The sequence below is a fragment of the Carassius carassius genome, chromosome 36 (genome assembly GCF_963082965.1).
Source record: "Carassius carassius chromosome 36, fCarCar2.1, whole genome shotgun sequence".
Lineage (NCBI taxonomy): Eukaryota > Metazoa > Chordata > Actinopteri > Cypriniformes > Cyprinidae > Carassius > Carassius carassius.
Window position 1 is genome coordinate 14,260,388 of NC_081790.1, and position 576,716 is coordinate 14,837,103.

Here is a 576,716-nt window from a genome sequence, read left to right on the forward strand (position 1 = left end):
TGTAAGTGGTTCCCCTTATTTAAAGTTTATGGATCTATGTGAAATTTAGTAATGCAGCTCGTTATAAAAATGTAAGTAAGGTGCTGGTCTAAAATCAGTCAGAAACATATTTTAATCATTAAATGTATCAAAAACTCTGTCAGTACCACAATTCCCTGAAAGGGGGACAAGAAATGAGTCACTTCACACTGGCACTCTTACCTTCTTCTGCCATCATAATCTGCATACATTGTTTTGTCCCTCCAACAACAAACAGGAGCCAATCCAAGCAGAGTTCAAGTTTTCGAATGAAGAAAGAAATCCAGTTGCTTGTGATGAAACCGTATCATACATAATAGTAATGGCACAGTTTGGACAAAATGGAAAAGATGCACATTTTGGGCCCCCAACCGAAGGCAGAATATTAAGAATTTCATGTACCACCTAGTTGTGTAAAATAAAGGTAGGATGACTTAAACAGGGCTTCCCTTCCACTGTTACTGTAACATCCAGAAAGTACACAATACACAAATATATCAAGGTACACAGAACTGTTCTGTAAAATGTAGATTACATGCATTTCTAAAATGCAAACCTTTACACTTCATTTATACCCAGTCCCAGACCTTTTCAAATTAATAAAACAGAACAAAAAGAATCCCTTATATCCAGTAGTTCTTCTCAGATACACATAACTCATCTGGTTATGGTTCATGTACCATTTGTCAAATTCACAGGATATCTACAGCATATAACAAGTTATATTTCCATGTCACAATGTTTAAACAACTGATGAAATTATGGTACATTCAGTTCAGTAAAAAGTCTTTTACATTTCTTTGTACATAAAAAAGAAAAAAAAAGAAAACTGAATGTTAACAGTCAGAAGGCAGTCCACTGTCCCGCAGAGGATGCTAAACTTGGAAGTGAATTATTGATACCTACAATAATCTTATTTGTCATTAAATGCCTGTTTACTCAGCATTAATCTCTGTCTCTGGCCTCCGCACTGAAAGCTCAGCCTGTATGAAGGCGCCCTGTCCCAATGCAGTGGAGTATGCAAGATTACTATGTGGAGTTGAGAAACCAGGGCTGTGATAGGAGCTGGAACCACCCGGATTTGATAGTGAGGTTTGGGACTGAGGTACCGGATGGTAGTCATCCAGGTTGTCATAGTGTGACTGAAAAGTGATGTTACTTTGACTTTGTGCTTGTGACTGATGAGAGTAGGATCCACTATGGTCTGAATTGTCTGGTAGATGTGAGGGAAGACTGGATTGGTTGTAATGCTGTCGTTCTCTAACGCTATGGGATCTCTCTGGCTTGGGTGGAGGAGCTGGCTTCACAGGAACTGCTTGTTCATCTTCACTGGCACTGCTCGTGGCTTTAACCCTGCATATGTGGCGATCCAAATCTGACCTTTCGTAACGAGGTTGGGCGGTCCTGCTCTCAGAGTGTTCCTGCCAATGTTTACTGCTCGGTTGCTTTTCCCCAGGTTCAAACTTCAGGTCATGATAGCCACCCTCTGGTAAGTGCTGCAGGCTTCGTGGTGGAAGTTGCGATTGATGTGAATGGATGGACGAGTAGGTCCTGGAGCTGCCTTGTTTGGTGGTCTTATCCCCCATCCCATTTCCTTGACAGTGCTTCTCTGTTTCCATATACATCAGGACATCTGGATCGGAGATCAAGTGCATGGAAGCATGCTGAGATCCAGGATTGATATTATATCTGGCTTCCTTGCTCTCAGCTGCCATCAATACAGTTTTGCCGGAATCTGATTTGCTGCGCATGTGTAACATGTCTATATCCATTGGCATGTAGGGTCCTATGTTGTCATACTGAGACATAACAGAACCCTTCACCTTTTGTCTCGCACGGCTTTCCCTGCGGATAGAGTGCATGCGAAGCCTCTCTGCTTCGTCTGGATCCCATGCAAAGTAAACACTCCCTTTTGAACCACCGTAAGGAGGTATGTCTCTGCTTACGAAGCCATGCTCCTTTAAAGGAATGAAATGCCTTGAAAGGTAGTGGTAGGCTCCAGATTTGGCTGCAGACCGAAGGAGAGGGGCACTATCCCGACCGCTAAAGGAATGGACATGCCGTAAGCGGATCGTACCGTAATGGTCCACATCGTAGAAAGGGGCATCCAGAACATGAGAGCCAGAGTAGGGGCTATAGCGGTACTGAACTCTTCCATTCTCAAAATAAGGCTGTAGTTGTGTGACGTGGTAGTCAGCTTGAGAGGCTGGTTGGTGAGACTTGCAGTGGTAGACTGGGCGCTGGTAGTAAAATAACTCATCATCTGGTGGAACCTCGGTTCTGGTGACTGGCGTTGAGCGGATAGCGGTAGGAGGCACATGTAGGGAGTGGACCCTGCGGATTGTTGGGTACACGGTTGGTCCATCTAATTGGTTGTAGCCATGGGAGTGGTGCAGTGAGCCTGGAGAAATGTATTCACTTCTCAGAGGGCCATGTGATTTGATAGACTGGTGGTAGGACCTAGGTCCAATCGTATTGTATCGGCCATCACCGGGGCCTCTATAGGAGATCTGTGGCTCTGATTTCGACACATAAGAAACGTGTGGTGGAACACTTTCTGGTCTGTAATGGTATGCCATCGTAGCCTGACCTGAAGGGGATACCCGCTGATGGTAATACGCCTCTGTGGTGGGCTCCAGTAGGGCAGGATCCCCTTTTGAGTGGTAAATGTAACCTGACTGGTGAGTGGAAGCCCTACGGTGAGATGGATGAGATTGCGGGGGAGTCTCCTCCACTGAGCCTTTCATTGATGCTTCTAAGATGGCATGTAAGTTGGCGGGGTTTCCAGTCTCAGTGTTGCAGAGAGCAGCCATTGCTAATTTACTTTCAATAGAACGAACTGGGGGTGTTGGCGGTGTCACTCCCTGAGTATGGTGTTGAGGAACACAATCTGCTTTTGGATGGACAGGCTTTATGGCTTCCCATGGTTTTTCCACAGGTTCAAGAGGTGCTGCAGGGGTTGGTGCAACTCTAGCATTGGGCTGAGATTTAGGCTGAAACTGCGGCTGTGCTTGTGACTGAGAATGAGACTGAACTTGAGGCTGAGACCGAATGGCTGCATGAGGTTGAGTCTGTATTTGTGGCTGAGGCTGGAGAATTGCAATTGGCTGATCTGGCATCTTTATGGGTTTTGGTGGTATAACCATTTCAGTCATATGGATCTAGGGATTAAGCCCAAACAAACACTGTTAGGTTTCTTATATTTCCCTTTTTTATTTACATGCGCTGTAATTTAAATTATTGATATCATTACCAGATTAAAGACTGAAAAATTTTGATACAAATTTTGTTACAATGTGAAAAGTTAAAATAATCACACAACATGCAAAAACATGCACTCTAAAAGTTCACATAAATACTAACAAATTAAACAAAAACAATGGCAGGCAGCTTTTGACCTAAGAACTAGTAGCACTAATGCTTAACATGATTTTGTAATTTTGAATTTACAGTGGTGAATATTTGGCTCAAATGATTAATCGTGATTAATCTCATTCAAAATAAAAGTTTTTGTTACGCGATATATGTATGTGTACTGTGTTTATTATGTATATATAAACTGTATATATTTTGAAAATATTTACATGTATATACATTTATATATTTATATTATATATAAATGTATATAATATATAAACATTGTTCTTAAATATACACATGCATGTGTTTGTATCTATATACAGTAGACATAATAAATATACACAGTTCACACTCATTATGTAAACAAAAACATTTATTTTAGGTGTGATTAATCGCGATTAATCGTTTAACAGCTTTATTTATAACATTACTTAATGTTCAGCTTTGGCACTTAAGTTCTAGTGCTACTGACATCCCTGCATATGCCACTACTTGCCTCAGAGCTGGGTTGCTGAATGACAGTATCCTTACTGCTGATAGCTGGTGTGGTGATTGTGGTAGTGGTTTTGTCTGTGCTCACAGGCGTCTGGCCCACAGCTGGCTGCTGCCTTTCTGGGCTTTTTTGTGTTTGGGAAACTTGAATAGGCATAGCACTGTGGCTTGGGGTCTCTGGAGAGATAACATCCTGGCTATTGCATGAAATGCTGGATGGTTTCCCGCTCTCAGCTGTGTTGAGGTGCAGACTGACAGAGCAGTTTAACTTTTCAGTTGGGGTGGAGGGTGGTGAAGACATAGGAGCAGATCTCTTTGATGCTTCGACTGCAGCTTCCTCCAGGGATGGCTGTGATGGCAAGGAAAGAGGAGGAGGCCAGTCCATGGTCTCCAGAAACTCTTGTGGCTTAACGGGGGACACTGGTGTAGGGGGTCCAGAGGATTGCCTCTGAGAGAGAATAGAGGCCTGCTGGGCAGATTCAGCTAAAGCTAGAGCAAGCATGCGGGCAGCGTTCTTTGGTGGGGGAGGGGGAGGTATGAGGGGCACAGAGCTGACAGGGACATTGCCCTTTGGCGAGTCCAGAGCTACGGCTCCTATGGATGGATAAAACAGAGGGAACTCAAACAAGGAGAAAGCAGGCTAATATTCATGAGAAGGTAAGATAGGGGAAATGTTAAATTTCTACAGATTGTGGACAGATTTCTCTACATTTAGGGTGCTCATGCAAAGCGCTACTGGTAAAAGCCTGATGAATTAAACCTGAAAAATCAAATAATTCTCTTATGAAGCCCAGCATACCTTGGAGGTTCATATCACAGTGGCATCAGTGTTAATGACTGTGTTTACAATACAATAATAATAAAAAAAGAAAAATTCAAAATCTATTGTTCAATGTACTCTCTTTTATAAACTGATATAGCAGGACAGCTGTTAAAATGTTAAAAATTAATTTTAAAACAGGAATTAAAAACATTCTCATTCTAGAAGAGGAGAATTAAACTAATGTAGGATAAAACTGTCAATGACTCCTCAAGAGGCATTATGGATTTAAGCTACCATATCCCTGTATTTCAGTTCAGCTTACCTGGCTGATCTTGAGAGCAGGTGACCTGTTTTGGCTGTGAACATTCAATGCTTGATATGCCTTTACTCTCTTTACTCTCAAAGGTAGCAGCTTTAGAAAGAAGCTCTTGTTGAATGGCTTCACTCAGGGGCAGATCGGTGGATCTTGACAGAGAGCTCAATTTTGCAGGAGAGTCGAGTGGAGATGGAGGGGAAGAGGGCTGAAGTACAGTGCTCTCTGGTGCTTTCCTTATGGATGCAGCCGAATCAGAGATGCTTAGAGGAGTCACAACAGCTGACTTCTCACTGCTCTCATGGGATTGAACTGGTGCTTTCTCTGAGAAAGATGCAGGGGGCAGTTTATTTCTATCCTCTAAGGCTGGACTGTGGTCTGGAGACACAGAATGACTCGTAACTTTAGCTCTGACTGGCGAGACTGGCTCTGAGCCACTGGCACTGCCCGGGCTCCTCTTCAGACTGTTTTCATCTGTGTCAAGTGAGAAAATGGAAGTCTCTGCCAGAGGAAGGCTACACTGGAAAGACATGGGGTCAAAGTCTAAAGAGGCCATGCCAATGTCGGGGGGGCTCAGGTCCACATCGTCAGCGGAACGTGGCGGGGAGATGAGAGCAGGCACAGAGATTGGTCCATCATCCCCATCACTGTCCCCTTGGCCCAGGTTGTCATATGAGTTACAATGTTGTCTGCTATCCAGCAGGCCACCATTGAAGGAAGCAGAGAGAGCATCGCTGCTGGAGCGAGGTCTGCGTGGCCTGTACACCTTAGACTCTCCTGTGTTAAAGGAAAAGCAGAAGTGTCTAAATTTCACAATGGCTGGTTTACAAGTTGAGGATGAGCTTTTTTTAGAGCTTTAAGAGTCTGTTACCTTCAACGTTATGTAAAGAGGTGAGAGACTCCTCACTTTTGGCAGACCGAAGAGTACCGGTGTCTCCTCTTCCTCCTAAACAAATATGCAGCAACAGATAAGTTATAATAAATCACTTATACAAACCCAAACAGTTTAGAATTTAGAGTTCTAAAATATTTGATCTGATTGGTCTGTTGTCAAATTGATCTGTGGTCAGATATTGTTGTTGTCTCTCAGAAATACTCTGCAGTCTCTGCTCTCACATAATAAAATCATTTAAACTAACATCGATATTTCATGTCCATTTATTTATTTATTCAGTAAATACAAAAGTAATTAGCAGGGTAATATACAATCAGCTGGTCATTACTGCAAAATAAACCACTTCCACATGATACAAGGCCTGATTAACCACTGGGTTAATTTTGTGTTAATTACTATCTATCATTTAAAGATGACAAAATGGAACAACACTAACCAGCCAATGCCATGGCTTTGAGTTCGTTTGGTTCACTGGGATTGCGGTGTAGTTTTCTTTTAGACATTGAGGAAGACTTGCCCAAGTTGAAAAAAGACCGCCAACTGCCAACTGGAGACTTTTTAGACTTTATTGGCTGTCTTTTCCTAGGAGAAATAAATAAATAAATAAATGTACAAAATGTATTACTTTGAGAATAACAGGCACATAATTGGTTTCTTTATGACAGCATAAAAAAATGACAACATTTTAAAACTCGCTTTATACCTCTCAGTAGGGAATTCAATGACCGTGTGGAATTTTCCCTGTAAGGCTGCAGGACCCTCTCCCACCTCGATGTACTTGCTGTCTGCAGTGATGGGTGAGTTGATCTGGGCCTGAGTACGTGCCTGTGCCTCTTCTAGTGTTAGCAGCTTTGTGGATGGAGAGGGTACCAGCAAAGATTTAGGCCGAGACAAAGAGTTGTGTCCTACAAAGACAAAAAATCTGTGATGAATATATAGAAGTGCAAGTAATTTAAAATATGTTGAAATCTGTCCATATTGCTTACCTGTTCCCTCTCGTATGAGTGAGCTCAGTTTGGGGCTGAAGAGAACATCCACATGGTTGAGAATAAACTCCACCACAACAGACTGTATTCGCACCTCCATGAAGGCTGCTGTGCCGCTGAAGCAAGCTGATTCTATTTGCTTTGACCTTTTTAGTTGGGAACAAAAATCCAAGATTAGTTATGAATACTAGGTTTTTATATTCATAGTTTTAAAATTAAACAGCTGGGATGCATTTCCCAAAAGCATTGTTTGTTTGTTAGCTACCTATGGTTGTAGTTGCTTTTTGGAAACTCACCCCTGGATAGTAACTGGTTACAAGTAATCTGGATTATGAAATCAGATTCCATAAACTGAATACTTGTAATTAGAAATTACATTTTAAAATACTTTTTATTGATTATATATTGTTCACATTAGTCAATTTATTGATTCTCCCTAATTCATCTTTTTCCTCCTTTACATATTTTTTTTCAATAGTCTAACACTTACATACAGTCAAAAAATCTTCAGGTTTTGCAGTCAGCCACACAGCATTTGACCACAGGATTAACAAAAATCATTTCAGTTTTAAGTAAACATTACATCAACTGCTGATGAGCACATTCATTCTTATTTGAATTTTCACTCCGAGGGTTATCTAATACTTTATTACTTTGTTTTGGAAGGCTTCTGTCTTTTAAAAGCATTAATTTGAACAAATCCACATAATTTCTTATTTACATGTAATGCAAGAATTCCCAAACTCTTTCCAGTAAAATATTAAAGTACCCCTAATATTTTAAAATATATATTTTAATAATTAGGTATCATATTTGCATGTTCTCTAACTGGTTAATAGTCACATGACATGCAGGTAAGCAAATAAAACATTTAATTTTGATGATATTTTAAAATGATTTACTTTAATTTGACATTTTTATGATGTTACTAACTACAGTTTTTGTTACAATTTTCAAGTAAAATTTGATCCATTAGTTTCTGTTTTCACTTACATTACAGCTGCATCATGCAGGGATCTTACCTCAATAAGTTGGGGGCCCAAACGATGGCCAAATTCTTCGTATGCATGTTGGTTACATAGCTGAAGGTTGCCAAGTGTGAAAGATGCCTCATAAGAAACTCAAGAGTCCTACAAGAGAAGCAAAATTAATGTTAAAAGTACAGATGCATTCAAATTAGACGCCAAGTAAAAATCACACTAATTTAAGTGAACAATGTCATAATAACAGCCTCTATATTCCTCAGGCATAATGTACTTGGACTGCATTAGTAATATAAATAGTATTAATAGAAAAGAGAACTGCAAGTCCTCTAGCAACCATCAGAGGGCACTGTGGTCATTTACAAACCTATAGTGCGGAGGCGGCAGCTGCTGAATGACATCATGTATTTTGATCAGCCTCTCCTCGTCTGTGGCTGCTGACACAGCCTCCTAAAAAGGAGAAGAGCGGGTGTAAATCAGGGTCACTGCATCTAGAGCAGCTCAAACTAACAAAAACACTCTCAAACCCATGTTCACACTATACTGCTGAGTGGACAAAAGCACATGGTCAATCGCATTTCATGTGCATTATAGTTTCACTGCTTCCATAGCAACCTGAAAACACTGATGCACTCTTTACTCTAGCCGTTTTCATTTGCAGCGATTTATCTCCAGATGCTGTAAATGTCACTGCTTTGTATAGCATGCAGATGAACCCCTTGTGAAGCTGGGCTCTTAAGAGACAAGCAATTCATTTATACTACATGTATACTCATTAAAAGCAATCAATAGAACGAATAGCCTCAAGCCTTCAATGACTCCTGTGCTGTTTTGCCAGTCTCAAATAAGAGACCCACATTTATTATCGCACCAAGAACTAAAAAGGTTTTGATATCATAAGTATGGGCTGCTTGTTCAGTGTAATAGGTGTTCTCAGCTGGAGCTATTTGTATGACAAAGAGTGTGTGAGTTTGAGAAAAGGCTCTTTAAAGGCCTGTCATTCTGGGATAAATGCTTACCGAGAATTTTTCATACAGCTGGTAGGTGAGAAGTGGGTTGGGAAGCTCTCGAAAGTAAAGCTTGCACAGGGAGCCAACGCAGTGTATGTCTTGAATGTAAACATCTTTTGTTAGATCTGGGATCTGTTCAGAGTCAAATTCATGCCTAGAGAGAAAGAAAGTGTTTTAGACTTGATACACAATCGAAGACAATGTGGTGGGCTTAAAACCTACATTTAAGTAAATTTTGATTAACATTATCTTTGAATATCAAAATTTGAAGGAATTCATAACAAACATCAGTTTCCAAATCTAAGTCACAGTAAATACACTTACAATGTTACAAATAAATGCTATTATTTTGAACTTCCTATTCATCAAAGAATCATGAAAAAAAATGTCAAAGCATCCACCAAAATATTAAGCAGAACATGTTTTCAACAATAAAACAGGAAATGTTTCTTGAGTGCCGAATCAGCGTATTAGAATGATTTCTTAAGAATCAAGTGACAATGAATCAACTGCTGCTGAAAACTCAGATCTTCCTTAACAGCAATGAATTATATTTGAACATGAAAAATGGAAAACGACGGTTTTAAATTGTAATAATGATAATAATTTGCAATATTACTGTTTTTACAGTATTTTATATCAAACCATTGCATCCTTTGAGAGAATTAGAAATTTCTTTCAAAAACGTAAAAAAAAAGAAAAGAAAAAAGAAAAGAAAATCAGACCGACCACATACTGGAATGATAGTATGATATTTAACAATTTACACAAGTAAAACATTAAATTGCTAAAAATATTTATTATAGCTTTATAGTTTTACATTTACCCATTGACAAATCTATATGTAGGAACTCAAGGGGGAGAGAAAACTTGTTAATCGGCCAAGCAAACAAGTCAACTTGTCCTGTAACCGATAATAAACCCCCATCTAATCACTCTGGTGTACTCATTTCCTCCTGTATTCATGAATACAAACATTCCCATTATGAAATGTAATTAGCAGCAGCTTAATATTCAGCCACTGCATTCAGAGTTTCTCAAGCGGTATGATAAATCCCTATCTCTGCTTCTAGCAATTAGGGGAGTGTGTTTATGTCCTACCGCAGCTTCTGAATGTTGGAGGCAATCCCAGAGAGACGGTACATTCCATCAACCACTCCGTGCTTCTCAATGAACTCGGTGCAGCTCTTGAGTACCTGGGGGACTAGAGGTTTAGACAAAATGTTACTGGAGCATCCTTTTTGGCACGTAAAGTGTGAGACTTGTCAAAATGCCAATGGAATAGAATGCCAGATTCTTAGTGCAGTAAATTTAAGATTTTATAAGCTATAAATAACATCAACAACTGCCGGAGACAAGCCGATCGTCAGATAGCAAGTCCTGCTCTTCTGTAGGGCAGAGTTTATAGCTTCACATTTGCTCCAGTTGAATTAGACAAACTCCAGACCTCCAACGTGACCTTGCGATGTTTCACCCAGAGGAATCATAGTCACAGACAACCCTAAATGGCCTCTAGTCTTGACAAAATTTCTTCTGCAGATTAGTGAGTCCAAGTCTCTCAGAGGCAGCTATTCAACAACATTCCTGACATAGCTGTCTGAAGCACAAAATCCTCAAAAATGCAACAAAGTTTTGTCTATAAGCCATCTCAAAAATCATTCAATCAGCGCTTCACAGTAAGAATGGCCTGTGGTCACTGCGAGTGTGTTTCAGGCCAGTTAAAAGAGCCGTCACTTGCCCTATAAGACCATTAATACATTCTTCACGTCTTCAAGCTAAAGCTTTTTAGCTGGGAAACACAGATAAACTGTCAAAACTGAGAATGATTTGTAACATTCTTGGAAGCATCGGTCAGAATATTTTGAAAATGACAAACATATCAATCTTTTTTTTCTGCAAGTGTTTATAAATGCACAACTATCATTGAGGTAAATTATAGCTGAATATTTTCCAGTTGTTTATGCAAACCTAGTAAATTGCCGTAAAGACAACAATAAAACAAATACAGTACCATTCAAATGTTTGGGGACAGTAAGGTTTTTGAAAAAAATTAAAATATTTAGATTTTTTTGGAAAGCTTATTTATTCAGCTTTCAGATGAGGTATGAATCTCAATTTAAAGTGCCACAATTATGGATGTTTGAAAATTAGTTTTCATGCAGTGTGTAACACAGCTCTAAGCTCATATTTTCATTTTGGTCTGAGAGAAAATGCTAATTCATTCTTTGCCACTAGGTGCCGCTTTTGGGGCTGTAAAAATACTGGTTTCCCTGGTAACTGTACACAAAACAGCATTGTGCTCACAAACTTTATCAGGCATTACAGGCATGATGTAATGAAAATGAGACCAATCCGACCAATCACTGCAGATTAGTGTCACATAAAGGAGGGGTTTGGAAAAATGAGTCGCTGAGCAAGTAAGGTAAAAATAAATGTTTTTTGAACCTGTTGTTGGGGACTCCCACAAGGCGCTCAGGGTGTCTTTATCTGACTGTTTTGTTGACATTCCCTTTAGCACAGCTCCATCTAGTGGATGCATAACGCAAACCCAGTCAAACGTTTGACTGCAGTATCTTCTATTCTATGCGCCTTATAATCCAGTGCGCCCTACATATGAAAACAGTTCTGAAATAGGCCATTCATTGAAGGTGCGCCTTATATTCCGGTGCGCCTTATAGTGCGGAAAATACGGTAAACAAAAAAAAGAACCCTTATGACTGATTTTGTGGTCCAGTGTCACAAAAATGTCAACATTTTCATGTGACGGCACAGTTGAATTTTGAGTAGTCATTACTCTATTTCTTATTATCGATGCTTAAAATAATTGAGCTGCTTATTTATTTTTATATTTTTTAAATATTCAATATTTTTCAATAACTGTTTACATTATAAATGTCTTTACTTTCACTTCTGATCCAATTTAATACATCTTGGCTGACTAAAATGATTATTTTCTTAAAATCTTTTGAATGGAATAATTTTTTTTGCCAAAATGCAGTATCCTACTGCAGTGGAGCCAGTGGAAACATCAACAGGGCAACAATAAAACTACTGGCTCAATTTGGTCAGCAGTACTTTTTGAAGCCCTTTCAATACTTTGAAAAATACAACAAATTACTTCATAGGCCGAAATCCTTATGGCACCAACTAGGAAAGAGAAAAACTGGATTAATGCGTTTTATTCCCCAGCGAAATACTGTCCAAGAGTATAAGTGCATTGCAGGGAGGTCTGCAGAGCTTTATGTTAATATGACTGAAACATATTAATGACTCTCTACTTGAACAAAGTGTTTAGCCGTGTCATGTCACATTCCTCTGATCAGAGCATCTAAAACGGAGAGTACACGTTCTGCCATTCCCCGTTTTACAAACACATTAAAGCTGAGTGTGCTCATGGGTGGGAGAGGACAGTGAAGGGAGCGAAAGGTTCAGGTCTAGGTAGTAAACCTAAACTTTATCATCTATCTAACCAACTACAATGGATGACCTTTTGTAGAAAGACATTTTTAAAGAATACCAGGAATTTCTGCTTTGAGGATACTTGCTCCTGAGGGAAAGAATGTCCATTCTGAAACATTTAATAAAAGCAATGTTTTTTTTCCACCTCCTTTTAAATGTAATGGTCGAGCAGTCATATCAAGTTGCGTGGATCCCCTTTGAAAAGGACACGGCTTTGATTTTAAGGGCAGGCAATGGCTCAGGGAGGATTTGAAGTCAAACAAATGTAGCAAATGCTGAAGGCTGCCAGGGAGCTTTGAATCAATGGGGAAGAAATCTCCAGACACAGCCCCCTAACCATTCCTTTCCTCCTGACCTTTAGACCGCTTTAAGCCAATCAGATGCCATGACAACCTATGCAGCCAGATCCATGGGTGATTCTAGAGGAGGGGGGTTAGCTATGCTTTCCAGCCCACCCACACTGTGTCACATTCGTGTCAAGCACTGTCTGGAGCATGAGCGTCAGTTTGAGTAGGACCAGAAGGGGGCAAAACTTACCGTCATGGCCGGAGTTGAGGAGATGTTCTCCTAGGTCACAGCCAAACACCCTCTCCCTGAGGATACCTCTTTGCTTCAGCTTCTGCTTGGTTGGCCTGGACTTCATGAATGTGCGCAGAAAAGTGATCAGTTTCCCGTGTTTCTTGGACACTGGAAGATAAAAATAAAGACATGCAAATTTAAATAATATTTTCACATTAGGGAAAACTGCACTGTGAATCACAAGCAGCACAACAACAAATGACTCCAAGAAAATCTGGTTTACCAACAGGTCATTGCCAGCCACATCATTTCAGCCGAGATCTTATGAACTAAAAAAGCAAAGGCACTTGGTTTTGTAGGAATGGGTTTAGGCATTAACCCTGTTCCTTTACTGAAAGAATTTCCCAAATCCTCACTTGGAAGAGTTGCTTGAATAACCCAGATCACAAAGGGCTGTTTCGTCAACCGAGCAGAATTATTAATTCACCCAAAATTCCTCTGAGGGAAAAAGCAAACCACTTTATTCTCTGTGGATCAATGCAACTGTTACAGAGGCAAGTACAGTAGCATATAAATCAACAATGAATGACTTTACAAGTTTAATCTGATCTCAGCATTGGAAGAAAAAAGCCTGAAGATGAGTGGTTGACATACAACATCTGAGAAAGTCTTCATGAAAGTAATAAATGTTTCCTTTCATTTCATTTTTGAAGGAGGCCAAGCAGGAAGGACGTCTCAAGCTGTTTGGTCTCTGGAGCAGCTTGTGTTGTTATTGCACCATGACACTAACCATCATGCTCCCTGACCTAGAATTTGCATGAGAAACTTTTGGAAGATTCAGAGGAAAAGTATCAAGAGAGAAATTCCAAGGATTTGATGGGAACACACAAATGCACCAAAATAATTCCACTGGAGTTGATAGAAAACCCTGAGTCCTGTAATTGCTGATTTAACTTGGATTGTTCTGATGCTCCTCATAAAATATTAGCAAGCTTAACTATTAGAAACCAAATAACTGTTTGCATAATGAAGCTGTATGAATCGGCAAACAATATGTTGCCAGAAACAATTTCAGAACTATTACAAATGCAGCTGGGTTTCCCGAAAACCACAAACTGGTCCATCTGTGTTTATGTTTGTGGGCACATGTGGTGGATTTAGCAGGAGATGGAGTAAAAATGATCAGTAAAATAATTGCAAATATTACAGTGTTGTTTAACAGTTTAACTCCCTGGTGATTTTAAGGATGTGTGATTCTTTGCACGCTGAAACCACAGTGGACGTGGCATGGGGACATCTGCCAGCTGTGATCTCATCTGCTCCTTTGTGTATCTTTACCTTTTAAAAAGGCAAATTCCTACAAATTTTTCATCAAAAAAGTTGTAAAAAAAAATTCCAACAAGTGGTTGCAGCTGGTCTGGATGCAATTAATCCTCTCATATCCAGTCGAGGTTAATAATTAAAAGAGACGTTGTAGGAATTTCCTGTTCTACTTTTCAAGAGCCAAAAAAGTAACTGGCACACATTTCACAGATCCTCTTATTCTGAACTCCACAACAAACCAAACACAGGGCATGTGCTGAACTTCACAGAAGCGGCAAGAAGACCGTGTGTTACTGAAGAACACTTTACCTCCACTGAGGAAACACTGATGACGTTAATGTGCAACGTGACTGACACATAGTTTTCTTTTTTTCCCTCCTAATCAACCCCTCGGAACGTGACTTTCGATGACTTGCTAAAATAATTTTTTTAAGAAGACACAAATATGACACACACACATCAGAATATACAAAATCTACGAGAAAGGTGATTAGAAAACAAAAGACAAAATGCATTTATCGCAAATTAACAGCGCACACATCTAAAAGGCTCTTGTTTTCAGCACTACAAATAAATAAACCACACACAAATCTATACAGAAAGCCCTTCAGTCGCACCTACAAGTCTGAGATAGTTTAACAATTTTATTAGGACTAAAACTGCAACTTCGTAACTTACCTCAATGTGAAATATCCATGAAAAATAGGACAGAAAAACAGTACTTGAGTATTCTTAAGTTTGCCGGGCTGCAGCTGCGGTAGAGAACTCGAGACACGACGGTGAAGGATCATTACAGACCGCACTCTCTCTCTCTCTCTCTCACTGTCCCTGCCAGCCGGTAAAAGCTAATAGTCAGCATGCATTCTTTCCTTTTTTGCTCTTTCCTCTCAGAGTTTGTCCAGCCCCTAATATCAACTTTCAACAGCACTGACTTCTAACTGCAGAGATCGGGGCGTGAGCAAAGAGCGACAGTTTCAGCCTTCAGGCTGTTGCATTTATCAGATATCCTCTATCGAGTGATGAATGTTCTTTGAAAGACAACGGCAGTACAACACAGCTGTCTCCAGTGATGTTCTATTTAGGCTACAGCTTAAATACAACTTAGTAAAACTACAACAAAGCAAGAAGCCAGACGAACATAAATATAACTCATTCGACTACACCACCAGGGCAACAACAATGCACTCTTTCTAAAGAAACCCATTCTTAGTCAAGCCCATGTCCCATTCAGCTTTTACAACCCAGACTGACAGGGTACAGCCATAAGGAACTGACAAAGACAAGCTTGTCTGCACTCTAAAGCAAAAGGTTTGTGGCGAACCTGTCAAACAACACACAGATACGTGTTTTGCAAGGTAATGCTGGTGTTAAATGCACAATAAAAGTCAAAAAGTCGAAATAAATGTATTTACTGTCACTTTTGAACATTAATGCATTGTTACTAAATCACAGCATTATTCATACTGACCCCAAACTTTCTAAAGGTAGTGTCTATACAATGATACTAATAATACTACTAATAATAAAACAAAAACACTAAAACCATTATGAGGGTTAGTCAGAATTTAGTCAGAGTACAACAAACACCAATAAACTGGTTTTTCCAACCCAACAGCTAACGGAAGTTCACATAAATGTCTCTGTTTTCAGAACAGACCAGTAAGGAAGTACACAATTCCCTGTAGGACAAACGGACACATATTGCTATGTAAACCTAATACAGTTTGTCTCTCGTTCTCTCACAGTTCCTTCCAGCTGTCTTGGCTTGTTCACAGAGGCAGCTGCCCTTTACTCCACTGAGAGGAAGACAATTGTTGCCCCACAAGGAAGTAAGGAAGTGAGAGGGAGCTAAGGGAGCTACATCTGGAGCAGCACCTGCTACAGCTGAGAATAAGGGAATTAAATAAATGCAATTTAGTCTGAATGTGAAAGTGTCTGCACAAGATCAAGAAATGATTATACTTCAGGCATTTTCATAACAAACAATATTTCGATTCATGCTTGAAAACCTTGGTAAATAAAAAATTACAGCAACCTTTATCACGGTTACACCACCTGCATGGTAGGAATTTATGTGGTTAACCATTTACATGGGGCATTTGCCTAATGAGGTGAATGATTCATAAGGTATTTTGTGTCATCTGATAGGTGCTTGCTGCTTGGCTAAAGCTCTGCAGGGGAGCAGAGAGGTATGTTGTAGCCTATCTGAGCTTGTACAAAGGCAGAGACTGTCACCATGGAGAGACTGTAGTTCATACTGTCAGTGAACAAAGATGGGATTATTTTATAGCCTTTCCTAACCAGGGTCATGTAAATCAGCCCAGGAGTGCGTTACAAAATAACTTGACAATAGGGTTATCTGGTGCACTTGAAAGAGTGGTGGAACGGTGCCATAAACTGACGTCACAAGCTTCATTTCAAATACAGACACGAAGTGTTGACAGTCAAATAAATACAGACGCAATGATATTAAAACAATTATCAGTATAGACTAGAATTTATGTAATGGATGACAAGTAATAAATAACAGAAAATAAAACACTATTATAGTTTCTCTACATAAAAAATAAATGATTCATGATTTTAGACATTATAGCACAGAGTATGAAAATTTATTTTTATTTTTACATTTTGAATAACATTAATTTTGGTCCATTTTAAGTGCCTGTTTATTGATGGCAAAGATCATCTAAATGTAATGACAGGAATAATGAGTGTGCACAATGAAATATAAAACATTGGACAATATTAAAATATTATGGCGGTAACTGATAAATGGCATTAAAATTGTATACTTAAAAAAATGTTCTTATGAATTAATCAAATTAGCATTTAATGATGGCAAAAGTAATAGAAATGTAAAAGTAGGGAAAAATAGGCATGAACAATTAAATACTGTTCAACAGCCGATATAGTCTCTACCCAACATGCATCTTTACAAAAAGAGAAAATCCGGCAGTATTATAATAAAATAAAATGCAAAAACATTGTAACATGCATTCAAATGCAGGTCAAAAGAGAGAGAAAGTGCTATCAGGGTAAATCTTTAAGACAAGGGCCAAAGTCACATACTAGAGACACCAGAAGAGTTTTAAGAAAAAGAAAAAAAAAGACTAAATTTGTTGTGCTTGCATCAAATCTTCATGTAGTTAACACGGGGTGTTAGGAAAGACCAGTGAAACTAAATTCTAAAGAAACAGATTGCCAGTAGTGTTCAGAGCACCCGTGAGCGGCAGGCGACTGTGCCGAGATGCACAGGAGAGTTCAGGGTTAGTCCGTGTTAGACGTAGTACATGGATAAACGATTTTGGTCTACCTGAGTTCAGCCTGTAGGGATTAAATGGGTCGGGTGCCCATGCACTGTCCTGCTTTACACTCTCCATCTCCAAATCTGAATGCCGGGAGGAGAGAAGGGGAGAGGGAGGGAGGGACCCAGTTAGAGAACATGTGAACAACAGCTGCACATGCAGCTCTATTAGCTTAGCAGTCTTTCTGGAGAGTTTCCCCCCTTACTCCACATTTCCTGGCCATTGGTAAAGTTTCACTACAGTTCTGAAGCAGCTATAAATGATAATAAACAAGACGGTGCTGTAAAATGCACGTGAAGACAAACACTAAATTAACATCGATAAGAATGCTCTAAGCTGAAAGGGAAGAGAAACAGTTTTATGATACTGCCAAAAGACAACTTATGCATGCAGGGAGAAAGTGTGATAAAAGAATGATAGTAAGAAAATATATATGTGTGGTAGTCATATGAGTTTGGAACAACAAAGGTGAGCACATGTCGACAGATTATTTATATCTGAGTGAACTAGCCCTTTAAGGCAAAAAGAGAGGCGTTGGGGAGAGTATACCAGCACGCACAGGGTGGGAACAGACTCCAGGAGGCCGGCCGCAGACCAGAGCAGGGGGATGCTGAGGGAGCAGTGGAGGAAGCATAGTCAAATAACACATCACACATGCATGCAAAGTGCAAAGCAACGCAACATACATTCCAAATACAGTGTCAGAGTCAGTACATGTACAAGCAATAAAACATAGAGCTTAACCCCAGCAAAAAGCTTCTGCATACTCAAAGCTAATAATGTACCTCATTTGTTTCTTGCATTGGCCTTAATAATGAAACAGTAAAAAGCATTGCTGTAATTACGCCTAAGAGCCCCGGGGCACTTTTTTGGGCTGATTGCACTGTGCTGTGCCACATCATTGCTTCTCTGTAATGATATTACTCCTACAAGATGATGTGTACCACAGAGCCCTACCACCCACCCACTGCAAGCCAGCATTCTGATTAGTCCGATGAGTCACGATGATGATGATTCACCCCTCTGCGGATGCCAATAAGCATTTATTTGATACACAAAATGGCTTAAACGAAACAGAAATGGTTGCAGGTGATGGATAAGTCCGGGACGGCTTGGCAGGCTATTTAGTCCAAGTTATGATGTAAACTGACCTCTCTTAAAGCAGTCCGCATGGTCCACAGCCACTCCAAATGTGACTAAATGCATTTCTCATGTTAGGATTGTGAAAGCTAGAAACAGTCCATTTGAGATTCTATTAATCAAGTTGTTTCTTATGACATTTTAGTGCTCGGCCAGTGAGATATTCTGTAAATAGAGGGAATCAATTGTACCATTCTGTCTCACAGTGTGTGATGTACATTAAAGGGACATACACACTCTCCAACAAACCATTAGGAGTGAAATGAGGGAAAGCAAACAACTGTGCAACACAGGTTCAACTATGAATGTAATAAATGAAAAGGGTCAAAGGGTTCCTTTGTGAGGAAGGAGAGAAAAAAAAAGAACAGACTGGGTGTGAACCACAAATCTCTCATGCAGTGTTTTGTCGACGTGCTTCGAAATCTGAAATCCTTGCATGTCTCACACCCCTCACACCCAATTTGTTGAAGTGACACTTTCTTAAAAAGCAGCTTTGCCCTTCCCGAGGACGAAAACTTTTCTCTAAAACTTCAAATAGCAGCTTGTAGTCTTCTCTTCATGGAGGTTTGAAGATCTGTGATTCATGCAACAGGACCCAGAGGCTCCATTCAGCACCTGTTCCAGTTCACTCAAATACACACAGCACACAGACTGAATCCATGGCTGATTCAACACGTCACTTCTTATACATTTTGCTCCAACCCACGCTCTCGCTCTTGAAAATGATTAATCTCTCACAGCAATACATGAGTAACAAGCTAGGATTCCAAAACCTGCATCTTTTCAAAGGCCCAGCAGCCTCGGGAGGAATTGGAATACGTATGAACAGAAAGTGTGACCTTGCGTTCAGTTTCCTGATGATGTTTGCTGGGTTGCTGCCGTTTATAATGCCCTGCAGTAGAAGTAAGCTGTTATAGGATGGTTAATACAGACATGTGCAGAGGAACTGATGAGCTGTCCCAGCAGGATTTGAGGTATGTGTGTGTGTGTGTGTGTGTATGTTGTGGTACCTGGTTTTGGCACTGAGTTGGTAACAGACTGTGGGACCTTGTCGTTTATCAGCTCCACACACTCACTGGGAAAGAAGCCAACCTGTGAAGAGCAGAGAAGGTTTAAAAAGCTTATTCTCTCTCTGGAGACAGACATGCCAATGCTCATCATATCACTCTGCATTCTGCACTTAGTCACATTCAGAAAATAACATGTTACTGTGTCATAACACAATATAACTCACTTAATGCATTACAATAATTCTTAAAGAGACAAAACTTACAAGCTAAACTTATGAAAATAGTGAATTCTGAACATATTTATGGACAGTTGTGATAATATCTGCTAGATTATTTTAACTTTTTTTTATCACAACTAAAGGTTTCTAAAAATGCAGCCCTATTGTCATTTAAATAATGATCATATTGTGTGCCTCTGGAGTGATAAGTACAGCACAGTAAAAACAGGCATCTATATGCTTTCATGCTGCATCAGCATATCTAGAATGATTTGTAACTCATTTAGAAGATCTGAGAAAACAATATACACCACCGTTTTAAATTTTGGGGTCTTTTTGGGGCATTTTTAGTCTCTTAATCTCATCAGGGCTACATTTTTTGAGCAATACAGTAAAATACAGTAAAAATAGCATTCATTTAAATAAAGATTTCAAATTCCACTTTTATATTTTAATGTATTTAAAAAATATAATTCATTCTTTTGCGACAACAAAGCTTAATTTTCAGCAGCTATTACTCTAGTTTTCAGAGATCAATCAAATATGCTGACCTGATGCTCAAAAATATTTTTTATTATTATCAGTTGAAAACAGGTTTGCAGCTTAATATTTTTGTGGAAATCATGATACTTTATTTTATCCTTCTCTGATGAATAGAAAGTTCAAAAGAACAACACTTATTTGAAATAGAAATTGTCAAATTCTAAATGTCTTCACTATCATTTGGGATCAACTTCATGTGTCCTGGTTTAAAAAAAAATAAAAGCATATATCTCTTACTGTCCCCAAACTTTTAGTACTTTTTTTTTTTTACTTGATTTGTACTTGGATGTAAACTGAAGTTGGGATCAGTGCTATATTTGCTATATTGCCACTGAAAATATTACGTTAACTGATCTATTTGCATGATTGCAAATGCTTGCATGCCTTGAAATTTTCTGTTATATATAATTATAATGATTTAATGCCAAGACAATGAGGGATGGGGAGGGTAAAAAAAAAAAAAAAAAAAAACTTAATTGTGACATTCCAGTTTCATATCAAAGGAAAAACTCTGAAACAATAACATAAGGCTTAAATATTTTATGGCCACCTGACCTATAAACTTGCAGATTAAAGGACCTGAAAGAAGATTCAAAGTTCATCAGTCTCTCACGCACCAACATGAACTAATCTAGCTAATCTAGCAGAAAACATTAACCATGTGTAGTGTATTAGTAAAACCTTAACTTTGTGACCAAACACAGACATTTTAGCAAAGCTCAGTCTCTTCTACAAAAGAGCTTGATTATGACCCTTAACATCCCCGCTGACATCAGTGTGTGCTGATTCTTGTGGTGACAGCTGGCATTGCTGAGCACTCTTTTTCCATGCAGTAAGATGCTGGCTACCTGACCCAGCTGTATGCTGCCAGAGCTCAGTGTCAGGCTGCTCCCCGATGGATCCAGAATACATCTGCCACCATGAACCGGTCTCCCTACAAAGACCCTAGCTGTGACTCACTGGAGATGCAGAAATGATATAACATGCCAAAGCACTGAATACCAACAGGGCCAAACAAATACAGCAATGCTGTCTCATCCATGCTGTCTCATCCATGCACATTGGTGGACGATGAGCCAAACTCATCTTTTAAACTGGATTGGATTCTTTTACACATATACTATATTTTACACTGACAACTGAGTCATTTTGTTAGTCATATTTGGTAATATAAGAAATGACACAGCTTGTTTTTGACACTTTAGTAGGTGGTGGCAAAACATTTGCAAAAGCATTTGCCAAATGGATTAAGAAAAGCAATTCTTTAATTTGTTTTTTTTTAGAAAGTGTAACTTAATTTAAACTGTTTCTGTTACAATTAACTACAGTTTTATACAATTTATATGATGATATGAAAAGTGATGTATTCGAGTATAATATTTAACTGTCATTTTAAACATGAATCAATTTAATATTTGTCTGTTCATTTGAAAAAAAGTTTTATTAATGCATTATTTTATACTGATACATTTTTAGACATAAACAATCTCTTGTTGATTGTCACTTTGAAATATTAAATTATTATGCATTATTTTAAATGAATCATTAGTTTAATTTTAAATATGTCATTTTAAACATGAATTCATGAAGAAACTATTTATTTTTCAATATAAAAAATTTTGAGATTTGCCTATTCACATTCTTATTTTTGAATTTTTAAATTGTTCATTTTATTTTTAAACAGCACTTCTAATTCCTCCATTGTAGCCAAATGGCGTAGTTTGCAGGTTCAAGTCTCATTGAAGACTGGAGAGTTACTGTGATCACAGTGAAAGCACATAATCGTCAGTTGCTCCAGGGGCACTCTACCTGCAATTTCTAAACTGCCATGTACACTTGAAATAGAGGGCTAAATCACGTGGAACAAACCTGGAAACCATGTTTTCCTCTCCACCAGGTGGTGTCCTCTTTGGGTGGCATGTCTATTACAGAAACAATATCCCCCACCTGAGAAAAAGAGAGGGAGAGAGAGAAATAAATCAAGACTTCTCAAAATAATCATTATTAGTATGACAATCACACATCTTCAATACTGCATTAATCTGTCTTCATTTTTATCCCAGTCACCTCAAATGACAGTTCATCAGCTGCCTGGGCGATGTAGCGCTTGATCACATGGGCCGCTGCGATAGCTGGAACATTTATGGATGACTCCTCATGCACCAGCAGATGATTCCCTTTGTTGTCAACCTGAAGAAAGAGATAAATATGACACCCCAGCTAATGGCAACATTGAATATGTGTTCAGTGAACATCCCTCATCCTCAGTGATTATTCAAGTGAATAATCAGTTATCTCTGCTCAAATGTGATCAAATCAGTACCTCCATCCATGTGAGGGCTGGCCCACAGTTGATCTTATTATCAGCGATCGCTGAGAAACGGGAGAGGTAAGCCATAAGCATCTGGGAAACTGCCTGTTGGGAGAAAGAGCGAGACAGGGAGGGTAAAGCTATTGTGACAACTTTCAAGGGGGCAATTCTATAAATACAGAGCACTTTTACAGGGAGGTTAAAAGCTCACATAAACTTAAGAATGAATGGTTGGAGTTTACATACTTTTTCATTAGATAATAATAGGGTAGGTAAAGAGAATGGAGCTTTCTGTGTAGAAACTGTGTAGAGTTTTGACATAAAACATGCAGAATTAAAATCTATGGATATTTTGAGTACACAACTCAGAAAATATGCTAGTCTTTTCAGTGAAATATGCCGTAAATAGCTTGGTATACATTTATTTGCAGCATAGTGGTTATTGTTCATTGGAGTGTATGTTTGGTGACTGTGGCTACTTTAAAAGGGCTCCAGTTGCATGCTGAGATATAAAATGATTTGGATTAAACTTACACAAGGCTTGCATAAAAACTAATATAGCAGGAGGAGAAGGTGGAGCTGTCTTATATTTATAAATTTCAGAAGATCAGTCTAATAAAAGAGCTCAACCACACATCGGTTTCTAAAACATAACTTCTATTTAAAACCCATTACATACCGATCAGTCTAAAAATACAGTAGTAATAATAATAATTAAAAAAAAATCCTTGGAAAATAGAGACATGAGGGTGTCAGCACATCAACAAAGAGCTTAAAAAAATTATAATAATTTCATTGTGGTACGGCACCAAGCCTACAGAGGCTCTGAAGAAAGTTAGTTTTTGTGTGTGTGTGCTTTACACAGGATTTTTTTTAGGCAGCGAAAAACAGGTTTTCTCTCTGTTTGTGACTCTCCACATCCAAGTTTGGTCTGCAGAAATTGTTTAAAAGTATATTAATCTGTATATTGATCTGTAGTACAGTAAATACAGACAAGGAAAGTCCATACAAAAGAACTCACTACTTCAGGTTTCTATGTGTCTCTTTCAGAAAAGCTAAATGAGCTGAAAACAACATTCAATGTTAATGCACTTTGCTACAGAAAGGTAAAAATATTAATGTTTATTTAAATAATTATCTCCAGTCACAGCTTATCTGCATATGACAGATATTGGAGGCCAACTGGGCAAATATAAACAATAACAATGTACGCAACATGGCTAAATGTACACTATCACTCAAAAACTTGAGGTCAGTAAGAATGTTTGGGTGAAGAAATTAATATTTTTATCCACAAGGTATGCATTAAATCAATCAAACATGACAGTTAAAAATATTTAACATTTTAGATTTCTATTTCAAATAATTGATGTTTTTTAAACGAAGCTTTATAGTCACCGCCTTCTAATTAAAGGATCTGATACCATACTGTGTATATATATATATTAGTTAATGTAATATCATATGAAAGACAAGTGTTTTGGTGACTGGTGGACAGCCTGTCAATGAGAGAAAAGAGAGCTGGATATTAAAATGCGCCAATGAAAGCCCATAAGAGTTCATTCATGATCCACAGAGCACTGATGGAATCTGTTCCAGCTGAACTTATCCCAAAATCCACCCTCCTGTCAATTATTTTCCCAGATGTATGCTGGCAGACTCACCAAAATGTAAAACTAAGGCCAAAAGGGGCTGCAAAGGAAGCATAATTAGGTCAAAAAAGACAGAACAGACAGCTGTGAGAACTCTCGTGCTCAATATGGCTTCATGCACCTCTATAATCCAAGGGAACGCTGCTTGTGTTGACTATACTAGAAAACAACATGAAGAATGTAGGTAAACAGAAATTGAACAGCATTCTTTAATGATACCGTCGCTCGCTTCAGTTATTTGATATGTTTTGTTTGTGTGCTAATGAGGCTCATTTGTGTGAGACATCACACATTTAATGCACAGCCAAGCCTCATAATTAGTGTGTCCTTTGAGGTGTTTGTTCCTATAAATCAGAGCCAGTTAACCTTTTAAAATCATCTCAGAGCTTGCAATACCAAGCTCATCCTTTAAGATTCAGATGCATCTTCACCAATATCTCTCTACAAATAAAACTGCACAATCCAATAGGTGAAATATGACCTTGAAGATGTTTTCTCGTATTGGGAAGCTCAAAGCGCCTGATTACACACAAAAGCATCATGGAAGCTTCCACTTACCAGCTCGGAGAGTTCCATTACTGCATAACATAATGGGCGGCATTATCAGCCACTCAAACTTCAAAGCAGATCAGTTTAAGTGTGAAAATATGCCATGGTTCAAGTATACTACTCTGTGAAACAAATGCTAGATATGCCCAACACAGCAGGGAGAAGAGGTTTATTTGAACACTACAGGGATATCCATCTGATGGTATCTCAAGGGTGCTGTTAACCAGCCTCACTGAGCACTCACTCATCACAGATATCTAAAGCTGCTCTGAGAGGGGCGTCTTGCAAGATAAGCACTGTGTATGGAAGGTCTGACCATTCTATGTTTACAGGCAAGAGCCTAAAATATCTCATTGGCCGCAGGGGAGTGCTAAAAGAGAAGTGTTTGGGGCCTTGCCTCTGCTCTCTCCCTCAGGCTGTCGAAACGGGGCAGCTCTGGGAGCTGTGAAAAGCGGCGGTCATAGATGCAGAGATGGAGATGCTTATCCAGGACTCGGAAATCTTCATAGCTCCGCCTCACGATCCAGCTTCGTCCCTGTGGGGTGGTAAAAGAGGGCTGTAACTTAAAAAGGTAAACAAGCAAGTGTTAGAGAGTGTTGACGTTTGGTCTGCAGGGTAAATATGAGTGCTCTGTTCTTGGATAAACCTTGTCTGGCCAGTGCAGCAACAAAATGACCATGAACAACAGCCACTTCAGAGCAACCACATTACAGCTGTGTGTGTTTAATCCTGGACAAAGCAGCATTCAAAGCATTGATGAGAGGGACAGTGACCACACAGTATTTGTTTTGTTTTTTTGTTTTTTTACAGTTACAGCTAGATTTGCATTTGCTGAAGGAAACGCTAATACTTTTAAATAGAAAATAGAGTCTTCTATTTAGAGAATGTTTGGGAAAAATGATATATAGAGAGGCGAATCCCAGTTCACTACGCAATCAGTAGGAGATGAAAAAACACTGCATCAGAAGAAAGATATGTTTAGTGTTCACAAAACAACAATGGCTGAGCTTAAGCAGGGGAGCTCTGGATTTTATCAGCTAATATAAAGCAAATGATTAAAAAAAAAGAAGTGTTGCATAAAAAGGAAGCTGTTACATCACAAATATCTGTGGTCTAAATACAATAAAGAAATAGTTTATTGCTTTTTTTATATATATATAATTTTATACTTTTATTTAGCAAGGATGCATTAAATTGTTAAAAAGTAACATTAAAGTAATGTTTATTGTTACAAAAGATCTTTATTACAAATAAATGCTGTTCTTTTAAACATTATATTAATCAAAGAATCATAAAAAAATAAGAAATGTTTCCTGAGCACCAATTAAGCATATCAGAATGATTTCTTAAGGATCATCTGACACTGAAGAGTTATGAAGCTGAAAATTCAGATTTGCCAACACAGGAATAAATTACATTTAAAAAAAAATAAAAAAAATGTATATATATATATATATATATATATATATATATACACACACACACACACAGTTATATGTTCTAGACATGCAGTACACTGCCATTCAAAAGAACATGAACTCAAAATATACAAGAGCGTGCCTGAAAAAGGCTCAATCTACATAATTACACTACATTAGGGTCTGACAGCATGATGCATCAGCAGCTGTATAAAGCACCTGAGAATAGACCTGTTACGATAACAACTTTTTGTTGTGCAATATATTGCCCCAGAAATAATTGCGATAAGCGATTATTTAAAAACCATTCATTTTAAAAACCATTTTATGCCACTAAATATATAATCATAATGTAACAGCATAATAATGCAAGAAGGCCTACAATCACAACAAACTTTGTGAAACATATTAGTTAAATATTTAGATCATGGAAATTAAGTATCAAAATACTAGATACCTTAAACCTGAATAAATAGTAAATAAACATTTTCTAACAAAAAGTGCAAAGTAACAAGTAGAAAAAAATAAAAATGCACAAAGAACTTGAATGGAGATTTTTTCATAGACAGATTTGACCCTGACCTTCTTTTCTCTGTAAATTAAGGGTGCACACCATTGCTGAAATACACTACTCAGCAGTCAGATGTCTGTATGCACAAAGGCACCGGTCCCTAAACAAGACCATATCTGCAGATGAAACTGTTTTTGTAAAGGCATTTTTTAAATTTGAACTAGCACCTCATGGCTACACCACGTTATGCACAAGAAGCTGCAAAATACACAGACGCAACAGGAATGTACAAAACATGGTGACATAAATGTTTAAGTAAATATAATGGGCGATAAGCACATATTTTGCGCGACAAGTTGATATATTGATTATTGCAACAGGCCTACCTGAGAATTACCAATTTGAAGATGCTAGTGAATATGAAACAGAATATGCTGATGGGATCCTATGTAGAAGAGTGTGGGAACAGACTGAGTGTGTTAATTTTCTGGTGGATTCCCTTTGCCCCTATGCATCAATCATCCTGACATTCCTACTCATTGCTTGCATTCCAAATCAATTTTGAATACTGTTTTATAGCTAGTAAAACTATACCTGCCATTGGTGTGAAGATTAGACAAAAATTAATTTTGGACTCTTGTATACGTGATAAGACCATAACGAATCAACCTATATTTTTGCTAAATTTACATTGAATAGACCAATTATCTGCTTTAAGGAACACCAAATCAATTTATGAGACTACCCCTTTTAAAAACCTATTCATTTTTTTCTCTCTCTTCTGGAATATCTGCATTTTTCCCTTCATTTCTTCAGTCTCCAAGCCACAGAGCCCATATTCACAGTAAATGGAAAACCTCAATGTCTTTGATTTGACCTAAAACATCTCTCTGAATCAGGGCCAGGGGGGAAAAAAGACCTCAAAAAATGCTGCTGTACTAGCGCACACATAGGGAAAACAAACACAGTTGTTCGGCCTTCTGCTGCCAGTGCATTTCATAGGGGTCTGAGTGGTGCATTTGTTAGGAAAATCTGCAATGAGAGTGGAACTAAAGAGCTTTTCATGTGCGTCTGATCCCTGTTCATTCAAACGGCTCCTGGCCAAATCTGCACCCTCAGTCGTTAATTTTTCCCCCCTTTATAAACACACAGGAGCAGTGCTGTGGATTAGGACATCTCACACACCAGGATTGAATGAGGTTTCCACACACAAACCAAGACTTTAGATATTTTTCCACTGACTTTTCAACCAGAGCTGCCAGCGCTTAAATCAAGTGCACAAGAAGCAAGCTCCTTAAAACCAAAATTTAAAGGGACAGTTAATTTCATGAAAACAGTCCAGTTTCATTTTTGAGTGGATTCTTGCTTATTTTTTTGCTTTTGTAAAAAAGGATGGCTGAAAGTTTGTAGCAACCAACCACCAAAAGCCAAAACGAAGGAGGTCTACGTCCCAAATTTATAAGCAACAGCTAATAGTAGGGCTTAATTTATAGCTCTACTGGGGTTGTCTCAAGTAGATGATTTAATCTCTCCTCCTTTTATTGTGAGAACCACATTTTTGCATCTGCAGATTGGTACTAGATTCTGCTAAACTTGTTTTCAGAAGTTTTTACAGTTTTTAACGTGGCAATCCAATGTGTGAGACACTGAAAAAAATGCAAGAAACAACCTCTGCAACCTCATCATTTCACCAACAAAGAGAAGTTATCAGAATACTAATAAGAAATAAATCACTGGAACATGCGCAATCACACAGGAACATGATAAAAGCGGCCGTTTGTTTGCATGCTTTGTTAAATATTCAAATTCAAAAGCATCGATGTTTTAACTATAGAATAAGTGATAGGCTACATTGATCATAATGATTTAATTTATCAGGACTCAAAATTAATCACACATAAATACACTTATTTCTATTTTTTTTTTAATGCTTATGGAAATAGCCTGCTTATTCAGTCGAGCCTGTTTCTGTTTATTTGTAGCCACAGCCTATACGTCACATTTAGCATGAATGATAATATCTCTATTTTTATAAAAGCTCCCGAACAAAAACATTATTATATTTTCTATGATAGGCAACGTGGAGCTACAACTCTCGAGACAAGACTTGTGACAGATAATATTAAGTGACTAAATAATTACACTATTGTGATAGAGACTAAGAAGCTGACGTCTGATTTCTTCAAGTGGTCATATTTACAGTCTTTTACATCGCTTAAAATATTTCTGCCTTGTTTAGGTGATTATAATCCACATCGGATCGCGTTATTTCAAACACTCGCTGCTGACTGAAAGTGAGTTTTGAGCTCAACTTATTTTAAAGTGTTTAATGCTGGTGTTATAGCTGTTAGCTTTCTGAAATGATCCGCAGCGCATACTCTCTATTTTTATAAAAGCTCCAGAACAAAAATCATTATTATATTTTGATGATATGCTACGTGGAGGTAAACTCTCGACTAGTGTTGTCAAAAGACCCGGTACTTCGGTACCAAGTCGGTACTAAAAAAAATTAAATGTGACGGTACCAGGTTTCTTGAATCCGTGTTCTGCGGGTCTCTGTGTGAATTAATGAATGGCAGAGACGTGCGGGAACGTTTACTACATAGACTGAAGCGCATGACACTTGCATTAATTTCAGCATCTGAGCTTCAGAGTTCTCTCTCCATCAAGCGATCTGAACTTTTCAGTTCATCTCAATGGACGCACAGCGCACCTGTATTTGATGCTCTGTAAACTCTTTGTGAAGACGCACGACTCACCGTCGCTGTAAACTATTCTTTGTTGTCTTCTCCTGTCAAAATAATGGAGTTCATTTAGAATTATTCATATTAATTTTTTCGAACAAGCAGAAGACATACCGGTTTCTCTGCTAGTGGGCGGAGCTAATGCGCAAATGGCAATTTCATTGGCTGGCGCTGATCTAGTACCGTCCCTGTTTTGATTTCAGCAAATCAGTTTGACCGAATGCAGACAACGTGATTAATATTCATGAACCCAGCAGCTCATCAATTCATAGTGCATTGTATATACATTAGTATGATAGTAGAATTAGTAGTAGTATTACCTTTTAATAATAATTAATATGATCTATTACTATTTTTTTTTTTACAGAAACCCTCAATGACCAAAAATATCTTAAGCATCACCACCAGTCTTAAGTTCAGTTAAAATGACAAATATGCATTCATTAGGCCTAAAAGTTAATTTTTACATAAAGGCATTGTGCTAGAAATATTACTATTTAGTAAAATGTATGTGATACTGCTACTACTGTTGAAAAAATGTATAAAACTAAATTTTTTTTGTAAAGAAATAAATCACAATATTTCTTCCATGTTTTAATTTTAATAGCAAATCCCCTTTATTTACCAAAAATAAAATGTGTTTAAATTTCATTAAAAGACAAATTAAATTTGGGTGAAACTTGTTTACTGTTTTTCATAATTATATAACTTGTAGAAAAACTTTAAACACAATAGTAAATAAGTATTAAAAATGGCATTGGTTTTATTTTTAGTGCTAAAAAGTAATTTTTTTTAATTAGCATATTTTTGTGTTTTGCTTTGGTACCGAGAACCGTGGATTTTCACTGGAATCGGTACCAAATACTGAAATTGTGGTACCGTGACAACACTACTCTCGAGACGAGATTTATGACCGATAAAATATGTTAAATACCGTATTTTTCGGACTATAAGTCGCACCTGAGTATAAGGCGCATCAGTCCAAAAATACGTCATGATGAGGAAAAAAACATATACAAGTCGCACTGGACTATAAGTCGCTTTTATTTAGAACCAAGAGAAAACATTACTGTCTACAGCCACGAGAGGGCGCTCTATGTCTTCAGTGTAGACTACAGGAGCACTGAGCAGCATAGAGCGCCCTCTCGCGGCTGGAGACGGTAATGTTTTCTATTGGTTCATTTCTCTTGGTTCATTTCTCTCGGTTCAAGTCAAATTAATTTTGATAAATAAGTCACACCTGACTATAAGTCACAGGACCAGCCAAACTATGAAAAAAAGTGCGACTTATAGTCCGGAAAATACGGTAAATACACAATTGTGATAGAGAATAAGAAGCTGACGTCTGATCTCTCCTGGTTGCATTTACCATGTTTACTATGGTAACGTTATTAATGTTTAGCGTGCACAATCTTTTACATCACTTATAAAGACTTCTGCCTTGTTTAGTGATTATAATCTACATCGGATCAAGTTATTTCAAACACTCGCTGCTGAGTAAGAGTGATTTTTGAACTCAACTGATTTTAAAAAGTCTTTAATGCTGGTGTTATAGCTGTTATCTTTCTGAAATGATCCGCAGCGCCAAAGCGGGCCAGCTGGGGCTAGAGGAGTGGTTATGAACAAAGGCGGAGTTTCTCCAGCTCTGGAGAGCGTCAGTGCTGCGGATCATTTCAGAAAGCAACAGTTATAACACCAGTATTAAAAACGTTTAAAAACAAGTTGAGCTGAAAAATCACTTTCAGTCAGCAGTGAGTGTTTGAAATAACTTGATCCGATGTGGATTATAATCAGCATACAAGGCAGAAATATCTATAAGCGATGCAAAAGACTGTGCACGCTAGGCATTAACGTTACCATAGTACACATGGTAAATATGACCGTTGGAGAAATCAGACGTCAGCTTCTTATTCTCTATCACAATCGTGTATTTATTTAGTAACATATCTTATCTGTCATAAGTCTCGTCTCGAGAGTTTAGCTCCGCATAGCCTATATCATAAAAATATAATGGTTTTTGTTCAGGCACTTTTATAAAAATATAGAAATGATCATTCTTTCTAAATGTGATGTATATAGGCTATTGTGACTTCAAATAAACAGAAACAGACTCGACTGAATAACTACAGAAGTTCTAAGCGGCCATGCATAATAATTTTTTTCCCTTCTTATTTTTTTCCCTTCTTGACTTAATTTTCTCGTTATCTCGACATAAACATAGTCGTTTTCTCATTATAACGACATGACAGTTTTTACTGTTGCTATAGTAACAACTCAACTTTGACAGGCATCTGATGGACAATCATGCAGATGCTCTTACTGTAGCCTATATTTCAGCAAATTTTGATCAATCACAGTTGATTTTTCCAGAGACAGTACACTAAACTTTTAGTTTTTCTAATTAACATTTCAAAACAACACCGCGAACACAGGCTGAGCGCCTTCAGGATGCAGAACTATTCTAAGATCTTTTAGAGCTGCTTGGATTAAACTCACTTTTAATGTTCCCTTTATTTGAAATCAAATTATTTATAATTTGTAATTTTTAGTAGTCATTATATGCTGTGACGGATATCGTGCGTTACAAGCTTCTATTTGAAAACAGCGTTTATGTGCAGTGTATGTGTGTGTGCAGAAAAAAACGATTACAACATTATAGAACAAAACTGAATTAAATTAGCCTATCTACTTTACATATACACCACATTTCTCTTCAATATGATTAGCAATAAAGATGTATAATAAGGAAAAGAGGCACATCACAAATAGCCTACATCGTTAAATCCCATCCTACTTTAGATAAACAGAACATCCCCACTTATTAACTAACAATCATGTGCTTTAAAGAAGCACAAATATAGATATAGGTGCAAACAGAATACAGTGGCATCAGCCTTGGTTTTGATAAGCAGTTATTTTATGACAGAACGTGTTGGTTAAATGCATCTAGCAAGAACTTAATACACAAAATAATCATATTGATTCAAGCATTTAACATTTATGAATTAATTAAATGTCAGTAATTGACAATACTGCACAAATTATAGTGATTACGGGGAAGGTCCGCATACAGTGGATAGTGTACAACACCCCATCAGTTATGGTCAGTTCTATAGTGCCACCTGCTGGCACAGTTTTGTAACTTCTTAGAGAACAACTTTTGTGATGTCGTTATAACGAGGAAACAACTTTTGTTATGTTCGAGATAACAAGAAAATTAAGTCGTTATAACGAGAAAACAACTTTCATTATGTCGAGATAACGAGAAAATTAAGTCGTTATAACGAGAAAACAAGAAGGAAAAAAATTATAATGCATGATCGCTTAGAACTTCCGTAAATAACAGACTGTGTTCATAACATTTTATTTCTGTGTGACTAATTTTCAATCCTGATAAATTAATTCATTATGATCAATGTATCACTTATTATAGCAGCAGAGCCTCTGGCCCGACGGTGGAAACGCAGCGCTATTTTGGCCTCGGTGCTACAGGTCAGAGGCCATTAGCCCCGCCCGGCCCGTTTTAAGCCCTGGCTCGCACTGGCCCGACAGTGGAAAAGCGGCTGATGAAACGCACAAAGTTACCAATGTGTTTGTGCACAGACAAAAATTATTACACAAGATATTGTCTTACCTGACAGTAGATCTGAACCAAATACACAGGCTCTTTTGACTCCAGGCCATTCCGTGTCACTTCAGTCTGTTCATCTGCGAGGGTTAACTGTATAGAAAGAGAAGATGAAAGAAGGGATGAACAGAAAGAACAGTGCACTTTCTCGTTTTAGTGACAGCTGCAGGCTGCTGATGCTGAAAACACATAAGACATCCATCACATCCTGTTGCTATTATGAAAAGCTTTGGTGCGATCAGTGAACAAATGACTAGCAGTGACGTGTCTCTATGTAGTCAGGTGCAGAGACGATTCTTCGGGTTAGAAGAGGTCTTAAATGATTTGTCACCAGCTGAGCATATTGTCTGCATATTATAAATAAATACAGAAGCACTGAAACAGTGAACCCCATGACAGATGGAGCACAGTCTGAGCCATGCATGAAAAGCAGTCACTGATATTCGGATTACATGTCTTCAGTCCATTCTAGCTTTTCAGTGGCATGAATAAAGTAGATCAATTTTGTGTATAAACCTTCCTAAGGCTTCATATTAACTGAGACATTGCATGAAATATTTATAAATATTTAATATAAGAGAATTATATAGCATTATATATTATACAAATAATAAAATCTTTTTATTATCAGACAACAATAATGTATGACTAATTTATATCATTTGTAAAAAACAACTCCTACCAAACCCAGCATATAGACTATTAACTATAAAGTCTATTAAGATTTTACCCATTACATCATCTCATTCTGTTCACACACTGAATCTGTGTGTGTGTGTGTGAATGCCTTCACTGTTAGTGACAATTTTCTGCTGTGACTCATTTGAGTTTGTTCATACTGTGAGATGGGTAATGACCTCAGTGAGAGACAAACAAACACTGGAAAAAAAAAAAAATCTTTGTCTTGCCAAAAACAAAGGGTGACTTCATCTCTGTCAAGTGCAGCTAGTCACACTCCCACATAAAACAAACATTATCATGCAGAAAGCATCTTTGCTTGACTAACATAAACTGTATTTAAAGAGGAATGGGCCAGCAAATATATCTGCTTTTTTTCCCAATAGAAGCTTTGACAGCATATACTTGTACTTGAGGAAAAGCATTGAGCTGTAAATCTTGATAGAGTGTATAAAAGCATCCAGGTAGATCCACTGATAATTTCATTATATACACAAAATTTCCCTCAAGATCAAAATAGTGTTTCTCCATCTCCATTCATCCACTTAAATAGCTTGCATGAATGAGGTTTACACAGGCAGCAATAAAAGAGAATGAGAGTGAAAGAACAAAAATAAAAGCACAACTGTAACCACTTTGTGCTTGTTTACAACTGATATTAACATCCATTTCAGGTGATCTGATCACAAGTTGTCAGAAAATGCAGTGTCAGTTTGTTTGTAATTAGTGTAAATGGAAACTGGTGAGATTTTAAACCATTGGTTTGGTGGAATGATTACATTTTAGGTTCTGAGCTGTTGCCCAGGTTGCATTTGCATTCACACTACAAATGTATTCACATGTGGTTCTGATTAGATTACACAATGTTTTGTATTCATCTTCCACCTACATACTGTTAGCGTCATCCACTCACTTAGTTTTCATTGGTTAAATGCAACACTATATAGACATTAGTGCCGGAAAAGTTTGTCAAAGAACAGTCTCCAATTTGTATTCGAATGACCCAAATAAAAGTGAATAGTACTAAATGTTCCTTTAAATAAGAAAAAAAGAGAATGTGAAGCCTGAAATCTGCATTCAAATCTCACACAAATGTGTGGCTAGTGTTAATTACACTTGAGTTCAGAAAGCAGGTTGTATTCCTGTCACGATGAGTGAAATCTCAGTGTCACTGCACTCTTAAGAGTGAGAGGCTTATGCCCTTAAATAAGGCAGGGTTACAGAGAGCTGTGAAGTATTAAATATCCATCTCAGTGAGTGTGCAAGTGAAACTTTAGACATCTTAACAATACCACACGAAGGCCCGGCTGAGCCACGGTCTAAGACTTCCATTCATTTCACATCCTTACAAGCGAAAAGTGAAATCAAACGCTCCTGCTCTGATGTGAGTGAAGAAACAGACCTCTCACCACCAAGGTCTATTTGAGAAGAATGGGAAGAGATTAGAGAGAAGCACAACCAGGTGTACATGAAGTTTGGAAAAATGTGAGCCAGTGCAGCTCCTCGGAAAACCCTGGGTAACATGAGAAGTACTGACCCAGTTAAAACCAACTCTTCAACAGCTTGCCACTGCTGAGAGAAGGAGAGGTATCCCCGCCACCAGTGCCAGGAAAATCAACTCAGATGGGCTACCAGATCAAAACGGTTAAGGAAACATACTTTAGCAGTGACCACAAAGGGTTTTAAATATGAAGTCCCATGGAACACACACACACAAAATCACTTGCAGTAGTGGTTAGCGATCCTTGGCGGGACAGAGTTTCCAACTCTATTGTTTGGTGGAGACCTTGTGGAAAGCATCTAGGCTTGTTGGGGATTCTTCAGCTAATCACTTACAAGCACTGACAGGCATGAAAGATATTAAAACACTCTGGTTGCTCAGGATGCACTGAGCTCCTCGCAAGAGCTTTTACAGAAATCCATTTAGCAGTGTAAATCTCCATAGGGCATGGTTACGTAGCACTGATCTGAAGTACAAAGCATGAAGTCAATCACCCTAGTGAGACTTGAAGACATTAGGTGTCTTCTAACAGCATGTCTGCAGCATTTAAGCGTAAACAGAGAGATTAAAGTAAAGGTATGACCAAGAGCAAAAGAAAAAGGTGGCAAAATAAAACAAGCAGTCAGCAAGAGGGGCAAAGTCGACTTACAGAGGTGCAACATCCAGTCTGAACTGATTAAGGCAGCATCTTTTGTTCACCCCGAGATTTTGAATGCACACTGGAAGCTCAATTCAGAAGCCATAATCCTAAACATTCAGTCGAGCATATGTGAGAGAAACACACGTTGTTTTTGTCCGGCACAAATCCACTCTGCAGAACACAGATGTCAGTTGAGTTTTCCACCCCCTCCAGTCCGCAGTCCCGGCTGAGTTGTTGTGAAGCACGAGGACTGAGGTTCCTTCTTCGGTGCGCTCCTGCAAACTCACACAGAGCGGAACACTGCCTGCACGACTTTTTGTAAAATTGCAGTTTTCCAGGACTACATTGTAGTTTGTTTTTCCAAATTTTTGATGAGATGTTTCAGTCCTTCTCACTACATGTTATTTGCAATTCCTCAACATCCGAGCACACTCACTGCATGCTTAGTTTTCTGGCCAAAAGTGGTTTGGAAAACACATAAAAGAAAAAAAGATGATGAAAAAAGCAGTTCTCCCTTTGCATCTGTTGTGGTGTCCTTTTACTACACGTTACTTGTTTCTCCAGACTCGGTCCATGTCCCCCCGTTCCCAACCCCCAGCATCTCCCCCTTTCACTAGCTTTCAATGGTACAGTCCCTGGGACAAAGCGCAGGGCCGGTGAGCCAACAGAAACAGTGGGGAGAGCTGTGAAGAGGGGGTTGCCCTTGTAGGAAGACAAGAGCGGTTCTCCAGCGTGTGCCCTTTACTCTCATCCAGATCCTCTGGGACCAGTGCAGTCCAGAGCGATAGGAACAGAAGTGACAGAGAAAAATGTTAGTGCTAAGGTGAGAAGGTCTGGAGAATCCTTCATAAATGACAAAGGCTGTATTGTCTAATAATCACACTATTGTAGTGGCACAAAAGACAAAGAGCGGAAACAAAGAGCCTCCATATGTCTCGTACTTTGGCAGCGGGTGTTTTCTGTTCAGAGCCATTTTTAATTACCTAATTATCATGTTCATTGATGAAGACAATAAGGACAGGTCAGGATGGTTAACTAGTTCCACAACTGACTATTCATTTAGTGAAGCTAATCAGTTTAATGTAGCTTTTTTAAAAGGGCAATACAAAAAGAAAATTCTGTTATTTACTCACACTTGCGTCGTTCTTAACCTGTGTGACTTTGTTCTGCACAACACAAAAGAAAATATTTTTGAATGTTTCAAGCATTTTTGTACTGTGAGGTCCACAAAATTGGAACCACCTAACATTCACTGCATGATGAAAAAGAAAAAAAAGAAATGTAATGAATGCCTTGAGGTTTAGACACAAGGGTGAGTTAATAACTTTCAATATCGGGTGAACTATCCCTTTAATATTTTAATGGTGGTTAAAGAGAATGAACTTAGAGATGCAACTTCTTGAAAACTTCAGAGTGCTAGAATTAGAATTTCTAAATACATCATATTTTATTTACTGTCACTAAAGCTACCAAAACATAGCTTTTGCATAAAATTTACCACATCAACAATACATTTAACAATTACTGTCAGTCTGCTGTGAGTAATGTTCCTGTTATTATGTATAATTTAAATCCTTGTTTGTGAGATTGATGGTAATTTTGTGTAATGCAAAAGTTTCAGTTATTTAGCCTATTTGCTGAATATCTGTCAGCTGACAGATTATAATGCACTCCACATCCAGATCCCTAAAAATCGTGTGTGTTGTGTTTCTGTTGGTCATGATCCTAGACCAGAGTTATTATACAGCTCTTCCTTTCCACCAAATAATCAACTAGTCCTTCGGACAAACAACTAAATGTGTCTACATTTTCATTTGTAATGAAGCTAAAGTGGGCCAATTGTTTTACGATTACCATGTATACATGCGGGACAAAGCCAACATTACATTAAACTAAAGCATTTACAACATTAAAAAGCTTAAGTCAGACTGAAATCAAACCATTTATGCAAATGTATTTACTAATCAGTCAATTTGAAGGTTTAACCCTTCAGACGTCAGGGATTTTTGGGGAAAATGCTGGATTTTGACATCAAAATTTCAAAAGCTTGAGGCTTAAAGATAGAGATCTACTGTAAAAAAGAAAAATGTTGGACATAACCGAAAGTTTACGTGGGGTGTAAATATACTCCTCTAATTTGCATATTATAATGTAATCAGGGGCTGCCATCTTGAATTTCATAATATTCAGGAAATAGTAGATATTGAATTGATGTTTGAACTTATTTGCCTGTTTTTTTTTGTCTTATCCTCATTCCAAATGATCAGAAAAGAGGAAACTAGGGCTGGCGATATATCGAATATTAGCGATAATATCGGAATAATTTTGACGATGATGTACAATTTGAATATATCGGGAATATCGAATATTTCAAATTCAAGCATACTTTCCCAAAAGAACGCGCCGAATGTCCAAAAAAGGAACCTGTAACTGCTGACTGCTCTACGCCCCTCTATTACGAGAGCTTTAATGATAGCGGTTGCCAGATAACAAGAGTTTAAATCTCCGAATCAGAGCTCCACTGATACAAGGATACATTTTCTGCCCGGTGTTTGCTTATTTTAAGCAATCTGGCAACCATGCGCACGTGCTCACTCCTCATTGCGGAAGAGCCGCCGACGATAATCTGAAAACACTAACAAGCTGGAATTGAGCGATGTAATGAAAGCGTCGTTCAGCCGGTCTGTGTTCTGTCGTGAGATCTCAACTGTATTGTTTGCATTTGTGATCGCAAAATAAATGCACTTACTCGACCGCTGAAGTTTGAATAGAGAAACATAGGCTATGGCCATTTGGAATTACTATTGGGGAATTTCACTGATATGTTTACCAGTTTCCATAATATAGACAGAGGGAATGCAAAAGTCTTTGGTATTCATTTTATTTATATTTATATATAAGAAATAGCTATGTGCTTCAGCAACTAGCTCCCCATCTAAGAGGGTTTTTAGTGTCAGTAGGAACATAGTTTCATGCCACAGAGCTTCTCTTAAAACCACAAACAGTTGACAGACTTGTGTTCTTAGCTTAAAAACTTGTTAAAAAAATTAAAATAAAATACAGTTGCATAGTTTAAATTGTGAATTGCATGCACTAAAAAGTTGACAGAATGCACTTTCTGTAACTGTTACTTAATTTGCACTGCTTCAGTTACATATAGGCCTACATGTATTCATTTAACAAAAATGAATAAATTTTTTTTCTCCTCTCCCTCGCTCCAGTTTTTCACAAGTTCATCAAACAACCGCAGTAAGAATATTTCCTCAAGCACGGTGAGTAATGGCTTCTCCCGTCATTGTTACTTGCACCTCTTGCCACATGTACAGTTTATCGATCGCTGTCGCTGATGAGGGATTCACATGTGATAAATGCAGGGAAATAGTTAGGCTGACAGAGAAGATTTCAGAATTAGAGACACGCATCCAAACTTTAATTGAGGACAGTAAGAATGTTAGGGCTCTAGATACGGCTTTGGATGTGTCTAGCTCAGGGATTCCTGTACATTGTTCGGTTCCGGAAACAGAGCCCCAAGCAGCAGGGCAACTGGGTGACGGTGAGGCAGCGTAGTCGTGGGTCAAAACACCGCTCTTCTGTTCCGATCAAAACATTAAACAGGTTCTCCCCACTCAGTGATGCACCCACTGAGAAACCTGATGAAAGTGCTCTAGTTATTGGTGATTCTATTGTACGGAACGTGAATATAGAGACACCAGCCACCATAGTCAAATGTTTACCGGGAGCCAGAGCGCCTGACATCTTGGCAAATTTAAAAGTGCTGGCTAATGCTAAACGTAAATACAGTAAGATTGTTATTCATGCCGGCGCTAATGATGTTCGACTTCGCCAGTCGGAGATCACTAAAAATAACATTAAAGAGGTGTGTGAACTTGCAAGCACGATGTCAGACACTGTAATATGCTCTGGTCCCCTCCCTGCTTACCGTGGTGATGAGATGCATAGCAGATTGTCATCACTCAATGGCTGGATGTCTAAGTGGTGCCCACAGAATAACATAGGTTTCATAGACAATTGGACGAGCTTTTGGGGCAGACCTGACATGTTTAAAAGAGATGGTCTTCATCCCTCCTGGGGTGGCGCCACGCTTCTCTCTAGAAATATGGCAAATAGTCTTAGTGTTTATACTTGACTAACTGTGGCCCAGGTCAGGAAGCAGACAGACTGGCCAAACCGACCGTCTGCTAGCTGCCTCCCGTCACAGAGGTCAGTTAATTCTCAGCACATAGAGACTCTTTCACCTAGATATCACACTATAGAGACTGTGTCTGTTCCCCGAACTAGAAAATACAAAAAACGTCCAAACCAAGTTAAGATTAACAATTTAATTGAGGTTCAACAAATAAAAAACAGAAGCAATATGGATAAACAAATGATAAAGCTTGGCTTATTGAATATCAGATCCCTTTCTACGAAAACACTTTTTGTAAATAATATGATCACTGATCATAATATAGATGTACTCTGTTTGACAGAAACCTGGCTAAAACCTGATGATTACATTATTTTAAATGAGTCCACCCCCCAAGATTACTGTTATAAACATGAGCTACGTCTAAAAGGCAAAGGTGGAGGTGTTGCTTCAATTTATAACAACTTTTTCAGGATTTCTCAGAGGGCAGGCTACAAGTATAACTCGTTTGAAGTAATGGTACTTCATATAACATTATCCAAAGAAACAAATGTTAATGATAAATCTCCTGTTATGTTTGTACTGGCTACTGTATACAGGCCACCAGGGCACCATACAGACTTTATCAAAGAGTTTGGTGATTTTACATCCGAGTTAGTTCTGGCTGCAGATAAAGTTTTAATAGTTGGTGATTTTAATATCCATGTTGATAATGAAAACGATGCATTGGGATCAGCATTTATAGACATTCTGAACTCTATTGGTGTTAGACAACACGTTTCAGGACCTACTCATTGTCGAAATCATACTCTAGATTTAATACTGTCACATGGAATTGATGTTGATGGTGTTGAAATTATTCAGCCAAGTGATGATATCTCAGATCATTATTTAGTTCTTTGCAAAATTCATATAGCCAAAATTGTAAATTCTACTTCTTGTTACAAGTATGGAAGAACCATCACTTCTAACACAAAAGACCGCTTTTTAAGTTATCTTCCTGATGTATCCAAATTCCTTAGCATATCCAAAACCTCAGAACAACTTGATGATGTAACAGAAACTATGGACTCTCTCCTTCCTAGCACTTTAAATAAAGTTGCTCCTTTACGCTTAAGGAAGGTTAAGGAAAACAGTTTGACACCATGGTATAATGAGCATACTCGCACCCTAAAGAGAGCAGCCCGAAAAATGGAGCGCAGCTGGAGGAAAACAAAACTAGAGGTATTTCGTATTGCTTGGCGGGAAAGTAACATATCCTACAGAAAAGCATTAAAAACTGCTAGATCCGATTACTTTTCTTCTCTTTTAGAAGAAAACAAACATAACCCCAGGTATTTATTCAATACAGTGGCTAAATTAACGAAAAATAAAGCCTCGACAAGTGTTGACATTTCCCAACACCACAGCAGTAATGACTTTATGAACTACTTTACTTCTAAAATCGATACTATTAGAGATAAAATTGCAACCATTCAGCCGTCAGCTACAGTATCACATCAGACAGTGCACTATAGACCCCCTGAGGAACAGTTCCACTCATTCTCTACCATAGGAGAGGAAGAATTGTATAAACTTGTTAAATCATCTAAACCAACAACATGTATGTTAGACCCTATACCATCTAAGCTCCTAAAAGAGGTGCTTCCAGAAGTCATAGATCCTCTTCTGACTATTATTAATTCCTCATTTTCATTAGGATATGTCCCCAAAACCTTCAAACTGGCTGTTATTAAGCCTCTCATAAAAAAACCACAACTTGACCCCAAAGAACTAGTTAATTATAGACCAATCTCGAATCTCCCTTTTCTGTCCAAGATACTAGAAAATGTGGTATCCACACAATTATATTCCTTCTTAGAAAAAAATGGTATATGTGAGGATTTCCAGTCAGGATTTAGACCGTATCATAGTACTGAGACTGCTCTCCTTAGAGTTACAAATGATCTGCTCTTATCATCTGATCGTGGGTGTATCTCTCTATTAGTTTTATTGGATCTTAGTGCTGCGTTTGACACAATTGACCACAACATTCTTTTGCATAGACTTGAACACTTTGTTGGCATCAGTGGAAGTGCATTAGCATGGTTTAAATCGTACTTATATGACCGCCATCAGTTCGTAGCAGTGAATGAAGATGTATCCTATCGATCACAAGTGCAGTATGGAGTACCTCAAGGCTCAGTACTAGGGCCACTACTCCTCACGCTTTATATGTTACCCTTGGGAGATATCATCAGGAAACATGGTGTTAGCTTTCACTGTTATGTTGATGATACTCAGCTCTATATTTCTTCGCAGCCCGGTGAAACAATTTGAAAAACTAATGGATTGCATAGTCGATATAAAAAACTGGATGACGAGTAATTTCTTACTGCTAAATTCTGAAAAAACAGAGGTGTTAATTATAGGACCTAAAAACTCTGCTTGTAATAACCTAGAACACTGTCTAAGACTTGATGGTTGCTCTGTCAATTCTTCGTCATCAGTTAGGAACCTAGGTGTGCTATTTGATCGCAATCTTTCCTTAGAAAGCCACGTTTCTAGCATTTGTAAAACTGCATTTTTCCATCTCAAAAATATATCTAAATTACAGCCTATGCTCTCAATGTCAAATGCAGAAATGTTAATCCATGCATTTATGACCTCAAGGTTAGATTATTGTAATGCTTTATTGGGTGGTTGTTCTGCACGCTTAGTAAACAAACTACAGCTAGTCCAAAATGCAGCAGCAAGAGTTCTTACTAGAACCAGGAAGTATGACCATATTAGCCCGGTCCTGTCAACACTGCACTGGCTCCCTATCAAGCATCGCATAGATTTTAAAATATTGCTTATTTCTTATAAAGCCCTGAATGGTTTAGCACCTCAGTATTTGAATGAGCTCCTTTTACATTATAATCCTCTATGTCCGCTACGTTCTCAATACTCAGGCAATTTGATAATACCTAGAATATCAAAATCAACTGCAGGCGGCAGATCCTTTTCCTATTTGGCGCCCAAACTCTGGAATAACCTACCTAACATTGTATGGGAGGTAGACACACTCTTGCAGTTTAAATCTAGATTAAAGACCCATCTCTTTAACCTGGCATACACATAACATACTAATATGCTTTTATTATCCAAATCCGTTAAAGGATTTTTAGGCTGCATTAATTAGGTAAACCGGAACCGGAAACACTTCCCATAACACCCTATGTACTTGCTACATTTTTAGAAGAATGGCATCTACGCTAATATTTGTCTGTTTCTCTCTTGTTCCGAGGTCAACGTGGCCACCAGATCCAGTCTGTCTCCAGATCAGAGGGTCACTGCAGTCACCTAGCTGGATCACAAAAGACCGCTGGATCAGCACCTAGAAAGGACCTCTATATCCCTGAAAGACAGTGGAGACCAGGACAACTAGAGCCCCAGATACAGATCCCCTGTAAAGACCTTGTCTCAGAGGAGCACCAGGACAACACCACAGGTAACAGATGATGCTTCTGCACAATCTGACTTTGCTGCAGCCTGGAATTGAACTACCGGTTTCGTCTGGTCAGAGGAGAACTGGCCCCCCAACTGAGCCTGGTTTCTCCCAAGGTTTTTTTCTCCATTCTGTCACCGATGGAGTTTCGGTTCCTTGCCGCTGTCGCCTCTGGCTTGCTTAGTTGGGGACACTTCATCTACAGCGATATCGTTGACTTGATTGCAAATAAATGCACAAACACTATTTAACTGAACAGAGATGACATAACTGAATCCAATGATGAACTGCCTTTAACTATCATTTTTGCATTATTGACACTGTTTTCCTAATGAATGTTGTTCAGTTGCTTTGACGCAATGTATTTTGTTTAAAGCGCTATATAAATAAAGGTGACATTGACATTGACAAAAAGCAGTAAGTGATCTCTTGGTCTAGATTTTTTAACTGCTTAAATTAGCTTTTTAATCTAAATAGTTTTTTGTTTTGTTTTTTTTAATGGGCAAAAGAAAATCATGTTTTATTTATTATTTAAATGCAAATGCAAACATATCGAGATATATATCGAATATCGTAAAGATTTTGACAATATAGAGATATTTTTTTTTTTTTTTGTATATCGCCCAGCCCTAGAGGAAACCAACAATAAAGCAGGAGAAAGTACTAAATGATTACCATATTATTATACTATAGTAAAACGCATGTGAACAGTAACCTACATTTTGATCAGTTCATCTGTAATATTCTGAAAATAATATTGAATGGATGTTTGAACTTATTTGCCTGTTTTTGTTGTTGTTGTCTTATCCTCATTCCAAATGATCAGAAAAGAGGAAACCAATAATAAAGCAGGAGAAAGTATAAAATTATTACTATATTACTATACTATAGTAAAATGCATGTAAACAGTGGCCTATTTTTGATCAGTTCATCAGTAATATTCAGGAAATAATAGATATTGCTTTGCCATCCCAATCCCCATTGGGCAAAGGGTAAAAATTATCACTTATTTGTGCTTCGTTAAAACTCTTACCTTGCACGGCGGCACCATTACACTGCAAAGATGTACCAGGAGAAGCGCGATTATTAGACGACCGATCATCATTTCCAAAAGGCAAATATTCCCCCTTCAGAGTCAGAATCGGTGAATAACATTTGCAACATTATTTGCAATTTTATTAGCTATTTGCACATTTTCTCTCGCAAATCTCACAATTTACTCACACGCTATGAATGGAATTGCTTTCGCATCAATGACATGATAGCTCACTTGCTTTGCTATTTCCTCGAACACTTTGAATAGGAACATGACGTAATTTTGGTCTAGAATCGAAGTACTATATGTCTGCCATCTAGTGGTAGGGAATACAAATGAGATATTACACCATATTAGGAACAACAGTCTTAGTACAAGTACAACAATTTTATTAAGTATGATGTCTTGTCACAATTTTGAAACTTTGGCACTTAGAGGGTTAAACTGACTTCAAGGTTCAAGGTCCAATGGTGACTTCAGAGAAAGACTGATGGGGCATTGATGCTCGCCCATCTCTAATGGGGCATTGATGCTTGCCCATCTCTGATCCATGGGATCTCATGGGTACTGGACATAAGACATGATCTAAGGCAGTGACTGTCCCAGAAGTACAAAAAAATGCACACAAATACAAAAGAAACAACAGAGAAAAGCAATTGATCACTCCAATTGGCATCACTTGTGCCATCACAGCACATCTGAGGGCGATTAAAAAGAGTGTTGTGATATGCGGCAGCCAACCACACGAAACACAAGAGGAATCCAAAATTCCAGCTATTCGACCTGTAGAAATGATAAATCCTTCCTTGGAGTCCCACTCACTCAGAAACACATGGCTGCCTCAGTGTGTACTAGGGCTGAAACGATTCCTCGAGTAACTCGATTACAAAAAATGATCGAGGCAAATTCCTCTGCCTCGAATCCTCTTTTAATTTATTTTAAATCTCACGTCAGGTTCTTTCGCAATGATTTTTTTAATGTGACAACGCGTTTACGTCATCCACAAAGCGGAAGGAGACACAAGCCTGCGTCCGAAATCGCATACTGCAAGGAGTCAGCAGTGTTTTGATTTGAGGGTGCATGCAAATGTAAAGAGAACGTCGTGGCGTGTGTCCATTGCAAGATAGAGCTGGCATACCACAACTAGGGCCCTATGATTTCCGCATTGCAGAAAACGCGGAGGGAATCACGGAATCCCGTCATAAAAACGGAACTTACTGTTAAACGCGGAATGGCACGGAATTTGCCAAATTTTGAATGAATTAATCAAAAATAGTTTATTTCACTTACATCGAATCACGATATGGGCTATTATCTGTAAATATTAAGCCGGAACAGTCTATTTAAATATGAATCCTGCATGTTCTGCGTGTCTCTGTTAATGAATGGAGCAGAAGCGTGTCTTCCTTTATCAAACACACTGAAGAGCGCGTGACGCTCGCGGTGATTTCAGCTTCTGTCCTCTCCCTAAATAAGGACGTTAACACATGAACAACATCTCCAGAACTGCTCTGACAGTCACTTTATGAGCATTTGACCGTTTGATTTCAGTAAAACTAGCGTCACATCACATACACAGAACTGTAAAGGTACGTCAACCCGTCAAAATAAAAGTCCGGTTAAAGACAATTGTTCAGCAGAATGTACATAGCCTACTACTAAAAAAAAAAATCAAATAATCACACAACATTTCTTCCATGTTTTATTTTTAATAGTAAATCCCCTTTGTTTACCAAAAAGTTAAGTTGATAATCAATAATTAAAATAAAAAATAAATTAAATTAATGTTTTATGTGTTTAATGTTAAATGTGCATCTCAGAAAATGCTTCATTTAAAACCTCAACTGAATGGCACTTAAGTGCACTTAATTCATCTGTCAACTTTATTGTCATTGTTCACAGTACAAGTACAGACAGAGAAACAATGGGTAATAATTAAATGTTTATTTTTGATGTATGCATTGCATTCTATGCATTTAAAAAATAAAAATAAAAATTTCTAAAAAAGGAAACTTAGTTATTCATTTTAAGAGACCTGTGACGGTCACGGAGACAACACACAAACACACACCGAGACTGTTTGGTGATACAAGAGTTTATTGTAATTATTGATCAGAGAGTGAATAAAATACCTGCAACCCTCAGGCCACACTCTACACTGCAGAAACAAACACAGACTACCTTCCATTACAAAGAGATTCACATTAATACGGGTGGCCAGCACCATTACCACATGTGGAGGGACAAACTCACAGAAAACACTTTACACATGTTCCCTTAAATATACAGAGTCTGAAAGAAACATATTGGCATGATGTTCTACTTAATAAATCTACTTTGATGTTATTCATTCGTTCACATTAAACAGGAAATAACAGCAACAACTCGGCCACGTTGCCCCTGAAACCCCCACGCTCAATTAATACATGGTAGATTGTCACCGTAAGCGGAACCAATAATTCCTGCCATTTTTTCTTACCAGGACTCTAAAAATCACGGGACAAACGCTACACAGGAACAATACACATAGTTTACAGGTATTTCATTCACTCTCTGATCAATAATTACAATAAACTCTTGTATCACCAAACAGTCTCTGTGTGTGTTTGTAAGTATGTGTGCGTATTAACGTCCTTGTTGAACGTGCGGTCCCTCCAGTGACCGTCACAAGACCCAGGAGTCATATTTCCTCTTTCATAATTAATATTGCACTTTAATTAAGCAAAAACACATTTTATCTGATTACTCGATTAATCGATGGAATTTTTGGTAGAATACTCTATTACTAAAATATTCAATAGCTACAGCCCTAGTGTATACGTGTGAGTTTGCGGATAGAGGCTGGCTAGTATGATGTCATAGAAGTGGAAGAGGTCATGCAGACCAAAAAAAAATATGAGAGCTTAGGGACTTAAACTGAAATGTTGGGATGAGTTTAAAACTGCTTTGGCTTAAATCTATGACACATAACATGTCATTTGAAAAGATAAAGTGTTCCAGCAAGATTAGAAACACATATGACAAACATATAGAGTAGGTGGCTAACCAAAATGATGGTTTTCTACCGCCGCGTGCTCCAACGCGTCTGCAAAGTGCATTTGCAGCTTTTGACCGCTGAGTGGCGCTTTAACCACGAGTTATCAAACATGCCCATCAAAGCACAATTTTGCAAATCGCCGTCAGCTTTGCCTCACCGATGTGTTACATTTGATGCTGCAGTCGGGGAAAATTAAAGAAAAAGGTGTGTAAAATAGAGCAGTTCATATGATGCTGAGCGCAGCATTTATTCTTATTTGTCTACATATTTTATCTTCAATAAAAAAGAAAACATTTGTTTAATAATATAATTAAAATGTCTCCTTTCACAATTATTAGGCTACTTCTGCCTGTGCTTTGTGGCAAACTTAATGCATGTGTTTGAGCGTGGAATATATTAAGGCTCATTATGGCATATAGATGTAATTTTAATATAAACCTGCGATTAGTTGAATAATGACAACTAGAAAAATCTTACGTGGGGGCAGACTTATAGACATCTCTGTTAAAGTTTTTACGCGTTTGCATAAATTCTGCTTTCAGAACGGTCCCTTGATTTCTCCTTTGAAACACAAAAACGAAAATGTAAATAAAATTGATATTTTATGTTTTGAAAATGGCCAACCCTTCTCTGCAGATATTGTTGCTTCAGGTTTGTTCATTGTAAATCACAAAGTCTACAAATATTGCCTCACAAAACTCAAGTTCACCAAATCGAACTGAATCATTTTAAACGGTTCGCGTCTCCAATACGCATTAATCCACAAATGACTTAAGCTGTTAACTTTTTTAATGTGCCTGACACTCCCTCTGAGTTCAAACAAACCAATATCCCGGAGTAATTCATGTAATCAAACAGTACACTGACTGAACTGCTGTGAAGAGAGAACTGAAGATGAACACCGAGCCGAGCCAGATAACGAACATCATAGAGCTCATTAATTGTAGCGGTGCCTCAGGTGTTGAAATAGATTTGTTATAAATTATACAGGTTTACACGTACTCCGCAGAAGCAGCAGCGAGAGTGCGTTATTTTAAGGCGAAAGCACATTAAAATAATGCGCGAGCGCGAATCTCTCCTCTAGCACGCAGATTTCCTTTGCTGTCACAAAACCAGACGTGCTTGCTCAGATACACGCTGCTCTCCCGCGAAGAGTGTGTGCACTTAAAACGTTTCTCATCTCACTTAAACTTCATCCAGTGCACTCACAACTCTCTCTATGCTCATGTGCTAGATTAATTATTTACGCACGTTTTTATTTCTAGCCTTTTATCGCGTGAAGTGTGAACACTCTGATCCGTTAACATGGGCTCGGAAAAAAGGCTCATCACAGACAGTGTGTGAACCTGGAATTAGGCATGTGCCTGGTCTGTTCTGTTCTCGCGCTAGGCGGGTTGCATTCTGATTGGATGATCGAATAGCATACTGCTGGAGGTCAGGGCCGCGGAAAATCGGGCTATAAAGCGATTTAGAAATCGTGCACGCTCAAATCGTGATTTTATGATGATTTCTATTAATCGCACAGCCCTAGAATGAACTGGTAATGAACAGAAAATATCTCGGGCTGGCACCGCTCAGCAAAACGGGAAAACCAGATCCAGCCAGAGCTCGGCAGTGGGTAGATAGTCAGTGGAGCAAGCAGTCAGGTGGGAACACGTTGACAGCCATTTATGCATGTTTGAATTTGTTGTTCTGTGGCATGTGCAGCAAAACTATAAATTGGTGGTTTATTAATTAGTTACAGTTTGATATTTATTTTTTTGTTATTTAATTATATATATGAAATGATGTTATTGTGTTATGACTTAGACATTTTTACATATATTAAAAATATTTATTTTAATAGTAATTGGCGGCCCACCTGCAATACCACCGCGACCCAGGTTGAAAACCACTGATCTACGCGACTCTGACTACACCAGACTAAAGATGAGCACAGACAACAGAGAGAGAATTAAATTCAGCCCTTTTATTTCAAACATGCGCTCATTCATGGCTGCATATTATTTAATTCAAGCAAAATTACATCTTTATTGGGTCAGGACTTGATGGATTATTTAACATTAATCCGTGAGTTGGTCTCTATTTCTTAGAGCCAAGGTGCATAAACTACATATCAGACATTTATGTGATGCATCTAATTTGTGCATAACTGGCTGTTATGTTAAATAAAGTTTACTATGGCAAATCAAGTACCTTCACACCGTTGTTGTTGTCTTGTCTCCCCTCCGACACGCTACAATAGCAATTCCGCGTGCAATTCTCAAAACACACAGCAGATGGCAGCATTTATCATTGAAAATGATATAATAATAGTGATAGTGATAGTGATAGTGAAGTGACATTCAGCCAAGTATGGTGACCCATACTCGGAATTTGTGCTCTGCATTTAACCCATCCGAAATGCACACACACAGAGCAGTGAACACACACACACACACACTGTGAGCACACACCCGGAGCAGTGGGCAGCCATTTATGCTGTGGCGCCCGGGGAGCAGTTGGGGGTTCGATGCCTTGCTCAAGGGCACCTAAGTCATGTTATTGAAGGTGGAGAGAGAACTGTACATGCACTCCCCCCACCCACAATTCCTGCCGGCCCGGGACTCGAACTCACAACCTTTCGATTGGGAGTCCGACTCTCTAACCATTAGGCCACGACTTCCCCGTTATATTACAAAACCAATACCCGATTATGGTAAAATGCTTAATATCAGGGAAAATATCAGTAAATCTATATATCGCTTGATCTCTAAATTGTCCATTCACTTGGAACCTCAAACGAGGTGGTACTAAAAAAAAAATAGCAGGAATCAGGTAATGTACCCAGTGGAAAACCCCCCAAAAGTAAACCTTACCAAAATGCACTGTGCCATGCAGTGGAAAAGCACCATTAAACAGCTATAGCATAGAACTTAAAAATCACTAAGCAACCATAAATAAGACATCACAACGCAGCATCGACAGCATTCAGTAATTTATTCAAGTACAAATGCCATTTTAAAAAAGCAAGAGGAGGATTACTTTTGGCATTAAATGGAAATCTATTGTCAGAAGAAGTTTTTACTGTATGATACTAGTAAATCTAAAAACCTAGATTTACCATGAAAGCAATATTTGCCTTTTAATCTCGATGACATGGAGGAAGATGAATGCCTAAATGAATTCCCTGACTAATGGTAGAGTCATATACCAATAAATGTAACATTTACTTAATCTGTCACGTTGTGATGACTACGGCAAACCAGCTGTTCTCCCGTAGTAGACTGTTACAGTAGAACGTCACAAAGTTTAAATCGCATCATATGAACCCTTTAAACCTCAAAATTGCCTGCTGTTATTATGCATAATATTATGTTGTAGTAATTTTGCCAGTGTATTTGTTGAATTGGAATATATGGGCAACATGAACTATGGAGCAAGACACTTCATCGTCCACTTGATACATTAAAATAAGACTCTCTCTTTGAACAGTTACACACATTATAATATTCTAATCCAATAGTGACCTAGTTCATCCAGAACAGAGGCTGGGCATCATGCCAGCTTTGCCAGGGCAAATCCTTTACATGATTCCGCAAATCACACATTAAGCGGACACTCAAGGAAAAGGGAGGTGACTGAGGTAAAAATGTCTTGTGAGAATGGTCAGGGAACCAATCTAGCTTGATGATAAAAACGAAACATTAACATGCTGGAAAAAAATCTCTTTGCTCCGGACAAGGGAGGATTGTGGAGTTAAGAGCAAGTCTATGAGTATGAAGTGGTCTTCCCACACTCTCTCCAACCCAGTGAGGTGGAATGAGTGGTATTTTTAAACGGGCTACAGAGTGGTTGTGTTTCTGAGTGTATTTGCCCTCAGGGCAATAGTGGAGTGCTTCATTGTTTCATTGCAGAGGAGGAACCCAGATACAGCAGAGAATGACATAACTGCACAAGGTAGCTTTGACAGGATTTAAAGTGGACAGGAAATTGAAATGGATAAGATTCAAGCACATGGAAGATGGTAACAAACTAGAACTATAAATCTCCTTATAGAATTACGATCAAACATGAATTCTCATAGAAAATCTAGTCAAACTAAGATTTAAACCTTGAGTCAGTTGTTGGATGACCTGTCATTGTAAAGCTGAATTTTCATCAGTCATTACTCCAGTCCTCTGTGTCACTTAACTCTTCAGCAACTCTAATATGCTGATGTGTCTTAACCCTCTGGGGTCGATAAACAAGGATACGAATTTTGTGGCATCTTCACCTGTAGAGTCCTACAGGTCCTTGTAGAGATGGAAAGAATGCCATCTTCTCTTGTTCCGTTGTGGTCTCCTTTTGTAGTTTTAAATAATGATTTAATTATTTGATATTTAATTGCCGCAGTCACGCCTATAATGCTTCTCCAATTACAATGACACCAGCAACATGCCCGTGGACACTGCAGACTAGCGGTTTGCATGTGTACTGCACGTCGACGCGGACAACGACGCAGAAGTATAAATGAAAACTGATGCTTAGCCTATGGCGTAAAGGCTACACCGTAGGTCTGACGCAGAAGTATAAATCAGGTTTTAACTCAGCAAATACTCAACAAAGAGATAGCGATGTATCTATAGAAAGCCTGACGTCAGCTTTTAAACTATGCAAGTCTTATTGAAAACAAATATTCTGAGATAAATTAACCCTCTGGAGTCGATTAACGCGGATACGCGTTATGAGTCATTTTCTCCTGATAACCCCGAAAAGAACTTAAATTACACTTTCAGTTTTAATCGTACAGATAAGAGCAATACATCAATCGAATCTGTAAAGGGTCTACCTTTTTTGGGATACAGACATAATAACAACAAAACTTTGTGCACCTATAAAATAAAGATAACAAACAAGGAGTGCTGTCTGCAGCCTTTGTCTGCGCTGATCTTCATTTACAAACATGTCATTAAAATGAACTGTAACTCAGTGAATACTCAACGAAGAGACATGAGAGGGATATCTATAGAAAGCTTGACATGTCTACTTTTAAACTAAACAAGTACTGCCGAAAACAAATATCCTGTGATAAAGTAATCCATATGAAAACAAGGCGATGTCCGTTTTTCACGTCTCCCTTCATTATATCTAATGTGACCCCGCGCTGAATGCGCTATTCAGATTCAAACTGAAGCGCGCGGCTTGAATACGCCCATAACAGAAGAAAAAGCAGCCAGACTGTTCTTCAAGTTCTTTTATTTTACTGTTTGCTTCACGATGAGAGAAATAAGACATAATTCACCCCAAAAAGATGTGATGTGGTTGAGGATTTGAGAAATGGATTTCCTCAGGAAAAAAAAGAATGAAGTCCTCTATTCAGCAGAGATCATAAACATGAGTAAGTCTCTTTTTATTTATTTATATACTTGTACTAGTTTTCACATAACGTGTAAACATTTTACTAGTTAGACTTTTTCCAAACTATAATTCCTGACTAAATGTATAATTAAGTAAAATATTAAGAAGTTTCAATAACAATATGCAATACTATACCATTCAAAAGCTTGATGTAAATAATATAAATGTAACAAATAAATGTAACTGTAACAAATGTAACAAAAAATGGTGTTCTTTTAATTTATCCCCTCTAAAAAACCTGAAAAAATATTCTCAGCTCTTTTCAACATTAATAATAATAATAATAATAATGATAATAAATGTTTTTTTTTTTTTTGTAGAAAATAAGATTGTTAAATGGATTTCTAAAGGATAGTGTGACTGGAGTAATGATGCAAAAAAAATTAGTTTGAAAGTCAGCTTTGATTGTTAATAAACTGTTTAACTGCTCCCCCAAGTGGATATTAAATTATGTTGTGGGATAATTAAATATATTCTAAATAAACTACAAACATAAAATTATATAGATTTATTTTATTCTCACATTCTTTCTTGTAACACCTCCCTCTCAGTGGCACAGCTGACTTAAAGGCTCATTATGCAGCTCATTATGCAGGCCTTTGTCTTCTCAGGTGTAAATCACAATGATATTCATGGTAGTTGACGCCTACTCGTATATGACTTTTACCAACAAATAGTGTCTTAGAAAATTTAAATCAATATATTGTTTTCTGTGAGTGAGTAAACAAGATGATTTTCACATAATTTAGAAAGAAAAATTCTAGGCTACAAGCTCCAGTTCTCAAAAATCCCGGGAACCATTGTTCTTTGTGTTTTTTTGCCTTATTCAAGTGTTTTAACATTTTTAGTTTTTCACTAACCACGCATAACATTTATTTTCTCAAAAACACAATCATGTACATACATGCATTTCACATATTATTACAGCCCAGTTTGTGCTGATTACAGTAAGATTAGACTTTTAGATATTTTAGATATTTAGATTTAGATATTTATAAGAAACTGAAAAAAGCACAAATGTCAGGGCATGACAAAACTTCTCCAAGCCCCAAAAATACCTTTAGACTCCAGAGGGTTAATCCATATGAAACCAACGCAATGTCCAGTCTTTCATATTTCCCTTCATTATATCTAATGCGACCTCGCTGAGCGCACTATAGTTATTATAATCATCCACTTGAAGTGTGCAGCGTTTCAAATTTTACTATTCGCTTCATGCTGAGAGGAATAAGACCTCAATAATTCACCTCAAGAAGCTTTGTATAACTTCAGAAAGGAATAATGCAGTGGCTTGATCCAGCAGAGATTATAAACATGAGTAAGTCTTTTTTTTTTAACCTACATCTATTAGTTTTCACATAACTTCTACACATTTTACTAGTTGGATGTATTTCAAACTATAATTCCTGACTAAATGTATAATCAAGTAAAACATTATGAAGTTTCATTTACAGCACCCAAATGTCTCTTAATGCCAGGAAGTTTTATTATTATTATATTTTTTATGTTCTATGACATAGACAGCAATATGATATAAAAGGTAATATGAGTTATAATGTTACTAGCCTAATGTCAGTAAGAATGATTAGACAAAACTTTACTGTGATGGGCAATTCTCTGTTCAGGAACATGTTGTCATGCTACCCACAAGGCTATCAGCGCAGACACTGCTAAACATTTTCAACAATAAAACCTTCAGGGTCTTTAAATTCATCCCATTTAAGGTATTGGATGGGGTTTAGTGAACCCTTATTTGTGTTTTGCACATTCCTTAACTGAACAACATCCCACTATCTAACCTTTAAAACTTACAATAGTTACTTACAAGGGAAGTATCAAATAAAGGCAAATTTCCTAAAGAACATCGGGAATGAAAAGACATAATGCACACTAAAAAGCCTCAGAGTGCTGCACTATTAATGATTTAGGCTAGTTTGTCAGCTCAGCTGTCAGACATAAAAAGGTGCCTGCACACCAAAAACGCACTGTACTGCACAGATTGATAAAGCCATCTCAGCAGCTAGTAAACATCTCACAGAGGTCTTACAGCATGGTTTCTGTAAATGAGGTCCACATCTATACAAGAGCAGAAGTTGTCAGAACAGCACATCGTGGGACACAGGTAGAGCAGCTTGAGGCTTAGCCTAACATGTATTGCATTTGTATGCAGCCTGCATGGCCAGCGTTTCTGCAAAGAGGAAGAGATTGCATAAAACTAATTAAAAAGCTGCTCCAGCAATGCTGAAATGCAGGTAGAGAGACTGCAGGGAATGAATGGGGTAGTCTGATGCTCTACAGAGAAGTTATACAGTAAATAGCCCTCGTCTGAGATTGCTGTCATTTGTGAGAGCAGTTTGACTCCTGAATCACCATTATTTATTCACAGAGGGCATGGGGCAGGGCGTGGCAAGAGGGAGATTTGCAGAGTAGTGAAGTTTTACTCCTCCAAGCTCTATTTCACAGGCCACTGCCTTGATATCTCAACCCCACTATACCAGCTGAGACATTTTGTCATTAACAAGCATACATGGGTCAACAGACTGACATGTTGTATGTAGTCACACATGCACACACCGATGGATATATTTGCACACTGTGGTCTGAGTTGCGGGGAGACCACATGGGACGACATGCCTCGTGTGTGTGCGACTCTTCAGGGTTTACGCATCCAAAATGCTAACTTGGCGACTTTTCTGCAAAAAAGGCAAAGATATGAATAAAAAGCACAGCTTGTATAAAAAGTAGTATTTTTTAATGAAAGATCTCATAATGAGATCTTTTAATGAGAAACTCAGTCCAGTGTTCACGTATATAAGAGATGTCTTTTGTGTGTGTGCTTTGTGTGTGGAATCAGAACTGAAATGTAATTCTATAACAATTAATTTGATTGCTGACCTCATCAATCTGATCTGATTACTGAAATAATAATAGCTTTTTGATTCCCAGCCCTCCTACTAAATGGTTTCATTCTTGAATGCAAAAATATCTGTATGGTGACTATGGGGCTATGTAAAAAAAAAAAAAAAAAAAAAAAAAAAAAAAAAAAGTAAAACTTACTAGGTTTATCATTTGCAACTGTTACCTGACTTTTGACATCGACACCACCATACTACAGAGACATCATCGATATACGATGATATCATCATATCGCCCAGCCCTACTGGTTGGTAAATTTCCATTTACACCTCATGTGTAGAGATATATTGATGTTCAGAGGTTCCTAATGTTTTCAGACTAACCACATATACTCTGAGAATTGGTTTCTAACTTAAAATGGCAGAATAGCCTTTGGATTTCATTTCACAGGGCACTATTGAAAAATTTGTACACACTAAAAATGTGGCAACCAATCAATTTACCATTATACAGGATAGGCTAAGATATACCAACATGCATACATGCCAGCTGAAAGAAGTAAAACACTAGAGAGTATTCCGTGAGAGAGAGGCTGCAAATATCATATACTGTAGGAATTGGAAAAAGAGCAATGCATTAAACAAGGAAGAACTAAAATGATGGAGTGTTCATGTGTGGAAATGAACTCCTGGAACAGATTAGTTTTATACTGGAATACAAAATATAGATACTCAGTCATCTTGGAGGCAGAATTAAACAAAATATTTCCTCTGCCTCATAAATCTGGATAGCAATGTTAACAAAGCAGACGCTATTTCCAATAACTTGCCCATTAGCACCAGATGGTGCTGATCAACACATTAATATTGCCCTAAAATGAACAGCTGACCAGTCCAAAGCAGGAAGAGAATCCAAGTATCAGGATCTGTGGTGGGAATGAAAAACAAGCAGAGAGAATGTGAGAAAGAGAAATTAACAAAGGGGCAAGGAAGGGAAGGAGAAGATGGCTTTGTTTTAGTATTCCGTTCACTCAAGAGCCCTCAGTTGCATACACAACTACCACCCACTCTTTGTTAAACTAGCTGATTTGATAAAGAGTGTCATGCTCTGAACTTGCTGTAAACAAGACGTGACTCCTCTTCAGATTTACATCGAGGGCACGAGCAAGCGTTCATGTCATGTGATGGCTGAATAGTGACAGAAGCCATATTGGCCTGTCTGACCTGTGGGTTAGAGGCTGCATCTCTGCTCCAGGCTGCCTAATAGATCAGGAATAAATGTGTCATGTGCAGCAGCTGAGGGGTAAGAGCATTTGACTTTTTCCACAGGCAATATAAATGACTAAGAGATGTGAAGATAGATTGCTAGAGAGATACAGAGGGTAAATAATAATAGTCAGGCGGTAGAAGGTAATTCAAACCGCCTGAGACAGAGCTGAGAATAGTATAGGACTAAGAAGCATATCTCCGTAATAAAATTTAAGCGGGTGAGATGAAATAAAAGTGTGTCTGCTGAAAAATCCAGCTTCTAGCTAGTCAAAAACTGATCTTCATCAGGTCTTAGCAGGTTTTTATTGTTGATCAGATGGGCTACCAGCCAAGTTGGATTTCTTAAACCATACTGGTTCACTTAGTTAAGAGCTGGTAGAGCTGTACCTGGTTGAGCTAGTTAACCTGTTAACCAGACCCCCCATTATGGGACTCACAGCTGAAAATGACCAGCCTAACTTAAACTTGTAACAGTTCCTTACTTCAGTGTGTTACACACATAAAAGACCCTTTGGGCTTGCCTGTCCATCATCCAGAATTGATAATGCTCAAAAAGATAAAAAGTTATAGACAGTGAAGTGCCTTGAACATTTTTTTTACCACAAAGAATTTTTTTTTCATATAAAAATACATGAAATCAGTCCTGGAGCAATCCAGAAAAGTAATGGGTTGAAAGTCACATGTCTCATGAGTTTCTATTTCAAATCTGAAGTAGTAACCATGAAAAATTAGATTCCTGCAACTATTTTTCTGAGACTATGTCTAGTTCTTTTTTGAGCGTAGTTTATTCCTTAATGGATACAAACAATACTGTCCCTGGAGAAATGAGACAAACAAAATAATGACCATCCATATTACAACGTTATTGCTTCGTTGGACTAAAAGTGTGCTATGAGATGTCGTTCAGTGGACCCTTACCTTTCTAACTAAACCAGGATTTACAGCTGTGGATGTGTTTATGACTCGTTATTACGATGAATCTGGTGTACTGCTTACACAAATTTAGCAAATACATTCCTTTTAAGCTTTCTATTGAAAAACCGTGATCTGACATCGATGGTTGAGGGTTAGACCTTCATAATGATATATAGTTTGTATCGATGAATTAAAAGAGCAAAGAGCGTTCAGTGCATCGGCGTCCAGGTGCGGGTTAACAGGTTAACTAGTTTAGTTGGTTCCCTTCCAAGGGAACTGCACACGGTGTCCTCTAGTGTTCGCTTTGGAGAGGACACAGTGTCTTGTTCCCTTCTAAGGGAACCATGGTTATATACGTAACCTGAGATGATTTCTTGATTAGTGAGTATGGACAGATTTCATTCAGCAGGGCATCATTTTAGCCCTAAGTAGGGATGAATAAAGTTAAAATCTGGGCCGATAATGCATTTTACGGAATTATAATTTGCATATTATGACTAATAACTGGTATTAGACAATATTACCATTTTGAATTAATTAATGAATAAATAAAATTAAAACAAACAAATAAATACTAAATCTAAAAAAAAGGTACAAGAGAATTAAGGCATTAATTTGGAAATATGGTAATTTACCAGTGTTATTATTTTTTATATATATATATATATATATATATATATAACAACTTTAAGAGAGCGTTAGTCTATGATAAAAATCAACCAATGAACCGATACAAATACGTCATGTACTCCAGCTAACAGGCTCTCCACATCCATGCTGCATATGAAAGACTTTTTGGTTCGAGTCTAACCAAGACTATTTAATATTCTAAAAATGCAGCAGGTGTAACTGATATGAAACAACCAAGCACACATTATAAAGAGAGGCACGATGGACCACAGCGAATGCTGGGCATTGAGCACATTCTCTGGCACAGGACCGACCCAATGAAAGCTCTGGGTCGAGGGGCATACAGTATATCCAGAGACTATACGGAGTAGCTATATGAGCCTGGAGCAGAAAATGGGGGAAGGGACAGTGGCACACTAAAACACAGCCTTTGCTTTTACTCATTCACCAACAGGGAGGGGTGCCTATGGAAACTATTTCCTCCAGTACCAGTCTCAGAACACTGGTACAACAAACACGTGTCGTCACGAGTGGTATTCTTGTGCATTTTCAGCGGCTGGTGAACTTAAGTCATATCTGTAATTGAATCTAAGTAGTGCTTTTGTCTTCAAATGGCTGTGGTGAGTGGATGGTGCCAGTTACCACACACTGCGGTACAGGGCTGAGCAACAGCAATGAAAGGAACCATAAGACAGGCCCTCCATTGTGTGAGAGCATAAACCAACAGAAAATTGGCCACCGTATCCAACAACACAATTAAGATGTTAAATGAAAAGTCACCTCTGGTGTTTTAAACCACAACTGTTTAAATGTTAAGCAACATAAGCAGTGCAAGGCACAAAAATAAAGCATTTAGGAAAATCTAAACCATGTTTAGCTAAAAGTGGTATGACCATGTACAGCAGTGCAACAGTAATACAATCAATTATTGATACAGACAAAAGGCTCAATGCCATGTGAGCAATTTAGCGAAATGTTTAGCAGTGGGGGACATAAAGCCCTCCCTTAGTGGCACACTTTAATACAGGCAACAGCTTTAACAAGAATACAAATGTAAGAAAATGCACTGAGAATACAATTATATTCTCTATTTCTATATAAATGGAAGTGAACTGAGGCCTCACAACATTATAATGTACAATATAAAAATTAATATTCATTCTGAGATTGGCTAAAGATTACATTTAAAAGTGTATAAATGCAATAAATGGTACCGATACACCAATGTTAGGGGTTAGTCATTTTTTTAAATACCTTTATTTAACAAGGATCAAAAGTGACAGTACAGTTAATTTCTGTTCTTTTTGAACTATTAAGCAGCACAACTGTTCTCAGCATTAATAAAAAAAGATTAGCTCTTGAGCTGCAAATAAGCATATTAGAATGATTTCTGGGGGATCAAGTGACTGAAGATTGAAGTAATGGCTGCTGAAAATGATTTGCCATCAAAGGAATAATTTATATTTTTTACTGTGTTCACTGTACTTATGATCAAACAATTGCAACCTTGGTGAGCATTAGAGAGTTCCTTCAAAAACATTCAAAAAATTAAATAAAATTACCTTGTACGGTAGAGCATATTATGCATCCCTAATTATTAAGTGAATTTGTCAAAATGAAAAAAAATGGGAAAATGATGAGCATGCACAAATGTCTAATATCAAAAAATTACATATATCAACAATTATTTACCTATCTATATACATTTATATATACGTATATACACACAAAATCCCTGATAACCAATTTGGTACTGATTAGTTCAGGGCAACACATTTGACAAAAGGCTCGTGAACAACAGCGTTTCTCCGGAGCTGTTTCTGAATGCAGAGAAACCCAGTCATTCTGCTGCTCCTTTGGGAGGTTCAGTCAGTGATCTGCCTGTAATTACAAACCATTCATAAATCACCAGCAGGAGGATGACATGCAGGGTTCTGGTAGGAACACAGCAAACACGGCTGATGTATCCATGCCAGCTGTTGTTGTACACCACAGATTCATTCATTCAGGGAATGAACTTCTCCGGATTTAGTTGCGTAATGATTATGTAGCAGAGTAAAGAGAATTACTGATGTTCTTCATCGTCATCATGGTATCCTACTACATGGCCTGCAAACTGGTAAAAGAAAGAAGCTGCCGCCCTCTACTGGACACCAGTGCAGGCTACAACCTGCTGTATCTATATGATGGTTTACAGTGTTAAAACAACAATAATCCATAAACAGTAACAGAAATTTTGACAATGCAGCATCTGAATGCGGAATAGCGGTCTCATATTTCCCCTTTCCCAGGGCAATTCCTCCAAAGCAGGATTACTATTCAGTGTGAAGGCCCCCTGAAGAAACCACAGCTTCACTCCCTCCCAATTGTCTGGCCCTCGACACCATGCCAATCTATTTTCTCATTCTGTGAGCGCTCCATTATACCCTTAATCCCAAACACAGAGGCACAGAGATCTCCGACACTGTCGCACCACCCCACCTCCTGTCCCTACACAACAAGGCGCTATTCAGCTTTCCAACCAATCCTTTTAGGCTTTCACTGAGCCTTGATACAGTTTATAATGAGAAATGTAAAATATGTGAAAGGGAACAGCAATTCTGAAAAGACACCGAAGAGGCCAGATACAGATAAGTACAATTTTCTTTCCCACTTCAACAGAATAAATGTCCAAAATAGGATCCGGTACAAATGCGTCATTGCTTGAAGTCTAGCACCGTCATGTTATTAGATGTAGTCAAGTTAAAAATACTTATTCTGGTTCCATCTGTGCCCTGTCTACCTGTTTTTGAAAGAGAACACATGTCCTGTAAATGCCCTCTAATCCTTCCCAGAGTGTTGAGCTCTGTTACTGTCTCTGACCCAAAGTCACCATGTTCAGCGCTGACCTAATGTGTCACGCTACTCTAACCTAGTGGTCCCCACCCTTCTTCTCAGGGGACACAAGTCATATGCTTCATGAGTCATGTTTCACAACAAGTCATATGCTTCACAACCCCATCCCCTTTAAAGCAAACTTATGTACATAGGCTTTTAAAACTTATTTACAGTATTTGCAGAAAGTTTGCAAGTTCATTTTTTCCTAGTGCAGACTTTCAGTGTTGTTGAGTAATCATTTGTTTTCATCCCAACTGAATGCTAATAATTATTATATTTAGTCATATTTTTGCAGCTAAATGGAACTCAACATAATGGAATAAAATGCAGTAGATTTTAGAGTTTCTAAAATGACTTTTTAATTGAAAAATCTTACCCCCCCCCCAACCCCCAAAAAAAGGAGGCACTCATACTAGAGGCATTGAAAGAATAAAAAAGCAAGACCGAAGCAAAAAATGTTTCACCTTTGTGTTTTCAATGAAAGACATTGGTTTGTATGCATGGATTATTTTAAGTTTTATGAGTAAAATCGATATTTTCAAATATCAATAAGTTCTTATAAAATCAAATACATTTTTGACCACATAAGAGCCTTGATTTGGGCGACGAAGCCGGGTCAGAAAAACTCCTCTAACCAAGCAGACCACAAACAATCTTGCTAAAAATAAATACATATATATTTAATTTAATACAAGTATATTAAACAGTGCCTCATGTCATAAATTCCCTGATTATTTTTTTATTCTATAGAAATCTCACGGTTTTCATATCTCATGTATTTATTAATACAATTTCCTACATTTAGGAAATGTCACCTGAAGTGCAAACTCTAAAACTGGTGTTTCTCAATATGACACACAATACTGGACAAAAGTGAAGAGATTGAAACTGATACCAAAGATTCACACTCTCTCACCTTCACACTGAGATTTTTTGTCAAACTTTTGGCACAGTTTCAATAGAGATCAAATTATGATACAGTAATGCATCACGGTTGAATGGTGACATATGTATTACAATGTGTATTGTATTGTAAAGTAGTTGGCAATACCCAGCTCTAGCAGAGGAAATAGTCCTTTGCAGGAGTGCTACTGTTGCTGTAGCGATATTAAAATCATGTTGATCCTCACTTTTCAATCCCCGGGAGCTTGCATTAGAGACACGCTGCTGTCCCTCTCCCAGCTGTGGCACTTTGGTGTCATCTGCACACCCCGACATTTCATTGCACAAACACGCATGCACATCAGAATTTAATCTCCCATGTGCCTTATTTTCAATAATGTTCTTTTCAAGTTCAGTCACTGAGATCCACGCTGTAGATGAAGCAAGTTCACTGTTATTAAGTGCTTAGGATCTTACCTGTATTGTCCCAAAGTCAACGTTTTCATAGTGGAAGTGGGCACATTCAGCTAACTTCGGAAAATGGCCCTTGGTGAATGAAAGCCTGAAAAAAAAAATAATAATAAAATAAAAAAAATCACAGGGCACAGAGTTCAATATTCAGCTATTATATACATGAGGGCTAGTCAGTGTGTGATGGACAAGCAGCATTCCGCAGAAGCCTTAGTGACTTTGGCTGTGTGATTGTTTGACACTTACTTTTTAACGTTCTTCATCTTCATGCTGGCGGTGCTGCTGCAAGAGCGCATGAGAGGGTCAGAGCTCAGCTCTGGAATTTCTGCACTCCGTGCCTAAAAGAAAGGTACACATGCTTCTTTTAAAATGCATGATTGGGACATGACAGTTTATGTCCCTGGACACAATTCAACAGCCCACCCATGCCAAACAGCATAGTTATGACCTGTTCATACCAGGGACAATTTGACAAAACAACACAAAAGTTTTGGTAGTGACATAAATTTTGTTTTCTGCAAAGATTGCTGCTTAAGCTGTTGTGGTATTTATTCATATTGTTTCTAGATTAAAGTGTAGAGTGATCAGATGCATTTTAAATAATTGTTAAAAGTTTCATTGGCCAGAAATCTACTTTTCATAAAAACAAAATTCACCGTTTTTTGATCCTGACACAAAATTATTGATAATAATGCTGATATAATAATAATAATCATATCAGCAGCACATGTGAAAGTGTGAATGAGTAATAATCAGGTGAAATCACTATTATACAAATGAGATTGCAAGAGCAGACTGATTGCTAGAAAAGGAGGGAAGAAGCACTTCCAATCATTGTGTTCTTGTTAGCAATTGTTACCTCCAAAGAAACACGTGCAGCCATCATCGCTTTGCATCAAAATGGCCTCATATGCAAGGAAACTGCGACAAAGAATATTGCACCTGAAAGAAACATTTCATTTAGCAGATCATCAAGAACTTCATAGATAGAGGTTTGACTGCAGGGAAGAAGTCTTCAGGATGTCCCAGAGTGTCCAGCAAATGACAGGCCATCTCCTCTTGAGGAGTCATCTACAGAATTGAGTCACCAGCAGTGCAGAGCTTGCTCAGGAATGGCAGCAGTTTGGTTTGAGAGCATCTGCCACAATAGTGAGGCCAAGACTTTTGGACAATGGCCTGGTGTCAAGAAGGTCATCACAAAGAAGGGCAACAAACTTCTCTCCAAGAAAAACGTCAAGGACAGACTGAAATTCTGCATGAAGTATAAGGATTTGGACAGCAGAAGACTGATGCAAAGTTATTTTCTCTGATAAAGCTCCCTTCCGACTGTTCGGGTCATCTGGAAAATCCATTGTTTGGAGAAGAAAAGATGAACGCTACCATGAGTCCTGTGTTGTGCCAACAGTGAAGCATCCTGTGAGAACTAATAAGGCCATCAGTCAGGATTTGGCCAAGAAGCTAATATCCAGCATGCCTGAACGAATTGTAGAGGGTTAACACTTAAACTTTGAAAAGGTTTGTGAAACTAAATCACAATAAATAAAATAAGAAAAATAAAGAACAAAAGCTATGTATTCATAGATAATACATAATATGCTTTTTGAAATATTTTGTGAATAATGATTGCGTGTAAGATTTTGCCACTAAGAAAAAAACTGTTAAACCACAATTTTTTTTTTATTCAAGCTTTGTGAATAGCCTTTTACAATACCATAAATAACACTAATACATTACATTAAAATGCTAGATCTTTCTGTGCAAATAAGAGCTAAAGAGACAAATCTCTCTATAGAGACTATCATTTAACATCAGTGACTACCTTTAGGCACCATAAAACTGATCTGCTAAGTAATGGAAGAAATGTCTAGCCAAACGAGAGATGCGCAAGGCCAAACAAAACATGCCAGTGATTCGAAAGATCCATTAAATATGAATAATGCTTTGAAAGTGTGGCTCTTAGCTTCCAGACATGGGCTCATTAAAAGTCTCTTGACCAAGCAGCCTTTAAATGAGCCGAACAGACCAGTTTCTGCCAGTGTAAAACACGGTGTGAAAACTCAACTGGGTCCAATCCAAATCTGGTTCCGTTTCGGTATTCGCAACAGACAGTCTGTTGATCATCATATTCTCACTTCACTATACGTAAGTGACAGTGAATCTAGGTCACGAAAGGGAAGAAGCGACAGCCACTGGAGCACGATGACCTTGACTGTAAAATTAACAAGTTCAATTAATACCCTTGTACACAATAGTATAAAGCCGAGCCAAAGAACATTAAATTAATTTGTCATACGAGTGAGCAGATACATGGTGATTCCCTTGATATGTCCTCGCTAATCTGTTTGTGCTCAAAACAACATCAGCCAACAGTCAGGTTGCCATGGCAACAAGGTTTTTTTTTTTTATCAGCACCACTGAATGCAAGTATGTCAGTGCTGATGAAATAATCATGAACTGAAACTTATTCAGTATTGAACAAAGGCTGAGGAAAGAAAGTTACAGATGCTGTAGATCTTCAGAGCAGCTTAATACGGTCACAGCCCTCTGAAATACTCCCTTCTGATTGGTCAGTGGTTTTTTTAAACTGGGGTTCGTGAACAAAATTCTGAGTTCTGACAATCATTTAATTCTACCCCAACTTAAATTAATATTTAAACCGAACGTGTATTTCTCACGAGCAAAATGTAAATGTAAAAACAGGAAAATGGGAGTGCCGTTAACGGTCAAACACATGATATCCAATCAGCTTACATTTACTGTCGAAACCGAAGGCATCCACACAAGCAGCGTGCATGTGATAGGATGTCCACTGAATATGCTGCTTTAGCAAATAGTGCTGTTGTTCAATCTTAAAAGTAGATCTTCACTTAATAGCATGAAGAGCAAATATTGACATGGACTGAGATCGATTTAAACTCTCTTCGATACAGACATACTCTGTGTGTGTTACTATTCATGCTTAAGATACGATTTTCCTGAAAATCCAAACGATGGCAAACGTGACAAACTTTTGTTTACAAAAAAACAAAAAAGATGTTATTTGAACATTTTACATTTTAAAATGTAGCCTACATTTTAAACAGAATATTGACATGTTTGTTATATTTCATCTGGTGTGTCTCCAAGCAACATACTGCAGTGTTTCATTGGTGAACAAATCTGCGGCTATGATTTTTGAGTCAGAGGGATAGTCAAGGATAGAAAAAATGCACCTGTAAATCAATTTAAGAGGGCAAATACTGTCCTTCAATAGAAAAGGTGTGACTGTGGTCTAAGTGGAAGACAGGCACTACGCAGAAGAATGTTAAATGCCCCAGGGGGTACACCGTTGTAAAAACTTTGATAGGTTAATCAGAGGTCTTTTGCAATCAAATATGTCACAGTTCATTATTGCAAAATAATGTAAAAAGTCAGATGATGCGTCAACTGCTTCATGCTGGGGTGTATATTGCAGTAATGACTATAATAATAACTAAGTACATTATATCTTACATATTTGATAGCAAAATGCCATGGCTGAACCAAGCATCATTATGTGGTTTAATAATATGACTACCCAGCAAATAAGTATCTGGGAATGAAATTCTGACTTAATGTTATAGTCTTATTGGTACACAGTGTTTAAAAGTTTGGGGGTCAGCAATTGTTTTTTTTATATTAATATTTTATTAAACATTTAATTTTATGAATGCATCAAATTGATTGTGTCATAAGTGAATAGTGTTCTTCAAAGTGAAACTTATGGTTTCCACAAAATCATTAACCAACACAACTGTTTGCAACATTAAAATTGTGAAATGTTCCTTGAGTATCAAAAAAGCATATTAGAATGATAAAAAAAAAATCATAGTGTATATTAGGTTTCTTTTTTTTCTGCATAATATTTTTGATTTATTGCTTTTACTGGAGATACCCAAGCTTGCAGTCCTCCATTATACTGTTCCATTCCATTTAATGTTTACCATAAATATAAATCTAAAGTCCCTCAAGGTTACTAGTCACTGAATGAATCGTATCCATTGCAGGATAATGACCAGATCTACATTATCCCTCTGTCAAGAGCATGTTCCCACATACAGGTAATAATGGCAGACAGTCCACAGCAGCAATAACAAGAAGAATCAAGCACCCACAAAAAAAAAAAAAAAGGAAAAAAAAAATGACAGTTGTGATATTGTGGACAGCATGCAGTCCATCTTTAATTTTAACACCTTGAGGGTGTGCTATTTGCTCTTTTTACTACTGGCTTTGTAAATGTATGGTGTGGGAGGGAGTCACTGAATTTGTGCGAGACTCGAGCAGTTGGCTCCTCACCATTGCACTGATGGTTTCCTCCCAGTCAGGTCGCTCTCTGGGATGGATGCTCCTGGCAAGCTCTGGCACGATATCGTCTTCTTCCGGGTGTCGTCCAGGCCTCAGGCCCCTGAGGGGAGAGGGGAGGGAGAGAAAAGAGGAAGGGTCAGTCTGATAGCCTGTGAAAAAAAAATGGATATAGCCTGCTTTATGGCTGCCTTTGAGAATTACGACAGCGGAGCTGAGTGGAATATCAGTCAGTTTGACAGCAAAAATGACAAGTCCTCAATGTAAGGCAGTGAATTAGAACATCCCATCCTTCACAGAGGTGATAATGGCAGCATCATTTCAATTAGGCAAGATGTCGAAACCAATAACAGTGACACGAAAGGGAAAAATTATTATCCAGCATGCACAGCAGGGAATCAAAATGAGATCCCTACAACAGCATGTAAGGATATCTGCCCATTTGTTTTAGAAAAGCCTGCCGTCTAGAAAAGTTGATCATAATTATATGGTCTTTAATGGGTGATATAAAAAAAGGGAAGATATTATTTCCTTCCAACCCTGCTGAGTGAGAAGGTGGGAGAGACAAAGTTGCAATCTAGCAAATCTCCCATGGGCAAAATAACAAACCACAACTGATCAGAGATGAAAAGCGCAGCGCGGTCAGTGGTACCGTTACACTTTCCAAAGTGCGGGATGTTCTGACAGAACAGAAAATTGTTTCCATAAAAAGGCATGGAACAAATAACAAGTTATACTACATGGATTAAACCAATCTGGATGACCTGGAAAATAGCTTTAAATGTTTATTTATCTGCTTTGAGCAGAGATTCTCACATTAGAGTGAAATACATGACCCTGCATCTTACAACACACACATCCAGCAAATGTCACTAACTGTGAGAGCGTGCCTGTATTTTACTTGAACTATATGTTGGCATTTTGCAATAAAAAAAGAACTTGACACCACCTCACAAATCTGGGCTAAATTAATGACAAAGTTTGCATCCTTCTAAGACCTTTAAATATGCTGCTGATTTATGGAGCACAGTAAAAATGGTTCTCACTATAAGGAATGTGAAGGGAAGGCACTCTTGAGAACCAAAATGATATGATGAGCAAGAGTGCAATTTAAAATTATTCTTGTTATTCTTCTGACAAAATAATCTTGAAGATGGCAAGAAATTAACAAAGAACAATAGTCCTAGCACAAGGACATTAGACTAAGATAAAAAAAAAAATGTTTTTCAAAGAAAATTATATCTAAACATCCTTAAGACAAAATCAACTCACTTAAGAAGCATAACTGACAAGACTTACAAACAGAATATATATTTTATGCCATTGGTAAATAGTTTTTTCTTAATTACAAACCAAAATAAATTCTGGCATATTATGGTTTAAAACAAGGAAAAAAATATTGCCTGTGGGGTAAGAAAAATAAACTTAATTCAAAACTTATCCTCTGAAAGCTTAATACTGTACAATTTTACTGTGCAAATTGATCCAGCTTGAAGGCTGTGTAGACGCAGGATTGTTACTGAAAGTAATTTTGTGCAGTGTATGCTTCAAAACATATCTCTACAGCACATGTGCATCTCCTCCCCCTCTTGCTGTCAGTGTCAGGCTCACATGAACACAGATCCAACAACTCGAAGCGGAATAGAAGAGACTGGGTTATCCATATGTTGCTGACTAGGCCTGGGACGGTTACCGCATTACCGCAATACCGCGGTCACGTGACGCCTACCGCGGGTCTAAACCTGTAACCGTCATCACCGCACAAAAAAAAAAAAAAACCTTGGCCTGCACATCTGAATACCTTCGGCAGAAGTCAAATGAGCCATTTTAATCTAGATTAATTCCAAGATTACAGTGAGATTAATCTAGATTAAAAATGTATCTATGCACCTCTAATAGGCTAATAGCATTCCATTTGTATTGACTATTAGGCCTAGAGTACCTGTGTAATGTCTTGTAGCCTATATATTGAATTTCATTTAATTTTACTAAAGCATAAAATACAGGCGGATGACTCATGAGAAAGCCAAAAAAGCAGGACCTCAGTTTTTAATTGCACGTGCTTATTCTGCTTAACACAATTCTCTCACGTGGTTGCGCAGCCGACAATTGAGCATTTAAGCTACTATTCCATCGAAACATGGCAGAGAGGGCTAACTTGGTGGCAAAGCCAAATGTCACGTCGCCAATATGGGCACATTTTGGCTTTGAACCTGATGAAAAAGGACTTCCAGGCAATTTTAATGAGCCCATTTGTAGAATTTGCTACAAAAAGATTCCGGTATCACGTTCAAATACGTCCAACCTGAGGACGCATCTTCGAATCCATCATCCGGCAACATTTGCTGCCCTTGAGAGCACCACAAGTGCTTCGTCTGAAGATCGGCCCACAACCTCAGGCCAGGGACGACAGCTGTGCATCGCAGACTCGTTTGCTAAAGGGACTAAGTACCAACGCGACAGCCATCAGTGGCGAACCCTGACGGATAGTGTGACTCGTCTCCTAGTGGAGGAAAAGTTGCCATTTAACTTAGTCGAGAAGCCAGCCTTTAAGGCGATGCTACAGGCCTTCGACAAACAATATGTCCCCCCTGACAGAAAATACTTTTAAAAAAAGGCAGTACCAGAGAAGTATATGAAAATGAAGGACAGTTTGGCACGCGAGTTAAAGGACGCTGACCATTTTTCTATCACAACAGATATGTGGTCAAGCGTTAATATGATGCCCTATATGAGCGTGACAATTCATTACCTGAACACCAACTGGGAGCTGAAGTCAAGGTGTTTGGAGACATCCTTTATGCCAGAAAGTCACACTAGTGATAACCTCTCCGAGGCTCTGCGATCGGCTCTTGAAGAATGGTCTCTGGATGAGAAGAGGTTGGCTTGTGTCACTAGTGATAACGGAGCAAACATTGTGGCTGCGGTGAGAAAACTTGGATGGGGATGGCTACCATGCTTCGGCCACAACCTCCATTTAGCCGTCACTAACTCCATGAATGCAGAAAAAGAACGCACTGCCCGGGCCATGGGTTTGTGTCGAACGCTTGTGAACGCTTTCTCCCATAGCTGGCAAAAGAAACAACGGCTTCAGAAAGAACAAACTGAGCTGGGCCTGCCTCAGCACTCCTTAGTACTGGTAAGTTTGAACTCTCTTCCAACTCTGTTTTTGGAAAGATTAACTACAAATAGGCTAGGCCTGCGAGATTTAATTCAATATAATCAATAAATAATTATTGTAGGCAATTAAACATTTAAGTATGTGATTCTAAAATTCCATTTTCATTAAAGAGCCATCGAAAAAGATATCCAGGCTTACAATGACGGCAGTGTGTGACACTTTGTTAAATTAAATAGCATTCGTTAAATTATAGCCTTGTACCACACTGAGACCAAAGCGCACACGAGACATAGGCCTATAAATTAATATAAATATGTAAAAATCTATAATATGTATAAATATTATTTATATTATATATTTTTACATATTTATATTAACTTGACCTAGATCTCATGTGAACTTTGGTCTCAGTGTGGTACAAGGCTATAATTTAACGAATGCTATTTAATTTAACAAAGTGTCACACACTGCCGTCATTGTAAGCCTGGATATCTTTTTGCTTTTGTTTGCAGGTTGCGGTTTACCGCAATACCGCGGGAATTTATTGCTTTTCAACCGCGGTAAGAAAAATTCAATACCGTCCCAGGCCTATTGCTGACCTCAAACTGTCATCTGCTCCATGCAGTTCTGATACAGCAGAGTTTGCATCCATAATGACCAGAATGTAGGATGTCCAGAAAGCAAAAGCATGCTGCATTATGACACTGTGCCAGGACTCTTCGCTGATCCAGGTCCAACCAACTGCAGTGCTTAATCAATAACACGATTAATCACATTTACTTGAACTACAACGCGCAGCAGCCACGGGCCTGTGTGTATTTTGGTTAATGAATCATTCATGGAACAAGAGCGCTCAATGAGGCATGGTGTGATGGAGCGGGAGATTCCATCACATACATGTGAAGATAAGCAAGGTTTTCTGGGGTGAGGTTAGCAAGATATGCTATAATGTTAATGGCAGGCACACACAGAATCTGCACACTCAGAATTTTGCAGTAAACTGAAAATTTCCGCAGAATTGGACCTCCTGCTATTCAAAAATCACTACAAATCTATGACCCCCTGCATGCTTAATATTTTTGCTAATCTGATTATGCTTTTAACTGCACATATAAGCATCGTACTGTCAAGTGCTGGCAATTTGACACAAATAAATGACTAGGAAGCCAATGGCTCCCAAAATGAACAATTAGAAGACAAAAAATAAATTACAGATATGGATCTCGCATGCTTTATAACAAATAATAATTTTTGTTAAATTTTTTTTTTTTAGAAGCATTAGTATGAACAAAATAAGTCTGTAAATTCAGTAATGGTTCTGAAACATTCACTGATTGAGTCTGATTCAAACAACTAACTTGCATGCAAGGTTTCAATTAATCTTTTTCCTCACTGAAAAGAACCAGTTCCCAAGAAAAATAAATACAAATTAATGAGATGATATCTGAGAAAACTGCATTTGGACACACAGAAAATATATCCCGACTTAATTTGTTTAGTTTTTTTTTTTTTGTCACATTTATGACTCGTTTAGTCACAGTTTGTAGACCTTCCATGAAGTTTTCCGGTCTAGATTTTAGCTGTATCTCAATTTAATTACAAAACTCAAATCCCCAGATTTTCCCTCAAAATCAGCACTAGGGTATAGACCAGATCCGATCCAACTCGCATTACTTTCCTGTGTATCTCAAATCATTTATTAATTGAAGTTATGAAAAACTATAAAAAATCTGAAAATGTACCTTTCTGGCCTATAGGACATAATACCATCTGAGTATGGATGGTTGTGTTTCAGCCACTGCAGGACAACAGATAATTGGGATGTTTCTTTGGTCGAGATGGAGTGGGCGCCATTGTATGTCGTCAAAATACCCTCATCACATCCCAATGGAAGTCATTAACTCCTGGAGGCCAGTGCAGGTCATGCTGGGCTTTCATAAATTACGAAAGCACCTCTATTCTGAGTCAGCATTTCATTAACACAGATTATATGTGGGGAAAAATGGTATATCAGAGCTGCTTCTATTCTAAAGATCCTGTCTAAGCGAGTTCCAGAGACTTCAAAACATTGAAGCAAGTCTCACACTGTCTGCTGCACAGATTCCCCTAAGGCAACTTCCCCTAAAACCAATTACTGTAAAACATTTTCATTAGGTAGCTTGTTCTAGCCTTGAAGGAAGCCATCAGGAGGATCAAACAAAACAAAGAAATTGAAGTTTTTTCAAATCACACACACGTGGGCATTTTCGAGTTGGAATGATCAAAACAACAGTTAGCCTCAGAGATCTGGTCTAAACGAGTGCTCACAGAAGACACCGGACCTAAAGCTTGCTGTCCCCAGCAGGGCACTTTCTATCTGCAAACTCCAGTGACAGAGTGTCAGAGAAGTAATGCCAGTCAAAGCAACCCACACAGAGTAACACTTTCCTATTAAATTTAGCAAAGATGACATGTTTTTTTTTAACACAAGAGGCTTCTGGAACTGAAATCAACAGCACAGACCATATGCTTCTGCGACTCTGAAGAGGGATTTTGGAGAAATGAAATGATGGTCTGTTGGAGGACTGGTGCATCACAAGTTAGACGAAGCATTTACATTTGGTTTCACATCTGGTTTTCAATCAATCTGTAGGTTCACCACGCACAGACCAAGAGATTGCATTTAAATGAATAGTTCCCGCTAGGGCTGGGCGATATGGAGCAAAAAATATATCTCGATATATTTTGCTATATCTCGATATATGATATATATCTCGATATCTTTATAGGAAAAATAACCTCCCAAAAACTACTGCAAAAACAAATATGCCAAATATTACATGTTTAGGGCCCTATGAAACGTTTTATTTTTTTCTTCACCATATGTTTTATTGTTACCTAATTTTGTGTTTTAGCATGTGTAATTATTTAAATGCATAAAAAAAACTTAATTAGTAAAAAAAAAATCTTAAAATAGCCTTATGTAAAATGTTTTTTTCCCTTCAGAAATTCTGTGTATTTACATTTTTCTGGTTATCAAATGAAGGCATAAAACATTCATTTAATTTATCTTTTAATTATTTAAAATTGAGCAAACTTTATTTTTTGGTAAACAAAAAAGATTTACTAAAAATAAAACATGGTTTAAAAATAAAACATGGAAGAAATGTTGTGCGATTATTCCTTAAAAAATTATGTTCGTTTCATTTTAATAGTAGTAGTAGTGGGCTACATTCTGCTAATAGATTTTTGGCAAATACTTTTATTTTGACGGGTTTACCGTTACAGTTCTGTGTATGTGATACTACAGTCTATGATGTTTTACTCAAATTAAACTGTCAGATGCTCATGAAGTGACTCTCAGTGCAGTTCTGGAGATGTTCCTCATGTGTTCACATCTTTATTAGTGAGAGGAAAGACGCTGAAATCAGCGCGAGCGTCACGCGCGCTTCTGTGTGTTTAATGAATGAAGACGCGCTTCTGCGCCATTCATTAACATAGACACGATGGATTCATCGAACATGTTCAGAACATGCAGGATTCATATTTAAATAGACTTTTCCGGGTTAATATTTGCAGATATTAGTCCATATCGCGATTTGATGTAAGTGCATGACCTATTTTTGATTTATTCATTCAAAATTTGACAAATTCCGTGACATTCCGCATTAAACTGTAAATTCTGTTTTTATGACTGGATTCCGCGATTCCATCCACGTTTTCTGCATCGCGGAAATTATACAGCCCTACAGTAGACATCTGCCTGCTGTTCGCCCAACACCTTAAAACCGAAGTATCTCCATATAATGGAGCCAGTTCTCTACAGGCGAGAGAAGGGGGGACAAAAGCAAGGAGGCGGGGGGCAAGCAAGCGGGGGCGAGCACAGCACAGAGAAGGCAAACAAGCAAAGTGGCGGAATCAGAATTAAATATAAACAATATATCGATATATACGATATGTCAAAATCCATATCGTGTTTAAAAAATATCTTGATATATTTTAAATCGAGATATCGCCCACCCCTAGTTCCTGCTGAAATACATTTTTGATTTTTTTACACCATTTATTACCATACGACATTTTCCATTTGACATCAATTATAAAAAATTAGTAAATAATTTGCATATGCTCACACAAAGCTATCAACATATAACCACTTTATTCCAAAGTTTTTGTTGATTTTGGTCTATGGAAAAGAGCTAAACATGCCTAATAAATATATATTTTTTTATTACGAATTACAGCACAAAGGCTTGTGATCACAGGAGACTAGTTAATAATGGCTGAATGTTCATTTTTGAGCGAACTACTTAATGCTTCACACTTAGGATGTGCGCAAAGACGAATTTGAATGTGGTTTAAATGGAAGTTTTGAAACCAACTAGTCGACTAGTCTAAAAAGCAAGAAACCCCCAAAAGATGGTAAGAAAAAAATAAAACCCATTGCATGTGTATATAACAGCCTATATTTGAAATACTTATTCTTTAACTATCATTTTTGCATTATTGACACTGTTTTCCTAATGAATGTTGTTCAGTTGCTTTGACGCAATGTATTTTGTTTAAAGCGCTATATAAATAAAGGTGACATTGACATTCTATGAATCATACGGTCAAATCCCTCAATGAATTCCGCTAAAAATAGGTTACAATTATGCCGTAGCCAACACTTGCCTCACGTTATCATCATTTAATTTTAGGCGAAAAAAAGTGCTTTGTGGGAACTGAATTCGCAGGCATGCAGAGATATAGAAAAGCAAGCCAGCTGAATTTTGGAAAAATACTGCACCACCACCGAAGTGGGTCTTCGTTAGAGGAATAGACGGTGCAGACAGGATCAGTGAATAACGTGATTGATATTAGCTGGCTTTGGCTAGTCTCTAAGCTTACGCCTACAGACCTTTATTAAATATGCATTGCTCCAGTAGAGTTATTATAAGCCAGTTTGACATTACACAGTTTCACAAAACTTTCTTTCTTTTTCAAAATAATCCCACACCTTGCTCGTCTTTTGCGTTGTCACGTTTGAGCTCACCTTTACTTACATGAAGAAAACTCATGCAAGGTCTGAGGTAAAAATTTTGTTTATGCCCAGATAAACTTTTAAAAATAATGTATTTTTTTCTAATATTTTATTTGAACTTATTTCAAATGTTTTAAATGTAACAATGTTAATTTAATGGTAAAATAAAATTATGGCAATTTGAATAATATTTTTTTTTTCTGTCCTGTAATCGACTATTGTTTTCATTGTTGACTAGTAGGAGCTGTACCGTTTAGTCGACAAGACCCGCACATCCCTACTCCACACACAGTCCTCAGTTTCAAGCAAGGGCAAGTTCTGCAGGAATGCTTCGTCACTGTGAGGATGAACAAATTGTCAACTGACAGGAAAAGGCTGATAGAAATGCACTCTGTCAGCATGCAATATTTCAGGAAGCAGAGAGCTCTTACCCAATCACTGAAACAAGAAGATTCTGGTCTAACATGGCTGTATAAAAACAAATCTGTGTGGTTTGTCTAATAGAGCATTCAATAAATAAATCAATCACTTATTCTGCACCACTATGAATCTACAGTACCAGAGCAAACAAAATGATATTTTAACAGAGTAGTGAATCTAAAGTCTGAATTAAATGTGATGGAAATACACACACACACACACACATATATAAACAGTGGCAGCAAGAAAAGGGAACATGCAGCACTACCACTGCAGGTCGACTGGTGAACATACTAATGATTTTAATCTAATGACCCTCTGGCCTAAATGAGTCTGACAAATTACTCGCTATATAATTAATTTGTAGTTACAAAACACAGATCTCAAAGTATTTTTATAGATTTTATTGATCATATGTTAGTATGAGTATATGAGTCCACATATTATTTGCACTAGGAAAAGAAATATACTTCAGAAGTCCCATTTAACCTGCAATAACGTCAGCAGTCGGGTGATGAGCTGGGAGAATAGGAGCTGGAAACAGTAACCTAACGATTGAGGATCTAGACTGCTAACACAAAGGTAGTGGTTTAAAAATCCAAGTAGCCTGAGATCACAAACCCGTTTTATCACTTTAGTGCCCTTGAGTGAGGCACTAAACCCCCAAGTTGCTCTGAGCAAACTGGCCCTGCAATCAGCACACAGTAAGCCGCTTTGGATAATAACCGTCTCGTAAATGGCAAGTAAATGGCCACACGACCAACTGATCTACTTTAGAGGTCTTGCACTGAAACCTAGAAGAGTAACAAAGTTTAGCCTTCAAAAATGAACTATTACGTATTCGGTTCTGCACTTTAAACAGCAAACTACTTGCATAGCTGGAGGCTATTCAATGTCAGAGTCCTACTCTACAGGCCGCTTATTTAAGATACGCATTCAGTATAGTGGCAGGACAGAATAGTGAAGGATTGCAGAGCTCCGGGTCATCGCTGTATCAGGGACTGTGGAAGAAAATCCTCAGCACAGCTAAAGCATTCCCCTGGTGACTATGAATCATAAGCATGGGTGTGTATGAAAATGACGACCACATTTGGAAAGCTTTCCACAACAGCTGAGAGAGCATGCTACCTCCCCTTATCCTTTTCCTCGCCTTCCTTCACTGATATTGTGCTAATGTCTAATATATGCTAAGCAGTGGCTGCCATGACAACCCTCGGCATAGCAGATTTGGACTGTGTTCAAGTGAAGCCAAGGGCTAAAATAGCTGGACAATAATCCTCAAAAATAAGGACAATTGCGGCAGAACCAGAAGCCGTCGGTGGGAAGGTGATAGTTGAGGGATTTAGGGCAGAATTACAGAGTGGACGCCAAAGTGTGCAGGCTCTCGTGAGCACTGCCGATCATGTGAATTGCACACAGAATTCAGCCGGTGAGAGTGGGTGGGTGGGAGTGTACTGGCACTGTAACATTTTATTGGCTGGCACAGCTTTACTACTCAGCATCGTGGATTTTCATACAGGCTGTGCACTCAGCACCATGTCATCTGAATGCAAAATTTTGGGGTTTGATGACAGCAGGGATATATTTATGGGAGGAATGACGTTATTTCTAAATGATTAATGACCTGAATTTGGGTATTTACTCATGCGAGCAGCTTGGTGATGTTGGATATATGAATGCATCTCTCTAAGAACCTTTAGCCTATATTGTTTCATCTGCATCTGTCTGTACCTCCTAGCGCTTGCACTTCTGACATTTCTTCCCGAGCCCCTAGAGAGGAATAGGATGAACGTGCCCAAGCTTATACTGCGCACACACGCTTCACACTGAAATAACCTCTACACTTATGAATGAAACAGCAGGGAAGCAGAGGGCATGCTGAGGCAGGGACACACACACTCACACATAGGTGCAAGAACGTGACACACACAGAAACAATCAGGTACCTTATAAGTAAAATATCCTGGGTGACTTGGGGGTCTGATGAGGAAGGACAGTCAGTCTTACCTGTCAGAGATGTCATGACTTCCTGTGGCTCCAAGCAGTCCGAGAGCTGCACTTCCCACCACTGCAGCAGCCCCACTGCCAGCCTCCATGATACTGAATCACTGCAGGAGCAGCCTGCCACAGAGAGAGAGAAAGAGAGGGGGGGGGGGGGGCAGGGAGGGAGAGAGAGAGAGAGAGAGAGAGAGAAAAAACAGAGTAGAATCAGCACAGAGTTTGAAATGAGAGATGAAACCAGATGGACAGGGTGAATATGAGAGTAAAACAAGCAGAGGAGAGAAAATGACAAAGAATGTGTGTCTCTACAGGATCGTGAAAACCTGGGCAAAACTCCAATCTTCATACTCTATTGAACACTTTTAGGATGATTCTTAGACTTTATGAAAATGTTATTTATCTGCTTTCAAATGGTGACACTACATTCATGTACCTTGATTTGACAAACATTTTTTAAATCCAAGTAGATTAACTAGATTGTTGTTTGGTATTTGGTGAGATTATCACATAAGCTGATACCTGCACCTGTATGCCGATTGAAGTAGAAAATACAGGTCAAGAGCATGCCAAACCAACAGGTGGCGATATAATCTCAACCTTAAATCCATGTTGACCAATCAGAAGCCTTAAAAAGTTTCAAGTAGGCAGAGATAACAGCGCAGGTTCTTACGTCCTAAAACTCTGGTTTGGCCATCATAGGTTGATGCCGATCTTTGAAAAATGCCAAATATCGGTCGAATAATAGTTTTGTTTCATCTAGTGATGTCCGGATCACTAACAAATCGTTTTTTTTAACTGGATCTTCTTAGTGAACCAGTCGAACCAGTTCACCAAATCTAACGGAATCGTTTGAAGCGGTTCGTGTCTCCAGTATGTACTGATCCACAAATTATTTGGTTTATAAATTTGCCTGACACTCCATCCGACAAAAACAAAAAAACAATATCCCTGAGTTATTCAGTTACTCCTGACAGTACACTGACTGAACTGCTAAAGAGAACCGATGATGGGATGTGCATGAGAAGAGCAACTGGACTGAATCTCGCCTGCTGTGAGACGGCATGACAGTATGGCGTAACATTTCCATTACATGCATAGGACAGCTGGCCAATCAGAGAACCCCTTGCTTTTTTAGAACGATGAGCTTTGTAAAAAATCAACTAGAGAAACAATAATGTACATTATATGGAAAATAATGTGTTTTTTTTACCTTAAACCACATAAAAACACATTGCATCACACCAAATACACAAATTAATGCTCTTTTTAGCAACGTCATATGACCCTTTTAAACGTGATTCAATATTCCAGACCACTCAGAATTTGCCTAGCCTCTATGCCCATAAGTGATCATTCTCTTGGTAATTAGAGCATTGATACAGTTTTCAGAACACAGCGTCCAGACGCTTTGGATTTATTGATTAATTAACACAGATTTTTTAGTAGGCCACCCTTGTCTCAAAATATCAGCATTAGCTCTTGAGGAACCTAAAAAACATCCAGTATAAGACGGTCTAATGTGACCCCCCCCCCCCCTGCAAAAGCAGGTACTTAGTGGAGGTTATTAAATCTTGGTAACAGTACCACTGAAGCCACCACCCAATCACAAACCCCCACCCCAAAGCATTGTGTGGATTTAATTGCAGATATGAGATAAATGACAAGCTGAACAAGAGAACATCCCTTATCCATTAAAAAAAACAAACCCCTAAACCCACACAGCCATCCTCCTTTAGCAGCCATCAACTACCACCATGCAGCTTTCTTTGTGTCCTTTGAAGCAGACGGAGAACTTTATGAAAGACTTGCAGGCAAGGAAGGGCTGTTGTGAGAGTTTTACACTGGCAGAGAGGAAATTATGGAAATTTTTATTTTGTAAATGATTCTGTCAGCAACTGGCTAATGTGACAGTTTAGGCCAACTGCATCATACAAGGTGAAAGAAAGATGTTAGCCAAACCATTAAGGATGTCAAATTCGATATAAAATCTATCAGTGCTATGACCAGACCGGCAGGAGGAGGCGGTGGGCGTGACTGAGAGCTCTGTGGGGCCGGTCTAGAGCGGCTAGCTGCAGAGCTGGAGCGCTTCGGCAAGAAGTGCTTGAACGCCTGCGAAGCTTTCTGGTCCTCGGCGAATCTCTCCACAAACTCGTTGACGGAAGATCCGAAGAGGCCGGCAGGAGTTAGCGGCGCGTCAAGGAACGCAGCGCACTCAAGACTCCTTGATGTCAGAAAGCGTCAGCCACAAATGCCTCTCAGCCACCGTAGCGGAAGCCATAACCCGTCCCATGGCTGTGCAGCGGACTTAGTAGAGCGGAGGGAGAGATCCGAAGCACTCCTCAGATCCGCGAGACAGATCGCTTCAGGTCCCATCTCATCCAGCTTGCGGAGAAGATCGCCCTGGAAAATCTGTAGCGTAGCCATGGTGTGTAACGCAGACGCAGCCTGCCCAGCAGCAGAGAATATCCATGCGAGCAGCGATGACGTCATGCGGCAGACTTTGGATGGCAAAAGTCTTAGTCCGCCGTCCAGCAGAGGGCGGGCAAAGGTGCGCTGCTATAGCCTGTTCCACCGGCGGAAGTGACAGGTAGCCTCTGTTCTTAGCACCGTCCAGTGTGGAGAATGCTGGCGAAACAGATGAGCGGATTCTCGCCGAGAATGGAGCGTCCCAAGCTTTCGCCACTTCTTCGTGAAGCTCAGGAAGAAAAGGGGCGTGCTTTGAGCTTGAGGAAGAGCGCTCATCCGGAAGATAGCTACCATCCAGCCGGGAACGTGAAGGGGGCGCTGGTGCAGACCACTCGAGGCCGAGGCTCGCCGCGGCCAGCGAGAGTACACGCATCAGCTCCTTATCGATAACTCCCCGTCTGCTGGGCCTCTGAGCAGCGGGCGCGAGATCCACGGAGCTCACCCAACCCTCACTGCCCGAAGCAAGCAGAGAGCACGTGTCTTCTTCCTCCAACGCGGGCCTGAGATCCACTTCCTCAGATGACGCGTCGGCAAGCAGCAGACGCTGAGCATCGGGAAGCGATGCAGGGGAGGCCGGCGAAGCGGAGGGAACCGGCAAGCTCGGCCGAGCTGGAGGCGGTTCTGGTAGTCGCTGCGAGCGGCACTTCTTACGGCGCTGCGGCGCAGCGGATGATGCAGGCTTCGAGAAGGATGCCAGGCGAGTCCTCAGAGTCACCATAGGCATCAACTCGCAATGAGGGCATCCGCCGTCAGCGAGCGCGAGCGCTGCATGGTCCTCACCCAGACAGGAGACGCAGATGACGTGACGATCTCCTTCGCTGAGCGGGGCTCTGCACGAGCGCATCTTTAAAAAGACGCAGCTCTTTTGTGAATGTGCGTCGCAAGGCGAACACACACACACAGGATATAACAGAACAAGGATGTAAAGGATATGGGCGCCGGATAGCGCAGCAGGAACGGCAGTGGAAGGCGGCGATGCCAGCGGCTTCAGGATGGCTTGTCCTGCTGATATGCTCTTCCAGACGGCGCTTGCTTTCTCGTGATCCAGCGATGCGTGAGCTTCGCTGAAGAGATGAAAAATCAGGTGAGTCAGCCTTTTCGAGCTCCTTTTATAGGTTGGGCCACACCCGTTTCGGCGGGAAGTGGCAAGAAGGGCGCGAAGCGCCCTTATTGGTCTGATGTTGCATCAGCCTGCGCTCGATAGGCTGTGCAGTTGCCGCAGAACAAGCCAATGAGCGAACGAGCCGTCTCGCCTATGGCTGTGTACTGCTGCAAATGCGCTTTACAAAAATACAAAATTAAGGATAATTTTTTGCTTCAGTATTTCGTGAAAAGAGACTTTTCCCGTAGCGTCTTAGCTAAGACGCAGTACGAGAGAGCTCTCAAAAGAGAACTATACGGTGCACTTTATTCTTCTGTTGATTATGCGATCAGCGTCAGGTCAGGTCCACGGGGATTTCTTCTTTCAAACACAAATCACTCAAATATACAATACTTTTCATTTTCGAAGAGCTGGTTTTGTTCTGACTGTTATGTAAGATCAATGTTTCTGACTGTCAAACAAGACGCACAGAGATTTCTGATAAAGCATGTTTTATTAACTTTATTTGTTAGCAAGTTATAACTAACTGTACAATTAAACGTAATATAGTTATGGTAGGTTTGCATTAAATAAAAGATCGCTGTTTGCATTCATGTGTATTTTTATCTTTTTTATATTTTTTTATCTTTTATTTTTCTTTTGCATTAATTATCAGATTAAACACATTAAAATTAGTCATGTATTTTTTACTGTGTAAATAAAATATGTTGTGAAAATAACGATGAAACAGACTGGTGTATGTGTACAATTGAGAAACGGATACTTCTGAAGATACATTGCAGCCCACGTCTCACGAGGTAAATATTTCATTAAAAAAATAATGCAAGAAATTTGAGAAAAGACATTTGAGAAATAAGTAATTTGTACATTTACATATTTGGTATGATAAAAATACATTTTGTAGCTGTGTATACACACCATGAGTTCAACTTTCATCTCGTGAACAGTAGTGAACATTAGTGTATTTAATTCATTCACCAGACCCAAACATACACAAGTTTCAAATCCACTGGCTCAGTTAACATTGATAGTATAGTTATAATAGCAGTGTATATCTTATTTGCATTTGAAGTGATATTATAAATCCTGTAAACATATAGAAAGTAATATTTGGACTTCTCCGTTTCTCTGCACTGACGTTTAGCACAACCGGAAATATCTACGCACACACTCGCAGCGACAGCGACTGGACAGTGACTCTTAAGTAGCACATAGAACGCGTTCATGTCAAGTAAAGTTTTTGGGAAAAGCGCGTGGAATTGCGGCGAGCGTTTATAACCTTGCACACTGAGAGCGCTCTTCAGAGCTAAGATACATTGTTATTGGGAAAATCGACCCCGATCAGATTTAAGCATTCATTAAAGTGAATCGGTTCAAAGGAGTCATTAGTTCGCAAATCGGACGAGTCATTACTGGACAGATATGCTCATATGCTCCACGCATATAACGTTACTCCCAAAGATATTTTTAGGTCGCACAGATTAAATTTCAGGAGCATATGCGACAAAAATGTTGGCAATTTCGAGCCTTGTAGAAGCTGCTAAACTTTCTAGCTAGAAGTAAGCAACAACCAACATGGCGTTACTTTGCTAAGTTAGCCCAGAATCGTTTAACATTAATGTTATGGAAGCATGACAAAAGTGATCAATTGATTGGTTAAATTTTACTAGACCTGCATATAAAAATGAAAGACAATATATTAGATTTGCTAACATGAATCACCTGTGTTCACGGTCTTTGTCAGTCAACTGAAGCTGTTCACGTGAGTAGATGGTTGGGTGTGTGCGCATTCAGAACGGTGCGCGTACACTTCGAACTTTTTTTTGCATGATTTACGAGAGCATCATTTTCAGGTCGGAAAAGCCGGATTTCCGGATTTTTCCGGAAGAATCACACCCCTGTATAATTTTCCCATTTAAAAGGCAACTTTCAGACCCTTTTAGCAACTTTTTTCCATAAAAGGTACATACTGACAAACCTAGAGCCTTTTTTGAATAAACCTTAGCTATGGTTTTGTTCAGTTGGAAGATTTCGGCATTGCTCCCCCGTGAGCGCGAGGTCTGACTTTCCTGGCGCAGTTTCATCACTCTCTGCGTCAGTTCTGTGCAGTGAGCTGTAGTTTGATTATAGAGTACGGTTGTCACACTCCTAAAAACAAAACATGGTATGAACACAACTGTATTAAGCATACAAGCCATTAGCATCTGCACCAGTGAGTCTTGATTTGTGTTAAACATTAAGATTAACGTAAACATTGCAAAGTGTCGACGCATTAAATTACACTTAATGTCAAAAGCACATAAAATTACTTAAACTAAGATGATTTAAACTAACATTAAAACAATCCAATTTAAAATATTAATAAACTACATAATAGCATATAAATAATATTAAAATTGCACTTTATAATTGCATTGGCATTGCTAGCACCAAGCTCTACTCTTTGACTTACAGTAATACTTAAGTGTTGAACAAAATACATATTTGCATTTTCCTAGACTTTTCCTCCAACTGAACTCATTGCAATGCATTTTAAAACTGGCAAATCTGTGAAGGAAGCATGCAAGGCTGCCTTAGATTGTGGCCAAAATGAGGTATTTTCTATGTTTCTACTGTCTGTTTTGTCCTATGCAGACAGCTCACTGGGTTTATGAACAGAGCTGATGTCTGTTGTCTGCAGCAGTGTGTTGGGCAGGTTCCATTCAAAGCATTTGTGACCTTTTCTCTGCCTCCCACCATTCAGCAATGGGGAAACATTTCTGACATTTACACTGCATCATGAGTCAAATTACTTTACAGTTATCTAATATGTGAGAAACCAGGAAACATTTCAAGACTTGACTAAAGCTTGTCATTGACAAATGAACGGCTCTCTGATCAGTTATCACAAAACTGATTACTCAAAGATTCATTCATATTTTGTTAACATTTTGTTCTTGGAATAGGTCAAGGCCATGAGAGGCCACAGTTTTTGTTGTTTTGATTTCATATCGAAAATTGTACTTCCTAATTAATTGATCTGCACAACTTTAAGGCAAGCTTCCGGAGAAGATTTTTTAAATCTTACAGACTTTGCAACAACAAAAGGATTTTAGAACAAATACATTTTAAACCCACTGTTCCAGACCCCTATAATGGAGCATGAGCTTTGTGAAGATCTAGATGAAACTTGATCTCATTGAAAGGCAGACAATCTGTCTGGTGTAAGACGTGGTGGCCTGCACTAATGTGAAAAAGATGGGGATTTGTTTACATGGCATTACATCAGAGGGCAAGGTCCTGCCTCTGCAGAGCATTACCTCAACAAATGTAACATGAGGACGGTCAGAAAATCTATTAAAATATCCAAAGGGATACATAGCTGTTTAAAACTAGGAATAATGTTTCTCCTCCATTTCTCATAGCTGTCAGACAACATCTCAATAATACAAGATTCATATCTTCGTATTGTCTGCCACTAGCAACAGTATGCATTATTTCTGAGAGAAAATAATGTAGAAGCATTCAAAAAAAAAAAACATCAAATACATGGGGAGATTGTAGGGATTTGATCATTAAACAACAACATTAATATTTAAAATTTAATGTTTTGCAGCATAAACCTCACTACATTTAGTTAGATTCATGCTTAAAACAAAAAATAAAATATATTCGGGAAAAAATTTACTTAATTCCACACATTCTTTAAAAGCAAGTGCTCCAATTGATTGGCTACCAATCACTATCGGCTGACAATCGCTTTGGGATGTTTGATCGGTGGTCTCTATAAAGGCCAATCTCTAAAAAAACCATGTCAAGCCTGCTGTGCAAGGTCTGGCATGACATACAGCAGCACCGTCTCGGTCTCTGTCCGGCACAGGTGAAATGATTATAATGGTGAAGGTGAGGTACACTTCATATTTCTTCATTAAATAACTAGCTAATTTGAGAACTTTCTGTTAGACAATTTCACACAACATGAGTGAATCACAGTGAGCGCTCTCTCATTCTCCCACAAAATGCGCAAATGGCTTCAAATCAAATTGCGTCCACACTCTAAGCGAGCTTCACTCTGCACAGTTGACACAGGAATTGTCATTGCACAATCGAGACTAATGATGTGAAAATTTACAACAAAGAGAGAATGAAATTTAGCGCTTTTATTTCCAGCATGCGCTCATTCATGTCTGCATATTAAATTCAGGCAAAGTTACTGTCCTGGGACAGTCTCTATTTCTTAGAGCCAAGCTCTAAATGGCTCCTCCGTGAGACGCGGCAGAGAGGAGCGAGTATGATAAGAATTTCGAGAGAAAGCTGTGTGTGGAGTCTTCTGAATGGGAATAGCAAACATGCATCAAGCTTTTTAAAATTAGATTCTCTTGAGTAGATAAAATGTGCATGATAACTAGGGCTGTGCAATTAATCGCAATCGATTGTCATGTGCATCTCATCAGTAAAGCAGGTCCCAAGAATAGTAAATCACTATCTCCTGCTTTACAATTAAACAGCATTCACCACACAGAGCCATAGTTCACTGACAATAAGGCAATATCACGTTCATTATCGCAGATGAATCGAACTTGTCTTTGAACTATTGCTCTGTGTAGTGAATACCGCTTGTAGCATATCTGACTCGAACCAGACAAATTAAAGAGTCGATCAGGGCTGTGGTTGAAACATGAGCCAAATTCCTCAGGAAGGCAACCAGACGTCATAAATCAGTCCTAGTTCCACAAGTCAGAAACAAGTTAACCAACCAACCCTTTCACAGAACAGCTTTCAACATTAACACGACTAGAACAATCATTGACAATTTCAATTCGGAGAAGAGATTGTCAAATCTGGGGCAAGTAATTGATAGGCAACGCCGGACATCACGTGTAAACCCATGAGAGCACTACACAAGATCCTTTGACTTCCCCCACCTAGCAGAACCAGACTGAAATTCCTAAGGGGGGCCTTTTAACCTCTTTGTCAGATAATGTCTTTTCTACATATATATATATGGACGAAAATGAACTCAAAAAGACTTATAAATGAATATCAGTCCATCGCTTCACTCCATATTCATTTATATGTAACCCACACATTTGACTATCATGTTTAATCACTTATTGTGTATGTTTTTTAAATAACTATTGTAGAGCTGAAACAACTAATCGATTGAATCGATTAAAATCGATTATTAAAATAGTTGTCAACTAATTTAGTCATCGATTAGTTGCGAAATAACTTTTATTTGCCATAAGCGGCTCATTTCGTGCATATTTCAAATCTGCGGTGACCAAAGTGTGGCAGTAATGAGCCACCGGAGGTTTTACTCAACCAGTACAGCAGGAGAAGTAGTGAATAGCCAATACCTGGCCTCGTTTTATGTCACGTGCTTCCCGAACAGCGTCTCTGCAGCATTCAGCGGATGTGGGAGTACTTTACTTTGAGCCTTCAAAAAAGAAGAGTAACCTGTAAACTCTGCACTACTGAACTGTTTTTAGGGGCCGTTCACATATCGCGTCTTTTGCGCGCTCAAGTTTGTTATTTCCAATGTAGGCGCGCGGTATGCGCGCTCATAATGGAAGCGACACGGTCGCGACGCGCCCGTTTTTCCAGGCGCGTCCGCACCGCATTGAGTTAAAAACCTCTCAACTTTTCAGAGAGCCGCAAGTGCACCGCGGGTCATGTGACAAGAACTAACCAATCAGCTTCATCCTTTCCCGTAACAACGTTGAAAGCTCAGCCAAGATGAAGGAACAGCTGATCATAGTTGTATATGGATTGCCATTTTGAAATAAATTTAGTAGCAGAGCTACTGCAAGCGATTTTTAGAGCTGCAAATCCATTTATCCTTTGCTGAAATTTCCGCGTCTTCATGGAGAGAGCACGTCATGGTTGCTTAGCAAAGGCAGACGCCTCAGGGGCGCTTCTGCCCGAGCGCTTTGGAAAGAAGGAGAAAGCGGCGTGCCTAGCGTTTTCCACGCGTTTTTAGGCGCGATATGTGAACGGCCCCTAAGACTTTTATTTGTGCAGTTTCTCCTGTACAATGTTGTTTGCAAATGTTTAGTCATAAAAGCTGATAACATTGCTTTTTAACGGTTAACATTTAAAGCTTTACAAACATGTTCTGTGATCAGTTTGTCGTTTACCAGTTCATAATTCAGTCTTGCAGCCTAATTATGAATGAATGAGAGAGGTAAATGTACTTTCTAAGTATTCACTGCTCTTTTTCACACAGCAGGTTTTTTGTGTGTCCAATTTTTTTTTCTGGACAACCTTCTGATGGATTTTACTTTAAAATGTGAGTTCCATTCAGGTTTCATGCCATTGGCACTTTTTTCGAAGGATTGTTTACAATTTCACAGCATAAGCTATAAAGCTGTTTCACTGTTTGTTTTATCCTTATTCTTCATGAAAATATGTTCTGAAAGATTCCTTAAGGTTTGTTCAGGATGTTAAACTACTTTAGGAGCTCTAAGGACTGCCATGGTGAAAACATTATTTGAAATCTCCTTGTGAAATTAGTATGGGTCAGTGTTTTGATTGCAGAGGAGTTCGACAAAGGATTACTAACACATAATAAAACAACTCCAGGTATATTTTTGATGAGGATATGACAAAAATCTATGCTGAATGATAAAGACCCTTTATTAATAATTTACTTGGGGAAAAATGGGCAAAACTAAAATATAAGTACATAAACCGATTAATCGATTAATTGTAAAAATGATTGACAGATTAATCGATTATCAAAATAATCGTTAGATGCAGCCCTAAACTATTGGATAGCTTAAGGATACATATTCATGTTTGGTGTGTACGTTTTTGAATCTGTTAGCTTGAAACAGTCCTGACTATCAGTTATTTGTCAAATGTATCATATTCTTGTTATAGGAATCATGTCCAAAATTAGACCCTGCAAGAGCGGGAAAATTCGGACCACATGCTTGATAAAATAACATATGATTTATGACAAGACAATAAGACAATATCTGATTGGTCAAGACAACATTTGAGGTGTGGCCAACAGGCCAGTTTAAATACTTAGGACACCATAAAATCTTGCTTTTAGTTTAAGCTTTGCTTTTGCTATCAGTCATGCCTGATTTTAGTTTGCTTTTAGCTTTAGCTTTTAGCCATGCTGTTAGTCATCACTGTTTTTTGAGCGTGGTTCCAGTGTGCTTCAGCCTGCACACCTGCTGCTACTTAGACACGATGAGAAGAAACACCTCCTAGTCTTGCCAAACTTTACTTCTTTTCTTTTCCGTTTGAGTGTTTCGTGTTCTGAGTTAAGTTTTGTAACGTCGAGTCTCCGATGTCTGACCTCGAGTGCCTGTTCAACTTCAACCAGCCACACAACTCCACATCTTCAGCCAACGCCCAACCACGGGCTTCCCATTGTTTAATTAAGTGATTGATGGTTGTTTATGTCTATGCAATTTCACGTATTGTTGTAAACTTGGGATTCCACATTTCCATTCTCTTAAACCCATCTTTCCCTAACTTTCGATCTTCCTGCAACTTGTGTGAATGTGTGAGTGCGTGCGTTTATTTGCTAGCTAGTTTATATGTCTTAGATTTATCTAATAAAGCCTTATTCATATTAAAAAGAGAAGTATCTTGTGTTTTGTGCTTACAAGTTAATGTCTTAAACTGCCGATCTTGTTACTGTGCTAATTGATAGTGTTTTCACTATACTTTGGATATTAATACCCAGCGAAGATTTGACGTTAAATGGCTCGTTCAGTGAATCGTAGGGCGTCTCAGTGATTAGCCGTGAAACAGTGATTCTGTTCAAATTCCCTTTGAAATCTTAAATGATTCCCTTTGAGCTAAATTGACCTGTTTCCCTGACACGCTCAATCTGAAACAAACATCTTAAGGTTAACTTTACCTTTTTTGTTTGGTGTCTGTCATTCGAAGCAGAAGTAATCTCATATTATATAAGTTTTTCTTAAGTATTAATTTTCCTAACTATCGATCTGACCCTGTAGATGCCATAATCACACACTCTCTCTCCCGCTTTCTGATTTTTTTTTTATTTTGGGCATCCACACATTTGGCTAGAGCAGTGCTGATTGGGGAGAACAGATGCGCGCTCACTATTGGTTAGTAAGGATGCCAGTCATGCATATGCTCTGAAACGGAGTAATATCGTGTCCACATTACAGCAGTTACATATTTCCAAAAGAAAACCAATTAGACCTTTATCAAAAAGTTGTAATGTCTCTAGAACAGACATGTCGAAATAATCACTAAGTAAAGGTGTAACAAAATGTCTAGACATGGCAAAATAAAAAAAAAATATTGTGTCCAGGGAATTATTTTACAATTTTTTTTGCCTTGCAAGGGTAATAGTCGTACGGGGCCTCAGGTGCTGAAATATATATTTTTTTGTGCCAGGTTCACACAACTCCGTCTGAAGTGTGTATACAGTATGTTTATGCAGTGCAGAAGCAGGATGGACTCATTTTGCTTTTGCACAGAAAATGTTTGCAGTCCGCTCCTGCGGCTGTTTACCACAAATGCAACATTTATCCATTATTTTGATTTCAAATCCAAACGTTGTTTCTGAAAATGCTTTTTCAGCATTGTGATTCTATTTCATCACAGTACAGTAATACGATCTTTCATTGACATTCACGTTTAAACTCAAATATAACTTTGTTTTCTTACCTCCATGAGTGCCATCTATTATTGCCTTATCTAAAGATGTACTTTTCCTTGTTTTAAATCTAGCCAAAAAGCAGAATGTTGACTGCGGAAACAGTAGACATTAATTATATGCATATATTGTGTACTTACTACATTTCTGTGTCAATCCATGTTCATTTTTAACATGAAACATTCGCTGTCACTTTAATTAAAGGTACAGGTTGCAGGACCTGCCACGAGAGGGCGCACTACCAAAACAATAACAATCGCGTCATTTGATGATGCTAAGGAGCGTGGAATGATGGGATTTGTTGTCTTCTACCCAACCGCTGACTGCCATCAATCAGACGGAAAGATAAATCATGGATTTAATGGATGCAAAGACGCGATCAGACTATGGATCAGACGCGTCCTCGTGCAGGTCTAGAGACGCAATGCCCCGCGTTTGGCATGTATGCCCCAAAATACTAATCTTGTTGATCGTTATAATAGCATACGTTTTCTGTAAAGATACAAACTCAGATACAACTCACCTGTCGAGTAATACACAAGCGAGATCGGCATCTCTTTCTAGTTGAAGTTTGTCGCAAAGCCCTCTCCATCTAGAAAATGCAACACCGATATTGATCCTCGCTTTTTCTCTCCTCTTGTCCCAAACTGTTCTTGGGTCGTTTAGTTGGCCCGTACGCTTACGTTTACGAGAGTTGTCCTTGTCGACAGAACCACCAGCAGATGGTAAGCAGTAATTATGTTCCATAAATAAGTAACACAATCCACCATAAAATGTGCAAGTAGTAGTAAATAAGGAACTGCTTGGAGCAAGCTAGTGGTTTGCTGGACGCTAGACACTACTTCAGCATTTGTCCATGACACTGTTGTCATGTGGTTTCTACGTCAGTAAAGGCTGTAACAAAGGATAACTAAAGTCATTGACAGGCGACTGCACTGCCCCATGTCACTGTTTAGAACGGGAATTTTCTCATGATTTACAAGTAGTTGAAAACATTAGAGATATTGTTAGTAATCAGCTGGACAAAATATATAACACTAGCCTGGTGATTTTTGGATATTTTACTGCAAATATCTTACAGATTGTACCTTTAAGCGTGTGCACTGCAGACTCTAAAATTATGGTTTTTATTCACACTCAAGGGACCCTGTACAGTGTGGGTGACGCAAATTACATCAACAAAATAATACACGCGTACTCGTATAATGTATAAAGAGTGGTTTCCCTGCGAGTAACAAAAGCTTCAGTACATTATAACAGGTATAATTAAGTGTGGAAATAACTGAAGGAAGAATCCGTTTACTAAATGTAGCCAACTTACATGATTCTTCATCTCATTATTATTATGTCTCTGTACCCAATATTTGTGAAAATATTCACATCCTGGGAAAATACAGGTATCGGTATCGGTGAATACCAAAAATGAAAGTATTGGAATCATTCTGAAAAAAGTGGTATCGGTGTATCACTAGTGAGAATAATTAGCATTCTTTGAAGTGCTTTGCTGCCTGTCCCGAGGGTATCACAATTAGATGGATGTTCATGCTTAATTAGACTGAGAAAACAAAGGGACAGTTTGTACCATTAACCAACTTGAACTTACTATATTTGGAAATAATCCCTCTCCTCACCCCCTAAATATAAAGCAACAAGTACAAATGGCTAAGGAAAAATCCGAGCCACAGTACTTCCCATGGACGTTCTCCTTTAAGCAGGATGAGATTGTGTGTGTTGCGTTTAGACAGTGCTGTGTTAACTATTTCAAAACATACGTTATGGCTGAATGGTTATGTCACCCCGCATCAGACATCAGTAATCAATAGGGCCAAATCTTGGGAGAAAAGGTCAGTGCTGATGAATAGCCCTGGCTCTGCTTACATTGCTGGTTTACATGGGAAGTGGGCAGCTGTCTGAATTAATGGGATCAGGCAGAGACTGTTGGGTAGGGAGACGCTCGAGCCTGGAAGAAATAAAAAAAACCTGTTGCTCAGTGGGCTCACAGAAAAGACTCTCTACTCCAAACAATGCGGGCCGGAAACCTACGGCTTCAGCAGATCAGCTGTACAAATCCAACCGAGTGGGGTCATGGAGAGAGCAACCCACTGCCCCACAACATGGCCCCTGTGTGGGCTACATGTCTCTATCAGGCTTAAGACTATAAAGCTGGGGAAATTTGTTATTACAAATTAATCTCATATTATATTGAGTCAACAGAAGTAGTAGCTTGAATTAGGATTCAAATTTCTGTTCATTAGCAAAAACAGTAACATCTGTAAATATTTTAACAATATATCTGCCTGTAAATTACCGTATTTTCCAGACTATAAGTCGCACTTTTTTTCATAGTTTGGCTAGTCCTGTGACTTATAGTCAGGTGCGACTTATTTATCAAAATTAGTTTGACGTGAACCGAGAGAAATGATGCAAGAGAAATGAACCAATAGAAAACATTACCGTCTCTACAGCCGCGAGAAGGCTAAAAGGCTTTTTAAGGCGAAAAGGCCTGTTGTCTACACTGAAGACATAGAGCGCCCTCTCGGTTGGTTCTTGGTTCTAAATAAATGTGACTTATAGTCCAGTGCGTTTTTTTCCTCATCTTGACATATTTTTGGACTTGATGCAACTTATAGTCCGAAAAATACAGTAGTTTAAATCACAGAGTCATTCGTTTTCCTCACTGAATTCAAGCACTTTACACTGGATATGACAGCGCTATTTAGTGCTCGCATGACTAACCCTGCTCTAGTAAGCTTGCGCTGTACTGCTGTTTGAACTTTGAACCGAGCGGATAAATTGTCAGTGTGGCACGGTTTAATTCCACTTTTGGCACATAAACATTGCATTGAACATTTATCAAAATATTGTTATAGTTGTATTGAGGAAAATTGTATCACAATAATTATTGTTAGTGTTTAATCGCCCAGCCCTATATTGTAATATATTATATTACTGACCCCAAATGGTAGTTCATCAGTAACCAAAGATTTGAATGCCGAAATAAAATGAATAGGAAAGATTTTTACGGTTTTGACATGGATTACAACAAATGAATCCAAAACAATAATGACATTGAATGTCTTGTAAAATTACATTGTTGATTGTAACTGATCACTGCAGTGGTCTATTATATGTCAAAGCTACATACAAAAAAACTATACAAGATTCAAAACAACAGCAGAAAAGCATTAACGACAGAAAAAAAATGAGAATGCGAAATGACTCAGAGCTGGGCACTGAGGCTAATTTTCTTTATGGCCTCTGCAGCGCTTCTGTGGAACGGTTTAGTGATTTCACTAATGTAGTTCATCACTACTTTCTGGAGCCAGGTTGAGAGCTAAATAAATTCTACAGAAGTTAAATATTAGAGCATATTAGAATGATTTCTGAAGGATCATGCGACACTGAAGACTGGAGTAATGATGCTGAAAATTCAGATTTGATCACACAAATACAGTAGCCTATGTTAAAACATTCAAACAGGTAATTTGAATTGACGATATTAAAGTGTTTACATACAAGATTTAATTTAATTCATACAGGCCTACCTCATGTTGCACGTTTGCACTTTCTGAAAAAAAAAAAAAAAACAATGGCATAATAAAAAAATACTTTTCAGGTCTATGTCCAATCCCTTTTTCTAGTTATACAAGGTTAAAATATTTTGCATGTAATTATTATCTTTATACAAGCACATATATGTCACAATATAATATCGATATCGCCTGGACAGTGTAAATTATCATGATATGAATTTTAGCTCATGTCGCCCACCCCTACTGTAAAGTTGGGCATTTTAACATGGTTCATTTAGGTGCAGTTTTACGGAGCGCCATTGAGCTATGGGCATCCAGATTTTGAATCCTGGCTTGAGGACCTTTCCCGATCCTGCCCCTCCTCTCTCTCTCCGACTTTGCTTCCTGTCACTTCTACACTGTCCTATACTAATAAAAAAATATATATCTTAATAAATAATATATAGGGGGACTATGGGACTGTCTCTAGCGGTCAGTCAATGAATTGCAGTTTACCCTCTGGAGTCAATCCCCACGTATAGGCGATATGAGGCATCTTTTTTTTTGATCGATTTGATCGTACAGTTATGAGCAATACATCAATCGAATCTGTAAAGGGTCTACTTTTATTTGTATACAGACATAATAACAAAACAAAAATGTATAAAATAAACAAAACAAACAAGGTACGTTGTCTGCTGCCTTGGTCTGCGCTGATCTTCATTTAGACACGCGTCATTAAAATGAGCTGTAACTCAACACAGAGACATGACATGTCTACTTTTAAACTAGAGACATGACATGTCTACTTTTAAACTAAATAGGTGCTACCAAAAACAAATATTCTGTGATAAAGTAATCCATATGAAAACAACGCGATGTCTGTTTTTCACATCTCCCTTCATTATCTTCTAATGTGACCACACCCCCGCGCTGAACGCTCTATTCAGATTCTAATGTTTCACTGAAGCACGCGTCTTAAATACGCCCACACAACAGAAGACAACACAGTGGGACTGTTCTTCAAAAAAAATTATTTTACTGTTTGCTTCGCGATGAGAGGAAGACAATTCACCCCAAAAAGATGTGATGTGGTTGAGGATTTGAGATTTGGATTTCCTCAGAAAAAAAGAATGAAGTCTTAATCCAGCACTGATCATAAACACACAATTTTTTTTTATATATATATATACTTGTATTAGGTTTCACATAACTTGTAAACATTTTACTTGTTAGACTTTTTCCAAATTATAATTCCTGGCTAATGTATAATCAGGTGAAACATGAAGTTTAATTTACATCATCTAAATGTTCTACTGTACTAGTAGTATCAGTGACCATCACAATAATGTTAATAATGTAGTTTATCATTTAGTTTAAGAGCTCATAAACAATATACACTTTGGAAATGCTAGTTATGTGATGTTCATTTATATATTTATTTATATATACATTTATATATATATATATATATATATATATATATATATATATATATATATATATATATATATATATATACACACACATTTATTTATATATATATATATATATATATATATATATATATATATATATATATATATATATATATATATATATATATATATATATATATATATATATATAAATATAAATGAACATCACATAACTAGCATTTCCAAAGTGTATATATATATATTTTTTTGTAGAAAATCAGAATATTAAAAGGAGTTCTGAAGGATCGTGTGACTGGAGTACCCTAAAAATTCAGCTTTGAAAGTCAGCTTTGATTGTTCCTTATAGTGTTGTCACGGTACCAAAATTTCAGTATTCGGTACCGATACCAGTGAAAATCCACAGTTCTCGGTACCAATTTCGGTACCAAAGCAAAACACAAAAATATGCTAATTAAAAAAAAAAAAAGTTCTCAAAAATCCCGGGAACCATTGCTTTTTATGTGTTTTTTTGCCTTATTCAAGTGTTTTAACATTTTTAGTTTTACACTAACCACTAGGGGTGTAACGATTCTCTCGTTTTCTCGATGCATTGATTACAAACCCTGACGATTCATATGCATTGATCTTGAAACATGATTTTTGAATCGTGAATCACCGATCTTGGACAGTAATCGATTCAAAATGCTAAGAATCGAATGAATCGCGATTTCTATAGCGATTCAATGCTTTCAAAATGTATACACATTAAATTACTACACGCACGAATTAATGGAGACCTTGAAGAGTGTTCGTGAATCGTGCCTCTTATCTGTCCTTCACGCGCTCCACTGTTTACCGCCTGAGACTGTCACAGGATTGTGCTCGCGCGCCTTTCGTCTCTGACGCAGCTGACGTGTGATCTATAGGACTCGTGGCCAGTAATGCTAACGTGAAGTAGTTATACTTTTCTGTAGTTTGTCAATGGCTCTCTGCATCTTACCGACGGAGTTACCGGAGCCGTCGACAGCTGTATTTATTGCATGGATGGAGCAGAAATGTAAGTGTCTAAATCATACGCACAGATCCATTGAATGATAAATGTTTTTAAACAATGCGGATGAACCAAATATACGAAGGAAACTTTTAAAATCAACCACAGCATTAACAACGACCTTGAAATAAGAGCACGAGATTTATCTGATAATCAGATGCATGAAAGTAGCGTTTGTTTAGCAAATTTGTTTAGCATTAGCAAACAGACATCTGGCACGTTTTCTCTCGGAATCATTCGCTGATGGAGAGAAAAAGTTAAATAGAGATGAAGACGTTTTCACACTGAAAGAGAAGCGATCTCGCTCTCATAGACGTGCCAGGCTATATCTGCAGCTAAACTGAATAAAAGCAGAATGAACTGATGAAACAAAAAAAAAATTATGAATGATGCAGTGCTAATTGTCATATATTACAGTACAGAAACTATAAAGTATATTTTCTACCTTATTCTGTGCAGAAAATTTAAATAATTGCTAATTAAATGTAGCCTAGTATATAAAACAATCATAAAATTGCCATTAGGAAAAAAATTTCGATTACAAATGATTGATTATTGTCCAGCAGTGTATTTGATTTATTACAGCTAATTAAAAGTAATTAAAAAAGAAGATAATTCCTTGTAAAATAAAAAAATAAAAAAATAATAAATAATATAATATAAATAATAATAATATATAGGCTACATACATAAAATGATTGTATTTGACATTTCTGTCACTTCTGAAATTATGGCTACGCCCCTGGTGTGACAAAATGTTAGCTTATACATACTCTTTAAGCTCTTTTTTAAAAACTTGGCTTACATACATTTTTACGTATGCCATGTCGCATCATTAAACTAGCATTTAACAATGGACAAAAGTTTTTTTTTTTCTAACCTATGGTTCTCTAACCATAAATGCTACTGTAATTTGCCCCTTGACTAAGCATTTAAAGAATTTAGTAGAAGCATTTAAATAATCCCGTGAATGCACTTAAAGAATGCAGAATCGAATCGTTATAATCGAATCGAATTTTATTGTGAATCGAATCGAATTGAATCGTTCTAAATTTGCAAAAATCGTTCTTGAATCGAATTGAAAACCTATGAATCGTAATCGAATCGAATCGCTGCCTTGCCAAAGATTCACAGCCCTACTAACCACGCATAACATTTTTTTTCTCAAAAACACAATCATGTACATACAATAATTTCACATTAGTGATGTCCGATTCGTGAACGAATCGTTCAATTTAACCGGCTCTTCTTAGTGAACCGGTTGAACCAGTTCACCAAATCGAACTGAATCGTTTGAAACGGTTCACATCTCCAATAAGCATTAATCCACAAATTACTTAAGATGTTAACTTTTTTAACGTGACTGACACTCCCTCTGAGTCAGAATAAACCAATATCCCGGAGTAATTCATTTACTCAAACAGTACACTGACTGAACTGCTGTGTAGACCGAACTGAAGATCAAGATGAACACCGAGCCGAGCCAGATGACGAACGAACACGCCCTCTGCTGGAGCAGTTCTCGTTCTCGAGTCAAGTTGCATCAGTTTTCGGATCACCAGTACACTGAACTGAGAATAGTTTCTGTCTGACGTGTCCGATTTGAGAACCGATGAGCTGATTCTCGTTCTCGAGTCAAGAACCGGTTGCATCGATTTTCGGATCACCAGTACACTGAACGAAAACCGTTTCTTTTGGACGCGTCCGATTTGAGAATCGATGAACTGATGCTACTGCGCATGCGTGTAAAGTATTTCGGAAAGTGTGATAAAAGATCTATATACATTTTAATTATTATTATTATTATTTTTTTTTTAAGATGGATGTTTCTAATCTGTACATTGTAGATTATGTATAGGCCAGAGGGGGTTTCAGGGAAGTTGGACAATAATTAAGAACTCTAAAGACTCTATGTTTAATAGGAATAAGGGATGATTTATGAAATATGTGTACTGTATTTATAGTTAATGATGACACATTCACAAATTGAGTTTGTAGTAAACAGAACATGAACACGAGTAGAGCAGCTGATTATACTGAACTGCAGCACGTGCCGGTTAGAGTGATTCTCGTTCTCGAGTCAAGAACCGGTTGCATCGGTTTTCAGATCATCAGTTCACTGAACCAAAACCGTTTCTTTCGGACGTGTCCGTTTTGAGAACAGAGGAGCTGATGATACTGCGCATGCGTGATTCAGAGTGAAGCCGACTGACTCACAGCGCGTCTGAACAGAACTGATTCTTTTGGTATTTGATTCTGAACTGATTCTGTGCTAATGTTATGAGCGCGGGTAAACCGAGGGCTTGAATGAAGGGGCATTCTGGCAAAACGTAAGTTCATTTAATAACAAATACATCGCAATGGTTTATGTACTGTGGTTTCTGCGCTGATGACACCTAATTTATTTAGTTTATATCTTCAAGACTTAAATCCTAATATGCACATTATTGCTGTTACTGTATTTGGGTGCGTTGTTGCAAAACTTAATTGTAAACTTTTCATGATTATGAGGTTTTTAACTGACTAAAGTTATGATTACTGACTTTACATATTATGTTTGATAGACGTGATGCCATTACGTCATCGCCAATGACGTCATTACGTCGAGCGTAAAAGAACCAGTGAACCGGTTTTTTCAACCGGTTTATTGAATCGAACCGTCCGAAAGAACCGGTTCGCGGAAAAGAATCGAACTTCCCATCACTATTTCACATATTATTACAGCCCAGTTTGTGCTGATTACAGTGAGATTAGACTTTACCCATTTAGATATTTATAAGAAACTGAAAAAAGCTTTGTGCTTTTTTCAGGGCATGACAAAACTTCTCCAGGCCCCAAAAATACCCTTAGACTTCAGAGGGTTAAGAAACGTGTTATTATTATCAATGTTGGTAACATTGCTTGATATTTTTGAACAAACCTTTTTCATGAATATTTGAAATGGTCCTTTGTGTCCGAGTTATTTAACCCAATATAACTCTGATTCTTCAATCACGCCATCTAGTAGTCTGTTATTGATACAACCACAACAGCTACAACTGATAACGGAGTGCTCAAGCAGGTACTGTGAGTCATGTTGAGGTAATTAAAATGTCAAATTAATATTTTGCGTTCAATTATTTACTTATCAGGCAAGTGGCCGCATAAGCGGGACAGTTTTGCAGTGTCTTTATCAACCTGCAGAGGTTTCTTTTGCAAAATAATCTGCTGACTGTAAATGATCCCTCAGTTTGGGAACCACTGGCAATGTGTGCTAGGTGGGCGTGGTTTCCATTACCAGACTCCTCAGCTCCACCCATGTCCTGCCTCTTTGCCAATTTTCAACTATCCTAGAGTAATGCACGGTGATGCATTGCCAAGATGGTGATGGCCAGCTTCGCCCACTTTGGGTTTCAAAAATGCTTCTCGGAAAACTTTGGGTGATGTCACAGTTACTACATCCATGTTTTTATTCAGTCTATGGTGTGAACATAGTGGTCAATCAAAAGATTCTCTGGTCAATGGTGAGCACAAACTGTGTGTGGTCCCCACACAGATTAAAGTCTTTGTGAACTGTCTTGATCTCATCGTCATGCCTCTTACTTTGATTAATGAGGCAGAAATAACATGGCATGATAATCCTGTCAGTGCCATCCCGGCGCTAAACAGGAACAGCACCTCACTTAGGCTCTTCCAGCAGAGATTCACAGGCTTGATAAGCATCCCTCTCTCATAAGAAATGCAAAGAATTTTCCACTTCTCTCTATTCCAGACCCCCACCCCCCACCCCCAAAAAAAAGAGACCGAGAGAAATCTAGGCCGTCAACCACCAGCATACGACATTAATATTCATGAAACAGAGACTGTGCTTCATCAGGGTCTCACTTTTATTTCACCAGCATCTTTGCTCAAAAAGACAGAATGATACACTGCCTCATTACATAGAGAAGTGAACCAAAAGCCTGTTGCTTAAAGCATGTCTCCTTGCAAGGCCAAAACACAAAATCCTGCTCAGGCTCTGAGTCATCTGCAGCAAGGTTGATTTTGGGAAGTGAAAACCTCCATCATCTCTTTGTCATTTAGATGCAGTACTGGATTGGATCAGATCCATACCCTGTGTCACTGACATTAATTATCCCTCAGTGTGCAGGAAGAATAGGTTATGTCTGCATGCACGGATGCATCATTATGCTTAATTGCTCCATCAAATTGTGGCTAACTTCATTTTCGCTTTGACAGAAATTCAAGCTATGGCTATATTTATAATAAAAAAAAAAATAATAAAATAAAATGATGAGCGAGCAAATACATACTTTTTTCCTTCAGAAGGGTAAAAATGGAAAGTAATAATTTCCTGAATTACCTTTCTTATGCATGCTGATTCCAAATAAAGGTTTAAGTTACATTTTACAAACTACAATGCAATATAATGTTACATGAAATGGTTATGCAAAGTACAAGTTGGCACTGTAATTGACAAAAATTTGCATACTAAAAGTAAACCGAAATGTTAAGAGTAAAAAAGGTATTCTCACATCCTTTAACATTGTTAAGAATCTTGCAAACCACAGCACTTTCTCTTTTGCAATGAAAGTGAAAAAAGTGAAAGTGAAGTGACATACAGCCAAGTACAGTGACCCATACCTCAGAATTTGTGCTCTTTATTTAACCCATCCAAAGTGAACACACAGCAGTGAACACACGCACACACCTTGAACACACACCCGGAGCAGTGGGCAGCCATTTATGCTGTGGCACCCAGGGAGCAGTAGGGGGCTCGGTCGTGGTATTGAGGGTGAAAGAGAGCGCTGTACTCGCCCCACCTACAATTTCTGCCAATTCATTTTTCAATGAATAAATAGGCCTAAAAGAGAAATATTTATAATAATAAAATAAAAGAATAATTTATAATAAAAGAAAATTTACAAAAAACTGTGCAACAAGTAGCCTAGTATGCAGAGTTTCCGAGGAAGTCTGAGGAAGACGGCAAAAAAGACCGCATCTCTCTAGCATTATTAGTTTTTGAGATAACTACACATTTGTAAAAGTATGCTATTTTGGGCGGTACCGCCCAATCCGTCCCCAGAGGGTTAAATATTTTGATAAATTCCTGAAAATAAATAAATTACTTTTTTAACCGTTTAACTGATTCTATTAATCTGTCAAAATTCTTAATGGTTGGTTAACGGTAAACCGGTTAAAATGAACATCCCTACATTATACATTTAATTATAGTCATCGTCACATGATCAGCATTTAGGCTGCGTCTGGTCTTTGTCACATGATACAGGTTCGCCGATGATGATGATATTTAGTCAGAATTTTTGTTGACGAAAGCAACACTACTTTGCAGTGTGGGTTACCTTTTAAAGGACTCTAATCTACTGCAAAATCATGCTTCACTGCCTATATATATATATATATATATATATATATATATAGAGAGAGAGAGAGAGAGAGAGAGAGAGTGATGGGGTGCTGCGCCAGATGACCTGGGCTCCACAGTCACCGGACCTGAACCCAATCGAGATGCTTTAGGGGTGAGCTGGACCGCAGACTGAAGGCAAAAAGGCCAACAAGAGCTAAGCATCTCTCGGGGAACTCCTTCAAGACTGTTGGAAGACCATTTCAGGTGACTACCTCTTGAAGCTCATCAAGAGAATGCCAAGAGTGTGCAAAGCAGTAATCAAAGCAAAAGGTGGCTACTTTGAAGAACCTAGAATATGACATATTTTCAGTTGTTTCACACTTTTTTGTTATGTATATAATTCCATATATAATTCCACATGTGTTAATTCATAGTTTTGATGCCTTTAGTTAGGGCTGGGCGATATATCGAATATTAGCGAATATATCGGAATAATTTTGACGACGATGTACAATTTGAATATATCGGGAATATCGAATATTTCAAATTCAAGCATACTTTCCCAAAAGAACGCTCCGAATGTCCAAAAAGGAACCTGTAACTGCTGACTGCTCTACGCCCCTCAACTACGAGAGCTGTAATGATAGCGGTTGCCAGATAACAAGAGTTTAAATCTCCGAATCAGAGCTCCACTGTTACAAGGATACATTTTCTGCCGGGTGTTTGCTTATTTTAAGCAATCTGGCAACCATGCGCACGTGCTCACTCCTCATTGCGGAAGAGCCGCTGACGATAATCTGAAAACACTAACAAGCTGGAATTGAGCGATCTAATGAAAGCGTCGTTCAGCCGGTCTGTGTTCTGTCGTGAGATCTCAACTGTATTGTTTGCGTTTGTGATCGCAAAATAAATGCACTTACTCGACCGCTGAAGTTTGAATAGAGAAACATAGGCTAAGACCATTTGGAATTACTATTGGGGAATTTCACTGACATGTTTACCAGTTTCCATAATATAGACAGAGAAAATGCAAAAGTCTTTGGTATTCATTTATATATATTTATATATAAGAAATAGCTATGTGCTTCAACAACTAGCTCCCCATCTAAGAGGGTTTTTAGTGTCAGTAGGAACAGTTTCATGCCACAGAGCTTCTCTTAAAACCACAGACAGTTGACAGACTTGTGTTCTTAGCTTAAAAACTTGTTAAAAAAATTAAAATAAAATACTTATCCCAGTTGCATAGTTTAAATTGTGAATTGCATGCACTAAAAAGTTGACAGAATGCACTTTCTGTAACTGTTACTTAATTTGCACTGCTTCAGTTACATATAGGCCTACATGTATTCATTTAATAAAAAGCAGAAAGTGATCGCTTGGTTTAGATTTTTTAACTGCTTAAATTAGCTGTTTAATCTAAATGTTTTTTTTTTTTTTAATGGGCAAAAGAAAATCATGTTTTATTTTTCATGATTTAAATGCAAATGCAAACATATCGAGATATATATCGAATATCGTAAAAAATTTGACAATATCGAGATATCATTTTTTTTTGTATATCGCCCAGCCCTACCTTCAGTGTGAATCTACAATTTTCATAGTAATGAAAATAAAGAAAACTCTTTGAATGAGAAGGTGTGTCCAAACTTTTGGTCTGTACTGTATATATATATATATATATATATATATATATATATACACACACACACATAAATACATACATACACTCCTCTTACCAATACAGTTCATCAATATTAATGAGAAAATAAAAATTATCTTTCAAAAATCATTCTGATTTCAGTTGCACAATGAAAGAATTATCTATCTCTCTCATCAGACAGACCTGTTTGATCTCTCTTTCTAAAAAGCCCTGACCCTAATTCAGCGAGTAGCATGCATTCACAGAGTAATTCATAACGGAGCAGTGGAGGAAATAGGCCACCGCTCCAAGGACTGGAGCACATCTCAATGACGAGCCACAGAGAGACAGTCTGGGTTTCAAATGGGTGAATGTCTAAGCCTAGAACATGTACAAACAAAAATGGTTTAGAAATACATACAATAAAGTATGAGGTGGGAGGGGAACTGTTTTAGAGGATCACAGTTGAATAAAACATTTTTTAAGCTCATACATACACATTGGTTGTGCATTAACAGATATTAGTTTATCAACATGATTAATGTTTTGACTCCACAGCAATCTAAACCTTAAGCAGTAAGATGGAGAGTAATGTTTAATGCTTGGCAAAAGCATTCCAGGAATGACAAAATATTATGAAACTTTCAAGATAAGTTCTCTCAGACAAAACAAATCTATGTTCAGTAATTCAATTGGCTCATCCATAACCTTAAGCAAGATCCCAGAGTCCTTGTGTCTGACTCCAAGACTCACATTAGATAAAGGAACCTTGAAGATCCTGCATCCAACCATTCCAGTTGCCCTGCCATTTGACACCAAATCAATACCTCTGCAACCATGAAGAGAAATCTGATCTCCCCCCTTCTGGAGTCTCAAGGGCAGGAACATTACACCTGCCAGTAATATCTAAATGTATCCTCTACCAACCAGCCAATTGGCATGGAATACAGCCATGAGTTTGTAAATAACATTCAGCCATTCCAATTTGAAAGAGAACCCAGCTGAAGACACAACAAACACGAACACCACTTGACGCTGGTCAAAGAGTGAACTTACAGCTTACAACATCTTGGCATGAGTATGATTAAGTATGATTATAGTGAAGTTGGTAGTTCTAAGAGAGGTCTATTTTACATGTCAGTATGAAAAGCAGTTAAAGCATCTTCAGCAAATCAAAAGAGTCTTCTCACAGATCAATGTTTTAGCATTAACGATCATGAAGCATTTTGTCGCAATAACGCAATTTCTTGTATTTGATATTCATTAATGAATGATCAAATTAAAATTTGAATGTGTTTGATTCCTAACTACTGCCTAAATAAGTATTATGCAGTACAAACAATATTTATAAAAATTCACTTTTTCGAGTTCAAAATGACAAAACTGCATTTATTAGCACATTTCGTTCAACAATTTGAACAAACGGTTAAATCTTTTCCCAAAAGAAGAGTCACTGCTTAACAAAAGCACAATGTGACCGTTTGATTGACAGGATTTTTTGACACATGGCTGAGGAAAGTCTTTCCCTCGTTAAGACAGCACAAGATATCACACTGAAATCAGAGGATGAATCTAGGATAAAAGGGAAACGCAGGCTGGTGACAGCACAGGTTGTTTTCTTACAACAGAACTGGCTATTATGCACACTAGAACCTGAGCACAGTTGACCCTGGAGACCTTGCAAACATCACATACATTTTCCAAAGCACGGTTTTGAAAGTTGACAGTAGGGCTGGTCTGAATACCATTTTTTGAGCTTCGAAGCTTTGGTAGTAATCAACACTAAATATTTGAAGCTTCGGAGGGAGGGGACTGAACATATTCTTCTCAAACCGTGTCTACACCGGACACGAGAACTCATTATAATCAGTGATGCTGTCTACACATGCAGCAAAACGCAACACCACAAATCCCGACAGAAAACTGCTACTGAATTCTATTTATGATGCATTGAAACAAATTTCAAATGATTTTCAATGGTCGTCCAGTGTAGACAGACTTTAGCTGTTGCAGTGCAGCACAATCCATAATGTCGAGAACCGTTCATCCAAGCGACTTCACGTGGCTCGCCTCACGCAGACAGGGCTAATGCTTCTAGAACGGACACTGCACTAGTGATACAAAATGCAGGTCTGTTAAGAGCAATACTTCTAATACAGACAAATTATTATAAGGCTGGGCTGCTGTACATTTTTTATGACTGCCGTATTTGCAATTATTTTCCAAGCAAATTAAGTGCACGTTTTTATCATGTGTAAAATTACTGATTAACATATCGGATAAAAGCAGCGTTTTTCCTTTTTTTTTTACACCAACAATATACTTGTAGGCATACTACTTACAGAACTCTTTTTTTAAACTTGATGTGCTGTTGTGGTATGCCAGTTTCAAATGGCATATTTGGCACACTGCTTTTGTCTTGTCCTCACTCACTCAATTTAAAGTTCTCCCACACAGCTGAGGTCTTCTGCATTTTTGTCTTCTCTTCCAGATTAACTGAATTGTGACGTTCATGGTGTTCACTCATGGGTGGTTCATATTCAAGCACAATTGAGAACTGTTTTCAGGGGGATACCAGGTGTTCGGAAAAAAATATATATATTTGAATCTCAAACTTAAAATCGAATGCCAACCCACCAAACGAATATTCAAATAATCAAATATTCTGGTCCAGCACTAGTTGACCGCAGGTAGGGATGGGACGATTACCGGTTTTACGATTAACCACGATAAAATGTCCTGACGGTTAGTATTATCGTTTCAAATTTAATTATCATAACAATCGTGTTTGATTATCGTGATTTTGAAAACTCGCGATAAATCCTGTCCAGCCAGAATCAGTTTGACGCAGGCGCGCGCTGCAGCGCGCAAGCAACATTGAGTTTTGCATGAGAAGACATGGCGGAAGGCAGTGACAGCGCACGGGAGATTTTTCAGCCATCCAAGAGGACAAAATCTGAGGTGTGGTCGTATTTTGGATATTACAAGAGCCCTGACGGCAATTTAATCGAGGATGGGCACCCTGTCTGCAAATCTTGCAAGAGGAAAATCGCTGCAAAAGGGGGAAATACGTCGAATCTGCTAAGTCATCTTCGTGACAACCACCCACTCTTATATAGCGAATGCAAGGTGAGTTAACTTTTACCTTAGTACCAAAACTAACTTGGGCAAATAAGCGGACAAAAAATAATGATTAGAGATTAAATATTATTTCATTATCTCACTTGTTATTCAACGCAAAGCTTCCGTGAAAAAGGTTTAACGTTAACGAGTAACGCTGTTAGCAATCAAGCCTGTCCTGGACCACATTAATTCTGATGTTTTGGAGGAAAAGGACACAGATACATCCCTGACCAAGGAGATGAAAAATTTAATGAGAGAAGACCTCAAAAGCAGATACCCAGAGAAGGCTAAGAGAGTCATGAACATGGCTTGTTTCATTGACCCCCGCTTCAAAAGGAGCGCTTTAGATGAGTCTGAGGCTTCAAAAATTGAAACTGACTGTGTCCAGGAAGCTGTGAAGCTGGCTGCACAAGTCAGGGAAGAACCACAAAGCACCTCCACCAGCACTCCACCAGCAGCATCGGAGGGGAAAGGCCTAGCCGGGTTGCTGAGTAGGATAACTTCAACAAGGCAGCAAAGAGGTGAAGAGGGTCAAATTCCAACCACTCAAGAAGACCGTGTGAAAGGAGAAATCAAAGTCTACCTGTCTCTGCCCCCAGTTCCAGCAGAAGAGGATCCACTGGTGTGGTGGAGGGGTCATGCATCAGAGCTGCCTCACCTTGCCAGGGTTGCCAGGAAGCTTTTGTGCATCCCAGCAACCAGCGTTCCATCAGAGAGAGTGTTCAGTGCCAGCGGGCATATTGTCTCTCCTCAAAGAGCACTTCTTAAACCAGACAAAGTAAATATGCTGACATTTTTGCATTTCAATCTCAAGTGAACGAAGATGCATATATAACACTAATGTTAGGTCAGCTCAGCTGTACTTTTTTCTTTAGAAGATGAGAACAGACATACAACCAATCATTGCTGTTCATTTGATTCGTTTACATATGGTTGTATTGTTGTTACATGATGCACAGATTGCTTTACTTGTGTTGTTTTTATGTGTGCATTTGATGTTCTTATTTAAGGTACTGTTCATTAAAACCTGCACTAGGAAAACTTATACCTCTCAGGGATCCATGTTAATGTTAATTTAATGTTTATGCTTAAAACAAGTTCATATAGCTGCTAAATATATTTGTTGTTTGTTGATTTTCAAAAAATAAAACTTGTTCAAATGTTTTCAGTGTGTATCAGTTCTTTTTGAACATTTCCATCTCATTTTAACAAAACCGTGATAATTTTGATAATCGTGATAACTTTGGTCACTATAATCGTGATATGAAATTTTCATACCGTCCCATCCCTAACCGCAGGACATCCAACTGAGGGAAGTCTGAGCCACTGATAATTTGCTAATTGGTACTGGGCTACTAACATTGGTAGAGTGAAATATAGAAAAGAAAAAAAATAAGTCCTAACCAGGAGTGATGTGACAAAACAAGCAACGACATCTACTATATAAATGTGATTTTTGTCCTAACCATAAAAAGCAACAGGACATGTCAAAGACATATCTGTTTCTGTAATGTTGATATAGTTAGCCCCGCCCACCATGAATCTCAATGGTCCACAATCCTGCTCCACATAACTATACATTAACCCCTTACCAGTCACCCCCCATTTTTTGGCATGGAGACAGTAATGACATACGTACCCAAAATAAAAATGTTTCTGCTCATGATTCTTTCTGACTAGATACATAATCAACATTTGTTCACAAAGCTGACACTTCAAAGTTTACTGTTCAGGAATCAGAATCACTCAGACTGTTATGATAATAGAGATATACAAGCTCAAACATAAAAACAAAACTAAAAATATTAAAAACATATTTTTTAAATATATTTAAAAAACTGTTGATGTAGGATATGAGTTTAGAAACACAGTGTAGCTAAAGCCACAAGTCTACCAAAGCTTCACATGAAAATTTCATAATCTAATCTGTAAAAGGTTTTTGTTAAATCTGAGCCAAAATCAACACAATTAAAAGAACCAAAATCTTAAACTACTTCCGTCTGTGATGATTAAATTTATTTAATACACAAGTGTCACAATTTGAGTTGAATTACTGAAATAAATTAACTTTTCCACTACATTATAATTTATTGAGCTGCACCTGTAGACTTGATCTAGTGTGTATGCTCCCCTAGTTGCGAAGTCTACGTATTGTTAGTAATGTGGTAGTACCATCTTCAAGTTGGCCTGATTGAAATCTCCAGCAATAATGTTGACACAAGCTGAATTTGTGTCTTCCATCACGCTGACAGTCTGGTACAATGAGCAGAGTGCATATTTTATGTTTGCCCTGGGCAAAATGTAAATTGCAATAATGCTGACGGCTGCAAATTCTCTGGGCAGGTAGTATGGTCGACATTTAAGTGTCAGAAACTCTATTTCTTCTGAACAGTGACTTGAAACTATTTCTGTATTGATGCACCAATCATTATTGATGTAGATACACACACCCACTAATCAAGATTTCCCGCTGAGAATATAGTCTCTGATAGCACAGAATTTTGTTAATCTGTCCACCTGTATAAAGCTATCAGGAACAGTAGTTTAGCCATGTCTCAGTGAAGGAAAGGACACAGCAGTCTCTTACCTTGCGGTGAGTAGTTAGACTCAATTTCATGTGATCCGATTTGTTTTCCAGAGAGCGGACATTTGCCAGCAGGAAAAACGGCATCGTAGGTTTGTAGGGGCTAGCCTTTACCTTGATGCTAATCCCCACATGAGTGCTGCTTTTGCATAGTCTCTCGCAACGCTTGCATTTCACCCTGCATCGGTCAGTGGTGGTAGGCCAGTCCGCTGCTGTATAGGCCTTTGGATCTTGTCGGCTTAGAAACCCAAGCTCACGGAGCTCATAGAGCATTTCAGGTTTTAAAGGCGAAAGACTATTGGTCAGGTTACTTGATAAGTAAGATGTACAAAGTCCAAGCAAGGTGCCACGATTATAGACTTATGTCTATATGTCTTAAGTCTTATGTTTGATTGTGTCAAAGTAGACAGTACATTTAACAAGATTTTCACATTTCTATCGGGAGTCAGAGCTGCCACTGCCACACAGGGTGCTGCCATAAAGAAACCTCATGAAGGGAACTACAGTTTCACACAGTGATGTTGTAATGGAATTTGGCAAAAAAAAAAAAAAATCCAAGTTATGACTACAACTCAGTATGTACTGCCAGTCTTTGAAAACAGAAACAATTTTATCTGAAACCAACTCTGAAACGATCAGCCTGTGCTGTAATTTTGCAATATAAAAAGCTATACCATTACAACTCGCTGATTATGACTCCCCTTCCCCCATCAACTGAGTACTGATTCCTGAATAAAACCGAAATGAAAAAAAAAAAGATTTATGTTATTAATACTCCATCTCTATATTTACACAAGGTCCCGCTTTGTTTGCTGTTACAAGCAAACACTTCGAAAAGCAGATTCTCATCTAGCATCAATAAATAAAGCCAAAATCGCTGTGGTGAAAAGGCTCCACGGGATCCAGAAACAAGCAATACAAATCCTGTGTAATCACTCTGAAATACTACACATTTATCTCCAGAAGTTGGAAAAGATATTAGGTTTCAAAGCATCTGCGAGAGAGAGTGAACAAGCTGGCTCATTTTACTGGCTTGTTCCACGAGTCACAAAGTCAATGTTCCTGACAAAATACCAGTGCTTTCCATTCTACTCTTCTGACCAGCAACATTTCTTCCCCTGTTTGAGTTTTAAGTCTTTTCCTTTTTCAAGAAATCTCTGGCAACTAAAAATCAAGCAAAGATAAAACTGCCTTAGAGATACAGTTCAAACATTCGGCAGATAAAGCAGGAATAACCTGAATAATCTCTATGAAAGCTGTTGATTATAAATGTCTGATGAGCCAATTCTTGACAGAAATGAACAGGAAGTCTTCTTTTTACAGTGTCAATTTAAGTCCTAGTTTATTATTTGTATCCAGAGCTATGCAGATCAAACTGACGTGCCCACAGAGTCCAGGTGCAAGTCATGTCCAAGGACAGGTCATTGCTCATTAATTCAGCACTGCATCTCAGAGCTGACAAATCCCAGCATCTATACTTCCTAAAATAACTTTGCAGATGGTTTGTCAAAATCACTACAGATAAAAAGCCCATCATAAAAAAAGACAAAGATACGCTTGGAACAGCAAGTCAGTAAAGCAGAGCTAAAACGTGTTTTCAAGTTGACCGTGCAGCATGATAGAGATCAGAGCATCACTTGGCAGAAGTCTCACAACACTTAGCCAACAAGAGACTTTTCCCTGACCTCCTAAGCGAGCAAGAAAAACACCACGAGATGGCCTTGAGATAGGCCTACTGTTGAACAAACAAGCAGCTCTCTATCTCCAATGTACATCAAAATATGGGAAACACTTTTCACGGCCTTTGCAGTTTCACAAAGAAAAACACAACTTGGTGTGGGTGAGCATTCAAGTGAGGTTTGACAAAGGCGTGGGACAAGAAAAAGAAGAAGAAAAAAAGAGCACACTGCAAACCCTATCAATAAAGCTCTTGAGAAATGTCTGGAGGTCCTGCATCTATCTGGAACAGAATGAAATCAGTCTGATGCTCCCCACTCACACCGGGCAGCTGGCCGGCAACAGCCACGATCACTCAGTGCCAGTGTCAAGTGCCAGCAGCTGATCAAAGAACATAGGGCAGCCTGTGGCATTAGGAAGCACTCCAGAAAGAAAGTAAACTTTACTCGAGTGCACTTCAAGAGCAAAGAAAAGAGACTGCAATACGGTTAATACGGTTAATAGTTTAAGATAGTTTTAAAAGGATAGTTCACCCAAAAATCTAAATTATGTCATTAATAACTCACCCTCATGTCATTCCAAACCAGTAAGACCTCAATTTATCTTCGGAACACAGTTTAAGATATTTTAGATTTAGTCCGAGAGCTCTCAGTCCCTCCATTGAAGCTGTGTGTACGGTATACTGTCCATGAAAGGTAAGAAAAACATCATCAAAGTAGTCCATGTGACATCAGAGGGTCACTTAGAATTTTACAAAATACATTTTGGTCCAAATATAGCAAAAACTTCGACTTTATTCAGCATTGTCTTCTCTTCCGTGTCTGTTGTGAAAGAGTTCAAAACAAAGCAGTTTGTCATATCCGGTTTGCGAACGAATCATTCGATGTAACCGGATCTTTTTGAACCAGTTCACCAAATCGAACTGAATCGTTTTAAACGGTTCGCGTCTCCAATAGGGCTGGACGATTAATCGAAAAGTAATCAAAAGCGAAATTTAGAACCTCTAACCGACGTAATTTTCCCATGTCGGTTATTTCCTATTAATACTTCCCCCTTAAAAGCATGTGTAGCCACATGATTCTGCCAGTCAGTGGCATAAAAGCAAAACACGGAGGTGAATGCCGGTTCAACACATAGTGATGACGCGAGAGCAGTGAGCCTTGAGTGTTCACTAAACTTTGTCAGTTGTATTTGTTTTATGGTTTGGACGTTCAAGCGATTAGACGATCGGATGTGTATTATTATATCAAGCTACCATGTTCGCGCAGCTGCATTGTGGCACGAAAACTCATAGCTGTGAAGATCGTGCGCAGTTGTCAGCGCTGTCCTGTGATTTATCACTAAAGGTTCTTAGAATCTCAAAACCTATAATAGGATATTTTTCTACGTTTGAAGGAACTAGGCTATTTACAACCCTCAGCGTCACAATAATAATAGTATGACTAATTCACACACGCAATCACTCGTACCGGTCCTGTTTAACTTTAATCTTTATTTATCTCTTACAGCGAGCAATAATATGTAAGCAATGTTACGAACGGAGATAAAATAACTGCTGATAGTGACCTATGATCGCTCTTTTAATAGGAAAAAATATCCCACCTTTAATAGTCAATCTCAACCATCTGGCTGAGGCCAGTCTAAAAAGAGATCAGGACAGTTGACAGAACGCTGCTGTGTGTTGTCACGGAAGCGTATCATTGTCACGTGTTATTAAGCCTCGTCACTTGCAAATGTAACCATTAAAAAGACTTTAAAGCATTCAAACACAAGACACGGAAAAGCTGAACTGAGTAGCTGGTTACTCGCGCGCTGTGCTCGGTGCGCATGTGGAGAGAGAGCCGCGTCTCACAGACAGCAACACTGAACCGAGCTCTCCTTTGCGAAGTTTTCCTTTAAGTTCCTCCTGCACCTCAACGAACAAAAACAAATCGCAGTTTAAACAAACAGAAAAGGATGTGTAAGAGCAGACTTCAGCACCGCTACGCTGTTCAGGGCTCACTCTTGCTCTTGTACCGACAAATACATAAAAAATATGTGACAATACCCGTCTTGGATAGTATGTTCAAAAAAACTGTCAGTTATGTCTTAAAGGCAGGGTAGGTAACAAATGTATAAACAACTTTCTTCCAAATTTGTTTAAACTGTCTATATATATCAATGCATAACTAAAATGTAAGTACTCTGATAAAAAGAGTATAAAAATCGAGTGACTCTAGACCGTTTAATCTGTATTAAACACGGCTCATTATTTCCATTTCGGGACGAAACATAGGATTGGCTTAGGCGACTGTCACTCTCTCGCAACCATGGCAACCACCCTTTTGCCACACATGACCTGCCCACTTGCGCGCGCACGTTTGATTTGAGGAATTCAACAGGCACGGATCCTAGGAATACCAAAACAATGGCAGAGAAACAGCAAGCAAAATTCACAGTACCAGCCTATGCAGTTAGTGAAGGCAAACCAGGCAAAAAAAGGAAGACAGAAACAGTACAAGAAAAGGCAATGAACAAAAAGTCTTTGGATAAACAAAGAAATAAAACGCGAGTTAATATCGGTTGGCTTTCCAGCGATGGCGAAAACTGAGGGAACTCAAGGGGCTGAAAAGTGACTCCTTGATGGCTTTTTTTCTGCTGGACAGGTAAATCTTTCTTTTTGTATTTTGATCATACATATTTTTTTCATGAAGCATGTGTCATTAGCACACGTAGCTGCGTAATATAGCTAACATAACATTACTTAGCGAGCCATAGTAGAGACGATAAATAATCTATAGGAGCCCAAAAGGGAGGGGGTGGAGTGAATGGAAATAATGAGCTGTCTTTAAAACAGTCGTGAGAGGTCTACGGACACTCGATTTTTATACTTTCTTTTTCAGAGTACTTACATTTTAATTACGTATTGATATATAAATAAAGTTTAAACAAATTTGGAAAAAAAGTTGTTTATACATTTTTTTTACCTACCCTGCCTTTAAGTTAAAGTAAACAGTTGAGAAAAAATCGTATGTGTATTAAATTGGATGCATTCATTGACTCTTAAAGTGACCGCGGCTTAAGTGACCGCGGCTTGGGCGCCACGTTGCATTCTGGGACGTGGTGGGCATGTTGATGAACAAATAAACAGAACGAACATACAAATTAAACACTTTCAAACAGAGCCCACTGGTACAACCTGAACTGGGGCCCGCAAACCCCAACTATAGCCCTGTTTACCTTACAAACCTTGTAAGTGAACAATGAGGGCAAAAAAACTAAACAGAAACAAAATAATCGTTCATTAATCGTAATCGAGGTAAAATGTTCAATTAATCGAGGTTTTGACTTTAGGCCATAATCGCCCAGCCCTAGTCTCAAATACGCATTAATCCACAAATTACTTAAGCTGTTAACTTTTTTAATGTGGCTGACACTCCCTCTGAGTTAAAACAAACCAATATCCATGAGTAATTCATGTACTCAAACAGTACACTGACTAAACTGCTGTGAAGAGAGAACTGAAGATGAACACCAAGCCGAGCCAGATAATGACTCGTTCATGAGTCAAGAACCAGTTGCATCGGTTTTCGGATCACCAGTAGTTCTTTTTGACAGTTCGGTTCAATAAACCGGTTGAAGAAAACGGTTCACCGGTTCTTTTGCGCTCGACATAATGGCGTCATTGGCGATGATTGCAAGCCTTCAGTTTACCTGGGCTCATAACATTAGCACAGGATCAGTTCAGAATCAATCACCAAAAGAATCAGTTCAGTTCAGACGCTATGTGTGTCGGTTTGCTTCACGCTGAATCACACATGCGCAGTATCATCAGCTCCTCGGTTCTCGAATCGGACGTGTCTGACAGAAACGGTTCTTGACTCATGAACGAGTCATTATCTGGCTCGGCTCGGTGTTCATCTTCAGTTCGCTCTTCACAGCAGTTCAGTCAGTGTACTGTTTGAGAAAATTAATTACCCCAGGATATTGGTTTGTTTTAACTCAGAGGGAGTGTCAATCACATTAAAAAAAGTTAACAGCTTAAGTCATTTGTGGATTAATGCGTATTGGAGACGCGAACAGTTTAAAATGATTCAGTTCGATTTGGTCAATTGGTTCAAAAAGATCCGGTTACATAGAATGATTCGTTCGCGAACTGGATATTACAAACTGCTTTGTTTTGAACTGTCTCACGGAAGAGAAGACAATGCTGAATAAAGTCGTAGTTTTTGCTATTTTTGGACCAAAATGTATTTTCAATGCTTCAAAAAATTCTAACTGACCCTCTGATGTCACATGGACTACTTTGAAGATGTTTTATTACCTTTCTGGACATGGACAGTATACCGTACACACAGCTTCAATAGAGGGACTCGGACTAAATCTAAAATATCTTAAACTGTGTTCCAAAAATAAACGGATGTCTTTTGGGTTTGGAACAACATGAGGGTAAGTTATTAATGACATCATTTTGCAAATTGGGCGAACTAACTCTAAGTTCGTAAATAAAGAAATTATGAATTCATCAACTCATTCATCACAAGACTTGTACTGGCAAATGACTTATTCTAACCGGTGATTCCCGATGGTTTTAGAGGACAATTACTCTCCGTCGCTCCCCTGTCGTTTCAAAGAAAAGTACAATGGTGAACGCGACAAGTATAAAAGCCTCGTCCGTTTGGAAAGGTGCGCTCACAATCAGCAGAGCCAGACGAAAGTATAAATCCTGATTAACTTTGCTTGTTGTTGTCTTCTAAATAATGCCGCGAGTGGGGCTTGAGAAAGTAACTATACCTTCATCTGTGCAGTGCGACCTGATGCAGCCCTTGAAGTGAGACACAGGAAACAGAAATACTGCAAAATAATAATAACGAGACTAAACAAGATGAAATACCGTTATAACATTTCGTTTCAACTCATTTTGGTCAATGAAAATTAAGAGACATTTTAGCATAGTTTTTATTAGTCAACAATATTGCATTATACATTTAATTATAGTCATCTTCACATGACCAGCATTTACGTTGTGTTGCATCTTGTTTTCATCACGTGATAAAGGTTCACTGATGATGATGATATTTAGTCAATTTTCTTTGACGAAAGCAACACTACTGAGCTCCTTTGCTGTCTGCTGCCTACACTTGCAGCCTCCAAACTTCTGAAAAAAAAAATTCCTCTATAAGCATACAAATACTTTTTTTTCTTAGACTTTTCTGATTCCTTTTTCTCCATCTTCTTTGATAAGTTACACTCAGCAAAGTGTATTCTAGGATGTTACATGCATGCAACCTTCAAATTTGGCCAGAACAAGCTATCCTGGAACAACATTCATGTCATAATTACAAATACACTATATATGCTTTCAATATATCAGTGTGACGGTTTATAACGTTGTTTAAAAAAGTCAAAGGAAGAATTCTACCTGACACTTTAAACCAGAGTGGACCAATGAGATTTAACTGATGGCTGTTATTGCCTGAATGTGCATATGAATAATTAATACATTCAGTCTTTAATAATTAATTTATGAGTCTCAAACCATAGTATCACAGGTCTATGTCCTCAGGAAGCAGTTCATTGGTGTGGAACAGAAAGCCAATGGTTTCTGCATCTATGACATTTATTTTCAAATTCAATCCAACAGTCTCTGGAAAATTTACAAGGGCTAATCAGCTTGATTAGAAAGAAAATGGACAACTTAAAGAACTTACAAGAATCATTTTGTTAAAGAATGTTTTCAGAGTGAACCAAGAAATATTTATAAGGAACAAGGGTGTTTAGATCAAGGACAAAAGGGCTTTGACAAATTTCTGTCCAACAAAAAAATACAAGAGCAATCTTCTTTGTCAGACTGATAGATCTTTCAGTTTTAAAAGGGCTCAGACATGACCCAGAATATCCTGCATATGACAAAAACACCTCTGGCAGTCGAAACGCAAACTAAACTAGGAATAAAGTGTGAAAAAGGCCATTCGGCAAAGCAAGCCAGAACATTTCACCTTTAATGAAACGGCTCCTAACAGAGATAGCAGATAACATCAGTGTTGGTCTAGGAGGTTCTTCGTTGTCTTCCAATCCTAAATTGCTCGGTGTGTCCCAATTCTGTCAGGCGTGGTTTCACTCAAGATTTACAAGGGTTTGGAAAAATCCTAGATCACAGCAAAAGCTCTTTACCACATCACTCTAACTTAAAGTATCACATTTTAATTTAAAGATTTGCCCATTTCAATTTATGTGCTGCTCTAAAAAGATTTCATATAACAGCAGCTCTGTGGAATATTATCAGTACTGGCACATCCTCTATATATACATGCACAACACAGAAGTTACACCTCTGACTGCTTTGAGTAAGTTAGTAAATACCAGTGCAATAGTAAATACAATAAACTAAAATGTCTAGGTTGCGTAATGAGTTACTAGGCTAACCAAACCCTGCTCAAAGAATAGGCCTATTATATCTTAAACATTGTGTATACACAACACTTAAGCCCAGGATAATGAGAATGCCTTCAGTGAAGCTAGTCTGTTTTTAATTTCAACATTTATATACTTCAGCCCAAAGCTAAATCTACAAGTTATCTGTCACCAGCCCATTCATGAATCTTCAAACAGCTTAACATTTACAGAGTGACCTTGTTTGACCTAATCTTCACATCCCAATCCAATTAAAGGTGCAAGAGATTATCTGAAGCAGCACATACTGTTTGAATTGAAGTCTCCCTGTTCAAATTACTCTGCAATCCTTTAGAAATCAGAATCAGAAAGAGCTTTAGAAATGACCAGAGGTCTCATTCATAAACGTATTTGCATACGCATAAATTGCATACGCATTTTTTTACGCACATATCGGGATTTATACAACGACTTTAAACTCTGTTTTCATGTCGATATACACATTTACATTAAATATTCCACTCTCATTAAAAGAGATTAACACTGAAGTTACATAATTTTACAAACAATTGCATAATTCCATCAACAAACAAGTTTCCTGTGACATGTTATTTTTATTAAAGCGAGGAGTGCTATAGGTGCACTATAATGAATCTTTAAACTAAACTACAGACCACATGTTATAAGAAATATTTTAGCTAGAACAATAATCGATGATGCGTACTTACTGCAATATTATGGTGGACAATGCTTGATTACTGTACAACCACAGCTCCACGGAGGTGTTAATGTCGTGTAAACTCATCTCTACTACATTATGAAAAATTCCACTATTTTTGAAGGACATAACTAGGAGAAAACAGTAAGATTTGCATGTTTCCTTTTAACAATACTTTGTCAGTGACGCGCCGAATCAGACAATACACTGCAATTAATATGCGTTTATCTGTTTCCACTAAAATATGTTTATCTTATCAGCAAAACTGCATACATTTAATTTGAAATAATCTAAATTCTATTTGGCCAGTGTAAAAGAATGATATCATTAAATTATCTGAGAACAATTTAAAATCAATTTTGTTTTTATGGATATTTTCATGTATTTATTCTAAAACAGGGGTGCCCCAATTTTATTTTATTTTTTTGGCTAACTGCTTGTTGCTTAAATCAAGTCTGACAAAAGCCAGCATGCTATACACTCTTAATACTACCAACACTAACGCTCAAATTAATATCGACACACCAGGCATAACATACTGAACAGACAAAATGCATGCAGTATGTATGCAGCATCCATTTGCATTTCAGTCAAATAAGAGTTAACAGGAAGAATGAGCTGTCAGAACTTAGACTGAAGATTCTCCACAGATGAGTCATTCCTCAAATTGCTCTTTCCCACAGCTGGAGCATCAAGCTGTAGGTTTGCTGTGCTTTGAAAGGTTGCGCTGAATACAACAATCACACAAGCAATTTATATCAAGAGTGATTTCAAGAGCTGATCAAGTTACAAGATTGTTTGAATAAATTAAATAGGTGCTTTTAATAGCAACAGGTCTAGTGATGTGGCAGAATGTAGAGACTTCTGCAAACTAGGGATGATTTTAACCAGATAACCGACCGTTAAGAATTTTGATTGATCAACAATCAGTTAAATGGTTTGAAACCATATATTTTTTTTTTTTGTAATTTATCAAAATATTTAAAAAGGTTTGCTTCATTGCTAAAATAGAGTATGCTACGCGTGTACATTTTTTTTTTAGTTTTTTAGAGAGAAAAAACATAAGTTGTGTACACTTTTAAAAAGTCACATTTTATTTTGTATTAATCAGAAATGTTCACAAACATTATAATACACACTAATAATAGCTATGCTGTTTTTATGTATGCGTTGTTGGGGACGTTTTCGTCCACAAGGGGGTAAAGTTGAGTCTTATTTTGGCCACAACTTTCTCTGTGTTTGAGCTAATGGAATGATTTTTGGTGACAAATCTTATTTTGACCCATATTTTGGGAAAATGCTTTGAAATTTTTCAAAAACTCAACGGTACACTGTGGGCAAATTCACTACCCTTTCGGGATGTTCGTGGATGAAAACATCCACTAAATTAAACTGCTGTAAAAATGTATCAGATAAATATTTTTTACAAATGTTTTTGCATAAATCTATTAATCAACCTCAGTCCTGATCAAAACTACCAAATTTTAAAAAAATATTCCAAGATTTTAACTTTATAATGACCAAGTTCATAAATGATATCACTGATTTGGGGAAAAAAACACACAAAATTACATATTTTCAATATAAAAAGGATTGTGGACTGGATTTCTTTTTACCTTTTATCACAGTCTTGGGCATTATAAAGATTAGTAACAAGATTGGCTTTGATGCATTGTTAGTTTTTGTGCAGCAAAATTTTTTCTCCCTAATTTGTTGTTGGTGGCTGTTTTTGCCCCATTGACTTCCATTATAACAACATTTTTTGATTGCAAAGCCATGACACCATATAATCATGCATTCTTGATTGTTTGTGGTTTTCACTTTTGGGAAGAGGTAAAAAAAATTATTTTTACAGTTGATCACTAGGTGGGACTATTAACCCTTTAAATAGGCCTGTGCAAAAAAAAGGCTTGGTTTCTGGCTTGTATATGGAGTTATATGGAGTATAACAGCAAATTATAGTGTTTGTTTGTGTGTGAGATTCTTGATTGTTGGTGGTTTTCCCTGTTGGGAATAGGTAACATTTGTTATTTTTTACAGTTGATCACTAGGTGGGACCATTAACCCTTTAGATAGGCCTGTGCAAAAAAAGGCTTAATTTCTGGCTTGTATGGAGTTATATGGAGTATAATAGCAAATTATAGTGTGTGTGTGTGTGTGTATGTGTGTGTGTGATAGAGAGAGAGAGAGAGAGAGAGAGAGGGTGTGAGAGAAACCTTTGTGCACTTACCTTGATGTACAGTATCTGAAAAAATCAAAATATGCACCTCATGCTCTCAGAATTACATGGAGTAAACAATAAAAAAAGAAGTGTGTTTATGCACCTGCTTCCTTTTGATGGTGAAAAGTACAGATGGCCTATATGTGAAATGCTCCTCTTTTCTTGATGGTAAAGTCAGTTTAAAACCTTAAAATCCTGTAAAAAAATCTACTTCGCATCAAATTTATAAACATAAATGTATTATGAACCAAAATGCAATACCAACTTCAAATAAGCTGCAGCTCGCTGGAGGGGTCACGCAACATAATCATTTCTAAAACTTTGGTACAAGTCAAGCCCTTTCTCGTGTTGCTTGCTGCTCTTCTCACCATTAAATATCCAGCACGATGGCATGCAAGTGTTTAAATCCACGTACTTTGCTTTTGTTTAGTCTATTCGCTTGTTAAGTCTGACGTCATGTAGCAGTGCTTCCATGTCGAAACGCTCTACCAGTTACCACGAGAAAACAACAAAAGGTGCTAATATAAACTCACAATGTGATAGAATACTAGCGAAAAAGTTATAATATTAACCTTTAACTCCATACCGAAGTACCAGATAGCCAGACAATGAAAATATAAATATTAAAAAAATATATAAAAATTATTTGTGTTTGGGACGCTGTGAGCACGGAGACTGTAGTGTATATCGTAAGTTTGAAAGCGTTCAACTTAAATTATCAATATGAATAAACAGTGCTCATAAACGGCTGCTGAGGTCATATTCTCAAGTGAAGCGAGTTGAGGCCTGGACTAGTGTTGGGCGATATGGTCATTTTTCAAATCATCATATCGTCAGCCCGTGAGATCGACGATACACGATCTTATCGTGCATGGGTGGAGCAAGAGAGAGACTCTTTGTTCTTGTGTTTTAAACCGTGCAGGTGTGTGAGAGAGCCTATGGAATCACCAATTATTGAAAAAATATACTTTAAAACATACTGATAAACTAATGTTAAATATAAAAATACTGTATTTAAAACAGCTACGTTCATATATATAGTCGGACACAACTGTCATATCGTGCGTCCTGTGACAATTTGCCGCATCTGTGTGCGGAAGTTATCAGTCTAAATGTTCTGCATAATCAGTCAACGGTCAACTGATTATCAACGATCAAAATCAATATTAGATTTAATTTAAAGTCTAACAGTTGAACACTAATATTGGGCATAAACGAACAAGTTAAATATAAAGTATTTAAAACAGGTAAGTTCATATATTTGGAGTAAAGTTGAATTGAACTGATGCATCAGTCATGCAGCGCTCCGGACCGCGCGCCTCATGACGAGCTCGACGCACCGCAACAGAAACAAGAATGAGATGCATTCTAACATAACTGTGGCATTAAACTCAGTGAGGGCTCGTTTAAAATAGTGCACACATAGAGGCCGTTCAGATTACTTGTTAAAGTGCAATGAAATACCTTATATCTGCAGACGATGTACGTCTGTCTGTGGATGGTGACTTAGTAACGGCCAAAACTCTGTATTTTGCATGCATCACATTATAGTGCGGTGTGCATGAAAATAATAACAAGGCTGCAGAGCAAACTTATCATCCATAGTGGTTCTCACGTAGTCCTTCTACGTCATCACCACATAGTGAGTGTTATAAGTGATAAGTCTAATAGAAGGTCTACGTGAGAACCACTATGGATGATAAGTTCGCTCTGCCGCCTTGTTAATATTTTGTCTTTACTTTATTTGTAATGCCAAGAAAGAGTTAATCTGTCATGTATGAGAAGAGCGTGTTGTCGTGTAGCAGCAATTAAATGTGTGGGACACCATCTCCTCGTTTTCTATCTCTTTCATTTCATGGATTTAACGAGTTATCAGAGTCAAGGCGGACAGTTTCAGTGACTACAGGCTCTAATCCTCCTGCGCTCGCACGCGCTGTGTGTGTGTGAAATGCGATGCTGAAATGAAATAGCTGGGCAGTTTTATTTTAATAAGCAGCCTAATAAAAATAATAGTTATTATTATTATAATCTAATACATTAATAGGAAAATGAGCCTAATATCGTCTTGATTATCGACAGACAAATCTGCTTATGTCGATATCTCTGACTATCGTCGATACACGATACTATCGTCTATCGGCACAACCCTAGCCTGGACCCGGAAACAGCGCTTCTTACGTCATCACTTAACAACTGAATACTTTCACCACCATTAAAAGGCAGCAGGTGCATAAATACACTTTTGTTTACTCCATGTAGTTCTAAGAGCTGAGGTGTACATTGTGATTTTCTGAAATACATTAAGGTAAGTGCGCAAAGGTCTCTCTCACACACACTCTCTCTCTCTTTCTCACACACACACATACACACTCAATATAATATGCTGTTATACTCCATTTAGCTTCATATACAAGTCAGAAACTAAGCTTTTTTTGCACAGGCCTATCTAAATGGTTAATGGTCCCACCTAGTGATCAACTGTAAAAATGACAAATGTTACCTCTTCCCAACAGGGAAAACCACCAACAATCAAGAATCTCACACACACACAAACACTATAATTTGCTGTTTTACTCCATATAACTCCATATACAAGCCAGAAACTAAACCTTTTCTTGCACAGGCCTATCTAAAGGGTTAATGGTCCCACCTAGTGATCAACTGTAAAATTAACAAATTTTACCTCTTCCCAAAAGGGAAAACCACAAACAAACAAGAATGCATGATTACATGGTGTCATGGCTTTGCAATCAAAAAATTTTGTTATAATGGAAGTCAATGGGGCAAAAACAGCCACCAACAACAAATTAGGGAGAAAGAAATTAAATCTAATGTTGCACAAAAACTAAAAATGCATCAAAGCCAATGTTGCTACTAATCTTTGACATGCCCAAGACTGTGATAAAAGGTAAAAAGAAATCCAGCCACAATTACTTTTATATTGAAAATAAGTCATTTATTGTGTTTTTTTCCCCCAAATCAGTGACATCATTTATGAACTTGGCAATTAAAGTAGGGGTGCACCGAAATTGCGGCCGCCGAAAATTTTCGGCTGAAATGGCATTATCGGTTTCGGGCCGAAATAAAAAAAAACAGGTGAAAACGTAAACCGAAAATGAATGTCACCCGCCCCTCCCATCCGTGCGCAAGCGCTTAGGTTTCACTCACGGTCGAGCTGTTATCACGCGTCTGCCTATCAAAGATTAAGCATGTCAAAGGGCTGTCAATCAAAAAAAGCTTGTCACAAAAGCTGCACAATCGATCGGACCAACCAACACAAGTTTCGAAAACGAAAACAGGGAATCGATTTTAACGGCCTTCTCTCGGAGTGCGTCCAGCTCGTCACTATACGCTCGAAGCGAACGCGCGTCACACAGCAACTGCAGGTTCTGACACACACACACACACACACACACACACAGAGAGAGAGCCTATTAGTGCATAATATCAATGTAGCCTTCAGTAATGTTTTTCATTGATGTTATGGCAGTCCACATTGCTGACTTGTGCGCGTCTCAAGCGCCCTCTTTACGTTCGCCCTAATGCCTGTTTAGTTGTCGGTGGATTTGCCTATATTTGGCGTTGAAAAACGGATCAACGCCAAATATAGGCAATTTACTAACGATTCAATGAACACTTTGCCTATGTCTCAAAAATCGAACAGGTTTTTTTTTTTCACAAAAGTGACAGCCCTATACGAGAGGACACCAAAGTTGCAATATGTAACATTTGTTCTGCAAAAATCTCCAAAATTGTGGATTTTTTTGCACAATTTTTAAAAAACTATTTTATTTGATGGAACATACAACTTGAAGAATAATTATTATTTATATTTATTGTAAAAAATATTTTATGTTTTGTTATGTAACTGTTAATAAAAGTTTGATTATTATAGGCTATTGTGATTTTTTGCCATTTGCCATTTTCGGCTTCAGTTTCGGTTTTCGGCCAAGTGCATCCTAAATTTTCGGTTTCGGTTTCGGTGCAGAATTTTCATTTCATTTCATAAAAACATTTGGTAGTTTTGATCAGGACTGAGGTTGAATAACAGATTTATGCAAAAAAAAATAAAAAAAAAATATGAATCTCATACATTTTTACAGCAGTTTAAGCAGTTTGAGTGGATGTTTTCAACCCGAACAACTCGAAAGGGTAGTGAATTTGAATAATCCACAAGGGTTAAAGAAAAGTAGGATGCCGCTTTCTGACATCTGTTTCCTTTCGCGCAGCACAAAAATGAACCGAGACTGCATTTTTCATTAATTTTTCGCAATTTATTATTCAAGTAAAAATATATAAAATATATATTCTCATATAGGCCTATTTATTAGCTATATATAGCCTAGCTTTATTATGTTTTTCTACACTCGCAGAACTGCGTGATGTGATATGAAGACCATGTGAATCCTCATGTTCTGTTGTTTGTTGCTTTTTGCGCGTGTAAAATTAATCCCCGGGAAACAAATATTAGTATTTTTAACGGGTCACAGACACTTATCCTTCCTAATTTAATTCAATTCTAATTTAAAATAATCTTGTGGTTAGCGGTTAATAATCGGTTAACAAGCATCGGTTGTCGGTTAGGAAAAATAACTGATGTGAACGTCCCTACTGCAAACAGTCTCTGTGGCTTCTGTATTCTACAAGAACCAATTAAATCAAAATATATTATGGAGTAAAAAAAAAACCAGCACAATTTTAGCACAAACACTGTACTAGTGTTGTCACGGTACCAAAATTTCAGTATTCGGTACCGATACCAGTGAAAATCCACGGTTCTCGGTACCAATTTCGGTACCAAAGCAAAACACAAAAATATGCTAATTAAAAATAAAAATAACTTTTTAGAACTAAATATAAAACCAATGCCATTCTTTATACTTATTTACAACTGTGTTTAAAGTTTTTCTACAAGTTATATAATTATGAAAAACAGTAAACAAGTTTCACCCAAATTTAATTTTTCTTTTAATTTATGAAATTTAAACATTTTATTTTTGGTAAATAAAGGGGATTTGCTATTAAAATTAAAACATGGAAGAAATATTGTGATTGTTTTCTTTAAAAAATAAAGTATTATAATTTTTTTCAACAGTAGTAGCAGTATCACATACATTTTACTAAATAATAGTAATATTTCTAGCACAATGCCTTTATGTAAAAATTAACTTTTAGGCCTAATGAATGCATATTTGTCATTTTAACTGAACTTAAGACTGGTGGTGATGCTTAAGATATTTTTGGTCATTGAGGGTTTCTGTAAAAAAAATAGTAATAGATCATATTAATTATTATTAAAAGACAATACTACTACTAATTCTACTATCATACCAATGTATATACAATGCACTATGAATTGATGAGCTGCTGGGTTCATGAATATTAATCACGTTGTCTGCGTTCGGTCAAAATGATTTGCTGAAATCAAAACAGGGACGGTAAGAAATCAGCGCCAGCCAATGAAATTGCCATTTGCGCATTAGCTCCGCCCACTACCGGAGAAACCGGTATGTCTTCTGCTTGTTCAAAAATAAATATGAATAATCCTATATGAACTCCATTATTTTGACTGGAGAAGACAACAAAGAATAGTTTACATATAGCGTGTCGATTCAGCGTGGTAAGACTCTCGCTCTCTCTCTCTTTGCATGTGTGAGAAACAGCACTATCAGTAAAGCGATGGCGAGTCGTGCGTCTTCACAAAGAGTTTACAGAGCATCAATTACAGGTGCGCTGTGCGTCCATTGAGATGAACTGAAAAGTTCAGATCGCTTGATGGAGAGAGAACTCTGAAGCTCAGATTCTGAAATTAATGCAAGCGTCATGCGCTTCGGTCTATGTAGTAAACAAACCCGCACGTCTCTGCCATTCATTAATTCACACAGAGACGCGCAGAACACATAGCGCGGAAATCATAGCGCTGAACCGGGTTTGAACGGGACCTCGGTACTACCGGTACTTAAAGAAACCTGGTACCGTCACATAAATTTTTTTTTAGTACCGACTTGGTACCGAAGTACCGGGTCTTTTGACAATACTACACTGTACTTTACTGTACTTAAAAATGCAGCTACATATTTTCTAGTTCCCAAGTTTTAAGTCACAAATACTAAGTGTTGAAATTACATAAAAACCCATGTTGAACTGAAAACTCCAAAATGCTTTCTTAAGGGCTTCAAACTGAACATCTCCTGGTTAAACCAGCTGGCCACACTCTCTCTAGCATCAGAATCTTCCAGACTTGGCCCCTCTACACTGATTCTTATCAGATTTTCCACTGTGTCTGAATGAAGGGATGCTCTAGTATCTGATTTGAACAGGTAAACAGTCCCTAAACTGTTTCAGCTATTAAAATAGCTCAGTTTTGTATGTAATAGCAAAGTGATTATATTTCATTTTGTTTTTTATTTAGTTAATTAAAAAACAAAATGCTTGGATCATTTTTTTTTGTTGTTAAATATTAGTTTTTTTTTTTTTAAGTAACAACCAAGCGGCCAGCAGCAGACAATGAGCCTATGTTTGATAAATTTAGCCTTCTCAAATCATCACGACCTGCCTAAAATAAAATCTATAGATATAAAAGTTGTAATTGTAAGTAATGTTTAAACATTAGACCCAGATAAATGTGCGCTATATCCAGTAGTTTGTGTGGAGATGCTTCAGAACATGGAGACACCATCGTGCATTTTCAGAGTTGGGCGATATGGTCATTTTTCAAATTGAAACAAAGTAAAGAGGCCGCACTATGCATATAAAACGTTTATATGCATAGTGCGGCCTCTTTACTTTGTTTCATATGTGTTATATAAGGCCAGCACTCTGAAAATCTAAAAAAACATAGTGAAGTCTGCTCCCAATCTTATTACTCATTTTTCAAATTGTCATATCGTCAGCATGTGAGATCGACGATACACGATATTATCGTGTATGAGTGGAGCAAGAGAGGGACTCTTTGTTCTTGTCATAGCATAACTATTTGGTGTTTTAAACCGCGCAGGTGCGCAAGAGAGAGCCTATGGAATCACCAGTAATCGAAAAAATATACTTCCAAACATACTGATAAATAACGTTAAATATAAAAATACTGTATTTAAAACAGCTAGTTCATATAAAGTCAGACGCAACTGTCATATTGCGCGTCCTGTGACAAATCTGCTGCATCTGCGCACGGAAATTATCAGTCTAAATGTCAACGGTGCAACTCAATAGTAGATTTAATTTAAAGTCCAGCAGTTTAACACTAATATTGAGCATAAACGAACGTTAAATAAATAAATAAAAAGTATTTAAAACAGCTAAGTTCATATATTATGAGTAAAGTTGATTTGAACTGATGCATCAGTCATACAGCGCTCCGGACCGTCTTTAAAGAGAAGGACTACGTGAGAGGCACTATGGTTGATAAGTTCGCTCTGCCTTGTTATAATTTTGTCTTTCCTTTATTTTTAACGTAAAGAAAGAGTTAACCTCTCATGTTTGAGAAGAGCGTTTGAGAAGACACATCAAATGTGTGGGACTAGAGCTGGGCGATATATCGAATATTAGCGATAACATCGGAATAATTTTGACGACGATGTACAATTTGAATATATCGAGAATATCGAATATTTCAAATTCAAGCATACTTTTCCAAAAGAACGCGCCGAATGTCCAAAAAAGGAACCTGTAACTGCTGACTGCTCTACGCCCCTCTACTACGAGAGCTTTAATGATAGCGGTTGCCAGATAACAAGAGTTTAAATCTCCGAATCAGAGCTCCACTGTTACAAGGATACATTTTCTGCCCGGTGTTTGCTTATTTTAAGCAATCTGGCAACCATGCGCACGTGCTCACTCCTCATTGCGGAAGAGCCGCCGACGATAATCTGAAAACACTAACAAGCTGGAATTGAGCGATCTAATGAAAGCGTCATTCAGCCGGTCTGTGTTCTGTCGTGAGATCTCAACTGTATTGTTTGCGTTTGTGATCGCAAAATAAATGCACTTACTCGACCGCTGATGTTTGAATAGAGAAACATAGGCTATGGCCATTTGGAATTACTATTGGGGAATTTCACTGATATGTTTACCAGTTTCCATAATATAGACAGAGAATGCAAAAGTCTTTGGTATTCATTTATATATATTTATAAGAAATAGCTATGTGCTTCAGCAACTAGCTCCCCATCTAAGAGGGTTTTTAGTGTCAGTAGGAACATAGTTTCATGCCACAGAGCTTCTCTTAAAACCACAGACAGTTGACAGACTTGTGTTCTTAGCTTAAAAACTTGTTAAATTTTTAAATAAAATACTTATCCCAGTTGCATAGTTTAAATTGTGAATTGCATGCACTAAAAAGAAGAATGCACTTTCTGTAACTGTTACTTAATTTGCACTGCTTCAGTTACATATAGGCCTACATGTATTCATTTAATAAAAAGCAGTAAGTGATCTCTTGGTCTAGATTTTTTAACTGCTTAAATTAGCTGTTTAATCTAAATAGTTGTTTTTTTTTTAATGGGCAAAAGAAAATCATGTTTTATTTTTTATTATTTAAATGCAAATGCAAACATATCGAGATATATATCGAATATCATAAAAATTTTGACAATATCGAGATATAATTTTTTTTTGTATATCGCCCAGCCCTATGTGGGACACCAACTCCTCGTTTTCTGTCTTTCATTTCATGGATTTAACGAGTTATCAGAGTCAAAGCGGACAACTTCAGCGACTACAAGCTCTAATCCTCCTACGCTCGGTGTGTGTTTGTATGTGTGCTCTTGTTTTTGTGACATATCAGGACACAACCCTGTATAATGACATGGGTATGACACAGGTATTACAAGAAGAGGGTGACTTATGAGGACATAACCCATGTCTCCATTTTTCAAAACGCTTATAAATCATACAGAATGAGTTTTTTTGAGAAAGTAAAAATGGACAAAGTTTCCTGTGAGGGTTAGGTGTAGGGTTGGTGAAGGGCCATAGAATATGCAGTTTGTACAGTATAAAAACTATTAGGCCTATGGGATGTCCCTACTTTTCACAAAAACAAACGTGTGTGTGTGTGTATGTGTGTGTGAAAGACAGAGAGAGAGAGAGAAATGTGGTGCTGAAGTGAAAATGCTGGATAGTTTGAAAGCCGAATTATAATAAGTTGCTAGTGGTCGAATGGTATGCTAACTGTAGCTTGCATACAACTTTATCTCGCGAGTCAAAGGTTTTACCTCACTTTCTCTGCTGCGGTCGAGTTGGACTCTGCACTTGCTGCATCTTCCATGAAGACGCGTCAACTTTCAGCAGTGATGCTGTGCCAGACAGTGCGACTCCTGTGACCTATCCCTGAACCCTCAGGCGGGCTAGCGCGCCCACTCGCAAAGCAGACAGCCACGCCTCTACTACTGCGGACGTTTTTTCCACTTTTTTTTTCTTTATTTGAATATTAATTTTCACCTTCGAAATTCATTTTTTTAAAACTATTCGAATATATATTCAAATTTAGAATATTCGTTGACAGCCCTAGTGTACATATACTCAAAGAGAACTGTAACAAACTCTGCGAACGTTCCCAAGGTATCACAGTTTTGTGCACGGGAGCTCCTCGGCACACCATGTTGCCAATTGAATAGCAAATGAGAGCTTCTTTTGTCAAGGCTTCCTCATTATCCCCCATTGTAGGAATTCCCTGGCCGTTCTCCAACAACCTCTCTCAATGTGGGAATTGTTTATATGCAAAGAATCCATAAGGAATTCCGAAGCATCTCTAGTGAAGACCAATGGAGATGCTTTTCATGCTCAGCACAAACTCGCTCGCTCAGCTAGAGTGTGGAGGTCAGGGGATGAACCGATGTATGAGATTCCAGCAATTAATGGACATGCAGCCTTGAATGACAAAGCCCTCATTCCTGCACAATGGGTCCTTAGCCCTCGAAGCTGGGGGTTAGAGTTCAGCCAAGGTTTTGTGTGTGGCAGCACTGATTGTACTCAGACAATGAACCCTTTGAAGAAATTGCAAACTTTTCAATCTCTGAGAGGATGAGTTGAAGTATGGTTCCATTTGCCAAAAATGCGAGGTTATGTAAGCAGTAAGAACACTTTGGAACTTTTAGGAAAATACAGAATGCTGCTTTGTTTTTCCAATTAACAGCATAATAATAATGGGTTTATTGTACTTTGGAAAATACATATAAACTACTGCTCACAAGTTTGAGGTTGGTAAGATTTTTTTATGTTTTCCAAAAACGTCTCTTATGCTCTCCTAGGTTGCATTTCTTTGATCAAAAACACAGTAAAACAATTTTTTATTGTATTATATTTTAAAATATATTTTTTTTCCTGCAATGGCAAAGCTGAATTGTCATACAATCCTTCAGAAATCATTCTAATGTGATGATTTGGTGAATTTTTCAATATTTATTATCATTATATTTGGTACACAACTTCCATAGTATTTTATTTTTCCTACTATCAAATTTAATGTGAACCAGTAACTGTTTGGTTACCCACATTCTTCAAAATATCTTCTTTTGTGTTCAGCACAAGAAATAAATTAATACATCTTTGGGACAATATGAGAGTGAGTAAATAATGGCAGAAATGTAATTTTAGGGTGAACTTAGGGCTGTGCGGTATACCACGTTTGTAAGATATATTGATATTTTCTTTATAAGCAATTTGATATGAGGCAATACCATTTATTTCGATATATAGCAAAGGACACAGACTGACCTGCTGCGGAGAAAATGCATTATACAATTTGTTCTAAACATGTGACAAGCTTCATATTAAGTAGGGCTGTGCAAAAAATCAAATGCGATTTTCATGCGCATCTCGTCAGTAAAGGCGCTCCTGTGATGATCAGGATTGCCAGGTTTTCACAACAAAACCTGCCAAATTGCTTCTCAAAACTAGCCCAATCGCATTTTGAGGGGGTTTCCTGATAAAAATTACATGCCAGGTGATAAAATAAATTTTTTGGCGGGGTTCCCTAGATAAAATGTGCATTTTAGGGGCTAAATATCATATTATTGGGGATGCTTCAACCCACGAACATGAAAAACAACCACGGACTTGGCCGCTCTCAAAATCACAGGCGATTCATTGCCAAACCAGACAACCCTGATCTGAACACACGTGCTGGAGATATACTACTAATCACAGGAGTGCCTTTACTGACGAGATGCGTATGAAAATCCCATTTGTTTTTTGCACAGCCCTAGTTTATAGTTTTGTTTCGCATATTAGTTTAAGTGGCTCGGCTCGTCATATACTCAGACAGAAAGGCTGCATGTGCCGCTAACTAGGCTATGCGCTCTGTTTAATGTGTTTGAGATGTGCTGTCTTCTTGAATACATAACTTGCGTCTATTCTCCATCTTTAAATGTTAGTAAACCATGTAAATATTTCCATGTTTCTGTCAGAAGTGCATGAGCCTTCTGCCTTGGGATTCTTTGCAAAACTTCACAGTCTGACGGAAGCGCCAGAACTGTAGCGGATAGAATGTGCGCTTTAGCACGATAATACAATATTTCCTTAAAAGCAGATCGTGGAGACATTTTTATCGTCCACGATCAAAAAACGTCATATCACACACCCCTAATTGCAAATATATATACACGTTTCCGCCATTCAAAAACACAGAGGCAAGCGTAACATGCAAGATTCATATTTAAACCGTCTTTTTGCATTATAATACTCAGAGACAATAGTTTATATCGTGAATTCAAATTATGTGGAAGACATACTTTTGATTTATTCTTCCAAAAATTTACGAATTCCCTGGCATTCCGTGCTATAGATTAAATTATGTTTTATAAATGGACTCCACAATCCCATCTGTGTTTTCGCAGAAACCATATGGCACTAGAAATTTAACCATTAGGGATAGGCATTTTCCAAAAACTTTGCATTTGAATATTTGGGCTCATAAAAAAATGACTATTCGAATATTTATTTAAATTAGACAAAGACATTTTTAATTATCAAGTTTTTGTGACGATTTCTGAACAAGCTTATGATTAGCTGTTACACAACAATGTTCTACAGCAACATTACGTTAAATCACAAGATTTTATTTTGGTTGAAAACCAGCGCAAGCAACGCAAACGGAAAAATCAACTAGACTGTGCCAATTACAGTACAGAGCGTAGGCTACATATAACTAAGTCGGCCTATATTTATTGTGTTCACACTGTTTCACGTATTATTTCTGAGAGAAACAATATCTACATGCTCGGATGAAAGTTTGTTCATCAGTCTGATAATAATAATAACACGCAAACAAAGATAACATGTACTAACAGTTTCTTAGCACTTCGTGTTAAACCACTCTCCCTCGAGTAACCTTTATATGTTTCAAGATCATTTGCGCTTTGCGTTCTTTTCTCAGCTTAATCGGAGATGGGGGATGGGGGGTGGGTTAGGGGTGTGGTGCTGGTAATGGAGCTCTATGGAAGGCGATACAAATGTGTCGGTCATTGCCTTGGTAACGCAAGTGTAAAATAAACAGCGATACGGACGATGATCTGATATTTCTGTTATTTGAATTCTTGATGTGAAAAATAAAATAAACAGAAGGTGACGACAGTTATAATATCAGTAAGCCCAAATGTTTCCTCCACAGACCAAACGGTCTCAAACATTTTTACTTTTTTATATTGAATGCTGCAAAGCTATTTACTTGGCTGTTTGATCAAATAGCACGCTGCCACTTAGCCAGCCATGGAGAAACCGGTAGCCAGGCAACAGAGTGGTGATGTCATGCACACGCACTCTAACAGCACGGCTCGAGAATAGTTTGTAATCATGCCGCACACTACCAGGCTCACGTGGAAATACAACTGTAACTCTATACCTGTCAGTTTGTAGAACCGTTGGTCCCCATAGTAAAAAAGCAGCTGTATTCAAGCAAGAATATGAGAACCGTTTTGCGGGAGATGCCAGGTGTTAAAAAAAAACAAGAAAAAAAAAGAATATTTAAATCTCAAAATTGAAAATCAAATGCCAACCCACCAAACGAATATTCGAATAATCAAATATACTTGTCCAGTCCTACAATTTATATACAGTCACCTATACTTACTCAGCGATATAATTGCGGTAAAAGGTACTTAGGGTTTCTGTAGTACACCATTTATTTTTCGAACACAGAACTGGGACGCAGCGGATTGCAGGACACAGGGGAATCACGATGTCAGCTTATTGTCTATCAGCCATCGCCGATGGACGATGACATCATCTGTTGGCCCAACCCCAATTACATCTACTAAGGACTGTAATATAACAATTATATTACATTACACTCCATTACATTATAGACAGAACAAGCCCTTTAGTCCTGAGAATCCAGATTCACTTCTTTGGTTTGTAAAGGCAAAACATGATGAGTAGCACATAGCCTTCATATCAATCAGCTAAGGCTTGAACTTACGCCAAGTGTTTTAAGCTAAGCATCCACAACTATTAATGAAACTGCTCTGCAAAGTGCCTAGAATGCTTTTCCCACCACCATGACATATAAAAGTGTTTTAAAAGCTAAACACAAACAGGTAAACAGCATGTTTTACTTGCTGACACAATGCATCTTTAGGCAGGAAAGAAGGCGATAATGATAATGTTGAGTACAGTACACATTTCCCTGTAGTTAAAGGGGAGTTAGTTCTTTGCACAGTGCTTTGCTTGATGCCTTTTCTTCATGTTTTCTCAATGCCAGACTGATTTGTCTGTTTAGTTAAGCTGCAATGCGTCAGCCTAATTCAAACATCCTTCAGCTCTGAGGTTCTCCTAAACCCTCTCAAATAAGCAGCCCAATTACAGCACTCATATTCCCTGCAAAGATTACTCTATCTTCAGATACACTATGCTTCTTCAAGTCCCTGTCAGAAAATGTAACATCTGACCGTGACCGAGCAGAGAGCCCTGTACAATTCAAGCAGAACTAATTGGTTAGTTGTTACAAAGAACAATATTTTAGTACAAAAAGGTCTGGTGTCTGGAACATGTTTAACAGTCTTCACTACACAATCCAGATTTCTTAGCCAAACTTCCACAACTATGTCAGAATACCCTAAATGGAATTTAAGTCTTGTAGAAGTGGGCTAACTTTGCATTAGCCTTGCTTTCTAAGACAACATGCCCATTCAACTGAAACTATCAATGAATTCCTATCTAAAAGAAACTACTGTTTGTTCCAGAGAGGTGGATCACATTAGTAAAGCCACAGAGAGAAAGGTTTGTAAAATATCTACCTCCCCACAATGGCTGTCTGAACAGCACTGCCTTATGTCATACTGTTTTGCATGTGTTTGCATAGACTTACAAAGCAAACGCTGTTCTCATCCAGAAATTCAAGGCCATTAACTCAAACTCACATTATCAGCCACTAATGTATGTGAAGATAGAGAAAAATATGAAGAAACACAGACCCTTTGATATTTCAATGCAAATATTTAAACTCTTTCCTCATTTTGCAGAGCAGTGTGATGACCTGAAGGCATTCACCAAGTACACATGAAAAAATGCAAACCCCTCCACATAAGGAAAACAGATGGCTACTGGAGAGAATCAAACACTAATTTTACAACACACGCCGTATCATTCTGATGTGGCTGACACTGCATCTTGAATCACATATGCCATTTTTACCAACACAAATTAAGCATAGTCTACTGAGAGATTCATTGCCATTTAAAATGGTCTGAGGATATTACAGAAAACCTAAACCTGCTGGCTTTTTTTCTGAACATTCATTTTAGCTCATGACAAACATTTATGAATGGCTGAATGTTAATCAAATGGGATGCTGTTCTTTAATCAAAAGACTAAATGACATCTGCAAATATGAAAAAAGAAAGGAGGGAGGAAACGTGAAGTCACAGGCATTAAAAAGCCAACAAACTTGTAATAACACACTTCCCATCTTCTACAGTGATGCATTGCTCCTAACACAAACATCTAACAGGAAGACTAATCACATGTCTGGATGGAAACATTCCAAACCTTTCCATTTCTCCAACAAGAGTAATACATGCAGCACATTTTGTAATGACCTTACAAATTTGTATTCATGCAGGGAATGTCTTCACTAGTTATGCAGGTCAGATATCAATATCTTATCCCAAACTGCCTATCGGAGTTAAAGAATAGATGAACTAATGAAATCAGACTTTGATCTCATGCCTTTTGGGAAAGAAATGCTTCAACAGTGCGTTACAAAAATGAATTCAATATGAGAGCTCTTCTATGAAGTGGTTGCTTTGGTCCCGGCGGGTTTACACAATAATAATTCAGTCCAATCACATCCAGGCAATGTGCAACGTGTACAAGCACATTGGCTGTTATTAGTTTGGATGCTAATCTTCACCGTATCTAAAATTATAGACATTGTGGCATTAAAAAAAAATGAATGTGTTATTGCTTGTTATCAAAGTTGAAGAGAATGTATGACACTGACTACATTTCCATGGACAACAGTAATCAAAATTATTTACCTTATTCTAAGTAAGATAATATTATGATTAGGGTGTTTACATTAGTTGCTTTTAGAATGTTCCTTTCATGTTCCCGTTTTACATGTTACAGTACATCGATCGATTAATGGCACACATCATTGTCATAACATTACAACATCCGACATCCCCTCCAGAATTTCACGTATAAACGTATGCCGCGTTTCCACCGAAATTACATGGAACATTTGTACCAGGAACTTTTTCTGTGTTCCTGTAGCTCAGTTGGTAGAGCATTGCACTATTAAGCGCCAGGTTGGGGGTTCAATTCCCCGGGAACACATGATAGGCAAAAATTGATTAAGATTTTTTGTCAGCAGTTTTCTTATAATAATACTGTGATTGTAAAGAGAAATATTGAGAGTTTGGAAAAAGATATTAATGAAATAGAAAATGTAATTGATTTGAATGTTTCGGGCATGACTACGGATTTAAAGAAAAAGAGATTGGAGTTGAAAACACTGTTAGAGGAAAGAGTAAAAGGTGCCTTAATCAGAGCAAGGATATCTTCCATTAAGGAAATTGATGCCCCTACAAAGTTCTTTTTTAACTTGGAACATAAAGTAGTAAAGAGAAAAAATATGTTTTACCTTCGGAAGGACAATGTCACATTAACATCAAATCCTATCGAAATGAGGAAAATTGCAGTGGACTTTTATGCTGAACTTTTCGGGCACAAAGACTGTGATCTTGAGAGAGTATGGATCAGTTATTAAAAGGACTGCCTATCTTAAAACCTGAGGACAGAAAAACTCTGGATAAATTGATTTCATATGAGAAACTTTCAGAGGCCGTAAAGCAGCTATCCACAGGACGGTCCCCGGGAGTAGATGGTCTGCCTGCTGAATTTTACAAATCATTTTGGGACATTTTAGGAGAGGACTTTTACAATGTAATTTGTGAATGTTTTGAAAAAGGTATTTTACCCAGCAGTTGTCAAAGAGCAGTACTATCACTTTTGCCTAAGACTGGTGATTTAGGGTTGTTGAAAAACTGGCGCCCTGTCTCTTTAATGTGCCAAGACTACAAAATACTGTCTAAATGTTTAGCAAATAGATTGAAGAAGTTTTTGAGCATTATAGTGAGGAATGAGCAAACGTATTGTGTTCCAGGACGTATTGTGTTTGAGGACAAGCCTTGATAGACATCAGAAGCAGGATCATGACTTTTAGACTGCAAACAGCACAGAGAATAATATATGAAGAAGATCTAGGATGGATTCGTGTTGCTTGTGCTATTTTAAGGACAGCATCTGGTCTTGGTTACGAGAAACAGTTGTTTTTACTGAGTCTTAAGGAGTTGGACTTGAGTAATGTAACCCGTTTTTATCAGACAATGCTGAGAGCCTGGCTTGATAACTTTAACATCAACAGAGATCTTTCAGAACCAAAGGAGTGGATTATGGGAGAACCATTGTTTTATAACCCACTGATACAAACAAGAACACTGTCATCGGGGAGCTTGAAGAACTGCCTGGCGAGAGCTGGACTCAAGAGTATAGGAGACCTGAGAGACCTCAACGGATGGAAGACGGCTGCAGCACTACAGCATGAGATGGGTCTACGATCTCTCCGTCTTCTGCAGCAGGTGCTAGAGGAGGTGCAGAGAGCATTGCCTGGAGCCTGCAGGGAGGCACTGGAAACTCAACCAGCTCAAGATTGGAGGAGAAACGATCAGTTTCCATTTATAAGTGTATCTGCAGCTGCAAAGCTGAAACTGACACAATATTAACTTTTAAGACCCCGGAGATGGGACAGTTTCGTGAAACGAGTAAAAAAGCGATCTACTTTACTTGTGTTATAGTTGCCCATCAGAAAACAAGTACGAGCGGGGAGGTGGACAGAAGTGTTTGGACCAGACTTTAAAGGATCCTGGAGGTCTCTGTACAAACCTTCCATAGAGAAGCGTACAGCAGACCTACAGTGGAGACTCATTCATGGTGATATAGTTACAAACAGACACGTGGCACACCTGAATCCAGCAGTGGGGAGGGAATGTCCTTTTTGTGGGATTGAAGAGACAGTTGATCACTTATTTATTCATTGTGTGAGGTTAGGCAGTCTTTTTATTATTTTAAAGGGTTTGTTTGAATGTTTTGGGAAAGAATTTTCCAACCAGGATTTTATAAGTGGTCCTAAATATACATCTCATGAGAGAAGAAAAATATGCATATTAAATTTTTTGTTGGGTATGGCCAAAATGGCAATTTGGAAGACTCGAAAAAATAAGTTATTGGGTATAGGTACAGTAGATGCAGAAAATGCTTTTAAAGGCATGGTGACTGCTAGAATTAAAATTGAATATACATATTTTAATTTGATTAATGATATTCAAAGGTTCGCCGAAACATGGTCCGCGGAAGGAGTTTTGTGTGAGGTTTTGGATGGCATTTTGTATTTCAAATTTTAAAGATGTTTGAAGGATAACTGTTATTTGTGTATATTTTTCATTGTATATTTATTTTTGGTGATTTTTTTGCATTATATGATCTGATAAGAAATCTGGTATTTGGCAAAAGTTAAGGTAATAATAAAGTCATGTTAAGCCTCTCTCTCTCTCTCTCTCTCTCTCTCTCTCTCTCTCTCTCTCTCTCTCTCTCTCTCTCTCTCTCTCTCGCGCGCGCTCTCTCTCTCTCTCTCTCTCTCCCGCGCGCTCTCTCTCTCTCTCACTCTCTCCCGCGCGCGCTCTCTCTCTCTCTCTCTCTCTCTCTCCCGCACGCGCTCGCTCTCTCTCTCTCTCTCTCCCTCTCTCTCCCTCTCTCTCTCTCTCTCTCTCTCTCTCTCTCCCGCGCGCTCTCTCTCTCCCGCGCGCTCTCTCTCTCCCGCGCGCTCTCTCTCTCGCGCGCGCTCTCTCTCGCGCGCTCTCGCTCTCTCTCGCGCTCTCGCGCTCTCTCGCTTTTGCGTGTCTTAATTGAATGGTTGAGCTGAGTTGGTGTTTTTCCACTAAATAGTGCAACGGGGTCACTCTCTGGGTGTCCTGTCCTGTATGGAAGCATATGGGTAGCGATATTCAATTTGCAATGTAATATGCAAAATGACAATGCAATATGTAAAATGGCAATGCATTTCTGTATTTACATTTACATTTTCCAATACATTTGTGCAACGTTTGGTGCAAAATGAAAATGAAAATTAAATTACATAATTTTCATTTGGCATTTCATACACCAGTTTTAATATGTAAAATGAATAATAATTTTAACGCTTTATAAAGTTGCAAAATTAAAATGAAAATGTATTACAGAAATTATTAGATATGTATAACATGTTCAAGCAAAAACTGTGGCAAAATTATCATTTAAATGCTATTTTTCTTAAATGCATTAACACTCACAGTCAAGACACTGAATCTCAGTGTCCCGCAATGAATGTAGCAAAATTCAATGTGCACATTGAAAATGCATTCCGAGCCGATCACGTGTCCGCCCCCTCCCGCCATGTCAATCACTGCGTGAACAAGGCGGGGCTTGCAGAAGGTCAGAGACTCAGATCTCAAGAAGAGGATTCAAGTGAGAGAACATGGACAAGACCGTTGGTCCGTGTACGTTTTGATCATTTCGGTTTATGGCTTCAATATTTCATTCGCACATGTGGGCGGCGCTGAAGCGCTCCTTTCATCTGATTGGTCGAATCGCTCCACCTTCAGCTCGGTCTTTTCATTCTTTCAGGCAGAATAAGAGACAGTGCGAGTGAAGCACTGTAATGTCTGAAACCACCGCTCACTGTTAATTAGCATAATATTTGAATCAGATGATGCTGGCCACATAATAGGAATACGCCACGTTAATTCAATTAAGGTAAATTTTTCAGTTTACTTCCAGATTTAGCTAGTTTAAGGTAATCAAAAATCTCAGTTTACAGTATATGGTAGAGTCTTAATCAGGGCAGGGTTTCAAACTGCTATTAAACCCGTCGCATTTGCGACAAAAATTCTTAAATTGCGAGTGACGTTTTTGCTGAGCTCATGACTGGCGACTAGGCCTATGTATTTACATGTTATAACTTCAAAGTTCGCATGTATTGCCTTTTTTACTGATTGTTCTTCCAAAACGTATTGCTGTTCACTAATTGCATTTTACTAATTGAGAAAATCAGACTGAAAGTGTGAAAGAAATACACTTAAAAGGTGCTTAAAAGGTTCTTCACAGAAACATTTTGGGTTCCACAAAGAACCATTCAGTCAAAGAAACATCCCTTTCTCAACTTTTTATAATCTGAAGAACCTTCTTTCGCCACAAAGAATCTTTTTTTGAAATGTAAACGTTCTTCAGATGTTAAAGGTTCTTTATAAAACCATTTAGACAAAAAAAAATTCTAGGGCATCGTGAAGCAACTTTATTTTTAAGAGTGTATGACTACATTTACAGGAGGAGCCCAGACTACACTGCATTGAGGAGCCCAGATATGCAAAATGTGCTGCAAAAAATGTTCGTGTGACATTGCAATACATCTAATTTGAGGTCATCGGGACATTCTAAAACGCTTAACGGGAAAAACGCTTAATGTGGTTTAATGTACCAATACAGTGATATTAACAGACCAAACTCACTAAACATCATATTAATAAAGTATATTATCTACAAAAAATCAGATGATCCCTGAATATGAATTCAACGCGTTTAATAACACGTTAAGCCTTTTCCACTCATAGAAAACCATCATAAGGCTTAACGTGTTATTAAACGACTTGCATTCATATTTCGGGGATCATCTGTTTTTTTGTTTTGTTTTTTGTACATTGTATACTACTTTATTAGTATAATGTTTAGTGAGTTTGGTTTTTAAAAATCACTGTCTTAGTACATTAAGCCACATTAAGCGTTTTCTTATAACGGTTTTCTATGGGAGGAAAAGGCTTAACATGTTATTAAACGAGTTGCATTCATATTCAGGGCTCATCTGATTTTTTATAGATAGTATACTTTATTAGTATGATTTTTAGTGAGTTTGGTCTGTTAATATCACTGTCTTAGTACATTAAGCCATGTTAAGCGTTTTAGAGTGTCCCCTGTCATCCAGCGCAGCTGCCCCCTCAAGCATCAGATCGCACAGCAACATCAAAAAGAACAGCTGAGACCGGCCGACAGTTAGGAGTAGCTGAAGCCTTTGCGAAATCTGTAAAATACAGCCGTGAAAGTAACAGGCATACCTGCTGAAGTCACGGACAACCTCTGCATCAGTGCCCATACCCAAGAGAGCGTGAGCAGATAACGAGCTCACACACGCTATCTGCATGAGGAGTGCATCGACTCCAGCGCGAATCCACTGTCCTGGTGGGCCAGTGGTGACGCGATAATCAGTCTAGATTTCCGCTGCTGTCCAAAGTCGCGCGCACATACATGTAATACATGTTAGAACTTGATTTCTTAAAAAAAAAAAAATTATTGGAAAACGCATGTTCTTGTTGCTGTTTGGCATTTAACAATAAATAAAAATATTTTAAAACGTCTCTGTCAGTTAAAAAAAGCAACAATATATGCTACATAACTCAACGATAGAGCTTTGTATGCAGCAAAATCAGGATAAATTAGGTATGTTAAAAAAAAAAAAAAAAAAAACGGCGGTAATACCGCATATCGCGCTATTGAGCCACCCATAATAACCGCAGGGGAAATTTCTTAACCGCGACAGCCCTATAAACAATGCTTTGTGACTACATGACAACATGAGGGTGAGCAAATGATGACACAGGTTTTATTTCCCGGTGGACTATCCCTTTAAGAGTATCAGACCAGACTGGAAGTGGCTGCCCTTAGAATGAGTGCAGAAAAATAAAATTAATGAAACCTGTATCTTAACACAAGCTATACATATTGCTGTAATTTTATCACCAAAATCAATATTTTGAGCGGCACCAAGAGCACAGAGCTGCTTTATTATGCACACGGATACCTCCAGCTGACTCTACAAGCTTAAGTCAAGTCTGGGAATCTTTGAGAGACTGTAATACAATTCAGGATTCACATAATTTTTCTAAAGCAAAGTAGAGGAGGGCATTTTTCACTTTCTAGCACCTGTATACTGTTGAAAATATTGATTTGTGAGTGCAAAAAGAAAAGCAAGCTCTGAATGTAAGGGCACACGTATTCTCATTTGAATAGACCAAAGGTTTTTAAACTGGGATCTTGCTGCAAGAAAAGCCTGTGGAAATGTTCAGAGAACAAGTGTAAATATATATACACATAAACACACACATCTGTGTGTATCTCTGATTTGTATAAATAGATAAAAAATATATAATACATACAGCACTATAAATATACAGAGCTGTGTTGAAACGAATGTAATATTCAAAACTACAAACATTTTCTCTATATTATTTTAGATATTTTTTTACAGTGTAATTTAGATTTTTATAAAAGAAACAATATAGCTGCCTTTTACATTTTAAGATGTGGGTCCCTGTCATGAGTGATCATATTTGCTGGCATCTTATTGTATGAAACAAGAAACGTACTGTCTTTATGAAAGGCAATTCGTTTATTGGCTTTGTTTCTTTGAATATTTCATCTTACCGGGTGATTTAACGATAGCATCTATCGAAGGTCTTACGCGGCTAAGTTTAAGCACCCTTAAAATTAGGATACGGAATAAACAGCCCACCTCCCAGAGACAGTTTAAAATATTACAACCTTATCGATTCCTACGTCCAATGCACACCAGTATATTGACACTTAATAGGGGAAATTCCAGATAAAACCACCCTGTAAACATGAGCTATTTAATGTACAGCTATTTAGTGGAGTTTATTATAGGAGAGCACGTGCGCGCGCACGCATATTCAAGCCGCTCCACTTTCCCCGCTCGTGCAGGCGTTTCACAAGTAAGTTATGAATAAATATAACGGTAAACAGCTATGTTTATGTACTTACCGGTTGTAGAATACTGTAAATAGTTGAGGAAATGAATATTGGGGTGTCAGTGGGGCTCAGCACCGCTCTCTTCAGTGATCCACGAAGACCGCAGCAACGAGCCAGATGAGAACCCCGGTGCCAGAGAGTCGCATCGTGAAATTAAAGAGATTTAAACGAGAAAGAGCACAAAGTCCACAAGAAACAGGATTGTGCTGCAGAGAACTGCACTTTAGAGAGATGAAATGGTTCATTAAAAAAATCTTCTAGTGGGGAAAGGGGTTTGTCGAGCTAGCTTTGCTGCTAGCTACAACCAACCAGCTGTTCGCGCGACGTTGCTGACTGAACTTTACAAAAATAGGACTGAATACGTAATTAGATCTGTCACATATCTGCCTTCCATGTTAATGTTTGCGAATAAATGAAGAGATGTTTGCTGTCCACGCGTCCCGTCGCCGCTTGCCACAGGAGACTTCGGTTCAACATTCAAAACCGTGAGCGCGCAGTGCTGTCCCATGCGCGTCACCGTGACCACATGAGTGCGATTGGCGCAGAAGTCCAAATTATATTGTCAGGGCAATATCATTCATTATTTCCCTTTTTGTGAGTATTTCTTGTTAGGGCTGGATGTATGGCGTTTTAACATGGTGAAATTGTCGTACTGTGCTCATTTTCTCTAAATACTGACACATAATCTCGGTCGGGCCCTTACAGTTATAGTAGCCTGTTAATTATACAAGTCTTCATATAGCCTACATTGGTCCTATAATGCAATATTATGCAGTAAGTGTAAATCATGATTGTAACAGAAACAAAATGAATTACACTGGCAGCTGAAACAAGGAGCAAATTTAACACACAAATCACTGATTCTTGGGTATTGGGACTAAACAGGCAACAAACCTGAAAGAAATATCAGATACATAAATAATTTGTTGAATATTTATTATAAATAATTACAAATCTAGAATTAACTTTAATGAATCAATGAATTTGGTGTACAAATGCTTTAGAACTGATCTTCAGCTCCATCTACTGAACTGTCACCATAATCAGACAGAACATATCAAATAATCATATTTGCACATCAGGTTAGGCATACATTAAATGTTTCTGTTCTATTTAACTGGTATTGTTAAAATTACCAACTTAAAATAAGCAAAAATATTTAAAAATCCCAAGCTATATCTTTATACTCTGACTGATAGCTTATCATCTGTATATTGTTTTACCTTTGTCTTGCCTTTTTGCTTCTATTATTGTTGACATTTTTTTTATTAAACCCCAAAAATGTAACAGGTATAGTATAAAGAAATAATATACCCCCGTCTTTTAGATATATAAGCAAGCTCACACAAGTATACTGTCATTTTCTTGTCTCTTTTATTATATCAAAATACAAAACATTTTTGAAGCAGGGAAAAAATTACATGAGTCTAGCATCTGAAAATGTCAATGAGCTGTACCAGTACTGAGTGATGTGAACTGAAGGGTTGAGAGTGAGGTCAGTATCTACTACTGTAGTCTTTTTTTTTTTTTTTTTACTAGTTATTATTATATATTTTTTCTTTATTTATATACTTGGCAGCTCCATGTGTATCTATTCTATCTGAACTATACATGTAAAATCTATAACCTTAGTCTTGATGAATAAAGCAATTCTAATTCTCTTTTTTTTTAAACAAACGGCATATTTTTCTTGCTCCACTGTGTCTGAGGTTATGTGGCTGTTAGTCACTTTAGAGCTACTGGAGAATGAAAAACCGTAGCACTCAAAGTATTGATTGAAACTCATAATGTAAGGGCAATCATTACAGAACGGTGCAATTAATAAGAGCACTGTACAAGAGAGGTAACAGAGTTAACCCTATGGGTGCCGCTTCAAATTTCATTTATCTGAAACATGAAAGCACATCAAAACAATAAAGCAAAACTATTGGACACCAGTGACAACAATGCAAATGAAATTAAATTATACAGAACAAAGTGGATGAGCACATTCCGTAATGTGTTGTTCAACATGTCAGATAACATTCATCCAGTAATATATAATAAAAATGAAAATTGTGTCCTTTATACACATCATAGATTATCAGTTCTCAAACATCATTAGTCATTTGTAGCAACAACATGAATTTGAGGAAATGATGACAATTTTATATTTTTGGGGGATCAACTATATATAAAGCAAACATTCTGCAAAGAAAATATTTTATAACAAAGACACACTATAAAATCCTGGTATTGTTTATGATCTCAAATTACAATTTGATGTTTAATTAATTTTAGTTTCTGTGCAGGCAAATGTTGAGAGTGTATTGAAAGCTACATCAGTGGAAAGTAATGGAATATTAATGTCAATTGACTCTGAACTAGGTTGTATTGTTATGTGAAAATCTGCAAATGAGTCTACAAATGAAATTAAAAGACACTGTCAATGGTGCAAATATATTACATCAGTACAACATATGCTGAAGCTACCAAAAGGGTTAACCTTGTCATTATTATCATTATTCAATCAAAAAAAGCAAGAAAATAATAAAATACAGCTCTATAATAAAATAACAAATGAAGGCCAACAATAAAAATGTCTTTTGAAAACCAAAAAAACTGACCGAATGTAAACTGCCAAAACTATGTTGCACCAAAATTCTAAAACCTTATAATTGGTTTTCCTGACTGCCATGTGGTTCTAGTATTCTAAATGCTGAAACTCATCTCTAGTTTTTGGTAGCACATTCAGGTAACAAAGTACTTTTTTTTCAGGTATTCATGTGTGGGTTTCTCTAATTTACACTGTAAATCTACAGGAAAGATGGTAAGAAATGTGAGGCGCAGAGTTATCTCTGGTCTGGACCACAAAATAGATCAGCAATAGCACCAAGTCATGATATGTTCAATGGTATGGCTGCTTACACACCACACTGAGGTCTCTAGAAAAGATTACGGTGATTGATAGAATACGTACCTACTACGAAAGCAGTTTGCATCATTTGCTATTTGCTAATGACCACACCTTGCTACCATGAGCATCTAACAGCAGAAAGAACATATACTGTATTTCTCAATAAACAAGACGGCTAAATTGGAACAAATCTTCTCGGTTTTTCTCGCAGTACAAAATTAAAGATTCCCCAATTCACCTTTATTACGTAACTATAAATATCTGTTATTTATACATACAGTACACTGTCAAAATATTTCTACTGGTTCAGTCTGTTGACTATAAGAATACAGAATACATACGGATATCTTGGACTGTGCTGCTATATTGCAGGTTCCACACAATCTACCCTCACAACAGACCATCAAACGCTGTTTTAGTCAGCAGACACAAGATCTTGTGCTGACTGGTCAAACAGATCTGTAGCTGGACTACGTCACAATAAATAAATAAAATCTATCTCTGCAGGTAGATTTGACTCGCAAAATTCTGTAACTGGTCATTCTGTTGTATGATAGATTTCTTTATGCGCCAAAGTAATGAGAATGAGAATAAAGTTCATTTTACATAGATAACATTCTCTAAAAATTAGCATGAATTAATTATGAAATAATATTCAGCACATGCTTCCTTTGGAAATGAGAATTGACATTGAGAATGTGAGCAGAAATGTCACTTTAATATAGGTTTTTTCTCTCATTGTATATTGTGTTGCCACACTTTGTCTTGATATTTTGTATTGCTTGAACCAGAGCTGTACTGTATGACAATGAAACATGGAAAAATGGCAAAAAACAAAAAATTTGATAACACCTTCCACTTTGGTTTGTGATTCTAATAGCATGTGTACATTTTTATGTTATTCCGTATATTTACAGTATACATCTAAAAGTGAAGGCCTGCTACATGTTTCCATAAACCGGTGAGACAGACCATAAAATGACTCTATGACCACTCATCCATCAACAGCCACAGTGTATCACATATTATCATTTACAAAAAATAGATATTGCATGACTTGCATTTTTTATTTACACCTTGTGGTAGTTCTGGTATGTGTGTCTGTTGTGGAGCTGGTGTCCTGAAAATCCCTATGTGATTCCTGCAGGCTCATGGTGCACTAAGTGCCACTTGAGGACATGACCGCCACACTCTCTCGTCCTCTACATTGTGCTGATTCCATGCTTTTTCCCTCTCGATCTGAGACTGCGTACCAAAATGATGAGCAGCATGATAATTCAAATGCTTTTTGTATCCCTGATGTACTATAAGAGGTCATCTTTTGAGAGGTTAACTTATAGGTTAGTTTGTTAACTCACTAGTGGCATCAATAATCGGAATAGAGTTGTATATTTGTACATGGACACATAATATATGCAACTGGCATGAATAAAAACAAAAGGAAATGAATAAACACACAGTAAGGGTCATTTTAAGGATTAAAGCGCTCTGAATTTCATCTGCTCAGACTGTTAAAACTATTAAAGGCTGTGTCGGGTGTGCAATGCATTGCGCTTTTGTAAAATTATTTTTTGCAATTATATTTGAAAGTGTACATGAATTCATGTCATTGCTCTATTCATCAAACTATCATAAATATGTTACTATTTCTTTTAGGGTGGTGAAGAAAAACTAGTTTTTACCTCTGTTAAGTGGTGACATTATGATTTTAATAACAAAAAGTCTGTCATCATTTACCCATCTCATGTTTTTTATATATTTTTATATTTAGAAAAATGCTTTTACAATGAAATCGGGTGGAGTTTGATGTAATTTTGGATTCTGCTGAACAGAAACATTTTTTAAAATACCTTCTTCTGTTTTTTACTGGTACAACATGAAGATGAGTTAATGACAAAAATATGCATACGTAAGTGCCATTTTTTTTTTTTTTTTTGTGCAATGTTCCTCTCTGTTGAAATTAAATAATAAATATAATAAACAATTATAATCATTAAATAATAATATTTCATTATATTATTTCATTATATAAGTTAATAAATAATATTATATCTTGTTGCACCCGTATTGTGATTATCGGTTTAGTAACATCCAGCAAAATCCCAAAATCATGCTAAAAAAGGTAATAAATACGAATCTTTTCTTTATTATGTTTTTCTGTTTTAGTGCTGTCAAACGATTAATCGCGATTACTTCCATCCAAAATAAAAGTTTTTGTTTACATGATACATGTGTGTACTGTGTTTATTTATAGTTTATTTCTTTCTTAATGCCAATCCAGCATCTGACTATATTCATGGTGAGCACCAGTTAATCCATACAGAAGTCTTGTCTTTACACATGTGTCCGGGGACGATTTAGAATGTTCGATTAACCTAACCTGGATGTTTTTTGGGCTGTGGGTAAACCCACACAGACAGGGAGAACATGCAAACTTCACACAGAAAGGCCTCCTGTAAACGCGTATATAATAAAACAGGGTTAGACTCTCAAAAAACGTCTCTAGACCTTCATAACTTTAATTTGAAACATTTTAGCACTTTTTCTGTGACTAGAAGCAAAGAGATCCAATTTCGACATAAATCAGCATCCAAACAGCTTCTGCAACTAAACAACCAACAGACCAGCTAAAACCGGTTTGCCTATGAGTAAAGCATCTTTCGTTCCAAGATAAAGTAATATTCAGTTCTGCAAAATGTGCACTTTCTTATAAGTTGCTTTGGTAAGCAAGTGTCCGCTCTGAACATAATTGTGAATGTGATGTAAACACAAGAAAGAACGTGTCATGAAAAAAACTAGTAGATGGAAAGTAAAACATGCTGCTAGGTTATGAGATGATGATTAAAAAAAAAAAAAAACAAAGGGAACAGAGATTTGCTAGGATGTTTTTTTATTAAAAAATATGCACCTCAGAGAATGATCTGGAATGGAAAAAATGCTAATCTTGAGAGGTTTTGTCAAAAGCAACAGAATCTTTTCATAACTGTTTAGATATAAATGGCATATAAAGTCAGTACAGTATAATGATAAATAAACCAACTAATGCTTGAATGTATCTTTACCGTGACTATAAGGTATTAAAAAGATAAAGGTTCATTTCAGAATCTGTTACAATTAATCTAATCTTACACAGCCCATGAGTCGAATCTAGTTAGCATTAATTACCTCTCAAAATCCCCAAACAGCTCATTTACCCGGCCGCTCTAGAATTAGCCAATCTGTTCAACGATTGATGCTACAGTAGCAGAAGTCCCCTGCAAAGCACAATCTGAGCTAGACTGGTATCCAAAAAATGTTCACCGACAAAATAAACAAGTTGCAAATCCAATGTGAAAGCAAATGCAAGTGGACTGAACCATTTACAACATGTTAATTGCTCTTTTGGCTCAAAAATGCTCTCATGCATTTTAACCCTCATGAAAAAGTAACATTAAAACTGAATCCAAAATATGACAATATGTTTTATATCAATATATTCTGTTGCGTGCATATATTGGCCAATTTATTCAAAATTACTAAAATTTTATAATACATTGTGCAATATATGCTATTATATTATATACATTTTTTTTTTTACATATTACAGTACATTCCTAGCATTTTGGATCAATATTATTCTCTTGTATGAAGGCTTTAAATAAAAAAGGAACACAATATTTAGATAATTAAATTGTTATATATTTTTAGAAAGCACCATATTTTGACAATTGCCAGTGAAATGGATCAAAAATACTTAGGATAAGCACATCTCTCGAGTGAGCGAGATGATCAGTCGCCTCTATCTACTTAAAACAGTGTTTTGACACACACACACATAGAATACCTAACTTTAGCAAGTAGGTTTCATCTAATCTGGTTATTTGATTTACAAATAAAACTAAATTGCAAGTGTGAACAATCAAGTCTTTGCTCAAAATGTGAAGTCATTCACACAACATACAAATGACAGCTCAATCACGGTTCGAGAATCTGAGCAGGTCTCACGGCGCGATGTTAAATAAAACGCCTTGAGCTCAGAATAGCTAAAAACTTAAAATGGTGTCTGACTCTTTGACAATCAATCCCCTCTTCCACAAAGGTTGACCTTTGGTGATGCCTAAAAGCTGCAAAGGAGCACTTGATGCGCTGGTCTGTCATGTATAAGCTAACGTTACATCCAAACAAATGACTAAAATCTTCACTATATGGCAGTTGCGAAAACAGCGTAGTTTCTCCAACTGACATGTATGCTCACCACCAACTCACACTTGCTAATATTTAACGCTCCGTTGCTAGTCAAGTATGAATGTCAATATCTTTGATGACCCTCAAAACGCCACATGAGACAGCAAAAAGTACGGTCACATTAGTAAGATTTTTGCAAAATTTTGCAGGGAGAAGTGTGTTATTGTTTATTGACAATAGTAGCAATGTACGAAGTGCAGCTCAGAAAAAGATCGCTTTTAAACTAAGCAGTCAATGTGGTGAACCTGGTGAACTTGAAACACATTGCAAAATCTACGTCCTTGCACAAAATTTCCGAAGATGAGAATTTCCATTAAAGTGACTGGACTCGCAAAAATTCGCCAAACAATGGTTAATGTGACCGCACTTTAAGGCTTATCAAACAGATGGTGTTGAAATCCTAAAACATCAAATACTGAGGTGTTCAGGATATGATGTGCAGTCACATTAGCAAAATTTCGGCTAAATTTATTGTCTATCATCAATAATGAAACAATGTATGAAGAACAGCTCACGCAGAAGTCACTTTCAAACCAAATAGCTTTTTGTTGGTCAACATGGCAAATCTGTGAAATCTAAAGTGGGGGAATGCGAAATTACCAAACGTGTAAATTCCTGTTAAAATTACTGCATTTTGCCCCGTGAAAACTGTCCGAACAACACTGAATGTGACTGCACCTTAACAGAAAGCTTCTTGGTTTGAAAGTAACTTCACATATGGCAACACTATTGATAATAGACAACAAACCAATTTTGTCGAAATGTGATGGCACCTATAAGCAGCAGCCATTCTCTGCTGGAAGATCAAATTAATGATTATTATTAACAGAGTTCAGTCTGAAGACTTTTATAGCACCTTACATAGGCTGTTAAAATGCCTTTGATGTGGTGATTGGCCATTGGGAGGGGCTTAGCCATGAACCACGCACCCATAACCCCCTTTAACCTGCGATCTGGAGGTCAAAGGTTTACCTTTACTTGCTTTTCGATTTGAATTTATTTCCCAGGCTGAAGAAACAGTACAATAATCAGCCATTTGTTTAGACATTTTTCAAATGTACAAGCTGACTGCACATCTGTACAAGTGATAAGACACAGAACATGCCACCTCTCGTCTGACGGCCATTACACCCCCCTTGGACAATGGCTAGCACGCTAAAATGTACATTTGCCCAGGTATGTCTGTTAAGACAGTGAAAATACATGTCTTTCTGTAGAAAAGAAGCACCGTTGGATGATAGAAACACAATAAAAACCTTTGGCCGCTGGGAATAGCCCTCTCATCCCAAAGAGATTTTCCCCCACGGGTCTTCACAGAGGAGAGAGACAGGCGCTGGGTTGCCATTTCTGGTTTAACAACAAAAAAATGGCTCGAAAATAGCCTAAAAGGCAGTAGATTTCATTTTTTTTTGTCACTTAAATGAAAAAATAAAATAAAATAAAAAATTAAACTAAACAAACATAACAGGAACAAGCATTAATGAGCCCTATTAAGGCCAATGTATGCCGTTTTATGTAAGGGGGCATCGCATGTTGATGACAAAAATACTATAGTTTATAATGGCACAAAATCCTATCCTCCTCACAGTACAGTACACTTTATAGTCTTATTGATTAAGGAAGCTGTAGTATTTTTGGCATTACTATAGTACTTTCTGAATAGAGCTCGTTAACCGCGAGAAGCGAGGTTGGCGTAAACAAAAAAAAGGTCACTCACAGTAGTCACCAAGGTTTTGCTTCAGTGCAAGTTTGTGTTCAAAAAGTGTGAAAGGATATAGCAGCTTCTGTACATTTGTTGATCAAAAATGGCATTTGAATGAAATGTTCCCTTATTTAAATGGTTGCCATTGCCATCCAAGCCTGTGTCTCTGCCTGTACTGTAGCTTTAACAGATGGATTTTTGTGCTTTGTAGAAAATTTTTTCTGTTTTCTCCTCAAATGTGGAGACGGAGTATTAGTATTAGTGTGTGAGTAGACAACGCTTGCAACATCTCAAACGCATGCATAATCATGTAATATCACTAACAGCCATGGTGCTAATATACAGTATGTTAAAAAATGTATATGCTACCATTTAAAAAATGTGGGGTCAGTAAGATATTTTTAAAGGTAATCAATACTTTTATTTAGCATGATACATTTAAAATGATCAAAAGTGACTTCTAATTTAAATATATGCTGTTCTTTTCAACATCAAAAAATTGTGAAAAAAAAATGGTTGAACGGTACAATTGTTTTCAACAATAAGAAATGTTTAAGCACCAAATCAACATACTAAAATGATTTCTGAAAGATCACTGAAGTCTGCCGTAATGGCTGCTGAAAATTCAGCTTTGCAAATACAGGAATAAATTGCATAAAAAAAATACTACAATAAAAACGGTTATTTTAAATTGTAATTACATTTTTCATCAAATAAATGCAGTCTTGGTAAGTATTAGAGATTACTTTCAAAAACACTTGAAAATCATACTGACCTCAAACTTTTGAATGGTAGTGTACATAGCACTTTTCATGGATTGTTTGCTAATATGTCCAAAATTTGCCCTGTAGAATGTCATATTTGAAAATACAAACAAATGTTTGGATTGTTAACGTCTACTGTGTTTGTCAGTATAGCAGCACTGAGACAATGGTGTGTTTGAGGTATACCTGTGAAAACCCTGTGATCTGCTATGGTAGAAACTGTTGGCAGAATGAAACAGAAGCTTGACAGCTGTGCTCTTATCTGACGCACCATCTGATAAGAGTCACTAAATCCCAAAGATAAGTTGAGGCATATAAGATATTCTTTTTAATCTGCTCAAGATGACTGATCCTTCTGAATTTGAGGTAAATGGACTAGAGCAAAACCTTGGAACACGAGTATTTTCTTGTGATACAATGAGCGTAACGGAAAAGAGAAGAGGAGTAAACCATTGGAGGCGGGTGTGGACGTGAAGACGTTGGCTGGCTGAGCAAAGGTGGAAGGAGCTCAGAGTTTGTGCAGAGTGTGGCCTGTAATCTCTGGGACTTCAGAGGAGAGTGGCGTGGTCTGGATCTGCTGTGTCCATACTAGCCAAAATGGCTTTCTGGTCTTCTCGGGGTGGGCGGCGGTACAGCAGAGCGGAGAAGCGGGCGTACGGGTCCTGGCGAGTCAACTTTTTCTTCTTCTTGCGGAGGTAGAGAGCTTCTTCTGGCTGGAGGACCTGAGAGGTGTGGGGCTGCTGGGTCTGAGAGGGGGGCACACCTGTACAGAGAGAGAGTCTGATGAGCACATGAGGACAAACAGGTAGCCATTGTCAGAACACTAGCAATAGAAATTGTCAGAACACTAGCAATATTCAAGAGGTTTCAGTTGTTGTTTTTTTGGTTGAATTGGCCATTACAATACCCATGAAACAAACTATTGCCAGACCTACTTGTGACAGAAGGAATCTGCTGGAACATTGAAAATGATGGACTCCCCTTCAAAGTCCAGACCTCAACCCAATTGAGCAAATTTGGAGTGAGTTGGAAAATAAACTTTACAGATTTATTGTACATTCAAAGGAAAGCCTTTGGCATGAGTTGCAGAAGGCATGGGATAACATTAGTGTTCAAGTTCTCAGGAAATATATTGACGCTATGCCAGAGACGTGCAGCTATTATTGCTGCAAAAGATGGACATATCAAATATTAAAGTGGATAAAAACAGTACGACTCACTTCATCTGAAATTCTCAAATAAAATCATGTTTTGGATGCAAAAAAGGTCAATATTTTCAGATCTGTCAGGTGTTCTAACAATTTTGGCCACTGACGTTCAAAAGTTTGGGGTCAGTAGGATTTTTAATGTTTTTAGTGGAGTCTCTTGTGCTCATCAAGGCTGTATTTATTTCAAACGAAAAAATATATTTTGGACAGTACCCATGAATATCCAACGTATTGGATGTAATCAGCGTTGTTTACATTCGGGGGGAAAACGTGCACATGAATCTGCGTAATAAACGTTGTTTATGCTTAGGGGAAAGTGTGCATATGCATTGTAATACTCTTTAAAATGGCGGAAGACATAACATGGGGGAGAAGAATGATTGCGTAAATTATGTTATTTTTGTTTTCTTTGCACAGAAAAAAGTATTTTTGTAGCATCGCCAACCTGAAGTTGAGCCACTGATGTCACATGGACTGTTTCACTGATGTATTTACTACGTTTCTGGGTCTGGGAACATTTCATTTGCGTTGCTGTCTATGGAGGGTCAGATAGCTCTCCAATTAAAGTAATTAATGACATAATTTTCATTTTGAGGTAAACTAACCCTTTGAATTCTTAGATAAAAAAAAAACACTTGTCAAGTATAAACTCTTTTTCTTGCACACTATAAACTAAGTGATAATGAAATGTTAGAATGCGAGCATAAAGTATGGCATAAACTATCATGATTCAGGATAATTGTAAATAAAAGTGGATAATTTTGTTAAAACGCCATATACAGCACAGATCGTTATCGGTACAGTGCCAGTAACCACTTATATTCTAGGAAAGGGATTTATAGTGTTCAAGGTGGCATAGAGAGCACTTCAATGTGGAGAACCACTGTTATGAAGAGTTTCTCTCAACACTATCTTCTCACATCTCAGTGCCCTACAAACATAAAATGCATAATTGACTCTATATTTTAAACAACTTGTAAGGACAGTGTACCTTTTCCCTTAATGTATGATGCTCACGCATAATAAATATGTTGAATTAATAAAAATGCACATTATCGCTCTGTTTCAAAATGTTGAATTAATAAAAATGCACATTATCGCTCTGTTTCAAAACTAAGTAATGTCTCCATAGACAGCATTTTAAGGTATCACAGATATGCTACCAACATGAAGGCTGCTACAAAGTGACCCAAATCAGTCACTTACAATGTTCCATTTCAGTAAGCATGCTTCCAAAGTTGGTTGTTTACAACAAAACAACTGATCAGTATAGGTTCATGAAAAAAATTTACCTTAATATTTTGGCCTATAGTATATGAACTACAGTAGCTTGTGACTTGCTCCTTACCCATCTTTCGTCTGGTCTTGGAGTTGTTATTGTTGACACCGACTTTCTTGGCTTTTTTCACTCGTTGATATCTTAGTGCTTCTATCCTCTCAGACCCTGCAGAGCCACTTGGTGCACCTCGATGTTTTCTGTGCAGGAAGCAAAGAGAGGCAAAGCCATCATACAGGGGAAGGGTAGTGCGGTGGCTCGCCATGTGTTTTAAACTGGTCATAGTAGTGATCACATGGACTTTCGTTAAGTTACTGTTGCTAGTGCAGGCCTACAGGCAACTTAAATTACCCATGAATCTCTTACACTCAAATGGTCTGAACCACTCATGGTCCAGTTTAGTATCATAAGTATGATGCAAAACATTTATTTGAGTGGAAAGAGAGGTATACTTAAAGTTTTTCAGAAATTTCCCTCCAATCAAATCAACAAGAAAAATAAGAATTTTTTAAAATGTATACAATACCTCAAAATGGCTACATTATGTATCTGTTTAAAAACAAAATCATGACATAGACTGGGGTAATTACAATGGATCAGCATACTTAAATACATATTTGAATAAAACTGTAAAGTACTATAAATGTTACTTATGAAAACATTTATACATATATAATACTTTATCAATCCATTCTCAGACATTTCATTTTGTATGTACAGTCTTCCCATCCAAATACAGTATGGAGGCACTTAAACTGGCAGCCCACATACTCTGCCCCACACACTTGCACGCTCACACAAACATACACAGCTCTCATGAGGCACAATAAAATAACAGAAATAGCATTATAGAGGGGCCGTCCTTCTGCTGAGGCTGCCAAGAGAAATTAAAGGCCATTAGTAGAGGGGGAAAATCACAGCTCAGCGACAAAGCATTGTCAGAAATGTGCTCATAGACATGAATACTGTCTACAATGGGCTTCACCATGCTGACAGGGGGAGAGATGGCGGGAGGGGAAAATGGCTACTTGGGAACAGTCACATAATGAAAAATAAAACAAAGCACTTGGACAACAAATGTAACAAGAATTTAATCAGATATTTGTTGGTTTTTCAACTGAAGAGCAATATTTAGCAATGGCATGCATGACAATTTGCACATGGAACAGAACTTTAAAGGGGAATACTCTGGAAAAGCACTTCATTGGGTAAAAGCAACAACTTAAAGTGCCAATAGTGCTTTCCCCATTGTGAAGGAAGTGCAGGAACTGTTTTGGAAGAAAACAGAAAAGTGTTCTGCAGTCCAAACAAGTGCAGTTTTATGAATACACTGTGTGTACACTAGATAAATCATGATTATACAAAAAAATAGCATTTTATCATAAAATGTGTTTTGTACAAGGCTCATGGTTTTTAAATCACTTGAATTGGTTTCAAACAATAAAAAGCACCTACCTAAGATGAAGCATAACATGCAACTCCTACTTGAGACGATCTAAAAAAAAAAATGGTCACCTTGACCCAGGTTGAGTTCAAATTCCCAGCCACTGCAAGTAGTGTTTGTGTTGTCATTAATATAAACCTTCATTTAAAAGCACATTTATTTTATAAACAGCAAGTTTACCATGAAGGTTACCATGAGGACCTTCTAAATGGTGGTTTCTCATAAAATCTATATTAAAGTTGGGTTCTTCACATATTTTAATTTTATTGCGTCTCAAGCATGAGGTTGTGTTGATTAAATGAAATGTGCTGGATTTCCTAATCAATAACTGGGAAGCGTACATATGCATACTAAGCCCAGAATGCATATAGGATTCAAGACTGCAGAACTAAAATATGTGGTTATCTGAAAATAAACATTAAAAAAAATTCTGTAAACTTGGTATGAAACAAAAGGAAAGCAAGACCCAAAGACTTGTATTCCCCTTTAAAGGACGAGGTGAATAAAAGCCCCACCTGCTGCCCCCCCCCTTTCAGACATGGATCCAACCCTTACCTATTGCGGTGTAGAGGACCTGGTCACAACAACGCTGCCCAGATAGCTGAGATCAATCAAAAACAAAGCAGGTAAGACTCGAGGAGTCATCAAGAATGACCAAATGCCCTATTCAAGATGATGGCGACATTGCAACAGATGAGAGCAGACAGTCCCTGCAACACGATTCGCCCAACAAGCCTCCCCCTGGCAGTCAGAGCTGGGGTGACCTGGGTGACAGGAGGCAGGAGAGAGGGGGAAGTGTGGAAAAGGCAATCATGCGGTCAGGGTTACATTGGAACAGGAGAAGAGCTCTGTCCCTGTTGTGCCGAACACACCAACCTCAGCCTCCACATCATACATTCTGAGAGTCGTCCTAAAAAGCCTGGAGTTAGTCAAAATGGTGGGCTTCATTTGGACTTGGATTGGACAATTTTATTGCACATGTGGGGTTCCTCCTGTTGGGTGAAAGGCAGGGTAAAGCATGAGAGTGGATGGAAAGGCTGAGATCCTGTAGTGGTGTATCTCTGATTCCAGGCTTTTTAGGGGCTTCGTTATTGCATTTTAATCAACTTAAAATGGAACTTATCCAGACACGTAGCCCTAAAAGGTCTGTCACCATGTCTGTGAAGCAAATAATTCATCTTGACTTGGAATCTGATACCCCACAACAGCATTTGGTTAATGTCGCTCGCTTTTGATCTAAGACAAGTGCTTTATAGTGCTTCACAGACCTTATGAATGAAATTGGATGTCTGGCATGAAAAGCAGAATCAGTGGTATAGAAAACTATAGCACAACTTGCCAATGTTGAAAATGGCTTTGAATGATTTTAAATAATGCAAGGCATCTGGGGCAGTGTATCTATGAAAGCTTGAGTTCTAACACCAGCTTAAGGCAAGCAGTAAATATAATTTTGCCCATGAGAGCAAACTGTAGCTTCAGAATAAAATCAAAAGTGTGGTTATTTCTGCACTGAGAATATTCCTGAAGAGTCTTCCTAGATGTTACACTTAGGCCAGATGGTACATGGTAGATCAATCCACACCCTACAGGCCTAGTGCACCTACCCTGAAGCTGATAACTGGGGTGGAGAGGGTTCTGATGGAAGGATCTCCTCCTCAGTCCTCCTCTGGGTTGGCATCTGCCCGAAAATGTTGCTGCTTTCTACAGGAGGTGAAGGGGACTGTGACGGATAGCTTGCTGCTGAGGTGGCAAATGCCATGTGGGACCGGTAGCTAGGACTTGCCCTTTGGCTGCCTTGGCCTTGAGCAGGAGAGGAGGAGGGGGAGGACCTTCTAGAGAAACTAGCTGAAGAAGGAGGTTGAAGGGTGATCTCAGACATCTCAGGAGGAATCGGGGGTTGGATGACACTAGGACGGGGCCTGGGGCGCACTACAATCTCCGGTGAGCCTTCGTGAGAGCTAATAGGGCTCTGAGTTAGAGGTGAGAGGCGGGATGGCTGGAGAACTACCATGCTGGGTTCCATCCTGCGGGGCTGCCTTGGGCTAAGCCTGGGTGTAAGCTCGTACCATCGCATATCCAGACTTCCAAACGAGCTTGGGCCAACCATGTGAGACACCGGGTCAGGGTAAGGCAATACCGGTACACCCATACCGTGGCTTGTGTGTCTTAGCTGCCCTAGACTCTGTGCCTCTTGCATAGGTAAACGCTTGGCTGGAAGGCCCTGAGGCTTGACCTTGCTGGGAGACTTGCCTGGGCGGCTCTTTGGGGCCTCCAGCTGCAGGATACCAGGGTACGGAGATACTTGAAGGGCGGAGGGCTGGAGGGCACTAGGAGGAAGAACAAGAGGAGGAGGAAGGGGAGGTTCCGGATGAAGATGCAAAGGGTGTGGGGGTGGAAAAATAAAGTGAGGACCCTCGATTGTGGCAAAGGTAAAATCGGATCGCTGCCAGATGTCTGGAGAGCGCGAGGTGGAGGGGTGCGCCAAGGGAAGGGTGTAGCCAGAGACAGCATAATGCTGAATCTCTCCCTCACCGATTTCCTCTGGGATGGTGGGATGACCGAAAGGGCCCTCCAGGTGGTAAGGAGGAGAAGACATTACTGAGCTGAGAGGACTGGTGTCTGGCATGTAGAAGGGGGGTGGAGGCTCAGGTTCCCCTGGACTTCCCAAGTAGCTGTAGAACTGGCCATGGGAAAAGGCTCGGAAGTGAGGAGCACCACGAATCTGTCCTGTAGCCTGGAGTCGACTGGTTTCCATGAGAGTCATGCCTTCCAAGGGCCTCTGGAAGTGAGGACTGTAGGCTGGGGGCTGCAAGTAAGACTCCTGGCTAGAAGAAATGGGCGAGATCTGATGGGGTCTGAGGGTAGCCATCATAGGCGGCATGGGCCCCGGATCATCATTCTCCTCATCTGACTGACGAAATTCAGGGTACAGGTCAGACTCCTCCACAAAGGGGAAGCCCTCGATGCGCCGTGCCTTAACTGGAGTTTCCACATCCGTAGGTTCCATGACAAAGCGCCCATCTGGGCCACGACTGATCAATTCAATTGGCGTGGTAGCCTCCGCCTCGTGCTTAGAGACGCTATATTTCTTGTTGATTATTGCTCTCTTGGTCTTCTTGTATAAAGACAGCTCCTTCTCCTTGGCAGGACTTTGAGGAAACTTCTTAGCTCGTAACCCATCCTCGGAGGACTCTGAAGGAGGTCCTATGGAGCGGACACTTTCTGGACTAACCTTTCCAGAAGATGATCTATAAAAACGGGACAGAAAAAGAAAGAAGAATAAATAATGAGTTACATCTTGGTCATTGTAGTTTCAGGTAAAAGTACATCTTAGACAACTGGTTATAAATCAGTTGTTGTTATCACCCATCTTAATGCTCTCATTTGAGGATACCTGTGATTCAAATATACTTATAAATTATAATACACCACCAACAGACCAACATTCACTGTGAAAGATTCTTTGACAGTCTTGTGCCCAAAGTACTTCAAGGTAACCTACACCCACACCTCTCAAAGTGACAGGTAAGGTGAGCATGACGTAAGTTATGAAATCCAACAGTGCATATACAAGTCAGCAACTGAAACTTGCTTATTTACTTGAAATGACTGCTCTCATAGTTAATAAGTCAATAAACAGTTTTCTGGAATTTTTCTGACACACATCTGAAAATGTCTGAAAGGGATACTCCACCCTAAAATGAAAAATTTGTCATTAATCACTTACCCCCCATGTCGTTCCAAACCCATAAAAGCTTAGTTCATCTTCGGAACACAATTTAAGATATTTTGGATGAAAACCTGGAGGCTTGAGACTGTCCCATAGACTGCCAAGTAAATAACAGCGTCAAGGTCCATAAAAGGTATGAAAAGTCGTCGTCAGAATACTCCATCTGCCATCAGACATGCAATCTGGGTTATATGAAGCGACGGGAACACTTTTTGTAAACCACAAGGATGCGCTGTTTCTACGTGTATTTAGCTTTGATTTAAAATAAAACAGTGTATCCTTATGGCGCAGATGACACAGAAGAGCATATGCAGCATGGTGATATGGAGTGACACAGGGGTTACAAGGGAATTATTGAATTGTCATTATTTTTTGTTTTCTTCGCTTACAAAAAGTTTTCCCGTCACTTCATATAACCCATTGCACGTCTGATGGCAGATGGAGTATTCTGACGACGACTTTTCATACCTTTTATGGAACAGAGTTTTTACAGATTAATGACAAAATTTTCATTTTGGGGTGGAGTAACCCTTTAAGATAACAGTTGTCCTCAAGCTTTCAGTGCAACATGTTCTTTTATCATAAACCAGAATAATTGTTGAAGTAGTTTGTTTACTTTTAGGCCATAATCACATTAATTAAATGTAACCTATGATTTAGATTATTTGCCAGTTTATCTTTATGACATCTTTATGCTACTTTACATATTAAAAACAAATCAGTTATCTTCAAATCAGTTTGAAAATATCTAGGACACAGGACTTATGAATAATTACACGATTATTTAAGGCCCCATAAAGTAGTACCCTGAAACCTAATATAGATGCCTAGATGTGATTACAATGATTGTTGGTTGTAATTTTCACAGTTTTTTTCTGGATATATCTTGTCATAACTCATCCTTGTTAAGGCCTTACACTCTCCAGTCACCACTGTTTGAATGTCACAGCTAATTCAGTTTAACAGTACTGTTTTAGTGTGTGTGTGTGGTAGACATAATAAATACCAAAAACGAGTCCTCATTAATCATAGATGGTGACATTTTCCAAGATATTCAACTGAGAGTATTTATGTGACCAAACAACGAGAAATAACAAGCATAGTCCAGAAAAGAAGAGAGAAAATCAGGAAATGTTGGAGAGCCATAATACTTTATTCAGTAACAAATATACATGTAATGGCTGAAGCTTTGTTTTTGCTGAATCATTACACCATGCACTTTCACTTGTAATGGCTGCGGTGACAGAGCTTGGTTTCCATGGCAACTGCCTATTGATGACCACCATTCAGGTGCAATGACGTTATGCCTGCTCCAAGCAACAATACAGTGCACCATAAAGCAGGCTTTTCCCCAGCCAAGCAGAGGGAACACACAATACACACTCTGTAGCAAAAGAAATTCCCCACCAAAGAAAGTTCCCACAATTGTTCTCACAAATGTTAAGAGGCATAATACACAACATGTCTGTTAAGAGAATAAAAACTAAACACACAGACAGGTTTGATCGGACATTGGCTCACTTGCCAAGAAGGCTGTGCTTTCATTTTGCAAGAGTAAACATCTTTTGGATTAAAACATTGATAAAACATCAAAGATTCAGTGTGTTTTAGTTGTAATTATCCTTATCATGTCAAGTTGTTTTCCTGCTAAATGTTGTGATGAAAGATAATGACCTCAGGATTGCTGACAGGAAGATGTTATCAGACTTTATAGAGTCCACCAAAATAAATTTGTTCTGTCTTTAATTGGCCTTCCATGCAAATTTTTCATTTTTCCATACAAACATGGTGTTGCTTTTAGGTCACAAAATTCAAAATCTTCCTGGACTAATCAAGCTAAGCATTTAAAAATGATTGTCTTGCAATACACAGTAATACCACAGTTAATACAGTTTTTGGCACAGAATATCTCAATAAAAGCTCAATCTACTGTGACCACTCACTGTAAACATAATTGCAAATAACAACACAAAGTGCATAAGTTTTATAATACCAGGATTGCACAAAATATTTACCATTTATATAAGATTGATTCACTAACAAAACAATAAATAACAACAAAAGCAATCTGAACGCAGTAATACTAGCTGCTGCACATTAACCTCTGGTGTGCAGGGGTGTGTTGGTGACATACAGGCAGTGGCTCAGGTGCTTGGGAGGGAGAAATCTGAAACAAACATTATGGGGGTGGTTAAGACACGTGAAAGAGAGTGCAAGCCACCCCTTGGCAGCCTTTGGGCTAAATGTGTGCAAAGTTATTTAAACTACTGTAAATGTGTGGAAGCACAAAAATTCACATGCAATGCATTATGTAGAATACAGCAAGTAAATATTTTATTATTATTACAAAACTGAAGTTATGATATAAATATATACTGTATACACACTGAACAAAATTATAAATGCAACACTTTTTTTTTGCCCCCATTTTTCCTTTGCCGAGGTAATCCATCCACCTCACAGGTGTGGCATATCAAGATGCTAATTAGACAGCATGATTATTGCACAGGTGTGCCTTAGGCTGGCCACAATGAAAGGCCTATCTAAAATGTGCAGTTTTACTGTACTGGGGGGTCCGGAGGTGTCCGAAAACCCCACCATTTGCCTCATGCAGTGCAACACATCTCTTTCACAGAAAGTTGATCAGGTTGTTGATTGTGGCCTGTGGAATGTTGGTCCACTCCTTTTCAATGGCTGTGTGAAGTTGCTGGATATTGGCAGGAACTGGAGCTCCTGGACTAGTGTGGTTACACATGGTCTGCGGTTGTGAGACCAATTGGATGTACTGCCAAATTCTCTGAAATGCCTTTGGAGATGGCTTATGATAGAGAATTGAACATTCAATTCACTGGCAACAGCTCTGGTGTATGGTGCCTGGAAGAGGTCATGGTCGGTTCACTTAGTTTTGTCATGGCTACGACATATTAACTCGTGGTAACATCATATTATGTCGTGGCCTCGAGATGTTATGTTGAGGGAACGACATGTTTTTCTCGTGGCCATGAGTTTAATGCGTAAACAAACCTGGGTGACCATAGCAACCCGGGATTATCAGAGATGTATTCATTAATATTTTATTTTATGTTCCCTCATTATAAGAAGTCGTGGCCACAAGAAAAGGATGTCGTTCCCTCAAGATAACATCTCAAACAAATAATCAACAAAAAGGATCTCGTGGCCACGACATAAGTTAATATGATGTTCCCACAAATTAATATCTCGTGGCCACGACAGAACTAAGTGAACCGACCAAGTTCTCTCTCGGGCACCGTACTGGTGGACATTCCTGCAGTCAGCATGCCAATTGCATGCTCATTCACAACATGCAACAACTGTGTCATTGTGCAGTGTAATAAAACTGCACATTTTAGATTGACCTTTTATTGTGGCCAGCCTAAGGCACACCTGTGAAATAATCATGCTGTCTAATCAGCATCTTGATATGCCACAATTATCTGGGGCAAAGGAGAAGTATATATATATATATATATATATATATATATATATATATATATATATACCCACACACACATTAGAATTTAACATTGGTAGTGTGTTTATCATGACAGACAGACAGACAGATAGATAGACTTCCACTAAAAATGTGGACCTGTGGAGGAAAAAATATTTGGCAGAAAGAGAGAAAACTGACCCATCAGGAGTGAGAATAACACAAAGAAGAACTAAGAGTAAACTGGGGTGGCTTAACTAAATGGAAAAGGGACTGCATCACAAGAGAATCAAAAGTCACATCCACACAATCATCTTAAAGTAAAGGTCCAGTCATGTAATGGGTGACTTGATCAGAGTTGTGGGAGCTATATTAAATTTGATTCAGAGATGGTTGTGTTTGATATATTTTTTTTAAATTTAATAATATATTTCAATAAAGGGCTAAATTTGATTTAAAGTCTTGTTGCTTGCTTAATTTCATATAAAGCAAGCGTTATGAAAGCATTCATGACCCATTTCTGTGACGAGGATTTCACAGCTCTTAATGCACTGCCTCATAATCAAATTAAAGGTGCTATGTCGCCCTCTGGAGGACACATAAAAATAAACTGAGGCCTTAATCAAATTAAAGCTGCACACCGAGATATTTTCAACCTAAAGTCTATGGACTGCAAGTTTAGTACGCTAATTCGGAAACCAGTCACTTAATTTATAAATGGAATAGGTAAATACACTTATAATGGAAGCCTAGGAGGCCAACAGATTATGTAGTGTATACTATGAGGATATATCTGAAACTATTTCCTTCTTTTATTTTCAAAATTAATGTACAAAATTAATGTGAGAATTTATATTTTGTGAGGAAATTCAAAAAGAGGCAGTAGGGATCTGCTTTACAGAGTAGTATATATCGCTTCATATGAACATGAGCATGTGATTATAATTGGATATAACACAGTGGTCAGAAAAAGTATGTGAAACCTTTGGAATAAGTTGGTTTTCTGCATTAATTGGTCATAGAATGTCATCTGAACTTCATCAAAGTCACAAGTATTGACAACAACAATGTGCTTAGTGTGTGTGTTGTTAGCTTAAGCACATTGTGTTTGCCATTTTATGACCAATTAATGCAGAAAACCAACCAATTCTAATAGGTTCACATATTTTTATAAAGAGAGAGAAACAGACAGAGAGCAGTGTGATAATACGGTTTTATTTTTCATGTAACTATCCCTATACTTCTATATTAGTTAAGTGATCAGAATAATGATTTTTGTAATACATAACCAGTTGTTCCACCATGAGAACAATTGTCATCTTAAAATAAAGATGATAACTTCAAACAAAAAGACATTTACAAAAATAATACAAGCTTTACATTTCTGATGTGAAACCCTTTGGCACACTTTCCTGCTTCCATTATAAGTGTATTAATGTAAATGTTTATTTATACAAACATTCACACGGACTAAATCAGAAATTAAGTTGAAAATAACCTAGAAAGCTATTTTACATTTAATTTCACAGTGCTAAGTGTAAATGTGTGAGTCGGCAGGATGCTAAAAGGCGATAAAGTCTTAAGCTTTGGGTCTCCTGTGTGTAAAGCGCATGGGTTCACAGCCTGCCAAAACAACCGTGCCCAGCAGCGCACATGGGATGCATGCGACATAAGGCAGTGCACACTGCTGAACAAGGTGCAGGCACTCACAGAGGACTGGAGGGCGGAGGCCTGTAGCTGCTCCTTTCCTGGCCTTCCCAGTAGGGTTCTATGCCAGGTAGAGGTGTAAGAGGACTCCTGCGGCAGGAAACACAATAGAGATGGGAAGGATGGGGAGGGGAGGGGTCATGTTGGCAATTAACGAGGCTGCTTTCCATAAAAAACAACATAGCAGAAGGAAAAAAAACATTGACATGGAGAGATAGAAGTAAAGGAAAAAGGAAGGGAGAGCTTGAGGACATAAGAAATGATAATGATCGAGTGCACTGGATTGTTCATTTATTAAATGACCATTTACCACCTTTCACACATTTTAGGGCCTATGCATGCAGGGATGTCAACGCCAGCTTGGATTCATGCAGCATCCTTTTTTTGAAATACCAGGAGACATTCAGAGGTTTCTTTGAGATTCCTGACAAAAGCGGCTGATATACAGTGGAGTGCAAAGATCTGAGACTAAATGCTTTGGGTCTCCATTTTTAAATGAATTATATTCTACTTTTTGTTTTTTTGTTTTTTTAAAGGCAGAAAAAAAAAAAAAAAAAGTTGCCTTAATGACAACTGGACTCAAAATGCATCAACAAGCTTTACACAAACCTATAGTTTGTTTTCCAGAATGATTTGATCTTGTGCTTCAGTGATAACAATGCTGATTATTACACAAATTAGCTTATTTATTGAAATAATACAATGTTAAGCATTTCTCATTGATTTAACATTATTAACGATTCCTAATTTTGTATGTTCAAAATCCCCAAATTTCCTTTTTCTTTCTTTCTTGACAATGAATACCAGATTTTTTTTGTGACATCATGCTTTTGCCTCCACTGTATAATTTTGCAAAGCACAAGCCTATGTAAAAGAAGTACAATAACTGAAAGTATATATTGTGAAAAATGAATACTTTATGCCATAAAAATACTGCAGATAAAAGCGGTTACATAACTAGCTAAAATACTCAATTCAATACTACAGCACTACCACAAAGAGATACCGTATCCCAGCATATCATGAAATAAAGTGAACTAGTATGCTGAATAGCAGCATGTTTTTAAATGTCACGACTATGCAGTTTATTACTGACATCATACCAGAGTTAACCCATTTATCTTTAGATTACTGAAAGATGCATGTAAGAGGTTCAAGTACTATAAATGTAATATCGGAGACATCACTAGTCTAAATGTATTATTCTAGAGAAGCACTGCTCTCTTGTCACTTAGATCTCATTGTTTGACATCAGAGGATGCAAGTAAATTTGCTTCTTCTAGATTCATCAAAGCAGTATGCAATACTGTGATAGGATAATACTTTAAATATTAGATTATGAAGAAATAATATGAAGAAATACTATTGAATGTATAAATATGAAAATCCTAGTCACCGATGTCCACTGTTATTAGCACTGGGAAGACAGACAAACAAAAGAGTTAGTGTAAAATGTAAGTTAAGACAAGCCGAGAATGTTGTAGTTGTATACCGGAGAAATAAAGTAAAATAACCTCCCTGTTTTTCAGTAGTGTGTTAGTATACCATGGTAAATGCTAAATAAAAATATGAAAGCATTGTAACAGGCATTAGTTGAAGCAGAGACAACTCAGCATGCACATTTACCATGGTAGAGAATCCACAGATATTGTGGTTATCACCCAAACTCATTACAGTTCACCCAAAAATAAATTCTGGGCCTTTCATACAACATTAACTCTGGATTATCGTTTAAAAAAAATGGTTTTGACATTGGGTTAAGCTACTTGTCGCACTAGTAATTTTGAAAGGCGATTAGCACTGCTTTTAATGGTAAGTTATGAAATACTGCTTACTGCTTATAATGCTCAGAAAAAAAAGAAAAAAAAATTTGAATCATAAAAGTCTCAATGCTTTAAATATTAGTGTGCGTATAAGCAGTTTTAAGTTACTATTCACTGAAAAAATGTATATACATCTACTAATTTTGAGAGACACAAGAACAGATTTTGGGTGAACTACAGAGAGTCCATTATAATATAAACTCCATGTGTGATTAATATTCATCTTCACAATAAATTGTGTATTCTGTGTGTTTGGATTATAGCAAACAAAATGATTAAAAAACACTTTTAACACAACATATTATTTACAGTGCTTGTTCTGTACAATCATGTTTTGCACTCTCTTTTCAGTGTCTGATTGTTGCCACGTGAACTTAAAAGCAGCAGGTCACTTTAAATCGGTGTCTGTGCAGAAACCAGTTACTATGAGGATGAAGCTGACCCTAATCCTGCAGTACTTTCTTTGCTAGGGTAGTAAGTGTCATCAAAACCATGAACATTCATAGAGAGCAGGCCAAAATCACAGTCAATTTATCAAGCAGGAATACATGAACAGTATTTTTTTCCTACAATAACTTAAATGGCTAATTAACATCCATAAAACACAAGATTAGTTACAGAAACAAAATAGGAATAAACTTCAATTGCAAATAATAAACAGTGTTGGGGAAAGTTACTTTTAAAAGCAAAGCATTACAATATTGCGTTACTACCTAAAAAAGTAACTAATTACGTAACAGTTAACAGCAGGGCTTGCTTGTTTTAGATAGATAGATAGATAGATAGATAGATAGATAGATAGATAGATAGATAGATAGATAGATAGATAGATAGATAGATAGATAGATAGATAGATAAACTTCATATAGCACAATGGGCCAGTGGTGTTTCTAGTAAACATACAGAATAAGCTAATTTGTGAAATAAATAAAAATAAATTCTGCTTGGGGAAGTATCCTCAAAGGTACAGTTTCGCACCTTACATACACTACTAATATGCTGTTGTGTACTGCTTTTTTCTTACAGTGTTCTTGCTAAATGTGCAAATAGAAAACATTTCTTTAAATTGAGTATTTGAAGTCTTTAAACTGCCAAAAACGTGAAGCTTATATTACATTTATACTGTTTATTTTCAAAAATATACTTTGTTAATAAACACAAAACGTGAATGTAGTAAATTAAATTAGTGGCTAAGATTTGAAAAAGCTAATAAAAGTAATGCACAATAACATCTATTGTAAAGCAGCAAATCTCTATTAGGTGGCCAGGGCCAACTTCCAAAGGGGCTTCAAGATGACTGAAAGTGATTTAAAATGAGACAAAACAAGCATTATAATAAGCTAATCTAATCAAGATATGTATCATTTTAATTCACCCCCTCAATAACTCTTTGTTTCATTTGAAGAACCAGAATTCCCACAGGATTTATATCCAGAAGCCTTATTTTAAAAGTGTGATTTCCAGATGTGGAATAGTCATACACACACACACGCACGCACGCACGCACGCACGCACGCACGCACGCACGCACGCACGCACACACACACACACACACACACACACACACACACACACACACACACACACACACACACACACACACACACACACACACAAACAAACACAAACACACACACATTTACATTTACATTTACATTTATTCATTTAGCAGACGCTTTTATCCAAAGCGACTTACAGATGAGGACAGTGGAAGCAATCAAAAACAACAAAAAGAGCAATGATATATAAGTGCTATAACAAGTCTCAGTTAGGTTAACAGTACACGTAGCATGGGATTTTAAATAATATAATAAATTAAAAAAAGAAAACAGATAGAATAAAAAAAGAATAGAGCAAGCTAGTGTTAGAGATCTTTACACACACACACACACACACACATACATACAATTGCATAATTAATGAAAAGAAAATAGAATATAAAAAGATTAGAAAGGTAGTTAGATTTTTTTAAAGAATAGAATTAGAATAGTGAGTGTTAAAGTTAGATGGTCAAATAAAGATGGCAGAGATGTGTTTTAAGCCGATTCTTGAAGATGGCTAAGGACTGGCTGCTTGGATTGAGTTGGGGAGGTCATTCCACCAGGAGGGAACATTTAATTTAAAAGTCCGTAAAAGTAACTTTGTGCTTCTTTGGGTTGGCACAATCAAGCGACGTTCACTTGCAGAACGCAAGCTTCTAGATAGGGCACATAAGTCTGAAGTAACAAATTTAGGTAAATGGGTGCAGAGCCAGTGGTAGTTTTGTAGGCAAACATCAATGCCTTGAATTTTATGTGAGTAGCTTTTGGAAGCCAGTGCAAATTGATAAACAGAGGTGTGACGTATTCTTTTTGGCTCATTAAAAATTAATCTTGCTGCCGCGTTCTGAATTAATTGTGAAGGTTTGATAGAATTGGCTGGAAGACCTGCCAAGAGAGAATTGAAATAGTCCAGCCTGGACGGAACAAGAGCACCCACGCACATACACAAACAAACACACACACACACACACACACACACACACACGCACATACACAAACAAACACACACACACACACACACACACACACACACACGCACATACACAAACAAACACACACACACACACGCACATACACAAACAAACACACACACATACATTCTAAAATGTAATTATTTACATTTTAATTATACAGTAATTATTTTAGTTACAGAAACTGGGATTTAGGGAGCCTTTAAATATTGCTGTGGAAAATAGGGGACCTTGGAGTCTAAAAGGCTGAGAACCATTGATCTAAAGTGCAAATCAAAGCAAACACAAGAGAGAACTATTTAGAAATCCAGACCAATGAAAAAATGAATAAACTGCTCTTTGATGAAATTAACTTCGACCATCCAGTCCATGAACACAGTACATCACAGGCCTATCACTGAGCAGTAATAAATGGCTCTTCTAATAGGATCTTTAAACGAGAGGGCGTGCCTGTTGGATGCCTTGATTTATGAAGCACACTCCACTCTCTGTCTGAATAAACTGAGGTGCGAGGGGAGAAGGGGGAAGTTCTTAAAAGACATTACTTACGGAGTCTCCACGCTCTTTCTGCAGTGTGTTATAGACAGAGGGGGATCTGTTGAAGAGAAAACCAGATTAGAGATTTCAGACATGCATAAAATGACTAATTTCAGGGCTCCAGACTAACTATTTTTACTAGGAACACTGTAGCCCCTGACTGAAATTTTTTAGGTGCACACCTTAAATCAGCCTGCAATGCAATCGTTCATGTATTTCCTCCATTTTAACTGTATAACTGACAAATGCTTTGATAATAAATAGACTTAACTCATTGAAATTACAATGTGCAGTATTCTTTTAATTTCAGAGGGACATGACATTACTCATTACAGTACAAGTACATTTGTAGATGCAAACAAATCCACCAGGAGCAGATTTGGTAGTGCTGGGGGGGTGGTGTGTGGGAGTATTAGGAATATAGATAATTTAATCATAAAATTAAATTCTATTGTTTTGCATTAATAAGTGCAGCTACTAATAATATTGCATGTTCAATTCTTGTTTATTTCTTGTTTATACACATTTGACAAAATAATGGTAAATTTAATAAAAATACAATATATATATTTTCTACTTAAAAAAAGTATATATATATATATATATATATATATATATATATATATATATATATATATATATATACACACATACATACATACATACATACATATATATATATATATATATATACACATACATACATACATACATACATACATATATATATATATATATATATATATATATATATATATACTTTTTTTAAGTAGAAAATATATATATTGTACTTTTATTAAATGTATTATTAAAAGTTGGTTTTTCAAGGCACTTTGTGAATTTACATACTTCATAGACAAAAAAGTCCAAAACTCAGACAAAATCTGATTTCTTAATTTTATATTTTATACTAGTGATTTTATAATAGTGATTTTATCATTTCAAAATATAATGAAAAAAGTAGAAATTAATAAATATTAGGCCAATAAGAATAAGTGCTCCTCTGCTGCCATCTACAGGTTCTAGTGGTAAGTTGATGTATTCTTTAATTTTACATAAGTGTTTGTTCACCACAGTATATTTTTGAGATTAACAGATTTCTGTGCAGAATTTGAATGCATCTCACTAGATCTCACAGCAATCTTTATTCACTGTGTGGTGAATTCAAACACATCTCACTGAATGTTGCACCACTGTGCTGTAACAGTGTCAGAAAATCAACTTTGGTTCCCGATTAAAGCTATTTTGAGCTTGGACAAGTTTGTTTGTGTCATGGTTCCAGCTGATAAACAGTCTGCGCTGCGCAGCTCAAACGAGTAGCAGGATTTTGTTATGCTTTTGTTTTATTTGTCATTTGATGTTTCTCATATGCAACAGAAATGGCAGCGCTTACGAGTTAAACAATGGTCAGTCACAAAATTTAATTGCACCGGTGGAAAAAATGAGTGCAAACTACAACCATTTTGTCGCAGTCTGGAGCCCTGCATTTCCTGATGAAAAAGCATTCTGAAAGCTTTCTGCATCATCAGTTGTGTGATTTTGACAACTGCCTGCAAACTCCTTCAAAACTGTAAGAGATCAAAACTGTAGGAGTGTCTTGAATGTTAAACATAAAAAAAAGAAAGTTGGATGGAAAGTTGGAAAAATGGAAAGTTTCCCGCTGTTTTCCAGAACTCCTTGGACAAAAAAAAATGTAACAGTCTGTAGAGTAAGATGTGAAGGGGCATGTGGTTGGATGAGAAAGAGGAGGGCATTCAGACCGCGAGGGCACCACTGACCTCGTCTCCGCTTGAGCTTACGCCGTCTCTGTTTGTTGACGAAGCAGGCCGCTAGCGTGCTGAAGAGGATGGCTGCTGCCAGGAAACAGATGGTGGCCACAATGCCTGCCACCACCGGCCGCGCCAGCCCCTCGTCTGGCACCTCAGGCGGCGGGAAGTAGTCTGAAAGATACAAACAAGCTCACCTTCAGCACACACACACACAAGCGCTTTCAATCTTAGTGTGGGCTATTTAAACAATAAACCATACAGCTCATTCTGAATTATTTAGTTAATAACAGGGAAGATTTAAAGATTGTTGCCCCTTGGTAATATTATTAGAAAATACGGAATTAGCTTCCACTGTTATGCTGATGATTAAATCTAGATTAACAATGCATCTCTTTCGCCAAGCATTCGAATAATGCAACTCTTAAATTGTGACTGCAGTTGTATCTGATCAAATGTGCATTATTATTCTTTTGCTTGGGTTAAACTAATTAATTTTACTTTGTTGGAACAGCGTCTATGCTAATGATGTCTGTGTTTTTTTCTATGTTTTGCCTAGGATTTACAAAAGCTCCAGTCTGGATCCAGAACACCTGAGAAGAGATGATGCTGACCCTCAGAGGTCCTCAGATGATGCTAACCCTGAATCAACAAACAGAACTAACAAATATTGCTACAAGTGTGATTGCATCATTTAATAATTGCTGTTTATAATGTTCATCATCTGACTGACTACGTCTTGTATTAATTTTTCTGAAAAATCCTGTCATATGCACACAAACTGACAGTCACCACTTATAAGCTACTACTAAATATTGTATTGTATCTGTAAAGTTGCTTTGTAATGATTTGTATCGTAAAAAGCGCTATACAAATAAACTTGAATTGAATTGAAACAGAATGAAACAGTCTCCTATCTTCAACCATAAAGCCATTCAACATACATTCAAAATCACCCTGGGATGCTTTGAGAAATGAAAACAAAGCCTGAATGGCAGCCTCTTGTTTATTTTAACTTCAAGTAGTGATTGAATTCTGACTGCAGCGCAGTCTATTTAGTAAATTCAATCATTCCGAGGTGACTGTCAATCACTGGAGGTTATGTTTATGTCATGTTGTTCTTATGTTCTTGCTGTCTTACTTTTGGTTATTCTGTTTTATATGTTGTTTAATGGTCAACATGAGTTGTTTTTAAATGTGCTATACAAATAATAAACAAACAAACAAAATTATTAGGCAGCACAACGGTTTTCAACATTGATAATAATAAGAAATCAGTGTATTAACATGATTTCTGAAGGATCATGTGATGGTGACGTAATGGCTGCAGTCTTCAGCTTCAGCTTTGCCATCACAGAAATATATTAAAATAGAGCAGGGGATATGGTCAGCGAAATAAAAACTATATTTCTAAAAAAAAAAAAAAAAAAACGTATTTAAAAAAAAATAAGAGCTCAATGCACCATTTCAAACTGTGTGATTCACATTAAATCCAGCAGATGGCAGCAGAATCTCATCAGATCATCACTATTTCAGAATCAACTCACTCCATTAATGCTTGTGTGGGCCTACACAAAAATGTCACAGTATAACATGATATTATGTGCAGTAAATCTCACAATGCATTTTCAAAACCCATATGGACTATAAAAATCCTCAGAGCACTGACCTGTACTAGAGACTCCCACTACATTACTGGGCTCACTGACAAGGTCCTCCATAACCGCCATCACTCTGAACTCATACCAGGCTTCCTGCAAAACAATGCAGAGACATGTACAGCATGTTTCCTTTAAACAGATGACTAGAAAACTCAATCCATTTCAACTTTAGTTGCAGTAAAAAACCTTGAGGGAGATTTTACCGCCTTTTTTACCCCCCGTCTTCTTTTCTGGGTCTGTTGTGAGTGTGAACGCACTCACAACAGACCCAGAAGAGAAGACAATGCTGAATAAAGTCGTATTTTTTGTTATTTTTGGACCAAAATGTATTTTCGATGCTTCAACAAATTGTAACTGACCCTCTGATGACACATGGACTACTTTGATGATGTTTTTCTTACCTTTCTGGACATGGATAGTATACCGTACATACAGTTTCAATGGAGGGACAGAAAGCTTTCGAACTAAATCTAAAATATCTTAAACTGTGTTCCAAAGATAAACGGAGGTCTTACGGGTTTGGAACGACAAGAGGGTGAGTTATTAATGACATAATTTTAATTTTTGGGTGAACTAACCCCTTTAAATGTACAACAAAATGATGACTAAATAATCGTTGTTGGATGAATTATCCTTAAAAAGTTAGTTTATAGTTTACACTCAAACACATTTTCACCTGCAGGAATGCCATTACAAGCCTTATGTCAATCTTTTGAAATGGTCATCTCAGGCATACCTGAACCAGGTCTCTAGCCAACAGCTCTGTCTCTCCAGCAGGGATTGCATCATCAAGAACATCCCACCTCTCCCCGAGGCGGAACTCCATGATGTAGTGATCAATTGGCGACGTGTGATTGGCTGGAGAGATCCATGTGAGTAGGACTCCCTGCTGTGTCCGGTTGGCTGTGAGGCACCGTGGTGGGGTAAGCAGCACCAGTGGTTCTGGGGTACTTATAGGAAATACTAGAGGAAACAAAGTAAACCACTGCATCATTAAAACACTCTGATCTGATGCTTAAGAAACATTTGTTCTTATTAATGCTGAGAACAGTAATGCTGCTTAACATTTTTTGTTAAAACATTGCTTTTTTTTAGATTAAAAGAAAGTTCAAAAGAGCAGCATATATTTGACATTTATTTTTTGTTACCAGAGGTGGGTAGTAACGAGTTACATTTACTTCGTTACATTTACTTGAGTAATTTTTTGGGGTAACTAATACTTTTTGGAGTATATTTAAAGATGGGTGCTTTTACTCTTACTTGAGTAATTTTTTGGGAAAAAATCTGTACTTTTACTTCGTTACTGTGGGCGACGCTCCTCTCATTACTTTATCTTAGTCAGCTGCAAAATTCAGATCTGTGTTCTTCGCTGGCTGGCGCTGAGCCAGAGACAGGCGCGTTTTTACAGCGCTGCGCATTATAACCAATCACACACGATTCTGTTGAGCTTTTGAATGCAATGGCCAATCAGAGGCGTTCAGATGAGTCATCGCTAAAATTCCGGTTCTTCCTTCACTCGCTTACTGACTGAATACCTCTTTCTGGCAAATTCTCTCGTCAGAAACAACAAAGTGCAGGTGTGTGTACGAATCTATAATTAAGATATTGATTTCACAGTGTTAACAGTTTCAGTGATTTTAATGGGAGTTTTTGAGAGTGACTGAACTCCAGACTGTCATTGAAAATGATTTTTGATAATGTAAATGTTATTTGCTCTCTTTATGAACAATGAAAGATTATTAGCAGTTTTTATATCACATTGACTTTCAATGTTAAATTCACATTTAATATAAAGTCAGTCGTATTAAAAATATGTTATGGCATGACACCTCTGTTAAGTAAACAGACAGATGTTCTGTAACTTAACGGTCATGCGAGGAGTTTTCTTTATACATATATAATACATACTTTAAAATATAATTTATTTTGTGATGCAAATCCGAATTTTCATCAGCTGTTAAAAATATAATTCTAATATATTGATCTATTACCAGTGCTGGAAACTTGAGTAAAGGCTGATGAAATATATATATATTTATACACACACACATACATTTTATCTATGTATCTAAATAAAAATATATTTAGTATATATTATATATTTAGCTCAGTATATATGACCCAAAGTAACTAGTAACTAACTACTTGAGTAGATTTTTTATCCGATACTTTTTTACTCTTACTCAAGTAACTATTCAGACTAGTACTTTTACTTTTACTTGAGTAAATATTTCTATTAAGTACTTTTACTTTTACTCGAGTACAGTTTTTGGGTACTCTACCCACCTCTGTTTGTTACATTATAAATGCCTTTGAAACAAATTAAAACCATAAAAATATCTTCATTGCTATAATACAAAAAAAATGTTAACTGAATAAATTAAATAATAAAATATATATAAAAAAACTTAATGTAGTAAAATTACTAAAACTAAAATTGTTTATATATATATATATATATATATATATATGCACACACAAACACAACATACATATACAAAAAACCTACTAAAAATGACAAAAACAACAACAATTTTAATAAAAACTATAATAGTATCTCAGTAATACTAAAATAATACTGCTTTATGGACACTTTTGGCTAACTTGATTAATCTTTGCTCAATAAAAGTATTTATTTCTATAGTATAAATACTATAGAATAAATGTAAAAAAAACATCTGAACTGTTGTGATATACTATACTGTAAGTGATACATTTGCTAGTATTAAAGTAACATATAATTTATTATTATTATTATTATTTAATTGATAGCCTGAATGCACTGTAAGTCGCTTTGGATAAAAGCGTCTGCTAAATGCATAAATTTAATTTAAATGTAATTTTTAATCACTATATTCTATGTTTACTATGTTTTGGATACTTAATTATTTATAAGTAACTAATGCTCAGTTTAAGAAAATCCTAAAAACACAAATTATTTTAATGTTAAATGTAAATTTCACATAAAGAAATCTCTAAATAAACATATGCATTATAAATATTTACATGTAAAGTTATGATGCCTGACTTCACTTGTAGCTAGTTTTCTGTTTTTAATGTGTTCTATCCAATTTATTTAGACAAAATAGTATTTTAATAGTATTTCATAGTATTTGTAATACTAATATCCATTTAGAAGTTTTGACAATACCTTTAAAATGATCAGACAGAATTTTATTATTTCTGTAAATAAAATATATAATATAGTCTAATATATTTGTAGCTTATGCAAAAGTAAAAAAAAAAAACATTATAACAGGGATCAAAATACTATTCTGCCATTCCCATCCCCACAATAAAATGCATTTCTGTCAGGCAGAGATGATCTTGTCTTTGTAAGTTGAATCGTGCAGGTGGCCAACCTAGTGTGATCACAGTGACGACCTCGCTGAACGGGCCCGTCCCCAGCTTGTTCTGGGCCAGGACGCTGAATTGGTAGGCCGTCTCAGGCTCCAGGCCTTGCACCAGGAGCCAGTGCTGCCCGCTGGGCACAGGCATGGACAGCCAGTCATGCGGTCCTAACTGCTCCCTCTTCACCCTGCAAGAGGAGTCACATGCATGGAGAGAGTTCAGCACAGCACAAGCATACATGCGCATATGCTCTTATAATGATTGCCATGTCGCTCACAATACTGATGAGAGCACTGCCTGCAGCTAGACGTAAAAAGACAGTTTGTTTAGCTCAGTGTGTGTGCTCAGTGATATCCAATGACACAAAACTGTCTCACGGTTTCCCAGAGAAAATTCTGAAGGATGTGTTTTCGACCGCTGATCTTTACAAAAATATCCTCATAGATCTTCAGTGTGCCTTGTACGGCCTACAACTCTTTTCCCTTTATCTCTTGAGAAAGACCTATGGCTTGAAATGAGTCTTATGGACAATACGTCTCCTATAGAAACCACCAGAATGGCTACAGTGTTGTGGATAAGTGGAGTAGTGTTTTTTTATGCTGATAATGTATTGGTTTTTTAACTACAGAAGCCCTGGACTCTCACATCATGCCATGTTGTACATGTCCAAGTAGTTTTGCATGCTCAAAACTTTGTGTAACTGCACCTACAGCCAGCATGCTTCATTCGGATAATCTGCTGCCCTTCGCATGCAAGAGATGACTCCCACCGGAGGTCCCGACTAAATTTAAGCCGAATTTCTTCGACCTTCTTTGTACGCAAGAAACACGAGATCACCATTTGTTCACCATAAAATATAAAGTGTAAATGTGTGACAAAACTGAAACTATCTAGTATCCATCTTACTACTCAAACTATCAGTCTTCAAATATGAAAATCCATCATAAAAATAAAAATATATGTTAAAAAACACTGAATACCTAAACAAGAATGAAATAAATAATACGTATAGTATACAATGTAATAAATAATAAATTTAAATACATACATACATACATATATACATATATATATACATATATACATATATATATATATATATAAATTGTTAATTTATAACAATTAGAAATGTATGGAAGCCCATTTCTGCCAGTGAATAAAAAAAAAAAAAAAGGTAATTGCACCTTTTTATCTCGCAATTCAGAATTTTTTCTCAGAATTATGTGCCATAGACCTGCAGTTATAAAGTCTAATTCTGAGGGGAAAAAAGACCAATATGTTCTCAGAATTGTGATTTTTTCACAGTTCGGACTTGATAACTCGCAAATGTGTGTCAAAGTCACAATTTCAAGATATAAACTCGCAGTTCTGAGGAAAAAAGTCTGATTTCCGACTTGATACCTCAAAATTGGGAGTTTGTATCACATCATTCTAAGAATACACTAATTGCGAGGCATAAACTTGCAATTGCAAGAAAAAAGTCTGAATTGTGAGATTAAAAGTTTTAATTATATTATTTTATTTTTTATTCAGCTGTGGAAACAGGCTTCCATACAATAAAATATATAGAATTCGTTTTCTCAAAACAAATTTTTTAATATTTTATGTAATAATATATATAGTTGTATCATTCTAATGCAAGAACCAAAACGTTCAAGATGTCATCTCTCTCACAGATTGATGTGCTAAACACAAGGCATCATTTGAGATATTGAAATTACACTGTGTTAGGAATATTAATAACATTCAAAAAGAAAACAGTAAGGAATAAGGTGTATACGTCATTCGCCCCATTCCTATTGGTGAGTCATAATATTCCACTGAGGTCTAATTGATCACTTCATTCATGCCCTTATAGCTTGAGAGTTCACAGGCTCTTGAGATGCATGTTATTCGTAGCATCTCAGTGGTTGCTCGGCACCTCTCCTGCAATGCACAGGAAGGAGCAGGAACACGCAAACTATCTGCGTCAATGAGGCTGACGGAAGCTGTTGTTTAATCTCACGTGGGTCACCTTTAAAGGCCATTCATACACAACCTTTAAAGTCACACTGCCCAGTGCCACTGAACACAGAGTCACACTACCCAATGTTTCAAGTGAAAAAAAAATTTTAGCCAGCTCTTGGCACAGGTCTCTGATTGCTCAGGCACCCATGATGGACACATCAGGCCAGCGGATAATGATGATCTAAAAGTCGGAAGCAGAATGGTGATTAAGGTTTGGCCCTTGGGTGAGGATTAAAATGCTTTCATCCTCCATGGGCTTCTATTCTTCCATAGCTTTTGCATGTGTGGACTGCTGTTTTAGTGGAAGAGCTCAAATTAGTAGTCGGTACAGACTGTAAAGAAATGCTGAGTGAGACATACAGACACGGTTTCCTTGTATGAGACACAGATCTGTCTTGGATGACAATGTAAACAGCAAAACCAGCAGACCTTACTGCAGCTGCAATGTAGCTGCATAATGCTGATCTAATATACATACATTTAAACACAACAGTTCAAAAGACTGCGGACTATATTTTTTATTAAATTAATACTTTTATTACATTTTATTTTAATGTTATTGCACTTTTTTCCTGTTATACTTTATATTTCATAAAATAAATGCATTCTTGGTGAGCATAGGAGACTTAACTTTAAGAAAAAATCTAAGAAAAAAAAAATCCTTACAGACCGGAAAACATTTGAAGGGTAGTGTATATACTGTATACAGTCCTATAATGAAAGATTCCTTTCCCAGGTCATACAATCCTTACAATTTCCTCTAATTTTCTCCATATAACAGCCATGTGAGTCTCTAAACTTAACAACTAAATTTCATGACTATTAATAGCTCAAAAAGGAGTGAAATCTGTCTCCAGGGCTCGCAATAGGCTAAACCTGTTCATGCTACATTCCCATGAAACACTGCTGCCATCTGTTACCTGGTGTGCCATTGCAGAAATACAGTATGTTCTAAAATGAGTAAGTTCCAAGTACAGCTAGCAAATACACAGCTTTAAAGACATACGATTGAAATGTTCTTGTTGTACCCACCAACGCAAACATACAAAGGCTATTGCGAAGCATGTGTCATTCTATAGGGTCAGGAGCACAGAAAGCTATAGAATGCTGATATTCTGGGTGAATATCGTAGAGGACAGCAGCACACAGGGAGCAGAATCACAGGGATGCAGAAGCGCTGGCATGGGCAGCAGAAAGATGAAGAAAGGCAGAGGAGACGACTGAACAAGGAGACGAGTTGGCTATTATGGATCAAGTCACTAACAAAAGTTCCTCAGGGGCACCTTTTTAAACCCTGGATGTCACCATACCGAAGCAAGTAATGAAAACTTTTAAAATAATCATACAGTAAATACTCACTTGCAATAGTTGGTTTTCTGTGTATGGTTAAAATATCAAAAACTGTTTAGCACTTAACTGCGAGAAGGCACAAGACAAAGTCTTTACAATAATAAATACTTTTCATGCATAAGAATCATCAGAATCTCTCAGGGCTTCATACTGTACTGCACAATACTGTACTGTATGTACAGTACAAACTACAGACTTACATCTGAGTTCTACTGTACTTCTAAACATTCTTTAGAAATGTAACACGGCCAACATGCTAGCTAACTGCTTATCTTTGCTCAATACATTCCAGTATGAAGTTATTTGGAAGTTATGAACAAGACTCATATCAAACTAGACTGTATTTTATTAATTATAAGCCATATAAAGAGTCCTGACCATGATATTATACCCATAACCATAAAGCTGCTCTGACATTAATATTAACAGTGTGTCCAACTCAAGATTGAAGGGCCCTGCTGGTCATCTCATCCCTATGGGGAAAGGTTTTGCCCCATCCCACCCATTGCCCCTGGATGCAGCAGCCTCACAGCAGCGGCAGAGCTCAGGTCTACAGTTAGGAAAAGAAGCAGAAAGCAAAGCATGCTGGGATGACTCACACATGGCCGTACCAGACTGAGAATGTCTGCTCAAAGCCACCATTGTAACCGGGTTCCCACGAGACGTTGGCCGAGGTCGTCGAGACTGAAACGTGGACTTTGGCAGGGGCGTGTGGGCTTGTGCCTGTGGGAGGAAGACAACCTGTGTCACACTCAATATAAACACACACTTGTACACAGACGCTAAGGCCACACATATTTTATTTCCCTCGGTCAGAGCGATTAGCTCACTTGTCTTAACAGAAACACTTGCACTAACACAAACAAACAGACTCTGTGTGCATCATTTATCTTTTACACATTAGACACATTAAGACACTGAAACATTTCTAGCAGTCTGCTCACAGCATATAATATCTCTTAGAGACCCAACCTATCAAAAAGACTTTTGCATAGGAACTTTATGAGCTTTATGAGAGGAGCTTTATGGGAGGAACTCACTGAATAGCTAACAGTTTAGCCTAGTAGCTGCTGCTTGGCTGCTAATCAGAAAGTTTATTTAACTAATAATTAAGGTCAGGTATTCACTGCAGTCAAACAAATACAAACAGTGCCCAATAGCACAATGTACATGCAAATATAAGGACTATGCTGGCAGTGTTTGTTTACAACTGCACTAGCCACTAATAGAAAGAGACAGGATGTTCCTCTGTTGAATTTATAAGCTATATCCTATAAAATTTGAGTATAAGTCTGCGTATAAATATAATTTAAAGTACTGAAACAAGTATTTACTAAAAAATTAATACTTTTGGCAAGTACGAGGTATTAAAGTGATTTAACATTAAATGAAGACACCAGTCAAATCAGTACCCTAGAATGAGCTTCATTAATATTCAGTACTTGAGGATGATTAGGGAGATCACGGATAACTTTTTCTCAGAAATCCTATTTTCTTAATTCATTAAATTAATTAATTAATTTTCTTAAATTTTTTTTCACAACACTTTAATCATTAATTAGAAATATTCCTTAAATACCTAGTCTGTGTATAGAGTAAAACATTAACTGAGAGATATCATTATAAAGTCTACATGGAACCCACAGTTTTTAACCGATGATTTTTTCTTTTTGTTTGATATACCGATTTAGACATTTTAGAAAAGAGTAACTCAGGCTGATTTGTGAACCGGTTAGATGAACTCACTGAAACAAAAGTCCTTGAAAGAACAATTTGCTCAACAAGTTTTAGTGAAGAGCAGTTACTGTTATAACTAAAACACATATATATATATGTATATGGCCTCACTGCCTCTGGAGTCCCACAAGCCAACCAGGCCCGATAGGACTCCTTCTTCAGCTTGACGGCATCCCTTACTTCCGGTGTCCACCACCGGGTTCGGGGATTGCCGCCTCGACAGGCACCGGAAACCTTACGGCCACAGCTCCGAGCGGCCGCTTCGACAATGGAGGTGGAGAACATGGTCCACTCGGACTCAATATCTCCAGCCTCCCTCGGGATCCGGTCGAAGCTCTGCCGGAGGTGGGAGTTGAAGATCTCTCTGACAGGAGACTCGGCCAAACGTTCCCAGCAGACCCTCACAGTACGTTTGGGTCTGCCGAGTCTGTCCAGCTTCCTCCCCCACCATCGGATCCAACTCACCACCAGGTGGTGATCGGTTGACAGCTCCGCCCCTCTCTTCACCCGAGTGTCCAAGACATACGGCCGGAGGTCGGATGAAACGACCACAAAGTCGATCATCGACCTACGGCCTAGGGTGTCCTGGTGCCACGTGTACTGATGGACACCCTTATGCTTGAACATGGTGTTCGTTATGGACAAGCTGTAACTAGCACAGAAGTCCAATAACTGAACACCGCTCGGGTTCAGATCAGGGGGGCTGTTCCTCCCAATCACGCCCCTCCAGGTGTCACTGTCGTTGCCCACGTGGGCGTTGAAGTCCCCCAGTAAAACGACGGAGTCCCCAGTCGGAGCACTTTCCAGCACCCCTCCCAGAGACTCCAAGAAGGCTGGGTACTCTGCATTGCCGTTCGGCCCGTAGGCACAAACGACAGTGAGAGACCTATCCCCGACCCGAAGGCGCAGGGAAGCGACCCCCTCGTTCACCGGGGTAAACTCCAACACATGGCAGCTGAGCTGGGGGGCTATAAGCAAACCCACACCAGCCCGCCGCCTGTATATATATATATATACACACACAGGTGCTTGTCATAATTAGAATATCATCAAAAAGTTGATTAATTTCATTAATTCCATTCAAAAAGTGAAACTTGTATTATTATATTCATTCATTACACACAGACTGATATATTTCAAATGTTTTTTTCTTTTAATTTTGATTATTATAACTGACAACTAAGGAAAATCCCAAATTCAGTATCTCAGAAAATTAGAATATAAATTAAGACCAATACAAAGAAAGGATATTTTGAAATCTTGGACAACTAAAAAGTATAAAAATGAAAAGTATAAGCATGTACTGTACAGCACTCAATACTTAGTTAGGGCTCCTTTTGCCTGAAGTACTGCAGCAATGCTGTGTGGCATGGAGTCGATCAGTTTATGGTACTGCTCAGGTGTTATGAGAGCCAAGGTTGCTCTGATAGTGGGCTTCAGCTCTTCTGCATTGTTGGGTCTGGCATATCGCATCTTCCTCTTCACAATACCCCATAGATTTTCTATGGGGTTAAGGTCAGGTGAGTTTGCTGGCCAATTAAGAACAGGGATACCATGGTCCTTAAACCAGGTACTGTAAGCTTTGGCATTGTTTGCAGGTGCCAAGTCCTGTTGGAAAATGAAATCTGCATCTCAATAAAGTTGGTCAGCAGCAGGAAGCATGAAGTGCTCTAAAACTTCCTGGTATATGGCTGTGTTGACCTTGGACCTCAGAAAACACAGTGGACCAACACCAGCAGATGACATGGCACCCCAAACCATCACTGACCGTGGAAACTTTAAACTGGACCTCAAGAAACATGGATTGTGTGCCTCTCCTCTCTATTCCTCCAGACTCTGGGACCCTGATTTCCAAAGGAAATGCTAAATTTACTTTCATCAGAGCACCTAACTTTGGACTACTCAGCAGCAGTTCAGTCCTTTTTGAAGCGAGACGCTTCTGACGCTGTCTGTTGTTCAAGAGTGGCTTGACACAAGGAATGCGACAGCTGAAACCCATGTCTTGCATACGTCTGTGCATAGTGGTTCTTGAAGCACTGACTCCAACTGCAGTCCACTCTTTGTGAATCTCCCCCACATTTTTGAATGGGTTTTGTTTCACAATCCTCTCCAGGGTACGGTTATCCCTATTGCTTGTACACTTTTTTTCTATCACATCTTTTCCTTCCCTTCGCCTCTCTATTAATGTGCTTGGACACAGAGCTCTGTGAACAGCAAGCTTCTTTTTCAATGACCTTTTGTGTCTTGCCCTCCTTGTGCAAGGTGTCAATGGTCGTCTTTGGTAAACTGTCATTTCAGCAGTTTTCCCCATGATTGTGTAGCCTACAGAACTAGACCGAGAGACCATTTAAAGGCTTTGCAGGTGTTTTGAGTTAATTAGCTGATTAGAGTGTGACACCAGGTGTCTTCAATATCGAACCTTTTCACAATATTAAAATTTTCTGAGATACTGAATTTGTGATTTTCCTTAGTTGTCAGTTCTAAACATCAAAATTAAAAGAAATAAACATTTGAAATATATCAGTCTATGTGTAATGAATGAATATACTATACAAGTTTCACTTTTTTAATGGAATTAGTGAAATAAATCAACTTTTTGACGATATTCTAATTATATGACCAGCACCTGTATGTATGTATGTATGTATGTATGTATATATATATATATATAAATGTAACTGTCCGCTTGGAGTTGTTTAAAAGGTCTTGATTAATGAGTGTAAATGTATATTTTGTGTATTTATAAAGAACGTTTTTATTGGGATTGTGGCGTAGATATGAGCACTTCACTCTGCGCGGGCACCAGTGACTTCCACTAGTGGGCAGTATAGTTTCTCCCACTAGGCTAAACTAACCCTAAATAAACCCGTGCTTACGAGTTACAGCTGTGGCAAACTCATATACAAAGTAAGAGCAAATAGAAGGGAGCACACAGCAAAGACGCCAAATTTAGGAACGCTAAGGAACAAAGGAAATCGCCAGGTTTTGGTTTAGCGCCCTTGGGAAGCGGAACGAGGTACGTGTAGTTGTTTATATGTAGGTGCTGCGGGAGTGAGGTGTTCATGTTTATTGTTGTAAGTTATTTAAGCTATGTATTGACAAAGAGCCATTTCGCTTTGATAAGTTAATCTGTGTGTAATGTAAAGGTTATGGTGTAGTGAAATATAGATTTTGATGGAAAATGATGATTGTTTAGTGGTGTATTTATTTAGTTTTATTGTTTGAGTATGTTTGCTAAGGAAATGTGTATCAAAGTATTTATATTTGTATTTATCTGTATATTTTTATAGTTTTCACGGTGTAATACGGATAATGGAAAAGGAAATAAAGAAACTGTAAGGACATCAGTCGAGACTCTCCACATCTTGCTTATACCGACCGGGGGCAATTATAATAAAGCATAACTGAAATAAAGATGAAAAATAAATAAAATTCTTAGTATATAAAATACTACATGAAAAACTACATCTAACCCCCCCCCCCCCCCCCCCAGGAAATTAGAAAAGCTGCCTTGGCAACTAACTTAAAAAAAACACAAAAAAAAAACAAGTTTAAATAGAAAAATTAAAAACTAATAAAAATTACATAAGTAGATAACCAAATAAATAAAACTTATACTAAAAAATGAACTGAAAATATAAAAATAACATAAAAAATATTTTAATGAAAAAAATGAAATAAAAAAATGAACAAATATATACTAATATACGAAAATAACACTGGAGTACATAAATCATAATTAGACAAAAACTATTCTACATCAGAGTAGAACTAGAAAAATATATACTCAATACAGAAATTTCCATGACATTAAAAAAATTCCCTGATATGTAAGGGTTACTCCTAGAACCCTGAGACAAAGACCACTGTTGTCCTGCAAAATATAAACTAAAATTTAGAAAATAACACTCTTTAATCTAATGCGATCAAAATTCATTGCTGTATGGAAAAACCCTTTTATCGCAAGTCGTGTTTCTGCATCATGTTTGTGCAACGCCTCCTACCGATCACTAGGAGGTGCGTGCTGGCAGTGATGCTCGTGGCGACATTGGAGGCGACACACTCCCACTCCCCATGGTCCTCCTTGCTGAGAGATTTGAACTGTAAGCTGCCTCTGGGTAAGACGTTGTGCTTGCTTCTGCTGGGCTTCCCTACCTTCTCCAATAAAAGAAAACAGTTCTAGCAAACACTTTATCTTGGTTGACTATGATACAGGAATTCTTAAGGATGCAGGTGACCTTTCTCCATGTAATGTTGGGGAATGGGTCTCCTTCTGCCTCACAGGGGATGACCAGCTCTCGACCAGCCTCCTGCCTGTACTCCCCTCCAGGAACCACCAGAAATTTGGGTGGGTCCTATCCAATGCCAGACACCACGTCATATTGATGCAAATAGATGATATTATCAAAAAGGTAAAAAAGGAAAAGAAAGAACCTACAAGTTTCATTCTTTACCTTTAGCACCAGAGGGGCGGGAGGGGACTGTCCCATTGTACCGAGGCTATTGTAAGGCACACAGGTGTAGGTGCCGAGAGAGTCCTCTGTCACCTCAGACACTCGAATGCTCCCATCTTCCATTTGGCTCCAGCCAGGGTACTGCAACAGAGAGAAACTTCAGCACACATACAATCAGGGAAACAATCAATTGTGTCCTTTATCTCAAACAGTACAGCATGACAGTGTTTGATTCTCGACTGAACAAACTGAACGAATGATTTTGTATGCTACCAGTCAAAAGTTTGTTGTCAGTAAGATATTTGTTTTTTAAGCTACATTTTTATTTAAGAATACTATAATGATGTAATTAATTAATTTTCTATTTTTATATATTTCAGCTGCATGCTTATTCATAAATCATTCCGATGACCTGAATTGCTGCTTAAGAAATATTTTTAATTATTAACAAATAATGATAACTGATGAAAACAGTTAATGCTTAAACAGTTGTTGCTTAATGTTTTTGTGGAAACTCTGATATATATATATATACATACACACAATATAATATGCTGTTATACTCCATATAGCTTGATATACTGTACAAGTCACAAACTAAGCTTTTTTTTTTTGCACAGGCCATTTTGCACAGGTAACAAATGTTACCTCTTCCCAACAGGGAAAACCACCAACAATCACGAAACTCACACACACACACACAAACACTATAATTTGCTGTTTTACTCCATATAACTCCTTATACAAGCCAGAAACTAAGCCTTTTTTTGCACAGGCCTATTTAAAGGGTTAATGGTCCCACCTAGTGATCAACTGTAAAAAATAACAAATTTTACCTCTTCCCAAAAGGGAAAACCACAAACAATCAAGAATGCATGATTACATGGTGTCATGGCTTTGCAATCCAAAAATGTTGTTATAATGGAAGTCAATGGGGCAAAAACAGCCACCAACAACAAATTAGGGAGAAAAAAATTAAATCTAAATGCTGCACAAAAACTAAAAATACTTCAAAGCCAATGTTGCTACTAATCTTTGACATGCCGAGACTGTTACAGCCACAATTACTTTTATATTGAATATAAGTCATTTTGTGTGTTTTTTCCCCCCAAATCAGTGACATCATTTATGAACTTGGCAATTAAAGAGTTAAAATCTTGGATTTTTTTAAAAACATTTGGTAGTTTTGATCAGGACTGAAGTTGATTAACAGATTTATGCAAAAAAAATTTTATAAAAAAATATGAATCTGATACATTTTTACAGCAGTTAAATTGAGTGGATGTTTTCATCCCGGACATACCGAAAGGGTAGTGAATTTTAACAATCCACAAGGGTTAATATCCTGTTTCTTTGCTAAGGGCAGTTTTTCTCCATTTGGATTTATAGTTGAAGTGGAGCCAATGATCTTTGTCTGTGTGAGACTATGAGATCAGTGTGAACTGTGAATGAAACCCATCTCACACAGGCCCATGTGACAGCATCTGTGAAAATACTGAGATCATTGTCCAGCTGGACTCACCTTCTCTATCCGCAGAGGCAGGCCGTCTTTTTTCCACTTCACTGAAGTGACAGGCGGGTTGGCATCCACCGGGCAGCGGATGTACCCAGGCAGTCCGATGGCCACGTAAATAACGGGTGGCATGTTCACCACACGGGCAGGGTCTATGGGACACAACAAGAGTAGAATCAATAAAAACTGCATAAATGTTGAGATGTTAGATATCTGGTATACTGTAAGGATATTTAAGGTTTTGTGCATTGTTAACTGTCAGACAGATGAGAGGAGTTTGTTCCGGATTTCTCTCTGAGTCATTAGTCTTGAACATTTAGCACAAATCCTCTAAATGAGTCAACTACTGATGGAGAAGTACACTAATAATGAACTTTAGAGTCAGAAATCAGACAAAAAGATCTGAACTAGCTCACATTGAGACTATTACTCAGCTAATCATAGTACAGCAAAGTAAGTGCCTTGGAAACACAGGGGGAAAATAGCTACAATCAACATAACTGAAAAAAAAATCTACTTTTGTAGTTAGGTTTCCCCATGCAAAACTCTCCACAACACAGGCAGTTCCCTTTTAAGGAAACACCATGTCTAATGATATAAAACAATTTTAAGTTTTAGAGATAACTATGCACATATTTTTTTGATTACAATATTTCTTTTTTCTGTGAAACTAGAGTTTTAAGCTGACTCATCATTTATAAGTCTGGGGTCGGTAAGATTTATTTATTTATTTTTTAGAAAACAATATTTTTATTCAACAAGATGTATTGAGCTAATGAAAAGTGGCAGTTTTATCAGGCATTCAGACCTTTATAATGTTTTTATATATATATATATATATATATATATATATATATACATATATATGTATATATGTGTGTGTGTGAAAATCTATTTCAAATGAATGAATTTACTTTTTTTCCATCATAATATTTTCACGTTTTTAAAAACAGTATCACAGTTTCCACTAAAATATAAAGTAGTACAATTGTGTCTTGATCACCAAATCGGCAAATTCATTCATCATGGGAGTATTCTATTTTTACCATCAAAGGAATAAATTACATTTTAAAATGCATGAAAATATAGTTATTTGAAATGTTAATAATATTTCATAAAATTACTTTTAACTGTACTTTTGATCAAATAAATGCAATCTTTGTGAGCATAAGCTAATAACCAACCCCAAACTTTTGAATGAGAAATTAATACATAAATATAACAAATAAACACTATACATAAACACATTATTTGGTCAACCAAATGCATGTACAGAATTGTGCAATATCACACTCACAGAAGGAAACGTACTGTATATGTTATCTTCAAAAACCAACCAAATGTTTTGCAATGCTACTATTAAAGGGATAGTTCACCCAAAAATTTCAATTCTGTCAATAATTACTCACCCTCATGTCTTTCCAAACGTGTAAGACCTGCATTTATTTTTTCAGAACCCAATTAAGATATTTTTAATAAAATCCGATAGCTTTCTGATGCTGCTTGTAACCCTGAAGTGCAATGTAACTGACACATTCAAGCCCCAGTAAGGCAGTAAGGACATTGTTAAAATAGTCCATGTGACATAAGTGGTTCAACCATAATATTAAGAAGGAACAGGAATACTTTCTGTGTGAAAGGAAAAATAAATAATGACTTTATTCAACAATTTCTTCTCAATGACTTTATTCAACAATTTCTTCTCTTCTGTGTCAGTCCTCAACGAGCATTCACAAAGTCCCATGATGCATGCGCTTGATTAAAAGCAGAGGAATGCACATGCATGCGTCGAGGTACTGTCATGAACACATAGCGAAGACTGACACGGAAGTGCAGAAATTGTTTAATAAAGTCGTTATTTTTGTTATCCATGTGCACAAAAAATATTCGCGTAGCTTGGACTATTTTAAAGATATCCTTACTACCTTTCTGGGCCTTGAACATATCAGTTGTGTTGCTGTCTATGCAGGGTCCGAAAGCTCTCGGATTTAAATAAAATATCTTAATTTGTGTCCCGAAGATGAAAAGTTCTTACAGGTTTGGGGTGACATGAGGGTGAGTAACTAATTAATGACAGAATTTTCATTTTACGAACTATCTCTCTAATTCCTTTGTGCCACAAAACAAAGAACATTATTATTGCTGATAACTTTTCCTTTCTTTATATTGCATAAACAACATTTAAAGCGAAGACTATCAATAATGCTGTAAAAGAGATTCAGCTGTGTGTGACTCATAAATCACAGTCTCTCATAAGTGAAGACACCAGCCAACCGCAGCATGCTGGAGAACGAGAGGGACAGCACTCCGAAACGAACACTTTCTTAACGTTTCGCAAAGTGCCAGGGTCTATTTTTAGAACAAGTGGAGCTAAGGAACGGGACGATGGGAGAAGTGTACCAGAGAGGAGAAAAGAACAGAAGAAAAGCGAGTTGTGAGGATGAAGCACAGGACTGCTAATGAAAAGGAAGAAGAGGGGGAAAGAAAAAAAAATTAGGCAATCTTGATGCATGGAGCAGACCTGCAATGCCCTCAGCCGTCCAAAGGGGGCGCCAACGCCCTCGCTTCCAGCCTGCTGGAGCGTCTGCAGGTGACGTCACTGCAGAGAAGAGGGTTTCCACACAGGATGATGTCATCCTTTTACATTCCCCCTCCTTTTTTCTCACTTACTGTCAAATACATGCCTCTGCTCGCTACACACATTGGTGGCCAGACTACGTGAGACTGTTTCAGAGGACAGGTGAAAATGCCTGCAATCTGGGAATTCTGCTATGATGTAATCCCTTCCGCCACTTCAACCGAGCCAAGCTGGTCCGACACAGGCATCCTCCGAGCGAGGGAATCTGAAATGTCTGTTGCCTTGGATACCACAGCCACTTCTGCAGCATTCATTCCCGTCACCATTTACTGCAAATGCAACATGTTTGGGGTTTGTTGGTGTTTTTTTAAATAACGTATAGAAAACCCATGTTCTTTGCATCATTCTATTGACGTGGAGGATGTGAGCCGTGACTGAGTGATCTGCTAGCTTACTGACTCAAGGTCACTGTTTCAATTCAGCTCCAGACTCCGGGGACAGAAGGCCATTCCAATCTCTCAGCTGCAAATAGAAAGCGGCAGCTGAGGCTAATATGCCCTCGTGCCCAAGTATTGAGAATGAATATGCCGGGAGACTAAAGTAACCCTTTCATCAATTGCAAAAGAGCACTGTTATGCCACCGTTATTCTGCATGCATGACCTCAATGTGAAAACGTGATGAAAATGCATAATCTGCTGGTGAAGGTTGTTATTTAATTTTCACACACAATCCAGGGAAACCAATGTCACAGATTCAGGATGAAGGAGAATTTCTCCTCCATTATGTCATGAACTGTATGATATTACGTAATATAATAGGCAATTGGGAATTACATGAGGAATAATCTGTTACAGTGAAAGGTTGTCATTGTATCATTATGTAAATTTTTGGATCAGAAAGAGTCTCTTATGTTCATCAAGGCTGTATTTATTTGATTAAAATAAATCAATCTTAAATCATGCTGGATAACATACTTGATCATCGTGTTCAACAAAACAGAAGCTTTTGGGATTTTTCAGCTCCAGTGTATGATCAGCAGGATACTTTGACAAGAAGTAAAAATACCAAATGGATTCTATTCTGGTGGTTTCTCGCCTACATACTGCAGCTGTAGTTCAGCATCTGTGCTGTGCAATGCAGTGAGAATTTTTAGGGGCATCAGAAAAGGACAAATGTTTTGAGATGAAAGACAAAGATTTAGTGTCTCTAGTTGTGTATCAGCAGACTGACTCACAATGCACTGTCAGGTACGCTGATGCAGAAGGTGGGCGCCCAAGGCTGTTACTCGGGCTGCAGGTGTATTTCCCAGCATCCTCAGGTTTCACCTGGGAGATGATGAGTGAACCGTCGATCAGAATACTCACTCTGCGCTTAAGATCACTGGAGAGAGAGAAAGAAGTTAAATTAGCATCAATAGTATCGATGATTCCAACAGCCTACACTACTACATACACTACCGTTCAAAAGTTTGAGGTCAGTAAGATTTTGTTTTTATTTTATTTAAAGAAATTAATACTTTTATACAGCAAGGACACAATAAATTGATGAAAATGACATTAAAGAGATTTATAATTTTATAAAATTTAAATTAAATGCTGTTCTATTGAAATTTCCAACTTTTTTTATTTTATTTTACATAAACACAATCTTGGTGAGACATCTACAGTAATACATTAAAAAAAGAATCTTACCAACCTCAAACCTTTGAACGGTAGTGAACAATTCTTTTACTGTTCCACGACATGAAAGTTTGTCAATACTGACTTTTTCTTTCTAAGCTGTCCCTACTAATATGTATGCCTATGTAAATTCAATTAAAGGCAAAGAATAAAGCACAATTCAAAGCCTTGTGAATTACAGTCTACTCTTTCAACAAGAACAGATGGAGTGTCCGAGGCAGAGAAAAAAAAACACTCCAGTGGACAAAATACACAGAGCCTCTATTAGAAAGGAATACAATAATATATTTTTTCTATACAGTGTACAGGCCACGCATGAGAGCGTATTGGATGGCTTAGGTCACTACTACTTCTAATCAGTGCTAGTGGAGCGTATGATGACTCAAGCGCCATGTCGCTAGATATTCTTTTCACGGGGGACAAAAGGAGAAGCATGAACCATGAGAACCTGAGAGGGTCTATGGTGAAGCTGCATTTGTTGTGTATCAAGATTATAGAGGGCACTCATTTTGTGCTTTTTCCTATTCAAGGTTACTATAAAGGACACATTGTTTTATGTAATATTTTTGGGTGCTACAGTATGTGTTTTTATGCTTACTAGACTACCATGATACCATGACAACACTAATGAATCTTTTTTTGACAGACAACTCTTTAAAAATACATTTGAATTAAAATGCATCTGTTTATCAATAGATGAACACTACCATTCAAATATTTGGGGTGGGTTAGATTTTAGATTAGATAAATTCAGCCCTGGTTTTAGAATTTAAAAGAGTTGTTTTCTAAGAAAGCGTATTTCTGTCACGGAATGAAAAAAAAGGCTTTTTATCTTACAATTATGTTTTTTATTGCAGTTCTGGGTTTATATCTCACAATTCTCACCAATACTTTTTTTTAATTTTTTTATTCTGTGATGGAAAACAAAAAGTATTGCGAGATATAAACTCAGAATTTAAAAAAGTTAGAATTACAGAATTCTGAGGAAAAAGGGCATAATGGTGAGCTGAAAACTGATGTAAACAGTGCTGCTTAACATTTCTGTGTAAACTGTGATACTTTTTTTCAGGATTATTTCAAAAGAACAACGTTTTCCTTTTTTGTATTATTATATCTATAAAATATCTATAAATCTAACTGGAGCCAATCTATTGAAAGGTAGAGTACAAAATATCAGTAGTGGTGGCATATTTAGTTGCATTTTGTGCACCTTTGATAACATTTCAGTTTTCTATGAAAATGTCATAACACAAGGGTTTACAAAATGTTTAACCAAAGCCTAAAGCAGTATCACAATGGCCATAGTCCCTAAAACTCACTGATGCCTCAATGATGATGACGAAACTACATGGACACAGGACAGTGGGGGTATGGTACAGTAATGAACCCGATCATAACTTTACTTCTTGAAGAAGACGTTATCTTCCTCCCAGAACCAGGTGTACGTTAGGTTGCCAGGATACGCCTCAGCCTGACAAGTGAAGAATGCATCCTGGGATATGTTAACGGTTATGTTCTCTGGCGGTGAGACAATAAATGGGGGTCCTGAAATAGAAAAGAGACACATTATAAATCAGCATTACATATCAAGATGTGTCACATTCTGTTGAGGCATATAGCAATGTCAGTCCTCTTCAAGGTTAAACACAACAATATTGGAGAAAAGATTTAATAAAAGTGTTTCCAATGATATATATTTTCATTCTGTTATTTGTATTCAACAGATCAATACCTCATTTACAGTGGTGTACATACTGAATACTGAAAGATATCAGACTGAATGAGTCAATATACCACTCAGCTGTACCATACATATTTGGATCAGCCGTCTCATCTGAATATCACTGGCCAAGATTATAAGAATTTTACCCAGCAGCCTATCCACAGATCTCACTCTGCCGCCCACTGTGGGCATCACTTCAGTCGGCAGTGCCAGTGTAAAGAGAGGGCTCTTCTGTGGAGAAAGCCTGCAGAGAGCTCCCCGTGCAGGCACGGACTCTACAGATGCTCTCAGTCCTGCTCGACAGCACACACACATTACAGTACAAAAACAAACTCGCTAGACAGCCAACGTGTCTACAAAACCGTGTTTCTACAACTTGCCACTTTTATGTCTTAGCAGTTGATTTTTATTTAAACTAACAGAAAACGGTTTCTTTTTGTTAAGTGAAGGTCTTATTAAAATGGAAATTCTTTCCCTCATTTATTTTCCCTAGAGTTCCCTTCGTTATCGGTCTGGTCCACAATTTTTATTCTGGTAGAATAAGAACCACCTACTCAAACGGGAACATACTGTAGCATATGATCAACGTGAAATGACCAAAGGCGTTATGCTCATAGAAGAAAGTCTCCTTTCCAATCCTTCCTATTTTTGTGCCATCAAATGCCAATCAAATCAGTGTATCTCAAAATAATTAGAATCTTTATCATGATAAATGCATGGTATCTCTTTCATAATAAAGAGAAACATTCTTATAATTAATGTTTATTTACAAAGTATCTCATAATAATGATACATTTCTATCATAATTAATGCTTAGTATCTTCAAATAATGATAAACTTTCAAAAAAAGTATCATAATAATGGGAAACTATAATTAATGTTTAATATCTCATAATTATTGGAACTTTCTCATGATTGATGTTTATTATTATTACTACTACGGGTTAAATTGTTATAGCAAGAAAGTTTCTCTTTATTGTGAAAAAGCTTCTCATTATTATGAGAACGTTTCTCATTATAAAGAATTACAGATTTTTTTTTTATTATTATTTAACCGTGGCAGTAACAGGCTTCTATACCCCTTCATCAACACCAAATCAGTGTTGATTGTGTTATTATACTGGATATAATTTAGCATTATAGTTATTAGAATTAAATGGCTACTATTGCAGTGATTCACTTTTAAACATTCAATGCAGTGGGTGAAACAGAAATTCAAAAGAAAAAATGGAATGTCATTTCATGACTGCACTGAGTTTGATACTGATTTGATTGGCATTTGGTGGGACAAAAATAGGAAGGAGTGCTTTATTCTTGTCTAGAAGTGTGAAAAGGTGAAAAAGAACACTATTGCACTAAAATCTCATTTTAATCTTTTGACAGACCTTATATTTGTGTAAAAATCTCTTAAGTAAAGTATATTTATGATTATGGGTAGGTTTGTTTTCTTCTTTTTTAATAAACGAATAAACGAAAAGACAAAACGAATAGAAAATATACAGTAAGTTATACATCCATTGTGTTACTGGGTTACATGCTAACATGGCAAGCTAAAAGCAGCAGACGCAGAACAGATTAGGTATCCCAACAGGAAAAAGCTTCTTTGGCAGCACTATAGTGAAAAATCTCTCTGACAGTGAACCCATTACTGCTTTATACTGTACCAGACAGCCAACATATGGAGTCCAATTATCTCTGTAGCTCTACAGCATGGGTGTCATGCAGCATGCAGCTTTGCAAGCATAACTGTACACACATACATAGACACAAACACACAGAAAACTGTTCAAACACACCACACAGCACTTCAACAGCATGATAGTGATATCATTCAGTTAATAGCAAACAAAGTCCTGTAGAAACAGTTTAGGGTAGATATTGTGATACCTTGGACGAGTAGGCGTGTGGTATGGACGGCCTCTCCCTGCTCGCTGTACGCTCGGCATGTGTACGCTCCTCTGTCCTCACGGCTGATGGAAACAATCGTCAGGCTGCCATCGCTCACCTGTGGACGGATGTCACAGAATCACCTACTGAGTTCCAAATTCTACAAAATCTCATTAAAGGGATAGTTCATCCAAAAATGAAAATTCTTTCATTAATTACTCTCCTTCATGTCATTACAAATTCGTAAGATCTTCATTCCTCTTCCCAAATTAAGATATTTTTGAGCTCTTTCAATCCAAGAGCTCTCTGACTCTGCATAGGCCGCAACATGGACTATTTTATTGATGTCCTTACTACGTTTCTGGGCCTGGGAACATTCCAGTTGCATTGCTGCCTATGCAAATTCAGAGAGCTCTCTGATTTCATCAAAAATATATTAATTTGTGTTCCGAAGGTCTTATGGGTTTTGAATGACATGAGGGTGAGTAAATAATGACAGAATAAAAAAAAGATTTTTAATGTTTTTAAAGAAGTCTCTTCTGCTCAAATCAGCCTGCATTATTTGATCCAAAGTACAGCAAAAACAGTAACATTTTTACTATTTATATTGCTGTTTTCTATTTGAATATATTTTAAAATATAAATTATTCCTGTGATTTCAAAGCTGAATTTTAGCATCATTACTCTAAGTCTTAGTCACATGATCCTTCAGAAATAATTCGAATATTCTAATTTGCTGCTCAAAAACATTATTATTATTATTATGTTGAAAACAGCTGATTAGATTTTTTCAGGTTTTTTCACGTTCCAAAAAAACAATTTTTAGCTGGTGAAAATATTAGTGTTCTAATAATTTTTGCCACCGTGGCTGAGTAAATCAAGGGGTCATTTAAATATTTGGGTGAACTATCCCTTTAAAGGTGCAGTATGGCATATTTTCAGCTAACGGTTGAAATGGAAATTGCACTACAAATTCAAAATATTGGGAAGCATTTTTCCTCCTCAGACTCAATGGTCATGCGAGTTGCCAGTTTGAGGACACACATCAGGAACTAGTACAACTGAAAATGGAGGGCGACGAGCCTTACACTGTAAGTTGATTTATCCACGTTTTTATATGCCTCTGGCCATAGAGCTTTTTAGATGGTTGTTGAGGCTTTTTAGGTTGGGTAGAATCTGCGATCTCTGACCCAATTGGTTTGCTGGCTTCCATGGCTGTAATGAGCTGTTTTCCACCACCGGGCAACCCGGGTGTCGAAATACTGTTGGGTAAATTGGCAGTGGGTGGGATCACACAGATCAAAACAAAAACAGACATTCCGACACAGAACGCTCATTTCAAAGTAGAATAACTGGCTGTAACATTGTTTTTCAGAGATATGTCAACTTAGCAAGTTTCCTAAATGTCTGCAAAACAAAATACTGATTAAGAAAATTACTTTTTGCAGAAAGAAGTTTTTAAGTTACTCTGAAACTTAAATATATGAATATAAATTATGTTTTCACATTCTCTCATAAGTCAATCTAAATCTCCATTTTACTTAAAAAAAAAAAAAAATCTGAGCTGTTTAATAAGTCTGTTTGCTTCAATAGAACAGTAGCATCTTAAACCCTTTCGAGTCGATTAACGCGGATACGCGTTTTGAGTCATTTTCTCCTGATAACCCCGAAAAGTCCTTAAATTACACTTTCAGTTTTAATCGTACAGATAAGAGCAATACATCAATCGAATCTGTAAAGGGTCTACTTTTTTTTGGATACAGACATAATAACAACAAAACTTTGTGCACTTATAAAATAAAGATAACAAACAAGGTGTGCTGTCTGCAGCCTTTGTCTGCGCTTATCTTCAAGCAAGTCATTAAAATGAACTGTAACTCCGTGAATACTCAACGAAAATACATGGGGGAGATATCTATAGAAAGCTTGACATGTCTATTTTTAAACTAAACAAGTGCCGCCGAAAACAGATATTCTGTGATAAAGTAATCCATATGAAAACAACGCGATGTCTGTTTTTCAAGTCTCCCTTCATTATATCTAATGTGACCACGCCCCCGCGCTGAACGCGCTATTCAGATTCAAACTGAAGTGCGCGGCTTGAATACGCCCATAACAGAAGAAAAAGCAGCGAGCCTGTTCTTCAAGTGTTTATTTTACTGTTTGCTTCGCGACGAGAGGAATAAGACATAATTCACCCCAAAAAGATGTCATGTGGTTGAGGATTTGAGAAATGGATTTCCTCAGAAAAAAAGAATGCAGCACTTTATCAGCAGAGATCATAAACATGAGTAAGTCTCTTTTTATTTATTTATATACTTGTACTAGTTTTCACATAACGTGTAAACATTTTACTAGTTAGACTTTTTCCAAATACTTTTTCCAAACTATAATTCCTGACTAAATGTATAGTAATCAAGTGAAACATTATGAAGTTTCAATAACAATATACAATACTATACCATTCAAAAGCTTGATGTAAATAATATAAATGTAACAAATAGATAACTGTCACAAATGTAAAAACATGCTTTTCTTTCAATTTATTCCCCCTAAAAACCCAGAAAAATATTCTCAGCTCTTTTCAACATTAATAATAATGATAATAATAATAACAATAAATGTTTTTTTTGTAGAAAATAAGATTGTTAAAAGGATTCTGAAGGATTGTGTGACTGGAGTAAGGATGCCAAACAATTTGTTTGAAAGTCAGCTTTGATTGTTTCTAATAAACTGTTTAACTGCACCCCCAAGTGGATATTAAATTATGTTGTGGGATAATTAAATATATTCTAAATAAACTACAAACATAAAATTATATAGATTTATTTTGTTCTTGCATTCTTTCTTGTAACTCCTTCCTCTCAGTGGCACAGATGACTGAATGGCTCATTATGCAGCTCATTATGCAGGCCTTTGTCTTCTCAGGTGTAAATCACAATGATATTCATGATAGTTGACGCCTACTCGCATATGACTTTTACCAACAAAAAGTGTCTTAGAAAATTTAAATCAATATATTGTTCTCTGTGAGTGAGTAAACAAGATGATTTTCACATCATTTAGAAAGAAAAATTCTAGGCTACAAGCTCCAGTTCTCAAAAATCCCGGGAACCATTGTTCTTTATGTGTTTTTTTGCCTTATTCAAGTGTTTTAACATTTTTAGTTTTTCACTAACCACGCATAATATTTTTTTTCTCAAAAACACAATCATGTACATACATGCATTTCTTATATTATTATAGCCCAGTTTGTGCTGATTACAGTGAGATTAGACTTTACCCATTTAGATATTTATAAGAAACTGAAAAAAGCACAAATGTCAGGGCATGACAAAACTTCTCCAGGCCCCAAAAATACCCTTAGACTCCAGAGGGGTCTTGAGCAACTTCTCATTACTTATCTCTGTGACAGATTTCACTTTTCTCTTAACCACTTCAGCTGTTATTTAGATTTTTTGAGAATTAGGCATATGCAATATTGGACCCACCGGTGGGTCCCCAGAGTTGATGTGGTTAATAGAAATGATGTGCTGGGGGAACCATGCTCAGCATCCCATGAGAGACATCTTTTTCGCTGCCAAACCCACAGCTATGTTTCTTTACATTCAACCCATGTATCATGACAGGTGCCACTTTTACAAAACAACTCATAAAAAAATTTATAATAATAATAATAATAATTTACAAACCAAATTGTCTGGTACACAGTACAAATAAAAGCACTTTGCAGTAAAAAACGTTGTGAACTGGAGACAGAAAGCCAGAGACTGCATAGGAGAGATCAAACAAACCAGGTCACTCCAACAGAGACTTAAAGATCAATGTGCATCTCTCTTTCTGCACCCACACAAGCGTTCCATTTTACCAATTGTAGAGCAGTTCTTGGGTTTATCTAATAGTCTCTGGATTTTTCTTGGATAGATGGGCTGTGCCATGTGGACCGAGGAGGTTTTGGTATTGTTATTAAACATTTTAGAAATTAGTATACAAAAGCATAATTTCTAATGGGGATTTCCCAGCCAGTTTAAAATTATATACAATTATTTGTGGATAAACTAATTAATATTCATGAGCTAAGCCTTTTGTGCAACAAATTATCCCCACCCATTTATTATTCAGACGTTTTCTTTTGTACAGGCTTTTGTTTTTAGTAAAATACTAGGCCAGCCTGCTCCATGTCTTGTCTTTATTCTGAAATCATATAAAACATGCAAGTCATAATTCATTAATAGGTTCCTGTATGAAGCTCTTTCAAGCTGTGATGGTTAGCTTGCTGGCTCGGTTTCACAATCATCCTTTCGAGACAAGGCCGCACTTATGAGAGGAGAGTGTCTCTGCTAGTTTTTTTAGCCTTGAATCGTGCACATGTTCTCAGAGAGTGAGCTGAATAAATGATTTACTCTGTACAAGAGTGTGTGTTTGGTGGCAGAGAGGCAGGTAAGGGGCGGGATGCTGATTCTTACTATGAATGACTAATTAGTACACTGCAATGAAAAAAAAACAATGTTTGTCTTTGTAATTTTTCATCAAAATGTAATAACTTGCTCCACCTTTGAAATGATAAGAATTTTACCCAGCAGCCTATCCACAGATCTCACTGAATAAAATGATGATCCTCAAAAAGTGGATGCCAACCGTTTTGGGAGAACAACAGTTCATGCTCATTTTCAGAATTGTTCCTTGTATTCTTGTTTTTGTCAGTGTTACTTTCATAAAACAACTCATTACAAAACATTTTTGTAAACTGAAAAAAAAAATGTCAAACGTCAAATTAAAAACTAAATAAATGAAACCAACAACAGTTCCTGAAAAATAAAATGAAATAATTATAAAAATAACATAATTTTAATTATTATTATTATATAGAAAAACAGATATCCTGAGGGAATTAGTAAACAAAACAAAAAAAAAAAAGTGAAATTTTACACACACACACACAGACAGAACTTTCTTTAATAACATTAATTAAAAAAAAAAAAAATGTATTTAAAATTAATAGTATATTCACTATAAGGCAGCAAGGGAAGGGATAAAAAAAACCCTTTACTCACTTTTGAATGCAATTTGCTGCCAGTCATAATATCATGGGAAATATGTGACTGGGTACAACTAGTCTTGGAACAGCATAACAGTTCAGCCGCACTCCGTAAACAGACCTGACAGGTAAGGAACTCGACAGAGCATCTTTTCTCCCCGGCCTGTCAGAACTGGACGGTTAACGATACATGAGGGTCACTTTACTGCTGCTGGCCGAGCAGGTGAAGAGCACTTTGAGAATAAAGTGCAAAAGTGCATACAGATGACATAGATTCATGGTAAAGTAAAGGTTTCGCTGAGGGGGCTCTCTGATGAATTATTCAGCGTTCAATCAGACGGTGTAATAGCAAGATCTACTAGCAAGCATCATCATCACAGTTCATGTGATATCAAGCATGTGTGACTTCCTCCTTAGAAGACTTACACATACCTTGAGGAAAAGATTTCTTGGATGTTAGACTTATATTTTTGATTTGAAAAATTTAGTTAATAAATATAACTGTACATATATAATGATAAAATAACATTGGTAAAAGCAAAAATTTTAATCAGTATACACAGCTACATTTAAATACTCGTCAATGGAGAAAGATGCTTTTTTTGTAGTTACAACATTTATCCAGCAGGAGTTAACAGGAAAATGCTAACAAGCCAAACCTTGACCTTTTGACGTGAACATACACACTCCACCGCTTTTACAAACATAACATACATGACTTCAGTCTACAAATGGGCAGCATGATGGTAAGCAGCTAATTTACTTCACAAACGGCAGCAGCCTGAGACTCCGCCATGGATCCCAGACTCCATAATTATGCTAATTACACAGACGGAGATGCACGGCCAGGCTACAGCAGACCCAACAACAACACACGTGTCTAATAAATCATAGCACACCACTTCAGAGTAAATAAAAATGAGTTCTATGATTGATACCTAATAACTATTATTAAGCATTATTCAAAAACTCCACCCCACCTTCAATTCATAAATAACCCTGATATTTTCAAAATTAATCTCTTTTTAAAGGCATCACTTAATAAATATATATAAATATATATTAAATAAATATATAAATATAATGAATGAAAATTGTTAAATGTCGGAAATATTTCAAATTTTGGAAGTAAAGCAGGTTGTAAATGACTTCATGACTTTAAAGGAACATTATTCTGGTTTGTTGTCAAGAAAAAAAAAGGTACTTGATCACCACTTTTGCAGTCTTGTACATTTATCTTTTTGTCCGATTTAATTTTTTTTTTGCTTCAAATCAGTCTTGGACATTCTTCTATTCGCATAGTCACTAGTTTGTTTGTTTCATGGCTTATTATACTTTCACAAAGATTTTGAAGATCTCTACAGGAAAAATGAATGGGAAAAAAACCTCTGGAACCAAGTGTCCTGAAGAACTGGTCTAATCAGTCAAACAACGCTCTATTTTGACTGAACAAAGAGCTCGCTATCATTCAAATTAACAAGCAATGAATACCATTGTTCCTCTCCCTGATGTTGTCTCACCTTACTTCAAAAGTGTTCAATCACTAAGCAAAGTTTGTCGCTGACAGACTGTCATTTCTCTGCTGTGTGTGAGGAGATGGAGATCTCTCGATGGGCTCTTGTAAATCAAACTTTTTTCAGGCAGAGAACTGAGCCATCCGTTCCTATAGGAATCTCTTTGCTAAGTCTACAGTGAGCAGATGGTTTATATTCTGGAAGTGTGTGATTGTTAGGTTCAGTATGTTTGGTTTGCCGGTTTTGATGAGTCACAATCAATGGCTCGCTTGTGAGAAAAGAGCTTGTGTTTCTCTAAAAATCTAAAAGTCTGTTTCATATCGCAACCGGCTCAATTGATGAAATATAAAAGATGTCACTCAAGTCGAGAAGTTCCACTAGTATTGAAATACTAGGATGGTTTATTTGGTTCCTAATTACACAGCACTGTGAACATAACAGACCCAAGGGACGCCTTTACGACACATAGTTAAAATGAGCACAGTTACGAGCACCGAGATGGACAGAGGGTTAGTGCTAAATGACTAGGGAATATGACAGGGTTGAGGGGGATTAATTAGCTCTTCCTGCAGGTCGTGTGATTACTGTGTTAAAACTGCTGCGTTATTTCTTCAATCTGAGAGAGGAAGTTTAAAACATACAGCAGGGAAACTCAAATTGCTTTGTTTAAAGGCACTTTTAGACAAAAGTATGGAAAACCATCTGAACTGTGACAAGCTTATTAGGGACAGTCTAAATGGCCCTGGTGGCAATTTTAGAGGCAGTCCCGCAAACCCTCTACTGACCCCAATAGTTCAAACTGGCACTGTACTGTACACTAAAGTTTCAAAGTTTGAAGCTGGTAAGATTTTGTAATGTTTTTGAAAGTCTCTTATACTCACCAAAGTTACGTATTTGAATACCGTAAAATTATCATTTTATGTAATGTTTTCTATTTTAAGATATTTAAAAATGTAATGTAATGTGATTGTAAAGCTCCAGTCTTAAATGTCCTTCAGAAATCATTCTAATATACTGATTTGCTGCTCAAGAAACATTTTCTAATTATTATTAATGCTGCAAAGAGTTGTGGAGCATTTTTGTGGTAACTGTGATACTTTTTTCAGAATTTTTGATGAATAGTTTAAAAAGCTGAAAAGTTCAATAGAACAGAATTCATTAGAAATACAACCTTTTTGTCAATTTTATCAAATGAATGCATCCTTGCAGAATTTACCCCATGTCATCCAAGATGTTAATGTCTTTCTTCCTTCAGTCAAAGCTAAATAATGTTTTTGTGGAAAACACTCCAAGAGTTTTCTACATACAGTATAATAGACTTCAATGGGATCAATTGGGTTGAAGATCCAAATTGCAGTTTCAATGCATCTTCAAGGGGCTCTACATGATCCCAGCTGAGGGTCTTATCTAGTGAAATGATTGGTCATTTACTAATTTTCCTAAAAAAGAAAAATATATACTTTTTAACCACAAATGCATATCCTGCACTAGCTCTGCAATGCCAACTTCACGCATTACGTAATCACGTTGGAAAGGTCACCATGTGATGAGTTCTTCGTCTGTGTACTGAAGTGTAGGGAGAAAAACTCAAATTTTCCCCTCCAACTTCAAAATCATTCAACATAGCTGTTTTACCTTTTTTTTTTTTTTTTGTAAAGAACTTTGATTGTCTTTGCACATTCGCTTTGTAAACACTAGGTCGGTATTTCAGCCTACATCACACGTACGTGATTAAGCTGACCTAGTGCAAGATGAGCATTTGTGGTTAAAAAGTATATAAATTTGTATTTTTCTTAGAAAATTACTGATTTTTTCCCTTATTCCTTAGCTAGGCCACCACTGAAGTCCACCATATGGAGGAAAATCCTGGAATGTAATCCTCAAAAACCTTGACATTGAGTCAATTTTTGGGGGGAAATTTTCACTCTGAAAGTGAATTACTTTAAATCTGGTTATTTAAATTAATAATAATAATAATAATAATTAAATCAAACCTAAACAAAAATCTTTAAAACCGCAAGTGAGCACTGCATGTGGCATGTTTCTCTGCATGTCACTTGTTTGTAGTTTAGACACATAAGCAGCAATTGAATAGTGCTGGTGGGCCACTGATCACCTCATGGAGGGCTGGATTTGGGGCCGTGACAATGGTAGATGGGACAGAGGAAGACAGGAAGAAGTAACGATAGAGGAAAAGAGATGACAAAGTGCCTTTGACCTATCATTTCCACTGTAATCAAATATCTTGAGCCCTCACTGTGACAACTCCAATCCTGTATTTGTGCAGAGAAGGATATCAATCAAACACCACAGGAACTCTTTAGGATCCACAACACTATGGTTTTCACGTACTAAAGTTTCACGATTTCACATACCACAGCAAAAACAAATATGCTGTAATGCAAATACCAAAAAGCTCATTTAAAACCATTTCAATTATTTCTCATTTAATTAAACATGTCTTTCTGCAAGCTTTTACACTATCTATTTACTACTCTAAACAAACCCATAGCGCACCGCCATAAGAACATCTCTTCTAACACCTATATATCTCTAATATATAGTATATATTGATATGTAGTCACTACGAGAGAGAGAGAGAGAGAGACAGAGAGAGAGAGAGACAGAGAGAGAGAGAGAGAGAGAGAGAGAGAGCTTGGACAGTTGCCACTAATTGACCCTAGTGGGTTGCTGGACCCCTGAAGAGCTGGTAACTTCAATAGACACAATCACACACACAGACAGAAATGTCCCAGCTTAGAGGAAGTGACTTGATAATAGCACAATGTTTTCTTCTCCTGGAGTCAATAGTACAGACATGTATCATTTTTTCATCTGTCAGAGTTCTGGATTCTGAACACAGCCTGTCATGTATAATTTCACTGTTCTGTTCAGTCAATTAGGTAAGTGACTGACAGTGTGCTTTTTTGAGGCCAACCTTGGCTCTGGCACATTACTAATGCTTGAAACCATGACCTTAATATCTAAATTGGCTGCAATATATCGTGATGGCTTGATGGAAAATATAGCATTAGTAAATGCACAAATGATGGTCCCTGTATTTTGTTTGAACAATTACAGTAAATATCCCTGTGGTCAAAATGAGTCTAAGGTCATAGTCTGATGTCAGACAAACAAACTATAACATCTGCTTATCTTCCCTTATTGAATATGTTTTTTCTGCATTTGTTAAATGGGACAAAATAAAAAATATACACTACTGTTCAAAAGATTGCTGTCGGCAATTATTTTATTTTTTTAAAGGAATCAAAAACATTTCTATTTCAAATAAATGCAGTTTTCTTTTTACCAAACAATTTATCAGTTTACACAAAAATATTAAACTGTTTTTAACAATAATAATAATTTTAAAAAAATTCTTGACCACCAAATCAGCAAATTAGAATGATTTCTGAAGAATCATATTACACTGAAGAGTAGTGGCTACTGAAAATTCACAGTAAAAAAATACATGAAATGCATTTAAATATAAAACTATTATGAAAAGTATAATAAAATTTTATAATATTACTGTTTTTACAGTATTTTTCATTCAATAAATGAAGCCTTAATGAGTATAAGAGACTAAATAAAAAAATTGATTAATCTCACCGACCTCAAACTTTGAAAAAACTTAGCTGCAAAAGATGGCCATTCTGAACCGTGAGCACATTCACTTAAACTGAGAGGGCAGTGTTGCCGGATCGCACTAGAAAAATGTATATATATAAAAAAGGCTAAAATTAAGTGGCTTTCCAAAAATAGTCTAATGAATATTTATGTACAATTGCTTAATTTGATTAATCTTATTGCTGCATAAATTTGCATAACATATATGATGAAAAAGCCACAAATAAAATGTCTTGCATTAATTAATAAATGTCATTTAATTTAAATGTCTCACGGCTGCGTTCTGAAAATAACCCTCTTTTTTCCCTGAAATTTTACTTTTAAGCATTAAAACAGAAAAAAAACAAGCCCAAAATAATTTATTCTAAGGGAATCGGGCAACACAGCATATGACATATTTAGTATTCATCAACATGTACTACCCCAATGAAGGCCATAACAAAGATTGAGAGAGAGGGCGAAAAAAAAACTACAACAGCTGGTTTTGGTACAAGATTTTTTTTTAACTAGACATCTAGGGGACAAACAGTTTATATTCTTAAAGCAGAGATGTGTTTGCTCACCTTATACTTGCTGCTGTGCTGTACGGGGTCTCCCTCCCTGAGCCAGCTGACTGAAGGTTTGGGATTCCCGAAGGCCGTGCAGCTCAGAGTGATGCTGCCCCCCTCTTTGGCCTCCACATACTGCGGTGGTGTGTCCGTGAAAGTTGGGGGAGCTGCGACACAGAGAAACGATGTGAAAATCCTCTATCTGTTCTCCATTATTCCCTGAAATAAATCAGCCTGGCGATAACACGGCAGGTTAATTCGTAACAAAATTATGTCCTAAGATATATGTGTCTTTTACAGCCCCTGTTGAAGTATGACTCAGGCCTCATCGCTAATGGGAGCCATAGGAGTTCAGAAGGCCATCGGAGCTGTTAGCTCGTACCTCGTGAATAAGAGGGACTCCTGATCATGGATCTGCGTCCTGCATACATATGCGCTCATTTATGAGCTCTTAGAGAACAGTGTATGAGCTCTCTGGCTGGCATCTCTCCGATTGTTAATAATTCTGCTTCTGCTTCACGGCCAGTTGATTTAGGAGCTAAAATCTCCCTTTCATTATCTACAAATCAGGATGGGGAACGGGTGGCCATGTCATCACGCAAGCATAAAGTGGCACCATACCCATTTTCTGTGAGATTGTCTGCTCTGGTTACAGTGTGCAGCTCAACGCATCTCCTGTGTGTGATAACTTGAAATGGGTCTAGTTTTGTGACACTCGAGGGGGAATTATGTCGTGCTGCATGATATTTTATTCAAAACCATCAAAATAGTGACTTGTTGCATAACTGGTAATATTTTTAATTGCGTCTCTTGAAATTAATTTGGTGCTTACTCAATTATTTCTAGGCAATGATAGACGTTTGAGTAGAGGATGACAAAGGAACACTAGGGAGAAGCGTTTTTTGTCTCAAACTTCTTCAAATATTTAAGACAGCACTGAGACAAGAGGGTCACACACTGCCACATATATCACAGAAACATCTTGCTCTCAAGGAAGACAGAAGATATGGGTTTAGCGATATCTCTGCACTTACAGAGCCCTGGACTGAACCTTCTTAAGCGAGCATCTTTTATACATGGTTCTAAATGCATGTCTGTGAAACCAACTTGATTCAGCCTAATTGATTTGAACTGGTCTGATTATAATACTAATTTTCATACCTTCTTTTGCCATTTTCAGCACTGCTTTATGCTGCTTAATTAAAACTTAAGCATTTTCCGTTTTTTGAAGGAACCCCCAAGATCTGTTGGCACATCAGAGTGCTGAAGGCAACATTTCTGAGGCCAGCCGCTAAGACATCTGTGCAAAACACGCCTCCATCTGCTGCGAGTCTCCATATACTGCCTTACACACTCTGACACACTGCTGACCTGTGATGTTGATTAAACAAACACACACTCAAGAAATCCTAAAGGCACGAGCACTCTACAGGCTAATGAGAAGGATGTGTGTGCCTTACATGAAAAAACAGCCTCATCTGTGATTGTCTCATGTTTCATAGTCACTGAGAGCAGCTAATTGATATGGACGTCTAAGTTTGCCTCTGCTTTTCAATCTAAATTCCCATTAGTGGCTAAACATTCAGACGAATCCACTTGACATTAGCTTGCCACAGCACACCAAATGGAGGGAGAGCAACTGCTCGACACCTGTTGTGTTTACAATACACTGAGAATATGTCTCACCAGATCCAAATGCCCTGCTCTAAATATTACTGTGTGATTTAGCAAATAATTCAGTATGTTTAAGATTATTATTCTTTCAATATGAAATTAGGCGACCTAGTGATTTTTGCGATGGTGTTTTAATTGGCCATAATGATTTGTTCCTAAAATATTGTGAAAAAGGATAGATAATGAAATAATAAAAACGAATTTAGGGGAGGACTTGTTTTACGAATGAGGAATTGATGGACATACAGTATGTTTTATTTCAGAAGTGGAGAAAGTTTTTTTGTTTGTTTGTTTGTTTTGATTTTGTCATCAAAAATGATTTTTTTTCAGTTTAGGTTTTAGGGTCACTTCAGTAGCAAAAAAAGAAAGAAAAAAAGAAGTGTAACAACAGTGTAATAACAATTATTTTGAAATGTAAATGCAAATGTAAACAATGTCATTTCTATTATTATTTAGTTTTTATTACATTAGACTCTCTCTGAACCCCATTACAGCGTGAGGTCTGTGTCTTCATAATTATGTCCTTTTATTATTTCAGCTAACACACAGGCAAACAGTGAGAGTCCTGGAATAGAGCTGTTAAATTTTTCAAACGATCACCTGCTCACCCTCTGCGCATACACACACCTTTACAAAAAACACACACACATTTTGTCTTCGACGCTGCATAATAATCCCTCCGATATTTCCAGGGCTTCTAGGCAAGATGACATCATCTCTTTTGCAATGAGTGTGCGTGTCTGCCGGCAGCCGGTGATAATATCACAAGCTCTTATCACAGGCACAGATTGTGAGAAGAATTCAGCTATTATAAGGCTCTGTGGATACACCGGTCACACAGGCAGATGTTTTAGTGCACACACACACACACACACACATTGCACCAGTGAGAACTAACTGGCAGGAGAAGCATGGAGAAAGGGCTGCGTGGAGTTAGTCCCACAGGAGCATCTTCATCCTGCTCATCATCCTCTCAGGATCTGGTAACTGAGTCAAGCATCTGTGTGAATCCTGCTTGCTGAATTGCACCTCATCAGTTCACAAGACCTGTTTACACACATGCAAATATATTTGAACCACACCAGCTGTACACACCGGCATGAAGCTGTTAACTGTCACATATCTTAACTGCAGGGACAACCCAAAGCAAAGTGAGAGTTTTGAATGGAGAAAGGTCTAAATAAGTTGGAATGTACACTTAGTATGAATCTACATTTCATACAATGAACAGAGTTTCAGGATATATATTTAAAAAAAAACAAATTGAGTTCCACAAATAAATATTCTGCATTATTTTCTACTGCATTATTTTCTACTATTTTAAATGATGTCCTTTTATTACTGCAGCTAATACCTATTTTTAATGTATTAATGTATAACCTATTTTTCAGGTTAATAATTCACATTGGTACATTTCACAGGTCTAATTTATATTTAAAGAGTGTTTTAATCTTTACATTTTCTTAATATCTTGTATAGTGGATCTATCTATCTATCTATCTATCTATCTATCTATCTATCTATCTATCTATCTATCTATCTATCTATCTATCTATCTAGCAAAATACACTCACCTAAAGGATTATTAGGAACACCATACTAATACTGTGTTTGACACCCTTTCGCCTTCAGAACTGCCTTAATTCTACGTGGCATTGATTCAACAAGGTGCTGAAAGCATTCTTTAGAAATTTTGGCCCATATTGATAGGATAGCATCTTGCAGTTGATGGAGATTTGTGGGAAGCACATCCAGGGTACGAAGCTCCCGTTCCAACACATCCCAAAGATGCTCTGTTGGGTTGAGATCTGGTGACTGTGGGGGTCATTTTAGTACAGTGAACTCATTGTCATGTTCAAAAAAACCAATTTGAAATGATTCGAGCTTTGTGACATGGTGCATTATCCTGCTGGAACTAAAGGGATACTAAAGGGTCATAAAGGGATGGACATGGTCAGAAACAATGTTCAGGTAGGCCATGGCATTTAAACAATGCCCAATTGGCACTAAGGGGCCTAAAGTGTGCCAAGAAAACATCCCACATATCATTACACCACCACCACCAGCCTGCACAGTGGTAACAAGGCATGATGGATCCATGTTCTCATTCTGTTCAGGCCAAATTCTGACTCTATCATCTGAATGTCTCAACAAAAATCCAGACTCATCAGACCAGGCAACATTTTTCCAGTCTTCAACTGTCTAATTTTGGTTAGTTCGTGCAAATTGTAGCCTCTTTTTCCTATTTGTAGTGGAGATGAGTGGTACCCGGTGGGGTCTTCTGCTGTTGTAGTGCAATCCGCCTCAAGGTTGTGCGTGTTGTGGCTTCACAAATGCTTTGCTGAATACCTCGGTTGTAACGAGTGGTTATTTCAGTCAAAGTTGCTCTTCTATCAGCTTGAATCAGTCGGCCCATTCTCCTCTGACCTCTAGCATCAACAAGGCATTTTCACCCACAGGACTGCCGCATACTGGATGTTTTTCCCTTTTCACACCATTCTTTGTAAACCCTAGAAATGGTCGTGCGTGAAAATCCCAGTAACTGAGCAGATTGTGAAATACTCAGACTGGCCCATCTGGCACCAACAACCATGCCACGCTCAAAATTGCTTAAATCACCTTTCTTTCCCATTCTGACATTCAGTTTGGAGTTCAGGAGATTGTCTTGACCAGGACCACACCCCTAAATGCATTGAAGCAACTGCCATATGATTGGTTGATTAGATAATTTCATTAATGAGAAACTGAACAGGTGTTCCTAATAATCCTTTAGGTGAGTGTAAATACATTTATCTGGTTAACATTAGTAGCAAACTTCCCAGTGTAACACTCAACCATGAATCGATCTGTGTTTAAAATGCATGCTATAGTCATGTGACCTTGACAGGAAGCTGATTTTAATTCAGCGGATGTTGCTACTATCAAGGTCACATGATCTACTCAAGTGAATCAATAGAGACATTCAATACAGCACTTCACATCATTATTACATATTACGTCTATGTGGAAACACACAGACCCGTACCGTTAGATCATGATGCTCATATGCTCCTTCAAAAAGCGTTTAAGCAGCAGAGGTTTTATTCACATAACAGATCCCTCTTTATGATTCAGTTCTTATATTTAACAAAAGAAACACACCTGAACAAAAGCATCAAATTGTAATGGCTCAAACAAATGTAATGTGTTTAACGATAGAAGATAAGAGGCAATTCAAAGAGCCAATTATAGCTGCAGCAAAGCACTTTTCCACAAAAGATTTTTATATTTAGGATATTTATTTTTATATTTTATATTTATATTTGGGAGTCCAGTCACATATGGAGGGCCCATCGGTGAGCAAACCTCTTTTCTTATCTCTCAGACACTCTTGGTCAAACACAGATTAAATGTGAGCGGAGCATACTGAGAAGAAAGGAGCTTCACTGGAGGCTGGAAGGGGAAACTGAAAGCCTGGTGGATGAGGGGCATTTCAACAGAACCCAAAACGAATACAAACAAAGTACAGAGCATCACTGCTCTTTCTGCAAACCAACCCTGCTGTCCCTGCTGAAACAAGCACAGATTCAATTAACCCAGGAGGAGAACTGACCCTCACTTCCTGTTTCTCGGTCTCTGTTACTTCCTTCCTTGTCAAATGTCGAGAGTTAGCTCACCTCACTGCTGCAGGAATTGGAATGTTTTATTCTCACATCTGCATACTGCATACATATACTGCATATACAGACCTACCACCAGCTGTGGTAAGTCTGATTCATTTAAGTGAATCAGTTTGTTCACTGCAATAAATGATTCACAGTTAAAATAAAATAATAGGATAAAGGAATATTTCACACAGAAATTAAAATGTACTGAATATTTACTTATCCTCACTCCATCCAAGATGTAGATGTAGATGAGGTTTCTTCATTTGACAAATTTGTCATTACATCATTCACAAATGGATCCGCGGCAATGAATGGGTGCCGTCAGAATGAGAGTTCAAGAAGCTGATCAAAACATCACAATAATCCGCAAGCAATCCAGAATGACGCCAGTCAATCAACTTACATTTTATGAAGCAAAAATCTGCATGTCTAATAATAAACAAATCATTTATTAAGATGTTTTTAACTTCAAACTGTTGTTTCTGGATAAGATAAGAGTCCTGTGTGAATCAGGAGAGAAATATGCACAGATCAAGCATCATTTACATGTGTCTATGATCCAAAACTGTTCTAATCAAATACATCGGTGGATATTGATGTGAGAGAACAACAGAAAATTGACTTTTCACTGAAAGAAGCATTATTATGGACCCATTTTTTGATCTGAAGTGACAGTTTACAGTTAATATATGATGAACCATTATGAATTTGTTTCTTACAAATACACAGCTTTTCATTTCACAGAATGTTAATTGATGGACTGCAGTCTTGTGGATTACTTTGAATTGTTTAGATGTTTTTATCAGCTGTCTGGACTCTCATTCTGATGGCACCCATTCACTGCAGAGGATTCATTAGTGAGCTAAATTTCTAAATTTGAGGGTTGGTAAATTTTCAGCAAAAATTAGACCATTAAGTCCCAGGATCTTTTTGTGAAGCAAAACATTTATTTAAATAATGCTCACCATCACTGTTCTACTCTGTTATGTACAATAAATGTCTTTTCTATTAGTGTGTGAGTGTGTTTTTCAAAGTAGCTTCACACACACTGTCATATGTGGCTAATAAGAACAGATTACATAAACCACTCCAGCTGTGAACTTCAATCAGATTTATCTTTATTTATTCAGGTTTTAAGTAGAGTAAAATTGATCAAGTGGATAATAAGTTACAGGGCCATTTATAAAAATAAATAAATAAATAAATATATATATATATATATATATATATAAAATCTTGCTCACATCACAGTACACTAACAAAGAAGCCTGAGGTGGAGATTTGTAATATAAAACCACAGGGGAAAATTTCTCTCAGTTCATATTGTGTGTTTATGTGATGAGGGTGCAACTGTGAACCCTGCTACAACATGAAAGAAATCAGCAAAATGGAGCCGGTGAGGAGTTTAAAGGGAGACGGAGTGATACCCAAAGCTAATTAAGCACAAACATAAAAGCCAAAACCAGCCCCCAGATCACTTTTCTGAAACACTGATCATAATGTAAAAATCCTCTTTATCTCACGCTGTTGGAGATCTGATCCAAAGGGAAGATGTTGGAAGATGATCCAAAAGGCTCTAGAAACTACTGGCCCCCGGCTCCTGTTTCTACTTCACACATGCATGAGAGAATGACTCATGCAGATTTTAGGCTTTAATTCTCCTTTTACCTATTACAGACATATATAAGCACCTTACACACTTTGATCTGCTTACACGTGTAATTCTTCGTTTTTGTCCTCCTTTGTTATCTTGTGAATATCGTTTATGATGTATAGTGTATGGCTAATTATGTAACTGCATTTCAGGTTAATACAACACAATGGTTTGTTACCACATTGATTATCATCTGATATTATTAATTAATCTGTATTTGATGTATTACATTTCGATTACCTCTGCCATCATCTAATGCTCATTTAAAAAGGTCATCTTTAAAAGTACTAATAATTAATAATACCATTAAATGTAATCTTAAGCAGATCTCAAAATTAATATATTTTTATAGATTACAATGTTATGATGCCTAAATATGTGAATAATTTTAGTTTTATAGGACAGAATTTTAATATATGAATACTCCAATATATTGAATTATTGTCCATAAAATGAATTATTGTTACAACTATTATAAAATGAATAAGTATTGGATGATTTAATGAACTGTTGAGACTTATGTTATTTTAGTACAGTATTTATATAATATTTTAGTATTTTGTAAATTATCTTTTATTTGTATATTTGTATATTTGTAAAAAATAAAATTAACATTTAAATTTTGTTATCAGTTTGACTTTTTAAATAGTTTTATTTAGCTTTTATTTATTTAATTTCATTTTAGTAAAATAGTAATTATTTTGTTTCAGTTAGGTGCCAAGGTAACTTTTATTTTAACTTATATAATTTTTTTTATTCAAGTGTTTCATTTAATATTTAGTACAATTTAATTGTAGATTTATTTCAATTAACACACAATTTTTAGTTAACAAAAACAAAAAAATTGCTTCAGGCATGAAACATCACAATAATCTAATAAACAACTTAATGTCTAATATAAAATCTGGGTCTTGAAATAAAGCTGCCATTCCGTGTAAATCCTGCACCGCAGTGGGTGTCTCCCGATTTTAATTAGTGAAATTATCAATAGCTTAAAAGTTAGAGAATCAACAAAAAGGGCTGAAGTTCAAACATCAAACATTCTCTATCAAACACGCAACACATTTGTCAATTAAACAAGTGAACAGACTAAAAAAGGGCAGTAAGTCATTATTATTAAAGTAGGGCACTACGGCACCATTCATACCACTATGGCACACAATGGTGCTCAATGCTGTCAGCTTCATTTACACCCAATGACAACACACCAAGGGCCATCCCTCAACTACAATTGAACAACCAGGCCTGTTGGCTGCCAGTAGCTAAACCCACACTTCCCATTAACAAAACAACAAACATGCTGCAGGTCAACAGATTGTCACAATCAGAGCTGCAAATATCAATTCTGCCAGTTCTAGAAATGTGTGTCTACTGTCGAGCTATCGTTTAAAAGCCTTCATCTCATGCCATGATGCCATCTGCAGTGTTTCTGAAGCATATGGCCTCGTGGTGCTGAGCATTTAGCACCCACATGAGATTGCAAGGCCATCAGTACCATGGACAGCTCCCTGGTCCACAAACATCAGCACCACAGACAGCTCCCTAACTCAACCCTGCAGTGATTCTGCTGTAGGGTCAGTCATAGACTCATCACAGACCTGATAATGAGCCAATTAGGATAGCAGCATAAGCAACAGTGCGCTTCACCCAGAAGATCAATGAAGCCTGATAGAAAACCCCCAAAACTGTTGTGCTCGTTTGTCTCTGTGGCTTTATCAGGGTTTGTGCTCTATCCAAAGGGGCTCCAACTTCATTTGCTTAACAAGGTTTGTGGAAAAGAAGATTTGTAATAGCATTATCAAAATTGCAGTTCATCTCAGCCGAATGATATAACAGAGCATTTTTTAAAACTAAATTCTATGCTGTGGATGAATTCACCTGCTCAAAGAGGAAGCCTTGTGAGCTTTTTGTGTCACAAGTCTCTAAACCAACAATGCCCGCTCTTAATTAAACACAAAGATGCCTAGCAGGCAATTAGCAGCTGATTAAAATGACAATGACTTCATCTTTCAGGCTGAACATAAAAGTCAGAGTAACATCAGCATGCTTATATCCTTTTGCTTTGCATTTCAGGCTACAGAGGAGCACTGTGGATGCATTAATAATATGTCAGAAGGCTGACATGCCGTACATAATCTAAAATGTTTTAAACAGCAGTTTTCAGGTGTTTTTAATTATGATGAATGAACCTCATATTGAGACAATATTTGTACATTTAAAATAAACCAACAAATAAATTAAATAATCACAGACATTTGGTCACATCTCAGAACCATTGAAAAGGAACTAGAAACCAAAAATTTTTCGAAATTTGTTCATATATCATCAATATCAAGACAATATTTGTACATTTCAATTTACAATAATACAAAATAAATAAATTGTCATCTCAAAACCATTTACAATGAACTAAAATTCAAAAAAGACTTTAATGTTCCAAATAAGTTTATATATTTCAATGAATGCAGCCACATATTAAGACAATATTTGAACATTTAAATTCAAAATAAATTGTCACATCTCACAACCATTTTGTAATAGACGTGACCAGTATTGAAGGAGAACACGGAGGCAGCAGGTTACGTCAAACGCTTAAGGGTTTATTGTCCACAGAATGGGAGTTACAAAAGCTAACAAATGTTAACCCGACTGAGGTAAACCAGAAAAATCATAAAGAGAAAAAAAAAGAAACCAAAAAGAAACAAACCAAAAAAATACTATAAACATAAATCACTGTAAATGCCTCTCAAATATTAGCAGAGGTCTAGGGACTACAGGACTTGTTCTATCACAGAACACCACACACCCATACAGACACAATTAACAAACTTATATATTGGTGACCAGCACCAATTAACACAAAAAGGGGGATACACAGACACAATGGCCATTATACATAAACAAATACGAAAACATCAAATATACACACAAACACTTCAAATAATGTAATCAAATCACTTCACTTTATAAATGTCCTTCCTAAACATAAATAAAGGAACAAGTCAATACAATAGTCCTTGGAGTCCCCCCAGGTTAGAAACCGGAATGGTTGCGCCCAATCATTGGTTGGAACCATATCTACGTCCGAAATTTCCGCCCAGACCCCTTTTGACGGCACACCAGCCACAGCTCACATGTCTCAGCCGCAACAAACAAGCAAACAAAGAGATTGGTAAGAATAAACTCAGCAAACTAAACATTAAAGTGTATGTGCACTTAACTCCAAACGAAAGTTTAAATAAAGTTTATTTAATCCAAAATCTTGTTGTTATTGTGTGTTCTTTACTGCTAAATTTATTCTATTAAATAAAGACATAAACTAACCTGACACAGAATCACCAATATCCACCACACATTTCAAATTAACTAAAATTCAGAAATAATCCAAATTCATTTATATATTTATGAATGCAGCAGCTTTATATAAAGACAATATCTCTACTTTGAAATGTACATTTAAAATAAATAAACAAATACATAATTTTTCAAAAAAAAACATGGTGTAGAACTTGTAGAAATCTATTCCTTTAAATGTCCAAACTTTAGATATTTAGGTGAATCTGTGAACATTATGGCTTGATTGTATTCACAGCAAGTGATCTGCTACCAGCAATCATGCAAAGTCACAGCATGTGAGCAGAAATGCAATATACGATTTTTGGACTGCCCTTAGACTAAGCAACAGACGTTCTCTCCTCATGCGGGTATCCCATTAAATCCCATGGGATTAGCGTAAACCCACAGTCAGTCTGGAATAGATTTAACCGCTCTGCTCTCCTCTCTGACCCTACTATCTGAGTATTAAACAGACGAGATGCTACGACAACCCAACCTCTAACCTTGTGGCCATGACATGATCTCTTAGCTTCTTAAAGTCTAGTTAACTTCATTAACAGTCACCACAAGGTGATGTTTGAAATAAACAGATAAACAGTGTGTCCATCCTGTATACATCACACTCCAGAAAACAGGATGGACATCAGCTGTCGTTTAAACTGAAAGAGGCGGGGCTTGTATTGAGCATAAGAGCATATACGTGATTTCAAATCAGGGGTGACAAGCAGCCACTTATCACAGAATAGGTTTCACAAAAGAAGAATGTAAAAATCAACATCCTAGAAACCTTAGAATGTCTTTTGGATAGGGAAAAACCATTCACACTACCTGCAAAAATGTCAAATGTATTTTTAGCCTCACACTGATTAGGCTTTTGATGGTGACACTGGCTAACATTAGTAATCAAAGACTAATTTGTACTTTAAATAACTTCCAAAAAGCGAAACATTGAACATTTAGGATTTTCTGTTTGGATTTCAATGAGAGTTTTATGCTTCCCCTCTCCAACTTTGCAAGTTTAATCTGAAATCCAAAGGATTAGTGCTAACCAGCCGTGGAGTGTAAATCTGCTGTAAGATCACAGAGAAAGCAGAGAGTTTATTCTCTCCACACACATTCAGCACTGCAGAGGAGAGCGGACTCTCTTTTTAAAGAGTCAGACCACCTATTAGAGATCTTAGTTACTGTAAATAGTGCAGAAACAGAGCTGTTAACAATACCAAAAGATATATTTAAATAAATAAACTTTAAAAAAAACTTACCATAAAATCATTGTCATGCCATTACGAATCTATCAACACCCAATTACCAATAAGCAAAAACAATGTATTAATTAATTAATTAATTAATTTGTTCATTTAAATAAATATGCATTAATTAATTTATTAATCAATTAAAGAGAGAAAGGAAGAAAGTGTATAGGAAGAGACTGATAAAGCACAGCCCAAAACAAGTATTTAAATAAATGTATAACCAATAACATCACAAAACAACTTAAAGTTATTATTATTATTATTATTATTATTATAAAATGTTATGTACAAAATATTTATAATGTATATACTACTGTAGTATAAATATTTTTTTATAAATCATTTATTATATTTCTAAAATGCAATAGCAATTTTGTATTTTATTATAAAAAAAATTTTTTACACAAGATAATGATTGGTAAAAAAGATTAAGTCAATTTTTGAAAAATGTTTGAACATCCCTACAACAACAACAATAAAAACAATAATAACAACAACAACACAGAAAATCTACTGTTATTTTCTGCCAGGACACTATATAAATGTACAATCAATAACACCACAAAACAACTTAACATCATAATCATTATTATTATTGTTGATATTACTATTATTATTAATACTAAAATATTACACACAGTAAATTTATAATGTAAATTATGTATATATTATTGTAGTATAAATTTGCATTTATAAATAATTTTTAAAATGTTACAAATAAATAGCTATTTTAAATATTTAAAAAAAATTATTGGTAGAAAAGACTAAGTCGAGTTTAAGTTTAAGTTTAAACATCTGTAAAATAAAAAACAAACATTTAAATAATAATAATAATAATAATAATAATACTGAATTTAAAACAACTAAATAGACTGTAATATTTTGCCAACACTTTATCCATTCATTTTACAGACATGTCCATCAACTCTAATAAACTCATATTATATAATATATTACAACTCCTAATACTGTGCAAAATTCAAAATACAGGTAAAACACCTGTTTAAAAAATACTAAGAAAATAAATCAATATGGAAAACTCCTTCATAATAATACACTATATAGTGCCCTTTGAAATATACGTACAGGTAGTGCCACATATTTCTCTCATGATGTGTTTCACAGCAAAAAGATGATAAAGTTATACAGGTGACAACATTAATGAATGAGTAAATGAATGAAACTTTTTTGCTCGAGTTGCTGCTTAAAACAAACAGATCAAAAGATGTGCACTCCAGTGTGTCGCTTCATCAATCACCTGCATGAGTGAGCGCTCAACCCTGCTGCATTGATGAGCCATTACATCATTTCCTCTCCCCCTGCTTAGCACTTCTGACATGTGCCTCACACCTCGAGCGACACAAGTGTGAGTGTGTGTGCGAAAATATCACAAGAACTGTAAAACAACAGCTCTGAGGCACACAGCTACAGCAGCTAACATAGAGCTAATTTCTTTCCTGAGAGCCACTCACTCGCCGCACTAACCACCCCTTAATCGGCCCCAAACACGCCAGCTCTCCACACAATACCCTTCAGAAAGCACTTCATCACCTGGCCCCATGCATATATTCATAGAGATATGCAAAAAGCTTTATGCTTGTGAAGGTTTTTTTTTGCAGAAACATCTCTGAGAGAGCAGGAATTGGTAATGAGGGGCGAAGACCTGCCCGTCACACAGATGAGACGCAAACATATTACAGTACACCTTAAAATACAGTTTAGTCTCCGATTAAACTGTGTAAAAGAGACTAGTATTGTGCACTCTGAATACCATGCAAATTTTCCCAGTGCTAGACAGATTGGTTGTGGTCTTATAGAAGAAACACTGGTGATATTAGTGTGTTAGTCACACAGGGCCGCAAGGCACACAGTCACACACACATTCAAACATGGCTGATAAACTGGCCTGTCAACACTCTAACTTGTGTGCTGAGCTGCTGGATTTAAGACTAGCAACAACACAAATGGATACACACATACACAATATCATAGAGCGACAATGCAATAGGCATAAGGGAGAACGGGAGCCCTTTCATCCTCCAAAAATGTAAGAGTCAAATAAAAAGATTCACGGAGCTGCACATTCGGAAGAGTGATCTGATTCATAGCAGTTGTCTATTATAAGTGGCTGAGCATATATCACACAGCAATGATCTGGAGTTAAATGTGCTGTAACCCGTTTGGGGATTTGGGTGTCTGCTACCTAGGCAACGAAATCTAGAAGGCACAGTGAACTGACACTTGTCGTACCGGGCATGATGCGGCAGCAGAACAGTTTTTTTCTGTTTGATTGCTATCACATTTACACTAAACTAAAGTGAAACACACACTGGACTTTTTCGGGACTTTTAGGGGTGTCGCGATATACCGGTATTGACGATAACCAATTATCGACATTGTGTTAATTTAGTATGTGATGATATACTGGTTTTAGCAATAACCGCAATATTTAAAATGAACAGTTCTCATGATAACAGCACATATAAATACTCCATCACCAGTACCTGGTTGAGCCCCCAGGTGGCAGTATTGTGCCTTAACGCTTATACCTGTCACACAAGACGACGCAGCGCTCGCAGCTACTCCGAGGAGAGCCGTGTTCATCAGCATAAGTTGCCATTATTTTACTAGTCATAGAATGAAAAACTTTATATTAACCTGTTAACAGCGGTTTTCTGTGTTCATATATTAAAGGATGATTATTTTAATAAGTACCACGTTTTCTTTACTCGTCTTATTTTTGTATTTGCAATAAATATGGCCTGTGCGTAGTAACACTTTATTTCTTTGTTCAAATCTATTAACAGTTACACGATTAAAACTGATCTTGAAAAACTGAGCGATCACATTTCTGCATTAAACTTTGTAAAATGTTAAGTTGGTTGCAGTGCTATGCATTTAATGTCTTATCTGCGGTCATTCTTCAATAAGGTTCATTAGTTAACTTTAGTTAATTACATTAGTTAACATATATAAATAACATCAATAATAAAGAACAATATTTCCACAGCATTTATTAATCTTAGTTCATGTTAATTTCACCATTTACTTATGCATTATTAAAATCACAAGTTGTGTTTGTAAACATTAATGCACTGTGAGCTAATATGAACAATGAATTACTCTATTTTTATTAACATTAACAAAGACTAATAAATGCATTGATCATTGTTCATTCATGTTAGTTAATACATTAATGTTAATAAATGACATTTTATTGTAAAGTGTTACCATTAATATTTATTCATCATACTGTTGAACTTGACAGTATTTTCTCTATTGTTATTTCATAGGAGCTTCAAAGAAGATGGAGAAAGCCAGAGTCTTGTATAAAGGTAAATCAGTAGCAAAACTCGAGAGGTTGAAGATCTGAATGTGAGAACTTGTCATATTAATATTTGTATTTGTAAGTTAAAATTTACACTCACAGCTCTGATGTGAAGAGTTGAATCTTTCAATTTGCACACACAGACAATGATCAAAACACCCGTGTTTTGAATTGGAAGTTGTAGATTAATAGTCACAAATGTGTAGAATGACATTCACACAAAGAAAATGACATATACACACGTTTACGACATATTTACTTTTGCACTTTACTTCAGTTTCGCTGCACAACGTCAAGTCGGCACTTACAACCTCTCAGATCTGGAAGTACAAGTTCAAATCCTAGCGCTCTGACTTTTGCTACTCTTTTTGCGGTATTCTGTTGCAAAACTCACTTGTGCACTTGTATATGCAGATGTGAGAGAGCAGAGCTGGGGGCGGGGCTTTGGTGCGAATGAGAACATTTTATTGGTCGATGCCCGACCAATGAGCAACGCCAATTGTTTTCACTGAATATCCTTAGCTTTGACAGGATTTTAAGACACTGCATTCATTTTGCCATTCAGGTATTATCTAGAAGACAAATAATGCAACATATTTTATATGTATATCCCACTGCATATCACTCTACCAGAGTTGCAATATAATGCTGTTTTTATTATTTTTATGTTTTGTAAAAATAATTTTAACATCTTCATTGGGTTAAATTCCTAATTTGCTTGTCAGTAATGAACCTTTTTAAATGCAACATTATTATTATTTTTTTTTTTTATAAAATCGAGTGTCTAAATGTACATTAAACAGCAAAACCTAAAAAATAAGCACTTATGACCAGAAATACTGTTTTGAGCAACTAGTAGAGCTAAATACATGTATTTATTAAACATCAACAAGGCCATCTAGTGTTTAAGCAATGGAATTGCATATGAATATTATCTTTCTGGCCACCAAATGCCTCTAATTTAAAGCGTGCCTCTTTGCACTGGAATTTAAACCTAAATACTACAGTTATTGTAGTTTAAATAATAACCATATTAGAAAATGTTATATTTCAAATGGTCATTCATGAATCATAATTATTGCGCATATTATTTAGTACCATGATCTCTTCAAATTAACTAAACATGACTGAGTTAACATGTAGTACAGTTATTTTATTGGTTAAAATTTACACTTAATTGTTTAGTAACATTTAACTGCCAAGGAGGAGTATGAGAACATAATGCTGTTCCATTTTCCAGTATAAATTGCTATTATAACGCATAGTCATCAGTCAACGCAGTTATCCATGCATAATCAATGCACTTTTTGTGTTACAAATTACTAGAAATCGCTGCAAATATAATAAAACTGCTGTCTGTCCCAATTAATACATTTCAAGCATATTGACAAAACGTTTTGTTTAGTACTATTGATAGCTCCATGATCCACGTGATCGCGTGGCGGTGAGATCAAAGCATGCTTTGGTACAGCGAGTTTACTCAGCAATATGCAGTGGGATATACATAAAATATGTTACATTATTTGTCTACTAGATAATACCTGAATGGCAAAATGAATGCAATGTCTTAAAATCCTGTCAAAGCTAAGGATATTCAGTGAAAACAATTGGCGTTGTTCATTGGTCGGGCATCGACCAATAAAATGTTCTCATTCTCACCAAAGCCCCGCCCCCAGCTCTGCTCTCTCACATCTGCATATACAAGTGCACAAGTGAGTTTTGCAACAGAATACCGCAAAAAGAGTAGCAAAAGTCAGAGCGCTAGGATTTGAACTTGTACTTCCAGATCTGAGAGGTTGTAAGTGCCGACTTGACGTTGTGCAGTGAAACTGAAGTAAAGTGCAAAAGTAAATATGTCGTAAACATGTGTATATGTCATTTTCTTTGTGTGAATGTAATTCTACACATTTGTAACTATTAATCTACAACTTCCAATTCAAAACACAGGTGTTTTGATCATTGTCTGTGTGTGCAAATTGAAAGATTCAACTCTTCACATCAGAGCTGTGAGTGTAAATTTTAACTTACAAATACAAATATTAATATGACAAGTTCTCACATTCAGATCTTCAACCTCTCAAGTTTAGCTACTGATTTACCTCCATAGTCTTGTGCCCTGCCTTTATCAGTATCCTTATGTTCATTGAGTGAAAAAGAAAAAAAAATAATTTGACTGATATCTGTTTCCATATCGTTTCTATAGATATCACGATATATCGATATCATGAATTCTTATGGCCACAATAACCGTGATACGAAAAATCTAATATCGTGACAGCCCTAGTTTAAAGTAATTGAAAAATGGCTCGGATAAAGGAAATTGCATTTTTTATGTATGTATGTATGGATGCATGCATGAATGTATGTATTTTTTTATGTATGAACTTATTTTTAAGAAATAATTGTAATATTTGTTCTTTTGAGATTTTTCTTTTGGCCTTTTTGCCTATATTTTGATAGGACAGTAAGTATCTGACAGGAAGCGAAGTGGGATAGAGAGAGTGGGGAGAGAGAAGGGATCGGGAAAGGTCCACAAGCCGGGATTCGAACTCAGGACACTTATAGCGCAATGGTGCTAATTGTCAGCATGTTGCCACAAGGCTATCAGTGCTGACAACTGTAATATTTAAAAAAATAATGTTATATTTAAATGTATAGTAAAAGCACTATTTCTTAGACTTGCATTAATTTGATCAAAAGTGACAGTAAAGACAAATGTTTTTCTATTAATTTCTATTAATCCAAGAATCTTAAAAAAAATAAAATAAATACAATGGTATCCACAAAAACATTAAGCAGCACAACTGTTTTCAATAATAATAATAAGAAGAAATGCTTCTTAAGCACCAAATCATTATATTAGAATGATTTCTGAAGGATCATGTGACACTGAAGACTGGAATAGGAGTAATGATGCTGAAAATTCAGCTTTGCCACCACAGAAATAAATTACATTCAAATAGAAAACAGCTATTTTAAAATTGTAATATTTTTCACAATAATACCATTATTAGTGTATTTTTGATCAAATAAATGCAACACTTTGAGAATAAGAGACTTAACTGACCCCAAACAACTTTTTTCTCTTTTTTTATCACAAAACATCTGGTAAAGACACTTCCAGGATGTTCTGGCATGAACCTGACTTTCTCAGTCTGATCCAGGCTCATCTTCCTCAAGATGAAAACCAAAATAGACCTCTATGTAAGTGACTTAAGACAAAAACTGATCTTAGGTCAGAGACTCACCGTTGACTGTGAGGTGCACCCAGCTGCCGTTGTGGAAGGTGTGGTACTGTTGTTCCAGCATCAGGACCTTGCACTCGTACCAGCCCTGGTCTTCCGAGCGAACCCTCTCAATGCGTAGAGATGACTTGCCATGCAGGCTGGCTCGGCCTGTGGAGTTCAGAGACACACAAAAGATGTGAGAGATGCTTTAACAAGATCCAAAACATCCGTCTACCACAAAACAGCAAGTAAACTTTTTAAATAAGTCAGTTTGAGACACAAATATTATTAGGTCCAGAGGCTGTGACGGCTGAAGTGAGAGCCAAAGTGGCCCACAGTAATTCCAGACACTCCCGTGAGCACATGGAGAAACACACATCTCTAACTGCGCCAGACGTGGGCAAATCCATCATGAGACTATGATATAGCTAGCTGGCTGTCTTTGAGGGTCAAGCAGAGAGCGGGATTTATGCCTTTTTCTCTATATTCTGGCAACAGTGCTGGACAGATGGCAGAAAACAACAACAGCACAGGCAGAGGGATTGCAAGACAGCAGCGTTAAAGGCTATTAAGGGCCTGTGTTTGTCCTCAAAAAACTAATTTTCAATACAAATGGCACTGCCACGGCAAACATACAGTCTGAAAGGATTTTTTATAGTCCCACAGCATATGAAAGAAAAAAATATTAAGTACTCAATAATATAGTCAGAGAAATAAAATCTTCTATGTGCATTAGTTGGACGGTCAGAAAAAAAAATGTTTGTGTGTAATTTGAGCTAAAGAAGCATACTGTAACTACTTTGTCTGCAATAATATTACCTTAACAAACTGTTTCAGAAATTCTTCATTCAAACAGAAAGCCGCACTATTGGTGTGACTAGAAATAGTACATGATTGTGCCCACTGAACACCAAGGTCGCACAATCAAAACACTTCAGAAATATTCCTTACAGACAGCAGCTTCTGTGAGGCCCTGCAGATCAATAACACTGAAGGAGAACCAGAAGCAAAACGAGAGCGGTCAAACAACTGGCCTATTTTTACAGCTGTGAGAGAGTGTTGATAAGAGCAAGAGAAACAACGCTGACATGCGATGCAGGGTAAAGATAGTCCTCAGGAAGTGACACGCTGGAGGTCAATACAGTAAATGGAAGCATAAAACTGCCTCTCCTACATTCATATTCTTTCCACTTTCCTCTTTTTCTTTCTCTCTCCCTCTCATTAAGTTAAAGGTACAGTTCAAACATGGAAGAAGAATTTTAAGGAATTTGACCCCAATGACCTTTTTATGGAGAGAAAAAAAAAGAGGAAGAAAGTAAGTAGTGAAGGTTTGAAACGCGACATGAGGGTGAGTAAATTATTATTATTCACTAAAACTAACACTATTAAAAACTGTTTTCATTCACTGGAATAAAGCGGAATTCAAATAAAAATGAAAAATATGGCAAGGCTTAAAACGTAATAAAGAAATACATTTAAGTCAAATAATTTGAAATACTAAAACAAAAACAAAAAAAATCGAAATAAAAATATGAAAAATCATTTTATATTTAATATGTTACGTTCGGAATTAAAAAGGGGTTTTGCTAAGCTGCAACATGATGGGAACCAGAGTCCTGCCTCCAGCATCACAGGCTTTTTTGTTTATGGGTAAACGAGACTAAAACTTTTAAAGCATTGCTATTTCAACTCTATTTAGCATTAATGAATAATACATTGACTCGCATATGTGGCTACTTTATCTTCTCTCAACCTCATGCTTACACAAAGACCCAATACATGGGATTTATATAGGGTCATTTGGTGACAAGCAGGCTTTTTGTGGTGGACATTGGATATCTATGCCCGAGTAATGCTGGACGCACACCAGTTACTATTACAGCAGGGGTCTCACACTCCAAGACACAGAGCTACTGTAGATGTGCTGAATAGAGCCATTAATCTGGAGGAGGCGATGCCCAATATAAAGCCAGAGGTCAGAGGAAATACACTGCTGAATGAGACCTAATGCAAGAACTCATGTAAATCCAGGTCACAAGACCAATGATGGCAATTATGGATCCTGCTCAGTGGAGCAGATAAAAGACATGTGGAACTTATGCTTCCTGTGTGGAACGATACAAACAGATCAGTCTTTACAGTACATATTACATTTATATTACTGATAAACAAATCATTATTTTTATTTAAATTTCAAATAGTTATGTATTTTTATACATATCAAAAAAAGCAGTAAATGACCATTATTTAAATATCTATTTATGCAAATTATTATACTATTAATTATAATTAAGCATTTTTTTGTGTGTGTTTTATAATAATAATAATTATTATTATCAAATCACACATATCCCAGGTTTCAAGCACCAGCAGAGCAACTGCCTTCAAGATTTTCAATATCTTAATCTGCTTTAAAAAAATACAGCTCAGCACTGCACAACGTGTTAAAATCTCTGCTGGAAATTCAACTGAGGATTCAGGATGATAGAAAGTAAAAAAAAAAAAAAAAAAAAAACACTTTCCAATCTCGTTTCCATTCACTCTGAGTGAGAGTCATTAAAATTGCATATCTTGCCCTGAGCCACATCTGATAAACTATCACAGTTTCTTTGCTTTTATAAATCTGACATGCTCTTAAATTATGCCCTTTCTGTTTCCACTCCTTATCAATGATGTAATTTCCAATCTCAATTAGGAAGAAAAGGATCATATTTGATCTATGGTGCTCCCCACAACCCCATCCCGAAACCTCTTTCATCTGTTCGGCTGATGCCTTGCTCTTGAGATCAGCACCTCTTCCACCTGTCCACAGATCTGGACCGCCAGTTACACAGGAGCAAAAGATAAGAGCTTTCTTTAAACCAGCCCGCACGTTTTGATTCACAATCTGTTGACACGGCCAGCTCTTGCCCTATGATAAAACTTTCAGCCTCTATGAGCGAGATTAAATAATGTACTGAGATCTGGACTGGGCTGATTTCAGAGACAACAGTGAGATATCTCCATTTCAGTGGGTCAAATAAATGACTAAGTGGCCTGCTGTGATTTTATGCATAAAAAAATAAATAAATAAAAATATGAAACAGGTGAGGTATCCATCACTACAGACCAGCCAGCTTTACTTATTTGCAGATTGTAGTCCAAATTAAAACTTGTCCTTTTACAGGGCAAAAGCAAAAAAAAAAGAAGGAAAGGCAGATACTGATGGGTTTGTAAATAAGATAAGACATGGTTGTTGTAAACTATTTGTAATCTACTAAATTTTTTATAAATGCTAGTACTTGTAAAAGCTTAATTCATGTGAAAATAAAAAAGTGAAAAGAGAAAAGTGTCACTTCGAATGCAAAACACTGCCTGAAAGAAATAATGTCTAAAACTGATATAAGTGTGATGTGAGTTTCCTTTATTAGATGTAATAATTAATAATTTAATTAATACAAATCTTTTTAAGTCTATCCAAATGATGAAAAGTGGCTATATTTCTGTGGAAACTGTGATAAAATAAGATAAGGTGGAAATCCGAGCTCACCGGAGTACTCAGGGTCCACATGAGGAGGGTAGAAGCGGAAGTTGATGAAGAAGGGGATGGGCACTCCAAACTTGAACCACTCCACCACGTAGGGCTGGCCGTTGAGTGGGTGGGCCACGTCACATCCCAGAATCACGGTCTCCCCTGCACGGGCCGTCACAAACTGGGGCTCCTCTCTGACTCCGTGGGCACCTGTGAGAACATACGGACTTTGATGAGTAATCACACACACTTAGGTCTGTACCAACCACACACTGAAACTGCTCTGGGGAGCAATGATTCATCTAACAGCTGAAAATAGATTTTGGTTAGTAGATCAAGTAAGTCTGCATACTATGTGCTCCACTAAAGCATTGATTGAGGCTCAATTCTGCATTAATTAACTATATCCGGATATCCTGAAACTATTTTACTAATCAATATACACACACTCATTCATTCTCCATTAACTACAATACCAATGTCAATGGACTCCAAAAGAAAATACAGATTTTTTTTGTCCCCTATTTATTATATCTGGAAGTAAACAGAATGTTTTTGTTGGATTCTGAATAATGTAAAACATACTAATCAAATGATCATATTTGTGACATTGGTCATATATTTCTTACAGATGGTCACTCAGTTGTTGCTTTCGTTGAAACATAAAATGCTCTCTGGATTATTTTCAAATCATGCTGGACAACATAATAATTAGGCTGAAAACAAACACAGCGTGACCTGCAATGTCCGATTCAAATGACTCTCACGAAGCAGTTCTTTTTAATGAGCTAGTCAAAAAGATTTCCAAAACAGCAAAACTCCTGAAAGTCTGAATCAGATTCACTAAGTGAGTGAATCATTGAGAGCAATGAGTTCACAACTGACTCACTCACTAAACTAGAGTCATTACAGATGTGTCTGATTTAAATAAAAAAATCATATGAACATATGTTGTTCATGTGAAGCATTTAATTAATGAAACTATTACAAAAAACGAATAATATATATATATATATATATATATGCTAACTATATTAATTTATATTAATGTATATGAATATTTAACTAATATATATATATATATATATATATATATATATATAAAAGGTATATAAAAAATAAAATATATATTTTTAAATGATTTTAAACAATCATCTCTATATATTAAAATGTGTAATCAAAAACTAACCACACTGAGACTGATCTAAATGAGTGTGTTTTAGCAAATAACAATTTCCTAGAAAGCTATATAAGCAATGACAACTGCTATCAGAAATGGCTATCAACCTTTCAACCTTTGCTACAGTAACCATGACATCTGAGTTTATCCTGCACGCAGCGGATAAACAGGTACTCAAAAATGATTCATCAAATATTATATTTGCATAAGATGGGATACAAATCCAAGCCTTGCTTTCCTCATTAGCAAAACTGACCTTGGCTTAAGGTCACCGGCCAATGAAAACTCCCATAATCAGTGTATGATCAAGCTACCTTGAGAGGTGCCTAATATGACAGATAAAACAGTGTGGGTTAATGCAAACCTAGGTGGACTAAAATTGATTTATTCAGTATGTAATTTCCTTTGTGAGGCACATCACATTCAAAAAAGCTGGGGAATCAAATGACTGACTCACGACTGTGATTAGATATTCTCAGCTGCTGCTTTTCCTCTCGCTCTCTCTCTCTCTCTCTCTCTCTCTCTCTCTCTCTCTCTCTCTCTCCATCCCTGTAATGATGTGATGATGAGAGCCGGAGAGCCGCCACCGCGTCCCTGTGCATATACCCAAGACTCCCGCTGCACCCACTACCTACTGCCGCAGCGCCTGCTGATTGGCTGCTGGTGACATCACCGGTGAGCAAAACAAGCCTTGGAAGGTATGACTTCACTGTTTGCACGGCTGAGAGCGACAAGCGGTTAACAAGCAGCTCTCTCTCTTCTCCCCTCCAGATTTACTCCCGTTTACAATGAAAGACACAAGGGATCGAGCCAGTCAAACCACTTGAGCCCTGAGAGAAAAAGGATGTGCATTTACAACAGAGAGGACTAAAAAAGCCAAACATCATTTGTTTGGTTTTTCAAAAGTTTTCCACGTGGTAGAAGACTTAATTAAGAATGTGCCCCTTTAAAACTTAAATAAATAAATAAATACATGAATAGAATATATGTTGCCTAATTATTTACATATGCACTTAGATTATCAGTGTGTGGTTATTATTATAATTAGTAATAGCAGTAGTAGTAAAAATAGAAATGGAAAATCTCGTGCATCCAAATGAACTAATCTTCAAAAGTTATTTCATTAATAGGGTGGTTATTATAATTTTGTTATATTTCCAACAGCCACTCCCTCAACACATCCACCTATGCAATCTTGATCGAATTCCATGCAACTATAATATAATATAATATAATATAATATAATATAATATAATATAATATAATATAATATAATATAATATAATATAATATAATATAATATAATATAATATAATATAATATAATATAATATAATATAATATAATATAATATAATATAATACTACCCTTGATAGAAGATGGTAAACTGGTTTACAGACTTTTTAGAAGGTACAACAATCTTATCATCAGTTTTGCATGAATATACTGATGGAAAGCATCAATATATTAGGCATACATTAATATTCTAGCAGCTCATCATCATCTTCACAGATCTTGCTCAACATTATAAATGTAGCGGAAGGCTGGAGGCACCGTACTTCCTTTGAAAATCCCACTTAGGAAAGTAGGTCAAAGTAACCCATAAGTGCTCCGAGATTTTGAAGCATCTGATTCAGGACAGTGTGCTTCTTCTGAAAACACTGAATCAACACCCAAGAGTCATAATATTGCCATCTATTTCCGCCAGTAACAAAATCAATATGGCAAGACAAATGAGAAATCTTAATTAAAGAAAAAAATCTATATAAAGAAAATGCTCCAGTAAGTGTCTTTTTCATCATTATGCTAGGCCTATAAATATACAAATTAAAGGCTATTTAAGGCAACAACAAAAAGAAAAAGAAAAAGGACAAGACTTCGAATATGTCAAGCGTTAACTTTCTGTTTCAATAGGAAGATCACACCTGTTTAGTTAACATTCCTATTAATCTGATTTTAAAACATAATTGTTTTAAAAGTTTGTTGTGCTCAAGAAAATGAATTAAGCATCTGCGTTAGCATCCATCAAGCATCTGAATATTTCAGAGGGAATCTTGTCAGATAGTTGCATAACTTTAATGAGTGGTGATGAGAATTTCTGATTTGCTGAGTAAAAAACACACAGCAAATAAACAGGATGAATCCTGACTGTGCAATAACAGCTAGAGGAGTTTATCACCTGACAGAACAACCGGAAAATATGTAAAAAAGAAAAGGTGTTAAGACTGCAAATGGGCAAACACAAAGAAAAGGAAAAAAAAGCTCAGCGGTACAGTGCAAATTAAATAACATTACCTCCCCTTGGTGAACAATAGACTGTAGCTTCCCCATTTATCTGCATCAGACGATTTAAACCCAAAAAATAAAAACCAAAATACCAGCGTGGCTTTGAAAAATGAATGACGCTCTAATGGAAGTGAAGGACTTGACCTAGATCGGCTGGATAATACCACCCCTGCCATGGATCACTCACAGAGTTCACACAAAACCCTCAGAGGTTCAGGCTCTCTGTTTTCGAGTTCCTACCAGCTCTTGTCTCCTCCAGCAGAGCTGCTCTCTGATTTCAGGTGACTTAATCATAAGATTACAGCTTGAGGAGAATAAACAGACTCTTGAGCTGAATAGCTAATGATTCTTTAGCTCATGATACAGATTCGTTCAAATGTGGATAATTCGATTATTACATGCTACTCTGTATGCAGGCCAGAGATAACAGAGTTTCCCTCTCCTTTATGACCATCCACTGTACCTATATTTATTGATAAGCCTAGGTACGCATGCAACGGATGCTATGGAAAGACTCAAACAGAATCTGCACTTATTTTGTCATGTATTTTATGCTTATCATGAAGGAAATGTTTGGATGGAGTTAAATGAATAGTTTAGCCAATTATTATATAATTTCGAATTGACTAGTCAATCTTGCTCTAAAGTATTCAATCAGTAATCAGTTTCAGTGTTCTAGTTCAAAACACTTATTCAACTGTAGCTGAAAAATTATTATTAAAAATTGACTTAAATCTTGCTCTGTTCCTAACTAAATGCTATCAAATGACTTACAATATAGAATGAACTATTTACATGACCATTTAAAGGGGTCATTTGATGCTACTAAAAATAACAGTTTTTGGTGTAATGAAATGTGTTTATATGGTTTAAGGTTAAAAAACACATAATTTTCCACACAGTGTACATTATTGTTTGTCCTCTATGCCCCACCTTCTGAAACGTGTAAATTTTCACAAGGCTCATCGGTCTGAAAATGGTCTGTGTGCTCTGATTGGCCAGCTATCCAGTGCGTTGTGATTGGCAGTATACCTCAATTTTGCGGCAACCACATGTGACGACCCCATGCTGGACTCCACTTCGTCCACGGTGCGATCCACAGTGCAAAGCTGATGTATTACCTCAGCAACCAACAGGGATCAGCTCCAGGCATGACGAAGCGGATATCTTCCTCTTTTGGAAGACCAAACAAAGTAGTTTCACTTTCACAGTGAAACACTCAGCGTCTTTACAACATGGCGATGGCGGCAACAACAATACTACGAGAATAATAGGTACGCCTTCTTTTTTGCATGAGCATCTGAGCGGCATTATGCAAATCTTCCCACATAGTGACGTAGAGATGTGGGGGTGTGTTAGAACGAGCCGTTTTAGGGGTTAGGACAAGTCTTAACTTTTATAAAGAATATCTCTTTTGATTTGAGACTTAAGACTTTGCAGCTTTACAGATCTTCTTTATGCACCAAGAGCTTGTAACACTCCAAAGAGAAAGGAAAAATTTAAATCGCATCAGTTGACCCCTTTAAAAGATTGGGTCAGTAAAAATGTTTTGAAAGAAACTTATTTCAGCTGAATTCATTAAATAGATAAAAAAAAATGTAAAATACAGTTACAAAAAACTTCTATAATCAAACAAATGCTGTTCTTTTAAACTTTCTACTGATCAAAACATCCTGAAAAAGTGACAGTTTCCACAAAAATTAAACATTGAAAATAATAAGAAATGTTTCTTGAGTACCAAATCAGCAAATCTGAATTATTTCTGAAGGTTCATGTGACACTGAAGACTAATAGCAATGGCTGCTGAAAATACAGCTTCACAGAAATGAATTTTAGTACATATCAGAATACAAGAAAATATTTTAAACTGTAATAATATTTCATAATATTACTATTTTAACTGTATTTTTAATCAAATAAATAGGTGATTTCTTTCAAAAATATGAAAAAAATCTTACTATCTCCAAACACTACCCATATATACAGGGAGTGAAGACAGTATATATGTATATCAGAAAATCACAGCAAAGAAATTATCTCCATAAAATTGTCATTCCAGTTCACCCTGAATCACTCACTATCAATGTTCCTATGAACAGGTAATGACCAGCCTCATAAAAACCACCTCTGAGCAGAGAGCTTTGCGAAGGATGAACCTACTTATGCCTGCTTCTATAAATAAATATAAATTACTCCTAACTAATGACCAGAGTAAGATGTTAGAGTTGATGGACCTCTAATTGCAAAGGAGGAACTGGGGGCAGTGCATAACTTTGGGGTTTCAATAGGCTGTCTCACGTGAGCGGAATCTTTAATGAATGCGCTGATTGCCACTCAGTAACCTGCCACAGCTACTCCCATAATTCAAGGTGAATATCACATCTGACAGCTCCCTAAATGATTTGACATGATTGATTGTTACCTAATGTGACCATTTACTATGTTAATGTCACTGATTTATGTCACATACACTTTTGAAGCGTATTACGTCATAGTATTTTTTTTATAATAATATTGGTCACACTTTATTTTAAAATCCAATTCTCACTATTAACAAACCTTTAACTACAATTTTCCCTCAATAGACTCCTAATTTGATGCTTATTAATAGTTAGTACGGTAGTTGTTAAGTTTAGGTATTGGACAGGGTTAGAGATGTAGAATATGATGTGCTTTATAAGTACTAATAAACAGACAATGTTTTAATAAATAATAGGCCTCCTAATAAGCAACTAGTTGTAATAGTAAAAATTGGTCTCCATACTAAACTTACCATAATATTAATATAATACTAATATTATTATTATTATACATTTTAATAATATATACAGTAAATTCTCTTTTATATAAAGATTTAAATATTTGTAATGTTGTTGATGTATTCAAGCATTTGATTATTTAAATTAAAGAAGTACAGATTCAGTAGAAACTCATTTTATATATAGATTTCATATATATTCAGTCATATTTCATAATTAATGGATGAATATTACATGACCTAATTATTATTCATGAGTCAGACTGATAAGGTTTAGAATTTGTCCCTCAGATTATTTTAATGTCCCTGGTTACCTCAACATTTTTAAATGTGAGATGGAATTTGTGCAGACATAAAAACTTAAAATGTTTTTTCATGTTTGTTCATGGTTGTCTGGTTTATGAAATATTCTCATGACTCATAAGTTATGAGTACACAAACTAGAAAGAAATGCAATGTTTATGCATGTAAAAGTTGCTCTGTGTCAAAGTTTACAAAGAGAGCTTGGGGTCATTTTGGGTTAAAGGCTGGCAAGAGTTACTTATTAAAAACATATAACTTCATATATCTTTCTAAAGTGAGAAATGGCAGTTGTGTTATTATGCAAATGTTAGACCAATAAGGCCTCCAGGTTTAAAAGGGCACTGCAGATATGGGTCCCAAACGAAGCTTCTTACCCCCTGCTGAATGCTAGTATTAGGGGCAGATGGCTAAGGGTGGATCAGCATGCTCTTGGTCTACTGAGAGGACAGTAATGGCATACCAACCACATTTAGAGCTTTACCCCTGCACATATGACATTAACCTAATAGGTCAGCTGCAGTTTAAGACTTTAAGACTGAATACAAGCCTCAAATGAACTTTTCTTCTTAGTTCTGGATTGAAGTTTTCAGGCTTATTTCTACAGTTCTACTGTAAGTTCAGTCCTAGGTGCTCATAAACCTACAATTAGCCTATCATTTATTATAATAAATTCCTTAAGTTTTACACTTTCAAAATAGCTTCTGTTGCTACAGCTTGTAATGTAGAAAACGACTTAAAAATCACAGATTGTGTAGATAAGTTAAATTATAAGCATCTTATGGGTTTGGAAGCTATAGTTTTAAAAGTACTTTAGAGATACAACTCTGTCACAAAGCTTTGATATTGTATGGGATTTCAACATTTCAGACAATCCAAATGGTGATTAACACCTACGAAGTAACTTTTACATTTCTTTGTAATCCCATAATAATCTTTCCATTCTATTCTTCTAAAGTGCCAAATCTTTCCGGAATGATCTGACATGAGGCATGACTTGGGATCTTATCAGTTTGTAGAAAATGTTCTGAATCCAGAAAAATAAAAAGGCAGGAGTTTGACAGACATATTAATGATTTAACATTAATACATTTAACTTTCCTTTCCATTTTATATAACGTTACACAATCAACTTTAGCACCACAGGCCAGTTGGCACAAGAGGTATCAGAAAAATACAGAGTAATTAAACTAGACTAATCGTTTAATCCATTTTTTCATTAGGTTCAGACTGAACGACACAGCACTTTTTATGGTAGACCAGCACATATTGCTTTATATTCTCTAATACATTAGCTTTTTTTCTGTTTAATGTAAGTCAATTCAAAATGACTACACTGTATGCAGTAATGCCTAAAACCATGTTTTTAAGGCACTAGAATTTGGATGGCTGTGCAAAGTAAGAAGCAAATCAAAGCAAATTATTAGAAATTACTTTGGCGAATTTCATCTGCATTTGACCTGCAATGAAAACTCCAGACTATGTTTCAGCTTGCAGAAATGCTAAATGGATGATTTTCCCTCCCATTAAAAACAACAATGCTAAAGACCTAACACTTAAAATGCAATGAGAGGAAATCACTTAATTGGCTGTTTCCTTCAGCCCTGTAGCATAGTGCTCTCAAAGAGATGGAAATAGAGAATATAATTAATATAGTGTTCTTACAATGTTCTCTGCAGGGGCACAATCACTGAGGTCTTTTTCAGACAGGCTGGTGAATTGTCAACAGTGGAGAAGCAACACAGGGATACAACAAAGACAACTAAACCAGGTGTATTTTTTTTTTTTAATTGAGGTTTATACATCATATGAAAGCAGCATAAATACGTTTTCCATGGATGTACAGTATAGTTTGTATACAAGCTCTTTGAAAATCTGGGGTGCAAAAAAAAAATCTAAATATTGAGAAAATCACCTTTAAAGTTGTCCAAATGAAGTCCTTAGTGATGCATATTGATAATCAAAATGTATTATCAATTTTATTATCTAAAAAAAATGTTTTTTTTTTTTTTTTGTTAAATGTGAGCCAAAATCATCACAATTAAAAGAACCAAAGACTTAAACTACTTCAGTCTGTCAGCACTGAATTTAATTAATACATGAGTTTCACAAATTGAGTTGAATTACTGAAATAAATGAACTTTTCCATGACATTCTAATTTATTGAGATGCACCTGTTTATAACTGAACCACGCTCTGGTCCAACTCTTCCATCAGAGCCGGGGACTGCTAAAAGATTAATCAAACGAATCAGGCTTTAGGGGTTAAGATTGCCTAATGTGAGCACACCCTAATTATTCTCCTGCATCCCGCACACACAAGTCTCAACCTGAATGAGATTAGTCAACTAGTGATTCAGACAACTAGTCAATATAACTGACATATTTAGACTAGCACATCCCTAAATAAGACCTTGATTTCACTGAAGCACTAAATATGCACAAAACTGATTTGAATTTATTGTGAAGGGTGTCTTGAAGGTGACATGCTGGCTGTGAGGTTGAGAAACCTGATCTTTAGAAAGCTTAGCATGTGCTGTAGAGGGCCGAAAAGTCTCATCAATTTAAAAATGTAAAGTAAACAGCAAAATCGCTCCCTATACAAAGCTATAATAATCCATAGATATTTTGTGGTCACATGGTGCAGCAGCATCATATGGTCAAATTATGAATACGGTTTAACACTTAATAGACTTTTTGACATTTGTGAATCTACACTGAAAAATAACATGCAAATCTTATGTAAGACAAAAAAATATTCTCTTGATTTTTTAATGTGTTAGACAGGTCTCATTTCTTATTTCGCTGCCAATTCGCGTTTCAATATCCCGCACCTGTTGTGAGCTTGCGTTGTCAGGGCTACAGAGGTTAATCTATCCTCCAGATAGGGGCCACATGATTAAGATCCAGCTTCACAAACTCCTCTGAGGATAGTCTGATTTCCTCCCCAACTCTCCCAGGCAGCGTTCACTCCTCTTTTAGGCATGTGCGTAAATGACTGTGTAGTAATGATGTTAGAAGCTGACTCAACAACACGATAGGCAGAAACAAAATATCGGATTCCACCAATGAGGTCTTAAAACTTCTGTGACAATTGCCTATTTTTGATTCCTAGCAAGTAACCTAAAGCCAACAGGCTTGACACATGCTGGTTTAAATCAAGGAAAAATTATGGATTATAAAATATTTCTGGTAACTACGAAATTTAAAGGCAGCACTGTTGCCTGGTGACTGGATTACTTTCTTGCATCTATTTTTATTCTGAATTATAACAAAATTCAATTTTAACCATCTATAGCTGTCATTACTTTGCACAGAATATGATTCTCATTCATATCTGAAAACAAAAACTCAAATTAATACTGTACTGGTTTGCTATGCTAGATGATTCTGTCTAGTTTAATAATTAGATGTGAATGTCAATAAAGGGAAGTGGAAAGTGATTATAGTTCTCATGCTGATAGATTTTGAGTCACTTTACAATACACCTCGGGGGATTTGGTGTGATCCATAAGTAGTTGTTATCTCTTCTATAGACTACACAGAAAACACACACACACACACACACACACACACACACACACACATACATATATATATATATATATATATATATATATATACATACAGGTCCTTTTTAAAAAAAATAGCATATTGTGATAAAGTATATTATTTTCCATAATGTAATGATAAAAATTTAACTTTCATATATTTTAGATTCATTGCACACCAACTGAAATATTTCAGGTCTTTTATTGTTTTAATACTGATGATTTTGGCATACAGCTCATGAAAACCCAAAATTCCTATCTCAAAAAATTAGCATATCATGAAAAGGTTCTCTAAACAAGCTATTAACCTAATCATCTGAATCAACTAATGAACTCTAAACACCTGCAAAAGATTCCTGAGGCTTTTAAAAACTCCCAGCCTGGTTCATTACTCAAAACCGCAATCATGGGTAAGACTGCTGATAAGAAGGCCATCATTGACACCCTCAAGCGAGAGGGTAAGACACATGAATAAGCTGTTCCCAGAGTGCTGTATCAAGGCACCTCAGTGGGAAGTCTGTGGGAAGGAAAAAGTGTGGCAAAAAACGCTGCACAACGAGAAGAGGTGAGTAGAAACATCCAGAGCCACCGTGCACAGGCGTGTGCAGGAAATGGGCTACAGAGAAGCAGCACTGGACTGTTGCTCAGTGGTCCAAACTACTTTTTTCGGATGAAAGCAAATTTTGCATGTCATTCGGAATCAAGGTGCCAGAGTCTGGAGGATGACTGGGGAGAAGGAAACGCCAAAATTCCTGAAGTCCAGTGTCAAGTACCCACAGTCAGTGATGGTCTGGGGTGCCATGTCAGCTGCTAGTGTTGGTCCACTGTGTTTTATCAAGGGCAGGGTCAATGCAGCTAGTTATCAGGAGATTTTGGAGCACTTCATGCTTCCATCTGCTGAAAAGCTTTATGGAGATGAAGATTTCATTTTTCAGCACAACCTGGCACCTGCTCACAGTGCCAAAACCACTGGTAAATGGTTTACTGACCATGGTATTACTGTGCTCAATTGGCCTGCCAACTCTCCTGACCTGAACCCCATAGAGAATCTGTGGGATATTGTGAAGAGAAAGTTGAGAGACGCAAGACCCAACACTCTGGATGAGCTTAAGGCTGCTATCGAAGCATCCTGGACCTCCATAACACCTCAGCAGTGCCACAGGCTGATTGCCTCCATGCCACGCCGCATTGAAGCAGTCATTTCTGCAAAAGGAATCCCGACCAAGTATTGAGTGCATAACTGAACATAATTATTTGAAGGTTGACTTTTTTTGTATTAAAAACACTTTTCTTTTATTGGTCGGATGAAATTTGCTAATTTTTTGAGATAGGAATTTTGTGTTTTCATGAGCTGTATGCCAAAATCATCAGTATTAAAACAATAAAAGACCTGAAATATTTCTGTTGGTGTGCAATGAATCTAAAATATATGAAAGTTACATTTTTATCATTACATTATGGAAAATAATGAACTTTATCACAATATGCAAATTTTTGAGAAGGATCTGTATGTATATATATATATATATATATATATATATATATATATATATATATATATATATATATATGCACAGTGTTCAAAGATAATAGATTATGAAATCACATATAAAGATGTATTTGATTACAACTCGAGTTGTAAAAAGCACTCTAATGATCAGCTAACTGCATTCAATATAAAAGTAAAATAAATAACAAAAAAATAATATAATTCATTTTCATTTAATTGCAATTAAAATGCAATTAAGTCCCAGAAAACATTCAGTTTGCAGCTAAATATATTCTTTTACTGAGAATTATTTTAGTAATAAATACTTCTTTAAAAAAGTATGCAAAATTGTATTTTTTACAAGGGACGGTAAGAATTTTGGGCAGAATTTGGACAATGTTTAAGCACTTCTGAAATTCCATTAAGCTAAACTGTGTTCATTTGCCAGCAAAGACAGCAAATCTGACAATGGTGGGAGCACTGTAATATATGAGATTGTGAATATACCCAGGCATCTATAGCAGGCGCCAGCTGCTAATCCTATATTGTTGGGGAAATGTTGACTGTATTCTATCCTCTTAGTCTGCAACTTTTCATGGCTGAAGAGTCAGTGATTAATCTGCAGCCTTCCAGCATCACTTCTGCAACCGAGACTGCAGATCCAAAATCATTCCCTGGAAAATCTCTGTACATTACTGATTACACATGCTCTGCGTAGCAAACAGGATGAAAGTGAATCATTAGCCGTTTCAAAACCTTAATGGGCAGCTACTTTTGGCAACATCCAAAATGTCATGCTACTGTACATCATAAATAATAAATTCGTAAAGCTCTAGTACATACAGTAGGCAGAAACTTTCCAAGCCTGACAAATTGCACTCTGCATGGGAAAGTCATTTTACAGCTGATTTTAACAGAGTCTGATATTAGCATGTCGCTAAGCTAACAGCACAATACTCTAATACTTTAACATTTTTAATCAAATATATTTAGAATTATAATTTCCATGAAGATTAATATATTTGCCAATACAAGGTATCCTACATGACAGCATAATTAAGATATCTGTGCAAATATTTTACTACAATAATTGTTGTAATTGTTTTATATGCTGTAATGTGGATTTTGCCCGGAAAATGTGGATTACAACAATACAAAGTCTCATTTAAAAAAAGAACAGGACTGGCTCATATTTACTTGAAGAAAGCAGCGTTAGTCGCTACAGCAATTCCCTGGGAATGCCTTTCAAAATATCAGGCCATTAATCCTATCATATATATAAATATAACAGAGACAAAAACAGAATCTGTATCTAAATATATTCTCAAGCACATGCACATTTGGGTTAGCAAAGGCAGAAGACACCTACGATTCTTTGCGCTCCCTAGCATTATATAAGCAGCAATTGGATTTTCTGGCAATATATCTCTCTATTTCTATCTGACAGCTATTCCCTGTTTACCTCCCTTTCACCTTTTCACAGTGTGCACCTAGTATGCTTTTTGCATGCTGTAGTTCATGCCACTGCACTCTGGAGAGCCCAGAAAACATGCTAACAGTAGCAAGCTACCTCAGCAAACTGTTTTCATTTGTAACAGTGACTGGCTAAACAGTCAATATTAAGCTGTTTCCTGCCAAAATTGTTTGTTGGTGCAATGAAAGTAATACAAGTATCAGACAGACTCATGTCTCAACTCAAGCATTTCTTTGTTGCTAGTTTAGTGTTGGTTTATCTGGTTGGCTAATGCTGGGTTGGTGCTTGTTTGACCTGGCGCATTGTGAGAACTCATCTGCATAGTCCTACAAATATTAGCAATGCAGCAATATGTCTGTTCCAGTCTGCCCAAAATTAAAACACACAGAGAACACATGCTTTTCATCTCCCAAACACAGGGGCTAACAGATGACTTGGTGTCAATCTGTCAGAAGATTACACTTTGCACATGGCAAGATGGCACACAGTAAATGTCTCCTGATAACATTTCTTTCCCACTGGCTCCAAAGCACTGTGAAGAAGCACATAAAAGTGTCATGTCCCACATCGCCCCTTATATAACAGAAGTGCAAAATTACTTTTTCAACCCAAAATATTAATTTTACAGCAAAAACTATCACAGTACCATAGTCTAGTCAGCTGCTTTTAAATCTTTTAGAAGAAGAGTGCTGCATTAAAGGAATGTTCCAAAAACAAATTAAGCTTAATCAATAGCATTTGTGGAATAACGTTAATTATCATTTGTCCTTCCATTTCTCTTTTTCTTTTAAAAATTAGTATAGCCATAAATATCTTAATATTATTTTAGTGTGGAAAAAAATACTCACCTTTTATGTAAACTCATGTTAAAATATATAATAATTTTTCACAACTTCATTGTCATGACAATATAATGCCTAAAACATTAGAAAGAATTTATGTACACGTTTTTATAAAATTATGTTTCACATTTCTGCTTTTAAATGGCATAAAAAAATTGACCCCATTTACTTCCATTGTAAGTGTCTCATCTTAATGTAACCTCACTTTTTTTTTTTTTTTTTTTTTTACAAATCAACAACATGAAACTAAAACCCGAAGTACCTTACAGTTAAGTGTATGTTAGGTTATGCGTTAAGCAGATCTGCACGACAAAAGATGCAATCTCCATTCAAATGTTTCATCTTTTGTAAGAAATTTTCCCTTCAGATTGGTGCTTCAAATAATGTTTGTTGGTTACAATGTTGATTACATTTCACCACTGGGTGGCGACAAGTGACTGTTAAAAATGTATTTGTCATTGAATCATTCATTCAAGAGACCCATTCAAAAACTGATTCATTCAGTAATGGAACAAGTGTAGTATTATTGAGTGAGTCATTAAATCATTCATTTAAATGAAACACTTTTTTAATAGAATGAGGCAATGAATATTTTGTCACAGCCTCTAGTAAATTACGTTATTTTGCTTATATCAGAATTTTGGGGAAACTGTAATTTCAATAAAAAAAAAGAAAAATTTTAAATTGTAAAAATTGGGATTCTCAATTTATCCCAAAATCTTGCAGCTCTAGTGTTAAGAGTGCATTGCAAAAATCTGCATTGTATGCACATTTTGTAGTCTTTATGCTTAGATTGCATAAGCAATGTTTCACTAATTCACTTTTACCCAGCCTACTGTTTCACAGTCAAAAAATAAACAGATGCGATAGATAGAACAAAAACAGAGACACACACTGATGACTGCTTGCATGAGGTGGTTTAGAGCAAAGATATTTAATTGGTCATAACTTTTGGTGCAAACACCAGAAAATAATGAATATGTCTTGTGTCCATGTGTGTAAGCAGGGGTGTGTTTGCCATTGTGTATGAGCACCTTCCCTTTGAAACTGTTGGCCGCATTTATAAGGAGATTGCCAGAGTGACCTCCCATACCACTCTGTAAAATCAAGATGGCAGAACACAGTGCAGAACTTTCTGCTAAAGGCCAACTACCACACAAAAAAAAGACCTTTGACAAAGATAGGAATAAAACCAGATTAAACATTAGTCTGGCTTTCCTGAGATATAGAGGATTACGGGCAGCTAAAGTGATCCAATTTGACTGGTAAATTTGTAACAACTACCATATTAACATATAGTCAATGTTTCTATAGCAGCATAACAGTTATCAAGTCACTTGATATAGTAGATATCTCAATTTTGTTATATATTCTATTTTCTTGATGTGTAGCAGGGGGGTGTAGGTGAAAGGAGGGCTGAGGTGTGGCCAAAGCGCACGTTTGATTTGGTCTAAGAGGCAGTGCTCACATGCCACATCTAATGATTGAAAAATCATGTATAACCCCTTTAATTAGCATAAATTTTATCATCCGGAATATACCTTTAAATCTTATTAGAGGTCTGGCTGACCTCTGAGTGAAAGAGGCAGGGCAGATATGATTGGGGTGGAAGGTTGGATAACTTTGACTTGAAGGGGAAAGTTGATCGAAGGTAGGCGCCATGCCACAAGAAGGAGAGGAGGTGGCTCAGGTGGGCCTGATTCATCACAGCCAGTCAGCATCCCGCCTGTGTCACGTCCCGTGCCAGGCGTCCACCGCAGTACACAGTGAGCAAACACATGGACTCGTAAAAATGATGGATCTAATTTTAACAGAACTATAGCAAAGCCAAACAGATTGAGAGAGATGGATGCATAGATAGTGATCGCTCAGAATTGATTGCCTTCTGAAGGATGGTGGTGAAGGAGGAGAGGAAAAGCAAGAGGGGCGGCAATAGCGAGAGAGAGAGAGTATCCTTGGCAGAGAGCCTGGGGTACAGTACTGAAGTATCTCATGGCCAGAGTATTAATGTTTAATGGACGTGGTGGAGCCGGGCGGGAGGCAGCCGAGTGCGCTGCATCAATGGACAGCTGAAAAATGAGACGCGAGGGGAAGTGGTCCAGTCAGGGGGCGGGGAGAGACGATCAGCACGCTGCCTGGCCGCCTGCCGGGCCCACGCACGTCAGAGGAGTCACACACTCACACGCGCTCTCTACATCTCTGTCAATTCATTGTGAAGTCCAGCAGACTTTCCTGACACACACGATACAGCAGGATCTGAAAGCATACATGCAGTCTGGCATCTCGATCTCAGTGCTGACTGGTGATGATAGTGTCATGTGTTGCACTGTTGTATATGCAGATGTGAAGTGGTAATGTGATAAAAGGTATTTCTCAGACTTTTTGTCCAACTCAGCCACCGTTTCTGCAGCCTCATGCTGAGTAACTCCACCCACACTGAAATCTCATTGGACAGAACAAACACTCCTCATTAGGGAAGCACCAGTATTTATATTCTATACTTTAAAAAAATAAATAAATAAATAACTAAAAACTAAACACAGTCATCAATGCTACAAATGAATTTAGGCATCACAGCATTATAAAGCACAGTATAAAAATTGTTATTCATTTTGAAAGTTTCTAAAATGTACATTCATTAAATTATGAGTGTTTAAAAAAGAAAGAAAGAAAAGAACTAAGATTAGGAAAAATGAGCATGTACAATTAAATATCAAAGTAGCCGATATAATACATTTAAAAATCTCTAATTAGCCAACAAGTAATACTGATATATTGTCCATACTTCTAATCTTAGCCATCGAAGAGCAGACAATATAAGACTGCTGAGAATCAGATGACAAATCCATTAAGCTGTACAAAGAAAACCATAAAAAAAACACAAACATAAAAAGTATAAAATGTCACAAAATGCTCTTTATCCTAAAAATCCTGGCAAAAAAAATGAACAGAACTTGCAACTTACTTATTTTATTTTTAAAGTATTTTATTCTCGTGAGGTCAAAGCACGTAATTACTCCATTACATAAAAATTAATTACTCCAGTCAAAACATACCTAAGCAGCATATGCAGTTTTTTTTCAACAGGGTTGAGTCCTATTGTAATCCTAATATTCCACTGACTCAAACTCTGAACCACCAAAAATTTATACCAAGGGCTGAATCATGATTCTTACACTGCTCCCCCGACGCTGAGTCAGACTAAACACCTCTGACCAGCATCACTCCTTTATTAGTCAGCACTCTAACCACACTGCTGGAGCACCATCTTCCAAGTGTCATCATTTTCAATTATTCTCATCAAAAAGGGACATTTCTGTTTCTGAAATCAAGAAGGGTGTCAAGATACCACTGCATTATAGCATCATCCACAAACTACACAAGTACTCCACATGCACAATGGCTATTAAGATGACTGATGATCTTTTGGGTGTGCTGAGAAAGCTGTGGCCACATCACAGATGCAGATCTAAACAAGAGCAAAGTGTATCGATCAATAGGCCCATGCTCTCATTTCTGTAAAGATCAAAGGCTTTCTGTTCAGTGATTTCCACGGTGCTAAAGCAGACGTTAAGCTGTAGCTTTTACTTAGACCAGGAATCTGCTTTCCACTGACTAAACACACAGTACATGGAAAAATATCCAGTTCTTCCATTCCCAGTGTGGACGATACATAAAATAACCCAAAGAGAAGGTTTAAAGGAAAACTAGGTTCTTTAAGTGGAGATAGCTATGTAAAAGTCACACTGGAAAATAGTGTCTACCAAATGCATACATGTGAACTTGATAATTTTACACTAAATGGAGTCAGTGAGTACCTTTACATAAATAAAACAGTCATCTGGCATGTTCTCCAACATGGGAGGGGAGGTTTTCATCTGTAGATGAACTTGAATTAGAAACATACTGTCTTTTCTTTAACGCCAGAGCTAAGTCATGCATAATTTACCAAATTTCACAGGGCTCTTTCGAAGGTATCTATATATGGAACATCTTCCACTAGTGTTGTCTTGCATGCATCTATCAGACAGAGGAAAAGGAAGACTGCATTTGGGGGAGGGGGACCTGAGTCAATGCTGGCCCATATACCAGCTGATTGACATATTATGGTTCGTGACTTTTATGGAACGAGCCCTTTGCCCTGAGCCATCGGTGGCCTGTTACTTCCTATTCACATCAATCGAGATGCAGGCCTGCATTTGGTGAAAAATTGATGCTAGAGCACTCAAGGTTGACGGGGTATCTACAGGATGTATGTGGTGAGTGATTTCATTGAGGAAGACATTAAGAAAAAATCTTAAGAGACCAGGGATCGAAGTTATAGACCTTAGGGTAGCGCCATATTTAATTTCTGGCAGTAATAAAAATGTGGCTTTGAGGGATAGAGATATACAGTGCGTTCAAAAAACTGTACGGTTTAACAACATATCAATTGTTGAACTGATGATATGCATTTACGGAAAAAACTATCAGTAGACAAAAACTCCACAAAACAGTGTTGAAGTTTCCAAGTTTTAAAAATTATGTGATCGGCAGTTTGTGCAATTGTAAATATTATATGACACATAAATATACACATATGCATACAATATTTTTTAAACTAGTAAATGCAATATTTTACAATGCAAGGTTTTATCATTTTTATATAACAAACAAAATATTTTAGTTAAAATGTTTACATTACATAATATAAAAAATATATACGAAAACAATTAGCAAGTACGCCTTTTAAAAAAAGATCTTTAGAATCACAATATATAACCATTTTGAATACACCAACCATGAATTAACTGTGATCCAGATATCAACATAATATCATACCATTCCTACCTGTAATGTATTTACAGGTAACCAAAAGTGAGAAACAACAGAGGCCGTAACTTAACAGCAAAGTTACAGAAATTATTTAAGATTTAAATTATATAAGACTTAAGCTCAGATAATGGCTAAACTTATATCCAAGTTCCTAATAGCTGAACTAGTCTGTGGATAATAGAAACATCCAGTTCTGAAAGGCTCTACACACAAATTTCTGAATGAGACAAAGTCTTGTATTACTTCAGCAGGGAGACTGTTTGGGCACATGCTTTATATCTGGCGGACTAGACTGACAGTGTTGAGGAGAGAGAGTATCAGAGACAGGAAACAGCTTTTGAAGTGCTGAGAAAGTAGAAATGGAATCCAGCCACAGACATAGATAAGACATTCACATCAGTATCTACAGCGCTGGGGAGCTATCTGAAGATAGTTTTTTTTTAATTCTACACTCCATACACCATAATGGTAAAGCAAAAAACAGGTTTTAAACATCTTTGCAAATTTATTACAAATAAAAAACTTAAAGGTACATGTTGTAGGACCTGCCACTAGAGGGCACACTACCAAAACAATAACAATGCGTGGTTTGATGACGATAAGAAGTAGCATGGAATGATGGAATTTGTTGTCTTCTACCCAACTGCTGACAGCCATCAATCAGACGGAAAGATAAATCATGGATTTAACGCGAGTTCAACGATTTGCGCGAGTAGATTACATACAAAGTCAATGCAAAGACGCGATCAGACTATGAATCAGACACGTATTTGCAAGGGTCTATAGACGCGATGCCCCGCGTTTGGCGTGTATGCCCTTACAATACTAATCTTGTTGATCATTATAATAGTATACGTTTTCTGTAAAGATATGAATCAAAACAACTCACCTGTCAAGTAAAACATAAGTGAGATCGGCATCTCTTTCTAGTTGAAGTTTTTGCAAAGCTACTTCCGCATTTGTCCACGACACTGTTGTCATGTGGTTTCTATGTCAGTAGAGGAGGTAACAAAGGGAAACTAACGTCATTGACAGGCGACTGCACTGCTCTGTGTCACTGTTAAGAATGGGAATTTTCTCATGATTTACAAGTAGTTTTAAACATTAGAGATATTGTTAGTAATCAGCTGGACAAAATATACAACACTAGCCTAGTGGTTTTTGGATATTTTACATAAGACCCAGCCACACCCCCTGGATCTTATGCTGTGCAGTGAGAAGCATCTCCACTTCATCTGAGGAAGAGTTCCGCTTCATTGAAGATTCACAGAATCATGTACCCTTCATTATCCATAATTGAAGTCATCTGAAACGACTAGAACTCTTCCTAGAGCTGGCCTCCTGGCCAAACTGAGCAACTGATGGAAAAGGGCCTTGTCTAGACTGGTGACCAAGAAGCTGTCAGTCACTCTAGTTGAGCTCCATGATCATATATGCAGATGGGAGAAATCTACAGAAGGACAAACATCACTGCAACACTCCACCAATCTGGGCTTTCGTCCTCAGTGAAGACACACAAATACCCACTTGGAATTTGCAAAAAAAAAAAGTCTTAGTCTGTGAGAAACAAGATTCTCTGGTTTGATGAACCTCAATTCCAAGCATAATGTTTAAAGGAAACCAGGCACTGCTCATCACCTGCAGAGTACCATCCAAAAAGTAAAGTCTGCTGGTTTTTCAGCAGCAGGGACTGAGGGACTCATTAGAGTATAAGAAATGGTCAATACACCAAAATATTGAAATAGCCTCAATTAAACCCTAATCCAGAGCATTCAGAACCTCAGACTGGGCAGAAGGTTTATCTTCCAACAGGACAATGAACCTACAGTAAACACGGCAAAAGTGGCTTATAGACAACTCTGTGAATGTCCTTGAGTGGCCCAGCCACAGCCTGGCCTTGAACCCAAACAAATATTTCTGGAGAAACCTGAAAATGTGTGTTTGCCACCATCCAACCTCACAGAGCTTGAGAGGTGAAGAGCAGTGAGAAGAATGACAGATAATTGTCAAATTATGATGTGCAAAGCTTGTCGCATCATACCCCAAAAGACTTGAGGCTGTTAAAGTGCTTCAGCTAAGTAATGAGTTAATGTACTTATTTCAGTTTTTTGTATATATATATATATATATATATATACACAGTACAGACCAAATGTTTGGACACACCTTCTCATTCAAAGAGTTTTCTTTATTTTCATGACTATGAAAATTGTAGATTCACACTGAAGGCATCAAAACTATGAATTAACACATGTGGAATTATATACATAACAAAAAAGTGTGAAACAACTGAAAATATGTCATATTCTAGGTTCTTCAAAGTAGCCACCTTTTGCTTTGATTACTGCTTTGCACACTCTTGGCATTCTCTTGATGAGCTTCAAGAGGTAGTCACCTGAAATGGTCTTCCAACAGTCTTGAAGGAGTTCCCCGAGAGATGCTTAGCACTTGTTGGCCCTTTTCCCTTCTGTCTGCGGTCCAGCTCACCCCTAAACCATCTCGATTGGGTTCAGGTCCGGTAACTGTGGAGACCAGGTCATCTGGCGCAGCACCCCATCGCTCTCCTTCTTGGTCAAATAGCCCTTGATGCCTTCAGTGTGACTCTACAATTCTCATAGTCATGAAAATAAAGAAAACTCTTTGAATGAGAAGGTGTGTCCAAACTTTTGGTCTGTCCTGTATATATTATTCACAAGTTTAATCGAAAGAGAGAGTCCAACTTGCCTGCCCCTCTACTTTTTATATTGTTTCCTAACTTTGTTTGTCCAATAGACCGGCAAAAGCCCAAAAACAAATAAAAATTAACTGTAAATAAAAAAATGCAAAAAAAATCTTTGTGTTCTAATAGTTGCAACTCCACTTTGTTCTTTATTGCCCAAAGCATTACCCCTCACTCAGAATCACTGGAGCCAACAAAATGCATTTGAAAATGGCTGTCTCAGCTGTGCCCTCCGTGGTTGCATTCTGCAGCTTTCCATGCAATCAGAGCAAGTCAGCTACTTTTCATTGTTTGTTTGGAATGCCTGCCATGGATTTGACTGGATTATAGCTGACATTATAAATCATAATTACAAGACAACAAAAGTATCGGTCAAGAGAGCCAATGAGTTTAAATATAACAATTTGAGGGTTCTTTTATTTTTTGGAAATCTGTAGTACCAAGACAGATAAACGACATGTAAACGGCATGCTCGTGTGAGTGGTGTTGGAAACTAGTCCAGATGTGATGACAGGCTGCTTGTTTGTTATATAAACAATTTTAATTTTTCCACAGGGAAGAGGTCTACACGCTTATCATTCCGCTGGATGAGGATCAAGCCATCACAGCCTGAGGATGAAAGAGAAGTGATGGCTGTTGGAAAACACATCCAATGTTATCCAACACCGCTTAAAAATGAGCAGCTGTCAGGTCCCCCACTAGCCCTCCTCTAACAGGCTTTCCATGAAACATAGACTCCAGTACAAACCTCCAGAGCAAGCTTTCTTTAGATTCTCCATTTCCAGCTGGCAGCTACATCAATAACGCCTAAGGGTGAGGAACCCGGCAGAATCTAGTCTGCTAGCAGGTGCTAACTGCTAAAACAAATCACCATCATTTCACATGTATCCACATCAGCTCAAATCACATCCTGTCTGTTCAAATCAAGGAGTGAAGATTTGGCTGGTTAGCATGGCCTGTTGGCACCTTCTGGTAGATGCTGTAACTATGGCATTGTGGGGAATAAAAGGTTATATAATATAATATAATATAATATAATATAATATAATATAATATAATATAATATAATATAATATAATATAATATAATATAATATAATATAATATAATATAATATAATATAATATAATATAATATAATATAATACATATTCATATGCATGGGAAAATGTCAAACTTTGTTTTAAGAAATCCTTTTAGTCAGAAAAAATAAATATAAAGCACATCTGTTTTCAACATTAGTATTAATAAGAAATCGGCATACTAGAATCATTTCTGAAAGACACTGAAGACTTGAGGAATGGCTGCTTAAAATTCAACTTTGCCACTGCATAAATAAATTACACTTTACAATTTATTCAAAAAGAAAACAGTCATTTTAAATTGTAATAATATTACATAACATTAATGGTTACTGTATTTTTTATCAAATAAATGTAGAGAATTTGTCTATATTATATTTCATAAAACAGTTTGTTCTGGATCTCGCATCTGATTGGCTGATCGGTGCAATATTTCAGTATTATCAACAATCGGTTTCATTTTGTTTCACTCCACTTGTTGTCAGATATATACAGACAATATTTGTCTCAGTAAGTGTCAATGGCTCAAGAGCAAACCCACTATAATTTTACAATATTATTACTTTTATTGTGTCACAGAATGTAGTTGTAAAAGATTTGAATATAGACGTAAAAATTGTTGTTCAGACCTCAAATGTGTGATATATATATAAAGATATTTGAAATTTGTTTAGACGTTCAGCGCTTGTTTACCTGCCAAGAACAGCTTTATCTCAGCCAGTCCTTTGGGAATTTGATGCTGGCTCTTTGGTTATATTAAACAGGCAAAATTGGGTCTTATTAATCTATTACTTGCAGCAGAGCAAATTAGTTTGTCATTAGGGTAAAGTTAAGTTTCATATCTTTTCTTTTTTTATGTAACTAAATCTTGTACTAAATAGAGTGCTGATTTTCTACTTTTGACTGAATTGTTTGCTTGTGTTTATTCACAAACTTCCTGTACTTTTATAATGGCTATTGCGGTTCATTTATATATTACCGTTTAAAAAATCTTATTTTACATAACTAATATGCTGTGAATTATGCCTGCAGCATTGTGCCAATGGCCAAATCACAGCTGTGCTATACAGTCATATAGTTCAGGTACTCGTGTAATATAATAGATTATGTTATGTTATGTTATATTACGTTTGTCACATGTCATTTAGGGCTCAGGTGATTGGCTCAAAACTCTGGACATAAACGGGAATGCTATCTGACTCCTACTATAAACCTCATTGGTGCCAATCTAGATAAATTAAGATAAAAAGATTAATCTGAGCACCTGTCAAAATGACATTCGAACAGACATGTCGATTTGGCAAACAAGTTTAAAGAGGGTGTTAGGCACAAGCTCTTATCATGAGGGAAGTAGGTCTGCTCCTGAGGTGGACTACTGGAGGTCTCAACAAGTTCAGTGCAGTCAGCCAGTATTGAGCCTCGAGGGCCTACCCAGAGCAACACATCAGCTCAGGGCTCTCAGTCTGCTGTCTCCCAGTCCTCTGTTTAGACAGAGCAACAAAGTAGAGATCTGGCACCTGGCCAGGTTTGTAGCTGGTGATTGCGGGCCTGTTTGCCAGCTGACAGTTTGAGACGGGAGGGTGAGGGCAGGGAGAGATCTGCACTGGGGCTGGGATAGTGCAGTATTACTCTGACTCACAGGAGGGAGGCACTGAGAGTACGTAGCAAAGTGCACAGTCAGAAAAGCAAAGTGAAAGATTAAGAAGATGATACAGCTCAAGTTTAACAAGGTAAGATTATCACGTTTTACTTTATGTACATAAAAATTAGGGTTAAATAATACCTAGATCTACAGCCATATATTGAACCAGGTATAGTGTCTCTCTCAACATGGGAAATGTGTAATTATTCATAGTGCATGCATTTAAAAAGTTCTTCAGTGATCCAATATTGGATACTCCTTGCTATTCGGCTAGCAGCCCTCTTGTGGACGAGTTAGATTGTGCAGGGCTATATGAGTCCATGAGCCCAACATTTGAAATAAAGACACACCACTTATTTAAACAAGTCTCAAGGTCGATCAGATTCACCGAACATATTTTGAATTTCAATTATGGTGACTTCTTTAGAGTGCTCTCATGTTTAAAAAGCTCATCGAGGTCTAAAAAGGCATAATATTCAAAAAGTTAATAACTAAAACTGCATACAGCCAAATACAACTGAGCACCATACCCGTTATACATAAAAGCATCTCTATTAAAAGCACTTTAAGATGTGTAATTTAAGTTCAAAATGTATAAATTCAGATCTTAAAGGGATATTTCACCCATTTTGTCATAATTTACTAAATGTCCTGAGGTTGCAAACCATGTTAGCCAAAATGACAGCGTCCGTTACCACAAATATGCAATGATAACTTCTGCTTAGTGGGTAAATCATGATAAAATGTTTATTTGAGGGTAATCAATCCCTTTCATTTGATAAAACACACTTAATATGAAGTATACAAGCCCAAAGTTTTTAATGGGATTGAAAAACCGGTGAAAATGGTTGAAACAGAGAGCACCAGCTCAAACCCTTCAGTTTTGCAAGACTGGATTACTTAAAAACTAGCATTTGAACAGAAATGTCATTAACCAATGACACAGCAATAATATTTATAAATGAACACAAAATTATAATCAAAAATAATTATAAAATACCCAGAACTGCTATATTGTAAAATATTCAACACGACTAAAATAGCATTTAAATATAAAATAAATAAATAAATAAATAAAGAACCCATGATGACCCAATCGCAAAAATAAATAAATAAATATTAATGACTGGAGAAAAAAAGGAAAGAAAAAAAAGTCTGCAAACTTAAGGCTGTATATAGCCTAATAAATTGCACTTCAACTCACCTTGAGCAGCTGTTCCTCTGGTGCTGAATACACTTGCTATCAAAGTGGCCACATACCAAATCATAGTACTATTGCCAACCAGAGAGAAACCTCATCACATCTCAAAGTGCCCCTTTCAATAAATCATTCTTAGCCGAGCCCCTGGACGTTAGACACACTGTCAACTGCTGATACCCTATTATTCATGCCCTGCATACTTTTCTCCGACGGTTCCCTTCATTCCTTCCCTCCCCTTCTTTCCTTTCGCATCCTCTCTCGATGAAATAGAGCACCTGCACCAGCGCACGGCAGCCAGACGCGGCTCGATGGCAATGCCAGCGTGAAACCAAGCGTGACAATTTAGCTGTTAGCTCCGCCCCCGCTCGAATTTCATTGGCCGGTGGGGGAGGCGTCAGGGCGGGGATTGGTCGCCTCTCCGTCGCAAAAAACTGAGAGCACCGCGTTTCAAGGTGAGTTGGAGCGTGAAGTGGCGTCGGAACCGCAGTATCATGCGCAAAAGCGAAGTCGTGAAAGCAGCCTGTCGGATGCCCAATGTAGGTAACAAGGTTTCTCGTGTTCTGAAAGTTAAAGGTGCCGAGGTGTAGACGTCATACTTTAACGTGTGAGGAGGAAATCCTCAACCTGTATGCGTCATTCGCATTTCATCCCATCGATTGTACTGCGCGCGGTCTTGAGACATGAATCCGGAGCCACACTGAATTCTCCGGTAGTAGTGATGTCACTTGTTAGTGACATCATGGTTGAACCATATTTCCACCTCTAAATTAGTTCTAAGGAGTTAAGTAACTAGAGCATTATAATGATTTGACACAGGTTATATAAGTCAAGTCAGTCTAAGGCAATGTAATTTGTATTGCTGTTACCTAAAATAAATAAATTAAAGTTTTATAGCACAAAATCATGCTCCAGTGCCCCAAGTGAGACGAAAATATCTTTATATGATTCAGACAAAGGATACTAGCCTACTTAAAGGGATAGTTCAACCCCAAAAAATGAAAATTCTGTTATTTGTCCTCAGATAATTCTAAACCCACATGCTGTTGTTTTTATTGCAACCTATTAAAAAAATAGACAAATAGAGGCATTTGCCTTTATAAAATAAAAAATCTAAATTAGTAAGACCACAGTGGTGGTTGCCTTTTTCATGTTATAAAAGCAGTTCAGTGACTTAAAATTTACCCCACTCTAACACTTTCTGAGAAAGTAATAGGTAATGGATATTTGTAGCCCAATCTCCGTCAGTGATTTCTGAAAAAAGTCCATAAAACTTGTGAATTTATACAATAGTTTTGGGAACAGATATTATGTTCTGAAATTTTGCAATTTTGCACTCCATGTTCAGATTTAAAATATGACTTAATTTGTCGGCTACGGACATCCCTTGTTCGAATCCCGACTCAATGACCTTTCCCAATCTCTCTCCCACTTCGCTTCCTGCCAGTTCTGATCTGTCGTAATAAAGGGGAAAATGGCACAAAAAAAAAAAAAATCTTTACAAAAGTTGTTCCCCAGAAAAAATACCAGCTTTCATGTTTGAGTAAAAATTACAATCCAATAAAGCGTTTTATTTTATGTAAGAATTTTAACTGATGCATCTGTCACATATCATATACATTGTTCAAATGTAGGCTGTTTTCAGTCTGAATAAAATGTGTTTAAAAAGCACATTTCCAGGACTAGAGGTGTCAAATAATTACAGTGTACAGCAGCATAATGTTATGCATGCTGTGTTCTTTGCTAAATTTATGGTTTTTGAACATCCAAAAATCAGCCCAATATGGAGATAGCTGTAAACTCACATCACTTTCAATTTAAAGGGTAGAATCTGCTATACAGTCGATTTGAGCAATGTTTTTAATGGCAATTCTGGTGTCCTGCCAATGCTTCTTCTATCCACTTCAGAGAGTTTATGGTAAAGCAGCTTGGACTGGTCAGTTCTTCGAACAGTGTCTTTCATGTTCTCATAGACTTAAGGACAAGAAACTTCCAAACTATACAAATCTTAAAGCTAGGTCATTTTTTTAATCCATAAAATCTCAAGTATTATTGTTTATGAATGCTGGACTAATTGACTTTCTAATGCAGTTTGATAATGTTTGATGTCATACAAAATAGAATAGCAGGATTTATTGATTACACCATTAATATTATAGTGTATTATGAAGAAAAACTCTTCAAAATCCTGCAGAAATGCCCATTCAGACTGTTTTTAGCCGATGAGTCTACCGTGCTTTATATAAATCCACATTCAATGACACACACTGTTCAGAGGCAACTTAAAAAAAAATACTCCCCAACACTTGGAGGCTTTATGAATTCTTATAACCTCTCACTTATCTGTCTCAGTATATACATTCATTGCCAAGTTTTATGTCACCCACTCACCCATATGAGTTATTAACCTGCTTGTACATGCAGTCAATATGTAGGTATTTGTAGGTACAGCTGTATACATTACTTCACAAAAAGATGTGTTTGTTTCCCCTCAGGTAAAAAGATAAAGATATGTTTTCCCTCAGGTAAGAAATACACATCTGTTGGGTTTGACACCAGCTGCAAAGTGCTGAGCTATCATCGGAACTGAAAATAACACGCAGGCCTCAAAATGCTCTTTATTTCCATAACCATTTTAGAGCTGAAGGGCAGATAAATATATTCAGCTGAGCCCTACAACTCACCTTCAGATAGGCATTATGATGTTGTTGAGGAAACCATGTGTAATGCTATAGATGTACAGAAAAAATCGCTAGGAAGCACTCTTATTTTGTGTGTATGTTAGTTATCTTGGACTTTTACTGGCACATATTGATTGATTTGATAATTTATTCTACAAGTGAATGCATTCAGTAAATGGGGGTTATGAAGGTAAAGTAGGGCTAGGTATCGATTATTATATTCAGATTCTGATTTACAGCTTTCAATTTAATTCAGTGCTGATTCATTAGGGTATATTTCAGTTTTTCAGTTATTATGTCCAATTTGCTAAAATAATCTACGGATGAAAGTAAATTGTTGATGAAATGGTTTACACTGATCGAGTTTGGTACTTTTTGGCATGGAAAAAGGACCAAAAAAAAGATCAAATCAATAAAAAGATCACTTTTTTTCTTTTGTTGTCGTTCACAGTCGCCTTGGGGCTGAAAAGTGGTTTGCACAGCCAATGAAAATATCTTTAGAGTCATGAACTGATCTGGGATATTAAGGACCTGTATCAGGATCCAAATGAATTAATCAGAAAATCCGTATTTTTTAAATCTATCTATAAAAGTGAGTATTATGTGGCTGATCATGGCCATCAGCTGCTTATTATGCTACTGATATGACTAGATTCTCATGCAAGTTTGTTTTTAAACATTCTGTATCTTTTGAGAAAAAAAGATACTATTCGTGTCAGGGTTAAACTGCTTTGAAAAGGAAACATTTTTGAGAGCACTTTTAAGAGTAAAGTATCATCTTGTACTGTGTAGTTCACTGGAGCTTTGTATCACAGAATAATAACAAGGCTAAAATGCAACACCTCCAATCTTAAGCTTTGACTGCCTGAATGACCACAAAATTCATATTATAATTAAAACACTCCAGCCATATGTGAGGGATTTCAGTGCTGTTATTGATAATGGCAAGAAAAGCAATTTTATAAAAAATATTTATACTTCTCAGTGGGTCACTGCTCAACTGAACAGAGGTTAAACATTTGAGAGACATTTTATTTAGCCTGTGTCCAGTCCGTCTCCTCTCAAAGCTCTCTTGATTGGCCATAAGCAGATTGGATCTTATTTATTTACCCTGAATGTGTAACATGCAAGTGTGACGCAATGTGTTACCTGCATAACATATGGGCGAAGTCTTGGTTTGTGATTATTTGTTTATATATTTCTTCATTGAAGTATGAGAGTATAGTGTTCCCTGATATTGGAGATAGATGGGGTTAGGCAACTCCTTTCCATTTCAAACCTTTCTGTGCTGTATGTAGGCACACTAGAAGCTTCAAAGCCCTTAAAGGCCCATTAGAGTCAAAGATTTGCTTGCTTATATAAATTGCTTTTCTAAATGCTGTAATGGGACTGATATACAGAAAAAAATGCAGACCATGTGGCATCTTAGACTTAGCAATTTATTTGATTTATGCCTCGAGTGAACGTGTTCAATGAAAGGAGTTACTGAGATAAAGTGAGTAGGACTGAGAATCAATCAGCATGTTCAGATTTATCTCCATTATGATTCACAAGCTTTTGAAGTGATTCAGTGTTGATTCAGTGCTGAATATCTTCCCCCTCATGTCTTTCCAAAGCTGTGGAACACAAAAGAAGAGGTTTTGACATGTGTGTATGTGTTTTGTCCATATTTCAAAGGGGTCCAGTGTTGTTCTTTAAAAAATCTTCCTTTGTGTTCCACAGAGGAAAGAAATTCAAACAAGTTTAAAATGACTAAATGATGACAAAATTCTATTTTTTGGGGTTGAACTATTCATTTAAAGGATATGTTTAAAATGCTGACCAGAAAGTCAGAAGCATTCTGTATAATAAGAATTCATATTAAATGTGCATGCATCATAAATTAGGTCCTCCAGGGCATGAGTCGTTAAATGCTTTAAACTTTTCACATGTACCCACAGGGGATAATAAATAGGACTTTTGTGTTTTTCCACTCCATTAGAAGATTTGCATATATCAAAAGAACTGCAGATGCTTTGCACTATAGTTTGTCACTTCTCTTTGTTCAGGGCGTATTTGGACTGTCTGCAATTTCATGAAATGTTAACCACTTCGACTTGACAAATACAAGAATGCAAATCGTCTCTGGTCAGGCTCTTGTGTTTCTTAAGAAATACAAAGACAACAGATAAACAGCTTGCCAGCATACTGGCTAATGTTAATGCTGCATATAGCTGGATGTTTTCACTCTCTGATGCAGAAGCAAAACACACCAGTGAGAGAATAAAATTACCGTATTTGTAAAATACCGTAAAATAGCAGTTACGGTATTTGACCTTTCTATAAACAAAAAGGTGCTCGATTTTGGTTATTAATTCATACAGGATTTATTTGAACTGCTTCTGTAAGCTTTTGTGTGAACAGGATGATTCAAGAGTCACATCTGTTTCAATCCAAAGCATTACTGTGTGAATGGGGAATAAGCACCATGTGTTCCTCATTCTTTAAAAGCTGTTGTTAATCGTTTACCATTTAGCAACTCTGATGTTACAATTATTTCTCCATCCCTGTGGTTTTCCTTCAGACTAATTGCAATTGATCAGGATCAACTCATTCAGTCAATGTCATTGATTCCTGGATTAGAAAGACAAACAGATCTTCTCATCAGGTGTTTTTTCGATATGGTAAATTGAGTTAAGAAATTAGTGTAGCTATTGAAAAAAATCTCTAATGCTGTTTTCACAGGCTTTGTGTCCACTTCCAAATAAAATCTAAATTTGAGCAATGATGAGTCAAGGGCAAGTGGTAAACGCTTGCAAACAGTAAATGAACCAAGTGAGAAACAAATGTATCTAAATAACAGTAAACAAGAAACCAGTTGGCTCTTACGCTCTTTATCTGATGAATCTCATTACCCAACAAATCAGGAAGATCTTATCACAGAAAAAGGTACAGTAATGCAGAACAAGGGGTTATTGCATGTGTTAGCACCATATTTGGGCCATATTGACAAAATGAACCACATACGGGGAGGGGATGATTGATCTGCCTCTTGCTTCTTTAGATTGAATGCTCGTAACCCTCAGATTATTTTTGTAGAAGCTACACTTCTATTCTACACTCTATTTTTGTAGAAGCTACACTTCTCTGCATAAAACTTCCTATACTGTAGATCATCCCATGACATTTAAAAAGTGTACACACTGAAAATGTGGGTTTAAAAATATGTAATGTAATACTTGACATAAAAAGAATAAGATTCTTGACATACAAAATACTAAGACATTATAAAATATGTATATGTACTACACACATAATACTTTTATACAGCAAGGACGCATTAAATTGATCAAGAGTGACAGTAAAGACGTGTACATTAAATGATCTTTAAAAAAATGCTGTTCTCCAAAATTTCTATTTTTTCAAGATTCCAGAAAAGAAAGTTTAATATAAAGCATGACTGTTTTCATCATTGACGATAATAAGAAATGTTTCTTGAGCATCAAATCAGCAAATAAGAATGATTTTTGAAGGATCTTGTGACATTGAAGACTGGATTAATAGTGGCTGAGGCTGCTGAAAATTCAGCTTTTCCATTGCAGGAATTAATTTTAAAATAGGAAACAGTTATGAGACAGTTAAGAGACATCTCTTAAAGACCCCGCAGTTTTGAACAGTTGTGTCTATATAAATGAAAGTATGAATTTTAACTAGTTTCAGAACTTTGTAAAATTACAAACTTGCTAGCAATGTGTGTGCACAAATGTACAGAGTGTACACTCACTCATAGCACATTTGTAATTTTATCTGTGTTTACCCGTTTTGTTTAGAGTGCCATGAACGTCATGTTTCCAAAAACTGCATCCACAGTAAGCTCTTTCATTTACAAATGACCTCTACAGGCTGTTTAGAGTGGTTGATAAGTGGTCAGCTGTTTAATTTCTACATTTTTTTCAGCATGGCATCTGTACAGTAAAGGGCACCTTTAAAAGCACCTTTCAAATGAACTAGCCAAAGTAATCCCCGTTCATTCTGGTCAGGGTTGATCAAATAATTGCATTGCTGTTGGCTGGCACTGCTCCACCCCTGTGCCCATGGGAAGTCTGGCATACACGTCTGGCCATGGCACTTCGGATTTGGGGATGGTGGGGGGTGGAAAGTAGGTCATATGGATTCCTGTCAGCTACAGTCTGCCTGTGACCAACACCCCCTACCAGTAATTCATTAGCCCTACTCAAAACCATCAGCTCTCTCGGTTTTAGTTGGAAAGTGTTGGGACCATAACCATATTAACTGTGAGTACTTGTGGTGAAAGCACAGAATCTGCCCTAATGATCAATATGTCGGGTTGTTTGTGTGTCAGCAGCACCACTGAGCTGTCGACTGTCCTCTTGTTAGCACCAGCATGTAAGATTTTACTCCAGCAAACACAAACTGTAAATATATGTGCATAATTCAAGGTCACTGCAGTTACTGCTGTCACATCGCATATAAAGATGTCATCTAGCTCAAGTGTGTAATTCACTTTCAAACTATTACAGCAAACAGACTTTTTCTAATGATTACACTCGAAAAACAGATTTCTGTATCACATGTGACAGGGAAAAGAAGATCTGAGTGCCGCATTTGTTTTAAAGTAAAAAACAGTGTTGAGTGAATTATGCTTTGTCATCCACATGGCAGACTGGAACATAACAACTGAAAGATGGAATGGAATTACGTGATACAAAATCACACTTACATTGAGTCTTATGTAAGATTTAACACTAGAGATTAGTTTTAAATGTCAATGTCCTGTCAGACACAGCATTTGATATTCATCTGGCTTAGTCAGAATTTTATTTAAATAACAGAATTTCATTTGAAATGAGGTAGCAAACAGGATGCATTTGTCATTCAAATTTGAAAGTTTGTTTTTGAAAAGTTAAAATTTCTAACTAATTTTTCAAGACCAACTTCAAATGTGGATGGATGGATGGATATCATCACCCTGGAATTATATGTTTATTATTCTAAATATGTGACAATTTATTTACATTATGTGATGTTTCTTTTGTAATCTGTGTACATTTTGGGTCTTTTTTTAGAAACAAAAAGGGTTTTACAGAAGTCTATGGAGCACAAAACTGTTCAAAATGCAGATAGAACCTTTTAATTCCAAGGCGGTGATTTAGACACTTCCAAAACTGTTGCAACTGAGATAGAAATAATTTTTTTCTGTTTCCATCATTTTTGCCACAGTTTTGAAAGTACCTTTTTCTGTTCTAAAGAAGAGGGTGTCCCAATACTTTTGTCCATATACTGCATGTACAAGTCATTGGTGTTTGGTGATGATTTATTGGCTCAAGGTCTGCATTTAAAGTCACACCAGTGGTGTTCAGCTGGGAATGGGACTTTGTTTTCTGCAGACCAGTCAAGTTCTTCCACACTGACCTAATCAATCATTTCTTTTTGAACCTTGCCTTATACACAGAGGCATTGACATGTTAGAACAGAAAAGGATCCTGTCCAAACTGCTGCTATAAAATTAGAAGCACACAATTCCCTAGAAATCATTGTCCATATAAAATAGTGCACATATCGAATGCTTATGTCATTCTGTGTATGAAAGTTTTACAAATTGAGGTAAAATTTCTTGTTTTTTGGCATGTCTTGTTTTTTAGAGCCTGGCTGTAATGGCTGGGGGAAGACCGAGTGATACGAGGGGCCTGTCTGTTGGCTTCTGGATGTAATCCTCTCTAAAGTGAAGTGGAGTTATTTTGAGTACTTAACACACATCCTGATCTTCCAGGGTATCTGTGTGTATAAAACAGCCCCTCACACTGTGTCAGACCACTACCGCATCAAAACTGACATTTTCTTACAGGGCTGACATTTTCTGACAGATTTTCCAGAAGTACTAGAACTTTTTTGCTGCTTGTCTGTTTGCACATTTCAGACAGACTGCCAGTCTTTATCAGTAGGGATTTTCCATTCTGTTGATTATATTAATATGCCAGTAGGTGGTGACAAGTGATTAATTTAATCATTCACAGAAGTGATTTCTTCAAAAACACTGATTCATTCAGGAATATAGTAGGCGAAAAACAGTTTATGAAAGGTGTAGTACATCTAAATTCACAGTATTCATAGACAAAAAGTATTCAAATGATTATGAGAACTTAACGTGCACATCTAAAAAACACTTAACTATTTCACACGGCCACAGAAGAATGAATAGGATTGAAATGACATAACTGATGCTGATAGGTCACATGACAATATGGTAGAAGTAGTATCTAGATTTCATTCATACTACACATTTTAAACACAGCCACTGTTTTTATGAGTGAGTCATTGAATCATTTACTCAGCCAATTCATTCAAAGATTGTGATACAGGTCTATTCAGTAGCACCACTACTGTGTGTGTTTCTCAGACAGTTAGTTGATTCTGCTGTGGCTTTGTTTGGATCAAATTTTTTCAGTGGAATAAAAATATACAGAAATTAATTGGCAATATTGTGTGTAAAATGTAACTTTGTATTAACCTGTTTAATGAACTGCATGTATTTTATACAAAACTCTGATGATTTAGTACAGAGCAAGCTATCTATGATCATTATTAATTTATTTATTTTAGCAAAAGAGTTTCCTCGGCTGCACCTCCTGTCTACAGACACTCTAACGTTTCTTCTTGTTGTCTTCCATCATCTCAACAGAGGTGTCAGCCACTAAAGATGAATAGGTGGCTCCTCTAGCCTATATTTAATGTAGGTGCAGACTAATTGGTTTTTATTTAGAAGGAAGAAACTGCTGAGTTACAGAAAGATGGCAAGAAAGGTCTGAGTGGGAGGGAAAGTGTGTGTGATAGAGAGAGAGCGAGAGAATAGGTAATATACTGTACGTCAGTGAGATTACCTAATGAAAGCTTAAAGCAAAGAATCTGGGCCAAAAGACAAAATGAGTCCCCTGTGAGCACATAGAGAAATGTGCTAGCATTTTTTATTCATAAAATCCTACAATGTGCTAATTAAAAAAAGGAGGGGGGGGGGTCAATGGCTCTGGAATAATTGCCATGGATCTTTGAAGCAATGAGATTAATTACCTTATGATAAACTATCCAAAAAAGAGGTCAATGCAATTGAATTATGAAATACATCAAATATACCCTAGTGAATAGTTTACAGATATATACCCTTGTTCTAATAGTATGTACATGATGGCAGTATTTCCATTGCATTAAATTGTTCTGTTAACATATTTAATGAGAGTATATGATCAAAGGTAATTGTAACAGAGCATCATTCAGCAAACAGAAGGAAGTTCTGCGGACTGTAATCGGATAAAGCTCAGTGGCAGAGCCCATTGCATTTTTAAGCCATGAGCTTGATCCATTGCTTTGCAAACACTGTTTATCATACAAGCCTGATAAACAACTACTTTCCTTCTTTTGGGGACACAATCTGAATCGTGGAGATACAGCCAAATTAGAAAATGTGTCGAGCTGCAGATCATCAGTTGATGTACTGTAGACTGTAGCTACATAGAGAGTGTTTTGTGTTGCTCTTTACATGCAGTTTTTGAATACATTGTCAGTTTAGAAATGCATGGCTCTGTGATCTCATTAATTTTGGCATATGTAAACAAGGTAATTATTATTTTTTTCATATCTTTTTTTATTGTATCTTATATTTTATGTAATATAAAAACATATATATAATAATAATTGTATATAGTGTATATAGTTTTTCAAATAGTTGTATCTCAGCCAAATATTGTCCTATCCTAACAAACCATACGTCTATGGGAAGCTTATTTATTTGGCTTGGATGATGTATAAAAAAAAACAGGTTTTATGGTCCAGGGTCACATTTATATTTAGTATCTGGACGTTTCCCACCCTCTTAAAGTCCTGTTATGTTTACCATTGTTTGACAAAACAATTTCAATAGGAATCTCTGCGATAGGGAGTTTTGTATGAAGGTAGAAAAAAGTTCCCCACGCAGATTTGGTTCATGTTGGTCATTTAAGCGTACCATGCTGACCATCAGAAAGCTGCTTGATTTTATAGTGAGTTCTGTGTGATATGAAATATTGCTATTGTGCTGCTGCACCTTTAAAAACCTTATCTAAATACCCCTTTGCATGTGAAACCAGCAGCAGAGCTGAGTGCTGTAATTCATTGCTCACACACCAGCTTGCAGGTTTGCTATGGTGTCCATTATAGTTTATAACTGCCCCGTCTTTCAATAACTGCCTTTTCAGAGTCTGCATTACATTTGCGACAGGTTCATAAAACAGGCTATGCTGTCATGTGTCGCACAAGCTCTTAAGATCAAACTGAAATGATCAGGGACCTTAAAAATAAACCTGTTTTTAACATCGGGATCTTTTAGAAGTATAAATACAGAGTGGCAAATGATGATAAACAGCCAGGAATAGTTTAAACTTTCACATTTTATTGCTAGTTCATCTAGTGTTGTGACCCCCCAAACAAAAGATTTTTTCTCTTTAATCTTGCTGTTTAGTGGTTTTTTTTTAAATCCCATTATTTCTCTTTTTGTCAATGTAATTGCAGAGCTTTACCAGCAGAGGATGCATAAAAATTATTGATGCCGTCTAAGGACACTCATCAGTTTTACTGGTTAGACAAATGTCGATGAGCAAGACTCCTCTATAAACCCACATGAGTGACTCAGGTTTGAACAGTGTGAAACTCCTAAATGCAAGAACATCATTAAGGGACTGCTTAGAAAATGAGAAACATGTCAGTGGCATAAAATAGACATCAGTAAACATAATTAAACGTGACGTGCTGGATTGTGAGTGTAATAGTGCTCGTAAGCAGCAGGATCTGTCAGTTTATTTTTACCATCCTGTTATTCAGCATTAAATAACAGTATACTGTAGCACTCCTGTCTCATCGGCAATAAGATACGTTCTTCTCCTGCATATAAAACACTTGATTACATCATCATTTGCTGCCAGGATAATAACTGAACACTCTGTTCTCCATTGAGTCTTTGCCATTGTGTTGTGATTCAGTTGGAAGCACAGATCCCACCTCTGTCCTCAGTGTCAATCTCTAGCATTGCCATAGTTACTATCTTCCCTTTACTGAAGGCGATGCTTCAATATGATTGTAAATTTCATACGGCTCATTCCTAATAATGCTGACACAAATGCCAGCCTTTATGGATTCTTCCTCAGTAATATGCCCCTGGGCCTGGATTACAGCCCTATAATTCTTATTGACAGGCCAAAGGTGCAAGTGTGATTTATTAGGACGAGCAAGAAACATCCTCAGACAGCCCTGCCACAGGCACAGAGTTTCTGGGAATGGAAATCATAAAATAAAATACAAATCAGCCCGTGCAAATTATACAGTGAGATCCAATGGTCTGTGACCACAAGTGAAACTTATTGTATTTTGCATTATTGTCTAATTTAAAGTGTATGCGATCTTATTTAGAAGTTTGATTGGAAAGTTCACAGATTTTAATCTCAAAATGTTCAAGACTCTATGTACTTATTTATTTTTTTAGAACACTAATATTGTGAAATAGTATTACAATTTAAAATGTAATTTATTCCTGTGATGTAAAGCTGAATTTTCAGCATCATCTCTCCAGTTTTCGGTGAATAATAAAATGGAAATTGTACTAAGTGTTTCCTCTCTTACTATTCATCACTTTTATTCCAACCATTTTGTTTCCTAAAGCTGACATCTTTTCACACACAACTGTCTGTCCCTCTTTCGGTTGTTATTTTAAGATATTGAAATGAAGTCTCTCAGCACATTGATCCTCAGAAGAACACAAACACCATTGTTTCTGCAGTTTAGAGTTTCTAAATTAATTTTTAATTGCTGTGTTCAAAGCGATTTGAGATTCAAAGAGGCCCTGAGCGTTGCTGCTGTTTTGTTGGAGTAACAAAACAGTGAATGGGAGTTAGTTTACTTGTTGACACATGTCAACAACAGCATCTACAAACATGCAATTAATTCATGAGATGACTTTGAGTCTTTAATGAAGGATAAATGCACAATGGATGATGTCCCAATGAAAGCAAATGTGATTTAAAATGATGAGACGACTTCTTTCAAATCAATATTTATATTGAAATCAATTGTGTGCATAGTTAAAGACTTCTAAATAGCTTCTTAAGTAACTTCAAGATGGTTTTGTACTTGTGTGTACTTCATCTTGACAAACTTCATTATTAAGTACATTGAAACTTTTGAAGACATCTTCAATGATGACATTCAGAGAGTGCAGCTTTAGCAAACTTTCCTGTGCATCAACTCTTTCAAGCATTATGTTCATGTAATTTTTTTCTTTTTTTCTCTTAAAGATCAATTCAAATGTTTCAAACTTTGTTTTTGCTGTCAGGTCTGAGGTGCAATTTGAGATCCCACACTTCTGACTAAGAGTTAAAGGTTAGTGGAGCCAGGCACAGCATGTGTGATGGACATACTGTCGACAGACTGTGCTGTGAATGTGTCACTCAGAGTCATGATGATCAAACCACTCGGCCAATATTTATTTGGAATAGAGCAGCCTCCCCAAACATCTTGTTCAGAGATGCGTCATCAAACTATGGCAAAGTTTTTGTACTCTGGGCATAAGCATTTAAGACGTGTTTTAAAAAAGATTCAAAAAGTTTCAAAACGGTTCAAAACTCAAAAGTTCTGAACAAGACAACACCTTCTCACCAAAACTTGAATGCGTAAAATTATTTAAAGTTTGTTTCAAATTAGCTAGTTCTCTAATGGGCTAAAAAGGAACTGATTCTTTTTTCTTTTTTTTTGCTTTTTAAAGAGCCTAAAGATTTGACATATAAATAGGTAAAAAATAAAAGGATAATTGTTAAATGAAGTTTAAAATGAGGAATACAGTCTCTTCTGTGAGATAAAATGTCAAACAAAGTCATAATTGTGAGATATAAAGTTGCAATTTGCAATATAAATTCATAATGACTATAAAAAAAGTTGCAGTTGGGAGATCTAGGCCCGGTTTCATAGACAGGGTTTAGACTAAGCCAGGATTAGGCCATAGTTCAATTAGGACATTTAAGTCATTTTTATAAACATGCTTCGAAAAAAAAAAAAAATGAAAACATTACTGGGGTGCATCTTGAGACAAAACAAAGGCACTGATATATTTTCAGATCAGTCAATGCTAGTTTATTTCAGTTGAAACAGCTAAAACTTACATTTTAGTCTAGGACTAGGCTTAAGCCTTGTCTGTGAAACCGGGGGCTAATGTATCATTTGTAAATATAAAGATTAATTTGTGAGCTACACAGCTAAATTGTGATGTAAAGAACTGTATATGTGTGAGATGAAAAGTCACAACTAAAGTCACAACAATTTTGAGATATAAAGGCCAAAGTGCCAGACATAAAGTTGTAATAGAAATTTTAAGTCTCAACTGTGCTATATAAAGTTGCAATTACTAGAAACAAAGTTGCACTTTTGAGATACGAAGTCTCATTTGTGAAATCTAAAGTCTTAATTGCTAGATGAAGTCTATAGGTGTAAGATAAAAAGTTGCACCTGTGAAATATAAAGTTGTGATTACTAATAACCATTTAGCAATTTAGAGATTTAAAGTCACATTTTGAGATATAATGTTTCATTTTTAAGTCATAAAAACCTAGTTGCAAAATATGAGGCTGTAATTGCAAAATAAAGTCTAGGTGTCAGATATGAACTCGCAATTAGAAGCAATTTTGTAAAGAAATTTTTGTGGGATTGAAAGACCAGATTCCAATGTTTATAAGTTATAAATTTATAAGGTCTAAGTGCGTGATATGAAGTCACACTGTGAAATATTAAGTCAAACGGTTGCTTTTTATGATTATTTTTATTCTGAAGTTATTGGGTTTAATAGATTTTGCATGTACAGACAAAAATACCAATAGTGCTTTTAACAGCGTTATCCTTTTATCACTTACACCACCATTGTTCTTAAATGTGTCTTGTGGCAGATGTTTTGTTCAAATACTAATTATGTTCTAAAATTAATCTTTAGGTTAATTAAAATGTGAATTACCCTTAATAAATTACCCTTTATATTCTAGAGTGAGTCAGCAAAATGAGCTCTAAATAACTATTCATTGAGTTTGCACCTAAAGAGACAGGTGTGAGACACTCTAAATATAAACCTACCTTCTGTTGGAATGGGCGACTGAATGAAGAAATACTTTCTGGACTGGCAGTCAAAGAATGGCCAGTTGAGACCAGGTTAACCCTGCTCGTAGCTCTCATAGAGATATCAGGAGTCAAGTACTGAGTGACACACTAGAACATTCGTACTGACTCTCTCTCCCAGCAGACAGTGGTTTGCACCAGGCCTCGGCTAAAAGTGTTGCTCACTGCCGTCAGTCAAGCTCAGATAGATACATACACGTCACCACATGTTGAATGCTCAGACTGCAGTAGAAGAGTTTGAAATGTTGGTTGTTTCAAGAATGACGATGAAAAGAGTTTTAAAACCGAAGAATCCAACAGCAAGATTTTAACCTGTATAAATCCAGCCCCGTCACTGAGGTAGAATTTGTTTGGTCGCTCTGGGCCACTGAACTATGTAATTGAACTGAGCTGTCCTCTCGCCAGACAGCGTTTTAAGTCTTTAGTAATGCTCAACATCCAAGTGCATTGCATTCAGAAAACGGTTTGCCATTATTTCTCCTTAAAATAATGTATTAAAAAATTGGTATTCTTGGCATTTCAGCATTCCTGTGCTCTCTGCTTGTACAAAAAAAAGACCAGTTCTCTCCATTTGTATAATCTAGTAATGGAAGATAAATAGCCCAGCTTTATTCCTTTTGATCCATTCTTGTTTCTTTTCTCTAAAACATGCAGTATTTGTGTTATGAATCTAGTGAGATGCAGTATGTTTTAAACATAGACTGTAAAAATATGGACAAAGCGTAGCGCAAAATATGGGAAAGTCTTCACCCATAGACTTTCTGAAGAACAGGTTTGAAGCCGTTTATGGGGAGTATGGGCTGCGCCATCTTGGAAAATCTTGGGAAATCCTAACCCCGCCCACCTTCTGACGCAGCACGCTTCACTCAGCTCACTCTGCAAATTCGTTTATCTCTGTTTATATTTTAGGCAACGAAATATGTTATAAAACACCATACTAACTATTTTCGTTTTCATTAAAAGAAATCTTAAACATTATAGCCACACAAATGTGGTTCGGGCAACGCATATTGATTATATTCAACTACACATAACGTTTGCCTATTTTATTAAAAAACAAAATATAAAACACAAACCTGCCTCTTTTCATTTTAAATATAATATAAAAATATTAAACATTTTATGGTCCAGGCAATATGTGCATTTGTACTAAACAACAGATTTTGCAGTAAACAACATTACAGACTTCGTTGTATTAAAATTTAAAATGACAAAACTCAACCCAGTCTCTTTTTGTTAAATTGCAGTTTTATCAATATTAGCCATTATAAAAGTATAAGTAAAAGGTATAAGAAGCTATACAAATAAAGCAAACAATTCAGTTAAACATACAAAGTCAGCGCTCTAGTCTAACCATACATCGGTAAAAAGTTAAATAGCTTATAAAGTTATGAAACTTCCCCTCAGCCAAAATGATTGCCCAGGGAAAAAAATATAGATTTACGAGACCAAAAATCGCCCATTAGATATACACAAGATGAATTATATCTCATGTTTAACCACTACAGAGACGCCAGAGTCCGCGGCATTGGCGGCAAACTTTAGAAGGTCTAGCCGAGGAAAGACTGCTTCAGGCGGGGTACATGAACGCCGAGCGCCCGGTCATCGCTGGATCAACTGGATAGAATTTTCATAAATCTTTAAATAAACCACAGATTTGAGCTTTAAACAACTACATTCTCGTCTGAAAACCTCTTAAAACTACATTTCATGATACAGAAACAGTAGTATTATATGTCAACTGTATTAAAAAATGGCGCTTCTTGTTGTCATTCTCCGTGGCGCTGCCTTGTCAGCTGTCAATCAAGCTGTCACTCAAAGTTAACCACACCCTTATTGTCATATATTTTATATCTAAATACGATCTAAACTAACGAGTTAGAAAAAAAAATCACCCCCCTCACAGTTGTCAGGCACTCGGAAGCTATCGAAAAATACAATAAAAGTCCATGGGACCAACTTGTAAAGACATGAATTTATGCTGTGAAAACGGACATTTTAACATGGGGGCTATGGACATTTGCTCCCTTTTGGGACCTTCCCCTGGCGGATTTTCGATGTATTGCAGTTTTTCGCACTTCCGGGTAGGCTTCATTTTTCAGATCAGAATGTTGCCGCTTGGTTTTAAATCCTCATTGCTGATAACAAAATGTATCAATCTGAGCAAGAGAGATTGCTTTCTTAATTTGCTTGTCACAAAACTTTTTTCTTTATTGGCCACCTGACAGCTGGTCCAGGATCAGTGTTCACGTTACACTGCCAAAATCTCACTGACCTATGAGAGCGTCAGACTGGTCTTAACACTTCAGAAGGCATCCACAGACATATGCCATCGTTAGTATGGAGTGTCATGTGGATCACTTTACCCTGAAGAAGAAAAAAAATGAAAAGGCCACCGGAGAAAAGTCATGAGGCCAAAGTTGTTTAAAAAGGCAAAATTTTATTTAGTCATTCATTTGTTTGTCTGTTATACATTTTCCTTTAATATACACAAGTGTTTAAAAGTGTGGAATAATTAAAATGTTTAATGTTTTTGAAAAAAAAAGTATATCATGCGCGCCAAGTATTTTTTATTCATTTATTTATGATTAAAAATACAGTAAAACATTCATACTGTGAATTATTATTACAATTTAAAATAACTGTTTCTCTGTTTTTTATACTTTAAATTTAATTTATTCTTGTGATGGCAAAGCTGATAATTATTATTTACATTACATTTTAGCTTCAGCCATAATTTTACTTTTTATTTGGTCATAAATATTTTGAGAAATTGTTTTTCTCTTGTAAACATGATTGTTAAATGGTATAATATGAGCATCCATAAATGAGTGGCAAGACGTTTATTAATAAGACCATCTGAACTCTTCCATAATCATGCTCTTTATTACTCATCTGAATTACATGAAGTCACGCTGACCAGGGATTGCAAGCTACATCAATTTGCCTCCTCCACAGCAGCTGCTTCTATGCGGAGACTTCACAACTCTTGTGTATGCACTATTATCTGTGCAACTGTAAATTGAGTAGAATTGATGTCATCTCTGGTGACACAAAATTAATCATAAAACCCTTTCTAGAGGAATATATGCTAATTGTGCTATATATATTGTCCACGATTTCACAACCAACCAACCAGACTGAAATAAAAATGAGCACATGCAAGTGTTGGGATGGATGAAGAGGATCAAATCAATGTAAACTTAGCTTTATGAATGATGGATTTGTGTCTATTAGTTGATCATGCGCCCACAGGACTGCCGCATACTGGATGTTTTTCCCTTTTCACACCATTCTTTGTAAACCCTAGACCCTAAACCCTTTGTAAACGCTCAAAATTGCTTAAATCACCTTTCTTTCCCATTCTGACATTCAGTTTGGAGTTCAGGAGATTGTCTTGACCAGGACCACACCCCTAAATGCATTGAAGCAACTGCCATGTGATTGGTTGATTAGATAATTGCATTAATGAGAAATTGAACAGGTGTTCCTAATAATCCTTTAGGTGAGTGTATATACTCCATAAAATACAAGTCACCTCATAATTTACAGAAAAATGCAGAGAAAGGATTTTCCCAGAATTCACGTTTAATCATAATTTATTTAAATTATGTTTTAGATTATTATTATTATTCATAGCAAGAGTTCTTCAAGGTTCTTGTCTATTACTGGATATCTTGGAAAAAAAAAATCCTTATTATTTTATGAGGCTAGAGTATATAAAAAGTTCATATTTTAAAATACTATAAGTTACCTTAGCATAAATAGTGAAAAATTATATTACACTTAACTAGTTCACCTCAGGTCACCTCATAACTTACATTAAAATACAGCAAAAGAATGGATTTACATTACATTACATTAATTTAAATTAGATTATTCTGTTCATGACCATTTGAGCATTTCATGCAATAGTTAATGTTAATTGTAGCGCCATGTGTGCTGATAATGTTTTATTTTGGCATTGTTTATTAGTGATTGGTCATTGACAAATCTGTCATGTGGCTTTCAGTTTAACCACCTGTTTTGTTGTGGTAAATCTCAGTGTTTCTTAAGGTATAACACAGAAGCAGGGCTAGTCTTAAGCTCCTCTATCTGTGATAAAACAAAAATGACTCGCTTACTGACGTTACCTGAGTCATTCTCATCTATGACAGCACACTGGGTGGCCTGTAATCAAGTTAATGTTTCATTAAAACATTGCCTTCAGACAAGATTACACAGGACACAGCACATTAATGGCACGAGGAGCCAAGGTGCATTAAAAATCATCGTTCAATTCTTTTATTGAGGAGAACATTATCAAAACAGCTACGCTCGTGCCCTGGGGTCAAATCACTCAAAGCTGATTATAACCCTAAACAGAACTTAATTTACACACAGGGTCAAGGTTATTGCATGCACATCTGTTCAAGTGCATTCCCGGCAGCAACTGTCCATTCATTTTCTTATGTGTCAGATATCAGGCATTACTTGTGCCATATAAACCAGATAACTGAAATAAAGCTTGAGCCTTTGTCTTTTTTGGATTGCCCGATGCTTGGAGGAAACATCTACCTCATATACATTCTCGTTTTCTCAATGGAGAGGGGCCAATAAATCAGAGCGCAGTGTGCTTAGAACTCCACGGTCAATGCTTTTTAGTGGTGCTCAGGCTTAATTGCCAGCATATTGAGGGCCTGCAGTCCAGCTCAGTCACTTCCTAATGTGGAGGCATTTAAAGGCTTGAGAAATCAGAATGCTTAGAGTTTGTTTGTGCAATGCAGTTCAAGAGCAACTGTGTTTAATTTAGATTACAAAGCAGATGTGTTAAAAATACATCAAAAAACATTTGTAATGGCACAGTATTTCAAAGAGCTGTCAGAGAAAAAATTGGCACACCAGTTGAAGGAAGTCCAGACACAGTCTTAACTATATATGTGAGGCAATGCTACTAAAGTTTGAAAAGAAGAAGGTGATTAATGAAACTAGGTATTTGTTTGAATTTATTATATAGCTCTCTGGAATATTTGACTCATATTGGACAATCGTGGTGTTTTTTGTTTTGTTTTGTTTTGTTTTATTTTAGGGATGCACTATATATCTGTATGTATTTGTATACCATTTCAGTTATGTGTCAGTATAAAAAAAAAATGTCCTCAACATAGTCAGTAATCTATTGTGCATGCTTATTTGTGACACTTTCAACTGATTGATTTTAGTTTTTAGTATTTTTATTTATTTAGACCACATATTATAGACTTTTGAAAATAATGATCAGTTTATTTTTTATTGACTAGAAACATTTATTTAATTTTATATGTATACACGTGTGTATATATAAATGTATTATTACTAATAGTTCTCAAAGAAAAAAGACTTTGTAAAAAACTACATTTTGACCACATAATGTTTTATATAAGGCCTATATTTTATACAACAGTTCTTTCTGGTTCTTGAATCTAATAAGAGTGTGATAGAAGACACTAACATTAGGAGAAGGCTAAATAAGATCTAAATAACCTAAAATGCCCACAAAAAATAAATAAATAACTATATAAATAATAATTTTATTGTTACTACTGTTACTACTGAATTATGAAAAATGAATCTTACTATACCCAGTCAAAAATCATCTCAGGAAGGTTAAATCAATCAGATACATTAATTCCTCACCATTTACTAAAGTAACTTGAGACTCATCAATGTAGGCTAGCTAAATTCATATCAGACATGGCCAGAGAATGTTAAAAAATAAAAAAACATGATAAATTTATCATGATCATCAGTTATATTCAATAATATAATACAGCAAAATTGAATGTATTCCAAGCTTTCTTTGGTCTTATAAATTGTTCTATTTTAATAAGATATACTGTAGATGCATTTTTTGCTGTCCTGTCAAATTAAGAAAATACAGCCATTAAAGAGCAAATAAATTTCTTTCTAGCATTAAATGTTAACATTAATAAATGACTGAACAGACACTTTATGATCGTGTGACCTGGAAATGATGGTGTAGAATTCACACCTCTGTATCATTGGATTGATGAGTTTTTATGTAGAGTTCCAACTCGCCCCTCTGGAACCTTTTGATCTGTTGGTGAAAGCCACACATGAAATGGTGGCTAATATTAACAAATGTTTTTAATGTTCAGCATCATTAATGTCTTGATCTCATATCATGTAGCTAAAAAGCTACGTCACATTTCACCATACAGTGGCTATAGATCTTTTGCAATAACCGCCATGAGAAATGGCATTAATAATTCAGTTGATACAGTTGATTTGATGGACCTGAGTAAAACGACTTAAACCGTTCACACAAACGGAAAGCAGAACGATTCTGACAGGGAGTGAAATTAGAGGAATAACAGCGCTGGATGTGGCCTTGACCTTTAACAGCCCCCTGTCAGATGTAAAGTGGGCCTTCGGAACACTGTCACATAGACTTAATGCCCTCGTTCGCCGGTTATTACACTCAGAGTCACATCCATGTGGCTCAGCAGGGCACCACATGGCATAGTTGTCCCACATATCCACAAAACAAGCCACCATGTATTGTACCAGTGTGAACTTTCTGTAAAAGAAGGATATGCACTGCTTGTTTTCTGATACAGTGAAATGATAGGCTGACTTGTCAGCAATCCAACACTGCTTTGACAAATAAACAATAATTGATTTTTTTTTAAATAACATTGTTAACATCATAAAACTTTGATTTCAGGACCTCGCACTTAATACATTTTTGGGCATTCTTATGATCTATAGGAATTTTACAGTGTGTAGTTGGTGCTCACTTCAAGCAGTAGTACTCATTCTACAGAACGACCTGGGTTCAATCCCCATGCTGGAGTAAATTAATTCATCCTTTTTAAATAAATCTATTAAAATTTCAACTCTATGCCAGTGGATATTTTAGCAGGAACAGGGTCTCATTTGGTTCCATTTCAGTTACTTACCTCAAAGCTATGATGACTTCAGCATTTTGTTTTCTAGTCTTACTCGAAACCTAATTATGTAGTCATTGCAGCCCCCCCACCCCCCACCCCCCCATTCTGATCCAGCTATTTTATCCTATATAGATAGGCATCCTATTAGTGAGATAGATTATGTGTAAATGGAACAAAGGATAATGAATAATGTTTTTTTATCAGTAAAAAGTCAGTCTGAACTAATTTTCCGAACAGCTTTTAGTACTTTCTAGTGTATAGTGTGATTGCCCGTGTGCATGTCTCATTTCCTATGCATTGTGCTTAGAATGTTTTCTAATCATCCTTATTTTAAATTATAATTGAGCTCGCATGCTCAGCTGAAGGTTGTTTGAAACACTTAAAAGGCTTTACAAGAGGAGTGAGAAACAAATGTTGAAATTCTAATTGGGCAGCATGGTTTTTGCAATCATTGGTCTCCATGTTTAGTTCTCAGCAGGTTTAGTGTAATATAATTGTGGGCTATGGAGAGCGTGGAGGTGCCAGACTCTCCTCGGATTAGTGCTGAAGAGAGGAAAACGTGAGAAGCGTTTCCCAAGAGGGAGGGAAAAAGGACACTGTCAAGGAGAGCAGTCATCTTCATTATCCCACAACCCTTTTAGTGATACAGCATGTCACTTTTACACAACGCTGTGCTTCATCTGCTGTGATCCCTCACAAGAGTCTGACCACTGAGTGGAATATTAAAAAGGCTGTCTCATATCTCGCCATAGGGCCCGAGTGCTTCAGTAAGCGGCGGGCAAATATTACCCTGTCATTCCTGCAAATGAGGCCATTGAGGTGCTTGCTTGAATAAAGAAATTCATTGAAGAAATGATTACATGTCTGGAGAACATAGATGGCCTTAGTCAAAGGAGGGAATGCACTGTTTGAAATTATAGCTTAAACAAAAGCTGCGTTCCAATCGGCAGGGTCCTTACATCACCTTCAGTGTTGCCAAGTATGTCGTTTTCCAGCAGAATTGGGTTACTCACACTCTTTCTGCAGGTTGTTTTTTGTGTCCGTGGTTTAAAGCAACATAACATGATATTTAGCCACTTGCAAAGTAGTTGAGCTTGATTTAGGCTTGTTTTGTGTGGGAATTGGGTGAGTTTTGCTGTCAAGACCTGGCAACCCTGATCACCTTGCACACTCCAAAGTGCACTTCGCAGGGCACTTACCGTCGAGTGGAAAACACCTTTGGACTCAAAGGTCTTTGAAAGCTCTCCAAACTGAAACCAGTGTTACTTTAATGTCTCTTGTATGTATCACACCATGGACTCGCTCTTTAATTTCATACAAATGCAGCTGGTGGCATTTTGTGTTTCAGTTATCAATAGAAGTAAAAATGACTTCAGAGTGCATGATGCTGCTAGGCCAGTTGTTTTGTTGTAACAGATGTTTTTATTCATTTAAAATTTTATCTCAAATATTTCATGTCCACATTTTCAAAGAACATTATGAAAGTATGTGACAAGGGTGACATTTTAGAGCACGCTTATTTCATAAGTAGCCAACTAACATTAATGTGCAGTTAACTAGTATTTATCGCAGAATAAACCAACATGACTCAAAGCGTACATGATCACTTCACCTACATGAAAAAGATGATATTGTTATTTTCTGTTACAATTGTAGTATCTCTGAAACTTTGCACTAAATTTTACCCATAAAGAACTTGTTTTGGCAAATCTGTGCTCTAAAATGTCACCCATGTCACATACTTTCATAATGTTCTTTGATATATATATATATATATATATATATATAATTTTTTTTTTTTCTTATCTTTTTTTTTGTTGTGGGTGGTGGTGTTGGGTTGTGTTTGTAATCTGAAAATGTAGTAGACATTAGGGGGTCTTGGTGACTCATTGAATGACTGTACTGTCCATTTAATTCTCTGCCCACAGACATGACCTCTCACAGTGGGGTCCATAATAGGAGTTCTTCATGCATAAAAACTTGCCGATGTGAGAAGCTAATTTAATTATGCTTTCTGATAATTTTTTTAAACATCACAGAGCAGTTTTTGTTGTAGTGATCAGTAAAGACTTACTGCAGAACATCTCAGACCTTTTTTTCAATTAATGAATTAATTATTATTATTGTTATTATTATATATTTTTATTTTTTTTGCTTGTTTAGTTTGATTCACTACTTATACTCTGATGAAATCCCTATCTGCTTATTATATAGTTGTGATGTATGTAAAGGAAACAGGTCAATTTAGCTCAAAGGGAATCATTTAAGATTTTAAAAGGAATTTGAACAGAATCACTGTTTCACGGCTGATCACTGAGACCCCCTGCGATTTACTGAACAAGCCGTTTAACATCAAATCTGCGCTGGATATTAATATCCAAACTATAGTGAAAACACTATCAATTAGCACAGTAACAAGATCGGCAGTTTAAGACATTAACTTGTAAGCACAAAACACAAGATACTTCTCTTTTCAATATGAATAAGGCTTTATTAGATAAATCTAAGACATATAAACTAATCTAACACATAAACGCACGCACTCACACATTCACACAAGTTGCAGGAAGATCGAAAGTTAGGGAAAGATGAGTTTAAGAGAATGGAAATGTGGAATCCCAAGTTTACAGCAATACGTTAAATTGCATAAACATGAACAACCATCAATCACTTAATTAGCCCTCGCATTGAGTTCCTCAGTGAGGTTAAAATTATATTAGATACACCAGCACAAATGTCTGAAGGTACATTGCCGGTGTAAAGTTGTCGCTGATTGGCTGGAAGTTCAGTAGTCGTTGAAGTGATGTCTTGGGAAGCCCGTGGTTGGACGTTGGCTGAAGATGGAGTTGTGTGGCTGGTTGAAGTTGAACGGGCACCCGAGGTCAGGCGTCGGAGACTCGACGTTACAAAACTTAACTCAGAACACGAAACTCTCAAACGGAAAAGAAAAGAAATAAAGTTTGACGAGACTATAGCTGGTGTTTCTCCTCATCGTGGCTAAGTAGCAGCAGGCGTGCAGGCTGAAGCACGCTGGAACCGCGCTCAAAGAACAGTGATGACAAACAGCATGGCTAAAAGCTAAAGCTAAGAAGCAAAGCTAAAAGCTGGCATGACTGATAGCCAAAGCAAGGCTAGAACTAAAAGCAGGCTTGGCTAGTAGCAGAAGCAAAGCTGAAGACTAAAAGCTGGCATGACTAGTAGCAGAAGCATAGCTAGATACTAAAAGCAATATTTTATGGTGTCCTGGGTATTTAAACTGGCCTGTTGGCCACACCTCAAAAGTTGTCTTGACCAATCAGATATAGTCTTGGCTCGGGGGTATCATAAATCATATGTTTATCTTACCAAGCATGTGGTCTGCATTTTCCCGCTCTTGTAGGGTATAATTTTGGACAAGATTCTTATAACACGAATATGATACATTTGATAAATTTTTGATTGTCTGGACTAATTCAAGTAGGGGTGCACCGAAATTTCGGCCGCCGAAAATTTTCGGCCGAAATGGCATTATCGGTTTCGGGCCGAAATAAAAAAAACAGCCGAAAACGTAAACCGAAAATGAATGTCACCCGCCCCTCCCATCCGTTCGCAAGCGCTTAGGTTTCACTCACGGTCGAGCTGTTATCACGCGTCTGCCTATCAAAGATTAAGCATGTCAAAGGGCTGTCACAATCAAAAAAAGCTTGTCACAAAAGCTGCACAATTGATCGGACCAACCAACACAAGTTTCGAAAATGAAAATAGGGAATCGATTTTAACGGCCTTCTCTCGGAGCACGTCCAGCTCGTCACTATACGCTCGCAGCGAACGCGCGTCACACATTAACTGCAGGTTCTGACACACACACACACACACACAGCCTATTAGTGCATAATATCAATGTAGCCTTCAGTAATGTTTTTCATTGATGTTATGGCAGTCTACATTGCTGACTTGTGCGCGTCTCAAGCGCCCTCTTTACGTTCGCCCTAATGCCTGTTTAGTTGTCGGTGGATTTGCCTACATTTGGCGTTGAAAAACGGATCAACGCCAAATATAGGCAATTTACTATGTCTCAAAAATCGAACAGGATATTTTTTTCACAAAAGTGACAGCCCTATACGAGAGGACACCAAAGTTGCAATATGTAGCATTTGTTCTGCAAAAATCTCCAAAATTGTGGATTTTTTTTGCACAATTTTTAAAAAACTATTTTATTTGATGGAACATAAAACTTGAAGAATAATTATTATTTATATTTATTATTAAAAATATTTTAATTTTTGTTATGTAACTGTTAATAAAAGTTTGATTATTATATTGTGATTTTTCAATTCAGATCCATTAAATCCAAGCAATATATATATTCGTTTTTAAAAGAAGCCATTTTCGGCTTCAGTTTCGGTTTTCGGCCAAGTGCATCCTAAATTTTCGGTTTCGGTTTCGGCGCAGAATTTTCATTTCGGTGCATCACTAAATTCAAGCAAGCAGATTCAGTTACGTAGATACTAGACATGACTATGTATCCTTAAGCTATCCCATAGTTATTAAAAGACATACACAATAAGTGAATATAAGATGATAGTCAAATGTGTGGGTTACATATAAATGAATATGGAGTTAAGCGATGGACTGATTCATTTATAAGTCTTTTTGAGTTCATTCTGGTCCATATATATGTACAAAAGACAGTTTATTTGCCATTCTCTTGACAAAGACTTCTGTGGAGAGACCGGAGGTTCAAAGCCCCTTCCCCCTTAGGAATTTCAGTCTGGTTCTGTTTGGTGGTGGTGGGGGGGGGGGGGGGGGGGGAGTCAATGGAAGTGTTTTAACTCTCATGGGTTTACATGTGATGTCCAGCGTTGCATTTCAATTACGAACAACAAATTTGACAAATCTCTTCTCCGAATTGAAATTGTCAATAATTGTTCTAGTGGTGTTAATGTTGAAAGCTGTTCTGTGAAAGCTTTGGTTGGTTGGTTATCTTGCTTGGGACTTGTGGCACAGAATGTTTTATGACTTCCTGAGGAATTCGGCTCGTGTTTCAAACACAGCCCTGATCGACTCTTTAATTTGTCTGGTTCGAGTCATTTCGGCTACATGTATTAAATACTGTAAATTTACTCTCCCTCAGACAATCCAATATATAGATGAGAGTTAGCTTCTTCTCCAGAACAGATTTGGAGAAATTTGGCATTATATCACTTGCTCACCAATAAATAATTTACAGTGAATGAGTGTCATCAGAATAAGAGTCCAAACAGCTGATAAAATACTCCACTCTATTTCCAGTGAAAAAGTAACTTTGTCTGAATCAGGAGATAAATATGCACAGATCAAGACTGGTAGATTTTGAAGTGAGAGGACACACATCAGTGGATGGCCTTTTTCACTGGATGGAGCATTATTATGGATTACAGACTTGTATTTTGGTCTGAAGTGATGGTTTAAATGCCTTAATGGTGGATTGGTTTCTTACAAACACAGTTGTTCACTTTACAAGATGTTAATTGATGGACTGGAGTCTTGTGGATTATTGTGATGTTTTTATCGGCTGTTTGAACTCTCATTGTGATGGCACACATTTACTGCAGAGGATTCATTGGTGAGCAAATGATGCATTTCTAAATTTCTCTAAATCTTTTATTATGAAGGAACAAACTCATCTACATGTTGGCCAGCCTGAGGGTGAGTCAGTTTTTAGCAAATTTCCCTTTAACAAACAGAAAAAATACTTGTTAAAGTTGCTACATTGGAAAAGTGATCGTGGTTGCACTTAATCACATTGTCTGCCAGTTCTTCAGTAAGATTTGGTTGCAGCAATTCAGGAATTATTCTTAATCTTAAACCCAATTTGAAAAATACTGCTTTGAAGTCAGTTTTCACTATGCTACATTAAACATTTTAAGATTTATAGCACTGTCTAACATTATAGCTTTTTCAGTTTGTGTTCTATCATCGAAAAGCACCTTATGAATAATACAATACCATTTACAATGATAAAATAAGTCAAATAGCATTTAATAAACTTTATTGGATAATAGGATGAAATAGCATGAAACAGAAAATGTTGAAAACGTGATTTGATGGTCAGGACTGAGTTTGCAGTGTGTAGGATGATCATCTATGACCTTTCATAGCATCAGCACAATTGTGATATAATATACTGTAAAGGCCTCACGTTCCTGTTTGAATGACATGTTCCTCTCAGCTGCTGCCCACGAACAACCCACACCTGATGCCGATGCCTCATACTACTTACCCCACTGTATCATCATTGTTTAAGCGTCCCTACGCCAATACATGCTGGAACATCCCTTGGAACATTAAGTACTTACATTTCACAGTGAGTCAGAGCGCATCTCCTTGTGATGGGATAGGGGTTGACAGAGAAACTTTCTGCTACCTTTTTTGGCTCCTCCGTGTCCACTGTGAGTCAGATAGCCTTCCCTTCCCCCTCCTTGTACCGGACTCCCTCTCATGTTCTAAGGAGGTGTTGAACACGCTCATTAAACCTACAGAGATGATTCACAACAATTAATCAAGCCGCCGGCCCACCGTTAGCACTCTTCTGGTCACAGCAAGACTGTCGTTTTGATCATACAGCTGAAGAACAGCAAGCCGCTTGTTCCCTGCTGTTGCCATGGTTTCCGGCTCATTCGTCACACAGTGTATTGCATGTGGCTCTCTGCATGATAACGTGAAGGGGAGGGAAGAGTTGGGAGTCAGACCCTCAAACTAAGAGTAGGTCTTACTAAATACTATAAACATAGGCCCAAACTTCAGCCTCGGAAATGAGACTGGATGTAATATATTTACCATACGTTACGAATTCAGAAGTTAAATGCACCCATGAAAGATGAGTTTTGTTGCTTTTAGTTCATGCTGTTAGTCTTTTATGCTAGTGTTCCCCTTAACAGTTAATAAATTTTATCAGATACACACTACCAATCCAAGTTTGAGGTCAGTAATAATTTTTTTTTTGTAAAGAAATTATTTAGCAAAGATACATTTAATTGGTTAAAAAAAGACAGTAAATTACTAATGTTAAAAAGTATATGCTGTTCTTTTAAACTTTCAAAGAATCCTGAAGAAAGGTATCATGGTTTTAACAAAAATACTAAGCAGAACAACTGTCTCTGATGGTAAGAAATGCTTGGATAACACTGGGAAAACGCACCCGTTCCACTTGGAACTGGAACGTTGCAGAAGCCCCATCCTTCCCGAAGGAGTTTTCTGAAGCACTTACACATATGAACATCCGTTTAGGTGCATATGAAATATTAGAGGTGATTGAAACCCTCTTGGAAATGGCAGAAGTCTGCCAGGGAAACACAGGCTCTGAGGTTATACCGTGGACTTTACACATATGGGATCCACTTAGGTCTCTACATATGAAACCCAGCCCTCTACCAAGTGATGGCCTGGCACTGGACATTCTGCCATGTCTGGCTGCTGAGGGGAAGGAGGAGCTTGAAAGGGTCTACAGTACGGACACTCTGAAGCCGTTTTAGCAGGCCGACACTAAACCAGGACATCTCAGTGCCTCTAACCGTTTGAGGTGAGAACAGAGGAGGATACCAGCTCAACACGAAGGCTAAAGAAACTAGCCTATGTGTTGGGGTTTGCCCAGCCTGCTGCTGTACAAATATCTGTCAGCAAGGCACCACAAGCCAGCGCCCAGAAGGATGGAACACTTCTAGTAGAGTAAGCTTGCAACCTGAGGGGGCAGGGAACACCCTCTGCCTGACAAGCCAGGGTGATGGCATCCACAATCCAGTGGGCCATCCTCTGCCGGCCTCCATAACAGACAAAGAGCTGGTCTGAGATCCTAAAGCTTTGTGTCTGATCTATGTAGGGCTTGCAGGCTTACCACCTGATCACTGAAGGGTGGACCTTGGGCACATAGCAGGGCTGGGGCCTCAGGATTACATGGGAGTCAGACAACCCAAACTCTAGTCACGAATCATCGACCAAAAATGCAGGTCCCCTACCCTCTTGATGGATGCCAATGCAAGCAGGAGCAAGCAGAGTTTTCATTGAAAAAAACTTTAGCTCAACTGACTGAAAAGGCTCAAATGGGCCCTGCTATAGTGTTTTAAGCACCAGAGACAGGTCCCAAGAGGGTATAGAAAGGGCTGGGGAGGATTTAACCTTCTTGCCCCTCTAAGGAACCTGATGACCAGGTCATGCTTCCATACTTATTTCCCTTCCACATGGAGATGGTTAGCAGCAATCGCAGTGAAATAGACTTTAAGGGTAAAGGGAAACAGCCTTTGCTCCAACCTTTGTTGTAAAAAAGAAAGCACGACCTTGATCGGGCACCTCCGGTGGTCTTCTCAACGAGAACAACACCACTCGACGAACAGGTTCTACTTCAAGGCATAAGCATTTCTCATAGATGGTGCTCTCGCCGAAGTGATGGTATCAACTACCTCTTAGGGTAGGTCCCCAAGAACCCCCGCATCCCATCCAGGGACCAGACATGAAGCCATCTACAGTGGATTCAATAATTTTCCTCCACAAAAACATGTAGGCTTAGCCTAATCTCTGTGAGTAAAGTTTTTTCAAATGATAACTAAATATTTATTGAGTCTTAAATGCATAATGTGGACAGAGTATTTACGCTAATGTTGGTATTATTCTTTTATTAAATGTCAGCTGCTAGTGGTGAAGCAAATCCAGCGGAGACTTGATCTTAATTTCGTTATTGCCAAATACCCATCTTAATTTAAAATGTATCAATTTAATTTGTTAAAAAAGACAAATTTTTATTGGTGCGTTGGTCTATTTAAAGGCTAAATGAGCCTATGTCTATTTAGAGTGCTGAGATGTTAAGATGTCACAGAGGACTTATTTTATTTCTTTATTCCAACTTCCAAGTGGTCTAGTCTATGTCAGTTATGAATAAATTATGTTAAAACATGTATAAATGACTCATTCTTGACAAAAGGTAAAAGAGCTGTGTGTGTGCGCACATTTGAATAATCTCGGGCTGTAAACTTGTTCGGGCTTTTAAAAAGCTGTCCATCAAAATGTACTTGTCGGGCTCGGGTCCTGTAGGGCCTTACTTTTACAGCTCTAGAGTGTAGCTTGTGACAACTTGTCGGCTGTACGGTTGAGCAGACCTGGAGTGTGAATGGCACGAAGTGACCTCAGAATCTTCTGACTCCAAAGGAAGAGGTGGCGGGCGAATTGCGACATGAGAGAGGAGCATAGACACTGCAGCTGCCATATGCCCCAGGAGCCTCTGAAACCATTTCAGAGGGACCACTGTCCTGCACTTAAATTTATTCAAGCAGTTCAGCACTGACCGTGCACGTTCCACTGTGAGGCTTGCTGTCTGTTTGAACGAATCCAACTCCAAACCGTTGACCTGAAGACCCAACTGGCTGAAGTGCACAAGATCCCTGTGATTATACAACTGAACTCAAGACTGTGCTAGTATAAGCGAATAATCAAGATAGTTGTGGATGCGAACACTTTGCTCTCTGAGGGGAACCAAAGCCCCCTCCGTGACTTTCGTGAAGACACAGAAATCCTCTGTGATGCGGAAAGATCATCCTTCAGGCCGATCGCTGCAAACCAATCTTGAGGACGGATGCACCTGAAGATGCATTTCTGTGTCAACATCTTGAATGGTCACCAGTGATGCGCCAGGTTCAAGACACGCAGGTTCAAGACACGCAGGTTCAAGATTGGTTGTAACCCACGGCCTTTCTTAAGTACAATGAAGTAGAGGCTGTAAAACCCCGTATTCATACAGGCTGGAGCGACCGGCTCTATCTCATCCTTCGGCAGTAGGAATGCTTTCTCCACACGCAAGGCTCGGGATGTGGTGGAGATTTCCACTCAAGCCCTACCCTCTTGGTGACCTGGGAAAGCATAGCTGAGATCTCTGGATCTGATTCAGGGCATACATTCACCCCCTAAGGCGTCAGCACAGCCGAATTTTCCTCTTCAGAGAGCTCTCCCTCCGATGCAGTGATCAACATCTGGCCATTGATGTGAAGAGGGCCCAGTGAGTTCCTTTGGCAGCTCAACAGGTTACGAAACACTAGAGGAGCAATGGTCCCCTGAGGGTTGGTTCCCTGAGGGGTTTGCCACCACTGTAACTCTCAAACCACCCATGCTACTGCTGGAGGTAGCCTTCACATGGCAACTACCAGGACAAGCACTAGATCGCTTCACCCCCCTGGAGGAAACAGAGCCTGGCCCACAGCTCCGAGATGGTCATCTACCACCAATCTGAACTTTACTCATCAACCAATGCCACCTCAGCATTGCTTAATGCCCAGACACATGAGGCAGTGATCATGACATCACCTGGTGCCAGGTAACGACCGCATCCAGAAACACACAAGTGAAACAACATATTTAAAAAGATGATCCATGGTCTTTACAAAGATGCACCTGTGTAAGCTCTTTTAGAGAAATAGGCTCTTTCAGGGAAATGATCTTTTAGGTGCTGAGATGCATAGGGGAAATGGCCGTTTGCAGCACGACAGTAGTGCAGCCTGAAATGCGCAACTGTGGGGGTTACAAAAATATATAATTAATAATAATTAGTGTCATTAGAATATGTTGTTGTCATTGCAAAATAAACTAAATGCCGTTAATGCATAGTGTATTTTTCTGGATGATGGTGATTGGTATTCCTTGCCTAGTATGGATGATCGATTATTTGATTACTTTTGCCTTGCGACTTTCACCTGCTGGGGGAGGGGGCGCGCTGCTCAGACAATACAGAGACTCAGAAGATATTGCAGCAGCTCCGTGTCCTGTGTCTTTTATTGACTCTATATCTCCCCTAACCAGGTATGATACTAGTAAATTGTAGTGGAAATATACTTTCTATAAGTCAAGGCTGTAAAAAATGGCAAGTGTCATTGTTTGAAGTGTATTCATTGTGTATATATAAGTTTACAAGTTTGGTTCAAGTTTACTGCGTGTGTATCACGTGTACAACTGGTGAATGCTAAACTGATGGCAGCAGGGCCGGCTCTAGGTTGTTTGGTGCCCAAGGCGAGAGAGCAGCCCCCCACCCGGGAAAAAGAAACTCCACAGTTATTCCATAGTTATTCATTTTTTATTTTATTTACAACCTGAAGGATACGGTAGAAAACAATAGAGAAGCATTAAGATCTCACCTCAAGGAAAAGCAGTTATAGTGTTTTCATTTTATTACGTGTTTTCATCTACCCCATCATTTAAAGCGCTAAAACCAGCTGTCAGATGTTTTCGCACCACTCCAGGTTGCTGAGCAGCTGAGTTTGACAGAGTGACTCAGTCGTTTTTTAGGATTGTAAATCTAGTAAAAGAAATGGAAAAATACAAGCAGTGTGTGGACAGTGCACAGTAAAAGTGTACAGCGTGTGCGCAGCTTTCATAATACGATACATACATTTAATTAACTTTTTTTTTTTTTTAATTCTGCAATTTTGCACCCCGTCCAGCAGATGGCGCCCCAGGCAGCCGCCTGTGTCGCCTGTCGGCAAAGCCGGCCCTGGATGGCAGAGACCATGCGGTCATAGAAATGTGAAAACGGAGTGAATGAATACCATATTGGTGTTTTTGAGAACTAATTTAACAATTAAGCTACAGGTGACAGTGCTTAAAGAAAAGTAATCTGTTGGTTCATAAGATAAAGTGTAATATGTGTTCATACTAATGGTGTGTAAAGAGATAATTAGTTTTGCTGACATGCTATAATTCTTGAGCTAATCTAAGAAGTTTAAAAGAGTTGAAGATATAGTAATTGACACATATGTTTACAATGTAGAGTATCACAATATTGTGAATATTGTATGCAATATACAGTACGTAGTAGTATTAGTAGTAGTATTAATGTGCATTGTAATTTAAGTTTCTATTGAAATTATTTGTTTAACTGGTGGAAACGGTACCTGTTGAGAAGCTGTATGTGAGTAATTCTATATATTTTTTCCATATATTGTGTTTTTCTCTAAAAGAGATATGTTGTTATACATTTTATATGACATATGAGAATGCAGAATTATTTGCATTAATGTCAGACAATACAGAGATTCAGAAGATATTGCAGCAGCTCCATGTCTTGTGTCTTTTATTGACTCTATATCTCCCCTAACCAGGCGGTCAGGGTACTACACAACCCACTTGACACAATAATCACATGCCAATGTGAATTGGCTCGTTTAGTTTACACTCAAAGTAAATTAGTCTCTCTTAGCGAGATTCCAATTCGCCGGTCACCGATTGTGACGTCGAGAGTGATCGACTACAAGGGAACTATGGAAGTCTGTTTTCTTCACAGAATAAAAAAGGGTAACTGTGACGTTTTATCATCTCTTTTTATTATATGGCATAACAACTTTTTTATAAAAAAAACAAGTTTATATAAAATCAATTCTGTGGGAAAAATGTCAGAAATGTGAGATTTTTGCTGTTAAAATTAAAGCAGATTCTTGATGAGAATAAGAGACTGAAGGTCTTTTATATATAATGCATTATAGAAGTAGTTTTAGTGCATGAATTATGCCTTTTAATAAGCATTATAATGTATTGTATGATCTAATTATACCCTCAGTTATTATACATTATAATACTCATCTATACATTGTCATGCCTATAGGAAATATAATGCATTAAAACACATGACAAATAAACCTTATTATAATGTTATAATGCATTTTAACTTTGGTTATAATTACTTGTGAAAAGATTCAATGCAATACAAAGTAAATTATGACTACCTTTATAATGCATTACATAGAGGCTTTAAGTAAAGTGTTACCGAGACTAATTTGAAAAACATGATTTTTTTTACCAACCTCAAACTTATGAATGGTATTGTAGATTTTTTACAAACAAACAATAAATATGCACATAAGTTATTACATGAAAATGGAGCAAAGGTATTGATGACTCTAGAGTGAAAATAAATTTTTTTGCCTTTTTTTCTTTATTTAAAAATACTTTTCAACTCAATTTGGTGGTGACCCATTGTAAATCATCAAACATCTCATTGTCTATTGTCATGGCTCCTTTCAAAGAAATTTAAAATTGATACTGCTCAAAAAAGTTGATTTCTCTGCGGTTTCAGTGTGTATGTATGAACAATCTAGATGTTTTTTTACCATTTTATTGCTATCAATTACACATTGAGTGCCACAGTTCACCTGTGCTTCTACCAGTATCTAAGATTACATCTGTTATTTAATCTCAGTTTTCACCTAACTGTTAAAAATGTTAGGTAGGTGTCTCACTTTTTAATTGACATCTAAAGATATAATCACAGCATGTTACTGAGAACTCTCTCCTCCTACAGTATGTAGGAACTATTCTTCCCACTATTACTGCTCTAAATATAACAACATATAGCATCACTCATGTCTCAGCACACTAACAGTTAGTATATTTAGATTCTGTTTATCTCAGGTCCAACATCTTTAATTAGATCTTTAACTCGATTTAAATCGATCTATCTCTATAAATTACATTTTAAAATATATTAAAATAGAAAACAGAGGCAGACCTTTGATTTTTTTATTGATTTTTTAAATTTTTAAAAAAATTTTTAAAATGCAATAATATTTTACAATATTTCTGTTTTTAATGTACAGTACTTTTGATCAAATATCTGCAGCGTTTTTGAGCATAAGAGATTTCTTTCAAAATAAATAAACAAAACAAACTTTTGAAACTATGTTGTGTAATAATTAATAAAATGATAATATTTAGCACAATGTGAGTTAATAGGAGCTAATTTCTGGTTCTAGTCAGTGAAGTAGGGTATTTTAGTCTTTTTGGTGGCCCAGTGGGAATGCATAAGACAATAAAAGTTAGGAAACACTCCTACAGTATAAAACATTCACACAAATCTCATTTGTGAATGGATTTTGCAAAAACAGAAGAGAGCACATGGCTACACTGATGAAAGATTCCCATGAGGAGAACCATATGATGTGAAAAACAATCCATGAGCTTTCATTCTTGGCCTCTCTCAGTAACGTGAGTTCAGTGCTGCATGTAAGAAATTGGCGTCTCAGGGGAGAGGCCTCTTATCCAGGGGGACTGGATCACTTAGCAACTTTTGTTGGTTATGGCATCACCTGGTTGTGCTGTGACACAAGGGTGTAAGACCACTGCACAGCAGAGGACCCCTGACAAGAGATAACATTTACATCACTGTGTGATTCTATATGTGTGCATGGCTGGTGGATTCATTATCAGCTCGATTTGTAATGTTGTTGAGCTGGGAGTCTTGATGATGCTTATCAGCTGCTCCCCCTTATTAAAACTAAGGCGATGAGGATAAGGAGTGAACTTAAAAAAAACATTTATATTAATAAATAGAAACTGTGTGCAGAAGTTGACATTTGAAACAGTCATAATAGCATATTATTGTGATCTTTGAGATCTGAGAGTTAATAACTATTATCTGTAATAAAGGAGAGCTTTAATCATCTTCTTATTCAGCTATATTTTATCACACCTCTCATAATAGCAGATGAAAATGCACCGACTGTCATCACAGAATATTTGTACCCTGCTGTTAAATATCCAGGCAGAAGGCAATTTAAATCCAATGTGATTTTACAATAACTTTATTATCGCTTATCGACTATTTTTAATGGCTCATATAGAAACAGCCTATGACTTAATCTCAGTTTGGGAGTCTGACCTGGTAAAAGGTTATCATCTACTTTTAAAATGTTTATGTCTATGGAAATTTCAGCCTCCCTTAACTGAAACAGGAGGCTTTAGTTTTAAGTATGATTAATGCTATGAATTCGTTGTTTTTGAGAAGGAGAAATTTTTAAAATGATGATTCATTTATTAAGGGAAAAAACCTGTCCAAACCTGCCTGGCCCTACATGAAAAACGAATTGCCCCCTTCTGTTGAATCATGAAAGAACTGTGATTAATCACATTATTTTAGAAACATTATTTAAAATATAAACTGTCTGACAAAGTGAAGCATGCTTAAAGAGCAACACATAATGCCGCGGTTTATAGAAATTCAAGAACTAATGAGAAACAAAATAGTTGTATCTGTAATAAGTAATAATATGTATCTGTCATATCAGGCTTTGGGACTCCAGTGAACCACGGTCAGAGCCAACCACTTGGCCTACCAAAATTACTCCAAGAGCGCAAAGACGACTCATCCAGGAGGTCATAAAAGAACCCAGAACAACATCTAAAGAACTGCAGGCCTTACTTTCCTCAGTTAAGGTCATGATTCAACAATAAGGCTGGGCAAAAATGGCATCCATGGGAGAGTTCCAAGGAAAAAGCCGTTGCTGATCACAAAGAACACAACGGCTTGTCTCACATTTGCCAGAAAAATACCTTAATTATCCCCAAGACTCTTGGGCAATTGTTCTGTGGACTGATGCGACAAAAGTTTAACTTTTTGGAAGGTGTGTGTCCCGTTACATCTGGTGTAAAACCAACACGCATTTCATAAAAAGAACATCACACCAACAGTCAAACGTGGTGGTAGTGTGGTGGTCTGGGGCTGCTTTGCAGCTTCAGGATCTGGATGACTTGCCATAATTGATGGAACCATGAATTCTGCAGTCTATCAGAAAATCTTGAAGGAAAATGTCCGGCCATCAGTTTGTGACCTCAAGCTCAAGCACACTTGGGTTATGCAGCAGGACAGTGATCCCAAACACACCAGCAAGTCCACCTCTGAATTGTTAAAGAAAAAACTAAATTAAGGTTTTGGAGTGGCCAAGTCAAAGTCCGGACTTAAATCCAATTGGGATGCTGTGGCATGACCTTAAACAGTCCATTCATGCTCAAAAACCCTCCAATGTGGCTGAATTAAAACAATTCTGCAGAAAAGAGTGGGCCAAAATTCCTCCACAGTGATGTGAAAGACTCATTGCCAGTTATCACAAACGCTTGATTGCATTTGTTGCCGTAAAGGGTGGCACAACCAGTTATTAGATTTAGGACCAATTATTTTTCCACGTAGGGCCAGGCAGGTTTGGAGTGGACCGCTTTTTTCCCTTAATAAATGAAATTATTTCAAAACTGCATTCTGTATTTACTCGGGTCATCTATGTGTAATTTTGTCAAATTCTTTGTCTTTGTCAAATTACAATTTGGATGATGATCTGAATCTTTTAATTGTGACATGTAAAAAATAAAAAAACTGGAAGGGGACAAAAAAATTTCATGGCACTGTGTATAAGTTTTCATTTAATAATTGTAATTTAATAAAAAAAAAATTTAAGTTAATTGTTATTAATATATTCTCTCTTTCTCTCTCTCTCTCTCTCTCTCTCTCTCTCTCTCTCTCTTTATTAGAAATGAGACAAAAAGCTCAAAGCATAAATTCAGAAAAGAATTAGCTGCAAGTCTAATTTTTACCGCTAGATGTCAGTGATCAACCAGTGTTTTTCTAGACACTGAAGCTGCTAAAATGCGTTTACCATTCCATATTATGATAAATAAAAATTGCTTCTAGAAATCAATAATTCAGTCATGCTTTTGATTATTATCAATCAGTCCTTTATGAATTTTAATGTCGTAGATTTTCAAATCTCTGCAGTGTTTTTTTTTTTGTTTCTGCTAAGAAGTACAGTACTGTTTATTTAAACCTACACCTACAGAATTGTGGATATTGGAAAATATTAATACATAGGTGAAAACAGTTATGAAAGACTGCTTCTACAAAACTGCAGCAGCATCATGATAATAGTGTATAAAGCATAATAATTTTTATGTACAGTTAATATTTTACAGCATTACTTGTGTTGTCATTATTATTTTACAGCACACATTGACAGAACCAGAAACAGGTTACAGAATTACTACAAGAAATTAAAAATGCATTCATATAGAGCTCCGAAGACTGGAAGAAAATGTCAAAGGACATCTCAGGGTGCTTTATCCTGGTATTCCTGTGCTGTCAGAGCTGTTTTTCCTCAGTTCGCCTCCTGGCGGTCTTGAAACAGGCCTTTTTTTGAGGAGAGACTTGAAGTGACTTTGCTGTGGGCAGGTGTTTCCACTAACAGTTTCACCATGAGTTTCCTTGGATCTGACAAGACATTTAAGACCTCCTCACGGTGCTCTGCTGCCCCAGGCAGACCTGCCGCTTAAACATTTAGCATGGAAATGGCCCGGGATGTCAGAGTGGCAGTCGAGAGCATTGTCTTTCTGTCCGATATTCCAAATGACTTACCTCATACAATTCATCAGTCATTTATATAGATGCATAGATAGATAGATAGCTTGCAAATGATTTCTCATCACGTGCCAACATACAACCAACTTTACAAAGTTTGCTTCTGAGCAACAGACAGTGAATAAGAGGACTATCTCTTCATCTTTTAGGGCGTCTTTAGTCGTGCCTGTGCCAAGAGGCTTTTGTGCCTTGGCAGAAGGAACATCCCATAGCGGAGTGGCCCACTCATCTGTCATCACAGCTCCTCTAGACTCTGGCTGATGTTAACACACTTTGATGTCAACTGTACATTCTGATGACATTCCTTCTCCAGCGTTTCATTTACAACATTAGAAAGCATTTGGCAGATCACAAATGACAACAACTGACAGTCTGGAGCCTTTATGACACGCTGCTAAACAATTGTCCTTGCTGTCGAAGCTATGCGATGTCTGTTTTCATACAGTGCGATAGATCTGTAAAGCTGAAATCCCTCTGGTCTCAGTTTTTGCTCCTGGGGTAAACAATCCAGCTGTGCTTTACTGATTGAACTGCATTATTTCATTTCAATTCATGTTCCTTTTTGGTCATATTTATATATATTTATACTTTTTGTCAAATATATATATATATATATAACAGTACTGTTCAATACATACCTTTTTATGATTTGTAATTTAAAATGCAAATTATGTACATATATTGTATTAGACCTAAATAATTTGTATGTCCTTTGTCTTGTTGTTTGTTTTTATTTTTATATTAGATTTTATTTGTATTATTCATATTATTATATTATTTTTAATATTATGTAATAGACTTTATATTATATACAATATATAGCTTTGTTTTGATTTTGATTTTTTATTTTACATTTTCTTTATTTCTTTATACGGTATGTTTAATTTTCTTGATCTTAACTATGCCTGTTTTAAGCACTTCAAATTACTGTGATGCATGAATTGTGATATACGTATAAATAACTTTTCTTGCCCCTTGTATAGTCTGTCAGAGGGGTCTTTCAGAATGCAGTAAATACATTTGATGAATATATTTAATCTCTATTAGTTAAATCCAGTAATGCAATAAAATCAACCAGTTATTAAAATGTATTCAGTATTCTATTAAATTCACATATTAACATTTGATAGTCTCTAAAGTTGATTATACGTAAAAGGCTTGTGTGCTGTCAATACAGTAATGGTTTAGTATCAGTACAAACATGGTAAAGTTCTTGCTAGAACAACACTTCACACTACTTTTCAAAAGTTTGAGGTTTGTGAGATTTTTTTATTGATTTGTTTTTGAAGAAGGCAAAATACAGTAAAAACAATAATATTATAAATGAAAACTTAGAATAATGTTTTAATATATATATATATATATATATATATATATATATATATATTAAAAAATAATTATTTCTGTGATAGCAAAGCTGAATTTTCTTCAGTTTCACTGTCACATGATCCTTCAGTAATAATTCTGATCTTTTTTCCAATGTTCTTATTTAGATAAAAAAATAAAATTTAATAAAAAATAAAAACCTTTCTTGCCCCTGTAAAATATGTAAGAGGGGTCTTTCTATTATTATTTTCATTAAGGACATTTTTACAAAATAAATAAACTAATATAAAGTTTATTTTTCAAATAAAAACTAAAATGTTAATAGTCCAAGGGAATACATGGCTTGTTTTCCAAACAAATTGATGACGTAACCCACAAAGTAGCGTACAAGTCACAGAAAGGAGTTTCAATAATATATACAGTACTCAAGCTTGTTTGTGTGAAAGCTTTAAGCATGAGCCTTGGTGAAGCATCAGCGCTTAAATCTGACAAATGTGCCAGCCTTTGAAAATCTCATTAGAGGCCAGTCCAAACCAATGAAGGGCTCCTTTTATCAGAAGGTCACAAGATGCCGCTCGGTGTGACCGATGCTTCTCACAAACCTCTCTGACAACTTCTTTTAAATCTTTGAGTGTATGATGACACATTTCCATAAAAGATGAAAGTGGTGAATAATGCACAAGACTCCTTCATGAAACATTGACTGTTCCTCTGATGTCACTTCTTGACACGTTTTGATGCATCTCTCTGATGATCTTGTTATACCATATCTTATGTATATCTGTATGTAGTTCACTGTTCATCTTTGATCTGTGATCTCATTAGTATTCAAATTATTGTATGTAATGTTTACATGTATATGTTTGGATATATACAGGGACTTAAAATAAGGATGTACTGACAGCATCTTAAATGTTAAAGTATTAGAGGTATTAATTCATATTTATATTTATATTTGTATAGTAAAGTTTAGCTGTTAGATAGATATTTTAGGCTTGAGTAAAATGATGGAATCCTTGGCACCAAAAATCACACAGAGCAGGATGAACCTATAAAAAAAATGCAAAATGCAGGAAATATATTTGATACATTTAATCTCCATTAAACCAAGTCAATACAGTAAAATCAACCAATTGCCTAAGTGTATTCAGCATTCTATTAACTAAATAAGGTTCATAAACCTTTGCATGTCTCTGAAGTTGTTTACATGTGAAATGCTTGTGTTTAAATTGCTTTCAATTTAGTAATAATATTTCAGTGCTTGGTAGAAAAAAACTCTTTACTCTATTATTCAAAAGTTTGGGGTTTGTGAGATTTTTTTTTTTTTTTTTTTTTTTTTTTAAGAAATCTCCTATGCTCACCAAAGCTGCATTATTTTATTTGGTCAAAAATACAGTAAAAAATTATAATATTATAAATGATTTAAAAAAAAAATGGTTATTTTTATATATTTTTACTGTCAGGTGATCCTTCAGAAATCATTCTGATGCTTTTTTTTAAGGATTCTTTGATATATTTGTACATTGAAAGAAATCAATGCTTTTATTCAGCAAGCATGCATTAAATTAATCAAAAGTGCCAGTAAAGAGATTAACATTGTTACAAAAGATTTCTAATTCAAATAAATGCTGTTCTTTTGAACTTTTGAAATTATTTACTGCCGCTTTTGATCAGATTAATGCATCCTTGCTGTATAAATGTATTATATATATATTTGCAAAAACCGTTAACATTTTTAAAAATCGTGTTTTTTATTGTGCATTTCAATGAATCTCAATCAAACTGCAGTTGGGTTATTTTGATTAGATTAAAAAATAAAAAAAAAATACAGTGATCAAACGCAATAAAACACAATAAAAAAATGATAACATAATAAAAAACATGATTAAACATTTTTTATACTCTTCATATGTATACGTACATAAAAAAAAAAACAAAGATAACATTTTAAAATACGTACAATGTAGTATGTTTGCTTCCAGTATGACACACTACTGCAACAACTGCTCTTAAATGTAATTCATTCAAATATGTGTTTTCAAAGGATTCATATGACACCGTATGGAGTTAATTTGTGTGTGACGTTACAAAGCTGACCAGCTCCAGATGTAACCAGTGTCTCTTTCAAAAGAACACCTTGAGTAAGTTAACCTGTTATCCTCAAACGTGGCAGGGGTTGTTTTGAAGGACACCAGTGAAACAGGTGGTACGAATTCATCATCTGCACGCCATATTATTACTTCTGCTCGGAGAATTTCACTCCACCGAGGGCATTTGAGGGTTTGAGGAGAGCTGGCAGAGTCTTAAAAGGCCTGGCAACCTGGACAACCAGCCTGGAATTTGAACAACCGTTGGGAAACACTAAAATCCTTCCATTACTGGGAGGCGCTTTTACAGCAAACCCACCACAGGCATCAACACGCACTCAATGGTGAATTTAAATCACTTGTGAAGCGTTATGTCAGTGACAAATAATAGTGAAACCATAGCAAATAAAATATAGTAATTAAGCAAAAAAATGTGATAGTTACATTATGTACAGTACGTCTGCCGTCATCTCAGGTGGATGTTTATGTAGAGATTTCATCCATTTCTTACTGGTTAAACTCACTGTGGCAAATCAACCCCTCCAGCTGTAATCAAGGGTCTATAAGAAACGCCTCCCCATTAAATTTCATTCTAGCTTAACACAGTTGCCATGCAACGCAGGTGTATAAATTTCCTCCCACAATGGAAATTAACTTGGGAGCTGCCAATGAACAAGAGGGCTATAAATACAATCCAGGATAATTTTCATTGTTTCATGAGGTTTTCAAAAGTGTGAGTCTTTGGCTAATCTGTGCACGGGGAGGTTAGACAAGCTGTAGACCCAGGTGTTCCTGTATGTAGCATCTGCTCGGATGGCAGACATCCAAAGCCCTATCTCTCTCTCCATGCTCTCTTTTCTGTCTATTCTTTAGGGTTGGAAACTGAGATCCCCCTGTTGCTTCCGTTTTTGCAATCTATTGCCGACAGAATATCGTACCAATACCATAGCAGCTTTTAGTGCAGAACAGTGACGCAACACTGATATTATAAAATGGATAGTTCCGGTCCTTGATTCTGATTGGTTGAGCTGCGTTCGAAGCTGTTGTAAATTACACTACAAACATACACCTTTGTTTACTTCTGTGTGTTGCTCGGCAACCACATTGTTTAGTGGAAGAATACTGTTTTTATTTATATCATTACACTTTATTTGCTCTACTTTATTCTGTGAAACCTTACTACATATATGGAATAACCATTTTATAAAAGCAATAAAACCCATAAAGCCGTGGTTTACAGTGAATTTATAACAGCTAAGGGGGTTTTAGACACTCCGCTTCGCTTCCTGCATAACAAGGGCCTTTATTAGCTGTTAGAAATTCACTGTAAACCACGGCTTCTTGGGGCTTATTGCTTTAATAAATCTATAGCGCAAAACAGACATTGTCTGACTCCAAAAAAGAATGACACAGGTGTATGCTACTATTCCTGAAAAAATTCATCTAAATCTAATGGTTCTTGTGAATTAGAAAAGCACGCAACCTATGTAGTCTGATTCTTGAACAATTTTTTTGTTTCTTTTTAATTGATTGAAACATATTGTGCAGCAATGTAGCCAATTCTCAAATGTACAGTATTACTGATTTGATACATTTTTAGTGAAAATCGAAAAAATACAGTGAAACCAGTGTAGTACAATTACAAAATAAATGACTCAAAATATAACCCAGTTCTTGTAGTGAATCAAAAAAGTAAATCTAATGAGTAATTTTTTGAGCATATCAAAAACATACAGCACAACTAATGTAGTTCAATTCTTGAACTAATGGCTATTATGAATTGGTTCTTTTTAGTATATCAAAACATGCCGTGAAAAGAATGTAGTCTGATTCTCAAACAAATTACAAATGAAATTTTTTTGTAAAAAAAAAAAAATCCAGCTTAAAAGTGTAGTCTGGCTGCAAAACAAATTACTCTTTTGAACCGATTAACTGTTGTTAATGACTGGTTGTTCATAATTATCATTATGCATTTTGTCTGTAGTATTTTATAAATAATGATTAAAATGTTTTTTGTTTTTTTTTAATAGTTAGGAATTGTTTTGTAGTATATAAAGTTATTGCACTGCATTAAAAAGTACAGTTTTAAATTCATTTGAAAGAAAGAAAGAAAGAAAGAAAGAAAGAAAGAAAGAAAGAAAGAAAGAAAGAAAGAAAAAGAATTGTTGATGGAACCATTAACAGTAGTTAAGTTCACACAAAAAATGATTAACTTACCCTTATGTCATTCCAAACCTGTACTCTATGATTATTTTAAAAATAACTTTAGATTTTGTTTTCCTTATAGTGAAAGTCTGAATGTTGATTTGACCCCAACATTCTTCAACATATCATTTATTCATGTTCCACAGTAAAAAATCATTTATACAGTTTTGGGGCAACATAAAGGTTAACTCAGTAATAACATTAATTTTGGGAGAACTATATCATTAAGTAAGCGGAATCATTGAGACGAATTCTTTATGACTTGCATCCCTACTTTCATTGCTCATTGTCACTTGTCTATGTTCCTCTCTGTCCTATTAGAGCAGTGAGTACAGCCAGACTGCGTTCCATCGGTGAACGACGACTCTGTTTCGGCCGGCTCAGGCTCTGCCCTCTTTAGCTCTTCTGACCACATGCACGTCTGACACGCTGGGAGCTCATGACAGCTGTAACTGTGGAGGGCCAGACAGTGACAGTGCCTGAGTCTTGGCAGGCTGGATGAACAGGTGGATAAGACTAGCGCTAGCAGACCCATCTGTGTATGGGGTTGGCCAAGGGCACACCTATATCACGTGCCAGGAATGTGAGGCATCAGTGTTCAAGTGACTTAATCTATTTGTGACAAATACCTGGAAAGAGTAAACATGGAGCTGTGAAAAGACATTGAGCAATCACTGCTTCTTTTAAATCAAAACCTGACGTTTTGGCAGTGCACAGATCTATTTCATTAGCATCATAAAAGCTGATACGTTCAAATCGACTGGGTTATTTAAAAAAAAAAGGTCATTTGGATAATGGTGATATTTCTACAAAATTATATTATGTATTGCTTGTAGAATATTTTGTAATACTTTCAAGGTGAAATGTCCAGTTAGAGCGGTTAAAATTGAGTTCAAAAATGAATTTTTGCTTGCTTCTTTGAGCTCTTCTATCGAGACTTGTTTTTCACGGGACTCGTGCCTTGCTCCACATCACAAGGGACTCTTTTCATATTTCCAGGGTTGACAGAAGAGGAAGCAGAAGTTGTCATAGCTGAGTAAGCCTCTAAAGTGGTGAACTGAGAATACAACAAATATAATTCTTGGAAATAATGAATTTTGCTTCAAGAGTAAAAGGAAAAAAACACAATAGCCTTTGCTATAACTTTATAAAAGATGTCGAATTTGCTGTTACTCGCTCAGTCATTGTATTAGAAACACTAATGGAGTAGTGTTAACTAATTTAATACCATGGTAATGTAATACAAAGTATAGTGTTATAAATGTACATAAATAAAAATAAAAAAAAGATATAAAAATAAGGTAGATTTACAGTGTTAATAACTGCAGATATGTGTCATCACAGTCTGTGAATAGGGTCCAGTGCAGCACTCTACCAGGTGAGCAAATGAGCAAGTTTACTACATCAGAAAAGCCCTACATATGGAACTGGATATGTGTTGCAAACATCAAAATGTATTAGTTTACAAATCATACAATACGTTAAGGGTGTTTTGATCTCGTAACATAATATTGTGCAAGAAATTGCTTGAAAATATGTATTTACCTGCCCCTAGCCTATGTGTTAAGGAATAAAAGTTTTACTGCCACTAGTGTTCACTTCAGCTGGACACTGCAGTGAATTGTATGTATAGGTATATTTTTTTGAGTTTTGCAAAAAAATATATAGTTACACTGATTTTTAAAAAGTTTTTTTTTGTTTTGTTTGTTTAAGTGTTTAAGCAAAAAAAAACCAAGCACAATCCAGCTTCATATTACAGTGTGAAAAGAAATGTGTAAGAGGTTTAGGACTTAATACCTTTATTATTAGCTCCTCTAATGTCCTAGTATTTTACTACCTAAGAAGCTCCACTCCGATTGAGAGCTTTACATCAAATGGATTCAGTGAATCTTAATCCCTCTTAATTTAGGTGTGTAAACCGGCAGTGCTTACACTTCACCTAAGTGAATTAAGCAATTAATTCCCTCACCCTATGCTGGGCTTCAGTGAGCCTACACTTAGACAGTTACTTTCAGCTGGGTTCCCCACAATCATTTTTGTTGCTGAAGGGGTCCGCCTGCATCCTGTCTCCAGCCTGGCCCAAAGGTATTAAAGGGGTGTAGGGTTAGAGCTTCAGACCCCTCTCTCTTTCTCTCCCCTTGAACTGAGGCTGTAGGCACCGACACTGTCAGCTCCCATTACCTAATTGGAGTTGAGATGCAGCTGTCCTGTGTTTTTGCCTGCATGGCGTGCCTCGCTCAGCCTCACACAGATGCTGCATGTTGCAGACTTTAAAGGCGTCCGACAATCTCTCTGTGACAAGAGGGAGTTAACGGGCACTGACAACGCACCGATGGATATGGCAACAGCATTTAATGTAAACACTGAAGCTGTGTGAAGCTCTCTTATGCAATGTGAAATGTACATGCGAGTGAAGAGTTACGATGCGCTCTATTATGCAGCTGTCTTTCAAAATATGTGAAGGAGAATAACAACCACACCCAACAAGTGTCACAATCCTATCAACCGCATGTTGTGTCATTGGTTCATAATAGAAACAGCAGGGGTTGAAATTGAATGACTGTGTAAATCTTAACTTGGATTTGTTATTTTCAGTTCTCAGCATGCAGCATCCACTATAATGAATCTTATTTAGTTTCACCACAAGTAGGAAGTGATCAATGTTCATTTTGAGCTGAGAAATTGATCAGTCTTATTGTTTTGCTTTGTGATAGTCCTCACATTGTTGTAGGGCATAGCTGAACTGGCTTCATTAGTGAAAACGGTTAAGTCCTATAGCATTTAAAGCTAAAACATCTGTAGGGCAGGGAGTTGCTAACTTAATTAGCCGACTTCCTGTTTAAAGAAGTACCAATTATAAAACAATTATAAAAATTATATCCATTAGTGTTCTCTTCCTGTATATTTAACGAAATCCTTAGAAAAATGAAAAATGGTGTGGCAGAAAATGACCAGTACCTTTAATGTTACATTTACAGAAAATTCCATCAGTCCTAAGACATAATACAATGCTATGCTTAATATAATTAATATATAATAAAATATATAAGAAAAAAACAATACTAAAAAATAATACAGAACATTCCTTCATATTAACATGCATAGGGCCTTATTTATTTATTAATTTATTTACTTGTTTTACCCCCCCCCCCCCCCCCCCCTCCTTATTTTTCTCAGATTTTACCTCTGACCTACTGTTGTAGACTATATTTAATATGATTTTCCACAGTGGTTCTTAAGCAGGGGCTCTGCTTTGCACTGAATATCAGTGTATGTGTCTTGATATTATGAGATTAAATTTCCTCCCTAGCTAGACAGGGGGAGAGTTGCAAGATCCAACCCACTTGAGTTGAAATCCACTTTTCAAGAGGATTTTATAATGTTCTTTTAAAAACTGAAGCATTTAATTATGGTCCATTTAAGCTGCATGAAGCCTGGATCAGTTTTCATCATTTTTGGATGAAATCTTTTGTTGGCAGCTTGACTAAATGTGTCATCTTACAGTATGACTCATCAAACGAGAGTAACAAGAACAAAAAATCCTGAACTGAACTGTTTTACCCCATTCCTCAAATGAACTGAAGATTTTTATTCCCTATAATTAAATGTAACACATTACAATTGCTATGTAATGAGACAAAGATCATGTTAATTTAATAAATTATACCATTATCATGAAATTGTTTCAGTTCAATACCTTTGTCACAAACAAATAAATACATTTACATACAACTTTAAACTGTCATATTTTTGATTTTTTTTTTAGTAGTAGTAGTAGCACATCCTTTTTTAGCACAGTTAGAGGAAATGGGGAACATTTTTTAACTTAAGTGCATGATGTTAACATGGGAAAGGAATTCTGCATGACTGGTGTTAGAGGAAAAGGAGGAACTGCACAGCTAAATAAAGACAGGCATGTTTGCAGTTACCTTGGTTTTTAAAAAATATCTGGTGTTATTAAGTAAAGCATTTTTTTTATCAGAAATTGAGGCCAATACAATTTAATACAATTCCCAATACTAATTCTTTGTGTGATCTGAGTGTGATCAGAAATGAAACAGCCAAGTCTTTGCTTGTTCATGTTTAATTTGTGTTTATTCTAATGTGGAATGTATTTAATTTTTATACTTTGGTCTACAGTTAACCAGGCTGTTTTATCAGACATGACTAATGAGTCTGTCATGTGCCTAAAGTTCCCTTTCAGTCGGTCACTCTCAATGTTATGTCCAAGACCGTCGAATCAGGATCTTGCTTAGAGAGACCAATCAACTTCGAGTGTAAACTAAATGAGCCTGTGCATATTGGCATGCGATTATTGCATCCAGCAACTGTTGAACACAGCGTGAGCATAAAAAGGCAGCAGGTGCAATGCATATCAGCTTTCCGCTTCAGAGCAGAGATACAAAATAGTTCTGCTCCTACCAAACTGCTTTGTGTGTGACGAGTTCAGCACGCTCTAGGGAGCTTCTTGTGTTGGCAGACGGTGCATCAGCAATGGTCATTCATGTGTCAAGTGGATTGCGCACTTTAGGCTGCACTATGGCCTGTCGTGCTGCAAATGGCCATTTCCCCTGTGCGTCTCCGCACCTAAAAGAGCATTTATCTGAAAGAGCCTTTTCTGTAAAAGATCTTAAAAGGGGGCGGAGCTCTGTTGCCTCTGCTGCGATCTAGTAGTAGCAGGGGTGGTTTGAGGGTTACAGTGGTGGAAAACCCTTCAGGGAACCAACCCTCGGAGGACCATCGCTTCTCTAGCACTTCGTGATCAGTTGAGCTGCCAAAGGAATGCGCTGGACCCTCTTCAAAGAGTGTACCAGCAGTATACTTCATGGTTCCTCCCAACGACCATATGTCAATCACTGCATCAGAGGGAGAGCTCTCTGGAGAAGAAGATTCAGCTGCTCTGCTGCCCTCCAGGCTGGTGGCAAGACTTGAATTGGATCTGGAGATGTCGGCTATGCTTTTCCGGGCCACCAAGAGGGTAGGGCTCGACTGGAAATCTCCACCGTGTCCCGAACCCTCGAGGCTGGATGTTTGGTTTCTTGCGGTGGCTAACGCTGGTTCTCAGTACCCGCCTTTGTGCCTTTCTTCCCGGAGGTGCATGAGGAGCTCACCAGGTCTTGGACGGCAACTTTTACTGCCGGAAACCGATCTGCTGGTTCTTTCTCCCTCACTAGCCTCAACAGTGGTGCAGCTAGGGGGTATACAGGGGTCCCCCCAGTGGAGTGGTCAGTTGCAATGCAGTTGTGTCCTAATACTGCCTCCACCTGGCAGGGCGAATTGTGCCTCCCCTCCCGGGTCTGTAGGTACTCGTCTGGTCAGCAATGGTTATACAGCCTGTGGAGAAGCAGTCTCCACTTTACACGCTATGGCGTTACTGCAGGTTCACCAGGCCAAGGCACTGAAGGACCTGCATGAGAATGGTCACAATCCGGAAGTTCTGAAAGAGCTCTGAACCGCTACTGACCTCGTGCTCTGAGTGACAAAGGTCACTGCGAGTTCTCTGGATCGTGCAATGTCCACACTTGTGGTCCAGGAGTGCCATCTCTGGCAGTGTCTGGTCAATATGAGAGACCCTGATAAAGTTCAGTTCCTTAATGCCACTGTATCCCAGACCGGCCTCTCTGGCGACAGGTTGAGAGCCAGACCTATTAGCTCTCAGCTGCACAGAAGCAGACTGAGGTGGTTTGTCATACCCTGCCCCGGTGGGCAGCAGCTGCCTCCACCCATCTGCTGGCCACAGCACCCCAGCCTGCTCCTGCACCACATCTTCAGCAGCCTCCAGCAAGTTGTGCCAGAGAGTCCCACCCATCCTTGCTCCCATCAAACCTGGTGGTAAGCAGAAGAGCAAGAGGCCCAGGGACGGGCGACCAAGAGAGGGAAGAAGCTGCTTTTTGGGGGATAGTGAAGTTACCTCTCCAATCTCCAGAGGAGGACCAGGTGGAGAATCTGGAAAATCTCGATGAGGGAGCAGTTTTCTTCCACCTTGCTGCCCCACTCCAGGTATGGTGGTGGTTCCGCTGGTCCCACTTGCCCGGTATCAAGGTGCCACCCAGCCCATCTTGCTGGCTTCTGCAGACCATCAGCCTTGCCTAGGCAATTTAGTTCACCCTGCATCCCCCCAAGTTCAGTGGCATCCACTTCACGACAGTAAAGGTGGCTGATGCCCCTTGTCTGCATGTGGAGATTGTAGTCCTACTGGTGAAGGATGTGATAGAGCCGGTCCCTCCAGCCAGTATGAATATGGGGTGTAACAGCCCCTACTTCATTGTACCCAAGACACGATGGATTATGACCAATCTTGGACCTGTGTACCATTCAAGATGTTGACAAAGAAATGCATCTTCAGGTGCGTCCGTCCCTGAGATTGGACACATACTTTCGTGTTGATCCTTCCGCGCCACAGACCATTTCTGTAGTTTGCTTTCAAAGGATGTGCATACCAGTACAAGGTCCTATTGCATATAAGACCGCTTCAGCACTGGCTTCATGGCCGAGTCCCGAGGTGGGTGTGGCAGCACGACACTCACCGAGTCCAAGTTACACCGGCCTGTTGCCAAACCTTCACCCCGTGAAGATCCGTCAGATCTTGCATTCCTCCAGACAGGAGTGCCCCTAGAACAGGTCTCCAGGCATGCTGTGGTTTAAACGGATGCCTCCACCACTGGCTGGGGGCCACATACAACGGGCATGCAATGTCGGGGATTTGGATGGCCTCCTATCTGCACTGGCATATCAATTGCCTAGAGTTGTTATCAGTGCGTCTTGCCTTAAACCATCTCAAAGGGTGCTTACAAGGCAAGCATGTGCTGGTCTGAATGGACAACACGGTAAACACTGCATACATCAACCGACAAGGTGCTCTGTGCTCCCCGCATGTCGCAACTCACCCGCCATCTCCTCCTTTGGAGTCGGAAAGTTCTGGTGTTACTTCGTGCCATTCATATTCCGGTCCTGCTTAACCCTACGGCCAACGACCTGTCTCGAGCTATTCTCCTGGGAGAGTGGCAACTCCATCCCCAGAGAGTCCAGCTGATTTGGAGATGTTTCGGAGCCACTCACTCACAAGGCACTGGAAGGGGCAGCACCCATGGCTCTTTGGTAGGAATCCCAATTGACATCGATAGTGACTGACTGAAAGGGAATGTCTCGGTTACGTATGTAACCCAGAGACATCATGTCCCGTCACCACGGCTGCTGTACCACTGCTGAGTGGCCGGGTCACCAGCACAGTGAAAACCAGGTATGCATTGTACCTGCTGCCTTTTTATGCTTACACTGTGATCAGCAGCTGCTAGATGCAATAATTGCATGCCAATGTGCATTGGCTCGTTTAGTTTACTCTCAAAGTAGATTGGTCTCTATGAGCGAGATCCCAATTTGTCGGTTTCCGATGTAACTCCGTTCTCTCCTTCAGGGAACAAGGGTTACATATGGAACAGAGACGTTTTCCAGTAAACCATGAGTATTGCCCTTAAGAATACCATAGTTAATTAAGATTCCAATGTAGTTTCACAGGAGGTTTCTCAGAAATTTCCATGCCAAATCACAAAACTCTTTTGAAAGGTCAAACCTCTTTTGCCTCCCAGAATATCAATTACATCTTCACAAACAGAACTGCTCTCCTGTGTTCAGTGGCCAGGGGTTGCGGTGATTGTGTGAAGTTGTCGGGGTGTCTGCCTGCATGTTCGGAAAGGCCACGCAAAGCCAGGGGGAATTCGTTCATTTCCCCTGAGCTCACCACACTGTCCAACGTACACAGCAGCATCTGCCTTTCCTCTCTTAACACACAGCTTTCCCTGCTTATTTTCAGTTTGTGGTACAAAAATTAATTGCATTAAAAGCCTAAAGGGGGGAAAGGTGAAGCTGAATCAAATGGAAAAAATAAATTTATTTTCCCAGTCAGCACTAGTTTTAACATCCACTGTAAAAACTTTAGAAATGCTATAAAACTATAAAAACCTGTGAATTATTTAACAGAGAGTTCCCTGCATTTATTTCAAGTCATTTTACAGTAAAATATATTTTGAAAATAAAAGCAAGTTATTGCATGATGTTTACTGCGACATCAGTAGCATATGTTATCATTGTATTTGACAGTGCACCTTTAGTATTTCCAACCTGATCTCACTGCAATTCGTATGTATTTTACGAGGTGGCTAATTAAAAAAAAAATAGTACAAATGACCACCTTTAACCCTGCCTCTAAACCTACTCCTCACAGAAAACCAGTGAGGTCATATGAACTTGTACAAATTAGACTGTGATTATGTTTTATTTGATTACGTGTTATGGAGGTTATCATTAAACTGTATGTTTACTGGTTGTTTTTTTACAGTACTTAAACGAGTTTTTTTTCCAATGACAGGATTACGTATGTATGCATGTATTTATTTATTTATTTTTACAGTGTAGTAAGAGAATTAAAAAGCTATTTTTATAGCTATTTTCTAATAACGTGTAGGATAATGTCATTTTCTTAATCAGATTATTTTTGCTGAACATTTATGTTGACATAATGGAGCTCTGACGGGTTCTGCACTGATATACTTATATATATATATATATATATATATATATATATATATATATATATATATATATATATAAATATATATATATATATATATATATAAAATTGTTTTTTTATTTTGAGGAAAAATTTAATAAACAATTCAGTTTCTGGAGCTTGCAACAAGAAGCAGTAGTACAGTAAGTGGAGAATGTGTGTAAACAAATATACGTATCTATTAAATACAATATATCCATAGGATATTTAATCTGTGTCCTTTTACTGCTTGTGGTCATCATGTAAATGTCATTTTAGATGTCCTTTTTATATATTAATTTGTATGATTTATTTATATTTCTTGTCAAACTAGAATGACATTGGATGTGAGTGGCCTTGACTAGTATACTCTCCATATAAAAGATAGAACAAGATATAAATACACTGCCTTGATACCTCTTCGTCTTCAGCCCCATATAATCACTTCCAAGCACATCGGCGTCATACTGAACCACAGACAATCAGAGCACTGATTACGGACTTCTCTTAGTATGTGTCGAAGTGCTGCGAGTGGTTGGCAAAACCAGAGATTCTTGCTTTGAATGTCCTTGTTGTCGGTAATGTCTGGAATTGGAAAAAACATAATATGCCCTAAGCCTTCAGGATTTGCGCTTATCTCCCGTTGTCAGACACTGGAATGATTTTTTGCTGAAATGGTCCCACACACACACACACACACACACACTCACACACACACACACACATACACACTATCTATCCTTGCCATCAGACAAGTTCACATAAACAGGTTGTGATAACATCACTTACTGTAACTCTAATGCTGTGGTATTTCTGCAGACTGAAATCCTGAAATTTACTTTAAGATTATTTGTGCTTCTCAAAGTCCAATACTGTACTTGATTTCCAACACACTGTGTGGCTGAATACCAGAGGTGGAAAGTAACGAATTACATTTACTCGCGTTACTGTAATTGAGTAGCTTTTTTGTGTACTAATACTTTTTAAAGTAATTTTTTAAATCTGTAATTTTACTTTTACTTAAGTATATTTTGTTTGAAGTATTGTACTTCGCTACATTTTAAAACACATTAATTACTGAGTAAAAAAAAAAAAAGAAAGAAAAAAATCGCTCCCTGGAAACTACGTCAGTAAATTATGGGGAGGGCAAACTGGCGCTAAAATCACAAGAAAGATGCAGGCGGACAAAACAGGCGTTAGTGGTGCAGACACCGCTGAAAACGAAACCCCGTCATATTCTGAAGTTGAACTCGAAGGAAATGAAGTGAACCCTGGCCATATGTATGCTCTATTATGCAGTGTAAGTTGTATTTGCCTAGGAAGACCAAACTAGCAGCTTATAAAATCTCGACAAGACATCAACCATTCGCAAGAATGTAGAGGTAAGCTAAATAATTGCATCGTTGCATTGGTGGTTAAAATGAAGCTTTGACATTTTAGCAAGAGGTTTTGCACAAATTAGCTAAAAAGACAGTGGTGAGGAGTGTGCTATTTTTGTTTTAATGATGTGCGCGCGCATTTGCGTTCTTTCACTGTGTGATTCAGTCTCCTAAAATGCATTTAGAATGATCACAAAATTGAAGATATAGGGGCAGAAAATTCACATATTTATATAATTTCATATATTAAATCAAAATCACACAAAGAATGCCATCGTTTCCTCCCAAAATCATCATGAATATATACATACATATATATATATATATATAACAGTTCAGTAAACAAGTTAATTAAGAGACTTGCGTTTTAGAAACCATATTGCCTTTTTAGCTCTATTTCTACAACAGAAAATAATTCCAAACACAGCCACCAAAGCACAGTTTTGCGTCTCTGAGCAACGTGACAGTGTTTCGTTCCTGAATGAATCAACCGTTTAAATGATTCGGTTCAATCGCAATGACTCACTTATTAACAGTGACTTGCTGACACATACTGGCCATTTTAATTTCACATTTAAAGTATCTTTTGATTTTTTTAAATAATTAATTTCTTATCATTTCAAATGAGTATTCAACATTTTATGTCTTGTATATCAAAACATTATTCATGCATTTGTAACTGCAGGTTAAATGCATTCTTGTCCTGCACTAAACAGTGTAATACATCTAAATGCCACTTCCAATGAATCTTCTTCATTTCCTCTGCATTAAAAGATGAGTTTGTTGATACTGATTTGCCTGGTAACAGCCCAAATGTTTTATTATTCTAAATAACTGATTCCTTTAATTAAAAACAACTAGTTTGAGATTAATAGACCTATCCCAGGGGTGTCAAACTCAGTTCCTGGAGGGCCGTAGCCCTGCAGAGTTTAGTTCTAACCCTGCTCCAGCACACATATCCTGTAGTTTTCAAATAAACCTAAATGATTAGATTAGCTGGATCAGGTGTGTTTAATTAGGGTTAAATCTAAACTGTGCAGGACTGTGGCCCTCCAGGAACTGAGTTTGACACTCTTGGCCTGTCCCATTTTGACTCCCTCCCACTGTTAAAATGTAACTAAGTAATTTTTACTCTGAGTAAAGTTTAAATGAGCTACTTTTTACTTTTACTTGAGTAGATTTTTAGACTGGTACTTTTACTTGTACTTAAGTAAAATTTCATTAATGTAATGGTACTTTTACTTGAGTAGAATATTTTTGTACTCTTTCCACCTCTGCTGAATACAATACAGACTGTAGGGAAAACCCTGAACTAGACTGCCCTTGTGAAAAGAAGCAGACTTTGGCATACATTTTAAGAGTACTTATTACAGAAATGATTGAAATGAAGTGCGAACTGAAAGTAATAGTTCCATATATAAATGCATGTTCATTTAAATGAAATTAAGAAAGTGTTTTTGACATACTTGCATACTGTAGTAATAGGCTACATATAATTCCATAATCACTTACTGTCTTATATATGATTAAAGTGCACTGCTGAATACTAAAAAAAATATGATAAGCTAAAATATACTTTAATATCAATTCTGTTGAAATGTGTATGCCATCTATTTAAATAGCCTATATTTTTAATTACAAAGTTGTAAAGATAAAGATGTAATTAAAGTAACTATATTTACACACTGGAGTCAAAATTATAATTAAGTACTTGAAATGTGCTTTATATGTCAGTCAACAAATTAAATGAGTGTAGGCTACTTTAAAGCACGAGCAAAGATTATTAAAACGTAATGAATTAAATAGTAGCTAAATCATTTAATTTGAAAGTAGGCTAAGCTATTACAAAGTTCAAAGTCAATTTAAATGTATTCAGAAACAAAGTCATGAAAGTCTCTTTAAATACACTCAAATGGTCTTTTATTTCATTAATTTTAGCCCTACATTTTTTTATGTTTACGATTTGAAGTAGGCTACACTGCAAGTGCACATTCAAGCACACTTCTTTATATAGCTCTATATTTGAACATACCGGTAATCTTTTTGACCTTCTTGAACATTTGTGAAATATAATAAAATAATGAGAAATTAGACTGGAAATATGAAAAGTAATTTTAAATAGTGTGATACAATATGTAAAAGTTTGTAGAAATGTTCATAATCCGTCCACGCTTAGATCTGTCACATGTGAAATTCTGAGCGGTAGGCTACTGGACATAACTAATTTGTAATAACTAGCTATAAAAAACATGTTGTTCCAGTAGGCTATAGGAACTGTGGCCAAGTGGCCAATTCCTAAAAAATCCTGAATATTCATGACGATGATGCTGTTTGTAGTCATGGAAACTCAACACAATAGGTCGGCGTGCCTCTCTCTCTCTCTCTCTCTCTCTCTCTCTCTCTCTCTCTCTCTCTCTCTCTCTCCATCCTCTCCTAAAGCCCTTTACTTTGCGCATGTACGGCTAAACTGAACATTTCATCGACTCCAAGATGGCGTTAACACCGCTGGCTTGCGTTCTGCTTCTCCTTTCCATGCAATGTGAGTAACTTACGCATCCCCACACGTTTATACTTTCCTTGTAGAAGAGGCAAAAGTGATACAAATAGCGGTGAATCATTCATCGAAGTTCTTGAAATGTGTTTCAATGAACGTCCTGTGTCACAGTTTTCTCAACCAAACTATTGAGCTAACACATTAGCTCTTTTATATGAGATGTTAGATGTGGCTGTTGAATCCAAAGTGGGATAAAAGTAACATTATCGTGTGGATATGCCGTGTTTCGCAGCATGAGCTTGAGGATTTAGTTTTCTCTCGCGGGAATTGTTTCTCATCGCCGGCTGAAGCACGCATCCCGCACTCAGTGTTTGTCCAACTAACCATAAATAAATCCGCACGCCTCTATAATTCCCTTATTCTACAGGTTCCATTGGTTGATTACGGGGACTCAGTCTTTATAATCCTATAAAACTCACATAAAAGTTGTTTTCGTACTGTTATGATTCACTGGACCATTCGGCTGAGTTATTTTTTCACGCTTTAAAAGTTTTTCAAATTACATAAACAAATGAGGACCGAGTAGTGTTTTGATGTTGTTTTTTTCTCCTTTTTGCTTTTTCAAAATGGTCACGTTTTCGTTAGTTCTGGGGTTTCTTTTAACTGTTAGAAACTGAGTAACGTTAGTTTTGCGAGATAACGGTTTTCTGCCTTCAGCCTGCACAATACTTCGGTCATAAGTTTAATGCTCGGGCAGATAATTAAAAAGATGGCATATTTTTGTCCTAGGCTAATTTAATCAGAGGCTTCAGACTCAGTCTAGACCAATAGCTTAATTAAATTCAGTCAGAAGATGAGGTTTCTTTTCTTTCTTGTGGACTGAAAATAATCCGATGTTGTTGCCTAAATAATTAATATTGACAGTTCTTTTTTTAATTCGATTTTGAAGCCAGTGTAAACTCTTCCAGTTATTCAGGTCATGTGTTTTATTTCCTGTTTATCTCACTTTTGTTTGATTTAAATGACCTTTTTAGGTAGTTGTGGTTGTAGGGAGTCACATAGGCTCTTGTGGAAACTGCACATCTCCTGTGATTATTCGTGTGCAGAATGGCTTAATTATAGACTTAGCTGGAAATACTGCTGGTACGTCTGTGTTGTGTACCATCTTTCTTATTCTCAATTTCTTTTTGTCCCTTTGTTTATTTATTTCCTTTATGTTTTTGAGAAGGATAACAGTGTTTAAAAAATTGTTTTACAGTTAGATTTTGCTAATTCAGTAGTCATTTAAATATATAAATATTTAAAAATGTAACACTGTACATTATAGTGGCCATGTTACATTTTTAAAAACATGTTTTGTTTTTAGTATTTACTTATTTAAATAGGCCTATATTGCAACTAACGTGGAGTGTAATTTTAAGCAATTTTAAGCATAACTATACGAGTTCCATAGAATGTTTCAGTCAGTCTAGTTTAATTTGGATTAAAAGTACATTTACAATGTAAGTCACCTCATCAACAGAACAATTGAAAGTCTATGCCAAAAGCAGTTTCTCTGTACTTTGTTATACCTTATATGTTTAAAAGCATGTGTCTAGTCTCTGGAGTGTATTTGTACAGTGGAAACTCTCCAGTGTCTTTTGCCAGCACTTTTGGTGCCAAGACATGCTTTACTGGATAGGATAAAATAGATTCAGGAATAGTACAAAGGTTGAGATCACACCCCATATTTTAGATGAATGCTTGGACGGGTGGTAGACTTCCATTTCAGTCCACAGCGAACGCTTCAGACTTTGGAGAAACGTGGTGTCATGAAACATAAAACATTCACCATTGTGTCCCCTATGAAAATGCTGATAATTGACTGTTCTTGAGGTTAGTACTTCAGAGGTGATTAAATCCAGCTTAAATAGTGAAAAACAGTGAAAGTGATAGCTTGTCCCTAGAAGGCTGAGTGTGCTTTCTCTTCCACCCGCTGCTTCCCAGCAAATGGCTTTCTGGGGGTTCATGAAAAGCATGCTGGACCTTCTGGGCATGTCCATCAGTTACAAGCTGACATTTTTGATGTGTTCAGTAAGCGACAGAGAGAAATCTGCATGGAAAAGATAGCCGTTCTCTATGTTCTTCACCTAGGGCTGTTGCTGACAAAGACACATTGCCCTTCTGCACATGCTTAGGTTTGTTTTAGCTGGAAGGTACCGCATGAGAAAAGTATGATATAAACAGCATCTTGTGTTCTTAAAGGCAGTTTATCGTGACTGTATAGTGATGGGAAAAATTCCAGACGGGGGTCCCAGTGTAATCCACATGGGTACTAGGACAGGCAGGCAGTGGAGATGAAACATGCTGAATCTTTGAGCAATGGGAGAACGGCACATGTCCGGTCAGCCAGCCGGAGTAACCCGGAGTAACGTGTAGAAACAGCTGAGCGGCTGTGGGTGCGAGTGAATAGAGGACCCCCCTGACACGGAGCTGAAATATGTCCCACTCAGCCCACCACAGATACTCAGCATTGAGAACAAACGTGGAATGCTCACCCACAAACAGAAGCTGTGAGAATTCATTCACTTCACATGCGTAATAACAGACACGTAGAGGTGAAGATGATGTAAAGGTGTCGGTTGAGTACGAAACATTTAGCATTTTCAGTATTAAAAAACTTAGCCATTTAAATAAAGGTGATCTGAGGGGTTCTTATGAAATGGAAATATTCATTGTTTTGCTTATGCTGCTTTTTATTCATTTGTATCTTTTGGAAAGCAGTGACAGATGTGGAAGGGAAAGCCTAGAACTAACAGATTCGCAAGTCAGGAATGGCAAGCATGTGCATTCCCTAAATGTCAGTAAGACTTCCATATTTAAGATGGGCATTGATCAAAATAGTTCCCGACTGCTGTGCTGGTTATAGTGGAGCCCGTGCAAAGGAGCAGGATTAGCACAGACCAGCTTTTATTTTTATTTCGTGTCATTCCTGACTGTCTTTTTTCTTGGAGCACAAAAGTAGATATTTTGAAAGGCTGTTTTTAATATAAAGTGAAAGACAAAGGGGTCAAAACCAACGCTGGACTCCACTTTCATTGCTTAAAAAAATAACTTGGGGGACCTACTTAAATAAATGCATGATTGTGAGTTTTAATCAGATCTAATGATTTAATTAAACCTTTTTAATTTGCAAGTATAATTACATCAACATAATATTGTGTGTAATGTTAAGTCAGATTTCTGTCCTCATTTTCTTTATTTTCTTAAAAAATCAAGTTATAGTAACTTAATGAAATGGTCTTGTTAACTTTGGAAATTGAACCGTGGATTTCTAGTTCCCTACATGCTTTGCATAGGACTGGATAGTGTTGTTTTTATATGATTTATTAGTGAAGGTAAAGACCTGTAAGTGTTTAATGCTGTTATGTTTTACATTTAAAAGAGTTCATTACATTTAGCATGTGTTATTATCTGTTGATTAAGGGTTTAATTTGTTCTTTTTGGGTAGTTTTTAAATTGTCCCTTTAAATATTATAATTTATTATTATTATTATTATTATATTTGATTTTTGACTGTCTCATAGTATTTCTAAAACATTGCATGTAATTATCATAATACATAATTCGTGTTTGTGTATTTTAAACTTCACAGATACAGTTCTTCTTTATTCATTCCAAGTTTGGGTGATCATTTCCTGTCACTGATTACTATCTTGTTACATCCTTCTGAAGGAAAAGGTTGTGCTATTGTTTTTCTCAGCTTTGTCTTTCCCAGTAGGTGAATAGCTCCAGAGGGAATCGGTTGGATACCGTCAGCTTCATGCAATCATTTCTTATTAGCCAATTTCAGAGACTGAGATAATGAGAGTCTCTCTCCTCTTCAGTTTTCATTTTCAAATAGACTTTTTTTGTGTTTGGAACGAATTCAAATTGAACCTTGATTTATAATGTATTCACAAAGGTAATTATTATTGCTAAATATAGAAATATGCAACAGATCATCTGACAGCCGCTGGAATCAAATGCTGGGTTCTCTATGGAAACAAGCCATGTGCCCTGTTTATAAGCTCACAAATGCATATGGCAGTAATAGTTTGAATAGAACTGACATGATAAATGAAATTCTAACTGTAATATGTTGGTTTTATATCAATCACAAACAGATTAAGGATGTGTTTTTGCATTCCACTGTGCTGCTTTTCAATTATTTCTGTAGGTAAACATGCTTTTGTGCTTGTGTCTGATGTCTTTTGCAATGTCTGGTGCATAACATGCCATTCTAAAAATGCACTGCTCAGATTAAAAGAAGTTCAACTATCAAAAACACTTTTCTTCATTCCACTGCCTTATGTCTCCTTCATCTAATGATGTGCAAGGACAGAAAACAGATATAAGATCTTTGTCATGGTTAAACGGAGTGGCATCTTCTTTGAGTTCCTTTCAGCTGAAACATCTGCCATTAGCACACCTTGTATTTGATGTTTGCTATCTCAAGTACAAATGTTGACAGATAGAACAGAGTAGCTCCCATGATTCACTTTGGTGACGATGATTTCAATCCCTCACAGCAGATATCAAGTTTTAAATCGACTGCTATGAAGAGCAGATGACTTGGTGATAAAAACAGAGGTTTTGAGGGAATAGGAAGATGAGCGTGACCAAATACATATCTAAATACTGAGAAGTTCACACAAGTAGAAGCTCATTTTTAAGGTTAGTGACTGTGGGAGATGATGTGTAGCTGTAAAAGAAACTCTGATACATGATACGAAACTCTATCAACAAACAGCTCAACCACTTGGATTTATTATCTCTCCATCGAATTACGCTTTGTCATTTTTACGACTCTAGTCAGACCCGCATACAGTCAATCATAAGAACAATTTATCACCTGCTCGACGGCCCACTTTTTCATTCGGTTCGCACAGCTGTTCATCAGAAAGAAGAAAATGTATTGGACTAGCCTATTTCAAATACATTTTTAACGATTTCCATTTGTAGTGCCTTTAAGCCTATATATTTTATAGAGCAATAGCTGCAAAATGCCTCTCTTAAAATAGTGCCTCCACTGTATGAAAGAATGATTAGCAGTTGATAAGTTAAAGCAACATGAACGGAGCAACCTTAATTGAGAATCTTATTTGCAGTGTTACTCCTCTCTGGGTTAAAATCCACCATTAGCACCAGATTTGTTGTGTGCATTTAGCCGACTGGTCAGATTGCACTGACAGATTGCGCTCAGACCATCTGTCTGGCCGGCGTTAAGGCCACCTCATAACGCTTCTCGCACTTACTTGCTAAGTTAACAGGGATGAGTTTGAAAATAAAACCAGGCATCCCATAAAGCTGAGCTTGAACTTTTTTATGACAGGCACAGGCGAATTAGATCTATTTCAAGATGCCATCTGATTCACAAAATGCTATTAATCTTAGCTTCTGTGTTTAAAGATGAAGATAAAACTTAAAAATCTTTATTCAAGTCAGATTACCATCACTGTAGCTTCCCCATAGATTTTATGCATAGCAAAATTGCAAGTTACTCTTAAATTCAAGCTTAATGGTAGTGATCGACAGATTATTAATATTTTTTTTTTTTATTACCGATACCAATTATTTGCATGTTTATGTGCCCAAAAACTGATATGCAGATTAACTGTTTTTACAGATGTAACTGTATTTATTAAATCATTTAAACAAGATGTAACTGTTTATAAATTTTATAAAGTTGTAAATAATTTCAGACATCATTTTTTTTAAGTGTTGTTAAATTTAATCTTTATATTACAACAATAAAACATTTTATTTATAAAAAAAAGCATCAACAGCTACAACACTAATATTAACAATAAGTAAAGTAAATGTAGAATGTCTAATGTTTTCAAATGGAGAAAATAAATAAAGGACAGGAGTCCTATCAGCTTCATTTTAAACTACTGTTTCAGTAGATTTATAAGCCGTTTAATAGCTACAGGGTCAAGAATAATTCACTGGATAATGTTAATTCACTGAATAATATTCTCTGGACTATCGGAATATAACAAACAAAACATTGTATTTTATTGCATTTCTCATCTGGAATTTTATATCAAAATTAATAATAACATTTTTGTCCTTCTAGATTATGCGGTTTATCTATGCTGTTACACAGACCTATACTCAAACTGTGATTGCTCTGGGCAATAATAAATCATTTCCATAGAGTTCTATTTATTTAGATGTTTATTAGCAAAATAATGGTTATATAGTAAATGTTTAGGGTCTTTTAAACAAGTGAATCTTGTTACATGCGGTGGCCATGCTGGAGCATTTCCTGAGGATCAACCACTGTTGCCAATTTAGCAAGTTTGTGGCTAGATTTAGCACCTTTTCACACAACCCTAGCAATTTTTTTTTTCAAAAAGCACCTAGCAACAAATATAGCTATTTAAAAAAAAAAAGTTTTTGGCAACTTTTAAAGTGACTCAAATGATTAAAAAAAAGGCACATTTTCAACCAAATTACACAAAAATAGGAAACCATACAGCTAGCCAGCCAAGCAGCACATCAGTCTGGAGAAAGCTGGAGAAAGATGCCTAACAGTACAAACATCAAATGTGCATTAAATTGCTAGTTCCAATTGGTCAATAATATATGCACCTTTATGATTCAGCATGTTATTAGCTTGTATATATAATTGTTGTTCAGTAAGATACACTGTAAGAAACAATATATAGAAACACTGAAAAGTTACTAGTCATTTTCTGCCAGGATGTTATCCTTTAAGTTGTAACCCTGTTACATTAAAACAGAAAATACAATGTGGAATTTAAAACACCGGTAAAACACCTGGGAAAAATTTATATGGAATGTTCCTTCATATTAACAGTACATTGAATTGTATTTTTACAGACTTTTGTGTAGCATACTAACTACCAATACACTGCTTAAAACTATAATTGTTCAGAATGTGCAGTTTAAGAAAAAAACATAAAATGTGTAACTGTTCATTAATTAAATGTTGGGAAAAATAAATCGGATCATAAAGATATTACTTATGTTACTTTTACAAATTTAAATATTTTGTTTTATATTATTTTTAATGAACAAATAACATTTAAATATAATTTTCACTGAGATTTGAGTAATCTCGTTGTGTATTCTATGCAAAAACACTGTTTTGTGTAATGGTTATGCAATGATGACATCACGCAATGACATCACAACGTCATTTAGTAAATTTTAGCAACAAATCAATCTGCCTTAAGGAACTTTCCCCGGAAATTAGCTGGCAACACGATAGCGGCTAATATGATAGCGGCTTCACAAGTCTAATGGTGGAGCAAATTTACAACAGAGAGAGAATTAAATTCAGCGCTTTTTTCCTCAACATGCGCTCATTCGTGGCTGTATTATTAAACTCATGCAAAGTTATGTCTTTATTGGGAGAGGATCTTGACGCATTATCTGCGTGACTCCGACTTCACGAGACTAACGATGAGCACAGACAACAGAGAGAGAATTAAATTCAGCTTTTTTATTTCCAACATGCACTCATTCATAGCTGCATATTAATTCAGGCAAAGTTATGTCTTTATTGGGGTAGGACTTGATGGATTATTTAACATGACTCCGTGAGTTGGTCTCTATTTCTTAGAGCCAAGCTGCATGAACTACATATCAGGCATTTATGTAATGCATCTTATTTGTGCATAACTGGCTGTTATGTTAAATTTAGTTTACTAACTACAGGAAATCAAGGCCTGCACGTGTTGCAATGGCGATCCTGCATGCAATTCTCAAAACACCCACAAGATGACAACATTTAAAGGTGAATCCGATATTACAAAATCGATATCCAATTATGGTAAAAAGCTTCAATATCGGAAATATCGGTAAATCGATATATCGGTCCATCTCTACTTAATGGTTTGCCTATATTTTGAAAAGGATGTTTGATTCCTCCAGTGGCCTCAAAACTTAAATGAACTTTGTAATAGTATGTGCTGAGTACAGCTGTTGTGGGTTTGAGAGTGTGTACAAGTAAGTGCCTGGGATATTTGTCATTATGCCAGACATTGGTCAAGATCTTCCCATCCCGTGGCTCAGAGGCGTGTATATAAGGCTATGTATGTATGGTATATTTAATAGGCAGAATAGGTTTGTTTTTACTAGTGGTTTTATGGATAAAGCTGTTAAGCAACTGTTTACTGACAATAAAGCATTTCAATCATGACGCCAATTAGTTGGCCAATTATTTGGATTAGCCAACGAATTTGGAATACGTTTTTATGAGTATAGTGGTTTCCAATTTATGAAAATGTACATTAAAGCGATAGATCGCCCAAAATGACAATTCTGTTGTTGTTTACTTGGCCTCATGTCGTTGCAAAGTTCTTTCTTCTGTAGAATACAAAAGAAGGTATTTTGAAAAGAGGCTGTTTTTTGTTGATACATTGAATGTCAATAGACTGATGTTTCAGACCCCATTGACTTTTGTAGTATTGGGAAAAACTATTAAAACATCTTCAAAAATATATTCTTCTTGTGTTCTATGAAATTATTTTTTTTTTAATTTGAGTGATATTTAATGTAAAACTACTTTGCGATTCATATACAGTACAGACCAAAATTTGGACACACCTTCTCATTCAAAGAGTTTTCTTTATTTTCATGACTATGAAAATTGTAAAGTCACACTGAAGGCATCAAGGGCTATTTGACCAAGAAGGAGAGTGATGGGGTGCTGCGCCAGATGACCTGGTCTCCACAGTCACCGGACCTGAACCCAATCGAGATGGTTTAGGGGTGAGCTGGACCGCAGACAGAAGGCAAAAGGGCCAACAAGTGCTAAGCATCTCTCGGGGAACTCCAAGACTGTTGGAAGACCATTTCAGGTGACAACCTCTTGAAGCTCATCAAGAGAATACCAAGAGTGTGCAAAGCAGTAATCAAAGCAAAAGGTGGCTACTTTGAAGAACCTAGAATATGACATATTTTCAGTTGTTTTACACTTTTTTGTTATGTATATAATTCCATATATAATTCCACATGTGTTAATTCATAGTTTTGATGCCTTCAGTGTGAATCTACAATTTTCATAGTCATGAAAATAAAGAAAACTCTTTGAATGAGAAGGTGTGTCCAAACTTTTGGTCTGTACTGTAGCTGTTATTCTAATTATTGCGGGGACTAGTTCCCCTCAATGTGTATGGTGGCCTGATCGCCCTGATCAGATATGAAAATATGTTGTGGCACTATCGTGTGGTCAGTAATGATTACTATTAGCAAACGTTTCAATATTTTTTGCCAACATTTATTTGAATAACATGATTGTAAATGTGAACACACGATTGAATGTAACATTAATCAAATAATGACTTTTCTTTAAAATCATTATTAATGCAAAAAATGCTTACATTTAGGGATGTTCATTTAGGGACAACCAATGCTCATTAACAGATTATTAACCGTTAACTGACAAGATTATTTAAAATTAGAATTGAATTAAATTAAAAAGGATAAGTGTCTGTGGGGATTAATTTTACATGCGCAAAAAGCAACAAACAACAGAAAATGAGGATTCACATGGTCTTCATATCGCATCACGCACCTGCAGCGCTTATGCGAGAAGAGAAAAACATAATAAAGCGTGGCTATATATAGTGAAAAAATAGGCCTATATGAGAAATATGTTTTTGCTTGAATAATAAATAAAAAAAAATGAATGAAAAACGCAGAGTTCTGGTTAATTTTTGTGCTGCGTGAAAGGAAACAAATGGCATCTTAAATTTTTTTTTTTTTAATGTGAATGTATACAAATAAAGGCAAACCATTTTATTGTTCCTGTAGCTCAAGTGGTAGAGCATTGCTTTAGCAAGTGCAAGGTTGGGGGTTCGATTCCCCGGGAACACATGATAGGTAAAAATTGATAACCTGAATGCACTGTAAGTCGCTTTGGATAAAAGCGTCTGCTAAATGCATAAAAAAAACATTTACAACTCTGATTATATTCATGACTAAAAGGAGAAGTTGCTTCCACTGTTAGAAGGAAAAAAAATAAAAATGTATTGTGCTGGCACCGCATGCGTGCACACAGTCAAGCTTTATAATAATAAATTCAGTCAGTCAAACATATGGGGAAAAACACTGCTCAGTTTAAATATGTAATAAAATCTGTGCCGTTAAGTGTTACCATTTTATGTGATGTTATGCAAAACATTTAATTTTACGTGGATATCGGAACGCAAGTGAAGTAGGCTATAATAAATAATAATTGACATTCAAATACATCGCGAATGCGGATAAATTTTGTGTCGGCATTAGGCCTATTTATGAATGAAATAATAATGGCTTACTACTAGGCTTCGCAACGTATTTTTTTCTATAGCCTATTTTAACAATGCAGCAAACCTTTTAAAATATTTTTATAAATTACTGAAAATAAATAAATTACTTTTTAAACCGTTTAACTGATTGCATTAATCAGTCAGAATTCTTAGCGGTCGGTTAATGGTTAACCGGTTAAAATGAACATCCCTACTTTTATGGGTTTATTTGTTCGCTTGGGCAGACATGGTGCCACTGTAACCAGTTTACACTGAGATAATTTCATAACCCTTTGTTTGAAGATTGGTCCCAAAAAATCTTAGTTTGAAGAGGTATCTGACCCCTAAATCTACTACTCCAACCAAAAGAGAATCGAGACACCCCTACCCCTTCACATGAACGTGCGAAACGGAGGAGTTGGGGTAAGTGTTGTTATAAGGGGTGGAAATGGGATTGGGCCTAAGTATCTTAGCAAAAAGCTATTTTTTTTGTTTGTTTTCTGAAAACTGACGGTTGTACATAGCAGTTTGTTCGGGGTGTCCCAGGGCGAACATGTTATCTCAGAGATTTGGCCTATTGCAGACAATACAGGCCACGTGTTTACATCATGGCTGCATATCAGTGTACACCAAGATGACCTTAAAAGGAGTCGCTAAGATAGGGTGCATGAGATCCTTCCTGCAGGAAACTAATCAGTCGGTAGCCTTTAAGAAGATTTGCTGAGACTTAAGAAGTCCTAAAATTGTGCAGAGATACGGAAACAATGCCAGAATGCTGGATGTAATTAAAAGATCTTATTGTAACTAACCGAAGTGGAAAAGATGCTGCTGTTGTTGTTGATGTTTACCGAAATATCAGAGAAAGACACAGTACAAATATAGAAGGAATGCAAAAGTGTAGCTTTGTAACTTTGATTTAATGTATACATTTAAATTTAGTATAATCAAGATTACAGATCACAAGGTGGATGTTTTCCATATGCCTTTTTATGCATTATATTTAATATAGTTTCATTTACTGTATGTATATATCAGAGTAGCAGTGCACAGGCCAGATCTGGATTATAATTTTGTTTATACATCGATTTAGTATTAGATATACACTGATGTGTATTTGCTAGCATTATTGCATGTATGTTGACAATAACAGCCTGTATCTGTTGTACTTGACCTCTTCATTGGCAAAGCTCTGGGAGTGTGCATGGCCTGGGGGATGTTCTCAGAAATAGTAGAAATGATTGGCTGTAACAATTATTCCTAATGCCATATGATAATTTCTGGCTTCTGAAAGTATTGAACTGCAATGGCATTTGCATAAATTGTCTCTTTAGAGGACAGAGAATTTCTAATAATGCTGATGCTTCAATTGAATTTCTGTGAAGGTTAGTTTCAGTCATTTGCTTCCAAGCTCAAGGTACACTTAGTACTTTCTCTCTCTCTTTTTTATTCTTTTATGTACAAAAATAAGTTTAATATTTTTTTTTACTATGTTTTCATCATGATGCAGTACACTTATTGTAGATTAAATTATTGTGTTTAATTTCACAGCAGGAAGCCACATTGTCTGAGGACGTGTTGTGTAGTACCTTAAATTACAGTTGTTCTGTGGACCAAAGAACAAAGAGAACACTGATGTGTGGCTTCTTGAAATATTAACACATAAAACAGTTGAGAAAGAACAGAGACAACAAATAATTTATGGCAAAAATAAGGCCCAAGAAGACACACATATAATGCCTTTTAGCTTGGTCCCTTGAAAGTATGGGCCCATATAGCCATTGCACCCCTCAGAAGTGAAAGTTTTCCCTGAAGTTGAAAATAGATTCTTTTTCTTCTTTGTTCCACTGCACAGTGATCTTATGGTTCTGTGCACATTCATGGAATTTTCACTTGGAATCTCCATTTTGAGCAGATGAACCTGCTTCATTCATTCATGCAGAAGTGGGCATCCATGCAGCTTTATTTCTTATCAGCACTACTCAAGATCACTCCTCATATGTCTATGGGCAACATCCTATTGTTTAGGGAGAATATTTGAACAAGTCGAGACCATCAGTGCAATGGATTCTCTAAATCTGAGGTAGAAAATGTAGGGTGAAGCACTTATTCTCGTATCAGTTTGCTGGATGTTTGATCTGGCCACATTTCAGGAAAATGGAGTGCAGTTGTTCATCAGAAGTAGACATCGCATGTGTTACAGTTATCATGGGTGGGGTTAATTATATCTACAGCTATCCAAATTGCAGATTCCAAAATGACGGCAATAGAGTTGACTGAGTGAGAGATATTTTCAGCAGTTGAGGAAATACTATTCCCCTCGTAAAACTACCCTCATTAGTGAGTTTACATTGTATTCTCTCTGGGCAGCAAAGGCTTAAAGCAGATAAGCATCATGCAGTTGGGTCAGGAAATTAGGAATTGGCAGGCATGCACATCTGGATCAACCCATGCAAAATGTATGCAGTGTGTATAAATCCTTACAGTAAAGATGGAGTTTGGCTCTACATTTGTGGATTAGCTTGAATGCACCAACATTTGATGATGATTATGAGATCTTAATAAACAGCTGAATGCTCACTTTATCATTTGTTTAAATCTATCTTTTACGCTGTGCTAGTGTTTCCTGCACCACTTTTTTCTTTTTCCTTTTTTTTTTTTTTTTGCTGAATCTGCAGTTTTTTCAGACAAAAGACACATTTTACCTCAGCTTGCCCTCCAAATTGAATATGATGAGAAAAAATGGCCTGCTTCATGAAACATGTATAATGACAGCAGCATTGTCGGTGTAGTTTGTTTCTCAGGAATTGATTGTTCTTATAAACTTGTACATGTAGCACAACCAGTGTAATTATAATCCCAAACAAATTACTCTTTTGAGTGGGTCCTTGTGATGAATCGAAAAAAAAAACAGACAAGCTTAGAAGATTGAATCAGTTTGATGAATTCACTGATTCCAACAGAGCGGTTATTGTGTCAACATCAAGATACTGTACCATAACCTCGCATTACCATTACTATTTCTAATTTACATTGTAAATTAAATATACCCATATGAATCAGGATATGTCTATACCCAGCCCTACTTATCAATATTCAAGTTGCCTCATGGAAGACTGGATATTTACCGTATCTGGTTCACTTTATTTGAATACTTTATTTGAATTGTAAGCGTGGTTCTTTCCCTGATTTATTCTTTTAAAACTGGGCATGTTAACATCAGATGTGTCTGTAATCTCCATCCTTAATCAGTGTGGCCTCCTGGGCTTTAAAGAAGCGCCAAAACAGTTGAAATGTCACTGTTGGTAAATCATGAAGGATTGTGAGAGCTCTGTCCAAGTTTTAATGTTGCCTCTGTGGAAAACCGAAAACATTTTATGATTTGAAATATGCTGCATTTTTTCGCAATTGTTAATGCTTCTGGCATATCTGCAAATGGGTAGAAGCGGAGTGTTGAATAGAAGGACACACCCTTGCTCTGCTGCTACAACCACATGATATCATTTGCTTTCCTGTGGTTGCATCAAGATGTCAGTATTTTACATCCTCCCACGGTCCACAGGAATGTCCACATTTGTTTTAGATGTCAGGGCATGCGGATGGGCATCGAATGCTCCACATTTTCGCCAAGTGAGCAGGAGCAAAGCATTTCCCAAACAAGAGGGGATCTTCCTGAGCAGGTGATGAAGTGGTTCCTTTTGGGAGGTCACTGCTTGCGTGGTGCTCAGATGGTGTGCGTCCTGAACTGTGAACCCCCCTCACTCTCACCCCACCTGTTTTACTGTAGCATTCCATCTCTGGTCACTTAGACGGCGTATGCGAACTATTTGAGTCTGAAGCATGCCTTTGCAAACATTTGTTGTTTCAGCCTAACTTGCTCTCTTTAAATTCCTCAGGCTTTTTTTTTTTGGTGAAGCACGGGCATATATTACAGATTTCTGCAAAACTCTCACTGTTTTAATTTGTGGTAGTGTTGACACTCAAGTCTCTGAGGACTGATCAGTCTTTCACATGAAACTGAAGATGTTTATGCATAAAGCTCAATACAAGCTGGAAAATTCATTCTGTTTTATAATGGAGTTTATATGAATATTTTGATTACATTAGACTATTTTGTCACGTTTCATTTAAGGTCCAGTTCTTGCTATTAACGGACCATTAATTAAGACTTTTGCCTCAATGAACTCCTAATTTGCTGATTTTTAATAGTTTGTAAGGTTGTTAAGTTTAGGTGTTGGGTAGGATAGGGATGTAGAATATTGTCATGCTGAATAGGCATGCTAATAAGCAACTAGTTAACAATGAGAATTGGTCCCTTACTAAAGTGTTAATAAATATTTTTTCTTAATTTACTGGAGATTTCATGATTAAAAAAGGCCCGAAAAAAAACATAAAAGTATCAAAGTGGTTCATTTGACATGTTGTACTGTATGTCTTGTCTTCTGAATCCAATATTTTATGTGAGAGATTGATTGAAATTTCAGTTTATTGACTTAAAATTATTTACATCTTGGCCTTTTTATTATTTAGTTTTATATATTAAATTAATATATTTAAATTGTACATTACTGTTTAAAAGTCTGGGATCACTGAACTTTTTTCAATGAATTTTATTTTGCAATAATTTTCCTAGCCTGTTTAACTATGGTCTTCTCAAAAAAGCTTAGAGGGAGGGATACTCCCTCACCCCCATCACTTTCATTGCTGTATGAACCAGTCCCTCTATTTGTGATTTTAGCTTAACTGATATGTTACCAAACCAAGCTACAATTCCATAACGTGTAATACACTCTCTATCACAGCCTGGTAAAACAACATCAATACCCTCTGTCCACCACCAAACACCTGGGGTCTTCGCAGGAAATAAAGTCGCTGTTAAATCTTAGTGCATACAAAACTCACATAAACATTCCAAGACAGTTTACAGTCAATATACACACCGAAGTATTCATAAGAATGAACCGGAGTAATACAACTGTTATGGACCAGTAATAAAGAATGGTCCCCCAGATGCCCTGGATCAAAAATCTGTGTTTACAATGAGATGATGGTCCTCACACCATTGTACAAACTTTTTAACCTCCAATTCCAAAGTATAACTAGAAATGTCCATATCTGTAAGTCCTAAGATGGCAGTGTCATCAGAAAACTTATAAAAACTACTTGTACAATCATTTGTGTATAGTGTAAACAAAATGGGAGAACTCACACATCCTTGTGGAACACCTGTCTTCACAACTTTCTGACCATTGGTCAGAAAAGATTGATACCACTTAATGATGTATGGATTCATGAGTGTTAAAGGCCACAAACAGCAGTCTAGCATAAGCCTTGGGGTTTTCAAGATAATAATAATAATAATTCATTACATTTATATAGCGCTTTCCTAGGCACTCAAAGCGCTTTACATAGTCTGGGGGTATCTCCTCATCCACCACCAGTGTGCAGCATCCACCTGGATGATGCGACGGCAGCCATAGTGCGCCAGAACGCCCACCACACACCAGCTTACTGGTGGAGAGGAGACAGAGTGATGAAGCCAATCAGCAGATATGGGGATTGTTAGGAGGCCATGATGGTCAGAGGCCAATGGGCGAATTTAGCCAGGATGCCGAGGTCACACCTCTACTCTTTCCGAAAGACATCCTGGGATTTTTAATGACCACAGAGAGTCAGGACCTCGGTTTAACGTCTCATCCGAAGGAAGATGTTGCAAAATAAAGTTTTATACTTAAATAAAGCATCGCCAATTCCCCATAGCAAAAAAAGAAAAAAGAGTGGTAGTTTGGCTATATATAGCCATATAGGTTTAAAACCGCACATGATGACAGAATTTTCATTTTTGGCTGAATAATCACTTACAATCAGCAAACAAAGAAAGTTGCAACAGTTGTAGAAAGTCGATCCAGCCCTAAAAGAAGCTTTCCCTGGTTGACCTCTCACCTTTCGTATCTGTTCAAAAATACTGACTCACCTGTTGTCTGTTGTCTCAGACCAACACACATTATCTGTGGCCCTCATGCCAGGCTGTTCTGCATTACCTCTGTGGATCTGGCATGAGGATGCGCATTATTCTGACATCAAAGTACACTTCCTCAAACAGGCCGAGTCGGTTTAAACACAGTATAAATCATACTGAGAGTAAACCCTCTCCCGTTTACATTAGAGGCCCTTTGGAGATTCAAAAGCCCAGAAGACTCTCACAGTACTGTTCATGTTAATTAATATCCTCAGATAAATAGGTTTTCTGCTGGATTTTAGTGTTGCTGAAGACCTCAACGTCTGCGTGTTTGGCTGTTTTCCAAATGAAAGGCTTGCATAACCAGCTATATACAGTATTTGCAAAACAGTGCTCATGGATTGATTGGGTTTGCGGTCCTGATTTAAAACTCTCTGTGCTAGTTCATCATTGGTACTGAAGCAAAGTGATGGTGCTGGAGAGAGAAGGCATATTTTATGGTGTTGCTATAGAGCCAGAAGTGAATGTGGCCTGTATTTGCACATTTGCAAATGAAAAGAGAGAAGCGGTCACGAATGAACATACCTTTTTGCAGACTCTAGTACTTGTATAAGCAGCGTATAAGCTGTTTTTCAAATTCTATTCAAATGTAATTATGAAAATTAATTTGATTCTAAGAGAAAATGTAATTAATAAAAAGAAAATCAAGATTTAAAAAAAGACGTAAGATGATTGAGCACATTTAACTTGTTGTTTTCGAGAATTCCCTGTATTATAAATAAGTGATGACTAGAAATCAATCCACAATTACTGATACAAACTAATGTTATGCCTCAGCCAATAGTCATATCGATTTCATTTTTAAATGCACTCTATTTTATAACAGATGCATGTGGCAGAGGTAACGATTTTTAAAACAGCAGCAACAACTTCAGCTCCAACTGTTCAGAGCAGCGAGTAGCACTACACAACATGGCTTTTGTACAAGAGTGCAAACAAAAGGCAATTAACAAGAGATGCTATGGGGGGCCAACGCTGTACTATAGACAATGAGAGTTCAGGGGTTTTTGCTTGGCTTGCTGTTTTAGCACCGATTGTATCTTGAAGAGAGGAGTGAATGCTGCTACAGGGTCTATTATGCAGTTTATAGACTTCCTGATGCTGGTCCAGCCACTGCTCTGTGAGAGTGTGATTCTATAGAGTCTGAGATATTTTCCTGTTTACCCCACTGTTCTTATTTTATTTTATTTTATGTTTTTTTATTTTATTTTATTTATTAGGGTATATATGTTTTAATATGTCATACAACGTATTTATTTATTTTTTTTAGATTATTGTGAGAAAAAGTTACAATTACATGATAAGCATGCTACACCCCCCCCCCCCAAAAAAAGTATTAAAAAAAAAATCCTATCCCAATATTTTGGACCATAGACGTGGAAACACTATGGAAAAGTGGCCTGTCCATCATAGTTTTTATTTTTATTTTTAGTAATATATTTACATACACAACAGTACTTGAGGGTTAAAATTAGTTTTTGTTATATTTTATCAAATATTTTTGTATAATTCTTTAGATAACCTTTTACCAAGATATACCCAAAAAAACTTTTGCCACAAGTTTACTACACTTGTGACATGTAAAGAGTCACCCCGCAGGGTGCTCTTTTCACCTACCCCATTGCATTGTGGGGCAATTCTTTTGAACAGGAAGTGAGGAGGATTATGTACATATCCCTGCTAACTCAACAAGTCTCCAGCCACTGTGGGGTGGCATTATTCAGCTGTCAGCCAATCCGCACCTCGCTGCTTTGCTACACAATCGCATGCTCAACAATAGATGTTGTTTCCAGAACTGGGCCCTTTTAGGACTCTAACAGCTGAGAGAATATACGAGTTAATGTACTTTAGACTTCATCTCACTCTCAAATTTATTAAGCCTGCTCGGGATTTAGCCCAATTTGCCTATGTATTTATCACAGCCCATTATTTAGAGAAGCGTGCAGACCACAGTACGGCTGCAATGACGTTTGTATGTATTCCTCTAATACATCATCATAAAGACATCGTCAGAAATCTGGACGCATCACCATCTCATATCGTTTAATGTCACAAGTTAGAGAAGACAAGCTTTTTCTTTATGTTTCAAGGCACACGCTTGTACTGCCACCGCTCTTGAAGAAGGCTCTGGCAGAAATTACAGTCCTAATTAGGATTAAGGAAGAGGTCAGTGTGCTTGTTCTAGAATGTGAGGCATTTGCAGTGAGCGGGGATGACGCCATCTGTGCTGAAAGCAGTGAGCGGCTAATTCTGGAGCCGAGTGCGACACGATTTACAGATTTCGGCTGGAGCTTCACGGCGAATACGGGATCCTCCGATCAGCTGATTCGGTGAGCTAAATTAAGGCCTTTTATCACTGACAGAGGAGATAAGCATAGTCTAAATATTGTGTGCATATATGCAAATGCATTTCATATCTCTCATTATCAGTTTCTGTGAAAAGCAGTTGCTGAAATGGCATCCGGGAGCCACGAGGGTGAAAACTAAGCCTCCAGTAGATCTTATTGGGGGACGGTCAGTGATCCCAGCTGCCTATGAATGGTACAGGAGGAGATGCACAGCTCTGACTTACCTGCAAATGCAACCAATTAGTATGCCACACAGTCTCTGCCTGCTGTTGACAACTGCTATAAATAGCAAAGGCTTCTCCAGCGGTAACCTGTTCTCACCCCTGTGGAAAATAACTCATGGTCTTGCAACATATAACTGCCCTCTGAATAATCACGAACCTGTGTTGGGAGACGTTCAATGATGGTGGTTAATCGAGGCTGCATTTTAACCCTCATGTTCTGTGCGGGGGTCTCTGAGACCCCAGGGCCATTTTAATAGCTTGAAAAGCACTTACAGATCAAGTTGATACGTCAAGGCTTTTCCTACATTTACTTATGAACAAATGAATGTTAAAAACTATATTGAATTAATGATGATAGGGGTCTCGGGGGCTTTAGATTTGTACACATTTTGCACACACTTTAGATTATTATTTTTTTCATTATTGTATTGTATTGTATTTTTATTTAATTTTATTTATTTTTATTTTGTTTATTTCATTTTATATAAGGTTGAAGTGATGCTCAAGCATCTCAAATTGAAGGCAGAGAAACACTGTGGAAAGATGGCCATAGTACTTTTTATTTTAAAATGTTCTTTTTTTATTTCATTATTTCTATTAAATGAGAGTATTTTTATATAATTTTTGACCTTAACAGTTTTAAAAGATAAAACAAAATTGTATCTTTATAAAATTTTTACAGAACTTTATTTTCTAATAGGCCTATTTAGCAAATATTTGTATACATTTTTTTTTTAATTGTGCCACTCAAAAGTGATCCGCCTTTGTACTGTTGCTATCAGGAATGCTTTTGTTCTGCCATCAGGCCCTGTCCTGATTAATTTACTATTCATTCACTCCCACTGCCCGAAACTGTGTCACAAAACAAAGGTTTCGATTGGTGTCCATGTGGACTTCAACCATGTGATGTGTGACACTAAACAAGGGGTCTATTTTTATTGGGAAAAAAGTGGTGATATAATCAAGCCTAGTTATTTCATGTGACTGGAATGTGAGGTGGAAAGTATTCCTAATATGACCTATCTGTGAAATACATTTCACTGTACTGCTTTTTGATGCCAAAATATAATATTTCCAAATGCAATCAACTGAAGCCATACTCCGTTATTTTGATCTTCCATCACTAAATCATACCTGACTGTCAAAATCTCACCTCATTTGAAGCTTGTTGCCATGCAGAAGGGGCATAATGGGATACAGGACTGAGATGTGGAATGGGAGATACGCACACCGGTCCTATGAACTCCAGTCGGCTGGAGGACAAAAGGAAAGGGGGCCTCCTGCAGTAACTAATGCTGACGCAAAGTGACATGTACTCAGGCATTCTGTGACACCGCTGCCCCTCTCTCACTGGCTCAGTTCAAGCTTAGTCTTTGACCTGGCTAGATCAGAGGGAAGCTCGGCTGGAGTCAGGCGCTCAAATACCTCCAAGAGAGCCTACAGCATCCACACGTGAATGCAAAAATTACAAATGCAAAGAGCAGAGCCTCTGGCAAAAAGTGAACTGTCACAGACCACCAAATTTAAAAGTAATGCAAATGAATCCTGTTGCACGTGCAGTCTAGTCTACCTAGATTTACCTCATCTATATATCTATTGGTCTATCTGTCTGTCCAGATAAACAGAAATTATATATTTAAAAAGGTGTATGTATACATATTTATGTATGTCTGAACACAGAGAAATGGCATAGAAAAAAATCCTCACTCAGAAATTGCGTCAAAAAATTATGTTTAACACACTGAATGTGACTTATATATTTTATTTATATATTTAGTTTAGCTTATTTTTGGCATATATTACATATATAGGATCTGTATGTTGACAGACGTCTTGAGATGTTGCATGCCATTTTCTGGCATCCCACCACAGGTGGTGTGTTTCTAAGATGCTGCGTAAAGTTAAAAATAGTCAAACTTTTGAAAAGGTGTCTCAGTTCCCCTGTTTTCTGTTCATTCCTTTTGTTTTTCGTCTACTTGTTTTTGAACACAGGAACACTTCTTATGTAAAGGCTCTATAAGTATAAAAAGTAAAAAAAAAATCAAAAGTCATTTTAAAAAGGCTGCACATCTTCATAAAGACAATGAACATTCCTCCTAATGTAGACCACAGCAAGTCAGTGTTGTGTTTTCATCAGAGGTGCAGTTCAAGAGGAATGCCTGCTTGTTCTACACTTGCACTTTGAAGTGACGCCTAGTGACATTTGCTCAGCAGCTGAAGGAATATCAGAGGTATTTTCGTTGTGGAGATTGCCTTATCTTATACTATTTTTAGTCTTGGTGGAACAAGAAGCAAACCTATTTCTTCCTTGATAGAAATCTAACAGTTCACAACAGTAATGGGACTTTGGGAATATGTTATGTATAAGAATCATTTTTCTCAATTGAATGAAAACCAGAGAATAAAGTTAGATCCAACATGAGGGTTACATAGAAATGAACAAGATGTACAGCCGATGTAATGACTGTGTCTAGTTCCCTGAGGTAACTTCTTCTCAGCTTTCATTATTAGATGTCTTCACTTGAGATTAGATGTAACTGATGAGCCTGAGGGCAGAGCAAGAGATCATTACTGTCATTTCTCCAGCAACTTGGGAGTTTTTTTAGACTGTAACCGACTGAATATTCAACTTCAGACCTTTAAAAATGAAGATTTCTTCCTTAATCTTATGCACTTATTCAAAAGAGTCTTTGTTTAACCTTTCTGACTAGTAACACCCATGCAAATAAAACCACAGCAGACCTAAATGTGTAAATAAAGGAGATAAAAATGTAGACGGCTGAGGTAATTCATTTGGGCAGCATCAGGAGAGTAAGAGCCGTCCACAGCTGTAAAAACACCACCATTACTGACTCAAAGCTTAAAACACTACACTTCTGTTGATGGCGTTGTTTTCATGAGTTCTAAGAGGTCAGCTAAGCTACTTTCCCTAGAGCAGGTGGGATGTCCTACGCAGGAGATTATTTGTAGAGGGGGTTTAACACTGCCACGTCAAGTATTGAGGTGACTGGCTTCATGAGTAGCCTTATCTCAACAGAAATGCATCTTCACATGGGTTTTTTCTCTTGTAAATGTGTGCTTATTAGAGAATATTGATATACAGTGGGCATGAATATTTTTGCATGGAGTAAAGTGACTTTCATATGTACAGCTTTGGGGAAAAAAATCCAAGATGGCAGATGAAAAGTTGATTATAACTATAATTTAAACCATTTTTCCCAGAATTTGTCTGAATCAGTCAGTCACTGTGAGGCTCGCTTTTTGTCCATTAAGATGCTCCCTTAGAAGCCAGCTGCCTATGTAGGCGGTAGGTAGCCCTATAGGATTCAGAACAGAGTCTTAATTCCTTCTGTCAGCGTCAACCAAAAACAAATGCCAAAATGCCCATGAGATGAACCGTGAATTTAAAACATGTTGTCTCCTTTGTTATTTCTCAATGGTTTCGAAATCCGACACTCAAGTTTATACCATGCATCTACACAAGTGTTCGTACAGGATCGGAGGGTGTTGTGTAAGAAACACACGCCTCAGCGAAGTCACACTGGGAATATTGCTGTGCAGTTATCCATGTGTCAGTGGAAGAGGATTTGCGACCTCTTCCACATCATGAATTGTTCAGAACTACAAACATGCGGATCATTTTAAAGCTGCGGGGGCAGAGCCCGAGTTCAGCTCTCCATGTGATATGGCTTCTCCAGCTTTAGAATCTATTCCAGTTGGATACGATCAACATCCAATCAAATCCCAGTGAAGTAGACCCGGGATGTGTAATGAATGGCTCTGTGGGCATCTCTTTCTCAGCCAGTGAACACCCCCACCCCCCTCCCCCCTGCAAAATGAATCAATGCTGCAGTTCAAAAATAACAAGGAATATTATCCACTTCATGCATTGCTGAGTGAACCGCATGTGTTGAATGCTCTCTGACAGGCTGCATCAGAGCAGAATGTGTTTCGGCCGGTTGCAGATCTCGATGCAGGGTGTGGTGGGGTTTAAACTCTGCGCTGTGGAGGTTGTCCAAACAACCCCATGATTCTGGCCGTATAACTCATTTCTCTGTGGTGTAATGTTTCTCCATAAGCCATCATGCTGAGTTAGGTGTCGATGCCAGGATTAGAAAATGGCTTCCTCGAATAGGCCGACCCCTTTGTTGACCTTTTTCACCATCGTGGCGTGGTCCATTCGTGCGGTTTTGAAGAAGCATTCCAGGCATGATGTTGATTGCTTCAAAATATTAATTTAGACTTGTCCCTCCTTTTCTTAAAAAGAAAAAGAAAATAAATGATAAAATAATGATTTAAGAGCAGAAATGTGAAGCATATATTTTTTTAAAAAGCACTAGTTCAAAAGTTTGATGATATCTTTTAGGAAGTAATATTTCTATTTATCAAGGATGCATTTAATTTATCAAAAGTGACTGTTAAGAAATGTATAACGTTACAAAAGATTTCAAAATCAGCAAATTAGAATTTGTAAAGGATCATGTGACCCTTGAAGACTGTAGTAAAGGCTGCTCAAAATTCAGCTTTTCCATCACATATATTTTTTGTATTTTAATACATTTTAAAAATCAATTATTTCTATTTTAAATTGTAATAATATTAAACATATTACTGTTTTTATGTATTTATTTGATCACATAAATACATAAATATAACTTGATATACCTTCACACTTAAAATGTTTGTAAGCATTTTTTCACAATCAAATCATGTTAAAATGCATATTGTTTACGTCTTGTGGCAAATATTGAAACAGTATTTTAGTGTTTACAGCTCAATTCACTTCCAATATAAGTACATCAATGTTAGCCAGACCCTTTTTTAAAAAGTAAAAAAAGGGATGGGTGGAAATTACATTTTTTGATAATCAACATTGTGCCACAAATACTATCCATTGCGGTGATATGGAAATCTCTCTCTCTCTCTCTCTCTCTCTTTCTATTATATTATTCAGTTCTGTAATGCCTAGGATTTTACCGGGGCATTACACTAAGATTACTGAAGAGAACCAACAGTTATGCCTCTAAAGGAAGAAGTAGAAGATTAAAGCTGTGCTAGGATTGTCACATCTCATCCAGCTGTGCTCTCCAAACAGGAAGAGAGAGGTCAGGATATGTAGGTCATAGAGCACCTGCCTTGTTTGAGGGCTCAATTATTCCTCAAATGGCATCAGACCACAGACACTTCACCCGACAGGACAGACTTTACATCACTGGTGAGGTGAGGTGTATGGAGGCGAACATTACTGACACTAGCTATGGTGAGCACCAGCCTCCTATTTGATGATATGTTAGGACAGGATGTGGCAGGCAGAAAAAGGAGACGGGAGACAACACCACCACTTCCTGCCCGTCTAGAGTGGCCAGTGGCCTTCGTGTCCTCCATATGGCTGGATAAGATTGAAAAAGAGGATGTAAGCTTGTGTGGATGTGTTTGTGTGTGAGGTGTGTGTGAGGGGTGGGGGGGGGGCATCCTGCATCCTTTCCGATTACGTCATTGCACTGATCTGCACCTCTTATAAGTTCTAAATTAAAAACTAATATTTAGTCATGCCTAATTGATCTATCTGACTAAAGGAAATTGTGAAGACAATATTTTATATTTTAAAGTATGACATCCATTGCATACTGTTTTATACACAATAAACAACATTGTTTTAGCTTTACAGTCTATTCAGACCCTTATCTGTCATTACAATGGTCTCAAAATAGGGCTAAAAATATGTGACAATTATTCCAAATCTAGTCTGGAAAATTATTGTTTGTGCATGCTGATTTCATTAGAGTAAACCAGTGTTGTTATTATCCAATACTAAAACAATTATTCTATCGTAACTGAAATTTAATTGAAAAACTTAAACTTTAATATATTAAAATATTTAATGAAAAGTATAAAAAGTTGCCTTTGCAAATAAGTGAAATAAGTCTGAAGTTAAAGTACTAAAAAGATTAAAACTAAAACCGAAATAAAAGTAAAATGTGTGTCTTTCTCAATTTTTTACCACAACACACTGATGTGCTTTCTCAGTCATATTTGCTGCTACTTCTGTTGTATTGCTACCCTTGTTCTGTGTTAGATGGATGAATTCTCAAGAGCCTTGGCCCAAAATACAATCATCAAAGATTCATAAAAATTATCCCTAGCAATCAAATGGCCATTAAAATTTCAGTGCCCTGAATATATGCTCTGTCATAAAAAAAACAATGTTTTTGATAGTTATATTAAAGATTATGACACAAAATGATCTTATTCCAGTATCTGATTGTAAATGGTGTTTGATTGCTAAAATTGCTTTTACCCAACCAGCTATTCATAGAGAGTTAACCTTTAACCTTTTTAAAGTGGTAAAGAAAGTGATAAGGTTTATAGGTCATGTTCTATGCAAATATAACACTGTTTTGTCTTCTTCTGTGAACCTCGATTAATAGATTCATTTAAATTCTTTTAAACATTTTCTTGATGTTGGACAAAAACGATGAGACACAAATTTCTAAAATTAGTATGAACTTCAAAGTTGACCTTTTTGATTAAGCATGTTTATTAGCGACTTCATGCACTTAGCGAGCCCCCTGGCCTTCACTTTAAAGCAGCCAGCTGTTTTTCATAACAGAACTGAGACTGCTTGTCAGTCTACACAATTATTTGTGGTGAAACGCTTTTACATTAGTGATGTTTGTTGTGAGAGTGAAACTAAAAATGGCTGGTAATATATCCGTTCACAGCTCACAGTGATTCGAAGAATGTGTGCTGTCAGGGTAGAAGTTAATTGAGTTTCAGAAATCATATATACATTGGTACTAATATCACATGTGGTTTAGACCGTAACGATACCCCCCCACCCCCTAATGTCAAGTTGTTAATTCAACCTAAAACTGATGTTTGTTTGTGTCTTCTCACTGCAGGCTACATCAGCACCTTGGCAGTCATCCTCAAGACGACGAATGCTAAACCATGGGTCAATGAGTTTGAATGTAAGGCTGAGTAATTTGCTCCCCAGCAGTCGTTAGCTGCTGATTTTAACATTAAACAGGCTAATGGAACTGCTCACGAGCTCTTTCGCTTTCTCTCCCTATGCAGCGATCGAGCTGTCCTGCATGATAGAGTCAATCACCACTTCTAATCCAAGAATAGAATGGAAGAAGATTAAGAAAGGAGAGCCAAGTTATGTATATTTTGAAAAAGAAATAGCAGGTAAGCTATACAACACTCTACTGAATACTGTGCCATACAACACATTGAGTAATGCTTTATAATAAGGTTCAAGTTGCTAACATTCAGTTAATGCAATACTTGACATGAAATTACAGTATATTTCTACAAGATTTAATAATGTTGGTTAATGTTAATTTTTACATAAACCACTATTAAAAGATTCGGGTCTGTAAGATTATATATATATATATATATATATATATATATATATATATATATATATATATATATACATATATATATATATATATACATATATATATACATATATACATATATATATACATACATATATATATACATATATATATATATATATATATATATATATATATATACATATATATTATTAATTATATATTAAAAACTTATAAACAGTCAATAATGTAGTATTTATTATGTTATATGTTATTACTGTCATATATTAGTTATTACAAATTAACCTGCATTTAATTAATGTGTGTTGTTTATTGTTAGGTCAAGATAGCTAAACTTTTACTTATATCAAATTGAAAATTATTAAAGTGTTCATGTGTTTTGTTTATTCAGCTAATGTTGAAAACGATTGTGTTTTCTCACATTCTATCAGTGTTTAGTAAGGATTTTAACTTTTGGAGTATAATTTTAAGTCCCACATTTAATGAAAAACACTTATGTAGCAGCTTTTCTTCCACCTTTTCAACTGTGAATCATCCAAATTTTTGTATTTTTTCCAGGTGACTTGGAAAAGAGAGCAAGAATTCGAGAACCTGCGTCCTTATTCATTCTCAACGCAACAAGAGCCGACACTGCTGATTACCGCTGTGAAGTCACTGCCCCAAACGACCAGAAATCCTTTGATGAGATTTTGATCTCACTCACTGTAAGAGGTGAGGGCTCCTCTCAAATAATTCTGCATTCATTAATTGCTCAGTCCATAATGTGCTATAATGTGTCAAAGTATACATACGTTTGAGAGGAATTTTGAATTTGTTGTAGACGTAGCATTGTTTGTACTTCCCAACTGCTATGATGTAACATGAGACAGAGCGGCGGGCCAACGCACCCACCCTTGGCGCACATTTGAGGATGCTTGCAGCTCTAACTCTACAGGGCGTGTTCAGAGCTATATGAGGAAACCTCTGAAACTGCATCTGAGTTTAATCAGGGGTCTAAAAGGGGAAAGAGCAGCATGTTCAGTTGGCCAGGATGTTTGCAGTTGGAGTCACTAAGGTGCATGTGAGGATGCTTTCTCTTCTCTGATATGATTTTTTTTATGTGTGCCATGCAGTGAAGCCCGTTGTGCCCAGATGCTCTGTACCCAAGTCCGTCCCGGTAGGCAAACCGGCAGAGCTGCATTGCTTGGAGGACGAGGGCTACCCAAAGTCCCAATACCAGTGGTTTCGCAACAAGGAGGAAATCCCAGACGATCCCAAGAGCAGCCCAAAGTTCTTCAACTCCACCTACACCTTGAGCGGAGAGACTGGCACTCTGGTGAGTTCAGAAAAAGAGGCAATGGGGTAGGCACAGGGATATTTTTGGGGAGCCAGTTGATGTGCGATGGGCTCAGCCATGAAGGGAATCTGCTGCCCTCATTTGCACATTCCAGAGTGCCATTCTCCACCATTTGTATTCTGTGCCCTCGTCAACCTTCACACCACTTTTTAAAGTCTGACCTGCGCTGCAGAACAGCCTCTTCCCTCTGAGGAGACAACCTCTGAAGAGTTTACTGTGTCTTTTAAGATCTGCAAGAGCCTCGTTCAACACTTTTATAACATACACATACACAAAGATGCTTCTAGGCTTCATTTTTTGATGAGAAAGTCCTTTAAATTCAGTTAAAATTTCATCATGTCATATTAATTAATTTTAATAAGTTTTGGAATCTAATCTTGGGTGACTAAAAACATTTTAGTTGATGCAAAAGTTTAAAAATATTTAAACATTTAGTATATTAATTTGTAAAAAAAAAAAAGTGGTCACCCTTTATTTTAAGGTCCAATTCTCACTATTAACAAACCATTAACTATGACTTTTGCCTCAGTATACTTCTAATTTGCTGATTTTTAATCTTAAGATAGTTGTTAAGTTTAGGAATTAGGGATGTAGTATGTGATCATTCAGAATATGTGCTTTATAAGTACTAATAAACAGCCAATATGTTATGAATAGGTATGCTACTAAGCAAGTAGTTAATAGTGAGAATGGGTCCCTATACTAAAATGTTACCAAAAAAGTTTAGTATTTTTTTCTTGACCGATTTTAGACATAATAAAAAAAAATTTAAATGCACAAAATGTTTAAAATAGTGGTCGACCAATATATCTCTAAGGCCGATGCAGTTATTTGATAAATGCCAAATATCGGCCGATAAGTTTTTCTGCTTGGCCGATGTGTTCGCGGGACTTATATTTTGACGGCGCTTAGCGCGACAGCGCCTGAGCGCACACAGCGCTCACACGCTCTCTGTTGTTCATCGTTGTCGTAAACAGTTCTTTCTAACAAGTATCTAACAAGTCTGTCTAATAATCAGATAGAATGATTAAACAAAGGAATTCATGTATACATAAAGTATTATAACAATTGCTTTTATATTAGGCCTATTAGTAATAGAAAGGCAAACATTATAATACTTTCCCATTTGCCTTCAGCATTAAGCAAATAACATTACGCATTTTTATAATTTAAACAAATCTTTGAATGACTAATGAACATTTAATTTCACAAACCTTGCAAACTTAGTCGAATCCAGCTGTGAGATCTTGTGAAGTGTGTATGTGTATCCAGCATGATCGCGTGTTCTCTGTGTAACAATCAGTCCGTGTGAATTGAATGTTTTTTTATTTAAACTCGTGATTTCAAATTATGTTGCGCTTCACGCATTTGCCCACTGTCATATTCATATCATTTTCACTGTGTGCTGGTATGTAAAATGAGGGTTACCCTGGCTTTATTTGAAAAATATTATTCCCATTGCACACAAACTTCCCAGAATACTTAGTGTCCTGTTGATTACAGTGTTTACTTCTTTTTTTTTTTTTTTTTATTAAATATTTATTTATTTGTGAAAAATACCTTGTCATCTAAAGTGTAAGTATGTTTATTTTACACATTTCTTTTTTTTTATCCATTGTCAAATGATTTCTGTCAAATGTTTTTTTTTTTTTTTTTTTTTTTTTTTTTTACAATTACAAATACAATTATAATTTGAAAAACTATTATAATGTTTAATGCATCCTAACTAAATAAAAAGAGATATTTTTTAAATCATACCGAGTCCGAACATTATCCAAAACGAGTCGTCAACTTAAACCACTGTAATGTATGATCTTCAGAAATTCAATGCGGTCAGGAAGGAGGATGCTGGAGAATACTACTGCAGAGCCAGGAATGAGGCTGGGTTCTCTGAATGTGGAGCGCAGATGATGGAAGTTTGTACGTATTTTGCTCACCTTTTCACATGTGATAAGGACACCCTGCAAAGCCATGATCTCACACTTGGCCTTTATCTGCAGATGACATCAACATAGCTGGAATCATCCTGGGCGTAGTGATTGTGGTGACGGTGCTTCTGTGTATAACAGTGGGCATCTTCTGTGCCTATAAACGAGGCTACTTCACCAGCCAGAAGCAGACGGGAAACAAGTAAGCACACGACTTTGACAGCGACTTCTGAGTCACACTCTGTCCCAGAGCAGTTTTGACTCACCGTTTTATAGCTTTTTTCCATTTCATCACCCAAGGAGTTCCTGAATGTTTCCAGCTCAGTCCTAACATCACATGTAGTCTGTTCAGATATTTAAAATACAAAAAGGTTTTGCAGATGTCAAACTGACAGGTTCTATTTTTCTCCTCAGTTACAAAGCTCCCGCAAAAGGAGATGGAGTGGACTATGTCAGAACAGAGGATGAGGTATGGGGAAATAGAGAGATGTTATTTTTTTATTAAGGCTTCCAAGAGTTTAACCTCCTTTACTCAATCTTTTCTCTTTCAGGGGGATTTCCGACACAAATCCTCGTTTGTCATCTGAGAGGAGGAAGACGGGTGATGGAGGAGATGTGGAATTTCGTTTGAAAGTTATTATTGGCGCTATTATACCTCGCAGACACAAATCCCCAAATGAGGACATCGACGTCGGAGCTGCCATTGTACGTGCCTCGCTTTACGGCACGTCTGCAACAACACAATTTGTATTTGCCAAAGGTGAAAAAATAATCATGTCTGATCACTGTTTAAAGACACTATATGTCACTTGTTATTTGTTTAATTCAACTTTTACAGCCCCTTTTTACTAAAATTTCACCTACTGTATTGTCCAATTTCAGTAGAACCAGACATATAGCAAGAAAACGTTTTCCTCGAATCTTCTGTCTTTTTAAAACATTTATTTTGTACTAGGTAAATTTGTCAGACTATTTTTGATGGAATATATTTTAAAATGCCTACAAATAAAAAATACAAGAATTACTTTTTTTAAATATTTGTAAAATACTAACCTGGAAGCCAGTACTTATTCTTTTTAATTTGGTTATGAAAGAAACCATTTCCACCAACATCCCAAACTCTGTTTTAGTCATTCAACAAAAAAAGTAATGTACAAGACCACTCGATGTGTGGATGTTTTGTTTTCCGTTCAGTTTTTAAATCCTTTCAATGGTATATCCAGCGACACCGGCTTCAATCAAAGGTCTTATGTACTTACTATACTGCTGGGATTTCATGTTAATCGTGAAAGGACGTTCCATGTTCATGTTTGTAGATAGTCTTAGACAGTGAGTATCTTCAGAATATTTTGAAAGACCAGGGCTGCGTATCCTTGATTTTAAGTGTCCTTCTATGCTAGCTGTTTATCTTGTATATAGTGAATATACTGTCTAGGTTGTTTATTTTTTATTATAATTTTTTCTTCTATTTTTCTCGCTCCACATTTGAGTGAGAAACGCTCTCTGTGTTACTTTTTAACTTAACAGGGTTTGTTTGTTGGCTAACTGTACTGGTTGTAAATAGATCCACTGTGAGCTACACTGTGCATAAGAAGTTTCTGGTTTAACCAAACGTTGAATGAGGCAAATATGACACTCTTTCCATGGAAAAGCGAAATGGTCATGGTACAGAGGGGATCTGCCTTATTAATACATTAACAATCTGGAACAATGTACACTTCCATAGCAATGATAATGGATAAATTTGGACTATTCACACATACTTTTGAAGATGTTAAAGGGTGCAATCCGCTGAAACGAAATGCTATTGATAATATTTTGAGTAAAACCATTTTATTTTATTCTACCATGTTCTCAGAAAACTTCTGAAGCTAACTTCTGAAGAGAATCATAAATCATTCCTCTTAAGTGCCTTCCTCTGTAGACGGTGACAATAATGCTGTTTTCAATCGTTTAATGCTGTAGCAGTTAATTGGAATATGCAGAACAATTTTTCTAATTCACATCTAATTCATCGCTCTTAAACCAGGTCAAGATTAGAAAATAACAGGTGTTTGAGAGGAATGATAATGTTCTGCGCTCACTGTTTTGGTCACGCATATCTAATATTATATATTTTACTGTAAATAGACATGTAGTTGTTCATTGTTTTGTTTTTTTTCTTTTTCATTGACATAGATATTCTATTATGTATTAGTGCCTAAATGTAGAATGAAATAATGTTTCAGGAGGACAGAGCACTAGTGTTAATTCAGCAGATGGAATTGGAAATTCATAATTTCACTAGACATGTGCGATATATTATTGATTTATATAGTAAGTTAGAAAGCGAGGTATAGCCTACATTATGGGTCACACAGCCCAATGTCCCTGCATATGTCACTGTGAGGGAAAATTTGTGGTTTTGAGAGAAAAAAGAAAAGAAAGCAGGGATAGCTGTACCAAATACTGACTGCCAAAAGAGCATTTTCTCCAATTCCAGTATTATTCTGCTCCCAGTTCTCTTTCTTTTGTTTATTTTGTTTATAACTATTGAAAAAGATTTCTTGGAAGCTGAGTTCAGATGTTTTTCACACATTTTAGTTTCTGTGGAGTTTGTGGTTGTTTTGGAGACAGCTGGAATTTGAAGTGAAACATATTTCATTTACTGAATTCATGTAATGTCCCGATGGTTTGGGACCGGTGCAAATCCTGTGTGAATTCTTGAACAGTATGCTTGTGATTAATAAAACTCACTTCTTAAATTCATTATGTTGTTATTGGGCCGATCATTTAAAGGTGCATAGTCTGCATACAGTGTTTTACACAAAAATCTTGACTTTTGAAAATCCTGTAGGCCTACACTGTAAAGAGATAAAGGCTCCAGGCATATAAGTAGTCTAATAAAAGCAGATTTATTTTAGACTTTTTTTGTTGTTGTTGTTAAAGGCAAATTGCTTATTTTAACCATAGAGTGGTTAACACTGACATCAGTGTTGTAGCAAGTCAGCCCCGGGCCAATGTGCAAAAAAAAAATAATAATTGCACAGGCGTCCCCCAGACGATATGGGCTCCCCATAACTTATTGATTTTTCTGACGTAAATAATATTACGTGACCATTCACAAACTGTTTTAATTATGGTATAAATGTGTTTTCATTTCCATTTTCACCCTAACTTCATGCAATAGCATGATTTTATTGTCATAATTTTGACTTTATTCTTGAAATATTATGACGTTAATCTTATTTAGTTATTTTTTCTGAATGGCACTAAAATGCCGCTCTAGGCTATTTGTACTTAATGCAAACATAATCTTGGCACAGCCAATTATTTCGTTTTAAAGTAGTAATTTATATCATTTTATAAATATATTTATCATGTCAGTGAGGTAAGTATTTGCTGAGTTTCGGTTCTGCTTTTGTGAGGCATTTCTGCACAACTGTGACTGCAGAAAGCCACCCTGTGTTTGTTTTATTTATTTTACTAAAGTGCAATGCTTTGTTGATATTGTGAGTGCACACAAATAAAAGTAGATACTTTGCAGTTCCAAATGATGTATACTCTTACCTCTATGAGGACAAATTATGGCGTATTTTAAGTTTAAGCCTCCTATTAACTTTGGGGTCAATTTGACCCCATTCAATATTTAACGTCTATAAATACATTATTTAAAAAAAACTAATTTTCTTCAGATTCAATGAATTTTCCTAATTTAAATTGGGACAACTCTGTAAACATAAAATTAACCTGCTGATATTTTTTAAATGTCCTGTACACATTTTGTAGCATCGGTGTTCCTTGGGGTCAATTTGACCCAAGACTCTTAGCTGTATAAAGCATACGAAATATAGAAATTTCACACAAATTTGTTTTAGTTGTTTTATTGAGGTCACTATAACATGTTATAATTATATAATGTTCACTATAATTTTACATATTCAATATTATATTCAAAAAAACTTTCCTCTGTTTTAGGGCTCTACCTGACATAACCGTATCTGAAGTAGTTCACATGACATGGGACATAATTCTCATGAGAACTTAGATGTTTCTCATGCTGTGGGGATGGGAAAACCTAATTCTCATGGTTTACCAAACAAAGGGGAGGAGCAAACATTATAAAAGCATGAACAGAAGCGTTCTAAACCATTTCTCTTTGTGCTCTGTGTGCTCTCTATGTTCTCCATCTCTCTCATTTGAAAATTACATCTAAGCAAAGATTTTCTGTCAATGAGATTTTGAGATTTTGACAGTGAAAGTGACAGAGGAGAATGTGTCTGAGACTGATGATAATATTGAGGACCTTGATTATGAGGCGTCCTCCTCAGTTGAGAATGAGACTCTAATGTTGACCCTCCTGTTGTCTCTCAACCACCCACAAACCCATTACCTTCCAAAAATGGAAAGTTATCATGATCCTTCTCACCACCTGAACAACAGGGTATTAGTGCTGCTAATGTCATCAAAATGGTTCCAGGGCCTACTAGATATGCTGTCAGCCATGTCCAAGATATAAAATCAGCATTTCATCTTTTCATCATACCATTAATTGGAAGCTACACATCTTGTAGCTTTTGGTCTCTCAACCGAGGTTGCTGAGATCATCCTTCAATCCAGAACTCCCTCCATGAGGAAACTGTACACCTTGAGGTGGAAACCTTTCACCTCCTAGCGCGAAGACTGCCAGCTCGACCCAGTTATTTGCCCAGTTGGGACAGTTCTGGAGTTCCTGCAGGCCCTTCTCTCTGCAGGTTTGACCCACTCGACCCTGAGGGTCTACGTGGTGGCCATTACAGTCTACCGCGCACCTCTTGGTGGCCATTCAGTGGGCAGACACCCTCTGGTTACATGTTTCCTCTGCGGTGCACTGAGGCTGAGGCCTGCGGCCAGAAGAAGTGGTTGATCAGGATGCTATCATAAAACCTTGAGTGCTCTGATCTCCCCACACCATTGGGAGTCAAGGCTCACTTGAACCGAAGTATGGCAGCCTCCAAGGCCTTCTTGTCAGGTGTGTCTATACAGGACATCTGCAATGCAGATTTTATGGTTTAGATCTGCGAGCCACTCACGGCTCTTCTTTCTCTTGCCTTAATTGTGCTCCTTGTATACACAATAGGCAGGGACTTGCAAGTCTGGCGGCGTGGGCATTCTCGTTCCCATAGCGTTTTGGACGGAGCTTGAGTTCCTGAAGGGGAACGTCCCAGGTTACGTATGTAACCATGGTTCCCCGAAGGGAACGAGATGCTGCGTCTCAAAGCCATACTTCCGGCATCCCTGCCAGAGTTCGCTTCATTCCTGAAGCTGATGCTCGTTCCACCTCACATTCTTTTATAGCTTCCTGGTCGCTACGTCACCCGCCTATGACGTCACGCCCATTCATGAGACTGATCTCACATATTATTCAGAGCTGGTCACGCTGAAGGGCGTTACCATAGCGTTTCAGAGGCAGCATCTCGTTCCCTTCGGGGAACCATGGTTACATACGTAACCTAGGACGTTTTTCTTGGGGTCAAATTGACCCCACACATTATGTATGTTGCAATTCTTGATAACAAAAAGGACTGTTATGTGTTCCTTACTGATGTTTTGATTGTGATGATGTTCTGTTTAAAAATAAAATCCTTCTAAATATTTGAAATTATGTTTGTTTTTCCCGGGGTCAAATTGACCGCAAACATAACTCGTGTTACTATCCTTGATAAAATAAATAGTTTTTTCTTTTCAAATGTTATGGATCACAAAAATATATACTAAGAAATATTATAAAACAAATATAAGACCAAATATATATATATACTTTTCAAATTTTAGGTCAATCAGTAAGATTTTATGGTGATTTGTAAATGTGTCCATAGTCGTGCAATGGGCATTCTGGATTTATAAGGGGTGGGGAGGGGGGTGGTGGCTGGATGTTAACTTAAAAGGCTATTTAAGTAGTCAACAAAGACATAAATTACCTGAGACACAAACCTTTGTAAAAAAAAAAAAAAAAAAATCATATTCTGGAGGTTTAAATTACTGGGGTCAAAATGACAAATTTTATAGCTTTATTTTCCAGAAGCTGGCTCCAGGCTAATTAGTGTCATTCTTCACTGCAAGAAAACACCTTTAAAATCTTCTAAATTGGTAGATAATGACAAAACATGAAATGGATCATCACTGTTTGGATCAATTTGCTCCTCATTATAGTCCTCCAGTAACTTGATTTCATCTGCTGTGAGAGCAGCTCTGCATTGCTCAAGAAGTTTAGCGACTGTACATTTTAAATGAAGGCCATATGTCCAGCAACTAAGTCAACATTTTTGAAGTCTTTTCCATCTGACTGTAATAGGCACCCAAGAGTTGTTATTTTAGAAAAGAGAAGTGCAGGGAAAGGGCCCTCAAGAGATATGTCCATGCGTGAACCACAGACTAAAGGTTCTTGTAACAACCAGTATAAGGAACTTATTCCGCAGGGTCTTTGCACCGTGTACAAAGTCCACACCCTAAAAAATTACGCTAAAAAATTGGAAGCTTGTAAAAATCCATCTTTTAGGATTCAACTAGAACAAAGGCTTGTCCATACCTAATCTTCCAAAAGACTGCAGAACCATGAAAGCCATTATAATGAATAATTATTATGACAAAAGAAGCATAACGCAAATAAGTTGCCACATAACAAGCGAATAACTACATTTTGACAAAAACGGAAGATAGGACCTTATAATTCCAAGGCGTTGAAACATAAATGATCCAGTCATGTTTGTAAAATGACGAAACGGAATATAACCACTTTGCAATTAAAAACCAAAACTGGACTATTTTTATGGCTGCAAAAGCAGCTGTGTAAAGGGGAAGAGAGAGAGAGAGAAAGAGAGAGAGAGAGAGAGAGAGAGGGGCTCAGTCACGCAGGTTTCAGGTCGGACTCGGGTGGAGAATTCTGATAAGCTGTCGGACAAGGACCAGGCCCCTGCAGGGCTCTATATTTGTTCCTTTGTTTCACTTAAAATTTCCCCCTTGGCTCGGCGGGCCCCCAATCTGCCCGGGCCATATGCTCCTGCATACCCTGCAAACCCAGACGCTGTCCCACTGCCTGACATACTTGTTATTAATATCGAATGTTAGCCTTGTTAATATTTGATTTCAGATCAAAAGAGGAATTAAATGGTATCGTCTTACCTCTAACCATGTCTTATTAGTCTTATAAACGTGTGGGGTTTAATCCACTTGTTACACCCAACAGCCACCTCAAACAGGATTTGCAGTGTAACCTGATTAACGAGTTAACCCAAATCAGCAGCCCTGCTGAAAGGTCATCACTGCTGAGGGCTTCACCTCTGATCCCTGACCTCTCTAGATTAATCCAGTGGTCATCTGGATACTGAACAGCTCCGGATCAATGGACATCAATAAAGAGCTAGCCAACGTTTGGTAAACAGCGCACTCTTCTGGTGCAGAAAGAACCGTTTTTCCTAGTAGTTTGGCTATATGATAATGTTCAGTATACAGCATGACACCTTCAGATTATTCATATATCCTTTAATCTGTGTGTGTAAATGCAGGTAAATTACATTGTCCTTGATGGGATTTTGCAGATACATATAAGAATAGGATTATCCATGTCTGTGATAGATAGATAGATAGATAGATAGATAGATAGATAGATAGATAGATAGATAGATAGATAGATAGAACTAATACACACAGCAATAAATAAATAAATAAATAAATAAATAAATCACATGTAACGTTAGCTGGTTACTCATTATTGCATAAAGACATAAATAAACATGAATCTGAATGCCAACTTTACTTCATTTAAAAAACAGAAGAAGAAGAAACAGGGTCAATTCAAATGTAATGAATTCTGGAATAAATATTGTATATAAGAAACATTAACATTATGTCCATCCTTGTAGTTTTAGCCCAGTTGATGGCAGTATAACTCTGATGATCACTAAACAACAAGAGAGGAAGAAAAAGCTATGTTGCCAGATCCCACTAGATAATAATCATTCTGCCTTGTCTGACAAATATGCAGAGGGTTCCAGCCACAATCTAGAAAAATCTAGAGAAAATAAAATAAAAGATTGTTTTGTGGCATTTCAAAATATTTTAAACTTGTATTGCAATCCTTAAAGCATCTAAAAAAAAAAAGAATTTAACTCTAAATTTACTTGCAATATTTATTAATTAATCTCCTCTAGTCTAATACTCTAATTTAATTTCTTTTAATTAGCTTTCAAATATAATTATTATTATAAATTATACAGTATTTATTATAGCTAAGTGTGTGTGTGTGTGTGTGTGTGTGTGTGTGTGCGTACATACTTATATATTCTTTTTCAAATGTATTCTGCTTAGATTTATCGTGGTGTGTTTACAACGAGGCAGTGAAACTTTACAATGAGGTAAAAATGCATTAATAACAATAGTTCAAATTAAAATATTATGCTCATGGTATTTGAAGAGATTTAACAAAGGTTTGATGAAATTCAGTCATATTAAGCATACATGGCAACCCTGGAAGAAACCCTCGTTTAGGCAGACGCCGGCTTTTCTCGCGTGATTACACGTTCTGACGTCATACTTCTTTGCGTTCGTCAAGGGAACTGCAAAGCGATTTCACCTACATCTGTACAGAGCGTATTCGTTCATTTACTATTTATCGTTCATGCGTCCCCGATTAAACACATATTTTATGGCTGTAATAGGACGTTGCAACGGATACTTTGGGTAAGATCTCATATGCATTCAGTTACCTTAATCATATTCTGCAAGATACAGTCTTGTGGCTGTGTCTCAAAACCCAGTGTTCTGCCTATCTAGACAGCATTTTTGGACATCATAAGCGACCGACATAGCAAGGCAGTCTTGGTAAGCAGCTCTCTGGGTTCATGCATACATGTAAATGTCTTACTGCATCACAATAATGCTCAATAGAACAATCGCAGTACTTGAAATAAAATAAAACAAAACAAATATTAGGTGAAAAACGCAAATAAAAAATAAAACAGAATTCAATAAAATTTATGATAGATAGATAGATAGATAGATAGATAGATAGATAGATGACTTAGACTGAAATTAAAATTAGAACTTGAAGATGTAAAAATAAAAGCAAAATGTGAATACATTCTGTAATAAAATAGAATTAACATAACCAAAAAGAGTGTAACAGATGTTATAGACTTTCTGAAAAAAAGAAGAAAAAAAAAGATTGACTATAATATGAAGATTACATTTTTACACTGACTATAATTTATATTTGTCTGATTTGATCTGCAGTTATTTTATTATTTAGGATGCCTTATCAATATGAAGTGTTTCTTATATAAAACCTAATTTAATAGGGTCACTTCTTCAAATCCTTTATCATAGAGTGATAGAGAGTTTTGTTTCCTTTTGGGAAATATTAATTAATAGCAAACACAAGCATATATTGACTGACATAATAAATAATCTAATTTTAGATGAACTAATACTTTGTTGTATGAGCAGGATGGGTTGTGCAGACCTTATGTTATAGCTTGCTCTGTGTGGACATCACCGCCACCGTGGAAGAAAACGGCAGCTCATGGCACCAGGCCTACACAGACCCGGGCTCCAGCCCCCTCCCAGCACCACCCGAAAACTTGTGCAAGGCCTGCGGAGGCCAGTTTGACAGTGTAAGAACGGTAAATCAGGTTACATTTACTCCAGTTCTGCTGTTAAAGGGATAGTTCACCCCAAAATGAAAATTATGTCATTAATTGACATAATTGACATAAAATGGTCTAGCCCCGACCTACTTTTCTGACCTTATACAACAACAAGTTCCATCTAGGTCTCTTAGGTCGGCAGGTTGTATGCTCTTGGCTGTTCCTAGAGTAAGGTTGAAAAATAGGTGAGATCGGGCTTTCTCCGTTGCGGCCCCTAAACTATGGAATAATTTACCATTGTCTGTGAGGGGGCCCCAACACTATCTGCTTTTAAATCTAGTCTTAAAACACATTTATTTTCCTTGGCTTTTAGTTCAGTTTGAGAACTGTGTGTTTTTGTCTTTTTGATGTCATTTTATTTTTGTTGTTGTTGATTTATGATGTGGGATGTACAGCACTTTGGTCAACTTCTGTTGTTTTAATGTGCTCTAGAAATAAACTCGACTTGACTTGACTTGATTAATTACTCATGTCGTTCCAAACCCATAAGACCTTCGTTCTTCTTCGGAACACAAATTAAGATATTTTTGATGAAATCTAAGAGCTCTCTGACCGTGCATAGACAGCAATATAACTGCAATGTTCCCAGTCCTAGAAACGTAGCAAGGACATTGGTAAAATAGTCCATGTGACATCAGTGGCTCAACTTTTACGAAGCTATAGAATACTTTTTTCTTTTTGTACTTTGCACAAAGAAAACAAAAATAATTTATAAAAAATTTTTCTCCCCGAGTTACTGTTGTAGCTTCCGCCATCTTGGAGAGAGCTTGATGCGTGTGCGCACTTTCCCCAGAACGCAATCAGCGTTGTTTACTCTCAACATGCGCGTGTTTTCTCCTGAATGTAAACAACGCTGATTATGGAAGACTGTAACTCGGGGAGAAGAATTGCTGAATAAATTATGTTTTTTTGCACACAAAACAATATTTTCATAGCTTTGCAACACTCACACATGGACTGTTTTACCGATGTCCTTGCAATTTTCCTGGGACTGGGAACATTTCAGTTGTGTTGCTATCTATGCAGGGTCAGAGAGCTCTTAGATTTCATCAAAAATATCTAAACTGTGTTCCGAAGAAGTCTTACGGGTGTGGAACAACATGAGGGTGAATTATTAATGAAAGAATTTACATTTTTTGGGTAAACTAACCCTTCAAAGCAAAAATCCCAGAAAAATTATAATTGGATTTGAGTGGTTTTGGCTGATTTCAATCCATTTCATAGCATGTCTGCATGGACTGCAAAAACAGCTTCTGCAGCCGCTGCTCGGTGCAGATGGACGTCCGGCCGCGGATGTGCCACACCTGTCAGCGGCTCCACTGCACCTTCTTTGAACGGGCAGAGTTGATGAGGCTGAAGGTGAAGGACCTCCGTGACTATCTCCACCTGCACGAAACCCCCACACAGATGTGCCGAGAGAAGGAGGAGCTGGTGGAGCTGGTGCTGGCTCAACAGACTCTCAGGGGCAGCGGCAGTGCCGAATCCCGGTCACAGCCGGCTGCACCCTCCCATCCTCTCGCAGAATCTGAAGCCCTCACGGAGGAGGAGGACGACGACGACGAGGATGAAGAGGGTGAGGAGGAGGAAGAAGAAGATGGAGATAGAGATGGAGAAGATGAAGAGGGCGAAGAAGATGATGAGGATGATGAGGAAGAGGTATGGATGTAACATGCTGTGTTATTGTGTATAGCAGAAGCCTCTTGTCCAGATATAAGCGTGTTTTATCTGCGCTTCACTTAGTCCACAGACAGTGAGGAGACGCTGGTGCTCAGCAGAAGAGCCTCTCTGTCTGACCTGAGCAGGGTGGAGGACATCGAAGGCCTCAGCGTGCGGCAGCTGAAGGAGATTCTGGCACGTAACTTGGTGAACTACCAGGGCTGCTGTGAGAAATGGGAACTAATGGAGAAGGTCACCCACCTCTTTAATGATCAGAAAGACTTTCACAACCTTGGTACGTCTTTCTGCATGAACACTGTGAAACCATAACAACATAGTAGTAGTATTGCCTAGCGCTTAAAGACTTGGACTAGTAATGCAAAAATTGCAGTTTTGATTGGTTTAGGAAAATATTATTGTTTTTTTTTTTAGCATGTGAGGTGTTTTTTTTCTTACAAAATATTCTTACAAGTATTTAAATGTTTAGCTAAAATGACAGCATTTGGAATAAATGTTGGAATAAAAATAAAAAAAAATCATCCTAGTTTAAAATACACTTCTGTTTGGAAGTTCAGTAAGATTTTTTTATTATTATTGTTATTGCTGCTCAATACTTTTAATAATAATTAGCATTTGATCAAAATTGATAGTCAAGAGGTTTACACTACCAGTCAAAAGATTTTTTATGTTTTTTTTAAAGAATTCTCTTTTGCTCACCAAGCCGCCATTTATTTGATCCAAAATACAGCCAAAGCAATAATGTGAAATATTTTTACTATTCAAAATAATTGCTTTCTATTTATTATTTCTGAAGGATCATGTGACACTAAAGATTGGAATAATGATGCTGAAAATGTAGCATTGTCGTCACAGGAATAAATTACATTTAATAATATATTTAATAGAAAGTATTTATTTTGAATAGTACAAATATTTAACAATATTACTGGTAAAAAAAAACACAAAAAAACAGGCTTGGTGAGCAGAAGATGAATTGGAAAAAAAAGAAGAAAAAAAAAGAATACAATTCTTACCGATCCCAAGTTTTGAATGGTAGTGTAACTTAAATCATCATAGTGTTTACTGCTGTTCTTCAATTTACTGTAATTGACGTTTTTGCACTTTCTTTTTATTTTCAGTTTCAAATACAAAAACAGAAGCAGGTATGATTTATAAATACCGTTGCGATTAGCCTCTATTTTAAAGTAAGTCAATTATTGAATTTGTGACTGATAATTGAATCTGTCCCCACTCTTCCAGCTGATCCTGCTGAGCCCAGCGGCCAGGAGGAGAACCTGTGCAAGATCTGCATGGACTCTCCCATTGACTGTGTCCTGCTGGAGTGCGGCCACATGGTCACCTGCAGCAAGTGTGGGCAACGCATGAACGAGTGTCCCATCTGCCGACAGTATGTAGTTCGAGCCGTGCACGTCTTCAGATCGTGAAATTCGAGTGCAAAGAGACAGACTGTCCCCTACAGTTTGCTGCTTTTTCACACGCTTTTTCTCAACATTTTGTGATAATACTCCACCTTGCTGCTTAGCTTCTAAGTTTACATGATTAAATGTGCACTTATTTGATTTTTCATCACAACAGTGTTAACGTGTGGCTTTAAAGTTGTGTTTAATTTATTTGTTGACTTTCGCACTTTTTTTTTAGTTATTAGGATTTTTTCTTTATATCCATCCTACAACATTTGCATTACTGTTAGAAAATATAGAATAAGCAAGCAAGTTTTAATGGAAAAAGCTGCATGAATGATTAATGTTTATTAGAGGTTAAGACATCAAGAAGTCTAAATTACGTATAAAGAACACATTTAAATATGTGGAATAATCTTGGAAGTGTCTGAGATGTGTAAACAGGGTAAGATGGTTGACTTTAATTCACCGATTCTCATGTTGTTTCTGTGTTTAGGTCTGTACGATAGTTCACCACTATAATGTGACCACTTCAGGGGTCAGTTCATTCTTGGTTAAAGATATAGTTAACCCAAAAATGAAAATTTACTGACCCTTAGGCCATCCAAGATGTAGATGAGTTTGTTTCTACATCAGAACCGATTTGGAGAAATTACATCACTTGCTCACCAGTGGATCCTCTGGAGTGAGTAATGGGTGCCGTCAGAATGAGAGTCCAAACAGCTGATAAAAACATCTCAGTAATCCACATGGCCCCAGTTCATCAATGTTTTGTGAAAAGCTGCACATCTGTAAGTTACAAATCTATCATTAATGTGTTTAACCTTAAACCATGGCTTCCTAATAAAATACAGTCCTCTATTCATCATATTGCTTTCTTCACAAAAAAAAAAAAAGTCAACTTGTTTGAGTTTAGAATTTAGAGCAAGCACCATTTACAAGCAAAATCAGTCCAACACAGCTCTAAACCAATATGTCAGTGGATTTGGATGTGAGAAGGCAAAAGAGGATGGACTGTTTCACTTGAGGAAGCTTTATTATGGATTAAAGACTCATGTTTTGGCCAGAAGCAATTGTTTACAGTTAAAACGCCTTAATGATCGTTAAGTTTATTTCTTACAAACACGCAACTTTTCTTCTATCTCAAGATGTTAACTGAGCGACTCGAGTTGTGTTGTGAATTATTGTTATGTTTTTATCAGCTGTTTGAACTCTCATTCTGACGGCACCCATTCACTTCACAGGATCCATTGGTGAGCAAGTCATGTAATGACACATTTCTCCAAATCTGTTTCTATGATGAAACTAATTTATATACATCTTGCATGGCCTGAGGATAAATACATTTTCAGGAAAAAAATTTCATTTTTGGGTGATCTATTCCTTTAAATTATAAGGCACTCTACCAGTAGTGTGTGGGTGCTATTTCCAGGCTTTGTGCACTTAGAGATCACAAACCATTCCACTGCCTCATGCTTTGATCTTGACTCCATATCTTAGACAGAACCAGTACTTCCAAACTGCCAAGAAACCTTTTCTGGCTTGACTTTTGCTTTGGTACATTCTTTCTTTTCTTACACTGGTGGCTAGTTCTCCACCGTTACTAGTATTACTTCCAAGTCTGTGTTAGTCACAAGGTGCTCATTACTGCCTACATTTATTGTTGTATGATAAAGTGTGTTAACCTAATAAAATGTTGTCATGGAGTGATAACGCCAATCATAACTGTAGATTTTTTTTTCAAAAAAGAAATCTTGATTTTTAAACGTGAAGGCTCACACTTATGGAGGTACAATGTTTTAATTATTAAAAAAATATGATTCAAATTGCAAGTGTATGAATGTATCATAATTGTGGTTAAATAGGATTTTTTTCTTTTGAAATCTTCATTACCTGGCTTAAAATATTTTCTCACATATTGAAGACTTTTGACAGGATATGCAAGCTATTTTGATAGCTTTGTGTTTTATGTATTTGCATATTTATCAATCAAACAGCCACATGATAAAACCTAAAAGATCTCAGTTACTCCATGTCTTTGTTGCACTGGTCATTGCAAATGTCTAGTCAGTCCAAACCCAGCATGAATGTCCATAACCTCCCCACAATATATTAAAAAAGTTGACGATGAACAGGCGCATTACAAAAAAAATGAAGCGATGGGTGTAAATTTCTGCTCAGTTCTTGCGTTGCCTGGAGCTTTCATTTTGTGCTTTAACAGCTCTAGTTAAAAAACAAATAAATGGGCAAAATGAGATTTACATGTTAAGTCAAAATCCAAGTAAGTTATGTTATTTATGTAATAGCAAAGGTGCCCAAATATGTGCGTGTATGTGCCAAGTGGAGTTATAGCCCTTGAAATATCAGTAGGTTGTGTTGTGGTCTAAAGATTTAAATATCTACAGAAATTTAGTGAAAATAAATATAAACTAAAGTTCAATTAAAACTGAAAAAAAGAAATATAGCATTATTTGTAAGCTAAAGTGTATTCACAAATATATCTTCATTGAATTGCAGCACTGAGAAATTATGTGCAAAGAGAAAAAAAGTAAACATTGGATGTGTATCTAGACTTATGAAAAAAAAAATAGAATATGAGGGGGGAATAAGTGCTCTGCATACATGAGCAAAGAAAAAGATTATTGAAGGGTGCTTCGAAATGCCTGAATGAACTTTTCCAGGTTTTGGATTTTGTATTGACTTTTGTGTATTGTTTTGTAAATGGTTTTGTTTTGTTTGTTTTTAGATTCTTTGCGACTGTGACTTTATTTTGAACTGTATGAAATTTAATCGAATCAGCTGATAACTCAAAAGCTGTTCCGGATGTAATAAACATTTATCATATAAACTAGCATGTCAGATTGCCAATATTGTCTTTAATATGCAGTGAGCCTGATGTGCTAAATGCTGTATTCATGTAAAACACTACATTGAAAGATGATAAGGTTTATAATCATTGATACATTTATATATTTTTTAATTTTGTTACTATGTATGGTTGTTCTTGTGCAAATATTTTTTGTTTTGTTTGTTTTTTTAGTATTAATAAACAAACCAACAACAACTAAATATGTGTCACTTGGGATTTATTTTAATAACTATTCGGTTTTGATTTAATAGTCCAGTTATTTTAAGTAGTGTTTTCTGACTGCATTACAGTTTGCAGCTTTTACAGCAGGGGGAGACACAGGCCACTAATACAAAACTATAAATTAAAATCATACAACACAGGGTAAAGTTAGAATTTCATCTCGACAGTGATGATTCAAAACACTTGCACTATTATTTTTTCAGCCGCTTTAATGTCAAATCAGAAACACTATTTAAATGCAACTGCTGTTTAGCGCACGTGCTTCTGTTTCTGGTAACCATAGAAACTATGACCGGTGCGGATTCCGAAGTCTGCTGCTGTGATTTACTTTCTACTGCTGGAAATGTATAACTATATTTACATGAAGGTGGATTAACAAACTTACAAATGATATCGTCAAGAAAGCGGGAGAAACCTAATGTAGGTCGCTAAACTTTAAGAACTGATTTCTGGTAACGTTATGGATGCTAACGCTAGTTTTATCGTTAAGAGGCTCTTGAGAATGTTTACAAGCCCGCTTGTCTTTACGAGTTTCAGTAATTGTAATAATTCTCTCGCCTTGTGAGCGAAGTGGCGATGTTCAGTCGGAGTCAGCCGTTAAGTAAACGCTGAAGTCTTGAAGTGCAAGTGATGAAAATCTCTGGGAGAGGCTTATTTGCCGATTTTCCATCGTCAACTGGTTCGTAACATAATAAACAAACCAAAAGCACTGACGTTTATCACTTCGTAGATCAGCAAGATGCTGCATTCGCCTTCTGTGGAGAAATCTGTAAGTCTGATGATCCACATAAAACCCTCAGAAGTGGAAGACATGGTGTAAAACTAGGATTTCAGCTTGACGTGTGATAGAAATGTGAATTAATGAAATAATTTGTGCTAACGTTATATATGAGCCACACTGTGCATTTTTATGAAGTCTCTGAAGATTTTAATTGTAACTAATTATTCAGATGAGCCACTGTTAAACATCTTAGAAAAAGTAAACTATAAATTACACAGTTTGCACAACAAAAGCAGTAATTAAAATCTTACCAGTAGACTTAGTATAGCTCATTTAACTGTCTACAAATTATTTGTTTTTTTCCCCCGGTTAAAAAAAAAAATGTCAAAAAGCATCCCCTCAATAAAACCACCATCTCCCCTTACCATCCCCATCTGGATTAATAATATATATAATGTAAAATTTATAATGCAAATGAAATGTTCAAATTATCTTTTAAAGATAATTCACGAATAACTGTGATTGGCTAATCATAACTCGGTTCTGTAATGAGCTGCGCACAAGTGGAAGCAAGTTTTCGTCATTTTTCGTGCAAAATGGTTCAAGCTCAACTTTCGAATTTCTTTAAAAAGAAGACAACAGAAAAGGTATGTTTCTTCCTTCATTAGAATTGAAAGACATTCCCCTGACATATTGTTATTGTGCTGTATGTGTGACTGTGAAGGATTGATATTTTCGAACCAAAGAAAAGAACGTCTTGAGTGTCCAAAAGCATTTACTGCCGATGAAACCTATTAGTATACAGTTAAAATAACCTAATAATTCAAGCAACTAAAATATCCATGTATGAGTTATGTTTTTATATTCATTGCACAAGCAACTTTTTTGGATATCAGTAGGCCTTAAATGTGCTATTCAGTGCATAGTAACCTAACAAGGTTTTTCGTTCCTTAAATGGATCCGTTTTTGAACGAATCAAGTGAGCCAGTGATTCAACGGCCAGTTTACATTGACACTTTCCTTGCGTCCCGATGTGCATACTATCCATACTATATGCCCTAAATAATATTGAAAATTACTAATATCATATAGAATTAATGATGGATAGTTTACACATTGAGACACAGGCTTGTTTTGCTTGTAATTGAATCAGCCGTTTTGAACGAATCTTTTGATTTGAACGATTCAATTCATCATTTATCAAAACGGGCTTGCTGCCACCTCCTGTTGGTTTTTTTGTCATATTATTTATCCATAACAGGCCCGGACAGGCCTAAACCAGCCAAGGTTTCAGCACAAAAGCACATTTAGCAAAATATTGTTTAATTAGCAAAATTGACCAAAATTCCTCCATTTTAGGCCCAATAAGGGAAAAAGCTTTTAAATAATAGTTCATTTAATAAGGCAAATTTTTCATTAAATAAAAACCTTTTTAAAAATTTAGACAAATTTTGCAATCATGTAAAATTAGCTAAAGGACCCACATCTAGAACCATGTTTCCCCGCAGTTCTTACAACAGGGGGAGACAGACATTTGATTAAAATTAAATAAATGGATAAAATAAGACGAAATATGCGTATTTGTAGCGGAAGCCTTTTATCTCTATAGTAATGGTTCTGTAACTCAGTTTAAATATTTAAAGAAAAAAGCTCATTGTTATAAGTTTGTTTTATATAAAACAGTGAGGCAGAAGCAGGAAGCATGAGGCAGGCAGGAAGGATGTGGTCTAATGGAGCTGCACACAATGAAGCCAGAGTAAACTGCGTACAGAATTTCTGATTTCACATCATGATTTTTACACATTGTGGTGTGGTGTTGGGTTTAAACTAGGAGGGACTGCAGGGTGTGCGATCCAGGCTAGAACACCTCTTCTGTGCTTTGCGTTCAAGAAGCTTAATTTAACTTAAAATGAGTCATTTCAGTCAGAACAGGTATAATGTGCATTTCTCGGTCTCAGACTAGTGTTCTTTACATCGCAGAAGCTAGAGACAAAAAGCAGCCGACATGAGCTCAAGCGTCGCCATAACGACCGCGGAGCCGCTGCTGCGTACGCATGCGCATTAGCTATCTCCCCATCCGCGACCAGCTTGTATCCTGTTTCAGGTCTAGCGAGCTAACGCTGTGGCACATATGGCCATCGCCGTGAGTGATTTAGTTTCTGTAGTTTCCTTTGTTTACCTCAGTTCTTTCGATATGCGGTCAAAACACTCTCACTGAGTAAGGACGTTAACATTTTCCACTCGCACTCCTCTCACCCTGATGAAAAGTCGGAAGAATGATCGCATCCCTGTCTAAAGGAAATCTGCTTGACGTGCTGCAGGAGGGTCCTAATGAGGTACTGAACTCCTAAACCCTCACACGTGCATTCGGCATTTCATTTGCTCATTTAGGTTCTGTTAAGTCCAGACTCACTAAAAAAGTTAAAAGCGGTAGCTGTCGCAACTTATGAAGCGTTTTATTACGCAAGAAACTCCGAAGAGGGCTACGGTATTGTATTGTTTGCACCTTCTGTGAGTAGTGACTGTAGAACAACAGATACAAGGCTCTTTTGAATCTAACTTAGTATTCCATGCACTAGAACAAAGTAAGTTTACAGTCATTGACCGGTGATATTTAATAGAACACATGCAAACTAAAATCCTCGTGCCATATGCGCAGAAACAGAGAGAAGGATTGTCCTGGCAGCTAATAAACAATGGGAGACACAATCCTATTAATCCTGAATTTACAGAGACTGTTTAATGCCACACATGCATAAATAGGTATATTATGTGGTGTGTGAATGCATTTACATGGATATTACAGTTGCAGAAATAATGTTTTGAAAATAATCTTTTACATATGCAGCTGATTGAAACTGGTTGATTGGTTGACAACATTATGAATTAAGACCAATAAACTATAAATTATGCCATAGATACCATGGTTTACTCAGTAAACGTGGTAATTTCAGTAGTTTGTTAGTAGCAATGCCAGTGAAAGTCTAGTCTTCACAGCTGTTAAGCAATGGAAGACAATCCTATTCATCCTGTTTCATGCCACACAAATATAAATGTGTATTATTTATGATATGAATGCATTTACAGATGAATTACAATTGCAGAAATATTTTGTTGAAAATAGTGCTTTTGAATTATATGTAGAAAACATGAAATGTTGAATATCGAAACAGGAAGGGATAAAAAGAAGCCATAAATAATGCAATATTTACATCAAAATTTGCACAATAAAAATTATAATTTCAGTTGAGACAGTCCGTTATTGTGCTGTACATGTAGTCAGCTCTCTACTGTGTTACTTTGATATATTTTACAAATAGCAGTGTAGTGCTGCGTTACTTTATATTTTCATTAGAATATCATGATAGTCTTTTAACTTAAAAGTTATATGCAGGACCCTCTATATAAGTGTTAAAGTCATTTTAACCTGTGGAGATTCCTATATCATGCTTTAAGGAGGTGTTAAGCATATTATGCCATTTCTGTAATCGTCAGACATTCCCTATTGATGTTACCTTAGACTGAGTGCTTCTACATCTGCCTGCCCTCAGACTGTAACCATTAAACTGTCAAGCGCTGTTCTCAAACCATCATTGATTTTTTGTTATGAATCCCAGCTGTCTCCACAGATATTTCAGGTCCACCGATATAAAGTGGGATTACAGCAGAACAGCAGGCTCCGGTGACTGTGTGAACAGACAGCTCATTTGTACAGCTGGTTGCACAGGACTTTTGCTACCTTCCAGTTGTACAGCATGGTCAGCATCTTACAGTGCATCTGTGCTGAAAGTTCTTAGTGTTAGCTGTTCTCACTGGGAAGCCTGTCAGGACCATTGTTAGATTGAAGTGAGACAGATATGCTTCAGACAGAGCTTGCATTGTGTTAGTCAGCCCACCATGTGGCAAATCAATAAATGCTACTGTGCATTGATCCTCGTTGAAAAACATGCAGAGCTCATTTTGTTTTCTTTATTTTGGTGTGCATGTGTTGTACTTGACTGTTCATGTGTTGGCATGTGATGTGAACTACATGTTGGTTGGGAGGTGGAGGCCGAGGAAAGGTTTATCCACAGTCTTCCAGATTAATAGGAGACTATGTTTTGTCAAGGTGTGACACATGATGTCATAAATGACTGTTCAGTTTCTTTCAAAGTTTTGGGGTCGGTATGGTTTTTAAAGGTTTTTCGAAAGTAGTCAGAAGTTTGATGCTCAAGAAATACTTTTCATTATACATTTTTAAAGACTCTTGTGGTGCTTTATATTTTTGTGGAAGCTGTGATACATGATATATTTGATGAATAGAAAATGAATAGAAGAAAAATAAAACTTTTATACCATTAAAAAAGTATTTTATTGTCAGTTTTGATCAACTTCATGCATCCTTGCTGAGTAAAAAAGAATAAATCTTTCAAAAATCTTACTGAATAGTGTATGTCATATATGAGAAATGTTTAAAAGAGTAGCTCACCCAAAACTTCAATTCTTGGCTTCATTTACTCCATAATTTTGATTTTCTCTCCCCAAAAAGAGACATTTTGAACTTCTATGCACTTTTTCATTATATTTCAATGAACAGGCATCATAAAATTGGTCCTTATGACTGCATTAAACTCCAAATTGAATATGATAATCTTGACATCTGACCTATACTTATTTGTTATGAAATAAAGTGATCACCGATCAGTATTTTTTGGGATCTTTTTTTTAATGAATCGGTTATTCTGGTTATGTCAAGTCACCTTTATTTATATAGAGCTTTTTATAAAACAGATTGTGTCAAAGCAGCTTTATATTATTAAACAGAAAAATATTGTGTCGATAATGCAAGAGGACGATAGTAAACGCTTTCAGTTAAAGTTAGTTCATCATCGTCCAGCTCAGTTCAGTTCAAATAGTATAGTTCGTATAGTATAGTTTACAATATTGGAACGAATGATTAATTGACAATTACACTGATCTGGTGACTCCTGTCATATTTGTCTACAGCTCACTTGTGGGGAATATTATCAGTTTATAGCATGTACATTTTGGTTCGTATCTCTGACAGAGCCATCGTATGGCTTTAGAAGACATAGTGAATGCAGTCACATGGACAAAATTTATGGTACTTTCATGGTGTTTTTGTGTCATTTTTCCTCAAAGGTATTGGACTCGTTTAGTATAAATAAGTATATGCTATTTCTACATGCTGTATTTTTTCTGCAGCCATCCCACATTCTTCAGCACTTATCATTTTTGCCAGAACTGCGGCAAACCTCACTGCAGTCTTTGTGTTCCTACATGTATTTGCTGAAGAGGAAGCATGAACGTGGGTTGTTAAGCTGTCCTTTTGTGACATGCCAGACAAAGTGCAAGTCAGACTAATCCACGCTGTTGAACCCGGGTGATGCTGACCGGCCGGGTTGAATGAGGAGGGACTTGTTCTGTCAAAGCAGGTGCATCTTGAGCACTGAGGCATAAATTTCTTTTGACAATGGGTATCCTAGTGGGTATCAACACAGGCATATCCTGCATAACCTATCAGTGGTGACTATCTCAAACTGATGTCCATATGGCAGAAATGTACGATGAAAATCAAGCAGTTAGTTTATGTCATTGCAAAAAAAATGCACGTAGAGACATTGGCTCCATTGAGCCTTGTGATTTGTGCTTAGGCTGTACTATATATGTATGTGTACGTGTGTGTGTATGTATATATATATATATTTAAAGCACAACTGTTTTTAACACTGATAATGAGAAATGTTTCTTGAGAACCAAATAGCATATAAGAATGATTTCTGATGGATCATGTGACATTGTAGACTGGAGTAATAGCTGCTAAAAATTCAGTTTTGCAATCACAGGAATAAATTACATTTTAAAATGTATTGAAATAGAAAGCAGTTATTTTAAAATGTAATTTTTTTTACTATACTTTGGACCAAATAAAAGCAACCATGGTAAAATATAGAATAAAATATAGCAGTAAAATATTTGCAAGCAAAAAAAAAAAACCTTAAGTAAAATCTACTCTTGAGCTATAGACTATAACCAAGTTTGCACTTATCTGATGAAATGTTTGTCTTTCAAGCAGCAACTGGCTGCCTATGTGTCTTGGGTTAATGCACAGCTGAGAAAGAAGCCTGGACTGAAACCTGTGAGTGATCTACGGCAGGATCTCAGAGATGGTGTGGTTCTAGCACACCTTATTGAGATCGTGGGTAAGCCTGTACATCATATTCCATTTTTATTGCAGAACTGTGTTATACGCCATTGTATTGAGATGTGTTTTATATATTTGGCAAGCTGGTGAGCTGCTGGATGGCATTCATTATGTGCCACGTGATGACCAGGAGAGGAAGCAGAATGTGGAGAAGGTTCTGCAGTTTGTATCATCCAAACGGATCAGAATGCCCCAGACGTCTGCCAGGGGTGAGTTACAAAGCAGGCTCTTAATCATGGTTAAGCTGATAAAACTGCTTATTTAAGATCTCTTCTATCTCTCTGTACTCAAAGACATAGTGGAGGGGAACCTTAAATCTGCCATGAGGCTCATACTTGCTCTAGCTGCACATTTTAAACCCTCCGCATCAGCCAGTCACAGAGCTGGAGCTGGCGTAGGCGGGAGTTCCACTGGCTCCTCGGCCAATCACAGACCTCATTCCACCATGGCCATGGCCCAGAATGCAGCAGCAGCACTGGCAGCAGCCAGGGAGGATGCCTCTCGGCCTGGCCGCTCCGTCTTTCATCTAAGGCAAGAATGGAGGTACATGTAGCTTCATTCTTCCCTTTACCTCGTCCTTCTCCTTCAAAAGAATTTTGTAAATGTTTATTCATTTAGAATTGCTTACATAGAGTAGCTGTTCTTAAATCTCCTTCTCATTTTATAGGGGTAGTTCTCCATAATATTCTCACTGGCATATTTCACTACAACTACATCTTAAATCATCCACTAGAACACCACTCTCTCATACAACAGTGGAAGCTAGATGACTGTTTATTAAGTTTTAAATATGGATATTTTTCTTACACAAACGCGTTGCTTCGCTTCAGAAGGCCTTTATTATTCCCCCAGAGCCGTGTGCACTTTTTTTATGATGAATGGATGCACTTTTTGGGGCTTCAAAACATCGACCCCCATTCACTTCCATTATAAACTTAGAAGAGTCAGGACATTTTTTTTATACATATACACTTAGGATGGCTTGAGGGTAAGTAAATCATGGGGTACTTTTCATTTTTGGGTGAACTATCCCTTTAAGATGGTCCATTAACTTTTGTGTTAGTTCACCCAAAAATGAAAATTATGTCATTAATGATTCACCCTCATGTCGTTCCAAACCCATAAGACCTCCATTCCTCCTCGGAACACAGTTTAAGATATTTTAGATTTAGTCCGAGAACTTTCTGTCCCTCCATTGAAAGTGTATGTACGGTGGACTGTCCATTTCCAGAAAGGTAATAAAAACATCATCAAAGTAGTCCATGTGTCATCAGAGGGTCAGTTAGAATTTGTTGAAGCATCGAAAATACATTTTGGTCCAAAAATAACAAAAATTACGACTTTATTCAGCATTGTCTTCTCTTCTGGGACCGGGGGGGTAAAATACATGTTTTTGGCGGGGTTTGCACAGTAAAATTGCATTCCAGGGGCTGAATATCACGTTAACACTGGATTTCCTTTGCGTAAAGAACGTAAGGAAACTTTGCTTCCTTTGATCCTGTAAACAAACTCACAAGACTAGCATATCTCAGCGGCACATGCGCGACACATACGTCCTACGCCGAAGAGGCTTGCACGTATGATAGTCAGCGGCAGTGAGAGAAAAATATTTGTAACTAGGGGTTTGCCATATCGTACCATCCACGATTTCAACTGACTGCCCTATGCCAGCATAAAAAGACAGCCTGCATAAAAGCTTATGAATTGCAAATGTTGTAAGCCTTGCCAATTGAAACATTTAAAACAGTTTAAAGCATTCAAACACAAGACGTGGAATAACTCAACTGAGAGTTTTCTCGTCGAGTTCGGTGCGCACATGGAGAGCAAACACTAAACCGAGCTCTTCTTCACTCTTTCCAGTGCCTAAACGAACAAATACACCTCAATACACAAGCAAAAAAGACATGAAAAGCTTAATTCAGCACCCACGCGCTGTTCTGTGTGTACAGTGTGCATGCAGAGACACGTCTACAGCCCTTAAACACCAAATTGAGTTTTGTCTCTTCTTGCAACAAATGCATTCAAAATTGTCACAATACCTGTCTTTGCTAGTATCCTCGATTAAAAAGGCGCAGTTATGTCTTCAGTAAACAGTTGAGATAGAAATGGAATGTGTATCATTATATCGGATATTTTATCTCTTAAATTGACCGCACCTAATTTACTAGCTGCTGTCAGTGTCCTTCATGTTAATCCAAGAAATTGGGAGAATCACTCACTGCTCTTTACTGAATTACTTTGTAGTTTTAACAAGAATTAATCTATATTTAATTTAAACAGTCAAGACTATGCAATGCTATTTACATTTGATTATACAATTTCTGTACCTGGACACCTACAAACCTTGTTTATTTGTGCAATTTACACAATTTCAAACAGGGCCCAGTGGTACAACCTGCACAGAGCCCCGCAAACCCCAGCTAAGGCCCTGTACACTGATCGGTCTGCTTTAAGTCGAACACACAGCTGCTGCTGCCACCTTATGACAATATATATATATATATATATATATATATATATATATATATATATATATATATATATATATATATATATATATATATATATATATATAATGTGATATCTTTTCATTTTTGGGTGAATTAGTCTGATCATTCTTAAGAATCAGTTGACTCTGTTCACAAAATCTGTGAAATGTTATGAGTGAAAACATAAAGTCTGTTTGACTTGAAATATCAGTGCTTGTAGTTCTTCTTTTGTGTTTCAAAGAAGAAATTAAAATGGATGTATCATTGCTCAGTTCAGAGGTAGCATATGGATAATCAGATCTACTGGTCTAAACTTATGTTTCTACAACTTAAGATTTGATGTCACCCTTACTAATAATCTTTAATGTGCTCTGTTGGAGCTTTGAAATGGTTATCATGAGTCTGAAAACAGTGCAAAATTATTAAAAATGTATATTCAGAGAGAGTTGTTTAGTTTACAAATGAAAAGATCATCCATACTTGAAACCGCTTTTTACAGTTTATAATTCCACTGTATTTTTTGCTCTTAGTCATGGCTGCAGTGGCGAGGAGGACAGTGAGAACCCCTGCTGGAGTGTCCGAGCATTGGTTCAACAGTATGAGGGACAGAGAGGGACATTTGAAGAGGAGAAAGGAGCAAGATCTACTGGGTAAATTCTAATCATTTCAATACTAATATTTAAGATCTAATAATCAATCAATATTTAAACAAAACATTAGTGAAAATGCACATAAATAGACAAAAAGACACTGATGTAGTTATAAGCCTTTAAGTTGAGAATACATTCATCTGTAAATAATTTGCTTCAGTTTTGTAAAACACTTCTTGGAATCAACCAGCTTCCCAGCATTCTCATCTCGTAGTTACAAAATATACACAAACATGTTATCACAACCCTTCTTCTTTATTCGCTCTGCTTTTGTGAGAGGAGAACACATAGATAGGCTGGAGGAGGTTGTCACGAGGATTTTCTCCCTGCTTGTTTTGTAAGGCCTGAGATGTTCCAGCCCACAGGCTTTCTTTAAGGCGTCATCATGCTTTGCCACTGAAAACCAGAAAATGTGTGACTGTTCTTTTATGTGGGACATCAGCTATGATTTTATCTGGAGGAGCTGATTCAGTACCTGATTATCCAAAAGAACATCATTTGTACACTTAGTCATTAATTCTGGGTTTGGTGATGTATGTAAATGCCTTTGAAAGTGTTATGTAAGAAACCATTCTAGGACATTGTCAGGTCAGTGACTTGTTAAGAGGCACTTGATCAGAGATAACTTGACAGATCTGGATAGCTCACTGCCCCATAGGCTACATTTTGGTAATGCTTGAAATCAAATGCTTTAATAAATCTTTCAGACTTCATTACTGACCATTTAAATATATACAACCCCAATTCCATAAAAGTTGGGATGTTTTGTGAAATGCCATAAAATCAAGAATATGTTATCCATTCAATCTCTTTGAATCTTTATTTAGTTAACTGAAGTGCAAACTAAATTATTTTTATTTTGTAAAGCTAAACAAATTTTGATTTTGATGGCTGCAACACACTCCAAAAAAGTTGGGACAGTGGCACGGAGACAGATCTGGACTGTAGGTAGGCCGAGTCTACGAAACCACGCTGTTACAGCACATACAGAATGAGAGCTGGCATTGTCTTGATCTAATAACCATGGACTTCCCATGAAAGAAATCATCTTGATGGCAGTATATTTCTGCAATTCGAATATATGCCTCCATGTCTATAGTATCTCGGACATAAGTCAGTCATCCATGCCCTTTGCTCTGCTGCACCCCCATACCATGACAAACGTTTGCTTTTGCTTCTGTCACTGATGAAAGTCTGGTACAGCTAAATGTATAGCTTTCTTCAAGAGTAACAGATATTCAAGTTGCATTTCTTGATGCAGCAGCAGACTGTGGTAAATGACAGTGTTTTCCGAAGTACTCCAGAGCCCATGTAGCTATATTTAACATGATGGTTTGTTATGCGATGCCATCTGAGGGCTCAAAGGCCATGCACATTCAACTGAGGTTTCCTGTCTTGCCCTACATGTACTGCGATTTCTCTCGAATTCCCTTAATCATTTTACAATATTATGTCTGGTAGTTGGTGAAAGACATAAATTCTTTGCAATTTTGTATTGTGAAAAGTGAAATTTTTTTTTTTTTGACTCTTCTCTCATGAAATTTGTCACAAAGTGATGAGCCTTGATCTAGCTTTGCTAGGTATAAAAAAAGATTGCTCCTTTTATACCCAAACATGATACTCTGACCTATTACCAGTTCACCTGCTTATTGTGAACTGTTGCAAAACAGTTTAACGTGGATATTCTATAACCTTTTCACCTTTATTCTGGCTCTATTCCAACTTTTTGGGAGTGTGTTGCAGCCATCAAAATGTGTTCATATTTACAAAATACATTTATGCTGGTCAGTGAAAACTTTGGAAACCTTTCTGTACTTTTGTCAATTAAATAAAAGTTCAAGCGAATTAACAAATCAGAGATTCTTGATTTTATTGCATTTTACAAAACGTCGATCCTTTTCTGGAATTGGGGATGTAGATTGTAAGGAGAACTACTGAAATTATAAAAGTAGTGATTCTCAGCTTCTTTATTTTCTTATGAAGTTGGTATTTCTAATACCACTGAAATCCATCAGCACAGAACATATTTTTCTACCATAATTGACAGCTTTTTGCTTGCATTGTGCATACTTTTATTGATTTCTGCTGAGATCGTTTTAGATTTCCTTTTCCTCAGAGGTGTTGCAGTGGTAATGTTCTGGCTCTTGATATAAGCTTACGTGAGTTACACTCGTTTGGATTACACAGTGTCACGATCATATTCTGTTCACTTTACCATATTACTATTCCATTATCTTTTCACAGTACTATTTAATAAAGAGAAGTCACAGACATATATATTTGTCTGTGTCTGCTCTCCTCTGAATCATTTACAAAATCTACCAGCAGCCCAATCAATGGACAATGCACAAATTTTCTCAAATACTGTGTGAATTTTTAGTAAAACAATGTGTAAAAAAAATTAAGTGCACATCTAAGTTGCCATAATTAAACCGTATTGGCTAATATGGGCAAAAAATAATGCCCATCCCATGTGAAACAAAAACTTTTTATTCAGCCCTCTTTATTCAGGAAAGAGGCATTCATTTGTGCAAAATAGCAAAAGTGACGGTAAAGACAAGAAATTACTGCTCTTTTGAAATCTCTTTCTCAAGTAATTGAAAAAATGTATTGTGGTTTTCACAAAAATATTAAGCTGTAGCTGTTTTCAAAATTGTTGCCTGAGCAACAAATTATCTTAGAATGATTTCTGAAATTCATGTGACACTGAAGACTGGAGAAATAGCTGCTGATTTGCTATCACAGGAATAAATGGCATTTTAAAATGTATATTAAAAAGAAAAAATTGAAATTGTAGTAATACATCAAAATATTTTTGTTACAAAAATTATTATTAGATTGCAGTTTTTTTTTAAAGCAATCAATGTAGTCAGGGTGAGCATAAGACTTCTTTCAAAAAATGTTATACCAATGTTATGTTAGCTAATCCTATGTAATTATAGCAATTTTATAGCAAAAGGTGCAGAAATCAGAAGTGCATTCAATGCTGCAGCAAACGGTGCAGAGCAGATCTCTGCCCCCCCCTACAAGCCAGACAGTCCCGTAGCAGCTCCCCCTCTGTCAAAATACTGGTCCTAACAGATGGGGAGAGAGGCAGGACAGAGAAGGAAGATGAAATAGAGGGAAGGCGAGAGGGGGAGGGTAAACAGGGGGAGGCCGGACTGAGTCTAAAATCTCCGCACAGAAAAAGAGAAGCTAGTGAGGGAGGGTGGGAGCGCGAGAACTAGACAGGGACATGCAGATCTCAGCACTGGAGAGCTTTATGAAGTGAAGGAGTCGTCTGTGAACAGGTTGAACTGAGAAGAGGAATAATTAGCCCAACTCCCAGCCGGAGAGAGAAGAAGAGGAGGGGGTAGGATGCAGCTGCCCTGGTGACAGAGCAGTACCGCTCTCTCCTGTCACCGTGGATGGATTAAAAACCGGATTTCCATATGGACAACGTCGGGTGCATCTGAAGAGGCTTTGAACTCACAGATAGGATCTGCTGTCAGTTCCAAGTATGGTGATTTAAAGAGGAGCTAGTTAGCAAACGAGTGGCAATTCTGTAGACACTGCATGCTAAGACAGGACTCTAAAGAAGTTGTCTTTAAGAACGATGCTGATGTATATACTTCCTTGTGGTCTATGGATGAATAAACGTGGTGCAGAGGGCTAGGAACTCTAGTGCCAAAATGGGAGCCAAACAAATCAAATGGTAAGATTCTATCAAAGCATATTTGTGATGTTTTAAAGGAATAGTTCACTTAAAATAAAAAAATTGTCAACCTTATGTCGTTCCAAAATACTTGTTGAATTATTTCCTCAGTGGAACTTAAAGATACTTTGAGATGTCTCTGTTTTTTTACATACAGTAGAAGTCAGTGGTCAAAAAACTGTTTGGTTACCACATAATCTTCCAAAAGATTTTCTAAAATCTCTTAAATGTATTACCAATATATCTTCTTTCGTGATTTGCAGAATACATGTTTGTAACAACACAAGTGGGAGTAAATGATGACAGAATTGTCAATTTTGGGGTAAATTATCCCTTTAAAAAACACTTTTAAGAGTTGATAGTTCTTCAAAGCTATCAGAATTCATATATTAGAATGACAGTTGGCAGACTGAGGTGATGTGAGCTACATTAACCATTAACATTGTGATAACAGTGTGAAGGGTTCAACTTTATGCAAATTCTTAGCAAACACATGATTCGCCGATACAGCAAGAATGTCTACTTAAAGCCATCAGGACAGTGACTTACTGACTTCCAGCGTTTTAATATTTGTGATTTAGAATGCACCTTTGTGTTTGTTATTGTCTGGCTGTGAATGATGGCTGTGACTTCATTAGAGGATCTAACCCAGTTTACTTTTCTTCTAAAGATTTTGAATCATGTTCTCTACTGTATGTCAGTGCCACATGTGCTGTGCTTTAGGATCCAATTTTGCATCATTGGCATCTGTCATTGGCATACAGCACAATATTTCACTTTCAAGAAATATTGGAAGAATGTTTTGTTGTAAAGCACTTTGTTTTCTTTAAAACTGCCTTTTCTCTCCAAAACAGCCTCCCAGATGTGAAATAATTCTCAAACTCCCACCCTGGCAGCCGAAAATTTCCGTTGTGTTGACGTTTTGCATCTGCAGACCTTTTTCCTTTAAATAACACTGGCTCCTGTGCCCAATTACTGACACTGGAGCATAAATACATTTTAATGAGCTTCCTGCCATCCCACCAAAGTACTCCTGGGTCTGTGACAGGCATCTGATGAGCTCTCGTGAGAATTATCTAATGACCCTTCAGACTGAATAATCTCATGTGAGAATCTCAGAGCAGAACATGTTTATTTGCGTTGGACCACTTGTTGGTCATTTTTGCGGTTTGATATGCGAGTGTGTGGGAGATGTGAGAAACGGTTTTGAAATCCAGTCATATTTATCAGGGGAGAAAATGCTCTGGGAGGATCACAGTGAGCTCTGTTAAAGAGATTATTGGGTTTACTGCTGGGATTCTGAAGCCAGGCTTCACAGACAGCAGGCTTCATCATACAGCAACAGTTCTGTATGCAGTGTTGGGGAGTAACTAGTTACATGTAACGGCGTTACGTAATTTAATTACAAAATTAATGTAACTGTAATTAGTTACAGTTACTAAGAAAAAATGAGTAATTAAATTACAGTTACTTATGAAATTTTTAACGATTACAAAGGGGATTACATTTGAATATTTACACACATCCACATACAGATTTAACTGATATCTTTCCCAAATTGCACTGACTATTCTGAGACATACCGCCCTAATAATTTCCGGGATGCGGAAATACAGTCTGGTTCGTAGAATCCAGTCATAAAAACGAAATGCCTAACGCGGACGGAATATGCCACATTTTGGATGACTAAATCAAAAGTAGGTCAGTTCACTTGAATCAAAACATGACATCGACTAGTGTCTGTGAATATTAAGCCCCAAAAATTCTGCGTGTCTGTGGAAATCAGGCGCGGACTGGACACCGGGAGAACCGGGACAATTCCCGGTGGCCTGGCAGCTGATTTTGCCCACTATTTTAATATCATTATTGTATAATTTCCTTCCGAATGTACTAAAGCGATCATTTGCGAATCCGCCGTTTGATAATTAAATCTCTAATAAATCAGGAAGTGTTAGTCATGACTCGCGCGCTCTCCGCGCCTCCGCCAAACGGTTTGGATCAGACTATCAATTCGAGAGAGAGAGAGAGAGAGAGAGAGAGAGAGAGAGAGGACTTTGGAAGCGCACAGCTGGAGCAGAGAAGCAGAACTATACTGTTCAGGGTTTCAGGTCAGTTTCATCTGTAAAGATGCTTTTTTTTCTTTGTTTTTTTATTTAATTAATCAAGCAGCAGCACGTTGCTCATCAGTCATCACTCAAAATACTATATAAAGGACATCATTATTATCAGTTGTAATGTTACAGTAGTAATTTAGCTGAAAAACAATCAGATTTTTTTTATAGGTTTAGGGGGAGCTACGGACAGACAACAACACAACCCTTACGAAAATTAACGTTTTAATATATTTCTATAAATCCAGAGAAAATAGTTACTATTTTTTAACTGTGGTAACCAAAAATTTAAAATGATTTTACAAATTGAGTTATTTAAAAATAAATACAAATCCATTTGCAAAAAACAAAACAAAACAAAAAAGCATGGTCAATTTTTGTAAGGAAAACATGACTCGTGTACAGTATTAGGATTTTTCTATAAAGATATTGTAGTATTGTAGAGTATTGTATTGTAAAGTATAGTGTTTTTCAATCTTGAGGTTTAATGTCATGAGAGAGATGGATAACAGGGCAAAATAAAGAGACTGAAGAGAAAAATGGAAGTGAAGGTGCAGTTCAGGAGAGAACTTTTAATTATTTAGCATGTCCCCAAATTAAAGATTTAAACCTTTTTTATGTCAGGTCCATACAAAAAATAGTTTTGTCCGTGAATTTGTTTGTATGAGTTTGAATTTTCCAGTCTGAATTTTTTTCCCAGTCCGCCCCTCCTGTAAATTAATGGCAAAGACATGGTTTCATTTACTACACATAGGCCTACTGAAGCTCGCAGTGTTTTCAACCTCTGCTGCCTCAATATAGGAGTACACGAGCACATAAACATAATTTCTAGAACTGTTCTGTGTCACTTCATGTGCATTTTACTTATTTTGAGAAAACTATCGTCATATCATATACAAAGAGACAGCAGTTTAAAAAAAAACACCAATGTTTCAGGAGTTTATTACACAGAATACGACACATGCTTATTAGATAACTGTATTTGAGTTGATGTATATGCTTTTATTCATTATTCTTTAATTTTCACAAATTTAGAAAAGTAATCAAAAAGTACTCAAAAGTAATTAGTTACATTACTTTAATAAAGTAATTGAAAAAGTTACACTACTATTACATTTAAAACAGGGTAACTTGTAATCTGTAACCTATTACATTTCCAAAGTAACCTTCCCAACACTGTCTGTATGTTACCATTGCATTCAATCAGTGATTATATAAAACCCAGTCAGTGCATGCTGCAGTAGCTTATGAAAAAATGGAGCACATTTTACTTGTTTCTTTTTGTTTTGCATTTCAAAAAGAATGGTGAGAACACTTTGCATATGAAAAATTTTAGCACATGCTCGTGTTTCATACAGAGAAAACAGCCATAGCGGATCTTTATTTATAACTAGAAGAATGCTTTGTGGATTCGCTTTGATTCCATCCCAGTGGAATCAGTCATTCTCTAGCTGTCGTTTTCCATCCATCTTTGCTATGAATAAAGGATGTTTCAACAACAGCAATTGCTGATATTGTACACTTCAAGGCCATTTGAAATGCTTTTGCTGGACAGTGCTGAATGTGTTAGATTTCATGTCCTCTGGGCAGCTAGTTGAACCATACACTGAATCTGAGGTTTTTGACATCTAAAGGCCAGTTCACACCAAGGAAAATAACTATAATTATAACTATAAAGTTGAAATAATTCTAATTCTGTGAGAAAAGGGAAGTCTACACCACAAATATAACAGCACAGGGAAACGATATCTTTGGAATCACTTTCAGAATGATTATTTTTTCCAGCTGATGTATGTTAAAAACACTGACAGTCAGAATCCATTGTAAAGAGCCTGAGCATTTAAAATGTTTGTGTGGACGTTAATATAGTTATCGTTTTGCAGTGGTTATCTTAAGTTATCATTCTTGGTGTGAACAGGCCTTAAAGAAATAGTTTACCTCAGAAATAAAAATTATGTCATTTACTCACCCTCATGTCGTTCCAAACCTGTTTAAGTTTCTTTCTTATGTTGAACACACAAGAAGATATTTTGAAGAACCACAGTTGTTGGTCCTCTCTGGCGAGCCATCAACTGTTTGATTACCAGCATCCTACGAAATATCTTTTTGTTAAACATAAGAAAACAAATACAGGTTTTGAAAGACATGAGGGTGAGTAAATGATGACAGAATTTTCATTTTCATGCTTGCTAAGCTTAATTGATCATACTTTTGTTAAACATCCATGTGTAACCAGTTCTGGACTTTAAGGCATGCACAATATATTGGTACCATATTTTAAAATGCATCTGTTTTGCCTCGTATTGGATATTTAATTATGCATGTTCATGTGTTCTAATTTTACATATAGATAACCTTCACTGTCACTGTCAATTCACACTCATTTGAATTCTCTAAACAAAAAAAAAAAACGAATTAACAAATCTCAAGTTAATATCTATTTTTCATGTTACAATTTCTTTATATAAAGTCACTAGTAGCATTTAGAATGATTATTTACAAAATAATATAGTATTTTATTATCAGAAATATTTTGGTTATTAGCAATCATAAAACATTATTTTAACATCTGTGCGTCCTTACTTTACCTGGCTCAGGTAAATGGGTTGAAATATTGGGGATTGGTAAGTGGTGTTTTTTTTTATTTATTTTTTTATACTGCTTGTCAGTTAACAACGGCTCCATGTAGTAACAGCTGCTCTGTGAAATCACTCACCTGATGGAATTTACCTCTGATTAGAGAACTGGCTTTACTGACGGGATTTGCATTAAATATTGGCCGATATTTATTGTGCATCTCTTATGATTAATAAAATAATTTCTTAAACATCATACTGACCCCTTACTTTTGAGCAGTAATGTATGTTAGAATGACTTGAGTCAAATCTAGGGATCAGAATATTGTAGAAATGTGGAGACAGGCGTAAATGGCATAAATAGTGCGTTAAACGTTCTGTTCTTTTTGGCAAACTGATGACACTGAATTTTGATGCACTGCCACAATAATAAGTTAATTAGTTTTTGTCCTCATTTTAATATATATTTTTTTATTTGTAAATTTTTTATATATTTTTTTATTATTTTTTTTATTTTATTTATTTTTTTGCAGCTGAGTTGATCATTTGTAAAAGGCAGCGCTCATCACTGTCACTATTTACCCAGCCGTAAATAGAAGAGGGGCCGGACAAATACTTAAATATCCTATTTGTACAACAACTGCCTACAATGATGGAGAAGTCAATATTACTTGTAACTGCTTTATTATATTAAGTAAATTCTTAAAAAATAGATACGAGTAGGCTAATACGTTGCCACCATCAATATTCCATACCATAGCAACTAAAGCGTCTCAGCTGGAAAACGCTGTGCCACCAAAGCATTCTCAAGCCCCACCTGCCGGTCGTTTTAAGAAGAGCGTCTGACATTTTCAGCTGGCAAAAAACTCTTTGGTGGTAACACATTATTGAATATTTATTTGTTAGGCATATGGCTTAGTCTTTTTTGCATTTATGCAATATACTGGAGCCAAACCTGAGAAAGTAGACCAGAATATTCCACTGCATTCCTGGACATGCAATTTGCCGAGCTGTAATTCATAGATGAGGATTATGCTAATTGTGAATGAGCATGCACAAGCACCCTAGTTATGAATGATTGGAATTCATTAACAAACACGTTTAACTATCAAATCGGACGTTTACGAAGAGTTTGTGAATACAGAGGAGAGTTTTCGGGAAGCTCTGTTTTAGGGGTGGGCCATATCTCGATATTTAAAATATATCGAGATATTTTTTAAACACGATATGGATTTTGACATATCGTATATATCGATATATTGTAATATATATAATTCTGATTCCGCCACTTTGCTTGTTTGTGTTCTCTGTGCTGTGCTCGCCCCCCGCCTCCTTGATTTTGTCCCCCCTCCCCTCGCGTGTAGAACTAGCCTAAAAAAAAAAAAAAAAAAGGACAACTGGCTTCATTATATGGAGATACTTCAGTTTTAAGACGTCGGGCGAACAGCAGACAGATGTCTACTGTAGGGCCCTATGATTTCCACGATGCAGAAAATGCGGACGGAATCGCGAAATCCAGTCATAAGAATGGAATTTACAGTTTAACGCGGAATGTCAGGGAATTTGTCAAATTTTTTATTAATTAATCAAAAGTAGGTCATTACACTCACATCAAATCGCGATATGGACTAATATCTGCAAATATTAAGCCGGAAAAGTCTATTTAAATATGAATCCTGCATGTTCTGCATGTCTGTGTTAATTGGTAACCAAGATGGCTGCACGTCCACACGCAGCGGCTTCTCTCTGTCCCGACAGAACGGTGTTTTCGTGTTTTTTGTCTTGTGAGTCGCAGTGTTTTTGTACGTTGTCGTCGCGTCTACCTGTCTGTAAGCGCAAATACAGTCACGAGTTTCTGCGGAGGCGCCATAAGCGGCGTGAGAGGAAGCAGAAGAGGGGCAAGCGCGGAGGTATCCAGGCTAGGCTAACGGCTAACCCACACAAGCCATCTATCCCCACCATCGTACTGGCTAACGTACGCTCGTTGGACAATAAACTGGACTACATTCGATTACTACGCTCAACTCTGAGGACTGTAAGAGACTGTTGTGTTTTTGTGTTCACGGAAACATGGCTCAGCAACAGCGTTCCAGACTGCGCTATTCAGCTCAACCAGCTGACGTGCTATCGAGCGGACCGAGTTCTCGTCGCGGGAGGAAAAACCCGGGGCGGCGGGCTTTGTGTTTACATCAATGACGCGTGGTGCCGCGATACTGTTGTGATCGGCAAACACTGCTCACCCCTGGTGGAGTTTATGATTATTAAGGGCCGGCCGTTCTATCTGCCGAGGGAATATACTGCTATACTGCTCATTTCGGTGTACATTCCCCCGTTCAACATCATCAGCAACAGGAACGACACACTAAATGAACTGTACCAGCACATCAGTGAGCAGCAGACAGCACACCCCGATGCTTTTCTCATCATAGCTGGGGATTTCAACCATGCTGACCTAAAGAGTGTGTTTCCAAAAATACACCAACACATCAACTTTCCAACACGAGGTAATAACATCTTGGACTTTGTTTACACCACACAGAGAGGAGCTTACAAAGCCCTCCCCCTCCCCCACCTCGGAGCCTCAGACCACATCACTGTTATGCTAATGCCTGCATACAGACCGCTCATTAAAGTCGCCAAACCAGTTTACAAACAGAAAGTGTGGCCAGAAGGATCATCAGAGGTTCTTCAAGACTGCTTCAACACAACTGACTGGGACATGTTTAAACAGGCTGCCACATGCAATAACACCACTGACCTCCAGGAGTACTCAGAGACTGTCTCTGCCTACATCAACAAGTGTATTGATGATGTAACGGTCACAAAAACCATCACTGTCCGGGCCAACCAGAAGCCATGGATGACAGGGGAGGTCTACAGGCTCCTGAAGACACGGAACGCTGCCTTCAGAGCTGGAGATGAGGTGGGCCTGAGAACATCTAGGGCCAACCTGTCCCGTGGCATCAGAGAGGCTAAGAGACAGCACTCCAGGAGGATAGCTCATCAATTCAGCAACAGCAGAGACACTAGGAACCTGTGGCAGGGGATACAGACCATTACGGACTACAAGCCCCCACCACGGACCTGTGACAACAACATCTCTCTGCTGAACGAGCTGAACACCTTCTTCACTCGCTTTGAGCAACAAAACAGCACCACTGCACAGAAGACTCCACCTCCTCCCGTGACCAGGTGATGACGCTGACCTCAGACAGCGTGAGGAGATCCTTCAGCAGGATCAATGCTCGCAAAGCTGCGGGTCCTGACAACATCCCTGGGCGTGTACTGAGAGACTGTGCAGCAGAACTCACTGATGTCTTCACAGACATTTTCAACATCTCACTTAGTCAGGCTGTTGTTCCCACATGTTTCAAAACTACCACCATCATTCCAGTTCCGAAGAAGCCATCTCCAACCTGCTTCAATGACTACCGTCCTGTTGCACTTACCCCCATCCTCATTAAGTGCTTTGAACGGCTAGTCATGCACCACATCAAGTCTGCCCCCCCCCCTCCCTGGACCCCTTCCAGTTTGCATATCGGTCCAACCGGTCGACCGATGATGCCATCGCCACTACCCTCCATTCAGCACACACATCTGGACAAAAAGGACTCATATGTCATAATGCTGTTCATAGACTTCAGTTCAGCATTCAACACAATCATCCCTCAACAGCTCATTTACAAACTGATTCAGCTGGGGCTCAACACTTCGCTGTGCAACTGGCTGTTGGACTTTCTGACTGGAAGACCTCAGGCAGTACAGGTCGGCAGCAACACATCCAGCACCATCACACTGAACACTGGGGCCCCCCAAGGATGTGTGTGGAGCCCCCTCCTCTTCACTCTGCTGACCCATGACTGCACACCATCACACAACTCCAACCTCTTTATTAAGTTTGCAGATGACACGACTGTGGTGGGTCTCATTAGCAACAAAGATGAGACAATGATGACAGGAGTGAGGTGAGCCGCCTGGCCAAGTGGTGCAGTGACAACAATCTCTCTCTGAACGTGGAGAAGACAAAGGAGATTGTTGTAGACTTCAGGAGAGCACACACTCAGCACGTTCCTCTGACCATCAACGGTGCGACTGTGGAGAGAGTGAGCAGCACCAAGTTCCTGGGTGTGCACATCACAGAGGACCTCTCCTGGACTGAAACACCGCAGCACTGGCCAAGAAATCACAACAGCGTCTCTACTTCCTCCGCAAACTGAGGAGAGCCAGAGCCCCACCCCCCATCATGTACACCTTCTACAGAGGCACCATCGAGAGCATCCTGATGAGCTGCATCACTGTGTGGTACAGCGCCTGCAACGCACCCTGCCGAAAGACTCTGCAACGCATAGTGAGAGCAGCTGAGAAGATCATTGGTGTCTCTCTCCCCTCCCTCCAGGACAATTATGAAACATGTCTCACCCGTAAAGCCCTCTGCATCACAGGTTATCCCTCCCACCCATCACACAGCTTCTTCAGCCTGCTACCATCAGGGAGGAGACTGCGGAGTCTCCAGGCCAGGACCAGCAGACTGAAGGACAGCTTCATCCACCAGGCTGTCAGGAAGCTAAAACTCACTCCCGAACTTGCCCCCCCTCCCCTCTTCTGCCCCAGGCACCACTGAACTATGAACCCCCCCCCCCACTAATTATATGATGGTATGCACTAATCACTTTGTGCAGCACTACTTCATTCAGCATGGAACTGACGTCATTCCACTACCTCATCAGTCAGTTAAATAAAATAACTGCTCTTGAGCCCTTTGTCACTTGTCACTTTAATCAGACTTAATAAGATATTTTTAATAAGGGATTTTTTTGCACTAAAAATCTTTTATCTTCACTGTTATTCACTTCATTGATTTTCACTATATCTGTCATTTGCCTTGCGCTGCTTTATTTAAATTTATTTTTAATTTTATTATATGCCTTTTTTTTTTTTTTTTTTTACATTCCGTTATTGTATAGTTGTATCTACATTTTATATTTGATCTAGATTTTTTTAGGCTTTAATGTTAATGTTATCTGTATGCACCGGGGTCTGAGAGTGACGCAATTTCGATTCTCTGTATGTATGTACTGTACATGTGGAAATTGACAATAAAGCAGACTTGAACTTGAACTTGAACTTGAATGACGCAGAAGCGCGTCTTCATTCATTAAACACACGGAAGCGCGCGTGACGCTCCGGTGATTTCAGCGTCTTTCCTCTCACTAAATAAAGATGTAAACACACGAGGAACATCTCCAGGACTGCTTTGAGAGTCACTTCATGTGCTTTTGAGCATTTGATTTGAGTAAAACTAGCGTCATATATCACATCATAGACTGTAGTATCACATACACAGAACTCTAAAGGTACAGTAACCAGTCAAAATAAAAGTATTTGCCAGAAATCTATTACTATTGTTCAGCAGAATGTACATAGCCCACTACTACTACTATTAAAATGAAATGAACATCATTTTTTTAAGGAATAATCACACATTTTTTTCCATGTTTTATTTTTAATAGTAAATCCCCTTTTGTTTACCAAAAAATAAAGTTTGCTTAATTTTGAATCATTAAAAGATAAATTAAATGAATGGTTTATGCCTTCATTTGATAACCAGAAAAATGTAAATACACAGAATTTCTGAAGGGAAAAAACATTTCACATAAGGCGATTTAAAGAATTTTATAACTAATTAAGTTGTTTTTATGCATTTAAATAATTACACATGCTAAAACACAGAATTAGGTAACAATAAAACATATGGTGAAGAAAAAAATAAAATGTTTCATAGGGCCCTAAACATGTAATATTTGGCATATTTGTTTTTGCAGTAGTTTTTGGGGGGTTATTTTTCCTGTAAAGATATCGAGATATATATCGTATATCGAGATATAGCAAAATATATCGAGATATACTATTTTTTGCTCCATATCGCCCAGCCCTACTATGTTTCGTGAATGAGGCCCATTGTTTATAGTCTTGTTTTTAGACCAGTGGTTCAAAGATTAGTACAAAACTCTTAATAAATTGTGAGGGGATTTTCCAGTTTAGTTTAGATCACTGGTTTCAGTTCACTCTTTGTCCATCTATTAATTGTGGTGTTTTTCTTTGGCAAACGCAGCACTGAAAGAAGAAAGAAATGGTGGAAACTGAACTGAATAAGTGAGGGTCTTTAGTGTCTGTGTGGATCACAAACAGGAGGGGGTCTGGATTTGGTTTTGAAAGAGAACAGTCCCCTCAATTCCCCCTCCCCACAACGTGAGAAAAATAAAACAAAGAGAGTAATGTGGAGTTTGACGGGCCTTCTCTTTCAGGATCTCTTCGCTCCACAGCCTGGATTAGGACAATGAGAGCCAGCACAACATAGACACTAAACAAAAAAAAAGACAACAACAAGCGCTCTGTTTCTTTCGAGAAGAAGCATTGTTGCTTTATTAAAACGACAGAGCAGATCAGCCTTAGCATTTTGTCTTCATCCATCACATAGAACACAAATCATTTACAGAGCTCAAAAATGTTTGGAGATGTCCAGAAATGATATGCTTGGCCTATGTTGTCTTTTTGTGTTGGCATGAAGAACTTCTGGCCTTAATCTGTCTGAAAATAAAAATGAATACTCCAAAGGTCACCCAAGTGGGATCCATTCGCTCTATGTGTTGGTGGAAATGTCACTGTAATTGAATGGAACCAATGAGGTGGATGGGATTTATTCCCCAATATATAAGTCCAGTATTGATAATGACAGCATTGTCCCACTCTGTCTAATCTGAAGGTCATTTGTGTCAAAGGGTGCGGGACTGTCCTTTTATTTATGTGACTTGGATTGGAGGACAGTTGATATGGGAGGGTTCAAATTTGCATGCATCAGGATAGCAGACTGAGAAAGAGTGGTGTTGTTGAAGCTGCAAGCTTTTGCTGTCCCTTCACAGACAGGGCTGCCAGGGCTGCACTTGGATTGACCCATCGTGAGCTTAGTTTAGATCGGTGTCCTTCACTTCAGGGCTTGAAACACATTGTGGTGTCAAGCTTTCACTCTTCCACTAGTAGTCTAATACATGTGGAAAACTGAAATGGACAGAAATATACTCTCTATTCATAGTTCTCATAATTTCCTTCTTACAAATAAATATCATGTTAAGGTGCACATTATAAAAATGTCTTTTTTCAATAGTGACTTTTCACACAGAAGTCACTTTCAACCCAAGCAGCTTTCTGTTGGTCAGCACTGCAAATTCACGTGATCAGTTTGAATATGAGCACAATCTGCATGGGGAATTTTTTTCACTTTACACGAAACACTGATCGCACTGATTGATGGATTTCAATTGAAATTACTGAAATTAGTTGTATAATATGAGACTACAAACAACTTCTCTTATCCTCTAGTTCTTCAGACCATTTATTGTCTTCTATTACTGTGTTCATAGAAGCCTGTACGCTGATCTGGAATTTTAAGTGTAATGTTAAAGAGTTATTCACCCAAAAAATTAAAAAATTGTCATCAATTACTCTCATTCCAAACCCATAAGACAGTTAATTTTCAAAACACAGATAATTATATATTTAAAGGGTTAGTTCATCGAAAAATCTAAATTATGTTATTAATAACTCACCCTCATGTCGTTCCAAACCCGTGAGACCTCCTTTTATCTTTGGAACACAGTTTAAGATATTTTAGATTTAGTCCGAGAGCTCTCAGTCCCTCCATTGAAACTGTGTGCAAGGTATACTGTCCATGTCCAGAAAGGTAAGAAAAACATCATCAAAGTAGTCCATGTGACATCAGAGGGTCAGTTAGAATTTTTTGAAGCATCGAAAATACATTTTGGTCCAAAACTAGCAAAAACTACGACTTTATACAGCATTGTCTTCTCTTCCGTGTCTGTTGTGAGAGAGTTCAAAACAAAGCAGTTTGTGATATCCGGTTCGCGAACGAATCATTCGATGTAACCGGATCTTTTTGAACCAGTTCACCAAATTTTTACGTTTTAAACCGTTCGGATCTCCAATACGCATTAATCCAAAAATGACTTAAGCTGTTAACTTTTTTAATGTGGCTGACACCCTCTGAGTTCAAACAAACCAATATCCCAGAGTAATGCATGCACTCAAACAGTACGCTGACTGAACTGCTGTGAAGAGAGAACTGAAGATGAACACCGAGCCGAGCAAGATAACGAAAGAAAGATTGACTCTTCTCGAGTCAAGAACCGTTTCTGTCAGACGCGTCCGATTCGAGAACCGAGGAGCTGATGATACTGCACATGTGTGATTCAGCGTGAAGCAGACCGACACACAGAGCGTCTGAACCGAACTGATTCTTTTGGTGATTGATTCTGAACTGATTCTGTGCTAGTGTTATGAGCACGGGTAAACCGAAGGCTTGAATGAAGGGCAATCATTGCCAATGACGCCATTACGTCGAGCGCAAAAGAACCGTTGAACCGTTTTCTTCAACCGGTTTATTGAATCAAACTGTCCGAAAGAGCTACTGGTGATCCGAAAACCGATGAGTCAATCTTTTGTTCATTATCTGGCTCGGCTTGGTGTTCATTTTCAATTCTCTCTTCACAGCAGTTCAGTCAGCGTACTGTTAGAGTAAATTAATTACTCCAGGATATTGGTTTGTTTTAACTCAGAGGGAGTGTCAGCCACATTAAAAAAGTTAACAGCTTAAATCAATTGTGGATTAATGTGTATTGGAGACGCGAACAGTTTAAAACAATTCAGTTCGATTTGGTGTACTGGTTCAAAAAGATCCAGTTACATCGAATGATTCGTTCGCGAACCGTATATCACAAACTGCTTTGTTTTGAACTCTCTCACAACAGACACGAAAGAGAAGACAATGATGAAATAAGTCTTAGTTTTTGCTATTTTTGGACCAAAATTTATTTTCGATGCTTCAAAAAATTCTAACTTGCCCTCTGATGTCACATGGACTACTTTGATGATGTTTTTCTTACCTTTCTGGACATGGAAAGTATACCGTGCACGGTGCACACCGTTTCAATGGAGGGACTGAGAGCTCTTGGACTAAATCTAAAATATCTTAAACTGTGTTCCAAAGATAAAAGGAGGTTTCATGGGTTTGGAACGACATGAGGGTGAGTTATTAATAACATAATTTAGATTTTTAGATTAACTAACCCTTTAATGAAACATAAGGAAATTTCTGTTCCTCCATCGAAAGTCCATTAATCCAAAACTTGGACACTTCACGAAGTTCATAAAGTCATTGTAAATATTGCAAATATGGAAAATGGAAATTCAAAAATGCTCATTTGATGCAGAAGTATGGTATCGTTTCTATTTAATTTAGGTTTGCAAAGGGGTGGAAAATTTCCAGAATCTTTCCAAATTTTTTCAAAAATGTCAGGAAAATGTGCACCTTTTTGCACCCTAATTTTACCATATTTGGTGTGCTCTTTATATGTGTTTTGATCAATGTTCATTTGTGAAAAAACACCTAAATTAAATCTTTTCTTAACATAAAACAATCGTGTACCCTCAGGAGACTTGAATTAAACCTCAGTTGATGTTATTTGCTTTTACAATTTAACATTTGTTTTTTGAAGCATATGAGTAATTGAAGAGACTGTATTTTTAATACACTATAGACGGTTTCAACGGTAACAACATAAACAAATGTTACTGCGCATGCGCGCTTTTGCGGACCTAACTTAACTTCCGGTAGACTTCCAAATAGAATCAATAACAACAGCCAAGTCCCTCTAGAGTAGATATTTTTTGATAACAAACAAAATATGTATGCTGCGTGGATCAGGAGGACTTAATGAAAATGCTAATTCATTCTTTGCCAGCAGGAGATGTTTTAAAGCACAGACATAAAGCGCAAGAAATAGAGGTTTCCCCAGTAACAGCTGTAAACAAAGCAGAGCTAGTACCCTCACACGCTGCTTTATCAGACATATAACATGCAAGTCTTTCTTCAGAAATACAGCGATATAAAAACACCTGTGCCTCGTTTTGATATTTAAACATATAAATGTACGGAATTATTATTATTAAACGTGCAGTACGTAACGTTACTCATGTTTATTCAACGAAGCCTTTTTGAAAATCAATCAGTTTTAAAATTGTGGCGAGTCTCCAAAAATAAATAAATGTATGGGAAACACATCCCACAGCACAACCACCTGAGCCCAACTTCAGTCTACTCATCACCTTGACTTTAACTGCGTTTGTAGACGGCACCGCTAGGCAGACCGATATACACAACACAGACCGGAAGTTAACTTAGGTCCAGGCGCGTGCGCCCGATGAAACCGTCTATATTTAAAAACATATGTTTGACAGCGATACAGAAACTCTGTATTGCATATTTCAAACTAAAGGTGTTATAATTTTCATGCATGCAAGACATTTGCTCATGATCCTGTGTCTTTGAAAGGGATTAACGGTGCATTATTGATAGGGCATAAGATCAAACACAAGCAGATTCTGACAGACTTGGCTGTTCATATCTGCAAAGGGTCTCCATGGCAACTGGTTTTAAAAGGCACCATCCTCCTTTGCTTCAGGACTATTTATTTTTATCTAGCTCTGCCTTTCTGAGAAACCAGATGCAGCACCTGATAAACATAAACAGCAAAAGCATCTGTCTTTGTGATATTATAACTCGCTCTTGAAGCGCCTCCATGAAAATTCGGCAAAAGTGGAATTCATTTAAAGGGGTGTTCAAACGAAAATTAACTTTCTCTCATCATTTAATCATAAACTCATGTTGTTCCTTATAGACTTATAGAAGAGTGTATACGCAGTATTGACAAAATGTTTCAGTCTGTGACTTGAAAAAGAGCATATGGACTACTTTTATGACAATTTTATTAGTGGTCGACTGATATTTCCCCAAGGTCGATATTTGGCATTTTTCAAATTTCGGAATCGACCAATACGTTTTCCTGCTTGGCCAATGTGTTTGAGGTGGGACTTTTGACGGCGCTGAGAAAGGCAGCGCCTGAGCGTACACAGTGCTCACACTCTTTCTCTTGTTTGCTGTCGTTGTTAACAGTTCTGTCTAATACGAATAGAAGTCTGTCTAATAATCAGATAGAACGGTTAAACAAAGGAATTCATGTATACAAAAAGTATTATAACAATTGCTTTTATATTATTAGTAATATAAAGGCAAACATTATAATACTTTCTCGTTTACCTCACCATTAAGCAAATACGCATTTATATAATTTAAACAAATCTTTGAATGGCTAATAAACATTTAATATCTCAAACCTTGCAAACTTAGTTGAATCCAGCTGTGAGATCTTGTGAAGTCTGCATTTTTAACCAGCATGATCGCATGTTCTCAGTGTGATGGTCAGTCCGTGTGAATTGAATGATTTAAACTTTAAATGTTATTTCAAATTATGCTGCGCTTTATGCATTCACCCACTGTCATATTCATGTCATTTTCACTGTGTGTTGTATGTAAATTAGTGTTACCTTGGCTTTATTTGAAAAAATGACTCCCAATGCACACAAACTTCACACAACTTCCCTGTTGGTTATAGTGGTTACTTCCTTTTTAATTATATTTTTATTAAATATTTATTTATGAAAAATTCTTTGTCATCTAAAGTATAAGTATGTTTATTTTACACTTTTTTAATGCATTGTCAAAGTATTTATTTATTATTATTTTAAATTATTTAAATCTGAATAATAAAATAGAATATACATATATATATATATATATATATATATATATATATATATATGCACACACACACACATATCGGCTTTATATCGGCAATTGGACCCCCTGCTTTCCAAGATATCAGTATCTGCTGTCAAAAAAAACTATATTGGTCGAGCACTAGTTGTTAAGTTCTATAACGGACAGAAGTCTGTATAGTATAATCAGATAGAATGGTTAAACAAAGGAATTGATGTATAGAAAAGGGTATTATAAACATTATAGTACTTTCTCATTTGCCGTCAGCATTAAGCAAATATGCATTAATATAATTTTTAAAAAATCTTTTAATGACTAATAAACATTTATTTTCACAAACCTTGCAAAATTGTGAGATCTTGTGAAGTGTGCATTTTTATCCAACATGATCGTGTTTTTCTCTCCGTGAGGGTCAGTCCATCCGAATTGAATGATTTATTTTAAACTTTAAACTTGTGATTTCAAGTTGTGCTGTGCTTCACGCATTTGCCCACAGTAATTTCATTTTCTCTGTGTGCTGCATGTAAAATGAGTGTTACCCTGGCTTTATTTGACATATGATTCCCAATGCACACAAACTTCCCAGAATACTGGTTACAGTGTTTACTTCCTTTTTAATAATATATATATATTTTTTTTTTAATACTTTGTTTAAAGTGTATGTTTATTTTACACATTTTTTTTTAATTCATTTTCAAATGATTTCAAATTTCTTAAATATTAAAATTATATATATATCGGCTACCGGGCCCCCTGCTTTCCAAGATATCGGCATCAGCTGTCAAAAAAACTATATTGGTGGACCACTAAATTTTATGCAGTTTTTTGGTTAATTGTTTTATTTTAACTTATTTTATTTGTTTTTATCTATTTGTTCATTTTGTTTTTGTGTTTTAAAGCATGAGGTCACTTCATCTGTTGTGTTGTTGAACAAAACAGTGTAAACATTCTTCAAAATATCTTAAATGAAGTCATCTTGTATAAAGTCATACAAGTTTGGAACAATATGAGCATAAGTAAATAATGCCCCTTTTTTAGAAAAATTGTTCATGTAAGTGTTTTTTTTTTAATGGATTAGTAATTATTTTCCGTAAAGTCAAATAATTTTTTATAAAGCACATTTAAAATCTACTGTTGGGGTGAGCCAGAAATTAAATTAATGAAAAATAAATGGTTATCTATATATACACAGGCATACAGTTTCATAGAAACCCATGTGTTAGACACAATTTAACTTTATTTACTCTATATTAATACATGAATAAATATAATTTAATTCATGAGAAAACTAAAAGTGTGTTTTTTTCCTCAATGTACACAAAGCACCCCATATTGACAGAAAAACACAGAATTGTGGACGTTTTTGCACATTTATTAAAAAAGAAAAACTGAAATATCACATGGTCCTTCTCTCTCTCTCTCTCTCTCTCTCTCTCTATATATATATATATATAGAATGTATGTATGTCTGTGTGTGTGTGTAAAAAATACAGTACAATAAAAAACCATGTGCTAATCAAAAGTTGACTTGGACTATAATGTTTAGCCCTATATCAGTAACTGAATGTTTTTGTATTTTTCCACAGCCTCAGTTCATCAAGCCCCACCCACACTTCCAGAGACTCGGTCAGCCTATCAGACCTGAAGGCAGGACTATTAGACACCTTGTCTAGGGAGAAAACAATTAAATCAGGTATTGATTACTTTCAATCAGTCAGTTGGACATTGATGGTCTCATCCACATAAAACTGTCATGATCAATCTCTGTTGCCATTAGAGGACACAGTGAAATTGGCCCTGTGTGACCAGGCCATTGTCTCAGGGCATGATGGTCCAGCCGATGGCTGCACCTGGGAGGACAAACTGTGTGAGCAGCAGGAGCATCTGGAGAGGGAGATGCAGGAGGCGCGGAAAATGGTGTCTAGCCTACAGGTGACACTAACATATTTCATCTCCTAATTTAGTTTGAATTGCTTTTAGAGACTTATAACAGATGTTTTTGTGTGTTTTATAGGCTCTCCTTCTCCATGGTTCATTACCCGAGGATGAGCAGGAGGTGTCACTCAGTCTGGGTGAGGGAGTTGAAAATGCCGAGCAGCAACTGGTGTGTATCTTTATTTCTGTCCCAACTGTGTTTTACCCCAAATTGGCCTCTTTTCTTTAATATCCTTCATATCCCTCCCTCTTGATAATATGTGACTTCCTATGCCCCTCCCTCGCCCATCTCTCTCCTTCTCTCCTGCTCTTTCACTAAGCTCTGTCAGGGCAGATCATGTTACTCTCACGGTGAACTTTGCTTTGTTTGTGAGAGAGACGCAGGTATCCGTTTCTCTCCTTCTCTCCTACATTGTCGGTTTCTCTCTTCCATTTCTTTTCTAGGTTGTCGTGTAAACTAGTTCTTTCTGGATTTAGTGTTGCGTGAACTGTAGTTATGGTGGTTTTGTTTTGAAGTAGCAATAACCCTCTTATCTGTTGTGGTGCTACAGGTTGTAATACGAAGTCGCCTGGACCAAAGCATGGAGGAGAGTCAAGAACTGAAGGTGGGTATTTTTGTTCTGGGCTGTTTTAGTTTTGTACATTTATTGAGTGTGGCGAGATATTTATGCAGGATTTAGTTTTTAAATATTTAAGAAAAATGTTACGTTTATATATTCAATATATTGATATGACAATGTATATAAATATAAATGTATACATGTAAATATTTTCTAAATATATGCTGTATGCGTATGTATGTCTATGTCTCTATATATACATAACAAATATACACGGTACACACAGATAAATTATGTAAACAAAACCTTTTATTTTGGATGCAATTAATCACAATTAATCATTTGACAGCACTACAATACCAATCAAAAGTGTGATGTCAGCAAGATATGTCTTCTGGAAAGTATTGAGTACTTTTATTCATCAAGGATTTATTAAATTAATCAAAATTGACAGTAAAAATATTTATGTTCCCAAATAATTCTATTTAAAATTAATGCTGCTCTTTTTTAACCAGAGAATATTGAAAAAAAAAATCCTATATCACAGTTTCCACAAACATATTGAACTGCACAAATGTTTTCAACATTGATAATAAGAAATGTTTCTTGAGCACCAAATCAGCATAATTGACACTAAAAATTCAGCTTTGCTACTGCAGGAATAAATAAATAAATACATATTCAATAAATACATATTAAAATATATTAAAATAGAAAACATATTTTGAATTGCAATATTAGTTCCTGATATTATCTTTTTTACTATATTGTGTAGTAAATGCAGCATAAGAGACCCCTATACTGTATTAATGTATTTTTGAATATCATTTCAGTTCAAGTTTGACTATTTTATGATGATACATAATCTGTGTGTTAGTTTTGATCTGATTGAACAAACTTATTCATGGCTGATCTTGTCGAGTCATGTTTTTTTATTATATATATATATATATATATATATATATATATATATATATAAATAACCAATCTATGCTGTAGAGTCTTTAGAGTTATTTTGTTTATTTATATTATATTTACATGCAGAGGGAGCTATTGAGGTTCAAACAGGAGGCTCGCAACCTGCAGGGGGTGAAAGTAAGTCTTGCACACCTCCAATCTCCACATGCTTATAAAATATTATATAATTAGTCTCAGACTGATATAAAGCAGAAAAAGTGATATATCGGAGTTTAGAGTGATTGACTGTGCTTTGTCATCCCTCAGGATGCTCTTCAGCAGCGTATGGCTGTGCAGGAGTCCTCAGTCCTGCAGCTCAAACAGGAGCTCCTGCGCACCAGTATGGCCAAAGACGAGCTGGCGGGACAAAATGTGAGCGCATGCAGCTGAGACCTGACTTCTTTTGTTTTTATACTGTGCATATTCATTCGGTTATACCACATCTGAGACAGTTGTCAATTATTATGTGTGTATATTATTTTCTTAGGCCGAGCTACAGAGGAAGCTAGAGGAGCGGAACAGGCTTCTCGGCGAATATAAGGCATGTCTTGTTTTGCAAAGTATAATAATGTTTAATATAAACATTTTTCCACAATATATTGTATGTATTCTAATTCTACTGTTCATGAGAGTTTTCAGTTATTTCTATATAAATTACAGTTTTCTAGTTTTATTGTTATTTAGTAGTAATTAATGTTTGTTGCAACCTTAATTGAGATCCTTGTTGTATATGCAATATTATATCAATTTGTTCTCACTGCTAAATTAAAAAACTATTATCTGATATTTATACATTTAGAAATGCATTACTTTTAAGTTTTAGTTTTTATTAGTAGCTTGTTGTGTAGCTACCTTTTTTTTCAAAAGGGTAGCTTGACTGTAGTTGTGCTTTAAGTTATGAGTAGATTATATCCTTAAAAATTCCACACATTAAAGAATGCTTTTTCCAATCAAATGCTAATTTTCATCATAAAGCTTTGGTAGTTATACCACATCTATTTCTATAATATATTTAAAATTACTGTCTTTATGCTGTACAGAAAGAACTGAGCCAAAAGGATCGACTACTGCAGCAGCAGCAGCTGAAGCTGGATGAGACACTGCACAAGCTGACAGACAGCAGCAGCCAGCAGGTACCACATCAAACACAGCCCTGCAGACTCAACTAGCACAGCAGCTGTGAAGGAGAACTGCATGATGGGAATGGAAATGCAGGATAGTTACTCATTTGTTGTTTATATAATGTACAGCTATTATTGCAAATTTAATATATATGAGTGAATACTTTTGAATCTTAATATAAAAGTATGCAGGTACAGTCCCGACCGCCCTTAGCAGAAAAAAATACATCCTGATTGTTGAGCCCTAATAATGAATCTGTTTACCTCATCATGTAACTGAAGGCTTCTGCGCTTGCTTTTATAGAACAGTTGAGTGTGAATGAGATTGTTTGTGTGTTTCTCAGACTTGCCTGCAGAGAGAGCTGGAGCACAAGGAAAGTATTCTCAAAGAGTTAATGAGCCATGAGACAGAGGAGGTAACAGGCTTATAAATAATACACAATTCTCCCCACAGCTGTGTGTTTTCACACATTGCAGATTATGTTTAGTGCTTACATTATTTCCTCAAAATTTCCACAAAACAACGGCTATTCACACCCACCCATCACACCATCAAAACCACACCATGGGGTAAACAAGCCTGAAGACTTTTTTTTCATCAATTATCTTATATTATATCTATAGAGATGTAATATGTAATTGTGTCTCTTGTAGGCTGAGGAGCTGCAGTTAGTAAGAGATGCTCTCCGTAGTCTGAGGAACAGCTTTGGAGGTCACGACCCTCAGCATCACACTTTGGACACCCTTGAGCAAGGTGTGGCCAGCCTGATGGATCGCCTCTATGACCTGGAAACACGCCACAAACAGGAGAGGAGGGTACGGTGAATGTTTATCCGTTCTCACACAGCAGGTTTTGCACCTGATCTACATTCTGTTCTCAAATCAGTCTGTTTCTTTGTAGACCCGAGGCAAATCTCCATGTCATAAAGCTTCTCACTCAGATCGAGACTCCTGGCCTCCTACTTCAAGTAAGCATACATCTTAATCCCAAAAGTACAGTGGCCCAGTAGTGCACAACACAACAAAAACAAGCCCCAATACAAAAGGAACATGCCGAAACACACAAAACATGTAACAACACAATGAAAATAAGCCCCAATACAACGGAAACATGGCACAACACAATACAATTAGCACAACATAACGGAAATAAGCCACAACACAATGGAAACAAGCCACCATGTAATAGAAACAAGTCACAACACAACAAAAACAAGCCAAAACACAATGGAAAAAAGTCGCGACACAACAAAAACAAACCACAACACAATGGAAAAAAGTCATGAAACAACAAAAACAAGCCACAACACAATGGAAACAAGTCACAACACAACAAAAACAAGCCACAACACAATGGAAACAAGTCGCAAAACAACAAAAAAAGCCACAACACAATGGAAACAAGTCACAACACAACAAAAACAAGCCACAACACAATGGAAACAAGTCACAACACAACAAAAAAAGCCACAACACAATGGAAACAAGTCACAACACAACAAAAACAAGCCACAACACAATGGAAACAAGTCACAACACAACAAAAACAAGCCACAACACAATGGAAACAAGTCACAACACAACAAAAACAAGCCACAACACAATTGAAACAAGTCGCAACACAACAAAAACAAGCCACAACACAATGGAAACAAGTCGCAACACAGCAAAATTAGCACAATAATAAAATTAGTCCTATGCATTGTGCTGTGACAATTTCGTTATGTTGTTTAGATTTCGTTCTGCACTACTGGGACACCTTACAAAACACCTCAGTAGAGGAAATGACATAAACGTTTAAATATATTGAATATAATTTTTACTTGTCAGGCTTCACAGTAAGAATATTGCTGCTTATTTAAAATAATACTAAAGTGAATAATCTCCTCTGCTTTCTTACAGAAATGGCTCATTCTCAGAGCAGCCCTATGTTAAACTCATCAGCATGCACCAAAGTCCTGTACTTCATTGACCGCTCAATCACACCATTCATGGTCAACATCCCCAAGAGGTCAGTCAGACTCTTGGGGATAACACATATTACACATATATGCGACTCGGTGGATATTTAGCCTTAAATCATTATAATGTAGTATACTTTAGATATGTGACCCTGGACCACAAAACCAGGATAGAATAATATTTGGCTGAGACCATTTGAAAATCGTGGAAAAAAAAAATATTGAGAAAGACTTAACAGTGCATATTACTAATCAAAAATTAGGGTTTTTATATATGTACGGTAGGAAATTTACAAAATATCTTCATGGATCTTTACTTAATATCCTATTGATCTTTGGCATAAAAGAAAAATTGATAATTTTGACCCATACAATGTATTGTTGGCTATTGCTACAAATATGCCCCAGCGACTTATGACTGTTTTTGTGGTCCAGGGTCACATATTGTATGTGCTATGAGATTTTTCTTTGACTTACGTCAATGATGATGACAATGATGAACTGCCTTTAACTATCGTTTTTTCATTATTGACACTGTTTTCCTAATGAATGTTGTTCAGTTGCTTTGACGCAATGTATTTTGTTTAAAGCGCTATATAAATAAAGGTGACTTTGACTTTGACTTACGTCAACAGACTTGGGGAGGTCACCCTGCGAGACTTCAAGGCTGCTGTTGATCGGGAAGGCAATTATCGGTACCATTTTAAAGCACTGGATCCAGAGTTTGGCACTGTAAAGGAAGAGGTATTGCCACATAATCAGTCAACAAGATATTTTCTCAGTACATTCAAGCATCTAAATCAGTACTCCTCAACCAGAAGGCCAGAGCCCATTAGGGGCCCGCATCAAACTTTCAATTATGAAGGGGGTCTTGAAATATTTTTTTTGAACAGTAGGGACTTTTAAAGGGATAGTTCACCCGTAAATGAAAATTCAATCTTTAATTACTCACCCTTATGTAGTTCCAAATCTGTAAGACATCCTTTCACCTTCAGAACACAAATTAAGATATTTTGGATGAAATCTGAGAGCTTTCTGACCCTGCATAGACTGCAAAGAAAATGCCATGGTTTGGAATGACATGAATTATTTTTTTTTTTTTTTATCAAAATAAAATGTTGCATATAATGTATAAAAAGGACCCGTGGCTTCTCCCAGGTGTTCCAGGATGACGCAGTGGTGCCTGGCTGGGAAGGGAAGATCGTGGCCTGGGTAGAAGATGATAATGGGCAAAGAGGGTACTGCACACATCTATACAGCTGGTACCAGATCTGTTTCTCACCATTTTAAGCTCACTCTCTCTATTTTCCTCAACAGGACCTAACACAAGTCAGCAAGAATTTGTCTAAGGAAATGGAGATGTCTGTGCCAAAATGAAATAACATTGATTTGTAACTCAAGTGTACAGAGGATGGTGCTTTAGTGCCCTATGAAAGTCCCACCCACCTTTACTCTATCCTGCATGAGCTGAACAGCTGAATGAACCTGAAAGGACATGGAGGATCATCGTAAGGAGCACCAGATTGAGAAAGTCCTGTCCAGACCCGTATTACTCAAACATAACTATACAGAGGATGGGAGGACAGGATTTCTGATCTCTTTTAGAGGTCTTGCCATAGAACAGACACCCATTCAAATGCTTTACCAGCAGACAAACTCTTCACTGTGACGGAGGAGCCTTTTGTTCATTTCACCTACTTTAAAGTAGGTTCTGCCAGTGTACTTTTTTATTTCGATGAACCAAAATTATTATTATTTTTTATTTTTTTGCTGTGAAAAGAGAGAAGTAGGTAATCTTGACTGTCAAGAGTACTTGTGTGAATGTGGTTATGAATCTTTAGAAAGCAGCAGTAAAAGTATGCGAGTAAAGAGCAGAAAGGAGTTTGACGTTTCCTGTTTCCTCGCTGTGAGATAATTTTTATCTAAGATAAAGAGTTTCCCTAAAACATACATTAGAAACATTCTTTTATGAGGTTCTGTAAAAAAGACTTTCAATCTTCTCCAAGGACCAAAGTGTTTTGCTTGTTTGATACACAGTAAGATGTCATTCAATACGTCTTTTTTTAAGAGCTCTCAGTTTTAACATTTAAAGAGATTATGAATTTTTTTGTATACCTGTCTTCTAAGAGTCTGCACTGAAGATTTGACTGTATGGTATAAATGTGGTGGAATTACAGCTCATGATTTTGACCATAGCACAACGTAACATATCGTACATATAAATTGCATTATCACTGCAGGCTTTCAAATGTTAACTATCAGATATTTGAGTTTACAGGAAAGTGCCTGGAATCTGCGAAGAAAGAGAGGTGGCCAGGGTTTGCCTTTTTGTATTTTTGTTCTGTTTTATATTTATGTAAATATGTTAATATTTCAGAGACAGAGCGAGGCATAGTGCCTTTACACCGTATAAATGATGTCCTATAAATACTGAATAATATTTTAAAAATATGAAAATGTCCCCTTTGTATCCAAAAAAGGCTCATAATTACTTTCATCAGAGAAGCCTGTAGCTAACAAGAACAGTATTGAAGGTGATGCAAGCAACTGTATGCCATGACTGAAATTCTGCTTTACACTGCTGATTACTGCTGGTTGTGTTGCTGGTTTAAGTAGAATGTTATTTGATTTGCAAATAAACAGTTTTAAGCAGTATATACTATGTGTGTGTTTTTGTTAAATAAACGTTATTAAATGTATTATTATCATTAAGTATTTTGCGTCATTTAAAAAAGTTACACAGGGATCCTTAGGGGACAAAAAGTGTCAAAAAACTCATACTCCAAGTGGACGGTTCTGTGAAGACGTTGTTTTTTTTTTTAAGATATGCATAGGTGAATTATCATCTCAGTTTCAAGTGTTGGAATGTAAGGACTGTTTATCTAATGAGGCAAGAACGATTTTTTCTCTTATTGATTTATTGTTATTCCTACACATTGCCTAGTTTGTTGAGTTAACTAATAATACTAATACTTTTTTTTTCATTAAAAGTAAAAAAAAAAGGAAGTAATTCGTTTTTGGCAAGCACAGAATTATACAAATTGAATATGTTTTTAATACAACACTATAAATAATTTTTTACCTTTTTGAAATGCCAAATCTATATCAATATCTCCAATTATAAAATCAGCCCTTTACATTCAGTTTAGCAACAACATTTATAATTCAGTTATTTAAATAAAATATAACCATACGTGTTAATAAAAACGGATCAATCCTGCTACCCCATGATCCCTTCGAGTGTAGAATGTAAAAATATCAATAACTTAAAATGTTAGGGCCAATAAATGTTTTTCATCGCTCCAGGTCGTTAGATGGCGCTGATTCACGCACATAGCAACGTTCACTGCCAGCAAACATCTCGCGAGGTAAACCTTCACGTGTTGTTACGCTGTTACACACTGGCTAGTCAACGAAACAAATTGAAAATGCGGGATAAAAAGGATAAAGCTAAAACGCAGATAGACGATGACCCTGTGAAGAATTTTGAGAAATGGAAAAGGAAATACAACAAAACAAAGAAACGAGTCCAACGAGTTCAAAAGACCACCAAGAAACGCGACTATGAGGTGGAGAGAGAAGTCATACAGAAGCTGGTGAATAAATACTCCGAGGTGAGATATCATGAGGCTGATATCACAAAGCATTTCTGACATCTCGTACAGTACTTGTTTCTAGGGAGTGCCACGTGTTTATTTACCTGTTATGCGGCTGTTCTGCCTTTTGACATTTAAAAGCAATGTTTAATTTACAAGCGCTAACTACGTTAGTCCTTTGGATGTTGTACCTGAAGTGTTGCTGATGGTTGTTTCTGGACAGGAAGTCTGTCCTGGGACAGAAAAGGCCACGTAACAGACATCAAAAGTTAACATATCAAGGTTTTGGATTAATTTGATTCCGCATGTCAAGTATTCAGACGCTGTGTTGTGTAGTTGTTGAGATCTATAATAGTCCTGATATCCTTCATCAGACATCTAATCCATCTTGAAACATGCCACTGTGAAGGTTTTGACACGAGTAACTGTTTTCCTAGATCAATCCCAAAGAGGCTGTGAAGTTCTCTGATTTTCCACTCTCAAAAAAGACTCTGAAAGGTGAGCAAACCTGAGTATTTGCATGTTAACAAGTTCACATATGTCTTCTTAATCTTAATGATGCTCTTGATCATGCCTTCAGGTCTTCATGAGGCTCAGTACAGGCAGCCCACAGAGATTCAGAGGCAGACGATTGGCTTCGCTTTGCAAGCGAGAGATGTTCTTGGTGCTGCAAAGACTGGCTCTGGAAAGACTCTGGCCTTCCTCATCCCGGTAAGCAATAGAGCAGTGCTGATGTATTTTTGTAGGCCGACTTGGAAGTAAGCATCACCCTGTCTTTACAAAACCCCAACAGTAATGGGTTTTGGCTAGGGTAAAAAAAATGTTTGAAAGAAATCTGCTTTTATTTGATCAAAAATATAGTAAAACAGCAATATTGTGAAATTTTATACAATATTTAGGAAAAAAAAAATCAGAAACACTGAATTCAGTATATTGGAACTGAAAATGCAATGACAAGATTAAAATATTTTGTTCTAATTAATATTTCTGTAAATATGTAATATTTATAATATATTGTGATATATAATATCCATATATCTGTATACTCCAGGTTTTGGAGTGCTTGTACCGTGAACAGTGGACTGCGATGGATGGCCTCGGCGCTCTCATCATCTCTCCCACCCGAGAGCTGGCCTACCAGACCTTCGAGGTATTGAGGAAGGTCGGCAAGCACCATGAATTTTCTGCTGGTCTTGTAATCGGTGGAAAGGTGCGTCTCTCTTGTCTTTAGTGATTAGTCTGGTTCTTACATATTTTTTTTGTCAAGGTTTTTATTGTGTAATAATTGGTTATTCTTTTTCAATGACTGCAGGATCTGAAAGATGAATCAGAAAAAATCCATCGCACCAATATCATTATCTGCACCCCAGGACGTATGCTGCAGCACATGGACGAGACGGCCACCTTTCATGCTTCAGATCTGCACATGCTTGGTAAGGTGATGCTTAGAAAGAGTTTTAAATACACTGCTGTTCAAAAGTTTAGGGTCAGTAAGATTTATATTTTGAACAAAGCATTTATTTGATCATTACTCCCGTCTTTAGTGTCACCTGATCCTTCAGAAATCATTTCAATTGGCTGATTTGGTGCTCTTTATACATTTCTTATTATCAGTGTTGAAAACCATTGTGCTGGTTATTATTTTTGTGGAAATTGAGGTACTTTTTGTCAGAATTCATCAATATAGAATCTCATTGACCCCAAATTTTATACACCAAACAGTGGAGTTTATACATGTGCAGTTGTTATTTTCAGGTCTTTATTTTAAATAACCTGACATACTTCTCTTCCATGGCAGTACTTGATGAAGCCGACAGAATTCTGGACATGGGTTTCGCTGACACACTTAATGCCATTATTGAAAACCTTCCGAAAACACGGCAGACCCTTCTCTTCTCTGCCACTCAGACCAAGTCTGTCAAAGATCTGGCCAGACTGAGCCTGAAGAACCCAGAGTATGTGTGGGTCCATGAGCAGGCCAAGTTCAGGTAAGCTCATGGTTTTATAGGGTGTTTTATGTTGGGTTTATGTTATGTCAATACCTTTAACATCATGGATGGACATGAAGCTCTTAAACACTGATCTTCTCTGCAGTACACCAGCAACTCTGGAACAGAACTATGTTGTGTGTGAGCTGCACCAGAAAGTCAACATGCTCTTCTCATTTTTGAGGAGTCATGTTAAGAAGAAGATCATTGTCTTTTTTGCCTGCTGCAAAGAGGTAACAGCTCAAACTATTTCTGTAGTACATCTGTGTCTGTTTTCATAGAATGGAGTGGGTTTAAAATGTCTGAAACTACTAGTAAAAATTATATATTACTCTTTGTTTTTTAATAAAAAAGTGTTATATATACTCTAAAATGTAATCTATATGATTGCACAGCTGAAGTGACATATGATCATTTAGAAATCATTCTAGTATGCTTATTTGCTGCTTAAGAAACATTTCTTATTATTATCAGTGTTGAAACCAGTTATGCTGCTTATTTTAATTTTTTTCAGAATTCTTTCATGAATAGAAAGAACAACATCTTTTTTTATTATTATAAATATATTAACTGTTTAATCAATTAAATGGATGCTGGCTGAACAAAAGTATTGATCAAAAAATGTTTGAATGGTATGTATATATGTTGATGAAATTCATGGGTGGTGTTCTCTATGTGCAGGTTCAGTATCTGTTCCGGGTCTTCTGCCGGTTGCGTCCAGGTATCTCCGTACTTGCTTTGCATGGAAAACAGCAGCAGATGAAGAGGGTGGAGGTTTATAATGACTTTGTCCGCAAGACCTCAGCCGTCCTCTTTGCCACAGACATCGCTGCCAGAGGACTTGGTAATGGAAGTTTATTCTGTGGAAAAATGCACGTTATGTTTGAATGACTGAAATAAGTGCTGTTAATTTAATATTTGGTTTGAGTACAAATCCCAGCAAATGTTTGTGAATATTTATTTAATGAAGCAGTATGTAACTGAAAAAAACTTTAATGGGTTTTTGTTTGTGGTGCTAGACTTCCCTGCAGTGAACTGGGTGCTGCAGTTTGACTGTCCTGAAGATGGAAACACATACATCCACAGGGTTGGCAGAACAGCCAGGTAACACTCACTGATTAACTGTTTTTATCTGAATATTCTGTGAAGGTAAATTTTTCATAAAGCATTGTAAAAATCTTAACGGAAGAGTGTTATATCTGAAACACTAGATGGCAGATTTGAACTGTTCCTCGTCACTTCCATGTTTCTGATAAAAACAATGTTGGCATTGGAATTAAGATCTTACATAAAATCATATTTAACCACTGGACACATGATAGATTAACACCAGCTCAGCTATTTAGCTTTTACATTTTTGTGCTCTGGCTTGACTTGTCAAAGCTTGAGGGCACATACTAGGCACTGGATAGCTACAGAAACATGTCAAGTTTCTCGGCGCTTAGAGCGAGACAGCACACACCTTCCTTCCACCCAGCTGCCAGCTTCACTCTCTTTTCCTTCTGCTACACTTGTTTTTTCAGTGTGGAATCGATATTCTCAGTAACTCCCCTTCATAGATCACCACCCTCTGCAGAAAGCTCATGAGCTTTAACACGAACACTCACTGAGCTGAGCATTTAAAAAAAAAAAAACGGTTGTGTGAGAGGTCTGCGTTGCAGCAGACCACCTAGTGTGACCTTAAAGGGACAGTTCACAAAAAAAAAAAAAAATTCTGAGCTCATGTACTCACTGTCATGCCATTCCAAAACCGATTGCTGATATTATGTGGCACAGAATTGAGGAAATTTTGAGTGAAATGTTCCTGTAACACACATTCTCTTTCTCTTTTTCTCTGCAGGTATAAGGAGGGAGGCGAAGCTCTCCTTGTCCTATTGCCGTCAGAGGAGAAGGGCATGATTGCACAGCTTCAAGAGAAGAAAGTTCCAATTAACAAAATCAAGTGAGTGTATCTCTCGTTTCCTTCTGGGACTGCATGCAGTCAGTTTTGCAGTAAAAATAAGATGAGCTTGGAGCTAATGTGTAGTTTTGTCAGTGTTGTAGTGTGTGACATGTTCATCAGTGTTTAGCAGAAGGGTTTGTGAATAATAGAGGAAGCCACATGCATGCTGAGAACGAAAGATGGCAGCTTGATGCATGTGATCATGTTGAGATCATTATGATCAGTGATATCTGCTGTGAGAATGCAGCTGCAGTCCCAGTCTCCACAGGCCTGATTTTATGTTTGCTGTTAGTCAGTGTTACTGTATTCACCAAAATGTCCCAATTTAACCAGAATGCTCAGTTAATTTAGTAGCATTTGCACTCATTAGTGCCTGACCGGAATGGGCAAAAATTCCCACAGCTTGTGTTTAAAGTACAATTTCATTGAAATCCCTATTGGTGTAATGGTCAGGTGTCTCAACATTTTTGTGTTTATTTATTGTATATTCCATAATTATAAACACTATTTAAAGCAAGTTATGCAGGGCTTAAAGTTCTCCGGCACCGTGCCGGATCTCTGGCGTGCGGCGTTTGGCTGCGGTAAAAAAAAGTCGTCCTACATTTAAAAACACTTGTTGATATCACGTTTGAGTGCATGAGTTCGCCTACCGATTTATGAGAAGGAAAACACAGCTTTTCACTCTCAACCAAACTAACATCACTAGCCAATCAGAAGTTTTTGTTCTATAAACACGAGATGCGCTTTAGATGATGAATGGAAAAGAAGCCTGGGTCTCGAGCGCGACACATTTGAAAAAGCTGGGAGGCGCAATGAAAAAATATTTCCATCTAGCGTCATACACTTACATACAGAAGCTATTTAAAAAACCAGTGGAGCTTTTTAAAAAGCTCAGAGTAACCACGTTGTCTCTATAAGAACGATATGATTGCCAGAACATATTTACCGGGATTTTTGAAAAGTCATATTCACACATGATCTCTTAACATTAATTTACCAGTAAAGACTGTATGTGTGAAAGGAGCTCTTTCTCTGCATATGCGGTGAGTTTGGGTTGCTTAACGTTCATCTGCGAAAACTCAGATTATTTGTAACGTAAATCATTTAAACCTATGCCAACATATATCAGATTACTCACTTGTCAAAATAAAAGTAAACAGGTTTAATTGTCTATAGGTATAGTATTATTTGAAGCATTCGTATAGTCTGTATTTTTTTAGCTTATATAATATATTTATAGTCAAAATCTGTCAGTAGGTTAGTTGTATATAGGTTTATACTGTTTTACTAAATTGTTGTATGTCTGTATTTATGTAGCACCGTGGTCCTGTGAGGCACATTTCGTTCCACTGTATGTCCTCACATGTAGCGAAATTGAACTTGAACTTGAGATTACTTAATTAGCAAAATAATCATTAGTTAAGCACTAGATTAGTTAAAACATTTCAAAATACAACTGTATTATTTTACTTTTTGTGTTTAAAAGACAAATATTTTGTCATTATAAAATTTCTTAAAGTAATAAAACATTGTCTTGCTCTAGTGAACCAAGTTTCTGTATTTTGTCTCATCTGGTGAGCTAAGTTTATTGTCACACCCCTAGTGTCTATGAGCATGATAAAGCTCATAATTTTCCAAGTGAATGACATAGCTTTCATTCTTGAGGTCAATCATATATTCATGAAAAAAAAAATCAGTTTGAATAAGGAAAGGTTTACTTTGCCATAATATCCTTTCACATGTTACAGTTCCCACAGTCACTTCTTTCTTTGCATGTGCTACACTTTATTTTTACCATTTTGTTTTATTAGTCTGTTTATTAGAATTTGAAAGATAGTAACATTTTATATTAATTTCCTAGTATTTAAGTTACTATTATTTCCTTTGAACAAAACAATTTCAGAAATGTCATGTTTCAGATTGTAGGTCATCTTGTACCCTGTCAAGGACAAAGCTAACCAGCAAAACTTGATATCAAAAGCATCCTAAATGTTACATGTGCTTGCACCATGTTGTAGTGAGTAGCCGTTCTTGGTAGTGCGGTTTCAAATATCCCACCATAATCTGTAGTCTGAGCCTGTCAAGGGCTAATGGCAATGGCAGATATGGTACTAATTAGTTTCAAGGTAAATCTTTTTTTGCCAAATAACCCTGTGTATGTGCCTCCCCAACCCCAAAACCACGGAAATTATGTTCAGTGACATATGTTGTTGTAGATGATTTCAATTAAACATTTTACATTTTATATCATATAATAATATAAAATAATGCAAAATTAAAATAATGTACTTTGTTTTTTTATAATTAGTTTTTATAACTTTAAGGATTGTTTTATTATAAACCATATAATTGCTAATAAACTTAATTTATAACCTCTTTATTTTTTACTTTTTAAAACAAATCACAAATATGTTGGACCCTGTTTACCCTTGCACTTACCGCTTGACAGATGTTAATACCAGGTATAAACAAGGCCATTGACTTTAAGGGGTAGTTCACCCAAAAATTAAAATTCTGTCATTAATTACTCAGCCTCATTTTGTTCCAAACCTGTAAGACCATCGTTCATCTTCAGAACATAAATGAAGATATTTTTGATGAATTCGAGAGCTCTCTGACCCTCTCATAGACAGCAAGGGCACTACCATGATCGAGGTTCAGAAGTGTAGCAAGGACATCGTTAAAATAATCCACGTGACATCAGTGGTTCAACATAATTTTAAGAAGCTACAAGAATACTTTTTGTGCGAAAACCCCCCAAAAATAAATTCTAATATTTGTCTACTTCGCATCACCGTATGGTGCCATTTTTGAGAGAGAATCACATACGTAAACAATGTATGCTGTTCTGTGTCAGCTGCGTCACGCGGATATGTTGTTTATGCTTTATTTCTGAATGAAAACATTGCTGCATTGTGCAGCTGACACAGAACAGCATACATTGTGTATGTTCAGTGGATACTCTCCAAAATGGCGCCATCGTGAGGCGTAGGAGACGTGTTGTTGAATAAAGTCGTTAATTTTGCGCACAAAAAGTATTCTTGTAGCTTCTTATAAACTACGGATGGAAAAACTAATGTCACATGGACTATTTTAATGATGTCCTTGCTACATTTGTGGACCTTGATGGTGGTAGTGCCCTTGCTGTCTTTGGGAGGGTCCGAGAGCTCTCGGAATTCATCAAAAATATCTTTATTTGTGTTCTGGAGATGAGCGAAGGTCTAATGGGTTTGGAACAACGTGATGGTGAGTAATTTATGAAAGAATTACAAATTTTTAGGTGAACTATCCCTTTACTAATTTGTTTGAATTAATTCACAGGGTGAACCCAGAGAAGTTGGTGTCTGTCCAGCAGAAGTTGGAGGCCTTCCTGGCACAGGAGAAGGAGCAGAAGGAACGAGCACAGAGGGTAAGACCCGAGGAGACCTGACTTCCTGTATAGTCTGTCACACCTAGTCTCAAACACTAAAGGTTGATGCTGTACTGTAGAGCCAAGCCATGCTTTTAGGATAATCTGATTGTCTGCCTCACGCTCTGGGCTGAGCTTTGTGAGGCTCATTATAGAGAGAAGAACAGCATGAAATGTAATCGGGCAAATTGCTGCCATAAAACGCCTGCTAGTGCACTCTCACTAATGTGTTTATCAGGGATAAGTTTTCCGATTTTATCCTCTGTAATGCCTCTTCTCTTTTTCCCCTCCTCTCAACGGCAGTGTTTTGTGTCCTACCTCCGCTCCGTCTATCTGATGAAGAACAAAGACGTCTTTGATGTTTTCCAGCTCAAACTCCCAGAATATGCCATGTGAGTGGATGCTGTGAAGTAATGCCCAGCAGTCCTCTGTGTAAATGTGTTTGTGTGTGAGCCATGTGAACACTCTTGAGGACTTCAAATGATGCGTCATTATTGTGCAATTAAATGATCAAAAAAGAAACCATCACCATCTGTTTTGAAAAAACATAGGCTGTTTAATACAATTATTTTGTTCATAATTCATTTTAGTCTAGTGGTTAGTGTCAATAATTTTGTCTCTATTTCCCCACATACCCATATCCTGTCCAAAAGTGTAAAAAAAGTGAAAATTAGTAAAAGATGTCATATTTTTGATCATACTTGAACAGTTAATTTTAAAGCAGCATGTACCTTTTTAATGTATTATTAAATTTATTTTTATTAATATAAAAAAAATATACAAATATTATATAAATGTTTTGTTCTAAAAGCTGTTTTATTTATTTATTTTTTCCTAATCTCCAAATGTCTCTATTAATTAAAAGTGGTAAAAACAAAAGATCTGAAATGGTAAAAAATTATCTGTCACTATATTCAGTAATAGTTTATAATCCTATTTGAGCAGTTCCTTTCTTTTAAAGCTGCAAATAACTGTTTTAATTTTGTTTTTGAAATGTATTAATACACATTTTATATGTTATAGAATATATATTCTATCATAAATGCTTTGTTTTACAAAACATTTTAGTTTTAATTGACTTTAAAAAAAAAAAAAAAGGCAAAAAAACTAAAATGGGATTTAAAAAAATGCATTTGATTTGACGTCAAGCTGACAGGTTTGTGTGGTCTTGTCGCTGTCAGGTCACTGGGTTTGGCGGTGGCTCCGCGGGTCCGTTTCCTCAGTAAGGCCCAGCAGCAGAAGAGTGGAGTGATGGAGGACCATAGCGGCGCTGCAGGACACGAGTCTGAAGATGAGCTGAAGAGTTTCAAAGCCCAACTCAAAGGAGAGCAGTCTCGGTCCTCACAGTCTGAGGATTATGATGAGGATGAGGATGATGATGGTGATGAGGAGGAGACAAAGCCTGCAGCTCTGCTATGTGGCTTTAATGAAGAGGATGAGAACGACCAGAATGATCAGGACCTACTGACTGTCAAGCGTAAAGATGTGTTCAATATCAATGAAGAGAGCCAGGATGAGGAGGAGGTAAAAAAAACAACACACATTTCTGGTGTAATTACAGTTATTGCACATTTCTGATGGGCTGTGCTTTGTGAACACAGGAATTATTAGAAGTTAAGGGGTCCCATTTTAATATAAATGGTTGCCTGAGGCAATTTCATGGCTGTATGTTTGATTTTATGCACCTGCTAGTAATAAGTGTGACTGAAATAGCTCAAGCTATTAATTTGAGGAAAATGTCTGTATACTTTTGGCTTTATAACCGAGTAATAGTCACATTTTGCCATACAGAAACAGGATGTTCCTGAATGCATCTATTTTAACATACAGAATACAGAATCACAAATAATTTATAAAAAGGTTTGAATACAAATTACACACCTCATCTTTATCCTTAACTTTAAACATGGAAAATAATTAATGCAGCTTACCTTTGTGAACGGTGGGAAGATTACGTCTGTGGTGCTTATGAAATGGACATATTTCTTCAGTCATCTTCCTCATAACGTCTCGGCTGTTGTGACCCATTGCACTGTGATTCAGCTTCTATTCGAGTTCTGTGCATTTTGCGTTCAAAGCGCATTGTTTTAATAGGACTCCAGATATGAAGACGTGCTAAATTATGTAACTCTCCTCTCAATATGCCTTTGAGACACCGTTAACATGACTCCTGTGCAGACCTGGCAGGTTTATGAGAGACGCGGACCTGTGAGTCATGTCAGAATTGCCTGATATGTCTTGAGGCTCCACAATCAAATACTGCAGTACAGTACAGTAAATAATAATATAAAAAAAATAAATAAAAACTTTTCATACAGCTACTTTGCCAAAACAAGGACTGTCAGTTGTATTAATTTAGCCCTGTAATTTATTGTTATTATTGAAAAATAGTTAATTATTTCACATTTGGCATTATTATTATTATTAGTGTTTTAAAGGATAATGATTCTATTGACTGATTAAATTGACCGAATGTGACAGTAAAGACATTAAATATATACTGTTTCTTTTGAACTTTACATTTATCACAAAAAACTGTTTTCATCTAAAACTGTTTTCATCAGCAAGAAAGGTTTCTTAAACACCAAATTGAAATTAGCATATTAAAATGATTTCTGATATAGAAATAAAACAATATATATACAGTTCTAAAGACAATTTACATGTATTTCTTTATTACATATCATAATAATAAAATGCCTTTTGAAATGTCATTTTTTGCTAGCTTTTCTTTGCACACGTGAATATATTGATTGTCAACACCTTGTAAATGATTTGATTTTTATAGTCAATTTAGTCAATAGTCTTTGTTAAAATCTGAAGCACAAGGGCTAAAGGCTGTTACGGCTGTAAATTGCAGATGAGCAAGTATCTTTTTTTGAGTTTGCAGAGTGTTTAAGTGGAAAGTGGTTTTCCTCAAGATCTGAACCTTTTCACATCTCATCAGCAATCGACTTGAATGACTTCAGAGGAGACAGGAATATTGTGGAGTGGTGTTGGGTGTCTCTGTGTCCTGGTTGAATGACGGGATCAAATTAACTGCTTTCAGAGCTCCTTTATGAATTCTCTTTTTTATTTAAACTTGGCCCCAAGGAGGTAAAATTGACAGCTTTTATAATTACATCTGGTTATGTAAAATACATTTTCTCTTTCTTTAGGACACAGATCCTAAGTCCAATATTAAGAAACAAAAGGAATCCAAATTCAAAGACGCAAAGAAAATACAGAAAAAGAGCTTCAAGGTCAACACTAAGAAGATCTTCACTGAGGAGGGAGAGGTTTGTATTATCAGAAACACATTACTGAGAGTCATAAAAAGCAGTGAAAATTAATTAACTGTGATGTATGTGTGCAGGTGATGCAGCAATGGCCTCCATTGCAAAAGACAATGGTACCAGATGAAGAGGAGGAGGAGGAGACGTCTGGCATTAACGTGGAAGCAGCCAAAGAGCGGCTTCGCAAGGAAGACCAGGAGTTCGACAAGATCGAGTACCGTCGTAAAATCAAGGAGAAACATAGGGTGAGATAGACCATACTAGGGCTGCAACTAACGATTATTTTGATAATCGATTAATCTGTCGATTATTTTTACGATTAATCGATTAATCGGTTTATGTACTTATATTTTATTTTTTTCCATTTTTTCCCCAAGTAAATTATTAATAAATGGTCTTTATCCTTCAGCATAGATTTTTAAGAGATTTTAACCATTTTGCACTGTCATATCCTCATCAAAATATACCTGGAGTTGTTTTATTGTGTTAGTAATCCTTTGTCGAACTCTTCTGCAATCAGAACACTGACCCATACTCTAGCAAATTTCACAAGGAGATTTAAAATAATGTTTTCACCATGGCAGTCCATAGAGCTCCTAAAGTAGTTTAACATCCCGAACAAAGCTTAAGCAATCTTTCAGAACATATTTTCAGGAAGAATAAGGATAAAACAGAATAAAATTGCAGTGCATTGTATTTTATTATTTACTGGGAAACAGCTTTATAGCTTATTCTGTGAAATTGTAAACAATCCTTCGAAAAAAGTGCCAATGGCATGAAACCTGAATGGAACTCACAATTTAAAGTAAAATCCATCAGAAGGTTTTCCAGAAAAAAAATTGGACACACACAAAAAACCTGCTGTGTGAAAAAGAGCAGTGAATACTTAGAAAAAAAGTGCATTTCAAATATCTTTAAACATTTACCTCTCTCATTCAGTCATAATTAGGCTGCACGACTGAATTATGAACTGGTAAACGACAAACTGATTACGGAACATGTTTGTAAAGCTTTAAATGTTAACTGTTAAAAAGCAATGTTATCATGTTTTACGACTTAACATTTGCAAACAACATTTTACTGGAGAATCTGCACAAATGAAAGTCTTAGGGGCCGTTCACAAATCGCGCCTAAAACGCGTGGAAAACGATAGGCGCACCGCTTTCTCCTTCTTTCCAAAGCGCTCGCGCAGAAGCGCCCCTGAGGCTTCTGCCTTTGCTAAGCAACCATGACGTGCTCTCTCCTAGAAGACGCGGAAATTTCAGCAAAGGATAAATGGATTTGCAGCTCAAAAAATCGCTTGCAGTAGCTCTGCTACTAAATTTATTTCAAAATGGAAATCCATATACAGCTATGATCAGCTGTTCCTTTCATCTTGACTGAGCTTTTAACGTTGTTACGGGAAAGGATGAAGCTGATTGGTTAGTTCTTGTCACATGACCCGCGGTGCGCTTGCAGCATTCTGAAAAGTTGAAATGTTTTTAACTCGATGCGGTGCGGTGTTGGAAATAACTTGAGCGCGCAAAAGACGCGATATGTGAATGTCCCCTTAAACAGTTCAGTAGTGCAGAGTTTACAGGTTACGCTTCTTTTTTAAAGGCTCAAAGTAAAGTACTCCCACACATAAACATCATATATGATGTCTATGCTCCCACATCACGCTTGAATGCTGCAGAGACGCTGTTCGGGGAGCACGTGACATAAAACGAGGCCAGCTATTGGCTATTCGCTACTTCTCCTGCTCTACTGGCTGAGTAAAACCTCCGGTGGCTCATTACTGCCACACTTTGGTCACCGCAGATTTGAAATATGCACGAAATGAGCCGCTTACGGCACATAAAAGTTATTTAGCAACGAATCGATGACTAAATTAGTTGACAACTAATTTAATAATCGATTTTAATCGATTAAATCGATTCGTTGTTTCAGCTCTAGACCATACCATCGTGTTTTCCATCCTCTTGGTTCACGCCGAGTTTATATAGCTCCTCCTTGAATCAAAAGGCTTCTTTGAATCTCTTTATTTATTGTGTTCAGCTCCAGGTGTTCAGATTAAAGTAATATTGAAGGAGCTGAGGGCAATGGGTAATTGAAATGACATGCTGGCCCTGTGGCTGGTGCTCTCGCAGGTTCAGGCAAATCGAAGTAACTGAGATTCCTGAGCAGGCAGCGTGGCTTGAAGCTCCAGGCATCAGTGCTGAGATTGGGCCTCTGACTTATTACTGTACTTCTGAGTATTGGACAAGCTTTTAAAGGATTGCTCTCCGGCAAAATCACACCATTTGCGTCGTTCCAGCAAAGAGTGTTTTCTCGTTGAGAGTCAAGTACGGTGAAGTGCATCCCTAGTTTATGTCTGATGTAGTTTTCAGTTTATTTTTAATCGATCGCTGAGAGAGTGTAGCTCAGTTAGAAAGCAGAGAAGTTATGGGATCTGTTTCTATAATAGGACATGGAGCAGATGAGCACCATGTTCTTTATGTCCTGTTTTAGTGGCGCCTTTTCATCCAAGTTAAACCTAGAGTTAGGTTTTAGAAGATTTTTGCTGTTTTCCACTTTTTTTTTTCTAACGATAGAATACAGAAGACAGGAATTGATTGGAAAAAGAGTTGAACTTGCGGCATTCATATGAGCACCATGGATTATTATGTGTGCTAATCAGTAGATCAGGGCTTTCCAAATTGTAATTAAATCATAAAAACAAATTAAATTAAAATGTATAATTAATAAAATTATAAAAAAAAAAATTATATCAAAAATTATAATCATTTTTAAAATAAAAAGTCAAAATAAAATGCATATTCAAGAGATTAAATGTTTAATGGACAAATAATTAATCATAAAAATTTAGAATATAAGTAAATAAATAAAAAATGTACACAAAATAATAAATATTTTGTTTACTTGCATGTCATGTAGTGTTGTCACGATACCAAAATTATTGTTTCGATACCGATACCTAGTGAAGAATTGCGATACTTTTCCTTAAAAGGGAAAATACACTCTCAAATAAATCATTTGATTTATTTTAAAACCGGGACAACATTCTAATCATATAACACACTAATAAATGAACATATGAACAGCAGATATATTAAACATTTGAACAAAATATGAAATATCAAAATATAAAAAATAAAATAGAGCAATGACATTCAAGGTAAAGAAAGAATACATTTAGCAGCATTATCTCAGTTATCATAAGAAACATAAGAGTAATAAATTTATCTTGATTCTGAACTTTGAATAAAATATAAACAGCGATTATATTAATGTTTCTGAACTCAGAAGATTAAATGTCAAAAGATAAATGATATCAATTTAAGCAATGGCATTCAAGTAAAAAAAAAGCAAATAAAATTTAGCAGCAATATCTCAGATATTGTAACTTATTCTGTCAGTTGTGCAACCTTTTCTTTCAGAGGAGAAAACTCAGCCAGTGAGCTTTATTAAGCGTCATCCTTTTGTACCAGTCGTGGACCGGTGGCCACAGTATCACTTGTGCTCGCTCATGCAGCGTAGTCCCACTTTTATGAAATTATTTGGCCTGCCCCAGCCCGCAAATAAAGTAAAATTTATTTACCCACCCCGACCCTTGCATCGGGGACATCACGGAAGATACGTTGCTACTAGACTCACATTTCTTGTTCACTGAAGTTCCTCCCTCCACAGCAGCGCGCGAGCTCTGCGCTGTTAGCAGCGCATGCGCAGCTCGTGAACAGCTCTGTGAACGGTTTCATCCTGTCAAAGAGTTACTCAAGATGTGACGGAGCATGTGATTTGTTGAATGTAGTGATCGAATCCGCCCTCCACTGAACGAGATCGAGAGATCTTCTCATTCATGAATGAGTTGAATGAACTGATACATCTCGTTCATGAATGAAATGAATGAATATACAGGGTCAGTGAGCCAAGCATGTAAATCTCGATCAGCAATCAGCAGATACAAAGCACAGTTATAGGTGCTGTGCAGAACATAACTCCACGTTTAATCCATGATTAATGTGAATATTATATATGAACTGTCTGACCAAACAATTAAAATGTTAATTATGCAAGAAAACCTTGTGCTTTGTTCATCTGAACAACTTATTTAAACTATTTAATGCGATTATGCACACATTTTAGTAAAGTCAAATCAGTTTAGTAAAGTCACTAATGCAGCCATCTCGCTGTACTGCTTTTTTGCTGCTTGCGTAAGGAAAAAACACAGACGTCAATAGGGAGGCACTGGAAGCGTGCGTTGCACACACCAACATGAAATACGTCTCTTAAAAATCTGGAACGCAGTCATTCTTTGAAGTATCGATACTAATAAATGTAGTAATCGTGACGTTTTTAATTTCCGAGAATCGCGATACTTTTGAAGTATCGGTGCACCGTGAACCATAATGTCATGTGACTTATTAATGCAAATTCAGTAAATCATGAACATGTAAATGTTGTTAAATTATCCATATAATAAATGTACTTCAAGCTAATATTATGTCGTAAAACTCTGACAGACAACAAAGTTTGGTCCCTGCACTAGGTCTTGGCTTGGTTTTACCAAGCATTTAACAAGATAAGTCATCCATTGAAAAACAAGTATTAAAGTCAATGTAAAATAAGATGCAGCAGCATTTAGTTTTGTTGTCACATGATTTTTCATTTAATAAAAATTATGGTTTTACGTAATCTCTGAAACAACGATTTCTTCTGAAATCACTTAGACTTTACATGTTATATGTAATGTTCCCCAATAGCCACAGCTATTTAGCCCATGTTTTGGCAAACTCTCATTCTGATCAGGCTCTAATTTAGGCTTCTTTTTTTATCAATACAATTACTTTTTTTATCTTATAAAAAAAAACTATTTTGTTCAGAAATCCATCAAATTGTGGAATTAGGTTGTATTATCATATAAATTCTATTTGATTTTAATGAGCTGAAACTGAATATTGGGCCCTATTTTTTTTTTTATAAACTGAGAGGTTGTTGTCTGTTAACCCAGCATAATACATTTGAAATCTTTCACTTCTCAGCCAAGTGAAAACTAAAATAAAACATGCTGGTGCCAGTTTCTCCTGCCAGTTCTGTCAAGTACTGACATGCAGACTGGCATACAGTAAAAACCATTTTTTTCCCTGAAAGTCACGAGGCAGAAGACATTGTCTTGTGTCTGTGAACATTCCTGTGAAAAGCCTAAGTATCCTAATCCATTTTGATTTCGTATTTTGTGCTCTCAGAGACTTTGAGAGGCAGCTACCCAGTAATCCATCAGATACATGCTCATGCTCATTTATCAGACACGCTAGGCACACTGGTGCCTTTGTGTTTCATATTCTCTCATGGAGTCTTTATTACTCCAGCAGAACAACATTTGTAGCTGAACCCTGAGACTAACAGCATGCATAGTGTTTTTTCTGTTTCTTTAAAACCACTGATGGGTTTTGCTGTATATGTGACGTGTGCCAAGTCAGCAACTCAAGATGTGTCAGTATAGTTTAACTTTAAAGGTATGGCTAAGCTATTAATATCAAACTTCTGCATTCTTTTAGTTAGAATATAGTTTTATAGAGTACCACAGTGTTCTTGCGGATCTGTGAGAGTATAATAACTTATTGAGAGAGTTTTTAGATAGAAGAATGTTCCTGGCTTTCTTAAATATGCTCAGGTCAAACTCACACCAACTTTATTTATTCACGAAAATTAACTGTTATAGTTAACTGAAACTAATGGCAATCAAATGTCACATGAAACTAATATAACACCAAAAGTAATAGTATGATAAAAGAGATCTCCAAAGATCTCTGCCTTTAAAAATGTTAAGTTTAAATATTTGGTAACACTTTATTATTACTAAAATGCATTTTAATAGAATATTGGATGTTTATTAGCACTTATACAGCACTCATTGATGCCTGACCATATTTTAGACCCCTTAAACCCTACCTAACATTAACAACTACCTTAATAATTATTAATAAGCAGGAGATTAGGAGTTTGTTCAGGGAAAACTCTTAATATGCAATATATTCTGACATATTTAATGGCAACCCACCGCTACCACTGACTTTGATTTTATGGCACTGATATTTGTGCAATGACGTGTCCGAGTGAACCGATGGATATTAGCATCATTTGACATTTCGAAAGTAATGAAAAGCCAACGGAATGCACTTAACATTGGGTTTATTACACTCTCAGCACTCTGATTTCCATTCAACCCTCAACCTCTTAATATTTCCCGTCTTCCAGACATCTGTGAGTCACTAGTAATGTGTATATTTGTGTCTGGTAGTCTAGTCGCCCCTTCATATTGGAAAATGGCAAGACAAACATCAAGTCCTATTCGTTCTCTCTCCGAAAGAAATACAGAACACTGAAGTTAAATTGTGCTTTCTCGTCCCCGAGTCTGTGTAATCAATTCAACCCCTTGCTGTTGGAAATGTTTATGAGATTGTGGCATGACCAAATATAAGTACCTGAGCACCTATTTATTAAGTCATTTCTTTTCTCTCTCTCTCTCTCGTTTTCAATAGGAGAAAAGACTGAAGGAGAAAGCAGCTCGAAGGGAAGCGAGCAAACAGCATAAAGAGGTATGTCAACCATAGCTCAAAGTCATCTCGAGAGCTGGATGTTAATGATGAGAGCTGGTATTGTATGTGAATTTAAAGCAACAGCACATTTAAAGCAAATTTGAAGATCTGAAAGGTCCATTAAATGGTTTATGATTTGAAATGAGGAATTCCTGTCACAGGAAGTCAGAGGGGAAAGATGCCACTCAGTTTCTGGCCTTTCCCTCCCACAGACAGCGCATAATTCACAGGATGGCAGCTGTCTCTCCTCTGCCTGTCCTCGCTGGGGGATTGAGCTCTGCGCATCCATATGGAAATGCAGCTGCTGCTCTCCTCTCGTTTGTCATCTGATCAATTCAGCGGTCTGTCCTAGATCGTATGACTATTCATCACCACCCTAACAATGAATCTCAGCACTCTTTTAGCATTCACTCATTCCTTCGATTTATCAGCCCGATTGGTGGTCGATCTGTCCATCATTACATGGTCCAGATTAATTTAGAGAGCTAATGAATCGCCCTTTTGACAGCATGTGTTGTAACCCATAGCAGTGCTGCTTCATTTCCTGTCAGTTTTACTTTTTTTGGGGGGCTCCTCTCCAGACGTTTGAGGAAATAGATTGACCCTACAGAGTCCTGCTGCTCACTCTGTAAATTTGTTATTGTAATGCCATTAATTTACAAAAAAAAACGTACCTTTCTTTAATTAAATTTGTGAGTTGCAGGTTGAGGTTGCCACAGTCACAGAAAATATGCCTAAATCAGTTAAGCAGTTTTGCTGGCTAAACTTTGTTTTTTTTATAGGATTGTATAATGATTAAAGGGGACATGAGATGCAAAATTCACTTTTACATTTGTGTTTGAACATAAATGTGAGCTGGCAGTGTGTACACAACCACATTATAATGATAAAAATCCACCGAGTGCCTTATGATTTGAGCTGATTTAAAAAAATAATAAGCACTGTCTCAGATCAAGCCATTCACAGATTTTTGGCAGAGTGACATCACATAGACCAAGGCTCCTCCCACGACTATTGACGGACACTGCCGTTTTAGCATAGACCCCCCCTGAGTGAGCTGTCATCAGTTTCGTACATGAGAATGACTCATAAGCGATTGAGGTGTTCTGTTGTTGGATGTAATAATGAACACAGCAGTCATCATTTACTCCCGATATCTGAGCCTACTGAAGACGCAGTGGATTACGTTTGTTTCTGAAGTGAATGCACCCCAATCTACCTAAATGCATTTTATGTTCGTTTAAATGATTCTTGATCCAGCCTCACATCCAAGAGTGAGTATAAGGTTATTAATCTTTGCAAATCACCTTTCTGAATACTGTGCTAGTTAAAAAAAACGCTGTTAAAGTAACTGTCTCAGAGAGCTGCTCCTCACAACACTGAAGAGAGGGGCGGGGCAAGCATTAAATCATTAGCATTTAAAGGGACATGCACCAAAACGGGTCGCTGTGAAAAGTTGTTTTTGACAGTGTAAAAAAGGTGTTGTTTTACACTACCACTGAGAAATTTTTATCAAAGTATGTTATAGACTTTTCATGTTAAAACAAATCATACCAACTTGTGGAAAATGAGCATCTGATGTCCCTTTTAAAAAGTCCAATTTTTTTTATCATTTTAATGTATACTTGCAGAATAAAAGTATTAATTTCTTAATTAATTTCTTTTGTTTTAAGTTCTTGCTTTATTCTGGAGTCTTTTATACTGACTCCCGCTTATGGCTGTTCTCGTTCTCTGACGTTATTCAGCGCACATAGAGCGTCTGTTCAAAGCACAGGTCTGTCAGCAGAATTCAAATGGGTCTTACAAAGCATGATTAGATTATAGCACAGGCAGAAGCACAGCTGAATACAGAGTATCCGGTACCTAAAGAAACCCCATATCAGGTCCAAGTACAGATATACACGCTCCCCTAACCAAATCTTTAACGACAGAAGGCTGTTCTATACTGTAGATTATTCAGACCAAGTACCACCCACTTTGAAGAATTCAACCTTTAAAGTTGAACAAGCACCTGTTATTTTATATAATTTTCATGTTGTTGTCTTGTTCCTTTATCTGTAATAGATTATACCACAATATTATTCTGGCACAGACAATTCAGCCTCTACCAATCTGGGTGGTCTGTTTAGATGTGCTATTACTGTCGATCTGTGAATTCACACAGTGTGGATTTAGATTTATGGAGTTTTGTGTAAAAAAACAAAACCGTTTGGCCACAGACATAAATTTTTCTCTGTCTTAAACCAAAGAAGAAGAGGTCAGAACACGGGGTCATGCTGCACACTGTAGAACTTGCCTGAGGGCACAGCAAGTCAGTCTGGAGGTGGAGCAGAACAGTGAGAAAATAAATCTGGTTGTGACCAGACCAAGGTCTGAGTTGTTAAGTCTCTGAAACTTATAATGAACAAAGACAGGGCTGGAATCGATTCCTTGACCACTATCGCTGGAGGAAACGGACACACTTTGGTTGTAAATGATCCAAGAGCTGACATATTTAGGGAGATTGTATCCATTGATCAGGATGTGAAGTACCTCTGATGGCCAACAAAGGCATTTATAATACCTAGATAGATCTATCCATTAGCTTTCTCAATGGCAGTTGCTCAGCTGGTGTAGGAGCCCCTCAGATGCAAAAATGTGTACCTTTAGGGATACAGCAGCTTGTCACTGGGGCAGTGCCCTCAAAAGGACATCTTTTGTGTATGTACCCCTAAAAATTTCATAGTAGCACCTTAAGGGAACATATTACTACTACTCTAAGGTAATAATTTGCACCATTTAAGGGTAATAATAAGTTACTACATTTATTAAATTAAAAGATAAGTCCACTCAAAACCATGAAAGTCATTAGTAATAAAAACAGCTTGTTTTGAATATTTTCTTCAAAATATTTTCTTTTGTGTACAATAAATCATAAAGCCGGCTTTGTATTTACACTACAAATACAATGTTTACCTAAATTTCTGACCACAGATGGGATCCCAAATCAGATCTTGCAATCTCTACCAATGAGCTGATGATTTGAATCAGGTGTGTTAGATTAGGGAGACATGCAAAATGTGCAGGCCATGGGTGCCTCCAGGACAGTTTTGAAATCACTGGTTTACTGAGATTGTATGACAGGTGGAAACAGGCTAGAGTTAACAGTGAAAGAAAATCTTAATTGCGAAAGGTGCCATCGTATAAGATATCAGATAATCAGTATTAACGATTAAGAAGTACATTATGTAATTGAAGAATTCTCTCTGTCACACAGGAGAAGAAAGGTGATGATGAAGACGACAACGACGATGATGAGGAGGAGGAGGTGGTAGCGTATCTGTCAGGTGCCAATGAAGAGTTTGACCCCAGCACACTTCCTGATCCCGACAAAGTGCGCAACTCTGAGTCCTCCTCTGAGGAGGAAGAAGGGTAAGAGTAAAGCTTTTGCGAACAACATTAATGACTTTCATTGCTTTCAAAAGTCATGCAGCAATTTCATCTCTCAAACCTCTAATGAAGAACGATTGAGTTTTTCATGAAAAGCTAAGAGCGTTAAAAAGGCTCTCTCCTCTAAAATACAAAGTTTCTAACTATGCAAAAGTTTCAAATTGAAAGCCTATATTTGAGCGTTGAACCAAATATCATATCTGACCCTTTTCAGTGCATTGCGGAGGTATGCAGGGCTTTGTGATAGTGGGAAACCATTACACCAGTAAATCAAGCCAATCAGTCCGACACCACATCACGAGGCCGTAATTATTCTGAAATGAGGAATTGATTCTTCTGATACTTAATTACCGCCTCGGCTCTCTCTGCTTGTATTGAGTTTGTAGCGTTCGATTAGGCTCAGGCATGCTGATCCGGTGTTCTTTTTGTTCTGAGGTCCGCTGCAGAATTGCCTCTCTGAGGAGGTATCCCTCTAAAGGGGAAAATGATTCATGATGATTCATTTTCCCCATGGCAGCATTAAGCACAGATTCTTTAGTTGGCTGTAGATAATCTATAAAATGCATAATTACATCCAGATTTAAAGTGAGAGGCAGGGCCATGCGTTACTCTCACTCTCGCTTTTTGTCTTTCATCCGATCCTCTCTTGTAAAACCCAATCACGTCCTCTGTTCTCATTCATCTTCAGTCTTTCCATCTGTCGGCCCATACCTTTACGTCTCTGTTTTTCTGTCATTCAGTCATGTACGTGCATTAAGGACACTCTCTGACACACACAAACACAGTGCAGGTGATACGGTATAGACAGCAGCAGCGGCTCTGTTTAATGACTTTGTGCTGTGTGTTTACTGCATGGCTACACTTGCTGAATGCAGGAGAGGCTCTGGCGCTGTAAATCTGATAAATCTCTTTTTCTTCCTCTTCTTTTGGCTCGCTCGCCCATTTTCTTTTCCGTCATATCAAAGGCTGGTGTTCGGGACTGGAGCCAGAGGCTTCACTAACCCTGAGCTCTTTCCTGTTGCAGTACCGGTCTTCCTGCTTTGCTGTCTTGACAGATACCTCCCTCCCATAAATCTAATAGGATCTTACTGGCCCTGCCTCACCTTTGCCCCTGCCAGCACTTTGTGAATCTTTGGAAATATTCCTTAAAAACGAGAGTGAAGTTACTATGAATGCTGAGTTACAGTAAAATGAATGAGTGGTCCAGTGTTCAGAGAATCAGTCGATCCGGTCATAAACATTTCTGAATTATTCATTTACGACTCTGCTCTTAATGATTCTGTCTTTAAGTTTTTAACTAACTGACTCATTGACCCTGTCACAGCAGTTAACGGATCATATCAGGAATCCAACAACTAGGGCGGCATGATTAATTGAATTGAAAATTGATATGCAGTATATAGTGTGATTTATTAAATCGTAAAAACTGTGGTTTAATTAAATATTTGCATCGTGAGTGAAGTGCAGTACTGTTTACACAAAAACAGCTCATGATCCGGTATTCAGGTTTACAGTAGATGCTTCTCCCTCACTCCACTCATCTCTGGATCTGCTCTGAATTTAAGTTGCCGTTGTTCTAAACAAAATATATATTTGAAGGACTTTCTGCACTGTAAACAAAAGCTTGATGCTTAATGTTGATGATAAAGACATTTAGGCAGCTATAAATATGGGTATTGTGATTCTACACTTGAACAGATAAATTATTTACATTTTATTAAATATATACTTGTTTTTTTTATGGTTGAAGTACAATAGTGAAAATTAAGTATTTTCTTATGCAGCTTATTATTATTATTATTATTATTATAAGCTGCATAAAAATTTATATATAATTACAAAATGTTGGCAAAATCGTGCCGCCCTATACAAGCACATCAAACCTGTAAACACAAACGCACACATACTAATTTAAACTGCAATATTTTAAATTGTAGACAATTTACTATTTATTTAAAAATTTTCCAAATCATGCAACCTTTCCAACAACTGACAAGATATAGATTTTCTTATATACACAGTGTTTCTTAATAGTTCACCCAAAATTACAATTCTGTCAATTACTTCTAAACATGTATGACTTTCTGGTACACTTTATTTTAAGGTCCAATTCTCGCTATTAACAATCCATTAACTATGACTTTTGCCTCAATAATCGCCTAATTTGCTGCTTATTAATTGTAACTAAGGTAGATGTTAAATGTAAGTATAGGATAGGATTAGGGTTGTAGAATATGGTCATAATATGTGCTTTATAATTTCTAATAAACAGCCAATATGTTAATAATAGGCACGATAATAAGCAGCTAGTTAATAGTGAGACCTGACCCCTATACTAAAGTATTACTGACTGACTTTTTTCTGTAGAACACCAAAGAAGATATTTCAAAGAATCTTGGTTACAGTTTTGTTGCCTATTAACCAAATATGTATGTTAGTATGGTCCAAATAAACTATGACATGATTTATTAATGACCTAGTTTTAATTTTTGGTAATTTTTCCCTTTAATTTTGATATTCCTACCAGGAGTGCTTTTAATTAGCTAGTTGATTTGCACATCCCTAATTCTGAGTCATTGAGCTGGTTGGACATAGCCAGTAATTTTAAACTTTATATGACCAGCCCTTAACATCGTAATGATGTGCGCTAGCTACAAACCTGACTGCTATAAACCAGAGGATGGATTTTCCCACCTCCAGGTGGTCTCTGGACAGACCTTTAATGTTATTAGTTGTCCTGGATGTTCATGCGTACACCGTTCATGTTTTAACTCACTTAATTAAGTTAGGACCATTTAAGACCTTCTAACTTAATTAAACGTTGTGCTGATCTGTCATCCTTCCTGGTTTCTTCATTGTATTATTATGTAAAAGAGCTGTGCAGCAAGCACTTTGCATGAGATCCCTAATAAATAACACAAATGCACTGATCCTTCCCATTAAGTACGTATCTCATTACATATAAAACCTTATATGTTGCAAAGAGTTCAGGAAGGCACAGAAAGTTCTGATCAAAACATGATTTAAACAGTCTAGCACTCACAGTGTGCTGTGAAAAACTTGCAACTTTTGATAACTAAGCAGCTCAGAATAATTGTGCTGTGGATTCTGCACAACTCCAGAAATGGTGGAAGTCCTTTCCTTTACAAAAGAGTTGAACATTTGTTCTTGCTATAAATGTAACTTTTATAGACCAGAGGACAGCTTTTCACACCTCAAAGTCGCTTGACAGGACCTTAATAGTATTACTTGCCCTGGATGTGCATGAATGCACCTTTCTAGCCTCATTTAATTAAGTTAGGAATTGCCTGCATTGGCTATCAAGGTCACCCGCATGGGCCGGTACTTTGTAAAACCCCATTCACCTCAACAGCACATAGATGGCTTTTAAAATGCAGTGCACGTTTGTGATAGGAATCGCTTCCTAGATGAATCTCAGATGATTGCTTTTGCAAGCACTTTGGTGCATCAGTGGTCCTGTGGGAAATGTTCAGTGGCTTGTTTTGCAAATGCACATTCTCCAAAGAATTTTCAATCAGCTCAAGGAAAGTCTTTTCCTTTCTCAGTGCATATCTATGCTCTGTGGTCTCAGATCGACAGCTGAAAGCTGATGTTGTATTTAAAGATCAAGGACGAGTAGCACATCACAGGATCTCTTGTGTTTATAAGTAGGAGATGGGATGGGGTAAGCTTTGCCACTTTTACTTAAGTTGTCCTCTAGGAAAAAGGAAATTAGATGCAGTTAAACAAATATGCCTAATTATATTTCAAGGTGTTTCCCTATCAGTTGAAATTCAAAAAGAGCATCTTAAATGTGGAGCCATTAAAAAAAATAAAAAGTCTTCTCAAACTTTAAAGCAAGATGTTTTTAAATTAAAAGTGAGCATACAAAACAAGCAATCATTTTACATATTATGTCCTATTCCAAATTTTTATTTAAATTTTCCTAAAGATATATCCATGATTCATCATAGCAAGCTTTAATATTCAAAATATTTTAATGTAGTGTATTTATAAAAACAAACAGAAAAGGTAGGCCTTTTTTTATTACTTTGCTTATAATATTATTCAAAGGTTTGATTATTCAAATTATATATATATATATATTTAGTACAGACCAAAAGTTGGAAACATTACTATTTTTAATGTTTTTGAAAGATGTTTCTTCTGCTCATCAAGCCTGCATTTATTTGATCAAAAATACAGAAAAAACTGTAATATTGTGAAATATTACAACTTAAAATAATAGTTTTCTATATGAATATACTTAAAAAAAATAATTTATTCCTGTGATGCAAAGCTTCAGCATCATTACTCCAGCCTTCAGTGTCACATGTAACATCCAGTCTATCACATGATCATTTAGAAATCATTCTAATATTCTGATTTATTATGAGTGTTGGAAACAGTTCTGCTGTCTAATATATTTGATGAATAAAAGGTTAAAAAGAACTGCGTTTATTCAAAATAAAAAAAAAAATTCTAATAATATATATTCTAATAATATATTTTCTTTACTATCACTTTTTATCAATTTAACACATTCTTGCTGAATAAAAGTATTGATTTTATTTAAAAGAAAGAAAAAAAAATTACTGACCCCAAATTACTGACCAGTAGTGTATATTGTTATTACAAAATATTTATATTTTAAAAACATAGCTTCTTTTTTTTTACTTTTTATTCATCAAAGTACCCTAAAAAAAGTATCAAATGTTCTGAAAAAATATTAAGCAGCAGAACTGTTTCCAACTTTGATAATTATTCATCATATTAGAATGATTTCTAAAGGATCATGTGATAATGATCCTAAAGATTCAGCTTTGCATCACAGAAATAAATGATAATTTAAAGTATAATAAATTTAAAAACAATTATTTTAAATTTACGGAGCCCCTCTGGTCCCACTTTGTCCCAACTCGTAGCGTCAAGATAAGTTAACTTGTGGCCTCAAGATAGTGAAGTGTCTGACACATGGACCCTTTGTCATTAAACTGGACCCTGTACTGTAGTGCAATGTAATACTTCACATTCTGTGCAATATTATCTGTTTTAATATTCAGTGTAATATAGTTTGGTGCAGTTCTGCTTCTATTATTTACTAGTACTGTTCATCACAATCAATTCAATTCTGTTAATACAGTAATGTAAATCTTGTAGGCTGCATATCCATAGTCCTTTATAATTCTTCTTCATATTTTATAGCACATATTTATACTTTTTACATGTATATAGGCTACTTGTTTATTTACCAACTTCTATTATTATTTCTATTCCTTTAAATGTCTTGATGTGCACATCAACTGTGACACAAGAATTGTCCCCCGGGTTATCAAAATCAATAAAGATCAAAAAATTTCTTTCTGATTTTCAGTTAGCCTATAGTACAGTCGTGGCCAAAAGTTTTGAGAATTACATAAATATTAGTTTTCAAAATGTTTGCTGCTAAACTGCTTTTAGATCTTTGTTTCAGTTGTTTCTGTGATGTAAATATAATTACAAGCACTTCATACGTTTCAAAGGCTTTTATCGACAATTACATGACATTTATGCAAAGAGTCAGTATTTGCAGTGTTGGCCCTTCTTTTTCAGGACCTCTGCAATTCGACTGGGCATGCTCTCAATCAACTTCTGGGCCAAATCTTGACTGATAGCAACCCATTCTTTCATAATCACTTCTTGGAGTTTGTCAGAATTAGTGGGTTTTTGTTTGTCCACCCGCCTCTTGAGGATTGACCACAAGTTCTCAATGGGATTAAGATCTGGGGAGTTTCCAGGCCATGGACCCAAAGTTTCAACATTCTGGTCCCCGAGCCACTTAGTTATCACTTTTGCCTTATGGCACGGTGCTCCATCGTGCTGGAAAATGCATTGTTCTTCACCAAACTGTTGTTGGATTGTTGGAAGAAGTTGCTGTTGGAGGGTGTTTTGGTACCATTCTTTATTCGTGGCTGTGTTTTTGGGCAGAATTGTGAGTGAGCCCACTCCCTTGGATGAGAAGCAACCCCACACATGAATGGTGTCAGGACGCTTTACTGTTGGCATGACACAGGACTGATGGTGGCGCTCACCTTTTCTTCTCCGGACAAGCCTTTTTCCAGATGCCCCAAACAATCGGAAAGGGGCTTCATCTGAGAATATGACTTTGCCCCAGTCCTCAGCAGTCCATTCACTATACTTTCTGCAGAAGATCAATCTGTCCCTGATGTTTTTTTTTGGAAAGAAGTGGCTTCTTTGCTGCCCTTCTTGACACCAGGCCATCTTCCAAAAGTCTTGGCCTCACTGTGCGTGCAGATGCGCTCACACCTGCCTGCTGCCATTCCTGAGCAAGCTCTGCACTGGTGGCACTCCGATCCCGCAGCTGAATCCTCTTTAGGAGACGATCCTGGCGCTTGCTGGACTTTCTTGGATGCCCTGAAGCCTTCTTTACAAGAATTGAACCTCTTTCCTTGAAGTTCTTGATGATCCTATAAATTGTTGATTTAGGTGCAATCTTAGTAGCCACAATATCCTTGCCTGTGGAGCCATTTTTATGCAACGCAATGATGGCTGCACGCGTTTCTTTGCAGGTCACCATGGTTAACAATGGAAGAACAATAATTTCAAGCATCACCCTCCTTTTAACATGTCAAGTCTGCCATTCTAACCCAATCAGCCTGACATAATGATCCCCAGCCTTGTGCTCGTCAACATTCTCACCCACTTAACAAGACGATTACTGAAATGATCTCAGCAGGTCCTTTAATGACAGCAATGAAATGCAGTGGAAAGGTTTTTTTGGGATTAAGTTATTTTTCATGGCAAAGAAGGACTATGCAATTCATCTGATCACTCTTCATAACATTCTGGAGTATATGCAAATTGCTATTATAAAAACTTAAGCAGCAACTTTTCCAATTTCCAATATTTATGTAATTCTCAAAATTTTTGGCCACGACTGTAGTGTGCAGACTGGTTCATTAATTATTTACGCGTTTCACATTTTGGAAAAGCATGTCCGTGTAGCCTACGATAAAACGTCAGCAGAGGGCGTTCTATGCTTAGGTCACGGTACCTCCGTCTGGCTGTATGTATTTATGTGTATTTCCCGGTATTTCCCAGTTGACGGCAAAGTTGCGGGATGAGAATGCGTTAGATGATCATATGAATAATTGTGACGGCTTTACAGAGGTAAGAGTGTAATGGCAAATTACTGAGTTAAGATAAGTTAAGCAGGCTAATTCAACGTTAATGGCTATCAAGTCACTGCTATCTTAGTCTCCGTTACTAACGTTACAAATTTTACCGGACTTGATAGCCATTAACGTTGAATTAGCCTGCTTAACTTATCTTAACTCAGTAATTTGCCATCTAACTAAATGTTAACCATTATAATTAAAACACTCTTACCTCTGTAAAGCCGTCACAATTATTCATATGATCATCTAACGCATTCTCATCCCGCAACTTTGCCGTCAACTGGGAAATACCGGGAAATACACATAAATACATACAGCCAGACAGAGGTACCGTGACCTAAGCATAGAACGCCCACTGCTGACGTTTTATTGTAGGCTACACGGACATGCTTTTCCAAAATGTGAAACGCTTAAATAATTTATGAACCAGTCTGCACACTACTATAGGCTAACTTAAAATCAGAATCAGAAAGAAATTTTTTGATCTTTATTGATTTTGATAACCCGGGGGACAATTCTTGTGTCACAGTTGATGTGCACATCAAGACATTTAAAGGAATAGAAATAATAATAGAAGTTGGTAAATAAACAAGTAGCCTATATACATGTAAAAAGTATAAATATGTGCTATAAAATATGAAGAAGAATTATAAAGGACTATGGATATGCAGCCTACAAGATTTACATTACTGTATTAACAGAATTGAATTGATTGTGATGAACAGTACTAGTAAATAATAGAAGCAGAACTGCAGCAAACTATATTACACTGAATATTAAAACAGATAATATTGCACAGAATGTGAAGTATTACATTGCACTACAGTACAGGGTCCAGTTTAATAACAAAGGGTCCATGTGTCAGACACTTCACTATCTTGAGGCCACAAGTTAACTTATCTTGACGCCACGAGTTAGTATATTGAGGCCACGAGTTAACTTATCTTGAGGCCACGAGTTAACTTATCTTGAGGCCACGAGTTAACTTATCTTGAGGCCACGAGTTAGTTAGTTATATTTTTTTTTTGACAAAGTGGGACCAGAGGTGCTCCGTATAAATTTTAATAATATATCACAATATTAATTTTTTTCTGTATTTTTGATCAACTAAATGCAGGCTTGGTGAGCAGAAGAAACTTCTTTCAAAAACATTAAAAATAGTAATGTTTCCAAACTATTGGTCTGTACTATATATATATAAGGAATTAATACTTTTATTTAGGAAGAATGCATTAAATTGATCAAAAGTGACAGTGAAAACATTTATAATGTAACAAAATATTTTTATCTCAAATAATGCTGTTCTTTTCAACTTTATTTGAGCACTAGATCAGCATATTACAGTGATCTCTGAAGGATCATATTTCACTGAAATCTGGGGAAATTTTGCTGAAAATAAATAATAAATTCAGCATTCCATCACAGGAATCAATTGTATTTTTATTTTATGTGTGTTGTGTGTGTGTGTGTGTATAATTTTTCTTTTTCTTTTTTTAAATTGAAAGCATGATTTTCACAATTAACAGAAATTAAAAATATATTTACCAACCCCAAACTTTAGAACAATAGTGTACAATACATAACAAAGACTTGAGATGTAAAACATATTTTGTGTGACATATAGAAAATGTATTTGCATTTTAATGCAGAAGCCATTTATCATAAAAAAATTCTTTATCTCATTTGCATCTCTGACTCGCAGACAGCAGCTTATGTATGATTATGTGACAAAAAAATGTATGCCGTTTTCTAGATTAATGCGACTGACACAGTTTACCCACTGACACATCTTGCCCCACTCTTCACTGTATATCTAGCCTATCTTGCCTTTGTCTTCTGTCTTCATATGTGTATTGACCCTTCTTTGTCTTTGCAGCGATTCATCAGACCGAGGTGGCAGGAAGAGAAGTTTCAGCAGCGACAGCGGTGAGGATGATGATGATAGCGATGATGAAGAACAGCAGACACAGGTGGGCAAGAAGAAGCCCAGGAAGGAGTCCACAGTAACTCCTCTGGACACTGGCCTCTCACTGGCTGAAGACGAGGAGCTCGTGTTGCATTTATTAGGCAGTCACAGCTAGGTCCCTGTACCCATTATATCCTCAAGATTTCCTTATTCATTGAATTTGTATGTCGAGTTTATAAAATGCCCCTTGACTAATAAAATGTATCCTTATTGTGATGGCAACTTTAAGATTCATTGCCACACGTATCTTTGTGATTTATTGTGTTTAGAGTGCAGGTTATAATTTCCTTTCCTGCCTCTTGCCTTCTTTACATCCTCTCCTCCTCGACAGGAATTGAATACTCAGGTGGCGTCTTGCCAGACAGCCTCAAATTACCTACAAAACCCCTGTTTTGCAGTGAAGCAAAAAAAAAACAGCACAGCTGATGTCAATCCTGATAGAACACCACTGTGAAGTCCCAGGTGCCATCTATAACCTATTACTGTTAAACGGCTCTCATTATTTCTGGTTTGAATATTGCCTTCCTGTCACATTGAACAGTCACTTAATGTGTGATTTACTCTCCCTCATTTCTGTGGCAGAAATAGAAATGGAGGGTTCTCAAAGAAAACTTTGGTTTTGCAAGTACTGTCCATTATTCAACACAAATCCATCTTTCTGAATTGTCTGGTTGTCTGCATTTAGCTGGCTCATGTCAGGTGGGGGATTGGATTAGGTTTATATATAGCCACCCTTTAGCACCAGCATAACTTTGCATTGTTCAGTGGTGACCTTATCCAACCCTGGTTTTATCAGATCCGTTAACCGTGCTCTTTAGACGCAAACTATTCTCAACATTCATTATACAACAGTTCGACAGCACGAGTGTGTGTAAATACATAAGAAACAACAACGGAATGTCTTTAAAAAGCCTACGCCTCTGTCACTAAGTCACTTGAAGTAATGTTGAGTTGCTTCATGAAAGCTTATTGTATAACTGTACTAAACGTTAACTGTATTGTATTAAGAGATTAGCATGAGAGAGAGATGGACTGAGTGAGATTACCAGCATCTGACACAGCATTTATTCTTCAGCTTAATCTCATATTCACAATAAAACATTTGTTTGAATGACCACTATATCTTTGTCGTACTACCTTTTCATTTGTTTAAGGGATAGTTTACCAAAAAATGAAACGCCTGTCATTAATAATTCTCCCTCATGTAGTTCCAAACCCATAAGACCTTCGTTAATCTTTGGAACACACGTTAAGATATTTCTGATTTGAGAGCTTTCTGACCCTGTAGACGGCAATATAATTACTTATTCAAGGCCCAGATAGTAAGGACATTGTTAAAATGGTCCATGTGACATCAGTGGTTCAACCGTAATGATTTTAAAGGGTCATGTGATTCGATTTCATGTTTTTCTTCTTCTTTGGAGTGTTACAAGCTGTTTGTGCATATATATATATATATATATATATATATATATATATATATATATATATATATATCTGTAAAGTTGCAAAGATTAAAGTCTCAAACCCAAAGAGATATTCTCAAAGTTAAGGCCTTTCTAAAACACCTCATTCAAACACGCCCCCACAAATCTGTGTCACGTTAACGTGAGACTCTTATCGGGTGAAAAAAAAAATTGCCGTTAATCCATTCTCAAAGTTGGGTAGGGAGCTGGGTCTATACTACACAAGCTATGATGACTTTCACCTTGATATTTTAGCGCGGATGTATACAGCTAAGATGCTGCCGGGTTTGCTTCAGGGAATTTTTTTTATTTTTTTAAACACACCTGTTTCACACATAATCCGTCTGCAGTGCGTATGTAGTCCGTGTGCGTTACGTATGTGGTGCTGAAGCAGAACGGACTCCTTGTGCGTTCACACAGGACGCGTTTGCAGTCCGCCACTGCTGCAGACGCAACACTCCTGGAATGCACTGACGGAACGCAACCGCGTGAGCGTTTAAAATATATATTAACCTTAAACCACAAACAAACTGCATTGCACCAAATACCCAAAATAATGATAATTTTAGCAACAACACGTACCCCTTTAAACCCATAAAAATATATATTTCTTTCATCAATCTACACTTCATACACCAAATTGTGCAAAAACGGCCAAAAAAAAAGATTTTTAGGTAACTTTGCAAATGTATTTATTTATTTTTGCAAAATTTCACAATTGAAATGCGTAAGTATTCATACCCTTAACTCAGTACCTGAAACACCTTTGGCAGTTATTACATACTCAAGTCTTTTTGGGTACAATGTGACAAGCTTTGCACATCTGCATTTGGACATTTTCTGCCATTCTTCTAAGCAGACCGTCTCAAGTTCTATCAGATTGAATGGTGGACAGCTATTTTCAGGTTTATCCAGAGATATGAGTTTGAGTCACAGAACTTGTCTGGTTCACTCAGTGAGTTTACAGAGCTATCTTAGATGTGTATACAACAGAATACAACAGGGGTTTTTTATATGAAAGACAAGAAAAGGAAAAGTGCTAATATTAGTTGGTTAAGTGCTGGCGAAAAAGTTGAGTCTTTAGATGTTTCTTGAAAATTAGAAGACTCCGCTGTACGAATTGAGATTGGGAGGTCATTCCAACAGCTGGGCACAGTCCAGGAAAAGGTCAGTGAGAGTGATTTAGTACTTTTTTGGGATGGCACCACAAGGCGTCATTCACTTTAAGAGTGCAAGCTTTCTTGTAGGCAAGCATTAGTACCTTGAATTTGATGCGAGCGGCTACTGGTAGCCAGTGTAACCTGATGAGGAGAGGAGTAATGTGAGCTTTTTTTGGCTCATTTAAGACTATCCTTGCTGCTGCATTCTGGATCAATTGCAGAGGCTTGATAGTACATGCAGGAAGGCCCGCCAGGAGAGCATTACAATAGTCCAGTCTGGAGAGAACAAGAGCTTGGAGAAGAAGTTGGGTGGCTTGCTCTGATAGGAAGGGTCTAATCTTCCTAATGTTGTATAGGGCAAATATGCAGGACCGGGTCGTTGTAGCAATGTGGACTGTGAAGCTTAACTGATGATCCATCGCAATTCCTAGGTTTCTGGCTGTCCTGGAAGGAGTTATGGTTGATGAACCCAGCTGTATAGAGAAGTTGTCATATAACAATGGGTTAGCTGGAATCACCAGGAGTTCTGTCTTAGTAAGGTTTAGCTTAAGGTGATGGTCATTCATCCAGCTAGAAATGTCACTTAGACAGGCTGAAATACGAACAGCTACTGTCAGGTCATCTGGTTGGAATGAGAAGTAGAGTTGGGTGTCATCAGCGTAGCAGTGATAAGAAAAGCCATGCTTCTGAATGACAGATCCTAATGATGTCATGTAGATGGAGAAGAGAAGTGGTCCAAGTACTGAGCCTTGAGGAACTCCAGTAGCAAGTTGTTGTGACTTGAAACATCATCCCTCCAAGACACGCTGAAGGATCTATCGGAGGGGTAGGACTTCAACCACAGGAGTGCGGTTCCAGAGATGCCCATCTTTCTGAGGGTGGACAGGAGAATCTGGTGATTAACAGTGTCAAAAGCAGCAGACAGATCCAGTAAGATGAGTACTGAGGATTTTCAAGCTGCTCTTGCCAGTCGCAGGGCTTCAGTAACCGAGAGCAGGGCAGTCTCAGTTGAGTGGCCACTTTTGAAGCCAGATTGGTTGCTGTCCAGGAGGTTGTTCTGTACAAGGAACATAGAAAGCTGGTTGAACACAGCTCGCTCAAGTGTCTATGCAATGAATGGCAGAAGGGATACCGGTCTGTAGTTTTCTGGAAGTGCTGGATTTAGAGATGGTTTCTTAAGCAGTGGGCTTACCCGAGCCTGCTTAAATGCTGAGGGAAATGTTCCAGAGTGAAGACAGGAGTTGATAATGTGAGTAAGTGAAGGTATGACTGAAGAAGAGATGGCTAGAAGGAGGTGAGTGGGGATCGGATCAAGTGGACAAGTAGAAGGATGATTGGACAGGATAAGTTTGGAAACATCCATCTCTGAGAGTGGAGAGAAGGAGAAAGAGTGTGCATCGGTCATTGTGAAGTTATCCTCAGTCTGCGGTGTGGAGAATTGGTTACTGATGCTTCTTGTCTTATTTGTGAAGAAAACTGCAAAGTCGTCTGCTGTGAGAGTCGATGGAGGAGGTGGTGGAGGCGGATTTAGAAGAGAAGAGAAAGTTTTGAAGAGTGTCCGAGCGTCACAACAGCTGTTAATTTTGATGTGGTAGTAGGATGTTTTAGCAGTGAAGACATTTGCAGAGAAGGAAGAGAGGAGAGACTGATTTCTTGATTTATGCCATTTCCTCTCTGCAGAGTTTAGAGCGATGTTCAAGGAGAACCTCGGATAGCCAGGTGGTGGTGCGTGCTGGTCTAGATGACAGTGGGCAAAAGTTGTCCAAGCAAGAGGTTGAAGTGGAATAAAGAGTGTCCATAGCACTGTTCGTGTCCAGAGCTGAAAACTGAGAGAGTGCAGGAAGCGAGGATGAAACCACAGAAGATGAGCGCAGGTTCTGTCGTAAGGTGTCCTGCTTTGGAGTGTGTGCCGCTTCAGGAGTAAGTGCTAGGTTAGCAGTAATGAGGAAGTGGTCTGAGGTGTGCAGTGGAGCAACTGAAGAGTTGTCCACGGAGCAACAGCGCGTGTAGATGAGGTCCAGTTGGTTGCCTGATTTGTGAGTCGCTGTAGTAGACACTCGCGTGAGATCAAATGAGGCGAGCAGAGTTTTAAAGTCAGCAGCCTGGGGTTTATCTAGGTGGATGTTGAAGTCACCAAGCAGTACCATAGGAGTACCCTCTTCAGGAAAGTTTGATAGCAGCACATCCAACTCCTCCAAGAAGTTTCCCAATTGACCTGGGGAACGATAAATGACCACAAAGTGGATTTGAACAGGGTGGGTTACAGTATGTGATTCAAATGAAACGTTACCTGTAGGTGAGGGCTGTTGATCAAATTTCCATTCTTTTGATATAAGGAGACCAGTACCTCCACCCCTCCCAGTGGTACGAGGAGTGTGGGAACAAGTGAAATTAGTGGAGAGGGCTGCGGGAGTGGCAGTGTCTTCAGGTTTGATCCAAGTCTCAGTCAGTGCCATGAGGTTGAGACCGGAATGATTAGCAATAGAAGAAATGAAGTCTGCTTTGTTAACAGCAGACTGGCAGTTCCAGAGACCAACTGGAATAGAGAACGTAGTAGTAAAGGTCAGAGGGACAGGCCGTAGATTTGTCGGATAGGCCTTCCTGCGACACACATTGCGTGCTCTCCGAGTGTTAGTAGTGATAGTAGAGATCTGAAAGCACATAGTGACTACAAATGACCAAAATAAGTATTTGAGAACAAGCTATACAAAAAGTAAGGTACTCGAAGAAAGGGGGGGGGGCATTACTCAAGTGCCCTGTCGGTGTCCTTGCTCGGTGGAGTCTCGCAGGTAGAGTTGATGGTCTTTACACTCGTCGGTCTTTCAAGGGCTTCCAGCCGAGCAACAGAGAAGGACAGCAGTTTGTAAGTGTTTTGCCTCGTTTTCTTATTAGGCTACTGTGTGATCGTCATTGCTAGGAAAGTTCGGTTTAAATTGTGTGTCTTACCCTGGTAAATATGTGCTGAAAGTGGCGCTTAGTTTTGCTTTTGCCAGTTTGCCAGTTTCGGTCTGCTAAATAGTGAGGCGTGGCCAAAGCCAGTAAAAGTAAATTCGCTGTTTTTTATTTATTTAATTAGTTATTTAGGGTCATTGTCCTGTCAGAAGGTAAATATTCTGTCGAATCTGAGGTTCTGAGCTCTCTGAACCAGGTTTTCATGAAGGATATATCTGTATTTTGCTGCAGTGAGCTTTCCTTTAGCCCTGACAAGTCCCCAGTCCCTGCCACTGAAAAGGACCTCCACAGCATGATACTGCCACCAGCATGCTTCATTGGGAAGTGTTGAGCGGTGCCTGGTTTCTCTCAGACATGATGCTTGGAATCAATGCTGATGGGTTCATCAGACCAAATGAGTTTTTTTTTACAGTCTGAGAGTCCTTTGTGTGCCTTTTTTTTTCTCCCTCTCTTTCTCAAATTTGCAAGAGAACCGCTCTAGGAAGGGTCTTGGATGTTCCAGACTTATTCCATTAAGGACTGTGGAAGCCACATGCTCCTTTCAACCTTTAGTGCAGCAAAACGTTTTTTTTGTAGTCTTCACCAGTTCTCAACATAACCCTGTCTCTCAGCTCTTCAAGCCATTCTTGCGTTTTCATCTTTTAGACCTTCTATAGATGGTTGCGTGCCAGATGTTTTTAACAGTGATGAGAAATGTTTCTTGAGCACCAACTCAGGATATTAGATTGATTTATTAAGTTTCATGTTACACTAAAGACTGAAATAATGGCTGCCAAAAAAATCTGCTTATTTTAATAAAATTGTAATAAAAGTTCACATCATTACTGTTTCTGTATTTTCGATCAAATAAAGGCAGCCTTAATGAGACTTTTTTTTAAAAACATTAGGCTTCAACATACTTGTATTAAAAGCCAAAACAACGTTCCTTTTGATTTGATGGAAACTTGAATGCACATTTAATGGTGCTGTCCAGTATACTGGAAATACACAGTGAAGGCATGATAGGGAATGGTTCTTTTCACAGTGGGCTTGTTTTTACTCACTTTGTGTGGTTCGGAGATGACTTGTTTATTTGTCTTTGATTCTTATCACTTATCACCTTTACCGAACATCTGCAGGCAGGTGATACTCGTAGTGTTGTGGTGGATATGACAGGAATGCACCTTGATGTATTGTGTTTGTATATGACTGGGCTGCATATATTCTCTTTGTGTTCTGGGTTTGTGTGTGCAGAGTCATCCATCACAGGCATGAGTTTATTAGGCGCCTTCATCCTGCCTGGAAAGCTATTTCCCTTGGCACTATTTCTCCCCTCTAATGACTGTTTCAGCACTGAGAAGTGTGTAGCCCTTCAGTCATTACTCTGTAGCATTGTGCACCCAGAGCTTAATGTACATGCATATTTTAATGATTATACAAATTCAGATTGCAGCTATTGTTTTTCTTAAAGAAGGATTGTTAAAGAAATCGCTTACCTAAAAATTGAAAATTCTCATCATTTACATTCTTGTGTCATTCTGAACTTCTGTGGCTTTCTTGGGAAGTTTAGCAGCATTCCTCAATGCAATAAAGGTGGATGAAGACCAACAAAAAGACAAAAAGCACCATTTAAAGATATATGTGATAGCCCATACATCTTGAGCACTGTAATCTAAGTCTTTTTTTAAAAGCACAATATCTTTGTATAAGATTAATTATTCAATGAAAATGTTGCTTTGAAAAAAAAAGTTCAATGAATGAAAAAAAAGCTTGGACAGTTAACTATAAATATCTTATTGTATGTTCCATGAAAAAAAAAATGAATATCACTTGCTCACCCATAAATCTTCTGCAGTGAATTGGTGCCATCAGAATGGAAGTTTAAATAGCTAATAAAAACAACACAATAATCCACACGACTCCACTCCATCAATTAACATCTTGTGAAGTGAAAATTTGGATCTGTAAGAAACAAATCCTTCAAGGCATTTTAACTTTAAACTGTCACTTTTGGCCAAAAAACATTCCTTAATCTATGATAACACCTCAAGTGAAAAAGTCTAATCCCTGTTGTCCTCTCACATTAAAAACCACAGGCATATTTGTTGAGAACAGGATTCGACTGTTTTTGTGGATTGGTGCTTGATCTGTGAATATTTGTCTCCCTATTCAGAAGAGAAAACTTTTTCATTGGAGAAAGCAATATTATGGATAGAGGACTTGTTTGAGGTTAAAAACATTTTAATGCTCCATGAGACTTAATTGATGGAATGGAGTCGTGTGGATTATTGTGATGTTTTTATCTGCTGTTTGGACTTTCAATCTGACAGCACCCATTCACTGCAGAGAAACCACTGGTGAGCAAGTGATGCAATGCTAAATTTATCAGAATAATTTCCAAAGAAACAACCTCATTTACATATTTGATGGTCTGAGAGAGTACATTTTCAGCAAATTTTCATTCTTAATTGAACTATTCCTTTAAGGCTAAAGGATGCAAAATAGATGGGTAGTATATTATGGGTATCTCCAGTACACCTCAAAGAAGAAGCTACAATGCAGTTGAGAAGATTCCATGCTAGTTAATGCCTCTAGCTTGATGTGACTATGGCTCCTCTGTCATAAAGAATGGATCAACTGCAGTGCCTTTTGGGTGAGTATGAGATGTGCCATGTTGTCATTAGCGACAGAAAAGCTTAGATTTATTACATCTGGTCTATCTTATCTGGTGTAAGAGAGCAGCTCTCCATATGCAGTAGATAGTAATACTGTAAAACACTGAAAATTATGATCTGCAACCTAGAGGTAATGAAATGGCCAAGGCGCTGTTTATCTCTCCTACTCCCTGGATCTTAGCTTTCTATTTCCCCATGGTGACAGTATTGTTGTAAATTATAAGGAATGTGTGAACTGAATTGCCCATTTTTACTTGTATATGTACAGTATATTGTGGCTGGGGTGAATGGGTTCACATCTAATTATAGACTATTGGGAGGTCAGCCAAGTGGTTGACTTGCTTATTGGCTCTTGGTCCAGTGGAAGATTATAAGGCAATTTAGCTCTAGTTTCAAGATGTGTCCAGATCTGTCTGGCCCATGAAGAGATGGGGACAGCTGTCACTAGACTTTAGAACCACAAGAGAAGAAATGTCTGACAATAACTGGACCATTTTGGGGTTAAGGGTCAGCATCTTAACCCTGCTTGAGGTAATAGATTATAAGAATGACTTTTCAAAGTTTCTTCCTGTGTCAAAGAAGAAACTCAGTGCGGACAGTGAAGAGCCTGAGGTACAGATTCGATTCCATTAAATGAACATCAGCATATCTCTATTTATAATATTGCTTTCTGCAGTGAATAAGTAGGCTTGTTTGAATCAGGAGAGACATATGTACAGATCTAGCACCATTTACAAGTAAAAGCAGTTCTAAACTGATATATTGGTGGGTTTAATAGGAGAGAACACCCAATGTACTTTTTAATTTTGCAAAGCTTCATTAAAGATTATAGAATCATATTTTGGCCAGGAGAAATGGTCAAGTTAAAGTTAACTTGACTGTGACTTGGTGCATTTGTTTGTTATAAATGCACCTATTAATGTATTTTTATGTTAATTGACTAACTAGAGTTGTGATGATTTCTTGTGGATTATTATATGATCTTTTTAATCAGCTGTTTGGACTCTCATTCTGACGGCACCCATTCACTGCAGAGGATCCACTGGTGAGCAAGTGATGTAATGCTAAATTTCCCTAAATCTCTTCTGTATCTTGACCTAAGGATAAATAAATTTTCATTATTTTTTCTTTGTAGAAAATTATTTGTTCTAGTAGAGTCAAGACTGTGGTTGCTAGCTAGCAATGGAATCTAAACTGTCAGCCCAGTGACAGTATAGCACAATGAAATTTCTTGGACATTCTTTGTCTGATACGTTTTAAACCCTAGAGAAATTTACATTCAAATTTCCTGTTCAAAGGGAAAAGGCATCCTGATTTACGCATGCATGTAATTTACAGCTACAGGATATTTTCAGCACTGGACAGCACCTTCTCTCTAGCTTATCTTTCTCGGGATTTGTTATTGTTGGTTGTTTTCTCATTTAAATGCATGTCCACGCGATCCCTTTCTGTGAAGTGTTTACTTGAGCACCTCATTGATTCACTAGCCTTTGGTGCTCCAAATGTTCCTTCTCATGAGGTTTATTTGGCCGAGTGAGCAGTCCGAAGCTCATGCGTCATTAAAAATAAATGGCGAAAAATGATCGGGGAGCACGAACTGGATCTCGAGATTAATGAGAACGCTCTCTTGGGCTACTGTTTACGTTAAGTCTGACTTAAACAACTATCATACACATTTAAAGGGCAAATTTAAGTCATTTTACCAGACTGCCAGAGGATTCGCTTAAGTTACCTGTGGTTATTCTTAAACGTGAATGAAAGAGACTTTAGTCGGGCGCGCGCTAAGGGAGTCTGACAGAACGGCTTTCTGAGGCACTTTACCTCATGACAAACAGTAAAGTTTTATATTTGATTTGTACTTTTTCTCTGCTGGTTTATTGGTAAGCACTTTACTGTGAAACGTGCGTGACACAAACAACGACATGTTGTAGGCTACTAGTTCTATAACCTATACATGGTAAGAATCTTCTTTAAACGTCACAAGGGGACGTTCTTACAACGTCAAAAAAATTTAAAACGTGAAAATATTTATTAGTTCAAAAATCGACATCTGTCGTATTACGCACTTACGATAAAACATTAACACCCTTCCCAAGGCTTTCACAACGTAGCCTAGCTGCGGCGAAGGCTCGCAGAATACGTAATGAATAGCCTACAGGATACGTCAGAGGTCTGTGGGCAGTCATCTTTCCAACCAACACCTTTTTTCCAACACCAATTCAGTGAACGGGACCGGGCTGTTATATCAGGTACGGATAAAACATTTAATTAGCATACCTTATTTTCCAAAAGCAGTTTTTGTTGTCAGTTAACTCAATAAAATGTCTTTCAAGTTTCGAAACATCCTCATTCTTCTCCTTTCTGAATTATTTTCAGGGCTGTCATAATGGCTAACTGGCTGAAATAAATCCAACGACTAGCGGATATTTCTAGTCAGTTTTCTTGGAATTGTAAAGCTGAATTCCCGTATTGTGAATAATGAAGACGTCTGAGATTACGTGGGGCGCTTTTAACGGAGCGACCGAGACTAACGGGACGCGCGCGGAGAAAGTTCAGCACGTGCTCCAGCCCTTCTCATCCACTGTGGCGCTTCTCGTGCTGGGGATGGTCATTATAGGGATTATATTACTGTCACTGACCACCTACCACTTTCACAAAAGCAAGATGAAGAAGAGGAAGATGCTGAGGGCACAGGAGGAATATGAGCGGGATAACTGTGGCTCCTCTGTCCCCGTCAAAGTGAATCCCGCGCTGAGCCGCTGCGTGATCGCTCGCCCCGCTCCACCGCAACATCCACCGACAGACACTGACGCTAAACCTCGCGACGGAGTTACAGGCTCCTCATAACGGGACCAGTGAAAACTGTGGCTTTTGTAAATATGTAAGATGAGCAGGCATCTATAATCTCTTTGTCTACATGAGATGAGACTGGACTTTCCTGAAATCATCGTATGGTGGACTTTACACAGTATCTGAATAATGACTGAGTGAGAATGACAGCTGAGTTGAATGCGTTATAATTGGAAATCAATGGATGGTGAAACACAACAATGGGCCAGTGCTTGAAAGAAATCTTGATTTGGGATTCTCTCAAGATGCTGTCCAAGGTGCTGATTGTTATTCTGTACTCCTTTAACCCATTTAATCCCTCAAATTACATACACTTTTGTGTTGGGATGGTTTTAAACGAGTAGTTGAGGTGTTTTACACACAGTAAATGACTTTGCAGGCTGTCTTGGTTTCATGTGAACATTTTTACATGGCTGGTGTAAACTGTCACATGACCTCCGGGTTAAATTCCATGTTTGATAATTATAGGTTCAAAAAAGCATTTTATTAATGTAGGATTTAAATTACTCTTTTCATACATGCAGACATGTCAGTGTTCACATATGTGCCTGGTGGGAAACCAAGAGCCCCTTTCGAATAATTAACTGATTAGAATCCAATCAATATATTGTTGCAATAATGAAACACAAAGTAATATTTGTTAATTAATTCTTACTTTTCCTTTTCCGAAACTACCTGATAAAAATACATTAAATTCTTAATGTATCCTTTTAAATGTTAAATTTTAAAATGTAAAATATAAATGTGTTGATTTATTAAATTTATTTATTCATTATTTTTATTAGTATTATTTTATTTTTTTACTTTTTTTATTATTTTGTTTGTTTTTTTGTATGCCATTCATTTCATAGGTCTATTCAAGGTGTAATAGAATAAGGATTAAATGGGTTAACTCTGTCTAATCAGGAAAGGAATGATCTAAAACTAGAGCTTTGCTATTCTACTGTTAGGAAAGTTACTATCAGTATTATACTATATATTTGTTTATAATTGAAGATGATGATTGAAACAATATTACAGAGCTTAGACAGGAGCTCAGTCAGCATTCTGTTATACTATCCTCTTGACTTTACCATATCCATAACCAAGCATTTAACAGAACCATGTACTAACCAATATTAAAGCACATTTATCTAAAAGATCATTGGTAATATGTTCCTTTCAGATTTGTACTTCTGACTCTTTTATGTTGTTAAAACACATACTCTAATAGTTGTGATGACTTACATGTAAATAATAAAGCATATTTGACTACACATCCAGCAAATGAATTGAACGTTGTTGTATTTTTCCACATTTCCTATGATATTTTATTTCTGCCAGGCTATTTTCTGTATTTCTGGAGACTTCTGTACCAGTGAGTACATGCTTGGACACTCATGAAAGCCTTTGTTTTTCCTCTGGCAAAGTTTCAGCGTAATCCATGCCAAACTGCAGATCATCTTCTAATCATTTGCATCTTGTTATTAGAAAGCATGAGAAAGCACAGTTGAAGACCATTTTAAGACAGATATCTGTTCTTTTCTTATTGTTCTGGGTGTTATCTTTAAATGGGATCACACTGCATCTCTGATTATGTGTTTATAAATGTATAAATCTCTACAGCTTTCATCAGTAATCTCAGAATTACAGTTTTATGGAATATTCTTCTTATAATACTGGTGAAACAATGATTAAAAAGAGGCTGATTTTACATCTCAGTTGACTTTATGTCCAAAAGCATGAAATCTCCTGGATGCTGTATCAGGGTCTGGACAAAAACTTTTCATGTCTTTACTGTTTATTTTAAAGGGGTAAAAAAAAGTTGATTCCTGTAACTAAGATACAACTAAACTGATTAAGTAACAGTTAAAATATAGCCTGACCCAGCATTACACTCTGGAAGCTGTTACAGCACGCTGCATACCTGTCAGCAATTTTGCAGCAACTCCAGTTTACCCTTTGGGTTAAAAAAAAAGAAAAAATTTCACCTGCCTCTCACTGTCACAGCCACCTTGATTTATGACAGGTTCCTCTTACAGGCTTGTCAGCTCAGTAACATGAAATTCATGGTTTATCTCACATGCACGCTTGAATAAGACTAAACACGAATATGAAAAATATCAAAATGTCAATCATACAATGCGCTCTTGCATTATAGGTTGCATGAAACGGATCAAAAGTGACAGTAAAGATGTTTTTAATGTTGCACAGGAAATCCTGATCTTTTCAAGTTTCTATCAAAGAATCCTGAAAAAAAATTATCAGTTTCCATAAAAATATTGAGCAGCACAACTGTTTTCAACATTGATGACAATAATTTTAATGAGACTATACATAAATATAAATTCAGTCATACTCTCTTTAAATGTGCACAAAGTTGCTGCAGGGTTTGTATTTCTCTCAATCCCACATACCAAGGCTGTTAAATTACCTTCATCAGTGCCTTCAGGGGGGACGCTTGCCTGTGTTTCCACCTGGACATATGACTTTGACTGACAACAGCGAACCTTTCTGGGCGGCCCTTCAAGGAGCTGTGTATTTAAAGAACAAAGTGTGATCGAGGCATCCTGACTGAGCACCAGGACTCCTTGGCAAAGACCTGGACCCCAGCTCTGAGTGCAGATATGACAGAGTCAAGCTTGCGTATCAGTGGGGGAGCCGTCAGATTTGGAGCCACCTATGGAGGCAACCGTCTGTTCTCCGGAGCCAGGGGCGGTGGAGGCGTTAGCTCGACTCTTTCCCGTTCGCTCGGCTTTGTGAGAGGGGGTGGAGCAGGAGCCAGTCTCGGCCTGGGAGGAGGTTTTGGGGCTGGAGCTGGAGCTGGTGCGGGAGCTGGACTGGGTCTCGGCGGAGGTGCTCTCGCTCTTGGTGGAGGCCTCGGTTTGGGTGCCGGTGGAGCCAGAGCAGCGGGGATCAGGGCTGGTATGGCTCCACTGAGAGCCCGTCTAGGGGGCCGAGTCTTTAAAATCGGAGGCTATGGTTTCAACCCATCCTTCTTCAGCTCTACCACTACAGTGGACGCAGGTGCCGGTCCAATGCCAAGCATTGACCCAACACTCCCATCACTGGACATGGTGCAGGTCACACGCTTGAAAGAGAAGGAGGAGCTGCAGGCCCTCAATGATAAATTTGCATCTTTCATTGATAAGGTGGGTAAAATGTGGGTTTATTTACAAGCATTTTTACAAATAACAAGCTATGTCAGATAAACATATGGTCAGTAATTAGAAAAGACTTTTACAAATTAGTTCTAATGACTATTACTTTGTCGTTTCACAGGCCAGGTCTCTGGAGCAGCACAACGCAGTACTAAAAGCCAAAATTTCCATGTTTACTAACCCAGAGCAGGGTGGACCTGCTAGCACTTCCATCCTTCTGACCTCTGCCATTGGAACATATAAATCCCAGATCGACAGCCTCACTGCTACTAAAGAGGCCATCATTGCTGAGATTGAACACTATAAAGGCATTATTGAGGATGTTCAGGCCAGGTGAGTCCCCAGAATCTGAAGAAACGTACTTTCAAGAATTAAAAAAATATATATTAATGAAAATTATACTCTACCATTCACAAGTTAGGGGTCCGTTACATTTTTTAAGTAATTAGGACTTTATTCAGACAGAATGCATAATGTTGAGAGCACCAAATCAGAGCATATTAGAATGATTTTGAAGGATCATGTGACACATCAGACTTACGTTATGACTGCTGAAATAATCTTTAATAATCTTTCACAATATTACTGTTCTTACTGTATATTTGTTGGACACTTCTTTCAAAACCATGAAAAAATAGTACCAACCACAAACTTTTGAAAGCTTCATTGAAATATTGCATCAAAGAAACTTCATTGATTACATGACATTAAAGCTAATTTTGGAATCGGCTTTATCTTTCAATAAGATTTTTCATTACATTTGAGTACATATTCCACTTAACTGCTGCTCAGCGATATTAGTTCTGCCTTCTTATTGGCACTTTGTGGTTTGATTTTAATACTCGACATGAATAGTCCTCATCTGTATTGCCAAAGTAATTGCGCAAATGAGTATGTGAAGGCTTTTAAACTTTTTCAAATTGGTCTTTATATCTCTGACCACCTGCTTAGGTGATTGTCACAGGTAAAATATGACCTTTGGGTAAGAAAGGACGAGACAAGAGGACAGTTACTGATGTACCTGCATATTCTCTCCTTCTTTATTTTCTCAGGTATGATGAGGAAACTGCTCAAACCAAAACTCTGGAGCTTGACTGGACTGCGCTGAAAGAGGTACGAAACACACATCATCAGGACAGTACTTTATGGCTTACAAATGTATGCCTCTCACGAAATCTCCTCTATTAGGAAGTGGATAATCTCTACCTTTCCATCTTTGAGTTGCAAACCAGCATCAGTGGTTTGGAGGATCAGATTGCTCTGTCCAAACAGGTGTATGATGCTGTGAGTCTGTGCCTCCGTTTATTTCAGCAGTGTTAAAATGGATCATTAATTTCCCAGTGGCCTAAGCTTGTGCTTGTGTATCTGCATGTGTGTTAGAAAGTGAAAGAGGTGAGGAACATTGTGACTGGTGGTGTGAAGTCAGCAGTGTCTATCTCAGTGGATAACGCAGCCCAGGCACAGGATCTGACCTCAGCACTGACTGAAGTCAAAGCTCACTATGAAGTCCTGGCTCAACACAGCAAGCAGGACGCCCTCCTCTCAGTGCAGGACAGTGTAAGAAACCTCTGCTCTTTAATAGGATTTAGTATTTAAAATACTAGGTACTGTAATATTTTGTAATAAGGTTAAAACATTTTTTTTTATTTGAATGTATTTCATGTATTATAAATATATTTATTTTATCATATTTATTAATATAATTATATTAAATTATATTTATAAATTATATATATATATATATATATATATATATATACACACACAGTTTTTAAATTATATCATATATCTCATTTAAATTGTGTGTACTGTATGTAGTATATAAATATTTTCATAATTTGGTTCTAAATAAATCATTAACATAAAAAATATATTTGTTTTGTGGTTCGAATCAATGTATTAACTGAGATGTAATTTAATACAATATCATTTTATTTTATTATTCTAATTTTATTTTATTTATTAACATATATCCAGATTGTGTTTTATAAAATGCAATTATGATATTACATTATAAAAAAAAGAATATTTCTATAAATTAAGATTATTACAGAGAAAATGTGCTCAATCTTCATTTATCTAGTGCAGTTTTAACATATAGAACCTAGTTGTAACGTGATGCCAAAAATACTAATATGTACTTTATACAAAACGTTCCTAATGAATAATATTAGTCTAATCTAATGTATTCTTGTACCAGTTCAAGATGAAACTCAGTTCGTCTTTTACTAACTGGCTCCCCCAAGTGGCGAGTCCTTGTATCGCAGGTTTGTAGCATGCTTTAGGCTAGGCTAAGGTCAACCCGTGACCTCTTTTCTTTTTTTATTTGGCTCTATAGCTCTCCATGATGTCTGTATCCTCTCAGCCCACATCTCAAACACTCACCTCAGCCACGGACGAGCTCAGAGTTTACAAACTACAGATTGACTCTGTGCAGAGAGAGATCGAGAGGCTCAAATCTCTGGTAAGCACTTACTATGCTGTCACAAAGGGTTAAAACCCCCTAGATAAAAAGTTCTTGTGAATATTCCATGTCCTTTCCATTGACAGAACTTGCAGTTGGAGTCTCAGGTGGAGGAGGCAGAAGTTCACTCCAGCTCCCACTCAGAAACATACCAGGATCAGGTTCTTAGTCTTAAGTCCCAACTTGATGATCTCAGGAAGGTAAATACGTAAATTAATTGAGACCAAATGATAAAAAACTAACAAGCACCAAGTTATTTTTACTGAATAAAACAATGACATGACCTAGGTTATCACTCAGATTTAGAATCTAAATGGGTTTTTCTCTTCTTTAGCAAATTACTCATTATGGTCAAGAATATCAGGTGCTTCTCGCCAGCAAGATGTCGCTGGATGTTGAAATCACAGCCTATAAGAAACTCCTGGACAGTGAAGAGAACAGGTTAGATTGTTTAACATAAGTGGATGAGATTTTGTTCACTCAACAATCACATTGTATCTGTCTTGTTGACCAGAATGAAATCTGGAGGTGGCGTCACCGTGCACATGTCTAAGACTGTGGTCGGAGGAGGAGGAGGTCTAGGCATGGGTGCAGGGGGTGCAGGCTTTGGTGGAGGTGCCTCAGGCCTGGGAGGAGGTCTTGGAGGTGGATTTGGGCTGGGGGGAGGCCTAGGAGGTGGTCTTGGGGGTCTAGGACTGGGACTCAGTGGAGGTCTGGGCTTTGGAGGAGGTGCAGGGAGCAGTTACATGTCCTCCAGCCTGAACAGCAGTGCCTGTAAGTATTCATGAATGTTTTCATACATGTTCACATGTTAACTGTTCGCTCCAATCCGAGGCCAAAAACTGGGATTTTAAATCTAATGTAAAGCTGCAAATGAAATGAAAGTTCATGAAGATTATAAACATTTTGAAACAAAGAATAAAAGATGAGTAAGACATATTTATGGTTCTGTTTTAGTGTCAGTCACTAATTAAATAATATAATAAGAATAACAATAATATAAAATAAATTTTAATATTTATGGTAATTATATTATATTATAAATAAGTACACTTGGAATATGTAATCTTTTAAGTACATCTTTTCACTTAATTTTTACTTGCTGATAATACAGTGATAATGAAAATAGAAAAGCAATTTGTAGTCCCACTAACTTGCTGTTCATCAGTGAATCAGAACACAAATGGTAAAAAATGACGTTCAAGAAGTAATATTTTGCAGTGAAATGTCACGCTGGCGTGTAGTCACACTTTCCATTGTTTTCACTCAGTGTCCTCCACTGTTTACTGAAGATTCACAGCCTCCACTCTTCAAGCCACAACAGAATGCTGAGCTTCCACATGAGGCGGCGAGAAAACTTCATGAAGAACACCTCACATAAGTTTTGACATTATGTTCGATGAGTCTCCAAATTCTGTACTAATTCACCACCAGATCAAATTGTCTGTATTTCCACGCAACACTTCCTGCTACAATAATAATAAAAAAAAATTCCATTCATGGTTATTACTGAGGAAAACCACAGTGGACTTCAATCTTTCCATGTAATAATATCAATAACATGTAAGTTCCGATAATGATAATTTCAATTTACATAATAGAATGATAATAATAATAAAGTGTGTCTGTAAAAAAAATTTAATATGTGACCATGGACCACAAAACCGGTCATAAGGGTAAATGTTGTAAAACTGAGGTTTATACATCACCTGAAAGCTGAATAAATAAGATCCCCATTGATGTATGATTTGTTATGAAATGACAATATTTGGCCAAATAACTGGAATCTGAGGGTGCGAAAAAAAATCTTGATAAGATCGCCTTTAAAGTTGTCAAAATGAAGTTCTTAGTAATGCATATTACTAAACAAAAATGAAGTTTTGATATATTTATGGTAGGAAATTTACAAAATATCTTCATGGAACATGATCTTTACTTAATATCCTAATGATTTTTGGCATAAAAGAAAAATTCAATCATTTTCCATACAATGTACAAATATAACCATGCAAATGACTAATATTGTGGTGAGGTCACATACAGTATATGCAAAGTGTATAAAATTCACATATTATTTTTACAATAACGTTCCTTTAGTTAATGTTAATAAATGCATCAGATAACATTAAGTAACCGAGCAATACATTTGTTACAGTATTTATAATTTTTTTGTTAACATTAACATTAGTTAATTTGACTGTTCATTGCATAGACTGTATAAGGTTCATTGCTAGTTCAAGGTTAGCTCAGGTCCTTTAAATCATATAAGCAGATACAACCTTTAATCTGAATAATAGATTAGTACCCTTTGAAATTAACATAAGATTCATAAATGCTTTAGAAACTATTTTTATCGTCAGTTCTGTTAACTAATGTAGTTACATAATGTTAATAAATGGAAATTTATTGTGAAATGTAATTAAAATATTTATAAACATAAATTAAATAATGTTTTATTGTTAAATAAATATACTCTTTTCAAACATATCTCAATTTTATTTATAAAAACAGCAACAGTTGACCAATCTACTAGCAAAAATTATAAAAACAATAAAACCCAGCATAAGACATAAAGGGTGTAAAACAGGCCGTAAAAACATCTCAAGTTGTAGGCTAAAGAAAAAAACATAACGATCTGTTCCAAAGTATAAGCTCGAACACGACTCTTCATTAATAGAATTGCATCATAACAATGTTTTAACCCTCTTAGCATAACAAGTATGCATCAAAATGAAGGTCCTTGTCAACTGTTCCACCATTGTTGTTGTAAGAAAACAATCTTACAAAACACTTAAAAAGCGGAAAAAACATACCCACGCACCACCTACAGACTCAGATGCCAAATGTCATAAACCCTAAATAATGAAACATCATCCTGTCATTTAAAAAACTACGTCTTGCAACCATTAACTAGCCATCATCAGCTTCGACAGAGCCTCCAACGTATTTTATCTCATTATAAACCCAGTCTCTAGGAGTTTGTCTGAAAGACTCAGCCTTTAATTTTCTCCTTCAAATCACATTCTGCTCCATCTGAAGACATAAACCCCAGGTTCCACATGATACTGATTGCAACAGTTTGTCACCAAATGCTAATGAAAGGCTGCATTTCAAAGGCTTGACATTTCGAACACACATGTAGCAAGCAGACTTTGAAGCAGCAGTTGTCACCTCTGTGTATTGTGTGTTGCTGTGGGTTTGTGGGGGTCTCGTCTTGGTGTCCAGCATGGTGCTGCACGGATGTGGTTACATTCAGTTTGAAACAGGAAACACTCAGGTTCATTCTGCTCTCATTAGTCCTTCATTTGACTTCAGCAATTTCCATCAGAGAGGAGATGGAGCGAGAGGCCTGAGCTCACTAAAGGTAACAGATTACCTACTAATACGCTTCATAATACAACTCTATGATTGATAGAAAACTGCGTGACGTGTTTGAATTGCTTAGAAGAAAATTGCTTTTTAACATGTAAGACGGGGGAAGCTGGTTTTGATGTTATCAGACATCATGCATTTCTTGTCATTAAATGACCTGGTTTCAATTTAAAACAAAACAAAAGAAATCAAAACATAAAAAAAGAAACTTTCGATAGTTACACAACTTGCTTCCTGTGGTTCAGTTAGTCTCTGATGAAAAAGACAGAGTTTTCCAACATGTGGCAAATAGTGCTTCATCGAACACTATCACGCCGAATATTCTTACACACTAAAAATGTGTTATCTTGTTATCTTGTGCACTATTACTTTGTGCCATTGTGTCAGAATGGTGAGAGCTGTATTTGCGGTTGTGAACAGATAACTTTGAAATGTGTTCTCATATGCTGATTTTTTTTTATATAGCCTATATAAAAAAATCTGTAAACCTCTGAAAGTGTCAAATTAGACTTAAAAGAATTATGTCTTCTAAGGAAATCTTTTTATTGAAGGCATGATTGAAGTCCAAAGCCAGCAAGGAGTACTCCTTGCCTTTGTTTCTCTGGCCTGCCTTGGTTGTGTTTATGCGCTCTGTCTGTGCTGCGGAAAGAAATCTAGTAAGTAGTCTGACATTACAATACTTTCAGCTCCAAAAAAAAAAAAAAATAATAATAATAGTAATGTTTTTCTCTGCTCTTAATTGTGCACTATACATATATTTGTCTTTGTCGTCTAATGTTGCTGTATTTTATTTTGAGCTATGGAACGAGAGGACAATAAGCTGTATGACCAGGATGATTTGTAAGAAAACTGTTTTATATATTTAATAATGTTAGTTAATAATTGTATGTGTGAGTGTGTGTGTGTGTGTGTGTACTGTATATATATATATATATATATATATATATATATATATATATATATATATATATAATTATTTTTTTGTTTTCAGCAATCAGGACACTGAATATGCTGAAAGCAGAAAACATACAGCAGGTAAGCGATGTCCACTTTTAACACGTTCTGAAGAGGAAAACGCATCTCATTATACACATATTTAGTGTCAGTGTTTTATCTGTAGAATATCACAAAGCACTTTTACACACATTTTCTGTCAGAGGAAAGCTGAGATTCAGAATGCGCTCTTCATTAGCCAAGAATGAGACTTTATTCATACCATGTCTGTTTTTGTTTTTTTGTTTAGTGCTAAGACCAAACCAAAGCGAGATGCCTTCAACCTCAAGGTGAGGTTTTTTTTTTTTTTTTTGCAGTAGTCAGTGCACATACTTGTTTTTTCATTTAGTGTTATAGTCATGTCCACTTTATACTTTATCTAATATTTTGGGTGGGGGGAAATGTTTCTCTACATAACTGAAAGCATTCAGAGTCTAATGTTTAACTGAACAATATTAATTTGCCGTATTTGCTGAATAGTCATGATAGAAAGATGAAAATTAAGGAAATGTTACAGACGTGATAAATTGTATTTTCACAGGCGATCACCGACGAACAGGCCTGAGAATAGTATGATTTTTTTATTTTCAAATTTGAGATTTTAAACTGTTAACTGTGTTTTTCTAAAATGTATTTGTTTATTCATTTATTTTTGTTATTTTGACTGTTTCTTAACAGGTAACATCCAATGGAGTTATCAAAACCTTACAGATGGTAAGATTCATCGCTATTACGATCATAAGACATTACTTTTAATGAAAGCCATTTTTAAATACAAACTTATAACCTAGTAATGCATGTTTTTGTTTCTGCTGTAGGAAATGGCATCTTGGAACCAACATATGTGTGAGTGTTGTTTTTCCCATGGTTTTGTGAGGAAAAGTCTACAAGATACTAATCAAAGTTTTTCTGAAAAGTCTAAGATTTTACGAAGGCTAAGCTTGCTCAAAATTATTTGTACATTGTGTATTTGATAGGCATACATGTTTTTTTTTTTTTATAGGGACCCAATTCCAAATTTGCTTTATGCAAACGAGGACGACACAGGTAAATGTGTGCTGGTAATTGTCATTGTCTAATGCAACCATTTCACACAGTTCACTCTCTTCAGTTGTTCACAGGAAAACTGAGGTCAAGTGACACATTTTAAACTGAGCACCAAAGAACCTGTAAACATGTCAGAAAACTGTAGATGAAAAAAAAAGAGGCCACTAATCACAAAACTGAAAAAGTGTATACAGATGTGTGATTCACTGCACAAACGAACAAAATGATTGAAGCAGTTGTTTTAATGAAATGCTTCATTCATTCCCCAGATACGGATCCAAATTTGGACACAGGAACATACGAGAATGTTTTTCCAACACCAGAAGTGCAACATGACTCAGGTTTGGTGTTTATATATATATATATATATATATATATATATATATATATATTCGTTCTTTTTAATACTTCATTTTTAATATTTAATCAATTAAAAACAATTTGAGATTTAACCTTTTTTACTCAATATGGTTTTTAGAAAAAAATTTCTTTGCTTATTATTGTTTGACAATGTTTTGCAGATAGCTGTAATTATGAAAACTGGGACAATAGATATGAGGATGGTAAAATGTTCATTATTAAACCAATGATGCTGATAAAACACTTTACGATTAATTCATGAGACAACACCAATAACTTTTTTCTTTCCTCTTTATTCAGATGAACCAGACTACGTGAATGAAATCACACAGTGAATACATGAGCCTATTGTAAGACATGGCTTTTGTTTTTTGATTTTCACATTTTGTTCTTGGTGCCATTTACTGTTATGAAATTGTTAAAAAGTGTATTGCTTGACCTTTTGAAGTAATCAATTAAGATTGAGTGTGAATGTGCATAGTCTTTTGATCAATAAACAATGATATAATTAACAGTCTATGAACAAGTGCTATAAACTACTACAAGACATCTAAAATATTTTGCACAACAAAGGCACTAAACATGGGGGCTACACATCAAGAGCTGTTCAATGAAGATTTTAAGCCAGTTTCATAAGGGTGTGAAAAATGAGTCAGATGAGTGTCCTGACCTTTTTATCATAAGCGAAACAAAAACCTATCAGGGCAAGAGGCAACCTGTAGAACCTAGAACCTGTTGAAACCTGTAGAACTGTCACTTGTTCTGCTATATGATTTCTGACATACAGTATGGTACAACATGGAAATTCATTGTTGAAATGGACTTAATTGTCCATGTTAAACTGAGCTGTTTGAACTGCCTCAAACTCTCATTAAGTGGAGTTAGTTCTACTGTGCTGCATTTTGAAGTACTTTGACACCAAAAACAGGCCATCACTCACAAACAACTAAAGGATTTTGTAAATTTTTATTACTGCAATCTGTCATATTTTTACAATTATTAGTACAAGTACAGGGTCTGGAGACCAAGAACGCTGAGGTTATCACTTGATAACATCTCTTGTTTTTAGCTTGCATCAGGTGCAGCCGTCTTGCTGCACAGGCGACCTAACAGTCCAGCCATCTGTAACAGAGAGTTCACCCCTTCTGCCACTTTCATATGTGTGTAGCCAATTTCCTGGGGAATCAAAAGTATAATTACAGTGTTTATAATTATCAATAATAATAATCATTGCAATATATACAAATACATTACTAAATGAAACTTTTAATGCTTAAAGCTAATTTAAATGCTGCTTAGGGAGACACTACCAGGGCAATACGCACCTTAATATATTCCAGCTTCAAATACTCTGCCATCTGAAAGGTTTTGCACACTCTAAAGATGTTTCCTATGATGTCCTCTGGTGAGTATCCAAGTGACCAAAGCTGCTCAATGATCTGTAGAAAGATAAACCACTTCTGTCTGTCATTTTTTTTAAGAGATCCTGAATATTTTCTAAGGTAAATGTTTAGTGGTACCTTGTAGGCTTCATCAATGTTGGCGTTGACACAGTGCTCCAGCATGCTTTTAACCAGCAGAGGATGTGGCTCATCACACACCTGCAGAAGCAATACTGTTGGTCCTTTATCACCAATACATTATCAACAACAATGCATTAATAAAAAGACAAAAATAAAATGCATCCAAAAGTACCTTGAACACATTTTCACTGTTGATGTAACCAAATCCAGAATTTGTTGACTGCAAGTTATTCAGAGCCTAGATTAAAAAAAAAAAGTTACAAAAAATAAATAATTAATTATAATAATAAAGTTTCAACACTGCAGGTAAATCATAATTATTAAAATGTTTATAAATAATAATGTTTACCTAAAATGTAAATTTGTGTGAAATGTTACAACAGTAAATAAATATTGCAGGTTAAAAATGATCAAAAACAAATAAAAAATATAAATTAAGTTGTTATTATTAATACTGTACCTTGTAAAACAAGGTAACAATAACAACCTAATATGTTATTTTTTTATTATTTTATTTTAAGATTTACCTATAATATTAAAGATTAAAATTAAATGAATTAATTAACATATAATATATAACTTATATTAATGTTATTTTGTTTACCTAGAATGTTAATTACTTTTATTATTATTGTTCACACATGAAAAGAGGAAAAAATTATTGACCTGACCTGTCTCATGTCCCCTTGAGCGGTGAAGATGATGGCCTCTAGGCCGTCATTGGTGACATGTAAGTTCTCCTTCTCTACCACCTCGGTCAGACGCATCATGATCTGGTCGTCTCTGAGTTTGCTGTAACGCAGCACTGCACAGCGAGACTGGATGGGCTCTGCAATCGAATGAGAAGAAAAACTGAAAGACTTCTGTGTTAGCTGTACGCTGGCATGTACTTCAGTGTTCTAGTTCATTTGAAGCTTGTCATCAATGTCAATCTATTATGAACAGCATTTTGTGTTTTATGTGCCACATCGCTCACCTATGATTTTATCTGATGCATTACACGCCAGAGCAAAGCGTGTGGTTTTAGAGTAGATCTCCATGGTTCTTCTGAGAGCCTGCTGGGCTCCATCTGTCATGCTGTTTTAGAAATACAAAAACATAGCTGCATGAAGCCGTTCAAAAATCTTTAAAATGTATATTTATTTTTAAATTAACCTAAAAAAAAAAAGATTACTCTTACCTGTCAGCCTCATCCAAGATTATGATCTTGTGGCGACCTTTAGGGAGTGTGACCTTTTGCTGGGCAAACATTTTGATTTTGTTTCTCACAACATCAATTCCACTAAAATTAATAAAAAACAATTAAACATTAATTAACAGACATTAATATGATCATCCAAAATCTTGGATGTACAGAAAACTTGTTTGAAAACACTCAGCTAAAGTTTCTTACCGGTCATTTGAAGCATTGAGCTCAAGCACAGCATCTTTCATAGCTGGACCCAGAAGAGCTCGGGCCAAACACAAGATGCTGGTGGTTTTTCCAGTGCCAGGAGGACCCTAAACATTATCTTCATTTTAGTGCATAGTGACATATCATATGTAAATTCAGTTGGCACCTGGGTGTGAAAGCATATTTTAACTTACAGCAATGATGATGTTGGGCACATTTCCTTCTCGTGCAAACACCTTCGACAATAACAGGGCAAAAGAGAAAACATGTCATACTGACCACATCAGACACTAATCAGTATGTAACGTTACTGTATGTTATACCGACCTCCAGTCTGCTGACAGTTTCCTCATTTCCAACTATTTCATTCAGCTTCAGGGGTCTGTATTTTTCAACCCTGTTAGTAATAATGACACATTTAAAAACAAAAACATGTATTAATCCGCGCGAACATGCAGATGCAGAGGAACGCAAGCTTGGCCGTTCAGTTGCTGTAAACATAGCTACAGGCTCGCTACCTTTAGCGACATTAAAGTGATTCTAATACTACGAGTCACAAACAGTACCATGGTAGTTCATAAGCATTTGTTGAGGGTTTTGGTGCAGTATCATCCTTTTTAGGCTGTCCGTCGGCTTGATTTTGTTCACCGTCTGCCTCTTTCATTTCAACATCCATATTGCCTGTGCGAACGCTGAGCAGCGCGTATTCCCGCCACTACAGGAACAGATCTGAAATGACGCCACTTCCGGCAACGGGAGCCCGTGACTTTTTTTTTTTACTCAAATAAATAAATAAATAAATAATACTGGTACGTAACAAACTGGAATGGAAAAAGAAAATGAACTAATACATTTATATTTATTTACATATCTATCTATCTATCTATCTATCTATCTATCTATCTATCTATCTATCTATCTATCTATCTATCTATCTATCTATCTATCATTTGCAACCCAGAAATACAAAATTACAGGACTAAATGACTATAGGCCTGTGGCTCTAAACGTCTGTGGTCATGAAGTCATTTGAAATACTGGTGCTGGTCCAGCTGAAGGACATTACTTAGGTTGACCATACAAGCCATTTCCCCACGTTTAAGGAGCAATATTACTTGCACATATACTTCTGCATTGAAACTACGCCATAGCTGGTGCGTAGTATGTGCAGGCTACAGGAAAGCCTGAAGTGCACCTCTCCAGAAATGTCACAGCGTGTAAATTCTAGTTGGACCACAATTTAGTATTTCATTTAGAAACCCAAAGTCTGGAGTCTGGAGGAAGACTGAAGAGGCACAGAATCCAAGCTGCTTGAGGTCCAGTGTGAAGTTTCTGAAGTCAGTGATGATTTGGGGTGCCATGACGTCTGCTGGTGTTGCTCCATTGTGTTTTATTAAGTCCAAAGTCTATACAACCATCTACCAGGAGATTTTGGAGCACTTTATGCTTCCATCTGCTGACAAGCTTTATGGAGATGCTGATTTCATTTTGCAGCAGGACTTTAGCACCTGCCCACAGTGCCAAATCCACTTCCAAGTGGTTTGTTGACCATGATATTACTGTGCTTGATTGGCCAGCCAACATGCCTGACCTGAACCTCACTGAGAATATACTGTATGGGGTATTTTGAAGAGGAAGATAAGTAACATCTGACAAACAATACAGAGGATCTTAAGGCTGCTATCAAAGCAACCTGGGCTTCAATAATGCCTCAGCAGTGCCACAGGCTGATCGCCTCCATGCCACCCTGCACTGAAGCAGTAATTTGTGCAAAAGGAGCTCCAACCAAGTATTGAGTGCATAATTAAACCTGTTTTGGAGATCTTGAACATTTCTGTTTTGTAAATCTTTTTTGATTGATTTTTGAAATATTATAATTTTTTGACATACTGATTTTTTTCATTTTCCTAAGCTGTAAGTCATAACCATAATAATAATAATAATAATAATAATAAAAATTCTTGAAATATTTCATTTTGTGTGCAATGAATCTAGAATATAAGAAAGTTTGCTTTTTTAATTAAATTACAAAAAAATAAAGAAATGATATTCTAATATTTTTTGATGCACCTGTATCTCGCAGGACCTGAAATGGGACATTCACATTGACCTCATTGTTAAAAAGGCCTAGCAGAGGTTGTTCTTCCTTCACCAGCTGAGGAAATTCAACCTGCCACAGGAGCTGCTGAAACAGTTCTACTTCACCATCACTGAATCCGTCTTCTGCACTTCAATAACTGTCTGGTTCAGCTCAACTACCAAATCTGACCTCAGAAGGCCACAGAGGGTAGTCCAGACTGAATGAATCTTTGGTACAACTCTCCCTTCTCTCCAAGAACTGTCGTCATCCAGAGTGAGCAAAAGGGCTTGCAAATCACTCGGGACCCTCACATCCAGCACATTTCCTCTTTGAACTGTTATCGTCTGGTCGACGCAACAGAGCACTGAGCACCAGAACGACCAGACACAGGAACAGTTTCTTCCCTCAGACAATCCATCTCATGAACATTTAACAATAACTGTGGAACACACAACACTATACACTCATACACTTATTCACCTAACACACACTTAGTCTAAACTTAAAATTTGCATTTACCCGTACATACAAAACAGTTCTGTTATTAGTTTCTTACTAATTTCTTTTTTTGTTTTGCATGTTTGTCACACTTTACTGTTTCAGATCATCAAACAAATTTAAATATTAGTCAAAGATAACACAAGTAAACAAAATATGCAGTTTTTAAATTATATTTATTATTAAGGGAAAACAAAATCCCAAACTACATGGCCCTGTCTGAAGAGTTGTTTGCCTCCCTGTTAAAACTGTGGTTTATCACACTTGAGTTAAATTTCCCTAGCCACACCCAGGCCTGATTACTTCCACACCTGTTCACAATCAAGAAATCTCTTAGGACTTGCCTGATAATGTGAAGTAGACCAAAAGATCCTCAGAAGCTAGACATCATGCCATGATCCAATGAAATTCAGAAACAAATGAGAAAGAAAGTAATTGAGATCTATCAGTCTGGAAAAGGTTATAAAGACATTTCTAAAGCTTTGGGACTCCAGCGAACCACAGGGTGAGCCATTATTCACAAATGGCAAAAACACGGAACAGTGGAGAACCTTACCAGGAGTGGCTGGCCGACCAACATTACCCAAGAGCACAGCAACGACTGATCCAAGAGGTCACAAAAGACTCCACAACAACATCCAAAGAACTGCAGGCCTCACTTGTCTCAGTTAAGGTCAGTGTTCATGACTCCACCATAAGAAAGAGACTAGGCAAAAATGATCTGCATGGCAGAGTTCCAAGACGAAGACCGCTGCTGAGCAGAAAAGAACATAAAGGCTTGTCTCAGTTTTACCAGAAAACATCTGGATGATCCCCAAGACTTTTGGGAAAACACTCTGTGGACTGAAAAGTTTAGCTTTTTTGAAGGTGTTTGTCCCATTACTTCTGGTGTAAAAGTAAAACTGCATTTCAGAAAAAGAACATCATACCAACAGTAAAATATGGCGGTGGTAGTGTGATGGTATGGGGCTGTTTTGCTGCTTCAGGACCTGGAAGACTTTCTGTGATAAATGGAACCATGAATTCTGCTGTTTCCCAAAAAATCATGAAGGAGAATGTCCAGGCTTCTGTTCGTGACATCAAGTTAAAGCGAACTTGGGTTCTGCAGCAGGACAATGATCCAAAACACACCAGCAAGTCCACCTCTGAATGGCTGAAGAAAAAGACTTGAGTGGCCTAGTCAATGTTGTTCACACTTTTCATGTGTGAACCTGAATCCTATTGAGATGCTGTGACATGACCTTAAAAAGGTGGCTCATGCTCGGAACCCTCCAATATGGCTTAATTACAACAATTCTGCATAGATCAGTGGACCAAATTTCCTCCACAGCGCTGTAACAGACTCATTGCAAAATCTTCATTTAAAAATAGCATGTTGTGTTATCTTTTACTTATATTTACATTTGTTTGAGGATCTGAAACATGAAAAAAAAAAGAAATCAGGAAGGGAGCCAACACTTTTTCACACCACTGTATCAATCCATGAATGAAAATACTGACTTGCTTTTAGGTTTGTTTAAAGTAACTGTCAGAGCATCTGTTGGCCAATCTAAAGTTTCTCATGCTGAAAAATGGATCAGATTGTCTGCATTTACATGTAGGACAATTTTCCCTAAAGAGACTGAAAGCATTACGATTATAATGGCTTTATAGCTGCTCTGAATACATAATGGCCAACCCCAAAACAAGTCGTTTTTCATCGTTTAATATATAAAATTGTGTGAAGTTTGGTTTCAGTTACAGTAATAGTAGTAATTTGAATGAAAATGATACTTATTGAACAATTTACAGTAAAACAACACTAAAAGGACTCCACAAGAATGACAGACAAGAGCCTGTTTTCATCTGAAACAATATTAAGTTAGATGACAGAGTAAATTAGCTATCTTATCTGAAGGCCAAAGCTGTTTGAATTCTCAACCTTCAGAGCATCTGTTGGTAAACCAGAGGCTTCTCAGTAAGTTTGTTTTAGCTCTGTGCCAGGTTCAGTCAACATGATGCTTATCTGCTTGCTGGTCTGTTCTTTGTTAGTGTGGAGAACCGAATATTACTGATAATGTATGTGACAAAATGAATGTCATTTTATGGAGTAACAATCTGACAGTGCAATGCATCTAGATTTGAACTTAACCTTTTGAAATCATGGTAACACATTAGATATTTGTTTTTGTTTTTGTTTTTTTCAGCCATGAATATGATACAGTGTTAGACCTCATTATTAAACATTTTATTTATAATTTATGCACAGCTATAAACAGTCAAATGTCACTGTCTTGTTACCAATGAAATGCTTTGTTTTAATTGTTGCATACATTTTCAAAACTTAAAAAAAAAAATCAAAATATTCAATAACATGCACATTTCCCTACTGTTCTAAATTATGATTCAGTTACTAACAGAAAGTCACTGCATATGGCTGGTTTTGAAAGTGTCGGCACATTCAAAAGCCTTGTGGTTTGTGAACATCTGGGATGTTTGTTTGTTTTTGTTAAAATTACATTCTCAGTTCACTAAAACTGATGAAAAAGACAATAAACAACATACAGAAATTCCATTTTGTTATATATATAATTTAAATGTTATGTCCAATTGAATTATTGATAACCCATTTTATATAACACATATCTTTCAGATACATTTTCAAAAATAAGCTAAAATATTTGTGCTAATATAGATTCTATATATTTACATGAATACATGTAGATACACATTTTTAATATTTTTGCAGAATTGCATTTTTTTTTTACCTGTGTGTGAAAGAACTTAAAATCTGCAGATGGCCTTCGCAGATTCTGTTGGACAATCTGACATTTCTCACACACGTCATTCGTATGAAGAAACTCCATGTATATAAGTCAGTGCAAAAGATCTCTTTTCATTCTACAAGCTGAAAACATGAAGGGGGTCATTGCTCTTCTCCTGGCAGCTCTGTTCTTCGAGGGACTCAGTGCAGAGTGTCCCGACCCAGCCACGCTGAAAGATGATTATGGAAGCAAGCTCTGTGCCCAGATGTTTGAGAAAAGCAGCTACTATTACGATGAAAGCTGTAGTGGCAAATTCTTTTACGTTTATCCCGATGAAGACACCCCCATCATGTCATGGGCTTGGAATAACCGAATTTCCTCTCTTGTGGTGGGCCGAGGCTGCTCCCTGACAGTGTGGTCCAAATCCAAGAAGCAAGGACATAAGAAAAAGTTTTCTGCTGGCATCGTGTACCACCTTAAGGAAGTGAAGAAAGGCCTGTTTGGAGACTGGAACGATTCCATCTCAGGCTACTACTGCACATGCTAGACGTGAAGAATGAAGACAGAGGCTGAAAGGACATTAAAATGTATTGCCAATGATACAAGATAACAACTGTAACCCTTTTAAATCTGTTTTCGGAAGTAGAAATTCTGCTCTATGTAATTCTGCTAAATGCCTGCAAGTGAATTAAACACCATGTTGCTGCAGGGAATCTCTGCATGAACGTGACGCAGAAACATTCAAGACCTGGTGTGTCATTCTTTTTTATTGAATTAAATATAATCAAACATTCTCACAAGGGTTTTGAAAGTATTGCAAGATGCAGTCAAGTTTTGAAACTTACCTTTTAGTTAAATGAGTTAACACAACCAACATCAGTGCTTGAAATTTGAAAGTGAAGCTTAATTTCAGTTTTATACAGTGTTATTCCTTATTCAATAAACTTCCAACAGCTATGTGAAAACATTCAAAAGTGTGTAAATATTAAAGCCATTACACAGCAGTTCCAACAGTTCAAAAAGGAATAATCCATGCATCTAGTCATTCATGAAAAACAGATATTTGCATCTGCTACATAAAACAGTGTCTGTAAGTCAACCTGAAAATTTTAACAAATATGTACAATGTACAATAAGTAATGCACTCAACTGCCGTGCCCTATATGAGCGCTCACCATGGAGTTAAGGTACTATTGCTGAAGAAAAAGCATGTTGAAGCTCTTTTAAAGTTTGCTGCACCACATTTAGACAAGCCCGTGAAATGCTGGGAGAATATAGTTTGGTCAGATGAGACAAAAATTAAACTCTTTGGATACCATATTAACACTATGTTTGGAGGTCAAATCGCACTGCACATCACCCCAAAACATCACGGTGTAGCACTGGCAAAATTCATTTAATTGAAGGAAGGATGAATGAATAAATGGAAATCGCATTGAGCCAAAGAGGATCAGGAAATGACTACATAAAAGAGTCTTTTCTTTTCTTCCTTTTTCCTCCCTCACTCTCTAAATGATTCACCAGTGCCATAATGAAATATTATGCTTGCTGTTCTATTCTTTGTGGGTGTGGAGAACCGAATATTACTGATAATGTATGTGACAAAATGAATGTCATTTTATGGAGTAACAATCTGACAGTGCAATGCATCTAGATTTGAACTTAACCTTTTGAAATCATGGTAACACATTAGATATTTGTTTTTGTTTTTGTTTTTTTCAGCCATGAATATGATACAGTGTTAGACCTCATTATTAAACATTTTATTTATAATTTATGCACAGCTATAAACAGTCAAATGTCACTGTCTTGTTACCAATGAAATGCTTTGTTTTAATTGTTGCATACATTTTCAAAACTTAAAAAAAAAATCAAAATATTCAATAACATGCACATTTCCCTACTGTTCTAAATTATGATTCAGTTACTAACAGAAAGTCACTGCATATGGCTGGTTTTGAAAGTGTCGGCACATTCAAAAGCCTTGTGGTTTGTGAACATCTGGGATGTTTGTTTGTTTTTGTTAAAATTACATTCTCAGTTCACTAAAACTGATTAAAAAGACAATAAACAACATACAGAAATTCCATTTTGTTATATATATAATTTATATGTTATGTCCAATTGAATTATTGATAACCCATTTTATGTAACACATATCTTTCAGATACATTTTCAAAAATAAGATAAAATATTTGTGCTAATATAGATTCTATATATTTACATGAATACATGTAGATACACATTTTTAATATTTTTGCAGAATTGCATTTTTTTTTTACCTGTGTGTGAAAGAACTTAAAATCTGCAGATGGCCTTCGCAGATTCTGTTGGACAATCTGACATTTCTCACACACGTCATTCGTATGAAGAAACTCCATGTATATAAGTCAGTGCAAAAGATCTCTTTTCATTCTACAAGCTGAAAACATGAAGGGGGTCATTGCTCTTCTCCTGGCAGCTCTGTTCTTCGAGGGACTCAGTGCAGAGTGTCCCGACCCAGCCACGCTGAAAGATGATTATGGAAGCAAGCTCTGTGCCCAGATGTTTGAGAAAAGCAGCTACTATTACGATGAAAGCTGTAGTGGCAAATTCTTTTACGTTTATCCCGATGAAGACACCCCCATCATGTCATGGGCTTGGAATAACCGAATTTCCTCTCTTGTGGTGGGCCGAGGCTGCTCCCTGACAGTGTGGTCCAAATCCAAGAAGCAAGGACATAAGAAAAAGTTTTCTGCTGGCATCGTGTACCACCTTAAGGAAGTGAAGAAAGGCCTGTTTGGAGACTGGAACGATTCCATCTCAGGCTACTACTGCACATGCTAGACGTGAAGAATGAATACAGAGGCTGAAAGGACATTAAAATGTATTGCCAATGATACAAGATAACAACTGTAACCCTTTTAAATCTGTTTTCGGAAGTAGAAATTCTGCTCTATGTAATTCTGCTAAATGCCTGCAAGTGAATTAAACACCATGTTGCTGCAGGGAATCTCTGCATGAACGTGACGCAGAAACATTCAAGACCTGGTGTGTCATTCTTTTTTATTGAATTAAATGTAATCAAACATTCTCACAAGGGTTTTGAAAGTATTGCAAGATGCAGTCAAGTTTTTAAACTTATCTTTTAGTTAAATGAGTTAACACAACCAACATCAGTGCTTGAAATTTGAAAGTGAAGCTTAATTTCAGTTTTATACAGTGTTATTCCTTATTCAATAAACTTCCAACAGCTATGTGAACACATTCAAAAGTGTGTAAATATCAAAGCCATTACACAGCAGTTCCAACAGTTCAAAAAGGAATAATCCATGCATCTAGTCATTCATGAAAAACAGATATTTGCATCTGCTACATAAAACAGTGTCTGTAAGTCAACCTGAAAATTTTAACAAATAAGTTCAAAAAATTAAGTTCTGTGTAATAAAGTAGAATGCCACAGAGAAAAAGTATTGAACACATGAAGACAGGGAGGTGCAAAAAGGCATGGAAAGCCAAGACACCGGCTGAAATCTATCAGTGATTAGAAAGCAATCCTGCTCCTTGTCAGTGGAAATACATTTTTGCTGGTATAGTCCCAACTCATGACCAACATGTCACACAAGAATCATTTCATGATGGGTAAAACCAAAGAGCTTTCTCAAGACCTTCAAACCCTTACTGTTGCAAAACATACTGCTGGCATTGGTTACAGAAGGATTTCTATACTCCTGAATGTTCCAGTGAGCACTGTAGGGGCCATAATCCGGAAGTGGAAAAAACATTATTTCACCATAAACCGGCCACGACCAGGTGCTCCTCGCAAGATTTCTGACACTTGTGGTAAGCTTCAGAAAGACCTGGAATTAAAATGTACAATAAGTAATGCACTCAACTGCCGTGCCCTATATGAGCGCTCACCATGCAGTTAAGGTACTATTGCTGAAGAAAAAGCATGTTGAAGCTCTTTTAAAGTTTGCTGCACCACATTTAGACAAGCCCGTGAAATGCTGGGAGAATATAGTTTGGTCAGATGAGACAAAAATGTAACTCTTTGGATACCATAATAAACAATATGTTTGGAGGTCAAATGGCACTGCACATCACCCCAAAACATCACGGTGTAGCACTGGCAAAATTCATTTAACTGAAGGAAGGATGAATGAATAAATGGAAATCTGCTGCCTTCTACCAGGATGAGATAGATTAAATGAGAGCGGACATTCCTGCAAACCAATGACCTTAAACACACAGTCACAGGAAATTCTCATTTGGTTTCAGAGAAAGAAAGTAAAGCTGCTGGAACGGCCCAGCCAGTCACTTCACTTGAATCCAATAGAACATCTATGGAAAAGAACTAAAAATTAGAGTTTGTATAAGAGGCCCATGAAACCATCAAGTTTTGAAGACTGTTTTTGTGGAACAATGGGCCCAAAATCACACCTGAGCAGTGCATATGACTATAGTTTCTCCATACAGGAGGCGTCTTGAAGCTGTCGTTAAAAAAGGCTTTTGTAGGAAGTATTACATTTCAGTAAGCGTGTTTAATACTTTTGCACTGGGTCATTGCATTTTATTACACCTAATTTAATTTATGAACTTATTTGTATTGTTTTCTTGTATGTATGGATTACATGGGTTGTTACAAACGGTGAAAATTTGAATAAAAATAAAATTATATAAATATGTTAAATAAAACATTCTCTGAAAACAACAGATTTTTCTGTTTTTCTTCTCAGATGTTTTGAGGATATTACTCACTCATTTTACTACAACCAGCAGAGGCGAGTTCTTAAATGCTTATCCAAATATGCTAAGTAGTTTTACAATATGGCATTGAGCCAAAGAGGATCAGGAAATGACTACACAAAAGTGTCTTTTCTTTTCTTCCTTTTTCCTCCCTCACTCTCTAAATGATTCACCAGTGCCATAATGAAATATTCAAATGACAAAGCCGATCGTTGTAGTGAATTTTCGGTCCCTAATTCATTGCTGGATTTAGCTACATTTTTCACATCTGCACTAACATTTAGACCAATAAATCATGTTTGAGAACAGCTGCTAATGAGCCGGTTGACATTAAAGCCGTGGAGAAGAGCATTGAGCCACCTGAAGTGAGCTCAACAGGCAATCCTTCCCCAGGTATTAACGATGAGAACTGAAACACTTAACCAGTTTCTCTCCTGGACATGCTAATCTAGTGTGCATATATTTATTTTTCACAAATTATAATAAAAAAATAAATACAAATAAAGAGAAACAGTAGTGCATGTAATCACATGCAAGAGTAATAGTCTTCTGTCTTGACAGAAAATGCTAACATTTGTTGGAGGAGGGCATGAAAATCATCACTTTAGCCCAGACCCCAGGTTTTTATATACTCTACAAAGAATAAAAATGATTCTCTTTAATTGCAACCATCTTGCATTAATTATCTTCTTCAGTTCAATAATTTATGAATGTTTTATCTCTGCAAACAGCAATATTTTACTCAACATAATAGCTCAGTGCAGCTCATTGTGGTGACAGGTATCACTCATATGCATTTATGCATGACTGAGATATTCAGCTGAAGGTCACACCCCATGATGCCTGTGACTTGCCTCTTTTGTCTAATATGGGGGAGGAATAAAAGCTAATTATAAGAGGCGGCAGGCTTTCGTATCCCTCCACTCCTTGCTATCTCTTCATTCAGTCCTGTAGTTCGTAATGTGTACAGCACACAATCTACGATAACAAGACTTTCTTCTGCCAGCATCACGGATAAATCTGGATCAACTGTGGTAAGTCATTAAGATATATAAGCAGCATGTTATATTAAATATAAAGTTTTGTTTTTTAATATAATATAATACAGAAACTGTAATATAATACATTATATTGTATTGCTTTGCAACTGTATAATTAAAATTTAGGTGGCGCTTCGATTTCCAAATGGAAATATATTCCTAGTAACAAAGTTTCCATGCTACATTTATGAAGAAAAAAGTTAACTCCCCTAAAAAACTTTTCTAAAACTGCATAAAACGTCCTACTGAAATGAATAGTTTATGTATTTTTAGAAAAGTTTTGAGGAGAGTTAACTTTGTTGCTAGCAATATATTTTCATTTGGAAATCAAAGTACCACCTAAATTTTAATTATACAGTTGCAAAGCAATGCAATATAATGTGGCATAACTGTTTGTTGTATTATATTATTATATATCTCAGACACCATATTGTTCAGCTTTTGAGCTAAAAGAAAACTGTGTGAATTTTTTGAAATTGTCAATTAAAATGTCAAAGTTTGAAGCATATTATATGACTTTATATTAATAAGTGAGCAGATTATTTGTGGTCTCTAGAGGATGTCTGCACTCCTCTATCCCACTGAGCCTCAACTAAAGCACAACCAGCTGAGACCCAGCAAAACAATTACTGCAACTCTGCAACAGAGATGACTTTAATAGCCTAGAGGAGCCAATAGTATTATCTTCTTAGGGAACTAAAACATCAGACATCTGTAGAACTGGAGGTGAGTTGTTATCTACCAGATGCATTTAGCTGGACTCTCCTGGGGTTTGTTTTGCTGTATTCCTGCAGGGTTCATTTGGTGTCTACAAGAGAGCAGTATGTCTAATAACATGGCCAAGATTGCAGATGCGCGAAAAACAGTGGAACAACTGAAATTGGAGGTTAATATTGACAGGATGATGGTAAGACGCATTTTTATGCTAATCATTTATGTTAGATTTATTCATTAACATACTCAGTCACAAAATTATTTAAAATGATTCAACATAAAAATAAAATACACAGAATGGCACATTTATGGTATGTATCTCTTTGCACAGGTATCTAAAGCAGCAGCTGAGCTGATGGCTTACTGTGAGTCCAAAGCAAAAGAGGACCCCCTGGTGACCCCCGTACCATCCTCAGAAAATCCCTTCAGAGAGAAAAAAATATTCTGTACAATTTTGTAGATGCTATTTATAGGCTACAGTGTATATTGTATTATTTTCAAAATATCCCTTAGACCTAAAAGGGATAGTTCACCCAAAAATGACAATTCTGTCATTGGGTTAATTACTCACCATCGTGTCGATCCAAACCCATAAGACTTCATTCATTTTAGGAACACAAATTACATGCATAGAGAGCAACGTAACTCAAATGACCCAGGACCGAGAAACGCAGTAAGGACATCATTAAAATAGTCCATGTGACATAAGTGGTTTAACCGTAACTTTACAACGCTATGAGAATACTTTTTGTACGCAAAAAAATAAAAAATCATAATAATTATTATTATTATTTATTCAACAATTCCTCTGTGATGTTGTAATGGATTATTTTAACAGTGCCCTTACTGAGAACATTTCAGTTGCATTGCTCTCTATGGAGGGCCAGAAGCTCTCAGAATTCATTAAGAAATATCTTAATTTGTATTCCGAAGATGAACGAAGGTCAATACAGGTTTGGAACGACACGAGGGTGAGTAATTAATGACAGAATTTAGATTTTGGGGTGAACTAACCCTTAAAGTCAAACGTTTCATTGATTTCATATGTCCCTTAAATGTTAATGAATGTGAATACATCTCTACATGTCCCAGTAAGTTTTAGGCTACAAGAACAGGTTTCTTTGCGTTTTGAAAATTTTCATTCGTCCAGTTCATCGTTTAGATAATAATTTAGCCTTCATTAATATATTATTTTTCCTCACGGTGGCGCTACAGTTTTAAAATGTGTGTTAATCTCCATTCATCCATACAGCTGCTATGAATGTTTGGTGAGGTTGCTCAGCCTACATAACAGCAATAAAACAAGAGAGAGCAAAGTTCGTTCTGCTTAAGGTTTGTTTGTTGTGTGTTCTTGTGAACAGCTTCCGTGAATGGTTTATATATTAACAACCATTACTCTTTCCTGTACAAATTCATCAATACCTACATACCTAAACAGATTTTTTTACCCATTTTTTGTGTTAACTATCTTTTTAATATTTAGGCTATATATTCTACAATGCTGCCTATATAACAATATGAAAACAAACACAAACATATTTGACAAAACAGCTGCGTATAGATAAACGTACCAGGAGCAGGTGGGCGGGGTCATCTTTTCTAAGTTGTTCGTTCTGTCAGTCAAGCACAAGAGGGGCGTGGTTATACATTATAACCCAAGGCAGGTGAGCAGGTGCGCTTTTTGAGGACAGGTAACTAGGATATTTCCATCACAAGACCTGCAGAGGAGCACTGGGCGCCCCGCCGTGACACAACAGGCCAGAGTTAAGGTAGAGTAAACAAACAAGATTACACCTTCAACTCCATATGCTCATCTTTTGGTAGCCTATATAATTAAATTATGGAAATTCATACCAGAGATTATTGATTTATTTTATGAACTCGCCTATATGAATATTAATACTGCCCAGTCTCAAGCTCTAACATTCACCTAACTTGGGTGATTTTTCTGATATTAGATCTGTACATTAATTACATTTAGTGGGTTATTGGGACAGTTTTGGCCAAAATAACAGTATTTCGAATTATTGTTACTACTGTAAAATTATCATAAATCACGTCTCTTTCAAACAAGCAAGAGATAAACATTCTTTGGTTCGTTTTTTTTTTTTAATGAAAGTGGGTACCCCATGTTTAATTTCAGTAACAATAACTATTGTAGTTATATTTTATCCAAAACTGTAGTTACTATGGTAAATGGGCTGCTTCAAGAATTCTGCTACATTACTGCGCTGAGACAATAGTCGACTTGATTAATTTGCAAAACAACACACTCTCCCACAGGCGCGCGAGTAAATAAAGCGCTATCTTACCTATCGGGAAAAACTTGATTTCCAACCTTACTGACAGCGACCAGGAGAACTCGCTAAGATGCTTCATGTTTAAAGGTGTGGGGTTTAAACATGAAGCATCTTAGGTGCAGGGGTGCAGCAAGATTAAAAGTTGATTATAGGAATTTAACTATGTCTGATCTTTATTAGAAAGAGCTTTATAAGACAAATTATTTATAGCTGATATGGATCCCAACCAGTTACCTGGGGCCAGCTGTATAAACGTAGCAGCTATATGTTAAGACAGTGTCTTAGTAACTAGTTTGACCAAAAAGTAGCTAGCCAAGAGATAACCAGACTTACTCTTTGGATTCAAATCAGACCATTCTCCCTTTTTATAACTGACTTTGAAAAGTTAAGACCAGTCTTAAACAAGTAATGACCTTCTGAAACTTCTTAAGACTAGTCTAAGCTAATATCCTTTCTCTGATATGAGCATCATAAGTATACATTCCTATCAATTTTTCATATCTACATATTTCTTTAATTATTATCAGAGAACTGCCTGTTGTAATAGCTTTAAGTAATAAAGGCTTATCATTACTGAACTTTAGTTTGCATGACACTGATTGATGTCCAGGTCCTATGAAAACCAGCTTTAAACAAGGGTCTAGTCGCTGGAGGCAACTTTTATGTATTTTGTTGTAGTCAACATTGAAATATTTATTTTTGACTTTTTTTGTACATTTTACATGTTTTTTTTTTTTCAGGGGTATAATGGCCAACTTCAAGGGACATGCATTACCTGGTACATTCTTCCTGCTGTTTGGCCTGTGGTGGTCAATAAAGTACCCGTTCCGACAGATACAGAGGAAAAAAGAGAGGCAACATGGGGAAAGAGACAGACAAATGCACACTGTACTCAGCCGCATAGATTTAATCGAAGGAGCTCTGAAGATCTTTTTTGCATTTGTTGGTGAGCTGCAAATCACATACACAATTCTTTCCCCTGGTTTCCTATCTAATTTCCTATATAATGGTAAAAGGATGAGGATTACATGAGGCAAAATATTCACTGTGCTAATAAAATGAACATTTATTTATACTTACACGTTTCAAATTTTATGAATAAATAATTTTTAATCTGCTTCTTTTAAAATAAGTGAAATTTACACTGAAATCTGTCCCCAGGAATCATGGCAGAGCAGTTTGTGCCTGATGGCCCTCACGCACATCTGTATCAGGGCGGCTGGGTGAAGCTGATGAACTGGCAGCACAGCACCATGTACTTGTTCTTCGGTATCTCTGGCATCGCAGATGTTCTCAGCATGTCTTCTCGCCACGTTCCAGTTGGTCTTGACCGTCTCTCCCTTTCTTTGGCTCTCTTTGTGGAAGGTATAAACAAAATGAGCCATTAATGAAGTGAATATGCAGCGATATCCCACCATTGAGCTTCCTGAAATGTCATCGCTTCTCCCTTCCAGGGTTCCTTTTCTATTTCCATGTCCACAATCGTCCTCCTCTGGACCAGCACATTCACTCTCTGCTTCTGTTTGCGGTGTTTGGTGGAGCCGCCAGCACAATGATGGAGGTGTTTAAGCGAGATAACACAGTGCTGGAACTTCTTAGGTGCAGTTTGGCCTTCCTACAAGGCACATGGTTTTATCAGGTAAAGACAACATCAGGTGTAGAAAAATCTGGTTTAAAACGAGAAATGACGTCATTACAATATGGAGATGTGTTGCTGTGTTTCAGATCGGGTTTGTGCTGTATCCTCTAAATGGAGAAGAGTGGGATCTGGACAGACATGATAACATCATGTTCATCACCATGTGCTTCTGCTGGCATTGCGCTGTGGCTCTAATTGTTGTGGGCATCTGCTACTGTGGAGTTTTTTGGTAGGTGGACACCATTTTGGATGACTCAAATAGTTTCCACTATTTCATTGTGCTTACATTGTGCCCATGATCTTTCCAGGTGTTCAAAATGGTGTGAAGGAAGGAAGCTCGGTGACATGGAGTTGGGCCTCAGAAAGTGCGCTGCCTCAGATTCTAGCTCCCAGAAGGCTTTGCTCCAGGAATCAGATGAAGAGTAGCGAGAGCCTATGATGACTGCCAAGACTGAATGCAAAGCTTTTTCTAGCAAGCTGACTTTCTAATAGGACTATATGAGCTTATGTTTGCACCATTTCAATGCAAAAGATTCTCAAAAGCGCTCATGCTGAAAATATCACATCCAAATGGACTTGTAAATAATGTGGTTGTCACAGGTGTCAGAAGCACCTGGAAAGACCCTGAGATTTGCCAAACTAGAGGTACAGAATAGATCACCATATTATTTCAGGATATAAAACACGTTTGAATGATGTTCACTCCTAAATACCTGTAATAGTTGCATAATAATGCATTCAGATGTTTTATAATAAAATGTAAATGAACATACAACCATGTGATTGTTTGTCAGTTTGATTTATGTTACTGACCACATGTAAACGAAAAGGCCCAAAACAGGCAAATTTGTAGTTTTACATATACATCATTTAAATACAGGGTATTTAAGTCCTAGATTCGGTTTGGTTTAGTTAACGTAACAGTTGTTTTTATTTGATTTTTATATTTTACTGAATATAAACAGTACTCGTTAAATGACCTTTCTTTAGAGGAACATATGATATGAAAAGTACAAATAAACAAACTTGCCTCTGTGTACATGTCAACGGCTTCTATCTAGAAGGAGAAACCATTCACTTGAACAAAGATCTTTCTTTCCTTACAATATAATTAGAATTCAAATCAAACTTCCTTTTTCAACATATAACTGAAATGCTGGGAACGAAGTTACAGAAATGCTGCATCAGGACAATCTGACACTGCTTTGCCCATACGCAAGCTTCTTGGGAAAGTATACTCTTTTTGTTTTGAAGACTATGCTTATTTTGTATGATGTTTTATCTTAATCTGAAGAAAAATTGCTAGAGCTATGGTCTTTTAACTATTGTGCTTCTCATTGGGGTCTGGGTTTGTCTTTGGCGAGGGTGCAGTAGAGACCACTACCGTCGACACTGTGGATTTCGGAGAGCTGGTGGCTGTGCACTGTAGCTGTTGAGCTGATACTGTCTGGATTCGAACCTAGGGCAGAGAAACATAATCGGTTAACTCACATGAATGGTTTGGCTTGTAAGACCAGTTCTAGGTCATTTAGAAGTGAACTGGTAAAGTCTGATGAGTCAACCTTTGTGGCCTGTCCCTGCTGCTGTAGCTGCTGCAGCTGTTAAACAGTCACAAAGCTGACAGGCTTGTTCCCAGCAATCAACTTGGTGCCTGCTGGCATGGTAGTTAGGATAATGTTCCTCCCCAGATTGCTGATACTAAAAACAGAAGACATATTTGCCATTTCAGCTGATAGGGAACATAAATAAAAAAGGCTGTCATTTAAGATTACTGTTTGTTTACTATTAGATGATGAAACAGAATGCTCACTTGGTGCTTATGTTCCCTTTAAGTATGGGAGTAGTGACCACACTCTTATTTTTCAAGGGTTGGCTGAGGACAGATAGAGGCACCGTGATCCTTGTGGGAAGTTTTCCCTGAAAAGAGCAAAGATTAGAATTTCAGTCATCATTGTAACAGGCAGTTATGCAAAACATATTACTTTCCATTTTGCTAAGTGAATGATGTGCTACAAAAACAAGCAGTATGTATGTGACTTTTATTATATTTCATAGTTTTATATTAATAGTATTCTTGATTAAATGAATTAAGTATATTTATAATCATATTTTTACATTTTTAACTAAGCTTGTTATGGGATTGCATTTTCTACAAAGGATGCATACATGCAATGCTGCCTTTTAGATTCAACAAATTCAAATCAATTACTAATGTATTAACATAAATTATGCTCTTTTGAACTTTCTATTCATCAGAGAATCCTAAAAAAAAAAAAAGTTTTTACGGTTTTTTACACTGATAAACATGGATCATGTGACACTGAAGACTTAATGGCTGCTGCAAATTCTGCTTTGTCATCAAATAAATTACATTTTAAAATAGAGAAGAGTTATTGTAAATTAAAATAATATTTATAAGTATAAATAATATAAATAAGTGTATTTTTGATCTAAATGCAAAACTACATTTCTCAACTAAATGCAATCTTGGTGAAAATAAATTGTACAAATGTAGTTTATTTTTAATTGACTATATAAACATTATATGATTCCAAATAAAAAAATGACAAATGATATAAATTTTTTTATTTCTTTTTATAAAAAGTGTTTTTCAAACAACCTTATTTTGAAAGGTGTTAATGAAACATATTCTAAAAGATGAACGTACAGCTTGTGTGGCTACTACAGTAGCAGTGACCGGCACCTGTCTGACCGCGGCCGCAGCAGTGCCCAGTGAAAGGGTAGAGCCTGTGCCTGCAGGGCTCAGCGTCACGCCTTTAGCCCCTCCCACTCCACTGGTGGCTATGGTCACAGTGGCCGCCCCTGATGATACGGTGACAGGCTTTGTACTTGTGGTGGTCTTGCTGATTGAGACAGTCTGACCTGTTTTCTGAGGGATGACACCAAGGTTTGGCACTATTCGAATAGTGGTGCCAGCTTTAGAGTCAGGCGAGGTGACAGTGGAGAATGTGCGGGCCTTGGGGTCAGCCATAGTGACGGCCAAGGTAGGCATGAGGCGGATGGCGGTGTCACAGGTGGTTTTCAGCTCGGGGTGAACCTTCACTAGGGTGGCCTGTGTTTTGGCAGCCAGGTTCTCAGCTGTTGCAGAGGCAGGAGGTGAGGGCTGTGGTGGAGACACATGTAGTGTGGCAGAGATGCTCTTGCTGCCTGAGCTTGTAGCACTGCTCATCATGTCTGGAGTGAGTTTGACAGTGGCCACTGGAGATTTAGTGAGAGTGGCCATCATGTCCGGGGTGATGCGAAGTACCGTCTGACCTTTGGCGTCGGTCGTAATTGAGGAGGGGGGCAAGCGGAGCACATCCTTCCCCTGAATTCGGAGGTTAGTGGCAGTGAGAGGGATCCCTGCCCCACTCTGGATTTTTACACCTAATTGACCAGTTATTGCAACCTGGTTGAAACAAAAGAGAGTGAGATTTAACATGGACATAGAATAGATAATATCTGCCATTTATCACACTGTGTTTTAATTAGAAATGTACAGATACATTCTGGCCAATAAAGATAAGTCAGCATTTATTTTCATGTATATATATATATATTAAGGGAAAATCAATTCATTGACCAAGATATATAAATATAATAAAATAAGAGCCATTTAATATTAATATGGGTACAAAATTGTTACTAGTAGACTGAAACTGAAATTACAGCTCCAGAAATTTTATTAACAAAACAGTGCAAGGTTTCTTCATTTATTGCTTTTATTTTGTCCTGCACCTAAACCCAATTTTGATTTTGGATATGTAAACCTATATTGTTGTTGTTGTTTTTTAACCTAATATATAAGCAATCAATCCTAGAAACTACATTTTTCAAATGGTAAATGTAAATGGCTGATATTAGAATATTTTGATACTAAAAACAATCATTTTGTGATTTCAAGTGAATTTAAGAATCAGCACTATAATTTACAGCATGAAAAATGAATATTTATTTTGCATTTGAAATGATTAGTACTTTTAATGACTAATGACTAATAATGACTAATTTTAAACTTTTAATTAATATAAAGGGGGTAAATGTAGTAAAAACAGCAAAACATGGTAACATTCAAAATTTTAACATTTTCTGCACATTCAGTATTTAATGACGATTTACTGATTTGATACAATATGGATTTAGTTTAAAAATATTAAGTTTTATTAAGAATTTTAAGCTTTGTAAGCTCATATTTTAACATGCCCTGGGAATGTTAGAAGTGTGTACAGTTTTGTAATGCAATAGGAGGGTTAAGTAAAGTGTAAGCAAAGGTAATCTAAAAGCAAAAACAGGCATGTCTGATGTAGATATCCAACATCTGATATCTAATATTGTCCAATAACCAGTATGGTTCCCATATTTCATGCATCCACTGTTTATTTCTGGTGTAAACAGAGTCTAATGCAGTTTGTACCAGTTTGATGATATTCTGGCTGCTGACACCCTGCAATACTGGGCTGGCAGGGGAGCTCGTCTGAGGTTTGGTTACTGTGACCGCAGAGGCAAGACCTGTAATATTAAGACTGGCCTGACCCCGTGAAGCCTGCACCTGAATGGGACTTCCTGCAGACTGGGCTCTTAGCGGTAGAGTCACCACCGCCTGCAGAAAGACAGACAAACAAGGGTCTAATACAATAACACACGCCACCTGTTCATACTACACTAAATGCACAAACATTATTGTAATCTGAGATGCTGTAGTGCACCTGCGTGATGCTCTTTCCATGGGCCACAGTGACTGGCACCCGGATGTGGTGAGGGCTCTGATGCAGTAATGTGGCGGCCTGGCCTGCAGAGGGTGTCTTAAGACCGGTCTGAGCAGTGACCACACGCACCTGAGGTAGAGAACCAGTAGCAGCAGAGTGTGCCACTACCCGAGTTGCAGGCTGTGGAGAGGCTTGCTGGGAAACCTGTGGGCCAGGCTGACTAGCAGTTAGCAATGTTCCTAACTGAGGCATGGAAGGAGGAGACACCAGCAGGACACTGGGTAAAAAAAGATAAATTACATTATGATAATTAAAGTCAAATAATAAAGAATGGAGCATGTGAGCAGCAGTACAGCTGAATATGTCCTTTGGTCAATATAAGTCATATGATACTTCTTTAAAGGTCATTATTTTGTGTATTTGGTGTAACAGAATATGTTGACATGCTTTAATGTGCAAAAAACACATTCTTTTTCAAATACTGTACATTATTATAGGTCCTCTATGCCCCGCCTCTCTCAAAAGCATCATTTTCTACAAAGTCCCTCCATCAGACAAGCGCAGTCTTGCTCTGATTGGCCAACTGACCCAGTGCATTGTGATTGGCTGAACACCACAAGCACTCATCGGAAATGTAACAACCCTTTTCATAATCGCGAGCATCATCTTTCGAAATAAAATAATGTCCTTTCAAAACAGTTAATAAAGTCCTTAGTTTTACCATCAGTTCAAGCCCAAAAGGGGAACAGAGTGGTGTAACAGACACAGTGATGAAGCTCATGTGTTTGCAGAACACAATCCACGGACAGTTAAGACAGCTGACTCCACTGTGTGACCCAGTCTCTCTCTCTCTCTCTCTCTCTCTCTCTCTCTCTCTCACACTCCACATTTGAACAGTCAATAGCAAATACTTACACTAATAACAAAACATACTTACAGTAGCTGATTCAGAATCGCCAGATTGTCGTAGCATAGTCAAGAATGACCTCCTCTCCTAGGTCCACAAAACAGTCATCCATCTGTTGCTCCTCTGTTCCTAAATGCACCTACTTTCGGAAGGTCAAATAAAGTGCTTTTGCTTTCGCCTTCATACACACAGCATCTCCCTAACTGCTTCAACACTAACGGCTGTTACTGAAACTATGCCTTCTTTCTTTGTGTGAACATTTGGGTGGCATTACGCAAATATTTCCACATAGTGACGTAGACATGTGGGGCTGTTTTTAAACGAGCATTTTTAGGGGGCGTGGCAGAGTCTTAACTTAAATTAAAATAATATCTCTTTGGTTTTGAGACTTTAGTCTTTGCAACTTCAGGTATCTTATATATGCACAATCAGCTTGTAACACTCCAAAGAGAAAGGAAAACTTGCATGATACCCCTTTAACCAAACTTTTGTCAGAATTTGTCTCTGTGAGATAAGAAATAGTTCAACCAAAAAAGGAAACGGTTTCATTACCTCACCCTCATGTTGTTTTTAAAACCTGCATGACTTGATCAGAAAATGAAAGACTAAGGATTTCAGTAGAATGAACATTCTCAAGAATTTTTAATTCCCTCAGTGTCCCACAGACGTCAGTCAGTCATATGGGAAATTGAAAAAGACAAACTGAAGGTGAAAAAGTAATGACAAGATTTACATTTTTGGTTGAGCTAACTATAAAGGAATTGAATTTGCCAGATTCACTCCTAAGGTAAATTCCTTCTTAGATGTTTATCAGCCACTGACCTTGGAGTGCTTTTGATGGGTTCTGGGGGGCCTACTTTGGTTGGAGTAGCTGCTGTGGAAGGGAGGGGGGATTTAGGGGTTCCATGTGTGCTTGGTGCTGGGGTGGAGGGAGGTTGACACAAACTGGCAGCTGCAATGGCTGCTCCTTCACTCCCTGAGCTCTGACCAGCCTCTGCAGCACCATTCTTACTTCCTGGCTCCTTACCACCTGCCTTCTACATTACACACACACGAACATGAACATATGCAACAGCTGATGCACATCAGCATGGACCAACAGGGACACTTTACATTTCAAATTAGTGTGAAAAGACAATATCAGAGGAGGATGAGTGTGGAAGATCTTACAGGTTTGGGGGCTGGTTTGGGCTTCTGCTGCAGAGCTTTCTTGGCTTTGGCAGCTGCAGCCTGGGCCTGGTGTATTCGCTCTGATTCAAGAGATTCACGTTTAGTATCTGGATCTATTTAACATTAAATCCAGCATGTAACTAGACAATATTTTAGGCAACCTCTTCCTTTTAAACTTTATTTGCATAGTTATTCGAGAATCAGGAAACATTCTGGAAGCATCTGGTGTGCAAGGCTATGTCTCTTAAATTTCAGTTAACTGCCAAGGCAACATTTTTAAGTTTAAGCTGAAATGCTACAATGACTACAACTGCAATAAAAATAAACAAATGCTATATAGAAATATATATATATATATAAAATGAAAACTTAAAATATAAAAACAAAATCTATTTGTTAAAATAAAATAGTACATACTACTAAAATTACACTGGTTTTGGTATCATCCTGTCATGTCTGATTTGCAGGTTCATATTTACTAATTGCAGCATATGGAAACATGATACAGCCTGCTATTCTCCAAAGACTAAACCTGTTCTACTTGTCGGCAATATAAATGGGATTCTTTAGTGAAGTGTGACAGCAAGCACACGTACTGATCCACAATCTGCCTGTGGCAATGAAACCTTTTTGATTTTACGTAAATGCACTGGTTACAGCCAGGGTTGCTTACCAAATTCCTCCTGGCTCCGGTCCCTGTGGAGGTAGATCCACAGCTTGCGGCCGATGTCGTATTTCACGCAAGGGTCTTTTTCGTAGTGCAGGTGATCGAGGGCACCGCTAACCACAGTGTTTACCTAAAAATGGACAAAATGCGTTAAGTGTTACACTGACTAATGTGTTAAAACAGTAAATATGGGAGCATAAAACACGTCTGACCTGAGCGCTGGTGACATCAGGGGCTAAGAACTGGGAGTCCTTGAGTAATTCACAAATCTCAGCTCTAGTACCTTCTCCGTTAGGAAGCCTGGCAGCAGCATCTCGCACTGTTTTTGCAAACAGAACATTTTTTAATTCAAGACCATTCAAATCTGACTTTCCCATGGTTCATGTCATTACAAACTCATTTGAACTTCCTTTCTTACTGACCATTCTTTTCATAATAATTAGAGAAATGGGTAAGGAAAGACAGAAGAATTCTTATTTTGGTGAACTATCCCTGATAACTGTAATTATTTTGTGGAACTAACACTAGAAATTGGGAAGAAAAAAGGATCTTAATAAGTAATGTATTGTACTGACATGGTTTAATAAACTATGTCAGTATAACACATCCTTAACTGAACTGCAAAAAGAAAAAAGAGAGGACCCAGTGGTTACCAAGAGATAGTATGGTGACATAAGCTGGTCTGTCAGAGCGCAGTAAAGAATGCTCTCGTGCTTTATTGAGCGACGTCTCCTTATCAAAAACTCCCTTGACTGGTCCCACCACAGACTCAAAGCCGTGCATTCGGTAAATGAAGGCCTTATGCGGTTGATCATAATGCTGCTGCTCCTAAAAAACACAAACACTCCATTGATTGAAAGAATAATAACAGACTACGTTCCACAAGCGGTACAACAATGTAAAAAAAATGCGTTTGACAGCATGCCTTTTTAGGGTAGGTCAGACCCAAGTACTAACCTGCTCTTGAAAAACATGCCTCTCCTCTCCTGTACTAGGCCTCACCACATACTCAGTCCATCTAATTAAGAACAGGAAAAAAACAGCATAAAAAATGACATGTGCACCAGTGGCAACTAAAAAGACAAAGGAGTTGTTGTTCAAGTATGACACTTATGGTTAAGTAAACACACTGTAATCCACTGTCAAACTCACACTCTGGGTGTTGGAGGAGTAAGCTCTGCGGTCTCCTCTCCCTCTTGCTGTAAAACAAACATAACAGAAACAGAAATCAGCGAGTGTGCCACTACATCTTTGTGAAAAAGCTTAGAAGACGTTTACTACCTTGACAATCACATGATCCTCTGACTCCAGCCATACCTGGCACAGGGCACTTAGATCTTTGTCTGCTTCCTGACTTGGACCTGTACATATCAGTGTAAAGAAATGCACACTACTGGGGGTTTTGATGTACATGAATGAACCTGAGCATGAAATGTATGAATTTACATATAATCTAAAAACCCCTTCATCTGAAAGACACTCGTTTAAAAATGTGTTTTGTAGTCACAAATAAATTTTATTACCCCCCCCAATAAAAATCACCTTTTCCATAAAAATATTAAGCAGCATAATTTTTTTCAACATCATTGATAACCAAAAAGGTTTCATGGGCACCAGATCAGTATATCAGAATGACTGTAATTCTGAATGATTTTAAAATATATTAACATTTTATATTCTCATAATATTTCACAATATTACTGTTTTGATTGCATTTTTTTTTTTTTTTTATCAAAATAAATTAACTTTCCAAGCGCAAACTTTTGAATGGTAGTGTATTATGCAACCCTATACATTTAAACAGCCTATGTTTCCATTCACCTATCCATTTCCATTGCTGGGAAAGTTCCTTGAACTCCACAAAAGGTATGAAGCCACTAGGCAGAGCCATTACACCAGCTGACAGCAAACAGAGACATCAAGCACAAGTCCGAATATCAACATGTATCATTCAAATTATAAATAATAAATGACAGCTTCAGGAAATTTTCATTTAAAAAATGTTTCAGGTATACCTTTGCTCTCTCCAGCAAGAAACTGTAGAGCAGAAACTACCAACTCTGACCAGCAGAGGGCCAAAGAGAACCAGGGGTTGAGTGTGCTGGCTGGAGATGACTGCCACTGTTGGACCTTCTCCTCCACCTGAGAGCAACAATAAACGGGACAATACTCTCAATGTTAAGGGTGAGCAGCAAGGTCAGTGAAATACTATTTAACTCCCCTCAGCTATCTCTGCAAACATGATATTTCAGATTTTAAGTTTGTGTCACATGATCCTTCAGAAATGATTCTGAAATTAGGATTTATTGTCCTTTTTTGATCAACTTCATGCATCCTTTGCAGAATAGAAAAAAAATGTTGTTTTACCCATACCTAAACTTAACAACTACCTTAATAACTATTAATAAGCAGCAAATTAGGAGTTAATTAAGGCAAAAGTTGTAGTTAATAGTGAGACTTGGTCCCCAAACTAAAGTGTGATGGAAAGTGTCTAAACCTCTGAAAAATACTGTATATATCTATACAAATGTGTTACATGTACTGTTGAGGATGTTGCTAGACTTTCAAGTCTGAGGATGTCCTCAAGCACATGAAAAAAGCTCATAGCTATCTCTTCCACTGTGTCAGGGCTCGTCTGGGACTCATCTATGGGCCTTTTGTACAAAAGTAAAATGGGTTAGTATGAGATATTTAAATGCTGAGAGTTGTGTACAAAGTATCTTATGTACAGTAGAAAGACCTACTCTTCTTTAACGCTTTGTGGAGGAGCAGTGGGGACATCAGCAAGACCTGGGTTCATGGAAGCTTCACACATCTGAATATCACAGACCTCCTATGATTCCATTTTTATAGGCCGCATCTTTTTCTTCCTCCTCTCTTCCTTTATCTTCTTCTTAGGTACAGCCAGGTCAAATATGTCTACTGGTCAAAAGCACAGACACGGAGCACATAGATTTCCACCTGCTGCGATAATTCATGCATCTCATATTTAAGAGAAGCAAACAAATGCATCATTCTCACTTGTAACAGATCCTTTTTTGCCAATGTTGACTCGAGTCATGATATCACCAAGATTGAGGTCAGAGGTCATCAGGTCAGGGTGATCCTAAAAATAACATCATTACTTATTTCTATCTTGTCTTTTAGTGCAATGTTTTTCAGTGTTTTAGAAGCGACAGACCCCCAAACATAGTCACCCTCATGGGAGGGACCCACCCCCACCCTCCTAAAATTTAAAAGGCAGCTATATATTTTCATGTACCAAGTAATAACTTTATACTGTGACCATATGTGTGTGTGTGTGTGAATACTGTTAATGTGTGTGTACAGGTATTTACTAGGCTATGATAACCAAATGTCCCTACAAGTACAGTAATTAATACCAGTATATTTTGAGCTTGTGGGGACATTTTTTGGTCCCCTTAAGGAAACAAGCTCATAAATCACATAGAATAAAGTGTTTTGGAAATCTAAAAATGCCTTCAGTATTTGTGAGGGGTAGGTTTAAGTGCAGGGTTAGAGGATAGAAAATACATTTTGTACAGTAAAAAACATTACGCCTATGGAATGTCCCCACAAAAAAGTGCAAACCTGTGTGTGTGATTTGTAAATATTTAGTTCCTTTTATGTTACATCACATTTTGTACTCACTACAGTACTGCTAGAAATATTATTTGTTCAAATTATTATTCACATATTTAGTTATTTTATTATTATTTTTTATTACTTAATTTTACATTTTTACACAATTTTTTTTAAACTCTTTCACGGATCCTCTTGCACTCCCTTGTGAGCACCAGGAGGTCCCCGGAGCCTAGTTTGAAGACCATTGTCCTAGCGCACAATGTAATTTTGGGCTTGATGTACAATTAAAACATGCTGTATCTGTAAGAACTTACATTTTACCACTTAAAAATCACCATTTATTGTAAATAAGATGCAAAAATGAGTTTCTTAAAGGGGTCATATGATGCAATTAAATGTTTTCCTTTCTCTTTGGAGTGTTACGAACTCTTGGTGCATTAGGAAGATCTGTAAAGTTTTAAAGACTAAAGTCTCATATCCAAAGAGATATTCTTAATAAAATTTATGAGTCAACCACACCCTCCTAAAACAGCTTGTTCTAACACGCCCCCACGTCACTAAATTTAACTGAATGGTTTGAAATGGTTTGCGTCTCCAATATGCACTAATCCACAAATAACTTAAGTTATTCGGGTTATAAACTTGCCTGAGACTCCCTCTGACACAAGATAAACTAATATGCCCGAGTTATTCAGTTACTCCTAACAGTACATTGACTGAAGTGCTAAAGAGAACCAATGATGGGACGTGAACGAACTGAGACTCCAGCTAGGAGATGGCGTGACACTTTGTTAAGGGGCGTAAAATTTCCATGACACGCTTGAGGTATTCAGCCAATCACAACATACTGGATAGCTGGCCAATCAGAGCACAGTTAGCTTTTTCAGAATTATGAGCATTGTAAAAAAAATAAACGACATTTTTCAGAAAGGAGGGGCATTGAGGAGAAACAGTAATGTACATTATATGGAAAATAATCTATTTTTTTAACCTTAAACCCCATAAACACATTGCATTACTCCAAATACACAAAATAACCTTCTTTTTAGCAACGTCATATGACCTCTTTAAAGGTGCAGCAGGAATACAACTAACTAAAAATGCAAAACATTATAACTGGTCATCAAGTGGAAAAATTAATATAAATAATAAAAGTAATAAAACAGTGACCCCTTTCAGCAACTTACTGGCTGTCGTTTTCTTTTCTCTGTGTGTCTGTGCAGCATGGCTCTTAGCTCCTTCTCACCTAGCTCAGGCTTGTCTACATGGAAAATCATATTTAGCTTCTTATAATGTCATATAGCGTTAAATCCATAGCTTTAACTGACCTCTGGTTTTCATGTCCTGAGTAGAAAGGCTGGGTAGCACCCTGAGAGAGACGGTTGGATTTGGGGAGGAAGGTGACTGAGCAACAGGCAACCAAGAGGCTGTATCTGCTTACATGAACACATAATCATTATATCAATCATGATTACAACAAAGGATAATGGTGCTCAAAAAGATGTTTTCACACTGCATCACACTCACCATCTTTATCAGATGACACATCACTGTCCCCACACTCCGTTTTCACATCCTTCAAGTATGTGACCCACTCGACGTCTCACCCTCTGCTCCAGCATTTCCTTATGAGAGGGGGCAGCATGCCTCCGTTTTGTGAAATATTACTGTAATTTAAAATATCTGTTTTCTATTTAATATATTGTAAAATGCAATTAATGCCAAAGCTGAATTTCCAGCAGCCATTAATCCAGTCTCCAGTGTCACATGATCCTTCAGGAATCATTCTTATATGCATTCCTTAATATTTTCAATGCTGAAAACAGTTGTGATGCGTAATATTTTTGAGGATATCATGATACATATTTTCAGGAATCGTTGATGAATAGACTTAAAAGAACAGTATTTAACTAGTATTTAATTTTCATAGAAATGTCTTTACACTGATTTTTAATCGATTTAACGCATCCTTATATATTTATCCAAAAAAGGAAAAATCGTACTGACTTCAAGCTTTTAAACAGAAGTGTATATGGAAAGATTAGCTTTTCTGTGAAGTCTGTGATTTCTTTGTACCTTTCTTGAAACCAGGATCTGCTTGAGTAATTTGTGGTAGTACTGTTGAAGGGAGTAGATGTGCCTTTTTTCTGTGATTTAGCACAAAGTTGTCTGTACTTGACCACCTCTGGGTTAAAGTAACCATCTAAGGAAAGATGAACAAACTAATATGCATGAAGTTAGATTTTGAATTGTATTTTAGTGAATTCAAAGTTGTATTTTAAAACACAGGGGTTGAAAATAAAAGGCAAAGAGCATAACCTCTGAACAGCTTCTGGGCAATGTGCAAGGGGTTTCCGAAGAAGAAAGTCTGGTTGTTAAAAAGGTCGCTGATGATGCTGTTCTGTTCTAAGATGTTATTATCGGAGAACTGAGGCAGGAGTTGACATAGATGTGTCCGCTGAGCATCTGTGAGCACATCTGTCCATGTGCTCTCACTCATTACTGAGAAGAAGATCTCAGGCTGCTCTCATGCAATGGCACAAATGCACACAAGATAAATGGATGATTTTGTTTTTACTCTCATAAAATAATAAACAAGAAGGCTAATAACTCACATCCTCCAGCAAATCTTCAGGAACCCGAACTCTACAGTTTCTCAGCATGCACTCTTCCATCACACGTCCATCCCAGTCCATTTCAGACTCCAGTGGGTCTGTTAAGATGTGATCCAATGCATCCATCTTTACCTAACCCTTCAACAGCAGCACAAACGGTATCCGTGTGTTTACAAAATTGAATATGATCAACTAAGGAGGAAACAGGTATAAAGATATATGAAAATAAATATTTTGTAGGACTTTAGGATTATTTTAGTAATTAACTCGCCTTTTAAAATGTATAATTATTAAATTGATGCATTTCCATTTCCATTAAATAAATAATTTGTGACAATGCAATTAATGACAACGAAATCAACATACATAACGTTACCTGACAAACTGTCAAGATACTTCCTTTGCGTATTACATTTGAGGACAACAAACCCGATGAATTTAGAATAGAAAAAATAAAAATAAAATAATGTTTTGACAACTTGTACGTGTGTATTTATGACAAAAGACGCATGTAATAACTAGCTTTGATGTGTTGCTAATTCTGCTACTAGCTAATACAATGTGCTAACCGTCCCGTTCAGCCTTTAAATATATTCTGATGAATTTGACCAAATGTACCGTTTTCATTTATCTATTTACAGACATCAATTAAATATTAAAAGTATCTTATCATGAATGTGACTGGAAATTAGGAATGAATATGTTAGCTATCTCCGCACAAGGGCGGTGGGAATAATAACATTGGTGCACATTTTCGGTCTGTCATCTGAACTTCCGCTCAGTAATTCTGCATTTCCAACATCCATTATGTAAAACAATGATTTCTTAAAAATATTGTTACCGTACTGCTACTGTGTACAGATTGAATAATTAAATAAATTCACACAAATGAATTAATAAAGACAAATCCATATATTCGTGTATAAATAAATATATAAGTTAAAATATATAAGTAAATGTGGAAATGAATGATTGAATGAATGAATGAATGAATGAATGAATAGTTGAGGAAATACGAAAACGTTAAAGAAATTCAAATATTCCTATCACATACAAGCAAACGTTTCATCCAAATTTTTTCGCCTTTAAAAATTCTAAATTATTATATTTTATAATAGCTTTAGGAAAACTCTGTCTGAAGAAAATACACTTTTTGCAAATGGTTCATCCTCCGTAAGAAAATACAAGGTTAGTTATGATTTTATTTTCCAATTTTTAATTCACAAATGCAAATATAGCCTAATAATTGCAAGCCTTACATTACAGTTCATAGAAATGGACAGAAACAAGAAATTACATCGACATAATTGTACAATATAAACAAAAATAATATACTTTTGAGAATTAAAAGTGTTCACTGACCTTTAGACATTTTCATTTTTGTGTTAACCTATTAACATGTTAAATTTGTTATATTTAAAATGTATTTGATGCAACTGTAATATTTTTCATAACTTTGTTACAATGTAGCATCAAGCCCTGAATTCACAACATGAAAAATAAGCAAATACAATGCAGATTAGAATTTCCCTTTTAATGTTTATCAAATAATTCACCATGTCAAGGCACATCATGGGAACGCCAATCCCCCAAGGAGGGCGTTAACAATTTATAAAAATATAACATTTTAACTAAATCACAGATGCACATAACAGTAAAACAAAAATTATGTAAACAAAATAGCACAAATAAAATCTAAAAAAAAATGGCAATTGTTTGAACAAAACATATTTCAAAATGTCAATGGATGTAAAAAGAGATCTAAGGAGTAAGAACACAAACTGTCACACACACACTAAATATACTTAGTCAGCAACTAACATACAAATCTTAGAAATTATATAATTCTATCAGCATACATTTAAAATTAAAATAATATTCAAGCAGGACCTTAACTGCCCACAATAAATAAACTGCCCATTGCTCTCAGTGGAAGTCATTGGACCACCTGAGTCACCCTGGCAGAGGAATGAGGAATATATGTGTGTTACTGAGAAATGTAAGGCTATAACATGTATCTGAATGTGAAGAAACCAGAAGATCTTTCATTTCACCTGACAAGCGTCTACACCTCCGCTCAATACACCTGCACAGATCATGCGTGGTGTTATCCCATCATCCATCAGCCTGCTGCACACAGTGCTGTTAATAATGCGCACCTCGGCCTTCTGCAACACTGATGCAACAGCGTCTAAAGCAAGGAGAAGACATTTTATTAGCTTACTAACAATTTTAGGTTTTCGAGATATTCACTGCAAACCTTAAGTAATGTCTCTAATTATCTGGTTTGGGCAAACAGAGCAGCTCATGTCTTATTGTGTTCTTACTTACACAATACCAGTCAAGAGTTTAGACACACTTTAATAAATTTGAGTTTCTCTAGAGGGTTTATGCATAAAGGTGCAAAACAAATTGCACTGGCAAGTCTAGTAGTTTTGCTGTATTCATGTTTTGGTTAATCACTTTTATTTTTATCAGACAACTGTTATGGCTGGATTTTAATTCATAATGTGTGTACATGATTTTAAACTTTTTTTTAAGTTAGGTCCTACTTTATATGATCTGGCCTTAACTACTATGTACTTACATTTAACATAAACATTTGATACAATCCACTTATTGTGCACATAGAAGTTGTTATATTGTAATTATATATATATTTAAAACACCTGCATGTAATTACTTCTGTAATAACATTTATAATTACACTGTTGACCCATTCCTTAAACCTACCCACGATAATACCAAACGTACCCATCAATAGCAGCAAAAGTGTTTTGCGATACAATATGAACACAATATGTAGCCTACATTGTACTTATTTTTTATGTAATTATTTAGTAGTTAAGGCCAACTAATACACAGTGGTACCAAATGTTTTTTTCATGGATTTAGGGCTGGAGAGTGTCTACTTCTTCTTCTTCTAAAGTTGTTTATAATGTTACAAAATATTTCTATTTTAAATAAATGCTTTACTTTTGAACTTTTGAACTTTCAACTTTTTTGAACTATTAATCAAAGAATTCTGTAAAAATGCATCACGGTTACAACAAAAACATTAAGCAAAACATTACACTGTTAAACTATTAGAATGATTTCTGAAGGATCATGTGACACTGAAGTCTGAAGTAATGACTGCTGAAAACTCAGCTTTAATCACAGGAATAAGTCATTTAAAAATATATTCAAATAGAAAAGTGTTATTTTAACCCCTTAACTTTCACTCACGTTTTTGAAGATAGACTTGAATATGCATGATACAAACCTAAATTTTTATAATTCATGACTGAAAACATTTTGTAACATGATATTGATGTACCATTTACGTGGGAATGCAATGTCTAATTTTAAAATGGGTTTTAAAGGATGAATTTTGAGATTTTAAGTTTTCAGTTGATATATACCGGTAATTTCTGATAATTTCTAAAATGTGATAGAGAAAAAGGCAACAAAGAAGTCTTTTTTTTAAACAAAGGTCAAAACTCCTGTTATAGTCTAGATTTTTGAGTGTGCACTCTTGTCATAAATTAATCTATTACTTTTTCTACATAATTTAACAAAAAACATTGGTAAAATATATATTTGGGAGTCTTAGACCTTTCCAACGATATATAGATTGTCAAGATTAGATTAGATTGTAATATAGTGAAGTAAATGTAGGCGTCCCGTATTCAGGGACGGGGTGACAGTTATTAAACAGTTTTTAGTGTATTTTTGATCAAATAAATAAAGACATTAGCATTTAAAACTTTTGAATGGTAGCATAGGTTGTTACATGACTTACCAACTTCCTCTCTCTGTTTGCCCCAGCCAGTGATCCAGACAGATTTGCCTGCTGGGAAGTCATGTGTGGCTTCAGGTAAGCAGATGGGCCAGATGCTCTGGCTGAATGTTACAGGGCTGTCCAACTCCATCAGCGCGATGTCATTGTCGTAGCTCAAGTCGTCATAGTGAGGGTGAGAAATGATGCGCTTCACGTGTTTTAGGGTGGACTTACTAGTCTCACCCTGGTTAAGTAGACCCAGATAGACTTCCCATAAGAGGTCAGAACATAAGAACTCACTTCAACTTTTCACTGTCCTGCACGCAGTGAGCAGCAGTGACCAGCCAGCGGTTACTGATAACAGACGCCCCGCACACATGACCTTGTGTTTTCATGTGGAGGCTGACCTGCCAGGGCCATTCTCCCTCATTCGAGTCCTTTCCACCGACAATACGACTGGACTTGTAGGGCTTCGTCCCACATTCTACAGTAAATCAAAGAGATATATATGAACATACTATCAATGGCACATTTTCATTGCATTAAACATATCTAGATTTAAACATCAGAAATACATATAGGACAGAAATCTTGACAGACGTCTCTATCCAACTATTTAAATTTTGGCATACTGCAATCTGCTGCATAGATATTCACATTTCAATATGAGTGAATTATAGATACAGTAGCAATCATTTTGTCAAATATCTTCTGCACCTCATGTAAGTCTGGAAGCTTAAATAAATGTTTTTCTTTGTCCCTGTGTGACACCAAGTGATTTATATCTTCTATTTTTACATCAACTCCAACTTCAAATACAGAAAGTGCTGAAAAGAGAGTCGTGGACACATTCATATCAATATAAAATCAATTATAAAGACTTATAATTAAGGCAAAATCAATATGTACAGTGATGATAGTGCTGCTTGTGAATGAAAGTAACAAAGTCTATACAATTTGATTTCAAAAACAATTATGATTAATACAGTTTATTGCTCACCAAGTTTCTCCTCCCGCTTTGCTTTGGATCATGTTTGGTGACAAGCTGTTTAATTTGGTCCACTACATGTGTGGGACCCCCATGTGTGTCTTTCAAGTAAAAAGAGGTTAATATACAGAAACAATTTGCTTCAAAAGTCTGTTCAAAAAGACTACTTGCTCTGTTCTAATTTATAATACTGTAATGCTTGCAATACATTGGGCATTTCATGTATTAATTTTTTAATTCTGACAAACTTAATCGCAAAATACCTAAGTACAGACACACACACACACACACACACACACACACACGCTGGTTTCCATGTTTTATGGAGACCTTTCATACTTCATACATGCATAATTCATACTGTACAAACTGTATCTCCTTACTCTAACCCTACCCCTAAACCTACCCTTCACACAAAACTTTCTGCAATTTTCGATTTTTTTGAGATCCGGGGAGTTGCTTGGTCACAGATCCAAAATTTCAATGTAATGATCTTCCAGCCACTTCTTTATCACTCTTGCTTTGTGATATGGAGCTCCAACATGGTAGTAAAATGCATCGATCATCACCAAATTTCTCATGGATCGTTGGAAGAAGTCCCTCTTGCAGGATGTTTTGATACCATTCTTTATTCATGGCAGTGTTTTCGGGCAGAATTATGAGAAAGCCCACTCCCTTGGTTGAAAAGCAACCCCCGCACATGGATGGTGTCAGGATGCTTTACTGTTGGCACATCACATGACTCATGGTAGCGTTCACCTTTTCTTCTCTGAACAATCAATTTTCCAGGTGTCCCAAACAGTCGGAAGGGGGCTTCAGAGAAAATAACTTTACACCAGTCTTCTGCTGTCCAATCCTTGTACTTCATGCAGAATTTCAGTCTGTCCTTGACGTTTTTCTTGGAGAGAAGTGGCTTCTTTGCTGCCCTTCTTGACACCAGGCTGATGTCAAAGTCTTGGCCTCACTGTTCTTGCAGATGCTCTCAAACCAACCTGCTGTCAGTCCTGAGCAAGCTCTGCACTGTTGGAGACATGATTCTGTAGCTGACTCCTCAGAAGGAGATGGTCCTGGTGCTTGCTGGACACTCTGGGACGTCCTGAAGACTTCTTCACTGCAGTCAAACCTCTCTCTTTGAGATTCTTTATGATCTGTTTTTTTTTGCCAATGAAGCTTTAATCAATGATTTAAAATGCATCTGATCATTCTTCACATGACTTTAGGGAATACCTGGTACACACACACACACACACACACACACACATATAAGTCGAGACCATCAGTGAATACGATGACGATATGTTGGGTCTCAAGGAAGGTTGTTGGTTTGCTGAGCTCCTCTGTTTGCATCCTGCATAAAATGTTAGAGTTAGGTGATATTAGTATCTGTTTGATCTGTTATTTACAAAAACACCAATGAAATGCATTTGAATCAGCAGCTTCCAAATTAAAAGGAATCGAATTTAGAATTTAGAAACAGAATGCTTACCATCATAATTAAAATTGTCCAGATCAAAATCATTTCTTTTGAAGTCCCTCAAAAAGATTATCTGTGTAACGTCCATATCAAACATCAGGATCTCATAGTTTGGGGAGACCTTGTAATAGCTAATCTTTTGGAAAAGAGCATTAAGAATTCAGAATGGAAAATCTGACTGTTTGTTATCCAGTCAAAATGCTGGATTTCAATTGAGTTAACGTTGAGTATGAACTCTTTCAGTGTGTTTGTGAAATACAGTGATAGTTCAAGTCACCTCTTGAAACATGCTAATGCTTTCAACAAAGGTATGGGGGTTAAACGTCAAGTCCATTCTTGAGAGGCTCTAAAATACCAGTATTTGATGGCACAAAACCTTAAACATCAAAATTATCAGCAATTAAATGACTGCTTTTACAACAGTTTTAGATAGGCTGAAGTCTAAAAACATGCCAAAATAATTGGTCATACAACGTCACTAAAGCAACAGCTGAGGGTCATGTGTTCCCACAAATTATTTGACAATTGAAAATACAAGCCAGAAACTAAGCCTTTTTTTGCACAGGCCTATCTAAAGGGTTAATGGTCCCACCTAGTATTCAACAATAAAAAAATAACAAATGTTACCTCTTCCCAACAGGGAAAAACCACCAACAATCAAGAATCTCACACACACACAAACACTATGATTTGCTGTTATACTCCATATAACTCCATATACAAGCCAGAAACTAAACCTTTTTTTTTTGCACAGGCCTATCTAAAGGGTTAATGGTCCCACCTAGTGATCAACTGTAAAAATAAAATTTTTTACCTCTTCCCAAAAGGGAAAACCACAAACAATAAAGAATGCATGATTATATGGTATCATGGCTTTGCAATCAAAAAATGTTGTTATAATGGAACTCAATGAGGCAAAAACAGCCACCAACAACAAATGAGGGAGAAAAAAATAAAATATAATGCTGCACAAAAACTAACAATGCATCAAAGCCAATCTTGTTACTAATCTTTGACACGCCCAAGACTGATAAAAGGTAAAAAAATATCCAGTCCACAATCACTTTTTAAGTTGAAAATATGTAATTTTGTGGGGTTTTTTCCCCAAATCAGTGACATCATTTATTAACTTGGTAATTAAAGAGTTAAAATCTTGGATTTTTTTTTAAACATTTGGTAGTTTTGATCAGGACTGAGGTTGATTAATAGATTTATGCAAAAAAATTGCATAAAAAAATATTTATCTGATACATTTTTACAGCAGTTTAATTTACTGGATGTTTTCATTCACGAACATAACAAAAGGGTAGTGAATTTGCCCATAGTGTACCGTTGATTTTTTGAAAAATTCCAAAATATGGGTCAAAATAAGATTTGTCACCAAAAATCATTCCATTAGATCAAACACAGAGAAAGTTGTGGCCAAATAAGACTCAACTTTACCCCCTAGTGGGCGAAAACGTCCTCAACAACGCATAAGGGTTAAGCAAAAAGACCAATAATTGCAGTAAGAGGACATATCATTGCAAGTATTAACCAATTCAACCACTGCTTACACTCCATGATGTTTATACCAAGTCTTCAGATAAGATAAAACACACAGAGGAAAATGGACAGGGTAGGATTTTTATAGTGGGGTCAGGAAGAGGATTTTGCTTACATTCATTGATCAGTGTTTAAGTCAAATAAAGAAAATAAATTTCCCGGAACACACAACAAAAACATTTCCAATCACCAGTAAATCAATTTATTTTTAATAATCATACAAAAAAGCAACAAAACTTTTTTTTTTCATTTCATAATTCTATAAAACATGTAAATTATGCTATGTAAATGATTTAAATCTAAATTGTTCTCCTTTAGTTAATTGCTGTTATACTACAACATATATTTAGATTTTCTATATGAAAGGATTGTTGTTCTCATCTCCTACTAAGTTTATTCTGACCCGTCGGGCTCTCTTTCACGGTGATATTCCATTTCTATACTCATTCTTAGGCCTAGTATTTTTTCCCTCTATAGACTCTTATAAACTATTTCTTTTTATATTTATGTCTCTGTATGTTAAACTAGAGGGTTAAACTTTAAACTGTAGGGGGTTACAAAACATTCTTTAACACAGAGCTGATTTGTTGTATCTTAAACACTTTAACAAATTACATAATAGTTTACAAATTCAACATGTATTATTGCCAGTGTTTATGGGTTTAATTCACAAAAATAATCATTTACTGATAAACCTGAAACATATATACTTTATATGCTGTCTAAATTTCCAAATTCTTAATTGAACAATACCTTAGATAGATGCTGAAAATGACAACTTAATCTCCTTTAACTGTGATAAAGCAAATAACAAGGATAGTAATAATTGGGAACTTCTTAAATATGAAATAGGAAAACATTGAAAATTCCTTGGTACTTCAGTGAAACTAAGAAAAAATAATGAAGAACAATTATGGCTAGAATCACTACTTTGTCACATAAAAATGTGGAAGATCTTTCAATTCTTTAAAAGAATTGATAGAAAGAATTATGCTTATTGATCAGTCAAATCATTTCGAGGACATAAATGAAAGGCTGAACATGCCTTAGTCTCATAGGAAATGGCTGGAGGAGGGTGAACAGGACTCTGTATATTTCTTCAGACTGGAGAGACCAAATATTAAGAATTAATATCCTTTAGTTTTAGCAAATATGCCAATCTGGATTTTTTTATACTTAAAACATTATTTTACAGTCCCTTGACAGAGGTTTTTGTTGATGTGTTAAAATGCAGATGTGTTAAAGTTTTATTGTAGGCCTAATGGGAATAGCTTTGTCCAGCTCAGTAATGGTATTTCTCCTTTGTTTGCTTTAAAGCGTGGTATCAGACAAGCTTGTCCCTTCTATCACCGCCCATTTCTAACAGCTAAACAATTTTTACATTTATATATTAAGGATAGAGCTGATAATAAGCGAACTGCTAGAGGATACAGCATTGTTTCAAAAGATGATATTCAGTTCCCAATTGCTTTAAACATCCTACTGTCCTTTTCAAATGCTTCTGGTCTCCTGCTTAATATTAATAAATGTGAATTACAAAATATGTTACATCAGAGACAATTTAATCTGTGCACGACACGCTGGTGACACCTGCTGGTCAAAACCGGGTTATTACAACAAAAATACGACTTTATACCAAAACGTGCATAACATTTTTTGCAAATATATCACAAAACTGCAAATATATTTATTGTAAGTATAACATACTAAATGCCAATAATAAATCAATATACCATTAAATATTAAAATGTATAACAATTGTTGAAAATGTGTTCATTTATTAATTTGTTTGTTTTGTTTGTTTTATAGAGGGCTTGTCTAAACTGGCCAGTAAGAGACCATTAAATACTATTCATCCTTTTAAATTCACAAATGACTTATTTAAATTGTATAAAACTGATCTGGTATCAGATAAAAAAAACAAAAAACAGACTCTGGTTCAATGTAAAATGCAATAGCAAAAATACAACTAGTGTTGGTGGAAAGTAGGAATGAATCTGTTAGCTAGCTCTCCACAGGGCTGTAGGAATAACTTCCATTCAGGCCTGGGGCATCCATATTAAAGGCCCCTAAAAAGCATCAGCCAATAAGGGCACATTAGGCCCAGAAAAAACGAGACCCTGGTCACAAGGCTTGGGTCAATGTCAACAAAGACCCCACTCACATCAGGGATTAGTGTGATTAGGTACACAAGATCTGTGCCTGAAGAACAGGGATGTCCAGGTTATAAAACCAAGTGAAGGGAAGCAATGAAGACCAGCTGATTGCCTCACAGACCAAGTCCAGGAGGGGGACATTCCTCTGGTGGAGTGGGCCCTAATTCAAATAGGACACTAAATCCACTGAGACGTAAACTAGTGCGATAGCATTGACTAGATAGGCTGTCCGCTCTGCCCATTTTGGTGAGCTGAAATCCCATTTGCTGGTGCAGCTACAAGAATGATAACAAATCAATCTTCAGTGTTCAGAGTAAACAGGAGTTTCCCATAGGCAAGTTTACACAACTAAAATGACCATTTCGAAAACATTTCTGTGAAAATATTCACAACCAATTATGCACTTGTTCAGCCATCCACATGTCATTTGTTGCATAAAGAAAATACAAGTTAACTTATGAATTTAATTTGATTCTCAGTAAATTTCACAAATGCAAATGTCATAATTGCAAGCCTTACATTTAAGGGATTTTTTTAAGGAAATAAGGCATTACATATATATCATTGTACAATATATAAACAAATAATAACATACTTTAAGATAATTAAAAGTATTCACTGATCTTTATAAACATTTTTATAACCTCTTATTGTCTTTATTTGTAATATATTTACATGTTTGTTTACAAATTTGTTATATTCGAAATGTATTTGATGCAATTAAAAATTTTTGGGTCTTTTTATATCTTTAAATATAGCACCAACCTCTGAATTCACAGCATAAAAAAATAAGCAAATACAAAGCAGGTTGGAATTTCCCTTTTAATGTTCAACAAAGAATCCACTGAAGCATCAAGGCACATTATGGGAATGCCAATCCTCCAAGGAGGGCATTAACAAAAATAAAAAAAATAATATTATAACAAATTATCACAGATACACATAACACTAAAATAAAGAACACTGTGTAAACAAAACTGGAAAAAAAAAAAAAATTCTAAACAATTACCAATTGTTTCAACGACATTTTCATATTTCAGGTTTCAAAATTACAAAATATAATTACTCTGTTACTAACATACAAAGCTTACAGAAATTCTATATTTTTATCAGCATATACTTAAAATTAAAATTACTTTCAAGCAGGACATCAATTGTCCAGAATAAATGAAACTCTAAAATTGTTTCCTATTACTTAGTCATAAAATACATTTGTGCACAGATCTGATCATGAAGTCTGTTTGGTATGAAAGGTGATTAAACTATGAAGTAATAAAAATAAAACGCAATTAACACATTATGCCAACAATTACATAAAAACATCCCTGAGAACCACTCAAATTGTAATGACTTAATAAGCAAGGCAGCACGGATACTTTTCTTCCACAGCAAGAGCAACACTTGAGCTCAAAAACAGAATATTCAACATAGATGAAACTCTTTTAAGAGTGTAAATACATAGAGAAACATATAACGAATAGATAAAGAAACTATGTAAGCTAATTTTTATATTCTTGGAAAACAGAATTCAAAGAACTTTTTTATGGACATTTGTCCTGATTTTAGCAATCTTTATGGCTTCTGAAATAAAACTCAGTGAACATGAATGCCTTAATTATTTTCAATAACTCTTACTACAGGTAGATACTGTTTGCTTTAGTCCATTTCTTGTCACCATTTCTTATACCTCTGTCATCTGCCTGATCCAGCTGCGGTATTCTGTGACACGTGTGTAAATGCCGGGCCTGTTCCTGCGGCCGCAGCCATCTCCCCAACTCACCACGCCAGCAAGAAACATGCGCCCATTGCTCTCAGTGGAAGTCATTGGACCACCTGAGTCACCCTGGCAGAGGAATGAGGAATATATGTGTGTTACTGAGAAATGTAAGGCTATAACATGTATCTGAATGTGAAGAAACCAGAAGATCTTTCATTTCACCTGACAAGCGTCTACACCTCCGCTCAATACACCTGCACAGATCATGCGTGGTGTTATCCCATCATCCATCAGCCTGCTGCACACAGTGCTGTTAATAATGCGCACCTCGGCCTTCTGCAACACTGATGCAACAGCGTCTAAAGCAAGGAGAAGACATTTTATTAGCTTACTAACAATTTTAGGTTTCCGAGATATTCACTGCAAACCTAATGTTTTAAGTACTGTCTCTCATTATCTGGTTTGGACAAACTCAAATTATTGTAACCATTCTAAGATCTGCCTTGGGAAAGCTAACGTGTCTCCGAAAACACTCATTGCCTTCTCATGCAGCTCAACCAGGTCTCATCCCAGTCGTCGGTATTTGTGATTTCACAAATCCTGGAAAATATGTGTCGTAGTCCAAACGAGTCATTTGTTGTAGTTTTTGAAAAGTAATTTCTGTTAAATAAAATATCTCCTTTTAAAATGGACTTTGAGCTTTGTAACTTGGCAGATCATTTTTATGCTCAAACAGCAACATTACAGACTAACTAAAGTTGAAAAAGTGTAAAAGCATAATATGACCCCTTTAATAGATTTATGGCTAAAGATTGTCTACGTCTTCTTCTAAAGTCGTTTATAATGTTACAAAAGATTTCTATTTTAAATAAATGCTTTACTTTTGAACTTTCTATTAATCAATGAATCCTATAAAAATGCATCACGGTTTCAACAAAAACATTAAGCAAAACATTACACTGTTAAACTATTAGAATGATTTCTGAAGGATCATGTGACACTGAAGACTGAAGTAATGACTGCTGAAAACTCAGCTTTAATCACAGGAATAAGTCATTTAAAAATATATTCAAATAGAAAAGTGTTATTTTAAACTGTTTTTGGTGTATTTTTGAACAAATAAATAAAAACATTAACATTTAAAACTTTCGAATGGTAGCATAGGTTGTTACATGACTTACCAACTTCCTCTCTCTGTTTGCCCCAGCCAGTGATCCAGACGGATTTGCCTGCTGGGAAGTCATGTGTGGCTTCAGGTAAGCAGATGGGCCAGATGCTCTGGCTGAATGTTACAGGGCTGTCCAACTCCATCAGCGCGATGTCATTGTCGTAGCTCAAGTCATCATAGTGAGGGTGAGAAATGATGCGCTTCACGTGTTTTAGGGTGGACTTACTAGTCTCACCCTGGTTAAGTAGACCCAGATAGACTTCCCACTGGTCAGGCTGGGAATATCTAGCAAAAGACCAAACACTCAGTCAGGATCAGAGCAGGAGGGGAGGAGAGGGCCAAAGAACATAAGAACTCACTTCAACTTTTCACTGTCCTGCACGCAGTGAGCAGCAGTGACCAGCCAGCGGTTACTGATAACAGACGCCCCGCACACATGACCTTGTGTTTTCATGTGGAGGCTGACCTGCCAGGGCCATTCTCCCTCATTCGAGTCCTTTCCACCGACAATACGACTGGACTTGTAGGGCTTCGTCCCACATTCTACAGTAAACATGAAACACAGTTTAAAAACATCACTGAAAGACATATATGAGGAAAGACAGAGAAATTCTGGACTTACTACATTCAGCTTCATCCGAACCATCCACACAGTCAGTCTCTCCATCACACATCGGGTTCTGCTTGCTAATACACTGGTTATTCTTGCACTTATAGGTGAGATCAGAGCACTGAACAGCTATGGCTGGATATAAAAGAAGCAATTGAGTCACTTAATATAGTTAGTGCTTATGTTGGCAGCAGGGATATTTATCAAGTATCAATTTAAATTTGAGTTCTGGTAAGTGACTACAGTAACTGAAAGTATATATAAACAATAGAGGTATACATGAATAATAATTATATAATTTACTATATAAACTTTTGAGGTCAAAAAACAGTCAGCGGTATTTCCTGACTGAAAGTTCTCACATTTCTCACACCGAGATTCATCTGAGCCATCGCCACAGTCGTTGTAGCCATTACACTGCTTGTGTGCTGGGATGCATCGGTTGTTACGACATCTAAATTCTTGAGCTTTGCAGTTCCCTACAGAGAAAATTTAACAAACAACTTGAAATCGTTTCTACCAGTTTTGCACCATTGTTCATGATTTTGAGTGCTGGTTTCATCCTTACCACAGTTTTCCTCATCAGTGTTATCTCCACAATCATTCACCCCATCACACCGCCAGAAACTGGGCTTGCAGAAGCCGTTCTTGCATTTTATTTGAGTCTCGTTACATGCTGCATGCATAGGTAAAGAAAGTAATGCAACACCAAATGACACTCAAGAAAACAACTGTTACAAAGGTTAAGCACAAGTAATATGGTATTAACTTACAGCAGCCCCTCTCATCGCTCATATCTCCACAGTCATTGTAGCCATCACATTGCAGGTCAGGAGACACACACAGATCATTGTCACACTGGAATCTCCCAGGGCAGGCTGTGGAAAAGCGATTTTAGATATGTTTGACGTCATGGTGCTGTGGCTTTGAACACTGCGTTTTAATATAAGCAGGAAAAATAATATGATTCTACTCACGATTAGTGGGTTCAAAGGCCTCAAACTCTGCAGAAAAGCCCTCGCTCACGTAAGACAGGTCAGAATGAAATCTGACTGTTGTTTGGTTTGATTTGATTGTGTACACAGTTTTGGGTGGCTTCTCACCACATATCCTAAATCAATTTATAAAAGAACAAATGACAGTTATAAATCTATTCAAAGCCTATTCAAAAGTTTGGGCTCAGTAAGATTTTTTTCTTATACTCTCCACGGCTGCATTTGATACAGTAAAAACTTTATTATTGTGAAATATCACTGAATTTAAATATATATTGTAATACACAATTTATTCCTGAATTTTCAGCAGTCATTACTGCAGACTTTACATAATCCTTCAGAAATCAGTAATATTTTTTATTATTATTTATGTGAAAAACAGTTGTGCACTTTTTTTTAAGATTCTTTGATGAATAGAAAATTCAAAAGCACATCTTTTCTTTGAAATAGAAAACATTCTATCTAACTTCATGTTTTTACTGTCACTTTGATTAATTTAAGGCTCTTCAATAGTGGGGTAAAAAAAATGAATATTTCTTTATTTTTCCTAGTTTGTAACATCTACTCAAGTATAAGTATGATGATTAATCTTTTGAAACTTTTATCTGACCTGTAGTTTATCTCCAAGTAGTCTGTTGGACAGCTGATGGGGTTTTGTTCAGGGCTATGTATAGACAACTTGTCAAACCTTACCTTGATATGCTTTCCTGATGGAACCTGTCAGACAGAACATCTAAGAACTTACAATATTGAATGTTAGGAACAGATCAATGATGAAGATAATATTAAATGACACTGATGGTAAATCATTTTACTCTACCTCAATGTTCCAGACACAGTCAGTATGAGGTGGGTAATGGGACGGATAGCCAGGTGATGTGAAGGTACCACGGAGCCCCGTCAGTCTCCCTCCACAGTCTAAAGAATGTAACAGGACATTATTAAAAGAAATATAGGACTATGACTGCTTGATTTAACACACAGGAAGAGCAGGATCCAGAATTAATGCTCACTAAAGAAACATTTAAAAAAAAATACTATTTCTATGTCTTTTTTATTTTTTATAAATACAGTTTTGTGGCAAGTAAGAAATATCTGTGTATTACTGGTAAAGTCTATCAAAAAGTGAACTTTGGACTCTAATGAGTTTATTATATCTCAGTACACTCTACCTTGAATTTTGGCTGGAATCTGAGAATAATATGCCCTGAAACCTGGGAAGTTTTTCTCCTCGTTTGTGACTAGTGTAACCAGCATGACATTCCCAGAGGAGAGGAAAATTAGCTTTTCATCAGGTAAGCGATATCCACATTTCCTGCATGAACACATTTGTTAGATTCCACATATCGACAAAGACAATGAAAACACATGTGTCACGTGATACAGCTCACACATGTCACGAAGAGAATGACAGAGAGTGTATAAACACTTACTCCGCTATGACTTGCTTCTCAGATGGTGCTAATGAGTCATACACTTTGATGAAGTCATTACGACAATCCTTCTCCAGGTCTAGGACGTCAAACTCCAGTCTGATCCTGTGCTCTGGGTCAGCCCGAATCTGCCACTCGGTGTAAAGGTTGGGAAGGTAGGCGGAATCGGGGAAACCTGGAGACCGGATAATGTCTGTCTGGTTCCCATGTGCATGATGAGACCTCTTATTGGACCCTGAAAGACAGAAAAAGTTGAATATGAGCCTACGATATAAACACGTACAAACAGCTAAATGTAAAGAATTTTGTTAACTCACATTTGAGGTTTCTGCCAGCTAACCGAGCATCTACAGCTGTAATGCACACCAAAACATATCTGAATTTTAACTGTTAACCATCAAGACTGAACAGTGCTAGACTAAAAGGAATTTTCTGGTTAGATTACAAGAGGTGACAGACTGAAACTATGCAAGTAATGTAAAACACTCTTCCAGTAGATTTACCTCCTGCTGTCATGACGTCAATGGTAAGGCTATTATCATTCCTGCGACCAAACCCCCTCCTGCTTTTTCTTAAATTTTCCCCCCAATCCAGGGATGCCATGGCCTCGTCCACAGCAGATACTTGGGACTCCCGCACATTAAATTCAGACAGGTAATAAGCGATGATACCATTATTACTGCCCTCACTAAAGGGAAAAAATGACAATGGAGCTTACAACACAAATAAACATCAATGAGATTCATGTAAAATGAATCCTAAATTATATAAATTATTATTACCTGAAACCTTGCACATTGGATGCCACATGGTACTTTGACAGCAAGCGCACTTGACCATATATACCTTTGAGCTGAAAGACAACGTATAATGAAGCAAAGTTTAAAGTAGACATAAAGAAAATGAAAAATAACTGAAAACATTACAAAGAAACAAAAGCACCTCACCTGCTTTGAGACCCTTGTAGACAGTTCTTTATATTCAGTGGTGTTACTGTTTTCATAAGCATCTGAGAACGTCTGACTGGAGATGGTCAAATAACCACTGAACATCTTCCTCACCCTGCCATTATACCTGTCTGTAACAATGGACACGCTTGTTACAGTTTTATCATAATCATTCAAATGTACTGTTTACTGGTGATAATAGTGTGTTTGTTTGTTTAGGAGTTAAATAACTCACAATGGAAATGCCACACTAACAGTCCAGTTACTAATGCAATGATTGCCAGTGCTGTGGGTAGACCTATTGTCAGGATGGCCCTGAATGATACCCTCTTCTTCTGCAACTTTTTTGCATCTGATGCTTGAAGAAACGCCTCTGCCTGGTCCAAGCCATGGTCCTACAGAGAAATGTAAAATACAAGTAAAATACACTTGTTTTTACATGTGAGTGTTACAAATAGAATGAGTTATGCCCTGTAACAACCCAAAGGACGCACTGTACTGTACATGACTAAGAAGCAATTTTGAACCACCCATGTCAAAACCGGCTTTTCCTCTTAAGCACTCCAAACTCACTGGTATGACTATATGACAACTGTTTTCTAAATCCTGAACCAACACCTTGTTCATCAGCATCAACAACCCACCCCAATTAAGTATGCACTAGCAAAAGCGTGAATGGGTTCAAGTTCCAGATTTACATATACGAAAAACAGGTTTTTTAACTTGGCAATCTTAAAGTCATATCTTTTAATATTTTTCAAAAAGTGAAAAGATAAGCATTAAAGTGAAAATGAAACAGCAATATAACCATAATTTAAACAATATAAAACAAGCTTGTGTGTGTATGTAGCCTATATATATATATATATATATATATATATATATATATATATATATATATATATATATATATATATATATATGTGTGTGTGTATATATATGTGTATATATATGTGTGTGTGTGTGTGTGTAGGCCTATATACTATTTGAATATATGTATGTACATATATGACTGTATTATTACAAATAACTTTAAGAAAATATAACAATATATTAGCCTATACAACTAACATATATGTATATGAACTACAAATACATAATTTTGTAAATGACCAAACACACACAGCACTGTAAAGAACGTCCCAGAAGATTAATATTGGAAACTTTACCAGCTGACAACGACGCAAACGGCGGACTAAAATAAAAATAAAAAATTATATTCTGTTTAAAACATACCGGAATTTTTTTCCCAGATTGGAGTGGCTCCATGTCATACGATGTATTTGTCAAACTGGCCGCTGTCAGTCCTCTGTGTTGCCGTTCATGTGTCACGCAGGCGGCCTTTTGTCCTCACCTACAGCGAAACTCACTGACGCGCGCGCAGGTGTCTGCTGGAGAAAACGCAAGTAACTAGCCTTCTATCCTGTTTGACATTATCCTTTAGCACCGAGATGGTATAACCCTGTTGATTTGATTTAAATGTGGGTTTCGTATCTGAAAAACAAACATATTTATTGCAAATCCAAAGGTTTCACTTCCCACCCAGTTTCGAGCTGCAGGTGAGTCCGTCTCAAACATCCTGTGCAGAACTTCCTGTAGAGACGCTAACACAGTGTGACGTGACAAAAACAGGACACCTGTAAATAAATCAATAAACGAGATAGAAATTATCAAAAGTGTCTGAAATTTACTGTAAAACACGTCCACAGTGTATTATAAACATTAAAAAATCATTTTTTATTTTTTTTATAAACTGTTACTGAGGATGTTCTCTCTGACAATGTTGAAAGTAAAATAAAATAAAACATTAGGGTTGCAAATTCATCTTAAATTAAGATCCGATCTACTTAGGACCACAGGTGGTTTCCCATAATCTAAAGAAAAGTAATTGTTCTGAGACTTAGCATTCTCAGAATATATATATATATATATATATATATATATATATATATATATATATATATATATATATATATATACATACAGGTGCTGGTCATATAATTACAATATCATCAAAAAGTTTATTTCACTAATTCCATTAAAAAAGTGAAACTTGTATAGTATATTCATTCATTACACACATTTGATATATTTCAAATGTTTATTTCTTTTAATTTCGATGATAATAACGGACAACTAAGGGAAATCCCAAATTCTGTGTCTCAGAAAATTAGAATATTGTGAAAAGGTTCAATAGTGAAGACACCTGGTGCCACACTCTAATCAGCTAATTAACTCAAAACACCTGCAAAGGCCTTTAAATGGTCTCTCAGTCTAGTTTTGTAGGCTACACAATCATGGGGAAGACTGCTGACTTGACAGACGACCATTGACACCTTGCACAAGGAGGGCAAGACACAAAAGTTCATTGCAAAAGAAGCTTGCTGTTCACAGAGCTCTGTGTCCTAGCACATTAATAGAGAGGTGAAGGGAAGGAAAAGATGTGGTAGAAAAAAAATGTACAAGCAAAATGAATAACCGGACCCTGGAGAGGATTATGAAACAAAACCCATTCAAAAATCCCATATGCAAGACATTGGTTTCAGCTGTCGCATTCCTTGTGTCAAGCCAGTCAACAGACAGCGTCAGAAGTGTCTAAAGACAAAAAGGACTGGAGTGCTGCTGAGTGGTCCAAAGTTATGTTATCTGATGAAAGTAAATTTTGCATTTCCTTTGGAAATCAGGGTCCCTGAGTCTGGAGGAAGAGAGGAGAGACACACAATCCTCATTGCTTGAGGTCCAGTGTAAAGTTTCCACAGTCAGTGATGGTTTGTGGTGCTATGTCATCTGCTGGTGTTGGTCAACTGTGTTTTCTGAGGTCCAAGGTCCAAGGTCAACGCAGCCGTATAGCAGTAAGTTTTAGAGCACTTCATGCTTCCTGCTGCTGACTAACTTTATGGAGATGCAGATTTCATTTTCCAACAGGATATGGCACCTGCACACAGTGCCAAAGCTGCCAGTACCTGGTTTAAGGACCATGGTATCCCTGTTCTTAATTGGCCAGCAAACTTACCTGACCTTAACCCCATAGAAAATCTATGAGGTATTGTGAAGAGGAAGATGCGATATGCCAGACCCAACAATGCAGAAGACCTGAAGGCCACTATCAGAGCAACCTGGGCTCTCATAACACCTGAGCAGTGCCAAAAACTGATCGACTCCATGCCACGCCACATTGCTGCAGTAATTCAGGCAAAAGGAGCCTAGTATTGAGTATTGAGTGCAGTACATGCTCATACTTTTCATGTTTATACTTTTCAGTCGGCCAAGATTTCAAAAAATCCTTTCTTTGTATCGGTCTTAAGTAATATTCTAATATTCTGAGAAACTGAATTTAGGATTTTCCTTAGTTATCAGTTATAATCATCAAAATTAAAAGAAATAAACATTTGAAATATATTAGTTTATGTGTAATGAATTAATATAATATACAAGTTTCACTTTTTGAATGGAATTAATGAAATAAATAAATTTTTTGATGATATTCTAATTATATGACCAGCACCTGTACACACACACACACACACACACACACACACACACACACACACACACATTAGATTTATTTGGGTAATAGGTTCAAATGACCTTGACAAATACACTACAATCTACAACACTACAATCTGTGTTAAAATTAAGTAAACTGGAAAGAGATTGTCAACTTTTCATTCTGTCATTTTGTAGAAACAGTGTTTTAATAATCAATTCAGTTTAATATTTAATAATTTAATAATTCAATTAGTATCATTTCAGTAGATTCAAGTCAAGTCAAGTCAAGTCAAAATATATTTTAAATGTATTTATTTTACATTTAAAAGCAACAGAGTTGCGCCAAAGTGCTGTACAGTATATTTAAAAGCATAATAGGAAACATGCATCATATGAAAACAATAACAACAACACCTTTACCATAAAGGGATGGACATTGTCAGCAACAATACTCAGGTAGGGTGTGGCATTTAAACAATGCTCAGTTGTGAGTCTGTGCGAATTGTAGCCTCCGTTTCCCGTTCTTAGCTCATCTGCTTCAGGGTTTGATGTGTTGTGCATTCAGAGGTGGTATTCTGTATACTTTGGTTGTAATGAGTGGTTATTTGAGTTACTGTTGCCATTCTATCATCTCTAACCATTTTGCCAATTCTCCTCTGACCCACTCACTGAATATTTTCTCTTTTTCTGACCATTCTCTGTAAACCCTAGAGATGGTTGTGCATGAAAATCCCAGTAGATCAATAGTCTTTGAAATACTCAAGCCCATCTGGCACCAACAACCAGTCCACGTTCAAAATCACTTAAATCCCCTTTCTTCCCCATTCTGATGCTCGGTTTGAACTTCAGCAACTCAGCAAATGCACTGAGTTGCTGCTATGTGATTGGCTGATTAGCAATTTGTGTTACCAAGCAATTGAACAGGTGTACCTAATAAAGTGGCCGGTGAGTGTAAAGTCATAATCAGTCAGAATTATGTTGCAAACTGTTACATTATTTTAATTGTTAGACTTGTACTGTATACTTGAAATGTGCCAAAAGTTATAAGTTTGTATAAGTTTGAAAAGTTAAATTCCACAGTGTCATGATGATGATGATGATGATTGACAGACTAACTTTAAGTAAACATTAATGTAAAAAGACACAAGAGAGCAACAAAAAGACACCCCTAAGATCAACACTGAAACCATCTCATTAAAACGAATTAATTATTAAAATCTTTCTGTTCTTTCAGACCTGAGGAAGCCCATAACACATGTCATCATGTAGTGGAAAAACAAGGCTTCTCTTTAGAGACAGTCTTTTCACTGAGGGCTAGTGCTGTCAAGAAAAAGTACAGGTAATTCCCTTGATATGTCAGTGTTAAGTAGGCCTAAACTGTGGATGAACTTTCCTAACTAGTTAAAGCAAGGGCTTTCAATGAGGTGGCTGTTAATTATTATTATTATTATTTATTTTTTTTAAGTGAAAAAAAATATCATTTTGTTAAGATGAAGTAACAATGAAAAATACTTCTAAAGTTTTTATTAATCAGATTTAATGCTTATTTAATGCTAATTTCAACATTTACTACATTATTAAAATCAAAATTGGTAAACTGAACTGAGCTAGCATCAACTAATGAAATTTTGCTGAATATGTTCTTACCATCAGGCCATCCAATATGTAGATTTAAGAAATTTAGCATTACATCACTTGCTCACCAATGTATCCTCTGCAGTGAACGGGTGCCATCAGAATGAGAGTCCAAACAGCTGATAAATACATCACAATAATCCACAATCCTGTCCATCAATTAACATCTTATAAAGTGAAAAGCTGTGTGTTTATCAAAAAAATAACAAACAAAAATAAAAATCCATCAAGGCATTTTAACTTTAAACTGTTGCTTCTGGCAAAAATGCAAATCCCACAATCCATTAACGCTTCCTCCAGTCATCCTCTCACATCAAAATCCACCAACATATTTGTTTAGAACAGTTTGGACTGTTTTCACTTTATAAATGCTTAATCTGTGCATGTCTCTCTTTTCACTTTTTCACTGGAGAAAGCAATATTATGGATAGAGTGCTTAAAAACATCGGTAATATAGTTACATATAAGGAGTTAATTACAGTTTTTCTGCTTCAAAATACATTTATTAATGGACTGGACTTACTTGTAAATTGTTGTGATGTTATATGAGCTGTTTGGAGTCACATTCTGATGGCACCCATTCAATGCAACTGATTCATCATTTATTAATGAGCAATTTATGTAATCTGGTTAGGTGATGAAACAAACTCATCTACACTTTGGAGTACATTTTTATTTATGAGTCAATTATTATTTCTCTTTCTCTTTTATCCGCTTTATTCTAATAGTTGTTTATTAACTAATGTTGTAATAATTATTGTAACAATGGCAACAATGTATTGCTCATCGTTATGTTAGCTAATGCACTAAGTGCTACCAAAAATTAAATAAAACTGGTAGCATTTAGAGTATTTGAAAATTGTATTGGTCTATTTGTCAATAATATATTTTTTAATGTATTTTCAAGGCAAGCATCAGAGTAACCTGCTCCATCTCTCTATATATCCAGGGGTTCTAGGCCTGAAAAAGCACACCTGAGCTACATATTATGGATATAATGCACAAACCACGAGTTGTTTATTAATGTTTAATCTTTATTTGTGTGTCTTTGTTTGGCTGCACTTACAGGGAAGGCTGCTCTACATGCATAGAGGCTTATATCCCCAAGGAACTCATGTTTTCACAAATACAACACACTTGATAGACAGAATGATCATAAATTATTAATACATATCATAATGAGGAGATCAGGGAGCAGTTTAGGACAGAGTTGATTCAGCTCTGCCTAGGTTGTTTTATGTGTTTCTATCTTTTTCAACATACACTACCAGTCAAAGGTTTTTGAACAGATTTTAAGATTTTTTTATGTTTTTTAAAAGAAATCTCTTCTGCTCACAAAGTCAGGATTTTTTAAAATCCAAAATACAGCAAAATCAGTAATATTGTGAAATATTTTTACTATTTAAAGTAACTGCTTTCTATTTGGATATATTTTAAAATGGAATTTATTCATTTGACCAAAGCTACATTTTCAGCATTATTACTCCAGTTGTAACGTATGACAGACACAGGATGTAAACGCAAGGAGTATTTATTGATCGACAGCAAGAAGGTAAGAATAAAGATCACAAGCACAGGAGACACAGGCGGCGGACACAAGGCTGATGGTGGTTGACGCAGGGACTTTGGTGGACAGCTGGTGGTGGTGCTCGATCCAGTGACGATCCCTTGAATCCCGGTGAGTGAGTAATCCACGTGAAGTAGTAGTAATCCAATGTTGCGTGACGATCCAGGAACGAACGACGAAGACAGGAAGACTAGGCAGGAACAAGGACACAGGAACAGCACGGGAGCACACCGGGGAGAAAACAACGATCTGACAACATGAAACACCAGTTACTGAACTTATATATGGACAAACAATTGAAACCAGCTGGCGCTGCTGATCATCGCTGATCAGTGACCACGCCCACACACACAACAGCACGCAAGACAAAAGAGAGACAGTGAATTCATGAACCGTGACTGTACCCCCTCCCCTAAGAACGCCTCCTGGCGTTCCTTGGCGGACTTACCTGACGGTTGTAATCATCGATAAGAGAGCGATCCAGGATGTCTCTAGCGGGAACCCAACTTCTCTCCTCCGGACCGTAACCCTCCCAGTCCACCAGGTACTGAAATCCGCGTCCCATCCTTCTCGAGTCCAGAATACGATTAACCAAATAAGTAGGTTCCCCATCTACGAGACGCGGCGGGGGAGGAACCGGGACAGGCGGATTAATAGGTGCCCAAAACACGGGCTTGATTTTGGAAACATGGAAGGCGGGGTGAATTCTCCTGTACGTAGGAGGAAGTTTGAGGCGGACTGTCACCGGACTTATGATCTTGGTGACAGGAAACGGGCCAATAAATTTAGGGGCAAGTTTATTAGAGACGGAGCGGAGAGGAATGTTCTTAGTAGAAAGCCACACTTTTTGACCAACGACGTATACGGGAGGCTTTGACCGGTGGCGATCGGCTTTGGCCTTGGTGCGCGCCCCCACTTGGAGAAGAGTCTCACGGGCTCTAGTCCAAGTGTGGTGACACCTCTGGACGAAGGCGTGAGCGGAGGGGACCGCGACTTCGGATTCTGTACTGGCAAAAACTGGTGGCTGGTAACCTAAACTACCCTCAAACGGAGTAAGGCCCGTAGGTGACACTGGTAACGAGTTATGGGCGTACTCCACCATAGAAAGTTGTTGGCTCCAAGAGGAAGGATTCTTGGAAACCAAACATCACAATACTCTCTCTGATTGACAATTGCTTTGGGGGTGAAACCCTGAAGAGAGACTAACCGTTGCCCCCAATAATCAACAAAACTCTTGCCAAAATTTGGACACAAATTGGGGACCCCTGTCGGAGACCACGTCCAACGGGAGGCCATGTAACCGAAAGATGTGATCTATGACAGTAACCGCTGTCTCCTTGGCTGAAGGTAATTTGGGCAAGGCAATAAAATGAGCCGCCTTCGAGAACCGGTCCACGACCATCAAAACGACAGTCTTGCCCTGGGAGGGCGGTGACAAAATCTAGCGCGATGTGGGACCAGGGTCTCGAAGGGACTGACAGCGGTTGTAGTAACCCATTCAGGGTGTCGGTTGGACGTCTTACCAGTGGCACAAACAGAGCAAGCCAAAACAAAATCACGGATATCACGAGCCATTAACGGCCACCAGAATCGTTGCTTAACCAAAAAACTGGTACGATTGACTCCTGGATGACAGGCTATACTGGAGCAATGACCCCACTGAATGACTTCAGACCGATACTCCTCAGGCACGAATAACCGGTTTGGTGGGCAATCGGGCGGAGGCGTTACCCCTTCTAAGGCCTTCATGACCCTCGATTTGACCTCCCATCTGAGAGTGGAGACCATTAATGTCTCAGGTAAAATACACTCGGAAGTAGACGGGCGTTCGGAATGGTCAAAAATACGAGAAAAGGAATCGGGTTTGATGTTCTTGGAACCCGGGCGGTACGAAAGAGAAAAATCAAAACGACCGAAAAAAAGTGCCCACCGAGCCTGCCTAGAGTTGAGTCTTTTAGCAGTTCTAATGTATTCTAGGTTCTTGTGATCGGTCCAAACGATAAAAGGTACCCCAGAACCTTCTAACCAGTGCCGCCATTCCTCCAGTGCTAGACTGACTACTTGACTGCCAACAACTCCCGGTTACCAATGTCATAATTACGTTCGGCAGGTGATAAACGATGAGAAAAAAACGCGCAAGGGTGAACCTTATCATCTGTGGCAGAACGCTGAGAAAGAACTGCTCCTACCCCCACCTCTAACGCGTCGACCTCCACCACGAACTGCCGTGATGGATCAGGGGCAACGAGGATGGGAGCCGAAACGAAGCGGCTCTTGAGTTTGGCAAATACAGCCTCTGCTGTATAAGACCACCTGAACGTCGTTCTGGGGGAGGTCAGATCGTTATGTAACGTATGACAGACACAGGATGTAAACGCAAGGCGTATTTATTGATCGACAGCAAGAAGGTAAGAATAAAGATCACAAGCACAGGAGACACAGGCGGCGGACACAAGGCTGATGGTGGTTGACGCAGGGACTTCGGTGGACAGCTGGTGGTGGTGCTCGATCCAGTGACGATCCCTTGAATCCCGGTGAGTGAGTAATCCACATGAAGTAGTAGTAATCCAATGTTGCGTGACGATCCAGGAACGAACGACGAAGACAGGAAGACTAGGCAGGAACAAGGACACAGGAACAGCACGGGAGCACACTGGGGAGAAAACAACATGAAACACCAGTTACTGAACTTATATATGGACAAACAATTGAAACCAGCTGGCGCTGCTGATCATCGCTGATCAGTGACCACGCCCACACACACACACACACACACACACACACACACACACACAACAGCACGCAAGACAAAAGAGAGACAGTGAATTCATGAACCGTGACACCAGTCTTCAGTGTTACATGATCCTTTAGAAATAATTTTAATGTGGTGATTTGCTGTTTAAGAAACATTTTTTATTAGTATCATTATATAAAATAAAAAAATCAGGATTATTGATGGATAAAAAGATACAAATATCAGCATTTACCTGAAATAAAATCTTCTTTACCATTATACACAACATCATTCAAAAGCTTGCAGTCAGTATAATTTTTTATACTGTTATGATAAACATAATTTATCAGGATTTAGTTTAATTTACTCTAGCTTTGTGTTCAATCTGACTAATTTTAAGTGATCATTAAATTTGGGCAATATTTCTAATTAAAAATGATCCCAAATGTTGATTGTTTATTAATTTAGATATTTGATTATTCTGGAAATCCTTTACTTTCAATTGTTCATTCATCACAGACCTGATATTGGCAACAGTGAATGCACGGACACAAATTCACGATTTCTGCTCTTACTCAGAAGATGCAGGGTGATTATAAGGGTCTTTTGGCTACAGAATCCCCAAAGTAGTGTTTTGTCACTTCTCTTATATACTCAGAACAGAACAAAGAAGTCTTCAAATCAGCTGTAAAAACATTAAATATAAATAAATAAATAACATTTGGTTTATTAGGTTCTCTTGACCTAGGGTCACACCTGGCTGGAGATACACACCCCTCAGCAGCCTAACATAATTTTTCAAATGTTTACAATCTTTCATAATATAAGTGACTACAGTGAGATTGAGACCATTTTACAAATTGCACAGACATTTAGAACGATACCTAACAATGAAAGGTTGATGATTTTCAATTCTGAAGATAGTAAATGCATGATATAAGTATAGTGACTTTCTTGACAGTCAACTTTTCATGACCTATGCCATATTGCATGTTGGTGACTAGAAGTGGGTGGAACGAAGCCGCACTGCTGAGTACATACAGGAGAGTTTCATGCAATGAGCAACCTGTGTCTCCCAACGACTCTCAGCCTGTCAGCCTAAGGCAACTGCTCATCCAGTCTCACCTGCTGCCTGTCCTCCAGTACCAGTCTATGCAAGTTGACACTGTATGCCTCACAAGCACAGAGCATGCACGCAACCTTGCAGCTGGAGTTTGCCTGTACTGTGCCTTTGCAGATCATCTCATCAAGGTCTGCCCCATTCGACCCCCATGCCCTGCGGTGAGTACCATTCAATTAGGCCCTGATATTTCTACCCTGTCACTGTTACCAGTGCAACTTCTGATCACAGGTTGTTCTGTTTCAGTGTTTACCCTTGTTCCGTAGCGTTCAGAAAGGTTTTTTTCCCCATCCTTTTTGTATTTTTCTCTGTCTTTATCTCTCAGGTCCTGTGACTGGAGAAGCTCTCTGTCATTCTTCATTATGGGCATAACAAAGATTCTTAAGGAACCAATCGGAGTCTAACGAGGGGGTATAAGGAGTCAGAAGTGACGCTGGACGGGAGCAATGCTTTTGCTCGGGCATGCATTAGTTCGTTGGCTCTGCTGTCCACACGTTGAGTACATCAGTTGTGATTGTTACTGGGGGTTTGTGTTTTCCCAATTGCTCTGCTATTTTTAGTGTTGCGTTGTTGACTATTAAGTTGTGACTCTACTATGTATTCTTCAAAATAATATTATTGTGTAGGCTACATAAATATAAAAATTTAATGATGTATAGTCATTGTGTGTATTAGAATTAGGCTACCTATTTGCAATTCAGCCTAATACTACTTATAATGATGAATGAAACTGGCTAATTAATTGAACAATCGTGCCAATACACACACATATATATTAACTGACTCACCGCGCAACACTATTTGAAAGCCTGCATCCAACGCAGACGACTGAAAGATTGACTGGCCACTTAACAGGTCATTTTATTCACCTCGGGAAGCATTGGTGGATTCCTGCTTATCCTGTAGATGATTTGTTCGCGCGCTTCAACTTTGCACCAGAGCAGATCGGTTTCTTCGATTGAGAAGCGTTCAGCTTTTCCGCCAACAAATTCCGCCATGTACAACCCGAATTCCGGAAAAGTTGGGACGTTTTTTAAATTTTAATAAAATGAAAACTAAAAGACTTTCAAATCACATGAGCCAATATTTTATTCACAATAGAACATAGATAACATAGCAAATGTTTAAACTGAGAAAGTTTACAATTTTATGCACAAAATGAGCTCATTTCAATTTTGATTTCTGCTACAGGTCTCAAAATAGTTGGGACGGGGCATGTTTACCATGGTGTAGCATCTCCTTTTCTTTTCAAAACAGTTTGAAGACGTCTGGGCATTGAGGCTATGAGTTGCTGGAGTTTTGCTGTTGGAATTTGGTCCCAATCTTGCCTTATATAGATTTCCAGCTGCTGAAGAGTTCGTGGTCATCTTTGACGTATTTTTCGTTTAATGATGCGCCAAATGTTCTCTATAGGTGAAAGATCTGGACTGCAGGCAGGCCAGGTTAGCACCCTGACTCTTCTACGACGAAGCCATGCTGTTGTTATAGCTGCAGTATGTGGTTTTGCATTGTCCTGCTGAAATAAACAAGGCCTTCCCTGAAATAGACTTTGTTTGGAGGGAAGCATATGTTGCTCTAAAACCTTTATATACCTTTCAGCATTCACAGAGCCTTCCAAAACATGCAAGCTGCCCATACCGTATGCACTTATGCACCCCCATACCATCAGAGATGCTGGCTTTTGAACTGAATGCTGATAACATGCTGGAAGGTCTCCCTCCTCTTTAGCCCGGAGGACACGGCGTCCGTGATTTCCAACAAGAATGTCAAATTTGGACTCGTCTGACCATAAAACACTATTCCACTTTGAAATAGTCCATTTTAAATGAGCCTTGGCCCACAGGACACGACGGCGCTTCTGGACCATGTTCACATATGGCTTCCTTTTTGCATGATAGAGCTTTAGTTGGCATCTGTTGATGGCACGGCGGATTGTGTTTACCGACAGTGGTTTCTGAAAGTATTCCTGGGCCCATTTAGTAATGTCATTGACACAATCATGCCGATGAGTGATGCAGTGTCGTCTGAGAGCCCGAAGACCACGGGCATCCAATAAAGGTCTCCGGCCTTGTCCCTTACGAACAGAGATTTCTCCAGTTTCTCTGAATCTTTTGATGATGTTATGCACTGTAGATGATGAGATTTGCAAAGCCTTTGCAATTTGACGTTGAGGAACATTGTTTTTAAAGTTTTCCACAATTTTTCTACGCAGTCTTTCACAGATTGGAGAGGCTCTGCCCACCTTTACTTCTGAGAGACTCTGCTTCTCTAAGACAAAGCTTTTATAGCTAATCATGTTACAGACCTGATATCAATTAACTTAATTAATCACTAGATGTTCTCCCAGCTGAATCTTTTCAAAACTGCTTGCCTTTTTAGCCATTTGTTGCCCCCGTGCCAACTTTTTTGAGACCTGTAGCAGGCATTCAATTTTAAATGAGCTAATTAAGTGGATAAAAGTGTAAAATTTCTCAGTTTAAACATTTGCTACGTTATCTATGTTCTATTGTGAATAAAATATTGGCTCATGTGATTTGAAATTCCTTTAGTTTTCATTTTATTAAAATTTAAAAAACGTCCCAACTTTTCCGGAGTTCGGGTTGTAAGAGTGCATCTTGCTCTTAAAGGCAATGAGAGATTGGTTTGTTGAACGTTACCCCCATTACTTATTAAGAGAATAGGGACAACCCATTTCAAAATGCGCCCCGGCACACAGACCGTTTTTCCCTCTTTAAAATAGCAAAAGTGGATTTGAAAATCGCCCTGAGTATACTTGCACAGTGCACTTTACACTTTGCATTTAGATCGTTATAATAGGGCCCTAGTTTAGGAATGGGAGCTAACATTTGTAATATATGTTTTGATAGTTGTTGAGCCTGGCATTGGTATGCTGAAGAATTTTCTTTCTTTTTCTTTTGATTAGATTAGAATTGAGGCTGGTTCAAGATAGTTGGTGTTTTGATTTATTAATTTCTTTGTTTTAAGCTCCGCTCTTGTCTCACACTAAGGTTTATTATTTTTGAATTTGAGTATATTATTTGTAAATATGGGTTTTGCTATCTTTTGAAATTCCATTGTCACTGTAAAGATTTGTAGAGCAATTGGTGCTTTTAGTGAAAATCATTAAATAAATGTTTATCGATCTATTTTGTCTCAGTTTGTTTCTTATGACACACAATTCATTTTCTGGTAACACATGATTCCCTTATTTTCAATCATTCCTTTCTTTAATTCATCAATGTGTTGCTTTCCTGGGGCTCGTTCTTCGTACGTTGCTTATTACATCCGAGATCAAATGACACATCCAAGATGATTTCATCGTGCTAATCATAATCCGACTAATTGAGTTCTTCGAACACACCTGTTGTTTATGATTAGTTTCGCTGGATTGAGTTATCTGAGATAACTGCGCGTTCACGCGCTGGCTTAAAAGGGGATATGTATCGATAGTAGAAACATTGATCAGCAACGCTGCTATTGGCTAGCGTGGCCAAAGAGCGCGCACAGTTTTTCTCCTCAGCAGAGCAAGATAGTCGAAGTTTATTCGGAATTTTAATGTTTAATAAAAACGCCAGGGAACACCTCAAAGTCTGCAAAAGCCAGGAGAGAGGGCTGGCAAAAAGTAGCAGACAATTTAAATCCGTTAGAAGTGGCCATGTTATATGTTTTTTATCACTTATTAGCCTATATTTTTGTATTTTAATAATTGCATAATTATTTTGTTCATTGTAATGTCAGAGTCACCACACTAGAACATGGGAACAAATAAAAGTGAAGTACAAAATATTCTACATGGTATTTTTTTGTTATATTATAGTCTCTTCTCTTCTATAAAAGGCACTGTTAAATAAATGGTTGTCTGTTTATAATAGCAACCAAGAAAAAGGCTGAAAAAATAGAAAAGATCTTAGTAGCCTACACTGTAAAATATTTTGCTGCATTAAATTAAGGCTGTATAGTCCTTTCAACTGTTAAATCTTGAGTAATGATGAATTGCTTTGACTTGTGAAAGTGAAAACTGATAAACTTATGTTAATGTAAAACTATTTATTAAAGAAGAGTTCAAAAAGAGTTATTGATCACATTTTTCCCAAGTGTAGTTCATTGTAATGACATTGTGTTTTCCTCTTTTGTGCACTTTTACATAATACACCAACACTTGTTAACTTAAGTGGACATTTTCTAACTTTCCAAAGGAAAGGAAGTATAAGACTTTGTAATGTCTATTTGTTTCCATTGCACTGGACAGTGAATAAACCCTCTCAGATAACTGTCATATGGAGGAACTAGCCTACCTGCAAGTGCATAATAACTTTACTTAATTTATACTTGTATGCTTTATGGCTGCAGTATAAGTTGCAGGATTCCACATCTACAGAAAGGCCTACAGAATAGTCTGCACAGACAGAGGAGACATAGGCCTACAGGTGGGCAGTGTATAGCCAACTTTTCCTTTTTATTTGTTGCATGAGGCATGTGTCTAATATCTCTTGTTGCAGGCACTTGACCACTGGCTTTTCTTTACAAAGAACAATTGAAATAAAACTCAAGGAACGAAGCATATTTGGCTTTTATTAAACATTTAATGAAAAGTGATTTTTTGGCAATGTTGTGTAATATAGCACATGCAACAATGTCACAGGCCCTGTCAGGTGTGCAACCCTCAGACTTTTCAGACACTGAAATCTTCCCTTTAGATAGCCAAAGTTAATCTCATTGTGTGCCCTTGTCCTGGAGCTGCAACTGGTTTGGGTCAGGGAATGGGGTCATAAAACCCCTGTCTGCAGGCAGGAACATGTCATAATCACCTATGAAATAATGCAGTTCTGTTAGGATCAGCACAAGTGTAATATAGCTCGATATTTAATTGTGGAACTTTCCTTACCACTTTTCAAATAATGTGCATAAATGTGAATCTCTGCAAATTCTTAAGTCATGCACAGATCTTGGCCATTTGCTTTCACATTTGTGATATGGAAGATTTGTCAACTGCCTTTTTTTATTTGATATAATATTATTAATCTGGAATATTAAGAATCACAATAGTAATTGGGCTGCACATTTACATTGTGAACCCCCTTTCTGTTCACATAATCCCCTTCATTGAGGCCTTGATGGCAGTCTATGGTCTAGCATAAGCCTGAGTGACATATACTGTAATCAGCATGGCCATGATTGCATGATCTTCTTTAAAAAAATATTTAAGTAGTCAAATAAATATTATAGCCGTCTAATAAATAAAAAAATAAAAAACTGCTTAAAAAACTGCTTTACAACTTTGGGTCTAAAGTGGCTTGGAAATGTCACCAAAAAAAAACTAAAACTGTTTTTTAAACCTAAAAGCACCAGGCAAACTCCGAATGGCACGACAGACAGCACTTTCCATCAAGTTCTCCGCATCTCCAATAGTAGGCTATAAAGGAAAGAGCCACTCGCAAATAATCTTAGGGTACAGTTTGTTCTGTAGTTAAAGGCCGACTCCGACAAGTCGAAAATAAATGTGCCTTTCCAACAAATTAATAATGTAAACGACAATCTCAAGAGTCACGAGAAAAAAAAAAAAAATTATATATATCAGAAAGTGCACTATCGCGTCTAAGATTGCGCACCTGTTGCTATGACAGCAAGTCCGGGATGAGCTTCGAAGAACCAAACAATCCAAGATCATGCCAAATCGTCAACAATCAAATCCAGCTAACTGAGTTAGCGACGTACGAAGAACAAGCCCCTGGATGCTAATAAAAATAACAGCTATTAAAGGGATGTAACATAATTCTTGTCATTAAAACTACCTTTCCGTAGTTCCCAGACCGCCACAGAACTCTGTCAAATTCTTGTCTGTTCCACACTTATTGAAAGTCCCGAACCTCTGGAGAAGCCGACCATCCCATCTGACTACCGGGCATTCCAGGATGTTTTCAGGAAGCCGGCAGCCACCCGTTTACCACCTCATTGGCCATGGGACTGCGCTATTGACCTGCTTCCTGGAGCTACACTCCCCAAGGGTAGAGTCTACCCATTGTCCATCCCGGACCACAAGGCAATGGAGGATTACATCCAGGAGGCTATCCAGCAGGGTTTCATTAAACCATCCTCGTCACCATCCGCTTCCAGATTTTTTGTAGGAAAGAAGGACAGAGGCTTGAGGCCCTGCATCAACAACTCTCACGGTAACTCCCTGCTTACCGTGGTGATGAGATGCATAGCAGATTGTCATCACTCAATGGCTGGATGTCTAAGTGGTGCCCGCAGAATAACATAATACGAAATACGAAAGCACTCTTTGTAAATAATATGATCACTGATCATAATCTAGATGTGCTCTGTTTGACAGAAAAACCTAAAAAATTATTTTAAATGAGTCTACCCCACAACATTATGGCTATAAACATGAGCCACGTCCAAAAGGTAAAGGGGGACGTGTTGCTTCAATTTATAACAATGTTTTAAGGATTTCTCAGGGGCAGGCTTCAAGTATAACTCGTTTGAAGTAATGGTGCTTCGTATAACATTATCCAGAGAAACAAATGTTAATGATAAATCCCCTGTGATGTTTGTACTGGCTACTGTATACAGGCCACCAGGGCACCATATAGATACCATAGATGGAGACAGGTCCCAAGCCTGGGTAATTTTACAACTCAATGGGAACAGGGGTAATTTACATGGAGGACCCTGGGAAGGGCACTCCTATTACAGTAGGCAAAATATCCCTTAACTCTTAGGATCTGTATTATCTTTTAATCTACAGTACTTTTGTAAGATTGAGACCATTGTACTGGTTGCACTGAGATCATTTCAAAATGATACCAGATATGAGTGTTAGTTCACTTGCATTGACATTTTCATTTAATCATTTTGAGCTGATTGAGTAGAAGGAAGCATGGGTGAAAGGGTTTAAAATGAAACAAATAACCTGCACCTCCACTCTGTGGGGTGTCTCGAAGATGCCTGTGTATGTTTGTATTGTCTGTTTCTCAGGAGATCAAAGTATCTCAGGTTCTTTCATCCTTACAGTCCCCTTTTTGACCCCCAATGGGTCACATTCAGATGAATCCAATGGGGTCACTGTTAGATGATTGTTTATCTTTGAGATGTTATCTCAAAATTGTCTTTGTGATGTTAGCAGCTGTAGAAACTACTCAATCTCAGCAGGTGTGTTGCTTGAGTTTGGCAGTTGGATGAATGTCTCCAGGGTTTCTACCTGTGGTTGAGCTCAGCATGTGAGCACAGTTCAGTGGGTCAATCTGAGCCTTTACGCTCAGTTTACATGTCATTCCTTTATGGAGAAACCTCTGCTGCTTGTGGCACCTTCTCTAGGACGATAGTCTGACCCATCTACATGAATCCTCTCACCTCCAGCGGTGCGATTGTCTGGGCAGACTTCAATAGGTGAAGGTGTTCTCCTTGCTTACACACTGATTTGTGTTGGACACCTGAAAGGCATCTTTGTGGCCATTCAATGACTGAATTCTGATCAGCCTAATGTCATCCCCATGGAGTAAGATAGAAAAGTCATAAGTTAACATAAGAACAAAAAAATAAAAAAAGAAACCTGATGAATTCATGTCAGCAGGTGCAAGTGGTACATTTGATGTTAAAAGTCTTCTGTGGTCAAATATGGTAGAGTGGACCCATGTAAGCATAAATTTTGGTAAGAATGACTCAAAAGAAATGCAGCAAGAGCTCAGTACAACTTGGGCATTAATTTAGAGGTATGCATCAATAAAACATATAATAATAATAATCCAATCACAATTATGAAGGTATATAATAATCACACTCTTCATTCAGAAATCTTCCAATGCAAGTCACTTATAGTAGATCCAGTGTTTCTAAGAAGTGACTTAGAACTTGATTAAAACATTTTTCTAGAATGGAAATCTTAAATTCCTAGTAACAGGTGTGTGTGTGTGTGTGTGTGTGTGTGTGTGTGTGTGAGTGTGTGAATGGGTATCTGTTATTCAGGCTAAGTCACAGTTGATGGTTTGGTAAAATTGTACATTTTATTATTGTTTGGTAGAAAAAAAGTGTAGTCACTTCACATTTAATAATTTTGATAATGTTTTTTTGTTATTTGTGATGTGTTGGGAAACCAAGGGCCCTCTGGCTTGTCAACCGCCCTAACAACAATCAGAAAGATTCAATAGTTTGAATTTTAAAGGCTTGTCTGCCTCTGTGTTAAAAATTTAACCATCCATCTGTGACTAGGCGTGCAAATGTGTGTTATAGTGTTGTTCCATAAGTTTGCAGACAGTTGCAAATAGAATATATGTTGTGTGTCTCTTTTAGCATGGGATTAATTTTATTGTCCTATGTGTGTGAGGCTATGTGGTTCTGTCAATGTGAAAATGTACAATAGATTTTTAGTGGAGTACCACATTTGTAATCTAAACCATCATTGTCTTCTGTGTGTAGTGTACAGACTGGATAGTCTAGATGAGGTGATTAATCAATTTTGGAGGTATTTGTTCTGTGTTCACGTCTGGAAGATGAATGGAGTCTAATTTATTGCAATCTATGTTGTAAAAATTTAGTTCCGGTTCTAATCCGGGAGGCCATATAGATATTTGTGTAGAAATGTTCTACTGTGATGTGTGAATGGCCCCTTCAAGTGTCTTCACATTCATCTCCCGCATTTCAGGCTATGTAACAATTCTGCTGTCCTGGCTTGATGCAGATGGGACCAGGCGCCTTCCTGGTATCTGTCCTCCAAAGAATTGCAGTGGTCAACCTGAGACAGAAACAAATACAAGGAGAACCACAGTTAATTTTGAACTTTTCATCAGTTTCATGTTCAAGCATATGGAATTATTTTAACTACATTCATCATGTATTGTGATTTTAATTCCAGATGTCACATGAAACGGAGTTCCGTTGGTCAGATCTGAATCACTGCTACTGCTTCAGTGCAGTCTTGAGTTTGTAACACCTGATGCTGCTCTTGCAGTCGAGCCTTCACTGTCTGCTGTGTCATGAGCATTAGAGACCCCAGTTCTGCTGGGGACATTTTATAGATTAATTGGTGTTTTTATCACTCATGTCATCATGAACTCCAATGGACCAATGTCCATGGCTTTAGTTGCATTTGCTCTCATTACAGTCTGATCTGTGGGCAGAAATGTGTTCACCTGCTTATGTTTTGTCTGTTTGGCAATTATTGTTTTATGTTGTTGTTCACACATTCAGATCTCTATGGCACATTTTTTGTACTGATACATCTTCTGATGCACCAGGGCACATCATCAGTGATGTATCTTGAGGTCATCGGGTGTTTCGGGTCTCTCGAACATCAGACACCCTCACTCAGGCGACCTCAGCTTGTGCCCTGGCAGCTCAACCACGGTTCCGCTCTCTTAATCCAGAGCCACCTAGAGGCTTTCTCCGCTGCCTCTGTGCTGTTACAGATGGCTCTTCTCCTCCTTTCGCCTGTGATGCCGAGTGCAGTATATGCCCTGCAGAGGGACTGCCCAGCAAAACCTCTGCACCCTACCTCTACAGGCAAGCACCTTGCCTTCCAGCCTTGTTTGTGGCAGTCGCTGACTAAGTCCTGATATTTCCCCCTTTTCTGCTCAAAGGCCTCCTCCATTCACTCCTCCCATGGCACGGTGAGCTCCAGCATGACAACATTTTTTGTTGCCTCAGATACCAGGATGATGTCAGGTCTAAGTGAGGTCTTGACTACATGCTGGGGGAACTTGAGCTGCTTGCCTAGGTCTACTGACAGCTGCCAGTCCTGTGCAGTTTGGAGAAGCCCTGCTGTTCCTTTCTTTGTACCTGGCTTTTCTCCAGCTCTAATGAAGCTTATGGTTTGCTTCCTAGGTCTGGACTTTTGGCAGATGGAAACAGCACTAGAGAGGCTCTCTGCGATAGTCTTGAGCACCTGATCATGACGCCAGCGGTCTCCCCCAGAGCTTTTGGGCAACAACTCAATACGTGCTCAAGGGTCCCCTTGTTCTTCTGGCAGAGGCGGCATGCTGGTGATTCGGCCAAGCCCCAGCAGTGCAGGTTAGACGGGCTGGGAAGAACATCATAGACCGCCTGGACCAGGAACTTGATGCGGTGTGGTTCTGCCCTCCACAGGTCAGTCCACGAGATCTTCCTCTCCACAACCTGCTCCCATCTAGTCCATGCACCTTGCTGTCTCATCCCCACCGCTCTGCTGGTCCTCTCCTCCTCCACAGGTGCTCTGACTTCCTTCTGAACCAGTTGCCGCCGCTCCTTCCCCCTGCTTTGTCATAACGGGGGGCTGCAACGGCTCCTTGTCCAGCCCTTCCTCTGGCCACAGTTCCCACTAGGACTCCATGGCACAAACGGGACTCTGCCTGCTCCACTGCCACCTCTGCTCTCCACTTCCTGCCAGTCTTAACTACCACCCCTGCCCCAGAGACTTTTGGGTCTGCTGATTCCCGGAACTGCAGTTGCATGTGTTGTCTGTTTAGCAATTGTTGTTTTATGGTGTTGTTCACACATTCAGATCTCTGTGGCACATAAAGACTTCCTGTATTTTGGTCTGATTTTTAGAATTTTTACACAACCCTTTATCATTTTTTCAAGTAAATTTAAAAGATCAAATGGTGTTTTGTGGCTGCATTCAACTGTGGCTTTGTGTAAATACAGTCATGCTCCAAACAAAGAAAAGGAAGTTTTACAATTGTTATGTAAATTTGGTCTCATGTTGCTGTAACAGGTAACCAGCCACTAAATGCGAGTATGAGGTGAGATCTGGCTCCTTTTTTTAAGGAGCAAGATTAGGTGCAAATTCAGAGTTTCCATTTTCAAGTCATTCTCTCTGATCAGATCAAATTTTTAGTTGGTGCTCCTCAGTGAAGGATGAATTGGTTTGCTATCGCTTGTGTCACACTATTGAAATGAAAACACACTTCCTCCCTTTTGGCACTGGGTAGCAAATCAATTTGCCACAAGGTTTTAAGTTGTCACATATTGCATTTGTCACGGAGACGAACCCCGTGATTTACTCTGTTGGAAAGCGGAGGGCACCCTCACTTGAATACTGACACACACGCATCCATTCATTTACTTACACTGATGAGACTACACTTCCCATAAGCCCCGTCCTTGGACTCTGATCACCTGCACAGGTGATCGTCATCAAAGACTGTGTATATAAGCTGGACTTCCACCATAGTTCAAACGCGAAGTCTTGATTTGCTGTGTCTGTCATTTCTGAGCGTTACTACTTGTGTTTGATTTCCTGTCACCGATCTTGTCTGTTATTTCTTACGTACCTTTGCTGCCTGCCTACTGACCCCTTGCTTGTTATTGGATTTTGATTCTCTGTTCTGCCCACGCTGTTGATATTGCCGGCTCCGACCATTGCCTGTACGAATACGAGCCTTTATAATAAAGCCTGCATTATGGATCCCATGTCGAGTTCTGGTTCATTACAGAAGACTTCGCCACAACGAGATCCAGCGGCTTTTGAAGGTCTTCATACCGCCATGGTGGCCCAAGCCAGTCAGATAGCGGCCAATCAGTTCCAGCTGAATCATCTAACCACGATCACGGAGGAGCTCATCAAGGCCGTTCAGAATCTCCATACAGCTCCCACGGTCCCACCAACACCGGAGGCATCCGCCATTGCCCACGTGGCCGGAACGCCATCTCAGGCCAATCCCTGTCTTGCTTTCCTGGATAAATACAACGGTGACGCCAGCAAGTGTAAGGGATTTCTATTGCAATGCTCTCTGTTTGTGGAACATCAACCCTCACTGTACACTACGAATACTGGGAAGATCGCCTTTGTTTGTTCTCTATTGACTGAGAAAGCACTAGAATGGATTACGGCCATGTGGGGACCCGATTGATCCACATTTACTTCCTTTCAGGATTTCCTGCAGCAATTCCGGGCAGTATTCGATCATCCTAAGGAGGGAAAGGCGGCAGATTACGCTCTACGATTTCACACACTGGCTGCACAAACTAACTGGGTGAGCGACACATTAAAGGTACTCTTCCGCAAGGGACTGAATTATGGGCTACAAACGGAACTAGAATGTAGAGACGAGGGAAGAGATCTCAACAGCTTCATCAAGCTGACCATATCCACTGATAATCTGCAACATGCCAGGCGATCCAATTCCCGTCACACTGCGCACCCAGCATTCTTGCCTTCTCAGGAATCTACTGAACCCATGCAGGTCAACACTTACCACCTATCTACGGAGGAGAGAGATCGACGCATTTCCAATAGGTTATGCATGTATTGTGGACTACCCGGCCATTAACGCCATAACTGTTCCACTCGTACATCTACCTTCTCTCAGCACTTGGTGAGTACTCCCCTCACTTCCATGTGTGATACCCAGAGTGTAAGCATTCCTGTTGAGTTTTGGATTAACGACAGACAAGTTATCACCTCTGCCTTACTCGATTCCGGGGCTGCTGGAAAATTTTATCTCTGAAGAATTCGCAAAGAGGTATAACGTTCAACTTATCCCATGCTCTACCTCTCTCTCAGTGGAGACAATAGATGGTCGACCACTGGGCTCTGGATCCATCACTCATCTCACCCGCAAGGTTGTTATGGTGGCTGGTTTATTGCATAAGGAGAAGATCCAATTCTACATCCTCCCCACATCTCACACACCCGTGATAATTGGATTACCCTGGCTACGTCTGCATAACCCCCAAATCTCATGGAGAGAAGGTCAAGTGGTGAGATGGAGCAACTACTGTCAATAGAACTGTCTTTCCCTGGTCAAACCTGTTCCGTGTCACTTACCTCAGTTCAAGAGTCCATTCCCGATCTGCCAGAGGAATACGCAGACCTTCTGGAGGCCTTCAGTAAGAAACAGGCCAACACCTTACCTCCTCACCCCAAGTATGACTGCAATCGATCTTCTGCCAGGGCATTCTCCTCCAAAGGGTCGCATCTTCCCATTGTCTCAACCCGAGTCCGATGTTATGAAGGATTATATCAAGGAGGAGCTCCAAAAAGGGTTCATCAGACCATCCACATCCCCTGCTTCATCCGGATTCTTCTTCGTAGAATCCTACAGTATCTGGTCGACTGGGAGGGGTACGGTCCAGAGGAACGCTTGTGGATAAACTCGGAGGACATCCTAGACCCCAATCTTGTCAATGAATTTCATCGTTTACATCCTGGAAAACCGGCCCCTCGACCACGGGGTAGACCCTGACGTCGTGTACCTCCTCGCGCCAGGAGTCGCTCGCAGGGGGGGGGGGGGGGGGGGGGCTCTGTCACGGAGACAAATGATTCCCTCTATTGGCCAGCGGAGGGCACCCTCACCTGAATACTGACACACGCATCCATTCATTCACTTACACTGACGACACTACACTTCCCATAAGCCCCGTCCTTGGACTCTGATCACCTGCACAGGTGATCATCATCAAAGACTGTGTATATAAGCTGGACTTCCACCATAGTTCAAACGCGAAGTCTTGATTTGCTGTGTCTGTCATTTCTGAGCGTTACTACCCATGTTTGATTTCCTGTCACCGATCTTGTCTGTTATCTCTTACGTACCTTTGCTGCCTGCCTACCGACCCCTTGCTTGTTATTGGATTTTGATTCTCTGTTCTGCCCACGCTGTTATTGCCGATATTGCCGGTTCCGACCATTGCCTGTACGACTACGAGCCTTTATAATAAAGCCTGCATTATGGATCCCATGTCGAGTTCTGGTTCATTACAGCATTATTGTGTTAAAAAGAAGTTGGGGAGCTGGGGAGGCTCAGAGCTGATGCAATTCACAATTACTGTTTTTATGTTTTAAAGGGCTATTTATTTCATTTAGTCTATTTAAAGACTAGATGAAGGTACAGTGACTTCTTGCTGATATGTGAGGAGGGCATTTTCATTAAAGGGTCATGAAACCCCAGACTACTTATTCTAAGATTTTAGCAGAGGTGTTTGTGTTGCACATCATAGAAGACAATGTTAGCATCCGCTAATTTTAACTGTTGGAGAAAATTGGTTAATTTTAAGCTTTTTTGCTCCATTTTCATCTTCCGGATTTAGAATCTACATTGTGTTGACGTCACGATTTTTGACGTGGCAATGGACTATAGTACATTGATGACGCATCGGTGTCTATTCAATTATTCATGAGATTGCGTGTTTATCCTATGAGTGTCACGCTCAGAGGGAAGAAAGAGAGAGATGTAAATGAACTTAGAGATGTATTTAATAATAAAGGATAAACTCAAAACAGAAAGGTTTCATTCAGAACATAAATCACATCATAAGAAATAATGCAAAAGCAAACATAAAACAGGAACAAACTTAACTTGGAGACAGACAGAACGGCGGGAAGACTGGTAGATAATACTGTGGTAGAAGAGAGTAGTTTGAGTCCAGTGTCTAACGAGTAGATCTGACAGTGTTCTGATGAAAGTGCTGTGTATATATGGAGGTGCGTTGATGAGGAGCGGCAGGTGCAGGTGATCAGAAGGCGGGTGATTGGGAACGAGTGGGCGTGGTGATGGAACCTGACGGTCTGGATGTGTTGCTGACAGTACCCCCTCCTCCACGGGCAGCTCCCGATGCCCGGGAACGACGGCGAGGGCGGCCGCGAGGTCTGGGAGCAGGACGATCCGGATGTTGTTGATGATAGTCCGAGAGTAGAGATGGATCGAGAATGTCATTGCGAGGAACCCAGGACCGTTCCTCGGGGCCGTAGCCCTCCCAGTCCAAGAGGTACTCAAGCAAGCCCCCTCGCCGCCGAGAGTCCAGGATCTCCCGGACAGAGTAGACCGAAGGGTCCTCCTGGACCTCCGGAGGAGGAGGCACCTCGGCACCGCCAGGTTCTGTGGAGGGAGTAAGAGGAGGATTAGTGGCAGGTTTGAGTAGGGAAACATGGAATATAGGGTGAATACGGTAGTGTGCAGGGAGCTGGAGCTGGTAGGTGACGGGGTTGATTTGCCTCTGGATGGGAAACGGTCCGATGAAACGGGGGCTGAGTTTCCTACAGGGCAGTCGGAGGCGGATGTCCTTCGTGGAGAGCCACACTAGCTCTCCAGGTTGGAAGGTGGGAGCTGGACGACGTCGGACATCCGCAAAGGTCTTATGTCTCCGAACTGCTTGCTGTAGGTGAACATGGGCCGAGTCCCAGACCCTCTCACTTTCCCGGAACCAGTGGTCGACGGCTGGGATGTTGGAGGGCTCCTCCGACCAGGGAAATAGAGAGGGTTGATAGCCTAGTACACACTGAAAGGGAGTAAGTCCAGTAGTGGATTGTTTCAGAGAGTTTTGGGCATATTCGGCCCAGGGAAGGTAACGGCTCCAGTCATGCTGGTCGGAAGAGCAATAGGCCCGGAGGAACCGTCCGAGTTCTTGTATCTTCCGCTCAGTCTGGCCGTTCGTTTGAGGGTGGTAGCCCGAAGATAGACTGATGGATACCTGAAGTTTTTTGAAGAATGCATGCCATACCCGGGAGATGAACTGTGGTCCCCGGTCCGACACAATGTCTTCAGGTAGGCCGAAATAGCGAAAGACAGACTGGAAGAGAGTTTCTGCGGTTTCCATAGCCGTGGGCAATCCCTTGAGGGGAACAAATCTACACGACTTGGAGAACCGGTCTACGATGACTAGAATGCAGGTGAAATTGTTGGATGATGGTAGATCGGTGACAAAATCAACGCCAATGTGGGACCAGGGACGGGCAGGTATGGGTAGTGGCCTGAGTTTTCCTTGTGGTAACTGTCGTGGAGTGTTGGTCATGGCACAGACCGAGCAGGCACGGACATGTTGGGTAACCTCACGGGCCATCCTGGGCCACCAGTACCGGGAACGAAGAAGTGAGAGGGTCCGCTTGCTGCCTGGATGTCCAGAGCCCGGAGAGGAGTGGATGGAGTCCAGAAGGGAGGAGCGCATGGAGGAAGGGACGTACTGTTTCCTTTCTGGACCTCCCGGCGGAACTGGCTCTCGGGATATGGCTTCCTGGAGTTGTTGGTCCAAGTTCCACACGATGGGGTTGAGGAAGAGCTCTGGAGGAAGGATAGGGTCGGAGATTGGCTGCTGGTCTGGCTGGTAGATACGGGATAATGCGTCCGCCTTCTTAATGTACTCTTCCATGGCCTTCTGCTCCGGGATGGACAGAGGGTAGATCTTACCCTCGGGAAGTTTCGCTCCAGGCAGCAAGTCAATGGCGCAGTCCCATGGCCTATGAGGTGGTAATCTGGTAGCAGCCTGCTTGCTAAAGACGTCCTGGAACGCCCTGTAGTCCTCCGGTATGGAGATGCACTTGGTGGATTCAGGACTCTCGACGAGGGTTGACTGAAGAGAGAGTTTTGGGACGGGTAGGTGTCGAAGGCAGGATTCGTGGCATTTAGAACTCCACTCGAGGATGTCACATCTCTCCCAATCCATGGAAGGTGAGTGCTTAATCAGCCAGGGACGTCCCAGGACGATGTCCACTGTAGCACCCTCCAACACCAGAAATGAGATGTCCTCCACGTGGAAGTTGCCGATTTGAAGTTGGCAGTTAGGCGAACGTTGCTTCACTTGGCCGGATCCCAAGGGCTCTCCTCTGATGGTGTTGATCTGATATTGAGGATGTTGAGGTAAAGCTGGTAGGTTGAGGGTTCTCAGTGTGTTGAGGGAGATGAAGTTCCCCGAGGCACCCGAGTCGATGAGAGCTTGGGCTGTGAAAGCAGAGTCTTTAATCCGCAGAATGACCGAAAGTTTTCTCATGTTAGTTACGTCTGGGGAGATATTTAGAATACTCACAGAAGGTAGTGATGGTTTTATAGGACAGGAAGTGATGGTGTGGTTCTTGCCTCCACAGTATAGACAGAGCCCCTGGGACACACGGCGGTATCTCTCAGCAGCGGATAGATGATAGGAGTCTGTCTGCATCGGTTCTGGTGTTGGGGGGGAATGTCCAGGAACGGGCGAGGCGGCTGGCAGAGAGATGGTGTCAGGAGAACATGCAAACAGGCGCTGAGCGATCTGGGTGGTCTTTTGGATGAGCCCTTCGAGACCGATTGAATCGTCGAAAATCACCAGTTTCTGTCTGATGTTACAATTCAACCCCTGACGGAAGATTGAGCAGAGCGCTGGTTCATTCCATCCACTAAGGGTCGCTAGGGTGCGGAACCGGAGAGTGTACTCACCAGCCGAAGAAGAGCCTTGACGCAGGCGTAACAGTTCATCCGAGACTGATAAGGATCCGGTAGTCCTTCCAAAAACTTCCTTGAAGTGTTTGGTGAATGCAGATAAATTACCGATTATGGGATTTTCCGCTTGCCATAGTGCATCAGCCCAATCCAGCGCTCGGCCCGACAGCAAACTGGTGATGAATGCCGTCTTAGATCGCTCCGTGGGAAATCGTTGGGGCTGCATCTCAAAATGCAGAGTGCACTGCAGGAGGAAGCCGTTACATTTGTCCGCCTCGCCCGAATAGCAAGCAGGTAAGGCCATGGGACTTCCAGAGGCAAAGGGGGAAGTGCTCGGTGAAGGCTGGAAGATTGATAGGAGAGGATCGGAAGTGGGCGAGTTGACATTGTGAAGGATCTGTATCTTGTCTGGGTCAGATCTTCTGTCACGCTCAGAGGGAAGAAAGAGAGAGATGTAAATGAACTTAGAGATGTATTTAATAATAAAGGATAAACTCAAAACAGAAAGGTTTCATTCAGAACATAAATCACATCATAAGAAATAATGCAAAAGCAAACATAAAACAGGAACAAACTTAACTTGGAGACAGACAGAACGGCGGGAAGACTGGTAGATAATACTGTGGTAGAAGAGAGTAGTTTGAGTCCAGTGTCTAACGAGTAGATCTGACAGTGTTCTGATGAAAGTGCTGTGTAAATATGGAGGTGCGTTGATGAGGAGCGGCAGGTGCAGGTGATCAGAAGGCGGGTGATTGGGAACGAGTGGGCGTGGTGATGGAACCTGACGGTCTGGATGTGTTGCTGACAATGAGAAGACGCTTCGCTTAATTATTCACAACAGCATGTGTTCATTTGCTATGAAAGACTCATCAGACTGTGAATTGACATCGCACACATTAACAGAGAAACATTCATGGATTGCAGAAGAGTTTTTGTTTTTTCTTTGTAATAAGAGTTCGGCACAGACACGATTCATTCACTTGGTGAGTGTAACCGTTTTTATAGCTCTGTGAAACAACCTGTCAGAAGGCTTATATAAACGCCACAGAATAATATATATGTCTCATTTGTGAGTCGCTTTGAATAAAAGCGTCTGCTAAGTGACTGAATGTGTAATATGTTTTCGATGCAGAGTGCAAATGGCTGTGCATTTATTTGTGCTTTTAGCTCGAAGGGAGCAAAATGAAACTTTCTGCGCAAAACTTTGTGTGCTGTCTGTTTCCCCTCTTTCTTCCCCCTCCCCCGGTCCGCTGCACACCACGCCCACTTTTTTAGCATTTTTTAAAACCGTGGTGAGAACTAACCTGTGGTGAAATGGGGGGTTTCATGACCCTTTAAGACAATTATGAAATCACACTGTAGCCACATGGCAATTCTATGCTCCTCTACATGGTTTAACTGCAGATAAATGGAAAATAGCAGAGTGTACCACTCAGGAGACAAACAAATTCAACATAGATAGTGTAAGGGAAACAGGTCAATTTAGCTCAAAGGGAATCATTTAAGATTTAAAGGGAATTTGAACAGAATCACTGTTTCACGGCTGATCACTGAGACGCCCTGTGATTCACTGAACGAGCCATTTAACATCAAATCTGCACTGGATATTAATATCTGAACTATAGTGAAAACACTATTAATTAGCACAGTAACAAGATCAGCAGTTTAAGACATTAACTTGTAAGCACAAAACACAAGATGCATATCTTTTCAATATGAATATGAAAATCTAAAACATATAAACTAATCTAACACATAAGCACACACACTCAGACATTCATACAAGTTGCAGGAAGATAGAGAGTTAGGGAAGAATGAGTTTAAGAGAATGAAAATGTGTCCCAAGTTTACAGCAATACGGGAAATTGCATAGACATGAACAGCCATCAATCACTTAATTAATCATCGCATTGAGTTCCTCAATGAGGTTAAAATTATATTAGATACACCAGTATAGATCAGAGTCTGGAGGTAAAGTTACTTGCGTCGCCTGTGTAAAGGGGTCCCTTTGTTGTCGTTGAAAGGGGGTTTCCCAATGTCACTGATTGGCTGGAAGTTAAGTAGTTGCTGAAGTGACGTCTTGGGAAGCCCGTGGTTGGGCGTTGGCTGACGATTTGGAGTTGTATGGGCTGGTTGAAGTTGAACGGGCACTCAAGATCAGACTTGGAGACACGGCGTTACAAAACTTAACTCAGAACATGAAACTCTTAAATGGAAAAGAAAAGAAACTAAAGTAAAAGAACAGAAGTAAAGTTTGACGAGACTAGGTGGTGTTTCTTCTCATCGTGGCTAAGTAGCAGCAGGCGAGCAGGCCGATGCATGCTGGAATCACGCTCAGAGAACGCTAAAAGTCATGACTAAAAGCATGACTAAAAAGCAAACGCTAAAAGCAGAATTTGATGGTGTCCTGAGTATTTAAACTGGCCTTTTGGCCACACCTTAAATGTTGTCTTGACCAATTAGATATTGTCTTTGCTCGGGGTATCATAAATCATGTTATCAAGCACATGGTCCGAATTTTCCCACTCTTGCAGGGTATAATTTTGGAAATGATTCCTATAAAAGAATATGATACATTTGACAACAAACTGACCGTCAGGAGTGTTTCAAGCTAACAGATTCAAACACATACATGCTAAACATGAATATGAATCCTTAAGCTATCCCATAGTTATTAAAAGACACACACAATAAGTGAATATAAACATGATAGTCAAATGTGTGGGTTACATATAAATGAAAATGGAGTTAAGCAATGGACGGATATTCATTTATAAGTATTTTTGAGTTCATTAAAAGACAGTTCTTGTGCCATTTTCTGACAAAAGATGTTCTGTGGGGACCAGAGGTTAAAAGGTCCCCTTAGGAATTTCAGTCTGGTTCTGCTATGTGGGGGGAAGTCAATCCAAGGATCTTGTTTATTACTCTCATGGGTTTACATGTGCTGGCCGGCATTAATCTTGATTACTTGCCCCAAATTTGACAATCTCTTCTCCGAATTGAAATTGTCAATAATTGTTCTAGTGGTGTTAATGTTGAAAACAGTTCTGTGAAAGAGTTGGTTGGTTATCTTGCTTCTGACTTGTGGCACTAGGAATGATTTACAACCTCCTGTTGCCTTTCTGAGGAATTCGACTAGTGTTTCAACCACGGTCCTTATCGACTCTTTAATTTGTCTGGTTCGGGTCTGATACGCTACAATAGACACACATGCAACACATGCAAATTGCTATGCAATTCCAGTACTACAGTTATTCCAATTTTACACAAGACACATTGTCTAGTATGCATCTGGCATCTACAACCTTAAACCTATGTGATTCACACACTTACAGTAAAGCAGTCATGTGTTTTGTGTAAGTGTACATTTAGTAGCACAAACAACTATAATGCGTGTTCTATGCACACAATGTTAAGCACAATTATAAATTTGAAAATACAAACAGGATTTTTGAAATTTGGATGTTTCCATATTAAATTCGTTGTTATTAAGCTGCTAACCCACTAGCAAGTGAAGTCAGTAGCTGAAGGCCTTGCATGAACAATGCAGTCAACTCACTAAGAGTTTTACCTGAGGATGACTTGTTACATGTAAACCCCTGATCTTCGCCTTTAGAAAGTGATATCCTACATTTCAGAAAATAAGGTGGAGGTCTACCCCTTCCCAGTGACCAGCATTTTTCCTCTGTATGGCCTATTTTGTGACAGGAACTACAAAACCTCAGGTTTGTTTGCTGTGTTCTCTTTAAGTTTGAGGATTTTCATGACACTCTAATGCTTCCTTTACACCATGCGTTCTGGTATATGACTCTGCGTTATTATGGTGCTGCATCACCTTAAGAACTGATATCGGCACACGATCTTGAGCAGTGGCACAGGCTTTCTCTGAACTAAAAGTTCTAGAGTCATCACAGCAAGTCACCTCTTTCAAGAAGTGGACATGCTTTTCAGCCCCATTGCTTTTAGAAAAATTCCCTTGAGTTAACCACTGTGCAGATGCAATAGAGTGGGGCTTTTATTTCCATCTGTTTTCTATCCTTGAACCCCAATCTACAATAGCTCTGAAAGTGTTTTCGGCTGAATCTGCTCCGTTTGACAATGCATTTTGGACTGGAGTGCCAGCATTGTTCTTTATGAGTTGTAATAATGGTTCGTGATCACGGCTTGAATTTTCTAGACCGATATTCTTTGAATGTCGTCCACAGACATTCAGCGTATGTTTCAAATGGTTCACTGATTTCCTGCTCAATTTCTAGTATCCTGCTCCAATCCACGCTCGCTGGACCCCTCATATATAGCAATGCCTGTTTCAATCGTTCATAGATACTTTTGTCAGTTTCATTATTATTTTGTTTTATTATGTCACTGGATTTCATCTCTGTGTTTAGTTTTGATCTTAGCTCTTCAAGGATCGTAAGGAGTGCTATTTGCCACACATCTCTCATTTCTAATTTATACACTGTAGCCTGTAACATAAGTGTTTCCCAGTTGGGTTGAAATGGCCCTCTTGTGTGCATCATTCCCACAATCTGTTTGTGTGTTGTACACTCTTCGCATGTTAATGGGCAGCTAATCGTGGTTATTTCATCATTATTGTTTGACATGGTTTTTAGTACAGCAACTCTAACTAATTTGGAGGGTTTTTCGCTGGGCTTTGCTCTGCTTTTAATCAGACGTCGCTGATTTTGTTCTCCGTGTCTCTGAACGGGATCTCGGTTACAAGTTTCTCCCCATGTTTGACTCTCTAACGCGGCAACATCATCATCGTCACTATCGCTGTTTTTATCATAGTCAAACATTTCATCCAGTGCCGCTTGTTTAACTGCAGCCACTGGGAAGCCTGCATTGTCACAGCATTTTTCAAGAGCTGATATATAATTACTGCCAGTTTGGATTTTCTTTTGAAATCCTTCGATTTTTCTTGACATTATCTCACTCTTTCTTGCTCAACCTTGTCTTTCGAATGTAAATGCCTCGACCTGTGCTTTTAGATTTTGCAATTCTTCAGAGCGTGCTTTTTCAATTTCTTTGATGATTGCTATTGTGTGTTTTTTTTGCTATTGTCTCGAGGTCATTTTTACGCAGCAGGTAGACGATAGCAGTCGGGATTAACAAAACAAAAAGAATAAACAAGCGTTGACATTTCTCAACATCACAGCAGTAATGACTTTATGAACTACTTTACTTCTAAAATCGGTACTATTAGAGATAAAATTGTAACCATTCAGCCGTCAGCTACAGTATCGCATCAGTGCACTATAGATCCCCTGAGGAACAGTTCCACTCATTCTCTACTATAGGAGAGGAAGAATTGTATAAACTTGTTAAATCATCTAAACCAACAACATGTATGTTAGACCCTATCCCATCTAAGCTCCTAAAAGAGGTGCTTCCGGAAGTCATAGATCCTCTTCTGACTATTATTAATTCCTCATTGTCATTAGGATATGTCCCCAAAACCTTCAAACTTGCTGTTATTAAGCCTCTAATCAAAAAACCACAACTTGACCCCAAAAGAACTACCGTTTCCCTTTCAAGGGAACTTCGAACTGCGTCCTCTGAGGGGACACTATGGGGAACACCTCGTCGTGACCCGTGTCTGAAGCATACTTTGAAAAACGCCAACGCGTTGGCCGGCGACAGCCTCTGACGTCACTACCAGCGCGACTATAAATACGCGCCCGTAGGACCCGTCACTATCTTCTTCGTCTTCAGTTGACTGTTTTGTTTGAAGCGTGCATCTGAGAAACGAAAAACCAAGACGGTAAGAGCGATCTATTACTGTTTTCATCATGGCTTCCACTAGCAAGGCGTTTAGACAGTGTGTGCATCCGTGTCAGCGTTATCTGACACCCGATGACACACACACTCTTTGCGTCTCTTGTTTGGGCGAAGAGCACGCGCGCGATGTCCTTGAGGGGGCGGTCTGCGTGCACTGCGAGCGTTTCTCTCTGAGAAAGTTCCACTCTCGTTTGTCTCTCTTTTCGAGGAAAGAGGGACAGCCATCTGGATCCCGCGGCTCAGGTCCCGCCGTTGCCGAGGCACGGAGGAGAATGAGCTCGTGGGGATCACAAATGGATCTCGCTGAGGAGTGTAGAGAGGGACCTTCCTTTTCACACTCTCCGGCGGTGAACGAGAGCGAACTTCGGAAGGCAGATGTGGTATCATTAACCCATTCTGACACTGAAGTTAGTGCTCTGCTGGGTCTTACATGCAGAAGTCGAAAAGGAATGGAAGAGGCCGTTTTCCTCTCGCATCCACCGGTTTCAGCATACGAGCTATGCTAATATCGAGGGCTTGCATGAGAACGGCTATGAGAGGATGCCCCCTGTAGAAGAGACGCTGGCTTGCTATCTCTCTGTGGGGCAAACGTCCTCTCTTAAATCTCCCACTTTGCCATCTAAGCCCCTCCAAGATACATCCCGCTTAAATGGCAGGTCATACGCGGCAGCTGGTCAGGCTGTGGCTTCACTGCACACGATGGCGGTGCTCCAGGCCTACCAGGCTGACCTGCTGAAGGACCTGGATACAGGTGAGGGCCTTTCACCTGACCAGGTAGCCGAGCTGCGCCGCACCACAGACCTCTCTCTCCGAGCTACCAAGCAGGCCGCCTCCGCCATGGGCAGGTCTATGGCGGCCATGGTAGTGACGGAGAGACATCTGTGGGTGAACCTGGCTGACATCGGGAAGGAAGAAAGGGGGTTTCTTCTCGATGCTCCGGTCTCGCCTTCTGAGCTTTTTGGTACCTCCGTCGAGATGGTGGTCGGGAAGTTCAGGGAGGCAAGGGCGCGCTCAGCGGCCTTTAAATCCTTCATTCCACGAAGGTCCAGGTCCGAGCCCGAGCAACTCAGGGGTCCTGGCCCATCTCGATCTGAGGGTCGTAGAGGGGCGCAGAAGGCTAGTGTTGTGGCTCGCGCTCCTCCCCCGCCTAAGGGCAGGGGCAAGAGGAACCGCGGGTCACGGAGCGGTAAGCAGGGTCTGAGGGACGTGATTCGGACGAGGCAGCGTCCTCGCCCGAGTCAGAGCGGTAGGATGACCTAGTAGCTCCGGATGTTTTTAACCTCTGTTTTTTGTCCTCCCCTGCCTAATTCCCCTGTAGCCACCAGCTTTCCACCTGATCGAGGTTAGGTGGACGGTCTCTCACATAACAGTCTCCTTCTGGACCTATGATGTTTTGGTTGGTTCTATGTTCATAGCAACCGCCTTACTGACGGTCCGGACCAGAAGGGGGCGCCCCGCAGCGGGACTCCAGTACAGGAGGGTGGGTGAGTAGGTAACCCTTGCTCTACCTGTTTATGGAAGTTATGTTGCTGGTGGTTATGTGTCTACTTACAATCTCTGTGAGTTTCCTTTACAGTAGCTAGGTGGCCAAAGAATTGGCACAGCACTGCAGGGAATTCCATAGATGTCCGGCCAGGTCACCCTGAGGGGCCGCCTGGCGCATCCGGGGAGGTGGTGGTTACGGCAAGAAGCTCTGTATTTACTGCCTCAGGTGATGCTCCCCTCGCCTAGAAAAGAGGGTTGGAGCTCACCGCTCCCGTGCGATCCAGCGCCTCTGCGATGCTTGGGAACCTCTCTGTACACACGCTTGCCTGTGTACTTTCTCAAAGCCACATAGTGGTCAGTGTGCACGTTAACGCTTTGCGCACTGTCTGAAATCCACGTAAAGTGGTAAGTGTGCACGCAAGACTCTGCGCACTTTCTGAAATCCACATAAAGTGGTAAGTGTGCACGCAAGACTCTGCGCACTTTCTAAAATCCTGTATGGTAAGGGTTACGCGCTCCGCTTCGTTCCCTTTCTTGGGATGATTCGCCCCCGGTGTTCCTTGGGCTTCATCCAACCAGTGTGTATTTGTTATGCACCTCAAGCATCGCTTCCCTCAACATGAGGGGCTGGGTGGTCTCCCACATATTGTGGTTATCAGGTGGTAGGCTTCATCAGGCCTCCCTGATGGTGAGCTCCCATATACGGTGGTCGCCAGGTAGTAGGCCTCACCAGGCCTCCCTGGAGATTTGGCTCCCACATACTGTGCGTCTCCACTAAATAGCATATTGTGGTTTTCAGATAGTAGGCTTCACCAGGTCTCTCTGAAGGTGAGCTCCCACGTTCGGTGGTCGCCAGGTAGTAGGCCTCACCAGGCCTCCCTGGAGATTTAGCTCCCACATACTATGCGTTTCCACGGAATAGCATGTTGTGGCTTTTTCAGATAGTAGGCTTCACCAGGTCTCTCTGAAGACGAGCTCCCACATACTGTGGTTGCCAGGTAGTAGGCCTCACCAGGCCTCCCTGGAGATTTAGCTCCCACATACTATGCGTTTCCACGGAATAGCATATTGTGGCTTTTTCAGATAGTAGGCTTCACCAGGTCTCTCTGAAGACGAGCTCCCACATACTGTGGTTGCCAGGTAGTAGGCTTCACCAGGCCTCCCTGGAGATTTAGCTCCCACATACTATGCGTTTCTATGGAATAGCACATTGTGGTTTTCAGATAGTAGGCTTCATCAGGTCTCTCTGAAGACGAGCTCCCACATACTGTGGTTGCCAGGTAGTAGGCCTCACCAGGCCTCCCTGGAGATTTAGCTCCCACATATTGTGCGTTCCACTAAATAGCACATTGTGGTTTTCAGATAGTAGGCTTCATCAGGTCTCTCTGAAGACGAGCTCCCACATACTGGGGTTGCCAGGTAGTAGGCCTCACCAGGCCTCCCTGGAGATTTAGCTCCCACATACTGTGCGTTTCCTAAAAAACGAGCTCCCGCGATTTGTGGTTGTCAGGTAGTAGGCCTCACCAGGCCTCCCTGGAGTTGAGTTCCATATTGCTTTCAGTTTCCACTGAGGTGGTTATCTGGTAACAGATAGTAGGCCTCTCTAGGCCTCTCTGTAGGTGAACTCCCACATATTGTGGTTATCAGGTAGCAGGCTTCACAGGCCTCTCTGAATGTGAGCTCCCACATACTGTGGTTGTCAGGTAACCTTTCAGTACACACGCTTGCCTGTGTACTTTCTCAAATCCACATGGTGGTCAGTGTGCACGTTAACGCTTTGTGCACTGTCTGAAACCCACGTAAAGTGGTAAGTGTGCACGCAAGACTCTGCGCACTTTCTGAAATCCACGTAAAGTGGTAAGTGTGCACGCAAGACTCTGCGCACTTTCTAAAATCCTGTATGGTAAGGGTTACGCGCTCCGCTTCGTTCCCTTTCTTGGGATGATTCGCCCCGGTGTTCCTTGGGCTTCATCCAACCGGTGTGTATTTGTTATACACCTCAAGCATCGCTTCCCTTATCATGAGGGGCTGGGTGGACTACCCACATATTGTGGTTGTCAGGTGGTAGGCTTCATCAGGCCTCCCTGATGGTGAGCTCCCACATACTGTGGTTGCCAGGTAGTAGGCCTCACCAGGCCTCCCTGGAGATTTAGCTCCCACATACTGTGCGTTTCCTAAAAAGCGAGCTCCCGCGATTTGTGGTTGTCAGGTAGTAGGCCTCACCAGGCCTCCCTGGAGTCGAGTTCCATATTGCTTTCAGTTTCCACTGAGGTGGTTATCTGGTAACAGATAGTAGGCCTCTCTAGGCCTCTCTGTAGGTGAACTCCCACATTTTGTGGTTATCAGGTAGCAGGCTTCACAGGCCTCTCTGAATGTGAGCTCCCACATACTGTGGTTGTCAGGTAACCTTTCAGTACACACGCTTGCCTGTGTACTTTCTCAAATCCACATGGTGGTCAGTGTGCACGTTAACGCTTTGCGCACTGTCTGAAATCCACGTAAAGTGGTAAGTGTGCACGCAAGACTCTGCGCACTTTCTGAAATCCACGTAAAGTGGTAAGTGTGCACGCAAGACTCTGCGCACTTTCTAAAATCCTGTATGGTAAGGGTTACGCGCTCCGCTTCGTTCCCTTTCTCGGGATGATTCGCCCCGGTGTTCATTGGGCTTCATCCAACCGGTGTGTACTTATTGTACACCCCAAGCCCCCTCAACTTGGGGGGGCTGTGTGGGCAATTCTCGGGTAGTTCAGCAGCGCTCCCCTTTTCTGAAAGGGTCACCTATGAGCATGCTGCTCGGAGCTCGGAGTCTTCCTCTCTTGGGAGACTGATTCCCGGTTCTTCAGAGCGCTCCAGTACCACATACTGTTTGAGACGCTCTGTGAGAGCAGGCATCCTGCTGAGGCAGGGGCTGAGGCCTCCAATTGCTCTGCTCCCGGGCCATTCTTCTACGAGCTGCTCTGACAGAGTCCCACGAGAACCCCTCCTTAGAACAGTATTTTAAATCCATGTTATGGTAAGTGTGCACGGGAGTCTTTGCGCACTTTCTAAAATCCACATTGTGGTAAGTTCGCACGCTAGTCTCTGCGTTCTTTCTAAAATCCCTAGATGGTAAGGGCTTCGCGCTGCTGCTTCGTGCCCTTTCTTGAGTTGGTTTAAGCCCCATTCATCTTGGGCACCACTCCACCTAGGTATCCTCGGATACCTATCTAGAACAGGGCGCCGCTACTAGAGTGCTGTGGGGACAGCCCTTTCGGCAGGTTTTTGCGAAAGCTAGCAGTAGCCCCTGTGTGACAGGCAAAGACTTGGTAGAGGAAAGTGCCAGGCTCTTAGCCGTATCCCTTTAAAGGAATCTCTGTGATTCCAAGCCTTTAGCTCTACCCCGGGCCAGGGCCCTACAGGATAAGTTGGGTATGTAGCTTAGGCCTTTGGCCGTAAGGGATAATGTCATAAGGCAGCCGTCAGACCGTCCCAGGGGCGACTCCCGGTGAAGAGAAAAGCGGTAGAGTTGGTACTTAGTGTTTGCCATGATTCTGGTCTGCACTCCCCTCAGCATGGCGGCGTGGGTATACTGTTCCCCATAGTGTCCCCTCAGAGGACGCAGTTCGAAGTTCCCTTGAAAGGGAACGTCTCAGGTTACGAATGTAACCATGGTTCCCTGAGAGGGAACGAGACACTGCGTCCTCTAGCTCCCTGCCATGCTTCGGACGCAAGCTTCACGAAGAAGATAGTGACGGGTCCTACGGGCGCGTATTTATAGTCGCGCTGGTAGTGACGTCAGAGGCTGTCGCCGGCCAACGCGTTGGCGTTTTTCAAAGTATGCTTCAGACACGGGTCACGACGAGGTGTTCCCCATAGTGTCCCCTCAGAGGACGCAGTGTCTCGTTCCCTCTCAGGGAACCATGGTTACATTCGTAACCTGAGACGATTTTCAGGACTATAAGTCACACTTCTTTTCATAGTTTGGCTGGTCCTGCGACTTATAGTCAGGTGCGACATATTTCTAAAAATTAATTTCACATGAACCAAGAGAAATGAACTAAGAGAAATGAACCAAGAGAAAACATTACCGTCTACAGCCGCCAGAGGGCGCTCTATGCTTCTCACTGCTTCTGTAGTCTACCACTGAGCAGCATAGAGCGCCCTCTCGCGGCTGTAGACGGTAATGTTTTGTCTTGGTTCTTGGTTCTAAGAAAATGCGACTTATATTCCAGTCCAACTTATATTTGTTTTTTTCCTCATCATGACGTATTTTTGGACTGATACGACTTATACTCAGGTGCGACTTATAGTACGAAAAATACGGTAGTTAATTATAGAGCGATCTCGAATCTCCCTTTTCTGTCCTAGATACTAGAAAAGGTAGTATCCTCACAATTATATTCCTTCTTAGAGAAAAATTATGTGAGGATTTCCAGTCAGGATTTAGACTGTATCATAGTACTGAGACTGCTCTCTTAGAGTTACAAATGACCTGCTGTTATCATCTGATTGGGGTTGTATCTCTCTATTAGTGCTATTGGATCTTAGTGCTGTGTTGGATACTACTGACCACAATATTCTTTTGCATAGACTAGAACACTTTGTTGGCATTAATGGAATGCATTAGCATGGTTTTAATTGTATTTATATGACCGCCATTAATACGTAGCAGTGAATGAAGAGGTATCATATCGATCACAAGTGCAGTATGGAGTACCTCAAGGCTCAGTACTAGGGCCGTTAATCTTCAAGATTTACATGTTACCCTTGGGAGATATCATCAGGAAACATGGTGTTAGCTTTCACTGTCCTGCTGATGATACTCCGCTCTACATTTCTTCACAGCCCAGCAAAACATACCAATTTGAAAAACTAACGGAATGCATAGTCGATATAAGAGGAATTTCATACTGCTAAATTCTGAAACAACATAAGGTGCTAATTATAGGACCTAAAAACTCTGCATGTAATAACCTAGAATGCTGTCTAAGACTTGATGGCTGCTCTGTCAATTCTTCTTCATCAGTTAGGAACCTAGGTGTGCTATTTGATAGCAAACTTTCCTTAGAAAGCCACGTTTCTAGCATTTTTTTAAAACCGCATTTTTCCATCTCCAAAATGCACAAAGTCCAAAAAGGTTCTTACTAGAACCAGGAAGTATGACCATATTAGCCCTGTTCTGTCAACACTGCACTGGCTCCCTATCAAACATCATATAGATTATAAAATCTTGCTTATTACATATAAAACCCTGAATGGTTTAGCACCTCAGTATTTGAATGGGCTTTTGTTACATTATAATCCTTCATGTCCGCTGCATTCTCAAAACTCAGGCAATTTAATAATACCAGTGTTGTGCCAGTTCATACTTAAAAAGAACTAGCTCAAAGTTCAGTTCACACAGATGATAATGAACTAGTTCATGTTCATAGTTCATTTTAAAAAAGAAAATGAACTAAGTTCACATATCTAAAAACGAACTAGTTCACGTTCATTTGTTAAATTCTTTTTAAGATAGGCCACTATCTTACTCAATAGAACCTCTTTACCATCCATTACCAGCTGCAAATCACTGCCACTCCAAAACTAATCAAAATTATTGTACCAATAAATAAGAGACAATTATTTATACATTTCAAGCTTTGTGTATTTGATGTGTAGCACCTCTAACCTGAATTTAGAATAATAGCTATATATCTATTACCTAGGCTCTGAGCAGTAATTGATAAGACTCACAAGGAGACGTGACCCTTTTTTTTGAAACAGAACAGCTGGCAGGTTTATTACACAATCACTGTGCAACACACTATTCACAGAATTATTTTCTCTTACATTAGAGAATACCCCAAAATAAAATAGAGCTCTTTCATTTAGGAAAAAAATAGGAAAACAAAATAAATTGTCCTTGGGAAAATAGAAAGTCAATCTACCCGGGTAGTAAACCAAAACACATTCAAGTTTCCTTATCTGAAATCCATGGAATCCAATATCCGAGGTCTGGATACGAATCAGTTCAGTCACTCCGCAGAAGAGAATCCGACACAGCTGGCCACACTACGTCCAAACGTTCCTTCTGTAGAATTTCACTCACTGGGACAGGCTCGCCATCGAAGTCGGTATGGTTTGGAACCAAACTGAATCCAGGATAAAAACCAATCTGTACATAGCAGTACAGAATATATAAAAAACAATTATATCAATATCTCCTTTCCATATATGGTTCCTAATTTACTTTTCTTTTCTCAATAAACCAGTTACACATTTAAAACCATTAGCTATGATTATAAGAGAACTGTTCAAATCACTCTACAACTATGCTTCATACAAGTCTGTTCGACTAGAGACCATAGTTCGCATTGACAAATTCAAAACATAGTACAAAATAAAACAATAGCATTTATTTTCCTAAATAAATGTTCCTTACAGGATTAATGCATTTTTCAATCATAACATATAATGAACTGTATGCTATTAAGCTATTAAACAATATGAAATGAATGCATTATTTCCCCATTAGTCATTTTACAACAGTTAAACACATTTAGAACCCAGTACTTAGCTGAATGCTCAGTTTAACAAAACACAAAATTCACACATTATGAGCTAAATGCAATATAAACATCTTACAATACTCTCGAGTCTCATGTCACTCCGATTGGCTTTATTATAATAGAATGAGATCTTAAAACCTAATATTGTTTACTGATAACATCACCTCGTGTTAGCTAGCAATATGATAAGCTAATGAGCACACTGAAACAATAGAAACTCACCGGAGGTTTCAGCAGAAAACACGATAAAGAACACCGTAAACCGTCTCCAACAATGCAATCCTCGGGTTACTAGTAAAAGATCATCTTATCCACACAACTCCTGATTAGAATTGACCAGATATTACTGTTTTTCGATCTATTTTCGCCACGTGAACTAGAGCTTTCTTTCTAATGCAACTTGATACAAAAGAGAATCCCCCAATGACGAATGCAAAAAACAGTGCTAGTGCACCCTCTACTGGCATCATGTAATTTGACACTCGACTAGTTAACCCTTTAGTGACAACATATTCTATATGGGTTACACACTCCCCTCCTAAATCAGCATGAGTCCCTTCATATGCTATAATATTCTGGCTCAAACACTTATAAGTTCTTTATGTTCATATTCACTAAATATACTGAGTGTTTGGTTGAAACTATCTAAAAGGTTTTGAGCAAATGAGATGAGGGGTTTTCCCAACTGTGGGTAGTGGAATCGGCCCGGTGCTCGCCTTGACCTTTCAGATCGACGTACAGACGTGTCGTCCACAACTTCTCCAAGTACTTCCTCATCTTGTTGATCACAACCATCAGGGATTTCAATGTCAGTTTTCTGTACTCCTATCTTATTATTTCCATCTTCTGGATCACCAAAATCCAACAAGGGAACATCATCATCTTCCAGAGTGATAGCTGGCATCACATTGCCTGGCTCAGGCAAGATCTCCACATCCTCAGTAGAAGGTTGTTCAACAGTAGTCTCTGGCTGGATTTCTCCAGCCTCTTCAAGACATGCCTCTGCTTCTTTTACCGGCAATGCCATCTCATTACCTGCCAAGAGCTCCTCTGGAGACTGGGGTGGTAATGTCTTGTTCAAATCACTCTTTCCGGGAAAATGGGCAGATGTATCCAGCTTTCTTTGGATGTCGTATACATTTGTGAACCTTTTCTCAGTAAAGACTGAGGATTTCACAGGAAAGACGGTGTAGTCATCTTCAGACTCACAATCTTCCTCTTCTTGCTGCTGAGGAGAATTTTGTCGTGTCCTGGGACGATGTGTGGCCCTTGGCTTATCTGGTTCATCTTCTTCAGCTTCATACAACTGCCCACATGGTAACAGAAGATCCCTGTGCAGAGTGCGGATTGGACCATCTTGATTTACTGGCTGAACCATGTACACAGGTAAATCTCCCATCTGTTTCAGAACACAGTACGCTGCAGACTCCCACTTGTCAGCAAGTTTGTGCTTGTTCCGCAGCCGGACGTTCCTGACCAGGACTCTATCCCCCACTTCAAGGGTAGATTCTCTGACCCTCTTATCAAAACAGCGTTTGTTCCTGTCAGCAACTTTCTGTGCGTTTTCAATGGCTGTTTGATAACTCTCCTCTAACCTAGACTTGAGATTCCGCACATATTGTGAGTGAGATGCTGGTTTCCCCTCTCTGACAGGTAAACTGAATGCAATATCTATAGGCAACCTGGGTTGTCTCCCAAACATCAGCTCATAGGGGCTAAACCCTGTAACCTCATTCCTGGTACAGTTGTAGGCATGTGTGAGTGGTTTTACAAAGTCCCGCCAGTGACTCTTCTCCTTATCCTTTAGGGTACCCAACATGCCAAGAAGGGTGCGATTGAACCGCTCAACCGGATTTCCTCGCGGGTGATAGGGACTGGTCCGCACTTTCTTGATGCCAGCTATGGCACAGAGCTCTTTAATAGTATGAGACTCAAAGTCCCTGCCCTGATCACTATGCAGGCATTCAGGAAACCCATAATGCACCAGGAATTGCTCCCACAGGCACTTTGCAACAGTAGTAGCCTTTTGGTCTTTAGTAGGTATGGTTACTGCGTACTTTGTAAAGTGGTCTGTGATGACCAGGATGTCTTTAGTGTTGTGGGTGTCAGGCTCAAGTGATAAGAAGTCCATGCAAACCAATTGCATTGGCCTATATGTCTGGATACTAACAAGAAGTGCTGCTTTTTCAGGCAGAGTCTTTCTTCTAACACATCGTCCACATGTTTTGACCCTGTGCTCGATGTCAGCAGCCATTCGTGGCCAATAGAATCTTGACCTTACTAAGTCAGTTGTACGCTCTATCCCCATATGCCCCATGTCATCATGAAGACAAGTGAGTACAGTTGCCCTAAGTGACTCTGGAAGTATGAGCTGATAGGATGTTTTCTCTTCACACTGACGTTTCCTGTACAGTAGACCATCTCGCATTTCAAGACGCTTCCACTCTTTAAGCACCAGCTTGAGGTCAGGGGAGTCAGGACTGATGTCACTGGGTACTTCGTCTCCAGCTTTTAACCAGTTAATGACATGGTTGATGATGGGGTCAGCTTCCTGTCGTTCTCTGAGTTCCACTTCACTAAAGGTGGGTACAGTTTCATGTCCTATTAAGTCTTCTTCACCATAGATGTCTGGTACAGCCTCAGCTTGGAGAGCCAGAGATTCAACCAACGTAAGGGAAGGTAAGTAGTTGTCTGGCTCTCTTAGAAGGTGTTTGTGACATACAGCTGTAACCACATCTGCAGGTAAGTTTAGATGATCAGCTGATGATGCCAAATGATGTGATGTGAACTGTTTTATCCTTTCTTTCTCTTCCAGTTCAGCGTCATCATCAACCAACATACCATGGGGTCGCCTAGAGAGGCCGTCGGCATCCTGATTGCTCTTTCCAGCCCTATACTTGATGTTAAAATTGAATGTGGAAAGGGCTGCAAGCCAACGATGACTAGCGGCATCTAGTTTTGCTGAGGTGAGTATGTAGGTTAACGGATTGTTATCCGTTACGACAGTGAAGGTATTGCCATAGAGATAATCTTGGAACTTCTCTAGAATTGACCATTTTAAAGCTAGAAACTCCAGCTTGTGTGCTGGATACCTCGCCTCGCTACTTGAAAGGCCCCTACTGGCATAGGCAATGACCCGTGTTTGTCCGTCCTGCTCCTAATATAAAGCAGCCCCTAAACCAGTAGTGCTAGCATCTGTGTGCAAAGTATATGGTAGCTTTGGATTTGCAAACCCCAGGATTGGAGAGGAGGTCAGCTTTTCTATTATGCACTCAAAAGCTTCCTGACAAGCAGGTGTCCATCTTTCTGCGAACGGCTCTTTTGGGTTGTAATACTTCCCTTTACATGGCGTCATCTTCTGACTTTTTTTGAGAGGTGGGTATCCAGAAGTCAGATTGTTTAGTGGCTTAACTATCTTGGAATAGTCCTTCACAAAACGACGATAATAGCCAGAAAAGCCTAAAAAGGACTTCAGTTCTTTAAGACTCTGGGGCTTTGGCCAGGTTTTCAGTGCACTGACTTTCCCAGGGTCAGTCTCCACACCATTTCTTGAGACGACATGTCCGAGGTAATGCACAGAAATTTGAAAGAATTTGCATTTCTCGGGGGAGAGTTTGAGACCATTTTCTCTTAGCCGTTGCAGTACATGCAGAAGTCTGGCTTCGTGTTCCTCCAGGGAGTCTGAGAACACGATTAGATCATCAAGGAACACTAGCACCTCCTTCAGGTTAATGTCACCCATACATTTCTCCATTAACCGTTGGAAGGTGCTAGGCGCATTGGTTATTCCTTGTGGCATCCGATTGAACTCCCAAAAGCCCAGGGGGCACACAAAAGCAGTCTTGGCTTTGTCACACTCCTCCATGTCGATTTGGTAATAGCCTGACTTGAGGTCCATCACCGAAAACCATTTTGACCCTGTAAGGGCAGAGAATGTTTCTTCCAGGTTTGGTAATGCATAAGCATCCTTTATGGTCTGCAGGTTAAGCTTACGGTAATCGACACAAAGGCGGACATCACCATTCTTTTTCCTTACAACAACGATGGGTGAAGAGTAAGGGGACTCTGACTCTCGTATCACACCAGCTTCCAGCAGTGATTGCAAGTGTTTCCTCACAGCTTCATAATCATTAGGATGGATGGGCCGTGCCCTTTGCTTGATAGGAGTCTCATCTTTTAGTTTGATATGGTGTTTGACTTTGGTGGCATGGCCAAAATCAAGGTCATGGTGTGCAAAAACGTCAGTATAACCGTTGAGCTTCTCAGTGATTCTCCTTTTCCACTCCTCTGGCAGAGGAGACTGACCAAAGTCAAACGTCAGGTTGCTTTGGGTGGTTTGACACGATGGAGAAACAGTGGCACTACAACAGTTCACAGTAGCAGAGTTTTTGTCAGGTAAGTGAACGTTTTCAAGGATCTGTTCGGGAGCATGAAGTTCTGCAATAACACAGTTTGCGGGGATTGTTATATCATGGTCTGTTTCATTCCTGATCCAAACAGGCAACTTCTGTTGGTGCTGCTGTAGAAGAGTGATGAGACAACAATCAATGAAAATCCCACCAGGTAAGGCAGAGGTTGTTGGTCGCTCCAGGACTGCCCATTTCTCAGTATTAGCAGAACTGACATTGGCATAACCTTCCACAGCAACTTTCTCATGTGCAGGAATGACTTGCTGTGTTTTTCCTTTAAGTGTCATGAGGCCAATTTCTCCAGTGGTGCTCAGTCTTTTCCGGAGCTCAAGTGCCCTGAGGATTTGTCTATAGCCATAGACAGTTGAAGTGTTTTTCCGAGTGTTGTTCTGGCAGTGTTCATCATATAGCACATCAAGTAAGTTAGTCCCTATCAGAACAGGTAAGTCACTGTTGGAGCGTAGATCAGGGACAACTAATGCTAATGTGGATACTTCAGGTGCAGTGTCAATGAAGTCTTTTGGGAAACCAATGCTGACTTCTACGTACCCCAAGTATGGAACAAACTGACCATTAGCACCCTCAACATCAAGTAGATTAAAAGGCTGGATTGGCTGCTTTGATAAGTGTTCTTTGTAGAATGCAATTGATACTGTGGTCACCTGAGATCCGGTGTCAAGGAGACAGTTACAGTTTACTCCTGACACAGTAACATTGCTGGTGCATTTCTCCCCTATTAACCCTTTTGGTATTTTAGACCGGTGCTTTGTGCTCAACGAGTAACTTGAAATATTCTGTTTAACATTTGGTTTGGGACGAGTGTGATTAGTCTTTGTTCCTGTTTGCCCCTCAACAGGAACAGAACCTAGTTTAACTCTGGCTGAGTTTGGGCTTCCCACAACCGCTGCTTCTCTCTGAGTTCTTTTCGTTTAGCCTCAACAACGACTGGGTTGGGTTCGTTGCTGCAGGATGGGGCTATATGTCCATCTTCACCACAGTTAAAGCAGTACCATGGGCGAGGTTTCTTGCCGGATTTTCCCACATTGTGCTGTGGTGATTTCTCTGCAGGCTCTTTCGGCTTAGATCTCTTTGACTTGAATGTCTTGGAGGTAGCCTTTGCTGAGGACTCATCCATAGATGCTTTCAAGGTTGCCAACTGGGCTTGAAGTTGTGCTATTTGTTTTTTCATTTTCTTTGTACCAACATCAGGGGTGTCTTCTGCAGCAGTAGCTGCTATGTCTTTCTCATCAATGTCAAAGTCGTACACATTCAGGGAGTTAGACTGGACTTTCGTTTTGGGACATCCAAGATGCTGCTTCATGCGGCAGGACTTGGCAGTTTGCTTGTCCTCTTCAGTTCGTAGTAAGAGCAACAACTCAGGAAATGAGGGTGGATTATTCTTTTTTTGTTCCAGCTGGAGATTTGTGATGAAGCTGTTGTTCCAGCATCCCCTGCAGAACTGTTTCAGCAGTTGGCGGTCTGAGTCTCCAGCAGCAATACCATTTCTTTTGACTACATTGCTCAATGTAGCCTGTAGTCGATGTAAGTAAGCAGATGGTTTTTCACCTGCGTTTTGGTTGGTGTTTAGGAATGCAGCAAAGAGTTCATCACCATCATCCACAGTACCATAAGCTGAGTCAAGAACACTCAGATAGTCACGGGAACCGGACTGAGGCCCTAGATGTTTCACAACATTGGCAGCTGGAGGAAGCAGGCTTTCTGAAATCTTTCTGACCACTTGTTTGTCAGAGACTGTGGTATCTGTGATGTAAAACTCTGCATTGCTACGCCAGGTGTCATAATCAACTTCTAGGCTTGGACATGGAGTTTTTCCAGAGAAAGGCCTCCACTTGGAAAAGCTATAAGGTGTTGATGACATATCATTGCTCTTCACGATGTGTTCTACCACCACTCTTTGGACTTCAGGTGTAGTAAGTTGTTCAGGTGTTAGCTGGTAGGTTGCTCTACTACCACTATGTGGAACCTCATAAGCCTGTTTGAGCGGAAACGGGATGCTATCCATATTCATTGTCACTTTGGACTGAGTAGTTGGCTCAGTTGGGGTCTGGTCAGTTACTGGGGCTATCACTGTATTTGTATCAGGGGTATACAGTGGGGATATGTTGACCAAGGGGTCTTCATGCTCAAATGGCCGGTCCTGCTTTGCAGAGTGTTGAATTCTAGCCAACTCCTCTAGCAGTACTTTCTCAAAATCTGTACCACTCATTTTTGCTACATCTTTTAACTCAGAAAGGTAGGACTGGGTTAAGCTTGATCCTACATTAGCAGTGTAAATGCTAGACAAAAGCTGGATGTGGTGAACAATGTTAGGATCAGAAGAGGGTCTGTGACATGGTAAGTCACTCTGGAGTGTTTGAATAGCTGCGCCAAATTGAAACTCAACAACAGCTGTGTTCTTGAAATCAGGATCAGAACTTTCTATCTTAACTACTCTTTCAATGGACCCATATTTCTCCAAAAAACCAACCACCTCATCATCTACATCAGTACCAGAAAGCCCACTGATTAGGACTGAATTTGGCACCTTAATGTTCTTAGACTGAATAACATCCATGCTGCAGTAAGTAAAATTGCAAAACAACCCAAAAAAATAAAACACATAAATTTACAGTCTAAGAGATTACGATGAATTGTGAACAAATGTGCCAAAGCTGTTCTGTATAAATATAGATATAACCACAAACTGCTCCTGGCTGGCTCGCCAAGCTTTATGTAGCACCTCTAACCTGAATTTAGAATAATAGCTATATATCTATTACCTAGGCTCTGAGCAGTAATTGACAAGACTCACAAGGAGACGTGACCCTTTTTTTTTTTTAAACAGAACAGCTGGCAGGTTTATTACACAATCACTGTGCAACACACTATTCACAGAATTATTTTCTCTTACATTAGAGAATACCCCAAAATAAAATAGAGCTCTTTCATTTAGGAAAAAAATAGGAAAACAAAATAAATTGTCCTTGGGAAAATAGAAAGTCAATCTACCCGGGTAGTAAACCAAAACACATTCAAGTTTCCTTATCTGAAATCCATGGAATCCAATATCCGAGGTCTGGATACGAATCAGTTCAGTCACTCCGCAGAAGAGAATCCGACACAGCTGGCCACACTACGTCCAAACGTTCCTTCTGTAGAATTTCACTCACTGGGACAGGCTCGCCATCGAAGTCGGTATGGTTTGGAACCAAACTGAATCCAGGATAAAAACCAATCTGTACATAGCAGTACAGAATATATAAAAAACAATTATATCAATATCTCCTTTCCATATATGGTTCCTAATTTACTTTTCTTTTCTCAATAAACCAGTTACACATTTAAAACCATTAGCTATGATTATAAGAGAACTGTTCAAATCACTCTACAACTATGCTTCATACAAGTCTGTTCGACTAGAGACCATAGTTCGCATTGACAAATTCAAAACATAGTACAAAATAAAACAATAGCATTTATTTTCCTAAATAAATGTTCCTTACAGGATTAATGCATTTTTCAATCATAACATATAATGAACTGTATGCTATTAAGCTATTAAACAACATGAAATGAATGCATTATTTCCCCATTAGTCATTTTACAACAGTTAAACACATTTAGAACCCAGTACTTAGCTGAATGCTCAGTTTAACAAAACACAAAATTCACACATTATGAGCTAAATGCAATATAAACATCTTACAATACTCTCGAGTCTCATGTCACTCCGATTGGCTTTATTATAATAGAATGAGATCTTAAAACCTAATATTGTTTACTGATAACATCACCTCGTGTTAGCTAGCAATATGGTAAGCTAATGAGCACACTGAAACAATAGAAACTCACCGGAGGTTTCAGCAGAAAACACGATAAAGAACACCGTAAACCGTCTCCAACAATGCAATCCTCGGGTTACTAGTAAAAGATCATCTTATCCACACAACTCCTGATTAGAATTGACCAGATATTACTGTTTTTCGATCTATTTTCGCCACGTGAACTAGAGCTTTCTTTCTAATGCAACTTGATACAAAAGAGAATCCCCCAATGACGAATGCAAAAAACAGTGCTAGTGCACCCTCTACTGGCATCATGTAATTTGACACTCGACTAGTTAACCCTTTAGTGACAACATATTCTATATGGGTTACAGATGTATCTGTCATGTCTGTGTGAGGCATACACTGAGTTTCGTTAAGTTAGGATGTGCTCTAGTTGATGTGCAATGCAAGTGAGCGCGCGGGCACCTCCGTTATATTTGTTTCGTCGGCCTATTCATTAAATACAGGCAATTGGTTGATGAAAAGTTGATTAAAATTAAGATACAATTTATACAAAACGAAATTCACTTTAAAGAAAGGCTTTCTATAACAACTTCAACTTCATGTCTGACCCGCTCCATGTCTCATATTGTGCATCCTATCTTACTCGGTCGTGCTGTTCACTTTTCATAAATCAACATAAATGGAATAAAAAAATAACATTATAATATTTTAACAAATATGAAACGCGCTTTTTTAATGGCTACAACAGTATAGTATGCCTACATAGCCTACTCTCTATTTGTACAAATTTCTGCACATTAATTTAATTCTGAATTTTGCACACACAAGTTTAAAGGCATTTGTTCAAATCAAGTTCACGGATAATTGTGCGTGCATTTATTAGCCTAATCATTATGATACTAAAATCCTAACAAATAGGCTATGCTATGTACAAAAAATCACATGAGCCCATAAAATTAACGGTTAAGCATTTTCCTCCCATAGAAAACCATTATAAGAACGCTTAATGTGGCTTAATGCAGATTAGAATGTCCCCTTATTATGTCGAAATAACGAGATATCGATACTAGGCTACTGTGTCCACCGTGGTCTCCTTTTTGATCAGCGGAAACGATTTTTGCTTGTTTGGGATCTGACTGTCCAGCGTATTTGAAAAAGTTAAGCAAACTTTCCTGTCTTTTTGACATTTTTCCCCTGCGTGAAACGATCGAGGCTAACAGCAATCTCAACTAGTACAACAAGCGCTCAAGTCATGTTTCACAAACATTGAACACTACACAAACAGTAATTTTTTTTTTCATTTAGGCAATTAATTTTAGTGACACAGGAGGTGCCGGATCCAATGTCGGAGGTGACGAAACATGTTCCGGCTCAAATTAAGCCCTGGTAAAACCTGACTTTTCAAATGAGCGTGAACGTGAACTGTGCGTGCTGTTCATTCCTGCCAGAGTGAGCGCCGCTCTCGTTCACGTTCATTGTATGAAAAGTGATTCGTTCAGTTCATCGTTCGGCGAAAATATGCACAACACTGAATAATACCTACAATATCAAAATTAACTGCGGGCAGCAGATCCTTTTATATTTGGCGTCTAAACTCTGGAATAGCCTACCTAACATTGTTCGGGTGGCAGACACACTCTTGCAGTTTATATCTAGATTAAAGACCCATCTCTTTAACCTAGCTTACACATAACACACTAATATGCTTCTAATATCCAAATCCATTAAAGGATTTTTAGGCCGCATTAATTAGGTAAACACTTCCCATAACACCTGATGTACTTGCTACATCATTAGAAGAATGGCATCTACGCTAATATTAGTCTGTTTCTCTCTTATTCCGAGGTCACCGTAGCCACCAGATCCAGTCTGTATCCAAGTCACAGGGTCACTGCAGTCACCCGGATCCAGTACGTATCAAGAACAGATGGTGGATCTGCACCTAGAAAGGACCTCTACAGCCCTGAAACACAGCGGAGACCAGGACAACTAGAGCCCCAGATACAAATCCCCTGTAAAGACCTTGTCTCAGACAACCACCGGGACAAGACCACACGAAACAGATGATTCCTCTGCACAATCTGACTTTGCTGCAACCTGGAATTGAACTGCGGATTTTGTCTGGTCAGAGGAGAACTGGCCCCCCGACTGAGCCTGGTTTCTCCTAAGGTTTTTTCTCCATTCTGTCACTGATGGAGTTTTGGTTCCTTGCTGCTGTCGCCTCTGGCTTGCTAAGTTGGGTCACTTCATTTACAGCAATATCTTTGACTTGGTTGCACATGATTGCACAGATACTATTTAAACTCAGCTGGGATGATGACATCACTGAATTCAATGATGAACTGCCTTTAACTGTCATTTTGCATTATTGACTTATTGACTTGCATTATTATTAGTTTTTCTAATTAATGTTGTTCAGTTGCTTTGACGCAATCTTTTTTGTTTAAAGCACTATATAAATAAAGGTGAAGTGACTTGACTTGATTACCGTGCACTGAACACTCACACTGTCAAGTTGCCGTATCCACTTCCCTTGGTCCCTGCCACCCCCTCGATGAACTCCCTGGAGCATGCATATTCTCCAAGCTGGATCTGCGGAGCACTTACAATCTTGTTCAGATCTGGAAAGGTGAGGAGTGGAAGATAGCTTTCATCACTCCATCTGGCCACTACGAGTACCGGGTCATGCTGTATGGGCTAGCAAACTCACTGTCAGTCGTCCAAAGTTTCATGCTCCAGGAGTTTCTCCATTGTTCCATCATTGTTTACATAGATGATATTCTGATATACTCCCTGAATCTAGCCAAACATCGCCACCATGAGACTCAGGTCCTTAGGCAACTCAGAGAGCACCACCCCTACCTGAAGCTAGAAAAGTGTGAGTTCCACCATGCAGTTCATTGGCTGGAGATTCAAGTTGGTTCCAGTCAGTGAAGGACCTGCAATGATTCCTGGGATTCTCAAACTTCTACCGATGCTTCATTCACAAATTCAGCATCCTTGCAGCTCCTCTCAGCACGGACCCCATCCTTTGTCAAACTGCCCATGAAGCCCCATTTGTAGTTGAAGTGGATACATTAACCACAGGAGTAGGGGCCATGCTCTCTCAATATCACGAAGAACCTCCTCGCCTTCACCCTTGCACTTTCTATTCAAGGAAACTCAGCCCAGCGAAGCAAAATTATGACATCAGCATCCGGGAATTGCTGGTGATCAAGCTGGCTCTAGAGGAGTGGAGTCATTGGCTAGAGGGGGCACAGCTTCCATTCACTGTCATCACAGACCTTAAAAATCTGCATTATTTCAGAGAGGCCAAGAGAATCAACCCTCATCAAGCCCACTGGGCTCTATTCTTCATAAGATTTAACTTTTCCATCACCTATTGCACTGGAGGCCGTAATGTGAAAGCAGATTCCCTGTCACGAGTCCAGATTCTCCTGCAGAACTCTAGCCCATCCTCCCTCCAGCCATGATAATCAGCCCTATTCAGTGGGACATCACTGAATGTATGCATGCCGCCACACGCACTGAGCCTCACAATGTCTATTCCATCTGGGCTCAGTTCATGATTTAACCACTAAGCCTGCACCCCGACACCAGCAAATTTAATCTTGACAAACTACAGTATATATCAATATAAAGATCTAAGCCTCAAGTATCGACGACAGATAGCAGTTTTTCAATGGAAAGCTTAAGAAGAATGCATTTGCTACATTCGTGTAAGCAGCACACATCAAAACATGAAGAATGAAAATGCAGTACATACCAGATTCGTTGTAATAACGAGTCATAAACAAATCCACAGCTGTAAATCCCGGTTTAGTTAGGAAGGTAAGGGTCCACTGAACAAAATCTCATGGAGCACGTATAACCCCCTAGAGTTTTACACTGTTCTATTCTTGTTCAGTGCAGTACCGTAGTTTCCCTGTAGGGGTCGCTGTATGATCTTTTTAACTGAGAAGTAGAGTTTAGGAGAAGAAGACTCTTTGCAGCTGGTACCAGAGACAATTTATAAGAGACATGCCACTTCCTCAATACAACTATATAAGGAAAACCCATAATGGCAAAGATGGCGGTTGTATGCACATGTCCCGCCCCTCCCGCTGGAAAGCAAATCATCTGCTTTTAACAGTCAAGCCGGGAAACATTTAAGCCTATCGTCTGGTTCCACTGATGTATGCGCACAGTTGAGGAAACCTTGCGCATGCGTAGTAAAAGTATAACCTGTGGGGAAAAAGGCGTTTTAAACCTTATTTTGGGGCAAAGTCATCAACATTTTTCAGCAATTTTTATTACATTTTACTGCTTTTTCTATACATGTAGTTTTTATGACCCGGTGACCAGTGAAAGTGCTGTTCTGACTCTATGCCCATTCATTTAGATAGGAGCCTGGTCTTGTTAGTCTGAAATAGCTGCCCGGAGGCGTTGCCAAGATGGAGGCCGAGTGGCACGACTTGCCTAAAAGGACTTTGCTGGTACGCACGAGGTGATCAAGCTCTGCATTTGAAATATTATAACTGCACAAAAATACTTTCAAATGTTTAAATGTTTAAATCTTTCACACGCATTGTTGCAGAATGTTCATGGGTTTCAAAAGGGAATTCAGATTGATGTAGATTGAGAAAATAGCTCTACAAATTCTGGTGAGTTTCTGTGTTAACAGTTGTTGTGAACTGATTCATGATTGAAGAAAAAATGTATATGCTATAGTGTACAAGGAGTTCAAATGTTTATTGAATGTTTTTTTTTGTATTTCATTTTTGACACAATTTTTGCAAATGGAGATAAAGGAAAACGAGTAGATTTTATTCTCGTTACATTTATTTCATGATGTCCCTGTATAAATATATAGTGGAGGAAAAAAAGAGATTTATACATGAAAGTGAGTATTTTGAGATGCAGATAATCAACCTGTGTGAGAGACAGAGATTTATTTAAGTGGTTAGTGTGCTCACATGTATTGATGTCAAATTGCTAAGCTAAAACATGAGTGAAGCATGTGAGTGATGCTTCTGACAATTTATTTACACGTATGGAGTTTATTGTGACAAGTTAAAGGGTTAGTTCATCCAATAATCAAAATTATGTCATTAATAACTCACCCTCATGTTGTTCCAAACCCGTAAGACCTCCGTTCATCTTCGGAACACAGTTTAAGATATTTCAGATTTAGTCCGAGAGCTCTCAGTCCCTCCATTGAAACTGTGTGCACGGTATACTGTCCATGTCCAGAAAGGTAAGAAAAACATCATCAAGGTAGTCCATGTGACATCAGAGGGTCAGTTAGAATTTTTTGAAGCATCGAAAATACATTTTGGTCCAAAAATAGCAAAAACTACGACTTTATTCATCATTGTCTTCTCTTCCGGGTCTGTTGTGAGAGAGTTCAAAACACAACAGTGTAGTGATATCTGGTTCGCGAACGAATCATTCGATGTAACCGGATCTGTGAGTCCCATAATGGGGCTAACAGGTTAACGGGCTCTGGACACCCAGGCAGCCAGCGTGCTCTCTCGCTCCTCCAAGTTCAGTACTGGTGGCCCAGTATGACCTGGGATGTCATCTGGTACATTCATAGCTTCTTAGTCTGTGCCATGTCAAACTCCTTGCCATCTCCCCGCTGGCAAGCTGGTTCTCCTACCTGTTCCACAAAGGCCGTGGTCCCATATAGGGGTAGATGGTAACCAGTTTTCCTAATTCAGATGGCTACAGCTATATACTCGTAACCATAGATAGGTTCTCCAAGGCAAGTAAGCTAACCCCCCTGAAGGGCCTCCTGACAGCATTAAAAACTGTGGAATGTCCACCTCCAGCAGGCAGTGCAGAGACAAAAGACCTTTGCAGATGCCTGCCATTTCATTCAACCAGCCTATCAGCCCGGGGATAAGGTCTGGTTATCCACCAGGGATCTGCATCTCTTCCTGCCCTGAAGAAAGCTGAGTACCCACTACATCTTTCGCTTCACGATACATAGGCAGGTCAATGAGGTTAACTACCTACTTGAGGTCCCTGCAAGGTATCGTATTCATCCCGCATTCCAGGTCTCACTCCTTAAACCCTTTTCTCCTTCTGCACCAGGACCCTCCCAACTAGACCTCCTCCTCTTAAAATCCTCAAAGAACCCTCCAGCTACCATGTCAAGAAATTTCTGAGTTCATCGTGATGGGGCAGCAGGCTGGAGTGTCTCGTCAACTGGGAAGGATATGGGCTGGAGGAGAGGTCCTGGGTGGCCTGGGATGACATTCTAGACCTTTCACATTTCTTAGTTCTTCCACTGCTTTAGAAATTCCAGTCACCTTTAAGATTAATGGGCAGATCACAGAGTCTAAGGGGAAGTCGTGGCCTAGTGGTTAGAGAGTTTGACTCCTAACCCTAGGGTTGTGGGTTTGAATCTCGGGCCGGCAATAACACGACTTAGGTGCCCTTGAGCAAGGCATTGAACCCCCAGCTGGTCCCCTGGTGCTGCAGCATAAATGGCTGCCCACTGCTGTGTGTGTGTGTTCACTGCTTTGTGTGTGTGCACTTTGGATGGGTTAAATGCAGAGCACGAATTCTGATGTCACCATACTTGGCTGAATGTCACTTTCAGTTTCTATGGCTGTGATTGACTCAGGGGAATTTTATTGATGCTAGTTTTGCAAGGACTCATACTATTCCTCTTGTTCCCTGTGTATCTCATTTGGCAGTAGCAGTACTAGATGGCTGTCTGCTAGGCACCGGGCAGATTCAATTCACCACCAAGGACATTTATTTATGCACTGGAGCTCTTCACACCGAATCTATCCCCCTCTTCATATTTCAATCTCCACAAACCCCTATCATCCTGGGACTTCCTTGGCTAGAGGAGCACAACCCCTCTATCTCATGGTCCGAAGGACAGATTAATCAGTGGTCAGAGTACTGCCATCAGAATTGTCTCAACGCTACTCCAGTCAGAAAGGGGAAGGATCTCACATCTGTATTTCAACTCCCTGTTGAATACCACAGTCTCACCAAGGCCTTCAGTAAGATCAAAGCTGCCCAACTACCTCCTCGTAGAACAAGTGACTGTGCCATCGATCTCCAACCTGTTTTACATCCTCCCAAGGGTTTTTCCCCTATCTCATCCTTCAGCTGAGGCTATGAAGTCATATATTGAAGAGGAATTTTCCAAAGGTTTTATTAGACCATCCACATCAACTGCCTCTGCTGGGTTCTTTTCGTCAAAAAGAAAGATGGAGGTCTTCATCTCTGGATCAATTATTGAGGACTCAACATCACAGATGAATGGAACATCACTTTCTCTACAACAACTGGCCACTATGAGTATCTTGTTATGCTGTTCAGGCTTTCCAAAAGGCCTTCAGTGTTCCAGGCCTTCATCGATGTGTTCAGAGACATGTTATATCCCTGGGTCATTGTTTACATTGAAAACATCTTAATTTACTCAGATTCATATGAGGATCATGTCAAGCAGTTTTTTGCGGTCTTACAATGTCTCATCAACCACCAGCTATATGCCAAATCCAAAAAGTGTGAGCTTCACCAGGAGACAGTATCTTTCCTCAGGTAAGTCATCAGTTTGGGAGGGGTAGCCATGGATGACAAGAAGGTATGAGCCATTGTCAACTGGCCTCAACCTGCCACTTTAAAAGAACTGCAACGGTTTCTAGGATTTTCCAACTTCGATCGGATATTCATTTGTAACTTCAGCACAGTAGCAGCTCTTATGACTTCTATGATTAAGAGGGCTACCCAATGCCTCAAATTGTCCTCAGCAGCCTGTTCCACCTTTCAACCCACAGATCTGCCTGCCTCACAGGGTCACACTACCATTCCAAAGCCTGCCACCTGATCCCTCTACCCAAACTACCCACTGCTCTTGAGACAAGAGTCCTCTACAACTACGTGTTCAGGTTTTACGACCTTCCTGAGGACGAGGTCTCTGATTGGGGCCCTCAGTTCACCTCTCGAGTATGGTCAGCTTTCTGCCAAAAACTCAAAATCAATGTCAGTCTCACCTCCGAGTATCACCCTCAGTTAAATGATCAGGTGGAACGCCTCAATCAAGAACTCACTCGATTCCTCCAAACATACTGCCATCGTAATCAGTCCGACTGGAGCACTATTCCCATGATCCAGGGAACCATCAGAACTTCCTGCCATCAATTCATGGCTGCAACGAAGCGAGGAGACATGGAATAAGGCTCATGTTCATCTCCAAAGAGCAGTTCATCAAACAAGGGAACTAGCTAATCGCCATTGGCGCACCAATCCCAACTATCAGCTGGGTCAATGGGTCTGGTTGTCCACTCAGGATCATCGACTCTGGTTACCTTGCAAGAATCTTAGTCCCAGGTACGTGGGTCCATTCAAAATTCTTAGACAAATAACTCCTGTTTTATTCTGTTTGACTCTGCCTTCCCATTATCATATCTCAAACACTTTTCATGTCTCTTTGCTCAATCCCTCTGGTGGTCTGAGAGGAGTGGAGGACCAGGAGGAGTCTGGTGACCAGATGGTTCCTCTCATAGATGGCGAGGAGGCGTACCAAGTTCGGGAGATTCTGTACTCTCTTCGCCAGGGCCAGTACTTAGTGGACTGGGAGGGGTATGGTCTGGAGGAACGGTCCTGGGTCAGTGCAGAAGATATATTCTGGATCCTTTTTTACCAAAAACTTTACAGAGACCACCCAGATACAATACCTCGGGGACCCCACGGAAGACTCTGGCGTTGTCTGCCTCTTTGCTTCTGGAGATGCTCACAGGGGAGGGACTCTGTCACAAATTCACTTCTCGCAATACAACATTCCTGAGACTGATCACCAGCACAGACTAGTTATGATTAATTATAAATATTTAGAAGATGAAAGTATTTACTTGGCATCTCCGTGTCAACTGTCTGTTAATTCTAAGAACATTCATTTCCTGGTTAATACAATGTTAGAATAAAATAAAATTGACATCAACGAAAAATCATTAGATTTCACAATAAGTCATGTTGGACTAATTTAAACACTTTCATGACATAATTTAAATACGTCATCATAACACATTAATTATACATGGCATATGCATTTAAAATAGTTTTGCCATTTATGCGCTCTTAAAGTATCATTTCTAATAAAATGAGTGAAAAAAAAATTATCAGGGGCACAAGGCAGAAACGACACAAAGAAGAGGAGCAGATAAATATCAATATAGAGATAAAAATCACTTGTTAACGACTGTGTATTAGACCGTGACGTTTATGTAGCATTTTGAAATAGCCTTTTTAGAACATCTTAACTGACAACACTGTTAGCTAGCTGGCTAACATGTAGAAATAAAATACAAAATGTAGCCTTTATTTTGTTGCCTTTGTTGTCTGTTAGACTAAAAGCATTTCATATTGCCCATATTTCCCTTTATTGTAATAATTACTTTTCACTGTGCATAGTCGTGGGAGTAGCTCATTTCAGGTCTCTTCAATAAGCTATTTTTTCAGATTAGGCACTTCAACATCTCCATTTATTTATTATCACAATTTATTTACTAATTTTAATACTCAGTATTTATGTTATGTTATGTTATGTTATGTTATGTTATGTTATGTTATGTTATATTATAGTAAAGTTTTGACAAATCTAGTGTAATCAGAGGTGTCTCTGGTTACCATGGAACCAAAGGCCCGTTGGCCTTCTTCAAGTGTTAGTTGGATTTCGGGGAATGGGTCCATAGACCCTTTGGTTAGATGATGGGGTGTTAGATTTAATTTGTTAAATATAACAAATAGTTGTGTGTCTGATTGGTCCAAATGCTACATCTGTCTGCCGCCTACCTCGACCCTGATCACAAACTTTGTTTATGAATCTGCCAAGTTTTCGTTGCATCTAACGCCAGTTACTGATTTATGCCTGTGCAATAATAAAGCTGCACATGAATCCTAACACCACTGTCTCCTCATTACACAACCAAGCCATTAACACAACCACATTGCATTTTTACATTTATTCCTCAAAATCAGTCTTCTGATAGATGTGGCAGTATTTATTGTCTGTGGCCCTATTGTAATGGACAACATACTTAGATTATACTTAGATTTGTAGGGTGGACTCGGCTATTTCTTTACTTTGATTTACATTATGAAATGTTGTCAGGATATTTTGAAATTCATGTACATTTTCAGTTCACTCTAATTGATTTGATGACAATGTAATTTTAATGAAGAATTTTGTATTAAATGACTTTCACTTTAAAATCCCACTCTACATAACTCTTAACCCCCACCCACAAACACTCTTTCCCCATCTCCCTCTTTCGTTCAATCCCTCTAAAACTTTTACAGCTATATAAGTTCACAATTGGGAGCAGGTAGATGTCTGACTCATTCACGACAGAAGGGCAACACATTTGTGTCTGAGGTCTGTTATGTCTTGCAAACTTTTAATTCCTCTCTAATTCATGAAACTGAAAGGTAGAAAAACGTTCAATGGGCAGGATCATGAGTTTAACTGCACGATTTATACTGTATGTTCTCATCAGTATTGTTTCTCTGTTTCTTGTCTTTCAGCTCATGGCAGAGTCCAATGGAACAATTGGGAATGTGCCTTTCATTCATGAGCAATTCTTTAAGCTGGATATTGATGCTGCTATCAGCACTGAAACTGCAGTGGCTGTGTTAACGTCTCTTTTCTTCTGTTTTGTAAACTGTGTGATGCTCTTTGCTTTAAAAAGCAAGCGCATATTCCAGGAGACACCACGCTACATTCTTTTTGGCCACATGCTTATGAATGACTCTATGCTTTTGCTGGTCACAACTATTATGTACATAGTAGTTCTCTGTTTTCTTCCAATACCAAAATCTATTTGCACTCTGTTAGTCTTTATCTCCTACTGTACTTTCTTTAACACTCCTCTGACACTCGCACTGATGTCTCTGGAGCGGTACATTGCAATCTGCTTCCCTCTGAGGCACTGCAACATCGCCACACCAAAAAGGACTGGAATCGCCATAGGAATCATCTGGTTTCTTAGTTCTATCAATATTATAGCTGACATTATTCTTGCTTTAAGTGTCAACCCCAATTATTTAGCAGATATTGCATTCTGCACACTAGAGAAATTGTTTATAGCCAAATGGCAGGTAGATAAATCTCAGGGGTTTGATGTTTTTTATTTCGTGTCTGTTGCAGTGATCATAATTTTCACATACATTAGCATTATGATGGCAGTCAAGTCTGTTTCCTCTGATAAAGATTCTGCCAAGAAAGCCCTCAAAACGGTGCTATTGCACTTGATTCAGCTGGGACTGTGTCTCACCTCTTTCCTGTATGCAACAATAGAGAGAACACTATACACAGTGATTGGAAGCGGCTCTTCACTCTTCATAAATCTGAGATATTTAAATTATCTTCTTGTTCTTATTCTGCCACGCTGCCTGAGTCCTCTGATCTATGGTATGAGAGATGAAGCTGTGTGGCCCTTATTTAAATATTTTTTCTGCTATTGTTCAGGCAAAGTAAAGCCCTCTGTTATCATACATTAATTGTATGGTATTTATATATATATATATATATATATATAATATTATTCATATAATATTGTTATATAAATACATAATTTGAAAAATAATTGGTAATGTTAAAAAAAGAAAAGAAAATAAAGAAATGATCAAATGTTGTACCCATGTGTGTTTGTTTGGCATAAGGACTGTGATTTTCAAATGTTCCAGAAGTACTGTGGACTAATGCTGTATGCAAATGCATTAAAGCTCACTCTAAAATATGACATGGTGATAAACAGGCTTTACAATTACATAATAATTAAACATGTTGATGCCCTCAAGCAATTAGCAAACTCGGAGATTAACTTATTTTATGCCAAATTTTTTAAGATTTTTAAAACTATCAATACTGTACACATATGTGCATAATTTAACATACCATTTATCATTTATATAAAAATTTTCTATTTATTTTTCATGCTTTCTTTTTTTTCATATTCCATCATACAGAACCAGTTGATGACAAGTTATAACATGCCTGGCAACACGATGTCTCTTGCAAAAGAAAAAAAAAAAAACGAATAATGAAAAGCAGGAGTGCCACATTCTATTTAATCTTCATAAAATGTATGCACACAGTCTATTTTATGCACTTGTACACTGTTAAAGTGAAACTCATTTAGAGTTTTCATATCTACAAACTACACACATTCATATATTAATAACCCACTCTTATCTGAGCTTTTGTTAGAAAACGTACTTGGTTACTAACGTAACCTCGGTTCTCTCTAGAAGAGGGAACGAGTACTGCGTCTTAGCTAAGACGCTACGGGAAAAGTCTCTTTTCACGAAATACTGAAGCAAAAAATCATCCTTAATTTTGAATTGTTGTAAAGCGCATTTGCAGCAGCACACAGCCATAGGCGAGACAGCTCGCTCGCTCATTGGCTGCTCTGCGGCAACTGCACAAGCCTATCGAGCGCAGGCTGATGCAACATCAGACCAATAAGACCTTCTTGCCACTTCCCGCCGAAATGGGTGTGGCCCAACCCTATAAAAGGAGCTCGAAAAGGCTGACTCACCTGATTTATTTCATCGCCGAATCGTACCAGAGTGAATCGTACGCACGGCAGAGAACGCAGTACTCGTTCCCTCTTCTAGAGAGAACCGAGGTTACGTTAGTAACCGAGTACGTTCTCTTACGAGAGTTCTCTCGTACTGCGTCTTAGCTAAGACGCTACGGGAACCCCATGTAAAGCGCCGTGCGCACAGGGATCACACACCAATAAACCTGGAAGCAATGCCCAGGATTTACAGTGCACAGTCACCCTAGGGACTCACAGAGAGCCCAGGACAAGACGGGGGGGAAGACCCTCCGTCCCATATCTAGCAGCGCCCGTAGATGCGGCAATATGACATCACACAGTCGAGGCAAGGCCTGACCAATGTGGCAATGCGGGTCTTACGCAATACTGTCCATATAACAGTCGGCAGCGCATAACGCTCACGATCTCAGAGTTCAAATCAGGGCCCTGATTCGACTATACCGACAGCAACCTTGCTTGCAAGGCGGGAACCTCCAGGTTATAGAACCTGATAAATGTAGACGGCGAGGCCCAACCTGCCGCCATACATATATCCTGCAAGGAGATCCCAGTAGACCACGCCCACGACGAGGCGACGCCTCTTGTGGAGTGTGCTCTGACGCCCAGTGGGCACTGAAGGCCCCTGGAAGCATAAGCTAAAGCTATGGCGTCAACTATCCATCTGGATAGGCTCTGTCTCGAAACAGCCATTTCTTTGGAACGTCCACTCAACAAGACAAACAGCTGCTCAGTCCGTCTAAAGACAGCGGAGTGAGACACATAAGCTCTTAAAGCCCTAACAGGGCAAAGAAGACTTGAGTCTCCATCCTCCCCTGACACCGACAGGGCAATAACCTGAGCCCGAAACGGCGTGTTGAGGGATTTCGGCACATAACCGTGCCTAGGTTTGAGTATGACCCTTGAGTCATTAGGCCCAAACTCCAAGCACGACGGGCTCACCGAGAGCACGTGCAGGTCACCCACACGCTTCACTGAAGCGAGAGCCAACAAGAACACTGTCTTGAACGACAGATGCTTGAGGCTAATCGTTAGGATAGGCTCGAAAGGGGAATCTTTCATGGCCTCCAAAACCGTCGCGAGGTCCCATACAGGGACTGACAGAGGTCTGGGAGGATTCAGCCTCCTAGCTCCTCTAAGGAAGCGGATGACCAAATCGTTCCTTCCTATTGACTGACCGAGCGCTGTCTCAGAAAACGCTGCGATAGCCGCCACGTATACTTTGAGCGTGGAGGGGGCTCTGCCCTTATCCAACAGCTCCTGTAGGAAGGAGAGAACCTCCGTCACCTCACAACTAAGGGGTGAACATTCCCGAGCTGTGCACCAGCTGGAGAACACCGACCACTTCGAGGCATACAGCCGTCGTGTCGACGGAGCTCTAGCCTGAGTGATGGTATTTAGCACTCCCACTGAGAGATCAGCGGGTAACCGTTGAGCGCCCACACATGTAGGGACCACAACTCCGGGTGAGGGTGCCAAATCGAGCCCCCGGCCTGCGAGAGGAGATCCCTCCTCAACGACACCGGCCACGGGGCAGTGACTGCTAACTGCATCAAATCTGGAAACCATGGTTGGTTCTTCCAAAGTGGTGTTACAAGCAGTATTGAGCATCTCGTTTCCCTCACCCGTTCTATCACCTGCGGAAGGAGGGAGACGGGGGGAAAAGCATAAAGCGGGCAACACGGCCATCTCCGTGACAGCGCGCTTACGTTCTTGGATAAGAACGCGGGGCAGTGAGCGTTTTCGTGGGACGCGAAGAGGACCACTTCCGCCCTGCCAAATCTCTCCCACAACAGCTGGACTGTTTGTGGGTATAGAGACCATTCGCCCATGGGAATGTTGTTTCTGGACAGCCTGTCTGGACCCAGATTCTGTAGCCCAGGCACATGAACTGCCCTCAGCGAGCGCAAGTTGCGCTGAGCCCAAACCAGGAGGCGTTCCACCAACCTGTACAGGTTTCGGGACCCGAGACCGCCCTGGCGATTTATGTAGGACACCACAGACATGTTGTCCGAACGGACTAAGACGTGGTGGCCCTTGATTTGGGGACAAAAACGCGTCAGCACGTTCTCCACTGCCAGCATTTCCAGACAGTCGATATGTTGGAGCTTTTCCCGTTCTGACCACAGGCCAAAGGACGGTCTGCCCTCGAACAGCGCTCCCTATCCCGAAGTGGAGGCGTCCGTCGACACCATCTTCACTTTCGAGGAAGTCCCCAGGCTTACACCTGATTGGTACCAGTTGTTCGCTGTCCAGGGTTTCAGGGCTGTAACGCAGCTCTGATTGACACTGAGACGCAGCCGACCGGATATCCATGCTCTCAGCCAGAACTGCAGGGGGCGCATGCGGAGCAGGCCCAACTGAAGAACTGGTGATGCTGAGGCCATGAGACCTAGCATCCTCTGAAATTCTCTGAGCGAGATGGTCGCGCCGCAGTGGAGAGAACTCGCTGCGCGCTGAATGCCCAACGCGCGCTGTGGAGACAGCCGCGCCATCATGGAGCGTGAGTCCAGAGCTATATCCAAAACCAGTATCGTCTGACTGGGGTTCAGCGAACCCTTCGTCTAGTTGACACTGAGACCAAGTTTCTCGAGGTGATCGAGTAAAATGGCCCTGTGCTCCACGAGCTCTGATCGTGACTGAGCCGGAATCAGCCAGTCGTCCAAATAGCTCAGCACTCGCATGCCTCTGAGTCTGAGAGGAGCGAGCGCTGCGTCCATGCACTTCGTAAACGTACGAGGAACCATGGACAAGCCGAACGGCAGGACTGTATACTGGTATGTCTGGCCCTCGAAGGCAAATCTCAAGTATCGCCTGAGACATGACGCTATCTGTATTTGAAAATACACGTCCTTCAGATCTATCGACATGAACCAGTCTCCTCTGCGAATATGCGCGAGGAGTCTCCTGGTTGTAGGCATTTTGAAACTGCGTCTCGCCAATGCTTTGTTCAGCTGTCTTAGATCCAGTATGGGTCTGAGACCCCCGTCTTTCTTGGGCACCAGAAAGTATTCGCTGTACAGCCCCCCTTCGCTTTGAGCTTGAGATACAGGCTCCACAGCCCCTCTGCTCAACAGTTTTGACATTTCGGCTCGAAGTAGGTGCGCTACTTCTGTTTTGACCGTAGTTTCGACGCGCGCTAAAAGGCACGGAGGGCGTCGAAAAAAACTGTAGCAAGTAGCCTCCCTTTATAATGTCTAGCACCCAATCCGAAACCCTTGGAAGCGCTGACCATGCGTCTGCATGAATGGCTAGGGGTTGGATGGATGCGAAGCGCGCTCTGTTGGCTGGGCAACGGCAGCGCTTCTATGTGCTCTAACATGGGCGTTAAGCCTGTGACATTTGAGGCAGGGAGCGCGCTGATCACAGCGGGCAGATCGCTCGTCCTCGACCCCTCCACGGTGCTTAACCGAGTGAGGGAGGGCTGAGCGGGTCCCGTGGGACTCGTGCTGTCTGTGAGTAATTGTGGGCTGTAAGCGCGCACATTTACTGCTTTAGACTCGCTGTCTGCCTGGGCAGAACGAACGTGCACGGGTTTCGTTTTTACAGAAACCACATGACGTGTGACATAGTGTTTGTGGGCACTGAAGAGTGGGCACGTTTACTATGTAGTGCGCGCGATCGACTTTGAGTCGCTTTTATGGGCGTGAGCCCTGTGTGAAGGGCTGTGCTTATATGTGGAGATGGGCACTGAGCAGTGGGCATCGTCACTACATTTATAGCACCATCGGCCGTGGCCGGGACACCAGAAATTACACCTTTTCTGGAAATATCTGGGTAGCCATGATAACGTTTTTTTGCGTGCAGGCAAGCGGGCAACCGTACAGGCTTGCGCATTGCAAAAGACGCTGAGACAGTCACAATCCCTGGAACTGAAACAGCGGCGCGCTTGGGTGAGAGTTTGGCTGCGGCGACTCGTACACTGGCGCTTTCCTAGGAATGCTAGGATGGCTTCGGGGCTTCCGGCCTCACCGTAATCCTCTGCCGTGGTCCCCGCGATGCGGGGTTGGTTCTGAAAAAGCAATTATACCTTTTTAATTCTGACAACCATGTTATTAACTTGTCATGTGGTAGGAAAAAAGTTGGCACTCTAGGTGTTCCAATAAGCCACTTTGAAACTCTCCTGATGTTTTGTTTTTTATTTTTTAATTATACGTTATAAACAGAAATGTGATATTTGAAATCTACTGAAATATTTTGGACATGGAGTGGTGTTTCTTCAGACACACCTGGGAACTAATTAAACCATACACGGGAGACAGAAACTGGGTCACGGGGCAAAAACACACAAAGAGTCCAGGGGTGTGACATTACTCCCTCCTACCGGTAGGTGCATCCTCGCATCGTAGAAACAACAGAGGGGAGGAGGAATGGGTGGGAACTTGGGAGGAGGTTCTGGAGGAGGACAGATTCCCAGGAGGGGGCCAGCAGACAGGGACCACGGAGGAAAGAGCCAGGGAGGAGACGATGGAGGGAGGAGCCAGGAGGGATCTGGAGCAGGAGGAGCCCAGCAGGACCCAGGCCACAGCCATAATGGCCCAAGGTGGAGCCGAAGGTGGGAGGACCCATGGAGGAGGAATGGCCGCCGACTCAAGGGGGCCGACCCACAGCAGCGGAGCAGGTGGAGGAGAAGCCCGAGGTGGAGATGGAGAGCCAAAGAGCCAGGGTGATGGGGAGGATCCGGAGGTCCTAGGTGGAACTGATGGCTCTGGTGACCGACCCAGAGATGTGGATCCAGAAGGCTGCGATGGAGCCAGAGCGACAGAGGGCTGAGGTGGAGCCGAGGGGATGAAGGAGCCTGACGGAGCCAGAGGGGTGGAGAGACGAGGCGAATGCCAGAGGAGTGGAGTCCTGAGGCCTAAGATGGTCAACACCAGACCAAGGTGGAGCTGGAAGGACGAGGGAGCCAGGTGGAGCTTGTGGCTGCCTTGCCACGGCAAAGAGGAGGGAGCTAGGAGCCATGGTGGAGCCACAGATGGTGGGCTGATGACGAGCAGAGGGGCTGCCAGATGACAGCGGTGGAGGAGTCAGGAAGGGGTGGAAGGCCAGGCATTTTGGAGGATTCTTTATAGGAATGAGCACTGGAGTGAGCTCTGGGGCTGGAGCCCTTCCTGGGCTTAACTAGGGATCAGGAGCCCACCCGGAGTGGACCTCCATGGGGCAGATGGTGAGAGGCGACCTCACCAGAGTCCACTCCACAAATGTGGCAAATTCCTCCTGAGGACCATCTTCGGACGACACCTCTCTGCACACAGTTTTGAGGCTTGCATTATAGAATGCACCTAGTCTGGGTAGGTGGTGAGATGGGCTAGCAACAGGAACTACCTTGTATGGTCCTCAAGAGAACATCCTTTCTACTCCAGCAAGAGGAGGAATTCAGGGTGACGGAGGGGATCCATGGACACAACACTACAGAAAAAAAAAACAAAAAAAAAAATGGAAAACCGGAAAATAAACAGAGGGGAGAGACGTAATTTAAACTTTTTTAGGTCGGGTCTTCTGTCACGATACTGTGCCAGAAGGAACACGGAGCTGACGAGAAGCGAAATAAGACTCTTTATTAATCCAACACATGGCATATCCAACATAGAACACTGGAGGAAGACACACGTATGTAACTGGTAGACCCGACAAAAACAGACTGAAAGGACATGGCTTATAAAGACAAGATAATTGGGGAAACAAAGGTGCATGGAATAACTAAATTAACAGAGACATGGAATACATGTGGAGGGGAAACTAGACACACCTGGGGACTAATTAAACCATACAGGGGAGACAAAAATTGGGTCACAGGGGCAAAAACAAACATAAAGAGTCCAGGGTTTTGAAAAAAATATAATCTAGCATTCAAAAGATTAAATAATTAAGTTTAAGTATGTCATTTTCCACTGCATGTATGCACAGAATTGAAATGATAGGTATGGGTATGCTAATTAGACAAACTACCTAGCTAACTAGCTGGCAAACATGTTCAAATAAAAAACAAAATGTAGCCTTTATTTTGTTGCCTTTGTTGTCTGTTAGACTACTTGAGGCATTTCATAATGCTCATATTTCCCTTTATTGTAATAAGTACTTTTCACTGTGCATAGTTGTGTTGTGGGAGTAGCTCATGTCAGGTCTCTTCAATGAGCTATTTTATCAGATTCACTCATAAAATACCTATAGGCGCTTCAAAATCTCGATTTATTTATTATCACAATTTATTTACTACTTATTTATATTAATAGTTATCAGTATTTATGTTATGTTATATTATAGTAAGCTTTGAAAAATCTGCATTTTCAGATTTGATTTATTGGGGAGTGGGGGGGGGGCGTAAATTTAAAATCTTGCCTAGGGCACCAACAGAGCCTGCGTCGGCCCTGCTAGTGATCTATCATAAGCTTGCATAAAACGTACTCGGTTACTAAACGTAACCTCGGTTCTCTCTAGAAGAGCGAACCGAGTACTGCGTCTTACGCTACGGGAAAAGTCTCTTTTCACGAAATACTGAAGCAAAAAATTATCCTTAATTTTGTATTTTTGTAAAGCGCATTTGCAGCAGTACACAGCCATAGGCGAGACGGCTCGTTCGCTCATTGGCTTGTTCTGCGGCAACTGCACAAGCCTATCGAGCGCAGGCTGATGCAACATCAGACCAATAAGCCCTTCTTGCCACTTCCCGCTGAAACGGGTGTGCCCAACCTATAAAAGGAGCTCGAAAAGGCTGACTCACCTGATTTATTTCATCGCCGAAGCGAACCAGAGTGAATCGTACGCACGGCAGAGAACGCAGTACTCGTTCGCTCTTCTAGAGAGAACCGAGGTTACGTTTAGTAACCGAGTACGTTCTCTTACAAGAGCTCTCTCGTACTGCGTCTTAGCTAAGACGCTACGGGAACTCAATGTAAAACGCCGTGCACGCAGGGATCACACACCAATAAACCTGAAGCAACGCCCAGGATTTACAGTGCACAGTCACCTGAGGGACTCACAGAGAGTCCAGGACAGGAAGGGGGGAAGCCCTCCGTCCCATATCTAGCAACATCCGTAGATGCGGCAATATGATATCACACAGCCGAGGCAAGGCCTGACCAATGTGGCAATGCGGGTCTTACGGAATACTGCCCATATAACAGTCGGCAGCGCATAACGCTCACGAACTCAGAATTCCCCTCAGGGCCCTGATTCGACTATACCGACAGCAGCCTTGCTTGCAAGGCGGGAACCTCCAGGATATAGAACCTGATAAATGTAGACGGCGAGGCCCAACCTGCCGCCATACATATATCCTGCAAGGAGATCCGAGTAGACCACGCCCACGACGAGGCGACGCCCCTTGTGAAGTGTGCTCTGACGCCCAGCGGGCACTGAAGGCCCCTGGAAGCGTAAGCTAACGCTATGGCGTCAACTATCCATCTGGATAGAGTCTGTCTCGAAACAGCCATTCTCTTGGAACGTCCACCGAACGAGACAAACAGCTGCGCCGTCTGCTGAAAAGCAGCAGAGCGAGACACATAAGCTCTTAAAATCCTGACAGGGCAAAGAAGGCTCGAGTCTCTATCCTCTCCTGACACCAGCAGGGCAGACAGGGCAATAACCTAAGCCCGAAACGACGTGTTGAGGGATTTCGGCACATAACCGTGCCTAGGTTTGAGTATGACCTTTGAGTCATTAGGCCCAAACTCCAAGCACGACTGGCTCACCGAGAGCGCGTGCAGATCACCCACACGCTTCACTGAAGCGAGAGCCAACAAGAATACTGTCTTGAACGACAGGTGCTGAAGGCTAACTGATTGGATAGGCTCAAAAGGGGGACCCTTCATGGCCTCCAAAACCCCCGCGATAGGGACTGACGGAGGTCTGGGAGGATTCAGCCTCCTAGCTCCTCTAAGGAACCGGATGACCAAATCATTCCTTCCTATTGACTGACCGAACGCTGTTTCAGAAAACGCTGCGATGGCCGCCACATAAACTTTGAGCATGGATGGGGCTCTGCCCTTATCCAACAGCTCCTGTAGGAAGGAGAGAACCTCCGTCACCTCACAACTAAGGGGTGAACATCCTCGAGCTGTGCACCAGCTGGAGAACACTGACCACTTCGAGGCATACAGACGTCGTGACGACGGAGCTCTAGCCTGAGTGATGGTATTTAGCACTCCCACTGCGAGATCAGCGGGTAACCGTTGAGTGCCCACACATGCAGGGACCACAACTCCGGTTGAGGGTGCCAAATCGAACCCCTGGCCTGCGAGAGGAGGTCCCTCCTCAACGGTACTGGCCACGGGGCGACATCTGCTAACTGCATCAAATCTGGGAACCATGGTTGGTTCTTCCAAAGAGGTGCTACAAGCAGTATTGAACATCTCGTTTCTCTCACCCGTTCTATCACCTGCGGAAGGAGGGAGACAGGGAGGGAAAGCATAAAGCGGGCAGCACAGCCATTTCCGTGACAGCGCGCTTTCGTTCTTGGAAAAGAACGCGGGGCAGTGAGTGTTTTCGTGGGATGGCGATTTATGTAGGACACCACAGACATGTTGTCCGAACGGACCAAGACGTGGTGGTCCTTGATTTGGGGACAAAAGCGCATCAGCGCGTTCTCCACTGCCAGCATTTCCAGACAGTTGATATGATGGAGCTTTTCCCGTTCTGACCACAGGCCAAAAGACGGTCTGCCCTTGAGCAGTGCTCCCCATCCCAAAGTGGAGGCATCCGTCGACACCATCTTCACATTCGGGGAAGTCCCCAGGCTTACACCTGATCGGTACCAGCCGTTTGCTGTCCAGGGTGTCAGGGCTGTGACACAGCTCTGATTGACCTTGAGACGCAGCCGGCCAGACACCCACGCTCTGCGCGGCACCCGCGCCTTCAGCCAGAGCTGCAGGGGGCGCATGCGGAGCAGGCCCAGCTGCAGAGCCGGAGATGCTGAGTCCATGAGGCCCAACATCTTCTGACAGTGCTTGAGCGACACGGTCGCGGCCCAGCAGAAAAAACTCACTGCGCGCTGAATGCCCAACCCGCGCTGTGGTGACAGCCGCGCCGTCATTGAACACGAGTTCAGAACTATCCCCAAAAACAGAATCGTCTGACTGGGGTTTAGCAAACTCTTCGCCCAATTGACACTGAGACCGAGCTTCTCGAGGTGATCGAGTAAAACGGCCCTGTGCTCCACGAGCTCCGCTCGTGATTGAGCCAGAACCAGCCAGTCGTCCAAATAATTCAGTCTGAGAGGAGCGATCCATCCATGCACCTTGTAAACGTATGAGGAGCCACGGACAGGCCGAACGGCAGGACTGTAAACTGGTATGCCTGGCCCTCGAAGGCGAATCTCAAATATCGCCTGTGATTTGACGCTATCTGTATTTGAAAATACAGGTCCTTCTATAGGTCCTTCAGATCTATTGACATGAACCAGTCCCCTCTGCGAACCTGCGTGAGGAGCTTCCTGGTCGTGAGCATTTTTAAACTGCGTTTCATCAATGCCTTGTTCAGCTGTCTTAGATCCAGTATGGGCCTGAGACCCCCGTCTCTCTTGGGCACCAGAAAGTATCTGCTGTACAGCCCCCCTTTGCTTTGAGCTCGAGACACAGGCTCTACAGCCCCTTTGCTCAACAGTTTTGATATCTCGGCCCGAAGTATGTGTGCTACTTCTGCTTTGACCGTAGTTTCGGCGCGTGCTAAAAAGCACGGAGGGCGTCGACAAAACTGTAGCGAGTAGCCTCTCTTTATAATGCCTAGCACCCGATCCGAAACCCCTGGAAGTGCTGACCATGCATCTGCATGAATGGCTAAGGGCTGGATGCGAAGCGCGTTCTGTTGACTGGGCAACGGCGGCGCTCGAGTGTGCTGCGCATCTGAGGCGGGGAGCGCGCTGATCACAGCGGGCAGATCGCTCCTCCTCGACCCCGTCCCGGCGCTTAACCGACTGGGGGAGGGCTGAGCGGGTCCCGTGGGACTCGTGATGTCTGTGAGTAACCGTGGGCTGCATGTGTGCACATTTACCACTTTCAACTTGCTGTCTGCCTGTGCAGAGCATACGTGCACAGGCCTCGTTTTTACAGAAGCCACGCGACCGATCTGTGTCGATCTTATGTGCGCGAGCCCTGTGTGCAGGGCTGTGCTTACATGTGGAGATGGGCACTGTGGAGTGGGCATCGTCACTACATTTATAGCACCATTGGCCGTGGCCGGACGAACGTGCATGGGTTTCGTTTTTACATAAACCACATGACGCGTGTGACATAGTAATTGTGGGCACTGAGGGGTGGGCACGTTTACTATGCAGTGCGCGCGATCGACCTGAGTCGCTTTTATGGGCGCGGGCCCTGTGTGCAGGGCTGTGCTTACATGTGGAGATGGGCACTGAGGACTGGGCATCGTCACTACATTTATAGCACCATCGGCCGTGGCCGGAACACCAGAAATAACACTTTTTTCGTGAAACATCTGGGTAGCCGTGATAACGGCTTTTGTGTGCAGGCAAGCGGGCACTCGTGCAGGCTTGCACATTGCAGAAGACGCTGAGGCAGTCACAATTCTTGGAACTGCAACAGCGGCGCGCTTGGGTGAGAGCTCGGCCGCAGCGGAACTCGTACACCGGCGCTTTCCTAGCAGTGCTAGGACGTTTTCGGGGCTTCCGGCTTCACCGCAATCCTCTGCCGCGGCTCCCGCGGCGTGGGGCGACGGCTTGAAGAGCGAGAACGGGGTCCCGAGCTGCGTTGCTGACGCTGTCGCGATGACGCAGCTGGAGGCGGTGGGCGTGACTGAGAGCTCTGTGGGGCCGGTCTAGAGCGGCTAGTTGCAGAACCGGAGCGCTTCGGCAAGAAGTGCTTGAACGCCTGCGAAGCTTTCTGGTCCTCGGCGAATCTCTCAACAAACTCGTTGGTAGATGATCCGAAGAGACCAGCAGGAGTCAGCGGCGCGTCAGGGAACGCAGCGCGCTCAGACTCCTTGATGTCAGAAAGCATCAGCCACGAATGCCTCTCAGCCACCGTAGCGGAAGCCATAACACATCCCATGGCCTGTGCAGCGGACTTAGCAGCGCGGAGGGAGAGATCCGAAGCACTGCTCAGATCCGCAAGACAGATTGCTTCAGGTCCCATCTCATCCAGCTTGCGGAGGAGATCGCCCTGGAAAATCTGCAGCGTGGCCATGGTGTGCAGCGCAGACGCAGCCTGCCCAGCAGCAGAGAAGATCCGTGCAAGCAGCGATGACATCATGCGGCAGGCTTTGGATGGCAACGCCGCCTTAGTCCGCCGTCCAGCAGAGGGCGGGCAAAGGTGCGCTCCTATAGCCTGTTCCACCGGCGGAAGTGACAGGTAGCCTCTGTTTTTAGCACCGTCCAGTGTGGAGAATGCTGGTGAAACAGATGAACGGACTCTCGCCGAAAATGGAGCGTTCCAAGCTTTCGCCACTTCTTCGTGAAGCTCAGGAAGAAAGGGGGCGTGCTTTGAGCTTGGAGAAAAACGCTCATCCGGGAGAAAGCTACCATCCAGCCGGGAACGAGAAGGGGGCGCTGGTGCAGACCACTCGAGGCCGAGGCTCGCCGCGGCCAGCGCGAGCACTCGCATCAGCTCCTTATCGATATCCGCCCGTCTGCTGGGCCTCTGAGCAGAGGGCGCGAGATCCACGGAGCCAACCCTCACTGCCCAAAGCAAGCAGAGAGCAGGTGTCCTCTTCCTCCGACACGGGCCTGAGATCCACTTCCTCAGATGACGTGTCGGCAGACAGCGGACGCTGACCATCGGGAAGCGATGCAGGGGAGGCCGGCGAAGCGGAGGGAACCGGCGAGCTCGGCAGAGCTGGAGGCGGTTCTGGTAGACGCTGCGAGCGGCGCTTCTTACGGCGCTGCGGTTCGAGAAGAACGCCCGGCGAGTCCTCAGAGTCACCATAGGCATTAGCTCGCAATGAGGGCATCCGCCGTCAGCGAGCGCGAGCGCTGCATGGTCCTCACCCAGGCAGGAGACGCAGATGACGTGACGATCTCCTTCGCTGAGCGGGGCTCTGCACGAGCCGCAAGAGGGCATCTTTAAAAAAACGCAGCTCTTTTTGTGAGTGTGCGTCGCAGGGCGAACACACACAGGATATAAAGATGTAAGGATACAAAGGATATAGGCGCCGGACAGCGCAGCAGGAACGGCAGTGGAAGGCGGCGTGGCCAGCAGCTTCAGAATGGCTCGTCCCGCTGATATGCTTCTCAGACGGCGCTTGCTTCCTCCGTGATCCAGCGATGCGTGAGCTTCGCTGAAGAGATGAAAAATCAGGTGAGTCAGCCTTTTCGAGCTCCTTTTATAGGTTGGGCCACACCCGTTTCGGCGGGAAGTGGCAAGAAGGGCGCGAAGCGCAGAAAAGCCAATGAAAAAGCTGGGCATATTTTGAAATTCATGTAAATTTTCAGTTAACTCTAATTGATTTGAGGACAATGTAATTTTAATAAAGAATTTTGTATTAAATTACTCTCACTTTAAAATCCCACTCTATGTAACTCTTAAAGGCAGGGTAGGTAAAAAATTTATAAAAAACTTTTTTTCCAAATTTGTTTAAACTTTATTTATATATCAATACATAATTAAAATGTAAGTACTCTGAAAAAGAAAGTATAAAAATTGAGTGTCTGTAGACCTCTCACGACTGTTTTAAAGACAGCTCATTATTTCCATTCACTCCACCCCCTCCCTTCTGGGCTCCTTCCAAAGCCTCTACTATGGCTCGCTAAGTAATGTAATGTTAGCTATATTACGCAGCTACGTGTGCTAATGACACACGCCTCATGAAAAAATAAACAAAAAAATATGTATGATCAAAATACAAAAAGAAACATTTACCTGTCCAGCAGAAATAAATCCATCAAGGAGTCACTTTTCAGCCCCTTGAGTTCCCTCAGTTCTCGCCATCGCTGGAAAGCCACACCGATATTAACTCGTGTTTTATTTCTTTGTTTATCCAAAGACTTTTTGTTCATTGCCTTTTCTTGTACTGTTACTGTCTTCCTTTTTTTGCCTGGTTTGCCTTCACTAACTGCATAGGCCGGTACTGTGAATTTTGCTTGCTGTTTCTCTGCCATTGTTTTGGTATTCCTAGGATCCGTGACTCTTGAATTCCTCAAATCAAACGTGCGCGCGCAAGTGGGCAGGTCATGTGTGGCAAAAGGGTGGTTGCCATGGTTGCGAGAGAGTGACAGTCACCTAAGCCAATCCTATGTTTCGTCCTGAATGGAAATAATGAGCTGTGTTTAATACAGATTAAACGGTCTAGAGTCAAACGATTTTTATACTCTTTTTATCAGAGTACTTACATTTTAATTATGCATTAATATATATAGAAAGTTTAAACAAATTTGGAAGAAAGTTGTTTATAAATTTTTTACCTACCCTGCCTTTAACCCGCACCCACAAACACTCTTTCCCCATCTCCCTCTTTCGTTCAATCCCTCTAGAACTTTTACAGCTATATAAGTTCAGAATCGAGAGCAGGTAGAAGGCTGATGGGCAGAAGGGCAACACGTTTGTGTCTGAGGTCTTGCAAACTTTTAATTGCTCTCTAATTCATGAAACTGAAAGGTAGAAAACATTCATTGGGCAGGATCACGAGTCTAACTGCATGATTTATACTGTATGTTCTCATCAGTATAGTTTCTCCGTTTCTTGTCTTTCAGCTCATGGCGGATTCCAATGGCACAATTGGGGATGCGTCTTTCCTTCATCCACAAGTCTTTAAGCTGGATATGGATGCTGCTACCAGCACTGAAACTGCAGTGGCTGTGTTAACATCTCTTTTCTTCTGTTTTGTAAACTGTGTGATGCTCTTTGCTTTAAAAAGCAAGCGCATATTCCAGGAGACGCCTCGCTACATTCTTTTTGGCCACATGCTTATGAATGACTCTGTGCTTTTGCTGGTCACAACTATTATGTACACAGTAGCTCTCTGTTTTCTTCCAATACCAAAATCTATTTGCACTCTGTTAGTCTTTATATCATACTGTACTTTCTTTAACACTCCTCTGACACTAGCACTGATGTCTCTGGAGCGGTACATTGCAATCTGCTTCCCTCTGAGGCACTGCAACATCGCCACACCAAAAAGGACTGGAATCGCCATAGGAATCATCTGGTTTCTTAGTTCTATCAATATTATAGCTGACATTATTCTTGCTTTAAGTTTCAACCCCAATTATTTAGCAGATATTGCATTCTGCACACTAGAGAAATTGTTTATAGCCAAATGGCAGATAGATAAATCTCAAGGATTTGATGTTCTTTATTTCGTGTCTGTTGCAGTGATCATAATTTTCACATACATTAGCATTATGATGGCAGTCAAGTCTGTTTCCTCTGATAAAGATTCCGCTAAGAAAGCCCTCAAAACGGTGCTATTGCACTTGATTCAGCTGGGACTGTGTCTCACCTCTTTCCTGTATGCAACAATAGAGAGAACACTATACACAGTGATTGGAAGCGGCTCTTCACTCTTCATAAATCTGAGATATTTAAATTATCTTCTTGTTCTTATTCTGCCACGCTGCCTGAGTCCTCTGATCTATGGTATGAGAGATGAAGCTGTGTGGCCCTTATTTAAATATTTTTTCTGCTATTGTTCAGGCAAAGTAAAGCCCTCTGTTATCATACATTAATTGTATGGTATTTATATATATATATATATATATATATAATATTATTCATATAATATTGTTATATAAATACATAATTTGAAAAATAATTGGTAATGTTAAAAAAAGAAAAGAAAATAAAGAAATGATCAAATGTTGTACCCATGTGTGTTTGTTTGGCATAAGGACTGTGATTTTCAAATGTTCCAGAAGTACTGTGGACTAATGCTGTATGCAAATGCATTAAAGCTCACTCTAAAATATGACATGGTGATAAACAGGCTTTACAATTACATAATAATTAAACATGTTGATGCCCTCAAGCAATTAGCAAACTCGGAGATTAACTTATTTTATGCCAAATTTTTTAAGATTTTTAAAACTATCAATACTGTACACATATGTGCATAATTTAACATACCATTTATCATTTATATAAAAATTTTCTATTTATTTTTCATGCTTTCTTTTTTTTCATATTCCATCATACAGAACCAGTTGATGACAAGTTATAACATGCCTGGCAACACGATGTCTCTTGCAAAAGAAAAAAAAAAAAACGAATAATGAAAAGCAGGAGTGCCACATTCTATTTAATCTTCATAAAATGTATGCACACAGTCTATTTTATGCACTTGTACACTGTTAAAGTGAAACTCATTTAGAGTTTTCATATCTACAAACTACACACATTCATATATTAATAACCCACTCTTATCTGAGCTTTTGTTAGAAAACGTACTTGGTTACTAACGTAACCTCGGTTCTCTCTAGAAGAGGGAACGAGTACTGCGTCTTAGCTAAGACGCTACGGGAAAAGTCTCTTTTCACGAAATACTGAAGCAAAAAATCATCCTTAATTTTGAATTGTTGTAAAGCGCATTTGCAGCAGCACACAGCCATAGGCGAGACAGCTCGCTCGCTCATTGGCTGCTCTGCGGCAACTGCACAAGCCTATCGAGCGCAGGCTGATGCAACATCAGACCAATAAGACCTTCTTGCCACTTCCCGCCGAAATGGGTGTGGCCCAACCCTATAAAAGGAGCTCGAAAAGGCTGACTCACCTGATTTATTTCATCGCCGAATCGTACCAGAGTGAATCGTACGCACGGCAGAGAACGCAGTACTCGTTCCCTCTTCTAGAGAGAACCGAGGTTACGTTAGTAACCGAGTACGTTCTCTTACGAGAGTTCTCTCGTACTGCGTCTTAGCTAAGACGCTACGGGAACCCCATGTAAAGCGCCGTGCGCACAGGGATCACACACCAATAAACCTGGAAGCAATGCCCAGGATTTACAGTGCACAGTCACCCTAGGGACTCACAGAGAGCCCAGGACAAGACGGGGGGGAAGACCCTCCGTCCCATATCTAGCAGCGCCCGTAGATGCGGCAATATGACATCACACAGTCGAGGCAAGGCCTGACCAATGTGGCAATGCGGGTCTTACGCAATACTGTCCATATAACAGTCGGCAGCGCATAACGCTCACGATCTCAGAGTTCAAATCAGGGCCCTGATTCGACTATACCGACAGCAACCTTGCTTGCAAGGCGGGAACCTCCAGGTTATAGAACCTGATAAATGTAGACGGCGAGGCCCAACCTGCCGCCATACATATATCCTGCAAGGAGATCCCAGTAGACCACGCCCACGACGAGGCGACGCCTCTTGTGGAGTGTGCTCTGACGCCCAGTGGGCACTGAAGGCCCCTGGAAGCATAAGCTAAAGCTATGGCGTCAACTATCCATCTGGATAGGCTCTGTCTCGAAACAGCCATTTCTTTGGAACGTCCACTCAACAAGACAAACAGCTGCTCAGTCCGTCTAAAGACAGCGGAGTGAGACACATAAGCTCTTAAAGCCCTAACAGGGCAAAGAAGACTTGAGTCTCCATCCTCCCCTGACACCGACAGGGCAATAACCTGAGCCCGAAACGGCGTGTTGAGGGATTTCGGCACATAACCGTGCCTAGGTTTGAGTATGACCCTTGAGTCATTAGGCCCAAACTCCAAGCACGACGGGCTCACCGAGAGCACGTGCAGGTCACCCACACGCTTCACTGAAGCGAGAGCCAACAAGAACACTGTCTTGAACGACAGATGCTTGAGGCTAATCGTTAGGATAGGCTCGAAAGGGGAATCTTTCATGGCCTCCAAAACCGTCGCGAGGTCCCATACAGGGACTGACAGAGGTCTGGGAGGATTCAGCCTCCTAGCTCCTCTAAGGAAGCGGATGACCAAATCGTTCCTTCCTATTGACTGACCGAGCGCTGTCTCAGAAAACGCTGCGATAGCCGCCACGTATACTTTGAGCGTGGAGGGGGCTCTGCCCTTATCCAACAGCTCCTGTAGGAAGGAGAGAACCTCCGTCACCTCACAACTAAGGGGTGAACATTCCCGAGCTGTGCACCAGCTGGAGAACACCGACCACTTCGAGGCATACAGCCGTCGTGTCGACGGAGCTCTAGCCTGAGTGATGGTATTTAGCACTCCCACTGAGAGATCAGCGGGTAACCGTTGAGCGCCCACACATGTAGGGACCACAACTCCGGGTGAGGGTGCCAAATCGAGCCCCCGGCCTGCGAGAGGAGATCCCTCCTCAACGACACCGGCCACGGGGCAGTGACTGCTAACTGCATCAAATCTGGAAACCATGGTTGGTTCTTCCAAAGTGGTGTTACAAGCAGTATTGAGCATCTCGTTTCCCTCACCCGTTCTATCACCTGCGGAAGGAGGGAGACGGGGGGAAAAGCATAAAGCGGGCAACACGGCCATCTCCGTGACAGCGCGCTTACGTTCTTGGATAAGAACGCGGGGCAGTGAGCGTTTTCGTGGGACGCGAAGAGGACCACTTCCGCCCTGCCAAATCTCTCCCACAACAGCTGGACTGTTTGTGGGTATAGAGACCATTCGCCCATGGGAATGTTGTTTCTGGACAGCCTGTCTGGACCCAGATTCTGTAGCCCAGGCACATGAACTGCCCTCAGCGAGCGCAAGTTGCGCTGAGCCCAAACCAGGAGGCGTTCCACCAACCTGTACAGGTTTCGGGACCCGAGACCGCCCTGGCGATTTATGTAGGACACCACAGACATGTTGTCCGAACGGACTAAGACGTGGTGGCCCTTGATTTGGGGACAAAAACGCGTCAGCACGTTCTCCACTGCCAGCATTTCCAGACAGTCGATATGTTGGAGCTTTTCCCGTTCTGACCACAGGCCAAAGGACGGTCTGCCCTCGAACAGCGCTCCCTATCCCGAAGTGGAGGCGTCCGTCGACACCATCTTCACTTTCGAGGAAGTCCCCAGGCTT

The 576,716-nt window shown here is 38.1% G+C and overlaps 16 protein-coding genes and 2 pseudogenes across 26 annotated transcripts; 11 read left to right on the forward strand and 7 right to left on the reverse strand.

Moving 5' to 3' along the window:
- Positions 1–639: 639 nt before the first annotated feature.
- LOC132117231 (rho GTPase-activating protein 32-like) lies at positions 640–22,781 on the reverse strand. 6 transcript variants are annotated; one of them, XM_059526386.1, is made up of 18 exons: positions 22,664–22,781; positions 22,408–22,530; positions 22,210–22,287; positions 19,580–19,661; positions 17,989–18,039; positions 17,438–17,512; positions 12,817–12,966; positions 9,922–10,024; positions 8,830–8,974; positions 8,178–8,260; positions 7,850–7,957; positions 6,828–6,973; positions 6,545–6,746; positions 6,278–6,423; positions 5,818–5,892; positions 4,956–5,723; positions 3,875–4,464; positions 640–3,179 (listed from the first exon to the last, which is right to left on the reverse strand). In XM_059526386.1, exons 1-18 carry the CDS (start codon positions 22,742–22,744, stop codon positions 954–956), a joined length of 5,232 nt encoding a protein of 1,743 aa, XP_059382369.1. In that variant the 5' UTR covers positions 22,745–22,781; the 3' UTR covers positions 640–953. The 6 variants fall into 6 exon arrangements, with proteins under 6 accessions (XP_059382369.1, XP_059382367.1, XP_059382371.1 ...); XM_059526384.1 differs by having other exon boundaries at positions 6,545–6,973; XM_059526388.1 differs by lacking the exons at positions 17,438–17,512; positions 17,989–18,039.
- Positions 22,782–23,658: 877 nt separating this feature from the next.
- LOC132117233 (rho GTPase-activating protein 32-like) lies at positions 23,659–142,519 on the reverse strand. Of its 2 annotated transcripts, XM_059526390.1 has the most exons (7): positions 142,028–142,519; positions 77,810–77,923; positions 67,254–67,362; positions 63,186–63,277; positions 62,946–63,030; positions 33,160–33,246; positions 23,659–25,387 (listed from the first exon to the last, which is right to left on the reverse strand). In XM_059526390.1, the coding sequence occupies exons 2-7, from the start codon at positions 77,896–77,898 to the stop codon at positions 25,223–25,225; spliced, it is 627 nt and encodes a 208-aa protein (XP_059382373.1). In that variant the 5' UTR covers positions 77,899–77,923; positions 142,028–142,519; the 3' UTR covers positions 23,659–25,222. The 2 variants fall into 2 exon arrangements, with proteins under 2 accessions (XP_059382373.1, XP_059382374.1); XM_059526391.1 differs by lacking the exons at positions 23,659–25,387; positions 33,160–33,246 and adding an exon at positions 62,679–62,788.
- Positions 142,520–151,613: 9,094 nt separating this feature from the next.
- On the reverse strand, positions 151,614–253,547 carry igsf9bb (immunoglobulin superfamily, member 9Bb). 2 transcript variants are annotated; one of them, XM_059526395.1, is made up of 20 exons: positions 252,695–253,547; positions 227,375–227,566; positions 223,867–224,013; positions 205,742–205,893; positions 194,997–195,114; positions 192,790–192,931; positions 190,942–191,087; positions 187,138–187,280; positions 185,616–185,756; positions 185,400–185,516; positions 185,166–185,316; positions 180,036–180,147; positions 176,079–176,254; positions 173,453–173,679; positions 172,725–172,809; positions 171,068–171,229; positions 169,302–169,347; positions 157,134–158,777; positions 154,158–154,285; positions 151,614–152,364 (listed from the first exon to the last, which is right to left on the reverse strand). In XM_059526395.1, exons 1-20 carry the CDS (start codon positions 252,756–252,758, stop codon positions 152,150–152,152), a joined length of 4,308 nt encoding a protein of 1,435 aa, XP_059382378.1. In that variant the 5' UTR covers positions 252,759–253,547; the 3' UTR covers positions 151,614–152,149. The 2 variants fall into 2 exon arrangements, with proteins under 2 accessions (XP_059382378.1, XP_059382377.1); XM_059526394.1 differs by having other exon boundaries at positions 180,024–180,147.
- Positions 253,548–309,575: 56,028 nt separating this feature from the next.
- jam3b (junctional adhesion molecule 3b) lies at positions 309,576–341,931 on the forward strand. The gene is made up of 9 exons (XM_059526396.1): positions 309,576–309,720; positions 335,452–335,520; positions 335,627–335,740; positions 336,478–336,630; positions 337,032–337,234; positions 339,076–339,175; positions 339,256–339,385; positions 339,598–339,652; positions 339,735–341,931. Exons 1-9 carry the CDS (start codon positions 309,672–309,674, stop codon positions 339,768–339,770), a joined length of 909 nt encoding a protein of 302 aa, XP_059382379.1. The 5' UTR covers positions 309,576–309,671; the 3' UTR covers positions 339,771–341,931.
- Positions 341,932–347,722: 5,791 nt separating this feature from the next.
- zgc:171740 (uncharacterized protein LOC795694 homolog) lies at positions 347,723–353,647 on the forward strand. Of its 3 annotated transcripts, XM_059526399.1 has the most exons (7): positions 347,727–347,880; positions 347,974–348,021; positions 348,646–348,821; positions 350,070–350,501; positions 350,586–350,796; positions 351,641–351,664; positions 351,762–353,647. In XM_059526399.1, the coding sequence occupies exons 4-7, from the start codon at positions 350,079–350,081 to the stop codon at positions 351,944–351,946; spliced, it is 843 nt and encodes a 280-aa protein (XP_059382382.1). In that variant the 5' UTR covers positions 347,727–347,880; positions 347,974–348,021; positions 348,646–348,821; positions 350,070–350,078; the 3' UTR covers positions 351,947–353,647. The 3 variants fall into 3 exon arrangements, with proteins under 3 accessions (XP_059382380.1, XP_059382381.1, XP_059382382.1); XM_059526397.1 differs by having other exon boundaries at positions 347,723–348,021; XM_059526398.1 differs by lacking the exon at positions 347,974–348,021 and having other exon boundaries at positions 347,724–347,880.
- Positions 353,648–357,443: 3,796 nt separating this feature from the next.
- On the forward strand, positions 357,444–394,337 carry LOC132117238 (dixin-A-like). Its single transcript, XM_059526400.1, has 21 exons — positions 357,444–358,070; positions 361,808–361,937; positions 362,023–362,148; positions 362,233–362,482; positions 364,959–365,078; positions 386,735–386,841; positions 386,926–387,080; positions 387,163–387,252; positions 387,635–387,688; positions 388,688–388,738; positions 388,868–388,972; positions 389,088–389,141; positions 389,641–389,733; positions 390,066–390,147; positions 390,236–390,291; positions 390,376–390,537; positions 390,623–390,689; positions 391,624–391,732; positions 392,318–392,426; positions 392,841–392,920; positions 393,000–394,337. Exons 1-21 carry the CDS (start codon positions 358,011–358,013, stop codon positions 393,004–393,006), a joined length of 2,067 nt encoding a protein of 688 aa, XP_059382383.1. The 5' UTR covers positions 357,444–358,010; the 3' UTR covers positions 393,007–394,337.
- A 694-nt stretch (positions 394,338–395,031) lies between these two features.
- On the forward strand, positions 395,032–425,369 carry ddx10 (DEAD (Asp-Glu-Ala-Asp) box polypeptide 10). Of its 2 annotated transcripts, none has more exons than XM_059526401.1 (18): positions 395,032–395,296; positions 395,716–395,776; positions 395,859–395,989; positions 396,330–396,488; positions 396,591–396,711; positions 397,077–397,266; positions 397,373–397,499; positions 397,948–398,110; positions 398,286–398,370; positions 399,107–399,208; positions 402,530–402,617; positions 402,921–403,009; positions 403,799–404,141; positions 405,776–405,895; positions 405,973–406,137; positions 412,414–412,470; positions 415,727–415,881; positions 424,954–425,369. In XM_059526401.1, exons 1-18 carry the CDS (start codon positions 395,111–395,113, stop codon positions 425,156–425,158), a joined length of 2,547 nt encoding a protein of 848 aa, XP_059382384.1. In that variant the 5' UTR covers positions 395,032–395,110; the 3' UTR covers positions 425,159–425,369. The 2 variants fall into 2 exon arrangements, with proteins under 2 accessions (XP_059382384.1, XP_059382385.1); XM_059526402.1 differs by having other exon boundaries at positions 415,730–415,881.
- Positions 425,370–438,657: 13,288 nt separating this feature from the next.
- On the forward strand, positions 438,658–443,128 carry si:dkey-183i3.5 (uncharacterized protein LOC566445 homolog). The gene is made up of 10 exons (XM_059525584.1): positions 438,658–439,256; positions 439,387–439,598; positions 440,318–440,378; positions 440,454–440,549; positions 440,646–440,822; positions 441,604–441,729; positions 441,816–441,929; positions 442,064–442,170; positions 442,244–442,503; positions 443,000–443,128. The coding sequence occupies exons 1-10, from the start codon at positions 438,732–438,734 to the stop codon at positions 443,017–443,019; spliced, it is 1,698 nt and encodes a 565-aa protein (XP_059381567.1). The 5' UTR covers positions 438,658–438,731; the 3' UTR covers positions 443,020–443,128.
- A 5,320-nt stretch (positions 443,129–448,448) lies between these two features.
- On the reverse strand, positions 448,449–451,148 carry rfc2 (replication factor C (activator 1) 2). Its single transcript, XM_059525586.1, has 11 exons — positions 450,984–451,148; positions 450,745–450,814; positions 450,612–450,653; positions 450,418–450,524; positions 450,205–450,306; positions 450,001–450,101; positions 449,696–449,853; positions 449,197–449,262; positions 449,022–449,102; positions 448,827–448,940; positions 448,449–448,677 (listed from the first exon to the last, which is right to left on the reverse strand). Exons 1-11 carry the CDS (start codon positions 451,091–451,093, stop codon positions 448,567–448,569), a joined length of 1,062 nt encoding a protein of 353 aa, XP_059381569.1. The 5' UTR covers positions 451,094–451,148; the 3' UTR covers positions 448,449–448,566.
- Positions 451,149–455,865: 4,717 nt separating this feature from the next.
- LOC132116715 (syncollin-like) lies at positions 455,866–456,479 on the forward strand. The gene has a single exon (XM_059525587.1). It carries the CDS (start codon positions 455,891–455,893, stop codon positions 456,284–456,286), a length of 396 nt encoding a protein of 131 aa, XP_059381570.1. The 5' UTR covers positions 455,866–455,890; the 3' UTR covers positions 456,287–456,479.
- A 1,663-nt stretch (positions 456,480–458,142) lies between these two features.
- On the forward strand, positions 458,143–458,763 carry LOC132116716 (syncollin-like). Its single transcript, XM_059525588.1, has one exon. The coding sequence runs from the start codon at positions 458,170–458,172 to the stop codon at positions 458,563–458,565; it is 396 nt and encodes a 131-aa protein (XP_059381571.1). The 5' UTR covers positions 458,143–458,169; the 3' UTR covers positions 458,566–458,763.
- A 2,618-nt stretch (positions 458,764–461,381) lies between these two features.
- LOC132116717 (guanine nucleotide-binding protein G(I)/G(S)/G(O) subunit gamma-8-like) lies at positions 461,382–462,984 on the forward strand. Its single transcript, XM_059525589.1, has 3 exons — positions 461,382–461,501; positions 462,302–462,414; positions 462,553–462,984. The coding sequence occupies exons 2-3, from the start codon at positions 462,331–462,333 to the stop codon at positions 462,679–462,681; spliced, it is 213 nt and encodes a 70-aa protein (XP_059381572.1). The 5' UTR covers positions 461,382–461,501; positions 462,302–462,330; the 3' UTR covers positions 462,682–462,984.
- An 881-nt stretch (positions 462,985–463,865) lies between these two features.
- On the forward strand, positions 463,866–466,943 carry tmem45b (transmembrane protein 45B). The gene is made up of 6 exons (XM_059525590.1): positions 463,866–463,990; positions 465,262–465,467; positions 465,683–465,886; positions 465,976–466,160; positions 466,247–466,389; positions 466,469–466,943. Exons 2-6 carry the CDS (start codon positions 465,269–465,271, stop codon positions 466,584–466,586), a joined length of 849 nt encoding a protein of 282 aa, XP_059381573.1. The 5' UTR covers positions 463,866–463,990; positions 465,262–465,268; the 3' UTR covers positions 466,587–466,943.
- A 417-nt stretch (positions 466,944–467,360) lies between these two features.
- Positions 467,361–479,947, reverse strand: LOC132116719 (nuclear factor related to kappa-B-binding protein-like; annotated as a pseudogene).
- Positions 479,948–481,282: 1,335 nt separating this feature from the next.
- LOC132116581 (suppressor of tumorigenicity 14 protein homolog) lies at positions 481,283–485,908 on the reverse strand (annotated as a pseudogene).
- A 4,628-nt stretch (positions 485,909–490,536) lies between these two features.
- Positions 490,537–498,199, reverse strand: LOC132117241 (suppressor of tumorigenicity 14 protein homolog). The gene is made up of 19 exons (XM_059526403.1): positions 497,843–498,199; positions 496,842–497,001; positions 496,607–496,737; positions 496,442–496,512; positions 496,163–496,347; positions 495,977–496,012; positions 495,660–495,894; positions 495,399–495,541; positions 495,047–495,144; positions 494,837–494,943; positions 494,209–494,342; positions 494,005–494,109; positions 493,800–493,907; positions 493,594–493,710; positions 493,244–493,366; positions 492,981–493,164; positions 492,635–492,906; positions 491,676–491,812; positions 490,537–491,579 (listed from the first exon to the last, which is right to left on the reverse strand). Exons 1-19 carry the CDS (start codon positions 497,873–497,875, stop codon positions 491,418–491,420), a joined length of 2,541 nt encoding a protein of 846 aa, XP_059382386.1. The 5' UTR covers positions 497,876–498,199; the 3' UTR covers positions 490,537–491,417.
- A 58,540-nt stretch (positions 498,200–556,739) lies between these two features.
- On the forward strand, positions 556,740–557,757 carry LOC132116720 (odorant receptor 131-2-like). The gene has a single exon (XM_059525591.1). It carries the CDS (start codon positions 556,786–556,788, stop codon positions 557,755–557,757), a length of 972 nt encoding a protein of 323 aa, XP_059381574.1. The 5' UTR covers positions 556,740–556,785.
- A 14,703-nt stretch (positions 557,758–572,460) lies between these two features.
- On the forward strand, positions 572,461–573,432 carry LOC132116722 (odorant receptor 131-2-like). Its single transcript, XM_059525592.1, has one exon. The coding sequence runs from the start codon at positions 572,461–572,463 to the stop codon at positions 573,430–573,432; it is 972 nt and encodes a 323-aa protein (XP_059381575.1).
- Positions 573,433–576,716: the final 3,284 nt, after the last annotated feature.

Bases quoted from the DNA above. Each gene is read 5' to 3' on its own strand.
- LOC132117231 (XM_059526384.1), bottom strand. From the start codon at position 22,744: ATGCTTATGGCTTACCTCTCCCGTTTCTCAGCGATCGCTGATAATAAG. The intron at 22,531-22,663 runs GTACTGATTTGA...CTCTTTCTTCAG, and splicing joins CAGCCCTCACATGGATGGAG to GTTGACAACAAAGGGAATCA. The intron at 18,040-19,579 runs GTACCACAACAT...CTGCTCCCTCAG, and splicing joins CAACTCAGTGCCAAAACCAG to CATCCCCCTGCTCTGGTCTG.
- si:dkey-183i3.5 (XM_059525584.1), top strand. From the start codon at position 438,732: ATGACAGAGTCAAGCTTGCGTATCAGTGGGGGAGCCGTCAGATTTGGA. The intron at 441,930-442,063 runs GTAAATACGTAA...TCTCTTCTTTAG, and splicing joins AACTTGATGATCTCAGGAAG to CAAATTACTCATTATGGTCA. The intron at 442,504-442,999 runs GTAAGTATTCAT...GTTTTCACTCAG, and splicing joins CAGCCTGAACAGCAGTGCCT to TGTCCTCCACTGTTTACTGA.
- LOC132117238 (XM_059526400.1), top strand. From the start codon at position 358,011: ATGATCGCATCCCTGTCTAAAGGAAATCTGCTTGACGTGCTGCAGGAG. The intron at 387,081-387,162 runs GTGACACTAACA...TGTGTTTTATAG, and splicing joins AAATGGTGTCTAGCCTACAG to GCTCTCCTTCTCCATGGTTC. The intron at 387,253-387,634 runs GTGTGTATCTTT...GTGGTGCTACAG, and splicing joins AAAATGCCGAGCAGCAACTG to GTTGTAATACGAAGTCGCCT.
- LOC132116722 (XM_059525592.1), top strand. From the start codon at position 572,461: ATGGCGGATTCCAATGGCACAATTGGGGATGCGTCTTTCCTTCATCCA.
- LOC132117241 (XM_059526403.1), bottom strand. From the start codon at position 497,875: ATGGAGCCACTCCAATCTGGGAAAAAAATTCCG. The intron at 496,738-496,841 runs GTGAGTTATTTA...CCATTGTTACAG, and splicing joins GTTAGTGTGGCATTTCCATT to ACAGGTATAATGGCAGGGTG. The intron at 496,348-496,441 runs GTAATAATAATT...TTTTCCCTTTAG, and splicing joins TCCAATGTGCAAGGTTTCAG to TGAGGGCAGTAATAATGGTA.
- LOC132116715 (XM_059525587.1), top strand. From the start codon at position 455,891: ATGAAGGGGGTCATTGCTCTTCTCCTGGCAGCTCTGTTCTTCGAGGGA.
- igsf9bb (XM_059526394.1), bottom strand. From the start codon at position 252,758: ATGATTTGGTATGTGGCCACTTTGATAGCAAGTGTATTCAGCACCAGA. The intron at 227,567-252,694 runs GTGAGTTGAAGT...ATGTTCTCACAG, and splicing joins CAGAGGAACAGCTGCTCAAG to GTGCCCACGGAGTCAGAGAG. The intron at 185,317-185,399 runs GTCACCTGCATC...TTATTGGAGAAG, and splicing joins CCAACATTACATGGAGAAAG to GTAGGGAAGCCCAGCAGAAG.
- jam3b (XM_059526396.1), top strand. From the start codon at position 309,672: ATGGCGTTAACACCGCTGGCTTGCGTTCTGCTTCTCCTTTCCATGCAA. The intron at 337,235-339,075 runs GTGAGTTCAGAA...TATGATCTTCAG, and splicing joins GCGGAGAGACTGGCACTCTG to AAATTCAATGCGGTCAGGAA. The intron at 339,386-339,597 runs GTAAGCACACGA...TTTTCTCCTCAG, and splicing joins CAGAAGCAGACGGGAAACAA to TTACAAAGCTCCCGCAAAAG.
- LOC132116717 (XM_059525589.1), top strand. From the start codon at position 462,331: ATGTCTAATAACATGGCCAAGATTGCAGATGCGCGAAAAACAGTGGAA. The intron at 462,415-462,552 runs GTAAGACGCATT...CTCTTTGCACAG, and splicing joins TTAATATTGACAGGATGATG to GTATCTAAAGCAGCAGCTGA.
- LOC132116720 (XM_059525591.1), top strand. From the start codon at position 556,786: ATGGCAGAGTCCAATGGAACAATTGGGAATGTGCCTTTCATTCATGAG.
- tmem45b (XM_059525590.1), top strand. From the start codon at position 465,269: ATGGCCAACTTCAAGGGACATGCATTACCTGGTACATTCTTCCTGCTG. The intron at 466,161-466,246 runs GTAAAGACAACA...GCTGTGTTTCAG, and splicing joins AAGGCACATGGTTTTATCAG to ATCGGGTTTGTGCTGTATCC. The intron at 466,390-466,468 runs GTAGGTGGACAC...TGATCTTTCCAG, and splicing joins TGCTACTGTGGAGTTTTTTG to GTGTTCAAAATGGTGTGAAG.
- LOC132117233 (XM_059526390.1), bottom strand. From the start codon at position 77,898: ATGGAGGCTGGCAGTGGGGCTGCTGCAGTGGTGGGAAGTGCAGCTCTC. The intron at 67,363-77,809 runs GTAAGACTGACT...CTCTCCCCTCAG, and splicing joins AGTCATGACATCTCTGACAG to GGGCCTGAGGCCTGGACGAC. The intron at 63,031-63,185 runs GTAAGTGTCAAA...TTTTTTTTTCAG, and splicing joins AAGATGAAGAACGTTAAAAA to GCTTTCATTCACCAAGGGCC.
- LOC132116716 (XM_059525588.1), top strand. From the start codon at position 458,170: ATGAAGGGGGTCATTGCTCTTCTCCTGGCAGCTCTGTTCTTCGAGGGA.
- rfc2 (XM_059525586.1), bottom strand. From the start codon at position 451,093: ATGGATGTTGAAATGAAAGAGGCAGACGGTGAACAAAATCAAGCCGAC. The intron at 450,102-450,204 runs GTAAGAGTAATC...TTTCTAAAACAG, and splicing joins ATCTTGGATGAGGCTGACAG to CATGACAGATGGAGCCCAGC. The intron at 449,103-449,196 runs GTACTTTTGGAT...TTGCTTCTGCAG, and splicing joins ACAGTGAAAATGTGTTCAAG to GTGTGTGATGAGCCACATCC.
- ddx10 (XM_059526401.1), top strand. From the start codon at position 395,111: ATGCGGGATAAAAAGGATAAAGCTAAAACGCAGATAGACGATGACCCT. The intron at 399,209-402,529 runs GTGAGTGTATCT...ATTAATTCACAG, and splicing joins GTTCCAATTAACAAAATCAA to GGTGAACCCAGAGAAGTTGG. The intron at 402,618-402,920 runs GTAAGACCCGAG...TCTCAACGGCAG, and splicing joins AGAAGGAACGAGCACAGAGG to TGTTTTGTGTCCTACCTCCG.
- zgc:171740 (XM_059526397.1), top strand. From the start codon at position 350,079: ATGGACTGCAAAAACAGCTTCTGCAGCCGCTGCTCGGTGCAGATGGAC. The intron at 350,502-350,585 runs GTATGGATGTAA...CGCTTCACTTAG, and splicing joins ATGAGGATGATGAGGAAGAG to TCCACAGACAGTGAGGAGAC. The intron at 350,797-351,640 runs GTACGTCTTTCT...TTTTATTTTCAG, and splicing joins GAAAGACTTTCACAACCTTG to TTTCAAATACAAAAACAGAA.